This window comes from Vidua chalybeata, chromosome 8 (assembly GCF_026979565.1).
Source record: "Vidua chalybeata isolate OUT-0048 chromosome 8, bVidCha1 merged haplotype, whole genome shotgun sequence".
Lineage (NCBI taxonomy): Eukaryota > Metazoa > Chordata > Aves > Passeriformes > Viduidae > Vidua > Vidua chalybeata.
Window position 1 is genome coordinate 34,184,645 of NC_071537.1, and position 568,904 is coordinate 34,753,548.

The following is a 568,904-nucleotide window of genomic DNA, read 5'->3' on the forward strand; positions in this document are numbered from 1 at the left end:
AACTGCCCTTACTACACAGGAAGCTTTGGTTTCTGCAGCTCTGTGGATTCTGAAGTAGAAAGAAAAAGCAAAATACTAAGTTTCTTGACAAAAGGAGGAAAACATTAAATCTAATATGATTTCACAACTTGTCTCTTCCCAACTGCTTGGTATAGCAAGATCAGCACCATGAGGAATTCCTTCAAAAGTGGAAATTATTTGCAAGTATCTTCTACCCATCCAGTAACTCCAACACAGACACAGAGCTGTTGACACATTTTGTTTTTTTTTTAAAAACCACAAAACAGCAAAAGTCTGTAGCTTCCAATTTTGAATTTGAGATTGCTAAATTTAAACCCAGCAGCAGCCTTGTTACAGATTATTACATAAACCCAACTGCTTATCCCCCTGCACCACAGTTGCTTTTGACCTAACTAGGTTTAAAGCACATTTCTTGGCCCCACTTTCTGCTGTCAGCCCACAAGGAAGCAAATACCCACAAAGAGAGGTTAAAAGGGATACAGGAATGCTTGAGAAGAGAGAACTGGCAGGACACAGATTTGCAGCTTCTCTGTACCATATTATTGTTTTGGTTTGCCCTGGGTAAATCAGGTCAGGGACATTTGGTCACACAAAGCCATGAGCTCTATTCACAAACCCCCTTCACAATCACTGAAGTGCTGCTGGGCACCACTTACAGATTTATATTTAAATAAAGGTTTAGGTTTAAAAATTTACGTTTTAAGAAAGCTCCCACTTGCCTGCATGTTCTTCCCATAACTCAGATGATGCACTGGACAGGGAAGCAAAGGCTCAAAACAACACAGATTTATTTACAAACACACTACAAACAGACATAGCAGCAGGCAACAGAAAATGAAAACCAAGGATAAACTCCTTTGCACAAAATGGAAACAATTCTCTCAGGAACATGCAAGAAGATAACAGAGGGAAAACAAAGAGGAGACTTTCAGAAATTTAGGTGATTTTTTTTCCCCCTCTACACACTATTTTGGTGGCCTGTTTGATACCTTTGATACCCTCTATGCAGCCCTGACACAAGACATTGCAGACTCTGTAGCTCCTTCTACATTCTCTGTTTCCTCCAGTATCAAAAGAATCAGTCACAGTCAGACTCCATGCAGCATTGGTTTAGCTTTATGTGACTCAGATTCATGGACATATTTTGACACAAACTGATATTCTGTGGAATCCCATTTTTTTCCTTTACATTCCTCTATTAAACATGCCTCCTGTCCTCAGGGAAGTATTGCATTACACTTGCAACCGGTGCAGCAGCGGGGGAGCATCACTGACCAAAGTTCCATTCATTTATTTCACCTGCAAATTTATTGTAAAACCTGTGAAGCATTGAACGAATATATCCACTAGATAAGATGCAACATCAGAATCTCAATATTCTTTGAGCCAGGGCAAGACAAAACAAAGCACACGAATCCTAAGAGACTGGTGATAAACTCAGTTGTGGTGCAGTAGCTTAATTAAGATCTTGTAAAAAGACACATTTGGGTTGATTTCATTTGTTTTGTTTTCACTCTCCCACATGCATTGGAGATGCATTGCAGGAAGTACAGAACTGAGTAGACTGTGGTATGCCAAGACATAATGCCAGTGGGGAGCAGAAACACTTAATCCAAGTTACCAAAAGTCCACAATCCTGCTTGGTCAAAACCAGCTGCTCCTCAAAAGAAGGTACCTGTGTGCTGGTGTCTGGCAGAGCTATCTGGAATCACCACTCAGCAAACCCCTGCTGCACACGCCTGGCAGGGCTGAAATTACTTGACCACTCATTTCTACTTCTGTCCAACATTATGCAATCTTTTTGCAACTGCAGTAATGAGGGCAGCTCCCTTCCCGCTTCCATCTTCAGAAAGCATGAAAGTCACATCACACTGAGGGGCCAGCTCCTTCACTGTTTCCCGCAGGATCCTAGAAAAACTGAAAGGGAAGGGAGAGAAGAATATTTCAGAATGTTTTGGAATATTTCAGCAGCTGCTTTCTGATCTGAGATCTTTGGATTCACCTATAAGCAAGGAACCTCAGCCATTGCTTTCTTTTGCTTTTTCTCCTATTTGTGAAAGATACAAATTTCTGTACACAATCACATTCTAATTTGTATTTCTCCACTCGTATTTTGTTCAGCATGATGCCACACACTGTCCACATCTTCAGAGATCATGAAGGAGGTTCTCTTCTCCCAACTCAAAAGCTAATGCATCTATTTCTAGGCCTTGCTCACAGAATACTGACCCACCTCCAAAAACTCAAGACAGCTTTCCATCTAGGAGACTCAGATATTGTAGAAATCTACCAAAACACTGGAAAATAAGTATTAGATTCACTCAACATCCCAGAGAAAAGAGCCTCCCAGTGGTAACTGGAGTTGACTTTACAATTTTTGCTCCTATGGCTAGGAAAGGGAAATGACAAAATGCAGTGAAATGTGTTAGATCCTTACCCCCTCTCAGGTTCCTAATGATCTCAGCAGAAAGCTGGTACAGGTGTGTTTTCACAGTGAAAACAAGCAAACAGCAAAGGGAAGTGGTACCGAGGTACTCACTGCGGATGGAGCTTGTACAGAGTCCCATCCACTCCAACAGTGATTTGCAAGCGCTCCACACCTCGGTTCTCCCTCTTCTTCTCCACAACAGCAGCCAGCCCTGCCCCACAGAGCCGGGCAGCTCTTGTTGAAACAGCTCCACACACCTCCTTGACAATGATGCTGTCCTCACAGGTGCTGTCCAGGCCCAGCTGCTGCAGGATGCGCCGCACCTGCAGGAGGGCGAGCCGGTCACTGCGCAGGGAACACACGGAGCAGTTAGGGAACGCTCCAGAGCTGACACAGCTGTGGTCCAAAGGAAATGGGACCACTTCAGCTCTAACACTCTCCAGTTCTTTCAAGGCTGGTTTCTGTCTCAATTGAGATGGAAAAGCTGCTCCTGCCATGCCCTTTGCCATGTTAGGCTGCATCTCCAGAAGGCACAAGCAGTAATCATCCACCTAACTCCCAGAGCCATGAGGGAGCAGAGCCACAGCACTGCTACTTTAGATCTCAAAGCTGAGACACTCCTTTAGAGGCTTTCCACAGCAGAAAGTTTCAAATAGCCTAGAGACCATTGTAATCATGCACAGATATATAGGTATGCACATATTTGCGTACCACTGACTTCTTGCTTTCTTAAGTAAGTGCTATTTTAAGTCCCACAAGAAACACTTAGCTTGATGGCTAAGGCATCCAAGCTAACCCAGGACATGGACAGGAAATGATAATTCATATGGTTATGAAAATAATGCTGTAACTTCCCCAGTTTCTTATTTTTAACTTTTATTCTGGAGGTGGGGGATGCCCAAAGAAGAAAACTCTAACTGACTTAATTGACTTCTTGAAGGAAAGGGCTCCACACACTTGCAAAAGACTGTTTTCTGGGTGTCCCAGAAGACTTTAAGGATTTAAACCACGTAAATCTAACAACTTTACCTCTCAATCTGAGACAGGAATTTTGTTTCAAATATGCCTTTTTTCCTGAGTGATTCCGAAATGTGACCTCTGAATAGCAGCCCTTGTTTGGTTAAGTCAATCAAAATTTGCCTTACTATTTCACCTAGGTACATTCCACTGGTCATTTTTTCATACCTGTTGGGTCAAAAGAGGAATAAAAACGTTCATTTAAAGAGATGGCTTTGTTTAGCATGAGGAGTATGTACACGCCCCATGAACTCAAAAAAAAGCAGTCCAAACTTCAGAGCAATAGCCATTAAACTCCATTTCTCAATCAGCAAAATCTGTTGCAGTGACTTCAAGTGCAAACATTAATTACAATATATTTACCTATGCCGAATGGTAACAGAAGTAGAAACAAACCCTTGCAATATTAAACAGAATATAGTGTTAAAGTCAGAGTCCACACTGAAGTGAAACTCCTCCCTGTCCCCGAATGCATTCACCAGTGAGTCACATCTAATCAATACTGTCTTTACCCAACAAGCCTGAGTTGTATTTTGGCTTTGAAAAATCACCCTAAGAGGAGGAACAAAACATGACCTAGACTTTGCAGGGAAATGTTAAAAGCTGCACTGTTTGGTAATGCTTTAAGATGAAAACAGTGCTGTGGTAACAACGTACATCTTTGTTTTTTACTTTTTTTTTTTTTTTTTTGATATCTAGGTTACTTACCAAGCAACAAAAGAAATGCAATATTAAAATTTCCTTTTTGATTATTCATTCATTAAGCACATTTTAAAAAGCAGCCAGTGTCTCTCAAAGACTGACTTCGTCAGGCTCTTGGCATCAGGACCATCACGTTTACCTCTGTTTCCCTGGGTTTAGTGAGCCTTCATCTACTTCTCTATCATATTTTGTCCTGATGTAGTCAATGCAGCCATTGTCACCAAATGCTCCCCATTCTGTATTAATGCACATTTTTCCTTCATTCCCTTCCACTATTTCTATGTTTTTCATGTCCTCCATGTAGCAAACATTGGTGCCTGTTCCTAGAAGGAAAGAAATTACAAGACTTCAGCTGGAAAAGTGAAACAGCACCAGAAACTTACAGAAGACAATTGCAGTGCTCATCTTAAAGTTCTCTTTGCCACATGTCAAATTTCAAGGTCCCCTCCAACACAGGCCATTCTGTGATTCTATGCTTAGATATATCTCTAGATCAAAACCTGGAGGAACCTACTGGGGGAATAATCTGAAAAACCCAACAAGAATTCATTCAGATTTTTAAAAATATTTTCTTGTTCCATGGTCTATGACCTGGCTACACCGTAACTATGAATGTACTTGTCAAAACAAGAATTCATGCTCTATCTGCTTGTATTCTTGTACCCTGCATACACTTGTTAGGCACCAGAGAGATGATCAGAAGTCCACCACGTTGAGGAACTTATCTGCTACAGATGTTGATAAGTTTCCTGCTGAACACCACACAAACCTGCCAAGAACCCCAAGCAACTAATAATACTGTATATCAAACTCAAAAGGTGCTGCTTCGCAGATCCCAAAGCCCAGCTCTACATAGGTGCTTCCTTCTCACAGTGGCCACTTGTGTGCGTCGCTGTACCTGCAATAAGGCCAATCTCACAGTTTGGATCCTCATAGCCACAAGTCATCATGGTCCCAACAGTGTCATTCACCACTGCTACAATGTCCAAGTCAAACTCCTAAAACACAAGTCACGATCAGCAGTGGAATGCCAGAGTGAGGGTGCATTAAATACACCAAAATGAGCAGAAAAAAATAGCTCACATTTCTTCTCCTGATAGCCTCTCTTAGCATATCAACAACATCTTCCCCCTCACAGTCTGTTGCCTTGAATCCTTTTGTCCAGCCCACAAGTGTTCCCTGAAGCAGAAGAGAAAGAAAGTCATGAGTGAAGACAAAGAGCAGATTGTACATTGCAAGCATCAGCTTTTTCTTGCCTCCCACCCCAATGTTTTTTTTTTTCCAAATAACATATTTTCCTGGACAGGTTACTGTGGGTGTCTAGTGCAGGCTGTGCTCGTGTATCTTTGTTACTCAGCTGCTGATGGTTGTGGCTCCAAGTTTTCTCAGCTTTTTGTCAAGGCACTGCACTCAGTACCTTCTCAATCTCATTTGGAAAATGCTTTTGTTGTAAATCATCAAGCACCCATCAAACATTAATGAACATCTACTGTTAATTGTTGGGTTATTTCCTGAAGAACATTTGGTATGATCCCACAACTCCAGGCAACACTAATTTGCTTCTTTTCAGACAACAACCTGGCCTGACAGAAGTTGATTTCCAGGTTATATGAAGTAATTAGCTTTACACTTCCTAAGTGGCTCTGGACTGTCTGTCCAAAAGAAAAAAAAAAAAAAAAATAGAAGACAACTGGGAGAAAAAGCTGATATTAAGAAACACCCTCAAGTTCTAGCAACAGTAGAAGACCAAACACACAGAGCAACATATGATGGGAAACAGATGTGTCTTACTCAGTTTGCCATCAATACTGTAGAATTTGCTTCCTAATCATTTCTCAAGACCTAAATGCTAAGCTGTGGGTTTAGAAGGCATATGAATTCATGTTTCCACAAAAGGCCAAGTCCTATTTCTATACTCTCAACAGTGAGCTGAAAATTGAGACAGAGCAGACTAACTTCCAGGTTTAGAAGCTATTGTGAACCCCACCAGGACATAAAAACACTCAATAAAACAGCAGTCTCTCATTTCCCCAATATCCTATATATTTGACTAGAACTAAGCAGCACAACATCCCCTGCCCCTCTCGGAAATTCATAAAAATAATATTTTCTTACATAGGATCTGAAAAGATAAAAGATCTTATATCTGTCAAAAAGCCAACTCTTCCAAGCTGAACAAGTAAGTTCAGGCCTGTCCGCTGACACTCAACAAAAAGAAGCTAATGTGGTGCAGAAGTTACACAGACAGAGCTGTGCAGCACAGCTTGGAAAACAACCTGGGATTGCAGCTGAGCAAGCAGAAGGAGGCACTTGTTATCTGTTGCCATTGAAGAGTTAAGGCAGCATAAGGAGGTTCCTGGGTTAATAAAAATATGCACTTCATGTTGCTGTCATGAGGGCTTAATCTTTATAGAACAAAAACAAGTTCACATCCACCACTTACCAGAGACAAGAAGTGAAAGTTTGGCCCCCATAGGCAGGTGGGTGACACGGGATGGTAACTTTCTCATGAAACACAACTGATTTGCAAAGTAAAGTAATAAATTCTCCAAACCAACAAGTCAGCCTTGCCCAAAATGATGACATTTACCAAGCAGATGCAGAGCTGCCATCTGACCATTCTGTGCTGCGGCTCGTACCTTGTCAATGCTGGCTTGCCTGCAGGGGAAGGAGAAGGTGAAGCCCAGAGGAAGACGAGCACCTCTAATCCCCATATACTCCAGAAAGTCTGCTATGCACTGGACAATATGGTCAAAGAGCTGGAAGGAAAGAAGCAGCATATAAACCTCACAAGTAATCCCATATAATGGGCCTTGGCTGGATCAGTTAAACATTCATTTAACATTACCTCTTCTCCTGTCCCTTGCATGATCTCCAAAGGAATGGCAAAGATTTTGTTATACATTTGCACTGATCTTCTTCTCCCGCTTTTGATTTTGACCAGCAGAACCCTGAAATTTGTGCCACCGAGGTCAAGGGCAAGGAACTTCCCTTTCTCTGAAGGAGAAGAAAGGTATTTCATTTTGGTACTTCTCCTAGCACGTTTGCCAGTCAGAACAACACACTGATGACAGCACTGTTCCCTATGGCATTTATCCCATCAAGTCTACTAGCATGGGGCTGAAGATAACAGATGACACAGCAGGAAGCACCGGTTTGACAACATAAATCCCCCCTGGCATGTGCCAGGTTAATCAGCATACTCCCTCCCCACAAAAACAGACAAGCAACTTTCCTGAACCGCCCCCAGGTGCTCAAGAGCTGACCTCACCTGTTCCATCTGGTGTCCCACAGACGTACGTGGGCAGCATCTTCACCGTGGCCTGGGCCTGCATCTCTCTCTTCAGCCCGAGCTCCAGCTCAGCCCTCATCTTGTCCCTCACCTCGCGGAGGGTGCCGGGGGGCAGCAGGAAGGGCGCGAGCGCGGCGTCGAGGCGCCGGCGCTGGGCCGCCAGCCTGCGTGCCACCGCCGTGACCACAGCGGCCCCCCGGCCGCTGCCGCTCTCCGACAGCAGGAACCGCACGTCGCACGTGGGCACCAGCCTCCTCACCACCTTGTGCAGGCGTTTGGCGTACCTAGCAGGGACAGAGAGTTCCTGTTTTAGGCTCTCACGGGCCTTTGGGGCGTGGTTTACTTCATCTCCATCTGCAACCAGGCCTCCAACCAGTTTGGGAGAATAGTTGGAGAAGGTTTCTGGTTTGGGAAAGCACAGGTTCAAAAATGGGGAAGTAGTGGAGGGAGAGAGAAAGAAATGAAAAAAACCACAGTGAGCTGCAAGTGTCCTAGAGGCCCAGGAGTCACTTGAGAAATCAACTGCATTTCCTCTGACACCATTATTCCAGGTGTCATGTCTTTCACAGAATTATGAGATTGGAAGAGATTTCAAAGATCATCGAGACCAACCCAGCCCCAGCACCTCAACTAAACCATGGTACCCAGTGCCACATCCAGTCTGTTTTTAAACACATCCAGGGGTGGTGACTCCACCACCTCCCTGGGCAGACCATTCCAGAAATTTATCACCCTTTCTGTAAAAAACTTTTTCCTAAGATCCAACCTGTATTTCCCTTGATGCTGCTCGAGACTGTGTCCTCTGGTTCTGTCAGTGCTGCCTGGAGAAAGAGACCAACCCCACCTGAGCACAGCCACCTTTCAGGGAGTTGTAGAGAGTGACAAAATCACCTTTGAGTCTCCTTTTCTCCAAGCTGAACACCTCCAGCTCCAACCCCGCTCCAAATTCTAAAGCTCCTGGGACAGCTCTGCAACACCTAAGCCAGTTAGACCTCACCCCAAAGCTGAAGCAAAGCCTGCAGCTCTCTGAAAAGCCACACACATGTGCAGATGGAGGCTCTTAGCAATTATCAAATCTCTTTAGTTACTCACTTGGGGTGGGTTTTGTAGAGCCCCCCATCAATCCCAACAGTGGTTCGCATCCTCAGCAGCTTCTTGTTCTCCCTGAGCCGGGTCAGGATGGCTGCCAAGGCGGCGGCGCAGAGGTTGGCCGAGCGGAAGGAAACGATGGTGCACACGTGCTGAACAGCCACACAGTCCTCCTCAGAGGGAAACAGGTTCAGCTCTGTAAGGATCTCTTTTGTGTTGCTCAGGCCTTCCTTGTACCTAACCCCAAAACAAAAGAATACATCACCAAATACAATAACGTATAAATCAATACCTTGGCTCAAAAAGAAATGAGACCACGACACAACCTATCAGACAGCATCATAATTGGTTCCCATAAACCAGTAATGCGTTTCCCACAGCATTCCCAAAAGTACCCAGGGGAGAGAGGCTGCTTCCTGGGGCTCAGCACTTGCTGAGATCAATCAGCTAGTCAAGAAGAGAACGGGATAAACAATCCAAAGAAGGAGGGCACAAAAACGGATACGCAGCTTCACTAAGTACAACAAAGAAAATAATTCCTGGAGTGACAGTGAGGACCGGGGTCCCTCTTCAAAACATCGGAATCCCAGTTTTCCATTAGCTGATCTCTTATCTGTACTACATCTCCACAGCCCCAGTATTCCCACATCAGAGAGGCTGAAAACTGCAGCAGTCATCCCACACACTCAGGTCTCTAGAGAGGTTATTTAAACACCCTGCATCTGGGCTGTTTACCAGTACACTTGCTACTGTGGTAAAACTTTGCTAAAAGTATCTTACACCAATTCCTACTTACAGAAAGGTCAGCTTTTCTCCTAGGCAAAAGCAAGATCAAGCTGAACAGCTCAGGATTGTTCCCAGCACTCACAGATTTTAACTACACTTTCAGTATCACTGCTGTGCTGGTGACAGACTAACTTTGAGAGTGGCTACTCTCAAGGAACATATTACCAGTTCTTACTTTTCCATTGCAGACACGTGTTTCATTTCAATCTTGCCCTTAGTAAGCAGAGCCGCTGACACTTTCCCATTGAAGAGCAGACCTTCCTTTGTCATTTTTAGGAGAATGAGTCTCACAAGTTCCCCCAAATACAGGCTGCTAATCATCTTCTCAAACCTGGAATGGAGCACAGGAAGGAGTCCAGGTGTTCACCAGCTCCCCTCTTTAGCCCTCCACAGCATCATACCGGAGCAACCACCTGGTTTTAACAACACATGAGCAACTGTAGCAGCAATTCCTTGGCCTGAAGCAGGGAGCTGGGAAAGGTACTCACCCTCTCCAGAGGGGAAAGATCTGGATTAGACAGAACCAGCATCAAGACATCTCAGGTTCACTTCAGACAATTTCTGTTCCAATGGGGCTCTTGGCAAACACTGGAAAAGCACTCTGAGAACTCAGACTGCAAGTCAGCCAGGGCATCACTTACAATTGTTTTCCAGGGTTGAGAGATCCCAGATCCAGCTCCCGATCAAACTCTGTGCGGAGGTCATCCAAAGCACCGTCGTCTCCGAAGGCCCCCCACTCCGTGTTAATGCACATCCTCCCTTCATCCCCCTCCACCAGGCTGATGTGCCTCATCTCCTCCATGTAGCAGGCGTTGGTGCCAGTCCCTGTGGGTATTGGATAAACCACTGTTTGTTCCATGTGTGCTTTTTGTTTAAGGCCACATGTTTGGGAAAAAGTCAACACATTGCCTTTGGAAGAAAACACAAACACATAACCCCGTGGCACAGGATGCTAATACAGGCCACCTGCACCCGTGAAATCATCATTTCACAGTGAATGAAAATAACCTGAAATTATTCTAAGGTTTGACTTGTTTAAAAACATTTTTTTCTCTTTCAAATATATTCCTGTGTGCCTAATCAAAGGCATCATAGTGCATAAAATGGAGAAACTGTGGAAAGCATAGCTGGTACTAACAACCAGACGTGAGGGGAATTCAGCTTTCTCTGGACAGAGACAGTAATTTTCTATACAGTCAGCAGAAAAGTTTAGTATGCTGGTCACAACTGAGTCCAGACAAAATGGGGACTGTAGCATTTGATGGCAATGTGATCAGCATAAAAACAGCTGCTTTACAGAAGGCAGCCAGGCTTGAAAACCCATTGTTTTTTCCATTTTCTTTCTGCTCTTTCCTGTATTGTGAAACTCCCTCCTACTTCAGACTTGTAGCAATTCAACAAATGAGAGGGAAAAAACCCTTCATGGTGAGCAGAAAAAATTACCAATTATGAGTCCAACTTCACAGCGCTGGTCATCATATCCACAAGTCATCATGGTTCCCACCGTGTCATTGACCAGTGCCAGAACATCAACATCTATGTCCTAATAGCATAAAGATGAGTGATTAACAGGGAAAAAAAGCTCAGAAAGCCTCCTCTGAGACAAAGCATCAGCATGCAGACATACTCCCTGGGTTGCACTTTGAAAGCCTCAGTCAGTAAAACTCCCTGGTTGAAAGACACTATTTCCTTTTACAACACTCTTCCCATAGCTCTGTAAGGTTACAAATATCTCTGAATTCTCAAGTGTTTCACCAGCCTCTTTGCTTGAAGGATTTGTTTTTCCCCAGTCCCACCTCCTTTGCCAGAAAAGTGACACGTTTTTGGTGTGAATGTTGTGATACTGTGCTTACAGGCTGTGTGAAAGTGCCTGTAACATCCTACCACCTGAGCAGAGCCCATCAAATGGGACAGAAAACACACACAAATGCAGCTACAGCAATACCATACTCAAGTAGAAAGTCCTTCCACTGAGGCTGTGCCATTTCCTCTTTACTATGAAGTCATCAAGATATGGGAAGATGCTTTGTATTTCTTATCTGGCGGTATCAATAGCACCAAACATGAAAAGCAAGACTTTCCAAAATAGTAAAACGCAGTGTTATTCAAAGGCTGTATGCTAGCTCAAGGGCAGATTTAATCATGTCTTACTGCTGACCTTAAAAATTGCCATCAATGGCTCCATCCTACAGACTGAAGGGGACAGGCAAGCCCTGGTGGTTAGGTGTGCCAATTTGAGGTGATAGCTTCCCCCTACCAACCTTCATCCCACAAGCCAGGCTGTGAAACACAATGTGTGAAATTACGGAGTGTTTTGTATCTCACCCAGTAGTTTCACAAGAGGTTCCCTTGGGCTGAGACAGTGGGGCTGTACTTGTGAGCTGTCACAGCCAACCTGGGCTATCAGCAGGCAGCTGCCCTCGTGTTACCAGAGCAGTCTGAATTACAGCTGTGAGAGAGATTCAGATCCACCAGATCCACCAGGCAGGCTGGGCACTTGCTACTGAGCATCCCTGAAGGATGTCTGACAGCTCTCAAAAGAACCCACACACCAAGAGATGATTTCCCCAGGAGGACGTTCTGTGGCTCAGCTCCTGCAGGTACAAAACTTGCCTGATGCTTCTGGAGGGCCCTGCGCAGAGAGCTGACCACGTCTGTGTCCTGAACTCCTCGGACCCTGAAGTGTTTTGTCCACGCAAGAAGAACCCCCTGAAAAGTAACAGTGCAGTGACCCAAAAGCACACCAAGTTTAGCACACAAACCACAAAGCCAGTCAAGACTGAAGTGTGGGGAGAAGTCCATTATTAAAACTGAGCCAAAATAAGTCAGAGTAGAACATCTTACCTTGGGGTACCTGTCAGTACCAACACAAGCAAAAAGGTACAGTCATAAAGTCCCAATTCTGTGAATGTTTCTCCCTGTGCTTCATTTTAAAGCACATGTGGCTTTCCTATGCTGATCACAGTCTAATAGCATTAAGCAAAAGGCATTTGCAGGACTGGAGCCCAAAGCACAGATCACTAGAAATAAGAGAGGCTGGAATGAGAGAACACAAAATAATTGCAACCAGCCCTTCGTTTCCCCAAGAGGTGTCTCAAGCAGCTCAGCTACAGATATTTCCCATTCAGAATCAACTGTAAATACAAAAAACCCAGAGTGATTAAAGAAATAAAGATGCCTCAAGACACAAAAGTGCACATCTATTTCTAACAGTGTTAATACAGGGGCACATGGTTCCTGTGGAATTGGGTACTGACTGAGAGCAATAGAGTAGCTTTAGCTTAAAGATGATGCTGCCTTGAGAGGAGAAATGAATCACTGAAGGATAGTCAAGTCTAGTTAAATACTAAAAGTCATCCATGCCTTCTTCAGAGAGCTATGTAAACATGACCCCACATAAAAGCCACAGGGTAGCACCCACATTCAACAGCTTCTCCAGGTTCTGCAAGGAGCTCAGCTTGACAAGAGCGTTTCTTTATGCATCTTACCTCCTCCAGCTTGGTCTGTTTGCATGGAAAAGAAAACGTAAAGCCGAGAGGTAACTTCTTATGCTTCAGGTTTTTGGCCTCCATGAAGTCTGACAGACAGTCAGCAACGTAATCAAAGAGCTGCACAAGAAGAGAGGAGAGCTGGGCTGTGTCCCGCAGGCGGGCGCCGCGGCAGCAGCGCAGCAGCAGCAGCGCAGCAGCAGCAGCGCAGCGGTGCAGCGGTGCCCTACCTCGGCTCCGCTCCCCTGCGTGACCTCCTGGGGCGTGGGGTAGAACTTGCTCTCCAGCTGGCTGCTCTGCTTCCCGTCATCAAACACCTTCACCTGGTGGGCACGAAACTGGGAACCGCCCAGGTCCACAGCAAGGAATTCACCCTTCTCTGCAACAGACGGGGGCAGCCGTCACTGGGGATGGAGCCCTGGTTACTGAGAATCTTAAACTTTTTGTGCTGACAAGCACCGACCCCCCAGAGAGCACTACATTTAACCTATGGCCATAGAGAAGACTTCCAAAATTAAATAATAGAACTGAAATTATAGGTGTGTAGTTTGAATAGAAGTGTGTAATATCACATAGTAGAAAACGTAGAGTTTAAAGTTTTAGGATATAGTAATATATATAAACCAAGACAGAAGTTTTAAAGTGGAAGCTAGTCCTTCTTCTTTACAAGTTTAAATTGTATTATGTAATTAGATAAAAAAGTCCACATTGCGGGCCACGGATAGTTATTAAGTTAAAAGTAAAAATAATTTAAGTGTCATTTCTTAACTAGACAGTTTATCCTTAAAAAGCCTTGTAAAGAGAGAGATAGGTCTCCATTTTTTAGCTTATTAGAGTGAAGTGCTGTAGAACTCACAGTTTATAAAACTGTAATATAAGTAAGAACTCATAACCGTCTGAATCCAAACAAGAAATACCATCTCACACATTTAATCCCAACCCTCACAAAAAAAAAAAAAAGCAAAGGCTCAACAAGGTGCCATGCTGATGGCCACAGCCCAGGGCTCTCCCTCACCACAGCCACAGCCTCTCCTGCCCCAGCATGACAGATCCTTATCCTGTGGGCCTGGGAGCATCAGAAAGATTGAGAGCTGGAAACCCTCAGCAAGGCTGTCAGGTCTCTCCTTTCAGCCTGCTGTGTAATAGCCAATTCAATTTTTATTTGGCAGTTTGGGTTTGTTCACCCTGCTCCTTCCACAGCAGCACACTTTCAAGCTGCAGAAGGATGAGCTTTTCAGCAAGGAAGGCCCAAAGCAACTGCAAACCAACCAGAGCACACAGGGGCTGCAAAGCTGCCACCTGAAATGTGGGACAATCAGAATGTGAGATCATTACCCGTATCCAGTAGAGGATGCTGGATTTGCAGACATATGTTAAGACTGAGCTCTAGTGCAGAAGTCAGATCCCAAGTGGAGCAAAGCTAATTTGCCACCCAAAGTCAACCAACACAATCCTTTTCAAATGCCTTTTGGTGTTTCTGTGAAAGCACCATTTTGTTTTGCAGGCTTGCTCAGACACAAACATCTCCAGCAGCAAACCTCAGATGGAAGGACAGTTTGGCCTCACTGCTACAATAAAATGTGTTTATCCCTCACACAGAAAAATGCCCTTCCCAAAAGGAAAACACAGTGGTATGTGCCTAGCCTTGCATGATCTTTGTTCCACAGTCCAAACATGATTAAATCTGGTCCTGAAAGGGAAAGAAGCAGGAAATTCTACCTGTAATACCATGGTCAGCTATCAAAGGTGAGGAGGCAGACTGGGTTACTGAGTAAACTGTGACATTAGTCATACTATTAATCCCTAAACAATGAAAAACTGAAGATGTTCTATATGAGTCATTTCAGTCAGCAACACTGAGGGCACAAAAAACCCTCAAAGTTAATAATAATAAATAAGTTAATAATAATAATAATAAATAATGGGGGAATAACTACCCAAGTTTGAGCTGTTTAAACCTGCTGGAAGTTTTAACCAGTCTGGAAGCAAAATAACCAACAAGGAGTTTTCTAGAGGGCAAAAACAGAAAAATCAATGTGATACTTCGAGTAGGCACTGTGTCAATAAGATATAGCCCAGCTTGATGCTGCAGCATGCCCTTGGCACATAGGAATGGCCACACAGGCCAGGAGAGCACCGCCTTGGGGGACATCAACTCTTGAACACTGATGACACTACATGCAATTTTCCAAGTCCTCTGGCCTCAGGGGGCTCCCTGCTGTTCCAGAACAGCATCAGAGGCCCATGAGACCTCAGGACCAGTGACTGCCACTGAGATTGCAAGGGTTTAAGAAAGTACTTCTTTCTCTCTGAGCTAGCCAAAAAGGAAGAGTGCTCCCTTCCATCCAGTCAGCTTGTGTATAATTTCTCTCAGACATGCCTCATTTCAAGGAACTTGCCTTCAGATACCTTCTTTATGCCATTAAAGCTGTTATTCCTCATTTAACTGCAGGGAAATTACCATCAGAGGGAATAAAGTCATGTGGAAAGGTACAAAGCTAACGTTTCAGTTTTCTGCACAGCTAGTTTACACTGAGTCCTGATCTAGGTGAGACACAGAATCCTGCACAAGTTAACTTGGTTAAACCTGAGAAAAATATCATTTTCTGTCAGGCTGCACTGCCAGGAGCCAGCTGAGGACTTATTTTGGATGTGCATACTTCTCCAAACAAGATGAGCTTTTAGTTCCTATCTCATGTCACATCCTCCCAGAGGACACTACTGCACTTTCTCCCTCTCCATTCAAGTCTCAGCTGAAAAAGCAGAGCAGTTTCCTGGTAGACCCCAGGAGCAGATCTTCCCAATGGAGAAGGCAAGGAAGGGCAGAAGGGATCACTTTTTTGGGAATTAGCAAAAGCAGTACAGAATTTGGGGATCACAGCTCTGAGGATGCCATGCTGCTGTCACCTGGCAGTTTGAGGGGTTTCAGTGCAGCATCCTGCCCTCCCTGCAGCTCCAAGGAGGCCAGGCCACACATGCCACAGCCACGGTAGACTGCACTACAGGCTCTGAGCTGTAGAGGCTGCCCTTGCCATGTCCAGCCACAGCTCCTACAGCAAGGCCCGGGCTAGGAACAGATGGGAGAAGCTGCTCCTGAGCACTTACTAGGTCCTTTCCTCAAACAAGCAGCTCTAGGTGAAAATCCACCTGGTTCAAGGAGAAAACCGCTCTGCCAGTGCTCCGCCAGGCTCGGTGTACACGTGTGCTTTCTCCATGAGACAGGCAGCGGCGCAGAGCCCCTGGCTGCTCGTGTCTCTGCTGTGCTAACCGCAGTGCTGGCAGCAGCTGGCCCTGCAGAACAGCAGTGCTGAGCAGGGACTCACCTGAGCCATCGGGCAGCGAGCGCACGAACGAGGGCAGCATCTTCACCGCTGCCGTGGGGTTTGTGTCTCTGCCCAGCCCCTTCACCATCTCGGCCTGGAAGCGAGCTGTCACATCCAGCAGGACATCATCAGAGAGGCGCAGCTGGTACAGGTACCTGTCCACCTGCAAAGAGGGAAGGTGGCACTCACAGGAGGCACGCAGGCTCCTTGGGCGCTTCATTTTTGACCTCAGCACCCAAGTTCTCGTGACTGTCAGTGCAAGCAAGCTCCAGGTCATCATCAGGACATTCACTCTTCTATAAAACCTTTGTTTTGGAAATGTTTAATGCAGCCCTGGTGAATTACTGCCCACAAGTTGGCCATCTTTTCTGATGGCTCAGTAGCTTGGCAATCTATGTAAGCCCATGAGATTTGCTCGAGACCCTGACAAGCTGTTTTTGCACCATCCTCTCCTGCTAGAGATGCAATGAACTAGAACTGCAAAGTATGTCAATCTGGTGAGAATTTGACCTCTCTGAGGCAGGTCCAGAAAATGCCATCAGTACCCAAGCGTGTCAGCCACAACCCAAAAACATCTATTCAGCTACTGCTTCACTCCACAGACAATTAACTTTGTTGGCATGCCAGGCTGGAACTCCAAGCCTTTTTCTCACTCCAGCTCTGCTCTCCATTCTCTCGTGATTCTAGGATTACATCTAAAACACATTTTTGTGTGCAATCAATACCCTTTGTTAAAGGTCTGTAACTCACAGAATACATCAAAATAGAAGCCAGTTGAATATAAAAGAATTCAACAGTATCTATGAAGCAGCTCATTCAGACAAACTGGCAGAGAAGCTAATGAGTGTTTATGAACAGTTTCATCAGGGCAAAGTGAAAGGTTTTTTCCTTAAGGACCACATGCTGCTGGGACTGACACATACCTGCAGGAATATAAGTAGTGTGGCCTAGAAACCACACAGCTGGGTACAACAAAGGATTAACACAGGGAAAAAAAAGAATTTGTCTACATCCAGAAGCTTTTCCACTGGGGAGCCAGACTTTGGTGCTGTATGAACATGATGCAGGCATAATAAATGTGTGCTCCAAATAGCTAGGTGTCCACTAGGTCATTGGTGTTTGCATCCCACTCCCCACCACATGAGACCCAGGGCCAGAGGAGGTGGGCAGGGGAGAGAGGTGGGACAGCTGCCAGTGCTCTGCTACTACAGACACTCAGCTCCTGCACTGTGTGCTATGTTGTTATGGTGCTTTATCTGTTCAGAGCATTTCATCAGTCCCATTTACATAGGGAGGTCTGGAGGGTTGGAAGGACACAAACCAAGTCCCACCAGCAATATGGCAGGATTTTAAAGGCTGCATTGTTTAAGCAGGGGGCAATGCAGGTTGTAGATAAGTTGGTCTCTGCTGCAATTTGGACTGGCCACCTATTTTAATGAGTTACCTATTCACAGTCGCATTTTAAACTGATGGTCAGCAATGACCCACCTGAAAGAGCCAGAATCCTGAAAGTCACTCCAGCACTTACTTAACACACACACAGAGGAGAAAGTGTTAAACTACAACATACAATTTTCCTAGAGCAGCAGCTGCCTTTGGATACAGCTGTGCCTTGAAAAGGCTGTTATTCAGATTTGTCTTTGTAGCCCTTGTTTGTGCAAGATTTCCTCCAATGGTGTTTTGAAGCCCCACCACTGTGTAGGATCCATCACCTTAGCCTATGCAACTGTACTGATTTTTTGGAGAAAATACAGTGACTGGAGACATACAGCACTCATGCACTCTGACACAGACCCAAATAGCCTTGTGACAGAAACCCTTGTGAGGAAAAAAAAACTCTCAAGAGCAATAAAAATTACCATGTCTGTCTGCAGAGAACATGCAGTAGCTCCCTGCTGCCCACAGACATTGCGTTCCCCGCCCTGTTTACCTACAACCACAGGAGCAGACAGTCCTCTCCAAGGAACTAGATAAGGCAGAGCCCAGGAGAGCCTGCTGGCTCTCCAGCCTGATTTACAACCTGAGCAAGGCTCCGCTCTCATAACCATTTACTGGTAAACACAGGAATGACCAAGCTGTGCTAAACCAAACTGGTTGCCCTCCTCCCGTGGCACAGGAACAGTGCCTTGCCTCATTTATGGAAAGAGCACTGTTTTGATGGCAGGCAGGCTCTTGGTTTTGCTACCACAGAGTAAATAAGCCTGGGGAGGGAGAGGTGGGAAGACATTCCTTCTTTCTAATAAGGGAGGAATCAGCCCTATTGTGTAAAGCCTACCCTAGGCTACTTAAAAGAGAAGTCTGAGGAACATGTGGTTTCTTGCCTTCAGGAAGGGCTAGCTTGCACCTTGCAGAAAGACTTGGATTTTTTTAATGGGTTTGCCAGAATTTCTCTGCTCCCTCATCTCCACTGTCCTCACTCAACTACAAGCTGGATGTTTCTCTGCAAAGCCCACTACACCCAAGCACTGCTCCACAAGGTCTTTCTCTTTCTCAGTAAAAGGAATGAAGAAATAGTACTGTCTAGATAAGAGATCAGCTCCTCACAGAGGGAGGGGCAGCGAGGCCTTTTTGGATTATATTAAATCCTAGGGATAAAAGGGCTATGACTGAGTCAGGGACATCTGATTGTTGAGATACCAGTACCTCTCTCGGAATGCCTCTCTCCAAAACAGAATTAATGGAAGTAGTCCTCCTTGGAACAAGCCACTCCATGTTTTGGGCACAGACAGGAGAACCTGGAGAGGCTCACGTTGCTGATGAGCTCAGTGATGGAAGCAGATCCATGCACCAGAACCTTGGATCTCCCACCATGCATCCACAGACAGCCCCACCTCCCACCTTTCCAGCCCCTGGCTGGAAAACCAGAGGATGGAGCCTGGCAGCAATGGCCACCTGCCAGCACTCAATGAAGACACCAGGAATACAGAGGACCTGCAGGGGACATGTCCACAAACCAGAGGACCTCTGACTCATGAAGCATACAGGTCTCACATGGTCTTATGATGGACATAAGCCCACAGACCCATTTCAGCATGGCCATGAAAGTAGATTAGGGAAGAGCAACCATTAGGCAGCTGACTCCCAGTACTGACAGCTCCAGATCTGAGCCATCTCGAGCTTTTCCAACTGTAACTAAAGGTCACACCTATAAACATCAGAGTGATTAGCCAGTTTTGGACAACCAGAGAGGAGGCACAGGAACCTCAACACCAGTTGGAAATCTGTCCTGAATCTCAGCAGACCCAGACCAAAGACCACAGGGGTTTTCCCTATCCCTGCTACGTGACCAATTCCTGATTCCTGCTCAGATTGAGAAATCCCATCATTCACAATACACTTGCAAGGTGATTCAGCAAGAGTCATCCTTTCTGTCCTCTGGGCTCTTCCACACCATGCCAGATAAAGCCTAAGCACTTTCCCTTACTGAAGGGAATTTGCTCCATTACTAGGAGAGCACTTGTAACTGTGCAGGGAAAACCACTAACCAGACCTATTTTCACACTCATCAGGTAGTTTAAAGTCTAAATACCTCCCACCCCGTTTGGCTGAATGGTTTTAGTGGATAATGCCATTATATGGTCTGCATTACGCACTGCAGACCCCTCCGTATCTGGGCAACACAGTTCTTAAAATAGCAATCAGCTAACGCTGCAACTTACCTTTTTTATTTGATCCTCTTTTAGCTTTGTGAAATGGAAAGCTAGCAAGTGGACAGCAAACATTTTCTTGAAGCAGATGGATGAGTCAGTTAGTAGTGACAGAGCTGCTGTGAATAACTCCAAGGTGACAGATCTTTATTCACGAAACTGGAGCTACAGAAACTTCAGCAGAGGCATTTCCCCCCTTGTGGAATAGCAGAGTTCCTGGGAAATTGAGTCCAGAAATAAATCCATCCAGTGCAATCAGGTCAGTGATTAAACTTCTGCCTCTTTGTATCACACCCCCCATCAACCCCAAGTCCCTCCCTCCCCAGCTACACTCTTCATTGTGCCAGAGCAGGCACCTGGAGAGCTGCCAAGCTGAAGGGGAGAAAAATCGATTTTGTTACTGCCCCACTTGGGAATTGTTACCACTTCTCAATGCAGTTGCTACGCAGCCTGCCCTGCTTCATTCCAGGGGCTGACAGGCTCCCACCACTGCCGCCCGCTGCCGGGAATCTGGAAAGTTGAACGGTTTTAGGAGACTTCTTCCCTCTGCTCAGCACTCCCACTCGTGAGACAAGCTCTTCTGCATGAATTAACTTCACTCTAGCTCTGCACAGTGCACCCTTATCTGCAGCTTTGTACCAATTAAGCTTCGGCTGTGTAAAGAGCAGACACACAGACCCCTGCCCCCAGCTGGAATGCCTCTTGTGCAATTCCCAGCAGAGAGGTTTTGGACTGATTCTTCTCCCTTCTCCCATAGCTCCAGACCAGTGAAGATCCTCAGTACTGCAAAACCTGGGGAGAGGACAGATTTACCTGGCAGGCAGCAGTGTAGGTATCAAGACTGTCCCACTGGAAGAATGCCTTTAACTGGCAGCACAGAGCACCTACAGCAAGAGCAGCTTCCTTACACCATCAGATTCTGACACAGCCTTTAACCAGCACTCTCAAATTCATTCTGAATACACCAGTGTTTCCAGGATTTTGTCACTGTATCAAGTGATATGGACTACGAAAACATCACCCCAAGAAAACTCGGTGAAATGCTGACACAAAGGAGAGGAAGAAAAAAAAAAAAGGCATTTTCATGGCGTAATTAGAGGCTCACTCTCAAACTACACCTACACACAATGTGTTTCCCCCCAGTTACTGTTCAGCTGAACTGAGCACAGTTACTGCAGACAATTGTCACCCTAAATTCTGCAGAAGAAGGTAACAATTAAAAATTATTTTGATAGATTAGAAAAACAGCAGGGGGAGAAGAGGAAAGGGGGAGGGGAGTATCAAGTAATGTGAAGAAACACAAAGAAGTACTGAGCAGTAGGAATTGTCTAGAGATCCAGGGAAGGGCAGAGGCAGCCAGTCAGTAGAAAGGATGTCTGGCTACATCAGTTCATAGCCTAGAGTGGACCCAACCATCTCATGCTATTGTAAAAAGAAAAAAAGTAGAACTGATCATGGTGGGCTGTATCCTCCTCTATAGGAGGATAATCCAGAGGCACACAAACCAGCACTCAGCTCCATACTCAGCACCAGTCTTGCAAAGAGGACTCTGCCCAGTCCTGTCAGCTATGGCACGTCAAGAAAGCAGGGATCAGGAGGAGTTAGCTCTGCTGAACATCAGGAGCAGTCACAGGTCACATATTTTCAGCTTCTGATCATGAGGAAAGACTGAAAGAGCTGAGGGAGGGGAACTCCCTCTGCAGAGACAAATCATACAGAACCTCTGCTAGGAAAGGTATTTTTCTTTTTTTCTCCTCCTGCCTTGCATCAGGGATGAGCTCTGGACACTGGGAGATCCTGCCAGCTCTATTTATTTTCCATTATTCTAGAACAAGAGTGAAGCAGACAGAGTGGCTGAGCAGTCCATAAATAGGGCTTGTTCTAAAATTAGGCCTTTGATCTTTGAGAGAAAGAGAGAAAAGAAAGAAGAAAATAAGCCACACTACCAGCCAGAAAGCACGGTTCACTTCTCCTCTATTCATCTTTTAATAACTGCTGGCTCGTTAAGTCAGACACTGACTCCCAAAGGGACTGTCTCTCTCCTCATTGTTTACCCATGCCATCCGAGTCACAACCCCTCTGGCCAGCAAAATTGAAAACATCACCTTTCAAGCTCCATCCCACTTTGATCCAGAGCTCATTGTGTCTGTAACACAGTAGATTTATTTTTCGTTCTCTCTTTTCTTTCTTTCTCTGATGGACACCACTGGAAAATGGTCTCAAAGATCTAAATGTTCCTAAACTGGCAGCAGGCTCTGTGAAATACCTGACATGTAAGAATCACTGTGTAACCTGTTCACTCACCCCTGGTGCATCCCAGCTTCCGGCAGGCTGCTGTGCAAGAGAAGACAAGACATGATCTCATTTCCACACAGACAGAAGTTCAATGTACCAAGGGCCCAACACCCAAAAGTGTCACAGCCATTTTGTACATATCCTGGCCAGGACAGGGGAACTAGTCCAGGCCCCAGTGAACAGATCAGCTCCAACTGCACGCAGCCTAGAAGGTTGAGGAGATGTTGTTTTTCCCTTTTGTTAGACCTGCACCAATAAAAGTTATTCACAAACCTTCCCCCTCCCTGCATTGCAAGGGCCAACAAGACTTTAAAATTGTAATGCCTCCCTCTGTACTTTCTTCTCCTGCAGTTCTGCCTCCAAACCCCATCTCATGGCACAATGGAGAATCCTGAAGAGTCTGGTGCTCATCTGCCTCCCACAGCCTTGCAATCAAAGGCCTGCAGAGAAAAGGAGCTCATAGCTAGAATGGGGAAACTCACAAAAAAGTCTTAAGTACATCAGCAAAACATGCCCTTGTTACCTCCAGAAAGAGGTACTGTATCAATAAGCATTTTACTGCAACATAAACTCATCTATCTTTGGTGAGGTATCAAAGGCAGTAGCAATGCTGGCTGCTAAATTTGATATCCAGGTTAACAAGGAGACAGTGGACAAGGCTACTAGCACATCATCAGGGGAAATCCTTCTTTGTTATAGTTTATGATTCCAAAACCAACCCCTAGAACACACTCCCCCTGCCCTGCAGTAGCAGCAGGCTCATCCCCCATTATACTCCCAAAGGTTCATCAAAGCTCAGGAGAGAAAGGGGTCTCCATATTCATTCTTCCTGCATGCACCACCCCTAGTGCAACATCAGGACATAAAGTAAGGCAGAACACCCGAGGGGACTGACAGGAAAAATCGGAATAGAGATGGAAACAGCACTGACAGAACAGAGCATACTGGGCTTAAAAGACAAAAGGATTTTACCAAGCAGTGCTGTTACAATCAGCATTTGAAGGACAGCAAATAAACAATTAATGAATAAAGTTCCAAACATCTCTAATTTTGATGTCTGAAATTAATCTGGAAATCTGAACACCTGAAATAGTTTTGCAAATGGGATTCCCAGATCAAGAGAACAGTGCTGTTGCTTAAAAATAAAGCTTCAGCAGAGCCCCACGAGGCAGGTTAAAAATGGGTAGTTGCAGTAAGTGCACCACAGCAGTCCAGATTGTACCAATTTGGCAGCCATTCTAATGGGAGTCAATGACAGCCACACCATTAGCTCAGAAGAAAAGAAAACTTCCATAAAGTCAGCCTGGAAACGCCTGAATAAACTTCAGAGCTTCTGAAACAGTTACTATGGAGTCACTATGGAAACAAGCAGTGAGTTAAACAAAGTGCTAATCTCAGCAAAACTCAAAAAAGAATGCCTATAGTCGTTTAGCTTCTTTATTGCAAGGCTTGGTGCTGAAACACAAGGCTGGCTTACACCCTGAAGTCCCAGACACTCTTTCCTTGCTCAAAATATACACTAGCACTCAGCTTACTGTATGATTGAAGGACAAATTCAGCCTAACAGAAGCAAAGCACAATACCAGTGTGGGTCTCTCACAAGCCAACCTCACACATTGGGCAGAGAAAACGACAGCCAAGGTGGTTTCAAACAGTGGTTTGCACATCCACCCTGGATCTGGGGGAAGTGCAGTCCCAGGGGTAAGTGGGACAACGCATGTAGTCAAAACGTGCCTCAGGCTTCCCTTCCAGTGAGTGCCAAGCAACGAGGAGGCAACTGATACCACTCCATCACACAATGCACATCACACAAGCTGTGTGAGAGTAGCAAATACAACACATTTGTAAGGGTTAATGCAAGCTTGCGTTCTGTGCAAGTGGTGCTGCTGTTCAGCAGGACTCTGGGAAAGCAAAGCTGAACTACTCATCTATAGAGCAGAAAATCCACAACTCTCACATGGCCACTGCCACACACATAGAACTGCTTGGTTTTTCTTGAGGGAGGAAAAAAAGATGTAGCAGGGGAAGGACCTAAAACTTTCTCTTCCCACCAGTACTCTACTGAAAGCAGCAGGAGATCATGTGGGCTAGAAACATTTACGCACTGCTTGCTTTTTAGTAAACGACGAGGAAAGAGCACATGGACTACACTGAAAACAGCTGAAAAAACATTTTCCAAACTGCTGCAGATTTCTTTCTGAACAGCAGCATAAAAGACTGTTACCAGGAGAAAGAAAAGGGGATTCAGAGCAAACTTTCAGCCTGCAGAGAAACACATTTGATCACTTCAGAAAGTCAGGTATTTGACAATGAAACTCAGCCTGGATCTTAAAGGCTTCCCAACACTGACACAAGCAGGACCTGTGCACTTGTACACAGCTAACCCCAGATACGTGGCCAGTGTAGCATTATTCTCCTCGGGCAGCCCAGCAACATGTGCAAGTGCTGAAACCCATTTCTGTAAATACAAAGCAGTTTCAGCATCTGATTCTTTCCACTCTCCAGTATCCATACTGGGAGCTCAAGAGCACACCTTAAAGCTGCTCGCACGAAAACCAAATCACACAGCATCATAATTACTCCTCAGATTACAGAACTGAAATTCACTCCAAAATTCTTGTGGCCAGAATCCCATCACTCCTGACATATTACCACAAATGCTTTTAACCTCTTTACACGTTTTCACAGGACATAATGGTTAGAGGCACATGAATCCTATCGCCATTCTGAGCCAATTTTGTTCCAGGCTGTTCATCACTTGTTTGTGGTCTGTTAAACTCTGCCCTTTGGGAAGGGGTGGAATGAGTAGCTAATTCATTACTAGTGAAATTTCTGACATTTATTGATGATGAGAGGATATCTTGCAAGAAGACACCAAGTTCAAATTTTCACATAGCAGCAGATCATACACTGATGCTGAACACCATGATTAAAAGAGTGTACAGCTGAGTGGTTAAAACAAACTTATGGCCTCTGAGCTTTTAAGAGTCCAGTTCTCTGAGTGCTTCACATTACTGGTCACAGGAGAAGGAAAAGCATCAAGGAGCTCCAGCAGTGTAAACATGAAATGCCAAAGAAGTTATTAAAATAGTATTTTATTTTATGAATAAAAACTAAACAGAATTAGGGCATGGTTCTATTTTCTCTTTTTTCCCGATGCCTTTGAACTATGCTGATCATCTCTTTTTGAACCAAAGCCATATCTACCATTCCTGTGCTGATCCTGCCACTCACTCTCCAGCTGTCTCAGCATTTCCTGTGTCAGAAGTCCCTCCCGCAGCAATCTGTTGGCAAGAGATCCACGTCCATAGCTTTTCAGATCCTCCTGCCTGCCACCAAGCCGAGAGGGTCTCAAGTTCTTCGTTCTTCTCAGCCCTGCAGCCTCCACTGCAATGGACAGCGCCTCTGTGGAGGCTGCACCGTGACGGTCTGACACCACCCTGGCGTCCCTCTGAGTCCTTGAGAGAGGGAAGTCTTCTGACACGGCTTCAGCTGTGCCAGGAGCAGCTGCAGACTGGGAAGCTCGGATCAGCTTTGTGATGTTGCAGACACCGATTTGTATAATGTCATCTAGTTTTTTCTGGATATCCCTTACAAGGACAGCGTCAGGGAACATATCCATGAAGCGGTAACTGAAGAGAGGCAAAAGAACACACATTTAAACCTTCTCACTGGGACAAAAATGGGATAGGTACTAAGTAAAAAGAATATTCATTACATGTTGCATGGGAATACATATTTTAATTTGCATTTCAGCTGCTCCAGTCCTTGTTTCTACCTTTCTCCTCCTGTCAGTCACAAACTGCTGTCTGCAGAACTCACTCCCTCAACATTGTATTTGTCAAGATCCTCTAAAAGGCCAAAGGAGCCCATCCTGCACCACATACACATGGGCCTGAAGACACTGCACTTCTAGGACTGTAAGTCATAAATAATAGGAAAAAATAAACAGTCTTCAAGCACAAAGACAGTACCTTAACCACAGATAGAGGTCAAAAACATCATGCACAGCTTCAAGGTGTACAAGTTCCTTGATGTTTTTTGGAGCAGCTAAGGGCCACTTGGTGTGCCGGCAGAGCCAGTCGAACGTCAGAGGTTCATTTCTACTGAACTGTCGTGCAAACTGAAAAACAAGCAGATTCAGTCAAGTCCTCAGTCAGGAAAGAAGAAATCCCCAAAAGAGTTAAATTCCCCAGAGTCTGTATACACAGAATACTCCATAAAACTCCTGCTTTGTTTTACACAACCCAAATGCCACACATTCTTTTACTTCATTACTCAACACAAGAGTCACCTCTCCTTTCCAGGGCCTCATTAACACAATTTGTCCATGGGCCATGCACACAGTTAAGCAACAAAAGCACAGAGCTATCCAGAAAAGCGTAACACTGAAGGCATTTGATTGCATCTAGCAAAGCAGATGGACTTTGTGTCTTTTTTAATCCTCCTCCTATTTGGTTAATTATCTTGTTTCAGGGTTGCCAGAGTTTAGAATATTAAATGTATTCCCTGGTTTAGGAAACACGCTACCCACAAACCAAACAGATTAATCTGCACTAGAAACCCACTCTTCTGAAACCCAGCTACCTCAGCGCTTCAACTAACTGAAAAACAAGTCAAGTAAGATTTAAATCTAAAATTTTCAAGAGTATTGATGACTTGGAATAAGTGCTTCCTATCTGGCTAATACTAAAGTGGATTTTTTTCACCAAGGAATGGGGCTTAAATGCACACAAGCATTCACAAAAGCCTACCTCCTTCTAACATTACATTATGCCCCTCTGCACCTTCACTACTTGGAATCCAAAAGCTCAGCATTTTCCTAATGAAGCACTTTTTTCAACTCTTTAATCACTCACTCATTTTTTTAAGATTATTAGCAGGGTTCTAATATTTGTGACATGAGGGCACCACATCAGTTTCGTTTTTATACTATTTCATTTTTAAAGTTTAATGAAGTCTTTAAAAAGGGAACAATGGCAATACTGTCTAAAAAAGCAACAGTCCCAAGTGACATTATTATTAAATCTGCAAAACCAAAAAATCAGCTGACTACAAATTCCTCAAAATAATGACTCCTGGGGCACAGCAAAAAACAATTCATCCAGGCCTGAAAAGTAAAGCGACATAATTCTGAGAGCAACTTACAGCTCTGCGTTTTCTGAGGTTTAAATTCTGTGTTACTGTAATATAGTATCAGCAATCACCCTTAATCCTACATTCTCTTCTTCTCTTGGCAAGCTAACAGCTCGAAGGAGCAGTCACTTGGTTTTTAATGACTGCTTTTAGGAACATGGTAGTGCAAAGCTTAACAGTGCACAAGTGACTAGGGAACACAAACTCATCCCTCCCAGTTCAGAGCTGACAGACAAGGACGAGCAGTAGGATTTTCAGAGGCAAACAGCAGAGAAGCTATTCAAACTTTAACTTCCATCATGAGAACCAGTTCTCAGAAGTTAAAAGCCTTGGCCAATAAAAACAGTGAAGAATTCAATACACGTCCAGCTATTTTATATCTCTTATACTACCTGTAAGCACTCTCAAATTATCTGACAGCAAAGCCCACAACAAATACAGCAGCTAGATACAGTCCCAGTGCACCAAAACCCTCTTGGTCCAACATAAACACATTTCTTGAGGGAAAAAATAGCTGACCTTCAACAAAGTGGTACACACAAAAGGCTCTTTTCTGTTCAAGGGTGCAGTGCAAAAGACGTATCGTGATCGCAGATTGAGTGGAATGTGCTGAATCATATCTGCTAGAAATTTAAAGTCATCAATGTTGCAGACAAAGTACATCCCATCGACTTGTGAGAGGCTCACAAAAATATCCTGTGAAAACAAAACCAAATGTAACAATGTTATTACAGGAGAGGGTTGTTAAACTTTGTCTTATCAGACCAAAAAATTATTTAGAGTTTGAAAGACTAGTTATACTGAAAGAATGATTAAAAATCATCAAATTTGATGACAGTAATAATAAAGTGGGCAAGGGAGTTCCCCATGCTCTTTTAGCAGAATTTGCATTAAATTCTCCAACGCAGGATCAAAGACATAACACACTACACTTGATTTAGTCAGTCTCCTAAATAAAAAAGTTCTGGAAGGGTATGTTTTAGTTACAAAGAACACCATCACAGGAACCAGTTGCCACTATGTTTAGAAATTTCTCCAGGTTTGTCACTTAGCATGACCCAAAAAGCTAACTTTACAGCATACAACTCAATAATTGAGGTATTTTTAGCTCAATGTCAGGATCAGATATATTTTAGGAAGAAAGAAAACACAAGCTAAATACAGTATTCCAACAGAGGAGTTCAAAGAAAACATGAGACATACAAGGTCTGGAGAAATGGAAGATGCAGTGCACCCTGCAGGGGGAATTTTATGGACCCCCCAAAATTATTTCTCTAATGCAAATCTTTGAAAGATTTTTAAAAAACATCTTTAAAGAAACTATGAGCTTTTAAATTAAATATGTGACTGAATATTTAAGAGATCAAAAACAACACAAGGTTTTTATCTTAACACTACTATGCTAGCCCAGAAAATGTTAATTTAAAAATTTTAAAGATGTGTTGTTACCCTACCAGACTAACTCTTCCAGGAGGTTTCCAGGTATGATCGTTTTTTTCAAGGTTAGAAATATACATTTTGCTACATAACAGCAGATCAGCAGGAACAATAATGCACATTTAAAACAATGAAAGCTGCCAAGGATTTCTCAGATTTACTAAAAGTTGTGATCATGTTTTTTCAATACAGTATTGGAATCTTAATTTCTATTTTTTAAATGTTTTTGTACATCCAAACGAACTAGTATCTATCTAAAAAGGAGATCAAGTCAATCCCACAAAATCAGTTTTCTAAAAGTTCCACACTGTTTTACCACAAAATCCACAGAAACAGGAAAAAACCAATCAGGTAGCTTTCAGCTATGTGGAAATCTGACATGAACAGTTTTCTAGGAATTTTCAAATAATTTAGATAAATTTAGATCTCTAGTATCTTCAGCCTCAGAACTAGATGTCTACATTTAAAATGCAGAAAAGCTGGAATGAAAAAGCCGCTGCACACTTTTAAACCCATGTAAAAATGACTGACACATTTCAAAGCTTCCAAGTTTAGCATGGAGAAGTTAAACATCCTAAACCTATCTGCAGTCACTTGTGTGGTAGAGAGAAGAATCCAATAGATAAAAAAATACACACAAGGCTGTCAGGTCTCCCAAGGGCAGGTTTGTACAAAGCAATGACTATTAGTGATACTTCATTTTTAAAGCAAAAGCTAATATTTTGATCATTCTTACAATTAAGTTGGATAGAGTGGCATCAGGAAGATGATAAGCGAACATTTCTATCTGCTCAGGAGTAGGATGTAGGCCAGCTGCCTAAATGGAAAATAAAGAAAAAATCTACCATTAATTTTCAATATTGTTTTAAAATTTAATGTACCAGAAACAACATATTGAAAGGCAAAATGCAAGAAACCAAAGCACCCTGCAGGCTCCAGTTTATTTAGCACACTTAGCTGAAAGTTAAGAACTTTTGTGTTTGAGCTTTTAATTCTTAAAAGAACAGACTGAATATAAAAGCAACACAGCAAGTCTCCAAACAGGATATATATCCAAAGTCACTCTGGCACAACACACCTCATTTTATTACTAAATTGCAAACAGACAGAAGGCAAAATAACATGGGATCAGAGTATCATACGCCAGCCCCAGAGCACAGCTGTATAAACTGGGTACGGAGGTTCTCACCTGGACAGGGGGCACAGCCTCGCTCAGAATCTCCTTCAGCTGCGCGAGGTCATCGCGGTGCATGGTGGTGACCTCTCCCTGTTTGAAGGAGGAGCCGAAACGCCCAGCCCTGCCTGCGATCTGCAGAGCCTGCGAGGTGGTAATGGAGTCTATTTCCTTCTCTCCCTTCTCATTGACAGTCGGCTTTACTATGGAGTTAAAAATTATTCTTCTTATACACCTGAAATATTTCAACAAAAACAAAGAGGAATCCTTTTTTGCTAATTACTTCCAATATGAAGAATTAAAGCTTTTACTTTTTTACATGCTTTTTTCCTCCTCTATAAATTAGGGTATCACATATACTACTTACAGACACAGCATATTCTAAAGGGCAGGAGAAGGCTACTGGCTAGTTGCAGGAGGACCATCATCCCTGCACACATCAATCATGTCCTAACCGCCTCCCAATCCATTCACCACCACCTGCCTCAGCAGTTTGTAGTGACGTGATTGCATGTCCTTCACCAATTAAATACATCTGACACTGGCCTGAACTTGCTCTGTATTTCAGAAATGCAAGAGAACAGTAACTCTGACAACCCAGCCCTTATGACAGTTGATCCAGCAGGCCCTGTCATCCACAGCCAAATATCACACTGAATTAGGGCCAGGGAGCCATTTAGTTCTTGGAACCAGTTTTAAAAATAAAGCTTAGTTCTGCTTAACCAAATTGATCGCTACTTCAAAATTGAAATGTATGTACTGTGTACATACAGGATACAGCAGTACTGTATATCTGCTGTGTAGACACAGCAGATATTTAGATGAGTTAATCAGACTGGGAAGATAAAAAGCAAGGAAATTAATGTGGGTATCATATCCAAAGGAAAATAAAAGTACTGCAACCTGCTGCAAGTACTTACAAATTGAGTCCCATTCCAATTGCATCTGTAGCAACTAAAATTTTGCATGGATCATCAGGATCATTGAATTTCTTTGCCTGTTCAAGCTTTGTTCCTAAAACAAAATGACAGAACACTTCACATAGCAAACTTCATACAAAATAAAGACAATGCATCACTAAGTCCGATGCCATTATAATAGACTGAAGAAAAAGATAAATAAATTGGTATTTGATTGGTACTTGGCTGCAGATGAGGGAAGAGGGCAGGAGAGATTTAAATCATTCCCAGAGCTGTGGATAGACTTCCTTTAATTATATCTATCTGAAGATCAAATTTAAGTACATAATAAAGGTCTAATCCCAAGATTAAAACACCAGTCAATGAAAGCTGATTACTTTCTCTAGCTATATAGAGAAGCAAAACTAGGAAACTTGCACTGCTTTATTTTAAAATAAAGAAAGCAGAAAAATAAATAAAGGACAAGGGGGTTTTCTCCTAAGAAGAACAGCAAGAAACAGAACAGCCCTTAACAAGAAAAGCAAGAGTGCTTTACCTGGTGGCAGACTGCCATATATGACAGCACATTCTAATCCTCTGGCTTCAATCTGCCGGCTGACAGAGTAAATGTCATTTTTACTGAAACAGACAATGCAGTCCCCAGGACGGAGGTTATCCAAGGACTCCAAGGCATAATCCAGCACAGTCAGAGGAGTCAGTCTCTCGTAGTTTCGGACCTACAATTAAAGTTGTCAAAAAGGGTATCTTTTTTAAAACACTCAAATTATGTCATATCAAGACTAACCAGCAACGCATCCTGTCAAGTCAGCAAACTTGAGAGCACTGTGCCTTCCTGGAAGATCAGAGCTGTAAAAGTCCATAAGCAGCTGTACCAGCTGCAGCATCCCCTAAAGGGAACTCATCAAACCACTTATGTTCTTTCAGAAAAACAGTACCACTATTTAAAAAGGAAAGGAAAGAACTTTGCAACATCTTTGCTCTACAGAAATTGAGAAACATTTTAACAAGACTTCCTGCAGGACAACTTTGAGCAGTGATACCCCCAAACAGACCCTACATTTTTTTCCTGTTTTACAGCAAAGAGAACTTGACATTCTGTTCATAGCGTCTCAGAATTACTTACTTCAACTTCCTCCCCTGTAGTGTACATGAGCTCTGTCACCAAGTCAATAGCAGCAGGTTCTCCACAAACATGGATTTCTTCTGCACAGAGGCCTGAACAAAGTCCAGTGAAATAAAAAGCAAAATGTTACTTGTTTATATACAACAGTAGCTTTAGCTGGCTCCTAAGGTATCAAAAAATCATATTTTGGTTGCTAAACACAATGAAGACTTTATTTCACCTCCTTCAAGGACCCAAACCTGCACGTAAAGCCTCTCCCACAATACACTGTTTCCCTAGAGCTAGTCTTGATCTCTTACCAGCAGGTGATATTGACAATTCATTAGTGTGATAATCAGAGCAGCCAATACCTCACTGCACCCTCTCGACCAAAACAAGAGGTACCCTCAGCCACTGAACAAATGGAGCAAAGCTTTGAGGATGTTTTACTTACTACTCATGTTTTACTAACTCCCAAACCACAGCAGAACTGAGGAGTTTTGTTTTCTGCATGAATTCACCTCTAATTCAGTCACAACAGGAAAGGGAAAAACAGGAAGTAAAGGAAGTGTGACAAATCTGCTTAACTTAGAATCAAAAGCAACGAAAGGAAGGGTCAAGAGGGAATCAGATTCCAAACTTCTGCTCCGAATACGAGGAAAAACATTTCAAAAATTCCTATTATCAAATAAGCATTCTTGTAAGAACATAACAGATTGATGCAGCTCTATAAATGAGCCATTTGAAATTAACACTATAAAATATTTAAAGTTACCATTATTTAACACAATCTCTACAAAGGTAGTCTCTTGAAAACTGGTGTTGTTTTAATTGAACAGAAAAGCATACTTGGAAATAGTCAATGTAAAAGGACACACAATGTAGTAAAAGGACAGCACAATGTAGTAAAGACTCCCTATTATCCAAGGAAGGAAAAATAAAAGAGGCGTTTGAATTTTAATTTTAAATTTTTAAAAATTTAATTTTAAATTTTTAAAGAAATGTAAAAACCCATTTGTTAAGCAAAACACGACAGGTAGCTTCCTGTCATGCAGAAAAATCCTTTGAGGCAGAGTATCTCTCTAACTTGCTGTGAGAAGACATGAAAAACAAATACTTTTATTTTGTATCACATAACCACTAAATGGCTACACCAACTGCTAATCTTGAATTTCATGTGCCATTAAGCTAATTCATTGCCAACACAACCAAGCTTACCTAGAAGAGCTCTTGTCCAAGCCCAGCCTCTGGCAGGATCTCTGATCATCTGAATTTCATCAATCACAGCAACTTCATCTTAAAACAAAAAAAGAAAATATGATGCACCAAGGAAGAGCATCTAGAACAGTAGTACAAGACATGAAGGAACTGAAGGAACTCACAGGTTTCCTAAAGAAGGTTGCTCAAACAAAGCTAATTCTCTATCACCAAAAAGCTGTTCTGAGATGATCCAGGTTTCTTGAACTGCTCTATCATAGTTCAGGAATTGTTCAAATAAGAGTGAAAAAGAAGAGCTCAGCTACGAGTCCAAGGAATAACACCCACACGCAAGGATACCACAGATAGGACAAAAACAATTCTGTGTACTTACAAGGTGTATTAGTGCTGCACATTTCAATGGTACAAGCAACATGAGGAGCATGTCTGGAGTCTTCATTGGCAAACACACGTTCTTCTCCTGTCACCAGGTCACAGGGCACATTCTAAAGGCATCCAGAAATCTCAGGGTAAGTTTCTTGAACATGAAAGAATCCCCTTTCCAAAGAGGACAAAAACAGTTTCTTAACAGTAGTTTCTAGGACAGTGTAAAAGAAGCAATCCAGGAAACAACTACTCAACCTTGAGAGACTTGTGCCTTTTATTTAAGTCCTATCAGAGTGGAGGTTTAATGAAGAGGTGGTATCTGTAATTAGATGCCTTCCCCTACTCCTGCAGGAGGTTACATCTTCCCCCGAGCATTTCAAAGATGTCACATCTACCACAAAAGAACTGTTAGAAGAGTACAAGGGGCTCATAAAGCAAGGCCCAGCAGTGAAGGGGCCTTGCAAGCTCCAGACAGCTCCAGCTCTTTTGGCAATTGTCCTGCTGCCAGCCTCACCTGCTGCTTTATATTCACACAGCAAGAGCTCATGAGGATCAGCTGTGAGAGACAGCTCTGGCCTCAGGATCAGCTGAGGCCACCACCCTGCCAGCCCTACCCTCCTTGGTGTTCATGGCTGCTCCATCCATACCTACTGCCACCTGCAGAGCCCAGCTGGAAGCCCTGTTCAAGCCCCAAGGGCCTAAACATGATCCAGGAGCCAACCACTGAAAAGCTGTCACACACACTAACTAAACACATGGGAAAAAAAGATTAGCAATTCCTAGCAAGGAACATCACTGCATGGTACCCACTGTCACTCTGTGAATACACGTGGTCCATTACAGCTATCTCCTAGGATAAAACAATCTTTCTGATGTGTTGCTTGGACAGATACCAGGAGTTACAAATTCTACATTAAAAAAGAGAAATCACATCATCACTACTGTACACACACACTGTGCTGTGTTAACATGTGATATGTGGCTGTAGTGCTTCAGAGCTAGTCTGGTTCTCTGCAGCTGGAAACACACTGGTGAGGAGCCTTCAAAAATATGCCAGAAGCAATACACAGCACTAATGAGAATTTCTTCTAGGGATCTGATATACAGCACTGAATACACATCTGAATCTGCAGAATTTTTCAAGGACAGTGAGGGGAAATATATTTATACATTTGCAGAAGGTTGAGGGGAGTTAAGCAAGGGTAACTTTTTGTGTACAAGCTGTAATAAAGGTCATGGGCAAAAGAAGGCATGGTCCCTATGCTTAAAAAGGTAATAGTAGAACCTGGCTAAGCCAGGGAGCAACAAGTTCCAGAAGAACAGAGGCAGGTTACAGGGATGACTGCACAGGACGTGCTCTGGGGACAGCACTGTTCCACTTGGGGAAATGATGTTCCATTCTGCTCCTAAAGCAGAAATGCACAACTGATTTCACATGAGCTGACTCCACTGCAAAGCAAAGGCACAGGGCTCCAGGGACCACCTGGGGCCACTACAGAACTTTACAGACATGCACTCATGAGACTGTTCCAGTTCTAAGGATGTTGGTAAGTAATATGACATACTGACAGCATCATTACTCTTTTGGAAGATCTCATGAGCCAGAAGTTTTAGTGGACCACAGTATATTCCAGATTTGGCTGACAAAAATCTCTGGATAGCATGGTAAGTTTTTCCACTGTTTGTAGGACCAGCATGGAATATTATCTTTCTCTGAATAGCCCTGGCATCTGGATACCTAAAGCAAAGACAGAAAAAAGCAGATCTGTTGAACATTTCTCTGGATACTGATTCAGGAAAAACTGGAAATTAGCTTAAGCATTTATTTATTAATAACTTTAATAAATGTGTGTTGAAAGCAGAAATATCAAGTACTTAGAGACAGTACAAAGAAGTTACTGTGTCTTACACACTGATGTTCTGAGTCACATAATGCTTTCAAAGATTCAGAGTGAAATACACACATTGTGTTCAAAAATATTTCTTATTATTTCTGCAATTCTTTCTCCTTGAGCTTATCAATATTTTAATATTTGATGTGCTACCTCCCAAACACATTGTCAGAAAACATTTTCCTGGAAAAACCACACCAACTCAGTGACTTTCATAGCTGATATAATCTTATTTTCTTTTTAATTCATTGTGATGTATCTTGTAAAAAATACAAGAGTTCCTGACACAAATTACTGCAAAAAGCAGAGAAAAGCACAGAAAACGTAGCATAATTACACTGAAGTCCACAGCCTATGGAAGTCTATGAGACTAAGAAAGCAGTGCAGCCACTGCAGCACTGACCAGTTGGGCGGCAGCCTCAGGTCGCTGATCTTGCGCAGATCATCCATGCAGTCCAGCATTGGGAAGATCTGCTTGGCGTGCCTCAGGAAAAATGGAAACAGATCATCCACGTGACCTAAAAGAACAAATCCTTTTCAGAAAGTTTCTGTGCTTGTCTGAGTGCCTACATTATTCATTATAAACTTTGAAAAAGTCTTTTCTGTTACTTCCACCCCACACTTATGTAATGCTTTCAACTCCTGGCTCTCTACAAAGTTCAGTAATTACCTCAGTGGCAGAAAGGGAAACTAACACAAGTACATGGACTCATTTAGCAACAGAATACAAACACAATAATATGAAAAAGTGCATGTCATTTCAGTATATTCCCTCTGCTCAGCCTACTCGCCTACAGAACTTCTAAGTAAAAAATGAGAAACTGTGGAAAAGCTGGATGAGAAATAGCTTTTCTGTCCTAAGAAGATTTTAGCCCCTTCCTCCTAAATTCAGAGGGGAGGGGAGGGGGGGAGGGGTCTTTTAAAGCGCTTTTATGAATTAACAGAGAAAAACAAATTTGCAGCTTCTCCAAGCTACTGAGACTCAGAATGCTGGCTCCAGATTCTAAAATCAACTCAGAAGAGAAATCCAGGTTCATTCTTCTGAATGTTTGCAGAGTAGACATGTGGGCCTTAAAGGTCTCATTTCAGGTCACACTCCTACTGGGCAGCTCTCTTAGAATTTCAAAGAACTGTCTTGATCTAAAGAACTGTTATTATCAAACACACAAATACAAAAAGAAAAAGGAGTGGTTTGGGGTTTGTTGGAGTGTTTTTGTTTTGTTGGGGGGGATGTTAGATTTTGGGGGAGGTTAAATTGAGAATTATTATTCAATTAATAAAAATTATTGTGGAATTTTTTTTAAACTGTAGTATATGTAATTATCATCTTTGGACATGCAAAACTCAAATTTAAAAATCTCAATACTTCTGTATATGAGTTATAAGGCATAATGCTCATCTATAATCAAATAAGATGTGGAAATGAGAAAACCCTGTGAAATATTTTATGGACAAGTAATATAATGAGAGAATTTCCTAAGATGGCCAATATTTAAAATCTACACATTTGCATTTTAAGACAAAACTAACAGCCACTGCAACCTTTAAAATCCCATCATTAAAACACACACTGTGCAGCTCAAACCTTGGAGAAAGCCGATTCTGCTGCTCTCAGTTAAGTGCTGTTAATCACAACACAGGATGCACTAAGCAGGCAAAGACACCTCTGTGAGTGCCACAGGGAAACTCAGCACTGTCACAAAGCTGCCCCTAGAGCCACCAGCTGGGAGAGAGCTCTCCAAGTGCCCCCTAGTGACTACTGGATTCTAAAGAGAGGAATAAACAACAGCACCATTTTCATTTCAGCCCTGAACAGATGCTGTAAAACCACAGGCTGCTTCTTGCTAACACTTTCACATCTTTCATTTCCACTTCAGAAGATTTAAGAACAGAACATTCCCTAGTTTGGGCACAAGTGTTTCCGATAGGGAAGTAGGGATTTTTAATCTCTCTGACAGTAGTGAATTAATTCTCAATCATATTGAACAATAATTCTCAGTAGGGGGTCCACATGTACCTACGTAAGTAAACAGGACAAAAACAAGTAAAAATGCACATTTTTTTTACAAGCATTCCAGATACTTGCCTGCACCACAGCATATATCATTGAGAATAATATGCAAGTCAGCACTCACAGAACTGGATTCCATGATATACTTCCTAAAGCTTATAAATGCCTGGTGAAAGAGGCGAGCTGCCAAAAATAATAAAAAAAAGGGAACAAAATTAACATGGCCAGGATCAGAAAACTCTACCTGTAAACACCAAAGCAGTTCATTAAAAACCTGTACCTTATTATAAGCTATTAAAAGTAAATAAAAAGGTTATTTGAACTAAGTGGCAGAGACAATGTAAAGAAGCAGTGTTGTGATAAAAAGATCACATTTAATACCATATTGGAATTAAAACAGATTTCACATTAAAGTAATATAAACTTAAAACATTTTCTTACCATCTAGTCCATTTTCAGCTCCTAGTCTTTGAATTTCTTTTCTTTTGTAGAACTTGTTTAAGTTTTTTAGGACTTCACCTGTAGAAAAAGATAACTTTTTTTTTTAGCTTCCTCAAAATTTAATCACGTTCTCCTGGCCCAAAGATCCTGGGTTATAGTCTCCTTACTCTGAAGATAGGGAATCTTTCTGTGCTGAACAGACACAAATGAACACCCCCTAAATCAAATAAAACCAATGAGTGAGACTGGGGCTGTTGTGGAGGACAACCTTCATCTGCAGCAGAGTAAGAACTGCCAAGAAGATGGTGCCAGCCATCTCCCCTGCTACTTGATAGGAAACCATGAAGGTGGGAACATGCAGCTAACAAGTCATGGAACAAACTAATTAATGCTTTGGGGTGGGGTTTGTTTGCTTTTTATCAGCGCCTATCAGGAGGTTTTAATATGAAAAGCAAATGTGCTTGAGCTACTTGGTGACAGCTTTTAATCAACACCCTGAGGTACGTTCTTCCCTCCACCCTGCTTCCAAGACAGACTCTTCAGGAAGATCAGGTAATCCAGACACAGTATTTTCTCTTTTCTCAGGTTAAATAAAAGGAAGGAAGAAAAAAACCAGAGTTTGTTCATATACATCACAAATTACTCAGCTTTCTTTGAATAAAATCTCATGAACTTATCAACAAACTCTTTCCCTCCCCTAAAAGGCAAGTTCAGTGTTGCAACATAATTCTATTTACACAAGTACATGCTGATTTTAGTTCATTAAATGTTAGTTAAATGACAGTGCAAAAAGATGTATCTCCTTTCCATCTACAGCTGATCAGAAATTCACAAAAAATCAAGTAAATTTCATGAACATATATTCATGAGCTTACATTATTCTTAAAACTCAAGTCTGTGAAGCCTGCATTATAAAATGTTAGGAGTGACACATGTAGCACACCCCGGTGCCAGTCACTGGACACAACACTGTCAAGCTGTGCTCTGCAACTCACTCTGTAACTGACATGACATGGAAAGCTTCCCATGAAATCAACCTGAAATTACTGAAAGCTTGCCTCCCTAAAACGCTGTAACAGAGACAGTCCACTTGGCACAATGAAAATCACCAGCTGACAAGAATATGGCAAATTTAAATGCACATCCCATACCACTACAGGAGTTTTTTAATGGATTAACTCATGTTCTGAAATGTTCCCAAAGGTAACAAAGAAGCAAGGGCACCAGCAGGATTACATTTCCTAGGAAGGCATCCACTCTCATGTTTAAGGGCCCTGAAATCAAAGACAGACTGGAAAACAGTGCAGTATAAGCAAGCACAAGGCTCAATGCTCTTCAGAGCTTCCCTAAGAAGCTCTAGCAACTGACACATCATCAGCCACACAGCTAAATTCACAGCCCACTGGCCTTACTACAAGAGTAAAAGGTCAATGCCAAAACATGTTTCTATCCAAGGCAACATGACATTGGGACCAGGCCGCCCAAGGTCACGATCCTTCCCAAGCACAAACACTTGTCTTAATAATTAGCTAAATAAAAACAAAACAAAGCTGGCCTTGCACCCCATGTGAGCTTATCCAAGTTCACATACACACTCAGAACATCTGGGTCCTGTCTCAATCACCACCCTTTTTACCCTTCACTCCTGCTTTGAGATTTCCCTTTGCTTACCATTCTCTCATTCTAGAACTGTGTTTTAGCTGTTACTCCTCAATTACTTTGACTTCTCAGCAGCATTTCTAAGGTTCTCTGTAAAAAGACAGCCCAACTGCAGTAAAGTTGAGAAATCATTCCATTAGTCTCCAATGTATCAGATTCATTTAGCTGCCTCAACCGTGTTTGCAGGAAGACTTTGAGTCAGATGCCAACAATCCACTGCAGTCAGGCTGTATGTTACCACTGGGGCAGCTGAAGTGCTTTATTTACAATTCCTCCCCAACTATTAGCCTCCCATTGCCCAGTCCAAGCAACCTGTGCATCTACCAAGCCCCCTGTTCAGGCAGGCATCTCCTGCTCCTGCCATGCGAATTGCTGCCAACACTTGGTCTTTCCTGACCTGCACCTCCCACAGGTAAAGCACAGCCCCGTGGTCAGACAAGTGAAGCCACAGAACTGACAATCAATGACAACTGAATCAGAAGATACACACACCACAATTGAAAGCAACCATCAGCACTCACAGGGCTACTCTTCCTATGAAGTTGTGGAAAACAGAAGCAGTGAGTTAATTCCAGGTATGTTACGAAGTTTTTACAAAACTGGCTTTACAAAAGTAAGCTTCTAAAAAAGACCTTTAGTCTTCCTAACAGTGTTTGACTAATGTGAAAACTATAATCACTCACTTGAGCAAGCTAACAAGATGATTCACACTGCTAGTACGCTCACTAACGAAGTTCCTTCACAAGCTGTAATCAGAAAGCTCATAAATACACATATTCCTTTAATGAATCTAATTCAGTACTTGGCAGCAGAATCTGACAGAGTATCTTCATTTAAAACATAAAAAAAAACCCAGATGCATAATACTGTGTGTGGTCAGAACCTGGAGGGGGAAGCAGAGAAGACTAATTATTTCATTTTTTAAAAATGGCTACATGTAAAGAAGGTCTTGTGCAGTCTTTTCTAACATTACTGGGTTTCAAAATACCAATACTTTTAAAATATGTCATTGTTTTTCAAAATAATTTTCAATATTATTGAGAGACCACCAGAGGCCAAATAAGTCAGATGAGCACCCCACTGTGGCATTCACATTCTCTGGACAGGGACAGAATTCTGTCTCTCAAGAGAAGCACAGAGATGTGAATGCCACACCCCACAGGTCACCTGGCTGCTATTCCCTGCCAGTCTCACAGAGAGGAACGTCAGGCTGTCTGAAGTGGTTAATTTTCACCTGTGTGAGCACACATAATTTTAGCCAATCTGTTCTCTCTCAACAACTTAGCAAAGACCAAACAGAATCTGTACTTATTTTCCCAGAGCATTTTAGTTGTAGTTTTGAAGAAATCCAACATAACTGCTCCTCTAATAAATGACACAACAGGCTATGTACAAGTAAGAAGCCATCATTCATCTTTATTGGCACCTGAGGAATGCACTATTCACATAAAAGACAAGTTTGACAATGCAGGTTTTTGCATTACAGCTGTTCAGGATTCTTCATCCTGACTAGGTTTTTTTTTTAGCTTTCAAAGACAGATATTCTTCTCTCCACAGTTCTGAACTATCAAGATAATTTGCCCATGCTCCTATACTCTGGAGTTAAGATAAATAATATGTCATCACAATACTTAATTATGAGAAGATATGAAAGATTTCCCTTTGCATCCTTAATGCTTTCAGATCAGCAAATATCAAGAGAATCAAGACCTTGTCTGTTATTTACCAAATCTTTTGAGATCATGGAGTCATAAGATCACAGAACTGTCTGGGTTGTAAGGGACGTTAAAGACCATCTCACTCCAGTCCCCTGCCATGGGCAGGGACACTTCCACTGTCTCAGGCTGCTCCAAACCCCATCCAATCCGGCCTGGGACACTTCCAGGGATGGTGCAGCCACAGCTTCTCTGGACACCCTGTGCCAGGGCCTCACCTCCCTCCCAGGGAAGAACTTTTTCCTAAAACCCAATCTAAACCTACCCTCTGTCCATGTGAAGCCATTCCCCCTTGTCCTCTCACTTCACCCACTTTTGATCTAGGCACGTTCACACACAGACAATCTCTTCGGTCTGTAACATCAATATTTGAGGAAACTATGTCTTTTAAGTTCAGACACAGTTGTGGTTCTGGAATGCACATGGCTGCAGTTTTGCTGCAGGACTCGCCCCAAGCCAAGCTCCTTTACCCCGGCCAGCAGAGCGTTTCCTCACACAGGGCAGCCTACGGGCCCTAGGCAATCGCAGAATACCCCGAGCTGGAAGCACCCACGCGGATCATGCCCTGCACAGCACAGCCCCACGAATCCCACCACATGCAGGTGTCATCTCACCCGAGAGCCTTTATCCCACTTCACCTTCACGGGCACAGTTAGCTACAGTCACACAAGCTGCACGGAAGGGGGAGGGTCTTTCTGAGCCCGGGAAAGGACCCGAGAGCAGCAGGGGCCAGTTCCCTCAGCCCCCAGGAGGGTCACAGAATCAATGAAGCCGGAAAAGACCTCTCCGATCATCGAGTCCAACCTATGACCGAACACCACCTTGTGTGCCACATGCAGCCTGTCCTTAAACACCTCCAGGGACGGGGACTCCGCCACCTCGCCGGGCCGCCCCTTCCAATGTTCAATCACTTTTCCTGTGAAGAAATTCCTCCCAATGTCCAACCTAAACCTCCCCTGGCACAGCTTGAGGCCGTTTCCTCTTGTCGCGCTGCTGTTCCCTAGGAGCAGAGCCCGACTGGCTCTGGCTGCAGCCTCCTGGCAGGGAGCGAGGTGTTCCTTGAGCCTCCTCTCCTCCTGGCCGAGCCCCATCAGCTCCCCCAGCCGCTCCCCAGCGGATTCGTGCTCCAGCCCCGCTGCCGTTCTCTGGACTAGCTCGAGCTGCCCAACGTCCTTCCCGAGCTGAGCGGCCCAGAGCGGGACACAGCGCTCGACGCGCGGCCTCGCCAGCACGCCTCCAGCGCTGGCGGGCGGACGGCGGGCGAGGCCTCGCGGTCGGTGCCCGCGGACCCCCGCCCCGTCCCCTCACGGTCCCGCCCGCACTCACCCTTGTCGAGGGGCCGCGTGAGCTCGGCGCCCACGTCTTCTTCGGCCGCGCCGCCGAGGCCGGGCTTCAGCGGCACGGGCACGAAGAGCGAGGTGTCGGGGGCGCGGGAGGCGCCGCCGTCCCCGGCGGAGGCCGACGATGAGGACGATGAGGACGACGCCGAGGACGCGGCGGGGCGCGCGCGGGCAGCGGCGCCGCCGCCATGCCGGAGCGCGAGCCCCGCGCGCGCCGGGAGCCGCCGCAGCAGCGGCCACGCGCAGCGACTCATCCGCGGACAAGGGCGGCGGCGCGCGGCCCGCGCGTCATCGGCCCGCGCCCCCGCGCGTGCGCGGTACCGCCCCCCCGCCGCCGCCCGCCCCCGCCGCCGCCCGCCTCCCCCGCCGGCGCCCTGAGGGAGCGCAGCGCCCCTCACACACAGACGAGGCGGGTTTAGTGAGAATACAGCTGGTTTAATAATTCAAATAGCAGCTTAGGATGTTTTCCCCCCGCTCGTTATACATGGTTGCACAATCTGAGGCTGGTTAAGTACAATCAAGTTTTTCAAAATCATCGTTCCCAGGTTTACAACATGCAAGTGACCATGAAAATATTTGGTTGGGTTTTTTTTTTTTTTTTTTTATTCTTCTAAGTTTCTGAACAGGCACTTACATGAGGGAGTTGGATTTGCTCTCAGCCGAAGATATCCGCATTAGGAGTATCCTAGCATAAAGTACACAGAGTCTTTGCTTTATCAAAGTGCCGCAGTAATAAAACAGTTCTTACAGAAATGTAATTTGATTATTTACTTACTCATAAAGTAAGGTTACCAATGACACTTGCACCGGAGCTGAGAAGCCTTGGTTTAAAGGCCAAGTGAACTACAAGTGCAAGTTGCCTTCCTCACAGCAGGCTTCCATTTGTGCCCAAGCCACAGGTCTGACAACAGACCCCACGCTCTGTGGTGAACAGATGAACACTTAACTCCTTTAAGCTACTTCTTCAAACACTAAATGCCTATGAGATGATGATAAAGACAAACAATCTGCTGAGCCAGACAAGGTTCTAAGTTTCAAGGCTTGCCTGGCTTTGAATACCTTTGCAGAAGACCACAAGAAGCTTGTTTGCTCTAAGAGGTCCTTTGGGGACATCTTGCCTCTCCTGTCAGGACAGTTAGACACTGACTGTGAAGACAGCGGAATCATGAAGCCAGGAGGAAACACAGTTTCACATATTTGCAAAATAATCAATGTTACCAGCATTTACTTCATCAATAAGATAACTATGTTCAAATACTTTACCCGCTCACCACCTGAGGGTGAACTCAACCCTACAGTCACTAATTACTGGGTAACGAGCCCCCAGAAGTTAGGAGCAACTCGTGTGAAAGACTTAGAGAAGTCTGACAGAGAGCTGGGGGAGAGAGGGCAAAGATGCTTCCCAATATTCTCTGTTACTGACAGATGCAAAGCCTCTTAGAACCGCTGGTCTGAAGGCTCCGGTCACAGTGCACGTACATGCAGCTTCAGTTAAACCCTGTCTAACGTAGTAATTGGGAGATTTTAGGACAAATGCACCATAAACCTTGATTTTTAGTGTGATTTAGTCAATTGTGTCTTAATGCAGTTTCAAGACAAAACAAAGCAAATAAGCAACATTGGAAACAAACATGCAATAAACAACATGAGAGACGGGAAATGCTTTTAGTCTACATCGTAGAGGTGAGCAGCAAAAATCAAATACACCAGCCTACCATGCATGGAAATAACTAGATTTAAGCTTTTGCATACCCAAGTGCATACAACATTATCAAATAAAAGGAAATGTGCAGTATAAAATAGTAGCTTAAGAAAGTTCCAGTGTTTGAGAAAGCACTTTATTTTAAATGTATATACATACTTGACTGTTTAACTGAAGAACGCTTTAGTAGCATGGTAAACGCAGCACTGCAAGATGAAGGAAGACAGTTGTAATGGGAATTCTGGCCTTCTTTTCCCACAGGCTGCTGCCATCTTTAACCTGCTGAAGCACTGCAAAGTTTTTCACCTCAGACCAGTTCACATTTCGGGCTGCTCAGCAGATGCTTGTGACTCTGGAGATTCAAATCGCTGGTGGAAGTTTGTCCGTTGTTTCCTCAGCTTCTCAGGAGCTTTTCTCCATAGAATTATTTCCTATTTGAGGAAGAAAACACTCTTGAAACCAATAGTTGCCAATAAGGAAACAGCATCAAGTATCTTAAGTTCCTGATAAACTGAAACTTTCGGGAAGATAAAAAAAGATAACCAAACACGAGAGTCCACAAAAAAATGCATCCCCACTACTTATCAGTGCAGTTCATATAAAAGCAACAGAAAGACACCACCATTAAGTTCACATATTTAGTTGCTGCTTGAGCAATCTTGAGCAGTCACCCCTTCCTTAACTATGCCTCCCTCAATTTTAATACTATTAAGGAGTTCAAGAAATTTTTCTTCCTCCTTTTCTCAAAACCCAAAGCCTACCATAGCCACCATATGCTCCAGCTCCCTCTTGTTTTCCATGTTTAATTATACTGTTTTGTCTGCTTTGTAGTAAGAGGATTTTGATCTAATCCACACAGCTTCTTCCAGTGACCCTTTTGGCTACACCTTCCCTCAGCATCACCTCATCCTGCCTAACACTTTTAGTGAAAAGTGAAATGCCTTGGTCCTTATTAAGACTTTGCAGTTTTGAACCCAGGCTAGTGCAGGAGGGGAGATTTCTCTGCAGAAGTTTAAGGAATGCAACAAATGCAAAGTAGCTCATTTTACCCACCCAGTGGTTTTTTTCTGGGTATTCCCAAAGCAAGTTCTATGGTACTGAGCACCCTTATCCTTGCCTCCAGTCCTCCTTGGCTCCTTTTCTGCAAGGTGACATCATCTACAGAGCTGTCAGCACACTTGCCAGCAGAAATGATTGTGCCACACATGAAGCACAGGTGGCTTCTAACCTGCCATGGTTCAAAGCAGCATGTAAAACAGCCCAGATAATTCTGCAACAGGACTGCTACAGACCATACCTGCTGTTTGAAGTATCGTCTGTCTTCTTCATCCACAAGCACCAGATTTAAGAAGTACCTCACTGAAAATTTTTTGTTCACATCCCTCATTGTTGGAGTTGGGTCATAGCCTGCTAAGAACAATCTTATAGGAATCGATTCACCTGCAAAAACCAGAAAACTTAAATGAGTTCCTTACAACTGGAATAATTAATACAGTTTCAGAAAACATGCAAAATAAAAGCAGTTTCCCAAGCACTGTCTGTGCTGTTCCGTGGTTAAAAAAAAAAAAGAAACACCTAAACCAGACTGCACAAGACATAAAAATACCCACCAAAAATCAGAAACATAACACTGAGCACAAAAGCAAGTATGAAATGAAAAGTGAGAACTCTTTCTCAGTGCAAGCATGGTAGCCAGGAAAGCCAGAAGGATCAGTATTTTTAACTCTCTAGAGCTGCTCTACATCATGGAGTCAGGTTTGATGAAAGAATCAGTCATACAATTTCCAGTGGTAAATAAAAGTAAAAGTTACTGGGATCCCAAGGAAATGCCCTAAGTTCATGAAAATGTCTCCTCCAAATAGAAAATGCATCATCATTTCAGCAACCTAAGGAGAAGTGTGGTTTCTCCAGTTAAAAAGAATTGTGTAAGTCCTCTCTTCTGCCCCAGATTTTAAAATAGGATTTTAACACTAAATGCTCCCCCTGTAAAACAATCACAGTTATTTACCTTTAACTGGTGCACCATCCATTATTTCGTACTTTGCAATGGTTTCAGTCTCTGTCGTAGTACTGGGTCCTGGTGAAACAAGTTTTTAGTGTGAACACACACTTCAGTTTTAAACATTCACAAAGTTTTATCACAACAACTTCCATTCTGCATCTTTTAAATTAACACAGCCCTGCACTTTTGCCCTTGTCTTGCACATAAGTCAGACATGGCTAAAGCAAGCAAAACCCTCTCCCAGGCAGGGCATCTTTGTTACTCTCCCCCCACCATGCTAACACAGATGAGGCAGGCACCAGAGCTTCAAAGGAGCCCCGGATATGCAAGCTTTAAATAAGGAACAAGCAAGAGGGTCTGGAATCCTGGAACTGCTCTGCTTGGTGAGCAGTGCTAGCAACTGATGCTGCTAGGCCATGCTCAAACAAGGAACTGAAGGGTTATCAGCCAGCTCAACAGCCAGAAATAAAGTAGAGCTTTCTGCCCTTCCTCTACTGGAAACTCTCTCATTCTCCATACAAGAAGCTCCCAAGAACCCCAGCTGCTGGGGAATGAAGTGTCACGAGCCACAGCCTCTTCCAGCCTTGTTCCAGCGAGTACAAGCCTGATCTGCAATAATCAAGCTGTTTCTGCTTCAAAGCCGCTTGGTATTTCCATCATATCCATTTTTTGGATGACAAGCCCCCTTAACCAGTCAATCCCTGTAGAGGCAAGGGGGTCTTCAGGATGCACTTTACACCTCCTCCCTTGTTCTTCATCAATTAAGGCAGATTAAGCTACTTTGTATTTATGCCCAAGTGCCATTTACAAGGGTTCACATTTGTGAGGAGTCACAAGAGTCACAACCCCAGAACAATTAAACAACTGGCAGTGTTGACTACGAAGTGTTATTGCCAAAGCACAAAATGCAAATGGTAGTCAAACACCAGTGAGAAAAAAGCTGGTGGAGCACTGGTTCAGCCAGCACTGCAACTACTGACTTCACTCTCCAGGTCTGCACAAGGCTCAACTGGCACACAAGCTGCCATTTCAACTGGACTTTGTTTCTCTTACCAATTCCAGTAATCTCCTTTTTGATCAGCTGCAGCTCCATGTGCTGAATTTTTATTCTTACTAAGAGGAAATAAATTTTTCCAACAATCACATCCTTTAAGTGATACCTTTAAGAAAACAAAACGGGGGGTTTTGTTAAAGAATAAACACAAGTTTTGCACCTTCTTGAACACAAGTCACACAGGCAGTTATCTGCCTGGAAACTACTTGGAGCTTACTTCCCCAGTGAACTAAGCACTTCAGCCAGACCAAAGCAACTGCAATATTTCCAACATTCCATCATTATCAGTAAAGGGAAGTGCTATCAGTCATACTGAAAAGGTGTAAGTGCAAAAAGTAAGTCTTAAGTATTTGCTAGTGACCTTCCTGTTAGTACTGAAGACAGAACAGCCCATTGTAACTCAAAAAGGCCTTTGTGTAATTAGTACTTTACATTTTAAGTCTCCAGAAGGTGAAGTTGGTCACCATATATTACATACTGTACCCTTTTATACCAAGTTATTTACTTAATAGCATTTTGCTGTGACACTTACTTTGATTTATTGTATTCAAACTCTATGTGGAGACAGTCTTCAATGCCTACTTCCATTTTGATGGAGTTGTTTACATCTGGGTACGTAGCGAGCTGGTGAACAATCAGATCATATTCTTTCACCAAGTCTGACAGCCGTCTCACTATTGTCACTTTTAGAAAATACCTAGGAAAAAAGCCACTGGATTAGCGAGAATTATTCAGAACTAAGAGCCCTCGTGTTCTGAAGTACAGCTATTCTTTGAAAGACCAATGTACAATCTCATGAGACTATGTAGAATAGAGTAAGACACCAAAATACAAGACAAAACACTCACGTGTGGGAGTGTTTTCTTCAGTTGTGGGTATGGGTTTTTCTTTTAAAGGAAAACTGGACTGTCTTCACTTGATTGAACAGGAGGAATTTTATTTATAAAAACAGCATTGAGCGATTCCAAATTAAGTAGAAAAGACCACATTGTGTTAAAATCTCCACAACTCCAATCAAGGCACAAGAGGGGGCAGTATAATTGCTAAATTATGAATTTTCTGCAGGGGAGGAGAGGAAAAAAAAGGTTTATAAGTTACAAACCTCAGTCTGACATTGGCACCAATGTAGGATTCATATGGCTTTTCAACCTGCATGAATTCAAAGTCATAGTTTCTGCTTTGTGTCAGTTCTCCGGGTAAGGCCAGTTCTTTCACTAAGTTTACAAATTCATGGGTATTGCTTTTGTCATTGAAGAGTTCTAAAGTTAGAAAGTTAAAGAAAAATATGTTTCAGTGTTTATTTTTAGCCAACACAATTGTCTCTAATTTGGGAAAGTATAACAGAAGCAATTAACTTAGAACACACATATTTGACCAAATGTTTTATTCAGGTTTTCGAATTACCTCCAGTTCTAGCAACCTACAGTTAGCAAGCCTAAAGAACTAATTGGAATGAAGAGAACACTTTGAGAGCTTCACTAGCATGGCATTGTTTGTTAATGACAGTTTAGCTAGCTTTAATAAGTACTTCTTGCTTCGCATGCTCTGTAATTAAGCATTGCCTGGTTTTGGCTTCCAGCATTTATTGCTGCAGGGACAAAATCTAAGCAATGTCAGGACTGCCTTATTTAGGACAGGCCAGTGATCCTAATCTGGTCTGCAGATTAACATCTAGCAAATAATTTATTATTACTACTAGACTACAGTCAAATGGCTTATTATGACCCCTGGTCTAAGTCAGTCATTTGGAAACAAAGGCAGTTTCACAGCAACAGCATCTCCTGTCCCCACAGCAGTGTCGGTGATTAATTCCTAGATGTGTGTTGTGCAATTCTCACCAAGAATTACCCTAAAATCAGAACCCAAACACTTCAGTATCTAAAAATAAGCTTCTCTACCATTCAAAACTGAACATCAGCATTGGTAGTTGGTGTTACACAGACTGAAGTTTTTCAGAAAAGAATAAATGAATTAAATAGACCAACTCCACAATTTATCACTGCCAATGTGGTAGAAACTGACACTAACTAGTAACTCCTATTTTCTAATATGACCACAAATTGTCTAAAAATGTACTTAGTTTGCTGGGACAAGCATTTATCTAATGCTGGATATCAAATACTTTTTGTGCCAGTCAGTCAGAAAAGCTGTACTCTGAAGAGCTGGTTTAAAAAACAGGTTTGATATGGAGTTAGTCTGCAGATAGTGCAGAGATCACTCTACTGGAACGCTTTCTGCATTTCTATACTGACACTTGGAAGGATGCAAGAAAACATGGACTAGTACAAAGAGCAGTAGTTTAAACCACATCTGCATAACTCTGTGGACTTCCAAATGCAGCTCAACAGAAAGGCCCAGAAATGCATGAATTTCAAGAAATTTCATCAAATGAAATTCACCTAGGGAATTATATGTGTAAGTCAAGAGCAGATGAAAAGCAATCTGTACAGCTGTTAGAAGACAACAGACTAAATGAAGGTGACATACCTGAGCTCTTTTTTCCTCTGTCTATATGCCTCACTCCCATCACAGTGCTGATTTATTCTCAAAGTTTAATTTTACAACCTCACTGATCAAAACCTCCAAGTATAAAGCAGCAGGTGCCAGGTCTCAGTCATATGTGCTATACAAAACTTCAGACACAGACTACTGGAGCCTACTGACTGATGAGAAATAGAAAATTTGTGAAATTCCGTTTAAAGTATGAGGCTGAAACTTGAGTAATTACTTCCAAGGGGGACAACAATGCAAAGAGCTCTCTGAGAGGGAAGGAATTTTATCATCACACCAAGAGTGCAGAGAGATTACCTGGACTGGTAAGAAGTTAGATAAAATAAAGATTCCTCATAGTTCAACTCTAAGCAGACTTCAGTAGTTGTAAGAAATTTACATTTCTAATAGGTTTTAAAAAACCAGCTACCATAGAATTTTTAAAAGTATTTTGCTATAAGTTGCCTCTTCATTTCTTTTCTATGCCTCTTCTCTTTCAGAAAAGCCCACTAGTTTCATTTTCCTAAATCTCTAGTGGTTACTAATCCAACTTTTAGCTAGTCTGAGACTCACCAACCCAGTTCTCCCTCCCACGTACGTATCTTTCTCCCAATGACTTTCTGAGTAGCACAAATTAGTACATCACTTGCTTTAAAGTAAGGAAAACAACTTTCCTCTGGCCCTTATCACCCACTGATCAGAACAGGTTGCATTGTCTGAGCCTAACTGCTGATAGTCACAAGTGCCAAGTTCCATGAAACACAAGCACCTAAAAGTGCCTTTATAGCCTAAACTCACCAATTTGTCCTACAAATTCAATTCTGATTCCTTGGTGCTCTAGCCTCTTCCCATGTTTAAGGGAGACGTTCACCTGTCAAGGTAAAACAAAACAAAAGAACAAACACAAGTTACATTTTTTCAACATTTTCACCCTAACGCAATCGCAGTAAAAAGGAAAACATATTAGTACAAGCCTATGGAAAGCAAGATCTCTTCTCAAAAGCCCCATCTGAAGGCAGCCAATTCAAACAGCTGATGATGAAATTAAGCATTTCCAAGGCAGCACTAAAACATTCAAGAAAAATCTAATCATCCACGAGACTGAATTTTATAACTAAAATTGGAACTTTCAAGTCCCAAAATTAAGTATCCAAGCCAGAGCTCAAGCAGAGCCAGTCGTCAAAGTTCAAAGCGTCTTCTGACAGTCACATCTGGAAGTTCAAAAATTAAATGCCATGAGATTGATTCCTTTCAAGTCATGTGAGCTTCAGTCCCTTCTCTGGCAGACAGATAAATACTGGTGTTGGCTAAGTCAATGAAAAATAACAGATAATGAAACCTACTATGAAAACTTTCTCTTGTGACTCTGATTCTCAAAAACAGACAAGGATTCCACAAGGTTATGTTGTATTGAAATATGAAAATATTAAGCATATAGTATGTTTTCTTATAAGGCAGAGTTGACCAGAGAAATTCCTCTACAAAATCCAGCACACTGTCACTATCTGAGTAGGAAGTAAACCACTGGAGCAATCCATATTTGTGGTGAAAAAAAGGATGGGGTAGAGAGAAGCTGTCCAAAAAATTTCTGTTCTCCCAGACCTCCTCATGCCACTGTGCCTGTGTTAGCCAAAACTCATCAGGCACTTCTCAGCATCCCCCATACAAGCAAGCAGTGCTCCAGCAGGTCATCATAAGCTTCTCCCTCAGTTTCCTGGGTTTGAAGCTCATCTTGTGGCCCTTCACATCCCTGGAAGGATCCTTCTAGAGAAGCAGGATCTTTTTACAGAAAGGTAAGGCCAGATCAGGAAGATGCCCAGTGATATAGGTCAGTCAAGATCAAAATCAAAGCAGGCATTCAGAAGTCAATCTCAGAACCCAACAACACCCAACTCAAGTCTTTTGAAGGAAAAATGAATTATAACAGAAATGCTCAGAGTGAGAATAGCTCCAGTAAAACAGAGTGAGGGCACGGAGTGCCTAGGTGCAATACTGAATGTAGGGAAATCCCTCTGGCAATCTCAACTTCATTGTCTTTTTTCCCAGTAAGAAAAACTCTTGTTAACTCAGCAGTCAGCTGAGCTTCATATGTTACTCCTCTGTTGCTCCTCTGATGCAATCCAGAAATCACTTCAGGGCATGGAAGCCAAGGCTTATCTTCAGGGTATGCAAACTTCTGACTGCCCAGCCAAAAATTACTGTTACCTGTATTGGATTGTGGATTTTGGAGTTGAATGGGAAGGGGAAGCAGGGGATCCAGTTTGGAACAGTTTTTTCATCAGAAGCAATGGCAGGATTGCACACCATTGCAAAAAAAGCTCATTCATAATATGACTGGAAATAAATAAACAGTTACCATTCAAAAATGTTGACTTCTATCAGCTGCCTGAATGACTGTGGGTAAAAAAAACATACATAGCAAAACAGTTTCCTCTTTGAATAACAACACAAGTTGAAAATGCAGCTCCTACAGCAGTTTTTAATTTACCTTCCAACATGCATGTGCATGCCAGAATCAGAACAGTAATTAATAGTCACTTTTAAATAACAATTTACCTTTCCTGAAACAGATTCTCCATCGTAGAAGAGAAAATGCTTTTCTACTTTACCATCTTCTGTTTTGATTTCTGCAGGTTTTCGTGTTTCAGCATCATTAAGTACAACATCGATCTCACAAACAGGAACGAAAAGGTTTCCAAGAAAACTCTGGAATAACAAGAACTGGATAAATTACTACACAGTGGACACTCCATTTTCAATGTGGTGTTTATGGTGTTACTTGCAGCTGTACACTATATGCTGGGGAAAAACCATTTGTGCTTCCACGAAGTTACAAAGCCATTATGTATCAGAGACCCAAGAAATAGTGGTGACAAAGGACAGCTGTTCATCTAGCAAATAACTGAAATCAGGTCAGTAACAAGCAGTGACAGCTCTTACAAAATATCACGTTTTATAAGAAGCACACAGCATAATTGCCATTACTACCACTAAAAAAATCCAAACACTAGAGGAAAGTAGAATGGAAAGAAACAATAACAGGGGATACAATGCAAAGCCCAAAGCATCCCCGTGGCTGGGGAAGCGGACTAGGGATTTTACTTGCTGCCTCTGCCTACACATCACAGCTGTCTTAGCAGCTTTGAGAGGCAGCAGCTCTTCACACAGCCCACCTCAGCTGCACAAGGCTGCCATCAGAGAGTGCCTGTCACAGGGGTACCTGTAACACTGCTCCAGGCACAGGGCTTGTCCTCGCCTTCCCCCGGCATTCTCCGCGCTCAAACTTTTGACCGGCACCGAACGCAAGAACGCGAGAGATCATCCTTTGATCTTACACAAACACTTCTTACAAGAAGCTGCAAAACATGTTAGTACTCTATGGGAAACTCAACAAGATTAGTACAAAAGCCAACATTTTCCTCCAAAGATTTGGGCACTAATCTGCTTTGATGTACTAAAGCAGATGACACTTCACTAATTCAGTGTGATTTTTGTGGGTTTTTGAGAAATTACACTATGTTCTCCATGAGAACATCTGCTTCAACCGGATGAATTTGGTATACGTGAAACAGTCCGTCCTGGTTTTGGCTGGAGATAACTTCTTCTAGATGTAAGTTCCTCTAGAGTTAATTTCTTCTCAGTACCTGATACAGCACTGCTTTTTGGATTCAGTCTGAGAATAACATTGATAACACACTGAGGTTTTAGTTGTTGCTAAGTCAGGTTCATTCTAAGTCAAGGACGTTTTTGTGCTTCATGCTGCCATTGGGGAGGTACACCAAAGAGCTGGGAGGGAGCATGGCCAGGACAGGTGACCCAAACCAGGCAAAGGCATATTCCACACCTCAGAATGTCCTGCCCAGTGTATAAACTGGGGGTGTTACCCAGAAGGGGCTGACAGGGGTCTGACATCAGTCAGCAGGCGGTGAGCAACTATATCGTGCATCACTCGTTCACGTTTCCTTTTTTTTATTATTATTGATTTTTTTTACCATTATTATATTTTGCTTTGATTCAATTATTAAAATGTTATTTCAACCTGCAAGTTTTACTTTTGCTTCTCCTCCCCATCCCACCAAGGTGGGGAGATGAGCGAGCGGCTGTGGTGGTGTTTTCTTGCCAGCTGGGGTTAAACAACACAGTCACTGCCACTTCATCAATTTAACAGTGAAAAAAAGGAGTGAGAACTCTTTCCAAGACATTCTGGGGACCTGAAGTTTGAAATGCAGCATAAAAAACAAAGAGCCTAGGAGAAGATTTGATCTGAATGCTAGTGCTTAGCAGTAGGAACACTGGGTGACTTCATGCTCACCCCTCCTGGAGAAGAGAGGACACAGAGCAAGCTGGAGCTACAGAACAGCGATTCACACAAGACTAAACTGACTTTGTATGTGCTCAGCAATCGCCCCCCCTTCAACCCACAAAGATGTGTTTGACTCCAACTGAAACCCTGTTACATCTACTACACATTCTGAGGTGAAAGCAGCAGCAGATGACCAACAATGCCAGCAGACAGAAGACCAAAATGTCCTCCAAGGCTCTGCCAAGCACAGATTTGTACAGACTGCTGAGAAATTCTTTTTGTTTTTTAAACAGTGCATACTAGAATCATTACTGATTCTTGGGTTCTGGGGAAGGGCAAGAGAAAAAGCAGAAAGTTTCAACAGGAATTCCAAATTGTAAGACCGTTTAAACACAAGATACTTTTGAGCATGGCCACCTTTTCTCCTTCAAACTGTACTTGTTTTCCAGATTAGTCTTATACTCCCCTCCAACTAAACAAGGAAACACATTGCCTTTAAGCAAACTATACAGGATGCTCTCACAGTACCTTCTGAATTACAGGCTAACCATTTAAATGGTCAACCAGACCAAATATTGATAACACTTCACTTCTCAGGAGACTGCATGTAAATATTTCAACTGCACTCCTTTGAGATTAGCTATAATCTCCTTCAGAGAGAACAAGAACATATGAAATAAAGAAGTCAGCAGCAGGCATCTGCTCCAGCGGCTACCGAAGATACTGCTGCGGGGAAACTATGCAAAACAAGAAGTATTTTAGATAGCTATCATAGGGCTTACTGTGTTACAGTTTAAGAGAATGCAGGCGGAGAACTGGGGTTTCCAGAAACTGGCCAAATGCCAGGCTAAGCTCTTGGTTTCGTGCAAAAGACAGACGCTGGAGATTCTGCTACATCAGGACCAAACCCAAGCTGCGTCCAGCCCCGGAGTGTAATAGCTGCACGGAAGGACTTGCAGGAATGCCAGCGGCTGACAGAGGGTACAGAAACGCCAGCGACACACGGAGCGCTGAGCAGCCTCCGCACGCTCACGAGACATGTGTGAAGGAACCCCAACACGCCAGGGCCACAAAGCCACCGGTCCAGACGACTCCTTACAGCACGGTTTGTTTTTTTTTTTTTTTTAACCTCTTCATGGGAGCACACCGAGCACTTCGCCCAGCCTGCCAGGCGCAAGGCGGCCGCCGTTTCCCGGCGGGTGTGCTCCGCAAGGATCGGAGCCCACGGCCGCCAGCGCTGCCTCACGGCACTGCCGGAAGATCCCCATAAGCCCAGGTCCGCCCGGGCGCTCTCCCCGCCGGCAGCTGTGCGGGGCACACGGAACCCCAGTCTCACCGCCAAACCCCGCCCTACCGAGCTCATGCGGGCACTCTTTATCCGCAAATAAAATTAATAACCCCCTAAATCCTTGGTTTTGGAAGGAAGGAGCGGGAGAGGAGGCACCGCCCTGCCCAGGCCGCCGCCGCCGCCTCAGGCGATGGCGGATCGGCGCTGCCCCCCCCCGCCCCGCACTCGCCATGGTACGCGCCCCCTGCACACCCCTCACAACCGCCACCAGCCCGCCCCCCCCGCACTCACCATGGTACGCGCCCCCTCCGCGGCCCGACCCCGGCCCCGCGCGCACCAGCACCAGCCGCCCCCGGCCGCGCGCCCCTGGTCATGTGACCTTACGGGTCTCCCCCCCCCCCAGGCCACGCCCATCCCCGCGCCGGGACCACGCCCCGCCGCACGTGACCGCCCCCTCCAGCTCCGTGCCCGCCGCGGGAGGGCGCCGCCTGGCGGCCGGGAGGCGGCAGCGCTGTGGGGGTCCCCTCAGGAAATACCCGCGGTAGTAAATCTCTCCTTTCGGCAGGAATTCGCGCTCCTTTTCGGGATACCCCATTGGCTGACTGCTGGAAAAGCGCAGGCGTCTCCCAGCGCACAAAGGGTTGGAATTTATCCCCTCAGAGCACGGTGACTTTCCCACAGAGCTGGCTGCGCACCCATCACTGTTGCTCCCCCCCCCCACCATTGGGATGGCTGCTGCACGCGCACACATAAAAAGGCAGTTCAGACTGAACAACAATGCTTTTAGTAAGTATTGAAAGCAGTAAAGATCTTAAGGCAGAGTTTTTATTGGTGCTGGTTTAAAACCGCTTCGTGGCTGTCGGGTGAGGCTCTGGGGAAGAGGCGAGGGAGCGGCACGTGAGGCGGACGTCTCCAGCCCTACAGGAGCAAATCCTCCTCCGACAGCTTTTCCTTCAGCTCGCTGCCTCGCAGGCTCTCCAGGAAGACAGGCAGCTTCGCCTCAGAGAAGCTGTCATTGTCACCAAGCCCCGACCCAGAGGCTGGCTCTTCTTCCACCATGGTGTTGGACCCGGAGCCAGAATCCTCATCTGACAGAGGGAATATATCCCCCAGCTCCTGGTATCTCTTCATCCTGAAACACAGAGTGGCAATTTTCTCTCTTAGATGAACACATCAAAGCCTCACGTTACCGTGGGCGAGCCATGCTGCGACAGGACTGTCAAGGCAGGAATAATACATTTTGGGGTGCTAGCATTAATGACAATCACGTGGCAAATGAACTTACAAGGACGGGTCTGCCTTGGGAGGAAGGATCCTGTTGGCCCCACCAGAGGGCATGTAAAACCAGGGCCCCTTCTCTTCGATGCAGTTAGCAGACCAGGCGTCAGGCCGGCACCTCACCCTCTTGTACCTCGCCCTCTGCATCGGAGCACCTGATGGAATCAGCCACACATTGTCCACGAGGACCAGGACATTATTCACCGTTCCTACAAACTTTATGAGCACCTAATAAGGCTAAAAGGAGTGGATGAAAGTAATCTGCGTGGCCCTGATTGCTCAACCTCTGGAAAAGTAAAGTAACCATAAAGACTCTTTTCTTTTTTAATGGCTACTGACATCCTAAGTGACATTTTTATCATCAGAGACATCAGGCACGTCTCGAACATGGCACCAGGAAGTCCGTGAAAAATCCCAGGGAATCCCCTCACACACAGCAGCAGAAGTCCATGGGAAAGCACTGCTGTCACAGCAAGGCTCATGCCCAGCTCACAGTATGGCACAGCCACGGGGGACCTGGGGGCTCAGCCTCCTGCAGCTCTCCTTGAAGGTGGAGGTATGTGAAAATAATGTGCAAACCTCTGGGGACAAGGCGCCCAGCAGAGAGCTGGCTCCTGTGCTCTCCTTCCTCTGATGGCTCCAGCTCTGCCCCTTCAAGTTCAACAGGTGGAATTTTGGTGGGGACGTGAGGAACTCAAGGTGTGCCACGGGAGCAGGTTTGGGGTTTATGGAGGTTCTGGGAGCACTTGCCAGAGGAGAGACAGTTCAGGTGTCTCCTAGACACCATAAGGTTTTGTAAACCCAGGTTCTCAGTTCTGGTGCTCCCCAGGTGCCTGACTGGGGCTGTCACTGAAAATGTGGGTCTTCAAAAAACACCAAAATGACAAAATAAGGATCACAAAATAAAGATAGGAGCAGTGACATTTCATCCTTCCTCTTGGTCTCATGTAATTAATTTGTTCAGAAACCTCCTGGTGCATTCTCAACCTGTTGGCATTTTATCTATTTTTTTCTCAGTTTCCTGGGAATATCTTTCTGTAATTACACTTCTCTATTGCCCTATATATTTCCATAATGTACTGGATGACTTTCAGCTACCTCCTACACTCTTCTGTAAAAGAAAAAAGATCTCACAGGTGTAATTTCCTGCTGCCTCTACAGTATATTCCTTTTTCATACTTATTTTCTTCTCCTCACCTATTATTAAGAAGGTTTTTGATAATATCAGTGGCAACAAAACAAACAGCTGCAGCTGAAAAATTTGCAAATAAGCAACATAGAACAAGCAGACCATAATCCCTCAAAGACCAGCCTCCGAGTGGTAATGCATGTTGAGAGCCTATAGCTATCACAGCTTTGGTTTGTGGACAAATTATACTCTACGTGCTTGAAGAGCAGTTTTTCTCTCATGAGAAAAAAAATCCATGGGGCACGGCATCACGAATCAATATTTCCCTTTTGTCATTGTAGTGGTGTATGTTGCAATGTTTTACGGAATAAACCGTTTAGTTTCCTCATACTTACAACTAGTTTCCTTTCCTGCTCCCCCCAGAAAGCAGACCGTAGGAGTTATGACATATTACACACTGTGTCTGTAACTCATAACTGAGTAACAGCAGTAACCAGACCACTATGGAAGGGACATTTAGAAAAATATATATTGAGATATGTAGGCTGAAAACATACACACATGCAACAACATATTTTATGAAGTCTTTTCTCAAAAACTGAAATGCTCCAATTGCAAAAAGCACATTTTCTTGCCATTCCCCCCCCTCCCCCAGAAAAGGAAACATTAGCAAAACAGACTTTCTGAGCAGATTTCATTACACCCAAAAGAAGGCCAGTTTGTAAAATTCTGAGGTTGCTTACTTGGCCTCCGCTGCATGGCCCAGAAAGAGGATTACTGAGAACAACCGCCCCGTTTTACCTTGTGCTGTGTATCCCACAAAGAGGATTAGACAAATAGCCAGGAAAATCCTCCCGTTACATCTGATAAGGAGCTGCATCTTGGCTGGCATCCCTCTGCTCGCAACCAGCCTTCACCACAGCCTCACACTTCAGAAATAAGACGGAGCGAGGAGATCGACTTTTAGAAAAAGTTTCCAAAACCTCAAACCCAACCCATAACCTGCGTCACCACTTCCTGATTGACAGGAGTGAGACATGAACAGAAAAGCCCAGCACCGTGGCCTTCCTGCCTTCATCAGTCCAAAGTAAAAGTTCCTCTGCCTTCATCTCCTGTTTTGCCCAAGCAGGACAGCAAACCCAGGACCCATGATGGACTGAAGGTGGTGCTGCCAGCAGCCCGTGGTCAAGGCACACATCCCACCCAGTCCCTGCCCAATGCTGAGAGGGCTCCAGAGTGAAAAAGCAGTGCTTAATGTTCCCTGATTTTAGGTCAAAAAACTGCATTTTTGCATCAGCACTGGCACTGCTTTTCCCTGCCTCAAGCCCTCACCAGTCCACCAGACTGGTTAGAAGCCAGCTACTCAGAGTCAGTACATGTTTCACCAACTGGGGAATCATCTTTTTCCACAGAAGTAAATTATCTCTGGAATCTTATGCCAGGCTTTTTTTTTTTTTTTTTCGGTTTCTGGTGGTGTTTTTTTTTTGTTGTTTTTTTTTTTTTAAGCAGAATCATAGATATTCACAGTAGAAGTGAAAAAAAAATGTATTAAGTTAGATAATATATCCTGGTAGAAATATATCAACTCCTTCTGGAAGAGCATAGGCAATTTGCTTGGCCAGATTATCATTGTGTGGTGCAAATGCCCCAGGGAATGTGGCAAAGGGTTTAGATCACATGTGGCTCCACAAGGTACACATCTGAAAAGCCATGAAAGCTCTTATATAGACAGAAAAATAGAAGCTCCCTTTCAGCTGGCTCATACCTTTTGCTTGCCTTTTGGCTGTGGTTAAACCAGGCTTGAGTTCACTTCAGAAGAAATGACAAACAGTGAGGTTATCAAAGCAGTGGAGGTTTTTCTGTCGTACAGAGTGCTGCTGGATTAACTGGGGCACTGACGTGTGGGCCCGAAGGTGCTACAGAACCTCGTCACTGCTGGGGCTGATAGTGCAAGTTGTCTGTGGTAAATCTATTTTTATGTGGTGGAAAGTCCACAGAGGCCCCCAGTGGGGATCTGGGCTGAGCAGTGACTTTCCCCAGGGTTTGGTGTTCCACCAAAACCCCATGAAGCAGCAGAAGAGACTCCAGCAGCTCCCTCCCCTCTCCAGGCTGGGATTTACCATCAGACTGAGGAACTGAGTTGTGCGTTCAGCTTTCTGACCCTCTGCACATGGGGCTTTTTCTCTGGCATGGGAAAAATAGAAGACTCAAACCAAGCAGGTGCAGAAGGACTCGTGTGCAGTGGGTTTTATTACCACCCTCACTTCTACTTTGTCTTTTTAGCATCAGCTCTTTTTTCTTTTCTTTTTGTTTAAGGCAGTGCTCAGCATCAATAGGAAGCTGGGCAACCACGGGAGGGAGATAATCAGCCTCCCCTTGCTGGAGGCTGCGGAAACCATCCCTGCAATAGCACCTCTCACTTTCTGCAGATCACGGGTACACGCTGACCTGTTCCACACCCCTCCTCCGTGCACAAACAACCCCCGTGTGACAAAGAAAAACTCCACTGGCTATTTTTGCCCTTCCCAGCAGCCCAGGGCATTTTCCACCGTGGCACTGGATGCCCATGGGGTGAAGCCAGAGCGATGCCCACCAGTGGGCACAGTAACGGGCAACTGAGGGAGCTGCTGTGGGTAGGGGAGCTGCGCATTCCCTGTATCTGGAGGGAGATCTCGAGTTATCTGTCTTGTGCCATCGGCTGATGGGGGAACTTGTAGCACTGGCAGTTTTGCCACACAGTTTTGTTATATTTTTCTGTGTCTGCAGCACGCCTCAGGAAATGAGATCGCTTTACAATTGGTAGCTGTGGGAAGTCCAAAGCAAATGTTTCACTCCTGTCTCACGTACATCTGTGTAACAGGGCCCTGAAGCCTGCGGGGGGGGCACTGTGCCCATCTCCTGCCCTGCTGCGCTCTGCCGGTGCCCACATCCCGCTGCGCTTGGCAAGTGAAGAGTTTTCCACCTTCCTAAATACGTGGAAGTGATTGGAGACCTGGATCTGAAACAGTCTGGGATGTGCAGGAGTTAAAAGTAAAGCACGCCCTTTGTGGAATGCTGTGGGATGCCCAAGGAACACCATCTGTAAACCACTCAAGACATACAATGAAAATAATCAGCTCTAATTTAAAAAAAATCTTGTCTTAGGCTAGAGGCCACAAACTGCTGAAAGTTAACGAACTTTCTTTTTTTAAACAGAGAACAACACGTGAGCTAAACTATATTGGAACTCTAACCTTGAAACGTGCCATGGCATGACTATCAGAGTTCAAGAGAAACAGGATTTTAAGTTAAATATTTTAAATCCGAAGAGGAGAGCACAGTCACCATACCAAGGTCAGCTACCTCAAATTTGCCTTCTATAAACTGTGAGAAAGATTCGTAGGATAATGTTCTTCCTGCATAGATCCTGTGTATGCAAACTGAAAGATTAAATATCCCAACAGAACAGGCCTACAAAAAGAAGCAAATAAATGAGGAGCAGGTATCTGAGAGCACAGTTTGCTCCTGGAGCCTTGCTTACAGCTCCTGCACTGAAGTGCTGCCATTATTTTCAAATCACATGCAAAGCAGATTTCTTAACCTGCAAAGCTCTTGCTTTTGCATTTTTGTAAGGCATTAATTTGGGGATCGGGGAGCAGGTGGAGGGAGAAGGCTGCCTTGACACTGTGCACCCTGACCCCTGAGCAGACACCCAGGGCTTCCCATTATGTGCCTGAAAAATCTGGGAGTAGTCTTACAATAAACACTTCAAAATCTAAAGTGAGAAACTGCTCCTTAGTAGTAACTTACAGGGCTGTTGTATCTCCCAGCTGGCTCAGGAGTAATCACTCATTTAGTAACATCACCAAATGTGGACCACACTGCAGGAGTGCCTGGCACAGGGACATCTACTCTGCTGAGGAAGGCAGAATATGGGGCAAAAGGAAACCCCAGCAGGAAGCCAGAGGGGCATCACAGGGGTGTTTCAGCCAAATCATTGGACATCAACCCCTTCTCTGCTCGAGCCCAGGTAAATGCTGAGGGAGCAGATTGGTCCAGAGGAGTAGTCTGGCATAGCAGTGTCAGGCCACTCCCTCTGCTGCTTTTCCTCAGCAGGCAGCACAGGTTTACTTTGCTGCCTGTATTCCTGACAGGCAGCCAGATGGACAGATGGACTCCCATGGGTGCAGGGGCACCCCCAGATGCTTATCAGGGAGGCTCAAAGGCAAGGCACTATCTGTCCAGGCAGGGTCCTGATAAAGAAGTTTCTCATTGACAACTGCTCAGAAATCAGATAAACCCTAAGTGCTGTGGGGTCGCTCTGCTCTCAGTTCAGGTTTTCCCTTGCCTTAGCTGATAGGAGCTCGGCCCTGGCTTCCATGGGAATCCAAGCTGACCCCTGCACCCCTCAAACACTCATCCCCATGGAGCAGCAAAGCCATGGGTGGAACAACTGGGGGGGTCCTGAAGTGCTGGGCCCTGCCTGTGATGCTCAGCTCTTATTTGCTCTGCTGAGAAAGTAGAAATACATATATTTTACAGGTCGCTGCTCTGGGGAGCAGCCAGTACAGAAAAGGCTACATCTGTTAGAAGCAGAGCTGGAAACAAGAGAGAATGATGGCAACAGAAAAAGAATAGGGGATAGAGCACAGGGGAGAGTGTCTGAATGGCAGCGGGGTTCAACACAAGAATTTCTTTTGCCCATCTTGCCTTTTAGGAAGGCAGAACAGTTTTCTTCCCTGACACTCACTGCTGAAGTGGGATGAGATTCATGAGACCTGGATATCCAACAGGTCCTGAGCACATTGGTCTATCTCAGGGATACCCATGAGCTGTGCTGTTAAATGCCCAAAATCACCCTTGATGCCCTTCAGAAGTGAGCTGCTCTCCAGGCAAGAAGTCCTTTTGCCACCAGCTCATGTTCAACCAACCAACCAAAAATCTCTCCTCTTCAAAATAGCAAAGAGCTGGCAACCCAGAGAGAGGGGTTTGGGTCCAGCTGGGGGGATTTCTAAATTCAGCCCTGAGTAAAAATTAATTCTTAACCTGGATGACATCTGAGCTCAACACCTGACCCGTGTTCACCCCTGCTCCCAGAGCATCATGGCCCAGGCAGCCCAAGGCATCCCTCGGCCTCTCGTGATACCGCCTCTCTCCTCTGAGGGCAGCATCAAGGCCTGGTCCTTGCAGATAAGATTTGGATCTTGTAAGGAAGCACTGAAGAAATTTATCACGTAGAAAGCAGGCACTCACTGCCATCTAGATCTCACAGAAGAGCAACTCCTTTTGTCTTCCCATGGTGAAGGGGGAGATCTTTGCTGGAAAGCCACAGCTGCATCAAAATTGAGCACAGCTGCTGAGAGACAGGAAGCTGCCCACAACCTTTCCCCATTAGCAATCTCCCCTCTCTTCCAGAAACTTAACCAAGCAACAGGCCTGTCCTTCAGGTGGAAAAAGCAGCTTTCCTTGCTGCTGGGACTGCTGATGCTTTCTCCTTCCATCTGCTGAAGCACAGAGCAGCAGAAGGTTTTGGCTGGCAATTTCAGGACTAAAAGTTTAAAAGCAACAGCTTGTTAAGACATGACACAGCAGCCAAGCTCTGGTTACTGATTAGGGAGGCAATTTCAGCAGCTGACTGTCCTTTCAAACTCCATCCAGAGCAGCACCAGCCCTGCAGTGCAAGCAGGACCTGCACAGCAGAGCAAGGGGTCACAGAGGATTTGTTGGGAAACTGCCCCTAAACCCAGAAGGAATTAACAAGGGAGAGAAGGATGGTGGTACAAAGGCTCTTGCCCATAGATCCACCCCAAGCAGCTCACCTTGCCTCCACTGCCTGCACAACTGCAAACTTATTTCTATGTACAAGCACCATTGGTGACACAGACAAACTTCACACCTTGTGTGGGGAGAGAGGACATCAGTACATTTGGGAAGATGAAGAGGAACTGGAAGCAGTGATTCTCCTGTGGAGGTCTCCCCATGAACCAGACCTGCTGCTCCCATCCTGTGTGTAGAGTGGAGCACAGCTGGTGTTTGGGCTCCAGTTAACCAGCCTGGAGTCGTAGCTTTGCGATCTTCACTGAATTGTTGGGGAAAGAGGTGAATTTATGTTTACATTAAAAGAGAGCAGTATTTTTTTTCCCTATCAACCAAAGCAGCTAGGCATTTCTTAGCCTGCTTTAAGCACATTTGATTTAGTAGAAGCATCCTTTTGTTTCGAAATGTGACAGAAGAGAAAAATGAGGAAAAGCAGGAAAATCAGCTCTGCCACAGGAGCCTCTCCCCAGTAGGACTGGCACTCCCCAGGCCTCCAAGATCTTTTTAAAGGATCTGCTGGGTGCTCTCTGGGTGGATGCTGCTGCAGTATGAAGCAACAGGTTCCAAACTGCTGCTCCTCAGGTTCAGAAACTGCAGTGCCAACAAAGCTGCTCTCCCCCTTTCAAGATGAGCACATCCCTTTTGAAAACATAATTTGCATTAACTAGGAAAAAAGATTTTTTTGTCTTTTCTTTCTTCAAGGACTCAGGGGTCAGTCATCAGGGAAAGCTGAAGCCTGGGACAAGATTCACCTCATGCAATATTTCCAGCAAAGGGTGCAGCAGGGAGGTCAGGACAGGCTGGCCAGGGAGGTGAGAGTCTCAAGACCCTTGCACTTGTAATACCTTGTGCCTTTGCAGAGAGAAGCAAAATGTCTTTCCATGAGCCCTAGGTAACTTGGCAGCTTAGTAACATAAGAAAACATTAAGGCAAAGCACATGGAGACATTAAAAAGTGTTTGACACCTATTTGCCAAAAGTTCCAGATTTGGACAGGCAAGATGGATAGCAGTGTCTGATACTTATCAGGTGTCATGCACAAGCTATTGGCAAATATTTGATTTAAAAATAAACTTTGCTACCCAGGGATTATGTTGGGTTTTTTTGTCCCCTCCTTGTCTGCAGACCATGTGCTGGCACAATGCAGTATCTCAATTTCTGTCTCCTTGTCTACACTAGAAATCACTTCTAGTGATTCATCTATTTTAAAAGTCCTGGAATTCAGGTGGAAGGAGGCTCTGGGCCCACCTGACTGCATTCTCTCATGGGCTGCTGTGAAAATCCTCTGGTGTTAGCTGAACCCACTGGCAATCCGAGATGGCCTCAGAGTGGTTTGAGACCCTGCCTGGGAACTTTTTGCTCTTGCTCCATTCCAAGACACTTAAGTCTGCAGAAAAATCATCTTGTTCATTCCTTTTTTTGTTTGCCCCATGCATTTCACCCAGAGATCTCAGAATAATTCTGACACAAGCACTTTGTATTCCTCTTACAGTATTCAGGGACTAACACCAGCTCACTCATCACATGCCTATCCTATCCTAGTCTTTCACTGATCACTCATCCAATTCCTCTTTGTTTCTGCAGAAAATTGCATTAAAAACCTCAGATAGCGAAATCCTCGTATCCTGGTCCAATGCCAACTAGTAAATCTCTTTCACAGCAACAATAAGCATGTAAAAAGACTTTGCTGTATTTTTTGCACACCAGATGCCAAAAACTCAAGCACTAGATATTTAAAACAGTGCTATAAACACCCAAATTATTAAAACCTTTGTTGTTAAGGGACTGCTTTATCAGTTACTTCTTCCCAAACAATCAGTATCACAGACATTTTCTCTTCTGAATGGCAGCAACATGTTTTCCAAAGGTGCTGTGTTTCATATCCCAACAGTCTGCCTGGCTCTTCAGCTGCAAAGGCACAGCCAAACAATGGTTTTGGGGAAAAGGCAGCCAGGCAAATAGTTCTCTTCAGGAAACCACTGTTTTTGCACCTACCCGTGACAAGGAGGAGTTAGAAACCACCAAAGTGCAAAATGAAACAGCACTAGGAGGCACTTTGGACAGAGTTCCTGGGAAGTACGTAAAAGCACTTTTCAAACCAAAAATTAATCATTCATAGCAAGCTCTAAAATAGCCATGGATGTTGCAATAGAAGAGGAAAAAGTTGACAAATGCTTCTCACCACAACTTTATGCACTTGGCTTTACCGTAACAGTCTTTAGTTCTGTAATTTCAAGTCTGCAGAAGGGTTTGCCTCATCTTAAAATGAACTGTTCCACACAAAACATCCAGCAAACACCATCTCAGTCTTTTTATAGAAACACACAAGTAAAGGTCATCTTTGCTCCCTCAGGGCTGACCGAAAAGGAAACCCCACACAAAAGTGAGATGGGTAAAGCCACGTATTTACAAGATCACTGGTGTTTGTCATTGTCTGGTGTCAAGGCTAACCAGGCTCCCACAGTATTTCTGGAGGTGGAAGCACCATCACACTGACACATCTCTATGTGCTGACAGAGCAGGAAACCATCCACACCGAGCCTGTGCTGGGCCAGGACCAAACCTCCCCACCCGGGAGCTTTCAGGAGCACAAATGAAGCCCGGGGAGCTTTGGCCACACGGAGGCAGTGAGCAGCACCAGCAGCTGCCCTTGCAACACAGGGGACCTGCTTTCCTGCCGCTAAGGGGAAGTGAGGGCTGGCAGAATTCTGCCCACTGCCCCGCTGCTTCAGATGTCTTAGGAGCAACAGAGGTCACAGCAGTCACCTCCTGCTGCTCTCCTCCAGTCCAGGTTCCTTGAGAAAAAAACAAAAAAAACACAAAGAGCCTGCTCTGACAGCCTTGCAGGGAGATAGAACAAGGCACTGGTTTCTTTCTCTCGCAAAACACTGAAGCACAGCACAACCGTGCCCATCACTCCATTTTATAACACCTACCATATCTCAAGCCAGCTTAAGAATTAAGCACTTAAATTAAAATAAAACTGGTTTTAATCAAACCAAATCACTTCTCATGAGTGTTGCATGTCATTTGAAGAAGTACACTGAGGTTATAGCTCTGATCTCACACTTGACAGGAATTCTGCAGAAACTTGGACTTCTTGTAAATCTCGCTGCTTTATGCTAGCTAAGGAGAAAAAACTAGAACAACAAAAAGGAGGTTTCAGTTGTAAGACTTTTTTGCTGTACAGAAAGGAATAGAAATGCAGGTTAAACAGAGTTCACAGGAACCTAATCTTCAATTAATCTTTGAAATAAATGCCTGACCTCACACATACTTTACAGTTAAAACTCAACATTCCTGAAGGGAGCTTTGCTGCCTAATCCAACAAGCTCCTTGCCTCCTTTTTTTTTAACTAAATACAGAATCTTACATAAGTTCATTCTCTCAAATCATTGAACAAACAGGAATTATTCAAAGGGTCTGCTTAAAAAGATATGCCTAAAAAGAAACACAGCATAGTACTTTGTGAGCATCTGGCACAATGCAGACTCCAGTAATAAAATATAATTAGCTGGCAGAAGCCTTGAACATTTAGTCTAGGAAATGAACTGGCCTAATTGCTTTTTGTAACTCCGTATGCATTTATATTAAATATATATTTTTTTAAAAGCTGGAAAGCCAAAGTGTTCTGGGTATCTTCAGAGGAGAGAGCTCTCCAAGCCACAGTGCCAATCACACTGTGCTGAAAAAGCTCTGATCCTGCTTATATCAGGCTTTCTTAACTTTGGACCTACTCCTACCTGTCTGCTGAGCTCTCACTGTGGTTTCTGTGGATTCGGGGTGTTTCTCTGCACACTTGATGATGGTTAAAATGGATACACCAAATGATCAAAAGGGATACATCTGATGGTTAAAAAGGATACATCACCCTGCACTTCATTCAGCTTTGCAGTTACCTGCAGGTAATTTTTCACACTTACTTCAGACCTGTATTTGAAGGAGAAAAAAAAGAAAAAATTTCATGCTGGGATAGCCCACAAACTATCCTCCTCCAAATGACAAGAAAACTAATGATGATGCTCTACAAAATTTGCTCAAAGGCAAAAGTAAAGAAAGAAAAAAACCCAAACAACTACTCCAAACATATATTGCTGCCTTCTACTTGAATATGAAACTAAAAGTTAGCAGAAAAAAATGTCATCTTTTCGTTTGTGGTAAAAGTGCACACTAGCTTTAACTGAAATCAGACAACAACGTGCAATACAGCCTGCTGAGAAATGTTTCACTGAGAAACTAGGGCTGTCTTACTTTCAGGCCAGAGGGAAATCTGAATTAAAGATCTGACTGCAGAAATGAAACTCCTAGAGGCTGACTAGACAATTATTGAGTAAAACAAAAAACGCACACAGGCACGTGCACTCACTCTCTCCCTGATTCTACAGGCACACAAGTAGCTGGTCTAGTTTTGAGTTTTGCTGCTGTTCATTTCCAGCACCCATTTGTTGGCCTATTTGTGGTTAGTAGTCTGGCCTTCTTTGCAGAAGAGATTTTTACCACACATTTCAGATGTACATACTTTCCCCTCACACCCTTTAAGCAAATGTGACGTTTCCTGCCCTTCAATCTCCAGAAGAATCCAGCTATTTTGACTATTCTCCTTCAATGCCCTGTAGTGCTGTGAAGATCTTCCCACCCTGCCACCACATCAGTGACAGGACTGTTGGTGCACTACTGCACAAAGCCACATTGTCCCTTCTCCTGCACCATGTCCCCTGGAGGCTCTGGCCATCATCTCTTGCTGTGCAGCTGGACTGTGTGCTCTGCCTGTATTTCATCTCCAACAACTTCAGAGAGGTCCCAGGAGCAGCTCCTGCTAAAACAGCACCTGGGCTCCCTGAGCAGCACAAAGTAAGAAGCCATCCATGGCATCGAGCTGTATTAGGCAAATGTCTGGAGCACTAGAAAATGGGAACCTGTGAATACTCTACCGTGTGTTAAGAGCAGAGCACCTCCTCCCACCACAAAGAAAGTTGGCTGCTTTCTTGCTCTGGCTTCTGGCACTAAATTGCTCATGTGTTTTTACTGAAGACACTCATATGGAAACACGTTCACAACTACTTATTTTGGCCAAAGTTTAAAAGTATTGTATCTTAGTAAGACACAGGATACAGAATTCCAAGGACTCTGAAGAAACATTTAGCCACATTTAGTCCATTTATTGAGCCTCTATCAAGTAGGTTTTGATTAACATGGGAAAAGAACAACAAGCAACATACAAAATAAATACTGAAAACAAGTTCCCTTCACAATGATTAAGTTTTCTGGGGACAAATATTAGAAGAGATAAAATGCATTCTAGTTGGAAGAAAGTGCCTCAGGCTTATTAGAAAAAAAATTCCCAGAGAAGAATATTCTCTTAGAAGAAACTATTTTCATACAGCACTACACTTAAAAACTGAATCATACACCAAAGAAAAAGCTGTGAGGGAGAAAAGGTTTATATTTAAATATAGGACACACAGTACAAAGCATTAGCTGGACTTATACTTTACATTTAGAGTTTACACCATTAGTGTGGGTGAGCTACGGACCAGGAGAGCTCTGAGTTTTTCACAAGGTTACACTAGTGCAGGCTCTAGGTGGATGCCCCTGCAGACACCTGACTTCTATCAATCAGTAGGGAAGCTGTGCCACAGCACTGGCTTGGACAGGTAACTGTTCTGATAGTGCCCACTGCCTCCAAGGCAAGCATTTATACAAATGAAGACACCTTTGCTCTTAGCCTCTCCATGCTTGCTGGAAGAAGATTCACCATCTCCCTACTGAGTTCTAGTTCAGTTTCAATGGCAGGGACAGCATCTGGATACTTCTCACAATAGTCTACCAGAAATGTGTAATATTCCAATGATGTCTGCATATTTTCCAGTTGCTTTTTGCTATCTGAAGTAATAAGCTTACCATATAGTCGTGCAATATGAAATTTAGCCACCATTGCAGGGCGAAGAACATCTTCCTCGAGTTTTTCAGGAAACACCTTATCAGGGTTCCTCAAAGAATCCAAGAAGAGTTCATAATATTTGATTGCAAACTGAGCCAGAGAATTAATTTTTTTAACTGTGTGCGAGTCTAGTTTCTCTAACCTGTTACCAATAGCTACCTTTAAATCCATCATCTCATAATAGGTGTCAGCTAGCTCATACTGAAGCTGCCTATGGATCAGCAGGTAGTACTGGGGGTTCAGGTCTGCATAGATTGGCTCCAGCATGTCTATTCTACGCTTGTGCATTTTGCAGCGCCTCTCATAGTCTTCTTCAAAGAAAGCAAGTACCTTAAACAAAGCACTGTGATCCTGAACGATTTCAATATGGTCAGTAACATAACCATCGACCTGAAAGAACTCTTTTGCCTCCTGAACATAGTTCTGACCAACCAGGAAGACTTCTCTGGCTTCTTGAAAATCTAAAGGATATACACTGCTCACTTTCTCCTCCATGGCTAAGACAGAGTCACATATATCACTTGTCCCAAAAAGGACAGCTTTTTTCCTGCCCTTCTCTTTTTCATCCTCTTCTTTTTTCCTTTGGGCTTTAAGTTCCAATTGCCTGTCTGGATCCAGCTCTCCTATGTTATCCTGAAATGAGAAAGCATGCTAATTAAAAACGAATCTGGCTTATAAAGAGTGACTGAGTCATTTTGAGTCACCTTTGAAATACAAACTAGTGAGGAACACGACAAAAGAGAAATCGTTGCTATATGAGGCCTTACATTAACAAAAGAATCATGTAAATTACATTATCAATTCTGTAAAGACATAAAATTAAGGTGGTTCAGTCTCCCTACCCTGTGTGACAAAACAGACAAAGGAATAAATGTTAAGCCCAAAGGCTCTGCTTCACAAAGCGTTTCAGCAAATGCTGGTTTAAACAAATTAAGTGAACTGAATCAAATCTGAATTAATCGAATGCTTCCATGAATGAGAACACCAGCACAGAAAACTGTTGCATATTAAGACAATGTTCTTACTAGCAGTTAAATAAGAAGGAATCTGTCAAATCAAGCTGCAAGAAAATGCAGTAGAGAGGAGGAAAATTTGTGAAGTTGCTGTAAAAGCAATGCACTGATCACTCTACAGAGTTGATCCCCTATCTGTGTGCTCTTAAGTGCTGCGTTTAAGTCAAAGCATACCATGTTCACTGGGCAATTGCTTATTCCTTGTTACCAACTGCAAATTGACTCCTCCTGCAAACATCAAAGCAGACCTAGTTTGCTGTTAGACAATGACAGCTACAGAACAGATTTTCTGTTACCTCAAGCAATTTTTGAGCGCTTTGCAGAAGATTCAGGCAATACTTAATCCAACACCGTGCAATTTCAGCTTTCCTCTCTGGAAGGTCCTGTTGGTCTGGCTCTGTTTCATCTGCTGAACAGACATAAACACAAAAACTTTAAGAGAAGTCCAGAACTCCAGCAAGACCCTCAAATGTTCCATGTAAAGTATATACTTGTATTTAATTTTCCTCATGGTTAGACAGAAACATATTGTCCATGTTAGTTTATGTAATAGTTCTGTAAACTGTCATTTCTGGTAGAAACCCGTATAGATTAACAAGGATTTGTCATGTATGAGTTCTGAAAATAAATAGATCATAATGTATCTTTAAAAAGACCTTTCATCTTCAAGGTGTTTTACTGGAAAAGGTTTCCAGGTCTCTTTGTATTACGAGAAAGAAATCAGAATAATTCATTTTCTGAGCTTCAGCTGTCTGCCCAGTAATTGTTTCTGAGGATAGTAAGGGCATTTGCATTGCAATGGGCCCCAGACTTGCTACCAAAAAAGGGAACAAAATAGGGGAAACTGCCTTTGGTTAAGCTACCTGGTACAAACATAACATTTATTAGCTCTACAACTTCTGTATTTTTCTCTCCAAAGTCTCCCCACTATCATAAACAGCAGCACTGTTGATATCTCAAGATAACATTTTCATAAACCAAAGAGATTTCAACAAAAACTTATTTCCCAGTCTTTATGCAGAAGGCAGTGAGTTAGCTGAACAGAGAGAGGACATTCCTACAGGACAGCAGGACTTCTGTTCACCAACTTCAGACTCAGACCCACTCCACTCATTATCTTTTATTAGGGAAATCAATTTCTTATTAAGGAATTAAGAATTGCTGCTAATTTAAGAAAAGGCACATTTATTACTTATGTCTGTGTTAGTTTGTATTCCAGTTAACAAGATAAAATGAAAGTGCTTGAGAATGGCCAATGCTGACTGTGTACTGGTCTTTCTGTAAGTTAGAACCTTCTGCAAGTGCACAGCCCAGCTCTCTGTGCCATGAAAGGGAAGGGAAGGTAGGATAAGCAATTATTCACCAAACAAACGGGATTATCACTACTTCTATGTGATGCAGGAAGAAATCAAGATAGAACCTAGCTGACTCATACTTGCTCCCTCTCCATGAATTAAAGCTCTACCAACTGGAAGCTTCCACTTTCCCAGGACAGGCACAGAAGGGTGTGCTGTAGATAAGCAAAGACTAGGCCTAAAACTGACACCATCATGGAACCACAGGTCCTTAAAACTAAAGTCAGTTCTCTAAAAATTTCTTCTACTGCTATTCACACTAGACTGCCAAGTTGTTCCTTTGCATCAAGGCCCAAACAACAAGGAGGGCAGCTACAACTCCAAAAACAGCCACTGATGAGGCTGCAGCATCCAGCAACAAAAGACAACACAAGTACCTTCTGGATTTGGGGTTTTAAAAGCTGCAAGTTTGCTCCCTCTTTTAAAGCTATTCCCAGGAAGCATCTGGTTTGGTTCACTGAATGACTGCCCTCTGATCACTGAGGCAAACTGCATTTTTAGCACATGTACAAAGCCAAATGGATGAACAGACACTGCCACTGTTGAAGTGGATATTGTTTTAAATTTCACTTTTACGACATTATTGCTTTCTGAAACATCAGAAACAAGCACTTTTCTTCAGAGGGTCTACACATAGCCGATCTTGAGCTGTAGTAGAAGTCACTTTTCAGAAACAATCAACTCTATTGAAAAATATTTTAGAAAATTTAACACTGGGATAAGTTTTGTACATGCTGTTAAACTTCAGTTTTAAACATTAATACATAGTGATGCTTAATTCACAATAATTTTATTCAGAACTTTTTTATAAACTTACCATCTTCAGCAGATGGCACCTGTCCAGCTTGGCTAAAGATGACACTGGCTGCTGCTAGACAATGTCGAGCCTCCATAAAGCATTCCTGAGAGAAACAGAGCAGCATTTAGCACGGGTGTGAGCAGCTCAAGCACTGCTGTCACTTGGCCAAACCCCTCACCTCAGAGAGTGAGCATACATGACCACAAGGGAAATGACGGAACTGAGAGGCTCTGGGGCATATTCCCCAGGCACTGGAAGAAAACACAATTTTTCCACACTGATTACTGAATACAGTATTTTCTGATTGTTTTTTCTGTACCACAGCCTTTCCTTTAATACTGCAATGCACACTGAACGTTCCGACTGTTCTGGCTGCCCTGATGTGAAGGAAGTGATGCCTTGTGGCAAACTACCACAGGCTGTTGGTGGGAACAGCTGGACATACAAGTCAACACTGAGTCAGAACCAGATTCCTTTACCCGTATTTGGCAGTGCACTGTTAAATAACTACTGCTATCAATGCATCAAAAAGATAGGGAAATTAGGAGTTACTACTGAAATTAGCATTAACTGCCTTAGGTAGGGCAGGAATCTTTTTAAGCATCAGAAAAGAGCATCTAAATAGTCTGGAATATAGAAATTCCTAAATAAAGCTTCCTAAAGTGTGTTAGCACTTCCTAACAGTAGATTGTTTAGAGTCAACATGTGGCAAACAGCTACCAACTGACACATTCACTTTAATGTTCACATAGGTTCAAACAACTCTTCAGCACATGCTAAGGCACAAAAGACAATAATTTATAGTAAACAATAAGCCATACCTTGGCCCTCAGATGCTTTTTGTTTTCAAACATTATAATAAACTTCTTATAATAAAAAATTTTAAATTGAATTATTAGAACCCCAAAGTTTACTTCTGAACATGACATCACATCACTGCTAATATTTCATTAACTATAGAGCTTTTCTCATGTTTACACCCCTGTTCATCTTCCCCACTGCCATCACAACACCACAGGAAAGCCACCATGTCCTCTTCAGAAAAAAACTGACAGATGCTTCATGTCAGAAGACAACTTGTGGTTTTATAGGTGCACGCTTTCAATTCATCTTGGAGCGCTGTCTCAAAGAGCTGTTTGAACAGCTGTTTCAGTTGGCAGCTACATTAATGGCACAATTACAGCAGAAAAGCCCTGGATATGCTACCTTGGAGAGATAGTACTGTGACAGAGTGGCAGCATTGCGTGCCCATTCCACTGGGTAGTAGCCACAGTACTCGAACTGTCGTTTCAGAGTAGTGTGGCAATACTGAGCAGCCTTCTCAATCATGCCCAGGTGCTGGTAGACTTGTGCCAGGTAATACAGAGTATGTGTGTAGGCTTTTTCAAATCTGGAAAAAAAAAAACAACAGTCTCTTTAGATTTCTTTTTTTTTCATCCCTAAATAAAACCTCATAATTTAAAAAAATGTAATAATAATGGAAGTATGCTGCTTAATACCCACCTTTTCAATCTTTCTTGGTCTGTGAGTTTTTCTTCTTCTGCCATGAAATGTTCACTGGGATCCAGGGGAGGATTTCCATCCTGCAAGGGTACACGACACATTTAGCAAACTACATTTCTTACTCTGTGGCACAGTGCTCCCTCTCCTGGCTGCACATCATTTATCATTTGCCAATCCCAAATTCAACAAAGTTTCACATAACCTATCTCAGTGCAACTTCTCTGGAGCAATTCCACAACGCTCAGGAGATTTAGAGGATGAAAGTCACAATTCCACAGGGAATAACAAGGCTCACAGCTTGTAGGAGACTTCTGCTTATGTACTTTAAAGCAATGCATGCTGCCTGCACCAGAGATACTCAGCCTGGATTCTACAGGACTCTACTGGGCATCTTTATTTTGTACAATAACAAACAGGGTTTTGAGGCATCAATTTAATACCAAGCACGCCTTCAAGTGTGAAATATTTGTTTGCCCAGCTGCACTGATCAGTAGCAAGAAAACATCCTGCAGGAAGTACTGCAGAGAACACGAAGTGCTGAGTGCTCAGCAGAGCTGCTGTGAAGACTAACTGCTCTGAAGGGACTCCCAGAATCCACAAGCTGGCAAGATCACTTAGACAAACAAATGAGACAACACGCAATGTCTTTGGAGGATGAAGCTGCTAAGTCTTCGTATCAGGCATAACCTACATGCAAGTTATTAAACGTGGTAGCTCCCATCATTAGAAGCACTTCTTTGCTCTTTAAACCACGAGCTCTGTCAGAACCCTTACCCTATACACCTTTTGGCATTGCTGTATCCAAATCCGCCTTAAAACAATTGTCAATAATGTTACCAGACAGCTCACAGGCAGTCCCAACAGATTAACATTGCTTATGGCAGAGCTTTATTAGCCTGGGCTTATCCCATTTCCTTTGCAATTGTGAATAACTTCAGCTGCCAATTCAAATGAAAGCATCTTTTAAAGAGAGCTTTTCTCCCATTACACAGTGCATCCTGAAGGGTGTCCAATGTTATCTGCCAGCAACAAAGCCCAGGTCAGTATGCAGCTTGTCTAACCCTTTCCTAACCCTATTTCTTTCTTAGCCCAAGAGAAAGTAAGGCAACAAATGAAAATCAGTTTCAATAAATACTTTTCATGAGTTAATACAGACTTAGGCAGGAACAGGAACAAGGGCAGAGAATACACTCACTTTACAGGGAAGAACACATACTATGGTTGTGCTGCTTCTCATTAAAAATCCCTGAACAGACTAATTTACTTGCTTTTAACAGAAGTGTTTTACTCATCTTAAAAATTGAGCAAATGTACCTGAAACTCATAGTGACAAGTAAACTAAAGCCTGTTTAACCTACCAGAGGCATGTAGATTTTTGTATATGATCTTTTAATCTGTAGGTTTTTGTTTACACCTCGTTAGTTTTTTAATTAATTTATTAGTGAATTTAATTGAATTTTTTAGTGAATTTATAACTCTTCCTCTTGTTTTCTTTAGATACAAATGTTCTAACAAGATTTGGAGTACATTCTGGCAAGACTAGAGCTATTCCTGCAAAGAACTGAAATGACACAGTAAGCAAAACTCTTGCCTCCTTCCTGTATCTACAGATCTATCTCTGATATCAAGCCTTTTGCCTTTACTTATCCTTAGAAGGAGCTCTCCAACTCTCCTTTCTAAGTGGATTTCATTAGCCCAAGCTCTTTGCCTTGGTTTTGTTTTAGGGGGAGAAATCACCTACCCAATTTGTAAGTTAATTAGACCCAGTCAGTAAACAACTAAATCCACCAGCTCAGGAAAATGTCTCCATCATGAGGAGTTTATCAAAGACTCCCTGACAGGAAGGCTTCCTGATAGCCTAGAAATGGGGAATGTTACAAAAAGTATATTCACATATTTATAATTTGTGAAAGACAAATGTTCACATCATTGTATAAATCTGTGGTTTCTTCTAAAAGGAAGACTTAAGGCATAGTTATGTTTGGCTACAAAATGCCTTGAACTCTAAGTGGTAAATAATGTTGGGGGGGAAAAGCGTGGCAAGTGATCATCACATATGATATGAATAACACTAGTGCTCTGGTTTTGTATAGGAAGCATTTACAAAAGTGATGCAAGGTTTTTAGTTGTTAGAAAGTTGTATATGTTTTTGTGAAAAATATATGCTAAAAACAAAATAAATTTGGGATATTTTTAGTTTGTAGCAAACTAACTAAAATGTTACATTTTGTTTCTTTACATTGTCAGTAAGAAAAAACTTATAAAGAGAAGTATTCTAAAAGTTTTACTCTAATTCTTATTGCTCTTTCTTTTAATTACTGTTAATAAATTTTTCTTTATACCCTTTCAAACTTTTAAACCTACTCTTCCTTTCTCCTAATCCTACCTCACAACAAGAAAAAAATACTCTAATAATTAACCAACAATAAAACGCACCACATTCATTATTACATTAACCAAAAAAACTCAAATTAACAAACCAAAACCACTACAGCTAGTCAGGCAGCAAAGTCCCAGAAGAAATATTCAGTAACCACTACTAACAAAAATTTCGTTTCAGAAAAGTCTACAGTGCAAATGTGAAGTGTCGCCCTGGTTATCAAGAGTTTTCTAAAGCCTTCTGAGTTTACATTCTTGTAGAGAACTTTCTCACACAACTTTCTGTAAACAACCTATTGTTTTGCATTCTTTCATAGAGGCGGAGAAATTTGATGTACAGGTAGTTTGTCCAGTGTCGTTGGAGAGGTGGCACGTTCACCCTCCAATCCACTGGCATCTTTTGAGAACTATAAAAGATTGGAGTCAGAAAAAATAAATGAGTCTCTTCATCGTGACCAAGGCTGTGGTGCGTCGTTTTTGCTTGTGTCATTTGGTGACATCGAAGTACCTGGCAGCACTTTAATCCACTATACCATAGCACCAGTTTAATTTCATAATAACTGGAGCAAGTGCCTGATGCTTTTGGAAGTCATGTGATAGCTGGGGCTGGGTATAAATATCAAAGTTGAACATCAGGAATTAATTAGAGGGATGCAGTATCTCTGGTTAGCCCAACTGATCCAGAGGGCAGGAATTAAGCTGACAAGCTTTTCAGCACAAGTGGGGCTTTCTTCTAGATCCATTTCCTCTCCTATCACTGTAGGCCAGCATGGCTGCAAAGGCGGAAAGAGGCCAGTGACCAACCAATAAAAAAAAAAAATTAAATCTCCACAAGTATCATCACTACTCTAAACCAACTTCATGGTAAAACCTGAACTGAACCTGTAATTTCACGAAACTAAAGTCTGCCCAACCTATTCAGCAGTCCTGAGACACAGCTACTGCTTCTTGAAGGCCACAAATGTTTTTAGTTCACTCCAGAACTGCCCCTGAGGCAAGTCAGTGTAGGAACAGCTTTGCAAAGAGCTTAAAAATAGCACAAGGGAGTCTTTGTAGGATACACAGCAGAATCCACAGCTCAAAAGGTTGTTTAATATGCAGGAGAGGGTTAGCTGTCTGTGAGATTGTCCTCTTGGATATGGAACTAAACTACTTGCCCCTGCAAAACACTGCACAGTCAGAGCAAACCATGCAAATATTAGTTTTATTTCCTTTTCCCACTGAAAGCAATGGACATTTTTATTGCATTTCCAAGATAAAATTTAATAATAGTCCTCATTAAAATCCAAACTCTACCAGGCGTCAACTTTGGATTATTAAAGGGCTTCCAAACTGGACCATTATTTTTGAGCAAAAATTTTTCTGTTTTGAAATGAGCAAGTAATGCTCTAAAATTGCCTTGTCCTATACTGCAGTACAACTTGCATCACTTAGCATAAGTATCACAGCAGCCAGTATAAAGCACAGAAACTCAACATTCCATTGCATGTTTATTTCATAGATTACTTAACCTGCAAGTGGCACGTGGAAGTAAGATCTGCCATGACATTAACACAGTACCTCTTTCATGTATTGATTATACAAGGCTTCTGCAGATTCCAAGTAAGTTTGTGCAGTTTCAATTTCATCCCTTTGAGACCACAGGATCCCCAGATTGTTCTAAAGGTAAAAGAAAAAAAAAAAAGTCACATTCCATTTTAATCACACTTTTTTTTTTTATTTTTACAAATAATTGATCAATCTTTATCCTTATATGTGTGTGTGTTCTAATACAATGGATTTCAAAAGGCAGAAATTGTGCCCACACATTTCACTGTGAGTTGCTCAAAAGGGAGGAGGTTTTCACACAGCAAGTTTCACATTAAAAATGCACTTCAGTCCTTCTCTGTTTACTCTGCTAGATAAGGACTAGTGTGTTCAAATAATGAGCTTTTTCCACAGAGTATGTTCTGCATCCAATTCATGCAGCTTTTACATCACAGAGAAATATCATACAAAGAGACCAGAAATCAGAAATTTGTTAACATGACTCCATAGAAAAAATTAACAAGAAAAAAATATGCTAGGAATGAATGCTTGTATGTTTTCAACCACGGAAAGGATGAAAAGCACCTCTGAGGTCTAAAAGTTATAGACTAATGCCTTCAAATTTAAATTAAAGGAACTGCATCTGTGAACCCAACTTGGACAAAAAGTACCTCTAATTTTATTAATAAGATGGTGTTAATAATAATCCTAATGATGTGATAATTTAAATCCTAGCCAGTGCTGTTACAAAACTCAAGAGTGCTAAAAAAAAACCCCAAAAACCTTCAAAATAATTAGAATGTGTGGCTGTATGGCAGCCCTCTGCCCCCTTCAATTCCATTCTACTATTTTTATAAGAAAGCATGTTCATAAACAACATCACATGTTGTTTATGAACTGAAACACTTTGCCGAAGGCCAGGCAGTGGAACAGACCAGATTCCATTAAGCAGAGACTGGGAAACACAGTCTTATGCAAAAGCTCAGAAATCAGAAGTGGGGCTAAAGAAAGCGGCCCAAGCAGGAAAAAGGAATGCTTCTTCCTACAAAATACCAGTCAGTGCCGTGGCAACACACTGCAGACATCCCACAAGGTGGAGAAGTACAGCCACTGATGGCAATCGCTGCTTTTCAATCAGAAATGGTTTAAATCAAGTACTCAAGCCTGTTACAGCCCTTGGGACCGAGGGCTGAGGGTTCATTTCCCAGCGCTGTGCTCAGCTCCACCCCTCAGGACAGTGCCAGGTAACAGCAGAGCCAGCGCTGCTGGACCCCAGGACTCCACACACATTACAAACTTCATCCTGCTGCTTCCTGAAGGCCCCGAAACAGTGAAGTCCATGCAGACTATGGGCTAGCACAGAGAAGAGCTGCTTTCCAGTCAGAAGCACAGTGGAATCTCTGGTCCTGAGCCACATCTCCCCAGGAAGGTGTGGGAAGATGCTATCTTTGCTCCAGCTGGAGCAGTCTCCTTACCTTCCCAAGGGTAACAGATTTGTAGCAGTGCATCCAAACCCTCACGCTGAAGGACAAGGAGCAGACGTAACCTCACTGTCCCAGACAACTCAGCTAATTTAACCAGTGTAAGACAAGCCATCGTTTCACTTCCACCTTCCCACGTACAATCCCTTGACAGTTTGATGAGGAAGCACTACGGAGCCGTCGCTAATTAGGGCAACCATTTTTGACATAGATATCTAAATAACTGCTCTATTTCATGTACTAGAAAACTATTTCATGGTCTAGAGTCAGATACCTAACCACCAGCTACCATGACAGAGTGATCAAGTAAAGGCCCTTCAGTGAATCCTCATGAAGCAAGAACTAATTTTCCCTTCTTCAGAATAAAGAGAAAATATTATTACTTCAAGCACCAACAAAACTGTATTTAGCCATCTGGGACAAAATGTAATAGCTTAGAATATAACAGGCAATGCTGAAAAACAAACAATTTATCGTTTCAGGATAATGCATCAATAAAGCATCTCCCAACATCACTCTACCAACCAATGAGTTAAGGAATCACAAATTCTGGACGTAGTGAGGTCTTTTTCTAATTTATTCTTGCACAGTTCTTACAAGTTTTGTCTCTGTTCAGAAGAGCACACTGATCAACATCCAGTTTCAATGAGAACATATTTCAGATGCTCTGCAGGCCCAGAGGCATCAGCAGGAGGCTCAAAACAGAAAAGCACCCCTCCAACAGCCACCACCTGCGAATGATTCCTTCCAGCAGGAACTGAACGCCAGGGCTGCTGTGCTTATTATGGTTAAACGAGCAGCACCTGTCAGACGCGGGAGCGCCCCGGGTCTCCTCGCAGTCCCTTGCAGAGAGCACCCGGCCCAGCCCACGGACGCAAGGCCCCGCTCCGCCGGAGCCCCTCGCCTCATGGCCAGCCCCTGCGGCCTCCCCAGCCCACCTGTGCCTGTATGTAGAGCGACACGCAGTCCGGGGACAGGCGGTGCGGCTCCAGGAGCTGCGTGCAGCGCTGCAGGTGCTCCTCGCCGGCCGACAGCTCCTCAGTGTCCATGTGGTTGACGCCCAGCTCGTACTCCAGCACGGCCCGCCGCACGGCCAGCACCTCCTCGGCGGCGCTCAGCAGCTGCTTCACCTCCTGCAGCAGCGCCCGGGCGCTGTACTTGGAGCGGTACGGCTCCGTCTCGGGGTCCTTGAGGGACTCCACGGCCGAGAGCGTGCGGGCGGCGCGGAACTTCTCGCACACCGCGGGCCACCCTCCGCCCGCCGCCGCCGCCGCCATCTTCCCGCCTGCCCGCCCCGCCCCGCCCCGCCCCGCGCCGCACCGCCGCGCGCGCGCCCGGCCCCGCCCCCCGTGGCCATGGCCCCCTCAGGCGGCGCCGTGAGGGAGCGCCCCGAAGCACAGCGAGCCCCGGCAGCCGGGAGAAGCGCTCGAGGAACGGCGCTCAGCGGTTCATCTCCAGCTTTTCTGAAAAAGATTTATTTCAGAACCCGATTTTTTTTAGCGCTGCTGAGGAGGCAAGGAGTGGTCACTGTCCGTGCTTGGATGAATTCTGTTCCCTCGCAGGGTTGAGTTTTAGGCACACCCACTGGGTCACAGATGCAGCTACTTTGCTGGGCAGAAAAAAAAAAATCTCCCAAAACACCCAGTCATTTCAGCAAACGTGATTTTTCGCCATCCTCAAAGACAGGCTGCTTTATCAAAGAATAAGACAAAGAGGAGGCTAACAGGCTTTTACTGCCTCATAAAATTCAGCTCAGTCCCATTATCTGTAGGGGAGGTCAATCGAGTGCTCCGTTAAAGTCCCCGATTTCCACTCTTGAACCAGCTGTTTCTCTTGAAGTCTCCTTGCTTGCTGTTCCTGAACCTGGAGAACCCTCGTCCCCCCTCCTGGGGATGCTCCTCCAGCTCAGGCAACTCACTGGCCACCGAGAGCTGCCAGCGCCGCGTGTCCCTCCACTGCTCCTGAAACAAGACCCATGGAACCAGACGTCATGCAAAGGCATCTCCAGACAAATCCCACCCCTGCCAAAACAGGCCATTAGATCCCCCCTGGGAGACACTCACAGTCGTATGACAAAGATAAACAATCACAAGGGACAAGAGGGAACGAAGTCGACAGAAAACTGGTGAACTCTCAAATACGCTGGAGAGGCCAGAACACAGAAAAGCAAAAGACCATAGAATTTTGTTTAATGAAATCAAGTAATATCATGGGAATGGAAATGAGAAGAGGCTTGGCAGGGTATTTTCTAATGATTATGCTGTGCTCCTTCCTAATCACTCCATTACCTATGCAAAATCCTTATTAAACCACAAACCTCCCTAACCACCCCATACGCAATCTTATATGGCAGTTGCCAATTTTCAAATCACCAGGTTTTAAAGCCAGCTCTGGCTACACAAACATACCTGTATATTACTCAGTTCATCAACAGGGATATCAAAGCACACGCCCTAAAAAAACAAACAAAAAGAGGCACAGATTTACAATGAAAGAATAAAGGCCTCAGTAACCGATCCCACTATGTATTATTTCTGATGCTTTTTTTTTTTTAGGAGGCAATTCCTGCATTATCATATAGGAGTAATGTCTAGCAAGTCTTTTAAAGCCCTCAACTAATATCAAAGCCTTTTCTTTTCCCAATAGCATATGTATAACAGCATTCTCATGATAGGTTACTATTTCCTGAGAAATGAGATTGAGTAGGGATAGTGCAGTACCAGCATTCTGTACCAGTACTTCAGAACTCCAGCCTCAACCCCTGCACAAACTGGCGACATGGGAACACACACAAAGCCCCACATCCCTTCATTGCCAAGGCTGGGCCACCTTACCATCTTCCCCTTGAGGAAACACATTGCAGACACTTTGTTATCGACCTCCTCCCCAAGCTGCTCCTTCAGCCCCCGCCAGGCATAGCGCATGGTATGCATCGCTATTGAACACTTCAACACCATGGTCACAAAGCCCTGCAGGAAACAGAGAAAAAGGTTTATCAAGGCTAAACTTGGTCAAACCTGCTGCTAAAAAACAGATTAAAAAAACCCTCAAACTGATGTAAGAACTACAAGTCAATCACACGGTATGTGCAAAATTGGGTTAGCACACAATGGCCTGGGCCACATTCTCCCTAAATGCATTAGAAAAGGAAGTGCTGTACTTTCCTTCAGTCAAGATCTCTTTGAGATCAGGCAATCACACACTATACTTGCATTCTGACAAATGTAGAAGATTCTTGACAAGGGGGGACCACAATAGCACGAACTAATCTATTTGCTTGTCAATTGTCATTAATTGTAAAATGTCATTAGTTAAACTCTCTTGGAGCATCAAAATCTTCTGTCACTTCAGTCTCTGGAGAAATCCTTTCCATTTTCATCACAAGAAAATTTACCGATTTTAAGATTCTCCAGGGAAGAGCTGATTTCAGCTAAGGAACATGCAACACAGCAGGAGCCTGGGGGTAACACCTATTCAGAAACCCAGCTGAAAGAGCCTGGGAAAGAGATGCCAGACATGGCCTAGACGCAAGCAATTCACGCATCCATCCTTGCTACCAGGGATCATTACTTACATTACTTCATTACACCATTACTTACAGCTGTTGAGTTGAGCAGGGAGCGCTGCTGGATGTGAGCTGCCCCAGAAATGTGCGCCAGGGCTGCAGCCAGGGCAGCCACTGCCCCCTTCTCATCTATCAGTTCCTCAGCTGATTTTCTGAAGTAGTCCACTGCAGAGGGAGGAACGGCCTCCAGCAATCTACACAGTTACAAGATAGGTTTAGACGGATAAGAAAAGGCCATTGTGAAGGGCAGTCATGTTTAAGATATACCCTAAATCGGTTATTTCTGAAAAAGGCAGGGAGGGAAAAAAGATAGGAACCTAAGAAGAGATACTTCTGTAATGCTATTTCTGGTACAACTGCTTCCCCCATCATTTTTCAGTACACTCTGAACCCAAACACCATGCCCATCATCTACTTTATACTGGTCAAAGCCTCGCTAATTATAATAACCTGCTTCAAGGCAATTTCCACCACAGGGGCAGCAAATGTAAACAGAGCTGCACGGAATAAAAGCCACAACCCTCAGAAATAATATAAGGAAACAAAAGCCAGGGCTAAAACACCTTCACTACTGCAGAGTAACTCCTCATTAAACCAAGGATTGCTTTTTGCACACTGCTTCCACCACGTCATCTGAGCAGACAAAATCAGTTTCCCTTCATGACAGCAATTCCCTCTTTTGTCACTGATTTCTGATTTTATAAACAAAGGTTTATTTTCTGCAAAAACTTAAAGAACATTATGTTCTATGAAAATGTCTGTGTTCAGCACACAGAGATTTTACTGATACCATCTTATGTTGGCTATACACAAAGGAGCTGACTTCTACAACACAGGCAAAGCCATGCTCACATATAGGCCTGATCCCTTAAAATTGTGCATTAAGCTCTAAGCATCTAGAGCAACATCATCTCTAAACCTTTCTTCAGAACAGGCAAATAAACTTACTTTTTGGCATCACTACTTGAAGCTTTAATGACATCTGTTGCAGAGGGAACGCCTACACGCTTAAAGGTAATACCCTGAAATCAAGAAAAGAAATTAAAGGTATTTTCAGCAGTCTACAATTCAATTCTGTCTAAAGCACATGACTGAGATCTCAACTGTTTGCAAGATCAACATACTCTTTACTAAGTCATTTCTAAAGCTAAAATAAAGCTTTTAAGTTCCCAGCTTTGTTAATCTGGAGCTACTTTACTCCAATGTGCATGCAGACTGTGATGCAAGGCACAGTCTGCCTTAGGCATTCCTGTCCCAGCCTGCCTGCTGACATCCAGAGAGGACTGCCAGCACGGAAAAACTCAGGCAATGCAAGAAAGAGGCCGATACAGAAACATTTACAAACACCAAATATCAGCACTTTAGGCCTACTTGTTTATAGTGCCGGAGACTCCCATTCTGGACTCGGCAACCCATGATTACCAAGTCTAAGAGTGGCAGGGTCCTTTTAGGAGCTGATTCATTTCCTTAAGCAGAGCTCTGAGGTACAACTCACCGCTTTGTGCTCGACTTGTTTCAGAAGATCTTCTTCTCTTCTCTGAAACAAACAAATGCAGATGCCAGTCCGGCCCGCTCGGCCCGTGCGTCCAGAACGGTGGATGTAGGAATCCACATCCTTCACAAATTCAGATCAACACGAGAAAACCTTATGTTATTTAAACTGCTGACATTTCAGATTAAACACAAGCTAAATTCAAATTCAGAAGCCTAAGGAGTGACACATTATGTGTTTATACCCAAACTTAAAACTACACATAAACCACTCAGGATTGCATGTGCTCCCCCACCCAAAGTATGCTGCTCAGCTTTAACAAACATTACTGACAGACATTTTAAGTTTTCTAAATAAAAAAGCTCCACTGGAGTTGCAAAAGATGAAAAAGCAGCAAAAATATTTTAGAATTTTTATGAAACTCAGCAACATTCAGAAAGAATTCAGGGAAGTTTCACAATGTCAAAACCTGAGTTTCCAGAGTAAACAAAACCCAAGACTTTAATCAAAGTTCAAACTGCAAAACTATAACTATGAAATTTTCGGCCTGGCATTTATAAAAAAATAATTAATTGAAAAATTAATTGCAACAGAACATACTTCTGATGAAACAAAGGAATAACCCACCATTCTGGCACCAAAAAAAGTTAATCCAATTTTAGTTTCCTCTAATGACTTACTTTTGGTGGTGAGCACTGTATAACAAGGTCAACCTCAGGAATATCCAAACCACGGGCAGCTACATTTGTCGCAATCAGCACTTCAAACACACCGTTTCTGAAGCCTTTTAATGTGATTTCTCTCTGTTTCTGTGGAATGTCACCATGCAAGGACTGGGCATCCTGTCAGTAAAACAAGCCATTAACATGACATTTAATGGGAGTCTAGGCTGCAGCATCTAAAGATTAACTGCAAACCCCAAAACACTGTGCAGAGCAACAGAAAATAATTACATAGCTGATACCAAAGGAGTATACAGCACCCTACTTTGTTTGATCCTTCTCTGGGATTTACTGTGAAAGCAGCATGGCCAAGAGGCAGAAATTATTGCTGCAAGTTTTTAGTGTGGATGGTACATAGGCAAACCATGTATTCCCACCACTGGTCGCTCTCCATAAATCAGCATTTACTATCAAACAGGATTTTCTCTGAATAATATGCAGCACTTTTCCTCACATTCAGAAAAAGGGCAGTAATTCAAGCAAGCACAAAAGACTTGCTCAACAGATCACCTTGGCAAGCCTTCCAAGGGCAACAAGACATTTCATTCTACCATGTTAGTTGGATTTTCCTGAATGACTGTTCAAAGACCAAATGCCATTAAGAGATGGGAATCCAAAAAGCACACTAAGATGGGACATGGCCACTACACTAGCTCCTATTTCTTGCAATTATTACTATCTCCTGGTTATTTAGCATAGGCTGTGTATTTCCTATTGATCTGTGTCCTGCACTATTTTAAAGCCAAAGGAATAAATTCATCATCTCTGTCAAGAGGATATTTTAACTTCAAAGCTGAATTTTTAGAAACAAGTCTTAAAACCATGCACAGAAATAATTTCCTCCACACAGTTGCAATCTCCTATTTATTTCAGGGCATTCAACCCCTGGCTATCCCAACCACTGCTCTCCACTCAGCCCTGGTACCTGTTTGAGAGAAGCATTCATAGCCAACTCATTTGCTTCCTTTTTGGTCTCACAAAAGACAATGGTCCGCCCACGGCTGCCACTGTAGACCTGGATGATGTCCCCAAGAACTCCTGCCCTCTGAGATGAGCGACACTGTATGGCCAAGTGCTGTTTGGGAAAGAAACAAGAAACCTATGTTAATCTAAGGCACACACAGGACAGACAACACGAACAAAAAAAGCCATTTTAATTTTTTTTAAGCTTGCAAATGACACGTCCCACATGAAAGCTTTGCTTACAAAATCTGTGTGTCAACGATGTGCAAAGTCATTCCACACGCCCATTTATAAAGTCAATGCATAACCCATGTTATCAAGGCCACTTGCTCTCAGGATCTGCACTGCTCTGCGGCAGAACTCACTTCCACAGTTGTGGCTGTCCTTTGAGTCTTCTTTCCAATCAGGTCAATCTGTTCATACTCATCTCTCATGTATTTTTTTGCTACGTCATAAACCCATCGTGGACAAGTTGCAGAAAACAGCAGCGTCTGCGGGTTGTTCTCGGAGCCTGCAAGGAAAGGCCATCGACTTCAGATATCTCAACAGACCCCAACACTTGAAAACTGATAAAAAAGCAAGACCTACTCTCACACTGACAGGTTTCTATGTGCACTAAGTCTGTACAAGATGTGAAGAAACATTGCCAGCTATCAGCTTTTCATGGCTTTCAAAGCCATACTGATAAGTCTTGCTCTTAGTAATCGCTGAGAATTCTATTTCCAGTAATTCAAGCCTTTTCAAAAATTCTGGCAGACTAGTGAAATGTGGCAAGGAGCTTCACACATTAAATAACCTCCTTCTGCACCATACCTGGTACCTCACAGCTTTGCTGAACACCCCACTACATCAGAAAAGAGCAAATATTCCCTCATTGTCAGCTCTATGTGGTGACAAGTGTACAGACAGACCATAACCCTAACTCTCTGCTCAAGTCACCTCACTCAGGATGAGGAACACTGGGGATTAGGGAGTTGGGTTTGCTGTTTTTCTCACTCTACTCCTTCCAGAGATGCCACTCCAGCCCTTCAGCCTTCTGTCACCTCTCTTTGAACCTTTTCCACCTCTACCTTCCCCTTTTCTAGCATCACACTGAGAATTTAAGTTAGAGATGCACCAGAAGTTTCTAAAGCAGCATAACTGTGTTTTCTGCATTGTCCCCCATTCCTCTCCTGATGTCTCAGTTCACCTTTCTTATAGGACGATCCCAAGATTTCTTCCACTTGTTCAGCAAAGCCCATGTCCAACATATGATCCACTTCATCCAAAACAACATGCTTCACATTGGAAAGTTCCAGCTTGCTGTTCTGAATGTGGTCTTGGATCCGGCCAGGAGTTCCCACCAGAATATCGATGCCACTTTTAAGGAGATCAACTGGAAGACAAAGAAACAAGGACAGTGTCAGACTGCTAAGAGACAGCATGATAAAAAGTTAGCAACAGCAACACTCCTCATTTCAGAAGCAAAAAGCTGCTGCCCTTTAACCTCAGAATAAAGCACAACATCCAAAGTAACAGACACTGAAGTTAACTGCAGTCCTAGCTGCTCTGTCAGGAGTATCAGCCAAACCTCACTGAAGTTACACAGAAATACAGCAATTTCCAAGCAACAATCAGCTGACATTAGAACCTTCAGAGCTGTACTACATGGAAACACTTCTGTTTTCCAGCTAAACTTGGTCAAAGCTACATCTGGAGACACACAGAGCCACAGGCACATACACAGATCTCCCCTTTCCGTGGACTCTCATCTAGTCCTGGTCTATGTCCACACAAAAACACAATAAAAAAGAAATTAAGAGGACTAGACATTTCACAGAACTTCAACCATTCTTTTCCCTAAAGGTTTATTGGAACTAAAATAATTCAACACAGGCTGTGTGCTTCCTTCAAAAGCCACACCAATTGAGTTCCTGACCTAACCCAAAGTCTGAGGTGGCAAAAAGCCCATTTTTACTTATGGAGTGCCTTTGGAGAAAGTCAGCTCCAATCCATTAGTAATTCCTTGGCAGTTACTTACGCTGTTCTTTGTATGGAGTTCCTCCATAAAAACAAGCAATTGACAGTTTCTTTGTGATATTCTTGAAGTCTTTGGCTACCTGAATGGCCAGTTCCCTGGTTGGAACAAGAACCAGCACCTGAAGTGAGAGAAAAACAGACAAAAATGCAGCTGTGCTTGGGAGAAGGTGTAGGAGAAGAGTTTACTTCATGTCAAACAGCCTTCCCATCTTCATTCTACACTTGTTGCAGAGGTGCCCACAGCTTCCCACCATCCCATTAATATTCCCTGCCACCTGAAGCCTGCACAAGGAGCCTCAGAGCCAGCAAGAGGGAACAAGGGAAAGTGCTACAAGATAACCAAGACCGGTAATTTTCTTTCTTATGTTAAAGCCAGATAAAAGACACTTCAGCAACATTATTAAGGGCAACAAAGGTACAGCTCAGCGCTAAAGGGTAGGAACAGTCATTAAATCTGGTGTAGTAAGATTTTTAAAGATACAAAGTGTGATGCACTCCAGTCATACATCCTTCCTTTTCTCCACCAACCTGCCTTCCTCCAGTATCTACCCCTCTCCCCAACACTTAAGAATGAACCAATAGAACAAAGAGCTGAATTAATCTCTTAAAATTTTTCAGGCAGTAAGATTTTAAAATTTACATTGCCTTTATAGTTAATAAACCAAACGGATAAAGCAGGCCACAGTTCTGCAGACTGTATACAGTTCTACAGCCTAATGATAAGTATATGCTCTGCAATGCATGGGAACAGGTATCTGATCACTGGCACCAGGTTACCAATTCCATCCCTTGTAAGCTCCACTTGCATCTCTTGAGTATCCAGACAATGGCGGGGGAAGGAAAAAACCCAAAAGCCTTCAGTTATCACCATGGAATTTACAGTGAGAAACAACCTCAGCAAACGGAGATGAGTCCAGGTGACTCAAACACCTCCTCAGAAGAGGCAGGGGACTGAACCCCAAAGCTGCATGCCACATGCCCAAGGACAGCAGTCTGGGAGCTGCCTAGACACTGCTGCAGTGCCTGTTTGCCCAAACACAGTCACAGGGGACCCCAAACACAGAACGTGTCATTACTGTGATGCTGCAAAACTGTCACACTCTATCTCCTGATCTGAGCAAAGTAATTCACTATTACAAAAAACAGTAAAGGACAAAGAAGTCCCCACCAGAAAACCCCAATGCAACAGTAAAATCACTTTCAAAACCTGCCACGCTCTAAGGTTTTGGTGTAAACCCTAAAGTGTAAGTTACTTTTGGTGCACGGCCTCTTCTCCCATCCTGTGAGACACTCTGAAGTTTTTCAATCAGTGGAAGAGCAAAGGAAAGGGTTTTCCCAGTTCCTGTTCGAGCTTGAGCAATTACATCTTTGCCATCATAGATGGGCTGGAAAGTCTTCACTTGCACAGGGAACAGGTATTTTATACCTCGAGCTGTAAGATAATTGAAAGAGGTTTCATTAAAAGGTGAACTAACAGTTAGAAGTCCTCATGTATAAATTGCCCAAATATGAAGGGCACGCCACCTCAAACCCTGCACACAACAGAAATTGCAACTTAGAAGAAAACCATGTATCTTTGTGTTTTATTCCTACTCTTGATCAAAAGAAGCTCCACCCACACAGTGAGTGTTGAATATCCACGATGAAATAAGTCTTTGTGATGTACAGTTTAAGACAATAGGAGAAAACCTGTTTTTTCTGATACAGCTCAAGATTTTGTGGTAGCTGGGTTTTGAAGGCAAGGAGGTGACATAGTTTGTTTCAAAACATTCTAAAACTTCAAAGAGACTTTGCACAGTGGGAGTAAAACAACTCATCTAAAAGAAACTTCAGAGCAAGGAGAACTAAGCAACAAGGAGAATTTTTTCTGACGAACAAGAATTGCACATCTACCCAACACAGGGGACAAGAACCCTACAGCAATTACCTGCTCAACAAAACTAACCACAAAGAGAGATGAAAATGCCCCAAACTCTGAGAATAAACAATCTGTTTAAAGAATTGAAAATCTGTTCACACAAGGCAAATAGTCTTCATATACAAAACTGCATTAGGCTTGCCTAAGAAGCAATATTGTACACAGCAGACAGAAGATACACAGAATGATGCTGATGAGAAATGTGTCTCTAGAATGTCTGTCTAGGAATCACCACTCCATGTAGAATAATCTCATATTAAGGCATCTGAAATTGAACAAACCAGAAAACTTTTTTCCTACTAACAACAGCAGATTCTCTGAGTCTACAGTGACTGCTCATGCCATCCTTACCATACAAATGTAACACAATTTAGAAATATTTACTCTTGGCTTATGCAAGTAACAGAGCAGTTCTGACCAAACATTTACAGAAATGTCTTTTACCACATGAACTAACCTGTGAGAAGGTTGATAGTGCTTTGTGAGAGAGGAAAATTAGAGAAGGCGCCTTCTTTTGCTTCTTCTGTCAGCTCCTAATACGATTAAAAAAAAAAAAAAAAAACATAAAAAAGACTTAGTATCCCTTCAAGATGAGCATAGAACATACACTACACAGCCACTCGATAGAAGCTGTGCATTTGCTTTACAAGCACAATTTAACCAGATCCCTCCTTTCTGGTCAATGAAAAAGAAAACCTTTTTGATGTAGGCACTTGCACATATATGCTTGGTAAGTCAAAAAATGGAAACTATTTGTTAAGAATCTTAATTAAAGTCCACTGAAACCATGAGAAAACTGTTTTCCACAAAAAAACATATCTGGTGTCACAATTCACTGTGCAAAGCAGGATTCTCCCCTCTAGAAGACATCCATGTGGTACACCATGCAAAGAGCTTCCAACTTTACACAAGAGTGTACTCAAAACACAAAATTCAGCTTTTACTTCAGAGATCCAATAGGTCACATCGTTACACCTGAGGTACAGAAAGCACTCTTTTGACTCACGTTCCCACCTTAGACACAAAAAACTACCCACAGAAAAGCCCTTGCACGTTTGTGTGAGAAGTGTGAATTAATGAGCATAACTGTGGCTTTCCATTACAGAACACCTGGCCAATACTTCTCCAAAGGTGCTGCCAGAGAGAAAACGCCATCACAGCACAAAGCACAGCACGCTTCTGGACCCCAGCTGCCTGTGCAGCGGGGATGTGAAAAACGCCAATCACTTGGTTTTTAAAATTTTTAAAGTTTAATAATAATAAAATGGTTCTAAAAATAGTAATACAATTAGACTAATAAAAATTTAGAGTTAGGACAATTACAAGACAATAAAAAGCAAAGAATTACGGACGTCCGGATGCTCTCGGGCACTTAAGCCATGACAAGCATGCCTTGTGAACAAAGGAATAACCTTAAAAGCAATAGCCTGTTGCATATACAAAACACTTCATGATTATGCATGTATTTTATTTAAAACAATAACTTTATCTGGTACTTGTCAAAAAGTTTCTGTTAATTCCCAGGTGCCTTTTAGTCTAAGTCAGGCTTGAAGAAGTTCGTTTCTGTTGATAAGGAAAGCCATAAATTCCTCTCCTCTGGAAAATTTAGGGGTTTCTGTAATTGTTATCCTTGTGCGAAAATTTCCTTGATTATCTCATCTCTTTCTTGAGATAGTTAAAAAGTATTTTACATAGTATAGTTTCTATTTTAACATTGTGTTATACCCCAAAAATACATTCAACACACTACTTGAGAGAATCAACACAGCACAACTTTCCAACATCACACATATAACACTCATTGTAACTACTGCGTAAAGCCAATCATAAAATATGCATTTTTCACAGGGGAGAAACCTTTGAGCTGTGGGACACCAACAAGCTGTGACACCAAGAGCAGCACCCATGGGAAGTGCTCCCCTAGCCAGCCGCCTTCCCTGCGGGACACGCTGCACCAAACGCTCCGAACTCCCCGGCTGGCGGAAAGCACGTGGAGAGCAGCTCCCACGTGTCGGTGCACGCACTACCGAGCCTCACTCACCGCCCCGGACCGAGCGGGATGCCGGGCAGGGTGAGAGGCGGGATGCCCGGCACTGCCCATGCCCAGGACCAAGGCGGACAGCAGCAAAATGCCGACAGATGCCTCGTGCTTCCACACTGTCCCACAGCTCAAGTCGCCACAGAGCGCACAGTACGTGTTTATTAAGCCCACTAATTACTAGCAGCTCGTTAATTAACCGAGACAAAGGGTTTGCTGGCAAAGCATCCCTACCTCGGCGTCGCTGTCCTGCTCTCGGGCAGCCGGGGATGTCACGCCGCCGCTCACAGCGGGGGCAGATTTCACCGCCTGCTGGGACGCGTCGCTCTCTCCTACCAAACCGTTGCTTTTCTCCTTGACTTTTTTCGTCTTCTTGGGCACGGGGGGCTCGAAGTCGCCGTCCCCCAGCCCGTTCTCCTCGGGCTGCGCCTGCTCGGCCTCGGCCTTACCGCGCCGCTTCGCCTTCACCTGCTGCTTGACCTTCTTCCCTGGGGTCTCCTCCTGCTGCGGGAAAGCCGCGGTCACACGGAGGGAACCCCTTCCTCCCCGCTGCCCGCCCCGTGCCCACTTTAAGCCCCCCAAGCCCCTACAAAATGGCCGCACCCGCGGCCGCACGTGGCGCTCCCACCTTGACCTTCCTCCGGCGGCCGCGGCGCAGCGACTCCGCGGCGGCCGGCGCCTGGGGCTCGGCGGGGCTGCGCTCGGGCTCGGCGGCGGGCATGGCTGCCGGCTGCTCCCCGGGCAGGTGCGCGGCGGCAGCGCTGTTGGCGCTGCCAGTGCCGGGGCCGGTCTCGGCGCGGCGGCCCCAGGACGCGCGCCCCGCCCCGGCGCGCAGGAAGTGAGGCGGGCGGGCCGGCCCGCGGGGCAGCGCCGCCGCCAGCGGCAGCAGCGGGCCCGCCCCGGCGCCGCACAGCCAGCCCAGCCGCCGCCCGCCGCCGCTCGCCGGGACCGCCGCCGCCCGCGCCGCGGGGAGCCCGAGCCGCGCCGCCCGACCCCACACGGCCCCCATGCGGCCGCCGCGCCCCGGACCGCCCCTTCCGCCGCGCCGGCCCGGCTCTTCCGTCGCCTCCTCCGCCGCCTTGGGCTCCCGCACCGGGCGCTCCTCGCTGTCCGCTCCGCAGAGCTCCTTTCACGGACCTCCCCTCACGGGGCTCCCCTCGTTGCCCACCAAAGCGGGCTCGTTCCCCGGTGTGCAACAAGCCGATAATGGCACGCTCCGAGAGGCCTTAATGCTTTCGGAGCTGCGCAAGCCCGGGTGCTCGGTGGCGTTGCACAAGTGCAGCACCACCATCGTTCAATAGACAGAAATTCAGAGTTAGGAACGTGCCCAGCAGAGCCCCTCCATAGGGATTGGTTAGTGCTTTCCCTACAAGTTAAGTTATCCCAGATAACATCTCCACATGCTCGGGAAAAGGGACTTGACCCCCTAGGTAGGCGCCTTTCTGACCCATAGCCCTGAGTTTTAGTTGCAGTACTAAAACGTAGTTCACCCATAGGATACGTGGACCTTGAGTATTTTGCCAACCCAACAACGTTCACATAGATATACATCAACATACTGATTCACTTTAGCCTTAAAGCTTGTTAGCTCCAGGATGTCCTTGAGTAAGGGCTGCTGCTGCTGTTCCACTAATTAGGCTTGAAAACAAAGATCTTAAATTGCAGAATATTCTTACCTATGATATCTTGACATATTCCCCATTTTGCAACTCCCTCACGGGGTTATGGGTCTCCTCACAGTTCTTGCTCCTCAGGGGGCTTCCCCCCATGCTTTGGAAAACGCCTTTCCTACCCCCATTTTATAAGGAGTGACAATCTGGGACAGAAACTAAAAACTACGTTTTAGGGAAAGAAGATCTTCATTACATATCCACAAAATAAAAACCAAATGGATTTATTTTTCTTTCAAGGGCTCCTGCTGCCACACTCCCCAATCTGGCACCTTCCCACATCTCCACCTGCAAAATACTGCTTCAAATACATGACAACAAAATATGAAGTTGTAAAATAATATTTAATTTTATCAGAAAATGTACAGGTTTGAGCAGCAATTCGGATCTATGTATTATACAGTGAACCAGGCTACAGTTTTGAACGCAACAGACGTATTATGGAAAGATTAAAAGAGCAATATGAGAAACAAAAGAAACAATTATTTTTTTTTCTTGCAGGTTTTTTGGGTTTTTTCTTTGCATTTTTTTTAAATGAACAGAACCTTGTTTATGAGCAAAGTAGTACTGACAAAAAAAAAAAAAATCTTAATGAAGTATTTTCCCCAATAGTACAAACACACAGAAACAGCCTAGGTGTAATGTAATATAAAATACTTCAGTCCCATTATATTCTCACTTCTGGATTGTTGAAGTTAATGTTCAAACGCTCTGCTGAAACTTCGTTTCTGGCCTCTGCTCCTGAATCTGTTTCTACCAGAGCCACCACGCCGACCGTTCCTGGAGCTTGAGAAGCTCCGGCCATTTCCTCCACCACTCCCTCCTCCTCCTCCTCCTCCTCGCACAGATTCTACCAACTCTGGTAATTCGGTCGCCACGCACAAGCGCCAGTGTTTTGAATCTTCCCACTTTGCCTACCGGAGTGAAGTCAGACACAGCAAGTTAAATTCTAGCAATACAAATACAGGGTATGCAATAATTATTAAATTTGCTCAACTGAAAAGGTAAAATCATGAGCTGATAAATGGGATTCAAACTTCTAACTGAAAGGATCAATCATTTTGGCATGGTAATACTAATGGCTACCAAGCAAAAATCTGAATTCATTTTACTGTGGAGAGAATTCTGGGTGAAAACAGGAGGCAGGGAATACAGAAAATGAGATTAAAACTTGCTGCCTAGAGAGATAAATCCAGCACCAGTTTTATCAGTGCAAAAGTTTCAAGTTACAGACTTTTGGTCACAGGGGAATGCCTTAGAAAAGAAACACTGTGAGCTTGTTCTGTTCTTCAATTCCTTCCAAGCCATCCCTTTTGCCACCAGGAAAGGCAGGATAAAGGCTACCTAATGTTTTCAGTCTAACCCAGTCCAGCCAGTTTCATCTTCAGCCTGCTGCACCCAGAATTTGCAATGAACGTACCTCTATTTCTTTTTGTTCTGCCACAGGAACGTCAAAGCACACTCCCTAAAAAGAAAGAATAATTTTAATGCATACAAGGTAAGCATTTTAAATGACTGCAACTAAAACAACATAGCCCACAAATCTACACCTGACAGGCAGGCACTATCAGAACTGACTGTCCTAAGAAACGCTTTTCTGTTTTGTCATTAAGGCAGAGTTAACACGCTTCGTACCTTTTACCTGTTCTGCTATCCCCATAGCCATGCATTATCCTACCTCTTAAGCATGTCAGCAGAGCCCTAAGCACTAAAAAAACAGATTGAGGCCCATCATCAACAGTGCCTGGAATAGATACAAAGACCAAACAGCTCCCTGACAATTGCTAAGAAAAGGCTGCAATCAGAAGAGCCCAGTATCAAAGAAACAAAACAGAAACTTACCATTTTTCCCTTGAGGAAACACATTCTGTTCACCTTCCGATCAACATCATCACCCAACACTTCTCGCAGTCTTCGCCAGGCATAGCTCATGTTGTTTATTTCTTCAGAGCAGCGTAGTATCATTGTAACAAATCCCTGAAAAGATATGGGGCATGTTCCACTCAGGCAGAGGAATAAGCTTCAGCACATGTATCAGACAGGAGAAAGCTACCAATTTACAGTTCATTAATTAAATCTTCCAGCAGGTAGTATTACAGGGCATCAAGTATCTTTACAGCCACTGTATTGTTGCTTTTAACAAAATCAGTAGTTCCTAGTGGCTTAAGTATAGTTCTTGAACAAAATGGTCAGGAGACAAATAATTCTCTGTCCAGACAACACAGGGGTATGTTGTTTCTTTCCAGTTTCGAGACAAGCATTAAACCATAATCCTTTCCTTACCACATCCGAGTTCAGCAGTGAGCGCTGTTCAATGGAAGTAGCACCCGAAATATGGGCCAGAGCTGCAGCCAGAGCATTAACTGGTCCCTTTTCTTTTATTAGCAACTGAGCAGATTCTCTGAAATACTCAATAGCAGTCTGAGGAACAGAATCCAGGCACCTAAGTAGTAAAGCAAAAAAAAAAAAAAAAAAAAAAAAAAAAACAAAAACCAACCAATTTATACACCAGTAGGCTCTGGAATAGAAAAAAAAAAACCACAGTAGTCCAAGATTTCAACAGTGCTCAGGAAGTTCAAAGAAACAGTAAAGAATAATTCAAATATCCTTTCTGAACTAGGAAGGCAGGAAGATACAACGGGGCTTGAGTCCCCAAACACACCTCATGGCATCTTTGCTGGAAGCCTTTATTATGTCTGTTGCAGTAGGAACACCAACGCGCTTGAATGTAATGCCCTGAAATTTAAAAGGCAAAAGACTCATAAAAATTGCAGACCATAAATAATTCAGCTCATAATTCATAAATAAAGAAGCAGTACTGAACTCCAACACAACACGTATTTAAGTCTGTAATTTTTCTTCTTATTTTCACCTTTTAATTTCCAATTTTTCCTAGAGAAAATTGTACGGTTAAGCTTACAGGAAAATGGGTAACACTTAGAAGGCTTTTATGTACCAGATCAGTTTAAATGATTCAGTGAGCTTAGACTGAAAAGAGAAACCATTTTGGTACATTTCTGGGGAAAACAGAGTCCTACAAATTCTAAATTACTACTTTTAGTCTGATAGATTTGAATTGAAGTACAAATTATAGAGCCTTAGTCTAAATGTAACACTGCTTTATGTGCCAGGAATAAACCCTCTCATCACAACTACATACTTAATTGTTGAGGAAACCAGCATATGGAACACTGCACAAAGTGCAAAAATCCAAGTAACAGTTCTCAGGAAAGCTGCACATATGCACATCACTGATCAGATGATAACCAGGGTGAACACCACACAGAAATACTGCGAGTTTTTTCTCATTTCCACAGGACAACCTCACTGGCATTTGCTGAAAAGGTGTGTGTGTTAGAATCTGCAGTGCTCTCCCTGCTCCACAGGGACTGACACTGCAGCCACCCTCCTCAGGGTGCCTGAACCTCCTCTGTGTGCTTTATAAACTGCATTCTGCAACTGAACAAATTAGCCTGGCAATTAGAAGAAAACTGTACTTTACCGCTTTTTGTTCTACGTGTCTCAACTGGTATTCTTCCTTTCGCTGATAGAAACAGATACAGATCCCAGTCCGCCCAGCTCGGCCTGTGCGCCCGGAGCGATGGATATAGGACTCCACATCCTTCAGAAACAGAGGGGCCTATGAGTTACCTAATTCATTGTCATTTCATCAGTTCATTGCATCCACCTCACTTGTAGGAGCCATTACAGATAAGCCTGAACAATGCACAGTAACTGCATCATAGAATTAAATTAGAAGACATTATTTCGCTAATATTGACCAAATATGCTTTTCCGTAATCATCTAAAAGTCATGGCTTGAAAACCAAAGCTGTGAACGTGAATCAACTTTTCTTTATGCATCACCACAACATTTGGAGTGTGTGTACCTCTACAACAACCCCATTCCCCTCCTCCTGCACATCCCCTTGAGCGTGGTTACTGCAGTATTAAATAGCTATTCACTGCAACATTACATTGTTTCTTTTAAACTTTTTTAATTTCAGCCAATGTTCTCACGGTTGTGGTCCACACCTCACATTCACCCCCATTCCAGAGAATCATTCCTCCCACTGCTCCCAGCCTTGCAATCACCATACCCAGCTTCCAGGAAGGCTTTGAACAGCCTCGTAAGAAGACATCTTAAAGGAAATAATCTTTAAGCATACTAGGGACTAACACACTCCCAAAAAATCCTCTAAGAAACTACTTCTACATATCTGGACGTTTCTCTTCCTTAGGCACAATGCTGATGAACTCTGTGTGGTCAATACCATCAGCTGATAGCATTACACCACTTGAAAACAAGACTACGGATTATTACAAGACATGCAACATAACAGTCTCCTACCTTCGGTGGTGAGCTTTGTACAACCAGGTCAACTTCTGGGATATCTAAACCACGGGCAGCTACATTGGTTGCAACCAGAACTTTAAATGAACCATTTCTAAAACCCTTCAGCGTGATCTCTCTCTGCTTCTGAGGAATGTCACCATGCAATGACTGGCAATCCTGAAAAACAGTATTATTTTAGAACCATACCAAAATCCAAGACAGCACTCCATTCTATGGTCAGTTTTGGGTACAAAATCTTGGTATTTGATAGGTACTGAGTGGCAAGTTAAAGAAGAATAACTGAATTACCTGAGTTTATATTTTAGGTGTCTCACAATATGTACTCAGTAATTCTTATTCAAAGGCCTTTAACAATGGCAGGAAAACAGAACTGAGACAATGTGTGTCTCAACTCACCTCTAATTACTGTGACATATGAAAACTCTGCCCTAACTTGCCATCCACACCATCTATGCAATGCTTGCCTGTTTCAAAATAGTGATCTACAATTTTTGTTCCATGTCCATGAGAAAGAGTGAAATCCTATCTGACCACACACAACTTTGAAATTCTCTCTTTAAAACGTACTCAGCATAGGTCTGGTATCAACATAGGGTTGATACATCTCTGAAAGGTTTTGTTACTTAATACACACAATAAAATACCTGTTTGATTGAAGCATTCAGAGCCAGTTCATTTGCCTCCTTTTTGGTCTCACAGAAGACAATGGTCCTCCCATGGCTGCCACTGTAGACCTGAATGACATCTCCAATAACCGCAGCTCTCTGAGACCAGTGACACTCTATTGCCAAATGCTGCAGGAAGAAATTCCAGTGATAACCTTATGTAAAGTTAAGATTATTTTAAAATACATTTGGAACTGTTAAACACAGAAATAGTAAAGAGTTATACAGTTCCCTGATGGGAAAAATGTGCTAACTCACAATCCTGGAACATCCAAAATCCATAAGGCTCTTATTTATGCCCATCACAATTAGTCTAATGTTCAGCAAAATAATTACAGTAAGAGAAAATCAGGCCTCTAGCATATTGGTATTCTATTCCTTGCTGTGGTATTTACTGCACAGCAAGCAAAGGGCTACTGAGGTGAGATACTACGGGAAGGCTGAAAAAAAGTATCTTGTATACCAAATACCAGAAGCCAACTGGGATGTCCATGGAGAATTAAAAGCAGCAGGCTGATGTTAATGTGTGCCTTTTGCTTACAACTTTGATAAATTCAGGTATGCTTTTCTCTGAAAACCCACAAAACTGACAAGAAAATCTACTCTCTACCTGTGATGTGAGAAGACAGATCCAAAACCAACTTGACCAGCTGTAACATGCCTTATGCTTGGAAAAATTTCTCTAAACAACTTCCAACATCACTGTGATAATGCCCCTTAAGAAGAGGTGACTTTTGTAGCATAAAAGGAAAGGGGAAAAGCCTGAAAACGTTTCACATGAGGTTACTCACTTCTACTGTTGTAGCAGCCTTCTGAGTTCTTTTCCCAATAAGGTCAATCTGTTCATATCTAGACTTCATGTATTTCTTAGCCACATCATACACCCAGTGTGGGCAAGTCGCAGAAAACAGCAGTGTCTGGGGATTGTCTTCAGAATCTTAACAAAAAAACAGAACAATGCTTCACAAACTTCATACGTTTCACCTAACAGATGTACACAAGCTGATTATGTGGGTAATTAAAAATGAGGATAAATATCAGTACCTAATGTAAAGTAACCTAATGTAAATTTATGCATTACCAACACCTGGAGTAAAAAATATTCTACAAAGTCTAAATAATTTCAATATTATGAAAATATTACTATGGCCAAAAAACAGTCAGTTTTCAAGCAGTGAAAAAGGTAAAAAGCTAATTCCCTTTAATTTGAAGAAGTCCAAGCACACTTAAAGATAGGTGCCAAAGGCACTTATTTACAGACCCCTAGGTACTGGACTTCAAGCTTTGCACAGATTCTGTGAATGATTCACACATATTCACAATACATAATATTCAGTCATTGCTAAACAAAATCACCTTATACCTGAATTTTCACCAACTAAATTATTACTAATATTTCTTACTATTTGTTTAAATATTGAGATTACCTTTCTTGTATGCAACTCGTAAAATGTCTTCCACTTGCTCAGCAAATCCCATGTCCAGCATCTGGTCAACTTCATCGAGTACAACGTGTTTGACCTTGGTAAGGTCCAGCTTGCCATTCTGCAGGTGGTCTTTGATTCGACCAGGTGTCCCGACCAAGATGTCAATGCCACTTCTCATGAGGTCAACTGGTAAACAGGGAAGCCAAGAGTTAGCAGTGAACCAGGGAACACTCTCTGCAGCAGTAACACGTGGCAATCACAAAACAGCTTCTTAAACTACTCCTAAGTGCTCTCCTTACAAAAGTGAGAACAAATGGTGAACCAAAAGAGAAAATCTGGAAAAAAAATGTAAGGCAGAAAATCTGCTCTTCCTGAAGGGAAAAAAAGAAGAACTTAGCACCCTTCCCTCCCCCTGTGCTAAAGCAGCAAGGGTGAACTTCTTTTAATATTCTTTAGAAATAATCAGCTCTTCCCAAATTATCTACTTTAACTGGAAACGTTAAAAAAAAATATTTATTTAGCTATCCAAATTACTGAAATCAACTCCTTCCTGAGGTTCTGAGAAAAAAAACATCCCTAATGTCTCAAGATGTATCACCATGAAAGAGCTCACTCTCATTCCTTGTTTACAATCACCAAGGCAGTAAATTATGCTGTCACAACAATTTCTTCTCCACTTTACAAATCCTCTACATATCCCTTATCACATGAAAAAACACATACCCAGTCACAGCTGTAAGACTAAACTTTTGTAATGAAAATGGGTTTACAAGAACCTAAACCCAAATACGGGTTATACACACAGCATACTCTGTTTCACTCTAATTTAAGGTACGTGAGTAAATAAGGAACACCAAGAATGTAACTGAGAACTACAGCTATTTCCCTCCATAAGAAGATGCATTTTGAACTGCTGAATTTCCCATGAACAGTCTCCAGCACTTGAGCTGTTAAGTGTGTGTCTGGAAAGACCCATCTACACTTCTTAAATATGGCAGCCAATCAATATTTAAATTATTAGTCCTAAGAGTCACTCACTTTGTCCATTATAGGGAGTTCCTCCATAAAAACAACCTACTGTCAGCTTCCTTGTGATATCCTTGAAATCTTTGGCAACCTGATTTGCCAGCTCTCTTGTTGGACAAAGAACTAGAACCTGCACAGAAAAAAGACAAAACAGATGTTTTCTCAGCATGGCTTCTGCCAAGAAACCACTAGACTTCTGATCATTAATTTGGATCTAACCCTTTGTAAAATTAAATAAAAAAAAAAGTTTTAAATTATTATCTAAGGAAAGGCTGAAGAAACACACTGCTCAAGTATCTTATAACATCATTAAACTCTTCAACATATACACATTTAGGACAGGCTAACTTCTTTTTAAACAGGATAGGAGGGACTTAAATCTTATTTAGCTCTAGCTCCTGAACAGACCAGCTACAAGTTTTCTTCTGCATGTGCATGCACTGATTGAAATAAAGACTGAAGGACGTGGGTAACAAAGGTTTTTGCTTCACAGTGCTGTGAGAAGGTGCAAGGAAGAGCTGTCAGCTGTCTCTCAGCTTCCCTGTGGCTCAGGGAAACAAACATCTGTTAATCTGTCGAGATGCTGTGCTAATCCATACCCCTGCAGAGGCAGCCAGGCAACCATCCTCTCTTCCAGCATGCAGCCCTCCCTGCAGGCAGGTTAACAGATTGTGTTTAAAACGTGACTGAAGCACTGCTCTCCAGCCTGGGATCAGCCACTTCACAGAAGGAACCTTAATCCTTATCCCAATACCTCCTTCACCATCAAAACCCATTACCAAAAAGCAGGCAGTGGTGTATTATGGCAGAGTGAGTTCTGGAATCTTTTGTAAAGCCCTTCCTTCTCCAAAAGACTGTGCCAAATCTAGAGACAGAGTTCTCAGTCAGCCGAGCAATGTGATGGGCAGATGCATGTAAAACTGCTAGTACTGCTTTTGGAAGGCACTTCAGGTAATCTGTGAGATGACTGACAAGATGAAAAAACTGACAAAAATTATTAATGAGGATGTGCTCAGCTTTGGCCTCTCTAGATTTTTTTGGAGGCATCATAAGAATTCAGTGAAAAACCACACGTGGGTTTTCATTCCTTAGCAGAATGAACACAGCTCTTAACAAATTTGCGTTCTCTGGAGCAGAAGCTTCAACATTTGGTGGTGTTCCTAGAGAAAATTAAGCCTATTTTTAAAACCTCCCACTGTTTACATGTTTTAGAATGAAACATGTTGGAGTAGACAGTTTTTATCAAGCTGTCAAGTTACAATTAGTAACAAATCTGTTAGCAATTTCAGAGAAAAACAAGCATCCAGCAGCCACTAGCCCTGAACTGGTAACATGACAGAGCAGAATTCTATAGGAACACGTTGACCACCTGTAGTTTTGGTCTCCCTGTGGCAGAAAAAGGAACTGACAAGTGGAGAGAGCTGTTGTGCTCTGGCTCTTCATCAGAGGCTGGAAGGCAGCACAGGATGCAGGCAAAGCCCAGTGGACACAGCTTTCAAATCACCTTTAATGTGGTGACCTGCAGACCTGCACCCTGCACAGACCTGAAGAGCTGCCCCAGCAGCTGAAAAACCTGAATCAGATGTAAGACAAAGCAAAATCACCATTCTAGCCAGGCACAGTTACCTTTGGTGGACGGCCTCTTCTTCTTTCCTGTGACTCTCCCTGAAGCTTTTCAATTAAGGGAATAGCAAAAGAGAATGTTTTCCCTGTTCCAGTTCGTGCTTGAGCAATGACATCCTTGCCAGTATACACTGGATTGAAGGTCTTCACTTGCACAGGGAACAGGTACGTCACTCCTCGAGCTGTGACAATTTCAAGAAATTTTCTTAATATGGTTGTTTTACAAATGTTCTTTCATACTCTTCAGTGGAAATTATTGCAAGAAGAACTTCCATCAACTCTAAAGTAAGTCAGGACCTCCACTGATTTATTTGATCAGATGAGTCATCTGCAAAGAGTGCCCTGGGACTGTTCATTTTATTCTCCCACTTCACACCACCAGACACAGTGCTAGCTAGGACAGAGGAAGTTATTAGCCTTTATGAAAGACTGTCAGTACTGTGCCTTTATTTATGCAATACTCCTTACCTATCTGTGAAAATCTCTTCCTTTTAAATAATTCACATCTCAAAACCCCTTCTGTTCTTAGTTCGTACTAATTCATGTATAAACAAACATCAAAGATACTAAATATAATTGGTTTTTCTTTATTCACACCAAAATAACCTTTATATGAAAAATTCTCACACGTCATTTTTTTTTCCTTGGTTCATGTCATTTAGAATTTTATTGCAAAGGCTGAACTGGACAACACTGCAAAGTGTGTGTTCAAAGGTGTATTTGGAGCAGGCAGTCTATGTCTTCTGCACAGCATCCGTGCTTGTACAGGCATGAGCAGAGCACATCTCAAAGTTTACTGATCCAGGGTGTAGAGCATAAAAACACAACAGGGATCTCTTGACATTCTATGGTCACACCTTGCCAAGAAACTTACCTTGAAGAAGCTGGACAGTTTCTTTGGAAATAGAAAAATTGGAGAAAGCACCCTCCTTCTGTTCTCCAGTCAACTCCTGTTAGGTAAACAATAATTCAGGTAAGATTCCATGTGAGTATTACATGACTGTCAGTAAATTCAAGGTAATTCAAGTAAATTCAGTATAGACACTGGTGTCAATACTCTTCAGTGACAGTGTCACAGCTGCAGCTAAAGAGCCTTCTTTGTTTTACCATCCTATTTCAAACTTGGACAAAGTTGGCAGAAGTGATCTGGAGGTTAAGGCTGTTTCATACCTAACAGCACAGTAAATGCAAAACACTCAAACCAAAACTGAAAACTCTTAATTAGAATCGTACAGTATCACGAGTTGGAAGGGACCCACAGGGACCACCAAGTCCAACTCCTGGCTCTGTACAGGACAACTCCAAAAGCCACATACACCTCATGATGCTGAATCATATTACAGCTCCATCTCAGGAGCAACCTGTCTGTCCAGCAACAGCAATCACAGCACCAGACTGCTGAAGTGAGGAAACCATGATGCACTTGTCCAGCATTTCAGGACTTGCAAAATTCTTGCAAATTCTTGGCAGACTGAACAATTCGAGAACTTTAAATCTTGACATTTTACAGCACTTTCGATTGATTAGGAAAGGGAGGAAAATGGGATACAACCCCTTCTAAATTTGGCCGTGTTACAATGCAGGAGTTAAAAGCCATACCGCATCACTACAACCAAAAGCAGTCATTAGCTTTACCTGATCCTGCTCGCTCTCACTTTCGCTCTCACTGGACGTTTCACTAGAACTACTCTGTCGGCTTCTGCGGGAGGATTTGCTGCTAAAGGAGGACAATCTCGGTTTCTCCAGGCTTTCCTCTTTCGTGTGACCGTTCTGTTTACTGACACTCTTTGACTTCTTGGGTTTCGGGGCATAACGCTCCTCATCCGATTCCTCGCTGTCATCTGTCTGAGTCTTTCCCCTCTGAAACTTGTCCCGGCGTTTAGATTTCTTCTCCTTTTTCTCCTTCTGACAAGGCACAGAGTAAATGAAAACACACGCTCGTGGATCCAAGCGACACGGAACAGAGAAGAGGGCGCAGAACAGCTAAAGCTTGAAGCGCACGTTCTAGTTACTGACGGGGGCGGTGGCTGACACGAGGCAACAGATCCCTGCCGGCCGCCGCCGCTCAGGAGACACGTTACCGACCACGAGACAACCGGGCCTTCGCTTTCGGGGCTCTGCCCCGCTCCGGGTGCCGGGGAAAGCGCTTCCCGGGCTCCCGGCCGGCTCCGGCAGGCCCAGCACGTCCGGCGGAGCCGCCCCGACACGCGGCGAGGCCGCGGCCCGGCCCGCCCGCGCACGTGGCCGCCCGGCCCGGGCCGCCCCGCGGCCGCGCCGCGCACGCCTCGCCCGGCCCGCGCCACCGGCGGTGCGGGCGGCCGCGATCCGAGGCCGCGCTCGCCTGGCGCCAGCCCCAGCGCGCGGGCGCGGCCGGGCCGTGCCCGGAGCCCTTCCCTGGTACCTTGTGCCGCCGGCGGCCGCTCTCCGGGACCCCCTCGGCGTCCATGGAGCAGTCGGAGCCCGACTCGGCCCCGCTGCTGCTGCCGCTGCACCGGGTGGCCTCGGGCATCTCCGCTCGCCGCCGCCGCTCCGCCACGCCGCGCTCCGCACCAGCCGCGCGCCCGCCGCGCGTCACGCTCTGAGCGGCCGAGGCCCCCGGCGGCCAATGGACGGCGGATCCGGCAGCGCGGGGGCGGGGCCACGCCGTCCAACAGCCAATCGCCTGCGGCCGTCGGCGTGGGACCACAACTCCCGGCGTGCCCCGGGGGACAACGTGAGGACTGCAAGTCCCGGCGCGCCGCACGCTGAGGCGGGGGGCGGCCGCCATGACGGGTCTGCCATGAGGGCCCGGCTCGTCCCGCCGCCCCTGCCAGGGCTCTGCCCTCCCCAGAACAAATCTCCAGCAGCTTTACGAGCTGACGACTTTAGCCTCTATAACTACCGCAGAAAAGGGTTCAGTAGTAGTGAAAAGTCTGAAGTAGGAAAGGGCAGTGTGACCAAATTACTAAGATTTAAAATCCACAGGCCTGTGGTGATACGCAGCATGAGCCCAGCACAATCTGCTTGTAGCTACAGGGATAAATCAAGAGGAAGAAATCAAAATAAGCCTTAGGAAGTAAAATGTGTGAAGCAATCCTGACAGCGGCCAGGATGTGGATTCCTTACAGGCTGGGAAGGTCGGGACCAGAGCAGGGCCTGCCCCACCGCAGTGGCACTGGCCTGAGCTGCTGCCTCCTGCCACCAGCACCTTTTCATTTGCAAAGACTAAACCCTGCTTGACAGGTACAAACACACCGAGTAGACTGAGGATAGCTGGGAGTGCTGTGGGACACGGTCAGAGAACCTTGGCATTGAAGGAATTTTTGTAGTAACCAGGTGCACGTCTAGTTCATTTGTTTTGTTTTCTAGCTGGGAAAGTGAAGCTTGTGCTGATTCCTGTGGCACAAGTAGGAAACGCTTTCCAGAGTGTGGAACAGCCCTGTCCAGCTGCAGTTGCTATTGGAGAAACACAAACCCCCTCCAGGTCAGTGGTGTGGTCTGAATGAAGAATGCCAGTTCTCACTTTTATTATCACAGGGACACACAAAAAATAATTAAAGATGAGAGCAAACAAAATACACGTGCCCTCTCCAAACACTACCGTCAAAAGTTTTAACTAACTGCTTTGATTTAGAGACTGCCTCACTGATGTGACCGGCTGCATTTACAGTATGGTTACAAGGGGAAAGTTTACCAATCTCATTAAAATATAATCAAATATTCACAACCAGAGTTAGATGAAGGAATTTTGTTGCAATTGTTCTTTCACTTATCCTCCTTTTTGCATTGTTATTTATACTTTTAGAATTTGGCAGGAAGCTTCATCTTCTTTTCAGTCCACCTAAAATAATATAATTATTAAAAGTCAGACTTCACATTCCAAAAATGAACTGAGTTGGCTTAGCTTTTAGTGCCTCAGATGGGCATATGTACAAACAGTCAAAATGACCCTCTGAAATACACTTTGCTAAAGATTTTAAGTCTTCACATCCAAGTAATACACAGGAAGTGTGCTTGGAAGGGTGCACAGCCAAGAGCTGCTTAAGGGAAAGATTGATAATTAGCAGGATTCCCTTAGGAGCAGTAGTTTGTGGTTTGTTCCTTCCTATGCTGGCTTCTCAAGGTGACAGTACAAATCTAATGAAGACTCCAATGGTTTAATTACAGTTAAATACCACTCATTTAAGATATTAAGAATACGTGCTGCTGTAAAAAAAAAAATATTTGATTTTTACCATAGATTCTTGCCAATTTAGTTAAGTTTGGAGGTCTCAATGTACAACTGTGTAAAAATTTGTTTCAGGCCAATTTATTTTCCATTAAGGGATTTTCAGGTGTAATTACAAGCAAAATGCACACTGTGAAAGCTCGGGTGATGTACGCATTCTGTCTGTAGTGAGCAAGTCAAATGCTATTTTCTACTTTCAGTTTCTGCTGGATCTCTATTCTTTATGTACAACTGGAGAGTCTACGACAATATCCAACGTCATGTGTGAGCTGAACCTGCCTGCCAACAGGAGCTTATCAAACACAGTGTTTAACACTGAATTTATCAAACACCGTGTTTCTTAACATTTCTGTCCTTGATCACCTCAACCTGCAGGACAGAACTTCTGCTGTTTTCTTACCTCATGAAAACAAATGCAAAATACAAACAGCAGCAATTCAGGGAGAATGTTCATGTTACAAGACTTGGCAGAACTATAGAGTTTGGGTGTTTCTGGATCAGAACACTGAAGTCTAAATAAAAATAGAATGTTGTTGGGGAAGGGGTTTTTGATTTAGGCAACATTTCTGCCTAAATCTGATGGTCAACTTGGAGATAAAGCATCTAACTTAGTGCCACGTGTTTTCTTACCTTGGGGAATCAATTCCACTGTCTCCTGTAATGCTGTGGTTTTCTGTCCCTTCTGAGTGTTGCTGTTGTGGGATCACAGGACATGTATTCTTTACAAACTGCTCTTTTTTTCCTGGAGGGTTTCTCACTTCTTTGATCTGTGAGCCCAAAGCACGGCATGTTGCTCCTTCGCCCACCTCATGGGTGAGGTTCTGCAAAGTGCCAGCATCGGAGTCAGCGTGGCAGAAATCCATCACAGCTGAGCCCTTCCCGCATTCAGTGGGGCCAGTTCCTTCATCCTTTCTGTGGCCTTTCAGAAGAACCTGACTGCACAGCCAACTTTCCTCTGTGCTGTGTGGTTTTGGATGCTCCTTTGAGCCATCTGTTGGTTCTGCAAGGCTGGCACTTCCCTTACATCTTAGATCGCATTTATTTACGGTTGTGTCGTGCTGGGCAGGGCAGGTACTAACCTTAGAGGCTTTTAGGGACACAGCTGTACTCCAGTCTCGTGTGTCTGAAAAGGCATGGCCAGGGGGCAGGAAAATCTCAGAAATCTCATCCAGATGTGACGAGTTACAGGTGTCACCGTCACGTCCCTTTCGGTGCAGAAGATGGGAGTTACCAGTAAACCCTTCCCTTTGCAGCTCTATTGATCCAGGATGGCTGGCACAGCCATAGTTAAGTATAAGTTCACTCTTTTTATCAGTCTTTGGTCTGTATTGCACACCATTTTTTGGGGCCAGATTAACACTGGCCGTGTAATTTGAAAGATGGACATTTTGAAATTCACTGCCTGTTCGATCTAACAGCTCGCATACAGAGTCTGCTTTGCATCTGCAATGCTCATCTTTCTGGTAGAATGGAAATTTTGCATCTTCTTCACACACACCATTATCTTTAATGTAGGAGCAAGGGGATGTTTCTTTTACTGTTCTTTTATAGACATTTTCTTCAGAAATATTACTCTCCAGGAAGTTTCTGCTTCTGTTATCTATTTGCAGATTACTGCCTTGTGGATAACTACCATTTTCACTGAAACTGTCTTTCTTTAACTGAAGGTCAGACCTGTTAGCATGGAGTAGGTTCTTTTGCTTCGCTTTGTCAGCCTCTCTTTCTGCATCCAGCCTTTCAGTTTCACAGCCAAAGGGTCCTGAGGAGCCTGAGGACTGTGGCCTTTGGAAAGCCCTTCCTCCCTTTTGAGTCTGGCACTTCAGCTGACTGTTAACACCACCTTGGTGTCCTCTTGCATGAAAGCTGCGAGGTCTCCATGGCAGACCCTGAAAAGGATTCTTAATCTGCTTCTTGTATATCATGTGGGATTCCACGGCTACATCAGGTGGCTCTTGGTTTTTGATGGGCAGTGAAAAGCTTTCTTCCAGTTTCATATTTTGGGATGTTAGTTTCTGTATGTGAGATTTCCTGCTGCTCCTGCTAATCTGCTTTTCCTTCTTTGATTTGGTTTTCCTGGTGTGTTTTGCTGTTTTACTTGGTGCCTTTTGAATACAATCCTTTGAAAGACGGTTTTGGCTGACTGTTGGCACTTCAGCCGAGGTACCAGTACTGATGTATTTTTTCTCTTTACTGATACATTTTTTCTGCTCCTCAAACTTCTGCATTAATATTGTGTGTTTAATCAAATTATCAACTGTAAGAGTAGGGTTAATACGCTTGATGATTTCATGTTCAATATCACGTGGAATATTGTCTAAGTCATCTTCATCCCTGACTGGCCACTCCTGAGGAGGAAACTGGCCTGAAAAAGTGGAGTACTCCTTCTTGTGTTTTTCTTTTTTAGAACCACTTCTCCAGAAAAGGCCAAGGCCAAGCATTTTGCTTTTCAGTTTTGCTTTCACAGATGTCAGGGATTTGATGGTGTCCCAAGAATGGTTCTCAGCAGATGCAGAGATGCCCTGAGTTCGAATTGAAGGCTTCAACTCACTGCAGCCTCTCTTTCCCTCTCCATTAGATTCACGGCTCATCACCTGCCAATGCCTGTGTTCACAGAGCCTGTTTTGGTCAGGGAAGCAATGGCAGGATCTGTAACGGGGTACTGTAGGAATGTTTTCTTTCACTTGGTCTGCACAAGGCTTAATGTTTATCAGGTAAGTGATGGAAGGTGATGAACAGCAACAACTGTCCTCCAACAGGATCCTCCTGTTGTCTTCTGTGGCATCATTTGTGATAAAGTAAGTGTTGGGAGTCACAATGAAATATCCTTCTCCTGTATGATAGATTTTTCTTTCCTTAATTAGAGTGCCAAGGATATTATGTAATATGTTGTGGGAGGGCACTGCAATGCCTAGAACAAAGAGACGGATACTTCAAATCAGAAATAAGTTTTCAAATAAAATGGGTTCTGGCCAAAAGATTTCTCTCATACAACAGCCCTGAAATCAACTGAAAATTAAATACCCAGAGCATTTAGGTAAAGGCCAGTTGTGTTGCCACTGCAGCACCACTGTGAGGGAGCAAGGATGTTGTCTTTATGTCTGTCAGGATATGATATTAACGAGAGAGACTTTCTGCCAGGTACAAACCAGACAACATCTTGTTCTAAGCATTTCTCTCCTGGCATGTTACTTAAGAGGGATTTTCATCACTTTCTGAAGTTTCTGGTGTAGTTTGGTCAGATGTCAATTTATTACCTCACTGAGACTGGTCTCAGCTACAGTTTTCCATCAGGTGTCACAGTCTCAGAATCCTTAGTCTAGTCACAGCTGACCTCCTGCCCACAAAATTAAGACCTTCCAGCAAGGTGAAAACACAGCAAGAAATACCTTCAAGACCCTACAAAGTTCGAGAATGCTACTTATGGCTGACCTACAAATTCTGCCTTGTGGTTATCTCAGTGCACTTATTGACCACAGCACATTCCTGGCATGGTTCTGTGCCAGTTTGTGGGGTTGCATGAATATTTTTCCCACTGGTTAAAATGCCTACCAGATCAGCCTTGGCAGAGCATTGGCAGAGCTGTAAGATTAAGAGGACTCAAAAGAAGCAGCTCAGTATCAAACAAAGCAGCTTTCTGAGAAGGCCAGAAGGAATTTGTTCAAAGTCTCAAACACAATAACACTTTGATATTGCAGATCTAAGGGAAATGGGATATTTTTCAGACTTCTAGAAAACATTTAAGGGAAGTGGCTGCCACCCCATTAGAATCACAGAATATTCTGAGTTGGAAGGGACCACAAGGATCATCAAGTCCAACTCTTAAGTGAGTGGTCCATATGGGAATCAAATGCACAACCTTGGCATTATTTGTACCATGCTCCAACCAATTGGGCTAGAAGTGAAGAACTAAAGATCACTTAGTAAAAGTAATTTCCTTTCAGGAGGGAAAGGGCTAGAATATGACCAACAAACCTGAATTTGAGGCTGGTTATAGTTTTTGATAGCAAACACCAGATGTAGACTCCTACCCAGTCCCTCTGCAGTCAAAGTCAGCTGTGTTCCTGTCTCTTAAAGCAGGACTTAACAAGTCCCTGTGATCTAACAGTCTATTTTATGCTATTCCATATCTAGCACCTAAATACCACTTTGGTGCTTTCCCGCCCTCTAGAAAGGGCATGCTCTCAACTACAATCAGTTCCCTCTTACTCTCAAAGATTTATTAAAATCTGTGGAAAGGATTGCATTCAAGTCAATGTAGCGACACTTACAGATGGATGAGAAGTATGCACATTCATGGATTCTACCAGTTGCCTGTTAACTGTACTCCTTCACCTTGCCAGCTTTGCCTGCAAACATTCCCTGATCCCTTGTCCAATATCAGAAACTCAGGCTTGATGAGACAGCCACTTTTTAAAGGAGAGAGAAATGAACAAGTTACCTGGATAATTTTTCACTAACCGCTCCAATAAATTTTCCTGAGTGACCATCATATGATCTGCATTCATGTCTGATATGGTCCAGTATATTCCTTCTGCCAAAGGAACAGAGCGTGGCTGCGAGAGAGGATTCATGAGAGCAGGGATCACATCACCTAAAAGAAAAGAAAATTATTTGAATGGAATAGTGTTTCATTTTTACTATTAGCTGTGAAAGATTTCCACTGAAAATTTCCAGCTAATTTTCTTTGGCAAATTACTCAGAAATATTTCTGAGAGGAGGGAGGTGGTGCTAGCACTTGTCAAGAGCCTTGGTAATGAAGGAAACAGAAGGTTGCCTTAAGCACGTTTGTTTGTTTGGTATAAAATTACAGCCAAAGCCATAATTTAGATTAATAAACAGGGAGCTGAGAGAGGGAATTATTTCTGATGACTGCTGATTTTTTAGAAGACTGCTTACACGTTAAACCATGCAGAACCTGTATTTCTCCAAGTAGCTAATGGGGTCAACATCCAACAATCTAAGTACAGAATGTCTTCACCAGGTCAGAACACAAGGGAGTAAAATACAAGCAATAGGCTTTGTCCCTTCTCAAGCACATAAAATTGAGTAGAAATGGTAAAATGCCACTTTTAGTCTGGGTTCTAGAACTAGAGATTATTTAGTATACTGGGTAGAGAGCAAAAACTCTTATTACAACTGCATGCATTTTTTAGGCTACCTCACTATCTGTCCTGGTAAGAGACAAAAACATTGGTTTTATTCTGCATGACAAAAGCAGAAGTTTGGAGGGGCCAAGAATGTGGCCCATCTTCCCCTGTAACTCTGTGACCTTAGCCCCGAGGGCTGAAAAGGGTCATAGTCCTTCACCTCAACTCCCCCAACCTTACAACACAGATAAACTCTGACCGCTCCCTTTCCCAAGGTGGCAAAGCCAGTAAGGACAAGCCCAGCAAGTACTTCTGACACGGAACCTGTGAGTGCTGTAGCTGAAATAAGTATTTTCCCTGAAGCTGTTGATGACAAGGCACAAAGCAGGGACTCACCTGAGGTCCGTGCACACAGTGAGACAGTGACTGCATACACCTTCTCAGACAAAACAAAAAGCCAAAAACCCCCTTTTCTTCTTTTCTTTCAGTCAGACCAACGGTCTGTTCCCACAACCAGGTGATGTTCTGTGCTCCCCTGTTCTGTGCTGCTCAGAAAGCCCCTGGCTGTGCCCAGCTGCCAGGCAGGCAGAAAGCAGCAGGGACTCCTGGTTCCTTCACAAGGATAACCCACTGTTAAACACTAACAGGAATTTTCCTGCAAGTAAAAAGTGACATTTTAGATTAAGCTACGTTCACGTTTAACTAAACTACTGTTGTCTATTGGATGACACTGTAACCCAATATTTATCCTCTAGGCAAAGAACTACAACACAAACACTTCTCTGAGTAAATGTAATACACAACATTGCTTTGAAGAGCTTAAGTTGCTCTTGACCTTTGTTTTACAACTGCTGCCATATTCAACAAAAAGAACTCTGAAAAGAAAATCCTGGCATACAGTTTCCTCAGTGGTGTTGCTAGGAAACTCCTTGCAGGTGCAGAAACCATTGCAAGCTTTCTTTTTCTATGGGAAAGGCCATCAAGCATTCAGTAATGACTCTTGTGAATAGTTTGCTGTCTGAAGTCTGCTGTGGGCCCACCGTGCTGCTGCCAATTTGACTATTTGTTCCTGCAGAGCACCAGACTGCTAAGGAGTAAAATACCAAGTGTAATTAAAATTTGTTCATTATCTTTATAGTTATTATCTTGCTGTTGTTGTCTCTATCTGTTCTGCAGCATCAAATCCAGTGCCTCCATTCAGGGAAGGCTGCTTCAGAATAATATTTAAAGCATTAAGCAAAAGCTAGCTTGATACTGAGGGAATTTTAAAAAATCTAAAATCATGTTTGAACACAAGTCTAAAATGTTGCAGAGTCAATAGTGCACACATGCTAACAACATACATATTAGATATAATTCTCTCCTGACTTTGAAATAAAATCTGAAATTGTGAAAGCAAGAATTAGATCGTTGGTAACATTGATAAGGCCCAGGCAGCACCCTACAAGTGTCTATCAAGTTCTTATGAAAAACTTTTAGATTTACTTTGCATAGCTAAATAACTGTTGCACTTCAATTAGTCTCCCAAGTTCACTGGAAATACTTAAAAGCTGCATGCCTTAGATTTGCACATGGAGAAGATTTATCAGTTTGTGCAAGCTGTGATGCAAAATCACCAGAACACCATTCTCATTAAAACTCCTTAGTATCTGTCCTTTTACAGCTCAAACTCCCCTGCAGAATGCCCTGCCCACTTCCCTACTCAACAGAAATCTGATGACAATCACCTTCCTGCTGTCTTCATAGTCTTAGGAGGGCCTTGCTTACACCTTTGTGCAGGGAACTGCCAGCAGTCAAGGAACCCAGCTTCTCCCTTGCCGGTCTAAAGACAGCCTCCTTCCTTCCGCCCTCTGCAGGTTCTGAGAACCACATTAACTAAAGCCAATCTCGGCAGCTGGCCAGGGTTCAGGTATTCTTATCCTTCAGTTTGCTTTGCAAGTCTGCTCAAACTCTGCTCATTACCTACACATAAAACCCGAGAATACCCTTTTTGGAGCATTTATTGATCGCAGTGTGGGAAGTCATCTGTAATATGAGCATTGGGTAACAGAACTCAGCACACAGAAAAGCCTCTGGGTATTCTTGACTAGCACAAAGTGATTTTTGTTCCATCTCTGTAATGTGAGCATTATCATTTTTCACCGAGTTGTTTAACAGTTGCAGAGTTTTTGCATCTTTGCGCTCTTCAGAAAAATTACACACAAGACATGTTTATCTGGGTGAAACCCAGGCTAATTCTGGGGAAGTGAACAGAGAGGCATTTGTTACAACAGCACTCAATTTACTTCTTAAAAGTTCAGGTAAACTGTTTACAGAACAATAAAGGACTAGGAATAAATCCATTCCAGAAAAAAAACCCCAAAACATCTGTTGGGCAGAGAAGACACAGCATGTGGAAATAGAAGATTGATGTTTCTGTTTTGTAGTTGGGAGAATCTATCGTGGAATGGATTATACAAAAGATGCCACAGATCCTGTGCCTCTCTGCATGAGAGCCTTGGCTTGTTTGATGTAATTCACTTTTTGCAGAATTGTACCAGGATGATCATAAGCAAGAGCAGTACTGCTACCAACTGCGAGGCTTCTGCTTTTCTATAGACTAGAGTGCATCATGATCACATTTTATAGCAAAAATCACACGTTATAGTTAAAGAATTTTAAGGAAAAAAATGTTAATAAGAACATCATAGAAAGCTGGGAGCTCTAGCAAAACTTTTTGAACATTAATGATTTTACAAGATGTGATCTTATTAAAGAATAAAAATTCTATGTAAATTATAAAGGCAGTTAAGAATAACATTTTCAATTTTAAGTATATAACATAGAAACTCTATTTTGGCACAAGTACTCTGTACTAATGCTGTACTAAGTCCTGTTTTCAGAAACATCCTTTTACTGAAGCAAAGAGTAAATAGTTCAATTAAATGAAACTGTCAAATCTTGTAATGTGTCTAATCTATTACTGAAACAAACAAAAGCTCTCAGGAACAGCAAACAATATCTGTTCTTTGATTATTTTTTACAACCCTCAGAGAAACAATTCAGTGTCACTTTAAGGCCACCAACACTTGTTCAGTTGACATCAAAGAAGCTACAAACACATGAAAATGTGAGATTTCTGTACCTACTGATTTTTGCCAGGACGGACACTCCCAAATCAGGACATTTAGGCAAAGAGTGCCCTCCATTTCATCACAATTTCTGGTTTTTACAGTCCCAAACTTTCTATGATTAACTTATCCTTACTAAGTTCTTATTAACTTTTTATTCCTTAAAACTTTCAAAGGGTGATGCCATGCAACTTAATAAGAAGTAAACAAAACCAACAAAAGCCAAGCACATTTTCTGCCTTCCCAACAGCACATGAAAGTTTATTTCCAAATGCAAGTGTTACGAATTTTTGGAAATACGACTTCTAAGTGCTTTCTGAGGTTCCTACCCAAGAGCCATCCTGAAATCCTTACTCTAATCTTAGTGCTAATGGCAACCCACAGCCATAATTTCTTTCTCCAGCTATTAAAAAACCCCACAGGCAGATATGGTGAGAACAAAGCAAGATTCAGGAAGAATAGGAAGAGCTCTCTCCTGCAACCTCTGCCCAAGTGCCTGGACAGGAACAAGTCACACGGCAGACACCAACACATTCAGTGTGGTACAGTTGTCCTTAAACTGAGCACAGTGGGTGAGCTTTTGCCATTGAAATGTGTATCTCTGACCTTCAAAGAGATGAACTCCTTCAGCTCTTAGCAAGGCCACTGACACGTCCAGTTGGATGCTCCAGGAGCATCTTGGGAGCAGATTTCAAGCTCCAGAGGTACTGCCTGAACACACTGTCAAGAATGCAGCTCCGAATGCACTGTTCAGGAGAACACAGCCCAAGGTGTCCAGAGATCTGCATTTCACCCACAGCTGGCACAAAAGCCAACAAGCAGAACTGCATAAGCACATCCACCTTTGGGGCATTCACTGAAATACTGGCAGAAAAATTCAACTATGAGCAACAGCACTGCAGATAATTATTTTTCATATCATGTAGCATGCTGATGGCTTTTAAGCCAATTCACGTATGCACTGAACACACAGAGCACAGCTGATAGCAAGGAAGGTCATCTTTAACCATTTCAGCATTTAGTGTCAGGCTTGGTGGTAAAAGACAGATTGATTCAAAACGTTCATTGCAAGGAGATAAAAAAATAACACAAAACTAAACAGGCCAAAGCAAGTTGGAAAACAACCACCACGGAGTCAAACAACAGAACAGGAATAAACAAGCCACTGGCAGTGTCTCTAACTCCTTTAACTGTCCTGAGGTGCTGCCATCCACTGCTATAGTAATTTGACACAAGCACAGCTTTTCTCCTTGGCCTCATCAAAAAAATCCCCTTCACAACCCTGGCATTTTCCCACTAAAACTGTTCTTTTTCTTACTTCCAGCTGTGCCCTCTCTTCTGCAATAAATCTCAGAAATTCAAATAGCTCTTTAACGTCCAAAGCTTTGTTCTAAGCAGCAAGCAGTAATGGGGGTTGGCTACGTACTTACCTCTAGAGTGAAAGACTGACTATAAAAGCATTGGGATGAAGTTGTGCATTCCTGTGCCTGTACAGCTAAAGGTCAGCTCCAACTGCTGCAATATTCCTGCTGCCTCCTTTGCCTGGAAGTGTGCTGTCACATAAAAGGCGGACATGAAAATATGCAATGTAATGCTTGGCAGTAAGATACACCTATGGTCGTGTTTCCCCTCCCCAGAATGAGCCAAAATTCACTTTGCGCATTCCCCGACTTCAGCTCACACATACCCAGCCCAGAGAAGTCACATTCTAGACTTTCAGAGAAGCAGCACACACAGAGCTGTTCGAAGGAGAGCACAGCTCCCTGGAGGGGTTTTCCAGCAAATCCCAGATCAGGGGGACAGAGCTGAGGACAGCTCACTCCCAGCCAACACCTGTCCCCATCTCACCCCATGCAGCAGCAGCTGAGAGCAAAACAGTGGTAGCTTTCCTTGGACCCAGGCCCCTTGCTTGGATGAGGACAGGAGCCACCACCATCACACAACGCAGTGGAACCAAGCAGGCCTCAGATCTTGTTTTAGGACAAATCCCACAGCAGGGAGGTTTTTCATTCAGCTGAGAACAAGACTTTAATGGTATGGTGCCACTACACACCTGACTGGGAACCTGATGGATGTGCACAGTCACTTTTCCTTCCACTCTCCCTAAATGGATATCCAACTTTAGGGATGCCCCCTTTGCTAGAAAATAACTTTCTGCACCCTTTCATTAGGCTGGAATCTATGGTCCACAGGGAAAAACAAAACAAACCAGTTTAGAAATTAAAAGCAGCATCTTTACCACCACAAGAGGTCTCAGAGGAATTGTTTGGACACTGCAGACTAAATAGTACTAGTCTGAACTCGAGGACTTTAGTCTGCAGTTCCCAAAATTGTCTCCATGACTTTAGTGCTATGAAAACACCCTTTCCATGTTTCAGTTTGTCCAAATTTCAGCCAAAATGATGTCACAGGAGACCAACAGTGCAACGAAGCAACTCCTCTGTATTACAGAAGACTCAGTAAATAGTGAGTGTTTTTTCAAAATCCAGTTTAGCAGAACACTTATGGTGAAGATACTGGGTTGTTGAATCCCACAGACCAAGGTGAAGCCTCCAAAGGAAATTATAGAGATGTGCATGTGTCTGTGGGATGTTGAAAATGTAGAACAATTTCAGAGGGAAAGATAAATTATACAGTCTATGAAGCAGCTAAGGAATGGGGGCAAATTCAGCAGAGGGACACCAAGATGGGCAGGCCTGGAACACCTGCCCTGGGAGGCACAGCCGAGGGAATGGCTCTTATGGAACCTGGAGAAGAAACAGCTTTGGAGGGACCTGGCAGCAGCCCCCTGAGAAGATGGAGCCAGGCTCTGCACAGCAGAGCGTGGGACAATGAAACACAACAGGCATCTGCCGCAACAGCAGAGGTTCAGATTTGCTCTCCTGAAAACCTTTTTGCCTTCGAGGACAGCACAGCTGTGGAGCAGTGTGCCCAGGGAGCTTGTGCAGTCTCCAGCCCCAGCAGCTCCCAGGCTGTGACTGAGTAAAGCCCAGAGCAGCCCGGTCTGAGCCCAGAGCTGACCCCCTTTGAGCAGGAGGTAGGACAGGAATGACAAAGTGCAGCAATCCGTGGTCCAGCTGGGGTACCTGTACCTCCCAGAGCCACCCTCGCCCCCACCCTGCTTTCTGTAACCCAGTGCAGGGGCACTTCTGACCTCCAGGGGCTGGGAGGTTTTCTGGGGTAACACCACCTTAGAGAAACAAGGTTACACTGTCCTCACACTGGTAACGAGACCATGGCAAGCAGCGTCCTGTGAGAAAGCAATTGGTTTTCTCTTCACCTGTCAAATAAATAGCTCTGTATTCATAACTTTATTTGCATGGCTGAACTGCAGATGTACAGGCTGGTGCTCTGCACAGCAATGGAGTGGGCCTGTGCTAAAGCAAGAAGGCAGTATAGAAAAAGCTAAAAGTAGCCTTGAAATGAAGTCTCTACTTCTGAAACCATATCAAAGACTACAGCAGAAGCACTACAAACTAATGCAATTTATTTCATTAACTTCATGATATGAACACAAACTGTTGTCTTTTCTGACTGAGACAGAAAAATTTAGGCCTGTTCAAATGACCCTCGTTCTAAAAGAGCATTAAGGCAGTTAAGACCTGCCTTTCATGATTCAAGGTGCAAGATTTCAAAAGACTGAGGATATAGCGCAGCTCAGCCTATTTTCTTAATTTTTTTTTCTCACCCAAAAGACAGAAGCAATAGCTTTTGCTGCTGAAAGTCTTTATCACAGAGAAATACACAATACACACCAAGTTCTTTCCAACTAATCTGCTTAGAGATTATTTTTAAAAAATCAGAGTAAATTAAGTTGAATGGAGCTTATTATAAAAAAAATATATATATACTTCTATTTAGTGGCACTTGCTAAACAGTATGATTAGAGACTACTGCTGGGGTAGTGTGAAAAAATTGCATGCACAAGTGCTTTTACAGATTACACCTTTCAAGTAATTCAATCTGAGCAGATCTGGTAAACTCATCGGGATTCTGAAGAACATCACAGGCCCTGCTACCTTGCTGCTGTGAGTTCAATCAGTAGTTTGAGTATAGCATTTAGGGTTAGTGCAATACACGTTCTACTGAGAAAGGGCTTTTGTAACACAGAATTAACACCTTAGCAAGAATTTTATATGGAAATGCATTAAACGTGTAGGGGTATTATCTGAAGTCAGTGGTAAGGGCTAAATGCCAGCTAAAATTAGGTACTGAACATTATGAGATAACATCAGTTTTACACAATTGTTACACAGAGAGAATTAGATCAAAAGCAAATAATAGCAAGTTAGATAAAAAGCTCCTTCAAAGAGCACAAATGTTTTCCTCCCTTTTTCCTCCTTAAAATATATCAGCAGGATCACCACTGGAACAACTGTGATAATAGGTAAAACCCAATTACAACAGAATATGCAAGTAAGTAAGTTCTGAATCACATACCTTACTGAAAATAACTTTTAAAGTAGTGTTTGACAACAAAACTGTTAGAAACTCAAACTGTTCTTCATGTTTGGCAGCCTATCCACAGCAGTGCAAAATAAAGCACCATTTTAGGTCATCCACTCTTTTCAGGCCTGATAAAAATAAAAAGAGACAGAATTCTAAATAATCCTAACCAGTTCAATGCAAAGCACGACCACATGCTGTGAGTTACATTTCACAGAAGCCAGCACCATTGAAATACAAAATTATTCTCCTTTGACTTGCAAACCTGCATCCCTGTTTGCAAAGCAGGATGAAAGACACGGGAAGAAAGGAACTCCAAAAGAAAGGAATCCCATGAGGCACATCCCCAGCCTCTTGCTGAGCTGCCATCCTCATTAAGGTTGTGTGTTCCTGTGTGTAACTGCAGTGCCTGACAAACAATATCCACTGCAGAGTGGTGACCTTTTGTAGGCCAAACAGAAATCAGCTACTCACAAGGCCTTAGTTTCATCTGTGGCTTCAATAAACGTGCGGCAGAACCGTGCTGATACTGACATTCATTGCTGTGAACAAATTTAAATTACTCAAATGAAAACAAATCTGTCCTAAAAGCTTGCCAGGTAGCTTGGGGACAAGAATTTGTGTCTCATTTTAAGCAACGCTGAGAATTGTTAATAAGCGGGAAATGCTCAAATACCCAGCTATAGATGGACCCCAGGTGTACCAGTGCCAGTGTGGCACTTCAAAACTGTTCCCAAAAACTGGTACAAGCACACAGAGAGGCTGAGCATGAGGACCTCCACAGCCAGGCAGCCAGTGCCTGCTGAGCTCACTAAATAAGTTACACCTGGGAGTCATCACCCGGGAACTAATACAGTTCCCCAAAGCTGTGCCAGCTCTTTGAAAGGTTATTGCAGGCCACAAGTACTGGAGAAGTTTTGCTCCTTACTCCTTAAGCTGTTGCTGAACATTTTCAGGAGATTCAATTCCATCCCTCTCCCATCATGGGGATTCTGTTTGAGTATCAAAGCAGCTTCAGGGACTATCTGCCTATTTTTCAGCTGCTTCTCTTCTCCTTATGTTCTGTGGGAGAGTCACACAAGGAAAAGTGAGGAGTTAGATCTATCAGATTACTCTACAAATGCACAAACAAGAGCACAAAACAATTCCTTGTCTGATCTCATTCCAGTTCATTCAATACCCCCATCAAAAACGTTGACACTTCGCAGAAAAGTGTACTGTCCTTTCAATGTCACTCTTCAACAGGATATTTCCCAGGAGACATACATTTCCAGCCTGCAGCAGAGCCCTCACTGGAAAAAGTGCCCAGCACATTCCCTGTCCACAGTCACAGTCTGCATCCCCATCCCAGCTTCAGCCTAACTGGAAAGGACAGGGCTTTCTTAGCCTTCCTGGTGAATAATTTGCAACTCTGCGACAGAGATGCTGAACCGACAGCAAATTCAGCCTCTAAAGGCTAAGCAAAATTGTTTCTTTCACTTTGGTATTTTCTCTTCTACTCGACAGGAATCACAAAGAAGGAGTCGGGCCGTTCGGGCACATGAAAATGCTGCTGTCACGAGAGAAGGCAGGCTGCAATGGCAGAAACGAGCTGGTGACGACCAAGGACACCAAGCAAGCAGCTACTGGGATGCATTCTCCTGGACTGTCACCCCAGTTTCTCTCTTCAAAGGCTCGGGAGGTCAGTGCGCTCAAATGGAGTATTTGTAATTGTAACTAATCTGAGCTGAGAGCCCCCGCTCCTCTCCCAGCAGCGGCCCTGCGTGCATCCCCCCAGGCTGTACAGGAAAGGTGGGACGGCAGCAGTTTGCCCCTCGTTTGTGAACAATTAACTGAATACCTCAGCTAAGCACGGGAGATGGTCCACAGAGAGATGTCGGCACTCCCACAGAGTTTGCTCAGTTATCAGATCAAGAGTTTTTAAAATTAGCCCCTGCTTCACCCTGTGATGAAAATTTTAATTGCCGTGATTTTCCCCTTTTCATCCCCTCCATCTCCCAAGGAAAATATAAAAGCTCTTACCCGGTGCTGAGTGTACCATTCACCCCATGAGATCCCCATCAGAAGGGACGAGAGAGACATTTTTGGATTTTATCTGGGAATAAACACAGCAGGGCAGTTTGTGTTAGTTACAAGATTTTGGGACTGAATTTTCCCTTTATTTGACTAAACTTCCGCTGACCAGTATGAGTCAAGGTGTAGCCTCTTGTGTAAAGTCAGGCTGTCCAGCGCCCCAGTGTTTCTCTAGAACAAACCTCATTTGAGCTGCTGGGATAAAGAGCAACAAGGATTTGTGGGACCACAGTGTCTTCTGATTACAAACAATAGCCAGGAAGACTCCTTGAGATAAGCAGTGAGGAGGAGTTCTGAGTGCCCAGGGCTTTAAACCCTGCACGCAACAGGGTCTGGGTAATTCTTGACAGAAATGGGACTTGGCAAAATCAACGCTGCGGTGCTGAATGCCCCTTGCTTCTCATCTACTGTCCAGCAAACAAGTGGTTGTGGATTTAAAAGGAAAAACCTCAAATGAGTTGGCTTATTATTCTCATGAGTCTGAAAACTCGTTCCCAACACTTTTTGTGTACCACAACCAAGGATAAAGATACTGCAGGATAAGTGACTCCCATCTCTGACACCCGGTACACCCAGGTATTTGTGAAATTTCACCAGATGCTGCTATTGCTACATATGCAGGAAATGTTTCCTAAGAACCACATTGCTTGGTTCCCAACATCCCAGCCTTTAGTCAGGAAACATTAAAAACCCAAGTGGCTTGAATTTCTCATGATTGCAAACAGTTACATGAGAGCAGGTAGATGAAAAATGCAGTCAAATCTCTCTATGTAAAATACAGACACCAGATCTGATACCAATAGCTTCATTTTTTAAATATGGTAATTTCTTTTAAAAACCCAAACCCCAAGAAAACATTGTCCTTTGCACTGTAGTTGTTAACTTGCTACTTGCTTTTCTAGAACAAAATATATATTAGAAATGGGAGAAAAGTAATCCAGAGTAGAAAACGGCCATAATGATGGCTTTTGAAAGAGAGGACATAGAATATATAATTTAAAATCAGAAAATTACCTAAATAAAGACACTCAAATAGAATTTTTTTTTCAGTTAAGCTTCCAGAAATTCAAGTAAAATAATGAAAACGTCACTTCAACATAATTGTCTGAAAAAGTGAAATTCACAAAGACAAATGAGAGAATTCTAACTTGTAAGAAACCCCTTTGGCTGTTACTGCAGCAAGAGGCAGGATAATAGGGGAAATAATCTAATTAATTTACCGAAGTAACTTACATTTATATTCAACTAGCCATCTTGTGCATCAGAAAAGAGGTTACTGGGAACAAGGAGGTAAAAAAACAATGGAGTCAAGTTCTCTAAATCATCCTCAGGAGACCAGCAATAACATATATTTTTTCACCAGTGATATAAAACTCAACTATAGTAAGAGGCAACCATTCCAAACATAGCTATAGATGTTACTGCTTTTTAGGTAGAGACCAACAAACCACTCTTGTTCCTTGTTACACCTCTCCTGGATTGAGTTAAGAGGTCAGCAGGTTAATTTGTGATTAGGGAAGATGAACTCCAGCTGACATTACCAGATGTTACCAGTTCGGTGAAGTTATCAGAGTGCCCAAGAAATGACTGATGAAGAGAGAAATTTTATAGCCAGAAAATGGGGCTGCAACAGGGAGTGGCTATTCTACACAATTATTGGGAAAGAAGGGTAAATACCAGAAACAGGCAAAAAAAAATTATGTTATTTAAGTTAAGATAGTGTTAAGAAATAATAAAGAGGTTGAGCTGGCTAAAGATAACACAGGGTAGATATCAGATATTTTCCTGTTAAATGTTTTGAAACGTAGCATTAAGAATTCCTCAGTCTTCCAAAAGTTGGCAATTTCTTTTGCTTCAAGAAAAAGTGCAGCTTTGAATTCTTTCTTGAAGAATTGCTAGTTAGCTTCAACAAAAACTTTTGTGACCTAATATCCAGTTCTGCTTGAAATGAAGTAAAATGCACTTCTAGATATAATTGAATTAAGATATATGAATGAATATGAATTAAGAATATGAATTAAGATATGATTCATCCCTAGGCAGAGAAAATTGCAGAGCTACAGTCAGGGAAAAGTAAAAATAAACATCTCCAATTGACAGCTATGAAAATCCCTCCGAAGCTTTGGAAATCCAACTGAGAAGAGATTTGCTTGCTCCTCACCCAGTACCTAGCAGTTACTACTGAGCTGAACAGCTGAACCAGCATCTTTGGTAGCAGCATTCCTGGTTGGATTGTTAATGCTTCCTGTCCTTTAGTCTTGGGCAAGTTAAAGCACAAAGCGCTTCACATCAAGACGTTAAAGCTGATATCTGAGCGGCCAGGAAGCAAGGACTGCACTGCTCAGGTACCACTTACCTGCCTTAGGCTCGACAATTACAACTTGGTGCTCCTATAGTAGCTTCCACAGAGAGTAGTCCTCATTAACTGTAATATATGATTTAGAATAAATTCATGCTCAGGACTAAAAGACACAGTATCGTTTTGAATGCAATCAAGTGATGGGAAAGAGCAATATACACAGGATGAATTCCTGTCTTGAAAGATGGTTATTCTGAAGGATTATTCAGTCTAGAAGATATGCCTTGAACAATAAGATGAATATTCGTCGCCAGAACAAGATATTCGAGGGGATTACTGTATAACAGGATTTCAGTAGAAGCACCACAAGAAAAGAACATGCATGAATATGTGAAAAAGGATAAAAGGAAACAGGAGGACCCCCCCCAGAATCCCGCTAAGTCTGGAAACAGTATAAAAAAGACTCCGTGAAACCAGTACCTTGTGAACTGCTAGGGTACGGTGCTGCATTAGTCCGGCCCGGTTCACCCAGCACCAATCGCCTGGCTCGGTGCTGATTTGCTTGTGGCTTTTCCAAGTTTACTTTGACTACACAGAAAATTGCAAGAACTACAGAGGTCCTGTGGTATTGTCTCCCTCTGCTAAAGGTCAGTCAGACAAGAGCAGCCTTCCGGGATGCTCTGCAGGACACACGGACACAAGCCCCACGGGACCAAAAGAGACTCCAGGATTAATGACCCCTGCGGGCCGAAGTCAGCCCTCCTACAGCAGCTGCGAACAGCAAAGGGATTTACTGACCAAAACCAATGCCTGAGTGAAAACTGAAGGGCTGCGAGGCAGCAGTCAGTACCAGGAGCAGAAATTTAATCTGACCCACCATTGTGATGCTGGTGGGTGTATTCTGCAATCACATTTCAGAGGACTTTTCATGGCAAACTTGCATTAAGAACACTCGATAACCCCCAGCTCTACCTTCTGTGTAGACAAAGCCCTTCCTTGCAGCCTGGTCTCTTTAGACTGCAGAGGTCACTAGAACAGTCAATTGCAGGTAGCAAATGAAAATGATGGATAAACATTCACCAGTATGATGTAGTTAAGATTAATGTGAATTAGATATTTAGGGTAGCAACTTGAATGCATCTGAGTCTGATTTCTCTTTAGATATTTCATCGTGTCCACTTTTATAAATTTTTAGAAAATGTTTAAAGGATCATTTCGTAGGGCTGCCTTTTTTTTATGTGTGTGAACATTTCCAGAGGATGTAGGAGTAAAAGCAGCTGCTGATTTCAGGCAATCATATCGGCACTGGGTCGCAGCGCCTTCCCCGGGGGCAGCCGTCACCCCACCCTCGGTGCCCTCCACCTTTACCTTCTCCAGCAGCAGCACGGTCTGGATCTCTGCCTCAGAGCAATCTGTGCTGACTCAATCCATCCCATCCAGCACAGCTTTTTTTCCAGTGCATGCTGCTTTGCTTAAAACGTCCATGAAGAATGAACCTAATTCAGTCTTCCACTGGTTATGAATGCACCTCACAATTCATTTCACTCTCGGGCTCCAGATAATTGTATGCAGCCACTTCTTCCAGGAAACAAAACACTGGAACGCTGGCACACCTGCTTCCTACCACATTTTTCCTAAATACCGAGGGTCCAGTCTACCTTGCAGTGGACTCAGCAGGTCACCACTGACTGGGCTGCAAACCAGGCTATCAGCAAATCCAGCTTGCCCCAGTGTCCGACTGATGGGGAGGCTGTGCCTTTGGAGAAAGCTGGCCTGGCGATGCTCTGCTTGCTCGCCACTTTTCCACCAGGGATTTCTGCCTGCCAAGATTTACAAGGCCAGTCCACAAGATGCCAGAGGAGGAGTTAACCTGCCCTGACAGTGGTTTGGTGCTTCAGCTGATGAGGCCTCTGATGGCAGCTCAGGCTCCTCTGCTTGACTCAGCCGGCAGCTCCACAAGAGAGGGTGTCACCATCGGGATCACACACGCAGGCAGAAGGCAGATAGGAATAGTCAACATAAAAGCCAATAAATTCGGTGGCACTGGAGGGCTCCAGCACTGGCTCTGTGCCTCTGCCACTGTGGTCAAGCCTTGACCCAGCTCTCCCACCCGTAGCTCCAGGGCAGGGCTCTCTTCCTCCAGAAAATCCCACTCTGGGCTTGAGGAACTCGCCTCTATTTTGCACTAAGATTTCATAGAGACAAAAGACTCCCTCCCCCTTCTCCCCCAGGATCAGGGCTCCTGGCCTGTCTCAGATTACACTTCCACTGGGGAAGGGCTGGCAGAGCAGGCAAAGGAGGCACCAGTGCCGACCACAGGCCAAGCTCTAGCCCAGCCCTGCGCACTGGTTAGTCACTTGCACAGGTTGTTCCTGTTCTGCAGAGCTCTGCATCCTCTCATTCACCCTGCAAAATCCTCACCAGACAAGGTAAGGGCACAGCTTGCTTTAAAACTCAGTGCTCACAGAGGGATCTGGTGTCCAACTCAATGTGCTATTTTCTTGGTTCTTAAATTCCAAGTTGCCTTAGAATAAACTTTTTTTCCAACTGTCTTCATTGAAAATAAGACTTCAAGTGGATTAATCTTCCTTTTCTTTAAAGGGTGAAGTAGGTAACAAAATTAATTAACTGCTCAGAACATCATCTGCACAGCCACCTCTTATCAATCCTACATATTGAGCCATTGCTACCCAAAAGTCACACTGTACAAATTCTGCTTTTGTCAATGGATCACCAGTATTGTACACTGCATGGTCCCCACAAGTCCCCTTTTGTCCTGTCCATCACTACATGCTCAAATCACAAGACTGAAAACGCTGACTGCACATTCTTTACAAACATATTACTGGATCCCATGGATGGTCTGAGAATTTATAGATATGCTGCCATCCATATGTGTCCCAGTACTAAGAGACACTTATTTTTCCTCTCCTTATTATAATGAAAACATCACCCCTCCCCTCAAAGAAAAAAAAAGTTAAAAAAAAAGAGTAGTTCTTAGCTTGATTTCAGGAAGAACAACTAAGACAGAAAAATCAGGTTCAATACTGGTAAGCAGCTGATCTGTATTTTCATGTTTAGTCACATTATATATGGCTTTCTTATACCAGAGGGGATACTTGACAAAGGCAACATTTTCTCTATTTACCCCGAAGTTGCTTCTGCAAACTCTTTCTCAAGACCTCACAACTTGTAACATGAATGTTCTAATAGTTACATTTAATGTTAATGAAGTGTTTAACTCACCTGAATAGTACTTCAACAATACAAGGCATGAGAAGCTGAAAAGGAAAGTTTTTTTATGGGAGCTGTAGACTACCTCTCCTGAAACAGTCAGGAGTCCTTCCAGCTGCTTAAGAGAACTTCCACACCTCTGTTGTCATTGGAGCGTCCAAGCTGAAGTGGAACAAGGCATCTACCCAGCGTGCAGCTGATACCTGGAGGGAAAATTGCCTTCTCTCCTTCAGCCTGTGCTCTGCACACATGCACTGGGCTGTTTTACACCAAAACAGCTTGGTCTGTGAGAAAACTGTGTTCTTGAGATCAGCACTGCAAGGTACTTCTGTCTCCAGCTGCTCATTTCTACAACACATGTGGCAGCAATTTCTGCTTTTTTAGATCTGATCTGCTGGCTACCATCCAGCCTTGCTAAAAAGGGACCAAAAATGAAGGCTGCAATTCTCCAGCTGTCTCTGCCCCTTGCATGATAAAACAGGAATGTAACTGGATGACTCTGTGTCAGGAAAACTAAACAGATTTAAGCAATACAGGGGAAAAAAACCCACTGAAACTCAAACAAATCCTGTATATCATCAAAAAAAGTTGCAATAAAATAATAATGCAAATTAGTACTTGAAAAGTATCTGCTGTAAAGCAGAGTGGGGAGATTTCAGACTGGGATTCCTAGAGGTTTTTCCTCCTCCCCACTCTTCCCCTCTACCCAGCTGCTTGTGATGAAATGTGAACAGTCAACAGCATCCTTGCACCTGTGTCCCTCAGCAGGCTGAGGGGAGAATAGCCTGGGAATCAATTTCCTATCAGAACACCTGGCACTGGGAATCTGTCACCTTGGCTGGAATCCAGCTCAGGAAATTTCTACCAATAAATATCAAACTGCAGCATGCAACAAACAAACCTACCCAGCAGCATTATTCTGCTGTCTTTTTAAAGAATAAAGAGAGCTGAACTAATATTTGACTATATACAACAACTTGCAACATTTTTGGTACTGATTCTTACACCTACTGTGGAGCACCTGATCCAAATCCTCAAACCAGTTAGACTTCACTCCTTAGAGACAAATCTAGCAGGATACAAGAAATCATCAAAAGCAGCATCACATTTTCAAGACAAGTTCAGGTATCAGATAGAAATTCAAAAGCAACATTCCAAAACACAATTACCACCAGACACACAATGCCAGGTGAGATTTGGTGTGTTCCAAAGCTCTGGTTTATACTCTGTGTGGTGATGCTGTGGATTACACAGAGGATGAATAAATAAGGGAAATTGGTTTTACTTGAAAGCAATGCATTTTGTAATTAGAGCTTTTTACTATAACCACTTTTGTGCAATACATCAATGAAACTCAGTATGCAGAAACATAAAAGCTTGTTGGGAAAACGCTGGCAGTTTCAGCTGAGTGAAAGTATCCAGTATTTATGGCATCTTTATTGTCACACTGCATGGCAATATTCAAGTCCCAGCTGAACTTCTGCTTGACCCAATTCTGCTTTCTGAAGATAGCAGAAAGTGTTAAGTGTAGTGACTGTGCCACCTACACATTTAGCTATCTGCTGCTGGCTGTAAGACTCAGTCACTCAAAATGAGTTATTTTATCTTTTATATTTTAAAATATAAACTGCACTGAACAAACGCATTCAAGGTAAGAACCTGACCTGGGTACACAAACAATACAGAAAAGCCAGAGAAAAAACACATTTTGTGCACATTCCGGACAAAATTATCAGTGAAAGTTAACTGTCACGTAAGTCCAAACATATTCACACAGCATATTACTCAGCAGAAAGATGGACTGGAAGCCATTCCTCTCTCTCAAAGCACTTAAACACTGAAAAAGAAGCTCTGTTAAAGGACTAGGCTTTATAATGTTAGATACTGAAAGAACTCAACTGTAAAAGCTGGATCTGTGGAAACCCCCAGACACCAGAGAGAGAATTCCAATCTCTCCTTTGTACACTCAGGGCATTCCAGACTGAGGCAGAGGACACTGGACAAACCAAGAACTGGGAAGTCATTCTGCAATCCAGGAGTCCTCCTGCAGCAGTGCCCGGGCACTGGGTGAGTCAAGAAAACCCTGGGTGTCTTCATCATGGCACAACATGCAGCAGGGCTGGCAGCAGCCCCATTTCCTGCATGCCACCCTCAACACTACAGAAAGCTGGCAAAACTTCACCATGGCCAATTTCTGTGTAGCAATGGAACTACACACTTGTGTCTTCTCACTGTCCTAGCAAAAGCAAAAGGGCCTCAGGAGAGCCTCTGTTAGCCTAGGTCAGTCTGCATGCATGTAGCACTTGGATCTTTCTTCCCAGCCTCATCCACAGACATCCACGGGGCTGAATGTAACTTTGGAAGGGTTAAACTCATTAATTTGCCCTCATTAGACTAAATAGCAAAGGGGAGGGAAATAAGTCTATAAGCAGAGATCATATTCCATTTATGGGCCTGCTGTAGCAGGGCTCTCTCTACAGAACAAAGCAGTCCAAGATTTACTACTTCCTATAGAGCATCTGTGATGATTTAAGGAGTCCAAACAAGTGGGATGCCAAGGCTCACTTTCAGCAGCCTTCTGCCAGTAACTGGGACATAACAAACAACTCAGAAGTGCAAAGACCATAAGGTGGGAAATGTGGACATGAAATACAAAAACTTTGTTCATAAATCAAAAGACAAAAGATTGATTCTGCAAAACTCCCTTACAAAACTCCATACTCCACTCAATTTTCCTTAGAATTAGTTATATTTCTGGGAATAATCCTAAGAAGCTTTAGCTAATAATACACAGCATCAATGTGGGTCATATACAGAACTTTGTGCTGTTTGGCCCAGCAAGTCACAAAGTCTGTAAGAGGTGCCTGTTCTCCCTCAGATTATTTGTGCTTCAGGAGACTGGTCAAGCTCTGTGTAGGCTGTAAAACCTTGGTTTTTTTCCCGTTTTTCTTTGCCCCATTTAATTTCCTTTCCAACATAAATGCAGACTGTACATAATATCTGAAGCACTGTTGCATCAAACCAATATGGAGAAAGATTACAGTCATTCTAACAAATACTCTTTTTCTTAAATATTGTAAAAATCTGTATCACTCTAGCAACTGTCTCACAGGGCCCCTCACTGAAGAACGAGATGAGGAGGCCTGCTTGTTTTAACAACTGCTTTCAGCTAATCAATTTAAGGTAAAAATACCCAAGCAAAATATTTCAGACGTTCCAGTGTGACTAAAATGTTGTTATCTTAAATTCTAGACTTATTTTCTTGTATGTCCACACGTACTGCAGAAATTCAGGGACAAAGTATTTCAGATGCAATTCTTTCAAGTCCATTTACATAAATGGTGCTTAACATTAAACATGCTGTCAACAATCTGTACAAAGGCAAAGGTGAAAAATATAATTTGATTACAAAAGAATTTAACACCATCTGTACACCACAGATAATGCTTTTCATAAGATAAATTTATCACCATCCTCATTCAAGCATTCTGAGAGGTTATCTCCCAATTTCTAAAACATGTATTTTCTGTGTACTTATATACAATTAGTGTTTTTATACTTACTACTCGACTGTGAAGAGTTCAGGTATTATACAATGACTCAAATGAGATGAATGAGGGGGAAGCTTATGCATGTTACTTGAATGAGAGATATTTCACTTGTCTAGCTCCAAAAGAGCCAAGAAAGGTAAGTGATAAAAGCACCAGCTTAGACTCTTTTGAACATAAATTCAGGCATTTTAATGTGTATCTTATTAAAGCTACATGAGTTTCCATGTAGGTTATTCATACATATTATGGCACTTAAGACTTTCCTAACAGGTATTTAGTTACCTAGGACATCTAGGCTAAAAAAGGAAACATCTGCTAAAAGTAACCATTTCTGTAAGAAAACACTTCTGTCCCAACTTTCAAACCCCTTAATTTTCCTGAAAGTTGCACCAAAATACAACTGTTGATATTTCACATTCTTTGAGTAAGTTGCCTTTGACAAGGAAGTCACATGAACTTGTGAGTTTCCATCTCCAGGGATTTGTGGCACAAAGAAAGGCCACCTTACCCATTCTCAACAAACCAAGTTGTGTCCCACTCCTTTGTAATTACAATGTGCAGTACAGTTACTTGTGGATCCATTTTCTTGTTGGACTGAAGTTTTAGCAGTAATTACCCACTTTGGCAGTCCAAATTTAACCCAAGGCAGCTTTTTCTCCATGTAAGGCATTATTTTGACATCTGCTGGCCCAGTATCCATCTTAATATACTGCATTTGTTATTAAAAAGGAGTATATATATTAATCCAAAGATAAGAACAATTTAGTGAAACAAATGACACACATTTAAAACAGGCCCATGTATTTTCATATAAATCTCAGAACTCTACCAGCATTTTGGCAGGTTTCTATTGCTTTCTTAACTCATCCGAACTGCTGTATATTACAAGGCTTTAATACAAGCAGCTTTGGGAGCAAAAGTTGTATTTGGAAGGGAAAAAAAGTTGTGACAAGTGAAAACAAAACAAAAAAAAAAAATCCAAGAAGCTGTTTTTTAAAAAAAACTTTACTTGTAAAATTAAGCAGCATGCTACTTTGTGATTTATATTTGAATTTAAAAAGACTAATTAGACCGAAATAAAGACAAAAACCGAAAAATGTCAAGTCTATAAATAATGAAAATTTTGATTCCACTAGACTTCAATGAAAAACATTTGGTAATTAAATACTTGCTACTGTTTGTTATGTTGATGAACTTTATTAGGGTTAAAACTATAACAAAGTTCATCCTAAACTTTTCGCAATGCAAAATTATTTTCACTCGAGGAGTGTCTCAACTTGAATGCTAAGAATTACAAGCAATCTTCTGGAGCAGACACATTCATAAAACTTTATACATCTTTTGGAACTAAGATATTTATACTACTAAAATCAAACATGCATCACTTCCCATACATTCTGGTATCATGATTTATATTACATTATGTAACACCATTCTTCTAAACAGCAGCAGTTTATCATACGTTTGCTCCATTTTCTTTGGATTTCTGGTCTTTATCTTCGTTCTTCACAATGTCCTTCAAAAGGAAAAAGGGAGAGGATGAGAGGAACTGTAGAAGCTGTATTTCTCCTGCAAACTGTAAAGCAGCATGAGACATAGGCACTGTTTGTATCTTTAAAGTACTATGTGAACTGGTATCCTACTCAGTTTAGTTATCATCAGTTCCAGTATCTTCCTGAAAAACTGGGGGGTAGAAATGCTCTGGAGCTTCTGGGTTTTGCTTAAAACTCATTTTACTGAGATATTCCCACATACTGAAATAGTTGAATTCTGCCTTGAAAAAGTACTCTTGACCAGTCAAACAGAGGAGCAGATTTGGACTGCTGGGGATGGATAAGATCAGGACAGGAAAACATTCAGAAGTTTGAGATCTACATGAATATTTATACCTTTTTAAAAACACCAAAGTTAGGAATATATATTGCAGGTTAAGAAAAAAATGCATTTAATTTGCTACCTTTCAATAATCAAACATTAAGCTTCTTCTCTATATATGTTAAGATGCTCCTGCCCTGAACTCATGTCAAAATTGTTTTCATATTCAAGGGTTTGTTTCAATAAATAGTCTACAGAAGTTTGCGAAAAAAAAATAAAAAAATGGAATTAAACAATTCTAACCTGTTTGAGAACACTCTGTATTTCATCCATAACAGTAGCTAAATTTTTGATTGTCTTATTCAGCTGACCCTCAAATTGCAATTTTTTATCATCTGACGTCTTCAATTTTTCTTGTAGTTGGCCAAGGTCGTTTTTTACTTCTTTTAGCTCCGCAGATAGACTTTTGTTAGAATTCTCCAGTTGTAGTATAGTTTTTTCATCCTCATCTTAGGAAGGGAAGAAATGAAAATGTCAAGTCACTTCCAGTGCTGTGTACTTTGCATTTTAATATTCTTACATTCTTCTTTGCATCTTAATATTCATACAAATATTAATATTTGTATGCAACACTATAACAGTAATTTTTAAAGAACATTAAAAACTGAACTGAATTACCATTTGATAATCTTTAATTCTGACTACATTTGAAGTCTTGCATTCCACTTGAATAAAATTTAGACCACAAATATTACCCAAATTGATTTTTCTACTTAAGAAGTCTCAGTGCCTTGCACCCCTATAAGCTGCCTTCAAAGTAACATCCTACCTGTTTTTTCTTCTAGTAGCTGCAGCTTTTGCTCTATCTCTGCCCGCACCCTTTCACTCTTCTCCAGCTTCTGTAGGAGGCTGCCCACATCCACCATGGCTCCGTTGTACACGATGAGCCCCACGTTCTCCTCCACGGCCTTGCACTCCTGCTTCACCGCGGGCGACGGCAGCAGCAGCCGGTTCCCTGCAGCGGGTCAGCAGTACAACGTCACCCTGGGCACCAGCCTCAGACACTCCTCAGGAGAGCAGAGACCCACATGTGCTGGGCTGTCCTCAGTAACCACAATGTCACCCTGGGCACCAGCCTCAGACACTCCTCAGGAGAGCAGAGACCCACACGTGCTGGTCTGTCCTCAGTAACCACAATGTCACCCTGGGCACCAGCCTCAGACACTCCTCAGGAGAGCAGAGACCCACATGTGCTGGGCTGTCCTCAGTAACCACAATGTCACCCTGGGCACCAGCCTCAGACACTCCTCAGGAGAACAGAGACCCACATGTGCTGGGCTGTCCTCAGTAACCACAATGTCACCCTGGGCACCAGCCTCACACACTCCTCCGGAGAAGAAATACAGACTCAAGGTTGCTGGTCTATCCCTCACACCTCTCTCCTTCCCCTGACCCAAGTTCTCCCTCCTGCCAAAGAGCAGCATTCTCTTTCAAGACATCATTCTATGCCTCTTTCCTGCAGGAATTTGTCTTCAAAACTCAGGCTCCATTCTACTACCTGCAGTTCTGAGGCTTCTGACTTCAAAACTAATAACGTGGGAATGATGTTCATCAATACTGAACATTAACCTCTGTCCTCTTTCCTGTTCCAAGATATTAAGATTTATGCTAGAGTTGCAATATTATGTGTTGGAAGCACAAAAACCCCTGTTACTTTTGAACTGCCAAAGATTTACTTTTCCTAACTGGCTCAATTAGTTTCTGCAAGCAATCAAGTACTTCAGAACTCTCATTATCACACAGAAATAACTCTTTGGAAGTTTATGGGGGAAAAAAAAATACCACCTAACATATCTTCCTGTAGCTCTTCAGACTCCTCTTGGTTTTCTTCATCTTTAGAAGTATCTGTTAGTCTTCTGTAAAAGCAAGATTCTCGAAGCACTACTTTATTAAGCAGCTTCTTGACCTACAACACATGGAAAGAAATAATGGTGTTATTTAATACCCAGACATCCTGTTACCTAAACAAGAACGGTTTAGCTTGGAATACTTAAAAGAAATTGCATAGCTTTTTGAACTTTAAAATACTGGGGCTTAAAATGCAAATGAACTAGGAAAAGAACAAATACAATTTAGAGACAAAAGATACATATACAGTATGGGCATATTGTAAGCTGCAAACTTCACCTTTTCACTCCCAGTCAATTTACAAAACATTAAACTCTTATTTCGTTGTAAATATGAAGTGGCTGTATAAAAATAAGAGATCAGGTATGTAAGTAAAGCCTTTAGAAGCTAAATTACATTTCTCCCACTTAAAGCAGTCCTGTAACATTTGGAAAGTTTTTTAGTAGTATACAAAACCTGAGCACGTGACAGGTGAAGTCCAAGAGTGTACAGGATCTCCTCCATGTCCTTCTCCAGAAGGTATCCACAATGACTTTGATCAAAATAAACAAAAGCCATCAGGAGATCCCTGTTAACAGTTACCATCTGGGTCTTGTCTTTCTCCTACAGAAAATTGATGATGGGCTCATTAGAGAGTTAAAATACCATTCCAAAAATATACCAACTTCTGACTTAACAAAGGTTTTTTCTCTGTTCATTTTATTGTTACTTTAAGTCAAGTAATTAATATTACTAACAACTACCTGCTTAGATCATGTTATTTAAGACTAATTTAACCTATATATGAAAAGTAATCTTTCAGTATTTAGAAGAAATACATCACAATGGATAGAAATAGCTGGTAGACACAATTTCCTTTTGTTTATGCTAGTATGTAAAAAATGGTCATAGAATTAATCTAATTATAAAATAGGAAACATCCCTTCTGCCCTCAATCATTTACTTAACGGCTGTTTTCACAGGGAAAACAGGTCTTATAATAAAAATAAAGCTAAGCTGTAATTAGGACACCTCTAACAAGGTCTATGCAGTCATTAAGGAAGGTGTTAATTACTTTATCTTTAGATGCCCTCTCTTTGCAATGTTTATTTCCCTCTCTTCTGTCCTCCCGTTTGTTCATTTCCTCTTCGTCCCGGTCTGCAAAACAGAAAGAAAATTAAATATACCCACAGCAAACAATTATATAACCATGAACAGAATACACGTTGCCACTATAAAAGTCCACATAAACCCCCAAACATCTGCAATATACCTCCCTGAAAAATAATAAAAAATGCATTTAAGTGAGCCCTGTTAAATTCTGATTTTTCTCTAGTCTTATTTTAACATAAGCCATTTATAATTTTTTCCCTGTGTTTGTTTCACACAAGCTGAAATAAATGCTAACTAGGCCAAAATGAGCGCTGCCAACATCTCCATTTATTTAAGTGGTGTGCAGGAAATTATCACAATTCTCCCTAATGAGGCTTGGCAGAGTCTGCATTCAGCTATGGTTATTCCTATTCAAATTCAGTATTATTTACTCTCAAATATTTCAAATAGTAAAACCCATATACACTATGTAATTAAAACCATGGGTTTATACTCATGTTGAGTGAGAGTTTACTCTTCCTATGACTTAGATTCTCCAAGAAGTTACAGATCACATCACTTACTAGATGTGAATTACAAATGGCAGGTTTTTTGTCTAAAGGTAGGCAGTACAGTAAAACTAGACTGAAAGAGAGAAAGGGATGAGACAACTGCTGCAATGGATTTTGGCTTGCAGCTCTGTACTTTATGTGCAAGCCTTGGGTCAGAGAATCACGTGCCAAGTTCATCTTTAAGCTCACCCTCCTTGTGAGGAAAACTTGGGAAAAACTATGTATTACAACACTTGGCTAATTTTACCAACCGTTTCCTGAGAACCAATCGCTTTCTCCTGCACCTCCATGGCCTGCTGGGTTTTCTCAGCACCTCTTGACTGGGAATGGCACAAGGACAGATTCTGGGAAGCAGCAGCACTTGTACAAAACAGACAAGCCCAGGCCACTCTTACAGACAAATTATAAGCAAATAGGAGTTATTCTGGAAACCACAGTTTTTTAAGGCTGGTGCAGTACTCTGCCAAAAACACAACTGAAAATGCTGGGAGTGCAGTATCTACACAGTTCAAACCCACATGTCTAGCAAATCCTCGCCACAAAAAGGCAACTACCCAAAGTACGAACCAAAAAGCACACACAATATTTTACACCTTTCTGAATCCCTGAGCAGGGGAAGAGCTGCTGCCGTTGCCTGCAGAGTCCTCCAGACACTTTCCCTATTTCTTCAGGCTAACACAACTCCACCCCAACAAAAAACAACTTGTAGCATGTGCTGAAGAGCACCCACATTCTGTCCTAGCTAAAACCAAGGTGGCATTCCAGGACTGAGGAGTAGGAAGTTAGGCATGTAAAAGTGGCTTGGTTTTTCAGAGGTGCTGAATACTCACATCTCCTACTGACTTCAATGGGAGTTGCGAGTGGTCTGCATTCTGAAAAAAATAAAACCACTTCTATATGCATGCCTTACTTAGAGCACCACAGCTAGCTCATATTCACTATGTTCACACAATGCCTGGCGTAAAGGTACTTACACTTTACGTAGAACTGGTCAAATTTACTAAAATAAAATTAGTTTAATAATGCAATTTTAAATTGTTTAGTTCCAGTGCGTTCTCCAGCTTGAAAGAACATAACCAGTGATGATAAAAATTTGTTAAAGGTCACAAAATTTATAGTTCAAGATACCTTCATCTTCATCTTCAGCCTCTTCTGCCTCCATTGGATCGTATTCTTCTTGATTATTGTCATCTTCCGTTTCTTCTTCATCTTTAGAATCATCTTTCCTTTTATCTTCCCTCTGTAACAAAAGTTCCTAAATATTTATCTAGTCAGAATGAAAACCCAGCGAAATAAAAACCTTATTAGCATTCAGTTAAAATTTGCCTACATTTATGTTTAGTCACCTAAGAACATAGATAGAAATTTAAGTGATACAGCTGAATGTTAAAATACTCCCAATACATCTGTAAAAGTTTTAAATTACTAAATATAATTGAAACATATTTAAATAGATCAAAATGTCAAATCAATTGATATTAATAATTGATATTGAAAATTAATATCGATTGTAGAGCTGAGTTTTTGAAAGCAATAATGTAAAATTTAAACAGAAACATTTTACTATTTATCCAGACAGGCTAGGACTGCATATGAACTAAATGCAGACCTTCTTTTCATCTCTCTCTTCTTTTTTATCTTTATCGTCTCCAGATTTCCTTCTTTTAGGTTTTGGATCATCCGTTTCATCATCTTTTTCTTCTTTTTTTTCTTTTCTCTCATCTTTTTTGCTTTTTTTGTCTTTTTTGTCCTCTCTCTCTGGGAGAGAAATCAGTGCTTTGTAAATTCTGACACCAAAATCTCTCTGAAGCATTTCATTGAAGAGTTCTGCAAACAATGATACCTGCACATAAAGAAGAAAGAAAAGAGAAGTGACAAAAAGTTTTAAAATATGTATTAAAAACTTATATAATCATGGTAAAATAGCTATGAGGTGCAATTTTCGCAACTTACACCATATCAGAACTTTATGGAGTGTCAGATTTCTTACTATCTGGTTTGAACATGGAATCCTTAAACAACTTGACAAATTCCACTCAATACCTGAAAACCTGTGGATTCCTCTGGATACCACGCAGTGAGGACACTGCTGTCGTACCACCTACCAAAGACCCGGCAATGTAGAAATTTTCACACGAAACTCCAAAGAAACTACAAAGAAGAGCTAACTGCAGCACTGCTGTGGTACCTCAAAGGAATGCTCTTTATTATCCTCCAGTCTGTAGTCCAGAAGAACACTCAGAGACATGATGCTGCAGTCAAACTTGCCGCTCTTGGCTGCCCAGTTGGGGTGCACGATGATGGCCGGCTCATCCGGCAGGATGTAGCGCCGCTCCCGCCGCTGACGTTCCAGCTCCTCCTGGCGTTTTCTTTCCTCTTCCTAAAAAGGGACCGAAAACCAACATGGAGCATGTTCCAAAGCTGAAGTTTCAGCCTCTACATTAGTTTTTGGGACTCACTGCTTTCCTGAGCAAAGGAAAGCCTAAGCTGCTGAAAGCAACGCACAGCTGTACAGCACAGCGTGCTGTTTACTCCTTACAAAGGAAGAGAAAGGCTTCATACCTCATCTCTCCAAAGACACCCAACACAGCTCTAACAGGTACCAGATGACAATTTATCTAACTCCTGATTATGGAAAATGCTATCTCTATAGATATACCTGATGCAAATGAAATGAAGGGTTACAAAACATAAAATGTCACCATCTTACTGATTGCCCAAAGACAAATACTGAAGTTTCCTGACTACAAAAAAAAGTCATGGCAGAGCTTGTGCTTTATAAAAAGCCAGCACAATCACAGCTCCCCTTCAATCCTAAAGAAAGCTGTGACAAGAAACCCAAGCTAGTTGAACCCCATCCAAGCTGTGGGAGAAGGCAGCAGCAGCTGACAGAATTAGCAAGCACGTGGCCTTTCCTCCCTCAACAAGGTTTACAGAGGTATATAAAAATATAAAACTTCCTATCATCCCATACAGGTTAGCAGGTAACATACAAAAAGGCAGGTTTAAAAGCAACTAAAGCAAAAGCCATTCTCCAAACATTTCTGCCCCCTTTCTGTGGTTGAGCTTTGGCCTTGCAGCACAGATTCTGTTTATCTTTGTGAAATAGCAAACCAGACTAAGCACTGCAACTACAGACCAAAAAACTGAGAAATTCCAGTACACAGCAAGTATCCAAAAGCAAAAATTAAAGCTTCATAATAAGGGAAAACAAACCCAAGCAAACCACCTGCCACATGAAGAAGCTGGACTGAGAGACACAGAGGCTAACAGAACTAAGCAACTGTTTTTCATGTAGGTTTAAGGAGTTAAGGAATTGTTAAGTGTTCACTCGTCTTGAGCATGGCTTTTTTCAGGAGGCTTGGATTTATTTTTCCTTAGATTTAAGGTCAAACATTAATTCAGACACCCTTAGTGCAGTGGTATATTTAAGCTGATTTGGCTATAGAAAGTAATTCAAACTGGCCAAGATTTCTTCCCAATTCAGCAGCTCAAGGCACAGCAAGAGTTCCCAGTTCAGTCACCTGAGAACAACAAAATCCCAGCAGAAGTAGGCACATGCCTCTACTTTTTACGCTTATACATATTTACACGAATGTTTAATATATTTAATGCATACTTAGGACTTAAAGCAAGTAAGTCCAAATCCTAACCTCTTTATCATCTTCAGATTTCCTATCCTCCTCCTCTTCCTCTTCTTTCTCAGACTTCTCTAGCTCCTTTTGCTCTTCTTTTTGTTCCTCTACTTTCAGCTGCTTTGTCAGTCGAGCTATCAGCTGAGATTTCAGTCCCTTAGAGCTAAGGGTTCGACTTTCTAATTCTTTGCGAAGGTCATTTACCTGGTAAATAAAAGCTTTGTGAGTGGTATCAAGCAGTGACATCACAAAACATTTGATTAAGTAGAGAAAATGGGGAAAAAATCAACAACACCGAAAAGTCAACTGTATTTTTTAAACATGTGCTGAAAAACACTAATAGTTACTGATAAAACAAACATATTACATTTAAATTGATGTTTTCCACAAAAAAACTTCTTTCTGAGGAACTTTTCACAGAGGTAGGGAAAGATTTTGTTTAAGTAAAACAGTTTATTATTACTATTGCTTTTGAGGAAACTTTTTATTATGTCTCCTGACATAGTTTAAAAAGGCAGTAATTGTACAAAAATGTATCACTCAAGTATTTTAGACCCCACATTTTTTTAATGTGAGTAGTAACCTGGCAGATTACAGCAGAACTCTCGTTTTCCAGTTAATGTACCATACGTGATAACCTTTAATTGTACAAAGTACAGAATAGATTCAATTAGCTGTATTCTACTTTCTACAACCAGGAGTCATCCCTGCATACTGTGATACCACACCTAGTACCTATAAATTAAGCAAAACACTACTGAAGTTTTCTTTCTCAGTTAAGGGAACATACAGCTGCATTTCAGATCATGTCTTAAAAGTGAAAAAGTACAACGGAATCAAATTTTCAGAAGCGTTTGTTACCTTCATTGTTTTTGGATCCAGTTTAGACCAGTGCGTAGGCGTAGAGATCTCTTTAGCTTCCCCATCATCCTTTTCCTCTTCATCCTGACAAACAAAATTTCAAAATTATCATTCAGAAAGCTTGAAAGCATTTCAGTTATTTTTTAAATTCTGATGCTGATCTGTGCAAGGTCACAACTGTTTCAGATAGTCTTCTCCTAAAGTTATTATTTAGACAAGTTCACACACACATTCTACCACTTTATAAATGATCACAGTGCCACTCAGCCAATACAAGCCAGATCTGTGGAACACAAAAGGGTGATAAGCAACACCACAAAGGATATTGGGGTTACACAGACACTGCTGGTCTCCAGTAACCACACAGTGGGTGATCTTCCCCCACATTTTAAATCCCCCAAATTACTCTTTGTTCAGTCAGACCTTCCCTTATTCCAAGATGCTGATCAGCCACGTGGCCTGAAATTCAGATGTTTCAGACTAGTGTTTGTTCAATTTCAAATATCACAATTAGAACTGGCCACAAGAGAGAATTTAGAAATTTCAGAAAATGGCAAAATGTTTGAAGACAGCTATTCATAAACTGAATCTCACTCAACAACTGGTCCCAGATTCCAGCAACTATGTCTACGATAAAAAATTTTCTGCGCATCATAAGCACAATTTAATTCCGTTTGTGATATCAGCATACACATTTAAAGTTAGTGAACTAGCTGAAATAAAAATAAAAAGCAACATCCACTACACTGCTGAAAGCTGGTTTACCAGTCATTGTTACCAGTTATGTTCCTCCTATGTATGTATGTAGTGTAGTATGTGGTGTGCATTTTGTGCCTGTGTTCCTGTGCCTGTGAGAAGCAGAAATAGAAAAAGGGATTAGCGTTCAGTGCCTGTTCTCCATCAGCCTCCTTGCGTTCACCCTGAAGCTTCTCGACCAGCTGCTGCTTGTATCCTCGGGAGAGGGTTTCCCACTCTGAGCGGGTGGGAAGGCAATGCCAAACATCCGGGAAAAATAAAACCACTGTCTCCACATGAGCTGGAACTGTACGCCCCTTGTGGGTCTCCTCAGGGCGATGGTAGCGAATCTCTGCAAAACGGTACCTGTTGCAAGGGAAGAAGCATGTTGGAAAAAAAATTCTACAATACATTTTAAAGAGCCTAGATCACTTGTAGCACATCAAGTAAAGAAATTTTGCTGCAAGACCTTGAGGTTTATCTAAAGAAAAAAATTATGGAAGCCATATTTTCTCTTTTGGCACACTTGTAAAAAGGTATCGCAACTGAAAAGGAGGAAAACCAACAAAATGCTTTTCATACAACTTGTTGTTTAGCCCAAGTAGGTTTTATGTGCAAATAGAAGTTGTTGAAGAACTTCAAATTTAGCATACAATAGGCTTTCCTGGTATTGGTACAACTACAGTGAGTGTTAACACAGGACAGAAACTCATCAAGAGAAAATATGGCTGTATAACAAACGGCTATTTATTTGTAACAAAAGAATAATGAAATGAAGTTCTCTTGACGATCCTCTCCAGCTATGCACAAAATGAAAAATATTTTCAACGCACATTCATTAAAAAAATTACAGTATAACATGTCAAAATAAACCCAGAATTTTTAATTAGTTCTTAATGCAGTATTCAGCACAGTTGGCACCAATCAAACTGATTACCAAACAGAACATCCTTTGAGTAGTTCACCTGAACTACCAAGAGCAGTTGACAAAGAAAAAAGGGTTTCTCCAGCTTTTTTTTTTTTTTTTTTTTTTTTTTTTTTTTTTTTTTAAGTCCTGGTAACAGACAAGTATTTATTTCTACAGTGTACTTGGCTTTGCAGTACAGTACTTACCATTGCGTGCACACACTTAAGTCAATCCCTGTAAGAGCCTTGCAACAACGAATTGCCGTCTTTATCAGCACCGAAGGGTCCTTTTCTGGATCAGGTCCATCCAGTGAGGGGGACCAGTGTCCTCCAATAGCCATAGCTTCATCTTTGCCTTTCATACCCACTAAAAACTAGACAAAAAGAGTCTTCTGAATGTTCCCCTGCTAGGGATAAAAAGTCATTTTCCCGAAGTGCAAAGAATATTTCATAGCACACACACTGAAATCCGTGAGTAAACCGTGAAATTATTTTGAAATCTGAAAATGAAAATCAGTCAAGAAAGAGTTCAGTTATTTTTTTCCACAGATTATTTCAGCAATGGAATAGGTTTAAAACATCATCACTCATTCTTGCTTTCAAGATTTTCCATCAAATTTGTTTATTGATGTAGGCTTGTCCCTTTGCAATTAAAAGCTTTCTAACCCATAAGACAGACAGTAATTTAAATGGTGTCTTAACATTTAGAGATGCGCCTGCTTAAAAGTGATGAAGAAAAGCCACAGAAGGTGAGACCACAAGAGCATCATACCTATAAATGAAAGTATTCCCGCGTGCTGTAAGTTAGAATTCAACTGGAAAACAAGTCTGCTGTCCTGAAACACCACAGCACTTACAGCTTGTTCAGTTTAATGGTTAAATTTCACTTAACACACCAGCTGCTTAACTGTTGCTTCACTTATATTGTCTTCACAACTGAGCCCTTACAAAATCAATAAGTGCTTGTAAAAAGCAGCTAACAAAGTTAATTATTTTAATTTACCTAAGTGGAACAAAGCAGTAAATATGAAGCTCCTATAAAGTGGAAAAGGAATTGACATATAAACTAGGTCTATCCAGAGGAAAAATGAAGTCATCATTCAGCTGTCTACAAACTCCTCTCTTATTGTCAAAAACAGCAAAGCTCTATAACCAACCTTTATTGCCAAAAGTGTCTGGCATTGAAGCATATTTACCTTTACAAGTCTAGCAGGATGCTGAAATCCATCACGAAGTTCTTGGGGATCCTCAGCCAGAGCACATGACTTGTGGTAGAGATCTTCCATGCTAGGACTAGCCATCAACATCACCTGTGGTGAGAGTCAGAGCAGTCTGGTGAAGGTCTCACTACAACTGATAAACAATGACCACAACTTGCAAAAACACACACCAAAACTTAACAAGGTTGCTCTATCACCTAAACAGGTGTATGATAAAACAGGATGATCCTTCTCAGTTACTGACTATGTTTTGAAGCTCAACCTTCTGAAAGGCAGCTCTTGCTCTGCCCAAACAGACTGAAAAACCAGCATGTCTGATACTTGAGCTTTACAGTTTTTGTACACAGAAGGCGAGTAAGTTGAGTCTATCTCTATCTGAATATCAAAATATGCTGCATCAGGGGTTGTAATCATGTATAAAAGACCCCTTTATCAAAACATTTTCCTAGAACCTCTTCCATTTGAAGTATGTCATTAAAATAGGTCTGAGATTTTGCCAATCTGTGTTAGAAGTATTACATGTTAAAGATAGCTCTCAATCTACTTCAAACAAAACAATAAATAGTATAATTGAGATGAATAGGAAAGAATAACTAAACAGAATAATACAAACTGCACAGAAAGTATCCTTGAAGAAATAAAAAGGACTCCATTAACTACTCAAAATTAATTGCCTAAGAAATCATTCAGAGACCTTGCAGGAGTTGGCTTTCTTTCCTATAATCATATCACTGCAACTGCGTGCAGACAATGGAAGATGCCTCTGTAAATGCAAGATTTAGCACAGCTCTAGTAACAGAAAAACAAACTGAATTTCAGCCGTGATTCTTTAAGCTCTACATACTACCTTTTTACTGAAAAGTTTAAAATACTGTATTTTGCTCAAGTGGCTGCAGAATATTTTCAGTTCAGTTATACCCACTTTTGCATCCTATTGATAAAAGAAATTTCTAATGAATAGTGGTATCGGTGGAAAAGCATACAAACCTTAGCACTGTAGAGATGATCAGCATCAGGTGGATCAAGGACAGCAGCGTTCTTATCTATAGGATCTACTTCTCTATGCATTACATAGAAATTACAGTAGTTTCCCAGCTGAAATGGTCTAGACATAGGGAAAGCATCCACCCACGTAAACTGAGCATCAAAGAAATCGCTCGGGATATACAAGTTCTGGTAACGCCTCCTCAGCTCCATCATATCACAGCTACGGCTGAAAGACACAGCAGAATTTGAAAGATACAACAATTAAGAACTATTAACAAAGTACATCATTAAGAGGTATATTAATTGGCAATACAACCAGTGTATATTTGATGCTGTATATATAAAATCTCAAGAACGTAGGTTTGAATGTCACAGATGAAGTTTTAAAAAAAGTAACTATTAAACACTCTTCCAATTCAGGTGTCTGCATGTTAGGGCATATTCATTAAACACAACGCTATAAAGCGATTTTGCAATAGCATTCTAAAGTAACACAGAACCTCCAGCAAGTTTATCATACAAGGTTCTTAGCCATTACGTACTTGACCCTTCTCTGAAGTCAAGATCACCATTCAACACCCACTTACACACACGTGGGCTGACACAGCTCACAGTAAGCTGTGCCACGATTACGTGAACTGTAGGCAAACACCTGGCACTATAAACGTACCAGTCCAATGAAAACTTGGAAAACTGCACGGTGTAACGAGGAACGACGCGCCGGGGCCTCCGCGGGGACCTCTCCCGCTCCCGTCGGGGCGATCTCTCTCGGGAGCGTTTCCTCTGGGGAGATCTCTCCCGGGACCTGCGTCGCTCTCGCTCCCTTTCACGACTTAAAGGACACACACAAAATACAAATATTTTTGCAGGCTGGTAACACAAAGTGATTTCTAGCACAACAGAAGCCAGAGCTGTCAGAGACAACTCAAAAAAGGGAAGTTTCAGTAGAGTCTCTTTACAAGAAAAACTGATTCCACAACTCCCTACTTTCAGGCAGATAAGAACTCTTCCCTAATTCCTAAGGGTAACAACTTGTGGGTCTTGCTGACCCACTCTGGAGCAAGCAGCTCAGCTCTGGGTGAGGAAAGGTCTTCATGGAATGCTCAGATCACAGTCTGGTCTACACACCTCCTGTCATCTTTTCGGTTTGGCATAGGGTCTCCACCTCGGTCATTCCTCCCAGAAAATCTGGATGGTGGGTCCAGTCTTCGAGCTGGTTGTGGCTGTGAAACCAGACGGACTGGGGGCTGCAACAAACCACCTGAAACAGAATGTTCAGCATCAATACAGAATATCTGCACTTGGCAAACATTGCTGCTTACAGCTGTTTCACTTGTGTACATTTCCTAACCTAACTCTACAGTCAAATTTATCCATTATTAACACCCACCCAAAGAAACTCAGGAGACCTAAGCTAGTCTTCACTGAGGCAAACTGACGCTCTATTTAAGTGAAATTGGTTTAAAAGCATCTTCTTGAGATGAAAGCCAATATAACCTAAGCACATAGAATTTATCTTAATAAACAGCTAAGCCTTTTCAAAAACTTAAATTACAAATAGAGTACCTACTCACTGAACTGAAGGAAAACTGAAATCCTCTTTTTAAGGCTATACATACATAAAAATAACTGGCATCCTGAAAAATTTTCCTAAATCAATGTATCATACCGCTACATCAATCCCTCAGCACATAATTTCTTTGCCTCAAGACATTTAACCAACTGATTTAAGTGGAGCAAATGTTACTAAACACCAACGAACAACGATGACTACTTAGATTATAGTAAGCATTTATGCAAAACAATTCTGCTTCGGTTCTTCTACCCTTGCTTTTACTGTGTTAAGACCACTCCTAATATTATCACTTCTACCACGGATTCCTCAGCCACCTGAAGTTCAAGAGACTTCACCACCTTTGTTTTAGATTTGCCATGTTTGGCAGTGTTTCTTCTTTCAGATGCACACATGGCTAACTGAAATTAATAAGCAAAAAAAATGACAGCTTTAACAACACAACTGCAAAACCTGATTTTGTGGAAAACTGCAGAGGATGCTGAAGGACTGCACTGCTATCAATACTTTCAACTCCCTACATGTCTGTGAAAGAACAAAAATTACATTGAATTTGCTTTCGGATTACAAAATCTTAACGTGAACAGGAGCCCACGGGGATTTCACAGTGGGGATTTCACTAACCAGGTGATTTCTGAGCTACTGCAGGCAATGCGCCTTGCACAAAGCTGCAGGAAGACATATTCAACCTGAAAACTCAATACATCCCCTCCATGTTATTTCAGCTATTACTTCAGCCTTCCGATTAGCAAGAAAATAACCATTGCCCACCGAGCACCAGTGACCCCCCAACAAGGCGAGCACTGAAGGAGCACCTTTCTGCTGCGGCTGCTGCAGCAGCGGCTGCGGCTGCGTCTGGAGCAGAGGTGTGATGGACGCTGCTGAGATCTGCGCCTGCAGCAGGGACTGCGGCTGCGGCTGCGCCTGGACGCCGAAGGTCTGCTGCGCGATGGGCTGCAGGACGGCCGGCGGCGTCTTCAGCAGCGGCTGCGCCTGGCTCTGGTTCTGACAGAGACACAGCGAGTCGGCAGTGAGCTCCAGCCGAGCCGGCCTCTGCCCGGCACACCGCGCAACCCCTCCTACCTGGTTGGGCAGCGTCTGGATCCTTTGGGCGTTCCATTTGAACGGCATGTTGGGATTGTAAGTAGCTTCTACCAGAACTCTGTCACCCACCTGAGGTGTCTTGCCTTTAACAGCACTGCAAATGTTACAGAAAATGCACGTGAGAGGCTTTTTTAGCTAGGTTCTTTGCATGTTACATTTCAACATGGGAGAAAGTAGGCAAAATTAATTTTAAAAAGCTTACAGGAACAGCATCTATTCCCAAATTCAGCATTAGTGCTACCTGCTTCACTTCAGGAACGCACAGGAACTTAGTAAATCCATGTCTTTGGCCCTAAGGGAAAAGTTCCCCACACAGTCCCAAGTTAGGACATGCAGACAGCAGGTTTTATGCTTTTAATCACCCACAAATTCTGCAATTTTCTATTACACAAAGCTAGTAACCTCTGGGTCTCCCAGCTTTGGGCTTCGTATTAAAAAAATTCAAAAATTCACATGAAGTACCTCAGACTTAGCATCTATTAACCTCTCTGACTTTCACTGTTGAATGAAAACAACACACTGTTGCACAGAGAATTACCGTGCAAGCATCTAAACCTTTGATTACTGAGAGCATCACAGAGTACATCTGCAGGCGAGCGTTCACAGCTTACCTAAGCTGAAAAAAGACATCTTCATCCACAAAGCCAAACGTATCATGTAGCTTAGTGACCATGCCAGTGAAGACACGCTGCTTCTGAGGCTGGGTTTGCTGCTGGCTGGAGCGGGGGGCCGGGTAGGAGACAGTGATCTGTGCTGCCGGCTGGGGCGTGGACAGGCTGAGGCTGGTCGGGAGCGCCACTGCTGGCTGCAAGCAAAACAAAGCCAACTCTCAGTCCTGTAACAGCTGGCACACTGACAGGGAACAGGTCCTTGAGCCACAGAGACAGCGGTTTAAAATGACTACAGCACCTAGAACAGGCATTTCAGACGGTGGAAGTTTCTTGTGGTTTTTGTTGGGTTTTTTTGAAGATCACATGTATCTTACTTTGAATGAAGACTGGCTTTGTTTATCCTTCTCTTTTACAAGAGTCAGCTTCCCCCAAAAATGCACTTTGTCCAGACAAAAAATATGAAGACTGCATTATTGTCTACAGGTAACTCATACAGTGGCCCTGAAGTGGAGATAAATTCCCAACTTTGCTAGGAATAAACGCTTAAGAGGTCATTCTGCATTTATATGCCACCTGTAATAGTAGAAGTCAGTAAAGGCTGAGACCAACACAAACCCTTCCCTAACAGTTCATGTACTTCCCTTACAAAAGCAGAACACAGTAAGATAATGAAATCAAGTCAAACATTTTTACCTTTTCAAAGCCTGCTTAAAAGTTCAAGTGAAAATGGAACTAGAGCATTTTGCAGTGTGTTAAATGGCTGCATGTTTTAAACCAGTTAAGCTCAGCAAGGCTCTTTTTAAACCTCTTTATACACATACTGTTAATACAGGAAATTAAATTCCTTCACAAAGAAGAGAAAGATCTTCCCCGTTTTGTTATTTACTGCAAAACAACTGGACACTTGAAGTTCAAACAAAAAAAAAAATTAAGATATAATCAACACACATGTTCCCTTCAAGATTAAGGAAAAGTGGTTGCTATTAATTTTTGAAACCAAGGCTATGCATATTTTAACATCTGGATAAATAAACCTGTACCAATAAAATGTCCATTCATATTAGTTCATTTTACAGATTAAAATACCAAGATGTGACAAATTTGCACTCTTGCATTATCTGTTTGGGGATGAAGACCAAACAATAAAACCAAACTAACCTGAGTTAAAAGGGTCTGCTGAGGTTGCTGCAACTTAAAATAAATAAAGTTATAAATTAATTTTATATGCTTAAGGAAATTGTACAATTCTACCTCCTCTTTACAAGTAAGAGTTTTTGCTTAATCTGAATCAGTTACTAGTTTTCTAGGGCTTGGTCATTTCAGTAGTTTGCACATCTGTAAAACTGTGCTTATGGGGTTAATTTTGAGATTGTATAACCCGGCTTTACACAGAAAGGAGAAATGTTAAATTTTTTTGAACTGAAAGTTAATAGCAATACCAAAAAAAAATTTGGCAGCTGGAACAGCTTAGGCATGTAATTCCCTTGTACTTTCATTCTTTTTAAAAAATCCTGTTAAGTTTGAAGATCATAACAAAAATCCAAAAGGGAACGTTTTTGGACAGCGTCTTTCCAGCAGTTAAAATACACGGCCCTGTTTGGAGCAAAGTTTAGCAGAGAATCATTTACACATGGAACAGTACGTATTTTTTAAATTTGTTTTTGCATGAAGGTAGGCAGCTTTCCATTCTGCATACGTCTTTCCAAGTTTATGAACTTCAAGCTCTCTTTTGCCACACAAAGTATTACTTAAGTTTCTTTAACAACTTCCCATATGAGGATGATTTCGGAGACAAATCCTACAAGACACACAATCGACATTATTTTTTAAGTTATTTGTGATGTACACAGTAAGAATCAGACAAACCTGTTGTTGTACACTATAGAGAGTCTGCTGAGGTTGTGAATATTGCTGAAACAGATAAAAGCAAAATATCTCATAAACAGGAGAATTATTACCACAATAATATAAAGTATAATTTACCTGCTTAGCAAGTTCTAGATAAAAACAATTAACATTAAACAATTTTAATTAAAAATAACTAAAAATATCAATGTATATAATTTTCATAACAAATTTTCTGAGCCTTTAGAGTCGGCGCTGATGTTCTCTTTCTAGCTAAAGTCAGCAGCTTTTGTTAAGTCTGACACTTAAGACAGTATTTAGGGCACATTATGAAATCATGCAAAATCCCATAAAGGATATATATAATGACGTGAGATACTTGAAATTCTCAGTTTAGGTGCAGCCAAACCCAAAGGGCTTTCCACAGCCAAAAATCAGCTCCTCCACAGCCCAAATCCCCACCTTCACAGATTAACTCCACCACTGCTAGCTATAAACCCAGCCCCCCGCCATCGATAAGACAGGTTCACACTGCAATGTTCACCATTTTCCATTCTCCTTTCCTCCTGGATCCTTTAGCTTTACGGAGTTCGGGGAGCGCCGGCCGCTGTGTGTGCTTTACCTGCTGCAGGGCCGCGGCCGCGGCTGCCGCCTGCTGCTGGAGCGCGGCGCTCTGCGTCAGCTGGTAGTTGGTGGGGGTCTGGGTGGTCAGGCCCGCGGCTGCCAGCGCCGTCTGCTGCGTGTAGATGGTCGGGGAGGCTCCCAGCAGCGAGGGCTGCTGCACGCCCAGGGCAGCTGCAGAGAGAATGGGGCCGGTGAGCGCCCACGGCACCGCGGACAGCCCGGCTCACGACGCTCTGCGCCACAGCCGGGCTCACCGAGGAGAAGAATCACGTTCCAAAATTCAAGACAAAGGATCACATCCCACTAGCTTATCTTCTAAATTCATCTACCAACAGTAAACCACAGCAAAGGAGCAGAGACCATTACTTTTCCTTCTCTAGAGCTGCTCATGATTTTACAGTTCTGTAGTTGTCATCTCTACCTGCACCTACACCCCCCCCCACCCCGTGTACTTTTTTGAAGGTATTCCAGGTTCTGGGTGAGCCAAATGAAGACTGCTGCTCTGCTCTGTAAATTAATACATTGCATTCTATCTGAGGGCAAGAGAAAGCTTTACTGTAACAGCATCTCTGAAACAGAGGCTTATGGAACGTGTCCTCTGAAATCACCAAGTTTTTGCTTCACTCAGTACTGTCTTTGTGCCCTGTGAAGTGGGGGCTGGTGGAGAAGGAACAGCCTTGTAACAACAGAGGGTTTAATCAGTCTGCATGTAAAAGGGGACTCAAGCTCTCTCCAGCTCTTAATAGAAAGGGTTTGGGCTGCCCAGACTCAAACAGCCTAGAAGGAAAGATTAGTTTATTTTATTGTCATGCCAGCTTTTAATTCACCACAGAACATAAGCAAATCATGAGGAGCAAAAATGCACAGGCTATGCTTCTGAACAAGGTATGCTCAAGATTTACATACAGATGGATCTTTTGGGTGACGAAGAACCCTGCAAAATGCAAATCTCAGCAAAAAAACTGCAAATGTATCTGGAAACCTGCTCCCTCTTTGGCAGGACTTTTTCAAAAAGTTATCAGCAGCTGCATGATCATATATCACATCATTAAACTATCAGTCTAGTCCACATGTCTAAATAAAACTAGAGAGAAACTCTGCAGGGAAACATACTGCCAGCAAAACCAGCTCAGCCAGCCATCTTCAGAACTGAGCAACATTCAAGATTAACATGGTTCTTCTCTCTTCCAAAGCCATCGAAGACATAGAATGGAATGAGGAACAGATTTACAGTATTCCTGCAGAGTTTGTGCTCCACACTGCTCTTACTGATGCAAAATGAACCTTTCATTCCTGTTCCAGGCATGCAGTAAAACACTGCTTGTAGTTGGTGATTGTTACCATAATGCTGTACCCCACTCAACAGGTCCTGAATAACATCACCCTTCCTACCACACTGCCCTTTCCAGTAGAGCAGTCTTTGCTGATGGCACTGATCATCTTATAATTTTGCAATGAAACAGGAAAGAAATACATAAACAGCACTGAAAATAATTGCTATCACTATGATCTGTATCAAATATTGCCACATAAGCATTCCAGGAAGTAACAGTATTTTAAAAGTGAAATCAAGCATTCTGCAGCATAAAGCATTTAATTAACTTTTCCCCCTGGAAAATTCCAAAATTTGCATTTCTTTAGAAGCCAGCAAACAAAATTTGAGGCTTCTCTCCTGACAAACCCTCCACTGTCTTGATCCTCTTGCTTCATCACCAGCTCCAATTTGAATGTGCAGTTTGGACCATCCAGAAGGACACCCTCAACTGGATCCTCACCACTGTCTCACATAACACACCTTAAACAGACCTTTAAGTATAATTCAAAAGCTTTGCTGCTGTATCCTGGGACAACTTTCACTTTTCTTGGCTGTAATACTTTGCTGGCTCAGTCAAGGCAAATAACCAATGCATTCATCTATCTCCTCTTACTTCCACATGCCGAGCAGAAATTCCCATTAGTGCAGAAATTTGCTCCATGCTGTTACCTTTGAACATGTGTGACTATGCCAGCTATTGTCATTCAGTCCAAAGTTCTATCCTAATGTTGTTCCAGCACAGGGGGATGGAGTTGGGAAGCATTACCAAAAGCAAATTTCACAAGTTTCCTCCTACTCTGTGCACCAACGGTACCCACAAAAATGCTTACTCCCAAAACCAGATCTTGGGACTGTTCAGCTCTTCCGTTTCACTATGGCAATTTCCATTTCAGCATAACCCAGAATTATCTCAAGCAATTCCCAGCCCATCCTAAGACCCTTATCCCATTTTGTCAGCTAAGGAAAAACAAGACATTTTGCCATCTCTACTGTCACTTTTGGAGCATTTAATATTAACTGGGTGTCTATAGTCTCCGACAGTGCAGAGCAACTTACTAAGAAAGGGCAAAGACAAAAGACAGCCAAGATCCTCTCAAAGGGTAACACCTGTAGTAACAAGTTTTTCAAAGCTGTATCTTGTTCCCACTGATTTGCCCCGAAGTATTCCAGGACTTTCATCTGACTACCTTTCATCTGTGTACTCATCTTGGTCGAACAGGCTCCAATTAATTAGGCAACTGAGTTTGCATTACTAGTTAAAAAAAAATAGAGAACAAAAAGGAAAAATCACACAGAAAAACAAGAGACAGAGAATGAATCAGACTGAGTCTGGAATTGACATCTGACTGCCACATTATTATTACTGGCAACAAGCATCTGCAGTGGCAAACAATAGCTTCTCAGGATTTGTAATCATCTCAGTAAGTACAGCAATGGAGATGCCTTCTTTCAAATGCAGTGCAAACAACTCCCACTGGCACCAAATACTGTGTGGCACCTCCAGCTGGAAGGTGGCTCAGACAAACTGGGGTCCCAGGCTGCAGCTCTGGGTTAGGTTACAGACATTTCTGTTGCAACCAACACAAAGACGGTATTTAGTAGACCCTCTTCCTACCCTAAAACCCTAAAGATCCCTAGAAGCTGGGGAAACATCTTCAAAACACATAGCTACATATGTCTCCTTGGTAAGTGGCATAGGTTTATTAGAATTACAGTAAAGGAGTACCCCACGCAGGGCTTGGGACACTTCTCACAGTTGTCAGAAATTGTGAGATTGGGTCCCTGGGCTTCCAAGTTTCTTTAAGTTTCACACACTTGCAATACAAACATCACACAACCTACTCCAAAACCTCTCCTTTTAACAGGCAGGCACTAGAAACCAGGCTCAGCCTATTTGTCATGGGACATCTGTTTACAGCAAGCCAGCACACTGTGCACCAGCTCCTATTCCTTAGTGGGCTGAGATTCACCACATGCTCACCCTGTTCTCACACACTGCTTCAGTCACCTCACAGGGCCACCAGCAGTAACAAGACACTAAGCTGCAGGCATTTCAGCTCTCATCAGCTGCACCATTCCTCACTCCAACGCAATTAAGTCTTGATACAGCAAAGACAACACCACCAATCAGGCAGAACACAGCAGAGCCAGGACTTCCCCAGCACTACAGTTCTATAGAGCCAGGCTTTCCCTTACAGCCCATAAACAGCACGGGGCAAGCACTGTGACACAAACCAGAGAGGTGCCAAAAATGAAGAGCTACAGAGGAGGAGGGAATTCTCCTTTGCAGGCGTTTCAGGAGTTTGCACATCATTATGCAAGTTAGAAGTCATTTTCTGTAGTAGGCATGATTTAATTTATGCTTTAACAATGCTTAACCACCATGGCGGGGGCTTTATTCTGGTTTTAGCCTTGTGATGCAGAAAAGCATGAGATGAGGAGCAGACAAAAATTCACTGTGATCACATGTAGGAGTTTCTCTTCACACATTGATCTCTGCTGGCACCTGGAATTGCCCATCCCTCTTCTAATTTCACAGGCACAGAGAGTAATTAATAAGCCCTCCCAAAGTGATCACAGACCCTTCATTACATAGCACATCAGTCTACAACTAGTGTGCCACACCTTAATAATTAAGAGTTTTAACTCATTGTAACTTCTTCAGCAGGGATGGCCAAGGCAGCATCCACATCAGCAATTAAAAAAAAAAAAAATCCACCAAAAAATTGCCTAAACCAAAACAATGAAAAACACAACCCCCCCAACACTGATATTATCTTTTCTGCAATTATCAAATTGGGTTTCTAACACCATTACTCACTGCTTCTGATAGCTTGAAAAAAACTATTTATCATGTTGTTTGTGTCACAAAAATGAAGATCTCCTTCCCTCATACCCAAGCACCTCAAAGCTTTTGAGAAGGAACCTGACACTTGGATGAGAACAGCTGGCATGCATAAATACATGAAACAGCTTAGGCCAACCCTCTGAAATGACATTTTTAAAATGAGTTTACTGAGATTCACAAGGATAAGCCAATATGCACCATTTCTTGGGTGCAACACGGGTGAGCAGCAGTTGAGGCTGGTCAGCACCTCTTCCTTAGGAATACAGCCTCTCTGGAAGGTCACAGCTTCACACTGAAAGGGGCAAGTTCAAGTGGAAACACTTCTTCAGCTCCCAGCAGTGTCAAAGAGCACTGCTTACCTTCCAAAAGATGCTTCCTGTGCTCTTTGTATTAAAAAAGCAGGGGAACAAGCTGCTGTTTTAGTTGGGATTCTTCAGCTGGGCAGAAGAATCCCAGGGACTGCATTCAGCAGAGCACATGGGGAAGAAAGAGGATGCAGACACGGTGACTGTGTACTGCAGCAGGAACAGGAAAGGACACCACAACGTGAAGAGGACACCAGGAACACGAAGGAACGTGGGGCTAGCACAGGAAGAAGGTAGAAGTGCAACCAAATGTTACATCTTCAGTGGCTCTCATGTCTGAGTCAGGTGCTGCTGGGTGAGATGAACAGCTATAAATCCCTGCAGATGCTGGCCTCGTTGAACAGGTGAAAAATCTCTCACAGCAACTGATGTTGACCAGTCCTATCCCAGTTACATCTGCACTTCATTTAATTTAAGGAGGCTCAGAAGTAGGCTGGCCCAGGCAGAGTCACAAGCATAAGAAAAGGGGTAGGAGGCTGATGTGTGCTCCATCCAGCCCTCCTCCAGGGCCCCCTCCTGCTCCCACCTCAGCAAGCTCTAAGATGACTGCCAGCTCCTCCCCTTGGCAGGTTTTGTGCAGCTTTCCCTCTGGAACAGGACATGGAGCTGGGCCTCCACCTTCCCCCACTATTTTTGATGCATCAGCTGTCACATCAGCCAACACACCAAGAACAGTCCAGCCCAGGAGCTCCCACTCCTTGTCTGCTCCAACGTCTCCCCCAGTCTGACATGAGAACCAAAAGCAAAGTTTGTCTCTCCCACATTCCCAACCCTTTCCAGCTGTTAGGGATTTTCTTACAGAAGGAGATGGTGCCATTTGGATAAGGGAAGTGTGAGCTATTCAGAGAAACAGAGAAAAACTGCCTGTGGGCAGCTGCTTAGGGACAGCAACAGTTTAGGTGGGGAATGGAGCAGAGTGGGCACGGAGGAAAAGGAAAAGGCACACTGGGACAAAGTGCTGTGAGGCACAGGGTGGGTGGTCACTCCCTGGGGATACAGTGTGACTGGACCAAAGCCCATGGGAACCACTGCAGAGAGAGGATTCACCTCGGGGAAAAAAACTGAGTCAGGAGAGGAGAAAGATTCCCACCCCAGAGAACTCACACATTGCCAGCCTTTGCCAGGCTGCCACTGACAAAGGAGCTGTGACACTGAACTTCACATCAAACCAGAGCAACTACAGAACCCACACATCTGAACCCTCTGAGTGCCACAGCTTTGCTGAGCTCTCTTCACACTGCACAGCATAGCTCCAACATTTAAGTAACAAACAAAACCTTCTTTGTACTCGAGGAAAGCACAAGGCACCCCAGAACTGGAAATGGAAGCACCAAAATTCATCATGCATCAAGCTTCACATTCTTGCTTCAAACCTTCTTTGCTGTAAGCCAACGTGCAAATTGAGCCAGCCAGGTTTTTTAAACAGTGGCTTGCAATTAATAACATTTCCTAGCTAAATCAAAGGAAACTCTCTACCATTACTAGGGCAATACCTCTGGTTATTACAGGGACCTTTAAATTCTAATTTAACACTAAAAAATAAATACCCCCCTTCTCACCCAAGTAACAAATTTCAGAGAACTTTCTACTATGTGGATTACATCTAATCCATTAATAAAACAAATAAATAAAATAATTTGTAAACATTGATTCAGGCTGCCCAGGAAATTAAACTCAGGCAGCACTTAAGAAATCTTCAATGCCTTACTAGAGCTGATATTATTTAGTCCAGAACCATGTAATTTAACAGGAGGTAATTTGATTTACACATCTTGGGACATGACTAACTCGATACGTTGTTTATTGACTGAAACAATCAATACAAATTGACCTGGGATTTTACTCACACCCCTTAAGAAAACCAAATAACAAACAAAACCAACAGACAGTAGTAGGCAACAACTTTTGAGGTCTCCAATGTAGGGAAAAAACTCCCGATTTAAACCACCTAAATAGACTTCGATAAATTAGCTAGCATCGTGCCACTCTGAAGTGCATACCCATGTATGGAATCTCCAAATCTACTAGATGTCAGGGTTCAAACATCGAGTGTAAACTGACCTGGCTGAGACACCGCAGTGGCTGTAAACTGAGTAGCCCAAGGGGGATTTTTCTGTCCTCCAAACTGAGCCATGGCAGAAGGTAGAATCTCCTGGGTGTCTATCTTCCGTAACTGCAATCTAGTAAAATAAAGCGCAGCTGCAATCTTTGATACAAATACCGTCAGGCTATTTTAATTCTGGGCCAAAAAAAAAAAAAAAAAAAAAAAAAAAAAGAACCCAACCAAACAACAACAAAACCCCTCGAAACCAGAAAAGAAAGAAAGAAAAAAAAACTCTCGAAACATTAGTTTTACATCCCTAAAGCCTGGTGGGCAACATGCGTCACGTATGGGAAACACAGGAAGTTGTAAGACGAGTTATTTTATTTCCCCAAAGCACAATCTCCATCTCCCACTTCTTAAAAATGGGACTAACGCGACTCAAAAGGCCAAAACGCATTGCCATTTCCAGGAAGAGGGAGGCAAAGGTGACTCTGCGGAACCAAGAACTCGTATTTGCTATTTGTCACGCACGGCTGCGCTCGGCCGGCGCGGGGAAGCGCCGCTCGCGTTCCCGCACGGCCGCGGCCGGCGCGGCGCACAAGGGCCCGGCGGCCGCGGGGCCCGGCAACCACGCGGGCCGGGCCGCGCTCCGGCCCCGCCGCCTCCCGCCCGCCCCCGGGGCCCGCCAGCGGCTCCTTTACCCCTCGGCGGTCTCCGTTCCCGGCCGCGTGCCCGGGCCCCGCCGCCGGGCGGAAAGCGCCGCGCGGCAGAAAGGCGAAGCGAGGCGGCGGCGGCGCCGTGCCGGGCGGGAAGCGGCGCCTTCGCGCCCCTTCCCGCTCCTGCTCGCTTCTCCTTCCCGCTCGTCCTCCTCCCGCCGCCCCGGCCCGGCCCGGCCCCGCTCCGCTCCGCTCCGGGGCGGCCGCCGGAGCCCGTGCGCCCCCGGCCCCTCGCGCCGCGCCCGCGGTACCTGCGCGAGACCGCGCCGCCGCCATCGCCGCCCGCCCCGCGCGTGCGCCGATGCCCCGCGCGACGTCACGGCTGCGACCGCGCGGGGCGGCGCGCGCGCCCGGCCCTGCCGCGTGCGGGGCCCGCGCGCTCGGGGGAGGGGCCGCGCCGCCATCTTGGGCGAGGCGGGCGCGGGCGGGGCCGCGGCGCCGCCATCTTGCGGCGGGAGCGCCCTGAGGGCGCCGCGCGGGCCGCGCCCGCCCGGGGGTCCCCTCAGCCCCGCCGAGGGCCCGGCCGTGCTCGCACACAGCCCCCCGTGCCTCTCCGCTGTCGGAAACAGACGGCCCTCAGCCCCCTCCCGGCCCTCTGACAGCCGGCACAAACGTTCGGGCGGTTCTCTGGGGGGACAGGGGTCATCTGAGGTGAAGGCAGAGCAGACCCACCACAGACGCACCAAAGCTCGTAAGATGCTTTGGGACGGAGGCTGCAGGCAGGATCAGTGCAGTAAGCAGTTCAGGAGTTCTGGGCAACAGTCGTTTCTCTTCTTTCTTAGTCTGAGTTGGAAAGGACTTAAAAGGATCGTCGAGTCCAGCTCTTCAAGTGAGCGGCCGACTCATGTAGGCGTCGATTGAACCCGTGACCTTGGCGTTCTTACAAAAAGCTTTCCATCCCATCAATAGTTTTTCGCACGAGTTTGTTTTGAAGTGAAATAGACACATGAATTCCTACCTACATTTGAGAGTAAGTCAGCACTTCGTAAATGAAAATTGGACTTTGAAGTGGTACGTTGTCATTAAAAACAGAAGTTGATGATGGAATAAAATCCTAAGGAGCATCAAACTCACTTGCAGTGAGGTGGATTATCTTGTAGGAGGGCATCTAGATAAAGAAGCAGAAGATCATCAGGCGCAAGTAAATTTCTGCCAGCGTTTGGTAGTTAATAATATATAAAGGCAGATCTACCTTTGCTTTTAAAGTTATATTTCAAATTAGATGAGGGTTTAGATGTTTTATACTCAGAAGCATAATTCTTACTTTTAAAGTCTACACATTTTATGCCTTAACTCCCCCCAGCTCAGTCACTTGACTGAAGCAGAATCCGTACCCTTTAACCTGGAGACAAGATTAAATGTTGAAAAGCTTGCAGGACTCTCCCCCACATTGTATGTGAAAAGGATAATGAGAAAATTGTATTAAAGTAGAAAGCAACTGTAAGTGAATGTCAGAGTGTTGTGAGGTATTCTGCACTCCTCTGGCCCAGGGTCTTTATCAGACAATAAAGGCTCTCAAAGAAAGCCTCGGGAGCTCAGAGGAACCACAGCCCTGATTTCCTGTACCTCAAGCAGAACATTTCTTGTACTTTTCCTTTCCAGATACACACTGCTACCATTACCTGGCAGATTTTGCCCCTGCCACTTTTAGCACACTGATGATTCCTTTTGAATGGCTGAGGTCTCTGTAGCCCCTCTACTCAAGACAAACAAGCTGCTTTGATGAAAAACAGCTGTAATGGAAGCGGCAGTGAAAAAATATGTGCACTTCTAGTCTTGTTTCTTAAAATAATTCTAGCCCCCAGACTATCTCTTAAGTGCACTGGACAATTTAATCCAAAATTGATGAGAGCACAGAAGTCTGAAATACATGAGATTTCTACAAATCACCTTAAAGTAATGAGGCAGGTTGAGAAAAAGATACAAATGAGAAGGCAAAACCCATAAAGTGAATTGTTGCTTCCAGCTTTCTGGTCTTAGATGTCTGCTATGAAAGAAAAATGGAGAAGGAAACGTGGTTAAGGCTTATTTTTGGCTGGAAAAAAAAAAAAAACCCAACACCCCAAGCATTTAATTGTATTTGTGTTACGCATTTTGGGGACAGAATTGGAAGAGAAATTTAGATCTTCTAATGAACACACTTTTGATAATCTGTACCATTGATAAGACCCAGAAATCAGTGTTTCCTGAAGCTGCTTGACAAAATTGAATAAACATGCTGTCTGTGTCTGTCCAGCTCAATGGCACTTACAGGGAGATGGTTATTTCACTCAATTTGGACGATGAAAACTCATTTTATTATTTCTTCCATATTCTTGTTGGAAATACATTTCCACGCATCCTGTTCAATTTCTGAATTAATTTGTAGATCTAAACCTGTCACTATTGGAACCTGCTTTTTGCAGCTCTTGATGGGGCTGTTTCTTCATTCTCTTCAGAAGGCCAGAAGAGATCCTTCAGAGAGGATCAAACACATTTTTACCTTTCTACATATCCAGGAATAGTAGCAACAGTCCAGTTAATGGCTTTTTGGTGCTTAAGTTGTAATAAACTGCAGCATGTAAGCATCTAAGCAAGTTATCATGGATTTTTTGGTGCACAAAAATTTCTCTGGTAGTCTTTTTGACTATGGCCGTATGTACTTCACACTTTGCCAAGCGTGTGACGCAGTCAGTACTGAAATTTAACAATAAACACAATAAACTGGACTTTATTCCATACTGCTGTACAAAGTACTTGACAACAGTGATTCTCAACTGGCCAGACCCCTCAAGAATACAGGAAGGACATAACAGAATTAAACCAACCTGCTCAGGTTTAGCTGATTGCAAGTAACAATTGTTTAATTTTTTTTGTTTGTTTGTTTATTTGTTTTTAAGAGTTCCAGGGTAAGGACAGAAAAACTTTTGTGGTCTGCTATATTGCAATAAAATGAAATGCATTGAGAACAAACTTCTGACAAAGTTTTAAATAAGTAAAAATGTCATGGCATAAGTAAAGTAATTCTTAATTATTTTGTAGGTAATAGACACCAGAAGCACAGGGAAAGTTTTTCATCTTGATAAAAGACATAGATTTTTTTTAGTTAGAGCAATTGAGAGAGTCCCCATCCCTGGAAGTTCTCCAGACACAGCTGGGCAGGGTGCTGGAAAATCCCACCTAGGCTTTGTTTTCCACACAAGGTGGCACCGGGTGATGGTTTGAGGTCCCCGCCAGCCTGGGGTGCTCTGTGATCATCCCATAAAAAAAAGAGATGTAATTCACCTTGCCCAGGAAGCACAAGAACAGCCTGCTTTCATTTTAAGGGTTCCTCTTTTCTTACCCGGTCTGACTTGGATTCAAGCCCTCGGCACCTTCAGGAAGGCCCTGGCTTTGTTTTTCAGGTGTATTGGGTTTGACTGCACACACAGAAAAGGTTTCTCAGCTCGCTCCTTACAATCTTGGGGTAACCCAGCCACATGGAAGCCAAGTAAAAGTACAACTGCAGACAGGCAATAAAGAAGAGCAAAATCCTGACCACCTTTAAAACCTCAGTTCCGTTGCTTGAGAAGCAGGAGATGGAGAGCTGAGAACCCGCAGTGCTCAGCCCCTGCCCAGAGCAGAGCCCAGGCCTCTGCCATCTGCAGTACAGACAGACAGACAGACAGACAGACAGAGTTCCTGGTGCAGGACAGCTAAGTGCACAGACCGACAGCTTTAACTCCCAGGCTGCCACGTACAGGAGGAGCAGGGAGAGTCCTGAGAGCTTCTGCGTGCAGCAAGAGCCCAGGTAAGGCCTCTGCAGTGGGACACAGCAAAGGACAGCGCTAAGCTCTGGTTTCTACTCGGTTTGCTCAGGTGCAGCAGCAGTTGCATATTAAGGGAACACTTGCCTGTGTTCTTTGGGAGTTCCAGAGCCTCTGGCACCTGACACGCTTGCTGTGAGCCCTCTACACACAACACCCTTGGGGTTTCTGCCTTTTAAAAATTTTTGTGAGTACCTACCCTAGGCAGAGCTGGGGCCCAAGGAGTATTGTTTTGCGGGGACACACCTGAACCACTTACAGCCTCTTACCCTCAAGAACAAGATAATTTGCAACAGCACAAAAAATCAACAAATCCCGCCCTTAAAAGCTGTAGGAGCCATAATCCAGGTGAGTCCTTACAAGGCTTTCTGCTGTTGTGGAAGTCAGCACTGGCTCAGTGCTTCATTTCCTGAAGGAATTCCTCAAGTGAAGGGGGGCAGTCATCCTCATGCAAAAACAAAGTCTATGTGTAAAACAAAGTGGTCACAAGAAACTCAGCTGCTGACTTCTTACACCACAGGAAACAAAGGTTTTGCTGTTGTGAGCTGAAAAAAAGGCTGTCATGCCTCTAGAAGCAATTTAGGACTCCTTCAGGATCAGACAGCATGAAAGGATTACCCAGTTATGTTACAAATGGAGATGTACACGCGGTACAGCAGTATTGTAACTAATATTTGGCCTAGTGTAAAAAGACATGGACATTTTCAAGAATTCAAGCTATAAGAATGTAAGGATTTTGTATTAGTGGTATGTATCACAATAGAGTATCCAGAAGTAAACAGACTGGACATGGAATTGGAGGCCCATCTTGGGAATTGTGCTCCAGCCAATGGTTATTGAAATAGCTGGGTTTAAATTTCCACATTTTAAATACTTTTTCAGTTTGTCTAAGATTAAAAACACAGATGGAGATTGCTGGTATTTTATTTTAGACTATCTAGGCCACATCCTGAACCAAAACACTAATTGAAGCATTGCCTTGCTTGTGTGTAAACAACATTTGAATATGTTGCTTGTTCTGATATACAGAGTGCACAGAAACCCCAGTATTTTGATGAATATCCTTCTGAATGTAAACTAATACTCCGTGTTCACTATCAACAGCAGTAACCAACATTAGCATTGTTGAACAGCAAATCCTGGCCTTCTGTGATATGTAGCAGTGCAGGAGTACTGCAGAAAACTTCTAACTGCAGCACCAGCCAAAAAGGTTATTTTGCAGCTCAATTAATTGTTAACAATTAACACTATTTTAGTAGGCATTGCAATCTAAAGCTTAAGAATTTAGAAGCAACCAAGTGTACTACATGAACATTCTATTACCTTGTATAATGTACATCCGAAATCCAGGATATTAAAAAAGCACTAAAGCCAGCTCCAGGTGTGAGCTCACTTTTGGCAGCAGGGATGCCAGGGCAGGTAAATCTGGTTTAGCTCTGTTCCCATAAGTAGAGGTGAAGCCATGCTTTAATACCTCTCCGTGTACCACGCTCCAGCCCTGACTGGGATCACCCTGCCCAGCGGGAATGCCGGGGGAGGCCATGGGCTGGGGCTGGCAGTACCCCAGAAGGACCTGGGAAACGTTCCTCATGGGGAGCTCTTCCTCAGGAACCAGCTCTTGGTCTGGCCAAAGGCTTGAAGTGCCTTTCAAAATCCTAGTGCTTTCTCAGGACACCTGTGCTGGGGGTTCCTGACTCTGCTCTCGAACCCTGGAGCGTGAGGCTCTGTTAACTAAGATTGAACAGAGCAGTTCAGGGAGGGCTGGGGAGACGCTGCTGTCAAACCCCAGTAGTGATTATCCTCCCAAAGAGCAGCTTACGTAGGAGGGTCAAGGCCTCCCTGCTGGATGATCACATCCATCCCCCAGGAATCAGATGTACCACATCACACAATGTAGTTTCTTTCCAGGGCATTAGTGAGCCAGAGGATACCAGCATTTTTCTACTCTCTAGGAGATTCCAGTTACCTGGAAGATGACTTTTTCTTATTATTTTTGCTGCTGCACGTACTGGAGAAGGAAAAGAAGCAAGTATGAGCAGAGTTGTACTCCTCCTTTTCTTCAGAGCTGAACAACGGGGATTCTGTTTAGTATTGTTGTGCACTACAATGTCAGTAAAGCAGGCTACTGCTGAGGTCTGTTTTGAGAAAAAACCCCAACCGTACCCTCTGATTTGCAGCAACTAAAACCTGATTAAAATATTTCCAGTGGCTGGTAGTTAAATGCCACAGTAAATGATTCCCAGAAGCTTGCTCTGCCAGACAGGTACCAAAAAGAGGCCCTGTACAGATGTGTTCACAAACTGCTTTTGTCCTTTTTAGTCAGAAAATTAAGTTCAGATTTTCTGGCTGCTTCTCTTGACCTGGGCACAGGTCAGTCCAGCCTGAAGCAGAGGCAGACTGAGAACAGGGACTGGTTTTGTGCCTGTCCCTTTCCAGTGCAGAACCTGCTGACCCTTTGGGTGAAACCCCTCTAGGTCCTATTGATAATTAACAAATACACTTCTACACGTGATAGTGGTTATTATTGCTAAGAGCAGGAAAGAAAAATTAGACTAATAAGTGCAAAATAGAAGTATAAAATTTATTTAAAACCACCCACAAAGTTCTGTGTAATCAGGAATGATACAATTTGTAATAGTCTTTTTAAAAACTCATGACAAGATTTAAAATATATTTTCAATTACAGTATTCATTTAGCCTTATTCAGTTAGGACAATAAAAAAAAAAAAAGAAAGTTTACGTTCTAAACAGATGAGACACACAAGAAAAATAGAACAGAACAGACAATTTCCACAACGACAATTTTTACATGTATGTTTCAATACTAGTATCAACATTTCAATGCATCTTGCTACATAAACATGAAATCATGTACAACAACTGCTTGCACCAAAAAACATAGCTTAATTAGATCTTTCAAGTAACATGCAGTCACAACTCACAAGTCTTCAAGTACTGCTGGTAAGGGTTCCCTTGTCTGCAAAGAAGATTTTAAGGTTCAGTTTCTCAGCTAGCATAACTCTGCCCAGCTCCACCAGCCTCAGGGAGCTATGCTCAGTTACACTAGGAAAGAATCAGGCCCCAAATGTTTTTTCTTTTTTTTTTTTTTTTTTTGAGAAAAGAAGTAATTTTTACACTTTCTCCTGTAAATACTGTGACATAATGAAGTGCTTTTTCTTTCTGATTTTTTTTTCTCCCTGTACGTCATCTTTTGCTTAAAAATGTTAGTTTTATGTTCCAGGTTTCAATACAGTATGTTGGTAACTGGGAATAAAACCTCAAATTCAAAGTTGAAAAATAAATATCAAATGCATCCCAAGGAAAGAAAGATTGAAAAGAAGAAAGAGAGAAGGGAAAAAAAAAAAAAACCAAACCATGACCTTTTTTTTCTTTTGCTTTGGTATATTGTTAATCTTTTATCTTCCTGAAGCAGGGAGGAATTCATTAGCCACTGCATTTCAGTACAGTATGTCCTTACATATTTACGTTCTTTCTTAATGACAGCAAATTCTGATCAGTACTTGTGACCTGGCATGATATTGTCACATTATGAAGAGCTGTCTCTTCCAAATGGAACAAATAATTGTAGAATAATTCACTGGTAAAGACTGACATGTATGAATGTTTGCATTGGTTAGAACTGGCTTTCTTTTAGCAGTACTGGGATATCCCATTTGTTCTTCTTGACTACAATTATTTTTTCATTTAGAGGACAAGAACTTCATGAAGTTCAGCTGCTGCCTTTTGAGTTGCATGATTAGAGAGGCATTCACAAAGTTGGTACAAAATCTGTTCTCATTATGCTCTGCAGTATGACTGCAGTGTAAAAATTTAAGAAGGAAAGAATATTTCCTTCTCCTCAAACTTTTTTTGAACGAGAAGTTTGCATTGCATAACTGCAATGAAGTGGGGCTGTTGTTTACATAAAACTTCCATGGGCAGCAAGGGGAGCTCTGCAGGACTCAGGCATGCAGAGCAACGCCAGGGTTTTCCCTGGCAAGTAGCACCACAGTCAGGGAAGGCAGAAGGTGTTGGCTTTAACTTTGTGTCCCCAAACTCACCAGTGTGACAACAGCACACAACACTGCACACTCTGCTGGGTGTGAAGTCAGGACAGAAGGGAGCTCAGTAGATTGTCACAACCCCAGTTTATATCATCAAGTAAAAGGGATCCACGTTATGATAAAGGGTAGCAAGTATTTTAAGAAGAGCTACCATAAAAATAGCATTTTTGTTAATTTTGAGATTTCTGGGCTGGCCATTACCTAGAGGTACAAATCTTTTACCACATTGTCTTTGTAGACGGTGTTGGGCAAAGGACAGCCAATATAAGCAAATAATTAAAACCTGGTAAAACCGAAGCAGGTCTCTTTTCAACCTGTATTTCTAAACTAAGAGCAGTCTGCATGTTACTGGCCAGTATGTGCACAGCAAGGATACCATGAAATTGATTTCAGAGGATTGTACAAATCAGTCATTTGATAACTGTTTTTATTTATACTACTGACCTTTTATACTCCGATCAGGGTGATGGGATACTCCAAAGGATGTAAGCTAAAGTGACATCCATTTAAGGCTCCTTTATCCTTCCAATGCAATGGACAGTAGTAGAAATGAGAATCAGGGCCTCCATTCCTACTTTAAGACAACTCCCAAACCCTAGACCCTTTTTCCATTACAATATAATAAAAATACAGATATACATGTAAAATATTGATCAGGTCACAAAACTTTCCACGACAGCATTAAAATGTTCTGTGACAACAACTGCACTACTGAACATCAAAATTAGCAGTTCCCTGGCTCCAGTGCAACAGCACTTCTTTGGAACACAGTTCATCTGCTCTAACTGGTAACTCTGTAGTTTAAGTGCCAAACCTGTCCTCCTTACATATGCAGTGTTTGAGGTGTACACCTGCGCTCTGTGACTTTGTGAGAAACGTCTGTAAGGTGTGCAAAGTGTTGGAAAAAGCACCGTTGGTCAGTCACACCAAAGCAAGTCACCTTCAGTTATTTAGCACCCCAGTCCTGCATTCACTGCAAGTATGCTGTTGGAAGATACTGGCATTTGAATAGAAGTGTGTGTGGAAAAATGCCACATATAATGGCCCAGCAGAAGAAAGGAAAATACACTGTCTGGAGGAATTAAGGACACAGCACCAAGAAGCATCTTGTATCTTTTAAAACTGAAGCTTAGCAGTACATGGCTAAGCACCATGAGCAATTGTTGGGATGGTGAACTGGGGAACTGGATTGGAAAAAATCCTAAAATCTTGATTCTCAGAAAGACAAAGAAACAGCAATGCTGACACCTGAATACCCTTTAATAAAAGGCAGTAACCACCTTAATTATTTTCCTCTCAAGCACCTTCAAATTCTATTTTTTGCCACAGAGGAAGATCATCTTTTTTCCAAGCAGTCCTATGTTAGTTCAGGCATTTAACATACATAATACTTGGATATCTCACAAAGACTGATCTAAGATGTAAAGAAGATGTAAAGAAACACTCCTGCTCTTGCAATCATACAGGGGCTGCAGCAGCTGTCTGATGTCAGGAATGGAGCAGAGCTGTTAAAAGTGACTCAAAAGACAACAGGACACAGAGATGCAACCAACATGAAAAAATCCTGTACTCTGAGAAGGAATGACTTCTTCTCAGGGGATGATGGTTTTCTAGTCTTGCAAAGTCTCTTTTGTTTGGCTACTTGCAGATACAAGAACAGATTGTAACAACTACATCAAAAAATCTGAAAATTAACTGGAAAACTGATTATTTGATTAAAAAAAAGTAAGGAAACAGTGATTGTGAAAGATTATAAATTGTTCCTCTCTACTGGACTTTTAAAAAATCCCACCTGTAATATTCTAGGCTCTGTATGAGAAAAACAGAAGTAAAAGCCCTAGAACTGTCACACATAGAATATAAAATCAAGGAATCAGACTGGTTTGGGTCGGAAGGGACCTTAAAGCTCACCTCTTTCCATTGCCCTTCCACTGCACCAGATTACTTCAAGCCCTGTCCAACCTGGCCTGGGACACTTCCAGGGATGGGGCACATCCACAAGCTCTCTGGGCAGCCTGTTCCAGGTGACTGGAATAACTGGATTTTAGGGGGAGCATCCCAAAGAGAACAGCCTCATATGACATTGCTGAGATGGAGCTGGCCGATTTCCACAACAAGCAGGACAGAGTGCAGGGGGCTCACGGGCAGGCTGACAGCATCAGTGCTGCTCATGCCCAGTGCTGAAGCAGATCTGCGAAGGGAAAAACTTCTGGGGTAGTTACAAGCATTGAAAGCATCCAGCAGCAGGTGACAAAGTGAGCCAGCACTAACTGACCACATCTGATGGTCCAGAAAGACCACAGAGAAAGGTGGCCAGAGTATCCAGTGTCACCTGTACAGAGCAGAAAGTGATACCTACTAATCAACACTATTGATACCGACTCAACACTATTAAGTGTTTTTCAGGGAGACAACACAACATCACGTAGAACTAAGTCTTCATAATTTAGTCAAGTATGTGACAGTATTAAAAAGTTTTGCCTGTTCTCTAAAAGAACCAAAAAGGTTTTAACAGGGAAGTAATAAACACAGCATATATTCAACCACTCCTCAGAGGAAGTGATCCGTATGTATCCAGAGCCTGATCAGGTTCTACTATTAGAAATCCTTGGTCTTTCAGGAAACCCTGAATGTAAAACTCCTTCCTTAATGTAATTTTGTAGCAACATCCTAAAGCAGAATATAGACAACTTGTGAAGACTGACTAAACATCAGCTAATCCCAGAAGAGACTGAAACCACTTCCTGAATTGTTAAGAGTAAGTAGCCATATCCTCTAGACTTTTGACACTGGTCACTCTGTTTTAGATTCAAGAAGAATGTAAGTGTGTCACAGACTAAATAAAATAAGCTACTGAATTTAAAGTCAGATGGCCCAAAAGAAGTGTTAGTATAAAGAAGTACCATGGCAACTACACGTACATAGAAAGTTGACTCAAAAACCAATTGTACCTTCACAACTCTGCCCGTGATTTACTTATGCTGTGCAGAGAATCACTAAGGCTGGAAAAGACCTTAAAGACCATCGAGTCCAACCAGCATCCCATCAGCTTTCTGTACTCTCTGTCTGGATGGTGGCAAAGGGCAGCAGGCTGGCCATGACAGCAGCACTTGCTGCTTTGTCTGTGTCTGTCGACAATGGGGGCCAACTCTCTCCCTCCTTTGGTATTTTTTTAAACCCGATGATGCAGGCAGAGACCAAAGGAGAGATTTCTGCCTGTGGAGGAACTGTGGAAAGAGCTGAATTTGTACATAATACCCACAATGAAACATCTCACTGGTTAGAGCAGTGCTGTGACACAGATGTTGCAGTGCAGTACCGTGGTGTCACAATAATCAGTTGAAAGACATTCCCTCCACACTTCCTCCTCCTGCAAGTTGGATCAAGATCTGATAAAGCAGGAATTCCCAAAAGTGATTGGACTGCTCCTCATCTCTAATTGCTATTGAAGAGCAGAGCATCACAGCTCACAGCTTGGCAGACAGCTTCCACACAAGAAATAAACCTCAATTTTAAGGAGCAGACATCACAAAGACCCTAATCTGAATTTCTGTGACCACAATAAGCCAGAAAGAGTTTGTCCCACACTGCCTGAATGTGACTGGTGTTGACATTCACAAAGCATGGAAGTGGCCATGCAATTGAGTTGTCATGTATCAGAGACCACAGCAGTTTCAGCAGTTTCCTTCTGATAGCCTAGAAATGACAGGATTTCTATGGAAAAGAAACAACCAGATATAGAAATGGATTACAAAGCTGATGACCGCTTGATAAATGGAGTTAATTTCAACATTAGAGAACTGCATGGGAAGTGAAAGAGCAAGATTGACCTCTGAGTTGGCACAAATTTTGGTCAACTGTTGTCCATATCCATCCAACTAAATACGGAAATTGCAGGAAAACTTGATGAATGAGCCCTTTGGAGTCAGCAGGGCTGCAGCAGCGTGAACCCAAATTTAATCCACCATATTCAGTTAATGCTGCAATGAAATTAAAAAGGTCTTTAAAAAGCCCCACACAGTTGTATGCTAGAAAGAATCTTAAGTACTAGACAAGTTGTCATTTACCCATGCTTAACATAAAAGGTTGATCAAGATACTACAGTTATTTCCTGTTCTACATCTAGAGGAACACTGTCATAGGTAACACAAGGACTTTCACCAGCAGTTAAAATTCTTAGAAAGTCCTTAAACAAATCTGAATACAACTGTTACAGGTTGGAAGCTGAAAGTATTTTTAAGTACTTAAAAAGCTTCTTGGATCTTGTGACTAAAGTATTTATAGAAATATTTCTTTCTATTTCCTGCAATACACTAGCATGTGAAAAATCAGTAAATTCACTGTTTAATTGGACACAACTGCAGTGACTCCCCAGGGAGTCACACAGACCTGGTCCTGCGACAAGCCCTGCTCCTCCCCTCCCAGAGGAGGTGGAGTCGTGGTACTGGACCCAGTGGACAAAGGGATGAGACACAATTCTCCTGGGAAGTCAGAGGTGTCCTATGTTGGATCATGACAGTCTTTCCTGGCATACTGTAAAAACTGACCCAAAGACAAGCACACCCCACTGCCAGCCCACACCTCAATGTGCTGTTTTTTTACCCAGAACATTGTGCCAGCTGATGGAAACCAAATAAAACATGCAGGTCTGACCCAGCCAGCTACCTTAATTTTTGATCCAGCTCCTAGTCTGGCTATCCAAGAAGGACTTGGTTTAAAACCTAAGAGCAAATTACAAGTGGTTGTGTGGGCTGCAAAGGAAAGAACAGACCCACAGAGTTGAAGTTTTTAAGAGACAAACACTGTTATAAAATGATAACCTTACTGAAAACAATGCAATTTGTGTACAAGACTGATAAATATCCTGAAGTGTTACAAGAAATAGCACAGAGTTGTAAAAGCAGTACATATTTGCATTTTCTATACTGCAGCACAGGCAACAGAAAGGATCAGCTTCTCAAATCACAACCCACTGCATGTCCAGCAGGAAGTGGAAGTGGCCAACCTGCCTGGTAGGACATGTTGAAAAAGCAGTTTAGGTGAAAGACAGCCAAGGAAGGAGCACCGTGGGTGATATGTTATTGTAGAGATGACATATTTCTCTCATGTAAGTAATATTAATGAAGTAGTGACTGTGAGTTTAGCACCTATCAGTTAATAGTATTAATTATGTTAAGATACATATTTCTTTGTTAGAATTGCCATTTCAAAAAAAGGTAGACCTGGGCTACCTGTTTGAAGGGATCATTTTAGCTCCACCTTTCAGTGCCTCACTTCTTAGAGGGAAGCTGCTGGTTTTTCAATGCAACATTTTTATCTGAAGTTTCCAGTAAGTTAAATGTGGGCATTTGTACGAGAAGATTCAAGTAAAAATTATCCACTTTAATGGTATGAACATTTTAAAAGGTAGAGATGGCTCTGTAGCTTACCAATTTTGTGTAGAAAATTTGTCACGTGAGAGTGCCGAATTACAGCATTACAGAAACTGAAGCTGTCAGGGCTATCAGTGAAACCAGTAAATGAATCTCTATATGGTGGGACAAGTACGTGACTGGAACAGCTATGGAATGTACAGTACTACTGACTGTATGGACAGCTGCAATTCCAACTAATCTTCGGCTCACCAAAAATATACAAGTTTTAAAATGGAAATCTAAGGCACACAAAATACCATAATGATTTGATGTATACTGTATATTACATAGTCAATAAGCATAAAACTGCTGGTACAAAACAATGGCATAATATTGGTTCTGTTTCATCATTATTTACAATCCCTTCATATCCTCTATTTGAACTAATATTAAGCTTTGAACTAAAACTTGCAGCATACCCGGTTTTTACAGGTTTTACTTAAAATAGGTAAGATACAAAGAACTGGTTCAATTCCTCCATCCTCTGCCATGAATAGCTTTGTCAATTTGAACAGGAATCTGCAGAACTGAACCCAGGATCATTACATAGCGATTGCTACTTCAGACCTGGCTCCAGAAGAGTCTCCTGGATCTACAGCCGCACCAAAGGATTTGTAGCACCAAGGTCCTGACTGGCTCTGTGTGTTCCAAACACCACTGATGTATTTTTCGTACCAAACTGGAAATGGAGTTCTTGCACTTCAGCTCCTCAAGGAAAAAGCACCTTGTCTTTAAATAAAGCAGATCCAGATAGTTCATATTCCTCTATACAGCACCACTACAGTATAATATTATCAAGTATATTATTAGTATGTTTTCACACTGAAAAAGTGACTTCGTTCTGCCTACAGGTTCAGGCAGAGGAGGGGACAGCTTTGTCTGTGGGCCTGATCCAGCACCAGGGAGTCCTGGGGTCACTCCTCCTGCCTCCAGCCGGCTCACATGGAAGAAGTTGCAGGATGAGGTCAGTCCTTAGCTAATGTCATTTGGTAATTTGTTTAAATAAATAAGTTTAAACAAGAGATACATAGGAGAGGAGAATCAGAAAGAAGAGTGGGATGCTACAGTATTTAAAAGCAATGGAGTGTCTGTTTTTCCTCTGGTTTAGTAAATTTCATTTCATTATATGTCACTTTCTCAACAGAAATGAAGAACATAAATTTCAAGGAAGGATACAACCTTTTCCATGTAAAATGTATAAATTGCTTCCAACATTTACAAAACATTTTTGTAAAAATACTGAACTCAAAGTTGGTGAATATTACAGATAGGTTATTCTTAACAAAAACTTTGCTGCTAAATATTAGAAATTTGATATTGATTGTTTTCCAACACTTCCTTTGTATTTTTCTCAAATTGTTTTTTTCTGTCAGAATAGAATAAGGCAACTCTAGGGGGTAACTTTTTATCCCAAAACAATCCTACCCCTGAGGCATTAGGAACATTTGGTTGCCATGTTAACTTAGAATGCTGAAAACAAACGAGACTGATGCACTTATTGCTCAAAGAAACCATAACAAATGCTGCCTTAAAAAAAAACAGATAGTATTCATAACTCCCAATAGCAACACATGCATTGACCAGACATCTCCTCTTTCATGATTGTACACTCTCTTGAAAAAGAATAAAAAGGTTCTATAATTCATAACTGTTTGTTTATATGCAACATAAAATCTTCAGTGAAAAAGGGCAAATTAAAAACAACCACATATGCTATCAGCATACATCCTGCAGCTGTAACACCATGGAACTCTGCACAGCAAGAACAAAATCATTTCTTCTGTAGAGTATGCACAAACCTTAGACAATATGATCCTTATACTATACTATTTCAAGTTAATTTTAAAAATAGAAAGTGCTTTTAAAATATATATTTACAGCTTAGAAACAACTTCCAGCCATCATTACCAATAACCTCATTCTACTGACGAATCTAAAGAACAAAATTAATTGGTTTTCTGAAAGATTTGTCTGTGATTTGGACTATATAGCAATGGTTGGAAGTTGTCAAAGCAATGGCACCATGAAGTAATAATTCAGCTTATTTATTTTTAACTGTTTGATGTGGTTAAGCACCAAGAGCTGTGTAGAGCTGTAACTGTATAACTTGATTTAACACCATAAAATGTGAACCTGTTAAAATAGCTATAAATGATTTTTGTAGTAAACAGACGATTTAAAGCACCAAAATATAAATTCCTAAAGGTAATAAACTGAATGATTCAATCAAGGTTAATAACCTAAACAAAATCTTTCTTTAGAATGTATTAAAACTATACACTTTTTTTTTTTGCTTAAAATGTGCTTGAGCACCACCAAATGTTAAAGTCACAGTTTAAGAAGAAATCCCCCCCCTTTTGTTTTTACCTCAGCCTTAAAATGGTTGAGATGAGCAAATAGTAAACGACAGGAGACTTGTTCTTTAACAGCACCTTAAGGAAACACCATGTGACTGCAGTGGGAGGGGCCCTGCACAGGACACCTACGCCCAGTGGTTGTAGGGCCCTGCCACTCGTGTCAGGGCGTACGAAGATACTGTGATCACGTTATCCTTGGTTACTGTTAACGCTCTGCGGGATGGAATTTGGTTGAACTCGTTGTCTTCATAAAAAATATCTCTGTTTTCACTTGGTTGCTTTGCTTTTCTGTTGCTAGAGTTCAGTTCAGGATTCTCTGTTCCTAATCGTTCCGCTTCTTTTTCTTTTTCTCTCGCCCTCTCAGCCATCTTTGCTTCCCACATGGCTAAGCCATGTTTTGGCTCATTTAAATTTTTGTGTTGGTAAAAAACTAAAGAAATTCTTGTGGGATGATTACGGTTGGGTTTTTTAATTGGTGTGGTAGCGTGGAGCTCGCGTCTTGCACATTCAATTAAGATAGAACCATGAGAAGGTGCCACAGCAACCCCACCAATGTCATCATCCAAAAAATTGTGCTCGCTGTCTGACCACAATTCCTCAGCCTTTTCTTCAGAATCAGCCGGCTGTCCCAGTGCACTGTTCTGCTTTTCATCAGCACAGTCAAAGTCACAGATCTGTCCTGGATGGGAGCTGCCCTTTTCCACCGGGCATCCACGGGAACAGTCGGCTGCGGTTCCGACGGCATCCTTCGCCAAAGAGCTTAGCGGGACTGACGAGTCACAAGAGCTGATCATCTCTGAGGAGGGAGAACTGTCCAACTGAAGTTGACAGTTCTGTTTGTCTGGCTGCTGTTCAAGTACAGTGGGCAGGGGCTCTTTGTGGGCTGGGGGGCCTGGAGCAGTGACCTCAGGAAGAATGGGTGGCACGCCGTTCACCTTATCGTTCAGCAGAATTCCAGTATAATCTTTGACTGACACATCAAAGCTCTTGCAATTAACATAAGGTGTCACGTGAGGTTGCTTGGTACTGCATTCAAAATACCCGTAGGGAACTGAAAAATCTTGCTGAATATTAGTCACCGCAGTTAGGCCAGACTTATGTGCGAGAGATGGATAAGGATGTAAACTATCCACCTTAAAGGGGGAGGAAGGCGTGTACTGCTTTAATAAAGAGCAATTTTTAGTAGTGTTTGAAGTATGTTTCATGGCATAAAGGTGGCTGGAAGTCTCCATTTTTATTCCAGGTTTTAAAGCATCTGTTTTGTTCCCTAGAAGAAATGCACACCAAAGTATAAGTACTACTCAATCAATAAAATACCTCTCTTATATTTTTATACTTGCTTTCTAACATGAAAAATGCACACTGACTACAGATTTTTCAAAATTATTATTTTTAGCTTTCTAGGAGTATCTCTATGATTGTATACATCTCCATATATCACATATATACACATATATTTATTATATATATATATATACATATATATGTATATACACACAGATACATACATATATATATATAAAAATATAAATAAAAAATAACCTTGCCCAATTAATGCCTTAACCTTTTCCAGTCAGGCTGCTGGTATATAAAATAGAAAGGTATTTCACTGAGGGATGAAGAAAATAAACAGATAAAATTAAATAACCACTAATTCCCAATTCACACAGCTCAGTCCAACAGAAATGCTTCCCAGCTGCTGACTGCTGGCCTTCAGTTTTTACATAATTGATGAAATTCAGGCTGTGAATCAGTCGAAATTCTGACCTGCCTTAACCCCATATTATGATCAAAGGAAAAAGCATGTTTATGGATCTTGTCCATCACAGCAAAAACAGTTACTGAATTGCAATGATTCATGCATTCCAATAGCTACTCAGAAATTGCCTTTAAAAAAAAAAGTATCTGGCAACATGCTCCAGGTAAATCCATCCTTATAAAATGAATTCTGAGTCATGTGATTTGGCTGTCTTGCATCTTTCCATCTGATTGCCTCATAACAGCAGATCTCTGTGCAGGCATCCTTGTTCAGTTTCTGTCAGCTCCTTAACCAACTTGTAGCCATGGCTGCCTGCTGCTGGCTTTGACTGGGACCAGCCTCCTCACATGAGGGACTCCCATCATGGCTGGTTCAGCCCAGAGCCCATGGGAGCCACGGGGAAGAATCCCATCGACTCTGAAGGGCTTTGCACCATGCCCTGCCATGGCTTTACATGTGTTTTGCTGGCAGACTGGTAGCCCACAGAGAGCTCTTGCTTACTCTCATAGAAGAAGACTGACTGTTTCGTCTTTATTCCCTAAATACACAGAATGGTTAATTGTTTTACACACTGCAGGAGTATTATTCTTTCTTCTACTCTGTCTCCTAGTAATTTATAAATCAGTGATGAATTAAAAACATTCTTCCCACAGGAATGCAGAAAAATCAAAGTGAGATAATGACAGGCATAATAGTTAGTATGCAGAAACCAAAAGCTGTATGGGGACATGAGGAGGCCACATCTTTAAAAACCTTTCTATGAAGTAAAACACAAAGTGTTTAATGACTTTAACAGCCCCCACCCCAGAGCAAGGCCTTTGCACTAAAGATTTCAAACACAGTGTTTGAGAATTGCACTCTCCATCACCTCAGGAGATCTCCATCACCTTATTTTCTGTGAAAATAAGTTTTAACAACCCTCAGCATTCAATTATGGAAGTGTAGCAAATGGATTTTATTTGTTTTTAAATGTTATCCCCCCAAAATGCAGATATTCTTTGAAACACATTTACCTGTGTTATTCCTCCCCATAAAAATGCTACATAGGTCTGGATGTCTCTCATGAAATAAAATTCAAAATTACAGGAGATGCGCTACTTCTCCTCTCTTGTTCCTAACAGGCTGTGCTTTGATTTTATTTATTTTTCACCTGCTAATCAGAGAATTTAAGTCCATGGCTTCTTCCACCTCTTTCTTCTTTTCTGCTTCTCGTGACTGGCCAGTCCCATGCAACAGCCCTGGAGGGCTGACCCAAGATGTGTCCCCAGGTGTGGCAGCCCTGCAGCCCCGGCACGGCCCTGCGCTGCCCACGGGCCTTGTGGCACAGGAAGCAGCACGGCAGCCCTGGCACCTGCTGCTGACAGCCTGCACTGCCCTGCAAGGGACAATCTGCACTGCCATTTGGTAAAGCCTGGGGCACTTTACACATCTCTTGCTGGGCAGCAGTGTTCATGCCATTGATAGGGAAGTATCACAGCTCGGATTCTGAGAAAGCCATTGTCTGCCACAGCAAGCGGAGAACACAGTTCTTGTACTTTAAAGTGACACAAATTCAATTTGCTTATTTAGGTAAATATTCCAACAGCATTTTTTCAAGATGGTCAAACTGCCATTATTTGTTAGAATAAGGGAACTTGGAAATACTTCACAGATGTTCACAGACTACCAACAAACTATTTTTGGATGGTCACCTGGGGTTTTTTCTACCCCATGAGACAGCACTGGCTACAGTGACTTGCTCATTAACCCCTGAAATGGAGAATATACAAGTGGTTTACTTTAAAGGGGCTTTTCCCTCCCATCAGATGTGTAAGAGAACACGGAATCAGAACAGACCGGTAGAATTTCCTAAGTATCACTCACCTAAACAATGCAAAGTGTTGCCAAGATTTTCTGGGGCTTCAGTTTTCAGTTTTACTGGTGTTGAATATTTTTTATCTATTAATGGCTGCTTTTCAGTCGGGGTCCTCCTTGTGTCTGGTTTCTTTTTCTTGGTAGCTCTGAGAGGCTCTGCCAACATCCGCACTTCTCTGGGGAACGCTGTGAGCACCTGTATGGCGCCGGCTTTGATCTTGGCTTCCAGGCCCTCTTCAGTGCCAAACTCATCTGTTTGGGAGATTTTGTAGAGAGGCAGCACATGCAGCTGCTCGTCGCTCGGAATCACCCCCACTCTCCGGTTGTCCTCCTTGGTTAAGGTACAGACCTGGCAGGAGCAGAACGGGTTACAAATAAACCACACACACAAAACACGAGTTGCATAAAGGCTCGGGCACTCATCCTAGGCTTCACTGCTGACTCGTGTTCTATGGCCTCAGCACTGTGGGGCTTTCTAAGGAGCTTTCAAATGCAAACATCTGACAAATAATTGTTTGATCTATGCTGACACAGAAAAACTACTGCTACTTTAAGTACTAAGTACTTAAACTACTACATCAAGGCACATGTCTTGGACAAGAAAGTGAAATTTTGTCTCCCAAAATTTCACTCTATCCACAAATATATGCCAACCTTGGTAAATTATCTCAGCTGTAAATATACTGTAAAGTTCCTAAGCATTCTGATTATTTTTTTAATACATACATACATCATTGATGCTCAGATTAATTTTTAAGGAGTAAAAAATATGAAAAATTATTATTGCATTAAACAAAGTGTCTATGATCTGGAATTTATTCCATGATTTTGAATTGGTTTTGGTTTTTTGTTTTGGCTGGCAAATGAAAAGAACCCCGGACCAGCACAGTCACTCATACTGTTCTATATGTTTTGCAAATCACACCTCTAACTCCCTCCCTCTCTCAACACTTTAAATTAACACCCAGCTGGAATTAACTCACTGGACCTAGGAAATATTCTCTTAGACCACTGCCCTACTTCCTATTATTCTGAGTGGTGAGATCCTGGAGCCCAAGCAGAGTGCTGATTATATCCAGTTTGATGAGCGCACATCAGAAATGTGAATAAATATTCCAACTTACTGCAATCGTTTTCTTGCTGTCATTATAAATGCTGAACATTTCCAGCACTCTCTCAGTTCCAGCTGTTACCAGCACTAACCCATCCCCTGAAAGCAGCACTGACAGTGGCACTACGATCCCTGGTGTCATTCCCAAGGGATGGCACCAGCTCCGTGTGCCTAAGCACTTGTACAAACCTTCACCTTCTGCAGCTTTGGCACTTCCATTCCCAAGGGACTGCTACATGGCGAGAAAGCCACACATGGGTATGGCTTAGGGAAGCTGCTGTTCCACAGGAGTTACTAACGACACACATAAAGGAACAGGAGCACCAGCCAAGGATGAGATGATACTCCCTAAATGGAAGCTTATCATTCCACCATTCTGTAGGCTGAATCTGATGCCTATCATAAACAGTCAATCCAATTTCCCAGAATTCTGTCACCATGCCAAACATTCCAGGGGAGGAGAATGTTATTTATTTAGGGGGTGAAAAACAAACATTTTTTTTTATTTTATAGCACAGCTTTTGCATAAAGGCATCACACAATTTTTAGAAAAATAAAATTACAATACCACAAACTAAAAAAAAAATCCTGAACCAAAAAAGTGGTGGTTTGGGCTTTATCAATAGCTCTATGCAAAGCTTGGCAGTTGCAGAGCAGCGAAAGGAGGAAATGTGAGGGGCAGAGAGAAGGAAGAGCTTTTCAGGAGGCAGCTGGAGGGGATGGAGAGGGGGCTCCAAGGCAGTTAGCAGCTGCTTTGTAGTGCTCACTGAGGTACTCACCTCCTCTGGGCAGCCTCTGCACAGGAGGAAGACTTAGAAAAAACAACAAATTGTTCTGTGAGCAGCAATTGGCACCTCGCTTCCTGTGGGCTTCTGCATCCCTGGCTCCCACCTCCCACACCCCCAGGCCCAGCAGTGCTCCCTGCTCCCGCCCCGGCTGGGCACCAGCCAGGCCTGCCCCAGGCTTGGGGCCGAGCTCTGCTCACTCAACAGTGACATTGCACAGCTCACAGCAAGAGGGTCAAACCTCCAAAGACAATTCTGTTTCTGCCAAGCCAGTGACATCTGGCTGAAAGTGGCCAGCAGATGCCACGTTATTCAGGAAGGGTGAGAGAGCATTACTATGTATGAGTGATGTTTTTCGAAAGCCCAGTGCACGCTCCCCTTCTAAGTTATAAACAAAAGCAGTACTAAAAGTCAGCATGGAGGGGCCCAGCTCCCACTTGTTTTCATCAAAAAATGGGCAGCGGTCTTTTAGAATACCATGTCCAGCTTGTGTCTGGCCCATGCACTAGTCTGAAAGGAGTCTTGAGGATTCAATCCACAATATTTATTATTTTGAAAATTGAGGCCCTCATCCAATTTACAATTATAAATTTCCATGCAGAAGCCAACACCCTATGGGACAAGAAAGATGAAGAACTGTTTTGAGGAACTGAACAAGATGAGGGCTGTACTATATTGACAAAACCATGGTGAAAGTACTGCCAACTCCAGCACACCCTGCATATTAAATACTGATTTCAAATACATATTAGGAAATTAATGTATAACCAAAATTGTATCCAGATCTGAAGACCAGTACATCTACAGCCTAAATACCATAACACCAATTTTAATACATATATACTTTCACAGTTAGTGCCCCCTTAATATATTTTAACATATAAGTGAGGGTGCTAGGGCAAACAGATAACTGAAAATAATGATATGAGAAAACCAGCCATAAATTAAGGTAGCACAGATTAGCTGAAAACTTACAGCTAAAGGTGGTAATTCACCAAATGAGAAATATCTGCTTAAAAAAATACTCCAATATTCAAATTTGTGCAAAATATTCCATTAAGGAACTTAGGAGCCATGGCTGAGAGGTGAAAAGCAGTATTTTCCATTGGTACTGACACGGCTGCAAACTGACCAAAATGAAACACAAACATGAGAAAGCCATCAAGTCCGTTAAAGGCCATTTACAGCATGAAGCTGCATATCCTGCTACTCTGATTTTTCCAGAACAGGCAGCTAAATCATCCAGGATGCTCAAAGGCCAAAGAAATGTTGGCCAAATGGTTTGTTTAGGTTTCCAATGTGCTTGGTGATCAAACTCATTACCTGTTCTGGGTTTAGTGATGTCATGGTAAAAGTTGCATGTTTATGAAACTTGATTATTATTCCCTTCATTTAAATTTAAAATGCACCAGGAACTCAATGCAATCCCCTCCAGACATCCATCTGTAGCCACACAGCTTCCAATGTGTTATTCTGGGTCTCTTTGATCTGCCTGTGTCCTCTTGAACCTCACATGTAGAAACGATGGAGCCTTTTCCACTGTGTTGTAATAACAGATGTTTTACATTCAAGTTTCAGCAGAGCAGTCAAACAGCCTTTCCAAACCTGGGAGATGGAATCAGGTTTCCTACACACCCCTCCCTGTGCAGCTGGAGACACAGTGGGTGCCCCTGGGGACTCAGGGACTGCTGCAGCCCCGCCCAGCATTATGCATGAAACAGCTTTGCTTTTCCTTTGCAGCCAAGACAAATCACATTGTTCTGTTGGCCTGGCCTACCCTGAACAAGTGTATCTTGGTCAGAACCAGAGAAGGGAACCCCAAACATATTTTCCTCTTGCCCTCTTCATGCCCCCAGGCTGTGCCATCAGACAGGTGACACAGGCACAGCACAGGAACCGCTCTCTGGGAGCTCACAGGTTAGCAGAGTGAACCTCTCATGTTTTGCCATTTGCACAACATAAAAACCAAACAAATTCTTCCTTTATAGGCCCAGCGGTTCATCTTTCCTCCTATCTGTGATAAGCTGAAGCACCCATTGAAGCACTTGGTACTGCTGCAGCTCCCAGTGAGCAGGGAGTGCAGAATGTGGTGCAACCATGCACAGACATCCTGCCAGCCACTGCAAAGGCCTGGAGCCCTGTGCCAGTGGTGTGATGGGCTGTGCCTGCCAAAATACTGCAAGGTATGGCAAAAGCACAGGGTTTGGGGGTTTTATCCGAACCCCAAAGAGTTTGTTGACAGACTGGTGATTGTCAGTACTTAGCTCTACTGCCAGTAATAAATTTCATAAGGTGGGTGCCCTCAAAGCATAGGTTTATCTTCCTCCCCCTCTTCCCAATGTCTGCTGCAGACCGTGTGGCACCAGGGATCAGACAGAACTGCAGCTGGTCTCTCTCCTTCCTCACCCCCAACAAGGGGCCCCTGCCCCCTTGGATGAGCAACACCCACATACAAGCTGCAGAACCAGCATTTTTGTCCCAGTCACTTTTAAACCCCAAAAAGAACACTGCCTGTGCCTTAAATGGATTCCCACAGGTATGAAGAACATGACCCTTCACAGCTAATCTGATAAAGAAATAAAAGTACTTACATTTCACAGGCTCCATCAATAACTATAAAGCTTTTATTTATGTTGCTCATTTAGCTTCACATCCATAAGGAACATGCACCCTAACACTGCAGCTGTGACATACATCAGTGGCCCTTTAGGAGAACGTTAAGAGATGACAAGAGTCTAAGTAAAAATGAATGGTATATTTATTGCCTTAAAGGTTCTTTAAAAACTCAATCTGTAGGCAGAAATTTTTGCTTCTTTCACACAAACACATTAGTTTACATCTCTGTAGAATTGTCATTGTCCTACAGAGCAAGCAGGGAGTGTTTGTTTTTAGCTTTCTACCAGAAGCAGTGTAAATTCAGAGCTTGACTCTGCTAGCCAGGAACGATGTTTAGCAACTCAAATCTTCAGTGGTAATTACCACATAATGATAATTCCCAGTTTGTGTAAGTTAAGGTGTACTATTCTCTCATGTATCTCCAGAGGGCATTTCCAAGACACTCCCACTGCTAACACAAACTTTACAGGATGATTAATTTTCAGAGTCGCATACAAATAGTGCAGCTGATCAAATACACATACTGAGAAAAATGCAAGAATGTTCTAAAATATATTCTTTTAAGTGTACAGTAAACTTATTCCTTATTATTAACCTCATTTAAGTCCTTTGCTGAACTTATGTCTGTGCCTGGTTTAAACAATTTGAATAGACTCTGATTTTCTTTTCTTTGGGTGCCCCATGCAGAATTCCTGTTCTACTTGCAGTAAAGGTGATTTACCAATGATGAAGGGAGAAAACGAAAAGGTGTCACAATAACAGAGCCAGCATCATTTGCAATTATCAACTTACAAGGCATTTACTTGAACCTTTTTAGCCTAGAAGAAATTTTGGTTTTATAAAGATTTTGTGTTCCTGTAAGGAGAAAGGGAACAAATCTTAACACCACTAACGAGGGCCAAGATGACAAGTACACTGTGTGGACTTTAAAATGTAAGGCATGACAAGCAGTTAAAAAAAAACAAGTGAAAAATAGTAAAGTCATGGATGCTGAAGGTTTTCAGTGCAGTGCAAACTGTTCTCATTCTGTTCCTTACCACATTATGAGAAAGCAATCTCTGTGAGAACTGTCACCTCAGAAATGTACTTGCACTCAGTACATTTTACAGACAAAATACAGCAACAGTTATGTAAATATCCCCTCCATCATTATGATCAGTGATTTATAAGAAATCATCTTGTATTTTAAGCTAAGTAGGCGGTCACACAGCACCTTCTGGAACGAGACAGGAATGCAAGAGGTGCTGGTATCACATGTACTAATTTCTTTTTGTGTCCTTACCACTAGATTTCCTATGGTATTACCAGACTTGGTTATAAGCCAAAACTAACAACCCTAATTTTGATTGTAATGAAAATCTGGACTGAAGCAAGCCCAGAATGTCCTGCAAACCTGTTTGCAAAACCCAACATTTTTAGCTTGAGGCTTCCAATTCATGTGACTGTAACTGTGCACAGACAGGGAACAGCAAACACTGTGTCCTGTGACCACAGCCACAGCTCCTCACTGGGGAGGCTGCCCAGATGCTACAAGATAACTCCCAACTCCAATTCACCTTCATAATGTTCCAATTCAAGTAGGTAAACTCAAGTGTTGATACTTACAGCTGTTTTCTATTTACAAACAGCCCCTTGCTGCAAGTATACTAAAAGAAAGAGAAATCCTGTCTAAATAAAGAGAACACAGGTATGCAGTATTTATTTGTGAGCGAGCTACCCATGCAAACCGGATTGCAAGGCAGAGTTTTCAGCAGTTAGAATCAGTTGGTCATGTTCTGCAAAACTGACAAAATTTGGCAGAACTTGGTAGAAAGTGACAGTGATAAGCATACAATGACTTTCCACAAGCTGTAATGTTCCATGCTTCTGAGACTTGGAACTACTTGCAAACACACCACATAGAACCCATGAAGTATCAACACCAGCAAGGATCATGTGAAGCTGAAATTACATCAGGTGCTTACAGATAAATCCAGTTGTAGAACTATTCCCCAGTACATTCCTCAAAAAAGGTTTAATTATACCTCCAGGTGCTTCTGGCCATAACTTACGGCTTTTTTTAGGATCCATTATGGCAAAATGAGTAGCAGACTCAGTTGACATTTTGTCTCTAACTTAAGAGGTAATAGAGCACTTAAACTATTCTTTTCAGAACATCTAAACTGAATTTCATCAAAAAGCATAAAATGTAGTTTGTCTGACAAGGAGGTCTCATTTTCAAGTTTAGAATCTTTAAGGGCATCAAATTCCTGTGCTTCAGAAGCAATTTTGCAATGTATACTTCCAACACTAAGCAAAAAAAATAGTCTATTGAGGACTGGCATTCGTGGTGGATTCCCAGAGTTGCTTCCATACTTCAAAGGAATGGACATTTGCTCCCCTTACAAGCACAAAATGAACATTAAACAACTGTACCAGTCCTTTCATTGCTGTCACATACAAATGCTCAGTGTTAACTACAGTTGTAAATGCAACACTTAATTGAATTACAACAACACAATAATTCAGTCTGCATTTCAAAAAAAAAAATAGATATATTCTAGAGTAAGCAGAGATTTTAGGTAGATTTTTTCAATATATACATCCTTTGATAGAAAAGTTACTTTTGTTACCTGCACTGCTGTGCAAGAAGTCACCCTCAATATTCAGAGCACCGTGATGCTTCAACTACTCAAAGAATATTGCCAATTTTATCTTTTCTGCTTTGAGCTTGTCTTTCTTCAACACTATGGTCTTAATTTCTAGAAGATCACTTAATTGAGTAATTTCCGATCAATTTTCTCACTGGCAATCCATCTAGGTATTTCATACAACAGCCACACCAATCACTGGGTTCTCCTTTCATACTGAGATTTAAAGACTGTAATGGTTACCTGGCTCCACCACAGTCCATACTGTCTACTTCCTGACCTGTAACTACATTAACATGAAACCTGGTAAGTGCCTAGTGTAAGAAAGTGAATTTGATGAGCCTGGGGGGAGTAAGTTACTAATCAATTCGTTTGCTTTAGCTCTTCCTCTGCAGAGGTCTGTACAGCTCCTTGGTTAGACAATTATTTGCCTTTAACACCAGCCTTTTCTCAGGAATAACTTATCTGCCCTCTGCCCAGGCCTCTCCAAAGGACCAGGAATCTTTACAGAATGAAGGCATTTTGTAGGAAGGATCAGTCCCATCCCCTTTTTGATCTGTTATGCACTAAAATGAACTCATGTCCTCTGTAGACAGTAACAGATATATGCAAATGAAATGGGCATCGATGAATGGCAACAAGCAGTTAATTTTGAAGCAATTTCAAAACCTTGATGGACACGAACCCAGGAGCAGCTCTCTGGAGCTCGCATCAGGCAGTGCAGAGCACGAGTGAAGCGCTGTGTACGTACCACAGTGCTGCCGTTGTGCATGTTGTGGGTGTCCTTGTGGGCGTGGGCACAGAAATCGATGCACGCCGTGACCCCGGAGAAGGGCCGGCCGTCCTTGCAGCCCAGCCGGCAGTCGGGGCCCATGTGCTCGTTCTCCACCTGAAAGGAGAACAAACTACAGCCACTCGGCACTGGAAGCGTGCCTCTGCGACCCCCACAGCCACCACCAGCTTTGTGACAGAATCAAGGCAGCCAGGCAGACTCAGGGACTCCTGTTTTCTTATGAAACATCTGTGGCTGCATGCCAACAAGATAATCGGGTCAGCCACAGTCAAAATGTCTTGGATAGTAAAAACATTTTATTTACAGTATTATCTCTAAGCATTTTTCACATATAAAAATATGGTGCCACTTAAGCACCATAAGTGGCTTAAGTACCTCAAGTAAAGAGGGGCTGTGTATGGGAACCTGCCAAATGCACCGGGATTCACTGCTGCCAGGAGGTCTGCAGCTCCAGTCACAACACGCTCTGGGGCTGCTCCTTGGATTGAAACTGTTTATCAGAGCTGGATCTCACACACCCACCTGGTTCTGGAAAGCTTCTGGAGCAAGCTTCTTATAAACCGGAGCCACATCAGTAGCTAACGTTTGCAAATTATTTTCAAGAAGTTCCTCCTGCAGGGAAAGGCAACATTTGGTGCTGTAGTTAGCTTGAAAGAATCTCAGCCAGTTTAGAGATGCCCAAGAGGTCAGCTTCTACCTCATATTTTATTAAACTGACTTCTGTTCTGCTGCCCTTTGTCACTAACCATAAATGTCTGCTTTTGCATGACTAAACCACCAAAGCTGTTAAACGGAAATCAGCTAAATAACAATAGAGGATAGCTGCTAGGTCAAAGCAACCCAGCACACAGGAACTAATTTCTGCACCATTTTCCATATGCAGTCAAGGAGTGAGGTATGTTGCACACAAAAACAGAAGTAACATCCAGAGGAGAAAAATCATACCCCAAGCTGAGTGGGGATGGAAGCACTGTTAGTGCTTGGCTTATGGGGCCTTAGCCTATGCTGACACACCATGTGAGACACTCCTAATAGCATTATCTTCAGATCTCAGGTCTTCTCTCATATTGCAGCAGAACTTTTAGCAGGAACATTTGTTAACTATTTTGTTCTTTGGAGGGGCAAAAATTAGGACTTAATGGAAATAACTACTAGATTCAGAAATAATATTCCCTTCTTTAGGCTCTTATTTGTAGAAACAATCCCTAAATTCTTACTCTAAGTTTTTGCTTTTCCAGGAAAATTACCAACCAACTGGGAAAGCAGAGGGCAGTGACAGACTCCCTAATTTCTTTTCTTCCAAGGACCAAGCTTTGAGAGACAACTGCAGCTTCAGTTTCTCACAGTGCATGGTGGCAAAATGAAGCAAGCTGTAATTCTTTGTTTAAAAACCCCACTTATCACCACACACTGTAAACACCAACATACATAAACACCAGGACACTTCACTTTTTTCAATGGGATATTACATTACAAGATGATACTGTATTTTTAACTTGTAATAAACCCAGTTTTATCAGCTGTAAATGGCTACCACAATGTTTTCTGAACCATATTAGCTAATGTATCCTTAACTATCCATCCTACCAGGAGGATATCTACCCTAGGAACCATTCTTTCCTCAGTATATTACACCCTTAACCTCATCTCATTCAGCATCAGAAACCTACAGAGAAAATACATGCACAGAATGCTCCATGCATAGCATTATAGAGGGGGAGAACCTAAACACACAGGCAGTGACAAAGGACAGAGAAGGAATGGGATCCCTAAAATGAAAGGATGCCCAATAAATACATTTTCCTATAAACTAGAAGGTTGTAAAACAAATTCCCTCCTGAGCGTTTGTCTGTAGAGCCTCAGGAAGGTGCTCAGTGAGGAGGGCAGGAGGGCAGTGTGCTGTGCTGAGGCAGAAGCCCCAGCTGGGGCCCTCACGAGGTTTGTGAGAACCCACAGGGCCGTGGACTCCACACGGCTCAGGGGACACTGGGGGCTTGCACTCATGTGCATGAGAAATACTTCATAAACTCTTTCAGGACAACAAGTCAGGAGCTGGGAGCAATATTTACCTGCAGTGAATCAAGTGACATCTATGAAGAAAGAAGGGATGTTTCACACTGTGTGCACACAGAAAGATTACTGCAGTGTAACCCCAACAGAGAAACTGGTACTGCATGCCCAACAGTGCCCAAAACATGTCAGCCATGCTAGGAAAAATGTGCTACTTTTACCTAGGAGATCCGCAGGGAAGTGGGGTTACACACACCTACAGTCACAACAAAAGGCACTTTGGAGTCACCCTGAGAAGTCTCTGTTCACCAGGCAGTGGTTACCAACGTACAACACTTCTATTCCTACTTCAGGGAAATATTTTCTATGTCAAGTAACTAATATGGTTGGAATTTTTTTTAGAGGTTTGAGTGTATTCATTCCTTTAAAACTATTTTAAGAAACATGCTGTCCACAGGAAAAAACAGTTTATTCTTGGTGACAGAGGGAGCCCAGGCTGTCAGCTGGTCCTACAACAGTTGGAAAGCAGTGCAACCCCAAAGTACAACATTTTCTGTGCCAAGGCAAAAGGCCTGAAACCCTGAGCTGCAAGCTTGGCCCTTAGAAAAAGGCCTTTACTTCCAAAGAATAAAACTTTCACACAGAGTTACATACTGAGCTAAACTGCATGCAGAAAAGCATTAAGAATAATTTTATGGTACATATATATAGAGTAATTATTCCACTGAATGAAATCTCAGTGTCATTTATTCTAAATACTACAGTTACAAAAACGTTGTTGGGTGTGAGTCTGTCGTAAGTTACACACACATGTGGGAGAGAGAAAGGGTGGAGAACATCTAGTTCTGAAAATCATCAGAAAAGGCATTTTGATTAAAAAAAACATAAATAAATCTTACTTGTTTAGGGTCATCAGTGAGAAGCCTAAATTTCCTGGGGTTTTTGCTCCTGGCAAACTTACAGCCATTGAAATACATACTCCATGAACAGCCAAATGAGAATGATGCTCCACAAGTTTCTGGGTCAAGTCCTTGACATGCACAAGTACGACTACAAAAGGAAATAAAGACATATCAGGTCAGCTGGCAACACAGCTCTTGGGTCTGGGTTTTTTTTAGGTCAGTGCTATTTCACTATTTCTTTTATAATACAGAGCATAACAAAGGAATTTGTGAAATTCACGGCTTAACCAGGTATTTTCTATTAAGAAAATACTCCTGTGTAGAGGACTGACTTTTCTCCCTGAAGATAGTCTCAACTTCCCCAACATCCAATTTTGGGACAGAAATATAAACAGTTACAGCTGTATAAATACACCCACGCATTCATTTTGACTTCTCCAGTTGGATAACATCTTCAACCAAGAAAATAGTCCTGCTGCTTAAAGTTACCCCAAATGCAATAGTTCTTGTGTTATGTGCAGCAAAACCATTAACTCCAAATTGATTTGACTTTCTGAGTAGACCCTTTAAGAACACAAGCATTAGATTCAGGGCCCCATACAGCTCTCAGAGTCTGTTAAATGTGGACTACACAAGAATCAGCACACAGGCAGCACGGTAAGTGCAACCTATTCTCTAATCAATTAAACTAAATTTATCTCAGAGGCACAGAGAGGAAGATCCTAGTTTTGAGTGTTCAACCTCACATCTACTTTAGAGTCACAGCCCCCCTTCTCGGGAGATCTGTCAGCAGTGCCACGTGCGCACAGGGCACGCTGGTGGCGTTTGGGCAGCGTGCACAGAGCCAGGAGCAGCTCATGGCCATGGCACACCCAACTCCCACTGAGAGCCTTTTGTCTAGGACAGGCCAGGAGCGAGGCGTGATCCTGAAGTGGCAGCCGCTGGCGTGGGGTTTTAGATGTACGAGGTGAGCTCCTGATCTCAGGAACACCGCAGGGCCCCGGCGCAGGGACTCACTCTTCGTTGAGGGCGCAGCGGCGGCTCGTGGGACAGCCGTACTTGCGCAGGCTCTGGGTCAGCTCCTTGTACAGCGTGTCGGCCAGGAGGTGCGGGATGCCCTCCCAGGCCAGGATCAGGATCACGATCACGGCCGTCTGGCAGTGGTGCCCCGCGCGCTGACGGACCAAGCACAGCAACTTCTCCTCATCGCTGCTTCTCCGGATCACCTGGAAGAATCGTTTGGATTATTCTTTGCTAAGCACGGGCATCACCTCATGAGCTGCTCTTCTTTGGGACAAGTAAGGCCTGGAAAAGCAAGAAATGCTGCCCAGAGAGTATCCATTGCAAGCAGGACTGGGACAGCATCGCACACTCATCTCTGGTGTAGAACATGATTTTGTGTTGCTTTTTTCCCTGCAGTAGAAATAGCAGTACATTTTACAGGAGGAGTATTATTTTAGGTGTTGTACACAAACAATAAAGATGCATTACAAGGAAAATAACCCCTAGAAGGACAACAGATCCCCTGAGAAACTAACATTACCTTGAAAACACAACAGAAAACATAGTGCCAAATGCTCCCGAAGGCAGGTACGTGAAAACACGCTCCCAAAGCACACACGGGCATGTGCTAGGGCACCTACCAGTGTTACAGAGCATATCTAAGATGGTTCCCACCTTGCAAAGAAAAGTTAGAAAAAAACAATGAAACAGACTGTGGTCTCAGTGAGGGAAGAAATGTGATTTTTTAGAAAATATCCCTAGATCACTTATATTAAGTTCTTAGAGCGATGAAGCTTTTACTAACCTGTGTGATACACAGAGCAACCTTATTCCTCATACACGGATGAACCAGTATGGAAAAGTAAAGTCCACCACTGAATAAAAATGGGAAAAATTATCATCCTACTCCCACATGTTTAGGTTTTTGCCATAATTTGAAACAGAGCTGCATTTAAGGCCACCAAAAATGCATTAAAGCTAGGTAATACTAGAATATAGTCTATTTGGACTCATTAAAAGCAGGGACTAAAGCACACTTGCAATTCATCTGCAAGTGAAAAGGTTTGCAACAGATGAACAGTAGGAGAGAGCATCTGTGCATCTGAGCAGGAAGAAGCAAGCTTAAAGTTTGTGTCAAGAGATAAAGTATCCTTCTAAAATTAATCATATACTCTTACAATCAGTCTTAAGCTTAATGAGAATATGAGTAAATGCCTCTGATAGACCATTCCTCAAAAGAAGTCTTGGTTGTGACTCCCCAGCAGTTCAGTATGTTTTATAAAGAAAAATAATCCAACTCATTCACATTTCGGCAAGGCTTACAGAAATCTGTTATGGCTGATACACAATACAGGTTACTCATGTCGATGTGAGTTTTACATTCCTTAGGCAGCACAGTTCCTTCAAGCCAGAACAACTTAATTTTGTTACTCAGTATGAAATTATGCTTTTACTTTTCTTTTCAAATTTTTTTTTTTTTTTTTATTTCTAGGCTATAACTTCAATAGCACAATGTGGTACTGTACAACATCAGGTTGCCTTTTTAAGTTCTCTTATACCTTTAAACTACAAAGAGTGTCCAGGAAAAATAACAAATGAACACAAAGAAAATTTATAGTTGCCTTTAAACCAAGACCACATTTTCCTGGAGTTCAATGTAGCTGGAAGTTGCTTCATTATGTATATAGCAGAGAATCCAATACTCTTATTGGACATCAAAACATTTTAGAGGCATTTCCCTCACCTTTGAGGCCACAAAAGCAGCAAAGGGATTTATGTGTTGTGTGAATTTCACTTCTGCAGGTCAGGTTACACCATGTAAGCTGTGGAGCTCAGCCAGCTCCTGACCCTGGAGATCAGGCACTTCTCCCACCTGGTAGAGGCTCAGAGGAGCCCACTCTGCACCAGAGCAGCCCCACGGCCAGGGACAGTGCAGCCAGAGCTGGAGCCAAGCTGCTTTCCCACGGGAACTCAGGGTTCCCTTCACATGCTACCCCTGACATTCTCACAGAAGTACTAAACTGAGTCTCTCTTGTGTAATAATAATAAATCTGCAGCAATGCCACACTCAATGTACAGAAAAGCAGTTTTGAGCAGGACAACCAAACCCTGGAGTGTTTCCTCAGACTGGGAACAATGCAGAAATCAGCTGGCAAACCTTATGTCCAAAGGTTTTTGGTATTACTCATGATTTCTGTGATGTAATTAGCAACAGTGATAAAGTAAATAAGTTAATACTGCAGTTTGTTTCATTTTGGTCCCTAAAGATTTTAAAATGCATGAGAAAGTAAACATCTGTTAAGTGGGGGAACTTAAAATCTAAGGTTTTTATTTTCCCATTCTAAAAACCTTCTCCTGCAATTGCTTTTCCACACAAGCTAACCATGACTGACTGTCTGACTCACACTGAAAAAATAGCATAACCAACAAAACAGACTTGTAACAAGTTTGTGAAGCATTATGTTACACTTAAATGCAACAAGCAATAGCACGAGCCTCAAGTTTAGATTGGATATTAGGAACAATTTCTTCATAGAAGGGACTGTCAAGCCTTGGCACAGGCTGCCCAGGGCACTGGGGGAGTCCCCATCCCCGGAGGAATTTTAAAGACATGCAGATGTGGTGTTTAGGGATGTGGTTTAGTGGTGGACTTGACAGTGCTGAGTTAATGATGGGACTCAGTGATCCTAGAGGGCTTTTCTAGCCTTAATGATTCTGTGATGCCATGGTCAGCTTCTTGGAAGTATGCAGGGCCAGATCACCCCTGAGCTCATTTCAGCAAGCACTCAATGTCATCAGTGCTAAGTATCCATCAAGACTCCCACATTAACAATTAATAATCTGTTCCAGCTGCAACACAGAACTTCAGGAAAGAACAAAACCTAACAAAATTCTCCACAAAGCTCAACTGATCCCCATTGGTCCTGTTCTGCACTCAGTAAAGGGGCATGAAGTGACAAGACTACCACTCCCTCACCTGTGTGGGAACATAACCATGGCTGGGACAAAAGGAAACATTGACATGGGACACAGCCCCTTCCACAGAGCTTCCTTGGAGCACACAGCACCATCCTTTATCATCCTTGTAGGTTGCTAATCTGGGCAGGATGCTCAGTTATTCTGACCATTTTTAAACCCAGTTTTGTCCATCCCTCTGGTGCTGTAGTTGTGCACCCACCACTACCATGTTCTGCATTCCTACAGCTATCGAGGTGTCCTTGTGGATGTGTACATCCAAAGGAAGGCAGCAACTAAAGTAATTAATTTTATCAGCTAGCCCCGAGAGTCTCAAACAGCAGAACATGAGGATATGAGCAAGCTTTCAAGGTGAGCCACAGCTAACTCAGACACAAACACAATCAACAGCTCTTAGGGCAACCACAGCTACATTGTTTTCTACAGCCACAAAGGTCTAGGCTTACCCAATTTTCTTACCAGAAACCACGAGCCAAAATCTACAGCATATTTATTGAAAATGTGCTTTATCCAGCAAAATTTGCTCCAGCAATTCAGCAACAAGTTATGGGATAAACAAGAGAAGTTAAGATTTTCACACCTTTGCATGAAAGGATAATCAGTAGACAGAAAGGGATTCTAAAAATTGCAGAGTACAAGAACAAGGTCAGAGCAGCAGACTGTCCAGCCTTGTCCTGACCCTGACTAACAGCAGATGCCTATGGATGAGCAAAAAAACACTGGGATGTGGAGATGGTTCTCAGAGAGGGCAGGCACCTTCCAGCCACCCACCCAGCAGCTCAGGGAATGTGCTCTCTCCCAGCTTTTTAAGGATTTGCATTTTCTGCATTTCTCCACTAATTTTTAAATCTGTGCAGCAATTTACCACCCACTAAATTACCAGGAAAGTTTAACTACAGATTATGTGCAAGAAAAAAACATTGTCTTTTCCTCCTGTATAGCTCACTCCCTGCCAGTGCCCTCTAGTTTTGATCCAGGATGAGACTGGGTAAGACACTGCTCTTCAGCTCTCTGTGCCACTGGAAACTTTAGAGAGCCCTGCTTTCTCCTCCCCTTCCCACCCTGCCAAGCTGCCCAGCCTGCACCTGCCTTTCCCAGTTCTGTGCTTTCTGCAGATGGGAGGCCAGACCCAGCCAGCCTGAGGGGCAACACGCTTTCTCACAGAGGCAGAACTATGTTCCATGACTGCTTTGTTCCTCCCCAGTAATTCTCACCCATTTGTTTTGCTGTTTCCATCACAGATGAACAAGCTGATGTCTAATGAACCATTATCTTGAGCACTAACAGCGCTCCATCTCTGTGTATATGAAACCACAACACTGTTTTTTTTGGTGGGACTTTATCGAGTGAGTTTCAGCTATTATTTTAATGGCCATTTGTTCTGATTGCAAGTGCTTCCTGCTCTTCATGATGCCTGTCCCTCCTCTTCATTACCCTAAACAACTTTTTATCATCAGCAGTTTGGCTCCTGTCTCCAACTTTTTTCAAACAATTTCTAAATGGTTTGCAATGAACAGCATCAGTAAAGTTACACTATCAATAAAACCTGCTTCAGCTCTCCAAATGCTCGAGGTCTACTTCCTTGGCAGGAGCTCTAGAACAGGGAGTAAGTACACTGTGAATAAAAATGTCCCGAGACATAAGCCAGTCTATCTAAATTAGCACGTACACGACTTATGAAAGTAGCTAAGAGTCAGCCTGCAGAAGCTCAGTGCACCAGATGCTGAATTACCACATGGATGTGAAATTACTTTCCAATTACCATCACCAGAAGAGCTGTGTTAACTTTAACATGATAGAAACCAGACACTGCTAGCAAAGAGCACAAAATTTTAACTGGGTTAAATACACTCCTGTAAATTACTGGATAAACCTCCCCCAAAACAACAGAACCAACAAAAAGGTCCTTTTTAGGTATTTTTCATCTCCATGTGGTTCCACTGCAGTATTCCCTCCAACCCATTCTGAATTTCTTCAGTAAAATAAACTATGTCTGCTTTGCAGAGTATAAGCAATTGATTTGAAAGTGAGAACATACTTAACTGTTCCCCGTAATTTCCTGAAATAGGAAACTCATTTACAACACTGTGGCTTCAAGTTTTCTAACCTGCAGATTTTGCCTCCATACAGAGTCTATGTATGGAGGTCCCTCAACACAGGACAAGCCCCTACTAAGTTACAATTCCTTAATAATTAATAATACAATTCCTTCCACCAGTGCAAGGTGCTGTACAAACCTGCTGCTGCTCTGTCAGGTGGTGCTGTGACAAACAGCAGGACAAATGGCCCAGCTTGTCACAGAAGTGAGTCTGCCCTCCTTTTTCCTAACTGCCCCTTAAACACACACTGAATCACACTAAAACTCTTTTCTTACTGGAAAATGTTACAGCCTTTTATTCTCAGCATGTCTAAGAGATATTAAAATGGAAATAAGTTCCACTTTGCTGAATTCTCTCTTCTCGTTGCTAGCAGACTACATCAAAGGAGTTGGCTCTGAACAGCTGCTGTCAATCCAATCCTGTAAAGTTCCTTCGTCATTTCTGCAGGAGTATCACTGATGTGCAATATCTGCAATTATCTGCAACACTTTTGCAGTTGCTCCTGGCACAGGTGCTGTGGTGGTTGCAGATGAGCAGATTGCAGCACATCCAGGGTAAATGATTCTCCTGCAAGCATGCCACCAGCACTGCAGAAGTGAGGACAAAACCCACATCTTAGCTCCCAGTGCCCTTCCCCTCCTCATTCCCTCAAGCCTCCCCTTCTGCCAGACTGCAGCCATGAAAAGCCGCACTTGGCTTGCTAGGGATGTTTGTTCAGAGGTCACATTGCTTTAAATAAAGTAGAGATAATATCAAAATTCTTGCTCATTAATAATACTTAACCTTGTTTACCTTAACACAGCTTTTCTCCTTCATTTTTATTTTATTACTTTTACTTAAAGAACAGCTTTACTTCAGATTTTTTTTATTTCGAACTTTTCTGTCCAAAATAAACTCCTCTAATTCTGTATTTAGTCAACAGTGAAAATAATGCCTGCACAGCTACATATACTATCATAATGTGGTACAACACTATGCCAAGAAAGTGATGCTCTAATAAAACACCATCGAAAAAAGTGAAAAAAATCCCCACCGACCATCCTCTCTATCAGCTAAAAATAATTTCGTTTAAGACTTCTCCTATGGAATACATCATTTAATCATAAAGACAGTTCAATAAATGATTGAAAAGCACAAAGTACAGTAGGCTGTTTAAGGCAGAATGGAACTGCACATCCTACTTACACCTGTGTCTAGGAGACAGTCAGTGCAGCGGAATTTAAAGTCTTTTTCAAATCTATTTTAAAAATTCCCCAATTATGTTCCAAATTACATGATAGCTTCACCATCCCCCACCAAGCAGGGCTGCACCAGAACTCCTGACCTGCCAAGCAGGAACAGAAATTTTCCTTCAATGGATCACTAACACTAATTAAGAGTAACAATAATAACAGTATTATTAATACTAACAGTAACAGAGAGAAAGAGCCAAAGCATGAGTAACTTCTCCATTTCCTCACTTTCTCAATTCCCACTTTCAATGACTTTCTCAACACAAACCAAATTAGCCAAGTGAAAAAAAAAACCAAATCTTCTCTGCATCTATAGTTTATTGCTATTAAGGCTCACTAAGCACTTCACAAATTGTAGTTTCTGGCATTTAGTTACAAATTCCTACCAGTTCAGTGATCTAGAAAATCTTGATTATAACAGTGGGCTATCTAAGCATTACTTTAAAAACATTAGTTTTAGTGGCTAATAACAGGTTTGCATTTGTACAGGACTGCAATGAGGATTTTTATCTGTTTTTATTCTACTCCTGTTTTTTTATAGTGCCTACTAATAAACAGCCAACGTAAAGAAAATAAAGATTCAAGCTGTCAAGCCATAAATAAAAAACTCAAAAAAGGCAAACAGTCCACAAGTAAAAGACTCTTAAGAAACAACTCCCAAAAGGCATAAAAGCACCATAAACACTGTATTTTCAAAGAAATTAGGGCTACCACCAGGATAATAGAATCTAAAAGGTCAACAGATCATCCAACTGTTAATAAAAACCCAAAAACCAAAACCAACCAAACAAAAAACCAGGAGAAAAAGCATTCAGAGACGATAAGGCTCAAATGTTCACAAACAAGAAGTTTGGAAAGATTCCTATGTCAAAAAAGCTTCACAGAGGACACCCAAGAATTTTTTTCTGACATTAAAGCCCTGACAGAAGTGGTTAGAGGACAATCGTAAAAAACAAACACACAAAACCCAAACCCCCATTTCCTGCCCCCAAAAAGAACAACTGCAATATTAAATGTGATGTGCATTGAATTGATTTTTAATACCTAATTACCAGAGGGCCTGAAGATTTCCAAGAGGAGCCAGCCCTGTAAAAAGCCCCTGGAAGAAATCCCTTGATGCCATGATCACATCAGCCTGGTGTGTCTGTGCAGGCAAGGCAGGGGTCATTCAGGAACACTGATGCACAGGGACAGCTCAGACTTCCCAAATCACACCTCAGCATTTCTGTGGGTCTGGTTTTGGATGGAGATGGGCTCTGAGTTGGGCATTACCATGCAGGAATGACAATCTGGCAAGATGATGGAAAGCGCTATGGAAATGCCAAATCACTGCTCTGCAACAGTGAAAAAGCTAAAACAACTGCAAGGAATTACTGGGAGTGGAGCACTGGCTGAAATCATTATTGCCAGCATTTTAACTTCCAGCATTAGGGAACAGGAAGGAAAGGGAGAAGATGACATTTATGAAAGGCAACTGAACACAAAAACACTGCCTCCAGCTCAGGGAAGAACAAAGCTGTGAATTACTGCAAACCAAGCGAGTCTTCCAGGAGGCAACTGCCCTGCTCTTCCACCTTTGTGCTATTGATCAGCCACAGAGACACAATATTGGCAAAAAGAACCTCGCCCTGGCCCGGAGGGTTTTTGTCATTTCTTCTCTCTCATTTTTTCTTCCAGAGCTGGAGACTTAAAAAATGCATTGCAACTCCAAATGAAGGCAAAAGATAGCAATGGTACCTTAGGTGATCCAAGTCAACATCCCCTGAAACCAGGAGAAGGAGTCCATAGGAAATGGATTTGATCCAAAACCAACAAGACCCAAATCTCAACTCCCTCTGAGGTCACCACTGCTGTGCCTTTGGCTTCAGTGCTGCAGGATGATGCCTACAGTGAGCTACTCATGAACCACTCACAAATTCATCAACGCTTTCACATAAATTGAGGTAATTGTAATTTACCATTACCCAGCACAGGAGAAAACCAAACCACAACACATCTGCTACCAGCTGAAGCTCTTGATCAAACAGTGGGACCAGCGAGTCCCGTCACCACTGGCTGGTTCTAGGGATGCACAGGAACGTGAAACCTTTCAGTACACAAAGAGGCTGCTGAGAGTGACAGGCAGTCATTTCAGGACTTCAAAGCTTTCTTTTCTTTAACATGCTACACCAACAGTATGATGAGTTGGACAAAGCAAAAGAAATCCAGACGGAAAAGAAGGAAGCACCCATTTAGCCCAGCAAGGATGTCTCAGGATGGTAAGTTATTTTCTGACCACACACCTGTCACCACACATTAGGAATCTGTGGCAAAACCTTATTAATTCTGTTTTGACAAACGAATGAGGCAACATAATTTGATGGGGAGAAGAAAAAATCCCACAGGTCAAGCAATGTTGTTGCTGCCTCATGCAGTGAAAACAATCACAAGCTCATCTCCCTAGTTCACGTGGGTGTCTGATACCCACGTATTCCTACCCTTGTTCATCTCTGCTAGCTCTGTTAAGCCTCTCCCTTCCACACTCATTCAAACATACACATAGAACAGCCACAAGGTTTCCAACCCTGGGCAGTATTTACTGAAAATGTTTAACTAATAGGAGCATTCTTGTTCATATCCAGAAAGACAAAGTATCACCCTAAAATACAATACCTTAAAAAAAAAATACAGAAGAGATGCTTAGTATTAAAAGAGTGAAATAAGTAATTCTGCAAATTTATGGCAACTTGATATCTAAGAAAGGAGTCTGTCCAGAAGATGTTTAACCCACCAGGTGCATCTTGGGAGTCACTTAAGAGAAAATAACTTAGGAGAAAAACCAGTATTATGGAATGCAGTCATTAACAGAAGAATGTATGGACAATGGTATTTCGGAAAGCCTCCTTTAATTTTAAAGTGTTCCTAATAAACAAAAAAGATAAAATAACCTAGTGGAAACAGGGAAAATTAATCAGGAAAAAATAGCTGAATGTGATCAAGAGGTAAGTTCCATTCTTCTACCCTGTTTGCTTCAGCAGAGCTCCATCCAAGCGCTCTCAGCAGCGAATCCCTGGGGAGCCCTAAGGGCAAGAGCATGTCCATCTGCAAAGCAGAAATGAGCCTGTTCCAAAGGACACTGGAAATGAGTACAGGAGAGTCTCTGTGCAGCTACAGAGCTCATGGCTGCAAGTATCAAAGGGCACAGCAAACCTTTTCCAGACACACTGAAACAAATCTCACCATCCAGTTTCTTTGGTTATAGCCAAAACCCAAATATGCTCCATAAAAGGATTAAAAGTAGCACTGCCCATGAAAAATTAATGCAACACATTAAGAACATCAACCCAAAATACACATCTTATACAGGATGAAGCAGTTCTACAGATGTCAGGGATGCCCTTCCCTGTCTCGTACTGAACAGTCACACAGCAACAGCAGATTTGGAAAAACATTCTTCCTCTGTAGGTGTGAACCCACACAAACGAAAGTCACTGCTCCCTACAACTTCAGTTAAATGAACATTAAAGCTGCGTCTCACTAACATTTTACATGCAAAAAGGTGAAAATCTAACTGGAGAGCAGGTCCCCATAGCTTAAACCAGCCCTCTTCATGGGCACCCAGGGCTTTCTGACTGTCACACTGCACACTCCTGTGGGACACCTCCAGCCATGCTCAGAGACCATAAATGCTGCCATTTCTGCCTTACACAAAACACAGTATGCTGACACTGGCAACAGAAAAATCAAGGTTAACAGCTTTAAATTCCTTCTTCCTTTTAGCTGCTTGCAACTGTTTCTATGGTACAATTTTTAGCTCCTGTCCTCTGTTAAAACTAAGTGTTTTACTTAGCTGAAACACTGAGAAAAAACTTTCCATTCTTTTTGGGTCAGTTGCTTATGAAATTAGGTTTGGGTTTTTTTTTTTTTCTCTTGGATACTGGATTTGGTACTAAATATTATCTGAAGCACAAGCACATATGTGATTCCCTTCTGAAAAACAGTTTATGTACTGAGTATAAAAAACACATTTTGACTGTTCCAAGCACAAGCAGTAAATGTTTAACATGCAAATTCACTCACATACAATATGCAATAACCTTATTTTGGCACGTAGTTACAAACACTACCCGACCAACTGTACAGTTACCTTCACAGTTTTTTCAATCAAGTCTGAAATTCCTAAATACAGCAATACATTTTTTTTTTCTTTTAGCAACCAAGTTCTTTCACTATTTTCCAAAACTCAGTTTGCAAGATTTCCAGTTGACTTTTTACCTCCCTCAGTGGTTTCAGCAAAGATTAAGGACAATCAATTCTTTCCAAGCTCTCTCCTGGAGCTTGTATCTGTTACCTCATTTCCTGGCTCCTATGAAACAATGTGAGACAAGACTTTGGTGAAAACTATCATCATAACATTTCCATTTTCAAATACTGAGTTCAGTTCCTCAAAAATAGTAATGAACCCCTTGGCATATAAGACTGAAATTCTTCCATCACTCTCTTTTCTTCAAGTTGTCATGCAACTGAGAAGGGTTTTTAAAAATGTCCCTGGATAGTTTTCCAACTCCCCCAAGCAACCATCTCTTCTTCTCTCTTTCACAATTCCCAGTGACATATTTCACAAAACACTCCAACTTTCAGACAATGTCAGGGTATTCCTACCCTTGTTCATCTCAGCTAGCTCTGTTAAGCCTCTCCCTTCCACACTCATTCAAACATACAGCACCATACCTTAAATTTAAACAAAAAAGATAAAACTGTTTTCCTTCATCATTCAGGCAGACTTTTCAATCAATTAGAAATCAGATCTTCATTAAAGATCAGATTAGATTTGAGGTCAAGGACTACACATCATTTGAAGCCACACAAAACAACTTTACTGATTTAATATAAAAACTTACCCACTTGGCAATTGGACACCCCTGAGAGCTTTTTCCTTCCTTTCCTGTATAAACCACCACCTCAATTCTTACAGCACTTCCTTTTGCTCCATACCTGCATTAAAAAAAAGTTCATGAGTAAAACCAAATACTGTAGTCCATTTTAAAAGATGAAACATTTTCAATAAAATATTAATGAATTTATTTTTACTGAGAATAGAAGAAAAACAAAGTATTTATAATACCAAAAAAAAAATTCTTCTAATTTAAAACCCTACTTGCAAGAGTAGTTTTTGACATCTCTCTTCTGATAAACTTCTGCCACTAAGGAAATGTTATTTGCATATAAATCCTAGTGCAAACAGTCACTATTATGACCTTTTTCTTTCCAGTTTGCCACAGCTTCTTCACAGGCAGGACACCACAAAACCTTATTCTGCCAGCTGCTGATCTCTGTCCTTCCTACTGACTTCAAGGGCACCTCAGAACACAGTGCACTTGAACTCCAGCCCTGGGCTCAGAAAAGACACACAAGTTTGGACCTGCAGTGCTCATGCTCACCTCATGCACATCTGAACAAGAAAACACTTTACAAACGAGTACTGACAAAAGTTCAAGAAAACAAAGCTAAACACAGCACTTCCTTTCTCAGAGCTCTACTTCTTCCCTGTTTAGAAAGTCAAAAATACAATGACATTAAAAACTGAATTTTCCTCACCTGTTCTCCATAATTTCTCTCACAGCAGCAACACTTGGTCCTGTCCCGAGGTGTGTGTAATAGGGCCCTTCATCTTTTTCTATAATTTGCTCTGTAAACAGGTAAAGAAAACTGTGTTGGCACACCCAAAATTTTATTTACCCCACTAAAAGTAAACTTAGAAACAGTTTATGGAAGTGCCTTCCAAATTAAATTAGAACATGAAATTTGAGCCTGAATAAAGAGTATGACAGGCTTTACTCTTCAGACACTTTGAAATTATTTTATGCTTGTTTCCTCCGATGATTCTGCTAGCATTTTTTTAAGTTATAAAGTAAAACCCCAATTACAGCAATAGTTTGCATTCTTTAAAACTTTCATTAGAGGAGCTGGCATGTAGCGACTAAGTAGAATTCCCAATATCCTTGTTGGTAGGAACATTACAAATTCATTTTAGACAAAGAGGAATTGAGGGCAGTAAAACAAATTAACTGATAGTCATATCCTACAGAACAGAAAACATAACCCAGGCCTATAAACAAGCTCTCTGTTGATTCAGAACGCAGAAGCCAAGGTGAAACAATCTGCCTGCAGATGATTTGCTGTGAGGCTCTGACCTATCTTTCCACCTGGGTGCCTTCATAGTGACCACACAGCGTGTCTTGACACCCTCAGGCAAGCTGTGTCTGCACAGCCCTCCATGCAGAGCTTGCTCTGACATCTCCGCCTGCAACAGAGTCACTCTGCAAGTGGCCCCACCTCAACTCCCCCTGAGCTCTCCCCACGTGGCCAGGGCATCAGGAGCCTTGGGCCTTGGACTCATCCAGGCCATCCCACAGTGGCCATCAGGACTAACAATGACAGGAGCGAGGCCACCCCCAGCTACGCTCTCCTGCTTGTCTAAGAGATTTAAGCAACAAGAACAATACACTGGGACACTGCTGCCCAGCCCACTCAGGCACAAACCAATTCCAGACCATTAAAACCATGACCTGAAACAATGCAGGTAAGTGCACATAAAGCACAAGTCAGCAATGGCAGAGCAACGAACAGAAAAACTCCCCTTCCTCCAGGTTTAAATTTAAGTGAAGAATTTAAACCTGCCAGCTGCAGTACAAAAATACTAAATTCTGCTATGCTCTGCAGGCCCAAAGAACACCAAGCAAAAGTTGAAAAGAGGGGAAAGATCATTTCCTCCTGCCTTCTAATGGTGAAACACCAATTCTTGAGCAACAGCAGTCACATACACTTCCTCACATTAGAGGAAGCAACGTGAGCACACCTCCATTTGAAACATACAGGCAAAAGTTAGCAAAACCACTTACCAACACAGTCACAAGTTGGCAACTCAGATTGTCCTTTTTTGGTAGGTGTGTCTATTAAATTTTTTGTAGGGGTATCAAGAAACTTCATAGGTGATTCAAGGAAACTGCTGAGCGTGTTTTTTGCTGGGGAACACCCTGAGTCGCCTGTGCTCTGGGCGTGGTCAGTACCCAATCTGGTTGATGTCAGAACAGTCACCTCACCCACACACTCCATATTCCTGAGAGCTTCTGCAGAACCTGGTACCTGGGCCCCACCACAGGGAACAGGCAGCACCTGGGACTTCGGATCTACCTGTTGTTTGACCTGCTGAACATAGGCTTTGTTTTCACTACACATTTCATTAGCTCTCAGGTTAGACCGGTTAAAAGTTGGTGGCAAAGGATGTGCCTGACTGACATTTGCTGTTTGCTGTACCTGAGAATTACATTTTTCTGTAAACATCTGTAGGTTTTCAGTTGGTCTTTTCAACAAGGATGCTGCTTTCAGCTGAGAACCAGCCAGAGGATTACGGGAGGACAGGTCGCTGTGTTGGCTACGTGCAACAACTTCATTTTTCAGTGGATCAGCGCCTAGTGGGTCGCTGGAGCCCACAGTTTTCATTTGCTCATTCACCACTTCACAGCCAAACAACCTGTCTTTTTTTTTCTCCTGCGGTGCCTCAGGTAAACACCTGTGGAATTTTATCTGTGCTTGTGGAAGAAATAATCTAGTTTTTTCTTGCGATGCTGAAGTATTTTGACTGAGCGCTCTCTGTACTTTGGTTCTCAGAGATTTTTTTTCAGACGGAGCTACCCTGGAGTCTTGTGGCATGGTTTGACCAAGCTTATGCAGTTTTGATGATATCCAAATGTCCTGCAATTCACTATGCTGGCATGACAACAGTTCTAGCTGGTTTTGATTATTTTGTTGATAGCGTGCTTCTTGAGGCTTCTTTTTGTGTCTCGGTTTCCATGGCACAGCATTTCCTTTCTTATTTGTTGCTTGCTTTTGCTTTAACAGTAAGGAACTATAATTTTGCCTAAAAAACACTGATTCTTTTTTCTGCAACACATCTTGGTTATGTTTTGGCTGCCTCTCATGTGATATTAGATTAAGCAGTGATGCTTTTATGTTGTTCTTCTGCTCTGGATTCGTCTGGTTTGATTCAATCAGAGCTGCCAGTTGAGTTAGCTGTGCAGCTACATCCTCTTCATCCTGGCTGTGAATTCCTCCTTCTTTAATCAAAGAACCACCTTCCAATTTCAAATCATTACACGTTGGCTTTTGCTCTAACTGACCAGGAGCTTCCAAGTTATTCCTTATATGCTGGACATCACATGAAGCATTGCAATATCCTGCGAGGGTGACTGGCTCGTGAGCGCAACTTTTGTTGGAATCATATCCTGAAAATGATGCTGCATTAGATGTGAAGTCAGATGAAGTTTTGGTATCTCTTGAGGGTAACTGTAATTTATACATCTCCCCATCCAGATTGGCAGGTTTATCACATAGTTCAGACACTGAACTTTGGCCATTGTATAACACTGCCTTATTAGGGAGCTGCTTCTGTGAGTGAGCACAGTGAGCCAAGAGCTGTTGCTCATTCTGTAAGTAAGTGTCTTTGATTTCTTGTAATGCAGAGGGTGTAAAGGAGGATGAGATATCCCTTTTAAAACTGTGGAGCAAGTTGGAAGTTGTTTCTCCTGTACATTCAGTACTTTCACTTTTAGCTGGTGAACTTGTTTCTAAAGGAGCTTCAGACAACTGTGTTAAAGCTTCAATGGCTACAACCTGTTCCAGAGTTAAATTTCTGGTTTTAATCAGGGACAGAAAAGTGGGCTGGAGTGCAGAATTCGCAGGCTGTGTCTCCACATTCGGTACTTTAAAGCCATCCTTCCCTGCCTGCAGCTCCCCTTCAGGCAGCGGAGGACAACACAAGCTTTCTTGCACATCCAAGCTGGAACCTGTCTGCAAAACTGACTTATCGGAATACTCAGAGATGCTGCAGGTGCAGTTTTCCTCTTTCATGAAAACATTCCCTTGGTTTTCTGGGTGAACACAGCCAGTGCCACTTGTCAGAGTGCTTACTATGTCATTCAGATTGCTACCCTTCGGCCATTGCATGTGGGAGTTGCTTGTCAAATCTGTCCCTTCCTCTGCAGATACATTTTCCAGTGAAGCAGCTGGTTCTGGTGGTGAATAATGCAGGGTGTTTATGCCATTTTTGATGGGGTGCACCAAGGATTTTTTTGGCTCAGCGAACTGACTGGGAGAGGCTCTGTCACTGTGGTCAGCGTGTTTCAAGTGTTCGGTGCCCGTCACAGCTCCGCGGATGTCGCCGTTGACGTGGACACCAAAGGATGGCTTCTCGTTATGTGCCCACTTCTCTGCTTCCAAGCCAGTCATTCTGTCTTTGTCCTTAGACTGCACATTTTCAATGGGTACTGCTTGGTTTGTCTTCACCCTGTATTTTTCACCATGACCACATATACTGCATTCCATGAGTTCTGGTCTGCAGCCATTTACTGCTTTGTTTTCTAAATTTGCCTATAAAACAATAATAAAAAACCCTTGTTGTAACAGCTGTTCAAAGCACATTAAAAATAAGAAGCTTCATGTTTACAACAATTAAACCCTACTTTGACAGATACAAGGAATATCCTAATTAGGCACAAACATCAGAAAATAAACAAAACAGGAAGTTATAAAATAACCTGAAGGCTAAAGACCCTATCCATATTTATAGCTATTTTTCCCCACTGTTGAGGGGCAGAGGAGGAAACTGGGTAAGTGTTGTGGTGGGAGACTAATGAAATGAATAGTCAGATAAAGGATGTTAGCATTTAGAATGAGATGTAAGGATTCAATTTTGAATTAATTTGCATGAGCAGATAAAAAAAGGGTTAAAAACTAATGTTAAAAGCAAGACTGAAATCCAAAGGATTATATCACAAAGTTCAGCAGTAATTTGGCACAATTACATTCATTTGGCTTGACCAATAAACTGGCTTAACCAATACACCACTTGGTTGGACACTTTAGCTAATCCTGAAAACCAACCAGTCTTGCTTCAAGTCCTTAAATAATTACAAACCCTCAGCAGAAATGAATAGAAAGCCAATTTACATCAGCTCACTTGAAGTTACTCTTTAAACAGTTGTTTAGCTTCTGTGCTTAGATGGAAATTCCCAAGTTTCTCAACAGTCTCTCATGTAAGCCATTCAAAACTGTATTTTAGTAAATGCTACATTTCAGTGTTTTGTTAAATATGTTCTTCATCTTCACTGATATTATACAGCTCATGTGGTTGAAGCAATGTCAAAATCTAGACAGAGTCAGAATATTGTGTCCTGGAAAGAATATATATATAGGCCTTCTATATTATGGATATTATGGATTATGGATATGAAGCAAGGAGTTATACAAAGAAAAATAAAACTAATTAAGGCAGAAACTTATGCAGAAGAGTAATTAAGGCAGGAATCCAATTTTTCTTATGCTATTCAGATTTTATTTATATTAAATTGCCTTTTAAAAATAACTCAAAATCACAGTAGATAGTGCTGTTCCCTTATCTGATTGCACCATTTAAGAGCTCTTCAATCCCCTGTAACCTTAAGCTGTACTTAAAAGAAAACCAGGACTGCTTTTCAAATCGACTGCTTAGCAACATGAGGGGCTAATTAATCCTATGTAGGCACAGTACCCCACAGCAGTGCCCGGAAAAATCCCACCAGTATGAACCATTCTGTTAACTCAGAGATGGATCTGTGCTCATACCAACAAAGGGCATGGACTTCTGACAAAACTCAGGAAAATGAATGCAAAACAAATTTATGATTAATTATAACCATCAAGATGGAATTGCCACAAACCCCCAGACAAAACAAGGCAGCTCCATCTGGAGCTCAGTGGCCACCTTGCAACTGATAAAGCACAACCCCAGGAATCCACAGCACATCCTAAATGTTCTGAGAGGCATCAAAACTTCTCACAGAAATGTTGTGTAAAAACATGTCCAGCACCTGTGCAACTAAGTCAAGCCTAAAGATATTAAATACAAAAAGATTCCTTATTTAATGTCTTTTCACTACCCACAGATCCTGATTAATGGTCAGTGAGCTGGAGCTCCTCTGGATCCTGGGGATTTTCAGTGAATGATTCCCAAACCCAGGGATTCACTGAGCCCTTTCTAAGGGAGCCACAAAAGCTGAACAGGTTCCACAATTCCTTAACTTCAGAAAGAAGTAGAATTGTTGTTCTTTCTTAAGCAAAAGTACATCTAATATCTTTACCAATCCAAAATATCCCCAACCATGTAAAATTTTTATTAAAAATTATTTTATCAGACAACAAGGAGGCTGAGGACATAAACAAATAGATGAAAACTAATTCCCCATCAATTGCACATTTTCAACACAACACCACATTTTGGATTCCATTCATTGTTATAGGGATTGTTCACTACTTTAAAGAAACTAATAACTTAAGTCTGGTGATTTGGGAGTAGTAACAGGCATAGGGAAGGAAGAGGCTTCATCCACAATTAGCAGAGATGAGAAGATCTGACACAGAATCCACTGACAGCACTGAGTACAGAAGTGTCATCACAGTCCTCCCAACTACCCTGTTCCTCAACAAAATACTTTATCTGATCAAAAAGCACTGCTATGCTCAAAAATACTCAGGATATTCCATTATCTGCTAGTATTGCACAGGTACAGTGCTATGTCCCTACAGAACTCCAGTGATCCCAGCAGCAAAGGTGGAATTGCTTAAAAAAAATACATATTCCTCATATTTTCCACTAACATTACTAGAAGCTGCCCACATGCAATGAGGAAGAAAAAAAAAAACCCAGATGAATCATATCGCTGGCATGAGTTAGTTCATATTCTATTTTTCCACGTGAAGACAAAATATTGTCATTGAATCAGATGTTATTGTTTTAATCAAACTCTGCCTTTCGAGCACTGTGTTGCTTTATCTCCTATTACAGAACTGCAGTGGATACTAGAAGATACCTTTTCTTTTTCCTCACAAACAGAAAAGGCCACTGGATAGTCTGTTAGCATGTGAAGTTAATATTTCCCACCGCAAAGAGAAATGCAGACACACTACCAGGGACAGAGCTCATTTGATCCTTCCCCTCAACCTAGGAACAATCAATCTTCAAGTCTTGAACCTGCATGCAAAAAGCCCAGTGAAAAGGACAGACAAAGATATGACAACCCCAAGCAACAGTGATAACATTTACAGGAGGTAAGCACAGAAGTCTGATCTGATCTGTTTCTGGGGCTTTTACACAAATGCAATGAAAAGCTGAAGAATAAAGCAGATCAATACCGGTCATTTCCTCTCTCTCATTAAGGAGAGCTCTACTCTGCCAGGAGACAGGAGCCACTAACAAATCATGCTCAAGCTTAGGCTCTGTGCTAGTTTGTGCTACCAGGACAGGAACCACAGAGCCTGCTGTGGCCACGGCTGTATTAAACCAAATACTCTCTCACATATATACATAGACTAGAATTCCTCTGTGAGCTAATGCTTCCAGCACACACAAACAGCCAGTTACAGAAAGTCGTTTTCTCAAGTCAGACCTACTATTAACTTCTCCTTTAACACATGGTGCCCCTGAGGTAATGCAGAATTCACCAACTCCCAATCAAAATGTAAAGCTTAAGCTACCCCAAAGATATTTCCACATCTGAGCAGCGAGTAGGCCATTGATTTGTGTGTCTCATTTCAAACCTCTACAGGTGGTAACGACACACACTGTACTAAAGGACACCACCGGGATCAATTACTCTCATAAACAAGAAATAACAGATGATGCCCTGTCCAACTACTGATAAAATGCTTCTACAAGCAAGTCTTGATGAGTAACACAAGAACTAATGCCAAATCCCCATACCAGCCCTCCCTGTAAGATTCTGCTCAGGTCCCATGCAAACCCAGTGCCCAAAAGACCAAACAATACTTGCACCCCCTGCTTGTGCCAAAACTGGGATGACCCAAAAGACAGCTCTTCCAGGACCACAACATTCATCAGCACAAAAGGATGAGTGGGTGAGAAGTGCCTGCAAGCTACAGTGTCATGGGTAAGTCTGGATCCTGCTGCAGTGTCTGCAGCCACACAGCCAGCCAAGCTGGGACAGAGCTGGCAGCTCCTCAGCGATCCAAAACCACAATGTAAGTGCTGCTTCAGAAAAACTGTTAGGAAAAGACACCAAATGTACTTAATCTAACATTCAAACAAGGTGTTTGGTTCATGGTCCTACAGTCAGGTATCATTGCCTCACCAAGAGGCAAGAAAGCACCAACCAACTGACCAGTAGCAATTTACTCTTCTGCCATTTATTCCTGCTGTCTACTGTCTGCTCCCCAGTACATGCAGAAATTCATGTAGAAATTCAGTAGAATCGAGGACTTGCACTGGACAGGACCAACATACAGGGATAAGGAGATAAGACATGGATAGGAGAGGCAACAGGGAGACAGAGCACAGGTGTGGAGCAGCAGTTGATGCCAAGTGCTATGTAGGAAACCATGCACTGGTTAGAACAGAGACAGATAGAAGGTGGGATGCTGTGGAAGTTACAGGTCACCTCCTGAATACAGCTATGTTTTCTTCTTGGATTTTTTTTTTCATTAAAGGCAGATACAGTAATACAACTAAGAATAAACTTCTATTTCAGACCACATGACATGTCTGGCTACTGCAATAACGCAGACAGCAGCAACACACCATAGGTTGCTGCCCAAGGCTGCAGTCTGAGCAGGGTGTCCAAGCAGGCTCCCAAAACAGAGAACAGCAGAGTAGGGGCCAAGCTGCAAGCTGGGGAATATTCCCCATCAATCTCACCACAGACATAAAGCAGATACCAGCACACTGCATAACTGTGGACATGAAGGAGACTCTCAGGGTACCACATTCCTATAGTGGCTCAGCTAAGGCACATCTTCTGTAAATCTTAATGCACAGAAACAGACTGGGGACCTTTGTTGACGGAACACAGCCTGAATGTACAAGATGTTTTGTTCCTCAAGAGAGCAGCGTTCACAGATGGCATTGAGGGACAGGACAGGACTTGGCCAAATTATGTAGACAAGTTTTACCATAGAAGCTGGTTTATACAGAAACTGAGGAACAAGAGGTTCTGCAAATCTGGAGAAAGGAACCTGACCTGAGGTATGACATTGAGGCTTTCCTGGAGGTATCCCACTCACTTCCAACTTCCCTGAGTATCAAACCACCCACTCACCAACTTGAGCATCACAGCAGGTAGCATCTCACACTGGATCTTACTACAGCTGAAAAGTCTGCTCTAGTTGCTGGTTGCTTTTTTGTCCATATTTGTAGCCACAACAGCAAAGAACATTCTCCAAGCTACAGCTCAACTCTCAGTTCCATCTCCATTTAATCTACACTTATGTCCTCCTTGCCATGTTCTTCAAATACCAGCCAACCTCCCCACCAGAAAAACTCGTTGTTGTCTCATTCCAGGAGGAATTATTACATTATGACCTCAAAGTCTTTATATCTTTGTTCTCTTCCTTTTCTCTCCTACACCACTCCCAGAGCAGAGCCCTCCCACCCACCTTGTGCAACAGCTTCAGTGAGACTGCTTAGATCTACAATATCAGACCCCAAAGGATACACTTAGTACAAAATTAAAAACTACAGGATACTAATTCTGACTGTAAAGGCTTCAAATGGTGGCTCCCATGGAAATGTATTTATTGGATGACTACTTGGAAATGGGCTCTCTCAGACACAAACTCAAATTATTGTTTCCATCAACTCCTATATCTATCTTGTAAAAGCTGCAAACAGGAGCAAGAAAAAACAGGGCGAAGGACACCCCATTCTCCTACACAGGCATCCAAGAAGTTGATTTGTTAAGAAAGAAAAAACCCCAAACATTACAGCACTTTTTCTGCCACAGAAGCAAATATAAACAAGCATCTTGCCTGGTCATTTTTGTTTTCCTTGGGTTTGGGGTTGGTTTGTTTTTTACTGGTGTTTTGAATTACTCAATCATTTGTCATCAACATTGAAACCAAGCACTCAAAGAGACCCTGGCAGCTCTGGAAAATATAGCAGTCAATTAAGCCAGAAAAGAAAATGATACAATCTGCAACAATATGTATTCCCTAATAGAACTTTCCCCTAATGTGCTTTAGCTCAAAAGCAGAGATGAAAGAAATTGAGTCTGCGAGTTTACCCACCCTAGCTAATGTCTCTTGTGGTCTCCTAATTTATGAAAGCATCAGCACAGTGCTAAGAAGTGCTGCCTGGCCCTTCCCTGCCAATGGAGAATCATCACAGTGCTCATAAGAGGGGCTTCAGGGAGCAAATCACAGCCATGTGTAACCTCCTTAGCAACAATCTGAAAGAGCAGTAAAGTAATACTTTAAAAATCAGCAAATAACTCAAAGACCAGACATGAAGCTTCGTAAATTAAGCTGGCAAGCCAGCCATTTCATTACACTAAAGAGAGATTCTGTGTTCAGCCAGAGGCATGGGACTGTAGTTACAAAAGGCAGGTTTCTACCTTGGAAAGCAGTGCCTTCCAGGAGGACATTAACACGGTCAATCATCAAACTGCACAGTAACTATAGAAACTCCTGGTACAACTTTATGGCTGAAAGGGTTAGTTAGATTCTTGGATGCATAAATAACAATATAATTAGGAAAAGAGTGGTTACTTTCAATCCTGCACTTGGCACTTTTGCACCTGCTGGCAGAATAAAGCATCCTGTTCTGGCATCCCCAATTCAAGCAAGACATTGATATGCTGGAGAGGGCTCCGAGGACCACAGGAATGACAAAGGATTGAAACATCTTGAAGTGAAAGCCTCAAGTTCACTCTCTACTCGCTCTCTCCAATTTACCAAAGAGAAAGAAAATTGAAAAGCCACAAACTCCTGCTCAGTCTATGTGGAAAAGAATGCTGATAACAGAGGGCTCCTTGTTCTCGTAGACAAAAGTATAACAAGACTCAATGACTTTAAGTTAAGGCTGGAGAAGTCTGGCCTTGAACTATGGTGCACATTTTTGCAACAAGTCAGAGCGAGAGTAAAGAATTTTTTTAAACACCTTGTTAGGTGTTTGGATGCACTTTTCATCCATGAGAATTTTCAAATTCAAGTTCTTTCAGCTATTAAAAAAAAAAAAAACAACATGTTTAAGCTGAATAAAAGGATACAGTCTTATAACTTCCCAGCGCAAGTGTTCATAAAGATCTTTCCTGGGTTTACCATATGTGACTCAAACAGAGACAATTTCTCTTCAGGTTCAGTGCAGTAAAGATCCAAACTGTTAAGCTAATAACATTACTTTCCACAGTTCCTGTAATCTAACCAGGAAGATATTCAGCTCCTTAATTTAGGATCAAGGTCTGTGCCCCACCACCTGTTGTACAAGCAATTATATTATTTACAAGTTACTACATGCTGGTAGCAGCTCTCAGACCAGAACTGCTAAGGACACACAACACCGCTCTAGCCTGGTTTTAAAGCTGATGAGGGGCCACAGGATAAAAAGGAGTAACTAATACTCTTTAGAAATAGAAAACTCAGTGACAGGAGCAGCTTAACTCAGATTAAAAAAAAAAAAAAAAAAAGAAATAGTCATGCTGATCTCTTAAGGCACAAGGCTACGAGGCAGCACTATTCAGGATTTTTCATCTATGTTTTGCTTACTCTCATGAGGAAAAAAAGCCTAAAAATGGCAAATTGTGTTTCCTTTTCTGCCTGAGAGCTTGCACACCTATGGTTTAAGTAAAGCTCAAGGCAGAATTTGCACTGTAACTTCCACTTGCTCTTCACAGGAATAGCAGCTTTCACTCCCATGCTGGAATAACAGCAATGCTGTAATTCCACTGCTGCAGCACTGCAACAGTGGTGTTTGCACTGCAGAACTCAGACAGTGATCACATCTGTCACAAAAGTGAATGCTTTGCATTTACAAACACACAGTAGTTTTTCCTCTTATTCACAAGTCCAGCAAACCCCTTATTTTAGGAAAATTAAATGTAGAGCCCCATTGTACTATAGGGCAATGATTAAACTATAATGCAATACAGACAGCACCAACAAAACACTGAGAAAGGAATTCAGTCAAGACACAAACCACTCAATTGTAAATCAGCTTCGAAAAATCTTAATATTCTAAAAGGCTTAATATTAAAGTTGTTAGGACAACAAGGACAGCCTTGTTTTCTATAGTCTGTATACTAATTTTAGATAAATGAATAAAAAGGGATTATTGTTAGTTGCTTAAATGCTGTCTTCCTTTTTCTTTATATCATTTAAGTTTCATACATTTAACATTTTAAAAAGAAAGCATGAATTCTTCTTACCTCCCCAATGAAATCGTATAGTTAAGAATTTATTTTTGTACAAATCAGATCTCTTGGTCTCTACAAAACTAAGGTTCCTACTAATGCCAGTGGGAAAGTTTGCTGTCACAGTATCAGTTAAATTAACTTTCCCATAATCAGTAACACTAAACAAAATTCTTGGTATAACATGGCAGAAAGAAAAAAAAAACCCAAATGTGAAGAATCTGCTGCCACTCAGATAATTTTAGGGCTTCTCAATGGTTTTCTCCCACATCAGTTGCTAAAAGCAATATACAAACTTGCTTAGTAATATGGTATCAGATCCTAAACAGGGAGCACCCATTTTCAAAGGATTTTTTAGGTATTTTTTTGCTGTCAATAAATGAATGGCCAGCAGCACACTGAGAACAGAGTACTGGAATTGGCAGAGCCATCTCAGTTATTTCAATGCCTGCATTACATACAGCGAGTACAAGTATAGAATAAAGCTCATAATGCGGTAGTGAATGTAAACAATATCAACAAAGCAACACACCTGGAAGAGAAACCCTATGTTTATTTTGCAACACTTCATTAAGAACATCTAAACAATGTATCAATCAATCTACCTACACAACTGACCTTCATCTCCACATACACATTTTCCTCCCTCTCCAAAAGCTATACTACTTTTACTAGAAATTTTATGACATTTTTGACCACAAACACATTTTCTAGTTTTTCGAAGCTCCACTTCTAAATACAATGAAATGGAAGGCCCTACACTAAAACAGACCCTGAGAGTCAAGATCTACAAATAAATTGTGATTCAAAACATGCAAACTCCTTCAAAACCACTGTGATCATGAGGTTCAGCCTGGCCTTACTCAACACTTCCCAGTCCCCACCAATCCCTGAGGAGGGGCACTATCCTCACAACTGCTCTGCTACAGCAAGGAAGGAGTTAAAAGAGAAAACCCTGCTCCTCCCTGTCTCCTCCCCAGGGGCAGTGTGCCTTTCTCCCCTCGACATTTTGGGAAGTTGTGGGGCAAAGAGCAGCACAGGGACACCAGAGGAGGGATGGGAGAGGGAGCAGCACAGAATAAGGGAGCCCCCCAGGATCAGGGGACAAGGGCAGCACAGCATCTCTGCACACCCCAGCAAAGAATTCACAAGGGACAGGCTTCAACTCCACCAGAAAAATTGAGGATAAGAAAATAGAGTAAGATTAATAATTTACAGATCACTTACAAAGGCTTTCTTTGTTAGAGCTCTATTCAAAAACATCTACATACATGAGTAGTCCTGGCTGAACTGTACAAACAACATGCAAGTGCTTCGTATGTTCACGAGTGCATTCATGTGGAAGTGCTGGGAAAGCTGCACAGGCACATGCCATGTGCTAAATCACAACCATAACCATGCCTGCTCACATCAAGTGGTTGCATGAGTCTACCAAAAGCAAAAAAAAAAAAAAAAAATTTGATTCCCATTTAGACAGATGCACAATCAGCTTGAAAAAGGTGAAAATGAGAACATTTCTTTCAAAAAATGTTGAAAAAAATCCAGGTAACAGCTAAGTTAATCATCTTACTTTTTAAAATACAAGTTAACTGGTTTGTGTAGGATGCTCTGATATCAAAAGTAAGGTCTACCTATCAAAAAAAGGGACCAAAAAGACTGTGAGTAAAAAACAGGCAGAAACTTTCAACCAGTACTCAAAGCAATTTTAATTGGTATTTACCAAAGGAATATGCTCCAAGGTGATAATGCTTATTAAAAAAAAAAAACCACAACAAATATGATAAGTCCTTTCTGGACAACATCCTTTGTACAGTACCATTCTTCCTTCTTTCCCTGTAAAATTCCACAGCAGTGCAATTCCATTGACTTGCTCATATCTCAGTTTAAAGGGGAAAAAAGTAATAAAATTTAATTTCATCCAACTAAATACTTTGGCAGATATTCTGCACTAAAAATATGCATTGTAATTTAGACTGAATGTTCCAAATCAGTTCAATTCTTGCTCACTCCAAGCATTATCATGAAATTTAGCACTTGCTTTCCTAAACTTTGTTAACACATGTATGACCTTGATCAAAAAAGTGTATTTTTAATTTCTTTAAGCTGCAAAACTAAATCTGCATCATAAAAAAAGGGCAACAGCAGGCCAACTTTATGTTTTAAAGTTGTTTTTTTTACAAGACTATGATTTGTATATCTGGAAAAGAAAAATTAAGAGGGTGCTCAATCAGTTATTTGCAGCCTTGATGGAAATAAAACTTTCATGTTCCTGGTATGATGTTTATAAACACCCCCAAAGTTCTAGATACTGAGTCATCTCTGGCTTTTGGCTTGCCTTCAGCTGAGGGGATGTTACAGAGTGTGAGCAGGCACTTTGCTGGCGCCCCCGATCACCGCAGCAGCATTTATGCAGAAACACAACAAACACAAACTGTGCAGGCAGCCACAAAACTCACTCAGCACTGCGTATGTCACTCGGGATTTCTCCCGGGCTCTTCCCTATTTTTCCCCTCCCTTTCTTTCTTCTCCCTTTTGTTTTGTTGTTGTTTCGGATTTCTTTAATCTTCACCAGGGAAGACCATGGATTGTGTTTCACCAGCTGCCTCCTGATCCGTGGGGAGGTTTCCTCGCTGCTGCCTGCACGTGCTCAGTGTAGATTTCCCTGACAACACGAGGCCATGTGTAACTGCCCCACTCTTCTAAGCTCTGTGGTAAGGACCTTGGAAGTGACTGCAAGCATTTCCCATCCTTAGGAAGAGGTGCACTGCACTACCCAAATTCAGCCAGAACACCAGTAAGTGCCTAAAAAGGATGATGTTAAGTGAAGCAGGGTGTACAATGTGACTTTAGAAATGCAGGCAAATTAATTTTTAAGTATGAATCCCTTCTATATAGATTTTCCATTACCAGGAATAAAATTAAAGAAGTGTCTGCTTAACTGGGAAAAGAACACAATATAAACCCTAAGGAAAACTAAGTATATTCCTTTCCTTGTATCCATTACTGTGAGCTTACAAAGACTCTTTATTTAATGAGCGCTTGCCTGCTAGAAGTGATGAATTTTTCAGATGTTCTTTCAAAATAAACATGGAGAACCTAATACAGTATTTATGGCACAGATGAATTTCCCAAATGAGTCGCCCAATAACCAGAAAGGAGCACTAAGACATGAGTACAGAAAACTATAAATACTACACAAAAGGTACAGTATAATAGTGTGAATCACTTTTAGTCTTGTTTATATCTGTCCAGCCCATTTGCAACTGGAAAGCACTGCTTATCTTCCCCTGTACAGAATTTGTGAATGGCTTAGTCCTCAGCAGCACAGTTAGAACACGAGCCCTCTAAGTAAATAAATGTGCATTTGACAAAATTTAGGAGAGTTAAGAAAAAAATCAAAACTCCATGTATTACTGGAAGAAAATATTACAAACCCTCCTTTAAGAAACCTAGGAGTACTACTTGAAGAAAATAAAAATTAAAAGTACATATCCTGTTGAATTTTTTTAAATGTCACTGGTCAGATGCCCTCAGCCACTACCAATCATAAAACCAAACACTGAAGTCATAATTCGACAGAAAGGACAACACCACTTTACATGGTGTCCCACCAACAGCAGAAGCCAGGTTAGAGCCACATAACATAATGCCACATTTCTAAAATGCAGCTTTTTTAAAGTTTACTGCAGCTGACAGAGCTGCAGTATAACTTATATGCCCAGCCTCCCTTCCCCCTCCCAAAACCAAAGGCCAACCCCACCAAGCCCAATCCAGCACTCCACGAGATGCCTTCAGAGGTACTGTGCCTTCTTTGGTGGATGCAATGAGACAAACTCTTAGGAAATACACTGCAGCACCACAAAACAAATACAAATACTAGAAAACACAAAAACAGTACCTAAAACCAAAGAGGAAATACCACAGAATCAGTTCAGCAAAGGAAAAGTCAAACCAGAAATCAACCCAGGTCCAACAACTGAGAAGGATACTATGCACACACACAGAACCAGACAAGCCTTCCCATTCAAGAGTCAAGGGTGGAAAAAACCTCTTCAGAAGGCTTTTTGGAAAGGAGAGGAATGACAGACTCCTATTACATAGCAACCTGCTGGGCCATCAAATCACAAACAGTGGCAAAATGAACTCAAGAGGAAAATCTCAAGGCGAACCAGGAGCCATGACTGCAGACAGACACCCAGCACAAGGTATCTGTCTGTGACCAAAAAAACACATTTTCCACTCTTTGCCAGAACAGGCATCACACCAGTTAGACATTATAAACTGACTCCTTTACAAACACTCCTTATTTTGCATGCACAAAAGACAGAATGAGCAAATACTTCAAGCTTCAGCTACATCCATGTGGTATATTACAAAGAGCAGCAGTATTAAAACAAATAATTAAAATCATACTCAGAACAAAAAAATACTGATATTTTAATGGCTCATTTTAATGCAGAAAAAGCCCACTAGCATTTGCCAGTGTTGTAAAACCACAATTAGTGTTAGCACACAGGTAGGTGGTTTGCACAACTACTCCACATGAAAAGACAGATACCCTTGAGGTTGGACAGGTCATCTGCTCCTTACTTAATCTTAACTTTGGCTTGTCTTACCAAAGTTTCTGTAGTGTGTAACAATGACAACACAACTGTTAAGAAATCAGGATGTTTTCAAGTAAAATGACATGAGAGACCAGTCAGCATTTATAAAATCCACTGTGTCAAATAACTTCTGGCATTTTAGTGTACTGAAACAATACTAAACTATCTTATTACATTCAGCTGGAATAGTTCAAGAAAGTAAGTTTAACAACATACTTTTTGTTTGCATTTTCACTAGCTTCATCTTACCCATACCATCCATCTTACTTGGCCCATTCATCCTCCAACATGTTAGTTTGCAACAACAGAATTAATCACTTACTTCTATTCAAAACATTCTAAAGATTAACTGAGAGAAGCAGTATCAATATACTACCTGTTACTTAAAAAAAACCCCAAACAACCCAAAACATTAGCCATGAGTCTAGCAAGTCTGTATTTTGATATAAAAACTAAGATATTTGTATCTGAAAGACCAGTCTTTTGTTATCATGAAGGATAGCCATCTTAAAAGTGTGGAAGGAACATGTTACCACTGAAACTGAAGGTTGTTGTAAATTTACAGGATTTTCAGTTTCAGTTGAGGTATTCTAAAGTTTAAAGAAAGAGAGGAAATCAAAACTTCAGTAAAGTATGTATAAAAATTCCACTTTTGTTAACTTGGCTTGCAGTTTAACGTTGGCTTCTCCCATGAAATTTCAGATGCCATAAAACCTGTATGCTAAAAGCATTAACTGTTACGTTTGAAAGCCTGAAACTAGGAACAGAAGAAATTAAAGGGAACGTTCAATGCAAGGGAAAGCAAACTTTTGGTCTGCAGACTTGTGCAGGGAGGTTCAAATAGGTCTACAACATGCTGGAGAGAAAGAGGAAAGAAAGGACGTGTTCTGTGCTTTTAAAATTAGCTAATCTGCTTAATAGCTGGAAAGCGGCGCTACCCAGCGTTTAACCCCTTGCCTTCCTGGACTGTATGACAAGAAAATGCTGCTCAAAACGGGAGGGGATAAATATCAAAGCGATCATCGGTTACCTTTAAAACTCTTTGCTTCCTCCTCTGAGGCCTTTTGTTTTCTGTTAGGACCTAAAAAAACATCAAATTGCAGAATATAAGTTGTGGTCACAAAGGCAGGCGGACACCTCCGATTTTTATTATGGAACAGCGATATTTCTGCAATACCCCGAGTGCTTTACACGCGGCCCTTCCACGGGCCGGCGGCGGCTCCCGGCGGCCCGTCCGCCGCCCCCGCGGCGCCCCTCACATCGCGGGAGCCCCGCGTTCCCCCTCACGGCGGCGGCGCCCCTGCCCCGCCATCTTTGCTTCCTGCCGCAGCGGCGGCCGCGCGGGCGCGCGCCGCGTGCGGCCCCGCGGGAGCGCGCAGCGCCGCGCAGCGCCCCCCCGCGGCCTCCCGCCCGAACAAAGGGGCTCCGCGCGGCCGCCCGCAAGAGCCGGCACGGAGCCGCCGCGCCCGCGGAGCCGGCGCCGCCCCGCGCCCCGGGCACGGCCCGGGCGTTGCGGGCCGCCCGCCCCGGGCACCGGGGCCGCTCGGCTCGGGCCGCGATGAGAACGGGGTCAGGCGAGGACACGGCCCCCGTGCACCCGCACGCGTGCGCACACCGCCGCGCACCGGGCGGCACTGCCCTGACCCTCTCCGCGAGCGGCGCTGGGGATGCACCGCCGGGCGCCGGCGGCCCCGCGGCCGGATCGCCCTGGGAAGAGTGGAAATCGCCGCTCCCCGGCGGCGGCCGCAGCCACAGGGCCTGCCTTCGCCTGCCCTCCCAAGCCGAGGGGACGCGGCTGCGGCAGCCCCCTCCGAAACCTCCGCCTGGGGCCGGGACTCGGCCGGCGGCCCTGCCCTCCCGCCGCGGGCCCGCTGAGAGACACTCCTCTGTCTTCATCTGCCCCCGCAGCACCCAACAGAACAAATCCACTGCCAACGGACTGCCGTGAAACCGGCCGCCATAGGAACATCAAGTGCAATTGTTGTCCCACAACTCCACCTGCTCAAAGCGGCCATCCGGAGGAAAGGAGGACGGAGGGGTCACAGCGAGCCCTCACGGGTCACACAGGCATTCGCTAACATGGGACAACAAACGAACAACAGCGTATCTAACACTGCGGTCACCGAGCATTCCCTGAAACAATTCGCAGGTGACGTCTAAACCAGAACGCTGGCCATGGATTTATGCACTAAAGATAAAAACCAGTGAGAAAATATTTTCATCAGCTACAAACGGCAATCTGTTTTCTTATCTAATGCTACACGGTAATGTAATTACTGTCCACTCATTGGTGCAAATCAGTTAAATAGAAATGCTCAGACGTGGACACACAACTCATTCCCCAGTGGAACAATTAAATCAGAGAAAGCTGTTGCCCATTTTTTGTTGCCCGATGCTACCTTGTATCTTAGCTCCTTTGTTGCATCAGAATGATGTATTAAATAGGATTTAGAATAAGGTAAAATTTAAATACTCATTTGTATTTTTCCCCAAATACCCCAAGTCTGCCAAGGGTCTTTTTTGCACATTAAAAATGAGAGAGTGGAAGTCACACATACTTAAGTGATCTACAATCTTCTTCATAGTTTTGGCTACTTAAGATGCTTTACAATACAGGGGGGGAAAAAAAGGAACAGTATTTTGTTTGCTTAGAAACCTAAGACCCCATATTCTGATTTAGCCCCCAGACTGGTGCATGCACTGGACAGCGTTTCAGGTTTCCTTGTAACCTCATGTTAGAGGTCCTCAGACACAAGGAAGGAAAGAAACCTCTTCAAATAATTTCCCCATAAAAGCTTTAAGAACCAACATGGAAAATAAGGAGCAGTGAAGAGGCAACTTGTTAAATACAGCCTCTGAAAATAACTAGAGCACAAACTAATCCATCTCACTGTAATTTAGGCTGCATTATAGTCCACACCCAGGAACACAGAAATGGCAAAGTACTGTGAGCTGTAATTATTTTACACTCGCACAGAGTACGAGTGTCAGTGTAAAATAGGAGTAAACTGCACAACCCCAACTCCCTGCCCTGCATCCGTGGGGTAGGGAAGGCTGAATGCAGCTTTGCTCATCACACACGTTACCAGACTCCTCTAGCTGTCTGCTACTCCCTTACAAAACTCTCAAGTATCCTACTCAGGAGTGTTTTTAGGTGCACTCATTTTAAAATTCAACTGGCTTAAATATTTCTGGAGTCTATTTTAAAATAAATACCACAAAGTCTAAATTTTTTTATTATAGCGGGGCCTGGCTGGAACACAAGAATTCCATTTTGCTTTTTTAATTTTTTTTTTTCAGATTTCAGCACTTGGTTTTGTTCCAAAGCAGAGCAAAACTTTCAAAAATTCAAGAGGAGACAGATGGGATGTGGGAGACCAAAGTTCAAGCCCCTGGTCTGCATCAGGCAAAAAGCCCTTACCACCAACATGCTCTAATAATTCTCATCCCCTTTTTTAAGTTCTAAACAGAAATTTCATTTCTCAAGCCTTGAGAAACTTCCCCCAAAACAATTGCATTAAGACAGATAGTAGCTGTGAAAAGCTCCTGTTCATTCAGTGTTTTCCATTCAAGGAATGGCTTACTGGAAAGTTCCCAACCAACTTGAATTGCAGCATCCTTTTTCAATATGTCTGGGTTTTTCAGCAGTGTGTTAAAAACCCACAGACAAGCAGGCCCTTATTGTTATTTAATATCTCACATTACCCAGATTACAGCAATTAAATAAGATGTCTCAAAACACCTTGGGCAACCCAAGTGAATTAACACTCAGTGACCTCATTTTTTTGGTCAGTTTGTTGACTATGGGTCCCCCTAAATCTAGCTATTTAGTTCTAATAGGAATTAAAGCTGTCCCCAGCAGATGGTTTCAACCCAAGTGGGCTCCCTGCCTAGGTAGGACCATAAAATGTGGGCACCTTGCCTTGACAAGCCCTGCAGAAAGCAGCCGTGGAGATGAGGGCTCCCCATGCTGCCAGTTCAGCAGCAGCCCTGTGAGTTCCTGGCCCTTTGGGAGCTGTGGGGTCACGAACCCCTACAAGTTCAGCCCAGAACTGGAGCTGCTCAGCCTGACACCGCCGTGGGCCAGGGCAGCAGCTCCCCCGGGAGAGCACGGGCGAGCTGGAGCCGATCCGGCCCGGCAGAGCCCGGCACAAAACAGCAGCACTGGGCTCCATCTGCAGCACCTGCCTGGCCAAAACCGGAATCCTTTGGCCATGGAGAAAAAAAAATAAACCATGAGCCACCTTTCCTGTTCACGTGCTGCTTTTGAAGCCTACAAAATCCTCGCGGCCACACTGCAACTCATGAAGACAGCCCTGACAGCGTGCAATGCAATGGCAGCAAAGCAGACCACTTCTTGGAATTAAAGCTGCTTTTTGGAACAAAATAGCTACAAAATAGCCCTCAGAAACTGCAATACTGTTTCAGAAAACAGCAGCCTTTAAAGACGAGACAAAAATGAGGCAGCGTCATAATCCTGTGTGGGTAAGCTTCTCAAACTCTTCACTGTGAAATATTCCTGCATTATTCATTCTGAGAGGGACAGTAACCCAAGATAAAGCCTTTTTCCTCTTCTTATGAAAGCTTCCTTACATTTTATTTACTGGGCTGTCCTTTCAAAAAATTCAATAAGCAAGAAAATGTTTTCCCTCATATATTTTAGGATTCTTCTTTACCAGCTCCAAACCAAACAGGCACAGTGTGAATTCCTGAGGAAGAGGGGCATTATATGCAACAATATTGCTACACACAGGGGCTAGGAACTAGAGCCCACAATGCCTTATATCCAGACTTTCATGATGTCACATCCCTGCAAAACCCATTACATTCAGGAAGGTACAATATCACTTAATGTTTATGTGGCTGTTATTTTTAAATGGTATTTTTCAAGTCCAATATAGTTTTCAAATCTTTATCTGGATTATGTGTGTATTAATGGAAATAACAGTAACCTAACTACTGCCAGCTCCAAACATGCAACTGATATTCTCCAAGGGCTGAGTGCTTGTGCACACATGGGCATGGGTGTTGGAATATGCACTTCAGTTTACCTTCATGCCTTCTACCAGCCAGGCCCTACTCCCTGTAACTGTAAAGCCACCTAAGTTCTTAAAGAAAACCAACACTTTTTCTTTCCTAAGCAGCAGGTACCCTGCCAACCCCCACAGTGGTTATACAGCCATTTGATGCACACAGCTCTCACTGACTTCACTGGGACTTTTGCGTTTTTTAGTTAGAATGGGGGAGATAATTCCTTTAAGGCAAAACACCAACATTTAAACTACGCTCCTGCTCTATCCCCCTGCACCCTCCTCCCAGTGAATCACTTCCAAAAAATGCTTACATTCCACCAACATGAGAGAAAGAAGCATGACTCTTCTGAATGAAGAACACACTGAAGCCAATCTAATTTCTTTTAATTATTTATGTTCACTTTCCAAACCATGGACAGAGACCTACAGTATTGGGTTTTCCTCAGCTGCTTTCTGTTTGAAACACATTACTGCCACAGAAGTTCCAGTACTACCAGTCTGGGAAAACAATGGAATTCCCTGCAATCTTATCTAAAGGATTGCTGCTAAACTGAGTGATAGCATTCCCCATCCCCCAACACCTTCCCCATCTCAACACCTTGAAAGAGCAGATATAACATTGTAGAAGTACATTCTCATTTCCTCAGAGCACAGTTTCTAGAGATTGAAAATGAAGCAAGGCCTCTTTCTAGGAATATCTGAAAAGGCACCAGGTTTCATTCAAATACAATTTTATAAGAAAATACCTGACATGTTCTTAAATGTCAGGAATACTTCATTTCCTCCATGCACCACCCTAAAATTTCACACAAAATTTAACAAGAAATGAAGAAAGCTTCTGGTGCAGCTCTGAATGTATCATACAGAATGTGGCCACTTTAGTGAAATAAAAGCACACCAAAGTAAAAGCTGCCAAAGAAAAGAATAAAAACAAGGAATCTCTCATAAAGAAAGTAAAAGGAGTGCCCAGAGAGGACAAAGGTGAAGAGGCAAAGCTAATCTGCAAGGAGTAGGTCAGGCTGAGCAACAAGAAAAGTAGTATGTTTAGCCTGGAAAACAAAGGTTGACAGAAAAGCTGGAGTGCTTCCTTTTACTGACCCTGCCAAAACCCTTTTTAAAACACGGCTTTTAGATCACTTCCCACCTCAACTCCACAAATCCTCTCCCATGAACTTCTCTTCAATCCTGCTGACTAAATATACAAAAGGACAATGTCACTACGTTTTTGCTGTAAAAGGTCGGGATAAGTCTCTACCACCTTTGTTTTAATATCTATCTTAAGTCACATTACAGCTGTCCCTCTCCTCACTTATTTTTTAAGAGCATTAAGAGCTGAAACAGAAAGAGGTTTTTGAATTAATTCTGAGCCAAACTGTTTAAGCCTACTTCCCCTAAACATCAGATCTTAAAGTATACTTCCCCCACAAAGGAGAATACATCATATTCTCCTCGCTGCTACAGGACTCTTCTTTCTGCTTGCCTACCTTAAAACCAGAAAGGAGTTCTCTGCCAACCCTGGTAAGCACAGGACAGAGCAGTGCAAACAGGAGCTCTCCTGAGACCTCTGCAGCTGACAGGAATTCCTACCTGCTGTGAGACCACACCATTTTAATGAAATTGCTCTTGAGAAAGGTTTTGCAGGTGCATTCTCCCCAGTGTGAACTGCTCCTCTCAGAGTACACACTGGTGTGCAGAGACTTGAACCTCAGTTTCCCACATCCCAAGGCAAATGTCCCAGTGATTTAACTACCAAGACAGCTTCTCCCCTTTGTGGTTCAGGTACTACTGGATCCTATGAAGAGAACACTCCCAGCAGGACCTAGCACTGCAGAGTCTCAGTGCAGCTCAGAGGTCAGGGAATTCAGCTGGGATGTGGGAAATCTATGTTCAACTCCCTACTTACCTGATTTAAAGCCTGATCTTGAAACTGAAATCTCTCAGAAGGTCAGTGCTGTTATCACATGGGCATACACACTGTCTTTTCCCCTCCTCTTTGTTCCAAAAGTTATGACCTGGGTTATAAAAGGCTGATAGATCAGAAAAATGAGTAAGAAACACAGAAAAAAGAAAGTATGTATGGGAATGTGGTAAAAGACAAAGAGAGAGAGGAAAGAGAAGTGAGATGAGAGAAACAGAAGAATAGACAATTAGAAAGGCAGAGAGATGCAAAAGGGGAAAATGCAGCTACAACTTGGTCCTGAAGTTTATAAATTGATTTCCACCAAATCTGTCAGCACAAGCAAATTACTTTAATTGAACCAAAGAGCAGACAGCATGCCTTCCTTTGCCTTTAGCTTTCAGTATTTTAAAATAAAAACACTCTCCCTTGTAATTCACAGTCTCCTAAGACTACCCTCAATCTCCCTCCTCCCCGCATTCTGTGCCTAAATCTTCCTCATTTCTTTATGCACTCCAATGAATCCATTCCTTTGGACAATCCATTCCAATGGACATCCATTCCGTTGGACATACAACATACCAATATCTGGGACACAGAGTTAAAGCCATATTTACCTTTGATTTTACAGATTTATACAACAGGGACAAGACTAACTCCAGCTCACTCTAACCTACAGTTCTGTAGATGACAAGAGGAAGTTACTGTACAACCTGTTAGCACCAACAGTAACCCTGAACTCTCTGAAGCTGTCATGTGGCCAGCATATCCCTTTGCAGAATTTTAAGGTGCACCTCAAGCCTCAATAGAGTGACTTAATTTGCAACTTCTTTGTCTTACCTCAAAAGGTAGCGTGATTGGTGGTGGTGGCTTTTTCAGTTCTTCACATTTTCTCTTTTTACATATCCGGTGACTAGTTTTGCGCTTCCTGCAGCAGCTGCATTCCTCACAGTTTGTTTTCCGCAGACAGGGCTCACACACTCCACAACGCCTTCGTTTCTTTTTCTCCAGCATAGGGAGCAGAGATGAATATGGAAGAGGGTAATCACCAGCTGGATTTTTAAGAGAGTATGGCCCTGAGGCCTCAACTGCTTCAGTGCTGTTGTTCACGTTGTCCTGAACCAAATTCAAGCTTACTCCAACACTTCCCAGCTGTGATGAATAATCATTATGCTGCAGTCTTGAGTCAGCTGGCAAATCTGCATTTATGGCTTTTTCTGAGGCAAGAGCAGAGATTTCCATGCTTGAAGGCAACTCTGAAACAAAACCTGCAGAGAATTGTCCAGAGCTTTCAGCAGAGATTTTATCAACTGTGCTTTGTTCTAAATCTGAAGATAAAGTGGGGACATACCCTGAATTCAAAATTAATGTCTCTGCATCAATACATTTAACAAGCTGTTCAATGTCCTCTACTTCAATATTGTTTAAAGAGGTACTGGAGACTGGTTCACATACTCTAAATATGTTCTTTGTGTCAAATTCTGAATTCTCTTTTGTAAAGCTCAAATCTGAATTTGAATCAAGTTCTCTGTGAATGGGTACAAAATCCACAACCAGTTTCATGGGGTATTGTGCAAGTGAGCTTGCACCTTCAAAACGGAAAAGCAAATTTGATTCAGAGGCAGCTACAGAACTGGAATTTGAACCAATGTCTTTATTCTCAGATTCCAAATCCCAGCCTGCCTTCAAACAGGAATCTGCCAGTGACCTTGCGTCTCCTAGTAAATGTTCTTGTGAGTTAAACTCAGAGGTAACTAGAGATGCAGAATCCAAGTCTTGTTCTTCCCTAGGTAGCACCATGTCCAACCCTGCTCCAATGTGGAATTTGGCAAGCGTGACCGACTCTATCAGTACTGCTGAGCTGAGGCCTGAGGTATCAGCAGAGCTGGAGTCAGGTTCTGTACTGTTAGGCACCACATTGAAGGGAGCCTCTGCGTGCACCTTCAAGTTTGATTCAGAGGCAATTCCAGAGTCAGAAGGAGAAGATGGAAGCACCAGCGCAGCATCTTCAACAAATGCTTCAGCCAAACTACCTGTATCAAGATCACTGAGTATCTGCTCACAGGGCAGGTCTCCATGCTTAGATTTCACCTCTGAAGCTTCTGTACCATCATCAGTTACCTGACTGTTTGGAAGGGAATCATCCGTTTCAGATATTTCTGCCTCCTCGTCCTGACCGGCACACGGGATAACAGGCTCTTCACCTGCACTACACAGACAGCCTTCTACAGGCAGAGCAGCGAACTCATTTTGAGCTAAATCTCCTTCCAAAGCTATTTCACCCGTTTCATCATTTTTCTCTTCTACTACTGCCAGGGCTTCTTGTTCATGTTTTTCCTTTGTTTCTAGCTTTTTTTGTGCTGCAGCTTTCCTGGGCTTTGCAATTACTGGAGTTTGGGACAATCTTCTGGAGAAGGAGCGGTTACGGAGAGCCATTGTAAAGCCATTGATGCTGAAAGAATCCTGGTTGTGAAAAAGGATATTGTCAGCTTTCTCCAAACTCACCCAGGATGCTCCAGACAAGGTTCTGGTTACACTGCTCCTGAGAAGCCTGCCTGAAGAGCTCATGATTGGTTTCTTTTCTTGCTGTTTTTTCTTAACATCTTTTTCTTGCACTGGCTTTTTACCTTTTCCAGAACTAACAGCTTTTGTGGAAGCCTTTGTGGTTTTCTTTCTCACTTGGCTAGATTTCTTTTTGCTCTGGTTAGTTTTCCTTTTGCCCAACTCTTCTTTTTTGGCTGATCTGGAAGGCCTCGCATGGTGAGCCATGTTTGCGGAGCAGGAGGAATGTTAAGAGGAGAGATGGAAAAAAATCATGAGCTCTTGAGAGACCTCTTCGGTAGAAAACTGCATACTCCCATTGCTGCCTTCTGTGCTCATACAATGTCAACTCTGAAATAGAAAAAGATACAAAACAGCATTAATATACTTCTAATTAAAAAAGGTGCACATCTATTCAGCTGACCATTTTTAGTATCAAAAAATACAGAGGTAGAATCAGAAATAGCAGTATTAGGTGTTATGTTCAACTAGCACAAAAGCTTGCACGATATTAGTATGCTACAATATAAAAAACTTGCCTAAAGGCCTGTAACACAAAGCAGCAAACTGAACTCAAATGACCAAGCAACATCACATACTTACTATTTCATGTCAGTACTAAAAGGTTTGAGTTTACTCAACTTTATTAACAGTTCGTTAGCCAATAAACTTCCCTTGAGTAAGGAGAAGTTCATATTTATCAGTGCAAGGACATTCAGGAACAAAAGAACAAAGCTGAGTTTATTTTTTGTGCATACTCAGTATATCATCACCAGAGCATCTACTATTCTTTCACCACCCACTGGTAGCCCAGCATGGTAAAATTCCAGATAAAATGGGATAAGTAACTAGCTCCCCAAAGAGATCAATCTGTGATTTTACAGGGGAACTGGACCAGGGAAGAATGGTCATTCCCAGTGTCATCTTCCAGAATGCCTTCACAGCACACTGTATTACATTCCAACCTTGATTCCATACTGTCTGCCTATATCATATGTTTTATGCAAGGCAAATGTCTCTGCTTCTTCACTAAGACTTAATTCACCTTCAAAACACCACCATATCTCTGTCCCAAGCTTTTGTCCCCAGTCACAACTGCAACGCACAAGTCCCCCAACTCCCCAAACACAACTGAATCATCTCAAAAAACACAACAAATTTCTCATGCTCCAAACCCATTTCCTTCAAGGTGGGATTTTTTTAAAAGTAAAGCAATTCTCACAAGTACATATTTTAAAGTATCTATAGAAGGCTTTTAAAGCTTTATTTAGCCTTTTGAATAGATCTCATGGGTAGACAAGGGCCCTTAAAATGGGAACAGGCAGAGCTAGAGCCTCTATAATAGTCTCCAGCAGGAAGGTACCTTCCCTTCACCATCATTATTCCTTAAGCCTCCTCCAGGCTTTCTGCACCTCTCGTTGATGGGAAGAGGCCAAGAAAAGGAAGAACAAGTATGGGGATGATGTCTAAAATCCTGACCTCAAATGGAAGTAAAAGAAAGGGCATTTGGCTTCTAAAGGAAATAGAAAAGGAAAGAAGAGAGCAACCAGGTTCCAGACATCACCACTCCCTCCTGACACCTCAATCCCCAACTTGAAGCCAACAGGGTGATCTCACAGAGGCTGCACTTCCCCACAGCCTGGTCTGAGCTCTGCTGAAGCTGGGGAGAGTTTTGCTAATGCAGCCCAAAGAGCTCTGCCCCAAGCACAGCCAGCTCACACGGCCTCTGTGTGGGGCCACCAGCTTGCTGCCCCCCAAAGCAGCCAGCCTGTTTCTGGCCAGCTGTTTGTCACAGCCCTCGGCAGGCTGCCCCGTGGCCACAGCGCCCACCAAGGCTAACAGTAATTCCCCAGCCTCTTTCTGAGTAGTTTATTTAAAGCATTTTGAAGCCTGGCTCTTGTTTATTCAGCTGTAGCAAGCCAACTGACCCTCTGTTCCACAACACACAAACCAAGTATCTTATCTAAACATGATGCAATTATCTTATATCACATCTTCATACTGCATATCAGATGAACATGATTACTGAGACAGCAGGTTTTTTCACACACACAAATACCATTTAGAGCCAGCAGTGCTGCACAAGACAAGGCTAAACACTTCTCAGGTCAGCACAGACAACAGTGCCCACCAAACACACAATAAACAAGCTGAATAAATAGCAACCCCCTCCACAGCAACACATCCAACCTGGAGGGACTAAGCAGACACGTGCAGTTGTTTATAGTCATGGGTGAAGCTTCAAAGGTCACAGAAGAGACCTGAACAGCTCCCACAGAAGCTCTCCATAAAAGCTGGGTCAGACAGTGAAATAGTGAAACAAATACAACACTGAAAGGAAGGTAACCCGAGTACCCCCCTCCCCCTACCCTTCTCTGGAGGCACATGGGGGAAGGGGGACATGGCCATCAGGAGTCACTCCATGAATCAAAGAGGGCATCACATCAGCAGGTTCATGAAATAGTTGTTGGCAGCCTGCAAAAAGCCTCTCCAGTTTCTTAGGGTTGTGACAGAGACTGGGATCCTCACTCCAAAGGATGGCCTGGAGGACTGCAAAACCAGCTGGAAGCAAGCAGCAGGCACATCTGCAGCCATCAGCAGAGGAGCTACATAACAGCGGCAGGAGAAGAAATGTGAGCTACTTTCAGAGCCTATAGCCAGGAGACCAAGGAAGAAAGCAAGCCATCAACAAAGGCCAGGCAACATGGCAATGTGTGAATCAGGAGAGGGACTGAAGTGATAAAGTCTTTTCTCTATCAGCCCTAAAACAGAAGCAGAATGACCAGAGGATACAGGAGGTCTGCAGTGGAAACAGGGACTGGATTTTTGAGAATTCTGAATGTGAATGATGCTTTGCTCATATTGTTTGCTTACACAAGTAGTAGGTGTTACTGTGGAAGTTCAGAAAGCATGACCAACAAAATTATCCATCAGAAGCTTAATTTCTAACAATTTGGTAACTTTTTAAAACCATTACTACAATTACATGATAATATGTCTTTACGTGCATTTGGACAGGGATAGGACATGGGGGGATAGCTTCAAGGTGAAGGAGGGCAAGCTCACATCAGATACTAGAAAGAAGTATCATGTGAGGGAGGTGAGGCCCTGGCACAGGGTGCCCAGAGGAACTGTGGCTGCCCCATCCCTGGAAGTTTCCAAGCCCAGGTTGGATGGGACTTGCAGCAACCTGGGCTAGTGGAAGGTGTCCTTCCCTGTGGCAGGGGGTTGGAATGAGTCAATCTTTAAGGTCCCTTCCCACTCCAACCATTTTGTGGCTGCACAATTTGAAAATTGCAAAATAGTTGCTTCAGGACTGAAAAGGCAAGATCATCCTTGAGTTCTTTGGTTGGTCTGGTCCTTTTTTAATTTTTTTTTTTTAATACAGAGAAACACACCTGTCTGGCAAGAATGTAGAAAACTACCAATGCCAAAGCATTGCTTCTCTTCAGGGCCAAAATTATAGAGACTATGAACAGAGTGGTTCAAGATTTCCTTTTTTTGCTAAAAAAAGAATGCTGATATTTGTAGGAAATTGCCTGGCTTTAAATGCTGCATTATAAAAGATGGCAAAAGCTTTGTTTGACTCAGAGATGACAATACAGGGCCACAAAACCAGCAACACTTTAATCCATTTTGTTTCAGTTTTGTGACTGGAGTGACTTCAGGTTTTTCAGAAGATATCTGAATAGACGCCCAAAGGAATTTTTTTGGCGAGCAGGGGTTGATGCTTCACTTCAGTTATATTTGTCTGGGACTCTAAGTACCCAACTTGCAAGGTGATCTTACACTCTCAGGCAAAATGGTTGTCAGCAAGAGATCGCTGCTTCCCTTAAAAAACTCTAGTCTTGAATACCAGTCTGCCAAAACCACCTTAACTGCTAGCTAAAAACTGTCTTGACATTTTAAATAACCTGTCCTCTAAGTTACATTGCTATTTCTTTGTTTCCTCTTGCACAGCTAGGACCAGAGTGTTAGGGAGCTGCCAGGTTGGTTTTCAAGTTTTGTTTCCTGTAACACTAGGAAATATTTTACCTTCCCTTTTCCATTTAAAGCACTGGCAAGGACTGTTGATATCTGCAGCAGTTGCAAATCATCTCATGCTGCTTCTTAAGGACAACAAATGGATTTACCACATTGGTCATATTTCACAACAAGCAATTAATTGTATTTCCAAAATATCTATGTGGACTCAACAGGATTATAAAACACAAATCTCATGGGGCAATATAATAACTTGTCAGTCTTCTATCATCCTGGAGAGAAACAAACTTCAATGCTTTCTTCTGAAAGCCAAAGCAGGTGAGACCTGCCTTGCCTTCCCTGGCAGGGGAGCACAGGCGTCTCTAGGATGTCAAAGGGGCAATAGGTGACAGGAGGTTTTGCAGGGAATTGCCCTAGATAATATCAGTGCATCCTGAAGCTGTCTGTTACTGGAGGCAACTTATCTCTCCTAATCCACGTGCAAAGCTGAAAGCTGGTTTTAAAGCCAGTTGCTTAAGTTTTGTTCATTCATGGTAATAAATCTGGAACAATTCCACTGACTGCTATAATCCTCAACAAATACTCTAAAAATCTAATCAAAGGCTAAATCTTTTAGTCCTGTCTCCTCTCAAAATTCCAAACAATTATAATGAGAATTCTACCTACAAAGTAATTAAGGAATTTAACCCCATACTGTCAGAAAAAAAAAACAAAACCAACAACCCCCCCCAAACAAACAAACAACAAAAAAAAAACCAAACCCACCCACAATGCTTCACTTTACACAAATGGGTAAAAAAAGATATAGCAAATTTTCAGTCTAGAGACGGTGTCAATCAAGATTCTGTTACATAACTTGATTCTTGTTGGAAGATGGCAGGGGAAAAAGAAAGATACTAGAAGATGTGTCCTCATAAAAAGCAAAGGCAGTTTTTTTATGGTGTTGTGAAAAATGGCAAGTGACCCATGAACAAACAGAGCAGTATAAGGAAAAAAATGACACAGCTAGCAGTCACTAGTTTCCCTAGTCACCTGGTTTCACTACAGTCAGACGTACTTAAGTACATTTTGTTTCAGTGTTTAGGTATCTTTAAAAAGTCCCTTGAGATTCGCCCTAAGGAGAAACAGATCTGGAAGCTTTCACAGGAGCCGCTCAATAATATGCAGGTCCCAAGCAATAAGGGCCACAACGTGACTAAGCTGTCACACAAGCTCAGATGCACAATTCAGAATTCAAAAACACCTCATCTTCTGGCAGCAAATGCTCTAGAGAAAGATGCAAGAGACATCAGAGAAGACAGACGTTAAAAAAATCTGACCCTCAGGTGCAAAAGCATGTCCTAGCATCTGCATTCTCTTCCCAGCTGCCCCAAAGCCAACCTGCTTTCCAATTCGGCCTAGTTCCCTGCATCTACTCATTGCTCTGTAGAACACTTTGTATATGAAAAGAAGGGAAATGGGTTAGGAGGGAAGAATCAGCTTTAATTTTCCCTTTCCACCTCCTTTAATCCTTGAATACACATTTGGCTTTGGGTAAGAAATAAAACCGAAACTTCTCATCTGCCATCTTGGTACCATGAGTTACTTCATACACAGAGGCCTCCCCACTCCATTTTCCTCCATAGAGGTTTTCTGCTTTATGTTACAGGACTATGCCACTCTTAATTAACCAGACATATTTCATTCACACATATTAAACTCTGGCTTAAGGTAACACTTTCCAGTAATGCACGAATGTGGGACAGGCGCTGCAGGATGCCACCTCAGTTTCTCACAGACAAAGGCACGTAAAGCACAGTCCTTTACTCACTCATCAGCAACACAGGATGATGCTGAGCAGACCAAGCACCAAGGCCTACACCCTACATTTTTGTCCTTGCTGGCCCCAGAAGGCCACCTCTGTTTGGAGGATGAGGCAGAGCTGCCACCCCACTGTGTAAGGAGCTGCAGGCTGCTGTGAAATAGGTATGCTCCATGAATCCAGCAGGAGATGTCCATGGTTAGCATTGTGCAATGACTTCATGCACCTTGGAGCCTCCACAGTGAGTCACACAGATAAAAAGATACCACAAAAAAACTCCTCCCAGTTTAGAGAAAGCTCTATTAGAACGATTAGAGAAAAAGACAAAAAAAAAAAAAAATAGAACTGTGGCAAGGAACTGCACATGCCTAAACCACAAACCAGATTAAGCCTCAGACAACTTGAGCCAAAAATCAATTGTGAGGACTCACACCACATGTGCAAGTATCCTCCCTTCAGCCAGGCAGGAGCACCGGCTTCCTTTAACCTATGGGCAGTGCAGCCAAGCACTGACCTTCACAGGGGAATGATAAAAAGTAAAAATATATCAAGTAATTTCTAAAGGCTCATCAAAGAAAAACGCCATCCACCAGAACAGTCCACATACATTTGAATACAAAAAAAGCAAGCAAACCAAACCAAACACGCTAGCCCATCATATGCCCCTCCGATTCTGCATTTATGCTGTTTAAAGCACTGCATTTCTTTTTGATAATATGACTCCATTCTTTCAGGGGGTTTGCCTTTTCTTAAAAACAAGGACAAAAAAAAAAAAAAAAAAACAACACAAAAAACCTCCACCACCATTAACTGAATCGCCTTATCTCAAACTCAGCTAAAAGAAGGGGGAGGTGGAGGGAAGAACCTTCAGGCAAAGATTAAGCCTGGAAAATTTCAGCCTGAAAGGTGTTTTGAAATTTTAAGTATCTGAAAACAGAAAGCAGGATGGAAGGGCTTAGGCCAGCTTCAAAAATCACAGGTAAAACACTATTAGTGACAATTTTCAATTACTACACAGTGAAGAATTCAGTCTTACAGAAACTGTGAACATCAGAGTTCCTTTGTACATCTCACCTTGAGTTCTTCCCAGTTACCTGCTTTGCACAACCCAGTCTGCCCTCATCTCCTCCAAGCACAACAAACTCCATAATCTTGTGGGACTTACCCTTATCCCAAGAGCAACCACCACAACCCCTTGTGCTGGCCGAGCAACTGCCTCAGAAAAGCATAAACCAGCTTTCTCCTCCTCTGCAGTTAGGGTCGACCAGGCTACCTGCCCAGACCAAGACTAAATGTTAAATTTTCCCAATTCAGTCTGTTTTCCTAATTCGTGTTGACTGACATAAAGAAAACAGGGTAATTACACCACAGAATAGCTTTCTGCATTTCCACAAGAGTACCTCAAAAATCACTGAGCACAGCTGAGAAAAACTATTATTATTTGGAATATTACTATTATTATTATTTTCACAGGTTTTTCCATTGTCTTGAAAATTTAGAAAGACACCTCTGCCTTAAACTCAGTCATGTTTAAATACCTAATGCTGCGATCTTTGCCCATTTTGCCATTATTGCACTATGATTGCTAGAATAGGAGCTCTTTAGGCAGATGCACGCTGGTACAGCCACCCTGGCCAGCTTGTTTACAGGAGTCGAGTCCCACCGCCTCACTCCAGTGACATTGGTGCGCTCACGCCCTGCTCCACATTCCCCTCTCCTCCTTAAAGGAGTAGCAATCTCACCACGCTGGCTAGCTGCTACACAGGCCGAGATACAAGTGATGCGGACTACGTTGCCCTTTAAATATCTTTGGGGTGCAGCAGGATAGGCTGGCAGAGTGTAGGACAGGCTGGGCGCACGACTGGCGCGTCCCCTTTGACTGCTGCTGCGCCTGGTCCCGGCACAAGCCCAGCCGGTTGCCCTGCTCGCTCCTCGGGCCCAGCAGCCGTACCTTGGTAAGGTTAGCTGCTCCTGCCTCCCAGCAGGCCGCCTCGTCCTTTCTCCTCACCCATTCGGCGAAACACATCCTTCTCCCCTGGTTCTTTCACGGGCACGGCGGGGAGCATTGCCGCCAGCACCAAGCCTCCAGTTGCCATAAGAGCAGCACCTCTTCTCCCGCAGCTCCGAGAGCAGCTGGACAAGCACTCAGCGCCCAGGAGCGCTCCGGTGCCTCTAGCGCAGGCAGGCGGACCCCAAGGGAGGAAGGGGCAGGCAGGGCCCTCCGGGGGGGGAGGCAGCGGCTCCTCGTGGCCCGGCCCCGCCGCTGGCCGTGCCTCCCCGACCCCGGGAGCCCTCCCCGGGGCTGCAGACAATGGGGCCGACCCCAGCGGCGGCGCTGGGGACCCGCAGCGCCCATCCGGACGCGCCCGGCTTCTCCCGCGGCAAAGACGGGGAGCCACCCGCGGGGACGCTCCCCCAGCCCCACACACCAGCGGCACCTCCACAGGGTGATGCTGCACAGCCCTCGCTCGCCGGTTTTAGGGGGCGGCGGGAGTGGGCTGCGGGGTTTTTCCGGCTGGCCGAGGGCCCCTACAGCCAGGCAGGGTCCCTTTTAATTGTTCCCTGTCCTCCACGCAGGCTGCAGGCAGTTTCTCTTGCCTGGCGGGTTTTTCCAGGCAGGCTCTGGCTGCTGCAGCTCCAACACACTCCAGCACAGCCAGGGAGATCGGACTCCTTCGCTTTTTCGGCCAATAAACTCCGTTTTGCATTTGAATAACCCCCAGCCTGCCTTCCTCCTCGGCAGGAACGGTCCGAGCCGCGGGGCTCCGAGCCTGGCCGCGGCGGTGCCTCTACCTCCCCCCTCCCCACTCTACCAAAGCTCAACTTTGCAACTAGCCAAGGGGATAAGACAGGGGAAGGAAGGGAAAAACAGAGGGATTAAAAAAAAAAAAAAAAAAAGTTAAGAAAAAAGGTGGGGTTCCGAGAGCAGAGGTCCCCGTCGTTCCCCTCCTCCCGCCCGCAGCAGCCCCGGGACCCGTCCCGCACACGTACCAGGGCTGCGGCGCGGCCAGCCCGCAGCTCTCAGGAAGGGGCGATGCTGGCATGGCCCGGAGCGGGGCGAGGCGCGGGTCACGGCCCGGGCCCCCGCGGGCGGGCGGCTCCCATGGCGCGACGAGCCCAGGCGCGGAGAGGAGCCCCGGGCCGCGAAACGTGCTCCGTGCTCCGGCGGCGTCGCCCCTGGCCGGACCCTCCGGGAGGGAGCGGGGAGGGGGCGGCTCGGCGGGGCGCTCGCCGCACCGAGCCCTCCCGGCAGGCGGCAAAACGCGCCCTGGATCCCCGCGGCCGGAGCGGGATTCGCCGCCCCCCGCGCCCCCGCGCTCCGGGGTGACCCGGCACGGCCCCGGGGACAGGGAGAGCGGCGGCGGTGCCCCCACGGCTGCCCACGGGAGCCGCCGTCGGCGTGCTAGGCTGGTAACGCCGGGGGTTATTTAACAACAACAACAAAATTAAATGACGGCAATAAGAGAAAAAAAGCAAATTATCCGGTTACTTTGCGGAGGCTGTGGTTTGACGCCGCATACCCCCCGGTCAGCCACGGTAGTGGCACTCTATAAAATCATCCCTTTTCTTTTTAGCCTGGGAGAGGGAAACCTTGGTCAGCCGTGACAGGCGAGGGGCTCACGGGTGGACAACCCCCTTCCCTTTACATGTGCCATCCAGGAGGACCCTTGAACACCAGTGTCCAGCAGGGCCTAGCCATCCCACGTATGGAACAAACACTCCCAGAAGCATGGGGAAGGTGCTGGCTGAGAAGGAAGATCTGCTGAGCCGCCCTCTCCCTCCTGCAAGGAGGTAAAACATAATGAGCCTTGCTCTTTCCCCATCCCCCACCTCATTCATTAAGAGCCACTGACGATATTTGCTGCTCCTTCCCAGAGGGAAACGGGTGAGTAAAATGTTACGGTAAGAGGAAGAGTCAGTCCACTGACTGCTTCCACCCTTCATTATCACACCACAGCCTTTTGTGAAAAGCAGGCCACCAAATCTAACATCTCTTCCGACTGAAAAACAGATGTTGGAAATGGGATCTGTGAAACAATATACCCAAGCAGTACTTTTTCAGAAAGGCTTCGTTATTATTAAGTCTGTAGCTGTTGCATTATAAAGCACTTCAAGTGTGAGCCAGCCCAGTCAAATGTGAGCCTGCAGAGAGGCTTTTCTGCTGCACACAAGTGAGCAGTACTGTCCAAATTCATCCATTCCTAGAGATGCTTTAAATGCCAACCTTTTGCTGGTTTAAGTGATATGATAAAGGAGAAGCAGAGGTACAGATCTGCACAACTCCTTGTCACTGCTGCTCTTCAGTAATAGTGGGTAGGTAGCCTATCACCAATTTGCACTTCCATCATTTTCCCACCTGCCCTACATATCCTTGCATCAAGAGAGAAATACAGTCTGGGAATCTTAGCCAAGCTCACAGACACTTCAGTTGAAACAAGGTGAAACCTAGACCATGGACACCTGAATTTTGAACAGTTGCCCTCAGTGGCAGGGAATTTTAGCAATGCACAAGTTCTCTTTGCTGGGTATAACCATCCCATCTCCTCCTCAGGGTTTGATATCAAGACTTATTCCAAAGACTTGTCCTGCTAAAACATAAGGTAGCACAAGCTATTTTTATATGATAAAATAACAGGTGATTAGAGAGGTAAACAAACTATTGCACTTAAACTGCTGCACACAGCAGAAGTTGAAGGAACTGGAACTCGATAATAAAACCCCACATAATCAGAATATGTTGCTTGGGGAAATAGCAATAAGTTAGAGGTTATGGGCTTGAATAAAATGCAGAGCAAGAAATTAGTAACTTGAGGGAAAGCAACAAACAATGAGGGCTAAGGTTTATTTAGAATAAACAGGTTAACAGGAGCACCCAAGCATCAACATGCATGATCACAGCTCCATTAAAAACATGCTAAAGGCAAGGAAACAAACAGGAACTAACAATTGTTCATTTTCACTCCTACAGACCTATATGCTCATGGTCTGAGGTCTTCCATCCTGGGAAACAAGTAGCACCAGATCACAATCTTTTCTGGCAACAGTAAGATTCTCAGCCTACCAAGACAAGCTGAGTATAAATGTTTAGAAAAAGATCCCACAGTAATGACTATTTGGTCAAAAAAACAGCAGATGAAATCCTTTCACTAAAAATCAAACTGAGGCACATGGAGGGAAACGTGGAAACCACAGCTTATGACTTAGCTCCTACCATTTAAAATAGAGATCCTGGTACTGTGACAGGTGCTGCAGTGAAGCTGTTCTCTGTGCTCAACTGGAGTGTCAGGGATCATTACAAAATAAGGGGAGAAGTGAACAGGAAACACCCCTACACCATCATTATTTAGCCCAGATCTTTTGTGCACTTATATCTCAAATATGATGTGCAGTTCTGGTTTACTTAAAAAGTGCAAAGAGAATCTTGGAAGACACATAAAAACATATCAGTTGTGCCTAAAAGCACATGGAGCAACTAAATACACCAGTATTTCCACCCTAGAAAGGCAGTAATCCAGATGATATGCCAACCAATATACTAAAAAAAAAAAAAAAAAAAAAAAAAACACAACATGGAAAGCAATGTCAGAGAGAGATACTCATCCATTTAATTTGTGTTTAGAGAAACAATGACTCTTTCTGTAAAGCAAAGGACTAAAGCAATAGATCAAACATGTAATCAGAACATAGACAGCAACTTCATACAACATGGTTTCAAACCACAGAACTCCTTACTGCAGCACACTGAAGAGGCAAAAAACTTTAGGAAGCTTCTTTCCTTAAAACAAAAATAATAGAAGAAAGTTTAACCAAAACCACACAACACAGAAGTACTATTTTAACTATATGGTACTTGAAGCTGAAAGAGTGCACAGAGGTCCCTGTATGCTACCCTTGCCTCCTCCCCTGTGTATATGCTACTGGCTGTTTTTCTGGGTAAGGTTTTAGGCTGGTGGACTTTTGGTCTGACCCAGTGCTCCTATCCCTATGCTATTCTCCGGAATGAAATACAAGTTAACACCCACCTACAGAATGAATAAAACTGAACAGCGTGGCATGAAGCAATAAAGTGCACAAACCTGTATGTAGCTCCGCATTGCAGGCAGCTCCGGCAAAATTCAAATCTGTGGTAAAAATGAGGGAGCTATGAGGGACAGCTGCTCATTGAGTGACAGGGAGCCCTACACAACAGCCAGCAGGACAAGGACCTCACTAGCCAGCCTCACTGTACACATACAGGGTAAACAGAACAGGCCCAGGGGCACCATCTGCATTCAGGCACAAGGGCAGATAATAAAACAGCTTCCAGAAGATGAGGTAGGTCTGAAGTTTGTCTAAGAACCCAAGCTATAGGTCATAAGCAGATCCAGAGACACACAGAGTAAGGAAAAAGACACACAACCCAAGTGAATACTGAACAGAGTCTATACAGGCTAAAAGGGACCAAGGCTCTAAAAGATTCTTTAGCCAGGGTAGAGCTTAAATAAAGCTCCTGGGCCCATGGGCAAAGGATGTGGGTGGAGACTCCAGATGCAGCTGGTCAGGTCCATTAAGACCTATTAGTGCCCTCAGAGCCTTGACCCTGGAAACAGAACTATTTAGGTATGCCGTCCCTAAACTTATCCTGCAGTTACCTGGATCAGATCTCTGCAACAGGCACAGCATCAGTCCAAGCTAAGAAAGGTTGGATTGATGCTGAACTTTAGCCCTTCACAAACCAAAAACTCTGAGAATTACACTGCAAAGACAGCTGAGCTACTTTTTAAGTAAGACAAATTTGATCTAACCAGGCTTATCTTAGCTAGCCCTGCTTCCCTTGTAGTGGAAAGATGATACTGAAACATTAGGGCTGTTTGCTTGTGTGATTACAAAACATGGATTACAGCTTCCACTTTTTATCAAAGCCTGCCTCACATTTATTAGCTCAGACTCCACCACAACAAAGTGACCAGCCTGCTCACAGCCTAGATGTGACTACCTGTGTGCCACACTGGTGTGGGGTGCTGTGCCTGTGAATCCAGGTGAACACAGGCCAAACACTGTTAATGCCTTTGAATTTGTAATACAAATAATCAGATAAAGCACCCACAGCATTGTTAGTTGGCACTGTCTGAAAGAGTAAAAAGTCTTGAACAACATGAGTTTAATGCAGAAATTCTTGAATTCTAATTGTGGTTTTGACAATCACTTCCTCATTTAGTCTTTCTTGGCCCTGGTTCTGTAGATAGTATCTACCTGCCTGATTGGCACTCAAAACAGGTTAACATTTGTAGGCACACTGAACACAGATTCTTTAAGTGTTAACACCATTTTATGTGAAATAAGGCCAGAAGGGACTATGATTTCATCTTCTGATACCCATTGTACAGGCCCTCTGCATTTATTCTAAATAGTTCCTGACAGATGTTCCTGACCTGCAGTGGACAGCAGTTTGCTGCCAGTTTCTATTTGCATTGGAAATCTTGGCCCTTACTTCACTGCATGATTGTGCATGAGTAATAAAAAGCATGACAGCAGAATGATTGTGCAGTATCTTGCTGGTAAACACTACATCTGGCCAGACATGGTTAACTGTGCATGTACAGACCCAAGAGTTTTGGATGCTTCAAGTGTGCTGCACTTTGGCACTAAACCATGTGATAAGGGGTCACATAGGGCACACCTCTTCCTTGCTCCTGAAAGAAAGGAAGGGACATGCTTAGCCAGAGAAATTTGGCACCCACTGTATTTGCAGACTCAGTAACTGATCAGGCAAATATTTCTGTTCATTAAAGACCTCCCTGACAGGGCCCGTCAGGGTCCTGAGGATGTTAACAAGACTTAATGGCCCCGACCAGCCTCACCTGAGGCCTCCACCCACACACCTGATAGGTGGGCCCTGAACTTCAGTAAACTCAGGCCTGGCCAGGTAATTACTTCCTGTCTAAGCGCTGGTGTAGGTGTGTTTGTTTTGGTAGTTGGTTCTGGTCTTGTTTGCTGTCTGGATTTGGTTTCTAGGTGACCCTCAGGCTTGCCTCTAGCTCTGTTTCGGGCCTCATCTTCTGTTCCTCTCTTGCCTCTGTGGCTGTGCCACAGAGCTGCTTTGTGCTGTCTCTGTGGCTGAGGCTGGAGCCTGTTCCCAGCCCCCAGCTCTGCCTGTCCTGCTGCAGCACTGTGCCCTGTCAGTGGAGGGACCTCCTGTGCTGAGCTCGTGTTTGGCTGCTTGCTCACCTCACCTCAGAAGAAGCATTTCTGGCTACTTGCTGACAGAGGTAAAGAGAGTTCAGGACAGTACAGTGCTGAGGAACTGAGGTTTGCTAAAGTTGTAATCTGCAAGCTGTGATTTTTGTGGCAGAAGAAGAAGAATTATCATGTGGGGAAAGTTCTGTACTCCTGATATCTGTAGATATGGTTTGGGGCAAGTGAACAGGCAACTAGACAGCTGTTATGTCAGATCACTAATTAGTAAAGACCAGAAGCAAGCCTAAAGACTTAAAAAGCTTACAGAGGTATGACACCTGATGGTAATTTGTACAGCTATCCCAAAATAGGGCTTTAGTGTACACCAGCATTTTAAGAGCACTGAAAATAATATTTTCAGCAACCACTACTACGAGGAGAGCTTACCTAATTAGAACTTTGACAGTGTCTTTTAATTGATATATATTTAGAATGTGTTTGGAAAACCAAGCATCTTTGGCAACAGAAAAATTTGGAACAAACTACAATTGTTAAAACAACCTACCTGCTTGATTTTTTTTTTCTTCAAATTTGTAGTTCTGGTCCTGGGTGTTTTAATTTTAATGTCTTCCCCTGCTGATTGTTGATTTCCTGGGGGATGATGCCATATAAGTGTAAGCCAAATGACATTAACATTTCTGATGACTTTTAAGAATGCAGCATAAAAGACATGCTACTAGAGAAATTCTGTAAAAGGTGTAAACATTTTGAGGTAAAATGATGAAGAGATAACTGGGAGAATGTTAAGATTTAAAGGTGCAAATGAACTACTATAGGCTCTAATAAAGAAAACAGACCTTGAAAGCACTTTATACCAGTAAGTATTTTTAAAAAAACCAACAAAGCTAGGTACATAAAGCTAATTGCTGAATTCCTTTCTGTGTTAATATATCTATGTAAGATGTTCTTTTTAGTTTTGCAATGCAAATTTTTACTGCTTCCCTAAACAGCATGCACACATGGGGCACCCTTCCCTAAATTATGAGGGTTACCAAAGTATCTTCTTGAAATATCCTGCCTGTAGCTAAGAGAAGTGACAGCCCAGCTATGTGATTATTGATTTTTCTAGTCTCTGGTGAAACTCTAGAAACTTGATGACTTTCAGCTGTTAGTGCAGTTGCAAGGCTTTTCTGTGTGAAATCAGTAAATTAGGCTCCTACAGCTGGAGCTGTTAACACAGCATGGCTGCTGTGGTGGGAGGAGGCTTTTCCTGAGCAGAAACCCAAAAGAATACAAACTGGGTAGAGAAAATGGCATAAAGAGTGACTAAAAAAACCTGTTTCAGTAACTCACAGAACAGTTGCCTTTCTATTAGTGACTTACAAAGGGTGACTTCAACAACAACAACAACAAAAATTTTGCAGGTATATTACAAAAGATAAAAAGGCTTGGGGGTTTTCTGCTGTAAAGGACTTATTTAATGTTTTGTAGAAGAAATCTATTCTTTTTTTAGTTGTGGGAAAGAATGAATATTATAACAGCCATTTCTCACATATATAAATGATACAATAATCAAACAAAGCAAAATGAAGTTGTTTCTGATTCTGACACATGCTTAATTTTAAAGAATATAATCTATTAAAGAAAAAATTAGTAATTTTTCTTGAAGGCAATCTTACACAAGCAGGAAGCAAAAATATTCTGGCAATTTTTTTTGGAAAGTGATGCCTTTTACTCGTGCAAGCATACAGATCTGTTTGACTGGTTTCTTTGTGTTAGAAGACTAACTTTTTAAGAAGGTATATTGGTATGTGAAATACTTGAAATCTAGGTCAAGACATATGGGGCAAAAAGTATATAAGGAATAGGTGAGTAACTGCAGAAAAATAATAGAAAAGCTTGACAGCATGAGCTTTCTCACTAGCTGTCACCAGGCATCAGGTGTACTTTCTCTCCTTGCTCCGTGCACCAGCATCCAGAGGGTACACTTGTGAGTTTTTTCTTCAGGAGCTGAAGACAAAAGATCAAATACCTCTTGGTATTTATTATTATAAAGGAACGCCTTAGACACTGTAATCAACAGAGACATTGCAGAAAATCTAAAAAACTGTCCAAAATGTTGACAACTGTGAAATCATAATGTTTGACCTGATTCTAAAACCGATAATTTTTCTTTCTTTCAATGTTTCCCCTTCTGATGCACTTTGAAACTTGCATATAAATAACCATACTGATTTTTTTTTTCTGGGTATGAAACCATAATTGTAGACAAAAGAAATATTCATGTTCTAGCCCGAAGTTTAAGTAGCTATTTAAATGGCTAAAAAGAAATCGATGCATTTTACAGTCTAATTAGAGCTCGTTAGGTTTTGGTTATGTGCACCCGTAGGTCTAAAGATACGTCTTTGTTGGCGAAATGCGCGGATGACTGTTCTTAAGGAGCAGCGAGCGATCCCCGGGGGCACTAACAAACGGGCTCTGCACCGTGCCCGCAGCAGGCAAAGGTGCGAAGCGGCCCCCGCAGCGGCTCGGCGGGGCTGAGCCCGCCTTTCCCGCGGCTCAGCTGCGGAGGGGCGGCCCGGCTGACGCGATCCGCAGGCGCCGCGGCGTGGCCCGGCCGCGGCTCGGCGGGGCCGCCCCGAGCTCCGCCCCTGCGGCGCGGCGGGGCCCCGGCGCTGCCCCGAGCGCCGCCGCTCGCCGCCTGAGGGAGCCGCCGCCGGGCCTGCCCGGCCCTGCCCTGCCGTGCCCCATGGCTTCCCCGGCGGCGGCGGGGCCCGGCGCCGCGCTGCCCCCGGCCGCGGCGCGCCGAGACTTCTACTGGCTGCGCTCCTTCATCGCCGGAGGTGGGTGCCCCGGGCGGGGCGGGCGGCGCAGGCGGACCTCGGTGTCGCTGTCCCCGGTGAAACTGCCGCCGGGTCTCGTCGCCTGGGGAAGCAGGGAGCTGGCTTTTCCTTTTTCCCCTCGTGGACTGACGCGGGTGGCGCGGTGCACGCCAGTGACTCGCACGTGTGTCAGAACCAGCGAGGAGCCCTGGTCAGCCGCCACTTAAATGATCCCGGAGCCCAAACCCTCGTTAGGGTACTCGGGGAGGGTGGATTATCCCTATCCTCAGACTGTTGAGAAGTTGAAGATGGTGTGAAGGGGCGAGACAGCATGGCAAACACAACATTAGTCACCTTTTATAGAAAAAGCCTATTCTTTCTCTAAGGTGGTGTTTCAGGTGACTGATTTGCTGGGGGTAGGAGAAGGTTGTGTTTATTTACAGTTTTTACATCATGCCACACTCTCTGTTGGATCTCACTCTCTGAAGTGGCACGGGGTAACACGGCAGACATGTAGCACACCTCCTTGGGAAGATCAGCAAGGGCCGTTTCCCAGTAAAGGGAAGGAGGAGAAAGGATGGAAAACTCTTGAGTAACTTTCAGGAAAGTTCCTTCTGCAATGACCTTAGCAGCTGAGACTGACAGTGGCCAGGAAAAGTAGATTAAACGTTTCGCTAAGTCTTCAAGGGCTTTGTAGCATCTGATAGAAGCTGTTTACTTGTCATTGGGGCTTTTTCCAGTTCCTGTTCCTGACTGAGTTAGCTACTTATTTAACTGCTGATCTAAAGAACTTTTTTCATCCAGTCACTTTTCTGTTTCTCTCTTGGAAAGGTGTTGCAGGATGTTGTGCCAAAACAACTACTGCACCACTGGATCGAGTAAAGATTTTGCTGCAAGCTCATAACCACCATTACAAACATCTAGGTAAGATGGTGTCTAATTTTTGGTTTTAAATGCAGTGTGTGTGGTTTGGGTATATTAATTTACTCAGCGATGAAGCTGATAAAAAAGGTGCTCATCAGACAGAAGGTTGTATCTGTCTGGTCAGGCTGTGTGCCATGTTTTGTTACTGTTTGAGAAGAAGAACAAAGCCCTGTGTAAGTTGTGGTATCAATCGACTGAGATGTCAGAATAATCCCCAATAAGGCATGTAAGAGCTAGGCTTGATCTTCTGCTTACAGAAGCCAGCAGGAGATTGGTAATCATAGCTTCAAAACTTGGATGATTTCAGTGACAACTGTGCTGCAGTGGTTCCCAGGGGCCGTGGGGATCCCTGCAGTTCAGACAGAGGCATGGCTGGTGAGAATTGGAGAGAGCAGAGGATTTGTGCCTGCTGTAAGGTGCAGGTAATCTGTATTCAGCATCTGTGTTGCATCATGGTGAAAGCAAATTCACGTGTCCAGGACTGTTCTCTGCGGGCTGTAACAGTGCCCTCTTGTGCAGAGCATTTGAGCCATTTATGTCAGATGTTACTGAAATATGTCATAACTTTTGCTCCAAAATTTAAGTGTTGCAATTGTCAGGGAAAAAAAAATATTTTGGATTGGCTAATTTTGCATGTAACTGAACTTGTTTTTGACTTAGACACTAAAGATAATGTTTTTTAAAAGTTGGAAAAATCAATCATTGCTAAATCATAAAATTCAGTGGATATATATATTCACAGTGGCAAAAAGGGAAACACAAGCAATGTGTTTTAGTAACACAGACACAAGTATAGAGTCAAGTCTAAGAATTGAAGGGTGAAATAATTGGTTTGACTGGGATTTTAAATCTTCAATTTGCTTTGTACTGTGCCATAGTTGGCAAGTAAAATCTTATGTTATTCCCTATTTTGGAAGTCAGATATGATGCTGATTATTTGAACTGTGTCTGACTTGAATGCATGTCCATGTTACATGTAGGCAAAAAAGGATGAGGTACCTGTAAGTGCAGAGACACGATGGTTCAGTTCATCAGAGTCCTCCCTGTGTGTTTTTCTACCTTTGCACTGTGGAGCTTGTGGATCTCGCTGTGTTCTAGGAAATAGAAACAGTAACTCATCATTGCAGCATAGAGAGAAATTCTGGTCTTGGCATAAGTAAGTTCAGAGGCATGTAATAAGCATGACATCTTAAAAGTAAATTTGCTACTAAATATGTAATAATATCTTAATATACAATGATATAGTAACAAAGTGCACTAATCTATTCATATTCTTAGAATCTCAGAAACTAATAGATACTTTTGTTAAAACTTCAAATGAAAGTTTGTCAGCCACTCTTTTCTTCCTGCCTGAAAGCAAGATATCTTTTTCATTTTCCATTCTTATTTAGTAGTTGCATATGAATTAAAACTGTTTGACTATCACAGTTAATTATTTTATAGAATCAAACTAAAAAGTGAATTTGATAGCAACTGTGCATAGCTAACGCTTATAGTAAAACTATGGGTTGTGCCAAAACTTTGTGTGATCTTGCATTATTTGCCGCTGATTAAAAGGAAGTAGGATTGCTTCGTGTTGCAACAACTCTGAGACAAAGAGTGTGAGATGTTAAGTTGTAAGTAATGAGAGTCTTCAACAAGTCTGATTTCCTCAGTGATGGCATTTAATCTGTAATTTAGCACGTAGCAATATAATTTTGCCATGGTTTTAGAATTTAAAGCATTATTTATTTATTTGTTTAGAATTGACTGAATTGTAAGTCAGCCAGTTCCCTCCCCTGTGTTGCTGGCCTTAGGCTGCTGTGGATGGGTAGTGGCATCTGCAGGAGCATTGCTCACAGTCCAGGCAAGTACTGGGGCCTGAGTGCAGAGGTTCACTGAGTCTGGGAGATAGCAAACTGATAAGTAACCTTAAGGCTCTCCCCTCCAGCAATATTTGGGCAGTGAAAGTGGATTTTCCACACTTATATGAGCAACATGATGCAGCCTTAGCTTTATATGCTTACTTTCTTTACAGTAGCATTTCCTTGATTTTTTTTTTTCCTTCCCCAGTGTTAAATACCCTTTTTTGTATTGCTGCAGGAGTATTTTCTACGTTGTGTGCTGTCCCCAAAAAGGAAGGTTACCTTGGGCTGTATAAAGGAAATGGGGCGATGATGATTAGAATCTTTCCGTACGGCGCTATTCAGTTTATGGCATTTGACCAATATAAAAAGGTAGCTGAATTTATTGTTTTCCTTTTCCTTTTGTTTTTTTTCCTGCCTGCAATGAACACAGACTGGTTGAGTGAGTGAAACTAACACTGAAACTTCTGTGTCTTATTAACTAGCTGCATATCTTTTCTAAGGTGGCTTAATTTTATCAGAATTTACTCATTAAAAAATACCAGGGCAACAGGGAAGCTTTTGCAATATTGCTTAAGGAAAAAGAAAATCACACTGATTTCTAAATGCTTGTATTGTTGAGAATAATACCCTTTCTTTTAATGAAAACACAAAGTAATTTTAAGTCTACTGCTATTTCTATTGCTATGAGGTAGCCCTTTGTGAATAATATAGGAAAAAAATGTAGAATGAAACAAGTTTATTGTATTTATGTTGGGATTCCTAGTACTTCATGGATAAAACGACTTAAACTTGAAAATTTGTCTGCATATGACTGTTACATTTGACCTGACAAATTATCATATCAAGCTGTAGATAAAAATAACCTTGAAGATAAAAATGCTCATTTCAGGGTTCTACAGCATTTGTCGATTCTTTTCTGTTTTCCTGCATTTGCCCTTTCATAATAAATCTTTGCAACAGCTCATGAAGGTCAGTTATTAGCATGAAGGTATTTTTAAACATTGCTGTTTGTGGCAAAAAATACCATTTGGCTATTAGTGAGGAGAAATTTCATGTTTGAAAGATCAGATTTAGTACCCAGCCAAGTAAATGGTATAATATTTACTGAGGACAATGGGATTGAAATTGTGATTCCCTTCCCTAAGAGTAAATTTCAGAAGACTGATACAAAGAAGTTACTGTAATGGGTTTTGTAGGTTCTTTTCTTTGTGCTGCAATCATGAATGCTGTTGATCTGTGTGTGTTTTATGTCGTGTGGAATAAAAGACAGCATGCCCTCATGCTGTCTTTTGAATTATAATTCATTATAATTCATTATAATTGAAATGATTTATGACTCTGCAATTTCAAGAACCCAGTTAGCATCATAGCGCTTTCTTTACCTATTAATTGACCAGAAACCTTCACAGTATTTTGCATAGATATGTAAAAGAAAAAGAAAATCTTAAAGGAGGAAGATACTAAATGATCTTTATAGCACAAAGTGCAAGTCTCAGTTATTTGATAAAAAGCCTGGAAAGTAATTTCTAACTTCCTTCCAGGTCGTAATTAACTTTATCTGAAATGTTGTCCTTTTTCTCTTCCTTTTTATTTCTCCTTTTTTTTTTTCTTTTCTTTTTTTCTTTTAATCCAGTAAAAATCTTTATGGGAGTATTTCACATGATGTGCATGTAAGAAAAATTGACTTTTCTTACTTTTCAACTTTGTTCAGTGTCTTTTGCTCTCTATATACTCAGTTTGCCTTGTTTAACTCACATTAACGATAACTAAATTAACAATTAATCTAGTTTCTGAAGTGCACAGTACAAATACTTTCAAATTATTGTTTTGCTTTGTTAGTAGAATTTTAGTACTTTCATGTTTTTAATAAGAAACTGGAAACAGCAGCAGTGGAAACAGTGTTTAACATTGGAAACAGTGTTTAAAAAATCTAACAGTAATTAAATGTTCTGGCTTGAATTTGTAGCATTGTAAACTTGGTGGAAACTGCTGCAGAGTTTGCACTAATGTGCTAGTAAACTTTGTGCTGTGTTTCCCTGTCTTTTCTAATATCTGACTACTATAAATGTTCCATATTATATAGGTGATAAAGAAGCAGCTTGGGATTTCTGGGCATGTGCATCGATTAATGGCTGGATCCATGGCAGGTATAGTTTTGTACTTGGATTTCAGACATGCCTTTTGCTGAGAAGTTAATATTCCTTCAGAGGATGAGTTGATGACGTGGTGTTGGGTCAAACTCCTGCAAATTTGTTTTAAGCAAATATGCTAGTAAGTGGTTAATTTAATGTGGTTGCTTAATTGAAATCTGTCTAAGAGGATTCTTTTAAAAATATTCATGCAAGTGGTGAATTCTGTGCTATGTTGTGAAGCACAGTTTTTTAATAGTCTTTTATTATGGCATTTTAAAAGTGTAAAAACCAGTGTGATCAATATGAAATATAAAGTTGCAGGTTCTGGTAGAATTAGCTCATCAGCCCCTCTGCCACTGCTGCTAGGTTGAATATAAGTCTGCAGAAATAGAGAGAACTGTGGCTTCTTAAATGAGTCGTTTCTTTGGATTTGTCAGAAATGTCTACTTTTCTATGTCCAGTGCAGGTTTGTCATAAATGCTCTTTAGATCATATTTGTGAATGTTAAAATCTCTCATTTGTTAATTAGTGCAATAGCAGCAGAAAATCCTATCAGTCAAGCGCCAGTGTATAGTATGATAATATATTTGTTTTCCTCTTACTAGTCATTGAGTCAAAAGTAGCTAAGAAAAAAACAGGGGGAAGGTAAGTAATAGTGGTGTCAGTTTTAATTGAAGTGATTCTTCATGTGCTTTTCCTTGGTAAAAATAGGCTTAGTACTGTCTAGTGACAGTCCTTAAATAGTTACAGGTATTCATATTTAGCTTCTTTTGGAAAAAAAAATACTGTGATTTTTTTTTTTTTAATGCTACCTTCAGTTAAACTAGGAAGATCTCATTAAATCATCCAGGCTTTGTGTGGTGTCAGAGGAAAGAAAATGAAATTAAACAATGAGAATAGTCCTAAAAACTAACAAAGCCTGTTTGCTAAGATATGTTTCAGAACTTGGCTGGCTTTCTATCTGAAAAATAATAATAAAAAAAACCCCAGATCTATAGATGTTATTTCTTTTCTTCCTATTTTTTCCTTTCCCCTGGCTTTAACTGTTCTAAGGACCATTTTGCAATTCACTTCCCCCCCCCCCAAAAAAAAAAATTATTATTGTTATTAGCTTTTCCAGGACCTTTGTCAGAGACTGGGAACCTGACTGGGAGGCACTGTGAAAACACTGTGTAATCAGCTTAGTCTGTCAGTGTTGGATGGGGTGGAATTCTTCCCATAAATAAATTAATAGCATCTGGCATTGTTGTAAGCACCTTACTGGTTAAATCTGGTTTGTGTGGTTAGAATAACAGAAATAATATACAGAACTATCTGGCAAGCACAATCTGCTTTGTGTGGTGTGTTTAAGTATAATATACTCAATAGTTTCATTTTTAGAACCCCAAAAGTGAGGAACTGAGCTTGACTTAGGGGTCAGATGAACACAGCAGTCAAATATTATTAGTGTCTCACTATTTGTTTACTAGGTGGCATTAACTGCTTCTTGGGATATTCTTTAGATAATAAGAGGCAGAGGGTTTATCTTAAGTATATCAAGGAGATAGAGGGGAGGAAGGAGGCACTAAGAAGAGCAAACTAAGAGTTTGAAATCTGGTACAGAAGTTTTCTAGGTTTGCAAATAAAAAAGACAAGACTTGAAAGCAGTTGGTAATATTTCTTGCTTTCCCTCCTGTGCTGTTTCTTCCATGCTTTAACACTAAAGGAGGTGATGTGCTGCACAAACCCCAGTGTTGGTGCAGAGGGGCCTTCACAGTTTCATGAGATGCAGTATTAAATTGAGACTAGATAACCTGTATTTCTTTGAACTTTTTGTCCCTTCTGCACCATCTAGCCAGGCAGCTGTCTGCTTTCAGTCCTCTGTACCAACTGTACTTAAACCTTGTTTATGTCAGTGTTTCCAACATGACTAGTGGTCAACACACCTGAATCAGCTCAAAGTGGTGGGAAACATTTATGTGTCTTCTGTAAGTGATAAACAGGATCAAAAGCATATCCACAGGGGAAAACAAGGCAGTGAGGATGGGGGTAGTGGAGGGGGAGAAAAGAAAAGCCTATTGTAATGCATATATTTAAGGAGACCCAGTTAAAGTTACTGTGGAAACTCTAACTCTGAATTTCCTGAGTCTTGTGTGATTCAAATTTCAGCTGTAACACTTCATTAACAGATAAGTAGTGTATAGCTTCTTTTAAGGAAAGACAGAGCTGGGCAGAAGAGAAATCATAGAGGTTGGTGTGGTTTAGGAAAGAAATTTATCAAATGACAACAAAAATGAACAAGTAACATTCAATAAAACATCACAGGATGATTTTACATTTTTTTAAGTTTTCTAATAGAAAAATCCAAATCAAAACACAGAAATGTGTATTTTCTCTTCTGCACTTGATTAACTTCAAAATGACAAAGCCAAAAAAGACTAGATGTTATCTAGAATAAACTCAAGTCCCATTAAACTAATACAGAAAGTATGCTTTTGTTTTTAGCTTTTTACTTTTACTAAAAGTGATTGAAAATAGTACTGACCTAGCACTATCTAGGAGGATATGACTGTCTCCATTTTAAATAGTTTGTAATTAACAGTTACCTACTTCAGTCAGCATTTAAAAAAAAATCTGGTCTGCTTCTTCAGATGTGCTATAGAGGGAAACAGAATCACATATTGGACATAAAAAATAATTAGGACTAATAAATTAGGCATTCTTTAACCTGACAAATATTTTTGGTCATCAGCAATTGCTCTGTTTGTAGTTTTTGAAGCTTTAATTTGTTCAGAAGCTGCTACTTGGATAATTTAATCTTTATATTAGCTAAGGAGAAAATCTGCAGTTCAAGGCTATGTCTTGTGCTTATCAGTTTTTGAGCTTTATTCCTCTGAATCTCCTGGCAGTGCTTAATTTGATCTCTGGAGCTACTGATACAGTACAAAGAGCATGATAGAGAGATCATAAAACTTGCATACCAGCTGTGTTTGCAATGTAAATGTATTTCACTTGTTTTTTCTTGTTCCACATAGTTTTTTATTTCCAAAGAAAGAAAATTACTAAGAACAGAGGGATAGTAGGGAAACTGGGAGACAGATGAATCCCTGTGGAGCTAATCTCATTGTTAACTCCCAAAGCCTGGGAAGAAAATCAAGGACAGTCTAATGTGCTTCAGTGTCTTTAGTCTGTGTAATCCAGTATCTTGTCCCCAAGAGTGGTCAAAGGTGCTGAGGACAATATGGGAAGTGAAGTCTTTCCCTGACTTCTGAGTCAGCATTGGCAGTGAAAAAGTCTGCTGGATTTGAGGAAGTGGCTCTTTGAAGGGTGTAGCTACATTCCCCTATTATGATTATTTCAGATCAGACAGTGGCAAGTGCTGTATGTATCTCTGAACTGTTGATACACTTTTGAATCTGTCCTATTTAACCTACCCCTGCAGAGATTTTTGGCTTAGCTGTCATTTATGGGGATATACTTTGCTTTTTCGAGCCTGGGACTGAGCCTTAAGATGCTGTGGTCTGACTTCTCATAATGACTTCTCTCAGAGGTGAGATGAGTAATCTTTTAGACTTCATCACAATGATTTTGTGTCCCACAGCTGGCTGCCATTCCTCTTGGATAGTGTCTCTCTTGAGCCTCAAGAGAAATCTTGGTCCCTTGTGTGTACATTTTCCTTAGATGAACAGTAAAGCAGTAACATGCCTCTCCTAGTTGCTACAAGACAGCATATATTGTGGCTGATGTCCCAAATCCCCTTTTTACTTCTTTCATTTTTTTTCAAAAATTCATGGCTAGAAGATTTTAAGAAAAAAATACTACAAGTTTCTATTTAAATCCTTACTACATACCATTTCTTTCAGTTTCATCTGTAGCTTTTTTTTTTTTTTTGACTGTACTACTTTCAGAGTGTGCTCAGTAGATAGTGCATTCACCAAGCTCTTGGTTGGTCGGTTGCTAGCCTTTGTTCAGAGGAAGTGCCTGGGTAGATATTAGTGCATGATTGGAAAGAGAAGAGGGCATAAAGTCTGCTTTCTGAAGAGGGATGGCACTCTTAAGCTCTGTAAAGGTGCTTCCACCCCCCTCCCCTCAATTTTTTTTAAACTGCTTTAATTGGTCTATTTGATGATATTTCTGGACATCTCAGGAAATCTATTAGGGAAAGGCTCTAGACTGAGGGATTGCATTTTATGTAAGACAGTGGAAACAGTCTTGAAGTTGCTTTAGTGTTTTGCAGCTTCCAACTGTTGAATCCTGTGGGTGAGACAACTTCAGAGATAAACTGCAGATGTCTCCCTTTTGTTCAGAGGACTTTTCCAAAATCTCCAAAAGAGGTGTTTTTGTCTTTGAAAATTAATTACTGGTGGGATAATCCAGAATCCCACAAACTTGGTTCCCAACTGAGAGTTTTGTGTCAGTGTCAGATTTTTGGATAGCTCACTTGCAATGTTTTTTTATCTCACTATCTAATCCTGGTACATATTTAGATCAGGTACATCCTGGTATATTTAGATCATTCAGCTTATCAGAGCAGTGGTTTTTTTGGGTTTTTCTTAAATCCAGGCATAAAAGTTACAAAGAGCTTGTCTGCAGGAGTTGTGTTGCTTTTGGATTTTGTTGTTGGTTTGTTTGCTTTTTTAATTCCCCCTGTTATGGATTTGTCTTGGCCTTGTGGAAAGGAGGGGAGATGATACCTATAAAAAGTTCATTAAGAAACTATTAAAACTTAAAAGGAAGTGACAATTTCCTGACAAAAACAAATGACAATTTTCTTTCCACAAAAAGCGTACTTATCTTCTGTAGGACCAACTTTAAAAAGCTACATTTCCCTAAATCAAAGCAGTTTCTAGAAAACAGTGCCAATTACAAAGATTTTTACTGTCTTCTTTGCCTTTCCCCAGATTTTTTTTTTTTTTTTTTTTTTTTTTTTTGAGTTTTGGTTTTTTGGTCGGTTTTTTTTGGTGACTGTGGTATACCATCAGAAAATGACCACTGTTGTTAGTCAACAGTTTTAACTATTCCTTCCAAAGAATCTGTCAGCCATTGACTGGTTTACCTCAATACCTAGCAGCTGGAAAGAATTTGTTACTCAGGCAAGTGTTAGAATTGTTGTTTTCTGTACTGGAGTTGTACTCCCAAAATTGCAAGTTGGTCAGCATTTAAGGTGTTTTGAAGCAGCTGCTAACAAGATGAGTTCTAAGATTTGATTTCTTTCCCTTTTATTTTGCCTCTTAAGTCCAGAAAGCTTTTCTGCTCAGTTTTAAAATAGAAGTGCTGATGTAACATGAACTATTAAAATGCAGTAATGCAACACAGTTAAGTACTTCTTATCAGTATGAGCCTGGCTCTGTTTTAGATGTAATCGGAATATATTTAGTGTGTTGTTAGAATATGTTTAATATTTTCAGATACAGTAGATAGATTCATGTATCTATACCCAGCAATGACAGCAAATTCTGACAGAACCTTTTTGGAATAAAACATGTAAATTCGGTGGTTTGAATTTTTTTTAATATGGTAGGTTTAGGTTTAATGGTTGCAATCCAGTAAAGCTGATGTACTTGACTAGCCTGATTCTTAGGAGCTATGAATTTCAATAAGATTGCTCAGGTGAATATAGCCAGGCCTATAAATCTTGGAAAATCTGGGCCTAGGTGTGCTGCTTCAGTGAACATCAAGTACAAACATAAATCCTTTGTGTGTTGCTGGAGTTAGTGTTCCTCTTTACTGATTATAAGTGACTTTAAGTGTTTCTTTAACAAAATAGTTTGTATATGCTATTGTATTCACTGCCAGGAAAGGAAATTCTACTTTTCAAAATAATCCTAGAATCAGATAAGGTGTAGGTGAGTTTTGTTTGCTTGTTTTGTTTTTGTTTTTAATAAAGGTATTACAGCAGTGATTTGTACTTACCCTCTTGATATGGTTAGAGTTCGCCTGGCGTTCCAAGTAAAAGGGGAACACAAGTACATGGGAATTATCCATGCATTCAAGATGATTTACACAAAGGTATTTTTTCTTTTAATCTTCAGTTCTGTCAAAGCAAAGCATGCTCTTACATAATGTTGCACTGCGTTGAACATAATGGCTTAGTGCAAAGTAACATGACTTCATTGCGTGCACTTTGAATTTTTTAATGTAAAAAGTTATTTGGATGCTGCTGAGCTGTAGCTAAGGCTCGTGTACGTGGGAGGTCAGAAACAGCAGAGAAGCTGCTTTTCAAGAAAAGTAGTGATGTTACCAAAAAGATTTGGGGAGGAGGGCTATGTATAGATGTTTTCAGTTATAATGGGTGTAGATTTTTCTCTTTTGTTTTCACTTCCTTATTTCCTTTGGAGCCAGGCAGTTGTCCCTTCAATTCTTCAGGCAGAGGAAGCAGAGCATGACATGAGCTCCTTGGTGGTAGATGGTGCTAGTCAGATGGCTGCCATGGGAGTCCGTATGAACAGTGGGTAACTCAAGACTTGTATTTCTTGCTACAAACGCTGCTGTGTTTTTCTTTCAAAGGAAGGTGGTTTTAGTGGATTCTACAGAGGGCTGATGCCAACTGTGGTGGGAATGGCACCATATGCAGGTAAGTTAAAACCAGAACGTGCCAGTCCTTCAGCAGTTCTGTGCACTACTAAATTGGTTTAATATATTTGCACACCTAGTTAATTAGCTTCTGTCCAAATTACTTTCAATGATGCTCCTTTAAAAGTGTCTTCAATAGTCAAAGCCTAGCATTTCTGCATTTTGGAGCTGAGAGTGAGAAAGGTAAACTAGTGGTTGTCTTGGGCTTCCCAGTTTCCCCCCAAGAAAACAAGGAGGCTGTTTCTCTCCAGCAGGCAGATCCTTGGGAGCGGGCGCTCTGTAAATGCGGCCTCAGAGCCTCCGTTGGCTCCATCTCCTGGTGGTGTTCCATAAACGCTCCCGCACGTAGAGCAGCGGCGATGTGGAACAGGGGAGCAGAACAACCCGGCTCAATCAACTGCCCTCGTTTTTAAAAGCTGAGACACGTCCCTCACTTAGAAAGATCTCAGGAGCAATTCTTAGCGGCAAGGAAAGATTCTTGACAGCAATCCAGTAACTTAAAACTCACAGTCGAGCTTATTTAAAGTATTCTTGTAGCGTTATGTATAAACACAAATCCATTTGGACAGAAGTTTCTGTAGAAGTTCAAATTACTGTTTATCTGTTTTTCTGCTTAAGAAAAAGCCTCTGAAAGAACCGGAAAATAGTTTCATTTTGTAGATGTAGCTTTCTGTTTATGATGATACATCAAGAAATAGATTTTTTATGAAAGTACATAAAATTAAATTTCCTTTTAGGTTTTTCATTTTTTACCTTTGGTACCTTAAAGAGCATTGGACTTGCTCAAGCACCTAACTTGCTTGGACGGCCTTCATTAGATAACCCCGATGTCTTAGTTTTGAAAACACACGTAAACCTGCTGTGTGGTGGCATAGCTGGAGCAATAGCTCAGACGATATCGTAAGTTTGGGTATGGGGTTGGTTTCATCTCTGTAGCTGTTCATTCTAAAGAAACTTTTATCTAACACAATTTTATCTAAGTCTAATTATTAGTAAGGTTTTTAAATTAATCAAATACTGAAATGCAGGTATTTCCTATTGTTTCACTTACTTACTAAATATCTATTTAATCTTCAGGGTCTTTTAAGAGTTATGCAATGAGTCAATTAAACAAATTCAGGCAAATCTCCTAAAACCCACTGGAGTCTTTTTTAGTAACAATGTTGTTTCTTAGCTTGTTTGGAAAACTAAAAAATTTTGACCCTGAACATAATTTGCAAAATTTCACTATTACAATTTACTTTCAAATCTATATAACCTGTGAAGCCATAGGAATAAAAAAAAAAATTAAAGCCAAACAAGTCTTAGATATTGTATTTGGCATTTTTATTACTTTACTTGCTTTTTCCTTTCTCACTCTGTCCTTGTTCTATTTTATTTTGTCCATAAAATAAGTTAATTCAATGGCCTTACACAGCATGGATTTTTCACTAAATCCCTGCATTGCAAATATCACTGCCTATTAATCTTCAAACTGTTAATTTTATTTTCAATGCAGGTGTCTTCTCCCTTCAGCATTTTACAGACTGTTTTATACGCTCATCTGATCTTCATGTGTCTTCTTTACTAGTGCCAAATAGAATATATTAAGAGCTCTGGTTTGCTGGTTTTTGGTTGTATAAGGGGAGTCTCCCATTTTGGTGAGGTTTCCACTGCATTGAGAATCTAAGCTGGATTCCTGACTCAGTGAAAAGAGAGCTGGGAGGTTGCACGGACTTCTTTGTGTTCTTGTTTAAACAACATTCCAACAGCTGTCACACACCTGCCTGACCTGCTGTTTCCATGTCTTCCCTGTAGATATCCCCTGGATGTAACTCGGAGGCGAATGCAGTTAGGAGCGGTTCTCCCAGACTCTGAAAAGTGCCTGTAAGTATTTCCTTTTCATCTGTACTGAATGAGTTCTTGGATGTCTGAGCTAAGTTCAGCTCCTGATTTTAAATTTTAAAAGAAAGCAACTACCATAAGAAAACAACCACCCCCACCCCCTGAACTACTGTGCTGTTGATTTCTTCATTCTTTCAATAAAGATGTTTCCCTGCAGACAAACGCTAATATTTTCAACCTGGGATTAAAAATATACCTGAAATAATATGGCACCCTTATTAGTAATCCTGTATCTCTACTAGTAAAATAATTTTTTTGTATTTTAATGCAACTTTAATATTAGTGCTACCTTTAATATCAGCAAGATCTCTAAAAAAGAGACTGAATGTTTCTACTGAAATGTACTAGTTTTAGAGTGTATTTTAAGGGTGCAGAATCTGTTCCATAAGATGATTTTCCATAATATAATTTTATTTGAGCTTTTTTTCAGTTACAGTAATCTCTTATACCCTACACATTGTTGAGGTTCCTCCAGTAGAAGTGGAAGCACCATAATAACTTAAAAATCATAATAGTATTAACTCAGCTCTCATCTTGAGAAACTTTCTGAATTTCAAATTGTCTCAATCAATTTCAATTCTGGGACAGTTTTCTCTTGGTTAGTTTCAATCCTGTGTAATTGTGTATGCCTGAATCCAGTGCAGTTCACTGTGAACCTCCTGTGTGGAAGGTTGGATCCTACCAAGAGCAGCCTGAGTGACCTTTCACAAACAACCTCGATATTGCTTAACTTTGAAGGTTCTGTTCTGTTTTCTTTACTAGCCTTTTTTTTTTTTTCTTGGTTATTTTCCACTCTTGATGATTTTAAAATAAAAATGTGTTCATTGTTCTCAGGGTTTTACTTTTTGCATTTGTGAGGACTGCTTTTACAGACCCAAGGCTTCCCCACTTAACAATTTTGTTGTGACCATATAGAGGGCTGTGCTTTGAAGGAGAGACACAGGTCTGTCTTTAGAGGATGAGAGGATAAAGCAAGCAGGAAGTCTCGAAGCTTTGGAACATATGGAAGATGCTCTTCAAGAGCACTGTCTTCAATAGCATGGAAATACCAAGCACTTCAAGTGCTTTCTATTTCGTGTCTGCTTAGTTTCATACAAGTAGGTGAAGAAAGTTCTCTTTGCACATACAGTGCAATTTCTGCTTTTAATAAGGTAAAATATTATATACTCAGGCTGTTATTTGTAAATGGAATTTATGCTTCTCTGCTCTTTCCTGCCAGTTAGTCAAGAGAATGCGTGGAGCTGTTCTGGTGTAAAATACTGTAATATGTCTTGCAGGGCAGGTGTTTTCAGGCCGACACTAGTTTAGATGGGACTGCACCATCCTCTTTCCAATTCCCAGACCTTGGGCCCAAATTTATTGCGGAAGCCCAGGTTGTCTTTTTAGTCATATGTGGCTTTTTAGTCATATGTGGCTTTGCTGTGTGGAATGCCATGGGTTTTTCTGCATGGTTCTCTTAAAACCCAAGTAAAAAGTATCTTGTATTTAAAGAACATGATTTTGGTACTGAATGTGTGTATCCACGAATGATTTATTTTTCCAGTACCATGGTGCAGACACTGAAATACGTGTATCAACAACACGGAGTACGAAGAGGACTGTACCGTGGTCTATCCTTGAATTACATTCGCTGTGTTCCTTCCCAGGCCGTGGCTTTCACCACTTATGAACTTATGAAACAATTCTTGCACCTCAACTGATTCTTTCTTTTTGAAGACTTTTCTTAAAACTACACTATCAATCCTCAAATGATATTGATGAATAAATGACTTGAAGTTTAACAAAAAAAGCATTCTGTTACTGTGGACCTGCTGTTGTCTGACATCTTTATTTGCCAAAATGTGCTTAATTTCCTGGACTCAAAACCAGGTGACACATTAAAATAAACATTAGCTAGATCTAAACACTTTTTTTGCACTTGATCTTTTAGGCTTCATTAGATGAATTTTAGGAATGATACAGTTTTGGAGATGACACCCACATTTTATACGGGCTCCAAGCTGTTAGTTATTCAGCTTTATCACTATTCCAGGAGTTAGATGCTGCTGATTATGCTGTTTTTGAAGCTAGTATTTAGGCATCTGTTCTTCTTTAAAAATTAAATGTAATAAACGGATTTGAACATAATGCAATTATTTTAGCATTCAGATCCTTGCCAGGTCTGTAGGAGCTGAGCTTGGCAGAGCACACTTCAGCAGCCTTTTATTCTTGTTCTGTACAAGTTTTCTGTATGCAAGAACAATGCATATGTGTTCAGATAGCTGCCCAGGAAGGTATCTTCAGCCATTTCAGCTAGAACCAGCAAGATCTATTTAGCAGTATTAGGTATCTTGCAATTTGGAAACCAGTTCCTTGGTGTACATTCTATTTAAGAAATGCTGTACTACACAAATAAAAGCAGGGGGAATTTTACAAGGATGAGTGCTAGAAAAGATGTCCTTGTGGCAGGTAGGGCCTAATCTTAGAAAGCTTTTCTGTGGAGCTGCATGTTCTTGGTTTGGTTTGTTCAAGGCTGAGCATGTTATGTACTTCCCAGTACTAGCTGGTGTAAACAGGTTTTTCCCTACCTTAAACCATGGTGCCAAAGAAGACTGCATGCTGCTGCAGTGACTTGTTTAGGCATATGGACCACATGCAACCTCACGCAGAAAAGAAAATTAAGATTATTGGCCTCTGTGGGTGTGTGTATGTACTGTTCCTGAAGTCATGGTTTGCAATAGACCATTGCATGTTTGCCTCCTCCTGTAATTCCTTTTCTGGAAGGAATTATTTTATACATGATTTGCATTGGTACTCTTGATTTTACTCACTTGATTCAGGAAACTGTAAAGCATTTACTTCATGTAAGTTATTTATTTATTGTAAATATTTTAGTGTCTTCTAAGAATTGGCAATGGTTATGTTAAGTGGTGGATGGTAAGACTGATTTTCTTAATTTTGACAAATTTAACAAACTGGATTTTCAGTTATATATTCAATACCAAGTTATGTGGCTCAATTTTCCCCCCAGTTTCTTAAAAATATGTATTTCTTTGAAATTTACAGTGTAGCAATGGACAGAGAATGAAATGTATCTGGATATATTTTATTAAAATTTTTGAACTAGTATCTTTGTGTGATTTGTGTGTGTTGCAACCAGGACGAATACATGTTTCTGGAATGATCTGTTTGCCATAATAGGTAAATATGCACAACATTGTAATTCTTAATTAAGTGACAATAAATATGCTTTTTCATCTGATCTTTAGTTTCACATAAAGGAAAGCTAGCCAATATTACAGTGAACTTTTACATTTTAAGTTCTTGCAGTAGAGATAAGTCCACTCTGTTAGGAAAACTAAAGTGCCTTTCTTTTCTCTGCATTGTTTTGCTGTGTGAGCAAATAAACCAGTTCTTTTTCACGTGAATCCTGTTACGGATTATTAAGAGTTTTACGTCTTAATTCTACTACCAGGGATATATTTGAGGCGTGTCATGATAAGTTAAGCAGTTGTAGGGCAGAATAAAGCAGAACCCAGCATGGTTATGCCTGAGAGGAAGAGAACATAAAAAGTATCTCCTAAATTCTTGTGTCTGGTATTGGATGTGAAAAACATCTACTTGATGGAACTGTGCTGTATTTTCAGAATTAGTTTTTTCAAAATAAAATTTAACAGTGTATGAAAGTATTTTAATATCGATTCCTGAAATTACAGTCATACGTGGAGAATGCTGATGGATCTTAAAATTGCAAACATTTTTCACAATCCCCGATTTCAGAACGCTTGTGTCCAGCTTTCTCCCTAGAGATTCACCAGACTGATTGCATGTTAGATAACTTCAAAAAGATATTTCAAGCATATTTTGTACTTCATATACCTATTCTGTTGAAATATTTACTTTCTGGTGTATGGGAGATGTATAGGCAGCACAAAGGCTTAGCAAGTGTTCAAACATTTATGTAATCTCAGTATCACACCACATTGTGACTGTATTTAATAGTACCAACAGAGAACTATTAAATGGTAATTAAGCTTCTCTTAGAGAATAATGTTGCAGTGGGAAGCAGCATTAATGCAGTTTACTGCATATATTTCAGGACTATCCCAAATAAAACCGAAAGGGCTAACCTAAGAATGTTCTCACCTTTTAAAATTTGTCAATTTGAACTTGATCCTTCTGTTGGGACGTCTAACCATGGGCTAAAAACGTCCTTTCTGCAGCAGAGTGAAACCTGCGTATCTGAAACTTCAGTACCATCTCAGAAAGCCAGCGACCACACATCTTTCTGAGGGGAAAGGCTGGACTCTCAGGCTCAGATTGGCCCGTAAGTGAATGGGGAGCGGAAGGCACGTCTAACATTACCCTGTACCACGGCCCTAATAACGGAAGTGGGGCCGGGGCGGGGAGCAGCACTTGACGAAGTGGAAATTAAGAGCGGGCACGGCTGAGAGCGACGCGGTTGCGCCTCGCGGCCCTCAGCGCCCCTCACGGCGCGGGCCCCGCCCCTCCGCGAGCCTGCGGCGCGAGAAGCCGCGCGCCGCTTCGCGCCTTCAGCTCGCGCGCGCGGGAACCGCCCCCTCCGCCGCCTCCCATTGGCCGCGCGGGGCGCGCTGGGCGGGGCTGGCGGAGCGCGCGGCAGCGCTGCGGGAGCGCCTGGGGCGCGGGGCTCAGGGAGCCGCGCTGGGTGCGCTGCGCGCGGGCCGAGCCGAACCCAGCCGAGCCGAGCCGAGCCGAACCCAGCCGAGCCGAGCCGAGCCGAGCCGAACCGAACCCAGCCGAGCGCCGCACGGGACCTGCCCATGGCCGAGAGGTAGCGGCCGAGTGCGGGGAGCCACAGCTGGGCGGAGAGCGCGGGAGGTTTGAACTTCCAAACCTCTCCCGGCTCCGGCTGCGGGAAGGCGGGATGGAGTTCTGAGGGCTGACGGGCGGCACCGGCGTTCCTCGGAGTGGGAAGCGCTCGGGGCTGCCGGGATAACCGGTGAGGGGAGCCCGCCGCTGCCGAGGGTGTTGGCGCTGGGCACGGCGGCCTGCGGGGCCCCGGCGTGGGCTCTGCCCCGCCCGCCCCGCAGCTCCCCCAGGCACTGCTCGGTGACGGGAGAGCGGCGGGTTTGGCCGCTCTGTCTCACGGTTTGGCCATTGGAAACCGAACCTTTAATGTCAGTTTTCTAAACAGGTCATGGGTAAAAGCTTGTTGCTCTGTGTTCGAGGTGTTCGTGTGGCTGTGGGAGTTCATGCGTGCGGGGAGATACAAGCTTTCTCGCAAGCACAGGGTTTGCAGTACAGCTGTAATTAGTTTACTAGTGCTTATGGATATGTGGGCACAAAAATGAAGCACTAACTGTAATAAATAGCAAGTTGCTTAATATTTATAGAGATTTCCTACACTCTACCTTTACAGAACTAAAAAAAAAAAAAAAGAAACCACAAACCAACACAAATTGAAGGGGAGTAAAATTTGGTTTATGGTTGAAGCTTTCCGTCTTTTTGTATGTAGGTCGGCTGTTTCCAAACAGTACAGTACAGTATTCTTTGTAATTAGCTGTCCTTCAGTTTTCAGAAGAAAGTGTCTGACTCACCTGATAAGATCCTGAAGAATGGGCTGAACAACAGATACCGTGTGCTGGAGGTCAGCGTAATACAGAGAAATGGAAGTGACCCTGAGAAACACTTGACAATTACAGCCTCCCCCTCACTGGAAGATACAGAACTGTGCATCCTTAGGAGTGGCTGGTAATCCACACTGATACGTAGATGTTTGAAAAGAGAATGAAATATTGGATTATTAACTCAGTTTTGTTTGTGTTGTCTGTGAGTTGAGTTTTACGGCCTTAAAAGTGATATGGGATCCTGAAAGAACCTTTGTTTAATGTGATGTTATCAGTATGCTGGCACAACGGATATCATCTTGAGAGACCTGATGTCAGGTAGTGTGTGTTGAGTGGGCATTGCTACCTTGCAGTTTTGGCATTGTAAAAATGCCTTTATTCACTTTCAGGACTTTTTAGGTCAACTTCTTAGAAGAACCCAACCCAGCAATTCAAAGAATGTTGAATCTGCTCTGTTAATGTGTTATTTCTTATACACTGTGTCTGTCCTTTGCAAACGCTGGTTGTGTGGGTGTATTCCCTTGCAGGGAGTCTGTCCCGGTAGTTCCAGGGGACATTGTTCATTTGGAAGGGGAGTGCAGCTCTGGCACCTGGGTCATCGATGCCCAGAGTGGATTCCTGGTCCTGTACCCAGACCTGCTGCTCTCGGGCACCACCATCTCCAGCAGTATCCGCTGCATGAGGAGGGCAGTGCTGAGTGAACGCTTCAGGGTGAGTGTTAATCCCACACTGTCAGTGAGTTACTGTTCCACTGGCACTGGTGGCCTAGCTCAGCGTTAAATCTGGCTGATAGAAATGTCACTATTAGCAATTCACAGTGTTTACGACACAGAATAATTCGGGGTGGGAACTGTCTCTGGTTGAACTTCTCTTGTTTTCTTGAGACTTGCGCCTGAAATAATGCAGTACTCTTAAAACAGCTACTGGGCTAAAGAACTGGGCTTTCCGCTTACAATTCTGATAATTTTTTTGATAATCTCTTGCCACATTTTTTGTGGATATGAATCCTTTGTGAGGGATATGCCTCTTGCCATCCATATGAAAATATAACCACACTTGGCCAAGTTAACAGCTTCTGAAAAATTTAGCTAATTCAGTTAATAATTGGTGTGGGCTAACTCTGGAGTCTGAATCCAGCTGCTCAGCCTTGGAAAGAGGAGAAGTGTCTCGTGGTAGTGTCCTTGCTGATACATGAGAAATATGATGATAAACAGAGAAGCAACAGCTGCCAGTTTCAGCTGATGAAAACTTCCAGACATGATAGGAATATAAATCCTATCATAAGGAAAAACATAAGGAAATGTTAATGGAGTGGTAAACAGCCTGGCTGGGAACCTGTGACTGGAACAAGAAAATTAAGTACAGGAGATTAAGACTGTAAAATGGTCTTCAACCTTTTATTAGAGGAGTAAGGGGGATAAAATAATTGTTGAGACAATGCGCAGGGTCCTGACTGGGATAACACCATCCACCTGTTGCGAGTGCAATCCACTGGTCTGTAAGAGATCCATAAAACCACAGTGTTTAGGTTTCCAGCTGTTTGGTGGTGACTCGTGTAAAGGTCATTTACTACCACTTTCAGTTCTTGTGAGTCTCCAGAGCCCAGCCCTGCTGATGGGTTACTGAGCCATGTTGGTGATACATGGAATGATTTTGCTGTGAGCTGTTATCGGACAGGAAACTGCTTCATGCAAGAAGTCTGTGTAAGATTGTAAAGGTACGTGTTTGCATTAGGAAATGCCCGCAGGCAAAACTTTCTCAGAGGTTTATTTTATTCTGTGCCTTTGTTTCTCACCTGCCAATCACACAGAGATTGTGTCCTGACGTTGTCAGGGTTGGGATAAAGCAAGAGGTGAGACCCACTTCAGTTCAGCTGCTCTCACAGGCAGGTTTGACTAGATAACCATTAGTGAGGTGAAAGCTGTCACGATCTTGTAGTTAAACAGGGCCTTGATGTGCAGCAAATAAAACCCAGAAATTTTGCAGAGAGGTTGGTATGAAATGGGCATAAATCTTCAAGTATGATGACATCTGTTGCAGGGCTCCGAGTCGGGTTCACACCAAATGCTCGTTGGGACAATTCTTCATGACATCTTCCAGCAATCAGTAACCAATAACTTGACACAAGAAAAGGTGCGAGAACTAGCAAATAAAATTGTGTATGGACAAAAGTACCTCAAAGAAATGTAAGTAGCATTACAGCTGCCTTCTATGTTTGGAAGACAGGGCAGGAACACTTAGAACTAGCAGATTAAGCTGTACCTTAAAAAATGTAGCACTGGTATCGAGAGAGTATTCTGCCACATTGCTTTGCTTAATGGAAATTGGGGGTCTTTTAGTAAGATAATTCCCCTTTTGATAGTTTAATTTTATTTGCCTTCCCCGCTGAGCTACTTCTATATATCTGAGCTAGTCTTTTGGAGTAACTGTATGTGGCAGGGTTTTTTTTTTACTTTTAGGCCAAGCAGGTTGCAGCGTTTGTGTCTGTAACATTAGATTTCCAGGCATCTCCCAAAGCTGATTTTAATGGGACAAATAGTTAATTATGATCCTCAGCAATGAGCCTAGGACCTTGTGACTGATGAAGAACTGAATGTCTGTTAATTTCCTATCTTTATCAGGTTACTTATAGTCTCAGCTGTTAGAAGACCTTTAACTTATTTTCTCAGCAAAGCTGATAGAAATGCTAGGCAATGCTTAGTATTTCCCTCAGAAAGTGGGAAGATGAATGGCTGTCAGTTTTAACATGTTACTGCAGGCTTTATTAAAATACAATTCTACTCATGTATATTAAAAATCATTATACATAGACTGTTTTAAATTGTATGTTGGGCAACATCAGTATCTGTTGGCCCCAGATGAGTCAGAAGTTAAAGTTGTAGTGGCAAGACTTATTACTTTTAGTTCTGTTATGAAGATAATATTTTGAATTGTGGCTGCTAAGATTACTTAAAGGCCTTTATGTCCCTCTGGGCCTCCATGAAACTGTTAATATGCAATTCCTTTTTGCATATGTAGGCTACTGTTTATTGGTGTGGAAAAATAAGTTGCATAAGTCTGCTGCCTGTGGTCATTTGCCCTCCTGTGAACCTTTTTGTGCAAAATCCATTTGTATTTCTCTGTTGCTGTAGAATAATGACATTGTTTCCAGTGTTTACCAGCACTGAATTATCTAATGTCACACAATTAGATTCTTTGTCATGGTCTGTCAAAATGCGTGTAAGGAGCAGATGAGGATATCCAGACTAAAAGCAAATGGTCTTCTAATTTTTTTTTTCAATGTTGCATGAATTGTAGGAATAGCCATTTTAGCTATTATATTTAGCTAATAGCATGAGTCTGGTACTCCTTTCCTGCACTCAAACTGTTCGTTTTGTTTCATCACATCTGCCATGCTGATGCTCTCAGTGTGCTGTACCTGTTGTTTCAAAGGTTACATCAGAAGTGGATATTCTGGTGTAGTATATCTCTTGTAACAGATGTTCAGCTAATAGTTTTAGGAATTGAGTTGAACCTCTATGCACCTGTTGTTATCTACAGTTTATAGATATTTATAAAAACTTGACAGTTACTTCCAATGATCTTGTTGCTACTCGAGGCAAATCTCTTTAGTACCAGCAGCAGATTTAATACTTTGTTTCCTTAATGTGCATGTTTTGGGGTTTTTTTTAGGTATCTCTTAAATCTGAAACAAGCACAAATAATGCAAGAAGTAGAAGAATATTTGCCATCATTTTTTAAGTGGGCGGAAGACTTCATGCACAATCCAGCAAACCAAAACAAAATGCAACTAAAACTGTAAGAAGGCAGAATTAAATTTTGAAGCATTCTATGTTGTATATCTTGTTTAGTTCACTTGAAATTTTTAGAACTTCTTATGCACATTTGTTGGGTGATGTGGAGCTAGTTCATGGCCTCACTGACCGTAGAGCTGACCTTGTGCTGCATGTTTAGCTGCCATTGTGACTACTGGGCAAGACATGAAGCCTGAGGGTGAACTGACTTCAAAATCTTAAAATCCTTGTGAGCAGGTACAAACCAGAGCTTTTAGTGAGCAGAAGAGCAAGGCTATTTGAGCTGCTGACTAAACTAGGAGTTACTGTAGGTATGAGCAAGACTACAAATCAGAACGTGAAACTATTAATCAAATGGAGTTCTTGACTTATAAATGATTTCTTTGGTGAAATGGTGATTTTATTCAACTGCTGCGGAGCTCTTCTTGTCTGTAGCTTCTTGCTATTGATTCTAATAACCACAGGGTGTTAAAGGTTCAGTGAAATGGCAGATCTGAGTAAAACCTGTATGCTACTGTCAAGTGTATGATAGAGTGTGGTTATTGAGAAAAGACCAAAAACTATTAAAAACAGTTTAAAGTCTCATTTTAAACTTTGAAATTTAGGTGAATAGCAAAACTGACTGAAGTTAGTTTCTGATATGTTGCTTCCTCTGTTAATGGGAAGATTAGTTTGAGTGACACTCAATGCATTTTATTTCTAAAGTTAGTGTCTAAAGGCCACTTGTAATGCAGAAATTTAGTTCCACACATTTTAATGTTTAATTATTAATAATTAATATTGTTAACTTCTGGCTTAATTCTCTTCCTAGGTCAAATGGTGGAAAAACAGATGATGTGTCTTCTAAGATAGAAGTTGTAGATATCTTGGACATTGAAGAGACTATTTGGTCTCCCAGGTTTGGGTTGAAAGGAAAGATTGATGTTACAGCCAGGGTGAAAATCCATTGCCAGTCTGGAGTACAGTCTCGGATAATGCCTTTAGAGCTCAAGTCTGGCAAGGAATCAAACTCCATAGAGCACAGAAGTCAGGTACAAGCACCAAATGTCTAATTTCACTGTCACTGTTCACTGGCTGTGTGTACTTTTTTTGTTAGGTGATCTATTTTCTCTTATGAGTATGAAACTCTTTGTACATGGTATAATCTAAATTCATGGATGGCTCATCCTGGCATGCCCAAAGCTGCTGGTATAAAATTAAAGTGAACTTTGTAGTAAGAAGTATATACATTTACCACCTTCAAGCACACCTATGGGTTTTATCCTGAAATACCTGTTCTTTAGTCTCTTCTTACTCCATTCAAATATGAGGTTGAAGCAAACTGTTTCAGGAACTAGGGTTATACATATTTCCATATAGCTGGCCTGATTTAGAGAGATAGCAGCCTTGATATAAGGTTTTAAAGATGCCTTTTAATATAAATCTTTGGTGAAGTTCTTACTACTTAGAGCTTCTAGAAGACTTGTGATAGTAATGGCTGTTTAGCCATATAAATTGTGGAAGAACTAAATACAGTTTAGAATGTGTTGTGGTTTTAATGCTGTGCTGGTTTTGACTGGGGTTAGCAATACTCTTCTTCACAGTAAGTAAATGTGGGCCTTGTTTTGGGTTTGTGCTGAGCACAGGTTGATAACACAGAGATGTTGCTGTTGTTGCTGAGCACAGGTTGATAACACAGAGATGTTGCTGTTGTTGCTGAGCACAGGTTGATAACACAGAGATGTTGGTGTTGTTGCTGAGCACAGGTTGATAACACAAAGATGTTGGTGTTGTTGCTGAGCACAGGTTGATAACACAGAGATGTTGGTGTTGTTGCTGAGCACAGGTTGATAACACAAAGATGTTGGTGTTGTTGCTGAGCACAGGTTGATAACACAGATGTTGGTGTTGTTGCTGAGCACAGGTTGATAACACAGAGATGTTGGTGTTGTTGCTGAGCACAGGTTGATAACACAGAGATGTTGGTGTTGTTGCTGAGCACAGGTTGATAACACAGAGATGTTGCTGTTGTTGCTGAGCACAGGTTGATAACACAGAGATGCTGCTGTTGTTGCTGAGCACAGGTTGATAACACAGAGATGCTGCTGTTGTTGCTGAGCAGGGCTCACACAGAGCCAAGGCCTTTGCTGCTCCCCCCAGGGCCAGGTTGGGGGCGAGGGGACACAGCCAGGACAGAGAATAAAAGGAATATCCAAAGGATGTTCCAGACCAATGGCATCATGCTCAGTATATAAAGTGGGGGAAAGGAGGACATTTGGAGTGATGGAGTTTTGCCTTCCCAGGGCACCATTCCACGTGGTGGGGCCCTGCTCTCCTGGGGGTGGTTGAACACCTGCCCAACCACGGGAAGCCATGAATTAATTCCTTATTTTGCTTTGCTTGCATGTGTGGCTTTTCTTTTCTCTAGAAAACTGCCTTTATCTCAACCCTCAGCAAGGATGGGGAAGTGAGTGAGCAGCTGTGTGGTACTTGGTTGCTGCTTGGGTTTAAACCACAACAACTAAACTGGAATAATATGTATTCCAGTATGTATATATGTATTTATGTGTGTTTGCAGGTTATTCTGTACACGTTGTTGAATTTAGAGCGGAGAGTAGATCCTGAAGCTGGATTTCTTCTTTACCTGAAAACTGGTACAATGTATCCCGTTTCTGCAGCTCGCATGGACCGAAGAGGTAAAGTTGTTCCCCTTCTCTGGAAACCATAATTCTCTTAAACATGACTGAAATCTTTCTTTATAACTGTAAAGTTTACTCTTATGGAAATAGCTGTATTTATGTATATATGCTTCACTTGTTATAATGTTACTAAGCTTATGTTAAAAATTCAGTTGTTTTATTAATACGGCACGAGGACTTTGCTCTTTGTGAAGAATTGGTTCTTAGTTGACTAAAAAGTTGATAGCTAATTACTTTTGAGGTAAAATTGTTCCAAGCAAAAACATCTGCTTAGTTTATCCTTTTCTTGACAGAATTAATGAAGTTAAGAAATCATGTGGCCTTCTACTTAACACACAGTACCTATAAACCTGATGTGGGAAGGCAGAATTCACAGCTTGCTGCTTTGCCTCCTGTGATTGATGACAGTCAAACATGTAAATATTGCTCCCAAATGCACAACTGCTTTCTATACAGCAGGTAAAAAAAAAAAAAGTCTGACTAATGTTTTTAAATGAGATTGAATAATTGTATCTTCTGATATAATAATTTCATTTTTGTGGTTGACAGTTTTGTATATATTGAAGACTTTTCCACCCCAAAAGAATCTTCCACAGATTTCTCTATAACTTTTATAATTCAGCTCCTGATTTCACAAAGATTTAATATGTTTACTCAGGTACACTTTCTGCAAGACAAAATCTGAGATAAGTCTCAACAAAATACTTGATGACAGTAACAGATCTGTTTAAAAAGCTATATTCTTGCAGCTCTCTGAAAAAGGCAGTCTTTGGGCCTGAGTTCTGGCTGGAGAACCACTTTTTCAGGTTCATTCTGTAGAAGATTGTTCCCCTGTAAGGTATGACACAAGTACTACATTGATACTTCTCTGCTGAAGTGTTATTGCATCTCCTGGTCAACAGAAGTAGTGAGCAAATACTCGATAAAAATTCACACAAAGTTATTGGATTGTTTTAACAGCTGTTAAAAGTTTTAGTCTCTATGCTGCACAAAAACCAGCCAAAATTGTATGTGGAAGAGATTAAATGAGGTTTGTTAGAAAAGGAGAGCCTTTGGGGTAGTCTTGTGGAAGTAGAATGCCTGATTGTTTTTAAAATTGTAGGGGTAAAAGTGTATGTTGAGGGAGCTTTGTGGGGATACATGATATGTTTCTGTGAAGTCCTGCTGCTAATATTCAATTGTTGCAGCAGCAGGATTATAGCTGGATAGCTATTTACTTCTGAATAAGTATTTCTCTCTGTGGCTGTATACATGATTTGGTATAATATCTATTGATACTTAGTTTTGGAATAAGTTGACTTGAAGTTTGCTTGTGTATTAACTATTAAATCCCCATTGCTTAGCTAGATATCAAAATAGTATTTGTATGTTACAATAAAAGGAGTAAAAGGTAGACTCCATAAAGGTACATGTTACTGTCTTTGAAATGCCTTTATTTGGTCTTTGATTAATTTCCTGCTCTTCAAAATCTTAGAGATGATGTGAAGTTACTCCTACAAGGTTATGCATCTGAACAAAGGGTACAGATTCTACTTAATTCAAGTAATAATAAATTAATCTGTCTGGTATGTTACAGTAGATATTTGGATTGTTGTTATGTACATAGGGACTTGCAGGTGAAAAAGGATGCAGGCTGAGCCTTTCCTGTGGCTGGTTCTATCCCTAGAGCTGTGGAGCAGAAGATGGAAAGTGTGGCCTTTCCTCCTGCTTTGGTGCCTGTCATTGACAGAGAGACCCAGCACCTGAAACCCTCCCACTTGGAGTATTTCAGCCTCTGGTATCTGATGTTAACCTTGGAGCTGCAAAGTGGAGAGCATAAAAAGGGATATAAAAATATATGGATGGCACCTTCTTTGGAAAGGTAAGGTTTAATTTCTAAACTCATGCCAATGATGCTTCCTTCCTTCCTTTTGTTTGTTTTGTATTTTGGTTTTGATGGTTGGTTGTGGATGGTATGTTTTTTTTAACTTGTGGGGTTTTTTTCTTAATAGTTCTCTTACAGAGAGGATCTTAATATTAAAATATATCTTTTTTTAATACCTTCAGAGAGAAGGCTGGAGATTGTGTTGGAAACATGATCAGAGTTGATGAAGTCCATGAAGTTTCTGAGGGACAGTATCTACATTTTTTCCAGCGTAGAAATGGTGCCATACCTGGGACAAACCTGTTGGTTGGTGATCGAGTGGTTGTGAGTGGAGAGGAAAAGGGTTTACTTGGTTTGGCTACTGGCTATGTTAGAGAAATCAGTGGAACAAAAGTCTCCTGTTTGTTGGGCAGGTAATAGGATAACAGGAAACATATCTGTTTGCAAACACTTTGGCACTGCCTTGAGGAAGGGTGCTGCTAGGTGTCCAGAAAGCTGTGACATGTCCTGACTCTTCCTACTGGTGATGCCTCAGGTTTAGCTTTTATGTTTTTCAGATTCTGTGCTGCTTTAGTGTGTGGGCATGGGCTTCATATGAGGGGATGGTGAGCTCTCTTCACAGAGTAGGGAGACAAAACAATTCCTTCTCCAGCTGGGGACCAAGGACAAATGATCCAAATCTCAGGCCCAAGAGCATAAATAACGTGGACTGAAGAGAGAACAACAAGCAGGATGGGATTTCATAACCTGAAACTGTAATTGGACAATTAACTCCAATATGCAAATGGAGCAGAACTGATCCAAGTGAGAGACCCCATGACTGGGTGTGCATTTTGTGACCATTTTGGTTCCTCTTGGGTGCAGCCCTGGCTGGGCTCTTGTGCTGCCCAAGGTGGATCCATTGAGGCCTTTAAATAAAGCCCTACTTTATTCTTTAGCTCCATCTAGTCTCTGTTCTAGGCCAGCCTTCACAAGGCATCACTGGCTTTGGAGTAGTACCCTTCAGAAATTCTCTTGCCTTGATTGAAACTGCCAGTACTTGGCCAGTATATATGCCTGTCTATTTAACCAGGTTGTTTGAATAAAAGCACATTTTAACTCTTATTTACCTCCATCTCTAGCATGAATCTATATGGATACAGTGATTACTGTGTTAATAGTGACTTGCATTGTTCAGTCTTTATTGTCTTTAAATTTGGCTTATGTTTTATTATCCCTCATTGGGATCATGCTTTCTTTAGATCAGTTAATACTGAATTTCAATTAGCTGTTGATTCACTCTGGGATCTTTGGAAGATACCATTTAATATGTAGTAATAAATCTTTAATCAACAAAATTATTTTATCCATGTTCTTGTCATCCTTCAGGAATTTGTCAAACCTCTCCAAGAACACTGTATTTAGGTTGGATCATGATGAAGGAGATGTTGGTACAGGAGTCCCTTTTAAAAATCTTTCTAAATTGATGAAAGATTGCCCAGTCAGGTATGAAAAATCAAATTAATTTCACACTTTCAATATTTTCAGATGAAGTTTCTCAAATGGTAACTCTTATTTGAACTCAGTTTTGTCTTATTTTCATCCGCAGTGAAAGGCTCCGCAACTTGATAATTGACTTCCAGAAACCATGTTTTATTCAGCACCTGAGTTCTGTCCTTCCTCCTGAAGCAAAGGAAACTGTTGCAAATATTTTAAAGGGTACAAAGTGACTTTCCCCAAAATACTCTGCGTAGTAGTATGTCTCTACAGCCAAAGTATTTATCATGCTATAAATATAAGGAGTTTTTCCTACTTTGGGGTCCTGTGATAGTTCTCAGCTTAAAAATTAAAACCAAGTTCTTGCCTCACATGTCTTCTGAGTAGCTGAAGACTCGTTTAATCACAGGAAGACCTGATCAGATCCTTGTTCACAGCCTTATTTTACTTTTGCTAGAGGCTGCAGCGTGCAGTTGCAGACAGAGGCTCATGTCATTGCCTCTGTAACCTTTACAGAAGGAATGGACAGAGACAGCTCTTGGGATGGAGGAAGCTGACCTTGAGGGAGAGGAGGGAGATGGGCTTTGGTGGAAACATTCACTTGTGTAATCAATCACTCTTTCTTACTTGTTGACAGCTCTATGGTATCATGCTTTGTGGCACTTACTTAAAAACAAAACTTGTTTAGGTATGAGGCAGTATCTTGTATTTGGTGGAAATATTTCCTTGTTCTCTGGCAGGGTTGTCTGCGAAAACATAGATTTAACTGAGTTGTCTTAGAGCTAATTGAATTTTTTATCAAAACTCAGTTTGAAGTCTTATTTTGCTTGAACTTTGCTTAGTCCAAATAGCTGAAGCATGCTGCCTGTTTGCATCAGACTGCTGTAATGTTTGTTCTCAACAACATGCTGCTGTATGTGCAGCTCATCAGCCCTTGCTGTGAGCTGTGTGTTTGGATGTGAACGTGGTATGATCAAACACAAATGCCCAGACACAATATATGGAGGTGGCCAATTAAAATATTAGAAAAAAGAAGTCACAAAAGGTCTAAAAATAAAAATGTCTTCAGTGACTTATTTCTAGGACCATAGTGCAGAACTTCTACTACTTATGTATTATGTTTAATGTCATATCTTCATTAGAACCTACAGACTTTGCTCAGTTCTTATCTCTATTAAGGGCTTTAGTGAAGGAGGAAACTACAGTTTTGCTGTGACTTTAGTAATTATTACAATTGTGATGAAGTGTAGTAATTTAATTTTGCTTTTTCTTCTGAAAGGTCTAAATAAGCCTCAGAAACAGGCAATGAAACAAGTGCTACTTTCAAAAGACTACACACTTATTGTGGGTATGCCTGGAACAGGAAAAACGACCACGATATGTGCTCTAGTAAGATCATGTACCTTGCTGTTTAATTTTTTTGGTGAGATTTAGAGGATAAAATTAAACCAACTGTGTAGTGTCATTACTTAATCTAACAGTATCTGTATAATTTCAAGGATGAAAACACACTTCTTTTTGCTTAACCTATATTTGGTAGAACTAAAATTGGATTTTGTGGATGGTCTATTGCTTCTGTAGGAATGTATGTGGGAGGGAGGAGATTGAAGTGTGATATTTAATCATTTCTGTGATGCTATAGTGTTAAAATTCTCTGGCTCCAAATATCAGCAAGTCTTCAAATCCTGAGTTATAGCTCAAAAGAGGGACTCCTTTGAGCAGCCAGTAACTTGTCCACTGTAAATTGTATGAACCTGTGGGGCTGAATCCTTGTGCAGTCTGCTACCATCTCCAGTTGGTGGTTCTCTTTTCCCCAGGAAAGGACTGTAGGAGCATACTGGATTCAGGCTGTGGGCTGAGTGAGGTTTTCATGAAAGAGCAGTATTATCCTGCTTCCAGTTGCCATCAGCTTGTGAGGAAAGAGGAGGCTGGAGAGCAGACAGCTGCTGCTATCTTCAGATCAGCCCATTTCCCTGAATCTCCAGGGACTGAATTGCCATGGAGAGCAGTGCTGTGGGAATGGCTTCTTCTTACAGTGGGGATCTTAGGAGTGCAGTTCCTTGGGAGTGCACATCCAGGTTCTTGGCTCTCACTGTTTGAGCAGTGTTGTGAGCCTGCTGGCCATGGGAACCCTTGGGGCTGTTGCCCACATTGTCAGTGGCCAACTGACACATCTGGCCTGGGAGAGTGATGCCAGTCATGCTTATTATTGGCTCCCTCCAAAACCCCTTGAGTTTTTCACCTTAGCAAACCTGGGATTGTTGATTCTTGCAGATGAATCCTTTTCTGCTTCTCCTTAACAGCTTGTCCTTTTCTTTCCCTTTGCCACTCATTAGGTGAGAATTCTTTCTGCTTGTGGCTTTAGTGTCCTTCTGACCAGTTTTACACACACGGCTGTGGACAATGTCCTGCTGAAGCTGGCCAAATTCAAAGTTGGTTTCTTGCGCTTGGGGCAAGCTCAGAAGGTTCATCCAGATATTCGGAAATATACAGAAGAAGAAATCTGCAGGTCCAGATCCATTAAGTCTGTAGCAGATTTGGAAGAGCTCTATAATAGTCAGGTGAGAAAAATGTTTTTTGCTAGGCCTTCAAATGATTAAAGGTAATGACATTAGAATTTTGTTCGGATGCTGCAGAGAAGGATCCCATCCCAAGGGTGTGTACTGCTGCAAGAAATCTGAGCTGAAAGAGATACTCAGCCTCTGCATTGTTTCAATTTCTTTATAGCCACTAATGACCTACATTAAGTCTGCAAGTTGAGAAGCTTGTTTATGTCCACACAAAGTAACTCATCATTGTAAGTAATAAGCCCCAAAGACTCCAGTGCTTTTATCTGAGGTCTTGGGAATGGGCTATTGCAGCCTCCTTTAGCATTATTTACATTCTGCTGCTGTTTGTCCCTTCTCCCTCCCACTGGTGCTCCTTGTGCCATTAGTACAATCAGCAGATGGGGAAGAGGAAGTGGAATGCTGTGGAGCTGACCTGGCCAAGTCCTTATTTTTGATTGAAAGATTAGTGCTGTCTGTATGAATGTTAATACAAACCATAATGGGAGCTGGGTCATATGAGTCAGTGGCAGCTTTAAATTAAATTCACTGAAAGAATAAAGTTTGATGGTAGTTGGAGTAAATGCCAACTTCACAAAAGCTGCCATTTTCTTTTTATTGATAAGTATTGCAGGGGAATGACTGAAGTCATAAGGGGAATGACTTAGCATTTCTTATTTTGGTCATTTTGGATTGCAGTGGAAGCACAGGGAAGAACTGTGCTTCTGTTGTTGTTCTTTCTTCTCTTCAGTATTGAAAAAAAAAAAAACAAACCCAAACCACCTGATTTTTCACAGTAGTCATTTCAGCACCCTCCATTAATAGAACCTGGCATCACTCTGAACACATGACAGGAGCAAGTTTGCTACAGTCTGCTCCAAAGCTGGTTTTGTTTGTCTCTTGTCACTTGCAATTGATATAAGACTATGTCAGGCCAATATATGTCTAAGTGATGCTGGTCTGATTTCAAGGATTAATAATTTGATTTATGTGAATTTACAGTTTAGTTCAGTTTAATGGGCAATATTTTTTCTTTTAATATGGAGAATATAGTGCTAAAGGATATAAAATGTACCTTGTCCTTGAAGTGTGTCTCAATTTTCAGCCAGTGGTAGCAACGTCTTGCATGGGAGTAAATCACCCCATCTTTGTTCAGAAGCAATTTGACTTCTGTATTGTGGATGAAGCTTCCCAAATCAGCCAGCTCGTCTGCCTGGGCCCCCTGTTCTGCTCCAAAAGGTTTGTGCTGGTGGGGGATCACCAGCAGCTGCCTCCACTTGTGCTGAATGCTGAAGCAAGGTAAGATAAAATGCTGCTGGACAATTGCTAGTCACAGATTATGGGAAGGCTCTTGCAGTGTTCCGATTGACGCATTTTGATTTTTGTTTTTGTGTTGTAACAGAGATCTTGGCATGAGTGAAAGCTTATTTAAAAGGCTGGAACAAAACCAGAATGCTGTTGTCCAATTAACTGTGCAATACAGAATGAATAGGTACTTTCAACGTTTGTTTATTAAAATGTGTTCTTGATGTGGGATTGAAATGGTGAGATTTTTATGCCTTTTCTTGTTTTTTAAATCTTTAGTAAGATTATGTCATTGAGTAATATGCTGGTATATGAAGGCAAATTGGAATGTGGCTCGGAGAAGGTGTCAAATGCCACTGTTAACTTGCCCAACCTAAGGAAACTGAAACTGGACTTTGGGGATGCTTCAAAGACATGGCTGAAAGAAGTCCTTGATCCAGACACACCTGTGTGTTTTCTGAACACAGAGAAGGTAAAGTTCATTATGCTCTTTGAACATGTCAAACTTCCTTCAGCTTAGGTCGGGTAAAGCAGGGAACTCCAGGAACTTTTTCCAGGATCATATGAAATGTGCAGCGCACAGAAACGTCGTTGGCATTGTTGGCAGAGCTGAGCAGGGGTGATACAGCTTCTGCTGGAAACATGGCATCTGAGAACAGCTGAAAACTTGAATTTAGATACTATTTCAGAAAATATTGAATGGACTTTAACCTTTGTTCTTCCTATTCAAAGTGTGTAGCTGTACTGGATGTCCTTGCAACCAGGGAATGGCCTTGTTTCCATGGGCTGAGGGTCAGTGGTGGCAAAGCTGTGTGCCAGCGGCAGCAATAACTGCAATTCTCTATGGCATTTTGCAGACATTCTATACATTGAAGTGTAAGGGATGAATAAATTGGTTTAGGTGTGCCCTTTCATGGAGACCCAAAATTTTGCTGGGAAAGTAAAATTCTAGTGTGGATAAAAATTCTGCAAAGAAACTGACTTGGGGGAAAAATGAGGAAGAGTTTAAATGCATGGGGGAAAAGATTAATAAATTAGTAACTGTTTGTGGTCTCTAATAACTGTCACTGTAATTGGTGATTGGATTATGATTTGAGTCTTTCTTTCTCCTTACAAGGTTTTGTGTTGATTCCTATTAATACTGTGTTTTGCCAATAATTATATCAACTGATGATCTTTTATGCTAACCCTGGTGAGAACTCACCAGTGTTCCTATGCTCTCTTTGACATTGTACAGGATTTGTGTTTTTTTCCAACGGTTCTGATAGAATCTCTTCAATGACCTAAAAACAAGCAGTGTGTACTTTTGATGACTTAGAGAAATTTCTAAAAATGTCTAAACTAAACAGAGACATTTTCCAGGAATGCCTTGACAGCTGCAGTTCCTTTCCCAGGAAAGCAGACAGTTGGTCCCAGGGAAGAGGCCTATTAATAAGAATCTGGCTGAAATACTGTTTATCTAGTAATCATAGCAAAATTGCTAATGAAAAAAGTAGAGTTTCTGTTCCATTTTTTTTCCCTACAAAGCCCATCTCAAGTGTAAGACAGCTGTCCTCTTCATGGAGCCAGGAGGAAAGTTTTTATTTCCAAAATATTGTAGATTTGTTGAGACATGAGGCTATAATGTCATTTTTCCTTTGGACTTCTTGTCAGAACTCCATGTATTGTGGCAGTCATGAAGGGAGAAATGCAGAAAACCCCACTGAACATGACAACAAACAAAACCAGCTTTTATTTCCTTTGAGTTCTTAGTAGGTTTTTCCCCCCTGCATTGTTTATAGTGTAACCATGAAATGCTTATGAAGAGGTAGACTTGGCAGGGAGGGATACAAACAGAGAGAGAAGGAAGAGGAAAAAACACCATGACACCACCAGGAAGCTTACATTTATTTTGCTGGCTTTTAAAAAGATGAAGAAAAAGCCTCTATTGTTTTCTGCTTAACAATGCAACAAGTTTGTGACAGCAGTGGGAAATCTGTTTGTTTCTTTGCTGCCAACCCCTGTGTCAGTCTGCACTTCTCTGACAGCTTGGGGCTGGCAGTTTGAAAAATGACATCCTTGATTTAGGGCAAGTCTCTTGAGAGTTTCTTGGCCCAAGTTGTTTTTGTTGGTGGTTCTGCTGGTGTCCTATGGGAAGAGGAGAAATACAAATGTAAGCATGTGTTCCCATAAGCATGACACAGCTTTCAGAACTTCTTTCCTGAAATTATTTTTGTGTAGTTTTTAGCTACAGTAATGCCAGTGTGGTCAGAAATTAACTGTGCAGTAAAACAGTGCTCTTCTGCTTTAAGAGAACTTGAGCACATGGGGTTTGGAGGCTTCCAAACACACTTTAATTGCTATTGGTGCTACTTCAGCTTTAGAGAAGGCAGGAGTCAAGCAAAGAGAAAAAATGACAAAACTGCGACACTACAACGACAAGATGTTACATCCTGAGGTTCCTGAGAATGGGAGGTAATAGTTAAGAAATGGTCAAGTCAGTGAATCCTTTATTTAAAGGTTGGGAGTTTATGTACAATTTAATACTACCATTTTGGATAGTTCTTGCTGTAGCTGTAAACGTAGGCTTTCAAACATTCAAAAAAAATTATCATTTATGCCATGGAATGAAGAAAATTCACTGTAAATAATGCTGTATGGAGAGTGTTAAAGCAAAAGTCCCATGTAAAATATAATTTGCTATCTTACCTTATCAGCAGGAAAATGTCCATTTTTGGGTTTTTTGATTTATGATGTATAATGCTGAACTGTAAAGGATTAAGCTTTGGCAGTTTCTTAAGGTGACAAGCTAGTGCTAGAAACTAATTTTGGGGATTGTTCCAATTTGTTTTGCAAATGCAGTATTCTGAAGTTAGTTTACAGTATAGGCTCTTCTGTTTAGTAAAATTTAGCATTTAACTTTATTTCTTCAATTAATACCGTTAGTATAAATCTACATATGACTCAGTGATTTAGGGACAGGACACAGTACCCCTTTACAGACAGCACAAGTCATTATTTTGTGTTTGTATTTTTAAAGGTCCCAGCACCAGAACATGCAGAAAAAGGTGGCATAAGCAATGTGACAGAAGCTAAAATAGTGCTTTTCCTCACATCCTTATTTATTAAGGTATCTTTTACTTTATTACATGGGTTGGAGGGAGACCTTTAATATTTTTACATTGCTTTAGTAGTGATGAGTGTATGTATTGGGTAGCTCTCTTGGGGATAATCTTAAGGATAAATTGAAGATTGCCTTCATGTCTGTGTAGTGGGGAGCCTGAGGTCTGCATTCCCTTCCCTGTCCTTTGCCTGCTTGCATCTGAGATGCAAAAAACAAAAGCTGGATGCCAAATTCTTTTAAGACATGAGGGCTTTCTTTGGAGGGAGGGGAGAGGATTTGCCTTTGTTCCTTATTTCATCCAGAAATGCAGACCAGGAGCTCTTGAGTGTTCACCTTGCAGTTTAAAGAAGAAAGAAAAATGAGGATTTCAAGGATATCTGTCTTTGTGCCAAGTTAAGACAAAGCTTGGGAGCTTGCAGTAACTGATGTTTTCTATCTCCTTTAGTTAATACTAGTTACACCTACAGTTCCATTAGTTTAGATACAATATCTTGCAGCACTGTTTATAAAAAAAATTAATTAGAAGAATCTTTCTGACTGTACCGAGTTTCCCAAGCCCACTGCAGTGACAGACTTTTTATCCATTTTCTTCTTCACTCAGGCTGGCTGTAAGCCCTCAGACATTGGCATTATATCACCCTACAGACATCAGTTAAAAACAATCACTGATTTGATGGCAAAATGGAAGGAGAACAGAGTGGAAGTTAACACGGTTGACAAATACCAAGGAAGAGACAAAAGTATCATAATTGTGTCTTTTGTTAGGAACAGTATCGATGAAAATGTAAGTGGGTCATTTTAACTTTGTTCCAGTCAATTTTAGTAGTTTAGATGCATTTTGAAGATGAGTGGTTTGTGTCCATTAAGTAGGAAAAATAAAAGCGAGTGCCATTTCTTTTCCAGCTTGGCACCCTGCTGAAGGACTGGCGCCGCCTGAACGTTGCTATCACCAGAGCCAAGCACAAGCTGGTCATGGTGGGCTGTGTTCCATCCCTGTGCTGCTATCCTCCCCTGGAGAAGCTCCTCTGCCATTTGCAGTCCCAAGCAATGATATCCTTTTTCTCCACACTAGTTTGGGAAAGGGGAGAGGTAGGATTGGCTTACTGAGATTTGAGGTAAGAATGGGAAGATCTTTGATTATTTAGGTTATACTTTTAACAGTGATTGGCAACACAGCACAAAATGTGCTGATTAGATTTGCCAGAAGTGTACTTGAGATACAGCTAGTGGATGGGTTTAGAAACTTCTCTGTCTTCGACAGCAGAAAAAGTCAATGCTGACTTGCAAGACAACTTGGACATAATTTTTTGATTTTGAGGCCTGAATTTTTAATTTTTAATGCTTTTGCATTTTTTCCTGTGATCATTTTGAGTTTCTTGGCATCTTAACATCAGTGTGATTGCTTTCTTCCACTCAACACATCTGCTTCATGAATAATCTTGGTGGAAAGGAAAATAGTGTCACTTTCAGATGATTTGGTAATTTTTTTTTCTCTCTGGCATTGTACTGAATAAGCTTTAGCTATTGCTGTTTCCATCTCCTATTTAAACAGAAAAGAACCATGTTAGCTGCTTTCTTTGCAAACACCAATGCATATTCAAACAGGTTTTGTGAAAGCAAAATGTTGTTAAAATGCTTCCTTAACTTGCTACATCTTGAATCTTCCAGCTGGGGCTCATGAAAGTATCCACAAGTGTAACATCTTATGAGTGTGAAGATGAAAAGTTTTGCAGGCCTTTGTATCTCCTCTTCTGCTGTTGTTTAATGTAAATAACTGGTAATTGGGCTATCAGTCCTGATGTGCACTGTTGGGTCTGTAGGCAGTCAAAATAGAAAGCATTCAATTATTTGGAAGTTTCCTTTCAGTAGAATAACAGGCATTTCTTGAAAAAGCTGATGGCTACAGAACTAAAGCACTCAGCTTACTTGTGACAAACCAGAAATATGAAGCACTCTGATCCTTCCACTACTGCATATTGCTGTATTCTCTGTTACCTTGATGAACAGTCACCTGCAGAAGTGAGTGGGGAAGCACTTGAAGAGGAAGGGAGTGTAAACCAGTGTTGTACTGAGTCACAGTTTTCTGGACTCAATTTGGTTTTAAAAACTTGAAAACATAGTTTACATACAATAATTCCATTTGTTAGAATTCCTAATTAAGGTGCTGTGTTGTGCTGTTTGGAAAAAAAAAATAGAAAAAACTTCTTCCTCTTCTTCAAAACCTCACATTGTCCTTTGAAGTCTACTCCTGCTTTTAAAAATGCTGAAGTCTTTTATATTTATATACATAATGTAATTAATCTCTCATGTAAAGATCCCTTGATGACATTTCTAATCTCTTGATTTTGCATACCTCAGGGAGAAATGTGATGCTGATTCACTTAATCCCCTGCTACTAATTTATGTGTTCAGCAGATCAATCTGAAGTGAAATGCTTCACAGTAGAACTCTTGTTTTCAGTTTATCTGATCTGTAGTCTTCAAAACAAAAATTTCCCAGGAAACAAAACTAGACATGCAGCTTGCTGACTAAGAAGCTTACATGCTCAGGTTCTATTTTTTTAAAGATGATGGCATATAAACAACAGAAAACACCTTTTACTTGAGATATCTCTGCTAGTTTCTTTGTGCTACCTCATATTCTAGTCCAAAGAGACTGAGAAGTTTCTTTCCAAGGCTGCTGGTGGAAACATTTTTTTTTTTTATTTTTCAGAATCATTAGCATTTGTTTTCTCTTGGATCAATGTCAAGTAGCTGTGTGCATACAGTTGCAGACAAACTTGTTAAATGTGAGCATTTTCACTCTTTTAAACTGCTCCCTAACTTTTTGTAATGTTTGAAGTAATAAAAGTTTGCTGTTGGTTTCGTTAAAGTTGTTTATCCTTTGTTAATACTTTGCTTTATACAAAGAAAATATTTAGAACAGTACAACAATAATTGAAAAGTTGACAGGATATCCTCCTTTTTCAGGTGAAAATACATGCTTCATCAACTGTGCCTGAGCTCTGGGTCTTTCATAAGATGAAAAAATAGGGTAAAATATACTCTTTATTATAGCAGTGACATCAGAATACTTTTTTAGAAGATATTTTCTTTCTGTGTTTAGGATCTGTGCGTAGAAAGCTCTTAAGATTTTGCTAATCTGTTTTCTCAGACAAAGCAATGCTTATCCAGGAAATGGTTTGCATGCTATTAAAAACTTAATAAATAAATTAAGGGTATTGCCATCCCATCATGAAGTTGCATGAGAAACAAACACAAGAACATTTCCTTATCCACTTAAAAAATGCATCTTTCCTTGTGGTAAAAATTACACTGAGCAGCAGGTCCGGAGTCTACAGATGAAACCACGTTTTGCTCTTGTAGTCTCAAACTGAGATGTGATTCTCTAAAACACTCTGTGTTTCATTGAATATACAGAGCAAGTGACTAGCAGTAAAGGATCACTTTTTTAATGTGCTGCCTTTAAAACAGCTTCCTCATGCAGAAGCAGCTGTTGGTGCTGCTGGAAAACATGCAGATGCATGCCTGCTGTGTTCTGTGTTGCTGGGATTCCCAAAAATGGGGAAAAAAAAAAAAAAAAAAAAGGAAGTTGTTTTATGCCAGACTAGCAGGATCAGAGTGTGAGTATTTTAGAATTGTTTAATGTTTAAACATACAGGTTCCTTTTTCCTTGTAAGAGGTGGGAATGGAGGCTCCAAGAAGTGTCCCTGTCACCATGGGCTGTGTTCTGTCTCTGTGTTGCCCTTGTGGTTTGGTCCTTCCTTGCAGTGACACCCTTTGTGCTGTTTTGTGCAGTCACTGAAGCTGGGCAAGGTAAAGAACACCTTTTTATTTGACAGGTTGCTGGTTAGCCTTGCCCAAAAAGGTGTGAGGAAAGAATAATTATTAAGCAAAGCATATTGTAGCGCTTGGGGTGCAGTAAGCATCAGCTGAGATCCCATCTGGATGTGACAAACGTGCTTGTGATAAACAGCTCCGTGAGTTTTGGTTCTTTTCTAGCCAGATTCACAGTCTAGGGTTTTTAAAATTAAACCCCCAAAACTTACATGTGTTTTTTTAAATACTGGTTTTGGTTCCCCAGCACGTTACCTTTGAAGGCACTAAACTCACAGATCTTTCTAGAATAATATTATTTATTCTGATCCATGTTATCCAATGCTACAGAACTATTATTTGGAATAAATGCTAGGGATTGAAGCTTTATGTCACAAGCGAAGCGTAGAGCAGCCTCGAGTTTCTGCCGCCGGATTGTGCTTAGCTCCTGTCCGAGGCTTCTGTGCCCAAGGCTGCCCTGGCGTTCTTGCCCATCCCTGTGGCCGATGCAGCTCTCCGGGCGGGCAGCTGGGGCCAGGGCTGGAGGGGCTGTCGCGACAGGGCCGGGGGCGGTGCCCGGGGCGGAGGGGCTGTCGCGACAGGGGCGGGTCCTCCCGCCGCCGGGGGCGCCGCGCGGCGCGCGCTGAGGGCGGGAGGAGCCGCGGGCCCTCAGGGAGCGGCCGCGGCGGCGGCTCCTCCTCTCCAGCCATGGGTGAGCGGGGCTGCGGGGCCGGGAGCGGGGCCGAGGCTCGGGCCGAGGGCTGCGGGCGGGGGCGGCGTGGGGCCCGCAGTGCGGGCGGCGCCCCGGGTGCGGGAGGGCCGCGGCCGGGCGAGGCCGGCGCTGCCGCAGGGACGGCGCCCGCAGCCCCCGGCCCGAGGGCTGCGCTCGGCTGCTCGTCCGGCCGCGGAGCGGTGTCGCCTCACGGGCCGAGGCTCGGAGCCGGTGATGCTGGCGATGCTGGTCGCTGGTGTTACCTGCGAACAGCCCTGTCGGGGGCTGCTGCTGCTGCTTCGGGGAGGAGAGCCCTGCAGAGCTTGTTCTGCTGTCTGTGGTACCCCTTGTTCTGCTCTCTGTAATGCCCCATACGGTACCCGAGCGGCAGCTGGGATTTAGGAATTCACACGCGATGTTAAATTCTAAATCTTGATTTTAAATTAAAAAAAAAAAAAAATGGTTCGCCATTTATTTTTTTAAGGAGCAGGTGAAGAAAAACGTGCAGGTAGATCACAATTTAAAACAGCACCGAAATGCGTTTGGCCTCAGAAAGAACAAGCGAGGGCTGATAATTAAACGGACAGCAGACACAGGAGTCTGTCTTGGGGAGGATCAGCTCCAGAAGTCAGAATGAGGTCACCTGAGAAAGGAATTTTCATGATGCCTTTGGGGAAATAGACAGGCTATGTAGCAAGGAAGAGCTACCCACCTGAAGCCTGCATTGAGCAAGGCGTTTCCTCCACTAACACTTGTATTTGATACCGTCAGTAGCGCAGCTAATAAAAAAAGCAGGATGCGTGCAGAAAGGCTGCTGTTGCTGCCAGCCTCCACCTGTCCCGGGGATGCTGTGCTGCTGCTGCCCTGGCAGAGCTGGTCAGTCCCCAGCAGCTGAGCAGGAAGGAAGGAAGAGACAAAGCACTGAGCTGTGGCTGCTAACTGGGTACAGTTCTGCCGGAGCCCTGTCTCTCATTATCTTATTGTTTCTAATGTCTCCTGGGGTTTTCTGTTGAAGTTCTGGGGAACTATAAAAGCAGTTTTTAAGGATGCTGCAGGTATGTAATCTCAGTCATTATTTTTCCTAGACAGCAGAGATAGGTTATGTTTCGTGGTAGTTGGGTATTTAGCAGGCAACTAGGGAAACAGAATATTAGAAAGTAGTTTTCAGGGGTTCTAATATCCAATCCCTAAATACCTGAAGTCTCCAGGAAATGAGATAAGTCATTTCCCTGCTGTTGAGGAACTGAGAAAATGCCCATCTGTTATGATGATTTGGGTCCTTTGTGCTTTCTGATGTGCAGACAGATACAGTCTGTATCAGATACCAATACTCAGATTTGCAAAGGAACAGGCTCACGTTTTTTTTCCTCAGACACGGGTCTTTCTAGATATTTTGACATCTGTGTCTCAATGTCTTAAAAAAAAGGTTTTTTTTTCACTTCACTTGTTGGATTTAATTAAGCAGTAAATCATCAACTCTTTTGTTTCTTTCCAGGTTACTTTGATGATAGTGAATAAACAGGGGCTTGTTTTGTCTCTTAGAAAATAGGGTCTGAATGTTTGAATTGCTTCATTATAAATGAAAACAAGCGTAAGAATTTCCTGAGCACTCTGTTCTCAGTAGCAGGATTTCTAAGAAGAGGAACTTTGTCAGACTAAGATGATTGTAAAAAGCTATGGATTTTTTACTGGCGAGATTTAATCCTCAAATGTATTTTTGCAGTATACACTTTGTAATGTTTACCAAAAACTTCAAGTTAAAGCAAAGCCTTTACTTCTTAAGATTTTCTGTGTAGAAAATACTTTGTGGCTAGGTGAGAAACTGAATCTTCAATGTGTAGTATTTTCCAGAAAACGCTCCTGGTTTAGTGGCAGTGACTCTGAACAGCCTGAGAAGGAAGGCATGTGTTTGTGTCACTGTGCAATTAAAGCTACAGTGGAAAGTGATTATATATAAAAAATGTCATGTCTGCTTCTGTAGGCAGGCTGTAATACACCAAATAAATCCATAAATTAGCAGGAAGGCTGCTTTGATGCCGTGGGAGGGGCAGTGGTTGCAGCCATGCAGCAGAGGTGCTGTGTTAATTGCAGTGACGTGGCTGCTTCTGAGACCTGCTGGGACAACACGGTGCCTAAGAACTGACATTCCCAGCCTGGGGTTTTCATTCACCCGTTGAAACACTACGAATGTGTTTTGGATTGGATGCTTTTTTTTCTGTGGCACGGTGGTTTATAGCACCTACTGAATTTGTTCTGTTGCGTTTATTAGGTTAAGGTAAGTTTTTCTTCTAACAAGGTGGATGTGAAGCACTTTATTTCCTTGTGTCGCTCCTAAATCTTTAACCATAACATTTTTTTTTCTCTGTTGTCTTAGCTGTAAAGGACCCTACAGCTGTAGAAAGAGCAAATTTATTAAACATGGCCAAACTGAGTATCAAAGGACTCATTGAATCAGCCTTGAGCTTTGGGCGCACTCTGGATTCTGACTACCCACCTTTGCAGCAGTTCTTTGTTGTCATGGAGCACTGCCTGAAGCATGGCCTGAAAGGTGTGGAAATTGGTCTAGCTGCATATTTCTCATCCCAAACATGCCATTTTTCTTCCTTTCTTTCTGGAAGTAGATAAGAAAGGTGTAATGTTGCATAAAGAATTGAAAAAAAAAAGTAAATGGTCACTTTTTATAATGAGTAATTTAATTACTAATTCTTCAATACATATATTTCCATATTTCCTAACTTGTCCTTTTGTACAGCATTTGTTGTAAGTGATCCAGGGTTTACCAACTGCATGTATGTATGTAGTGTATATTTTTAGCTAGATATCCTTTTTATATTTTTTTTCTAGCATATCAATTTTAAATTCACAGCAAAGTAATTTGGAAGTTGGCTTTGGATACTGGTGAGCTGACCAGTGTCTCAGTTAAGAGTTATCTGGAACTCTGGACTCAGCAGTTAACCCTTTCACACACCAGATAGCTACTGCTGTGATTTAAATTAATTCAGTTACTTGATTTTTCTTTTCATAGTAAGAAAATCCTTTCTAAGTTACAATAAAACCATCTGGGGTCCTCTGGAACTTGTGGAGAAATTGTATCCAGAAGCTGAGGAAATAGCAGCAAGTGTCAGAGATTTGCCTGGCCTTAAGTAAGTAGTTTTGTTAAAATGCAGCAGGAAAATAACCTGATTGAGACTCTGCAGGTGTCTCATGATTCCTTTTGGCATTTATCAAGCCTTTAACAGCTAGCACCTGATGTTGGGGAGAGCACAGGTGAATGGGAGGTGGATAACAGTGCAGAAGGGAGCAGGTTGTGTACCAGTCACTCTGCAGTCCAGAGCTTCAGCAGACACTGGTGAGTGCAGTCAGCAAAGGCTGTATCAAACCACCAGGTGGCATACCAAAGAGGAAAGAGTTAGGCAGCTTTTGAGATTCTTGCCTGCACAGTCCTTCTCCGTTGTAAATTTATTCTCTTCCCATTCCAGTGCACTCTGCTTTTGTATTTAGCTTTGTAATTGGCCATCCATGAAATTCCAAAAGGGCTTGGTTGCACTGACTGGTGTAGTGCAGCACAAGGGTTCTAATTTATAGCTTTAGACCTTATCTAGAGCACACAGGCATGTAAATTATTATTTACTTTTGTGGCAGGCCAGAGGAAGTAATAACCTTTGCCAGGTGTGTTAGTCTCAATATCCTAACACAGCTTGTGAGGGGTTTTTCTTTTTCATTGATGTGCTTACCACTTGTAAGTATGCAAACATTAGAAGAGGAAGGTCTAAAGGTCCAGTTGTAATTTGCTGGATATTAGTGTTTGCCAGTTACACAGGTCTTCATCTTTTTTGGCATTGTCTTCCTAATATAGTACTGAATTTGTACACAATTAAAGGTGGGATTGAGTAAGGGTTGGGCAGAGCCAGAGAGTAGGACTGGGAAAGGAAGCTGCCGTGGCGGCTTGTGATGGCCATTTTCTTGCAATTCCCCTCAACTCTTAACAAACAAATTGCAGAAAGGAGTCTCAACTGTTGCAAGCATTTTACTGCATCAGAAAACAGGACTTTCAAGATTATCAGGCTCTTGTGCAGTCTATACTCCTGTTTTTCCAGGGTCTGCTCCCAAGCTCAGCTGAGTAGTTGAAAATCTTTGTTATCCCAAAGCTTGGAGTCAAAGCCTAAACATTATGGCTTTCCACATGGTGATGCTCAACTAATAGTTTAAGAAACACCCTTCAGAAACACCAACTGCTCCACCAGTAGACTGATAAAGTGTTAAAGAGCATGATTTAATCAATATGTTTTTAATTTGGGGCTGTTTGTCCTTATGGCCTTTGTTTCAGGACCCCGCTGGGCCGTGCCCGGGCCTGGCTGCGGTTGGCGCTGATGCAGAAGAAAATGGCTGATTATCTTCGCTGTTTAATCATTCAGAGAGACCTCCTCAGGTGAACAACTCATTGGGTTTTGTTTGCAATTTATTTTTAGAGGTTTAGTCTCCTAAAAAATGATCTTGCATTCCCCTGCTGTGCAGTATAAGCACTGGGTGACTTCACCCCTACCATGTGTGTGGTTTCCACTGAGCTGCCATTGGAAGGAGGACTCTTGCTTTGAACTTTGCTTTCACAGTTCTAACACTAGCATTGCTCTCTTCTGGTGTAACTTCTCCTGTCCAATGGAGTCATTGAAGCACAAATGGAGAAGGATGCTTCTTCATTTCAGTTTTGGAAGCTATGCTTATTTTTAAGGCTGACTTTGTGCCTAGATAGCACTGGTATGTCAGGATGTTGTTGGTGTTCAGCAGCTAAGGACTTTTCCAGTGAAAAGACAGTTTGTTACATAGATTCTAAAGAAGAAAGTGCTGATATTTTCTTCTTCAGTGAAGTATTTATATTCGTAGTGGTTTTGGTGCAAAACTATGACAATATTTTAAAAACCTTTTTAGCATTTCAGCCCTTTATGTTTCTCTTTTATCCATTTGATCTCTTCTTTGGATCCTTGAATGTCAAGCATATATTCACTAAATTCCATGCATTTTTTTTCACAAAAGGTAATCATTTTGCCATTCTTCCTTTGCATTGCTTGCAGTGTTTCTTAACAAGTTAAGAGTTGTCTGAATCAGTGTGGCCAGGTGTCCATTTGTTGTAGTATCCTCTTCAAGACTGGATAATAGCAGGTGTAGGGAAGAGCCTTTTCTGTTGTTTTTTGGTTTTGGTTTGGGTTTTTTTTTGTTTGTTTGTTTTTGTTTGTTTTGTTTTGTTTTAAAGTCAAAGTAAATCTTGTCATCCTCCCCACAGTGTACCAGCCATCTGGAGCCTAAGGCAGTATCCTTGTTTTTAATAGCCTCTGAGACAAACCATGCACTTTGAATTTTTAAATATTTATAAGTTGAAAGTATGGGCAGGGCCAGTTCATCTTTACAGATGCTGTAGTAAGGCTACAATAAGAGAAAATTTAGATGTGTATGTCACTTATGATTAATTTATTGGATGCATATAGAATGAATGTACCAGTAAGATGCAATTTTCTCCTTCACCCAGTGAGTTTTATGAGTATCACGCACTCATGATGGAGGAGGAAGGAGCAGTGATTGTTGGGCTGTTAGTTGGGCTGAACGTGATCGATGCCAACCTGTGTGTGAAGGGAGAAGACCTGGATTCACAAGTAAGTCCATCCAGGTAAAGGAATGTACATGCAATCCATGAGAGTTTTCTGTACTTTTGTTTGTGGATTTTGTTACTTTGGAGTGGTGACTTGTTAGAAATCCTACCTGAGACTGTTCAGGCTGTGATGATCCAGCTCCTGGGTCTGTGGGGCTGTTGCCTTAACCTCACTGTCAGCGGGGTGACCTTTGAATGGAGATAATGGTCAGAGTTCAAGGGTCAAGTTTTGTGCTCCCTCTCAAATGGGAGCAGCTGTAGCAAGGCAGAGTTCTTTCCATCTGACTTGTGTGACCCATCCTTTTCTTCTGTGGGACAAATATAGTTCCATGATCAGTTTATCCTGCTTGGTTTATTTATTGCTGTTCTGGAACATCATAGGAGTGATACAGGGACCTGAAACAAACACTCTCTTATGACCTCATAAGAAGGTGACCACTTTGATTCTGCAAAGCAAGACTTGGAATTCTTCCTGCTTTGAATGGGCTTTGACTTTTAACCCTGATCTCTTCCAAGAAAATATTAACAGATTCTGTTTAAAGGCAGGTGCAAAGGTATTTGTAAATAAATGTAGACTGTGTTCAGCCCTGATTGGTTTTTTCCAGCTTCTTTGTGGAAAAAAAAAATCATAGTAGCTTAAGTGGTTATTACTATATTCATATATTTGATGAAGAAGCAGCTCCTCTGGGAAAGAGAAGTTACAGCTAATTGTGTGTGTGCGCTTTTGAATTCCATGGTTAACTTGTCCTCAGTTATTTGTTCTAGTTACTGTGTAGTGCTAGTTTCAGGCACTGATCTTGTGTAAAAGAAGATACAACATTGACAGGCCTGTAATTACAGAAAGCTTATCAACTTGCTCTTAGTATTGAGAATTAAATATGTGTATTGTAGACCACACAATCTAGCTACACCTCTGTTATCACTGGGTTGCCTTGCTGCATGAGAGAGAAAATTCAATTTGAGGAGGTAATAGTGGCAGATGAGATTCTGATTGCAGTGTGTGTCCCAATTTGATGTCTGTAAAATGTCCAGAATAATTCTGTTTGTGAAGAGTAGTATAAAGAAGGCACCTTCTCAGAGAAGCCAGAAGCAGCAGGTTTTATTGAGCAGAAAGGCAAACTTCTGAACCTTGATGGAAGTCACAGCCAGGAGCATAGTTTTGGTACATTGAAAAAATGCTACTCAGTGGTGAAATGTGTTTATGCAGCAGTAGTGAATTGAAATAAAGTAACTTTTATAGATAGAACATTTTACCTTATTTATTAGAGACGGTATTTAGCTTTAATCAGAAAAACATGTTTTTGAAAAGTTTTTTTGTGAAGAGACTTTTTAGAAAAGACATGGAAAGAACAAACAGGGTCCTGACAGGAGAGTACTGTATAATCCAAGTAAATATTAAACTTAGTAAAATCTTGTTTAAAGTGTTATAGTTCAGGTTTTTCAGCTTCTGGCTGAAACTGGATGAACCTTAAAAATGCTGTAACTGAGGTTTTATCGATTGCATAAATTACAAGGCTGTAAATAGCAGCAGCACTTATTGGTAGGATATGAAACTGTACCTTTGCTTTCCCCTAGGTTGGGGTGATCGATTTCTCTGTGTATTTGAAGAGTGATGATGACATTGGGGGTAAAGAAAGGTATGTCCTCACAAAATACCTCCTCTTTTCTATGTTAACAAATGATTTCTTGGCTGGGACCTGTTCTTTTAGAAATAAGTCAGGTTCCCTAAAAATGAAATGTTCTGATCCTGTGTTATTAGTTAGCTGGAGGAACATTTGCAGGCTGAAGCAAACCTCAGCAGCATCACCTCCTGCCTCCAAGCAGGGGAGGCTTGCCAGGTGGCATTGAAAAGGAACCTGCTCACCTTTAAGCCATCAGCTTGGGATTTAGTCAGAGTTTCAATGAACCAGAGTTATGGCAGAGTAAATAACATACTTATCCTTCTCAGACTGTTATGTTTCACATAGAGAAATTGTTAGCAGTTAAAGCATTGGATTTTTTTGTGTCTCACTGATGTAACATGTGTTGTTACCTTCATGAGTATGAGATGAAGTTGCTTCCTTTCTTTTTGAAAACACAGTTGAGATGGACATTTGCATATGGTAAACATGTATATTTTCAGTCCATAGTTTAGTGCATAATTTTGTTAATTTTATTTTGTGCTTGCTTTAGAAATGTACAGATTGCTGCAATATTGGACCAAAAGAATTATGTTGAGGAACTAAACAGGCAACTGAAGTAAGTATTACTTTGAAGTATGGGTGTCAGGCCAGGCTTACAGGTAAATGTCTTTTGTACCACAGCTTTGTGAGAGAACTTCAGAGAAAGAGCTGCCAATTCTCCATGTTTAGACTGAAGATTTAGTGCAGTAGGAAAAGACACTCTCCTGGAGAGCTCAGTGTCAGTTTTCATGCTTTTGGACAGTCAAAACCTTTATTCTTCAAAGAAACACAAAACCAACAGGCCGGAGTTGTGAAAGTCCTTGTGATTCATAACATCACAGGAATCAAAAGCTTGGTCTGGGTTCTATCTATGTTCCTTTTAATAGTTTGCCAAAAGTGGTTTTGAGTGTTCTGGTGAATCCATATGTTTTTATTTCTTTGCCTTGCAGAATATTTTAGTTTGTGGCTTTAATGGCTAGGACTGGAACTGAATAAGTTCACTGCTTGCTAGAAGCTACTTATATGTGGTAGGCTGAGGTTCCTGTTGAAACAATTTTCAGGAAAGCAGCATTTTCCTCCTGCTTTGCTGGATGGAACAAACCTAGTCCACCCCACTGTGTTTGTTACTGTGCAAATAGAAGAACAGCGATTTAAATTCCCTGAAGAGTATTGTGCAAAAGTAAATAGTCTGAAGGGCTAAAAAAACCCAACAAACCAAACAACAAAGCCAGAAAGAACTTCTGTAGAATCTGTAGCACAGCTGATCTAGATCCTTTTTGGAATGTAATAATCTTTTTAAATTTTTAAGGCTGATAATCTGGATCATTGGTTACTCTAAGGCTCCTGTTGGAGTAAAGATATTCCACTTTGAAATGGTGTCACTGAGCAGAAACCTTCAACAGCACAGAAAAGCTGAGCACATCAAATATGAGCAAAATGAAAGTCAGGGAGGAGAAAGGAGCTATCACAATTAAGAGCAGTGGTGTGTTCTTGTGCTCTGGTTTATGCCATAGAATTTCCTGTCAGATCAGTGATTCAGCAACTCTCCTATTTTATTTCAGTTCAGGTGTTTGTGTTTAGACTTCCTAAAATGCATTAATCTCTCTGCCCTGCTGTTACTGATGAACTGGCAACTTCTGAGGACACCACAGAGAAATATGTGAAAAATTAAATGGTGTTACAGAATAGGTTCTCTGTTTCCCTGTGTGTGAAGTGCAGCCTGAAAAAAGGTGCTTCCTGCAGAAATAGGCAATCAGGTTATGGAAAAGGCCTGGATGTAATTTGATACTATAAAAAGCAACAGAGTAATAAAAGGCAATAAAACTCTGGTGAGATTCCTAAATGAAGTCAAGAAGCATCAAGAAAGAGATAGCCTGAGGATAGATCTCAAAAAATGCAGAGAAACCAATGACTTTATAAAAGAAATGTGTTTTGGAGGAAGAGAATCTGGAGAATGGTTTTGTTCTATAGGGGGAACTCATTTATCTTTTGGATGCAATATGGTTATGAGGATAAAGGAAGGGGAGAGTGCATGAGAAATTCTAGCCAAGCAGGAATTTAAATGACAGGGGTGACATTGGGAATTGGAAAGAAGCATATAAATGTTCAACAAAGGAGAGTGATTTTCTTATGTTTAGGAAAACTTCCAATAATGGGAACAGACCTCACAGCTCTTAACCATTAATCACTGTACCTTGCATTAAAGCTTTTGAGCTTGGTTGAATGAGTTTTGATGTAATCTTGAATACTATTGTTTCTTTTTCCCTTTCAGTAGCACAGTTAGCAGTCTACATGCAAGAGTTGACTCACTGGAGAAATCAAACACTAAATTGATTGAAGAGGTACTTTTTTATTTTAGTAATGTGTAGCATATTGCTTTCTCTGAAAGACTGTTTTTCTAAATATACTTACATTATTTTAAGCTATGGAAGCTCTGAATAATATATTCAGATACCTTTATTTTGGCTTAAAGAGGGGCAGCAGCTGCAGGGATTTGAAGTCAGCTTGCCAGGTAGCCTCTAGCATCAGTACATCAATTCTGTAGAACATTGCAATTTCCAACTTTGGACAAAATGAGGAGAGAATCCTTTCTCAATGCCAGCTGTCAGTCTGATTTGTGCAGATGACTGGTCTAGAATTGATGACACCAGTTGCTACAAAGAGACAGAAAGTAGTTCATCAAGCAATTTCTGTTCCAGTTCTCAGCTTTAGCCAAAGGATTGTTTCTTGCTTGTTTACTGGATACTTATACACAGCTTTCAGACTTGTCTGGTTCTGGGCTTGTGTTTATAGCCTATATTTCTGGTTATCTTTGATGCTTGACTAGTTTCCAATATTTTTAGCTTTATAAGAGAGAGCGCACCTTTTTTACTTAATGAAGGGGAAAATTGAAAACTCTGAATTCAGCTGCTGAAGGAACAGCTAGCTCACTCTTGGAGTAATGTATCCAGACAGAGTGAGAACATCTTTTCTGAGTGTTAATTCTCAGAGTATTCTGGTTCCTTTTTAAGCCTGCAGCCCAACTGTCCACCTATTTTGATCCTTTGGTTTGTAATTCTGACATTAAGCTGTATACTGTAGGGCCCAGTTATGATATGTCATCTTTTGTAAATATGTTGTTCATATGGGGGAAGCTTTCTTATGTAAGCTGCTCCAGATGATATATTAAGATGCCCCCCCCCCAAAAAAAAAAAAACAAAAAACAACTGGATGAACTTGAAGCCAAGTGGAAAGAAAAAGCTGAGGACAAGGAAAGAGAATTGAGGGTCTTTAAGTCATAATGTATCTTTAAGTCATAATGGGGCAATGAAAAGAAAGCATGCTCTTCACCAGACATGAAACAGTGAAGTATCCTGAACATGCTGCTGCTGTGTAATGAAAGTGACTCATTAAAACCAGGAGCTTCATGCTTTCTTTAAAAACAGCTAATCCTCTGTTCAGCAGGCAGGGAGAATAGAGCAGAGAATGTCTTGGTCTTGCATTAATCAGAACATTTTTTCCTTTATTTCTGCTCTCAAAAGTGGTCACAGTGCTTTTCTTCTTTTTTATTTGTTCCTTTTCAGTTAGCAATAGCAAAAAACAATATAATTAAACTTCAGGAAGAAAACCATCAATTAAGGAGTGAAAATACTCTGATTTTAATGAAAACACAGCATCATCTAGAGGTATGTTAGTTTTACCACTTTTAATATTGTAACAGGACACGGTTATTTTTTGTTCAAAAGTTTGTACGTCTCAACTTCAAGTAAGCTTAACTTGTCCAAATCTGAAACAACTTTTATGAGGGAAAGGGCTTACTAAATCTGCAGAGCTTTCTAAATGGCGTAAGTAAATTAACATTCTAGGACCATAGATTGTTTTACAACCATATGCATGGGTAGTGTATTCAATGATTCCAAAGGAGGACAGTACTGCAGTATAGATGTTTTGCTGGTTTTACTCAGTTGTCATTATCAAGCCAATGGCCACAGAGCAGAAGCAGCTCTTTCCATGTTTTTCCTGTGCTCAGAGGATGTGTTTGTAAGGCTTTCTTCTTATTCCCCACATGTGTTAAATTGCCACAGCACACCTTGCATTTGAGATGGCCACGATACACAGAGTATCACCATACAATTTCAGAAGGCTGCAAGCATCTGCCCTTGTTGTTCTTTAGCCCACCCTTTTATACCCTCATGCATTGCACTTGTGTGTCCTCTGTTCCCTGTGTGGTTGCTCAGCACACCTGGGCACTCCAGGGCTCATTGCTGTCAGTGCTGCTCACCTGCTTTTCACAGCTGGACCCATTGGGGATGAGGCTGGGCCGCAGCCCCACTCCCAGTTACCACCAGCTGTGTGCCTACATTAAATTTATTGCATTAAGCTGCAGAACTTCTGAAGAAGAAAGGCAGAACCTCTGTATCTTTGCAGGCAGCCAAGGTGGATGTGGAGGCAGAGCTGCAGACGTACAAGCACTCGAGGCAGGGCTTGGATGAGATGTACACCGAGGCGCGCAGGCAGCTCCGGGAGGAGGCACAGCTGCGGCAGGTGAGTGCTCCTGGCACTGCCCCTCTGCACAGCACTCACTGTGTGAGCACTTCTTCTCTTGGCTTTAGCTGCTGCCTGTCATACACTTCTGTGGCCTTTTCTCTAACTGCCTATAATAAAAAGGGAGTTTTTACAGAACGTCAATATTTCTGTAATAATGTTGCTGAAGAACAGTAAAAAAACAAGCACATTTTTCTTGGATAAATTTTTAGGTAAGCTTTTAGCAATACTGTATGCTCTCTATCTATGCTAATTCTTTCCTGTGAAAATACTAATACTCTGTTCTATTTTTGTAATTAATACTTAGGCAACTCTGTACAACATTGGCAGGGTAATTTCTTATCATATGAGTTGTCATCTCCCAAAGTTAAAAAACCCCATTGGCCAGTTAGTATATGTGTGTCACATTTATGGATAATTTGCAAAGGTAAAGAGGGGCAGAATTTCTGAAGTGGTAAAATAGGTTGTGCTGCAGCTCTGTTAGAGTTTCAAACCAAAAATGAATAATCCCATAATTATTTAAATCCTTTGTGTTGCACTGTGTTGTGTTTTATAGGATATGGAGAATGAGCTAGTGGTTCAAGTTAGCATGAAACATGAGATAGAGCTTGCCATGAAGCTGCTGGAGAAGGATATCCATGAGAAGCAGGACACCCTCATCGGCCTGCGGCAGCAGCTTGATGAAGTTAAAGCAATTAACGTGGAAATGTACCAAAAGCTGCAGGTAAAGGGACAATCTGCTGTTCAACTGCTGAAATGATCACAGAGAGAGAAGTGCATTATTACCGTTCTGGTCAGTTGCATGCTGCTGTTCCCTGGAGTTTCGGTTTCCTTGTTCTTCTTAGGTCAGCTTGGCATTTTGGAACATTTCCTATGTAAACGTGGTTTCATACAAAGGAGTTTTTAAGGCAGTCACTAGTTTTGGGGAAGAAAAGAGCATGAGGATAAGATCATGGCCTAATAATATCCTGTGTGAAATAGAGAGAGTAACAGCGTACTGTAACAAGGACATTTTTTGGCCTGTGTTGTATTAAAAAAACAGAAGAATGTAGGCACATAATGAGGAGTTGGAGAGAAGCCCTGACCTTCCAAAGTAGAGAAAGGAAGACAAGAATATGTTAAATGGAAAAAGCTAATTACAATTTCAGGTTTATTTTTAAATCTGTTAACAAATTAAGAAAATATCTTAACAATGAAATGCCTTTTTTTTTTTGGAGAATATGGATCTCAGGGACCCCAAATGCAGTTAACAAATTAATAAACACCAGCAAATTATTTATGTAAAATGTGAATTTGATTTAGGGAATAAATATTGAAAACTAGCACAAGAACCCAGTCAAATCTGTGGCAGAATGAGAGGAAAAAAATTCAGATACTGCAGAGAGATAATGAAAGCGATGGACAAGGGATTCTACTTTTCCCATTTGCAAATGTGAAGAAACTGGACCAGAGGATGAGAAATATAAATAGAGCTGGAGAGAAAAATAAGAGAATGTTCTCCAGTGTTAGGATCTGGAGGAGGTTGATTTGTAGGAGAACCTTGGTGATTTTCTGGACTAAGCTCTTTGCTCTTCACTGGTAAGGTTCTAATGGGCTACTTGGTCAGTGAATTTAAGTTGGCTTCTAAAGTGATTAACTAAGGAAGGAAATCACGGGGGAAAGTTTATACTTACTAAATATTAAATAACCTCTACACTTGCAAAGTATAAAATTACAAATTTTCTAGGCATCAGGTTTTACATACTGTCCTCAAGGGTTTTTAGAAGGCAATCCTTAAAGAGAACCAAAACTTGAAGCCATTTTTACCATTTGCCCCTTTAGATACTTAAGAAAAAACCCCCACAAGGTAATGGTGCAATTATACCAATTTCAGTTTTAACCTCTTTTGTAACACAGGTTTCTGAAGATGCTATGAAAGAAAAGAATGAAATAATTAGTCGATTAGAGGATAAGACCAATCAAATTAATGCAACTATGAAACAACTAGAACAAAGGTACAGCCCCATCTTTGTTTCTCTTTATTCACAACTCCACTCCCTTACATCTTACTGCATTCCTACAGTTGTCATTGATTTAATTTTCAACTAGAACATTTAAACCAAGCCTTCCTGAAACTTCTAATTAGTGCTTTGCTGTTGGACTGTTTTTTTCTGTTTGACAAACACATTCACTTTAAGTACAAACTTAACCTTTCAGTTTCCTTCCTCTACCATCCTTCTTCTGGTCCTAGGTTTTTATGCTGATATCAAAAGTCATTCTTTCAGTTGTTTCAAAATTCTGATTCCTTATTGCCTACTTTTTTTTTCCCCACTTGAATGAAATGCAATAGAAACTGAAGCATTAATCTTGCTTATACTTAAGCATATGCTTAATATAAACATTAATGCCTTCAAAGATCACAGGTTGTTTGCTGAAGCTGTTATAATTGTTGTCCATTGCTTTGCAAGTGCCATTATTTTCAATGACTTAATGAGTTTTCACACTGAAAGGTTGAAAAGTGAAAGACTAAAATTCCAGAATATAAATTTACATTATGGTTAGACTGCATGTATTACATAATACGAAGATGTGATTCACATGTTTTAATATAGTGGCCTTATATGCAACATTGATCTTTCTAATTGTAAAATATAACATATCCATAAGCCCTGTCATGTTGGTGTTTGACATGTCTTTTTTTTCATTTAAATCTGATTATGAAAACATGCTTATGTATTAAAAAAAAATTAGTGACATGAATATTCTTTTATTGACATCCTTTTTTCCTCTTTTTTCTTTTTCTTTTTATCCTTTTATCCCAATTTTTGTTTTTACTGTTTTGCTACCTTCATCTGTCTTTGATTTTTGTCCACTGCATTCATGAAGTGACAAAGATCTGTTAACTCAAACTAGGACTATTGCAATGTCATTCGTCAAATGTGCCAGCAATGAGGCTCAGCACCAGTATAAACTTGTCAAGGATATATCATTCTGAGGGCTCCTCCAGATCTCTTGTGTTGAAATAATTGCTGATAAAATAGGACTTCAGAATTATCCAATTCAAACTTGAAGGTGTTATTAGAAATCATGCACTGTCACTGATCGTAGCTGGGTTCTGTTTTGTTTTCTGAAAGAACATCACCTCCGATCTCACTTTACCCCTCCTAAAAAAAAAAAAAAAAGTAAATTACTGCACTATTATTAAGCAAATGTAAGCTAGTTTTCTAATGCTATTGAATCACTTCTTTGTCAAATTTTATTTTAAGAGGTTAGATATCTTTACTTTGACTGTACATTTTTATGACACTTGTTTCTAATTAGTGATTTTTCCGGTTCTTTGGTACTAAGAGATTTTAAAAGTAGCCCTTCTGGCTAAAACTTCCCTTCTCCCCTGCTTATTCCTTTCCCTTTTAGGCTGTATTTATCCCAAAAGCACGCTCTCTGTTGGGTTCTGTGGTAGCAGTGTTTTCTTGAACAGAGTGGCAGGAGTTGGAGGGAGGGAGCTGAGCTCCCTTGGAGGATGGGTGTAAGAAAAGAGGGTGGTGCCAGCCTCTGCTTTGTGTGTGTGCAGTGGAGGGATGGCAGCCTCTGGGCAGCCAACAGCTAAAGTTCCACCTCCCTGATGTCCTGGGGTAACATCCTCGTGGAGTGAAAATGTGTTTGGAGCCTGATTCCTGAGGGTCTCCAGGCAGAGACAGAGTGCTCCAGCAAATTCTCTAGCTGGGACTCCTGCCTAGCACAGCTGCCCTGGGAGGTGGAGCAGTGAGTAAGATTAACAGTTAGGACCCAGATCCTGAACCTGCCTAGCCTGTTTGTCAGCTGAGGATCTCACCTGGCTGTGTCTGCACTGAGATCAACACCTGTGGTTCTGCCCAAACCCTTTTCCCTCCCTCCACCCATCATTAGGCAGCCTTTACAGTTCCTGTTCCTGCGTTGAGCTGCTGCTTGCTTGCGCTGCAGGAAGAAGAGTTCAGATGCTGACTGCCCTTAATTACACTCCCTGATGTTTGCTCTGAAGCCTGTAGTGGATGATGGCTGGGAAAATGATCTTAGAGTTTTGCAGCAGAAGGGGATTTGTTTGAAAAAGTGGGGACAGGATGCAGTAATACAGAAAGGGTTTCTACTGCATGGTTATGTACTAGCTTATTCCTTGGTTTGGAGGCAGAAAGAGCCTTTAACATGAGCTGGCTACTAAAAAATAACTATCTTCCATCTTCAAAGAAAACCCAAACCAGAAATACTGAACAGAACAACAGGAAGACCATGGCAGAAATGGGAGCCTTCTCCACCCGACTGTCAGCTATGTGAACAAGTGTCTGCCACAGAATCATCTGAATGCCAAATCCAGCTGCAAACTGCAGCCAGCTCAGCATCTGCCTGAACCTCAGCAGTGCAGCCAGCCCTGGTGCTGGGCTGGGGATGATGCTGCAGCTTTTGGGTAGCCAGCCAGCTCCCTTTCTGCCTTGCTTGTGGAAACACCACTGCAGTTGATTTTGTGATTTAGGGAAGGGTTTAACGTGCTTTTGGTGTTGGTGTCTTGTGTAGCTTCAGTCAGCTTCTGCACTGGGGAGGACCTGTTCCCAATATTGTCCTTCCCATGGCTTGGCCTCTGTGCACTGCCATTGCAGGTGTGTCTGGGAGCATTCTTCAGGCCCCTAGGGCAGTTGAGTGAGATGGTGCACTCTTGATAAGGTGTTTTAATTCCAGCCTTGTTGACTTGTTTACCAGCAGCTTTTGGAAACTCCCTCTAGTGCAACTTCATCAGCAGAAGCACAAATGCAGACATGTTGCTGACACATCTTCTTTTTAGCTGACACTGGGAGCTGGGAGTTACTCTGTGCTCAGGGAGCTGCTGGGAGGTGAGAAGTCAACCATCTCACTGATTTCTCCCACCACTTACCTGAGAGGCCCTTGAGACAGTTTTACAGAACACAGAGCAGCAGGTGGGGACATTCCCTGTGATTTTGCAGGCTCCTGTATTCTCCAGACTATTCTCAGTGTAACCATGATATAGCACAAGTCCCCTTTTAGTACATTTACTTTTGTTACAGTACACCCACCGCAGAGGTACCACAGTGAGCTAATGCATTCTAAAGGGAGTGTCAGCTGAACAAACCTGGAGCTCAGAAAGAAAAGATTAAATTAAATAACAATCCCTCATTTCTTGATTAATCATTTTGATTTGTCTATAGTATGGAGCTATTTTCACCAGTGTAAGAATGCATTATTTTTAATACAGACTATTTAAATTAATGTTGATGTAGTTGAGGTAGTTCTATAAATGTAGTGGGACCTGTCAGGGTGTATTTTATTGTATTAGGCTAGTCAAGTATTTTGCTGTCTGATTGCAGTGCTCTGTATACAACCTTATGCCTCAGTTGTTTCGAGCTACTTTTGCACAGCACGTGCTCTGCCCTGTCTTAATGGGTGATTAGTGCAAGCCAAGTACTTTTACAGAATTTACTTGGGGGGAAAAAAGCTTCAGAAATAACACATGAACGTATGCTAAAGGAAAAAAGAAAAGCTTCCATTCTAAAACATGTATCATGCTTTGGCACCTGTTATGAGCATAAAATAAAACTCTTACTTACAGTGATTACTCTCTTACTGTATGCAAACCCAGGAGCTAAGTTCTCTAGGCATTGTATGGATTTCTCGTTTGAGTTTGTGAGTTTCCCCCAAACTTTGTTTTTATTTAGAAATGTTTCTATTTCCCCATTTTTCTTTTATTTGTCTTCTTCACCCTCTACACCCTAGTTCTAGCTTCAGTTTTACCCAAAGTTGATTTGAATTACACCAGATTGCAGCAAGCAGAGAAGGCTCAAATGGAGGCTGAGGCTGAGGATGAGAAACTTAAACAGGAATATGTGAATAAATCTGAAAGCCTGCAGAACGAATTCTCCCAGAAGGAGAAACAGCTGTGAGTATTTCTTTCCTGTTGGGAAAAATGCATGGCAGTAAACAGTCTACATTGCAATATGTCCTCTGTCCTAGAACAGGCTGCTTGTTGTTAAATGGTTTTGAACAGAATGTAAATACTGAAGATCTTTTGTGTCAGGTACTGGCAAGGCAGAAGAAAATATGTCATTCCAAGGAAGCCAAGCTGGCTTTGGGTGCCTCTAAAATGACATACAGCTTGAAAGGAAGGGGAAGAACTGACATTGTTTCTTGGCTAAAAATGCCAACTTAATTCAGGAGGAAATTATCCTAAGTGGGGGAAAATACATCGTGGAGTAGTGGTAAAACACACTTTGAACAAAGCCCACAAGTATGGAGTAGTATAAACTTAACCAGAAATGGCACAACAATAGTTTGATTGATCCAGCTTAAGCATGAGGTAGAAGTGGCTTAACTACCACTGCACAGGAAATAAAAAGTGAAAATCCAGTGGAGTCAGAAAAGTTAAAAGCTGATTTAAAAGGCAACCCTCTGTCTTTCTCCTGTTACATCCTTCAATACTGATTTAAATCAGTACATAATGTTAGAAGCTCCCTGTAAGGAGAGGTACTTTCTCTCTTTGGGAAGATAAAACATCAGTTATTTAAGTAAATCTTTGGCACAAAGACTGGGGCTTAAAAATTAGTGATTTCCAATCCAGTTATTAGCCCTCCTTTGCCTCTCTCAGAACTCTGAATTTCAATCCACTTGTTCAACTGTCATGACAAATGTTCACTTTACTACCACAGTCACCTCTGCAGATTTGGGCAAAAGAACAGTTCAGACCCCAGCCTTAGAATTCTGCAATTCTGAAACCTCCAGGTCATGTTCACTTCTTTTCCAGCCAGATGCTGAGGTAGTGTCCCAAAATGTAAGTCTTTCCTTTAAAAGTGGGTTTGGTTTTAAAACAGGAAAATTAATGTGGATGTAGGTTTCCCATCAAAAGACCTTGCATGAATACTCTCAGATTTTTTTCCCCTCTTTTCCTGTGTTGACACAGTTTAAATCTAGAAGACAGGGCAGTGTGCTTCCGCCCCCATAAGATTTTAAACACCAAGTCTTCAATGAAACCAATAGTAAAACTCTAGCTAGAATGGGTCTTCTATCAGAGTAGTCCTAATTCCTTTAGCTGAAGTTCAGTTAAGCCAATAGAACCTATATCCCTGTTAATGCTGAACCTCACCTGTGTAGAAAGCTCAATAAAAATAGTAATTTAAAGTCCTTCCTCCTTTATTTTCAGTTCTGTTCAAAATGCCATAAACCTTAGTCTAAAATAGAAGATTCACATTGAAGAGTGTAAAATTAAATAACTTTTATGGTACCAGAGATACCTGCAATGATTGTCTGCATCACCAATGACACCGTGGCTGGTTGGTTTGGTTTATTTTAGAAAGAAGCTGTATAAAGTTAAGGGGCTTTGCCTTATGCATGTTTTAAAAATACTTCAGAATTTTATGGTTAGTCTTCTCTTACTCATTTATTTCAAAGGTCAGCTCTTCAAAATTATGCCATATTCCTGGTCCTTTAAATAAACTTACTTTGAAAAGCATTTCTGAAGTGACAGTGCTGTGTTTATTACACTGATACCTAAAATATTATTATATTGACACATTATTTCTGTTTTAGAAAACATGTAAGTTAATTGTTTGCTATGGTAGTAGTCTATTGCACCCAGAAATAAACTCGGTTTTGTTTTCATAAGTGATAACTGTTGTGCAGGGTGATTTTTGTTTTGTTTTTCCTGTTCTAGGCTTCAGCTGGAAACAGATTTGAAGATAGAAAAGGAGTGGCGGCAAACCCTGGAGGATGATCTTCAGAAGGAAAAGGAAACTGTATCTCATCTGAGAACAGAGACCCAAGAAATAGTTACCCTTAAGAAAGTAAATTCTGCAGCAAATTTTGACTAGTAATTTAGAAATTGACTGCAATGTTGTTTATGGACTTAGACGTGGTATTTTAGAGAATTTTTGCAAATATATGAGAAAGATTATGTTAATGTGTTCTCACAAATAGAATGAGGGAAAAAATGGGCTTTTTACTCCCCATTTAGTCCATAGATCAGAGTTCAGTACTTTGGATAAGGAGAAATGAAATCCTTGCTTTCCCTTCTCAGTTGTGTTGGGGGCTCTGTCCTCACTGTAGGCTGGACCTGTGGCTCTCTGTGCTCCTGGGCTCTCCAGTCAGTCAGGTTTGTTTTCCAGGTTTTATCTCCAGTCAGTCAGGTTAATTTTCTCCCTGGAGTGGACTACAGAAGTAGAAATGTTTCTTTATCTCTTGGGGTCTAAGAGAGTTTAATCCTGAGCAGTTGCTGTTCAGGCTGGATTTGGAGGGAGTGTGAGGGATCACTCATGCACTTGGCTTTCTCAGCAAGATCAGCTTCAGTAGGAGCAGCTTTCTAGGCAATAGGGCATGCACAATTTGAGAATAATTTGGTTTCATTTTACTTTGTTTGTCTTGTTTTAAGGAGTTTCTTAAACTTCAGGACAAGAACAAGCAACTGAAAAGCATATGTGAGGACCAAGAAGCTGCTCTCCAAGAACTGGCATCCAAGCTGAGCGAGTAATTTTATTATTTATGATGACTTATACATTTTATTTTTGTCATATACACTTGAATGGAGGAAAATAGTGGGACAGTGGTAATGAATATTAGACAGTATATGACAATATTACTATTATTTTGATAACTAACCAGTTATGAGAAGTCAATGTATCTAGTTAGGTCGGGCCTGTTAACTTTTATTTATGGCTGGTGGGGTGGCTGTGAGGTCCTGGGTGATGACAGTGCTGTGAACAGAAAATCCTAGTTTGAAGGGCATTAGGCTTTGTTCTGCAGGAGAACAGTTGCCTGGTTTGCCAGTTGTGACATTCCCAGAGGAGCCCCAAGGAGAAGGTAACAGCTCTGGCTGCAGCAGGGCAGTGCTGCTCTTTGTGAGCCCCAGCCACACACCAAGCCCCACACAGCTGCTCACTCACTTTCCCACCACTGGGGTCAGGGAGAGAACTGGAAAAGCAGAAGCTGGAAAACTCATTAAGGGTTGAGATAAAGGCAGTTTTCTAGAGAAAAGAAAAGCCACACATGCATGCAAAGCAAAACAAGGAATTCATTCACGGCTTCCCGTGGTTGGGCAGGTGTTCAACCACCCCCAGGAGAGCAGGGTCCCACCACGTGGAATGGTGCCTTGGGAAGGCAAAACTCCATCACTCCAAATGTCCTCCTTTCCCCCACTTTATATACTGAGCATGATGCCATTGGTCTGGAACATCCTTTGGATATTCCTTTTATTCTCTGTCCTGGCTGTGTCCCCTCGCCCCCAAGCTGGCCCTGGGGGGAGCAGCAAAGGCCTTGGCTCTGTGTGAGCCCTGCTCAGCAACAACAGCAGCATCTCTGTGTTATCAACCTGTGCTCAGCAACAACAGCAACATCTCTGTGTTATCAACCTGTGCTCAGCAACAACACCAACATCTCTGTGTTATCAACCTGTGCTCAGCAACAACAGCAACATCTCTGTGTTATCAACCTGTGCTCAGCAACAACAGCAGCATCTCTGTGTTATCAACCTGTGCTCAGCAACAACAGCAGCATCTCTGTGTTATCAACCTGTGCTCAGCAGCAACACCAACATCTCTGTGTTATCAACCTGTGCTCAGCAGCAACACCAACATCTCTGTGTTATCAACCTGTGCTCAGCAGCAACACCAACATCTCTGTGTTATCAACCTGTGCTCAGCAACAACAGCAACATCTCTGTGTTATCAACCTGTGCTCAGCAACAACAGCAGCATCTCTGTGTTATCAACCTGTGCTCAGCAACAACAGCAACATCTCTGTGTTATCAAGCTGTGCTCAGCACAAAGCCAGAGCATGGCCCCTGCAGCCCCTGGGAGGGAGGTGAACCCCACCCCAGGCAGAAGCAGCACAGCTGCCCAGTCTCAGAGGATGGAAGGGGACACCTGGCAGGCAGCACCCTCCTTACTGTTATGTGGTGTTGAAGTTTCATTTGATGATCTCTGTCTTCTCAGTAGTTTGCTGTGATTTATGTGGCCTTTGATGCCCTGTAGAATAACTTTGTGTGTGTCTCCTGTGACCCAGTTCTCAGTGGGTTGGCACTGGATGACTGTGGGTGGGCTGATTGTTCCAAAATGACAATGTGGTCTTGTACTCTTGTTCAGAGGACTTGGCTTAAAATTTAAGTACCTAAACCAGCTTTTTAAGTTGTTAGAGCATAACTGACCATGTAGAAGTTTGAAGTAGCATTATCTTCTTCTTTAGGTCAAAGCTGAAAATAGAAGATATAAAAGAAGCGAACAAGGCATTGCAGGTCAGTAGTATTTTGAGAAAATAAACTTTTTTTTTTAAACTGTTACCTTTGAAATCTTTTGTAAGCATGAGAAGACTTCTCTCCAAAAGCAGCTACTCCAGAGAGACTGTATGATTTCCTCCAGTGGGAGAGAACCACAGACTCCCTGTTACCTCCTGGAAAAAATCCATTTGCTTTTGATTTTCCTTGTTTGATGCACAGCTGTTGGCCCTTTTCTTGCAGTGGTACACTTCTATCATATACAAGAGTGTATCTGGGACAGAATGTGAAGCCAGCTGAGCTTAAACTGCATAGTACTTCTCAGAGATCAAGAAATATCTGATCATCCTAGGAAATAAGTGAACTTGTAGCACCAAAGCTGATAAAATATGATGTGTAATGTCAGCAGGTTTGGGACTTTCTTAAAAACAGCAGGGAGCAGAGACTTTGTCTGCACATGTTTGATCATCTGCTGTGTCCCCTGGCATATTACTGCAGTCCAGGTAAAAGTGACTGGAATGGTTGAGCAGACTTCTGGGTTTATTAAGTGGTTTAAACAGAAGGAAATTGACAATTTTTGACACTGTCCTGTTTTTTTCTTTTTTTTTTGCTTCCCTGCATCTTGAGGACTGTTCCCATGTGCTGAGCAGGGACATTGGCTTCATTTGGAGGCTTGCATGCCTTCCTGCTCTCCCAGCTGAGCCACTGCCCAGCTTTAGCCCCTCAGGCATGTTCTCTCTTCACCTCTGCTCTGTCTTGTCCCCTGAGGTTTTGCAGTGTTTTGGAGCAGTCCTGTGCTGCTCTAGAGTGTCTTTGTGACATTACACTGGTCCCAGGGCACTGAGCATTCGGGCAGTGAATGTTCTGCTCTTGATTTGTCTTGTCCCCTGGAGCCCAAAGTTTAACTTCATCAGATACCTATAATTATGATAATTTTTCCTCCAGGGCCAGGTTTGGTTGAAGGACAAAGAAGCCACTCATTGCAAACTGTGTGAAAAGGAATTTTCGCTTTCAAAAAGGAAGGTAAAACCTTAACAAGATTTCTCCCAAGTATTATGTAATTATTATTACAAGTATGATGTAAATAATAATTATCTTTGAGGTGTGGCATGAAATGTCAGTGATCAGGTAAATGCAGAATTATTTTTGAGATATTTTTCTAGTTCTTTGGTATACGCAATGCAGCTGGGTCCTAATTTCAAAAGAAACAGTGTCATGGTGAAGTTCCACAAAGCAACTTAGTTAAAAATTATGTAACTACTTTGTGGAATTGTTATCTCAAACTCTTATCAGCTGTTAGAATTTGACATGTGTAGAAATTTTTATGGCAGTTTTTATATACTAGAGTAAGAAAATACGAGTTTATTGTAATTTTAAAGTAAAATGTGACATTAATTTCCATGCTTTATTAATGTGTGCAGGAAGTTTCCTTTACCTTTTTATGTTAAATCTCAATTAGCTACCTGACAGAGGCATCCACTGTTTCAGATATCATTGCTCATGCTGTGTTTTTCTATGGCAGAATACATTCCTAATCCAGTGTTTGAATGAAACCTTGAGTGCATATATATATATATGTGTGTGTGTGTGTGTGTATAAAAGTCTAGAAAGACCATGTGTCTGTCTGTGGTGTAATCCTAGACAAACATCATTTGTGTAGGATTGCATCATAGTTTGGGATGTAGATCAATTTTGCAGACTGACTCCAAGAAGGAGTCAGGAATTATGTTTTGGATTGCTGTGTGTGTATTGTTTGTTGGTATCGAATTACCAAGTACATTTCCATTGTAAATTTAAATTTTTAATCTTCTGCCCATGATTTAGCATCACTGTAGGAACTGTGGGGAGATCTTCTGCAATGCCTGTTCTGACAATGAGCTGCCTCTGCCCTCTTCACCAAAGCCTGTCCGGGTCTGTGATTCCTGCCATGCAATACTTATACAGAGGTGCTCTTCTAATGTGCCATAAGATATTTATTAATTCTGCTGTTTAGCTCATCCTGTAAAAACCACCACAACCAACTAAAGAATGTGCAACAGTGTTTCCAGACTTCCAGGTAAGCAGTGTAGAGTTGCAGTTTCAAGATACTATGGATGAGTTACTTCTCTGCTTCCTCTTGAAACAAATGAAGACAATGGGACCCAAATGTAGAAAATGAACATCTAAAGAGAGAAAAACTCCAGATGGGTATGTTGGTCTACCAAGTGGCTCAGCAGCTTTTTTGGGAGGAAGCAGGGCAGTTTATACAGGAGACTCAGTGTAAATGTGTATTGGATGAATATTTTAGTTGTTAAGATGATCTGGAGAAAGGTGATAGTCTTACAGGCTGATGTGCCACAAGTCCAACCTCATTCTGTGCCTGTGATAGGCTGTTGTGAAGCAAAACCATGCAGTAGCTGGTTTTAAATTGTACTGGAAAAAAATATGGCAATTAATGCAGTAGTGTAAGAAGTTGTTGCCAAATACCGTGTGTTGGTTCACTTCTCTTCATTAGCAGGATTTGGTCCATCCCAGGACGTTGCCCTGGCAGCTGTTCTGTGCAGTCCCAGGTGTAAGGGAGCTGTGCTCAGCCAGGGAACAGTGCCTCAGGGTGCTTGCTGAAGGAAGGTGTGCTTTGCTGAACGATTTTTTCACATGAGCTATTAATTTGATATATCCGTGTTTCCACTGAAAGAGAGCTGTTTGGCACAGACCTCTTCTCTGACATTGTCTGTAACCTTGAACAAGTCTCTGCATCGTTTTCATGCAAGTCATGCTCTCAAGCTTGTTCGTGTAGTCACTGCATAGCTCTAGAAACCACCTAGGGAGACTGGGGATCACAACCTTTCTGTGCTGGCCAGGGAGGTTCTCCCTTATTTTGTCACCATCTTTCTCAAACCTTCAGAGCTGGTTCCTAAACTTTATTTTTTTGCAGAGCACTTTTGAGCCTTTCTGAGTCTACCCACTCTTGTCACTGGTGGTAACATTTTGCTGGAACTTAAGATCCTTGTTCTTTCCATAGGCAAATAGAAATAACATCCTTTGATGAATTGCCCTCACTTCCAGCTCACTGCACTGCACCCTCTTCCCTTTAGCCACTCCTGGCCTGGGCTCCAGGATTAGCAGCCCTGTAGTTCCTTCAGCCGTGGGCTTGGAGTAGCACTGCTGGCAGCAACAAGGGAGGCTGCAAACAGGGCTTTTAGCTGTCCTTGCACTTTGTTTAGCTTGGCTTTGTCTCTGAGGATAGGGATTTAGTGAATATCCTAAAAGCTAACATAGCTATTCTTTTTAACACCTCAATGTAGTTGCTTATGTAGCTTTTGTAAAGAAAAATGTTTTTAAAATGACCTGATGTAACTTTTTGTAAAATACCACACAAATACTTGTAAATCTGTAAATAACTTTTGGAAAAAAATAAATTTAAGTTATCTGAGAATAATGGCACTTAAATTTGTAATTCAGGGTATTTTACTTTATTATGTTCAAGTTAAAGTTGCTTAGAAAGCCTTTGCCTGTGCTGGGGAGTGGGGTACCCTGCCAGACATGATCAGGTGCTGCTCATGTGCTTCCTGAGAGTGTTTCCAGGTGGGCATGGAGGCAGCAGGGTTTGATGCAGGACAGAGATGGTAGGATAAAGCTAATCTGTATTGCTTTAATTAATAACTTGTCAAAAGGATGCAACTAAACAGAAATAATTTAAAATAGGCAATCTTTTAAAACAAGAATATAATGCATTTCCATAACGTGCAACAAATTAATTTGTTACTTAACTGGCATCTTTCCCTCCCCTCTGTGCTGTCCTGTTTGCATAGGAAAAGTGTGTACTATTCAGATTGCTGTACTGACTGCAGTTAAGACTTCTGCCCTGAACAAAATCAGTGTTGGATGTTCCATATGGTTTCATTTCCCTTGGCATCAAACTGCATACCTGGCCTGCTTTTAAGGTTTTTGGACACCACTGTGACTAATGGTGTATTTCTGTCTTTCTGTAAAACCCTGCTCTTGATTCTAAATCCTTCTCACACAGAGAAGAGCACAGGAAGAGCTGTGGGGTACCCACAAGAACCTGGAACGGTCAGACAGGATCAGAGCAGCATTTTATTCCTCCTGGGAAATGAAGCCAGTTCTGCCTGGCTGCTCTGGGGTCGTTACCAGCCCCCAGAGTCAGCCCCTTGTTCCTCGTGCTCCTCCCCGCGCAGGGCCCGGGGGGCCGAGCCCCGGCCCGGCAGGGTCAGTGCCCGCCTTTGCTCCGGGAGCCAAGGGAGCCCCGGCCCCTCCCGGCAGCCCCGAGTGGCCGCTGCCCGGCAGGAGCCTGCAATACACGGCCACGAAAGCGGCCCGGCCCCTCGGAGCGGGCACGGCTCTGCTCACGGCTCTCAGGAACGGTTCCTCTGCCGTTCCACGGCTGCTGCGGGGAGCTGAGGGCGCGGGGCTGGAGGGACAGGACAGGGACTCCTGTCCTGCACAGTGCAGCTGCGCTGGCTGGGGCTGAAGTGCAGCGGACTCTGCAGCTCGCCCGGCTGCGCTGAAGAGCTCAAGCACAGCCCCGGCCCGCTCTCCAAAGGTAAGTCCCGGGCAGGTGTCAGCTCCTTCTCCCAAGATGGAGCCCCGGGTGTTCCCTCCCGTGAGGAGGCGCTGCAGGACTTTGCTCTCTGCTGTGCCCACGCTAACAGGCTTCCTGCAAGAGCACCTTTCCTCCACCTCACTCTAAAGTACTTCTCCTGCAATTGAATTGACTCTGGTGCTACCACTGCCACTCGGAAAACACCTCAGCTTTGCTGGCAACAGACCAAGAACCCCCTGATTCTGCAGAGCAACAATGGTTCAAATGGTTCAGAACTCATTTTCCCTCCCCTTCCTATCCAACACTGCTCCAGTGTCTGGAAAGCTCCCTGTGCCAGTTTCCCTTTTCAGCTCTTCCAGTCCCTTTGACACCCAGACACATTATCTGGTGAAATAAACTCCATTCTCCTCTCTCCCACAAGAAGACATTTATTACAGATATAACACAGTACTAGCAAAACAGGTGACAGACTTGCAATACCCAAGATCACATTTGACATTTTAAGGGAGGCATTGAGGACAAAGCAGTTAATTTGGGAGATCACACTGGCTCAGAAGAATAAATACCTTTTTCCATTACACATCAGGTATGTTAAGTGTCTTCAAACAATAAGTTTCTTACATATCTTACATGTCACAAACGCACAAAAAGTTTTATCAACGTGTTTGGGTTGTGTGTTACTGAAAAATTATTGGGCCTATAGATATTTTAGAGATCTTGGCTTCTAATGAGCTCCTATGCAGAATGGCTTGGCAAACTCTGAACAAATACAGACAAATCAGCTCTGCGCAGTGAAAAAAAATGCTGAACCATGTTTAAATACAATAAATTCAAGAAAGAAAAGAAGTAACTTGCTTCCAGATCCCCCACTCTTCCTAAAAGCATGTTTGTGAAAAAAAAAAAAAAAAAAAAACCACCTAAGTAAAAAGCATCAAATGAACTAGTATCTGACCTGTGTTGTGTTAGCTACAAGCTGTGCTAGTGTTTCAGTTAGACTTGCAGGTTACACGTGTGAAATGCAGGCTCTAGAGCACTACAGCACGGTGGAAATAAACGTGGCTGCTGGGTGTTGTGGAGGCAGAAAGGAGGGGCTGCTCCTTTACAGGTGTGCATTTGCTGGGGGGTGCTGGCAGCAGGAGGAAGAAGGCAGAACAATGACTGAGCCTCCACAGCTTTCTGCTGTGGTACAGTTATTACATACAATTCATCAAAAGGGTTTAGGAAAGTAATTACCAAATAAACTAACCTACTCATCTACCCTTCTCCCCTTCAACAAGTGAATGTTTAAATTTGTTCACTAGACCAAGATTACACAGAACTGAATCAGTGTTCATAGGAGTTACAGTACAACCACCTTTATGGAACCATAGTACAACATTTTAAACCGACTCTAGTCTTGAATATGTAATACATCCTTAGGAGTAACTAGTATAAAAAGTATCAACATCAGTGGTTTGAATATAAAAATTTATTTAAAGTCAGAGTATGCAACAAATAAAACCTACAGAAAACAGATTTTCCCATCACAATCTGTTGCTTACCAAATAATATTGTGAAAACACATTCCTTCAGTCATTATAAAGTTCTTAAAATACAAAAGAAATTAATTTTTTTAAGAAAGTCTAGTAGACCAGAGACTGTTTCTTCCAAGGTGTTTTGCAGAAGCAAGGCTATCCTTCAATACATCCCACGCCATCCTCCTCCACCCATGCTGCCTTGCCCATAGTATCCTCCACTATTTCCACTGCCACGACCTGCAAACAATTGACACAAGGTCACGTATACATACCTTAAAGAAAGAAAAAATGGGATGGGTAATGCAGAACAATGGGATGAAGGTGACAACTTGCAATACTCCAGCACTACTGCTCTTAACCAGCGTTTGCTGCAGTAGCACAATGCGTAAAGCCCCCAGAGACAGAGTTTCAAAAAACCACTGCCCCTCTTTCCCTTCTCCCAGCCCAAAGCCCACCACCCTTGCCCCCTCTCTGTCAGAAGACAGCCATTCACACTTTCCCCAGGACACTTAAAAGAGAACTTGTACTTACTATATCCACCCAAGCCATCAGGAGTTCCATATCCACCGCTGTAATTGCTACCCATTCCCATTCTACCAACAGAGCCGTAACCTTGATCTGCAAAGCCAAAATGCAACATTACAAGCTCAGAACTCATTGGACTTGGCAAAGCATCAGCTGAATGTGCAATTGATGCATACCCATTCCATCTCTGCCATAGCCTCCCATTCCAGAGCCACCTCCAGCAGTGGAATTCAGGAATAGTTCAATGTATCGATGCTCTGTAAGAAGCAAAAAAGCCTCAGTTTGCGTTTTGTTTCCCAGACCAGAAGCAGAGATACAAAGCAACACCCCCCTGCCTTACAGGCAGCAGACAGAAGGGCACAAACAAGCGAGTTTGCAATGTGGAAAACTGGGAAAACCTTAAGATGGAGCTGCTGCTCCCAGCCCTGCTAGAGCCCGGCCAAGCAGCAGTCAGGGAACAGGACACTCACGCATGTGATTCTTATCCTTGGACATGGCAGCTACGGCATCCTCATGTGTTACAAACTCCACATCTGCCTCTCCTGTAGCTCTTCCATCTGCTCCAATATCAATGTGAACTCTTATAGGGTTTAATGGTGAGAAAAACTAGGGAAAGAACAAATTAAAAACCAAATCACATTAATGCAGAACTCAAGCCAGGTACTTTTTTTCCATTTCCATGGTTAGTGGTGCACTGCTTTAATTCAGTGTCATCCTACCACCACACAGATTCAACTACTCATTTCTCAGGTAGTACTTAGTGGTTGTGGGACATTCAACATCAGGTCAACCTATGTTTGCAACCCATTGTTACTACGCAGCCCGGAGAGCTGCAGCTACAGAGCCTGAGCTTTCTCTGAATGCAAAGATACAAACAAGTCCTGCCCACACACACTGCCCTGAGCAACACAGTCAAATGCGATGGCACCCTGGACAAGAAAATCATCATTAGTTTTCATTTGGCTCTGCTTTTCCAGAAAAAAGCAGGGACGCATTCATGGAATTCAAGAGAAGCTGCCTGTCAGTCGCACTGCTCTTCCTCACTGCTCCAGATCTAAGCCTGACTTTTGGCCCTTGCTGCCACAGAGTCTTTATCCCAAATGGAACAATCAAACTGGCACAAGAAAATACACCTCCATTTAAGTAAACTAACCCACCCACAAAAGCAAACAAGCACGAGCTTAAGAATGGAGCTCTGCATATATAATACACAGGTGCCACTGGCAAGACAGCCTCTCTCCAAGGATGTGCTATGTTTAAACCAGGCCTTGTATCCCAAGAAAACATTTTCCCTGACAACAACACATCTGCACTGACACAAGAATGCATTCTCAAGATCCTGCAGATGCACCTCTACCTGCCATCCTGATCTCTTATGAGAGGGATACAGTCCTCTCCAAGCCAACACAGCCTGCCCACCCTGCCCCTCCTGAAAAACTCTCAGGACGACAAACAAATATGCAAACTAAGCAATTTAAGTTCCACACCTTCTGTCATTTTCGCAAAACCAGGTAAGCTTAAAAAAATCCTAAAGGCCTTAAAATGAGGATACTGATTATTACAGCAACTGTTGTCTCTGCAATACACCTTTTATGGAAACGAAAGAGCAGAGAGTGCAGGGATTAATGTTAAATATAGCTTTGCTGACTTCCCTGGTAATCCCACCTCAGACAGTAGCTTTACAAAAGCTCGTTAACTTCGTGCAGATGTAGCAGTGACTTGTTTTGAGAAGGCTCCCCGAGTTTGGACTGGGACAGATGGGGACATGCACACTGCTGGCATGAGGAAGCCCTTTCCCCCGTGGTACTTACGTTAGCAATATCGTTTTCCGTGGCTCGGAAAGGCAGCCCTCTCATGTGAACAAAATGACCGCCACCATGGAACCCCGACCCTGCATCTCCAGCTCCATAGCCATGTCCTCCCATGCCTATTGGAAAACCCAAACCAAAAAAACCCACACACCTCTAAGATCATGAAAAGCCAAAAGTCATCACTACTCTTTTTGTGAAAGCACTAAATTATACCAGTGAATGCATGGTGTTTACACTTCCCGTGTATCAACCCAAACCTTAACCAGAAGCCATGCTAAGCAATCTATTTACCTTTTCTTATGATTCCCCAATCCCCTCCCCTTTTTTAAACAGCCTTCTTTACCACACAGCAGAATGAAGCTATTATCTCTGCCTTGGAAATACTGTGTCTTGCAACTCAAGTTTAACAGGAAAACCTTTTTAGACAAACTATTAATTTCTTTTACCTCTCCCATCCCTCATTCTGTCGTCATAGCCGTCGTTTCCGTAGCCATAGTTATTATAGCCACCATAATCATCAAAGCCACCATATCCTGTGCAGTGGAGAGAAGGAAAGGAGTGATTACGTTACCGCTCAGAATGCACAGAGCAATGCACACACAACACTCAATTCTGCAGTCTTTGGGCAACCAGCCTCTGCCGACTGTCAAACCTGGATTTCTGAACATGGTGCAAAAGTACATTTCTTTTCATGTAACACAGACTGAAACATGCAAATGGAAAGAGTTGATTCTAATGAAAATAGCTCCCTTATTACTAATGTTCATCTTAAATACTCAGCCACACATTTCGATATTTTACAAGTTTTTTTTCAGATAAATACATCCAGCCTAATGGCATTACAGCTACTGCCATTTCTTATTTCTTGACAAGTATGTCAGAAACATGAAACTGCCAAGAGAACCTGTGTTCATTAGATGAACATACCACCGTCATATCCACCACCTCCTCGACGCATTCTGTCATACATACTTCCACGCCCAGCTCCATAATAACCCCCTCTTCCTCCTAATGGTCTATCATATGGTCCAGGTCGCTGTTGTCCCATCATTCTTCTTGGCATGTCAGAGAATCCTCTGATTTCGCTCTTACTACTTTTGAAGATTTCAATGTATCTAATAAAAGAGGATTTTCAAGGTACTAGTAAGAACACAGGCAGAAGCAGTTTGAATTTTACAAAAGGCCATACTACATTTTCTAGAGCTAAATGTACAAGCCAATAGCAGTGACTAGAAATACCATACAACTTAAGTTTCTCCTCAAAACTGTAAGAATCTTAAGTGTATTTAAAAAAACACCCCACTTTAGAGTGGCAAAAATTATTATGTGAAAATTCTAGCTGTACAAATTAAGCTTAAAACATGTCTTTCCAGTATGAGAAACATACTGTTGAAAAACAATGTCTGGCTATAGCAGCATTTATCACAAATTACCCTGCACAAGCATGATTGAAACAATTTTCTGAGTTTAGCAAACTACCCAGTGCAATACTGTCTCCCCCACCCCCCAAATCTACTGTATTTCCCAAGTTAACTTAGGATCAGTTATAAAAATTCTTAAAAACAGCCAATTCCCCAATGGTCCCCAACCCCCCAAAAGCATTACTGACCCACAACCCCCAAAAAATAAAGATTTAACACCATCCCAAACTCTCCATCCCCACCTGTGCCCTATTCTTTCCTTGTGTTTCCCCAGAGCATTTTCTGCTATCTCCTTTGAAGCAAACTGCACGAAGGCCTCCCCTGTGCTTCTCCCCTGGTAGTCCAGCGTCAATGTTATCCCATTTGGCACGATTTCCAACCCTTTAACCCAAGGACAAATAACCCCGTCAAGGGGAACAGTGTTAAAGGCTGAAACATTCCCATCTGTAGCAAATACTTAAAGCATATCTAAACAACAACAACGAAAAATAAAACCACCTTGTTTCCCCCATCACCCAACAATACAAGCCCATGATCTTTCATTAAACATTTATGGATTTAGCCGTTACTTCTTTTCTGTTTAGACTATACAAAAATGCAACCACCTCAGTTACACAAAGGAAATATAGCTACCAATCAAGCAATTTAACTGATCCAAATGCTAACATTCAGGTTACCCCAATATACAAGGTATGTTTCCCACCTCGACAAAATCAGGTACATTTTGCGTTCTACTATAGCTACGGTTATCTGTGCTTCATTTACAGGGCATAAATCTTCATTAAGATAAACTAATTTTACACAATCCCTCCCCATCCACCCCATTAACAGCTATTAAACATGTACAGAACATTGTGTAAAAGATACAAAAAAATCTCTAAAGAAACCCACTACACTTCGACTGTACTGGAGGTACCTTGGAAAAACTGAACAATCTCTTCTTTACTGCAACCAAATGGCAGGCCTCGGAGTCGTACCACTGTTCCGTCATTGGTTGTATCATTGGGCCCATTGTGTTTTCCGCTCCAGTCCATCTTTTATTTAACTTAAATCCTAAAAAAACCCCCAACAAAACACAAATAAAAACCCCCCCTGAGCTTCCGTCCATGCCCAAGTCCCGCCCTCAAAAAGAAACCTGTTAAGATTTTGTTTATTTAGATAACACGGTGGATCATGAGCTTTATTTCTGTTCCGGATTTGAAACTGGGCAGCTCAATACATGGCAGCGGGATTTAACCCCCGCCACTGGGGTGCTGCTGGAGCACCGCGTGGACGGCGGGCAGCACGTGGGCAGGCACGGCACATAAAGCCAGGCATTTACTCGGAGTACACTTCACATCCGCTCCGTAAAGCTTTGTGGCTTTTGTTTTCTTCGGTCGTTTTTTTTTTTTTTTCCCTCGAAGCGTAACAGTTGAGGAAGGGGCTGGAGCCACAAGGCCTTCCTTTGTCTGCCCTCAGCCGGGGGCGGCGGGGCCGTGCGCGTGTGGCTGGGGCGTGTGCAGGGGGGCACCACCACCGTCCCACAAAGGGAGCCGCCATCGCCGCCTCCTCAGGCGCGGAGCCACCGCGATCCCGCCTCCCGCCGTCCTCCCGAGACCGCGGCCCTGACCCCCCGCCTGCTCCCCGCCGCCATTTACCGCGCCTCCCCGAAGCGTCCGCCACTCGCCTGCCCCGCTCCCCCCGCACCCCTCGCCGCGTCCCGCTGCCCACCTCTAGCCTCGGAGGTGCTGTGCCGCGCCGCCCGGCCCGTGCCCCCTCACCGCCCCAGGATCGCCCGCCCGCCGCTCTCCCGGGGCCGCCGCCGCCGCCCTCGGCTCCACCGCTCAAAATGGCGGCCGCGATCGGGAACGAGGCTCCGCACCGCCTCCCCCTCCCCCGCCCACGGGCGCGCGCCGGGCCCGACCCGGCGCCGGCCGGGCCCCGAGCCCGCGCGCCGTCGGCACCCTCCGCCCGCCGGACCCCCCCCCGGGCGGGCCCCGCCGCCGCCGCCGCTCGCCCGGCCCGCCCGCCCTCTCCTCCGCTCACCGCGAGCCTCTCGCGCACCCCTGGCCGTGCCCCGGCAGCCGCTCGCACCGGGCAGGACGCGCCTCCTCGCTCGCTGCCGAGCCGTCCGGCGGGCTCACACCTGCGCAGCGCCCACGGGCAGCGGAGCGTCCGGGCCGCGCGACTATCGCGATACCCGCGCCGCGCGCCGCCTCACACCCGCCTGGGCGGCTCCCGCGCACGCGCGACTCGGGGAGGGGAGGGGGGGGGTGGCGGGAGGGAGCGACGGCGCATGCGGGGTAGGGGAGGGGGCGTCCCGCCTGTGCCTGCCGCCGCCTCCTCTGCTGAGGGGCCGCGCGCGCCTTCCTGGCCTCGGGCACGCGGCCGCCGCCGCTCGTTTTGGCGCCAAGCGGGAGCGAGCGTGGCCCGCGGCGCGCGCGTGCCCGGCCATCGCCTCACGGCGCCGTCGCCTCGCGCCCGCGCTGATGCCGGTGCCGGTGCCGGTGTGGCTGTGCGGTCGTGCTCGGGAGCGCGTGTCTCGCTCGGCGTGTCCCTCTGCCTCGGCGCCGCTGTGGCACGGAGCGAGGAGGAGGAAGGTTGCCCGGTGCGGGCGCATGTGATGGCTGCTGCCCACGTCTTCTCAGCAAACCTGCCGAGGCGGGCAGGATCCCGCCTCCCGCAGTGCGGGGCACACCGGGCCGGGCGCTGTGGTGGAGGGGCGCGCTGAGGCGTTCAGGTAGCGAGGGAGGTTGAAATGTGTGTTTTAATTAAAAACATTAAAAAAAGGGAAAAAAAAAAATCAGCGCAGAGCGCCAGGGATGTTAGGAAGGAGCCTCAGTCGTGTCGGCGCTGGGAAGTGACGGGATGGGGCCGCTGGCTCCGCCTGCCGTCAGGAAAGCGTTAACTTGGAGCTGTGCTGCCGGCTGGGGTAACACAGGTCAGAGCGAACCTGGCACAGCACAGCCCGCAGCTAAACAGGTGCACGCGACAATGCAGATTCCAGTTTTTACAGTTGATGCATTTACAAACCGAGCATTTTCTGGAAATCCTGCGGCAGTTTGTCTACTTGAAAATGTAAGTTAAAGAAAAAAAACCCATCTGTGTTTTGAGGTACTGCAATGGCATTTGCCATTCTGTACTTGGCCTGAGCACTCAGCACTGCATTAGACTTTGCTTTCTTTACTCGAGACTTCTGTTTTCCAGACTTGTTTGCTGTGGCACAAGAATACAGAGAAATTAGCACAGGGGTGCTCTTTTTTCCCCATCAAAACGATGCCATACAAGACAACGTCTGAATTTTCTGTGGGCTGCTAAAAATATTTTGTTAAGGAATAGATTGGATTTATATTGAGTTAAGAGAGATGGCTTCATTTCTTCAAGAATAATTCAGCATAAAAATTCTGAAGAATTAAGAAGGATTCAGAGTGAAATCTGAAAAGTAATGCTGTAAAACAGAATCAGTACTCGGTAGAAAGGGGTTTGGTTTTGGCGTGGGTTTTCTCCCTTTTTTCCTTGAATTTTTCCTCTTTCCCTGGAAAGAAAAAGAGCGGGTATAGACCTGGATGTGAGTCTTTCACCATTAGGGTGTTGGGTTCAGCTTTAGCCAAGTTTAAACAACCAGTTTTCATTGCTTCAATGTTGCATGGTAGTTTTGGTGCAGTTGACACTAGTTATCCTCCTCATCAGGGCGTTGTGAACGGCTGGTGCTAATTGGTACCGATTTATAACAAAAAAGAATTATTAAGATGGATTGAAAACTTACAGGCTTTATATTGTGTGTGTAGTAACTCCTGATAAAAATTGTAAATATGAAAATTTATGTAGAGTAGCCAATGGCAACAGCTTGTAATGCCAATATGAATCCTTTCTAGGGGTTCCTAAGTCTGTCCAAATCTCATATAACATTGCCTACTTACCAGGTCAGCCAAAGATATGATTGGGAGCATCTCTCTTCAGACATATTTTTGGCCCCATAAAATCTAAATACTCTCAAAAAAATCTCTGCATTAAAATTTTGAGCTTCTAATTGCATTTTTTATATTAGTTTTACTTTATTATATCAAGATATTGTGAAGCCACCTTACTTGTGTGGTGATTTTGGGATGCAGATGTTTAAATTTTTCTACAGTTCCTGGAAGTAAAGGCTTTAGTGTGACAGCTAAAGCCGAGATCCTAATTCAGCATTTTACTCTAAGATTGAAGAAAGTGTGATGCAGCCATGCAAAACAACTATTCTCTGCTCCCTCCAGAGTCTCAGCAGATGCTTTACAGAAAAAATCAGGAGAAATCCAAGAATGGCAAAACCAGTCCTTTCTGTGTTTCAGAGGTGCCACAGGATGGCAGTATTTCAATAAAGTTCCACGTTATTAAAAAAAAAAAAGGTTGTTTTAATAACATTTTTACTGGTCTTTGTTCTGGTCTAGGATCTTTACAGAACTCTTCCTGGGATAAAGGGAATGTAGCTGTCCTGTAAAATGTTAGAATGTTGTTTAACTGTACAGAATTCAGTCTGCAAGAACAGCTCTAGTGTACTAATCAGATATTGGTTTGTAGCTGTAGTATGGGGTTATTGGCTGAAAAGGGTTGGTTATTGAAGGAAGTCATTCAAGTTAAAAGGACACATTTTTATCTCTCAGAGGCTGGACCTGACCAGGTCCCTTTAGTACTTTGTTTCACTTGAGTTTTAGTATTTGAAAAATTAGATTCTCAAACCTGGCCAGTCAGCATAACCGTGGGGAAAGAGCAGTGGAACATGGGCCAAGGAGAATGTTACACAATCCCTGGGGCTTGGGTATCTTGGGATCAATGTCCCCGGGCTTAAATCAGGTGCTTAGTGAGTTCCAGCAGTTTCTTTTATTTTTTTTTTCCAGTTTGTCTCTTCTCAGTTCCTACCGAGGGAGCGTATTGTCTCACTTAAAGTTTTTTTTACTCTCAGAGATTATTTTGAATTAAAACTGAATCTGTGTTTTATTGTAATAGAAAATTAAACGACTGTATTTGACAGAAAGTTTGATTCTGCATTTTTTCCTGCTCTTGACTGGATTTGTTATGTCATCCCTAGGACCTGGATGAAGATTTGCACCAAAAAATTGCAACAGAAATGAACCTTTCAGAAACAGCTTTCATCAGAAAACTGAAACCTGGAGATGACTTTACCAAAAGTTAGTGATTCTGCTTACAGAAAACATCAGACAAATGCAGAATTCATTCAGAGTCATTCTGTTGATTAATTTTCAGCTGAATCAGTTTGCTGAATCTGCTCACTTGGCAGTTGTGTGGTGGTGTGAGCCAAGGGGCTCATCCACTAGTCTGGACTTAGATTCTGGGTTAAGGAGTCATGTTTATCATCTTTGTTGTTTGATGGCTTGTTCAGGGAGTAGGATTTTGTACAGTCTCTGTAATTAAAAATATTAAGGATAATAGTAGCTATAATTACTTGCTCCTGTTAATAAATTGGAATTTGTTTTAGGGTTAAACTAATTGCTTGGAGCAAGAAGTTACAGTACTTTTCATTTTTCATGTTAGCACTTTGCCAATATGTTTAACAGACTTATTTTCAAGTCATCCATATCTAGCAGCATACAAAATGCCAGCTTATTTATCATTATAGTGCTTTTGGTACTAATGGGCTACTTTGTGGCCTCAGACCCACACAGCTGCCCAGGGGGTGCACAGTTCTTTCAAAGGAATTTGGTCACTCAGCTGCACCTGAGACTCTGTGTGCTGAGGGGCAGTGGGAGTGAACCAGGAACATCAGAATGTCATTTATCATCTGCTTCTGGAACATGCATTGGTCTAGTGAGGGCTCCTGGACACAGCCTATGTTTCTGCAGGCCTGCACGATCAGTATGTTTAATTTAATGTTAATCAAATAAAAAAACCAAGCCAATCAACTCTGTTATTTTAGGGCATGTGAATTGACGGGAGTACTTAGTGTCCTCTCAGTCCAAGTCCAGCTGTATGTCTGGAGTGTCCAGGCAGCTGTTCTGGTCACGTTTGTCTCCACAAAGGCTTGTGCATGACTCCTTGGTTCCTGCTCCCAGGTGCAGTTTCCGCTTGGAGCGGTGCATGGACAGCACGGAGCAGGCTCACGGCTGGGGCTGGGCCAGCCCTCACAGCACTTCACTGCTGGGGCCATTAGGTTCCACCACAGCGTTTTATTTGGGTTCTGTTTGTTTTTATTAGAGGGGACTGACTTTAATGCATGAATTTTCCATAGTAGCAGTGACAAGTCTGGTTTGGATTAAAAAAAATTATTTTTCACTTCTTGTTGTGTTTGGTAATTATTCACACGAAATGCATGTGCAAAAGTTACAGGAAGCCAAGTATCGTACATGTGTATTCCAAATTTTTAAAATACCAAATAGAAATATGATTTCTAGTGAAATGAAAAGTTAGTAGACATTAGAGGCTCTTACCAGACTTAACTGGTGGTTTAAGCAAAATAATTCATAACTGAGCTAACTTCAGTACAGGTTCTGTTATACCAACAAAGCCATCTATGGCTTCTAAATGGTAACCTGGCCTGCAGGTCATGACTATGCCTCTGTAGGATTTCATAATGCACATGGACATGGAGGCTTTAAATTCTAAGTAAGACCTGTTAAGGATGAAGGAAAATCTGTGCAGCATGCAAAGGTTGTTGACTTAATTCAAAAGGGATAGCTATTCTGAAAAAGAAGTGTGTTTAGGACCAAAACGGATTGCAACATGCATTTTGATTAACTGAAATATCATCACTCTCTATATATTGAGATCAAATGAAGATATAGACTTCTTCCACTTAATAGCACTAAATAAACTTTATTTTTTCAAGGTTCCTGCTTTGGGCTCAGATGGTTCACCCCAGCCAATGAAGTTCCTCTCTGTGGTCATGCTACTCTTGCATCAGCTGCTGTGTTATTTCACGTACAAAGTAGGTTTACAGCGTATGTATTACTATAGTTATTTAGAGCATTTACCTCTAATTAACATCTCTATTTTTTTTAAGACAAAGGTTTTAAAACATTCAGAACATCTATAGAACCAGAACCCAAATGGAGATACCCTGGGTATTGCCTTTAACTACTGCTCTGTAGTTACAAGGCTGTAGTCTGGTGCCTACCCTCTGATTCCAATGCCCTGCTATTACTCTTGTGTAAGGAAAGTGCTAAATATGCAAATGTCATCTGGGAGAGGTACAGTAGGATTTGATGAATAGGGAATATTGCTCTTTCTGTTAAAAGGACATTCCCATTCATTCTAGGCAAATGCAGGAATGATTCCCTGACAATTGCTGTGTTTATTAGCCTCAGCAGATTTATTGAGTTAGTTGGGCATTTTGCCCAGAATACAGTGTTGCTCTAGATATATTTGGGCTGCATAACTAACTTTTTCTGAATCTACTGAGCTACTCCCAGGCCTATGATAACTTAGGTTAAAATTCTAGTGTTTGATAACGTTGCAACGTTCTCTCCCTAGAAAATACAAATTCAGTTCTCACGTTTGTGACACTGAGTGGGGAATTAAAGGCCAGACAAGTGAAAGATCATATTGTCCTGGACTTGCCACTTTACACAGCCTACCCCCAGGTTAGTCCAAATTGTATTCATGACAGGCTTTCAAGGAAAGTATGTGTTTATATGTGTATGTCAGTGTATGTGTCTGTAGTTGCATAGATGCATACATATATATTACAGTTTTTACAGTGCATGTATTTTTTTTTCCTTCAGGAACTTAAGGAAGTAGAAGAATTAATAAAGGTAAAAGAAGAATCCATCAGTTGTCTTAGAAAAACATTTTTAATAGCTTTGCTTATTTTTATGTATTAAAACGGCTAAAAAATGGTGACAGGGCACTGCTCGATGTACTCCTGAATTTGAAACACCAAACTTCAAAGCTCTCAGTAATGACTCAGTAGGTCAGGGAGTGGAATTCTCCAGAGTACTGCAGCTGAACCTGTGTCTCCCATTTCCATTGACCAAAGAGTCAATATTTATTTCAATGGCATTTTCAGCCTTTTGTGTGCATAAGAGGGCAGTCTGTGTCCTTGCCCTCCTCTAGGTCCTGGATTTCTTCCCAAATTGACATATATGGGGCTTGTAACTCACCCATATCCATTCATGCACTTGGTGCGTTTGCTTGTCTTGCATTTACTTGAGGGTTGCATGGAACACCTTGCATAAGCCCTCTTCTAGCAGGGAATGTGCACTACAGAAATTCTAAGGAAATCATATTTTATATTCAAATGATGATAGTTTTTTTTTCTGTCGCTACATTTCCCCCCAGGCAGCTGTTGGTGACATGATTGTTCAAGATGTCCGTTACTCTCCTGACACAAAGAAACTCTTAGTCCGCCTCAGTGATACTTATGAGAGGTATATTACTCTTTTAATTGTTTTAATTAAGAATGCAGACATTGAGTTGGCCTGTTTATTCCTTACATATTGGGCTCTTTTATCTAGTTTTAAATCAGGTGGAGATTAAAAACCTCTGATTTAAATTTCTGTGTAAAGTGGTTATTTTATCTTTTAATATGAGCTTATTGAAGCTGCAAAGATGAGAAGATCATTCTGAAACCTGTCTTCAAGAGAAGGAGGTGTAGGAAACAGTTTTAATGATGGTGTGTTTTTCCCATCCATCTGAGTCTAAAGATGATCCAGTAACGTGTCAGAAAGTTGGGAGTCCTGCTTCAGTTCAGGGCACACTGACAGTATGCCAGGGATTCTTACTTCTATTGGACTGTAATCTGCTTACACATGCTTAACAGCACCATAAGTAGCTTTAGAGAGGAAATTCCAATTCAAATTGTTCCAAAGCATTTGTTAATCTCATCTGAATTTCATTGTTAATTCAAGTATGATTTAGGTATATCCTGCTGAAACATGACTTCTTTAATCAGGCCAAATTGCTATTATTACAAACTTGAAGTTTGGCCTAACTAATGGTTAAATCTGGGGTAATGGGGAAAAAGAAATATTCTCAATTGAGTTCTTATTATTTCACTCTTTCAGACTGTTTTGTAGGGAGGTATCAGCCAGCTGTAGACTGCTGTAGGATGCCATGAAGACCCAAATGGCATTGGTTATTTGCCTGCTCTGAAAGGAAGTGGAGCACTTGGTGCATTCTGTAGTGAGGCAATAATTCTTTCAGTGATGAAAATGTTGAGACAAGGTGTGATTACTTTTTTTTTTTTGTGGCTAATATTTCAGGATGATCTGTTTTCAGAGAGATAAATAGGAAATGCATGGCTTGATGTTTTTTCTCTGCTCATTCAGAGTGCTTGAGATTCAAGGTGATTTTTCTGTCAAATACCATTGTGAGGACAATGTTAGGGATCTTGTCTCTAATATTTTAGGGCTGGTTTTGAATTGTAGATTAGATGATTCTATAGCTTTATTTTTTTCTTTTCAGTACTTACATTCATGTAAAATGAAGAATATGGTCTATTAAAATGTCATAATTGTATTCAAGGTCTGTGTTGGAAAACTTGAAAGTGAGTGCACAACGCTTTTTGTCAGTTGAAAAGACAGGAAAAGTGAAAGGACTCATACTCACTGTTAAGGGAAATTCCAGTGGAAAAGGCCACGATTTTTACTCCAGATATTTTGCACCTTGGTATGGAATTCTGGAAGACCCTGTTACAGGTATGTGTTTATATGATAAGCACCTCATACTTTTGTTTCAGTTCAGTTAAAAGGTTCTTATTAAAATTGTACTTTGGAGTCTCTTATAAATTACTGGTTTATATGGATAGCAGGAGTGCTCATTAAACGAAAAACTTTTATGATTGAGGCCAACTCATTCAGAAAAAATCAAATCAGCTTCTTACTGTCATTAGGCCAGATATTCTTGTGTCTTTTTCAGATCTTTTCCCTCAAGTATTACAATTAGATAAAAGTGAGAGACTAGTGGATGAGTATTGCAGTGGAAATTTGTATCCTCTTTTGTTGGTGTTCTTTTTTTTTTTTGTGGTGCTTTGGATTTTTGTTTGGGTTCTTTTCTGTGCATTTCAGCTGAGATCTTCCCTAGTTTCATGACACTGCTGCTGTTCTCAGGCCTGTGAGAGCTCAGCTAGCTGCATGCTTAGGGCAGCAAGGCGTGTTCCTGCCTGTTCTTCTGATGTTGCACTCAGTGTGTTGATGATTGCTGCAGGATGGTGTTCTTTGCTTAGGTACAATTTAATTATTAGTCAGCTGAGTATTGTAGCTAGTGATGATTGAAGCTAGAGGATGTGGAAGTAATACTGCTTTGCCGTAAATTGAAATTATAAAGCCTTAAGTTCTGTCTGCTGTGCAAACTCTTAGAGTTTTTTACCCTAAAGACACATGGCACTTGATTTATTATATTTACATTTTGACTATGCTTATTTTGTAAAGTAGTGATTATAATTTAATTCTGTACTTTGTTTTCCAATTTCTTTTAAGGATCTGCTCATGCTGTTTTAAGCAGCTACTGGTCAGAGCAGCTGGGGAAGAAAGAAATGCTTGGTAAGAGAAACTGTTTTATTGCAAAGCTGTCCATTTATGTAAATCTACTCACTAGAAAATAGAAAGTTGTATTACTACTGCAATCCAAACTATAGCAATAACTCCTTATCCATTTCCTCAAGATGAATAGAATATTATGTCATATTTTGTGTGTGAGGTAATCTTTGAGAAATTGCCTTCTTTCCTATCCACCACTATGACACGTCATGCCCCAGGGTGTTTGAAGTGTTCATTTCTGGATCACAGCTCTCTGCTGTCAGTTTTTGATCTTGGCTTTTGGATTGTAGTTCTCGTGACCTTTCATCATAACTGAAGCTTGGGGTACCTCGGGTCATGTTTATGTGTTTTGATTCGATCAATGAGATCTGCTTATTAGACCACATCTTTGTTATTAAGCAAGAAACTTAAGAACATGGTGGAAAAAGCCAAGAGAAACTGTTAACATATGACAATGCTATACGAGGATGTGTTGGGTGACTCCTTGACTCCTGTTTCTAGTGCTTTGCCAGAGAACAGAAAACAAGAGAAGCAATGCAAAATACCCTCATCCCCTACCTGGCTCCCCAAGAGGGGACAGGGGGCAATTCTGCATACAAGCCTTTGGTCACATTTAGTTTAGAACAGAGGTTGGGTACTTGATCTAATAAGGTTCTTTGTCTATAAAAGTAAACACTTTTCCAAACAAACAGCTAGCCTGAATATAAGCCTTTCTGTATTGTGTCAAATGAATCTCAGAATGGATTTTCTTCAGGATGGTAAGTCTTTAAAGGATCCACCATGAACAGGCCCTTCTCCATCATGGACCAAAGGAAAGATTTAACATTCTGTCCTGAAGATCTTGTATTTGCACTTACACCACACCATATCTTTGATAGCTTAAATAATGCTGGGGTCTTTGGTAATGTGTCGTTACGGACTGGCTGTTTCTCAAAAGATTTTGACATTTTTAGATGTTAATGGTTAAATACCATCTATAGACACTGCTTCTTTAAGTACTCAAATAGACTGGAATTCTGTCTGTACTTACAGTTGACACTTTCTACCCGTTTTGCATTTTCATGTATTTTGTATGTACTGTCCCTATTCTGCTTTTAGAAAAACTAGCCCAAGCAGCCAGGGCAGTTGATACTGTAATCAGCTTCTCTAAATGTGTTTACCACAAAAAAAAATCCTATCTGTCCACAAGATAGGTTTGTGGGTTTTTTTTTCCTTTTTTTAAAATTCATATTCCATGCCATATATGTCCTCAAACTTCTTCTGTGGTAGAAGTCATACAAAACTGTTTTAAATAGGACAAGTTAATTTGATGTATGTATATGAGAAAATAACTTTTCTTTACATGTGTCTGTTTGAGAGGTATCAGGTAGTACTGGGCAAATTCTACTACTAATGAGATTATTTGGAAAAGATAGCTGGCATTCAAGGACATTACATATCAGCAAGTATTAATAAATAAGAGCATCTTTGGACTTTTTAGAAATCTCTGTGGTGTCTTCTGTAATATCCCATACTTTTTATTACAAGAATAAAGGAATAATTTCTTCCACAGAATGAAGGATCTGTTAGTTCCCAAACAGATTACATACAAAATAATACAAAAATGTGGAACATGAAATCTATTGTCAGATCTCTCTGGCTATTGAGGCCTTTAGGAGGAGGTCAGCTGCAGCTCTGCTGAAGCATCAGACTTAATTTCCGGTGTTTGGGTTCTCTTCCTACTTTTTTTAGACTAAATTCTCAAACAACAGCCACTCCCACCAACTACAAAGACAATTTTCCAATTTTCCAGGAGTCCTTTCACAAGGTGAAATACTTCATGATCTTTTCTTGAAGCTGGGTCCATGTCCTTGAATTTAAGCTGCTTGTTCAAATCAGGGGTTTGTATCAGTCCTTGCCTTTCTTTCATTTGAGGAGTCTCTGCAATGTGTACAAATTATAATCTCTCAGATGTGTAGACTTTCACAGTTGCTAGTGAATGCAGTGTCTAACAGCTGTCTGTGTATCCAGCCCTTCACACTGTTGTCATATTTCTAAGGTAACATTTATAAACATGCATAACTATATACAACCAAACAAATTAGAGAGGACTTCCCAAATAATTGTGATGAGAAAGAGCTTAACCAGGACAGTTTTTATCTCAGTTTAAGCTAGGGGAGTCTTGCTATACCAGTTTACTTGCTATACCAGTTTACTGTATTTATATTTATTTGGGGGAAGATTTATTTCTTGTTACTGCCTTTAACTTCTCTGATCCCTTCCAGTACAGAACAGGTTTATAGCATTTAAGGCTTATTTTTCGAGGGGCAGAAACTAAACAAAAATTATCACCAATGTTACCAACAACAACAAAACACATAAAAAGACAGAAGAAACTTTGTTAAGGTACAATGAATCTACCTGTATTTAAGATTTTGCTAATTTGAATTCTCATGAAGTCAAGAGTTTTCATTGCATTTTTCATCTTTTCCAAGTAATCTCAACTTACAGATTGACAACATCAGATTTGTGCACACGTGTAACATTTCTTCAAAGGAGAGGTGTTTCCCTCCATCAGTCACCAGATTTGTCCACCTTTTTACTTAGGATAAAAAAAAGTCTTAGAGAACTTCACTTGGGTTAAGGAACAAATGCATTCCTCTATAGGATTTGGAAATCCAAACAAAATACTAGTGATTCCTTAAAATAGGTATTATTACAAGAGTGTCACTTGTTCCTGAGTTGATGTCATTCTGATGACATTATGAAGAAAAACCATTAGTCCTTAAATTCGTTAAGCAGGGGGCACTGAGCTCCATCTAGGCTGGTGAGAAGGTCCAGAACAACAGGATAATGTTTGTACAAGGCCACCAGCTGATGTGTGGATACAGGGCTGTGCTACTGTGATAGCAGCTTATTCAACCTCCCGGCCTTGTGGCTGCTCCAAACCTTCCTGTGTGTCAGGCTAACCACAGAGGAGCCCAGGGCACTGTGAGGTCAGCTGTTAGATGTTGTTTGTCCAGCTGTACATGTTTTCATAGAAAATACGTATAAAATCCATGTATAGTAGGAGGTATTCCTGGTGAATACAGGCATGGAATAGGCGTGCAACAACTTTATGATCTAAAAGGTGAGTGTACTTCAGAGATGTCTGAATGCCTCCAGAGGCTGTTAAATGAAATCCTCTAGGTATTGAAATGTTCCATGCAGGCCTGTTTACTCTTGGACATAGCATATCAGTGCTTTTGTGTAAGAGAAGGAATAGATCAAGTATTATTTTCATATAAGCTTGTCTAAAAATTTCTTTTGTGATTTTTTTTTTTTAATTATTTTCTTCTACTTTGGAAGTTCCTTTAAAATAAAATGAAATGGACCAATATCAAAACAATCTTAGTAATCCTGACATGAAGGAGCTATAGTTTGGACATTTAAAGAAGGAAAAAACCAAACCCAACCAACCTTTGAAGAGTTGGAATAATTAATCTCTTTTATTTCAATCTGCTATCATGTGGGAGTGGAAGAGCTTAGGTGTGTCTCCACATCTGGCAATAATAATTAATCAATTTTAGCTGGCCTGAGTCTTTTAAGAGTCTAAAATATTCAGTTGAAGCATTACTCCATTCACAGGTGGTGTTCTGACAAGTTAAAAACAACCCATGGTTCTATAAATGGAAAAGAACAGAAAGTATCAATCTCAATCTCTAAATAGCTCCTGTTTCTACTCTTTCGGAGTGCTTGCTTTGTCTGAGAATCTAATCTGATCAAAGAAAAGCTTTCTTAGCAGCAGTGCCTGAGAAATAGTTTTAAAGCATACAGCATATATGCCATCAGAGAGCCTGTGCTCTGCTGGGATCTGAATACAACTCTACCCAGTTTATAAATTGTGGGTTTGAGAGGAAAAATGTGCCCTTTAGCTTTGGACAACTTCTGGAGCAGTTGGAAGTTCATTGAATAAGGAGACTGAACATTATTGCCTCTTCATCCATTTAGAGCCTTTCACAACAGCAACACTGCTTGAAACTCAAACCTTTTCTAAATGCCATCTGAACCAGACCATTTTCTGGTCAAGTCATGCAACTAAAATGAGACTGCTCAAATGAGTTAGAGACTCCACATGCTGGGTGAACATCATCCCACCTGTGTACAGCTCAACAGTTCAGGCACAAGCTTGGTTCTCTAAAGAATTACAAGCAGAAGGCTGTTTATACTTCAGCTTTATCCAGTTGTATTAAATTATATCTTCAAGATTCTATAAATCAGTATCTGTTGCATCCTGTGTAAGAATTTGGTGTCAGTTTCTAACAGCTGAAGCAGCATCTATGGTTCTTTGTAGACTTTTCCCACTGCCTTTGTGAGTTTATTACCATTTAGCCAGGCACAATCTTTGAATGTAGTATCAACTTTTGGTGTTCAGTGCCAGTAAAATGGTTATTCATTCTCATGCAGATAACACTTGGTGTTCTTCCTTATTGCCTCCAAAAACTGTGTCCCATGAAGGGAGAATTCAAGACTTCTTAGAAACATGGAAGAAACTTTATTTGCTAAAACAAAGCAATCTACCCGTCACTTGTATTAAGTAGCAGTTTTGTCAGACTCAATAGGCAAGGTCTAGTTGGAAATACACCCTCAGCTGACCTTCATCTCTAAAGACAATTCATCCAGAGTGTCCCTAGTGCTGCTTGCTTTATGGAGCCAGAAGCCTCCTTTCCCTGAGTTTTTATGGATTTGTGATACACACTAGTTTTTTAACTCTGGGTTCTTGTTTCTGTTTAGCTTTTCAATGTTCCCGCCGTGGAGGAGAGTTGAAGATTTCTGTGCGCAGTGACAGAAGAGTTGACATTGCGGGGCAAACTGCTGTTGTATTAAAAGGAAACCTGACTTTCTGAAAGAACTGGCACTAATCTCCCTCTCCCCTCACTAATCACTAATTTTTATGCCACTCTGATTATGTTCATTTTATCTCAGCTCTAGGCAGTGAATTACTACTGTTCTCAAAAGTCTTTGATTACTCACTGGCCATTTTTAAAAATTGCTTGAAAGTACTCACTTCTGTTCTTCAAGATCCTTGGTATTCTTCACTTCCATCTTGCCATTTCCTATGTACTGACTCTAATGAAAATGTTAGAGTACATCTGTCTTGTTTTTCTGCTTTTAAATGATTCTTCTTTTTATTTATAAACTCCATGTTAAAATCCCTCACTGCTTCCTGGATTAAACTGTAAGCATCGGTGTGATAATCAAGCTTTTCCCATATAGATAATTTTTCATGAAATCTGAACTAATTTTTTAAAAAAATTATATTTTTTCAGCTATATATGGAAATGGTGGCCATGTTCATTAACTTACTTGAATTAAAATATGAAAAAATATAAATGGTTTAGGAATGTGCCTTGTGGTTCTCTTTTATGAACAGTATTTTTCAAAGTCGAATGGTATTGCCTTTGATCATAGCACTGCTGCTTAGTCAATACTTTTAATTAAAGCTTTAGAAGAAAGATTTAACAGATTGACCTTGTGGTGCACATAAAGCTGCTAAGATCTGAAAGAAAACTTTATTGGTTACAGCAATGTCAATTATTTTTCAAAACCTGAAAATTTTCTCCTAAACTGAAAGTTTCTTCTATAATCTTCATGAAGTGTAGTGCTTCAGATTTTGTCACCATGATGTGGTCTTTCACTGGATTTGTTAGAAATATGGACCTTTAAGTTACTGTAGCTAAAACTGTTTTCCCTTTCAAGTCACCTCTGTCTTAAGCTTTGCTTTAGCTCTTTGCGACATTTTAGGGTGATGTGTTGTGAATTCAGAAGACACTCTAATACTATGGGAACAATTGGGAACATGGCGTTATAAATCATTAGGAGCTTAGTTGTGCCAAGTTCCCTTTTTTCCATTTATTTTGAATTTTATCAGACCTTGTTAGTTACATCTTACTTAAGTCCAAGTAGCTGGACAAGTGAGAGACAGTGTGAGAATCTTAATTTAAATAGAAAGTTCTCTCTCCTGCAGCTACAAAGAACATACAAAAAATGTGATTTAAGTGCACTACTCAGCTCAGGGGCTAGGTGGCAAGCAAAAGGAGTCTCCAAATGAAATGCACGTTCTTCTCCTGTATTCAGTCTTGCTGAAGTTGGTGGAGCTGCAGTATGGTTCATAAACGTGGACTCGTGATCAGGTGCAGATCGCAGCTGTGGCGGCAGCACGGCTGCTATGCAGCTTTGGCCCTGGACTCCTCTCCCCACAGCTCCGATTGTTCCCTGGCTGCAGGGGACGTGCACCTTCTGGAGCAGCAGTGCTGCTGCATTTCATTCTTCCTGCTAGCTTAGGCAAAGACTGAATCTGGCCCATAATCAGAGAGGCTTGTGGAAAAAAAAACCTTCTTTAGGAGTATAAGTGAACTAAAGAACCAGTTATTGTTCACCCATCCACATTTAACAAATGGGCAGTACAATAATTTCTTTTACTCAAGAGGACTAATAATGAACAAGGCCCATACATTTCAAAGAGACTTGTTAGCTAAATTTCCTGACCAAACTAATATCTTTGCTGCTTAAAGCATTTTTTTTTAATTGTTTACCACTACTTTGTCTCTATTTCTTTTCAGGATAGAAAAATCACCAGAGCTCAGGTGGGAGGCTATGCAGTAATGTGTTTTTAATCAACATATTAGTTAATCAGCCATGATTTATTAATGATGAATTAATTATACCTGATTGTGCAGTTCTGCTGCCTAAATGGAGCTTTAAAGGAGTTATTTTATTAATCATCATTGTCTAATTGCAGACATTTACAGAAAGATTGCTAATTAAACATGCAACCATATGCAAAACAAGTAAGGCTGCTGAGAATGGCAAGAAAAAGAGCACTTATTTTCTGAGGAGCAACTTTATTCTCATGAAGTATTGTGTAGCTGACCTGGTGATCCTGATTTTTCACTAAGACTTATTTTAATGTATTGCACATTTTCAGTTAACAGTAAATGAAGTCAGTTGTGACAAATTCTGTCTTCCAATATAAAAAAAAAGGTGGTGAACTTAAAGAAATATTATTTAGAACTTGTTTCACATATTTTTGCAAAGGATTTGTTTAGTGTTTATGGTGGAGATGATTTGGAGAACTGTTTTGTGCTGCTCTCTTAATTAAGACTGGTGCCATAGAGATGTGTTGAACCAAGAGCAAATTACGTGAAGGGAAACACAATTCCAAAAATTCCTGTGCACTTGAGTGTTATTTATTGTGAGAGTGTCCAACAGAAGCTTCAGGCCACTGTAAGGCTGGAGTAAATTTGTGGCTAGATCCAGCAGCCCAGACATGAACATTTAAATGCCCTTTTGCTTATTTTGCTTCTTTGGCATGTTCCTCTGCAGAGGCACAGCTCATGTAGGGGTCAGGAGGAATGCACATAGCCTTGAGAAAGGAGGAAAAACAGGAAACTGTAGTGAGCAACAGAAACCATACAAATTTATTGCTATGGAAATGAATGTAGAGCTAAAAGGGATGTAAAGAAAATGGGAATAATTCTGTAAGCCATTTAACAGGTTTGCTTAAAGGAGTCATAAAAATATTTTGTATTTCTTTTGCATTATTTAGATGAGAATAGACAGAAAACATACATTAAAAATTGTTATTAAATTTGGAAAGTTCTGCAAGAAGAGGAGATAAAAGACTTCATGAATGTGCACACAGCAAGAGGTCATAGAAAGGAGCCATGTGTTCCATAAGGGATGGGAAAGGAAATCAGCAACAGATGAGGCAGTTATTTCTGGGAAAGGAAAGATTTCTTTGTCTCAGTATTCATCAGAGTGACAGGGAAACATGCAGGGAACAGAGGGAACCTTCCCAGAAGTAAAAAAAAAAAAAAAAAAAAAAAAAACAAACAAACAAAAAAAAAAAACCACAAAAAAAACCCAAAACCTAAATTAAAATAAAGGGTGATGCTTGGTCAGGTAAAAATTAAATTAGTTCAATTAAAAACTGCAAAATCTGCCAATTAAGCACATTTTATTCTCACATCTATTTTTTCCCCCCAAGGAGTAAATCTGTCTTGAAATTAATTAAGAGACTTGAACAAAAACAGAACAAGGGATTTTTCTCAATTGCTGAGTCACTGTCCTTTTATTTCCTGATGTTTACTGCAAACCATAAATAAGAATTTCCAAAGAATAGGAAAGTGGAAGAACAAGATCCAGGATATGACCAGATAGTCAACAGTGTGTATGGGTTTTTTTTCCTAGGAAGTTGGTTTTAGACTTAAGACATTTAGATTTAATGTCTGAAGCAGAATACGAAAAAATAAACATTTCTAACTCTATTGGTTTCTTCAGTGAGAGGTGTACTTTGACTTGGGTTTTGCTTCACTGATTGGGAAAGAAGGAAATTCCTTGGGTTTTAATGCTGTGATTCATGTAAACCCAAGGTTTATTCACATTGCAGTGTTCTGTGACTTCTTTGGTGATACACCCAAACCAGGAAACTGCTTTCCCATATGTCAGTTTTGTCCTGGTAAGAGTTACAGGTAGGTAAAATACATCGGGCAAACTCAAGGAAAATTCTCCAGAACATTTGTAGGATTGTGAAGAGGCAGAGGTTTTAAGGAGCTGGAGGAGGTGTGTGAGGAGCAGGAGGTGTAATGCCTGTGTGGAGACTGTGGAATGCGAGCACCTTGCAAAGACAGTTTGGATGATGTGGGAGTCAGGCTGGGAGATGCTACCTGAGAAGAGGGAATGTGGATTGTAGTAGAGCTGGAGCAGGGTGTGAGGTGCAGCAAAGCCGAGAGCCTGAGTTTGAATTCAAATATATTCTTTACTGACCTTTGCTGTGCTTTGGAGCCAAACCAAAGGGGACTGACCAGAGTGCCCATCCTACCAATTCAGCTGGAATTCTTGAATTTTTTCCTGTTTCAGAAAGCTTCCTTTCTCCATAATTAGTTCTGGCTGTAAACAAAAATAAATTAGAATCTTCACGACTGGAATAATTTCAGTCACCCTTATTCGGGAAGAAATGGCTCATTCCTGAACAGTTTAATTCAGTTTTAAGAACAGACTTTTGGGCTTTTTTTCTGTTTACATGTAGCAGCTTTTTAAAGATGTGTCTGGTTGACTTCCATATTTAACATCACAGCCTCTTTTCTTAACTGTATTTTTAAGGATTATGGGCATTAAAACTTTCAGAAACCTTTCAGCAGTCAGTTAATAGCAAAAATGAACAAAGTACCCTCTTAATAACAAACTGCAGGCACTTTTTAATAAAGTTACAATTTCAGCAGAAAAAAAATGTAGATTAAAAGGAAACACCTGCTCCTGTAAATTACTATGCTGCAGGTATCAACCCAGGAGACTCTGCAGATGGTTCTGTATTTGCAAACCTGACCTCACCACCCCTTCATCAATCTCTCACCGATTGATTCTCTCCAGAGCAGAACACACCATATCCCATGGTACTAGAAGACACCTTTGAATTAAATTAGTTCCAGACAGAATACCAGTTAATTGGTATTTCTGTTTCATTTTGGAACTTCTTAACAAAGGATTTGATTGTCTTATCAAGCACTAGCACTGACTGAAGAACAGTACAGCCAGTTCCAGGAAGAGCTCCAAAGAGAACTGTACTTTAGAAGGTACATTCCTGGCTGATTGGGAGTGTGGATTAAGTTGTGCTATGCCCTAGGATTTTGAGATGGGCAAAACCAAAGTGGGATCTTGATCCTTAGAACAGTACAGTATGAATTCATTGCTTCTCTTAGGCTTTACTGCCAGCCAAGGAAAAGTAGGAGATACCTTAAGTTCTGTGTGTTTGTTTCCTCTCCTCAATTGTTTTCAGGCATGTTGTTCTTTTAGTGAGACCTGGCACTGATTATGCCAGTCTTTTCTTAACTAGGAGAAATTTCCTTACGTGGTTCTTCCAACTGGGCCTTTGCAAAGGCCTTGTACAATTTATTGAAACTCTTTTGCTTTGGGGGAGGAAACATCACCCTGTCTGGAAAACAGCCTTTCTTGAAAAATGTAGAGACAAGCTCGTGTCCCCTGTCCAGTCATACATACATGTTCCTGTTTTTCACCCATATTTCTCAGAAGTTTTCCTAGTGTTTGACTTTAAAAGCATCCCTAATTCTTTAAACTGATAGCACATTTTTCAGTGAGTCTGAATTACACAAGTATATTACTGTGCTCAAACTTTTTTTTCTAAATTGTAAGGAAAAAAAAAGTAATACATATCTTTTTGCTTCTCAATTATATGTGAATAAGGTCAGCTGCAACAGAAATAGAGCTACCTTCCTGCATTTTTTGCAGGAATTAAAGTCCATGAGTAGTTGACGTAAACCATGATGTATGCAATTAAATGATTGTGTAATTTATTTTGTATGGAGTGAAGGAAACTTGTATAACTGCAGTGGCAGAAAATATTTCTGTAAAAAAATATTAGAACTCTTAATTTGAAATTTACACTGTGATAAGAATTAAGTTCCACTAAGATAATAATTGACTTTCCCATCCTCAAGTTTGTAGAATTCAGAAGAAAACTCCACTGAAATCTGATAGAATGCTGACTTTCAAGACTCTTGAAATCCTGAAATAATAAGGAATGAAGAGGAACAATCACTTCATGGGAGAAAAAAAGCAAATACCTAGCTTTCAGATATCAAACGTTCAGTCCTTTTGCTGTGTACATGGAGTGCAGTGAGATTTTTGCTCTCCTAGCCATGGCTTATCGCTGTATGCTGTTGTACCTGATGGGAAACATTGTCCTTTGTGCGTTCTGAGCCAGCATTAACTATTAGCAGGCACGACATTAAGTGTTTCTTTATTCACAACTGCCTTTCCTGGTAGCTTTTAGAATACACCCGTCACATCCAATTCGTTAGAGCTCACAAATGTGATACTTGGGAGAGCTGAAAATCCGAAACATCAAATGTTACCATGCGCCTAACTAGAACATCTTAATCTTTTAAAATTGCCTTTCTTTTGATGGGGAAACCTCTGTGGCGTCCTGCTGTCCATCCAGACAAAAGAGCAGATGTGGAATATGAGCGTGTGCGTGGGCGCTCAGCTGTCTGGGCAGGGTGCAGACCAAGAGAGCTCCAAGAGTTCCTCCTTAATTTGGAAAGCAGTAATTGCAACATCAGCCCTTAGCATAAACATTTACTTAAAGTGACTGAGGATTATTTAATTTGCATAACAGTTAAATTATAAAGTAAAAATCGAATGGTAAAGAACAATAAAATTGAAGTGAGATCTATATATATATATAGATTGTATATTTTAAATGTGCATATTATATATATATATATATATATATAAATTTGTTTTAAGGTTTCCTTTTCTTTTACTCATATACCTGATCCTTGCCGTTTTTGAGTAAGTTTCAAATTTCAGCAGATAAAGATAACCTTACTGTAAAGTTTTTTTTTTTTAAAAGCAAGTAGAACTGGGCTTACGGAAAATGTAAAGATTGAACACATGTCCTCCCCGCTGAGGTGAAGGCTCTGCTTTCATGAACAAGTCACTTTGTAGTTCACAGCATTATGCACTGCAGTCATGGACAACCAAACCTTATGGCTGTTTTTGCCTTTGGATACTGGATTAGTCCCATTAGCTGTAGTGGGATTACAGAAACACGTGAAATTAAGCATAAATGGGAAATTAGTATACAGAACATCAAATTAGAATTCTCATTTTCTTTCATAATGGGATTTTTGTGAGACTTTTCATCATCTAACCTTATAAAACATTGTCATGGAATATTTATGTGACAATTCTTATATATTTCTAAAAGAAAAGAAACTGAATCTGCAGCAGTGTATTTTAAAATACAGTATACCCTTAAGGACTTACAATATTTGAAATGCCATGAGAGTGGATTTTTGATTTACATAACTGAATACATGAAATCTGAATTCTATATATCAAAAGCATTTGATCCATTATTTAAATAATTTAACTGATTAGATATATAATATTCTGCATTTAAATAATTTAACTGATTATATATATTCTATATGTATTTTATAGATACATATTTAAATAGAAGTGCTTAGAAGAAGGCACTTAGCTGAGAAAATGGAATTGAAAACATTTTACTAGATCTGTTATTAATTGTGAGAATTCTTTCTCATTTTTATGAAGCAACACTTGACAGTTCAGATCCTTGAAAATGTTACTGAAAATGCTTTCACTTCTTATTTGTACCTATTTCCTTGGTGGTTATATTTACTTTCTGTATTTCTTGAGTGCAAAAGTGAAAGTTAAGAAAGCTTTCAAATAAATATGTGGGCTGCATGGCTCTTACCCCAGAAATGCTCATGTGAAGTGCTCTGGAAACTGATAGGAAGTACATTTATGTAACAGTTTTGCAAATATATAAAGTGAAGGATAATCGACAAAAGTCTCATTTGTGTAACAGCTTTGACCCATTAGGGGCTTTTAAATCATGCATCACTGACTTCAGGGTTGCTGTTGTCAAGCTACTTACAGATCCTAGTTAAATCAGGCATTTCGTATTTTTGCCCTCATTCACTTTTGTTTACCAGCAGGAGACAAAATATTTAATTAGTTTTGGGGCATTTATAATCTCCTCTGGGCCAGCTCCAGCCACAAAGCTGGACGCCACTCCTGAGTTAATTCCAGCCAGGCTGGCCCCTCCACTACAACATATGGGTAACCTCTGAGCCTTTAGCAAAAGTTGCAACTGAACTATGAGAGGGGTGGGACCTCCCCGCTGGGAAAATACTGCCACAAAGCAGAAAGGGGCCAGTGTCACCAGTGCAGGTCAAGGCAACACTTAGACCAAACAGCATCTGGCAAACTGTGCCAAGTAGAAATCGATGAGAAGCAGGGCACTGGGTAGTAATTTTATGCCTGTTTACACAAGAAAATAACTCCTTCTGAAGTGAAAAATGATTTTATAAAAAGCTTACAGCATCCTTTGGCATCACTTTCTCCATTTTTCCTTCTTGTATTTTTATTACTCAGTAAACTATAGCACGGTCTATACACAATTTTGTTTTGAGCAAGCAACATTAATTATGTTTTTGGGAGATGAGGAGCTTTGAGAGTCTTCTTCCTAATTGGCTAGGAGCCAGCTGTATAACTGTAATTCATTTCCGAGGTGCATTACATTCTCTTCTCCTTGGTACAACAATCAGTCAGAGGGCTTGAGAAGAAATAAAACAAAGACAGTTCCCAATCTTAGGGACTGTGTGTTCTTGCCAAACTGTTGCAGCTCATTCCACTCGAAACCTTCCCATGTTTTATTATTGTCACTTGCCTGTATCTCTGCTTATGCCTCATCTTGTGGTCCTTGTTTTTCCCCATTCTCTTTTATCACTTTTCTCTTTTCCCTGAAATTCTAGGTGCTGCTGGCTAATATTGTAAGCAGACTGCCATTCCATTCAGTGAGATTACTTAGGGCTGAATGTTAAATATACTCAGGTCTTTAGAGGTTCATGGCATTAGAGACTGACTATATTTTATCCCACACAGAGCTTCTTCCTTGTGTACTTTTCTGCTTCTCAAAAAGGAGACCATTCTCTACTGGCTTTTGTTTTTTGTCTACTTGTCAAGAAGTATTTCCGTTTTCAACAATTTCAACACTCATTTTCATCCTTAAACTACCTTGTATTGTTCTGCACGTTCATTATTTCTGTACTTGGATTGAAGCAGGTTGCAAAGTCTCTACAGTACAGAAACTACACACGTCATAGTGTCCCATGAGTGGATTGCAGCACTCATTTCCACGTCTCCTTGGGTTTCGTGGCAACAGGTGCAGGGAAGATGTCAGTTTCAGTCTGAGGTCTTTATGCCTCATGATAGAGGATAGACAATAGAGAGTGACTTTTCACTGTAGGAAAGAATTGAGAAAATCAACGTTTCTGGTGGCAGGAATAAAAAGCTGAATGTTCAGAGTGGCTGTCATTGGTGCTGTCCCCTGGACAGTTGGCATGTGAGGGAAAAAAACCTCACTGGAAGTGAGATGGACTAGCTGTTCATTTCTGGGGAGAGAAATGGTACTTTTACTCAGGGAGCGCATTTGTTTTCACAGTTACAAATTATGTAGAAAAGTTTTAATAAAATAGGATGGAATTCAGTAATAAAATGCTGCAATTTTTTCCCTACTTTTGAAGTACACCCAACTCTTTGTTTGACCAAAATCTGCATGTGCAAGCAGTTTTTTTGTTTGCTTGATTATTAAGTAAGATTTTTTCTGATTAGATATTTGGGAAACTCAGTGGGAGCACATTCTTACACTCCTCTCCTTTGATACCATGACACACCTTTTATATCTCCCTTTCTCTGCTCCTCTTTTTCCCCTCAAGAGTAAACAGAGAGCTCCACTCCTGTAACAGCTCTCTCTTCCATAGGCTGTGGTTAAGTGGGTTCATTGCAATACTAAAGTCTGTAGATACTGTATGAACAGGTTTGGTTCTCCTGTGTATCAGGAATACAGTCCCCAGCGATTAAAAGGGTTATAAGAAAATAAAAAGTTGTGTTTTCACACCTTGATACTTGATGATCTTCAACAGCTGGGGAGAGTCTTCTAGGAAACCAGTTTTGTTCCATGATGAATTTCCATAGTGTCTCTGAGCATAGTTACCCATTCAGATTCTAGTTTTAGGACTTTTTGTAGGTTTTCTACTCAATTCCAAAGGAAAAAAAAATAAAGGCTAACTTGTGAATGGTCTTGGTATCTTTTTTTAATGTAGAGCAAATAAAAGGGAGGGGTTTTTAGCAGTGACTGCAATAGTGTTGATGTATTTCTTGTGCTTCTGATGTCATAGCAAATAGGTAATTTAAGAGTAACTTACTACAGTGTAAGAAAGATTGTTTTCTCACAAGGTTGGTGTGGGGAACTGACTCAGTCTATGACCTCCCATGCTGGTGTTTGGGTGGAAGCAGCTCCTAGAGAGAGAAAAGCCATAACACCACCTAACCCAGCAAAAGGCTGACCTGTCAGCAGGTAAAATGTAATAACAAATCATACTTTCTGCTTGAGGCTGTCTCACCATGTCTGTTGAATAAAGAAGAACACAGCTGATTTCCTATTAAAAGATTTTGGTTCACCCATTCTTTGCAGCAAGCTTGAGATTTTTGGTTTTGTTTCGTTTGTAGCAGTGGTGTTGCTTCAGTGTCAAGCATCCCATTAAATTTAGCTACTTTTATGAAGTTCTAAACACAAGTGCACACATTCTCGTACACAGGCAGATTCATAAACAGTTGGGCTTTGGCTGTTGCCATCTCTGCAGAGCAGTTTGGAACAGACATCTCTGGTCTGAGACTAAAAGGACCAACTGGAGATTCTCCTATTTGGAGGGCAGTGGGCACAGGGGGTAAACATGAGAACTCCCATTCTGTAACCTCAAAGATCCCCTGGTATTTTACAGAGGTGACTGTGATACACAGGTGTGGGGAGTGGGCAGGGTGATCACTGGATGAGAGACACCTGAAAAAGTTAGAAAAAGGGGAGGGGCCAGAAGAGAGAAAAGGACTAAGGTAAGATCCTCAGAACTAAGAGGTAAGTGACCTCTGGAGAATCGCTCTCTCCAGAATCTGGTGCTGAACCAAAGAGTCCTGAGTTTATAATTCCTTCTGCTGTGAGGAAATGAGGTTAAGTCAGCTGGTGAATTATGTCCTGACCATCTACTTCATCTTTTCAATCCTGAGGTATCTGATCTATGAAAAGATAATAATTTATCACTTGTGCTGCTAATTACCCTGTTAGATGTTTTATAGAACAGGTTAGGAAAACATCTGTCAGAGATTATAAAAACAGTAATTCCTGTCTGGAATCAGGAGGATAAAGCAGATTCCTTCCCTCATCTGGTTCATGGTGCAGAGCATGCATAGTGCTTTTAATAATTCTCAAGCTATATAGTAATGGAAGGTCTTCTTTTGAGGACTCTTGTCCCATTGAAACTGGGTACATAGGAAAATAAAAAGTGCTTAAAGAAACTGAATTACATCTTAAATAAATGGGTTCTGCTCTTGCCTGTGTCAGAATGCCTATGTCATGCTTAACAGTATATGTATATATAACTTTTTAAAATTTGTATTGCCTGGAAATAGTGCTGATCAAGTTAATTCACAGCTGAAAGATGAACAGAGAGTCAGTATTTCACCCAGACTAGTGGGCTCACCTGTGGAACAAAGCTCCCACAGCTGTGGTACTGCAGCAGCCAAGCTTCCTTGCATGGTTCTGCCAGAGCAGTGAACATTGTGCCAGGTTGCCACGTGTGCCCTGGTCTGTTGTTTCTGTAGGTTCCCCTGTGAAAAACATCACGACAGCTTTTTGCAAATAGCTGAGCATGTGCAGATACAGTTGACCTTGACAGAGAACTGTATTTTTAAGCACATGACATGTATATAATACTTGGGAAATCCACTAGCTTTGTAATACGTTAGAACTCTTTTGCTGCTTTAGTGGTGCAGTGGGTTGCAGTATTATTCTAGGTGGAAGCTACTTTCATGATCTAGTGTGTGTGTGTACAAAGGTACATAATGTAACCAAAGTCAGTATGTAATGTAGGTCAGAAACGGTTACGTGTTCAAGACATGTTCCTCTAGTTACGTGGTAAAAGGACTCCTTTCTCCTTTTTGGTTTTTTAAGAGGTTTCTGACCTCCTGTTGTAAAAGCATGCTTTCAAACAAAGTTAGGCTTGAAAGGGTGTTCTGTGCAGGATCACTGGGGAATGCTCTGCTTTTTGAGCCTCACCTTAGGGAGGTGAGAAGGATAATGTGGAACAGAAGAGAAATGGGTGAATTGAGGGTAAGAACTGCAGGGTAGTATGTCAGGTAGATCCTGAAGTGTAGTTGGGACAGTTTCTTGAGCTGCTAGAAAGAAGAGCTCAGCCCAGAGAGACTGAGGAGGAAAGTGAACTGTTCTGAGCACTTTATAGGAAAAGGTGTTCAGTACCAGGCTGGGAAGCCCCAGGTGAAATGACTGCAAACTCCTCCTGCAGCTGTAGATTGCTATTCCATTTCCAGTGTTAGTTACTAAGTGCCCCTCCAGGATACAACGTTCTCTAGTGAATTGTTGGTTTTGGATAGTTCTGTAGCTGTGACAGGGAAAACAATGCAAATAACCAAGGCAGGAAAAGAAGTGATTCTGCACACCATGGATTTCTAGTCTGTCTTGTGAGCTGAGTCAAATGTTACAAGAAATTGGGCCCTTAAGGATGGCCATATTTTGGTAGTTACCCACCTGCTCTTAATTAGGCAGCGTACAGCATGCCACTCTTTCTGCTTTGCTCAGGGTAAACGACAGTGGTGAGGAGGCTTGAGGCTTTTAGAAAGGATCTACCTGAGAGGAAATAGTTCTGGCTAGAAGGGAGAGGTAAGATTCTTGTTTTGATACGTTGCTTGTATATGTTTTTATAAATGCAGGTAGAGAAAGTAGGGAGGAATTAGACTGTAACCAGACATATTGCTTTCATTTAATTTTAAATTTAGTATCTGGTCTCAGTCAATCCCCAATAAAAGTAATTAGATTGTGTTTTCCATAGTAGTACAGGTGAAAGACATTCATCTCTTAGTGGGTGCTGCACTAATTGCATCTGAGTTTTTAACGTGGATACCTAGCAGAAAATTTTGAATGAGTATGTAGTCATAAATCCAGAAACTAGCTGATTTCTTTAATGGATTGAAACTCTCCTTTATTTTCCTAAAATTAGTGGTGACTTCAAGTTGCTAAAGTAATCTGGTTTATGATGAAATAGCATTCTTATCTGTCTCTTGTTTTTCTCTGAGGGAAGCATAATATTTTGGTTAATGATAGTGGTTTAGAATTAAAATATGACTCAGGAATAATGCTGTGAGGATCATGGAGTAGCAATAAATTGGTACCTGCATAGTTAGAGAATAAAAGATTGAAATCTGAGCAACTGGGTAGACACAGAACTTCTTTCTGGTGGTTTTGGTGTTTTTGTGCATTGAGATTATGAGGAAAAAAAAAAAGAGTAAAAGGGATTTTTTTTGGAGAAATGGTTGATGTACAAAACCCATGAAACTAATATTAGTATTTAAGAACAGGTTTTAGCACCACAGCAATTTATCACATCAGGATATAGTAATATCTTTTGAAATGTTGATAATAATTTAAAAAAAATATTTCAAACAGTAATATATGAGGAATTATTAAAAGTAAAGAGAGGAGGGAATAAGATTATGTAAGGACTAACTAAGACAAGCTGAAATATAGCAGAAATCAAACTGAGTGAAGGAAACCTGTGAAAATTCCAACTGATACCCTTTCTCTCATTCACTGAGCAATAAAGCAGGTTATTTTTTAGTTTGAGGTAACATCCTCATAAGGCAATGCAATGGGGCTGAGCAAATGAACTCGATTGTGTGAATAAGACCTTGATAAGTTTTGTATTTTGCTTTCATAAAGCAGGAACTTTCCAAATTTTTAAGTGATGAAAAACAGATATTTTGATCAGCCAGCATTTTTTAGCTTTGCCTATGAGCTATAAAATCCTGTTATTAGTTCGTTATTAGTCTAAATGGATCTGGGCTCCTGTCCTGTGATTTGATAGTAAATCATTTAAGCTGAAGTTACAGTGTGTTCAGTAGGAGAGATAAATCACAGCTTCTCTCCTGAGATTACAGCAGTATGTTAGTCAAAGTATGATAATGATGGTGAATCAATTAGGAAGGGAAAATTAACAGCACTGCTGTGTACTGGGTTACTGTGCATTACTGAAGCAAAATACAAAGTTTCTGAAGTACTGTGATTTTCAATATATTTGAAGTCTTCATTGTAATTTATACTGGCAGGACATATTAAGTTAAAAAAAGAAAACTGCTGCCAAGTGAAAAAAATACAGTACTCTATTTTAAAGGGGAGCTTTTAGTATTTATGGCATGATGTTAGCAGCACTGTTAAGATGAAAAGTGATTAATTACCTGAATTGAGTAACAGCTATTTCAGGAGAACACACAGTATTTATTAACTTACAGAACACCTTAATTCTCTGATGTTCTTTCACATGAAAAATCATTTGACATTCATTGTAAGAGACAAAGGGTTTAACTAACAAACGTATTTGGGGTAGAAGGCTGCAGGAGCACTAAAATATGTTTTAGCAATAGCATGAAGATCAGATGTGCATTTTCTTTACTGCACATGCGGTACTTCCCATGGAGCATCTTCAGAAACAGAAATCTCACAAGTTCTAATTGCTGATCCTTTAGGGAAAGACATACGTGTCTGTGCTTTTTGAAGGGAGCTGTTCTCACACAGATAATCAGAAAGTGGCGTTTTAGCGTGTGGTAGTAGCTCTTTATGTTTGGACAATAGGTCAGCGCACACAGATAGCCAAGTTGAACATTTCTAATGAAACACGATGAAGTTGCACTTCTTTAAAAATTGAAGAAGTGGCATACATTTTGATAATGGAATAATGGAGACTCCCTACCCCAACTATCATCTCTGTTCATGATCATTAGGATGCGGAATATTAAGAGCAGAGCAACTGGGCGTAACAGGCGACGTCCAACATCTGTCATGCTGGAGTCCATTAGTGTTCAATTGCATCCTATTGTCTTTGGATTATTCAACCTCATTTCATTGTCATTGCTTTTGCTAGGGATTAATCAGCTGTTTACAACTACACCAAGTTTTGGAGTCATAATGAAAACAATTGAGCTATAGTTCTAAATAAATATACAGTATTCAGTCTCTAATGAAAAAAGTTACTAATTTATGAATGCTGGTAACTATTTAATTAAGTTTGAAATCAATACAGATAATAAATCATTGCGTGGCAGGATTTTTTCTCCCCCCCCGTTTTTGTACATCATAAAAAGATCACGTGATATTTCCTTGTAAGTTTATGTAGTTATGATTTCAGTACAAGTACAGTAAAAGAAAGATGTTTTAATTATGGGGCATGGGTGTGTGTATATTGTGGCTCCTCTGGCATTACAGTTGGTAGCAGAATTGATCCCTTACTGCCAGCAAGCAGATTTGTTTTTCACATCCTCTTTTATTCTTGTCATTTATTTAGAGATATTACTAAAAAGACACCTTTAATTCACGTCAAATGCACATATATACTTTAATAGGATGTATTAAAAAGGGCAGTTTTCAGGTGATTAATATACTTACATGTTTTTAACTATCATAACCCATCTAAATATTTTTGCAATTATTAGATAAATCCATAGCTACATTTTAACTGTTTAAATACATTTAAATAATTGTATGACTTTGAGTTTGCTGGCAGGCAAATATATAATCCCCTTTTTTCTTAAGATACTACTCTGGTTGCAATGTTGTGTACTTTATACAATATTAAAATTGTGAATGCTGGAGGGTTTCTAATAATTTGATTTTACTTATTTTGGTACCATATGTGCAAAACAGCGGTATTCTCAGTATCTTTTAGCTCTTTAGGCCATGTATCTTTTAGCTCTTTCTCTTGTTTCATTAATGCAGTTATTCTTCTATCCTCAATACTTAGCCAGAATTTTCACGTGTTTTAATGTACAAATACTACAATGCACAGAGATTTTTTTTTTTTTTTTCCCCTGAGTTGCAACAGATTATCCATTGAAAGGGTCTTTTGCTTAACTGCCCAGAGTCTTGTGGGGCCAGCCAGACACTACTCCAGATGGCAAGTTGTTAGGGCTGGACAGAATGGCTTTGGAAGACTTCTCACCAGATGAAGGCTGCAATGTTGGGATTTTACTGTTTGGCTTTTTTTCCCCCTGTAGTTCCCAGGGTGGGAAGGTGCTGGGATGGCAGCAGCGTGCCGCCCGCCCACCTGCTGCCACCTGTTCAGCTCTTGCAGTTCCTATAAAGCCTCGTCTTGTCCGCTCGACACAATCGTTGCTGGCCGGCAGAGCCAAGCAAAGAGACATCTCTCTTAGGAAGTCACGGCTTCGGAGCGCAGCCCTTCCCCATCGCAAAATCCTCTCCTCAGCTGAATCAGGACTTCCCTCATTTGAAACAGCCATTTGGAGTCGTTGTGCCTTTAATCCAGTAAGATCCTTCTTGGATTCAACAGACCGTTTTCTTCAGTAACATACATTTTGAGAATGGAGATCTCATTGTTTTCTCTCTCTCTTTGCGATTAAAGAAATTAAAAGAATGAAAGCGTAAGACATAAAAATGCTTCATTCTTTCTTTCAGCGATAAGAAACAATTTTCAGACATTTCCAGAAGAACTTTTATTTTATTATATTTATTTTTTTAGAAGCCAAGAAAAATACTCCATAATTTATAGGGGAAACAAATTCAAGTGGTGCGGAGGTGAGCACTCCATGAGTGCTTTCCTTGCCACATTTTAGAAAGCGAATTTTTGCTAGGTGATCTTTGTGTGTGTGAAAGTGAAGCTGCATCGAATATGAAAACCTGTAAATCCAGTCACCTGGACTCAGTTGTGGAGGCAGACTCGCAGTGCAGAAGCGGAGCAGGCTGCGTTGTGAAGTGCAGTTCAGAAAGGATGGAGAACGCTGCCAAGAGGAGGCTGGCTGCCAATGCCCGCGAGAGGAGGCGCATGCAGGGACTGAACACGGCCTTCGATCGCTTGAGAAAGGTGGTTCCGCAGTGGGGGCAGGATAAGAAACTGTCCAAGTATGAGACCCTGCAGATGGCTCTGAGCTACATCATGGCTCTGACCAGGATCCTTGCCGAGGCTGAGAGGTTCAGTACTGAGCGAGAGTGGCTTAGCCTGCACTGTGAGCACTTTCATGGCGACAGCTACCACCACTACCCGGCACAGAAACCCGCGGCGGACGGCGATCCTTACGCACAGAGGGTGTTCAGCTACCACCCCGAGCACTTCCAGATAGCTAATTAGAACTTGTTGCCAGCTAAGAGTATGCAGCAGGCCAGATGTGTAATTTAATAATTAGCAAGAGTTAATCTGCTTGACTAAGGTAATATTGGCATTATAATAGCTCATTCTTGTTTGCATCTTATAGTCATTTGACAAAATAAATTTGCTCTGAGGACATAAAGTCAAAAGGCATTTAAAATGAATGAATTTATTTAATGCTGGTGGAAATGATACTTTTAATTTGAAATATTTCTGACAATTGTTTCCTAGTTTATCTAGTGTATTTAATGCTTTAATTAAAGAAGTTTTTGGGGTTTTTTTACTGTGATGAATCATGACAGTATTTCTACAGATCATGGGACAAGTTGACCCATGGTGTAACTGAATGGAATAGCACCAGAAATGAACCTCATTCCATGTTTTTCTTTTTATGTCAGCTTTAAAAGTTGTTCTTTAGTGTCTTTTCGCATAAATGGTTCACATGGAAAAAGTTTTATAATGTACTGGAGTTCTAGTCCTCAGAGAACTAACTTTCTTAAACTTTGTAAGTTTGACATATGGGTTCCAAAGTTGTGTAGGTTTGCTTTAATCCAATATATGGTGTCTCTTGTATGCTCGAAAAAGAGCTGTTTTCAAGTCATGGAAGGAATGTTTTATTTTCAATGATTGTAAAAACACGTGTGATTGTATACCATAAATGAGAATGCTTGTGTGAAAATAATCTAAGCTTCTAGATTTTTGTAGGCTTTAAATGATGGGATTTTATTTTTTAATCTTATGTTGTCTGGAAACAATAACAGATTTTGTAAATCTTAAATAAAGTGTTTTATAAGCTATGTCCTCACCAAATGTCTGAAATTCCTACTCTAGGAATTACTTACTGGTGGATTTTCTACCCCAATTGTTACACTACTTCTATCACAATCCTGGCAGTTTAATGTGCTGAAGAAACCAGCAAATGATATTTTCTTCCCAGTTACAATGAGGAGTGTATTTTATGTACGAATCTGGGGAAGAAATTATGGAGCATTTTTGCAGAGCGGTTGAGTTAGTTTCAGCCCTAGTGATGTGCTGAATGGCTTTTGTTTACTTGCACTTTCACTTGTAGGGGATAGAGGGGTCCGGGGAGAAAAAGCAGAAGGGGAAAGGAGGTTGGGAAGATGAAAAGGCGAGGGGAGGGTGGCTGGGGAAGCAGACGTGTTTGTAGCAGGGTGCAGAGTCTGCAGCAGCAGCTCAGCTGTCCGCGCCTGCTGTGGAGGCAGCAGACTGTGGAGCTGAAGGGTGCTGCTGCTGAGGGGAGATCCCAGAGAAAAGCCCTCCCTGGTGTTAGCCCAGAGAGAGAAGGAGGAAACGAGCTGCTGTCCCACAACAGCTGGTGGTGGATTTCCAGCAGGGAAGGCTTGCGGGTTCCCTGCTGGCTGCTGCCATGTCTCATATTTTAGGATTCTTTCAAATGACAAATGAATAGCTTTGATAGGAGTTATTTTCGACAATTAAGCAGCTTTCAGAGGAGAACAAAGGCATGAATAGGAACTAAGCCGTGTCTGGGGGGAGAGGGACTGTGCTTTAGGAGCCGTTCAGGGCAGAGTCCTGCCTCCCTGCGCGTCTGTCCCTCGCTGCTGTTCCGGCCCCGGCCGCTGTTCCAGGCTCCTGCGGTTCCTGCCCTGCGAACTGCATGGCTCCTGCCACGGAGGCTGGGCTCCAGGCTGGCTTAAGCACGCTGTGTCCTCCGAGCAAGTCTCTCCTTTAAACACTAGCATTCAGGAATGGGTTTTCTAATGTGTATTTAGCCTCTTTAAAGGTAACGAATAGTGTTAATTATTAAAATGTGGGCCTTCGCTTCGTGTGAATTACGTTAGATCTTTATCGGCAAGCAGAAAGTGCATTCAGCCTCAGCGATATGAAATTCAGACAGTAGAATTAATTGTTGTCCATCATGTAGTTAAGTTAATACTATGTGGATATTACTTACCATTAAGTGGCAGGTTTATGTATGTAATAACAATGAATGCAATTCTTAATTAACTGGTGTGCTCTCCAACCCTACTGTGTTAGCTGTAAACTTCAGGTAGACACTGTCTCACCTGCACTGCTAACAGCAGTGGGTTTTCCCTACTGAAACAGGAATTGGATGCAAATAAGTGATGTGATTATATGACACAGAAAGCTTGCCTAAAGCTGAGGTGCAAAGGGGAATACAGTAGAACAGGATAAATGCCAGAGTAGGGTGCAAGAACATGATTGATGCTTCTGCACTACTGGCATATGTTTGTTTTTGTTTTTTATTTTTTGTGGGACATGACATTGCAATAATTCAGGTGAAAGTACTTAACAGCCATTTCTCTTCCAATTTCGTTTCTTCTATGCAGCATTGTACTTTATTTTCTACTGCATATGATGATATAGTTAAAAAAATAATGGACTCATGTGCAGGGAATGATTAAATGGTAATAAACTCTCATAAAGAGGAACAAAGAAACACAAACCGTAAAATATCTGTGCTCATGTTACCAAAAGTTCTTAAGAATTGAAACTGAAGTCCTGCAAAGCACTTCAGTGCGGTATGTAGGTAGTGAGCACTTATAAATCAGGTCATGGTATCAATCTCTGCTTCTGATCAATATGGTTAAGGTTATAATGCCCTGTAATCCCTATTCTCTTAGATTTTGTTGTGCTAATGGGACATGGATATTTATTGATACCTTTATTTATAATTAGTAATATTGCTGCTGGGAAAATTGTGATTTTTATCTAATGCTGTACCGGTTTTGTTTCTTGGGAGAGTGCAGTGCTGAAGCTGGGATTTTCAGTTTACTGTAGTAGTGAAGGGAGCAGAGTAAATTCTGTGTAGTGCACAGACAGCTGTCTCTCTATTGATTATCTGTCAAAGCCTTTTGGGGAGTGAGTTGAGGTGATGGGAAAGTTTGATCATTAAAAATTCTGAATGCAGTTTGAAAAGCAGATAATGTCCAGGCTGGTTGGGACTTCTCAAACAAAACAACTATTCAGTAAATGATTGATTTCTTTTAATAGCTTTCCTTTCCAAATACTTCAGTGATATTTGTGAAACGTAAACGTGACAGTTTGACCTGGGTTTGATTATTGCTCCCAAGTATTTGTTCCCCACTGACTTTTTGGTGCTCGTCAGGTAATGGCTGTGAGCCACCTTCTGTACTGGACTTCGTTGGCGTGGGCAGTTCATGCCCCCTCCCCTTATATAATTATGGCTTCTATTAGGCCTCCAAATAAGCCAAAGCTTAGATGCTCAGAGCTTGGTGTGTTCTTAGAGGCTGAGTTTTGTCTGCCCGTAGATCTTTGTCCCACTGAACAGTGCAGTGCAAACCTGAAATACTTTTGTTTGTAGTATCAGTACTATATCTGGTCCATCTCTCCAGTTATCACTGTAATTGTAGAACCACGTTATTGTGGGAGCTTTGGGGATGACAAATGCTTGCTTCATTCAATATGTCTTGCATACTCTACAGATATGTGTTTCACTATTGCAACTCCGTGTGAAATTCTATGAACTGTTTGTGGGAAATTAACCTCCATTTTTCTGAAAGGACTTTCTGCAGGGTTTTCTATTTGAAGCTACGGGTACTGTGCTTTTATGATTCTTCTAATCATATCACCCTGTTTTGACATGCCTGGAGTTATTTTTGAGCTTGGAACTAGACTCGCATTTTTAACTGCAGTGACTTTGCAGTGGCTGAAAGCAGAATGAGGGTAGCACATTCCCAAAATGTATGTTAGTAATAAAAACTCAGTGCTTTCTTCCTCATCATCAGCATGTCTTTCAACTTCCATTCATTCCAAATTTTTAGGGATTTTGTATTCCATCTCACCGTTTATGAGGTATTGAGTGCACAGTCCATCTTATACTATACGTACACACAGGGCAAGTCTCAGTTCTTGACTGGAATTCTGAAATGGTGCTACAGTACCCATTCTTCAAAGTAAAAATGTCCCTGACATCAGCTGTACATTTGTAAAGTCAATGGCAGTGCAGCTTCCTCCTGTGGGGCAGCATGAGTATCAGTAGGTATTTCAATATTTAACTCACTCCTTCTGTATTGTTAAGTAAAATTTTCTGTGTAAAATCTTTGTGGAAGTCCCTCCTGTGATGGGATTCACTAGGAACAAATTTTAAAAAGTACTATTTCCAGGCCAAAGGAATTGATTTGCCAAAGGAAGCTTTTGCCTTAACACAGGTGCCTTTACTCTTGGGATTCCAGCTATTTGAGCTAAGCAATATGGATACGGTTCTTTGTAGTTAAGGAGTGAAATTGAACCAGATTTTAAAAATAATTCACAGAAGAGCTGCTTTTTCTCTAAATATGTTCAGCTCTTCTATTTCTATGAAATATCCAGGGGAAAAAACCAAGTGCACTGAGGATGAAGACATGTTTATTCGTGGAGAAGCAGTACAGTGTTTCCTCTACACAGATATCTTTAAAAAAAACATTCACCTGGTACTTGTGCTACTTCTTAAAAATTCTCTATATTTTAAACTTTAATTACATGTCAAGCAAACCTGGCTTCAAAACACCTAACCAACCCCATGTATAATATTTAAATGTCTCTTCTACTAAAGAGTACATTTTCATATTGTCTACTAATTTGTGGTTCAGTTTTCATTTGTACGGAAATTAGCATGCAAAAGATACCTTACAAAATTTGCTTGAAGTGTCTGCATATGTAACTCCAAGGAATAAGAAGTTCATTTATGACCGGCTTCCTGCAGCCTGGGGTGCATAGTAATATTTTTTTCTAACATCTCAGATTGTCTTCCATGTTTTTCCATTTCTTTTCAAAACTGTGTTTCCTGTCGCTAACAGACTGTGTGATCACAAAGGATGGTCAGTTTCTGAACAGAATTCCCACTGGCATAAATGGAGAACTCCAGTTAAATTCACACACATATGGCCCAAGATTCCTTTTGATTATGCAATAAATGGTTCCTTATAGTGGATTTGATGTGTAAAGGCATTAATAGAAGCAACTTTTGCTGCTCAGAGGAAATGAGATGTGAAGGAACCACTTCAGTTCATGGAGCTGTAGCGGAGATAAAATGGTTTTAAGAACATTTCCTTTGACCTGGCAGGCACAGAAGTACATGGAAATCAGGTGGGAATGGAGAAACATGGTTACATGAGAGTGCAAAAGTGGCAGGACTCATCCTTTTTTTCATCCTGTTCTCTTCTGTACCTGAGCTATGAGATCCAGCTTCCTTCAAGTGTTTGGTTTGCTTCTGCAGCTTATTTAAAACCCATTCCCTAATGTACTAATGGGCCCTTACACAAAAAAAGATGCTCAACTATTCATGTTGAAGGCGTGCATAGGGAAGGGGGAACTTCAGCGTGGTTTGTGTGTTTGAGTTGCCCTCATTCAGATTTTTCCTGTTCAAGTGCTGGATGCACAGCCAGGGGTTGCAGAGATCGGTGCCCTGTGGCTGAGTGCACCGAGAGCTGCAGCGGTGCTGCTCTGGAGCAAACAGCTATTCCAGGGCAGAGGGGGCAGGTGAGCCACGGACAGGCAGGCTCTGAATGCATTTTTGACACACGATGGAGTTCAGCTATGGCAGACTGTAGGTAGGAGTATATTTTAAAAGTGATGGGAACTGATACCAGGAATTGTTTAAAAAAGCAACAACTTTATTTCACAGCTACCTGCTAGAAGAATTGCTAGTATGTAACTTGACAATATTTATTATTTTCTTCTAAATAATGTAGTCTGATTTCATGAATCAGCTGTCACAGCAAAGTTCTGAGAAAACTTCTGGCATTGTTGCACATTTTCACAATTATTTGAACATGTGAAGGACACAGTCTTGTATGCAACTCTGAAGCATTTATTTAAGTTCAGGTGAGATGAAGGGAAATACATTACTGAACAGGCAGGTGGTGTTTTTTTTTTTTTTTCCTTTCATGTGCAGTTAAAATATACTATAAAGCTGATGTGAGCATTTTTCTTCCCAGTGAGAATGACTTTGGAACAAAAATTAAAAATATCAACTTTAATCAAGAAGAAATATTAACTAGGATGTTAAGGCTCAAAGTGAACATTTTTGTATTGGAAATAATAAGGCAATTTTCAATGAATCACTTCTCCAGTCGTAACAATATAAATATTTCATTAGGTTTTGTAAAGATGTTTTTCAGAAACGAGTGCTTTTAGACCTGGTAGCATTAAGAATACAGTTCTTAAATGAATCTGTATTCCAGATTTATTGGTTGAAGTACCTACAATTGCTGTAAACAATTGGGACTGGCAGTTGTTTACATATTGAGATGAAAACTGCAGACTTGGGTTTTCCTTTTTGCAGTGTGTGCTCTCATCTCCTCATGTTAGCAGATGTGAGGCATTCAGAGGGGTTGCTCCACCTTCCATGTGGAAGCAAGGAACCCAATCCAGTGGTTTTAAGGCAGGAGGTCCAATGATATCAATGCAGCCCCATATGCAATGCTGCTGTAGGCTGGGTTTGCATCAAACTGGACCAAACGTTTAAAGCAGAAAGTATACTTTTTGAAATAGAGAACTGCAACACAAAAGATGTCATTTCTGCTCTAGTGTGCAATATACCCTGCCTCTGACTGGTTGTATACAAAAGCAGGACTAGGAGGAAATGGGAAACTAAATAAACCTACAAGATTGTGAATCTGTGAACACTTGAGAGGTTACGAACATGGGTGTTTCTGTATCATACAGAATTATGCTCCACATGGTGGTGATTTCATGGATTTTGGAAGTTAATAACTAACAGTGACTTCAGTGGGAAGTCTAACATGAAGTTTTGTTGCTGCAGTAGCCTGCCCTGAAGAAGAGAATGAAAAGCTGTGTTAGTGTGAAGTAAAACTGGTTATGCAGTGAAGAGAGCAGTGAGCAGCCAGCTTGTTCAGGAGGGAGCAGAGTGGCTCTAGCACATCCTGACATGGTGTGGCAACACAGGACTGCCCTGCTCTCCTTCCCTTCCACAGGCTTTTTTCCCTTGTCTTTTCCACCACTAAACAACACAAACGTAATTTTGGTGTCGTTTTCTTGCAAGTTCTTCCTTGTGATGAGCACATCAATAGCACCTGTTAAACAGCATTGGCATCCATTCCCACAGGCTGTCTTTGCAGGCTCTCTGCGTGGGCTCAGCACACGCAGAGGAGAGATGTCCTCCAGCAGTTGAGGAACAAATTGTAACAACTACAGGCCATGTGGGATCAGAGTGTTTGTGTTTATCTGAGCTACTGAAAGGAATTGAAATTGCTGACGTCTGCATTTTTTAGGGAAATGTGAAGGGTTTTGATCTTTTTGCTAGGAAATACTGTTCAGGAGAGACTATTACAGTTCAGCTAACACATTTTTGGTGGTCTACCTTCTGTAGCCTGACTCTCACTGACATTTCTGGGGCCCCTTCTTGAATGACTAAGAATTAATCCTTCTTACACAGATCTTTGGGAAAAGTCTTTCAGCTTCTTGTCCTCCCACTTCCAAAAAACGGAATGGACGTTTTAAGAAACATTGTACCACCTAATGGTCAGCATGTCAGCTCAGGTTATAATGATGTGAGTTTGGGGACACTCCAGCTCTGGTATTGCAGAGAAAAGGTGAAGAGAGGTGGTTTGCATGTTTGCACTGTGCACTTTGTCTCTTTAATTTGCATCGAGTTTTTGGGTGTCATGTCTGATGCTGTAAAATGTGAAAACCACTGCTGCTGTCAGTAATACTGGTCAGTATGATTCCAGTACTGGAAAGCAGGTACTTGCCAGTGGGGAGTACTTGCATTCCTTTCTTCTACACTCTCTGAAGAGCTCTTGTAGCTGGGCTTGCCTAATGGGTTAGATTCCAGCAGAAAGGAAAAGTTTGTGCTTGCTTGAATTCTTAGTTTCTACTCAGCTGACAGGTAACTTAATCCAGGTAGGATATCTAGACAGGCAGTTTAAAATAAAATAATTTAGGAAGCAAAGAGTGTTTTAGGTCTGAAAAAAGCTCATGGTCATCTGGTCCAACCCCTCACTCCCAGCCAGGAAAAGGGGCCATGGGGGACTTCCAAGCAGGCAATCTCTTGACTAAGCTTGTGCTTAGGGATAAAGCCTGATGGCCAGTATACAACCTGGAATACTTGAGTTCAAAACCTACTCTCTTTGTGAAATGATGGGAAGACCAGGGCTGTAGATGTGAGTTTGATCTTTTGTGTCTTCATTTCCTACCTTTCCATTTAAGCAAGCAAAATCCAATAACTTTTCTTGGATTATTTTTCCAAGAGTAATAACTAATATGGGAAACTTGAAATTTTGGGTGTAATTTTGGAATCCCTAAGTCATGCTAAAAACCAAGTGAAGGTAATAGGAGCAGTAGATTCTCTATCCTGGAAGATCAGACCCACATTATGTCTTAAGTTCTGCCTCTCATTATGGAAATTACTTAACTCAATGCATGACTTTCAATAGCCATGCGTTTTATTTTGTTTGCCAGGGAAGAGGTACAATGTGGACAACATCTGCTTTCCCTTGGAAACACCTGTACCTTGTTTTAACTCTTAGGATAAGACTGTTTTAGCTTTCTGGTCTGTCTGGTCTGGGTTGAATTGCCTGAGATTCCTAACAAAAGTATGAGAGTTATAATGATGGTTTTGTTTTATGGTGTTCACTCAGGTGGGAAGCAAAACAAGACAAGAAATTCACTTCCTCTAAATCCTGAGGGAATCAACAGTTAGGAACAACAGAAGCTCTATTTGTGGGAAGCTCAGTGAAAGACATTATCTTTCTCAGTCTCTGGCTAAATCCAATATTCTTTTGCTCTTAACATAACTCTTCATTGTTTTCTTTGCATATGGAGTTTTTTGAAGCTGAAATTTGAAATTTGAAGAATCCCCAAACATAGTCTAAAATGACTCTCTGTGACTTTGATCATGACTTTGTTGCATTCTGCAGCCATGTTGAAAGCAGTAAGTGCTTGAAACCAATGTCTAGAGAGAGGGTTAGCAGTAATTTAAAGATGCAGGAAAACATATTAAACATTCACAGATTCTAACAGCTGGGGGTATTAATATAATTGTATAGATGCCAAATATATTTAAGTCAATCATTAAGTGTTGTCACTTAACACCTTCCATTGAGCTTTCAATAATTTGCCTTATTTATTACTACTGTTGGGTTTTTTTAGCTTTTTTTGCATATAACTATTGCTTAACTTCTTAACTTTTGTATATTAACAGAATTTTCTGTCTTCCTATTAGCCGCCACCCTTGTGATCGTTTCCTAAATGATGGCGAAAATATACCAGGTCATAATTCCTTTCCATTTGGCTATAAAATGAGCTATTGAAAACTAGGAAAATGAGTCTGATATTTAAAAGCCATGAAGTGACAAGTTTGGTATCATCCATGTTAAAGTCAGAGGATCACTAACATGGGAAAGAAAAAGTATGAAGCACATCTGGTAAATAGTTTCAGTTATGGGCTCAAGAGAACATGCTTCAGACAAGAGGAATTTCCATTTCCTATGCACCTTATGCACATGCCCTGTACCTTATTTTATGAACCCTTACACCAAGAATACACAGTTCATAGAGTACACACACACACACAGATATAAATATTTAGGGTATACAGCTGTACCTACATGAAATGCTATATTTACCTAGTCTGGAGTTCAAAAATTCTAGAATAGGCTGGCATAATAATCATATATATAAAAATGAGTTACATCTTTTTGATTTAACTTGTGCTTTTTGGTTATTTGGCATGTTTTTTAAAATTACATTCAAAGTCTTGTTGTTTACCCTCATTCAGGATTGGTGTTACTGTAATGTCAGTGTTTTCACTGGCAGTATTCCAGCTAATCATCATCAATCCTTACCATGGCAGCTACAGTGCAGTAGCTCTAATTCAAGAAGTAAAAGTGGTATTGGCTTTCAGGTGCTGAAAACTATGTTTACTATGTAATTCTTAGCAAACTACACAGTACTGAATTTATTGCACAACACTCCATACCACAATTATCCTGCATTAAAATCATATGCAAAAGTCTTGTACGATATATTACTTGCAGCATTTGCAGCAGCAGAACACTTAATTACAAACAAGTTGCTTGTAAACCTTGAGCCTTGTGAGTTGTACCTCTTTTGTTTTTATTATTTAGTTTTTCACAGTTCTAAGTATCTCCGCAGGTGCAACTGGAGCAAGTGTTTGTTTTTCAAAGTTCTTCACTCTCCACCAACTTTTGGGTTGGGGATGAAAACAGCACAGGGCTCTCAGGAGCTGGAAAGGCAGAGAAGATGTCGAGTCCTTGGCTGCTGAGGTTCGTGTAGCGGCTGCCCCCGGGGCGGAGCTTCAGTGCTTGTGGAATTTGACGGTGCCACTGAGCTGCAGCAACAGAAACACAATGGGCTCTATAAACCTCTCGTTTGGGTCACAGACAAACGGTGGAAATCAATTCACACACCCGGAAAGTTGCTTTCAATATCCTTGAAGAGAGCACAGCATTGGTCTTTCTGGGTTAGGGTCTGTTCTTTCAAATATTATCATTGGCAATGTTTGTATGTTCAGCAATTCTGTGGAAGTCTACAGGTAAGATTTCATCCCTGTTCAATTCAATGACAGTGTTTGCATGGATTTCACAAAGTCCCAAATGTAATGATTGAATCTTTGGAGCCTTCTCCAAAGCTCTTGCAATCAAAACTAAAAACATACATAGCATGAACAGAGATGAACATAGTGGCCAGGGCTCTGATTTTGTACTGTTTCAGCCTCTGGATGGCTTCTCTTCAAATAAGTGATTACAATCTTTATAGCCACAGTAGTTAAAACTACTAACGTGTTTTCTAGATATTTTTCTTTTAAATACTGAAAGGAATGTAATCCAAAGACACATATTCAGTAATTTAAAAGTACCATTCCGTATGTTGCCATATGAACAAATACTGCTCAAATTTTGTAAAAATATTGTATTGCATAATATCTAGTAGTTGTTATCCCTAAGACACTTCAGACAAGGGAAAATTGTACTATCTTTGCCAATGTTTATCCATATGGCTCTGCACCCAAATTAGAGAGACATATCTGTCAGCAGTTAAAATGAAAGGGTATGAAAATGGAAGTCAAGCTCAGGCTCCAATGCTCTGAGGGAACTTAGTGTGGGAGACAACAATCTACATGTTAAGCATTGATAGGAAATGTCTTTCTGTGCTGAATTTTGACCCTATCTGGAAGTATTTAAAAAAGAGCTTCCTTTTTTCTTGCAGTGCCCAATTTGTTTCTACTTGAATTCATTATTTGCTCATTATTATTTTTCTTTGCATGCAGAATTGCAAATATCAGACCACACCTTCAGTCCCTCGATTCCACCCATTCAAAATAGCATAAAGAAAAATTACTTCTGTCACTCACTTTGGGGTGTGAGTTGCATATCTTAGAAAATGTGGTTGGAATTGGGAAACATTTCTTGATTTCTGTATTTTTCCTGTTTGTGTCTTGAATCCTTCATTTGAAAATGTATGTCTTTCAACATTTAGATACCTCAGGAATTTAAAAATTTTGTTTCACCTTTCTTAAATCAGCCTCCCCCTAGTCCTCTCTTGAGCCTTCCATTACTCTTGCCCATATCACCACAAGGTGGCAGGAGGCTGACAGAGATGCACTGGTGACTTACTTCTGATAATTAGGCAGGGTTTAAAAACCAAAATGGAAATATGAATTTGGAAACAAGGGCTCTTTGTTTTTTTTCTTTTAAGGGTCTGGTTCTAATCCAACCAGTTTGTGGAATGTATACATATAGATATAATCCAGCTTGTGGAACGTGCTTTCTGTTTTAATATGCTGCTTAAGTGATCAAAATACTCTGCTTTTTCTATTCCATCTTGCAGAGATAACAGTTAAATGGTGTGCTGTAGTTCTTGAGGTGGGCTGGGGCCTTCTGAGTCCTAGGCAAATGTACTGGATGTCAAGTAGCCCCTATCAGTTAGGCTTGGTTTGCACCCCTATGCTCTGTGGAAAGGGCTCCACGTTCTTGTGTGCAGTTCACTGCTCTGTCAGGTCAGGGCTGTAGCACAGACTTGTTAGGGGCAGCAGAGTTAAGGTTCAACGTGAAAATGTATGCTTATGTGTCTAGGGATTCTGGGAGGTGGAAAATGGGTGTAGGGAATATTGTGCAGAACTTTGGCGTTTTGTCCTTACTCTCCCTCCTGCCGGTGCAGCAGGGCTGGTTTGGCCATTTAGCTGTATCATTTTATCTCTTCTGGGGCCTTATGAAGCTGTGGCCGTGCTGTGACACTGATTTCTAACCCGTGTGAAACCCAGACTAAGAACCAGTGGGGCCCTCTTTTCTTTCCCAGCCAATACCTACCATATATGTCAAGTCGAGCAGTGCAGGAGACAATGCCAGCTTCGTTCTTTGCAGACAAGGTGTACCAGCCAGCATCTGCTTTCTTGGCAGGCTGGATCAGGAGGCAGACATATCCTGTTGTATCTTGATGCATGCTGGAAAACAAGTGTTTGGGAATTACTATTTCTCAAGAGCACATCAGCTTTCAGATTTTAAAATATGTATGTTAAATATGAAACAGATGCGATGTCATCTTTACTCACAAAGAGGGAGCAGTCTATAGTCAATAGATTTGCTTTCAGTATGGCCTCAAACCATGATCAGGAAATCTCAGATCTGTTCTGGCTCCTCTCAGTTGTGCACAGACTGTGGGAGCTGAGTTGTTACTCTGTATTTGTTAATATTAGCATTATTTATTGAATACTAATGAGCTAAACCTGTGCAGCAAAGCTGCTGCACAATCATACTGTATTTTTCCCAGTTCAGAAGCTGGAACAAGAACATAAAATACCAAGAGCACTTGTACAAAGTTGTGATATTTTTACAACAGCAACCAGAGCCAGTCAGAAATTTTCTTGGGGCACCCTTTTCCATGAGAAAATGACCAAGTGGGAAAATCAGAAAGATTTGTTTAGCCAACACTCTGAAAGAAACCTGCTTCGTTGTTCCCTCCACTTCCTTTGCTCTCTAGTGATCTAAGCCTTTGTGGCTGCAATTTCCAGGAAAAGCTTTTCAGCAAGATATAACAGAACTGAGACTCCTCTGCTCTCTGGGCTGAGCCTGGTCCTTTCTATCAACCCAAGTGTTTCTCTCATTATAAAGGAAGAGGTGTGAGATGAGCACTTCAGAACACTTGAAGTTCCAGGATGTTGTGAAATTTGAGATTTTGTTTCCCTATGAACTGGAATGAAACCATGGGCTTGCAGGACAAGAGGACATTTTGTGCTTTCACCCTTTGTTCCCTGCATTACACAATTTGCCTTATGCTGGGGGTGCAGTAGTATAGGAGCTGGTGTGTGTCCTTGTTGTGGTACAAAAACCTCTCTTGGCTTCAGGCAGGAAGGCAGCAGTGAGGCAAGATAGGGACAGGCAGGGACGATGCTGCCCGTGGGTCTGTGCAGAGCCACTGGGAGCCTTTGGGGTTTCTGGTCTCAGCTGGCTGAAATAGCAGAGCTGTCACAACCCTCATGCTTGCTCCTGGCACTGTGGGGTGTGGGAGGTTTCCATTCCTCTGCTGAGCTGAAGCAAAAATTTGTTTTCCAACCTTTTGTGAAACAATTGGAAATGTGGCATTTTAGGAGAGTTGTTAATTTTCCAGTAACTACAATGTGTATATGTGTATAACCACAATCCCTATGGAATGGGAACATCTATATGGTGTAATCCATGAATTTGCTAATGGCAGACTCAATTCCCTCCTCCAGATTATTATTATCTATAGAAATATTAGATAATAATGGGTCCAAACCATATAGACTGGGTCCAGACCATATAGACTATAGGCTGTTGAAGGTCAGGGTTAGGTGGGGTTTTTGGAGAGGGGCAGCAGTCTCCGGGTGGGGACAGGGTGACCACTAAAAGAGTTTTCTAAGAATGCTTTTCCTTGTGCTTGGTGTCCATCCCTAACAGTGCTGCTGCAGAGCCAGCTTTCTGTACTGATGGCCTGCAGCTGTGTGTGTGTGTGTGTGTGTGAAGGGTGGTACTTCTTGAAGCTCATCTCAAAGATCCAGTGACTGCATCAAGTTGTTACTTGGAACCAAGTGAAATAAAATACTAAAAATCACATATGTGCTGAAGTAGAAATCTTAAAAAAAAAAAAAGAAAGCACTTCATTTATCATTAATTACAGCCAGGCACATTATTTAATCAGATTTTCTTTTGCAAAAATTAAAAAATAGTGATGCATTACTGCAAGAGCTGAACCTGAACTTTGTTGTATTTTGTAAGCATGGATCAAAGTCTTTACCTTTGTTTGTGACCAACACTGCTAAGTTTCTCTATCCGACATGATAAATTCTCTATTATCCTATGCTCTGGGGCACTGAAACCGTTCTGAGTTTGAATTCATACCTAGTTGGAACTAAACTGGGAAAAATAGCTTAGAATAAGGTGCTGAAATGCACTAAAATGCCATATCAGGGTATGTTTGATAAGGAGATCCATGCACTCTGTCAGGCCTGTGGCCCACAGGCCCTGTCCCCACTCTCTGAGGCAGGGGTGCATCGTGCCTTTGTTCTGAGCCAAGGAAACTGCCATTGAGCACCCCACAGGGAAGCAAGATCTCTACAGCTTTCTGTGGGTGAAAGAAACCTCATCACAGAGGTTTTCGTGGAAGCAGTCAGTCCAGCCACAAGAGACTTGAGGCACGGGTGTCACGGTGCAGTACCTCATCCTCTCTCTGTTTGATGGGATGGTCTCATTGTCCTTCTTCCAGTAAAATACGGGGGGTGGCATTCCCACAACTCTGCACTCCAATCTGACGGGGTAGCCTTCTGGAACACCACAGTTCTGAAGCTTCTCCAGAAACATGGGGGCTCTTTTGACTTCCTTTGCTGGAAAAAGAATTATTCAACAACAGATATTTTATTCTTTGTTTCTCATTGGATAGTATGGGAGAACACGATAAAAATTATTCTTGTGATACCAAAATAGGTTGTGAATTTTTAGTGGGATGTTGGAAGGGAAGTGAAATGCCATGACATAGCCTCTGTAAGGGAACATAAAGTAAATAATAGGCAGAACTGAAGTTCATAAAAGAATATATGTATGTTTAATGGGTCTAAACATACTACCATTGCAGAAAATTAATGCCAGATCTATAAATTTCCATGTCTCACATACTTTAGGGCTTTATTAAAGAGCAGTATTCAGATTTAATTTTTATATTTAAAACCATTTTTAAACCAATAAAATCTGGGCTGAAATTTGGGATACCTCAAGATATGTATTATGAATTCAAACCCTAAGGATTTGCTGGGGAGAAAGTTAAGAATGTCATTTTGCCCAGACAAGAGAGGATGGGTGATAATGAGGCAGAATTCTTATGGCACTCTCTTAGTAAGGAGAGCACTCATCTGAGAACCAGGTACATTTCCCTCTATCAGCTGAGGAGGGAATTATATATATAAAAATTACATATCTGTATCTGTAGCTGTTGGATTTTTCTGCTCTCAGGACATTATTTATCTATAATTGTCTGTAGGGAAACAAAGTAAAGTAAGTTTGAAGAAATGCATACAGATAACTTAATCACTGAGATTAGTTTTTCAGTGCTTCTTACCTACAACAGTGAGCTCCAGACTAAATGAATTTTGTCCTGTTTTGTTAGTGGCAAGGCAAGTGTAAGTTCCAGCATCGCTTTGGGAGAGAGGATCGATGAGCAGAGAGTGCACTCCAGTCTCTCTGACCAGCATCTTGTGTCTGCCATCCGGGAGCACAGGTTTGCCGTTCAGGAGCCACGTCAGCTCTGGAGTTGGTAACCCGCTCACCTAAGAGACAGGGAAACAGCTCCAGACAAGTGTCCAACTGCCAGGGAGAGGTTAGGAGATTCAGAGCTAGGCCTTTTTATGAATGCCAGCTGAATCATGTCAAAATCCAGCCCAGAAAGATTAAAAAAAAATAAAAAATTCTCAGTTTTTGTTTCTCTGCTGACTTGCTTCCAAAAGCGAGAAACCCAGAAAACAAACAAGTAAAAAAGATTTAAACATACATGAACTATCCACATTTTTCTTAGTCAGAAAGGAAGAAACTTAGTTTGAAATATGAAATTAAAATATGAGATTCACAAAAGACTCTTAATAATCTGCTAGTTTTCCTTTTTTTGGTGCTGAATAGAAATCAAATTCCTTGATGTAAAATACTACAGAGTTTAACAGAGATGAAGAAAGCTCCATACAAATTACTTTGTATTTAGTAAAATGTGATAAATGATGATGTAACACTTCATAGCTGTTAAATTTGCATGCTTTAGAACACTACAAATTAAGTATTTTTTGAAAGATTAGGCTGTTTTGTAGTATTAAAAACCTTTTCAATAGGGAGCACTATTTACTCATCTCTAAAATACTGCTTTCCAAACAACATTTTACAAAGCAGAGAAAGAGGGAAGTGGAACTTGTCTGAGTGAGGACTGCTGTCTCCCAGGTCTGTGCAATGCCAGACATGCTTTAAGGCTTCACAAGCTCTGCCAGGATAGCAGAGCTAGGAAAAACCAAATTCTTTGGCATGCTCCTTGTAAACTTTACATCATAAATTAAGTAGTAATGAGTCTTGCTCATCTTCAGGACATTAACTTGTGCCTCAGAGCTTCTACCTTCTTCAGGGTAGAGGTCAGTGTCAGCACTGCCACCTTTGCTGCACTGCAGGGACTTAGAGGGGTTCCAGAAGAGGTTGGAGCAGAGGATGCTCCCAAAGGTGTTCAGTAACAGGATGTTCACTCCCTGTCCTCTGACAACTCTTTCATGCCAGGATTTCAATCAGTAAATGGGGATGTTTCTACCTCTATGCATGCTGGGGAAACATGAAATGAACTGGGCTCAGTTCCCTCTTTTCAGGGAGTATTAATCTTCAGTAATTCAGTCCAATACAATGGGAGCATTTGTTTGAACACAAAGCAACGTGCTGCATCCTCTCTTTCTCACGGTTTTGTGCTATTCTGGATTATGTTCAAGAATCTGGTAATGGCAGAAGAGCTTCTGGAGTTCATACTGGTAAAGGACACAGTGAACATATCTAATAATTTGAACAACCTTGAAAGTGAGCCTTCTGTTTCTGGGTTGTGTTTTCTGTGTTCTTCATCCCATAGAATATTTGTTCAAAAGAAATCCCTGGAATCAGCTCAGAGACAATGACATTAAGAAATAGCTTTTAAAACGAAATATTGAAACTTGAATGGAAAATGTTCATGCATGCAGTAAGGAACATGAAAACACATAGCACTACATGTACAGGGGTAGGGAAAGTGAGAGTGAACAGAGGAAGCAGTTCATACCTTACAATCCAACCTACAGAGTCGCCCTTCATGTGCCACCATGTCACCTGGAGCCTGTAGGAAGTATGGCCTGAAAAAGCGTTCTTGAACTGCCTCTTTGTCTCCTTCGGGCACCCGGGGGCGTGTTCTGCAACACAAAAATCACACGTGTGTGTTTGGAAGTCATTTGTTTTTTACTAATGCTTAAAAAAAAAAAAAGGAAGAAATTGAGGAAAAGGATGAAGAGATAGCTTAGTTGCATAAAAGGGCAGAAAGAAATGGACTGATTGTAATTTAATTCTTGCATATTTTCCCTTTAGAAAGATTATCAAGTTAACTATGTCATGTAGTATCCTTAGATTCCCAAGCCAGCCTTTGCTTCTTTTTGCTTTTTTTGGCTGAATTCCATTTTCCTAATGCATCCCTTGCCTTTAGCTCCACTACAACAAGTAAATGAAATTGTACTTAAACTTCCCTGTATTTGAGGATGACCTTCAAAAACATAGAAGTGACCTGTTGGGATGGAACTGCTGCTGTTATTTCCATTTTATGACTGAGAACTGAAGTTCAATGAATGCAGTGGTTATTTTGGATGCCTTCAGTAAAAAGCATAAAGAAGGTCTGCAGGACTTTTTTCTTTCACCTGTGAGGCTGAGTTGTGGATATTCGTCCCCGAAAAGGGACACTCTGAACCATCAGGTGTCCTGAACAACTGATCCTCCCCTGCAATTCACAATGGAAACAGAATTAATAGTTGGTTAATGCCTTATTTCATTTTAAAGTATAAATATTGAACCCTTACAGTGCATTAGGATTTATTTTCATAAAGTAGCTGAACTGTAGTGAGAATACCACTTCCCCAAAGCAAATGCTTTTAGCTTGCAGTTGAGGCAGGGGTTTCTCAAACTCTTCCAGGCTGTGGCAATGCATTTAGCAGTGGTGCCTGTCCCTGCTTATTTATTCATGCCACAGGTACTGTCTGCTACTACCTTTGTACTGGCCTGCTTTAAAATGCAGACATACAGAACCTAAAAATAAAAATATTTTTTAAAAAGAGAAACATTAAAACTGGAAAAAGTTGCCTGATGAATATACTTCTAAATAAACAGCTAAGCTAGAACATGGGGTCAAGGAGAGTGGTGTAAGGGAGTGAGCCTATTTGGAGATCCACATCTTTGCATCCTGGATAAAGAATATAATTGTGTTTGGTAACAGTTCCAAATTTAATGTAACTATTTGTTTGTTCCTGCTCTCTTCTTTCTGCCTGAAACATCATGTCTGTCTTGTCAGCACATCTCAAAAGGCACCTATCAGCAACGGAGAGTGGAAAGGAGTTAGGGCAGGAACTACTAATATGAAAAATTGTCCTTAGTGCTTTTGACTGTCTGTGTAACAGGGGAGTACTTTCATCAGTCATCTTTACATGGTTTCCTCTCCTATGCTCTAAAGCACCTGACTTGTGATATAGTCACCACTTGATGTCAAAGCATGTGGCCTAACTTGTGTTCCTATTAACGTATATTAGAAAAAGATGAAACAAGCATTTTTGTAAAAGAAAACAAAACACCTTACTTGTGGGTTTGCAGCCATAATCGTATAGTTGCCATCATCATCATTAGTAGCAGCTTCAATATGTAAAGAACATGTTCCATCTTCTTCTCTGTTCATTTTGAAATGTGTGTTTTTCTTTGAAATCTGCTTGCCATCCTTGAACCAGTAGACCTGTAGGGATCAGACACGCCCCCATGACTTAACAGTAACTAGAAAAATAACCTAAGTTGAGCGATAGCTAATTAAATTTTAGAATATAAAAAACTTTGCAGATCAGTTATAATGTGAAGCAGCATGATTCCAGGTTGAGTTCAGGAAGCTGCATGTCATAGCTGGGCCTGTCAGGTTCTCTTTCCTCGGCTCTAGGCACGTTGCTGGTTAGATCAGTTCTCATCTTTCTGGGAAGTTCTGGGGTTTGTGCTGTTCTGTGTCTCCTCGAGTCAGGTGGTTGGACCTCAAGGCCTGATGCATGCTCAGGAGCAGATACTGTTATTTTAGAAAGGTGGGGGAAATGATTCATTTGGGAGCTCTCTCCACAGAGCCATGTGCCTAGGAGGGATGAACAGAAACTAGTGGGGAGTTGGGTTCTGTTCCTTCAGCAGTTACAGTGAGAATGACGTACCTTGGGAACGGGTATTCCGACTATTTTGCAGGTGAATGTAATAGGGAATCCTTCCATTACCCGAAAATGCTTGAGTCTCTTATCAAAGATGGGAGCTATGTATTTGCCTGTGGGGATTTCCTCGTGTTGGACTTCGTCGTCTGATTCATCCACCGGCGTCCGCTCCAGGCGGAATTCGATTTCGTTCATCAGCCTCTGCTCAAAGCTGGAGATGCGGTATTCCTGCGGGGCAGAGAGGCTCAGCTCGGAGCAAAACAGCAAAACAGTGGCCTGGGCTGTTTGCAGCCATTGGCACTTTCAGACTAATTCTACAAGTGTCAAGAAAAAGGCCTAAGTAAACCTAGGACATCCTGAAACTGTCTGAATTTGGTTTGCGGGCATAGATACTGCATCGTGAGTCTGCACAGTGTAATGACACTGAGTTTTTACACAGGCAGCAAAAGAAATCAAACAAATCAACAAATCAAACAAATCAAATCCCCTAAGTCCCTGTCAAAAAAAATTATACTCTTGCACGCTGCTGATTAAAAGAAATCATTTAAATATACCGAATTTTTGAGGATTTTGTGTTCAAATATTTGTCACCTGCTAATTATAGAAATGAATGCTGTATATTTTAGTTCATAATTAAATAAGGAAAACTGTACCAACTAAAAGAGAAAATTAGAAGAAAAGGAAATATTTTCAGAGTAATTAACATCAGATTAAACTTGGACATATTTCTAGCTGGTGTAACTGAGAATGCAAAATATATTACTTTAAAATTCTTACAAGATTAAACAGATTAGGCAATAAACCCAGCATATTCCTACATAAATGAACATTTCCAGATAGTTTGATGTGATTATGAACTTTCTCCTGATCCCCTGAATTCAATTAGAAATGTCTCATCACTTAGCTGCTTTGCATGAGGAAATCTCCTGTCTAGACCAGGAGGCATTTGACCAAATTTCTCTTGCTGTGACTTGTGAAGCCTCAGAGCAAGAGCCAGCTTCAGTTTGTGCCTCCAAACCAATGTTTGTCCTGGGCATGGTGGAGCACTGCAGCTGCACCTGGATGGACTTCTCAGGTAGCACACACACACACCTGCAAGAGCTCCTTGCTCAAGTCATTACAAACTGTCTTTTTGGGGGAGGTCTTGTATTACCTGTAGAAGACAAATCAGTTTGCTCAGACCTGGATTTGTGCAGGTTTTAAGCCCAGAGTTTTCCTGCTTCTATTGAAAATGGAATTTTAGAAAACAACAAGTAGTAAATAAAGGTGTAGCCAATCCTTAGCTATATTCAATTTGCTGAATAAACAAGCCTCAGAAAATGCATCTTGTCTGAAATCTTATAGGAAGTTAATTAAAGAACCAGTAGTTATCCCAAAACACTGGCAATTACATCCCTGATCATTTAGCCATTCCATCTTACTGCTGATTATGCTCTTGACCAACAGTTTCCACATAGCAGGGAGAAAAGATGGAGGCAGCAAAAAATTTTAGCTGACAAACTCTTCTGCTTTCTTCAGGAGATCAAGGAGACAGAAGTGGTCAAAAGTTTACATTGCAGCAGATTTTTGAGGAGACAGGAGTTTGTAAGACTTGGGGATGAAAATGTGGCAGCCACAAAGTAGAAAAAGCTGGAAATTGCTATGGTTGAATAAACACCCTGGTAATACCTGATTTTGGAACCGTAGTGGTAGATGTTGTGTGCTTTCATCTAAAATGTCTGTGTTGGGGAGGTTGCTTGAAGATTAGCTACGGTAGGAAAAGGCAGCCAGTTTGGAGTAGGTAAGAAAGGAATTTGGTGAATGCAGCTGCTCCTCCTTGCACTGGTCCCTTGTTCTCTGATGCTGCAGGGCTGCTCATTCCATGCAGCTTCAGAGCAGTGCAGAGAGCTGCAGGGTTCAGGGAGCGTTGGCAGGGAGCTGAGGATGCTGAGTCCCCCCTCCAGGATCCCTTCCTGGTGGCATTGGAGTCCCTGGGTGAGCAAGGATAGGTTGGATTCAATCTGCACAGGGACTCTCAGCCAGTGTCATTCAGTTCTAAATGCAGATGTATCCTTGGCCAGGGAGCTGGATGGGGCTAAGAGCTCAAGCAACCACATGTGTAATTGGAGCTCCTATAAAAGGAGCTGGAGGATTAAACTCGAGGCTGTTTTGTCACATGGAGCTGTGATGTGTGTGTGGGGGACAACCACTGACCCCACGGAACACGTAAATGTTGAACACAGTGCTTCCTTACCTGTAACACCTTGCCCCACTCTGACAGGGCCTCTCTGCTCTCTGACTCTGTCCTGCACGCCCAGCTGTGCCCAGCAGAGCTCTGAGCTGGCCCTGTGTGAGCCATGCCAGGGGCTGGGAGCCAGGCACAGCCTGGTACCAGCACCTCCTCAGGGGGCTGCCCGGCGGCTGGGGAGCACCAAGCAGCCTGATGGAGTTTCATCTCCTCAGCTTTTCTGCTCTCATGCAACAGGTCTCAGCAAATTGCTTTCTAGATCAAATTCTCATCTCATTAAAGCCAGTGTAAAACTGGAGTTTCTCTGATTTCTCACCAACCAAACAGGTCATTTCCCCATGTAGGTGGCAAGAACTGATCCTAGTGTTCCAAGGGAAAGTTTAGCAATCAGTGTTTTACCCTTGATACTGAGAACAGGCCTGTGTCTTTTTAGGAAGGCAGAATCATGTAAGAATCAGGGAGTAGCTGCTGCAGCAGAGGGAAGTAAAGGGGCTGAAGGTCATTGGCATTGCACTTTCAAGGCACCACATTAATGTGGAAGGTGTTGGCTGCAGAACAAAATGGTGCGAAAAGAGTTAAATTTTGAAATATGGCAAGCTGATGGCACAGTCTGGTATTGTTTATAGATAGCTGAGTTTAGTCATCAGTTTTTCATATGGATTTTTTTTTTCTAAAATCATTGTTGTCCAAAAGAAGTCATGGTATGTTATAAGAAATTAATAGTGTAGGGTTGCCATAGCTATGATGGCCTACAGATGAAATCAAATAATGCTGATAGAGACAATTACATCTTTTTTTCCCTCTACTCAAAAAAGTGTAGATCTGTCTTAAGTGATCTAACCAGCTAACATAAATAAAACTTAGAGCAATCATTTTCAAGTTGTACCTAACCAAATTAACCTTGCATCTACTTTAAATCCTAAAAGGTTTTCTGTGAATGCAGTGTATCATTTCTTTCCTGGCTGATGTGCTGAGGATATTAACTTCTTACAGACTACTTCATTAAGAAATATGGGCACACCCTCCTTTTCAAATGCCTGCTTGTAGAAGAAAATACCATACAGGAAGGAATGCATTTCGTGGGACCCTTTGAAGTTAATAATGGTCAGCTTTTCTCCCACGTTTCTTTGCATTGGACCCTGGATATATAAAAAGAGGTATAAAAGTAGCACTTTGTGAAAACAAAAGCATTTTGCTGCACCATCAGCTCTGGGTTGTCATTGCTGGCAGCTGCTTCCCTGCCCATGGAAGCCCTGAGTGTCCTTGTACAAATGCAAGTCTCTGGCAGGGAACTGTGCAGGCTGACTGCAGGAGTTTGACTGCTCATTTCAAGGAGTTCTATTCAAAAATACATTTTAAATTAGAAAACATGGAAGTCCAGGTTCCCACAGCCCCTGTTTCCTGCCCTCATACTTCAGTCTTTGATTTTCTAAACCTGTTCTGTATGCATACATATGCTTGTATAAATTTACAGCCAAACCAACAAGATCAAGTTAACTTTGCTGTGAAAATTTGAACACCAACATTCAGAGGCTGAAGGTGTTACACCAAACTTCTCATAAAGAATGGAAATCTCTGAAATAAGTGAGAATACACCTCTGTATGCAGAGGATAATCTTGGAGGGTTTTGCTTTTTTGGTAGGTTTTCTTTAAGGATTAGCAAGAACAGAAAGGAGTTGTTAATATGGCTCTATAAAGAACTGTTTTTATCACAGAAGCCATAATTCTATTTCTGAATGTGATTACAAAAGTGGTGTAGGGCAAAGTGTTGTTGTGGTTCAGACAAGTATTTCATAAAGTGTCACACAAAGAACGAGCCCATGTAGGCATGGGGTACAATGTAAAAACTAGGCTGCAGTTCAGCATACTGAGGAGACTGAGGGAAAGAGTACAAAGGTTCAGGCCCTGGTTTGGAGTCAGAAGTGTAGCATTGCAGCTCCTCTTTTGGCAGCCTTCCTAGAACATGAAACTTTTACAGGCAGTAATTCACACACTTGTTCAATACAGTAGCCAGATATTTAAAATTATTGTATCCACCAGCTAAAAATTCAAGCTCCTCTTCAGTGGTGTAATGCTCTGTACAAAGTAAAATGTATATAATGCATCTATAATTGTATATATTTATATAGGCTGAGTAGATTGCAGCTTGGGAAACTTGGCTATTTCTCCTGCATCTAATGCACATTGTTTAGTGTGCATGGTGTGCAAAAGGGGAGTAGGCAGTGGTGCTTGTATTAATATAGTCACAGTATAGTTTGAAGGGTAAAAGACTTAAAACTGGTGAAAGCAAAGCCAGGAAGTGTGCTGAATACATGTCTGAAGGGGTTTTGTACTGTTCTGGTGGAACTCTGTGGCAGATAGAGAAGTAAAATGCAGCTTTCCTTCTGCTTGCCTTTGCTCTGCCTTGGCAATATTGTTGTAGGCTGCTGGTGGGTGGCTGTACTTTGTCCTGCACGACAAACAGAATCTTCTCTCCATGCCAGTCTCATTGAAGGTACAGGTTCACACCATTTTGTCTCTGTGATGGATCTGTTTGGGCCCATAACCATCATTTTTGACAATCTGAGAGCACAGCACCCTTCAGGGCAGGGCTGTTACCTGCATTTTACCTGCAGGAAATTAAGACCTAAAGAAGCTGAGGGACCTGTTAAGGTAACACAAAAATCTGTGACAGAGCAGAGCTGGATCATGGTCTCCTAGATCTTGTCAAGTAATTTCACTCCAGGGCCTTTCTGCTACCTTTGAACATTTTTGGCAAAAAAGAGGAATTGCATAGAGTGTAGTAATTCCCATTAGATTCTAAGCACCTTTGTATATGAATATGAGTTCTAAAATCCTGCATCTGTTGTTGTTCAAATTCGTCTTTGGCAGGATTCAGATCTTAGTGAATATACATACTAACAGTTAGTAGACGTTTTTAGAGTCAAAATAATCTGATGTTAGGATAGTAACTCATGGAAATTACCACAAACAGAAAGGCTAGGGGAGCTCTACTCAAATGTTGATTATCATATACTGTGTAAAAACAATTCTGTTGCCAACTTAATGCCAACGCTAGACAAATTTCCCAATTTAATCCCAGTTTTCTAACTTCTACTAGATTGCCTTTTTAGCAGAATTATTCTAAATCCATGTAACAGTTTATCTAAGAAAGTGGCATATATTGCATCTCAGCATCTGTTTCCAAGCAGTCTAATCTAGGCTACTCTGACTGAAATCTCCTGATTAGTTTGGGTTCTCTCTCCTCTCCCTGTTCCCCTCTCAGCAGTGGGAATCAAAAGCAGCAGATGCAATGCACAGCCTTTACTCCACTTGGCATGTCCTATGAAGAGGTACCAGTACCACTGGGGTGATATGTTTCCTGCAGATGAATTATATGGGGCATGAATCTCATGCTTACCCAGACACAAACTCGTGAAGAGCCTAACAAGTCATTGTCTAGCTGGACAATATTCAATATACAGTTCAGAGTGATTAAGCAAGAAGGAAACAGAGGAGAAAGCACATGGAGCTGCCACCTCCAGTTCCCACAGAACTGCAGCTGGAGTGGGTGTGTGCAAGCATGAGGAGCTCAGCTTCCCTCCCTGACATGGGGGTCTCTGCAAGCCAGGATCCCTGCCATGAAAACCTGTCTGTGCTTTGCTATTGATTAGATCTAGGTCTTGAGAAGACAGCCACAAGTGGTTGTTCCATGTTCATTGCCACAATTACAGGGAGTTTATATATATTAATATAAATTTGTCTTGGTCAGATTGTCAAATCTCTTTTCATTTCCAGTACATGGAGACAAGCTTCCATGGGGAGTCTTTGTGGTCAAATTCCCATCCTTAGTCTAAAATTGCCTACATTTGCTGACCTGTGAGAGGTTATGTGAAGCTTGATTTTGAGGCAGATTTTTGGAGCGACTGAATGAAGTGTAATTTTTGTGCCCTGGGAACAGAGTTCTGGGTGATTTGTGGGCCTTTCTGAGACTGAGGGAATGGGAACTGCAAGGAGCTGGTTCTGTGTGATCAGTGTTGAGGTGTTACTGGTGTCAGGGCCTGTGTGATCAGTTGGGATCTGCATATGGCTTTGGCTTTTAGTGATCAAAAAGCTTTGGGACAAACCCTGCATCTCTTCTGCTCTGAAATTTCTTATCAAGTATTCTCTAGCACAGGTGAAGAATATTCATGTGAGGTCTGTGCATAATTTTGTAAACAGCTGTAGGTTTTTTCTTTGTCCTAAAAATAAGGCTGCTATCTGAGTCTTACGTAAGACACAACCAAACAGCATTGCCACATGATATTCTTCATAGTAAATGACACAGATATGTGAGCACAGTTTGTGGTTCTTATAACCAAAATGTATAAACCAGGCCCTGGTATTTAACTCTGCTTTTCTTTATTATTTCATGAGTAATTAATTTAGTTTTATTACTGTACAGGATTTTGAGGTTTAATTACATCATTTTTCTATTTTATATTATTTGTATAACAAAATGTTGAGGAGATAATATCATTAATTTCTAAGTTCTGCCTGTAAAGCTGAATTTCCTCTATTAACAGAGGAAATATTTATAGATTTATTTAGATTGGTGAAGCCTGTGAATGCTTTCAAATACCAGGGGAAAAGAATTAGTTTCCATTACACATTTATATTTTTCCATTTGCCAAAATCTCCCCAAAGTCTCCTTCTTTCCTTTTCTCCCCACACATCTTTTTGTTTCTACATGACCCATTCTAACTGAAGATTACTGAGATATTTCACTTGTAGGGCAGATGAAAGGCCCAATGGACTGGAGTGGCAGATTTTGGGAAGTGGAGATAATGCTGACTGTGCTCTCCTTTCATCAAGTGCTGCAGTTACCTGACACTCACTGAGGTTATGGGACTTGGATGCTTGGTCTCACAGCATTTCAATCTCAGTCTCCAAGAGAAAACTCCCAGCTTTGTCCCAATAAAACGTTCTGGGGGTGGAGAGGAGTGGATGGGGATCTTCTTTGTCCTTCTTGTCCTCTTTCACTTTGCAGAAATGCTGAAACATCCACTACAGCAAGGACAAGAATGCAGGAGATTTTTGTCCTCGTTTCTGGGCAATAGAGTGATTATCTTTTTATTTCTCTGTCTCAGTCTGTCTCTGTTCCTTTTTTCCATCACAATCTGGAAGAAAAAATTCTAACAGCTTCCTCAGAGGACCCTAATCGTGGAGCTGAAATGCTCTTTGAAATGTCCTGCTAATTGAGAACCTGTTCTTGGTGCCTGAAGTCTTAAGTTTTATTCTTGGAGCTGGAGGAGGTGGTTTTCTACCACCTAGCTAACTTTCTAGCTTTTCTAGCTCAGGTCCCCTGTTACAGAAGCTGTTCTGAAAGGTGGAATTTCCAGATTTTTCTCCGGATGTTAAAGAATATTGAATTATTTGAGCAACCTGGGAAACACCAACATGACACGTACCCCTCGGCAAGGAGTGAAGCCTGTCCTTATGGGAGTTCAGAGTTAGGAATTCAGTTGTCTTCGAGCCAAGGAAGACACTGAGTCAGATCTCCTCTATCCTGGGATTTGTCCTAACGTCTTCCTGTGATTGCATGAAGCCATTAGTGCCCCTTTTGTTTAAAAGAACTGAGCAAATCTGACTGAAGATGTTTGGGTGTGACTGAATCACATTTTTTTCATTACTCCTAGTTGTGACAAAATTTCACCTGGCACTAGAGCTTGGCCACCATCTGCAGAAATGAGGGACATGACCGTTTTTTTCTGGTAAAAATAACAGCTTGTTATTGCATGTACTTGATCAAAGTTGCAGTTAGAATCTTGGCAAAGTCATATTTGTATTTCTGTCAGCACCTCCTGGTCATCATGGCTGTAGAAGCCCAGAGACTAATCTCTTCTGTCTCATGCAGCATCAGCAAAATTCCCAGCTCTGTTCTGATCCTGGATTTCTGTATTGTTGGTGATGAATGATGTACTGGATGAAACAGAAGGAGTACATCTGGATTTTCAGATAGCATGCTGAGTGCATAATGCTGACACTTAGGAAAATCTCATCTTGTGAGCTAAACATTTTTCATAAGGAAGTCAATTTTAGATAATAAATAGAGCACCAGAATGCAAATCCCTCCTGTTCATTACTGCCCTTTATGTAGCAATACAAGACAATACCAGGACTTTAAGGCACAGGCTTGTCATCTGCAGCATTTGTTCTGGATGATCCCTGCATGCTCTGCAGGTATTGTAAATGAGAATGAGCTCTGCTATTGAAATGCGGGGTCCCAGTACAATGCTCTCAATAAAAATACACCAGAGGACACATTTTCTGAGAAGGAATTTTTAAAATAGTATGTAGACCATACCAGGAAACCAGCATTTGAGATTCTTACTGGATGCTATACTCCATTATGCAGTGATCTCTCACACAGAGGAGACTTGCATTTGTATTTATGACAGTGTAAGCCCTGCCCTACCGTTACAATAATTGATTTAATACAGATATTCTATGTGTGGAATGAAAATGTCTCCTTTTTTAAGTCTGCATTAATTGTGAGAGGAAAAAACAGGACAAAATATATGGGTGTGAATCGGCACTCCAGCATATTATTCTCGTGATGTTGATTGTTCTGTATAGTGTAAAGCAATAGGAATTTTGGAAAATACTCTTCGTCCTGGCATCTGTTGAAATAATCACTGCCTTCATTGAGGAGAAGACTCGGGCTTGAATTTGCCAGAGTAGGCTTTTCTCAGATGAGAAGAGTAAGATCAGAAGGGATTAAAGTTGGGAATCGAGAGGAAAATGAGGAAACCTTTATTGATTTTAGTTCATTGCCATTGGCATTCTAATTACTGTAACAATTAGAGAAGTGCCACCTTTGAACTTTTCCTGTATTTGAGGGATTTGAGAATCAAGATTTAGGTTTGGTCTCATACAGAATAGCAAATAAGTGTATAAATATCTTTTGCTGTCAGCAGATAACTTTGACACTAGTAGTGATCATTGTTTCTAAAGAGATCATCCTGCAGTTAACTCCAAAGACTGACTGGTATTTCACAGTAGCTCTCTAAATAATTTGTCTTACTAGCATAGCGAGTACAAATTGTAACACTTGTGGTTCATCTGCAAAACCTCCTGCTTGCCAATTGTTTTACTCAAAGTGCTTTGACAGTGTGGTCTGCCAGAAAGAAAGGTCAGCAGCAAAATTAAAAACCCCCAGGGATTACACTGCAGTTGTCCACAGAGGCCTCCAGAGCCTGGGTGGAGTTTTGCTTCTCTCTGCACGTTCTCTGTCAGAAGGGCTGATGGGTGTTGGGAGAAGTTCTTTGGCTGACAGCAGATGGGGACAGACCCTGATTTGCTGTGTTAGGCCTGAGCTGGTGGGGCAGCTATGGAGGGCTCCATGGCCAAGGTGAGAGAACAATAATCACCTGCAGGCAGAGCAGCTAACAGTCCTTAGCATGTCCTACTGTTTGCTCAGGGTGCCTGAACCTGATTTAGTCATTTCAACCCCTAAATACTGTTTCATTTTTTATTTCTTCTTTAGTTTCAGAGACAGTGTGCAGATCCAGTGCATTTATTGATTCCAGTTAAGAGTGAACTGATGTTTTGTTCCTTGTACCTTTTTAACAAGGTTTTGTTAAAAAACCTTGTAAGAGGTTTTTTATTTTGCTAAATCCTTATAATAAAATTCTCAAAGAAGTCCCTGTGAATTCATATGAGTTTGGAAATTTGGAAATACAGGTTTAATGCTAAAAAATTGAAAGCCCATTTTAGTTCAACTGAAAGAAAAATAAAAACCTTATCCTAAACTGTTTGTTTTAATTACTCTTTGTTTTAAAACAGAGTGTATGAATGCATGTGTGCAATGAATTGAGCAACTTGCAAAGCAAAAAAGTAAAAGCCAATGTCCAGAAGCTTCCATGAAAATAAAGAAGTTTTACATTCATACCAGCCTTTGAGATGATCAGAAACGAAAAATGCTGCTCAGTCACAAAGTGAATTTTCTACAGCTGCATCCCTCATACCTTCTGTTTAAAGTTCCCGTTTGCTATTCCAAAGCAGTACTCACACGAAAGCTCCCCCTGCAAAGGAGTGTAGCAGCTCACCCACACAAACACCTTTTTTCCCACATCACCATATATGTCTTGTTCATGTTGTTCAAATTTACTTTACTAACACTTGATTTTCTTACCTGCTGACCACTTGGTTGATTAGCATCCTCTCTAAAATGCAGTTTTCTTTCCAGGTCCTTTACAAGTGCGACTTTGTTTTCCCGAATGGAATCTTCTGTTGCTAATGGCAGAGGCTTCAAGTTTTTCTTTAATCCCTGGGTTGGGCTATTAAAAGAAAATTCTGATACTAACATGCAGCAACCAGTATGTATATATATATATATATATATATATATATATGTATATATTTTGTCACCTGTATGCTATGATACATTATGGTGGAACCTATTATTTATTTACATAGGAGCCAAAGCACAATACAGGATATGATTTTTTTTTTTGGTACTATCTTGATGGGGCATCCCATTCTCATGCAGCAGAAGTTAAAAACACACATCTTAAACAAAGTAAGGGTTGTAATGCTACAATAAACATTTAAGTTCTGTTTATATTTATCCTGCAATAATGATGTCACAGTAAATGCTAAAGAAATGAGTGTAGGTGTTACCTTAGGTGTACAATGTGTACATTTGACTGCTATCAGGCAATATTTTAAAAGTTAATATAATTTCTCATTGATCTTTATCTCTCATCTTCATTGATCATTTCCAGGAACTTTTACTTCTTTAATTTCTCTCACCCTTTTATGAGACCAAATATCAACAGTTTGTTTTTATTTTTTAGATGTGGTGTGTTTAATTTTAGTAAGGTTTGAGAATAGTTAAATTCTGAAATAACAGTTTCAGGAGACAGTGAGAGTGTAGTGCTGGAGCACAGTAGCAGGACACTACTAGGAAGAGTGCAATATTCTGGTAGTTTACCAGAACAGGTGTTGGGATCTTGATAACAGGCTCTAGGTAAAGGCAGAACTGGTGATTGCTTTGCAAGGTGTCATCCCTGTGTTGTTGTGCAGACACCGAGCTCTCACTCCTTTTGTAGCCAGAATCACTGCTGTTGATAATGCCAAAGAGGGAAGCTGAAGCTTCAATAGGTATTTACAGATTATCACAGATACTGTTCAGGTTCCTTCCTGACCTTTTGTGCCCTGCTAAGACTCTCCATGCAGAGGTCAAGATCTGAATCTCAGCAAAAGGAGCACTCGCTGTGTGGGAATTCAGCTCTGGGCTGGGACCCAGGAAAGCTGAAATGAAGAAAACATATTTAACTAGTCATCTGCCTGGCAGGCATATTGTGCTGACTTGTGTGGCCATGCCTGTGCAGCAATGAAGAAAAGGAAAGCACATGGCAGAGGTTAAGTGTCATTAATGCAAAGAGAACTTGTGCCCCAGCTCTGAAGGGGTGGAAGGGCACTGCTGACAGCTGCAACTGATTTTTGCTTGCTCTTGCAGCATTGTGGAAGCAGACCAAAGGCTTGAGCTGGCCCAAGTGAAAACCTTCACTGTGACCTTACAGCTTTATGCTGTGTGCCTGATCAGGATGCCAGGGCTGGGAAGAGCTCCAGGCACATGCCATGGGGTGATGGCAATTATGTGGCTGTGCTGGGCTGCTGGGAGGTCTGTGAGTTGCAGTGCAGTACAGGTTTGAAGGCAGGATTCTTGGCACACAGAGTGGTGAATGCTATAGACACAGGGACACATTTTTCTCTTGTAATAACAGATTGGTTGACCTAGTATCAGCAGGATAGGCAGGAGATTATGACTTGCTGACAGCTCCCACTACCTTGAACTGTACCATTGATAAAAAGGGAAAATATTTCTTACTTTGTGCAGGATTTGGAGTTGTATGGGTAACTAGTTGTACCAATGTACAGGTGCTAGCCATGCTAACACAGAGTTCACATAGTCCACAAAAGGGAAATTCGCTTCAACTCCACCAGTAAAGAAGGGACTCTTAGAGCCACCACCTTGCCAGTACATCATCATCCTTATTTGCTTGTATCATGGTAGCTGTTTTGTCATAGCAATCATGCTGGCTGTTAATTAAAGTATTTATGTGCAAACCATTAACTCTCCTGAGATTTTCTGGGGGGACCTCAAATGTTGAAAGTACTGCACCCAGAAAAATACCTTTACAGAAGTTATTTCTTAGATTTCACCTGGACTAGAAAAGCCCTTGCAGTATAAGGTACCTTTAAAACTTTATTTGTTGCTTACAATAGGGATGAATGTTTTTATACCTGCTGTAAGCCAAGAGTCTTGGAGTGACTTATCGTGCAAGCTCATGAAAACTCTTTTCTCATGCTAGTACAGTCTTATGAATCTCTGAGCCCCACATTCTTGTACATCTGTTTGTAAGCTCACATTTCTCTATCTTCAGTTGTGTCTTTTTTTATCCCTTCTTTTCTTTCCTGGATGTTAAGGTTAGATTAAATGCCCAGAATATATGAATAACTCACTTTTCTATTTTACAGAAGACCTGCATTTCAGTGACTCCCCCACTGAACAGAAATACATCCTAGTTTCCTTTGAGTGTTTGTCCCTGCTTCTGTGCATGTGGTTTCTGCTACTTACGTGGCCGGTGTACTTCTGGGCAGTCCCATGGCATTGGTGGATGGTGCAGTAGGGAGTGAAGGAAGAACAGCACTAAGGAAAGCCACTGGGTTCTGGATCCGTGCGGTTGGGGAGAGGGGAGCGGGAGTCACAGTCTGGGGCTGAAACTGTTTCACACTGCATGCAGGAAGCGTTAGTGGAGGCACCACGGGTTCTTTAGGGCTTGGGAGAGACTGTTCACTTTTGCTGGCAAACCCTCCGGAGGACCTTGGTGGATTTGCTATGAAATTCTCCATGTTGTTTGTTCTCTGCGTTGCCTGGGGGATGCTGCTGAAGGTGGCTGAGGAGCTGGCAGAGGGGCTGGCTGCCGGGGGCGTTTGTGGTGCCAGGAACTGCTTGGGGCGGCTGTAGCCGAAGGCTTGCGGAGCACAGGCTGAGCTTTGCTTGTACAGGCTTGAGGTGGACTGTTGGTAGAAGGAAGTAGCAGAATTCACCAAAGTGCTGTTGAATGACAGCTCTCTCAGGGATGCCTGGTGCACCTGCTGTTGCTCCAGCAAGACCTGGTTGTGGAGCTGTTTTAACTGGCTCTGATCACTGCACAGAAAAGAAAGATGAACAGAATTGGTTTTGAGCCCTGAATGAGCCAGTTGGCTGCATTTCCATATATGAATTCAGAGAGAAAAATTAAATGTCCTGTGATACAGTAGGAGAGAGGAAACTGCTACATGGCATATTCTCTAACATTATGAGAGGAGCGTAATACTAGTTTTCTACTAAAATAAACTTTTCCTTCATGTCTCCTTCTTTGCCACAGGTATCAAAGCTTTTTGTCCGCACATTATTTGACTGAAGATAATTCTTACATTTTAGTATGTGAAATATAAATAATAAATCTTACTCAAAGATATTGAAGGGATATCATTGTCAAAGTCACCTTAGTACCTCTTTGCTTGTGTAACTAAGAGTGAGGTTTGGTGTATCATAATTTCAATGAGTGTTTTTAAGCCAGGTTGCATTATTTACCTCCTGCTGAAGTGGTTTCTGAAACCAGCACTTTGACTGATAAAGCTTTGTAATAATCCACCACAGGATATACTACCATGTAGTTTAGGTGGTGTTGACATTCAGTGACAGGCAGGAGAGGGTAATTCAGAGAGGACTTGCATTCCATGCAGTTGTTATTTCTCTAGCTGCCATCTACTAGATAGTTGTTCACAGCTTTTTTACTTTGCAATTAAGGAAAATCATTTTGCCTTTTCAAGTGGTTTATTTAGTTATTATGTATATGGAAATACAGCACATGAAAAACAGGAGAGCTTTTTCCCTTCCAAAACCAGAAAAGACATAGAAGATATGGAAAATGATTGTGTAATAAACTATGGAGAATTAAGTAACTACCGATAAAAAGTGGAAAATGTAGATGTTGAGACCAAGCACAACTGCTCCTGACAAAGCAAATACATACTCAACCTAGTTTGGTTTTAGTTAAAAGACTTAGTTTATACAATGTACTTAACAAAAATCACATTAAAGGCAAGTAAAGATGGCAATTTCAAGCTAAAGTAGAATGTTAGAGTTTGTAGCTGTGTGGGCCTGATTTTGTGCCCTTCATATATACATCTGCATAATAAAGCAATCCTTTGTAACTCAGCTTTTTTTGGGAGGGGGAGCTGAGAGAAATTCTGCTTTATGCAAGTATTGGGTACTTAAATACTGCCTTTACTCCCCCCTTAAACTTGCTATATCTCAGAAAGTATGTAGGGCTGTGAATATGGGCTTCACAAATTCAAACCCTGTGCTCCAAGTTCTTCCTCTGCGACAAGGAAAATAAGTTCTGTCTTCTCCTTGTAATGTTTGTGCTATGAAATTACATCCTGGCTTAAGAGTACCAGTGAATTACTTTATAGAGTCCTTCCTGAGCCCTTAGGTAAAGCTTCTGCCCATTTAAGAAATTAAATGAAGACGTTTGTGTGCTTGTTGTTAAACTATGTGTGGGAGGTTGAAAAAATGCTGAAAATACTTTTCTTAATAAACTGCAGTGTGAATTCCATAAATTGTCCTCTAAGACAACTACATTACTTCTTCAAATTTCCCCTTGAGCTCCCAGTGCACCAGGCATGCAGGTGCTTTTTAGTACAAGTGGTTTCACATTATCAAGCATTTCCAAGTATTTTATCTGTTTTAGGGGGAGATGACGTTTGTGGGACACACAAGTCATGAGGCATGGCCTTTGGGATGACAGTTGCTTGCTGGTTGCCAGTCTCTACTACGTGTAAGCCTGAATATGTCTGCTTTGGGCAATATTTCATACCTAGAATTGAGCAAGATATGTTTGAAGAACCTGCTTTTATTTTGCCTGCATAAGATCAGTATTCTTCACCTTTTGACTGCAGCAGAAAACATTGCGGAATTAATAACATTTCAAAGGGAAAACATTTTCCTTTTTAAATTGGAGATCACTTTTCCTGAGAGGGATATACAGAAAAAATAATCCAGCGCTGGAGAATTTATTTTCTAAGGTTATGGTTAGTTAGGCCAATGCCATGTAATCTTTTTATTCTGCATTTCAGTTTTTGCTATAGCGCAGTGGTGTTGTGGTCAATAAATACTAAATAATATCAGTAATGCTCCTGAAAATTAGACTTCTGTTTACTTACAGCTTTGGTTTAGCCAATACTGGGGGAGGTTCCTTGGATGGTGATGTTGGCTCTGGTATTTTCATTGGCTGTCCATTTATCTTCTCTGGGAAATGGTTGGGTCTGGTATGGTTTGTGGTGCCAGGCCCATCCTCCGAGGATGATTCACTTCCTTTTTCATCTTCAGGCAGCTTGAAGTGGACACGGAGCCCTGCCTTGGAACTGGACCTGGGTTCGTTGTGGTTCACAAGAACACCTTCGAGTTTGGGTTTGGGTGTTTGGTTTGCTCCCTGGCTGGAAGGAGTTTGTGGGGGAGGTTGGTGCTCAGTAGCCACAAAGTCGATGGAGCTCGTCGTGTGAAGGGCAGCAGCATTACTGCTGTCTTCAGGTGCTGGAAGAGGAAAGGTCAAACCTTTGGGATATGTAAATGCCAGAAATCATAGTGAAATGAAATCACAAAAGTTACGGTTCAAAAAGCTCACTCTGATGTCCTTCCAGCTGTTGCACTGACTTGTTTGACCTTGTTTGTTTAAGAACAAATTCCCTTGAAAAAGGAATATTGTAAGGGTAGAGGGAAAAGGGACACTGCTCCAGTTTGGAAAATCAATCAGTGGTCTTCAGCCATGTCCCCAGTGAATTATTCCACTACATCTTTGAAATACAGATGTTGGTTTTGTTCCAGAGAATTCTCACACTTTTTTGTTATGAAGAACATTTCTAGAACTTGAGCTGCATTGGAGTCAACAGTACACAGCATAAATCACAGCCTGCTCTGCTGTATTTACCAGGAGCAAAGGACTCAAACTAACTCTTACCTTTGACAGTCAGACGAGCTGTACTGGACACTGTGCCATATTTATTGCTTGCAGTACAGGTGAAACTGCCGGAATCTTCTGAAAATACTTCAGCAATAACGAGAGTACAAATCTCCTCTGCAAAGCATCAGAGCAGGGTTAGTACTTGAAGTGAACATGCAGTGAACAAACACACAGAACCCTGACAACCTTTGGGGAGATTTCCTTAAGGACTTCCACCTTGCTCAGTTTGTTTCTCGTTCCATCAGTATTATCAGTTTTGGCAGCCTTTGTGTGCAGCAGCTGTTATCAGCATTGTCTGCAGCAACTGGTACCCTCTGTGCTCCAGCATGCCCAATGAAAGCAAAGAACAGGTGTCAGCAGTGTGTGGAAAACATTAGAAAATGTTTTCCTAACACATCAAGTACAGACTTAAAAGGACTTAAAATTTAATTTGGAAAAATATATAGTGTACTCCACACTCGCAGCTCACCAAAAAAATAATAGGTATTTTTTATCTCGGAAGATTGAAAGATTAATTATAATTGACTAGGAACAATTCAAGTGGAGTCACTCTGTAATGGGGATAAATATAAACCACATACATATGGACTGTTGTTTTCAAAAATACCAGTGCAGATTTGCAGATAGAGGGGATTGTGCTAACTGTGCTTACAGAAAGTTGTCTTTTGACTTCTTTGTGAAGATGACTAATGGGCACCAAAAATATGCTAGCAGAATTGTTCTAGGAAAAATTATATTCCATCTAGAAAAGTCAGTCTGGGTTGATGACATTTCTGCCTGACCAGTATCTGACACGTCTGTGCAGTGCCAGCTAATAAATACCTACCATGATGGGATTTGAAGTCTTTTGGTTTGGCTGAGTAGCTGGGAGGAGGAGGGACAGTAACATCTAAAGTGAATTTAAATGTGGGCTGATAACATTTATTCACCTACTCAGTGACTATTTTTCTACAACTTTGCAACAGACTTTCCTAAAACCCTACAGGATAAATATCCTATGAGTACTTTTGCACACTTAAACTTGATTGTTACCACCAAGGAAAACCCAATAGCAACAAAGAGATTGTTTCCTATCAACTATAGAAGAATAAAGTTTATTATAGTAGTATGATAACAGAACTAGTTTAAGGCATTATAGTATCTAGTTTATTGTGCTGGGATCTGCCAACCACTGCATGCATGGAAATCCAGATTCCTTCTGAATGAGCAGCAGGTGATGAGGCTGTGACAACTGCACCCAACTGATTATCCCCTAAAAACTGCTTCACATTACTCAGCAGTGATGCCACTGGACAGTAACAGAACAGAGTCCTGGCTTCTGGTAGAAGCTCCACTTTTATGTTCCTAAATCTCAGACAGAGGCAGTTTCTTTCAAGACTCTTTTTGGAGTAAAAAAGTTTCACATAGGGCAAGGAGAATACAGAAGTTTATATTCCACAAGAATTGTTACTCGTTTGATAATTTTCCATCTTGAGAGAAGTGGCTTCATATTTTTAATGGCAAAAAGCATAATGAGGAGAGTGAATCTCTCATGGAGAAATAACCAAAGCTATAGGGCTCCTCTGCTCCAACCATGTGAAGTAGTCCACATTCTGCCCCGATCCTTGGCATCAGCAGATCCAGCCACATTTATAGGATTTGCTGATATCAGGGGTGGAACACCTGATGTGGTACTCTCACATTACGCTGGTCGGGAGCACAGGGAATGGCTGACATGGCTGAACATCTGATGCAATGTTCCCTAATGGTAAACTAGACAAAAATAGCTCAGGTCTACCTCATCTCATATACTTCAGGACCTCAGAGGTACAGGGGACCCTCATACATTCATTGTATTAATCTTTAGCTCGTTTAAATCCTGAGTAAAAACTGGGTCTAAGCAAAGTGGAAACATTTTCTGGAAAAGAGACTGAATTAATTCAAGTTCCATGTTTGTGGAACAGTCTACGGTGAAACGTGTGCCACTAGTAGCTTTAGAACATGAGGAAAAGAAGAAATTATGTTAATTAAATAATGAAGTTTGAATATTTAATATTTTGTGAGGTTAAACCACCACATCTATGTAATGAAAAATTATGAACCTTTGATGATGCTCACCTGGTTCAGCCATAGATCGTGGTTCTAAAGGGAAGAAGAGCAGAATTATTAGATTTAATATAATTATTTTTGCCAATATTTATTTTTCCTTAAGCACTAAATATAAAGTTTGACCTTCTAAGTATGATGGAATACTCTTTTTGATCCAATTTTCTGTTTAAGGGGAGGTGAAGACAGCCAGGCCTTTTACTCAATGGTATGTCAAGGCCACTGAACAATGTGAACACTTATGAACACTGTTGGGAACTTGGGAATAGGAAATAAATTCTCCAAGTAGCTGGGTGGGTTTTTTTCAGTATTGGCACAATTTTATTTTGTCTTGAAGACAATTTCTGAAACTCTGACCCACGTGAAATCAAGATATGATGAAACATTGTTTCACTTAGGTTTCGTTTAGTGTGGTATTTAAGGGATTTCTGTTGAATTTTCACAATTTCAGCATTTCAGTGACTTGGAGAAAATTGCAGATGTTCTGACTGCATTTGAAAATTAAAATTACAGTTGTAATAAGAAATTCACAGTGTTGCTATGTTAGCAATTTTGTTGCTTGCCTGTATTTTATTAGACACAATATTTTCACACAAGAAACATACTTTTCTGTAATATCCTAAAATCTGGAGAGTCTTCTATCAGTGTTCCTTCTCTATACCATTCAACCTTTGGGGAAGGAGCTCCTTTCACCCGACATTCAAAAACAACAAGCTGCCCCTCAGAAGCTGAAATATCCTGTAACATCTATTAGAGAAAATGAATAGACAGTCAGTAAATGTCTTAATGGTCTGGATGTAATACTGAGTTCAGTAAGATTTAATAAAGCCACTTAAACCCTTGAATGGCTTAGGAAAAACTTTTTTTTTCTTTTTTTTTTTTTTTTTTTTTTTTTAAGCTCATTTTTAGTTATCTCTCTTTACAGTTATCTGACCTCTACTTTTCAAATATGTCATAGAAGAAATTACCTTTGTAAATACAGGAGCAGCAATTATAGGTCTTCCATCCAGTCCTTGCAAATAGTTAGTGGGGCTTTGAGCCTGTAGATTGCAAAACATCACAAGATGATATTTAGGTGTGCAGATATTACTTTTTCATATACAAGAGAAATGTGCTTTTGGAATGACATAAGAAAGATGTTGGCAAAATACCTAATGCAATGAACAGAAGTTCTATTGTGGACAACTGCTGGTGATCTTCCTGGATGGAATAACAGCAAAAATGCTGTTAATTCTTTATTGCCTTACTCAGTTAATCATGGCAAGAAAAGCTTTAGCACAGTGTATTGTAACATCTTTTCTTCATACTTCAATAAGACAAATACAGGTTGCCTGCTTGGTCATAGTCTTCTTTTAGAAATCCTTGACTTACAAAATAGTTCTTGATGTTAATAAGGAAATGTTAAGTCATGTGTGCCTGCTGCTATAATTTTTCTCTTTTGCCAAAACCAAGCCTTTATCCCACAGTGGTGGGATATCAACCTGTTGGTCCTACTCAGTGAAAACAGAATGGAATTGTTTTTGTCCTGGGAAACTTTATTATATAGGTTGAGTATTTAATATAGCTTTTATTTTAGTGCAGTGGGAGTTGCCTCAGAACAGCAGAATTAATGATTCAGTATCAAAGGAAATAGCCCATTTTACACATAGATGGTGCCTTATAAGCCAACAAAATTTTAAAGTAGTGATTTTTGAAATAACTATTACCCTTAAGCATCCTCTCTCAAAATGGCAAAGTGTTGCAGAGGCTTAATTATATTCATATTGTAATCAAAAGTAAACGTGCATTAGTTCACCTGTTTATTGGTTACCACCTAATTCGGGGCTGTAAACTTTGAAAATGCACTGTGAAGTGAGAAACTTGTGAACTTTTCAGTTTTAAGTAAGTAAAAGCTCCTCTTTCCTATCAGGAAACAATTCACAGCTGTGAATATGCTGGCAGTTTGCAACAAAAACAAAACAACAGATGCACGGTAATGTTAATTAGAACATGGTACTGTTAATTTCCTTTGATGTGGAAAGTAAAATGTTATGTGGCAAACAAGCTTACCTACATATAAAATAAACATAGCAGTGAAACGATTCAGCTTAGAATAAGTTTCATTGAAAGGAAAAGATTTCAAGTGAGCTCTGTAGCAAGGGAGAGGAAAACATGCTGGGCTGTAAAGCGGATGAGCCAGTCTGTGATGGGGAGAAGGTGATTCGCATATCCAGGTGCCCTTCCAGCCTCTGAGCTGCGGGAATGCTCCCGGATCCCGTGCGGGATAAGGAATGCACCCGGATCCCGTGCGGGGTAAGGGAATGCACCCGGATCCCGTGCGGGGTAAGGGAATGCTCCCGGATCCCGTGCGGGATAAGGAATGCACCCGGATCCCGTGCGGGGTAAGGGAATGCACCCGGATCCCGTGCGGGATAAGGAATGCACCCGGATCCCGTGCGGGATAAGGGAATGCACCCGGATCCCGTGCGGGATAAGGGAATGCACCCGGATCCCGTGCGGGATAAGGGAATGCTCCCAGATCCCGTGCGGGATAAGGGAATGCTCCCGGATCCCGTGCGGGATAAGGAATGCACCCGGATCCCGTGCGGGATAGGGAATGCACCCGGATCCCGTGCGGGGTAAGGGAATGCACCCGGATCCCGTGCGGGATAAGGAATGCACCCGGATCCCGTGAGGGTTAAGGGAACGCACCCGGATCCCGTGCAGGATAAGGGAATGCTCCCGGATCCCGTGCGGGATAAGGAATGCACCCGGATCCCGTGCGGGGTAAGGGAATGCACCCGGATCCCGTGCGGGATAAGGAATGCACCCGGATCCCGTGCGGGATAAGGGAATGCACCCGGATCCCGTGCGGGATAAGGAATGCACCCGGATCCCGTGCGGGGTAAGGGAACGCACCCGGATCCCGTGAGGGATAAGGAATACACCCGGATCCCGTGCGGGATAAGGGAATGCTCCCAGATCCCGTGCGGGATAAGGGAATGCACCCGGATCCCGTGCGGGGTAAGGGAATGCACCCGGATCCCGTGCGGGATAAGGAATGCACCCGGATCCCGTGCGGGGTAAGGGAATGCACCCGGATCCCGTGCGGCCCCGGAGCTGCCGGACCACCCACGGATTCCCAGGGCTGGCAGAGCCTCCTGCTCCTCCTGCAGCCGCGGGAGGAAGGTGCCCTGCCCTTGGCCGGGTTCCTGGGAGGCAGGGCCTCTCCTCTGTGGGCTGGATGGCCGCCAGGCTCAGAGCTGCAGTTCAACAGCAAAGCAAATGCTAGAAAATTTGGGGTTTCAGTCACAAACTGTAGAAGAAAGACTTTATTAAGAGCTTGTTTTTAGTCCTTGAAATTCACCATGGTGTCCCCCCTACCTGGTTAACTGGTGTTGACACAGTCTGGACAAGTACAGACACGGGCTGAAGCTCAGCTGATGGTGCCTTGGAGGTTTCTTGATGCTTGGGTGCAGTTCTGACAGCAGGAGATGCTGCATTCACAGAGCTGTTGGCTGGCTTTGGTTTGCTGTGAAATATTAACCAAGAACAAGTTCTCTAACTCGAAGCTAGAGCTGTGTGTGTGTCCCTAAGTCACATCTGTCTCAGTTACATGTCAACCCCAGCCTCACTGCTGGGACTGAATTCCTCTTGTACTCCCAGGTAAAGCTGCATTTGGTACGTCAGCCTGCATTCCTGGCCACTCTTAAGATCTCACACTTGGTTCAGCCACACCAAGAAATGGCCTGGAGTAACCCAACTGTGGCTGTTACCAGCTCAGAGCAGCACGAGAAAGCAAAGCTGCTTTCACAGAGGACACTGCTAGTTTCTATTTTCTCAAGAGTTGGGCCTCTAAGGTAATGCAAACACCATGGTTTGCTTGGATACAGATTCAATAATTAATTGCTGAAAAATAAAAAAGAGACATGCTTTCTGACCAACATATCATCAATTTTGCTAGTGTACATATTGACACCTGTTCACTTTGTGGTTGTTTATATATGGAAATACAAGAGTTGACCCTTTTTAATTTTATTGCTAAGTGAAATAATGCAGACAGTGAACAGTTTGAGGTCTCTCCAGGAAAACTAGCCTTCAAAATAGAGGATGCTTTACTCAGAATGAAGGTACAACTGTTGTGATCACTGATTTCTCTTTTGAACTTTTTTTAGCACCTGTTCTCATATTAACTTCCTTTAGTTACAGGTGTTCAGATTGGTGTGAAGGCAGCTGGAAGCTAAGCAGAAATGAAGACATTCTTATTGCATTCAAACCTGGTCTTTCATTATGTGATCATTTGAGGACATCCTCCTATGATGTTAGAGCAGCATTTTGAGAATAAAATCACCTCACAATTTGATGAGGTAAGTGATTTAGAGATACCATCAAGTGACCAGAATCATGGTCAACCCTACATTGACACCTAATGAGATGAATGTGAAAAAAAAAATGCCTGTGACATTTGGACAAGCGTGAGCTAGAATGGAAAACTTCACAATTCATCCCAAACTGATTAGCAGTATATCCCAAGTCTGAGACTTTCTTAACCTTAAGTTTTATAAAACCCCTAACATTTATTAAAGTCCATAAACCAATCCCATCTGGAGTACTTTATGACCTTGAAGTTTAAATTGCATACAACAGGATTTGCTGTCAGCCTGAGGTCTTCAGTCAAATACACTGCAAATGTCTTGTCTTTGCATTTTAAAAACTGGCATTTGTAATGATTGTAATTCCCCTTAGTGGTGGAAAAACCAACAGGGTGCATAAATCTATCTGATTAGGGCCTCTTTTATCAAGTGTTGCTTGCTTTTGATGTTGAATCTGTGCATACAAAGGAGTTCAAAATAAAAGACTGATTATTTCTGTTTTCAACTAGTCTGACTCCCTTTCTAGTTAATAGAAGGACTTTGATTCTGAAAGATTTTTAACAGCATTGGATCAGGTTCTAAATCATCAGGGGATGGATTTCATTTAGGAAAAATAAATAAATGAATAAATAAATATTTCCCAGATTTTAGATTACATCTGACATATTTTCTCTTTAAGTAGTATTTTATACCATCACTTTACTTCACTCTAGTGCACATCTATTAATTTCTTTACCTTAAATCTGAATAATCAATCTCTACCTATATTCTGCCAAAAACCTTGTGTATTTTCATGTGAGAAACTGTACTGCATTCTTTGTCCACGTCAGACACTTAAATCAGCATTTAAGCTTGATCTAGTCAAATGGCTTTTGTTTTAGTAAATTAATTTTAGAATTTTAATCTTTATGGTAACATATTTCCTTTTATATTAATATTTAATATTAAAATTTCAATTCTTAATCCAAAGTTGAGGACACAAAAGCAAACAAATGTTTGTTCCATACTGTTTATAAAGCAAACAAGTGCACAAACAAAACCCAACCCATCAATCCAAACTAATCCTAAACAGAATGATAATGTCTTGGAAGCTGCAAACTGAAATGTCTGCACTTGTGGGTTTTTTAACGATAAGAAATATGGAAGGTGTAATTGATTTTAAACTTACTGATCCATTTCGTCTTTGATGATTTCACCTTCAGAGTCAGAAGAAGAGATGCCTGTGGAAAAAAAAAATCATTTAGCAGAGGGCTTTTGAGTTTCTCTCTGAATGATACAAACCTTTATTCAGATTTCCTGTAGAGCACTCTATGGGTATGTATTATAAAGCTGTGCCCAGAGCAAAGATCCCATGGCAGGAGAAGTGAACCACGTTCCACACTGTGCAAGATGCAGAGCTGCTGTTGGGATGAGGCAGATTTGGGAGGAGGTGCAGCTGAAGTAAGGAGAACAACATCCAAGAGTGAATGAGTACCTGGGTGTTCCTTGGGTTCTTTTTCAAATGCCACTATGATTTAGTCCGTATTTGTTGTGAATCAAGTAGGAGCTTTCTTCTCTCAGACACCTGATACTATCAGATTTAAAGGAAAAAGAGAGACCTGGAATTGTAGCTGTGATTCTCCAGCTAGTGCCTTGTACCACGATGTGAAGAAGATACTCGCTCTTTACTAACTGCTGTCAGTTACTGAGACATTTTACACTCTGATTCTGCCTTCACTGTGTTGGAATTTGCATTTTCTCTGCAGTTCCTGCCAGTGAGCATCTCCATCAGCCATGGCTCCCATCCAACACCCACTCAGCTGGGTAAAAGCAGACCTTGGCCCCTGCCTCGAGAGCTTGTAAATGCCTGCCAAGCACAGACATCTCCCACTGATGTCAGGGGCAGTGCAGATATTGAAAAAGGATTTGTCCTTTCACTGTCAAATTAGAGTTGTGGAAGAAGAATAACAGCAGAATGAAATTCATCTTTTGGGCAGTGCTTTAATTTATGAATGGCCCCACTATGCTCAGTGATGGTGCTCACAGTATGCTTCTCTGAGAGAAAAACAAAAAAAAATCCTATGTGTTTATTTTAACTTTATAGTCATGCTAGCACAATAATGGATTCAATCTCAAATCTCACCCAAGAAAGTCTAAAAAAGAAATATAATAAATAGACCACTCTTAGGCCTACTTGGTACAGTAAAAAGCATAAGGAGAAAGAAAAGACACCTAAATCTGCAAATATATATTCTGTTTGATTTACAGCATCTACTGGGCATGTAGAATATAAAATTGATGGCATATTTATTTTGATTACAAGGTCCCAAGAAAGAGTTAAGAGGAAGCTGTCCTACATTCAATTCGTAGTAATGATGTAGGGAAATTTCTTACACTTCTGTAGAGTTCCACAGACAAAAAAATACAAGGTAGTTTCAGAATCTGAATATTTTTAGACTTTGATCTTGCAGTGAGATATAAAATCTCTGGGAAGTAACACAAAATGTAAGGGCTGGTCCCTTGTCTGAAGAGTGTTTTACAGGAAAATAATAATGATATTAGTAATGATGGAAAGTGTTGACTCCTGCTATGTTTTTTTTTTTTTTAATGACAAAACTATCACAGTTAGCAAAGAAGATACATAATTATATCTTAATCCTATGTCCAGTTTCAACCATCAGTTTCTGCAACACTTGTAACATTACCTTCTATGTAAATCTCTGCAGAAGTGGAGTCTGTCCCATAGATGTTGGAAGCAAAGCACGAGTAACGCCCTGTGTCCTCCTCAAAAGCTTCCACAATGATCAGAGAGTGTCGGTCACCTGTCTGGATAATTTGAATGTCGGGTGAGTTTTCAAGCTCCTTCCCCTCACAGTACCACCTGCAGGGCAAAAAGAAATTGTTTTTCAATGTAAACAAGTTGATGACTAGGATGATAATGTTTGAAGTCTTTCTGGTGATAAAATTGGTAGGTTTAGCCTGAAGATTCTGACAAAGTACTGCAGGTGAGTGTTGAATCAACAGTCATAGGAATAAAATATGGGTGATTTTCATAATAGTCAATAAAGAGTAAAAGAGCTCTGAATTTGGAACACTGTCAATCCAGCTCTGAATTTCTCTTGAGGTTCAGTCAGGTCTGTGTAGTGGCTTAATGTGCAGCAAAAACCACCCAACTCTAAGTTAACAAATATCCCTCAAACTTGTGTTTCTTAAGTACATGATAATTCAGAATGTGACTGAAATTTGTCTTTGTTTTGTCATATATTTAACACAATCTGCTTTTCAGAAAAGTTGGCAGAAGTGTATCACAAGGTTGGAGAGTTGATCTATTACAATAGGTACTTCCACACAGAAACAGCTGCACCTGGAATGCTGTTCTGCACGATATTGCTGTGTTCCTCTTTAGACACTGCTACATATCCAAGAATCTGTTAGGCCCTCTAGAGCTTTCACACTCTCATCTCTGGCATTCCTAAGTCCCTCAGTGTTCAGAAGGGTCGTTTCAGTGGAAAATGCAGGAATCTGCATAAAAGGAAAGCAGCACCTTCACAGAGAGCTCTACAGGACGTGCCACTGGCAGTAACCACCAGCTCACTCTGAGCTGGCAGAGGGGAGAGCAGGACTGATGGATGCTGGCCACAAGGCAGAACAGAAGCACACAAAGCAGGTGGGTCTGCAGAAACAGATTCCAATTAAATCTAGGCTTTATAAAGAAAATGTAGTGTTGTGTATCAAGATCCAGAGTTAAATGTTTGAGATAATATTCAGAAGTACCTGTAATTATAGATAACTAGCTAAATTTGAAAAGCCAAACTTAACTGCATTCATCTTCACTGTAACTTTTCTTATGAAGATTGATAGATGGATAGATAGACATAAAATGCCACTAAAGCATTTGTATTTTCTTACTGTGACTTTCTTAATTACATGTGATTAGCTACTGCATCTTCTGCATGTGAGGGTGAGAGCTGTCATACTGGCAATAATTTTTATTCAATTGACTTTTAAAAAATTAGTAATCATTTAATCTGTCTTTTATGGTAACTTGGTGAAAGAACCTGTCAACATTTGACTGGTACTACAGAAAATAAGATTGTTGTGGAAAGGATAAGGATAGGTTTTGAAGTAAGAAGTTGTAATAATTAATATCTTCTGTCTTACACTATAAGGTACTTCAATACATTTCTATCTCAGATATTTTAGAAAAACATGAATAAATAATTTTTTTTTGATCACGCATTTTGTGCTACAAATTAAGCATGAAGAAAGCCCCAGATTAATATATTAAAAAGAAAAAAAAAATCTCTAAGCAGTCCATATGAGCAGAAACCCAGACTAGAACAGAAGAACACAAGTATAATACAGAATTGAGGAAGGAGCCTCAAGGGGTCTCTGAGGTATGGAGGAATACAGATCTAGCATTTAACTGCTGATTCTGTAGCTGAGCAGAAGAGAAGTTGGAGAGCCAGCTGTGCTCTCACAAAAGGGAGCAGTAACAGCAGCACAAATCCAAGGATGCCAGGTGAGCTGGCACATGTGGAAGGATGAGGAAGGAGCCGCTGGGTGTTGTGGCTCAGGTCACAGATCCACCTAACCCAGCACACTCTCCTGACAGTGGCCCAAAGCACACACTGAGGGGAGGGTGTAAGAACAGAGTGAACATATACATGTGTGTATATTCACTTATTGCTCTGGAGTGTCTAACCAGAAGTTAAAGAAACTCCTTTCCCAAGGTGTGAAGCAGCACTTAAAAATAATTCTAAAAATGTGAAATCACTGGTCTTAAAATCGTAATTTATAACGTACCTCACCCTTTAAGGATTTCATGATCACAGTACCACTATCATTATTTTCCAATAGATTAGACTGTATGGTTCCTTGCTAGCATTTATTTTGAAAATGCTAATCTTTATGTTATCTTTATTTTGAAACTATTGGCTTGTGTTTCCATTTAAAATATATTTCCTTTAAAAATAATTATCTGTCTACCATCTTCAGTTTGACTTTTAGTGGTCATATTCTGTCATAGATCTGTCAGATCCTCTAAAACAAAACTCTTCAAACGGTAGAAACAGCTACATCTATTTTAAACTATGCCTATAATGGAATTGCCCAAATCTGGAATTTTTACTACTAATACTTGGATACAAAGGAGTTTTTTTGGTCTGGCTCCCCAGAAGTGAATATCACATTTTCTTTTCTGTTCAGTGCTGTCCTCACACATATGTAGATACAGACACCATAGCTCGTAGCTGGCATCCAGAACACAAACCTCCAGTGCCTGGGATAGATAGACAAGGAGCAAATAGAGGAAATGTTTAGCATTTAGGGAGAAGTATGGTAATGTACATTACAGGGTTGATTGAAAATATCCTTTGACAATTATTAGTGCCTTTTCAAGGTCCAGACTTGGGAATTATAGAGGATTCCTGTGATAATGAAGGGAGAATTTTTAAAAATTCTATTTACATTATGGTTTATTCTACTGCTGTTCTCAAGAACTGCAGTTAGTGATCACTGAAAATGGTCACATTATCAGGAGAGAAGGTTCATGCAGTTGTATGACTACAGGCACAAATTTGGTATATGAATGTACAAGTTGCCTTTTAGGTGTGTAATTCATGTAGGCAACTGTGTACTTTGGGACATGAGTCATGGCACTTACTCATGTCTTTTTATATACCTACCCCATGCCTCTTCCTTATATTGTAGCCTTGTTTGAGCATGTGAGCCTTAGCAGATATGAAGAAGCATTCAAGAGAATAGCCATGCTCTAGAATTTGATTTCATTTCCAGCAGCATCTTTTCAGAGCATTAAAATACCTTGCATAGTACAGTGTTATTATATTTTTGTGTCCATTTAAATGTGCTTCCTTACTGGAGTGGCACATCAGGCAAAGCACGTTACGCAAAATGCTGTGATATAATTGCCATTAAGGTAGAACTCACTGTGTTACTGATCAGCTTTTCCAATTAATCTGTTGTGTTTGTGCAGAGTTAAGTCTGTATCATACTTTTGTGAGGCACAATTTAGTTTTCCTATAAACAACTTTTAAAACACCATGTAATCTTTACATTTCTCTTATTAGTATAGAAGTATTGTATTCCTTAAGTAGACTCAAACTGTGAAGCAGGATTGAGTTAATTGGGTTTTTTTGCATTTATTTTTTCCTTTGGTTAGTCCCAAATTTGCAGCATCAGTAATTTAAAACTTCAGGAATAAACTCCTGTTTCAAACCTGTGTTTAGTTCTCTATGCATTTTGTTCTGTAGTCACTCTTTTCAGCAGAATGTTCAAGTATTTTAAGATTAAGTTGGAAAAAGGAGCATGTTGTGTGAATGTTGTTGTAATGCTTATAAATCAAAACCAATGGTCTCCTGTGAAGTTAATCTTCATGGAAAACGTTGGTATGGTGTATCTACTCCTTCTTTGTTCAGATTTGATTTTATACTTACCATGAAAACATTGTACGTGGTAGCAATGAAATGTCAGCTCCAGGGGAGTTCTGACATTGAGATACGTGGCATGGCTGAAGTAGCAATACTCTGCCACTGACATTTCATTCCTGCCATGGATTGCAGTGAGAGCTTCCTCATGCAAGGGAGATTCACATTTAGCACAGGCAATGTCATCCCCTGTGCCAAATTCATCCTAGATCTTAATCCATTGACTTGACTGGAGTTGAATGTAAGAGAAGTTTGGCTGTAGACTGAGCACTGAAACAGAGAAATGCTTTCATTTGGCAGCCGGGAAGAAAAATCTTAATCTTGCGGAGTTTGAGTTTCTAAAAATCTGTGATTAGTTGGAGGTCTGGTCTGCTCAAACAAAGCAGCATAAAATGCAGCTTTTAGGCTTTGTATGCCTATGTTAAAGAATGTTTTCATGGAAACCTTATGACATACAGCCTGTTTTTAGAACATTAAATCCTCATGACACTTCCAGCATAGCTGTGTATGCCAAACCATGCAATGTGATTCATCAGTAAAATTAACCTAAGAGTGATGTGCCAAACAGTTTGGAAAAATGTAGACACCTCTGAACTTGAGGGAAAAAGGAGTGCTCTCCTCACAGAGGGGAGTAAATGTCACACCTACCATTACTCATAGAGAAGCAGAGCTCTAGAAGGAAGCATGAGAAGGAGGTCATCAAACACTTTGGAAATACACCACACATTTCTCTCAAAGGTTTGTTTCTAACCCACAGTGCAGTCAGAGCAAAGCAATCAGCAGGAATTGTAGTAGTGCTCTTTAATTGTCAGCTAAGGTGTGAGCCAGTGGAGGCACACATCCTGTGGTATCAGTCTTCAGCTGCTGACACTGAAAAATGAGTCACTTCTCACACAAATTTCTAGATAGGCTGGCCAAACGAGCTTCCTCTGAATTGTGGGCTTGTTACATTAAGGCTGAGTTACCTTTAAAAACAATTGGGCAGGTCTTTCTCAGTTTTAGCTTTCCATGTCCAGGTGTTTCAGATCAGTTCCCCATTTCTTCTCTTGCTCCACCATCCAGTTTTCTTTCCCTCAGTGAGCCCTGGTGCTGGATGGTTACGTACCACTCCTGTAATGCTTTATCGTTGCCATGGTTTGGTAATTTGATAAATAATCAAAATGGTATTTTGGCCCTGATCCATCACGAACGTCATTTACACCATCTTTTACATTAATTTGGTTTGGTACTGTCTTGCTTTCAAACATGGTATCTGCCCTTCATATTTTCCAGTCCTTTCTGTCCCTGTGATCGGCTCCTTTCTAAATCTCCTGTCTCTAATTTCTCTCTTGTAATCCCCATTACATCAATTTAACCATCAGACTGCTCCTAGTGTTGACTGATTAACTGCATTACAGAGCTTGCTGAATCCTGTTCTTGTTTCACAATGCTCTGGGTTCCCACAGTATGACTTCCACTTTGTAATTGTATCTAATATATGCATTGTAAGTCACTTGGGATCCCTTTCTGTGGTTAAGAAGTCCATTTCAAGTCAAAGGTCATTAAATTTTCTTTCATCAGTTGATACCTTGGCAGTTGGTCCTTTCCTGGGATTGCTGATTTTTTAATTCCTTTTACCTATCTATTACAATCCTTCTGTCCTTGCCCAGCTCCACAGACACTGAACTAACTCACCATAAACCTTGGAAAACTCTTACCCTCCAAGCAAGACATTTGGCAATTCCGAGCACAGTTTCACAGTCCCACAGCTATGGCCAACAAGATGCCTCCTTCACTCTTTTGGAAGCTCTGCACAGCAGATCAAAGATAAGCACTATTTTTAGGGAGAAAATGCTGCATCCTTCTGGTCCCCATGATTAATGGTACACAAACCCCAAAGTACATTCTGCTTTCTGTTTTCCTTGTGCTGCAGCAGTGACTAATAAGGCCACGATACATGGAAGCATGTGAATATTTATCACTCAGTCAAGTGACAATTTTTGCACCTCTCTTAGTGTTACTTCTGCACAGTTGTGGAGTTGAAAGAATCTTGGATGAACATGACAAAGTTTTGTTAATAAATAATTATGATCAGGAAACTCTTCAAGGAGCTAACATTCCCAGCTTTCTCCTTAATATAGCATGTACATACACACACAAACACAAGGGACAGAGAGTTCAGAGTTCTCCCCCTTGTGACTTCGCTTTTATTTTTTTAGTTAAAATTGTAAAAATGAAAGCTGAGCCTCATCTTTTTCTTGAGCTGTAACTGCTTGGGACTAACTTTCCCTAGGGAGTCTTCTTTCTCCCTGTCCCTCATTTCCTATATCTGGTGGATGTTTATTCTACAGAAGTGTAGTAGCTCTTGTATTGAATGGCATTCACATAAGTAGCTTATTTAATTAATCAAAATTACCAAAATCAAATGTTGAAATAGAAATTTCAACTAAAAAGCTTCAGTTTTGTTGGGGCACAAATGGACCCAAGTTACAAAGCTATCCATCATCCATTTCCGTGGAATCAAGTGGTTCCTGAATTGGGTGTACAGGCATTCTGGTCATCCCTGGATATCTGTAGGATGAGCCATCATTCCTGGGTTCTCCAATCTGCCCTTGCAAGCCTTCAGTGACTTTAGAGTGTCAGCTTCTAATTCTGGTGGTTGTTAAACACCTAAACTTGGATGACATGAGCACCTTGTCACTTTTATGTATGTCAACAGCACAAACATGACTGCTGCTATAAGGACAGTGTTGTGGCCTTCTGGAAAAACACCTGAATTGAACCTTGTGTGTTGGAGTACAGTCTGAGAACAAGCAATTCTGTTCTGAATATGAAGAAAGCCAGATTGAGTTTGTGTACATGTTCAGATACATAAGAGAAGATGATTTCACTTCTTGTCTTTGCGTTATAAGCTATGACTAATAAAAGGGGGAAAAATAATTTCTCACTTCTACTAACATTTTTATTATCCAAAGGATTTATCAAGGCAAGTGCCTGGAGAAATAAGCAAAAGAAGCATTCAGAGTCTTGCTTTATAAGCAAGAGAAGTGTTCAGAGAGTGTTGCTAGTATCTAGGGGATGATATTTCCCGTTTGTTTTCTGTTTAAAAAAAACCCCTGAATTTCTGGCACTGTTTTTTCTTTTAGTCAGACTCCTATATGAGTTTATGGGCTGAACACACTCCAACATTTGTAATGGCATAAGCTCCACCAAAGGAATGCCTGAAAACTGTTAATTAGAGCAGTGAGTTTAGGCTGAAGCATAGTAGAAATAATATTCTTCCCAAACAAGGTATTTCCCACCTGCACACGCCTACCATTACAGAAATACAAAATGACAAGTGCAGAATATGTTTACCTGACTTCAGGTGCTGGGATTCCTACCACAATGCAGTCCAATTGCACTTTGGATCCTTCAGGAACTTCCCTGCTCTTCAGTTTTTGTGTAAAGCGTGGTGGCTGTCCAATGGGCTCATCAGAATATACAGATGCAGATTCTGACTCTGTTTTCAGCTCTGCACTTGTTAATTGACTGAGAGATTCCAGGTTTGCTGCCTGTTGATCGTCTGTTTGTTCAAAAGTTTTCTCTGCTTTGTTTTCCAAGTCTTGAGGTGTTGGAATGGAAAGCCTTTCTCTGTTTTCTGACGTGAGAGACAGGCTAGAGCTACCTTTTTGAGCAGACTTGTTCTTAGAATCAATTTTGCTCTTGTAGTTTTTGCACGTTCGGGGTCGTATTCTTTCAGAATTGTGAGCTTTGAAAAGTGAGGAGAGCTCCTCAATGAAATCTGCTGCCTTGTTTAGGAATTCCTTTTTGGATTCTGATTCAGAAGGCAGGTGGTGTTTCTTTAGATCTTGAGAGCTCCCTTTGGACCCCTTTGTATTTCTGACATGTTCCTGACAAAAGCTGGAGTGCAGGCCATTGTCTGACGTTTTCAGAGCTGTAGACTGGGCCATTTGTTTGTGTTTTCCCGTGTTGTTCAGCTGATCTGGGGGGCACTGTGAATGTGCCTGAAGCTCATCCTGTTTAGTTTCCAGTGGATTCTGATCAATAGCTTGTCTTGCCAGGTTTACACTTTCATCAAGCTCTTCTTGGCTCAAAAAGGCAGACAGATCTGGGAGGTCATCCTGGGCAGCTACCTCATCTGAATCACCAGAAGCATTGCCATAGTGGAAATTATGAGAAACTGGCTCTGATCTGCTTCTTTCACTCTTCCCTTGGCGCTTAGTTTCTGCTAAATAACTCTCTCTCAGAAGCTGAGATATTGAAGTTGAGGTTTCTAAACTGTCGTCTTGCATGCTGCCAACAGAAAGGACAAACAGGACCACGCCTTATCAATAGCAATTTTTTGATTGAACACAACGACAGGCTTCTGAAAAGCAGAACACAACATTTTCAAACTGTATCTGTGTACTTGCAATACTTGCAGCATAAGGATGGCCTTGTGTTAAATGCCTGCTTCTGCACATCCTGCCAGACACTGCTGCCTTTACCCAGTAAAGTTCATCTTTCATCACTTTCTACTGTCAGTAGCCTCACAAAAAGTAACTGAGAGTGTGGTATTTCCTACTCTGTTCAAGGCAAAACTTCAACTACAGAGCTACTGAGCTTCAATGTCAAATCATCATTGCTGACGTGTGTTTCTTAGCTAAGAAACAATCTCATCAGATTAGATTAAGTGATGGATATTTCAGGGACTGAAAGTTGTTGAGAGTAACAGTACTTTAAAGTGAAGTAAATTTAGCTTGAAAAGCACTGAAGTAGTAAGTAAATGAACCCTCAAAATCATAAGAAGGATGTGAGGAGGAAGGAAAAAGAACTAAAATATTCTATAATGACAATTTTTCATGCATTGTAAGAAGCTATAATGGGGCTAAATGTTCCACAGCTTCTTAAATCCAGCATTAATTCTAATAAGCTACTTAAAGTAAGTAGAGAACTATGCCATTATTTATTGAAAGTAAGTAGAGAACCATGTCATTGTTTAATGCAAACGTAATTTGTACTACAGGGCTTTCAGAATCATGTTCTTAGGTCATCCTGATTCTGAAAAAATGTACCACATGAGATGAGAGCATCAGGAAGCCCATACTTCACCTGCATGCCTGATAAGCAAAGCTAAAGCATCCCTTTTGATACTTAAGCAAGTGTACCTGTGTGGTTCTCCCTTTTATTTACATGGGGGCCATGATGAGTGCAGAGGAATTCAGACACCCTGATAATACCCTCATCTCCTGGTGCCCTAAATATGAAGACAAATGACTGCTCTTTACCCCATTCAGAGAGCTGATTCCTCACAAATACTGAAACAAGTGCATGCCTGTTCACTGGATCTGTCTCTCAGACTATGCAGTGTTCATTTATGGTGTGGCAAATCTTGCTGCAGTGGTTTCAGGTATTCCTACCCCAAGCTGTCTGGTTTGTCACCCTGCAGAAGGTTCTGTTCCTGTCGTGACATCAAGAGAACATCCATTCCCCAGCACTGGCCATCTCCATTCACAGCCTTGTGTAACAGCTGAAGTTATCAGGGAAGGAAAAGTTAAAAAAGTATTTCTGCTGTGAAAGGCTTTGGGCTTTTCTAGTGGGACAGCTGTCCCTGGAAAAGGGATGCTTAAGAACAAATGAAGTGGTAATGTCTCACACTGCTGCAGTATTTCTTCCTGGAATATGAGTGCCAGCCCTTATTCTTTATTTACAAAAAGGAAGGTTTCAATTTAAACTGTTTATATTCTTCTTCAATGAATGAACATGCAGCCATCATAATCTGATGTACATTTGAGACCTTAATCCCTCTGCTCGAGGTAGGTTTCTTTATACTGAAATCCTCTTCCTTACGTAAATATTGGGCATTTTGTATTTATTGATTTTGCTTTATTTTCATAATATTAAACAAGGAAAATCCCTAAGACTACAGAGGCACCCAATCAAAATATTGCTAAGTTTGTACCTGTACAATGAACGAGAAATAAAATACCATATAAATTGTAGGCTTTTAAGCACTCTGTGGAGTCCCTGCAGCTGAGCCAGGGTCTGTGATACCAATTCACCACTTGGCATTAAATTATCTGGTGCAGTGTTTCAGTGAAGCTGTTGCACATAGAGAACATTGATTTGGGAAGCCCACGTGAGATAACATCGTGCGCTGTTTCATGACTGGACAGAGTTTATAATTTAACCTCTTAAGAGTACAAAGAGTTCTCCATGAGGCTTAAAGTTCCTGCTCACTGGAAACTGCTTTTGCTTGCTCAGCTTTAACTTCTTGGGCAGCTGTGCCCCCTTAGTGCAGCCGAACGTGTTTCAGGGGCTCTCTTAGCTTGTTTGTGTGCTGATCGCAGACTATGTGCTGTAAAGGTCACAGCTAAAGCTACAGTTTCAGCTCTCAAGAGTTTAAATACATTCTAACAGAGGGAGTTCACAGCCTGGAGGACAGACCTGTCCCATGAATGAACTGCAGCCTAGAGCCTCGAACCTCGCCACGTGTGGCTATGGCTGAGTTAGAACTTCCAGTTCTTTGTGTTTACAGGACACAGTGGAAGGCTGTGTTTTACCTGGCTGGAGAAGTGTGTATTTTACAAGGTGGCAAAATGTAGCTTGCTGCATTTCTTGGCCACTCTTTCTGCAGCATTTCAGAATGGCATATCTTATCTCAGTGTCTCAGTGTCTGACACTGAGCTGAAAAAAGGTGATGCAGATCTTTAGAGGACACTGGATGCTCTAAGTAGGGAAGGAATGCTGTGTGATCAAATCCTGAAGTCAAATGAACTCGAAGAACTCCTATAATGGTTTTGTCTGAAGTGTATATGAAAATTATCTGACTGAGAGTATTCAGGGTTTCATTTGCCCGTGTTGCACAGACATAAGTGCTATTTCATAGTGCTATTATCTGTTTCAACAGAGCTTGTTAATCACAGTGCAGCTTTTCTGCAGGAAACCATAGTAAAGCAACTGTGTGTTCAGTATGGTTATTTGAGACTTCATTCTGGGTATATTTGACACTTTGTTCTTGCATGTCTTCAATTCATCTTTTGATGAATTGAAAGCATTGAAACGTGAAAGAAATAATTTCTGCTAATTTGCTTAAGGAGTATTATTGCAACATGAGGAGCTACTCTCAAAGATGTGTTTAGATGTGTTTAGGCAAAATAACTTCATACTTCTAGCTTGAAAACCCCTAGGGAGGAAGCCACTGTCTGATAGCAAAGCGAGGTAAACAAACAGTTCCCCAGCAAAGGAGCTGGAACAACTTCCTTCCTTCTGCCATTGGTGCAGGAGAGGTAGAAGGGAGCAGAGTTCTCCTTCTAGAGCTGGAAAGCAAGATATTAATGAGAACGAATCTGACGCCAAATTCTTAATACTTAGAGGGCCATCACTTTTCTTTAGAGCTCACTCAGGGGTCAGAATTTTATATCTAACTCTTCTCTATTTTCAGCTTGTGTAGAAGATGACTTTTTATTCTATTTTTAGTAATGAAGTAGTTGGGTTATAGTCAAATGTAGCATTTTGAGGCAGTGCTTGTCTACTGAAGTTTTAAAATATTTGGAATTATTTGATATTTTTACTTTAATGGATAATGTTACGTTTCAGCGAGTGTTGCTGTGAGGCTACCAGGCAATCCCATTACAGTTATTCATTCTGCCTTGCTTATGCCTTGAGAGATGTCCAGTTTGTTGTGTTTTTTGTTTTTTGTTTTTTTTTTTTTTTCCCAAAGAACTGTGCTAATTGTAATGTAATTGCAGATGTCTCTGCTGAGCAGATAAGTGCAGATAACTGTGTTGAGCAGGCAGGAAGAAGGACAAACTAGCAAAAACACAGTAGGTAGCAATCTGTGGTGACAGTGAAAGCACCAATGATTTTGCTGACTGGAAAAGTGTCGTAATGAGCCTGTATCAAGGGCAGGAATTGCATTGCTGGTTACAAGTAATGTCTCTAAACTGGTGTTATTTAGGGGGAAATGGGGTGACTGCCACCAGCAGGCTGCAGTTCTCTGCTCCTGACTGGCTCATTAGCTCCAGCACCAAACCACAGTGCTTGGGCATCTTTGGCTTTCCTGGGACACCAACTGCAGTGACCTTGGGCTCCTGCTATCTTGAAAGGCACCAGAGGATGCCATGAACAAAACTGACTCCATGAATTTCTTCGCTCTGCTAATTCAATTTCCATTAGGCAAGTAATTGAAGCAGCTTTGAGTTTCCAGGAGCCTATGGTTATGGCAATGTTCTCTTACTAGCCAAGTGATCTTTAGGATTTAAGTATTCACAAAGGTAGAATAAGTGTCCACAGTTTGTTTTAGCAGTGGCTTGATCTGAAAATTGTTACATGGAAGGGAGGAAATGTGTACCGCGGGGGTCTTGCATAATGTGACATCAAACACTTTCATTGCTTCTTGTTTGAGTTTTCTTAGACTCATTCCTGAGTCACCACTGAAAGAATCTGAGCTTTTTCTACAGAAATAGCACTAGTGACATCTCAGCAAGCTTAAGGGAATCCCAGATAAATCTGATATATCTCCATTTTAGTTGGTGAGAACAGCTTCTAATGCTTGGTGCCCTAAAGATAATTTTTCAAACTCTCCTTCACTGTGTCAGAATAAACAGATTATATGCAATTAGCAGATTTAATGCAAAAAGAATTGGAACATCTTTGGCTTTCAAAGGTTAAAAGGCACATGTTGTTCCTGTCTTAGCTTTTCATCCTCCCATTGCTTCTGTTGGGAGTGCTTTTGTGTGAAACCCCAGCATCAGAGCAGCAAACAAACTGCTGCTTCTGCTCTGCAGAGAGGCACCTTTGTGGCCTTTGCACAGCAGCACTTCTGCATGCCCAGCACCTCAGTGTGGAGACGGGAAAATTTAGCAAATATTAGAGGCCATATCCACTTCATGATTAATTTAATTGCACATAAATTGCATTTACCCGTAGAAAGCTTAACATTTATGGGGGTGTTCCAACTGTATGATTGCAGCTGTGGAAAACAAGGTAAGAGCTGACACAAGCCTCTGCCTTGCAGACATTGGAGGATCACAGTCACATTCTCCAGTGCTTGCAGGAATTCTCACTTAGCAGTTGCCATTGTCACCGTTTCTGGTCCTGACTGTTGACAAGCTGTGGCTGCTGCAAGACAGGCTGGGACTCCAGGCACAGGAAAGGTTAGGCTGGAGTAGAGGACTAAGGTTGTGTGTTTGGGGACATGCATGTGAGGTATTTTTAAAACAGTGTTTAGAAAACCGTGTGCAAGAGGGTGGTTTGCTTTTCTGTTTTAGCCACTTTGATGGCTGTGATTTCCATTCCCTGTAGTGAGCCAGATAACTAAATTCCCAGTTCCAAGTAATGCAATTAAATATGGAAAATGGGGACTCTCCAGGCTCATGAGTGTAAGAACTTCTCATGGAAACAAAATCCCTCAGAAATGGGATGGGATAAATCCTCTCTCCAAGCTATTCTGCAGCAGACACTGCAGGAGCCCTGTGTGCACTTGGAGTCATGCCCTGGCCCATGACCTCACTGTTACAGTATTAGACATCCTAAGAAGGAGGAAATACTCAACTCTGCTTCAAGGGAAAAGCACATTAAGAGCTCTCTAACTTTTCCAACATTTCCTTTGTACTCTCATATAATGAAAAGACCTTTGATTTTTCACTCTGATCACAAAAAATATTAATTATTTCATAATTAATATTGTCCTTTAGTAGTTCTCAAAATGAGAACTGAGACCCTTTATCCCATGTCTCAAGTTCCTTTTTCCCCCTCAGTGAATCTCCTTGAACTGCAAGGCAAACAATATCTTGAAGAAACAACATCTCATTGAAACAAATACATTTTCAGCTGATTTTTAAATTAAAAGTTCAGAAAGGAAGACAGGTGATGGCTGTCTTTGAGGCCTGCCTGGGATGGTTCTCCATCCTCCTCTCCCAAAGACCTGTGCAGCCAGGCCTCAGATATCGGGACAAGTTCTGAGGGAACTTCAAGTGCTCACAATGTAGGACAGGTTTTTATTGATTCAAGTAATGTATATAGTCCTCTTTCCTTCAAGGATTGCCCATATGAGAAAAAGTTTATATGAAAGGCCAAAACAGTTGCAGCAGAGATCCAACAATTGGATGCTGAATGTACATATGGAAATCCTCAATGAAAATACACCTAACAGGCGAGAATATGGATTTATCCTGGTTCAAACACACACACACACACACACACACACACACCACTCTGCTAGACTGCAAATCCATTTTCATGGATTGTGAGCCAGATGATCTAAACTCAGCCATTTCTGTGAGTGCTGCTGGCAGTGTGTGGGAGCAGTGCAGAAATCCACACATGCACGTGGCTGAGGATTTCAGCTTGGGCCTGAAACTACAGCTTAGCTCTCAGTGTTCAAAGGTGCTGCACAGGCTCAGCCTAGGCTGACAAATTACAGCACTGCACTGGCACTCTAATGAGAATTTGCACAACTCAAAGTGCTGAGCAGAAGTCTCTGTTCTCCCCCTGTGTGTGAGTGGCAGCAGTGTCAGGGACTCACACACGAGTGTTGGTGACTGCAGCACTGCCAGCTTGTGCAGCCAGACCCAGCAAGTGCAAACTGAAAAAGCAGGGCTGTGCAAACCACGTGGCATTTGCACATCTCTTTGTCTGGAAATTTCAAATCCGTGGGCTGGTTGGTTTTAAAATGAGATTCAGTTTTCCTACAAATACAGGTTCCCGGTGGAAAAGGGAACTTAAGTGTTAAATTAGACACAAAAGAAGTCTGGATTGCGTTTTTCTCCTCAGATTTTTCAGTTGTGCCTTTCTTTTTTCATGGTCTCACTGTATTTCTTTTTGTCCACTGCTCTGTCTTTTTTATGTTTTTTCAACAGTCTTCCCTAAGAACATTGTAACATAAAAGCCCTCATATTTTAATCATATTTCAGACTGCAGTGTTTAAATGAGATTTATATTCTACAGAAATAATTTGCCCATTCCTGTACAATATTCCTGTTTACGAAAAGAAGCATTAATCCACTTAAGTTTTAAACAGAAAAGTAAACTGATTTTTTTTTTCTTTCCCCCCTCACCCTGTGGTTTAGATTACAATTGAGGTTGCATTGCCCAATTACCTTTATGGTATTGTGTACATTTTTGACAAATTATCTTAATGTTGTGTTTATGTGTAAATATGCCTAGACTACTAATTGTTATCAGCTGTGGATAAAAAAGATTCCTTCAGAACCACAGCAAGACCTGCTGTAAAATCTCTAAAGAATGCACAGAAATAAAAATCAGCACAGATCACACAGTTCCCCTTTGTGCTTGTTACTCTGCCATGTACAAGACCTATCTCCTGAATTGACTATAAATATTTTTTGATATGTAAATATTATTCTGCTCAGCTACAGGAACTACCACTCTATTGCTGTTAAATTTTGTTAGCTATTTCTGAAAGTAAAAGAAAAAAAAATTAAAGACAGACAAAAACAAAGAAATATCCTGACCTTAGGAACCTTCAGGAGGTGTAGGAGAGGGAGAAGAACAGAGTTGAAGTTTATGAAATTGTTCCATTAACGCTTGCTCATTTTGTTTTCACTCTTAAACTCTAGAGCATCTTCACAAATGGAAACCTCATGAGCGAAACCGAACTGCTGATAAAGTAATCAGTGTCTTTAGCATGATTTGTATAATGTTCTATTAACGTATGCTCAGGAGCTACTCTGTTCTCTTGTCAATTGTTGATGTATTATTTGGTAACTTAACATGGGCTTCTGATTACTGCTTAATGTTGCAATATATTGGGCCAAACATTTGCTACTGACAGTCAAATACTTTTCTGAGAGAGAGAAAGAGAGCAAAGGAGATAGTGAGCTCAAGGGTGAGAGCTATGCCCTTCCAGCAGGACTGTTTCTGCAGCTGTTGTGTACATTAATCCAGAGAGCAGATCTCCCTGCACTAAATATAGCCACGGGGGTCATTTTACATGACAGAATAAATAATTAAATAAATAGAAAGCATTTAACTATGGGGGGTTCACATTAAATTAGGTTTGATTTTGCTTAAGAAGGATTTCCAAATGATAGCATCTTGGTTTAAGGCTGAATACAAGAATGTATATATTTCACTCCTCCATTATGTCATGAAGGGAAGATGAGCAGGAAGAGGAAAGAGTCCCAGCAAGGAACTTTTCAGGTCATTAGAATCTTGTTGACTCTTTAGAGGAGTCAGACTGGCTCCGAGGGATTTTGAGAACCCCACCAATGCTATTCAGGTCCTTTATAATGCCGCAGAACACTGTTTCTCTTTCACTGCAATGCACATACCTCAGCATAATCTAAGTCGGTTTAAAAACGTATTTGTTCCCTGTCTATGCCTTACCAGCTATAATTAGCATTCAAATATACACGCTTATCAAACCCTTCTGCTACACTCTGCAAAATCAAAATGTAGACCAATCTGAAATTGAGGGATTACCTTTTTTAATTCCTCCAGATGTTGCTGCCCAACCTGGCAGTGAGTAGCGCTGAGAGTTATCCAGAAGCGTGAGGTTAAAGTTAAGGAAGCGAGGGGATTCTTCGAGTCCTCAGGAACAGAAACAGCTAGGAGTCCATAGAGTGAGGGAAGTTAACCTTCGTTATTGTGAGGATGGCTGTAAGGAGCTGGACAACCTGTCACCACCGGAGCAATAGCATTTGTCAGTTTGCAGGTCCCAAGTTATTTTGAGCAGCGTAAACCATGTGCCCGCGGAGCATTCCACCTCATTGGACAGGGAATCCGCTGCTCCCACAGCACCTATGGGCACCGAATGCCTTCTCCTCGCTCATGCAACGGCCCCTATAGATGCATATGTGGCTTTTGCTGATTCATCCAAGAGCCTCTGGAGTGGCATTGTATCACTCTTGGCAGCTGCTTTACATTTCAGCCTTTTCAAATTACTATTTATCACTCTTTCGTTAAGTTTCCGTCAGAACCCGAAGGTTTCAGTCACAGGGAAACCCATCAGCTGGTAACAACATAAAAGTTTTGCAACTCCAAAGGCAAACTTAGAAAATGTATTATTTAAGTAGTAAAATATTCCTGACTTCTATGGAGTGTTCAGTTTAATAAGCACAGTGAAACAGTGCAGAAATCCTTCAGGATGACCTGTAACTACAGATCCTCAAAAACATAGAACTTCTACATTTGTTATTGAATGCACAGGAATGAACTGTTGGAGGAAAAGCAATTAAAAGAGGCGCTTGAAATTAAGCTGTAAATAAAACTGAGAAAGAAACATAGGTGGAACAACTCCAATGCACTTGAACCACTACACAGAGAAACCCTGTTACTATATAGAATTTATTGCTTAAAACTTGACTAAAACCTTGACTTGGCCAAAACCTACCACGTCTGTGTAACACAGAGATGAGATTTTCATTTCTACTCTTCCTACACACCAGCAACAAAAATTGGTCTGTAATTTTAAACAGTTCATCATGCTGCTTGATTGTTGATATTTTATTTAAAAAAATGCTTGTCACAATTCTGATTTTAAAAGATTACTAAAATATTATGCATTTATGATGGGGAATTGATATATAAGCCTTTTTATAGCTAATGATGTAAAAGCTGGCTTCTTAACCTTCTCCCAGGTCTCTCAAAACATTATCAAGTGAGCACCTGTGCTAGAAAAGGAGTTCATCTGTGGATTGTAGTTCTTCAGAAAGTTATTTTATGAGTCGTTACAGTATGAAAAGTCAGAGGGAAAGGCAATTCTTTCACGTAAAATTTCCTGATGCACTGCAGATACTTTTCTGTTATTTCCCTCTCTTTGTAAAATATTGCCATGGTTTAACCCCAGCTGGTAACAAAGCCCCACACAGCTGCTCACTCCCAACCCCTGGCAGGATAGTGGAGAGAATTGGAAGAGTTAAAGTGAGGGAACTTTTGGACTCAGATAAAGGCAGTTCAATAAATGTAACAAAAGTTGTGTACACAAGCAAATAAAAGCAAGGATTTCACATAGAATCACAGAGTAAGCTGAGTTGGAAGGGACCCAAGATCATCACGTCCAGCTCCTGATCCTGCTCAGGACCATCCCCAAGAGTCATGTGCCTCAGAGCCTTGTCCAAACACTTATTGAGGTCTGTCAGGCTTGGGGCTCTGACCACTTCCCTGGGGATCCTGTTCCAGTGCCCAGCCGCCCTCTGAGTCAAGAACCTTCTCCTAAAATCCAGCCTAAACCTCCCCTGGCACAGCTTCAGGCCTTTTGCCCAGGTCCTGTCACTGGTCACCACGGAGGAAAGGTGCTTGCCCTGTCCCAGGTGCAGAATCCAGCACTTCCCCCTGTTGAACTTCATACGGTTGATGATTGCCCAGTCCTCTGATCTGCTGAGGTCTCTCTGCAAGGTCTCCCTGCCTTCAACAGGGTCAGCAGCCCCTCCCAGTTCTGTATCACCTGTAAACTTCCTCAGTGTCCCTTCCAGTCCTGTGTCCAAGTCATTTATGAAGATGTTGAAGAACACAGGGCTTACGTGGAGCCCTGTGGAACCCTGCTAGTGACAGTCACCAGTCTGATGTTTACCCCATTCACTGTCACCCTTTGCACCAGACCCGTGAGCCAGTTGTTCACTCATCCCATAATGTGTCTGTGGGATGTACCTTTTGTCCAGAAGGATCCTGGGAGAGACAGTATCAAAATTTCAGATTCAGATTTACTGAAATCCAGAAAGATTACATCAACAGGCTTCCCTTGATCGACTTGGTGGGCTACTTTGTCCTACAAGGAAGTCAGATTTGATAATCAGGACTTCTCTCTCATGTAGCTGTGCTGGCTGTGACCAATGATCGCATTCTTTCAGGTGTTTTTCAATGCCTCCCAGAATAATCTTCTCCATAACACTGCCAGGCACTTGTGTGACACTGAGAGGTTTCATTTCCAGGGTCCTCTTTCTTGCCCTTCTTGAAAACTGGGACGTTTGCCAGCTTCCAGTTACCTGGGATTCCCAACACAGCTCATAAATCATAGAGAGAGGCTTTGTGATGACATCATCAGTTCTTTGTGGATTCTTGGATGGGGCCCATCAGGCCCCATGGATTCGTAGGGATCCAACTGGAGCAGCAGATCCTGCACAGTTTCAGGGTCAGCTGAGAATTGATCATTCTCTCAGTCATGGTCCTCTAGCTCAAGGCACCGAGACCCCCTTGGTCTGTCATCCATGTTGAAGACAGAGGCAACGAATGAGTGAAACAGCTCTGCCTTGTCCATGTCCCTGTTCGTGGGGTGACCATCTTCATCCTGGAACAGGCTGGTGTTATTTTTACACTGCCTCCTGCCATTATTATATTTGAAAAAACTCCTTTTTATTGTCCTCTACAGTTCTGTCAGCTTCAGCTCTAGTTTGGCCTCACAAATTCTGGCCTCACAAATTTTAACCCTACAGTGGCAAGCAACATATCTGTATTCTTCCCATGTCTCCTGGCCTGGCTTCCACTGGGCATACACTTTCCTTTCTTGCCTTATTTCCAAGAGATGATTCCTGTTCAGCTAAGCTGGCCTTCTTCCTCACCAGCCTAGCTTCCAACATTTGGGAGTTGCTGCTCCTGTGCACTTAGGAGGTGTTGTTTAAAAAGCGACCAGCACTGGTCGACCCCAGCATCTGCAAAAATATATTCCCAGGGGACCTTGCTTGCTAACTCCCTGAGCAGCCTGAAGTCTGCTCTCCTCATGCCTAAGGTGGAAGTTCTGCTGGCACTTTTCCTCCTGTCAACAGAGATCTTAAAGTCAATCACTTCATGGTCACTGTGGCCAAGACAGCCCCAATCCCCACTTTGCTCACAAGATCCTCTCTGTTGACAAGCAGCAGATCAATGAGGGCATCTTTCCGAGTCGGCTCCCTTAGGACCTGTTGCATGAAGTTGTCATCTGGAATTTTTAGGAATTCTCTGGCCCAGGTTGTACCAGTTAATTTCTGGCAAGTAGAAGTCCCCCATAAGGACGCAGGCAGTTGATTTGGAATCATCAAAGATGCTCAAAGAAAAGTTTGTCAGTGTCATTGTCCTGCATAGGAGGTCTGTGGCAGACTCCCACAATGATATCTGTTACTTATTTGCCTCTCGATTTTATCCAGAGGCTCTCAACTGTGCCCTTGCCAGCTGTGAGCTCCATGCATTCTAACCCTTCTGTTCCATACAGTGCCATCCCTCTGCCTCTTCTGCCCTACCTCTCCCAGCTGAAGAGCATGTAACCATCCAACAGGGAATTCCAAGCACAAGACTCATCACACCAGGTTTCACTCATACAATTATGTCAAGCTCTGGGACTGGGCCAAAGCCTGGAGCTGCTCTTGTTTGTTCCTGGTGCAGTGTGCATTAGTGTAGAAACATTTTAGGTGTGGTGCTTTGTACCCAACACCTTGTGAAGCAGATTGAGGGATCTGTAAGTGCTTGTTTCCTCCTTGTGGCACAGCATCCCATCCCTCGGCACTGGTGAGCCTGGTTATGTCCCTTTCCCTCTTCCAAGCTGGTTTAAAGCTCTGTCAATGAGCCTGCTAGCTCCTGTGCTAGAGCACCTTTTCCACTCCGATTGGTGTACCCAGTCAGGTGTCAGAGTAGATCTTCCCATGGTCAAAAACCCCCAAATTTTTCCACTGAGACCAACCTTGGAGCCGTGTATTGGCCTGATGGATCAGCCTATTCCTGTTTCATTCCCCACTTCCCGTGGCTGGGTGGGTGTTCATCAGGAGAGCAGGGGCCCATCCCATGTAAAGGTGACATGGGAAGACAAAACTCCATGACTCTGAATGTCCCCAGAATTTTCTTCTCCTCCCCCAGCTCTGTGTGCTGAGCATGGCCCCACACGGGCTGGGATATCCCTTGGGATGTCACTTGGGGTCAGCTGGCCTGGCTGTGTCCCCTCCCAGCCCCTCACTGGTGGGGTTGGGTGAGGCCAGAGGAGGCCTTGGCTCTGTGTGAGCTCTGCCCAAAACATCCCAGTGCTACCAGCACTGCTTCCAGCACAGATCCCAAGCACAGCTACTGTGGGAGAAACCTTAACTCTACCCCAGCAAAAACCAGCACAAATACCATTGTCAGAATACCTTATGAGCATGAGGTTGTGCTGAAGATATGGGAAGATTGTGTAGTGAAGTCAGCCCTTCTTTTGGGCACAGGTGAGGCATTTGATGGGTTGGGTGGTGTATGATGTAACATTACATCTGAAATAGAGATCTAAGATATTCTTTATAGTGTCTGTAACAGTAGATGTGAGCCATACAGTGCTGGCAGGAACTGCCTGTTGATACTGTACCCCATGCTGCTGTGCTTTGGACAGTGTCTGTGGATGTTTAGGCTACAAAGTCTGCAGCCTGAAAATGAAGTCTGATGTGTCTGGTAATAATTGTAAATGTGTGGGGAGTTCTTCTGAGATGCAATTATTTACCATGGAGTATTGCTGTTGGTGTGCTATTTGTGAACTGCTGTTTCTGCATGATAAGCAAAATTATTTAAACCAATCAAAAAATGCAAAAAAAATTTCCACTTTCAGACAGAGTTTAAGATGCTAGAATTGCAAAATCACTGAATAATCAGAGGGACAAATAAGCTCAGGGTTATGTAGAAAGTACAGCATTGAGAAACCACAAAAAGTTATGAGCCTTTACTGTGCCAGACAGACCATTGTAATAGCAGATGGTACAAGGCCAAAAATTCCAGGAACCACAAAAAGCTGGAGCCTACACAGTGAATATGCCAGAGCTGGCATTTTGATAGAGCAACACCAGAGAATTTCAGATTCACTAGTTTGTAAGTAACAGTCTAAAGCCCATGAAAAATACTGTGGCTCCTCTGTCTGCATTTATAGGAAAAAAAAAAATGAAATCAGGCATTTGCCTACTGAGCGCTAAAAAAGGCACTTCAAAGTATGATGACCTCCAGCTTTATGTCCTTTTGTCTTTACTAGCTGGCAGAAGAATGAGGCATAGTGTCCTAGAATAAATTGCATGAGCACTATTTCTCTCCAGATCTTGGCTGTCAAAGCCCAAACTACCTTCATAAGCTCAAACAAGACTCACAAGAGGCGAGTTTAAAATGGAACTTTGTACATGGCTGGTTGGATTATCCGATTTTATTTATCATACAAATGACACCTACGGATTTATCATAAATGGAAAATTCTTGGTTTTCTAGATATTAGGATGAAATTAATACTATCCTATTAATGGCATGTGCTAAACCATTAATTGAGAAATGAGACATGCCATTTCTTTGGAAGCTTCCTTAAGGCCCTTTGCAGTCAAGTTCCAGAGATTTTGCAGATCTCTCCAGAGCCCTGTGGAGCCAATGTTTACTGCCCACTCCTGCCCACCAAGCACTGATCCTGCTCTTCCCAAGGCTGATGGGATTTCTTTCTAATGGGTAGCATGTAATAGTGCATTAGCCAAGTTTGTTCTAGTGGGCTGAAGAGAGGCTTAGGCTGTGAGCATTCTGCTGGTCAAGTATGAATGTTCACCTATGAAGTACCCACTTTGCCTCTTGCTAGGCTGGGTTGTTCCAGAGGCAGAGAATTGCTCCCTACCTGTGCAGCTTTGGGCAGGAGCAGCGATGTCTTTTCTTGAGGCATCAGTGACTGTTGCTGCTTTAATAACTACAATTAGAGGCTGGGTAATTTGAACAGCAGTGGCCAGCCCTATTTCTCTTTTATAGACTTTAATGAATTATCGTGAGGCCATTGTTCCTTTGGTAAGAAAAGTGTTAATGGCAAATTTCTGGATGCTCCTGGAAAAGCTATTTCAAGTGATTTACAAACCTTGTGTAAGATGACTTGGGTATTTTCTATTCATATCACTATGCAGCACATCTCTTACCATGAGTCTGGCAGGTATTGTGTAATCCTAATTTGGATTCTAATTTTAGAAGTGGAGAAATATTAGAAGGATGATAGAAATGGTACCTCTTTTCTATAGAAAAGTACAAATAATAATGTTAAAACATTCCTTGAGTGCCTGTTTCTTTTGCACCCAGCCCAAACCAGACTTTATCATTGCACAGGGCAGCTTCAATCCTCACCTCATCTGAGGATTGCCCAAGTGTTACCAGAGAATTTTCAGTCTCATTCATTATTTAGATGAAATGTACTTGTGATTTATGGGGCCTGATGCTGTTTCCAATGAAATCAGAGTTTGTTCTTTCACTATTTTCAATAGAAGAGGAGTCAGACTTTTCCAGAAAGTTGTAACTACAGAAATGAAAGCAATCTTCCAGTCATCCACACAGAACCACAACCTCTTGTACCCCAGTGTTCCATCTATGTGCTTTTCAAAATTATTCAATAGGTTAAAATGTACCTGTAGTTTGCTTTGTTGCCGTAGACAGGTACAGCTGAAAAATGTTATAAAGATAGATAATCCCCAGAACATGAAATAATTGATGTTATGGGTGGCAATTGTAAAAGCTGATTTGTAAAATTCCTTTTCTTGTAAAAAGCTTCTACTCAATTGTAAGAGTGTCAAGTTCTTTAAGGCAGATTCCCTGTCTAAAAAACACGGAGGACACCATGTTCTTATTTTAAATGATGATATTTTTTTCTTGACTGTTATTAGCCATTGTACAATATTATCTTATAAATATCAGCCTTTCAAAAATGCCTGTGATACTAAAGAGTTAGCAAAAAGTGTTCACAGGCATTTTGCTATTCCTGTACAGTTAATATTTTTTTAGCTTCTCCTACATTCTTCCTTTTCTAAGGGAAGTTACTTTTGTTTTAATGTTGGGATATCTAACCAACATTTTACAAGCTGCTAGCATTCATACTTTAAAGTGGATGGTTTCCCCTTATGGTTCAAATAGAAGATGCATCAGCTCTCCCTGGAAAGGCTCATGTAGGATCTCCTGGCTGTGCCACCATGTCTGGGTGCAGAGTTTGGCTCACGCCAGCCTTCCTCCTGTGGTCAGCACTCTCCAACCTCAATGATTCATAGAGCACACAGCAAATACCAACACACAGAGACTGGCAGTTGTCCAAAAAGCAAAAGTTGTATGCAACCTCTTAGATTGGTTTTAAAAATCATTTAGAAATTGAGATAAAACTAGTGAGGACTCCTATTTATATGATTCAATGTCTTGGAGACTGTGTCTGGTAATTGACAGAAACACAAGATCATAAAACAGTGATTAATAACCCAGAAACTGGGTTTGATTACTGGGTATGTGCTCTTCCACTCATGACTTTCTTTGGGCCAGTGAAGCAGGCGGAAGCTTGATTTGACACTGATGCCAAACAACCAACTTGATTGAAAAGTGTGAGATTTACAGTCAGGGCTACTGCTCCCAGCATCACCAGAGACTATGGGATCCATTTTGACGCTCTAGGATTTCACTGTCCCTATTACAAGGCATGATTAGAGACCAGAGAAGGGATTGATAATACCACTTCTAGTGTCTTCATCTAATTTGGGGCACTTTGTGATAGCTGAGATTTGCCTTCCTACTGTGACCCCTCTCCTTCCCTATCTTCTTTTCCTTCATCACTTTATTTCTTGTCTTTCATGTCTTCCTTCTCTTGTTTTTGATGGCACCCTGGTGTAGCAGACAAGGCTAATTTTGCTCTGTTGTTTCAGGTCTCCAACTGAGCCAGTCCCAGCTGGCCCTCCCTCAGCCCAATGCTGGTAGAGGTGTGAACTTCTCCCTGGAGCTGACACACCCAGGGACTTGTTTTCCTGGGATTCAGTTTCCCCCTTCTTTAGAACATACATCTCCAAAACATATAATAAGGATATTCATAGCCATAATTAATACCAACTGAACACATTGTCAGAGTGGCTGGTACAAAGAGTGGCAGTATCTGCTTAACTAAATCTTAAGGAAAAGGAAATACAGTAATATTGATACAGTGAAAGCCATATTATATACTCTGTATTTTGATTATTTGGACTTCTTCTTGTGTTACTTGTAGAAAAGTTTAATTTTTTTTCTCCTGGTAGCTATTTCTGTGGTTGATATTAAGTAGATACGACATCTGCAGTGTCTGCCTTTGTTAACCATTTACTGTTGTCCAGAGACAGGAGCATGAATGCTTTTGACTTGGGGTTGAGATTAACACAAAAACATGTTGTGAATTGTATTTTAAAAAGTGGATTAAGAGTCAGTGCAGGGAGGCATATTTTGTAACCACAGTATCTATTTCCAATTACACATTTGTCAAACAGAGATTTACAGTTCACTCCTTATTCTTATCACTTAAATGGCTTCATACATCTAGAAAAGAGAGCAGAATTTAACCCAGGCTCCTTGCAAAGAAATTCCCAAACCCTGAAAGAACAGGGGGCATTTACTGAAAGCCTATTTGCAAGTGGTTTTAACATAAAAGAACAAAACAAAGTATGGCTATTATTTGTGGAAACCTGATTAACGTGAGTTGCATGGTAGTGAGGAAAATAAGTTCAAAGAATCTTGACTTCTGTCTGAACGAAGAACCCTATATATAAAATACAGGTATCTTCAGTAAATTTTTCTGCCTAGGGGTAGTGTCTTTCCAGTGTTGTTTGGGCTGTGCTGTAGATGCCCTGAGGCCCACAGCAAATTAACCCCAGAGGGCCGGGCAGGTGGCAGGAGGCTGAGGCTGCTCATCATGTGGCAGTAGATCATGTAGATCAGGACCCTTAGGATTTTAGAGAACCCAAACCCAGAATGAATGGCTGGTGTTTTGAGCACCAGAGGATTTTGAACTTGTTCTAGACAAGCAAAACTGTATAAAATACCAGCTCTATCAGATGTTTAATAGGACAAAACCTTCAATAACTCAGTTGTCAAAATTATACTTTACAAGATACACCCCTAATTAGAATGTCTTAAATTGTTGGTAGATGAAAATAAGGAGAGAGCATTCATGGATAGTCTACATTTTAAAAATAATTTCTTGAGAGCTTTTGCTTTCCAGGCACATTCAGATGAGAGTTTCAGTGTTTATCAGTAGTGGCATGGCTCGTCTCTGAACCTGCAGTTACGGGATCACTTCAGCTAGGTAGACCTCAGATAAACAATCTGGAGAGCAGCAACATGATTGTTCAGTGAGGTGGCTAGAAGAGCCGGCTGGAGATAAGAGCTTGGTTAGGTAGAGTGCACAGAAATGCATGGCTTAGGTAGCAGGAGGGCATGGTGTGATACCAGTTTGCTAAAATGTGACAGAAGCAAACTCCATGGAAAGGAGAGCCTGTCCATAATTGTATCGCAGTGGTGCAACAGGGTGAGCTGAGGGAAGGGGACAGAGCTGGGCAAGCCAGCTTATACCCACACCTCCAGGGAACCTCTCATTTCGACACGTGGGGGCAGCAGAAAAGCGTGGCAGTCTTGGTGCCAGCAAATGGAAGTCAGGAATGGCCCGTGGTGCTGGGGAATCCGGGCTGTACCCAGAGTGTCGCTGGGTGCTCTGTGCACAGCGACCTGCCGGCTCTGACTGCACCGACAAGGGGAACAGCCCTTGGCACGACTCCTAGGCCTCTGAAAATTTTCCTCCTTCGAATTAGAACAGGGTGGTTGTGATGTGAAAACGTAGCTAGGGTGTCATCCGCACACCCGGACTCCCATGAGATGGCTGGCGTTCCCGTTTCCCCAGCACTTCAGTGTGTCACCTTTGTGTGCACACTTGAGATCAGTTTACCGCCCCTCCCGGGGGTTCTGGCACTCGGTCCCTTGCGCTGCCTCATCTGTCTGGAACGCCTTCCCTCGGGCCACTGAGTCACCTCCCCGCTTTAAATGTCGCATTGTAACACTAAACTGACTTGCATTATAACGTAAACTGTAAAAATGCATATGACAATGCACTGCAAAATTTTATCTATAGATACTGATGAAGCTTCAGAACACCAGGGCGTTTTAGGGATACAACTCTACTGACAGATTTAAAAAAAAAAAAAAGGCCTTTCATGTCAAAACACAAGCGAAGTAAAGGCAATTGCTAATACAGGCTTATGAAACACCGTCAGTATCAGAATCATTCTGTTTAGCTGAAGAAGAAATGGTATTCAGGTAATGTAAGCTCTCTTACGTGATCATGACTCAGAAAATCCCCTCAGGGCAACAACAGTGTGAGGTGCTGGCCATTCTGACTAGCCAGGCAGATGGTCAGCTGTGCCAGAGGTGACCAAATATTAGAAGGATGATAGAAATGGTACCTCTTTTCTATAGAAAAGTACAAATAATAATGTTAAAACATTCCTTGAGTGCCTGTTTCTTTTGCACAAGTATATAAGAGAGAGAAAGAATGAGGATAAGAAAAAGAAAGGAGGCTATGCCTTTTCTTTTAGGACCTTAAATAAGACCTCTAATTTATTTCAAATAAGCCACCTTGCAATCAGAAATATCAATGAATACTTTCCCAGGCCAGTGGTTCTGCTTATTCAGTTGACAGTCTCCAGAACCATCTAATTTCATACCAGTCAAAACATTATTTACTCAACAGAAGGAGTCAAAAGATCTATCACAAGATTTAAAATACATTGTGATCTGATAAACCATGCATATTACAAGCCAAGTTTAGATCAACTGGGACATCAGTGATATATATTAATGCCACCAGTTATAGAAAGGAATTCTCTTTCTGGCCAAGGTGCCTTTGGAAATCCTTTTTTAAATGTCTCACTTTTTTCTTTTGATTTAGAAAAGGAAGAATATTGGAAAACTTCAAACTGTGATACTTAGAAAATGCAAGTATGGTAAGTGTTTTTCATTTAATCTGATTAGCAAATGCCTTTTAAAGCACAACGAAACCTTTCTGCCATGCTTAATTGGTGATGTGGGGCTGTGGAAATTCAACATTTGAACTAAATTTTAGATGTAATGCTCTTAATGTTAAATCAGGACAACATGGTAAATCAAGAAAACATCTATTTTATGAAGATATATTTACTAATTTGGAAAGCCAAAGGATATGAAGACCAAGACTATATATTCATTAAATAGTTAAAAGGATAAGCTTTAAATTTTATTACATTTTTGTTGAAAATCTAAGGACTTGCCTGTGTAGATCCACTTGTGTATTCACATTTGAGGTGTTTACCTTCATATTGGCCAAGAGTTTGATGTTAAAATGACTAGAGGCGGTCACCTAAATCTTTACTCACCATTTTTTGAAAACGACAATACACATTTTGAAGGCACACAGTTCAGAAAGCATCAATCACAATGTTTATAACCTGTGAGTATGGGAACTATTTCTCCTGTGTGGAGTGGATTTGTTGTGCATTTTGCTGCTGAGAAGGATTTAAGGTGTTGGAGGGAATAGGGAAGTGTAAGTGGGGGCTGGAGTGGAAGGGGAGCAGAACTGCTGCTCTCATGCAGAGCTGGATATAGTTCACATGAAATGCAAGGAGTATAAACGTGGGGTTTCATACTGATAGAGTCAGCTCTGGGGTTCTGAGCTGTGATACCAAACCATCCAGACTCAGCTAATTGAAACTGGCCATTGACTTCCACAGAGAAATAATTGACCTGTCTCAGGGTTTGACTTAGAGGAAAGGGAAGCAGGGAAAATGATGGCTTTGAGTGGCTGGAGAAGGTGAAGAGAAAGGACTCAGCAGGAAGAACTTCCAAAGTTTTCCCAGCTGTAATCAAGATGATGAAGTTGAAAACCCAAGAGCCAATGGGCAATCTGACTCCCAAGACTGAGCACTCTGAGAACACTCTCTTGCAGGTGTAGTGACTTTCTGTGTGCTCCCACAGGCTCCTTTCAGCTGTGTCATTGGAAGTACTAAGGAGGGATAACAGGGCTCCAAACAGGATTGTTTCCTGGGCTTGGAAAACTCAGGAAAGAAGCTCTTTACATACTGAATGCTTTCTAATCCTGGAATACTTGGTGTCTATTTCTGAGGCACAAGAGAAAACCTTTGGATTTTTGCAGAGATGTGAAGATCTCTCTGGTCTAGATCCTAAGATGCAGGATTTGAGGAAGCCAAAGGTTTACATCAGAAAATATTTGATGAGGAATATATTACTAGTTTCTGTTTATGTTGATCAATATATGTCCAAAGGAGTTATAGCACAGTCAAGCACACTATTTGAATCTTCAATTTCTCAATTTTTAAAAATTTTAACTTTCTTGAAATATAGCTGTAAATATAAATTTTTTTGATAATCCTTGAGCTTTTACATTTCGCTTCAAAATATGTATACTTAAATTATGTTTCAAAATCCATTTTATTCCACTTGTCAAATGGTATTTCTTCTAACTTGCTGTGGGTTTTCTAAAAAAATCAGAAATCATTATAATAACAGTATGTGTTTTGTTGTTAATTGGGCAAATAGTTCTGTGTCCAGTCAAAATTAGCTGTAAAACTACTGGTGTGGGAAGTTTCAAAAATGAAGATTTTAAAACTGTACGTGTTGTTATTAACGATCCTAAACTAAAACTTTGCCAAAAGATAACAGTGTTCATAAATTTGACTTGAAAATGTCCAGACACTTTAATCCCAAATACTAGATTCTTGAGGGGATTCATTGCTGATACAACACACTGGAAATCACAACTGTTTGTAATGGCTGTAAATGGAACATTTATAGGTTCTTGCCTATTATAATTCTGCAGGACTATTATAGTTATGAACAGACTATTTTAATGCTCATGGTTATTATAAACACAGAAGACAACACAGACAGGTTTATAATGGTGACGAACTATTTAGAAACTCAAACTTGAACAAGAGGTCAGGGAAAATGATAAAGACCACATCATTTGCCTCTCAGAGTAGGGATTTTTAATCCTAATGCTGCTTGCTACAAAGAAACCACTTGTTCATCAGACAAATAAGCATTCCTTTCCTTCCTTTTATTAAAAAAAAAAAGAAGTTATAAGCAAAGGAATTTAATTTGTAATATTGATACTATCTGTTAAAAAGACAGTTTGCCTGGCTGAGTTTGCTACAAGTTAGAAGCACCTAATAGTATTTGTATTGAATTGTTTGTATTTGCAGAAGTTATATCACATTTGGACACAATATTTTTTGACAAGTCTACTGGCTAAAATATGATGTGTAACTGTTTTCTGAGGAGATTGGTGTTTCAAGCTGGCTCTCCTGTAATCTGCCTGGTTTTGGATGTCTCCACGGGGCCATGGGGTGAACAGAAGCTGCTGTGTCAGTTGAATACTCTTGAAATGCTCTGTCTTTTCTTGAGACAGTCTCAGGAACAATCTCACTTAAATCTCCAAGCCCTAGGGCTCCTCTCAAATTCATTCTGTGTGTTCTAGGAGTAATTTTGCTGCTCTAGAACCTTGACCAGGAGCTGAAAATATCTTTGTATTATTTTCTATGAAAGTAAGTATGTATGTGTAAAGTGGGGAGTATCCAGTGGCCCTGAAATGATAATTTCTGACTGGGACCAGTGATCATATTTAGTGGTGTCCTGGTGACTTGCTGACATTACTGACAAGAAAGCCTTCATCAGGCAGACACAGGTGATGAATCACTGCTGCCTCCTTCCCTATCCAGGAAAAAGGCACAGCTAAATGCAATGGAGGCTTGGCACAAGTGGCTGCTCTACTGTTTCTGCTTCCAAAAGATCTACAGTTGCTCTGGCTTCCCCTTTCAAGCTTGACGTTCTAAATGGAAGCAGTTTGTTCTATGCTGGTAGACCAAATAAACAAAAAAACATTATCCCAAAAACATTGACCCAAAGTCTTCTGCAGTGAAATAGGAGCATCCAAATCACTCATACTAAAAAATCAACAACAAAATTGGCAGCACTTTGCACCACTCCAGTGTCAGTAAGCAGAAACAAAAGATTACTAATTTGTGGTAATTTTTCTTTCCTAAATAAAGTAAATATTGACTTAGGAGACCTCTGGGAACATGAGGAGTCGCTGGGTTTCTCTACATAGGAATTGTGTGTAGGGAGCAGCAGTGATTCCATTTTTCACACAGTTATGAGGATTTGATTGCTCAGCTCATACAGCTCATCTTCTATCTCCAAATATTTTTTTTTTATTCTAATGCCAAGGTTGAGACTTACATGATAGGAAATTAAGAGTTACAGTCCTTCAAGGACTCCAAGCTCTGAATGCTCACATACTACTTAATAACATCTGCAAGAGAAATTTAGTTTTCCATCTGTCTAAGACTCTTTGACCACTGTGAATATTTAATCCCCTTTATGAACAGAGAGGTCCTGTACTGTAGTTGATACAAATGTCATCGATTCACTCCCACTTTGACACATTTCAGTCCATGCTTCACCAAATATCTGCTGGTTGCTAACAGCACAGAAGAGATCTTAAGGAATCATGCCTCTCTGGGTTTCAGTAATACATGTGAAATCATAAATATTGTCCCGAATTAAATTACAAAAGCTACAGAGTATTGTCCAATCATCTTTCCTGAACAAAAATACCTGTGTTGCAAAATAGTCCCATATTTCTGAGTGATAACTAATAGCAGAAACAGCTGTATGTAATTTGAATGTACCGGGCACAGTTTATGCCCCAGTGTTATTTTCTTCCCAGCTATTCTTCCCAGAGTGTTACCACAGGAATAGAGAAAACAGCATGTACTGACAATTGTTTAGGCACGGGGCCACAGGCTGTCCCACCCAGCTGCTGGGGGGCTCCTCTGCTTCCTGGAGACATGTGCTGTGCCTCCTTCCCTCCTAGCAGCCAGTGCTCACATCCCTTTCATGGCGTGCCTCTTGTGCCCTCTGATACTCAAATGTTTCCTTGCTGTTTCTTTTCTCTCCCCATCTGCAAGCGTTACTCTGGTCTGGGATCTTTTCTTCCACTGTTTCTGTTCCCAAACACAAACACATCCACACCCCTATCTTCCTACTGCCTGGAAGGTGGATTCTTTTTTTTTTTTTTTCTCTCAAATCTTACTCCTTGTAAAGTGAAGGACTTTAACATGAAGTAAGTGGGGCAGGGATAGAACAGAGTATCAGGACAAAACCAGTCTGGCTCAATAGAAAGGGATTTTTTCATGTTGTTTCTGATTTTCACATCAGCCTATTTTTTTCTTCCACTCCCAATTATATTCCAGTAACAACAAACTTAGTTTAGTTAATTTAATGCCAGCTCCCACCACACCCCTAAACAAGACCATCCATGTAATTTTCCCTTCTGCTGAATCCCAGTCCCCCTCAGAGAACAGGTCCCTCCTCCCCACCGCTATTTACACGAGCACCTTTCTTTCTTCATGATCAGGTCAGCCTGTGCTTGGGATAAGAAATTACCCTAAACAGTCCCACATGGAAATTTGCAAAGAAGCCAAGAGTGCTCACCACGAAGTGTTGCGACCAGGCTGTGTGTGAGCCTCAGTTCTGGTCCTCTCCTGTGCCTCTTTGTTCTCCTCAGTGCAGGCTGCTACCTTTCTGCCTGCTCTTTACGAAATAGTAAGAAGGCTAATTTTAGGGTGCTTCATCATGCTGCCGTGCAAAGACACAGTGTCATGTCAGAACCAGCAGCATGTGGCACCACTTGCAGCTATTTTATAAGCTGAGGTTCAGCGTGTTACCAAATCGGTCTGTGCAGGGCACAACCTGCTCAATTATTGATATTGTATTCCCAAAGGATTGCATCTTGAAAACCAAAGGTCCATTTTGGCCTGACCAAAAGCCCAGTTTAATGACATGGGAACTGGTGTCTCAGCATCCATCTCTTAAACCAAAAAACCCAAAAGATCGCATGGGAATTTTCGTGCTCACTTAGCACCTGGCCTGCTGATCTATTTATAACAGAAAAATACATGTAATCGTGTGAAACATCACTTCAATTGGAAGAAAATATGCCACATGTGGGAAGGGGCTGCACTCCCAACCCTCTGTGTAGGATGCTCAAAAATGTTCAGCATCTTCAACCCCAACCTGCAGGTGCCTCAGTACTTGTGTGGCTTCTGGCATCCTGCTAGGGCACAGGGGAGTCACTCAGTGCCAGCTGGTGTGGGCTTGGGGACACTGGATCCACACAAGGGTTTGTGAATGCAAGAGCTTCAGCCCTTGCACAAAGGTCAGCTCCTTTCCTTCATTATAGACTTCATGTCCAGGGTTCATCCTCACCCTTCACTGCTCTTTAATTTTCTTTGTATGTGTCACCCTGTGAATAGCTTTCCTTTGGCTACTTCAGCTATAGTTTGTGGCCTGAGAGGATGAGGGGAATGGGGGGTTGCAGGTTTTTTGTTTTGCTTATCTTAATTTGAAGGTGTCTCCTCAGTTTTCCCTTAATCAGCTCCCAAAAGTTGTCTGTTGCAAAGTTGTCAGTTTAGTATTTTTATAGTGATTAATGTTCACAAAGAGGTAAAAAACTGTTCAGTGTGTTTCAGCACGTTGCCATCAATTGATAAATGATTGGTCTTACTGGTAAGCACATTTGCATTTGAGCTAACCAGAACTGTTTGTTAGCAGGGTGGGCAGACAGAGAACTACAACACGCTGAGCTATAAAGTGGCAGAGCATATAAAACACATACTCTTGTGTATGTGAGTTCTCTACATGGATACTGTGAAGAATCTAAGGATGAAATGTAAAACTGACATGGCACAAAAGGGTCTGACCATCCCTTGTTTGTAAGCCTATTTGCATTCTAAAGCCTTTTCTTTGTCTTAATCAAGAATATTCTACGCACAGGCTTCACACAAAGGTGGGTAATTTCTCACAGCAAAATGCTGACATCTCAAATTTCATGTTATCAGCTGTTCTGGACACCCATTTCTATTTTCTCTACTCTGTGACACATCAAAGTATAAAGCAAAGGGATTTGAAATGCGGAATTGAAGTTTATAAAGTATGTCCTGGCTGTTGCCAGGAGAAAATGGAGACAGAGAGCAGAATGCATCTCTGTTATTCACAATACAGAAAGTTTTATGCCGTAACACTGTAGCCAAAACATGAATATTATGTTTTATGCCAAAAACATGTATATTAACTGAAAGATGTTTTCTAGTAATTAAGCATAAAGGACATATTAGTTAACCCTAGATATGATTCTTTTCCCATTTTTGTATTATCTCAGTGGGGGATTAACTGGGGTACAATTTAAAGACCACAATTGTGCTGACAGCTATCACCAGGCAGTAGCCAAGCATTGCTATTTTAATAATGGCAGGGGAACTGAAAATAGTTTCCTGCTTGTTGTGACCATCAATAAGAAGACTGTGCAATGGTAATAGGAAACCCTCAGGGCCAAGGCACTTACAAGGAAATAAATTCCTTCCCTGAAGTTAAGCAGATTTACACTTCTTGTTTTCACTGGACTTTGCATCTCTGGGGTTTTTTTTTGCAGGTCCTAGAACGGACAATGGGAATTTTGAGGTGCAAGCACCCCACAGCTCCCCTGAGCAGTGCAAGTGCAGAACCCCATTGTGGCAGGTTTAGTGCTGGTGGGTGCAGGATGGGTTGTACTCAGTGGCAGGGAGCCCAGGCAGTGCTGTGGCACCACAGCACACATCCTCTTCTCCCCACTGCCTGTGTGCCTTCAGCCCCAAGAAGGGGATCCCATAAGGTACTAAGTCATGGTAGGTAGGATATGGCTTCTCTGGCACAAAAAAATAGCAAATTTGCTAAGATAAATGATAAGTGGAATAAAAATATGGCTTTATTTTAAGACATACTTGAATTATTCAGTTTACAGTAATCTAATGTTAGGATTAATATAATTCTTTAAAATAAAATAGCTATGTCTATTGCAGAAGGAAGTTGAGATTTGTGCAACACTGTATGTGGTTTCATGCTTTATGTATATTTTTTATGTAATGTGTTAAGGCAGTTATACCAAGTGACTTTTCCCTGTATAAAATTGTAGCGGGCATATAATGTTCTCTTCAAGTACATGGGCATATCCCCACATGCTGGTCAGAGGACACATTGCACAATGAATGCCAATATTTAAAATCCATTTCACAGCGTAGTTATTCACAGTTTCTGCTCTGTTGGGCTCACAAATAAAGGAAAAAGAAAGTTTAGAAGATAACAAATGAAATGTTTTCCTCCATTTGCTAACCTTTCAGTCTTAGATGGAGAATGGCAAAAGGCAAATCACTCACATTTCTCCTTTAAATAGCAAAATCGGGCATTTGTTGCCCTGAAAAGTGCTGCATCATTTAACTTGTGTCAGCCATGCAGCAATCTCATTTTCTCTAGGTATGAATTTCATATTTCTGGTTTGGATCTTTACTGATAAATCTACAAGCACAAATCCTGAGAAATCCTGTAGAATCTTACCTATTTACATATACAAAAGAGCGTTTCATGGCTGGACCAAGACATCCCATTTATTGGGATTTTGTTAAACAAAAGGGCAAAAGGACACCCAACACAGAACTTTCCTCACACACAGTTTGCAAAATCACTTGCTGTGACGTATGCCTCGTCCTGGCCTTTTTTCACTTCCCGACCTACATAAAGGTGGATCCTTCTGTAAAGAGGCTGCTAAATAAGGAAATCTCATTTGGATTATTAATTACATAAATTGTAATGAATTTTCCTCCCAGTACCGTGCATAATACCAGGGGAAAAAAAAAAAAAAGTTAAGAAATGTGTCTGGCATGTAAACTTCTCCTTTAGTAGCTCCACTAGAGATATGTGTTCAGTGAAAAACACCGTATTACTATGCCCGTCTTGGGTATGGCCACTGAGAGAAGCTCGTAACCAGACTGGGAAATTGCAAAAGCTGCATTTCTTTCTGCGGGAGGGGCAGAGCAGGGCCCCAAAGCCACGGCGTTCCGTGGAGCAGGAAGGCCGTGGAGGGCCGGTGCTCACAGCGCTGCAGCGGCGGCACCGCTCACCCGCGGGGAACCACTACGTGCTCGCACAAGGTAATGACGCGTCATTGGAGTGTGAAGAACAGTCTGTTCCTGCATCCCCCAGGCGGATCCAGTTCCTTCCCACTCATTGATCTCATTCTTTCCGTGCCCTCAGAGATCAAGCAGAGGCTTCCGCAGATCTCTGCAGACCACGGATAAAGAACAGCAACACGCGCCCAGGTGTCTGAAGAACTCTGCAAGGCAGACGGAACACGCCATACGAAGACCTCAGGGAGCTATGTGCCTCAGAACCCACCCAAGTTTTTTAATTCTCAGTTTAAAACCTGTGATGTAACACAACGACGGCTCTGTATTTTCGCGCTCACGTGTGTTCCCATGCCAAGAACGCGGACAGCTTCAGTCACCACGGGAGGGAACAGCCGTGCGCCGCGCCCAGCCCCGCGCTCCCCGAGCACACCAGCAGAACCGCAGCGTCGCTCCGCGCTTCTCGCGCCGCTCCCAAGCCTCATTTCTGCTGTCAGCTCCTCGCTCCGCCTCCTCCAACGGTGGGAACCGAGCCACGCGGTGGCTCGGAGCGCAACGTCCCTCTCGGGGCTCCGCCGAGCCCCGGCCGGCGGCTCCGCGCCGCGTCCCCGCCCCGGACCACGAGGCCGGGCGGGCGGGAGGCGGGCGGTGGAGCGGGCGCTGCGGTCCCGCCCGCCGAGCCGGCGCCTGCGCGGCAGCGGCGGCCGGGCCCTGTCACCGCGCCCGGGGCTGCTCACGCTGCTCACGCCCCGGCCGTGGCCGGCGAGCGCCTGCGGTGGGCGGGCTGCGCAGCGGAGCGGAGCGCTTCGCTACCACCGGTGAGTCCCGCCGGGCCTTAGCGGAGCTGGGCGCTGCCGCCCTCGGGCCCCGCGGGGCGGACGGGAAAGTGGCCGGGGCCGCGCGCGGGCCGCGGGGCCCCACAGCAGGACGCGGCCGCGAGAGCGCGGCGGGCCGGGGCCGGGCGGCGGTGCCGCGGGGCAGGTGCGGCCCGGGGCGGTTGGGACCAGGCCGGGCGGCGCCGCTGAGCAGCCGCGGGGCACGGAGGGGTCCGGCCGCCGCCCCTCTCCGCCGCCGGGCTGCGCCCGCCGCTCCCTCCGCACCTCAGCGCGGCGGGCCCGGGGCGCCGAGCCCCGCCGAGGGAACGCGGGGCCGCGCCGAGCGCCGGGGCGGGCGGGGTCCCCTCACGGGGCACGGCCCCCTCACGGGGCACGGCCTGAGCGCGCGGCAGCGCTCCCGGAGCGGCCGCAGCCTGCGAGAGGCGTCCGGGCGCTTCCCTGCACCCGGCAGTGCCGGGCTTCCCCCGGGCCCTGCTGCGGTCGGCAGCGGGCAGCCCCGGCAGGCGCGGAAATGCCCCGCAGCTGACGGCGCGAGTTGGCTCTCACGACCACGCACAGGAGTGAAAGAGTGCCGTGATTGGAGATCAAAGTACAGAACTTTGGCTACTGACTCTTAAATGATACAAAACAAAACAACCCCGCCTTCCGTGGAAATACATATATAGTTCAACAGAAAAGACAACTTTTCTTTTTTTTTTTTTTCCCTGCTGGAGATGGAGATAAGTCTTGACTATAGAAATCTCAGAGAGCTATAATCGTACGTCTTTTCTGATTCCTTGTGTTGCAGGTTGATGCAAGTCACTGCTACAGATGTGTGACGTGTGCTGTTGCGTGGCTATGTCTTAACTGAAGACGTCTTCGTTTCGATGTCCCCTTCTGAATGTGGTAGGATATAGCTAGGGAAATATTAGATCATGCCTCACCTCGTGAGATAGGTAAACAGAATGCAGTATATTTCAAGCTGTTTGACTGTTTTGGTTCGGCGTTGCTTTTGGGGTTTTTTATGCGATCACAAAAATAAGTGTCTTGTTTATTGCATTTTGTCTTTTGCAGAGAAAAATAGTTTACCCTGTTGTGCTGGCAAGAATTCTGCTCTTTGGTGTACGTAACGCTTAGATGTTAAGTGTTGGCTTCTTCTTTGAGCAGTTTGGGATTTAGGTAGTTTATACATGTTATGACCCTGCAGAAATAATGGTCCCTTCTAAATAATGGTCACAGATGAAAATTTATAACAATTTCACATTAGATTATACTGACTTTTAAATTGCTCTGAAAATACCAGAGACGCTTTCTATCATGGAAATGTGGTATAAGTAGTACTGAAAACATTGTCACTGATTTTTTGTCGTATGCACTGCTGCAAATGAAAGAGAAGGGCAGCTTTGAATCCTTTCCAAAAAGGTACAGAATCAGTCAGCACAAATACTGATAATTGTAATTTAGGGATTAGGGGTGTGGGCTTGCTTGGGGGAGTTGACGTATGGGGCCTCCTGCTACTGCTGAGTAACTGAAGCTGTAGCTGGTGTTGATTGCAGTGCAAGACTAGGGACTTGAGTTTCAGCTATTTATTTTTTTTTTAATTGTGAGTTCAGTTGATTCCTAGTTGTTTAAATGTAATGACTGACACAGCATATTGTACTTTATATTGCATAACTGGATTGATCAGAGCTGACCACTTTTTTCCAAGCTATGAGTCAAGTGTTGTTTTTGGTGATGCTCTTGAGGCCATACACAGTGCTTTGCTGGAGTCATGCAACTGCTCAAGTAAAGAAAGCAGCCTGTACTGTCCCCTTGGAAGACATTTGAAGTGGTTTCCACTGGCTGGAATTGGCTGCAACTGCAAGTTTGTTTAAATTTGGATTAGGGATTAAAGAAGTTTTACGAAGAATGATATTTTAAGTTTTTGAAACAAAGTTATCCAAAATCAGTGACCTGCACATCTTAAAAGTTGTATCTGAAATGGGAAAGAAAGCATTTTACTGCAGAGTTAATGCAAATCTTGTCCAAGAAAGCAAATCACACTCTTAAAAATTGTTCAGGGTTTTACTGCATAGAGAAAAGTGAGCTTGTGGATTACATGCTGTATTAGAAAGTAATGTAAATGTTGGGGACAGTACTGAAAAAACGTACATTTTCCTTTTTTTCTTAACAGCTACGCAGAAGGAATATTCTAGAAAAGTGAAGTTGGAAGATCTCTGATAAAAAGAAGTTGTAAACATGTTGTGCTGGGGCAATGCATCTTTTGGACAGCTTGGATTGGGTGGAATTGATGAAGAAATTGTTTTAGAGCCCAGAAAAAGTGACTTTTTCCTAAATAAAAGGGTCAGAGATGTAGGATGTGGACTGAGACATACTGTTTTTGTCCTGGATGATGGGACAGTTTATACATGTGGATGCAATGATCTGGGACAACTAGGGCATGAAAAAGCCAGGAAAAGACCCGGTAAGTTTAAAAGTGATGAGTGGTGGGGATTCTGTGTGGTGGTGGGTGTGGCTTTCACTTTATTGTGCTTCATCCAAGCCAAGATTGCCAGTGTCTGTGCACGGGCAAATCCACGTACAGCACTTCTTCCAAGAATGGACGTCTTTTTAACTGGAAAATCATTGCTTTGCTGGGATGGGTTCTTGTGACAGTTGGAAACAAACAGCTATGAAACAATGGCAGTCCCCCCATATTTTTGCATGCTGTGCAGCTGGACACTGCCACTAGTTTTTGTTTCAAGCATGGCTGTGGGAGACTCAGTGACTGTTTTTACTCTCAAGGGGAGCTGACCTGCTGCAATACATGGGTTGGTATTGTGCTTCATTGGCTGCTGGAATATGGTGGAAATGAGTGTTTGGCATATCACAGCAGAGAAATAGGCAGTTTGTAGTTGTCTAATACGTGATGTACAGCAGGTCTGATTAAAGCAATGTTCTCCTTTTTAAGAACTAAAAATAAAACTTTTGATAAAAGACTTATCTGCATATGCAGGGCTACATGGAGAGGACTTCGAAAAGCCTAAAGGATGCTGTGTAACACTTCTTTGGGCTTTTTTTCTTCCCACCTATGTTCTGTGCATGTTTCTGCTCCCCTAGTGCAGTTCTGGAGCAGAACTGGGTAAACATCTTGCAGGGACTGCAGAGGAGTGTGCACATGGGCTCCCTTCAGAGCTTGCATGTGAGTCATAGCTGGTGCTGAGAGCCAGGGAACAGTGCTGCTCACTCTGCTTACAGCACAGCCTAGCAAACTGGAAAGGCTTACTGAGACTTGGTTCTAATCACTCCTAGAGCACTTTCACAGCTTGCTTGGCTCGATATTTGCCACAAATTTTTCAAATGGAAATGAGGTGTCATGGGGTATTTTAGTAGTTCTCTTTTACACACAGAGTTTCAGTTTTGGTGCCAATTAAATTCTTGATATTTTTTTTTAACTAATGAAGAATTCTATTGGGAAACAGTATGTGGATAATAAAACTGATAAACTTTAATCATGTGCAAACATCTGCTTCACGAACATGAAGAGGAACTCAGCATGTCAAACTTACTCTGACTACTTGTTGCCCACTTTGAAAATTTTGCTGAATTGTCTTTTAGTCTAAAGGTGACAATGAAAATACCTCAGTTTTAATTTGCTTGACCTTTCATATGTAAAGGACCTGCTCTAATTTTTTTTTTAATATGCTCAGACACATGAGGATTGTAATGTCCTCCCTAATCTTCCTTTCACCCAGAGGTTACTGATAATTCTGCTGAGTGTTGTATGAAGTCAGAGCATTGGGATAACTTCAGTTGCACAGCCCAAAGAGGCTTGGTATCTTTATAGATGGGTGGATGCTCTTTTTAAATGTGTTTCTGCTAACTGAAGATAATTTTGTTGCTGACTGTGCCTTTGCTACCTCCTTGTCTCCACTGCCTTTCTTCTTTCCTCCTTCTAGAGCTCTGCTTGCCATAGGGACTGCATGGCTGTTCCTTAATCCATTTTAGGCAGTCAGGCTGGCTGGTTCAGCAGCTGGGGGAGATTGCCTGAGCTAATCTGTGTGCTGGTGTCCGAGCTGGAGAGTGCTTCCGTGACCTCTCCCACTGGCAGAGCTGTGGGAGGCTCTGATGGGTGAATTGGGGTGGTAACCTCTTTAGTCAGACCAGCTGGATGTCATAAAAAGAACTTATATCTGCTGCCTGTGTTAGTTTATTTTGGAAGCTGAGTGCCTGTCATGCTGCAGATAATGTGAGCTACTGTTGTGAAGCTGACTGGGGCTGGGCTGGGTTTAGAGTGCCCCTAACGTTGACAATACACAGGCTTTTTCAGTGGTGAGCCATTCTTAGGCTGGGATAGAATTCGTGTTTGAAAACTGGGGGTAAAGTGTCCAAGCAGTCCCTTATTTAAGGGAATTATTAAAAATTCCAGCCTTAATGACAGGCCCTGATGATATTTCTCTGCTTTACTTATTGCTGAAATTGGTATGTTATTCTTATCGCAAATCATAAGCCCAAAACCAAGCTTTGAGTGTTTCCAAATGCATTGGTGCAGGCTGCTGGAAAAAAAAAAATCAGAGATATTTTAGTGTGTGCTTTTCAGAGGCATGCACTGTATGTCTAGAAAAATGACACTTTAGGATCTGTTTCTACAGTATTTTGCATTATAAAGAAGACATTGTGTAGCTCATTGCAAAATCAGTAGCTTTAGTCTGTAATTTGCCCTGCCTTGTTTTGCGGGCTCTTTCTTAATAATGAATAGGTGAATTTAATTTGCTGTGGTAGAATGTTTTCCTCTTACATAATGTCTACACGTGTAGTCATTTGACAATAATCTGTTTGACCTTACTGTTAATTGAGTTTCTGCACTCATTTTCAGATGGCAAGTTTAGAAGGAGCTGTTAGGATCAAGCTGCAGGTTTCCTGCATTTCTGTGTATTGCTCCAGAAACAGTCATTATTTGGGGTGCCAAATTTAACTCATTTCTTCTAGAATTGCATGTTTATAATTTTAAATAAAGGGTTTTTCAGCAGAACTTATGGGCTTAGTTGATGTCTTAGTACTGTGTAAACTGTTTGGAACAAGCCTAGCTTGTTAGTAGCTTTTTTTATTTTAACCAACTAATTTTATTATTCCTTTTTTTAGAGCATGTTGGTGCACTGGATGCCCAAAATATTGTAGCCGTGTCATGTGGAGAAGCCCACACTCTTGCATTAAATGACAAAGGTCAGGTATATGCTTGGGGTCTGGCTACTGATGGACAGCTTGGCTTGCCAGGAACAGAGGAATGCGTCAGAGTGCCCAGGTTAAAAATAGTGCATAATAAGTTGCCTTTTTTAAAAAAAATTAATGTATTTAAATCACATTGATTAAGCTATTCTGTTGTTACAAGTAAAGCCATATAAATATGGAAGATGTATATTAGCTATGATACTTGAATGCTGTGTGTAGACAGTTTCCTTTCTCAGAGAGTCTTGTGAGAAATGTGTTACAGGTGTGCTTGGTTTGGTTTGTTGCTTTTTGGGGTGGTTTTGTTTGTTGGTTGTTTTAATAGTCCTCCACTAACAATGAGACTTACATTGGAAAAGTAGGATGGGTATTTTAAGAGTATGAATGCCATTTAAGAGAAGTTAAAGAGAAGTAGAATGTTAAACTTTCATTTTGAAGAAGGTACATTTGCTGTCCTAACTTTGTAGTTCAGTTTTCACCCCAAAGCTTTTCAGCTGTGATTGAATAATACACCTTCTAATTAAAAAAAATTCATGTTGGCCAGGGTCACTGGCTTGTTTTCAGAATGCCATAAGCATTCCAGCTACCTGAAGTCCACACACAAAAGTAACAATTCCTTGGAACCTTAGTAATTCATGACTATAACATTAAAAATGTTCTATCTGCACCAAATCTTAAAAGCCCACAGGCTTTTTTTCTTTCTTTCTCATCCCAAGTTGAAAGCATTATTCGTTTTAGTGCACATGTGCTTTTATTTGCAGCTTCTTTATAATACTGTGCAATATGTATTAGGTCTGTAAACAGAAGTTTTAGAAACTAGAAAGTAAGAATGAATTTCTTCTTGTATTCTGTATTCATTCCTCCATTCACCTGTGTGAGATTGCCTTCCCAGCTCATGAACTTCCCTAATCCTTCATTATGGACTTTCACAAACTTTATTTATTTGAAAATAAGACAGAACCTGACCTTAAAAGGTTTAGAAATGAAGCAGTTTTGACTTCAGATTTTACTAGATAGCGTCTAATTGAAGTTGAGATGTTTAATATACTTCAGTAGAAAGGATTCACATTTTGTGTATTACCCTTTATTTCATGCATGATCTGGTAGCTTAATTCTTTCTCTTGTTTTCTTACTCCAACAGAAATATTAAAAGTTTATCAGAGATCCAGATTGTTCAAGTTGCTTGTGGTTATTATCACTCACTAGCACTCTCAAAAGGTAAGCCAAATTCTCCTGAAGTTTTGTGTAATTTCTTACCAGGGAGTTTGGAATTCTTCAAGTTTTTTTTTTTATTTTTTAAAGAAAATGTGTTTATTAAACATGCTACCACTTAGCACAGATGGTTGGGGCTGTGTAATTTCATGATGGAAGCTTGAAATCCAAAAACAAACGTACAAATGGATGTTGAGTTGTGCTTTTATTTCTTCAGGGGGTGTATGTGCGTGTTGGTTTTTTTTTTGATTTCATCATCTGGCTTTCATGTAACTTCCTTTGTCTTTTGTTTCTTTTTCTTGGTCCCCAAACTTTCTCATCCTGCTGGCACGCTGCTCTGTCCCTGGTCTGTTTTAACCTGTAACCTCAAGTTACTGAGGCTGGCAGGAGTGGCTTTCTTGTGTGCTTTATTATGGTAAACTGGTTTTTGGTGCTTCCATAGTTAAAATGCCATGTCACATATAAGCCACCTTTTGAAAGTTTAAATACCTGTCTTCAAATTTCTGCTGGGGCTGTGAGCACATACTTAAGTTAGCTTCACCTGTACTGCATGTCTGGTTAGTGCAGCTCTCCAGAAACAAAAATGAATTTCAATTGGCTTGTCGCTTTTCTCATCACGAAATAGGAGAGGTGCGGCCAAAGCTTCCACTTGGAAAAAGTGGATGCTAAAAAGGGTTAATAGGAACTTCCCAACTCAAAAGAAAATTCCAGAAAGTTTGTAGTTTGTCAGTGTTTCTTAACAATGTGTGTTTAAAATATGAACCGAATAACTTTGGGGAGGCAGGTGTTCATTATATGCTGAATGACTTTTTTTGTCCTTTGAGTACACTAGTGTGTACTGACCACGTGTGCCTGGATTCAGTATGTGACTCTTCATTGGCTGATATTGAGCATTTCCTGTGCCATTATGTATTCTCAGGTGTAATTATCATTATAACCCAAGGAAATGCCTTCGTTTCAGGGCAGGCAGAGCTTTAGGAGTAACCCTTTGCTGAGTTAAGATCTGCAGCAGAAAGCAGCAAGTAGCAGAGCTGTGTTGTCAAATGTTGGTCAGAGGTGCAAGAATGTCACAGGAATTTGTGATTTAAAATTCACTCCGTGTTTTAAATAGTTACAGGCTTCAAGTACAGCATCACTATTTTATTGCCAGGTCATGGATTTGCAGCTCTGTTTCTGTTCTTGACGTGCGCTGTAGGGTTTTCTGAGTTTAGTTGTTAATATAAATAAATAAAATCTGAGAGACCTGTACTCCAGGGGATGGGTTTCATTGTTTCTCCATCTTGATAAAACTGTTATTGGAAAGGTGGAGATGGGAGAGAGATGGGAAGCATTTTGAAGGTAACGTTGCTGTTGAAAACATACCCCGTCAGCAAAAGTAAATTATTTTGTGTTTAGATGTTAATCTTTAGGATAGTAAATACCTTGGCAAAACATTGGTTGTTCAAGAGACTGTTTTATTTTAGAAACAGTCTTAACATCAATAGGTCTTTGTCATTCTTTAAAATGTTTTTTTTCTTAGAAAATTATCAAATGACATTATAAATGTTGTGCTTCGGTGATCATGTAATGAAGACAGTATTTAAAAAATATGTCTCCTAAATTGTCTGTCAAAATTTAAGTATCTTACCTAAGAAAACCTTAAATGAAGCTTTTGATTGGAAGTAGGAAAATTTTCCATGTCCAGCGTGCAACTTTAGCAGACATCTGTGCAGTAGTGGAACTTCCCATGGAGCAGTGTCTTGTTTTGTAATAACCAAACTCAGTTGATCTAGCACTGTTGAAATAGGAATGTTAAGAGCAGCTTGGAGGGGTTTGAATGCGATTTAAATACTTCCAGTCTGATTAAATGCTTGAATTGAATGCCTGCAAATTACACAAGAATGCTTGGCTTCAGAAGTCAATAATTTGTATGCGTTTTCAAACTCATTTGAAGAGTGACAGTTGAACTGGATAAACATGGTATTATTAAACTATATTAATTGTATTTCTTGGTTGCTTATTTTTTCCTTCAAACAGGAAGTGAAGTGTTTTCCTGGGGACAAAACAAATACGGCCAGCTGGGCTTAGGTTATGAGTATAAAAAACAAACCTCACCACAAATGATTAAATCTCTGCTGGGAATCCCTTTTGCACAGATTGCAGCAGGAGGAGCTCATAGTTTTGTACTCACTCTTTCTGGAGCCATCTTCGGATGGGGACGCAACAAATTTGGGCAGCTGGGTCTTAATGATGATAATGGTAAGTAAGCATTGCTTCAGGAGAGTTTGATGCTGAAGGGTTTGGGTTTGAATCTGAAGAGAGCAGTGTTCCTAGGAAAGGAGCAGACACAACAAACTCTGTTCAGTGCTGTCAGAGTGTGCCAGTGCCACGTGAGATTGCATCAAGAAGGCACAGAGGTGTTTTCCTCAGCTGTTTTGTAAAGAGAATGCTGGCAGTGTTATGTTGAAGTTCTTGCCTGCTTCACTTGTATTCTTTCCCTGTTCAACATCTTCCTGTGACTTAATGGGATTGAATTAGCATACTGTGCAGTAGTTACAGTTTGAACTGAATTTTATGGGATTAAATTGCTTGGCAAAAGCTGTAATCTGTCAAAACTAATTGGTTGTCCTTAGTAGTCACATTTAAACCATCTTCATTTTTTACTGCCATTTACTTTTACATTCCTCCTCACACCACTTTTGATAATCATTCACAATTTTTGGCTAACCGTTTCCAAAATTTCCTCTGCTAGATAGATGACACTCTAAATGATTTTTAAATTATTTTAAAATTATTTTTAAATTATTTTTAGTAATTGGTTAGATTAGACAAAAATTGTTTCTTTGTTGGTTGTATTCTGTTGTATGCACAATGTTTGCTCACAGTGCTCCAGGGTAGCAGTGTTTGCTGTCAGGTTCCTGTAATACACAGTTTGGTAGTGGATAATCTATAGATGGTTTCATGAGTTCAGATTTTCTTACTGGTTCATTGATGTCAGCACCATTTAAAATAGGGAAAATGGGTTGTAAATAAAATACTCAGCTGAATATGTTAAAAATTGTCATGTAATTCAGGTAATAAGAAAGTTACAATTATTTTTCAGAAATCATGGGAGACTTCAGTTGCTTCTACATATTCTTTGGAATGTGTGTAATCCCAGGTTTTCATGTAGCATCACCTCTCAATAAAATTCCTTTTAAATATCTTCACAGGGTTTCTTGCAGACATGTTGCTAGGCCTGACAGGTTTTAAGACGTTAGCACTAACATTTTTAAAAATTGCCTTTGTGCAAAGTTGACAAGGTTGACTTGTCCTAGTGATGGAGGGAAGTTATGTTTGCTTCCTGTTTGTTCAGTGCTCCATTCTGTTATGCGATTAGTGACATTAAACTGTGTGTAGAAATATACTTTGCAAAGAAGCCAAACTGATACTGATGCCAAGATGATTTTTTGCCTTTTCTTTTATACACCTTTTATGTATCCTCAGTATTTTTAGGATGCATCCTTGTAATTCCTTAAGTCTGGTACCTTAGTCCTGGTATTCTGTTAGGCCAGGAGAGCAAACATCCTAAAGGCCTCGTAGTAGGAGGCTGGAAAGCCCTACTGTATCTTGGAAAACCAAGGTCCCCTCTGGAACATGTGCTGTAAAGCAGAGATCTGGCTCATCCAGGGGGGAATTCCACAGAGGGGGAATATCAGGCCATTCATCCAGGCCTCCCACTGGGGCATCCCTGTTAGATATGCTAATTTGTAAGGTCTGTAAAGGGCATACGTGATCTGCCGTGTGTGTGCGGATCTGCCGTGTGTGTGCAGCGCGTTCCACCTTGGCAGAGTGGTGCACCAAGAAGGATCCTTCCTAAAACACCGAGGTAGAAACCCTTATCCCTGAGCTGTATCTGGCCCTCAATTTTTAGGACCAAGGAAAAGGCATCAATACCAACTCACAGGAACATTTTAAAAACATGAAACACATAAACAATTAAAAACAATGGTCATTTCTTTTCTTATGGCCAGTGCCACATGTTCTGTAATGTCACATTCCATATTTAGTGGTCTGTGTGCTAACACATGATCCTGTGCTAGTGAAAATGAGAGCATGGGCTACAAACTTTTTCAGTGTAGTAGTCCTTTTTCTTTTTTTTCAGTAGTAACACTTCCATCTCCAAGATCCATAAACTGAAGTCATGGTGATTGTGTTATGCTAAAAAATTTAAACTGCTTGCTTGACTAGAGCCAAATTAGAATAAATGAGCAAAACTATTTGGGTTTTGATTTTTATTGTCAAAATAAGCGACCTTTCTCGATTAAACCTTTCAGACAGGTATGTTCCTACACTGCTGAAGTCCCTGAGAAGTCAAAAGGTTGTTCATATATGTTGTGGAGAAGATCATACTGCTGCCCTTACGAAGGTACTTAAACTTAAAGATACGTTTATGCTCCAATTTTTTTATGTTTCCAGGAGAAGGTGCTACCTGAACAGGAAATAATAAACTAAATTCTGAATAAAATTTCTTCTAAATTTATGGGATTAAGTTGAGAAAAGATTGGAAGAATGGTTAAATATTTGAAAAAAAAATTACCAAATACAAGAAATCTCGCATTCTAAATCGTTATTTTCCTTTTTCATGCATAGATGTTAACTTCAAACTTACTTTAAAGCTGATGGGCTCGGCTGAGATACTGAATGTACTGGGAATGTTTGTAGAGATTGCCACCCATGTGCATGGCTCCACTGTCCCCTGCAGAGCCAGGGGCTGATACACCTCTTGTAGGCAGTACTGTGTATATGTGTGTGAGCATTCTCCAAGTCCTTCTGAAGTTCAGAAGAACCTGGCACTGTTTGCTATCCTGACTCAGTGACTGAGGCTGTTGGGTTTTCTCAGTGGATGCTGCAGTTTTGGTGATGTTTTCCAGCTGAGGGCCTGGCTGATGCAGAGTAGATCTGAATGAAACAGATTCACAATTTTAAAGCATCTGAAAATGGCAAGTTTCAAAGTTGTTGTGAGGTAAGATGTATAACTTCTGAAGATATTTCTGGTTTAAACATCAAAGGTGTTGGTTAATTTCTTGATTAATCAAAAACTCTTAAATTACTTGCCTTACAACAGTGTTGAAATTTCTGGTTTCTTATGCTTTCAAATAATGAGGCTATTTCAGTCATACTGTGCATCATCTGCTGAACAGGGCAGCTTTCTGTTTGCTAATCACTTCAAAATTTCTATTTAGAGTTTCAAGGTTAAAGTATACTTTTTAATAGTGTGAGTTTGTGTATGGGTGAAGTTCATTAAGAAAACTGGAAAAAGGGAAAAATGAGGATTAGGCTCTATAAATGACACACGTTAATGGCAGGACTGTTGTATGATAATAAGGAAATTAGATGAGTGTCCTTTAACACAAGGTAATATTTCATAGCTGTGCCACATTTTCATAACTCCAATTAACTTGTGACTCCTCTGTGTCTCAGGACCCTGTTGTGCCCTGTATATTTTCTGTCCTTTCCCTGCAATGCCAATGTCGTCAGAAAAGATTTATTAAACCCCTATTTCTGTGAAGTTTCTTGTTCTGAGCTATAAGATCATCTTAATGTAAAAAATTTATTTGTTTAGGAAGGTGGGGTTTTTACCTTTGGAGCTGGAGGCTATGGTCAGCTGGGTCATAACTCTACCAGCCATGAGATAAATCCAAGGAAAGTTTTTGAGCTTATGGGAAGCGTTGTCACGCAAATCACCTGTGGCAGGTAAGGTCTACTCTGAGCTAACCCTGTGCATCTTACACATAACTTGTTCTGTATAAAACTTTACATCTATTTGCAATATGAAGTGGGGGGGTTTGTACCCTTCGTGGTCAGGGAAGACAAAATTACCCCTAATAAAAGATATTCAGTGATGGTTTGGCGATTCTAAAAGCATTCACAAGAAGAGCTAAAGGAAGTTGTGTATTTGAGAGGCTGTGATTTTCTAAACTGGCAGTGTGAACAATAGTGTGAGGTGGGAAAGAATTTGTTGCTGTCACTTCATTTCCTGTTGAAAAACAAGTGTGTTTGGGAAAGTACAAAATAGTTTACACAAATTCCCAGCTGGTTCTTCACAGGCCTGTGGTAGGAGAGGGGGCATCTAGAGTTGAGCAGGATGGGAAGGGAGAGGAGGTGCAGGCAGTCTTTAGACATTCACTTCTGATATGCTCTAAAGGTCACACAGGGGCTGAGCACTGGCAGCTCCATTCTGGGAACCTTTCCATAAAAAAAGGAGGATTGCCTATTGGAGTGTAAATGGAATATTGCCAGTGGCAGGGCGTTGCAGGAGGGCAGTGGAGTGTTGGGTATGACAGGACCTTTCACACAATGCTTAGCACAAGTCCTGGCCAGGCCTGCACAAAGCTGGCTCCAGTGCTTAGGTTTGTGTTACTGAATTCTCTTTGCCCTAGGCAGCACACCACTGCATTCGTCCCTTCTTCTGGAAGAATTTACTCTTTTGGACTGGGAGGCAATGGGCAGCTGGGTACAGGGACCACCAGCAACAGGAAAAGTCCCTTCACAGTGAAAGGAAGCTGGATTCCCTTTAGTACTCAGTGCCCAATGAGCACAGGTAAGCACCAGCTGATCTGTTTACTGCTTGGTTGCCTGTTCCTTTATAGTGGCTTAAAATTCTAGAGATTTAAACTGATTATGTGCTGTAATCATTTTTTCCAAACAGTTTGATTCCACTGTGCTCTGTGTTCCTGCTGTAGGAATTCCATGCCTGTGGCTGGTGGGTGAGGGCCTCTGGTCGCGCTAGACCTAGAACTTGCCTCAGGGAAAGCTCTTTACCATTGTATCACTTAACTAGTGTGTCAGGGTATTGTATCAAGGTCCTGCCACAAGGGAGCCTTTTTGTAACTGAGTGTTGATTGCAGTGTCTTAATCATTTTCAATTTCACGTTTTCACGGTGGCCTGTTTTTTATTCCTATTACAGACAGTGAGGAGTGCTACTGTGTAAAGCGAATTTTCTCTGGTGGGGACCAAAGTTTTGCACACTACTTCTATCCGCAGGTAACAAATTAAGTGTGATTTTGTTCCAAAGCTTGTGAAAATTGCATTTTAGTTTTTTGGATGTATTTTAAATGATTTTGATGTTGAAGGTGCATGTGGCTATATTGTAAAGTTTGTTGGAGCAGTGTGGAAGCAAAAGGCAGGGCTTGGATCCAGTTAGTGTGTGTTAGCTGTTAGGAAACTCTTGAGACTTTTTTGGCATAAGCTTTTTTCTTGATGGATGAATGCACTTCTTTTCATGTCATAAGGGAAGAATTGATTGAATATTTGAGCTCTTTGCTCCTTGCCCAGTCCTCCTCATAGCTCCTGACAGCAGCAGCTTTGGTGTCTTCTGCTCTGTAGCCATTTTGAAGTTACTACAGTGGTAGGGAAACAAATTGAGCTTTTTGCTAAAAATTACTGGTGGTGACATAGTTTAAATCAGTTTTATCATAGTCTTAAAGCTTACATTTTAAAGTAACAAGAATTGATCTGTTTAAATTCTAGTACATAAAAGAGTCTAGAAGGACTTTACAGTAAAAATGGCAATGTGGAAGTGTGATGGAAAGAAAATGCTATTGGAGGGTGAGTTGGGAGATAAAATAAAAACAAATGAAGATTCATGGGACTGTTTCCAGTACAGCTCAGCAGATATTAGACCATGGGGATTAATGAAGCATCAAGAGCTGAATATGTAGGGTGAAAGCTAACTTGGACACAAGGGAAAATGGATTTTAGTGGGGAAGCATGTTTATGAAGAAAAGCTGAGTACAAGTCAGACTTGCAGCAGTGCTTTGTGCTCACAGCCTGTTCTGCTTGCTCAGAATCAGCAGTTTTTTCTAGGATTGACTTGTTGGGTTCTTTTTCTAAATTCTGATAGAGTTTTAACCATTGCTGTATTTGAGAGAAACTTGCTTAGCAGGTGTAAACTGGAAAATTGCTTATAACGGAGGCTCAAAACTTGTCTATTAAAGCTTCCTTAATAACTTTATGTGCAATTTTCATAATTACTGGAGTAGTTTCTGACTGACTAATTGAGGTGAACTGGAGACTATGAATGCAGTTATTGTGGCTTGTTCTGTAAAAAAGGTATTAGCAATAGATGAACTTTGATGCTGCAGGAGTATTCCTTTTAGTACTCTTTGGTTTGGTGATTTGTGTGGAATTCTTCCGAAGTTCTGTGCATACTGTACCCCTGGGGGTTGTGTGTCCCTGCCAGTTAAGGTGGCCCAGCCAAAATGAGTTTTCTCAAGTCAGTTTTTGGGCTGCTCAGTTCCCTGAGTTGTTTTCTTGGGCTGGACAGAAGGGAAATGGTGGAAGTGTTCCTCAACCTGATGCTGTGGGATGGGATCAAAAGTGCTCATTTTTGGCAGCAGATGGTCATTGTCACACTGAGTCTGCTCAGTGTTGTCAGATGGCACCCTCAGGAGGAATGTTTTCTCTTGATAGTTTTATCTTGTTTTTGGTGCTATTTGCCATCTCCTTTTGAACCAATGATCCTACTGAAAACAATGATCTTGCTTCTCCTCCTCTTTACTATTGCAGCTCTTAGTGGAATTCATTTTGTATGAGCAGCACTTCCAAATGCAGCTCCTCTGGTGATGCAGGGCGTGTTCACAGAAGCATGATTCTTGCTCAGAGGAGCCTGATGGAAGTGGGGTGGAAGAACATCTGTCTGAAAAATGGAATGGCTCGTTTCCTGTGTGCTCACAGCTTGGCAGGGAGCTAAGTGGCTCCTGGTGGCTGGAGGGGAGATGCTTGCTGCTCACATCTAAAGCTCAGTTAGTGTTCATCACGGAGACAAGTAATGTGTAAGGAGTTGCCATTAAGCATGATGTGTGAATTAACACCTAATCGAGATGGTTTCAGTGTATGCTCTGCTTTCCCAGGGAATGCAGAACTGTTAAACAGAGCATTTCACTGCAAGAGTCTGGGTAGGCAAATTGTCAGCTAAGACAGCTCAACCTTAAGGTGATTTTTCTGAAAATCAATTTTGTGTGCCTGATTCTTTATGCTTTCTTTAAAATTTATTTAGAACATGGTGCCACCAGATGATTTTAGATATCCTGACCTTTTGAAGCAGATCTGGACTGTGAATGAAACGTTTATTCAAAGATTGCTGAGTTTCCCATCTGGAAGACTTCCTGTAGAGATAGCTAAGTAAGTGATGTAAGGGAAAGCAGTAGTCTTTGGTGATTCTGCTTCTGAATTGAGCATTAATGGGGCTTTGGGCATACATAGCAGAGCTATTTGTAATTACTGATTTTATGACGTGCAGAGCTCTTGCTGTGCATTGTCGTGCTTGCTGAGATCCTTCAGACTGTGTCATCTCTGCTCCAGTTTAGATGACTACACAAGATGAAATTAACTATCTAATTGCACATTGAAAAATAGCAATACATGTAAAGAAATATGAGAACAACTCAAAGATTATTGCTTCTATTTTAATAAAAGAGTATGCAAAGCAATTGAATTGCAAGACTGGCTGTGATTTGAGCTGTCTTAAGTGTTGAGTCTTGAATGGAGGTTTAATCTAGTATTGTTTAGTCACATTTGAGTCAGAGTCCCATCCTTTGCACAATATAATTAATTAGGGATTAAATACATGCTTTTTTATTGCAAATGCTAATTTTTAAAAGGAAAACCAAATGTAACTTTTCATGTGACCAATTTCAGTGAAATTGATGGAACGTTCTCCTCTGCTGGGTGCCTGAATGGGAGCTTTTTGGCATTGAGGTAAGTGGATGGGTTTTTAACAAGTGTTCCTGTGGACAGCATTAGTGGTGGCTGCCTGCCTTCCTAGTGTCCCTTGTGTCAGCTGGGACACCTTCCCAGGGTTTCCTGTCTCATTGGTGCTCTGATACCCTCCGTTGAAACTCCTGCTTCTTTTGTGCCCTGTGTTTTGTCAGCTGCCCCAGTGAGAATGGCTCCAGCCTGTCTTGGCTGCTGCCATGTAAGCCAGCAGAACTCATCACATTTGTCAGCCACTGGTTGTTGGTAATTCCTTGTTGTTGGCAGTTCCTTGCATGGGCTGGTTTACATCCAAGTCTTTTTGTGTGATTTTCTTGCGGTCAGAGGAGATTTTTTTCCAGTTGTTTCTAAGGTCATATAAACCATGGAAGTCTGATATATTTTAAATCCTTATTCAGTAGGTCTAAAATTCAAGGGGTAAAAGTCTTGAGTTGCTGAGAACACAGAATTCAGTCTTTCTGTTTTTTTTTTTTTTTTTCTTCCTGCAGCAATGATGATCATTACAAAACCAGCACTAGATTCTCAGGGGTTGACATGAATGCTGCTAGACTACTCTTTCACAAACTCATACAGCCTGAGCATACTCACATATCACAACAGGTTTGTGCTGCATGTTTTCTCTACATTTTTCAACCCTGTAAAGAGATTTATTTACTCAATAATGTATTGACTGCAAATGTGTGAAACCGTGTTTTGTTGTGACAATTAGGTGACACATCAGCATATTCTATTTTAATATTTACTGACGTTTTCTAAATGTGTAATACTTTCCACTGAAGCTCTTAATTATTGTTTTCTAGATTAGTTTTCATTTGCATGGGCATTTGTATAAAATCTCAATTGTGTTAAAATAAACAGAATTTTCTAATGTGCTGTAGGTGGCAGCTAGTTTGGAAAAGAACCTTATTCCCAAATTGACCAGCTCCTTACCAGATGTTGAAGCTTTGAGGCTGTATCTCACTCTACCAGAATGCCCACTGATGAGTGATGAAAACAATTTCACAACGTTAGCTATTCCTTTTGGAGCAGCTATTCTGAACCTAGAAAAAGCTCCTCTGAAAGTTCTTGGTAAGAAACTGAATTTTTACTGTTAAAACTAAGGATCTGCAGATGAAAATGTACAGAAATTCCATCAGTGAAGACCTGGCCCTGGCAGCCCCTGCTGTGTATTTACAGCCATACAATTCTCCAGTGAGAAAGTTAAAACTTAACATTGCTTGGTGTAAGAAAACTCTTATTCTGTTGCTTCAGGGTGAGTTAACAGGCCATCCCTGTGACTTCATCTGGTATTGTAGGTTTTGGACTGATGCCATTTGGGAGGAATTAAACCGTGTAGTTCAGTGTAATTGATATGTGTCTTTGCTCTTTAAAGTGAAAATTATGTGGTCAGACAGCTAACAGGCTCTAAGCAATTTACAGCAGTGTTGCAGAGCAGATGTTAAATTGTCTTGCTTGTGAGTACAGCACCTGTTCTGAGCTTCTGAGGCAGTTGATCTTTTCTTGCTGGTGCCAAGATGTGGTCTTCAAATATGCAGCTGAGGATAGCTCTGGTTTTTTAACTCTGCTTCTTTACACTTTCTTGTTGTGACTCGCCTTAAAGAAATTCAGCTAAAAGAATTCTTTTTGGAACATTTTGCTTTTAATTGGTTTCTTTTTGAGAGGGTACTTTCATTTTGCTCAGTTATGCTTTGCCTTGTAATCTCGCTTTGGTTTTTTCAGTAGTTTTTGGTGAGAGTAAAGCAAAGCAAACTGATAGTTTTTAGAGCTCTAGTCCTTTTCCATCATTTTCTATTGCTCTCACTACTGTTTGCTTAAGATTTCAGGTTTTGAGCCATCTTTTTTTTCTCAAACATTACATTATTTAACATTTTTTATCAAATGTCACTGTCTGGATGAACAGACTTCAGGGGACTTAAATTTGATGTGTAACAGTAGCGCGTTTGTTGTGCTGCAACTTTTTTTTTTGGAGTCTGTAGTAACTGATGGTTATGCTTTCTAGCCAAACATGTTTCTTAGTTAAGAGGATAACATAACATAGTGTGGCAGTGACAAGTACTAAATTTACGTGTTCACCATGTGTTGACAGAAAATTGGTGGTCTGTACTTGAACCTCCCTTGTTCCTCAAGATAGTGGAACTCTACAAGGATGTCGTAGTGCACCTTCTGAAGCTGTGCAAGATGGGCCTTCCGCCTTCTGACAGAAGAATACTCACCAATTTCCTACACACAGCCTTCAGAGTTCTGGAAATACTGCACAGAGTACGTTTGTGGCATTTCTGAACAGTTCCTTGGCTGCTTGGCTTTGTCAGCATCTCTGTGCTGGGTAGTTGGTAGAAGCTAAGTTACTGATGAGTTTGAGAGATCAGAATTGCATCTACAGAAATATCTGTAGTTGTTCCATCTGGACCTATGAATCATTGGGATTCTGGATTCCAGTCTGACATGATGATGGAATTATTTTTTGGGAGCACAGCGTTACCCAGTCATTTGCTTCTGTGAGGGTATGGATTAAAGTGAGTGGGGGGAAAAGGGGTGACAGCTCTGGGATATTTTGCAGATTGAATATCTGGTGGTTTGGAGGGGGATGTGGGAGGTATTTGGGAAAAGTAGACTTAGATTATCTGGTTATAAAGGCAGGATCTTTATAACTATCTTGCTGCTTTGCCAGTTAGCAGTGCTTGGCTGTCCTTGGGAAAAGAAGTGTATTAGTATTAGGAAAATGTGGATGCTTCTGGATTAAAATGGTACTGTAGAGACAAGCCTCTGTATAAAGTTACTTTCCCCACATCTCTTTTTTTTAAAGCTTATTGTTTTTAAATGGAAACTGTTCCTCTGCTCACAGGTAATAGTGTTCATACTATAACTAAGACTAGCGTTATTGAATCATAGCTCTTAAACCTGTGCAAATACAGGAACAAGCATTTATTCCCTTGTGTACATGAACATGTGTATTATCACTGTTCCTGTGAGGTCATCTCATGTTTCAAAGTGGCAGCCTTGTTATGCAATACTGTAGTGCAGTTAATTGTATTTTCCTTCACTCTTTTATGGGTTTTTGAATAGTCCATATATCTGTGTCTTTAACATTATTTTTTGCTTTCTTGTAGGCACTGTTGTTTTTCTAGAATTTTTTTGGTAGCTGGGTATCTGTGGCTGACATATGAAATGCTTGAAAAACATGGAAAAATATCCCTTTGAAAGCTAATAAAAAAATAAATTGCACTTCCTTAGGTAAATGAAAGAGGACAAGTTATACAGTATGACAGATTTTACATTCATGAGATACAAGATTTGATAGATATCAGAAATGACTATGCCAACTGGTTCCAGCAGCAGGTATTGGGAATGGTAAGTTGTGTTGATTTTTATTTGGGTTTTTGTGGGTGTTTTCCTCCCATGTTTTGTGTTTGTTTTATCCCTTTAAAGAAATCCATAGATTCTCTAAATCTGGGAACTTTTTTTCATAAAAATACCTTCACAGACGAGCAGAGCTGAACAGACTCGTGTCAGGTACTGGCTAAGGAGGAATTGCTGAGGTGGTATTTTTCTTCCAGGGTGTCATTCTTAGGACTGACACTGCTCAATATTTGGATCTGTCAGTTCAAAAGTGATTCAGAATGCTGTCACTGGAGACTTGCTGTGTCTAAAAAGTTAGGAATGTAATAATCCATGGTAGGAGAACATCCAGAATAATCTGAATTGCCATATTAGACAGGTCCAGTCAATGAGAAAGCTGCAGCTCTCTTGGGTAATGAGTGCAGCAGGGAGCTACAGGGGCAGATAACTGATGGAATTTTCTACTTTGAGTTTAGCAGCCACAACTGAGATAATTAATTCCTGCATCTGTAAACAGAAGAGTGATAAGTGGGAGTAAATTAATGACTGTGCAGAGAATTAGTGAGTTGGATAAATTTTTGCCACAGTTCCTTGACTTTAGCTTTGAAAGAATATTGTAAGTAATTTAATAAGTTTTATCTAGCCACCCATATTTTATTATTTTGCAACAGTACCAGCAGATGTCATCAATTAACGTGTGGAAGTAAACATTTTAAGTGTGTAATTTTGTGCTTCCAAGCAAACATGATACTTTAACAGCTCTGTTTTTAAAGACTGATAAACAGGGTGTTGAAAGACAAGCTTGTGTTTAATAAATGAATTAGAATGTTTATGGTTAATGTTTATTTCTCAGTAAACCTTCTCTTGGGGGGAAGCAGTAAATAAATATTTTTTAAATTCTACATCAGAGATGAGTAATTAATGCAGACACTAATGCTGCTTTTTCATCTTAATTGTTGCTACCTTTGTGCAAATGCTGTCATAGGATGTCAACCATGGATTAACTGAGGTAAGATTGGTTGCAATCTGATTTCTTTTGAAGAATGTAAGGAAATCAGAAACGTGAATGTTAAGGATTGTCTGCCGTGTTCTGTTGGGAGTAAAGCTTCAAATTAGCCATAGCTGTAATCTGAAAAAAATCTTTGTGGTGCAAAACTATGTCATTGTCTGTATTGCAAATTTGTAACAGCAGTTGGAGAAAAGGGCTACTTCTGTACCGACTAGCTGCAATAACAGTTCTGAAATTAAAATGTGCTACGTGAGAGTGTCGTTTGTGCCTGGCTTGATTTGGTTTGGCTTGATTGAGTTTTGCTGGGGTTTTTTTGTTTGTTTTTGGCTGAAGTACTAAATCTACTTAATGTTCCTAAGATGCTTTGGTTCTGCATTGATAAGTCAAGGTTGAGTTCTCTTTCCAGTAAAAATGGTGTATTGAATGAGTGCTACTGTAAAGTTTTTTTTTAACCACGACTGTGGCTTTTGAATAAGCTGAGCTATGACATGGTTCTTTTCATTGCAGTTAACAGATATTCCTGTTATAATTTGCACATACCCATTTGTATTTGATGCCCAGGCAAAGACAACTCTCTTGCAAACAGATGCAATCATACAGATGCAGGTAGGAGGCTCTGTTTTTAATGGTATGTATTCATTATTTTTTCCCTGAGTTGTGGACCTTGGGGGTTCCTGTTCTTTTTTTGGTTTGGCTGGTTGGTGTTGTTCTGGGTGATTTTTTTTTGTTGTTGTTGGTTGTTTGTTTGTGGGTTTTTGTTGGTTTTTGTTGTTGTTTTTTTGTTCTTTTTTTAACTCTGTGTAATGTCTCCCCCATAAAAATCAAGGGTCTAGTTTTAATCTCAGGGTATGTACATGATAGAGGGTAGTGGGTTTGGGATCACATAGAAATTAAGACTGTTTTGTAGTTGCCATACATTTCCAAGGAACTTCGTTTCCTTTCAGTAGTGAGCTGGCTTTTTTATGTGTTATCAACGCATAGTGTAGGTACAAACCCCCCCAAACAGCAATAAAAAACCCAAACCCACAGCCATAACAAACATAAAACCCCAAGCACACGCAACCAAAAAACAACCCCACCTCCTGCATGAGCAGACTTGGAATATTACCTGGGTCATTGATGTAAGTCATGCTCAAGTAATGGGCTCGTGCAGGAAAATACTACCTTGCTCTTAATTAATAATAACTGTTGTTTCATGTACCTTTAAAAATGTACATGTACAGTACCGACATTTGATGGATTCAGGGAAATGTTGGCATTAAATGTTTCTATTAACAATATTAAATAGTATTAAAACACACAAACTCTCAAGAGGTCTCTGTCATATTCAGAACATTTGCAACAGCATTTTCTTTTTCACAGTTTTAATACAGAATTTATCATGCAAGTTAAATTGCTTTTCATGCTGTGAATTAGTTTTTAATGTATGTTTGGTTTCATGCCAGATTTATATTAAACAGCTTGCTCTTCATTAGATGAAATACGGGATCTTTTTGCTTCCTTTGTTATCCAAGGTATTTTGACTGGAATGTCAAAATCTGGGCTCTTGTACTTCCCTGAGAGCAATGGGTAAAGGAAAAATATTTCCTGAAACCAAATACTTCATAAGATAAGAGGAATACAAAGAAAACTTGGGCAAATTCAGTAGCTCTTGTACTAGTTATCCCCATCTGCACTTCTGCAGACAAGACTGCTGGACAGTTAATACTGACAGGAGTTTTTCTCTTTGTTTTTCTGCAGATGGCTGTCGATCAGGCCCACAGGCAGAATTTGTCTTCTCTCTTCATGCCAGTGTTTGAATCTGTCAATCCCTGCCTGATCCTGATGGTCCGGAGGGACAACATTGTGGGGGATGCTGTGGAGGTCCTCAGGAAAACAAAGAATGTGGACTACAAGAAGCCGCTCAAGGTATCGCAGGACACGCTGCTCACAGTGGGGGAGGATGTTTTTGGACAAACCTTGCTTTACAATCTCTTTGCAGCTCAGTGCTCACTGACTTGTGTGTTTCAGGTTATTTTTGTAGGGGAGGAAGCTGTCGATGCTGGAGGCGTTCGCAAAGAATTTTTTTTGCTCATCATGAGGGAGTTGCTAGATCCCAAATATGGAATGTTCAGGTATTACGAGGAGTCCAGGCTGATCTGGTTCTCTGATAAGGTAGGCTGTGGTCTGTATTCAGTCATTTTAACTTACAGCATTTATATTAATAATATATTAACATTGTAGTTTGTGGTTGTTTTATTGCAAGAGTAGGAACTAAGCAAGTATTCTCAAAAAAAGTTTATTTTTGTCATGGTTAGATCAAAACTTCCCCCATTCCTTGTTTACTCCTTACTGATTGTCCCCAAGCATGCCAGGTTTTTTAGGAAGAAGTAGCCAGAACAAACTGATTCCAAGGGCAGAATCAGGAAATCGAGGTGGCACAGACAAATTCTTGAGGTGGCCTGTTGAACAGGTTTTCCTGTGTGCAGTTGCATTTATGGGTGATAGGTGCTCCTGGAGTTGTACTTTGTTGGAAGGTTTGATCCCTGCCTTTTCAGTCCTCTTCCAGAGAGCACTGACTGGGGTGGCTGGATCCCAAATACCTGAATATTTACATTTCCACAGGTGTGTTTAAAGTCTTGGTAATTAATTCGGAATAGTGAACTCTTCCCTCTTCCTCCCCAGAATATTTTTTTAAAAAATTGACATCTTAAATCACTGAGTAGTGCAATAGGAAGTCACTGACAAAACCAGAATCTTAGTGCAGTATGGGTCCCCTGTAACCCAGAATATGTTGCATCTCAGCCTTTTAAATTTTAAGTAGAAAGGATTCTGTTCCCTTGGGTTTTGGTCTCAGCTGGTTAAACTTCATCCTGTGTTTCCTTGGTACTTACAGATACATACATATTTAAAGAAAATATGAATTAAATTCACTCAGATTATACTGTACTGTACACTTCTTCCTGGACTCTGCAAGGTTAAAATAACTGCTTTATTTTAAACCATCTTGTCTGTTTTCTGTTCTTAGACCTTTGAAGACAGTGACTTGTTTCATTTGATTGGTGTTGTCTGTGGGCTAGCAATATATAATTTTACTATTGTAGACCTTCACTTTCCTCTGGCTTTGTACAAAAAGCTATTGAATAAGAAACCATCCCTGGATGATTTAAAAGAATTGATGCCAGATGTTGGCAGGTAAGCAAGAAAGAAAAACAGGTGTTGGTAGAAATTAATTCTGAAATCAACATTTTCCTCTAAGAACATAACATTTCTTTTCCACAGTAACTGGGTAAACAGCTCAGAGTAAATTGCAGCCATGGTGTCATTTGATACATTTGACACTCACTGTTAAACACCTGTGTCTGGGTGCTTGGTGTTACTGATTGTCTCTTCTGTTTTATGATCCTGCAAGAATTTTAGGGGGAAAAACCTTGAAATTCAAGCCCCTTGAGTTTTAGCCACTAATTTTATAAGCCCAAGTGTGAACATAGTTTCTGTTCTAAATTGAATCTGTCAAGAAAATAGTTTTGCTTATTTCAGGAACAAAGACATGCTAAATATTTCCTTTTGACTAGGGATTTCAATAGACTGACTAGCAGGTAGGAAGCTTAAATGAACAGAAGAGGATGCTTGATTGCCTCAGTGTTGTGCATGCCACAGTGTTCAGAGATTCAAGGAGAAATCAAAGATGTTAATGGAAGAGCTACTCAGTGGGTTTTAAGTACCAACTGCCTCTGCTTTGGGAACCCCTTAGCTGAAGTCTTAAGATAGGAACGTTCTCTCTCTTCACCCTGTGGTATAACCAAAAGGAAATGATTGCTTGGAATTTCCCAGCACTACACAAGGTGCAAGTCAATAAAATAATAAATGAAATAACAGTAGAAAGGTACTTCTAAAATTTGAATTATCAAAGCATAAAGAACACTTCAGGAAAATAAATTTATTTTTCTTTCCCCTGATGCGAGTATTTTGTAACTTATTTTGCAGGGGAATGCAACAACTACTGGACTATCCAGAGGATGACATAGAAGAAGCATTTTGTCTTAATTTTACTGTAAGTTTTATATAGTGTTTGAATATGTCTTGCCAAGCTCATGCCATCTATTTTAATTGCCTCTGATGGAGTGTTTGAACAAAAGCATCAGCAGCTGCTGATCAGCATTGCCATGAGTTTTAGCTCCTGTGTCTGCCATTCATGTTGCTGTTAACTAAGTGGTGGGAAGAAGTATTTATGCAGCAAATAAGATTTGCACTATTTTTGTTTGTTTCTGATAGATCACTGTGGAAAATTTTGGTACAACAGAAATTAAGGAGCTTGTTCCTAAAGGTGCTGACATTCCTGTAGTCAAACAAAATAGGTGAGTTCTGTGGGTTACAGTGTTGCTGGCTGCCCTGGGAGTGTTACTGGGCTGCTGTAAATACCCTTTGCTGAGCTCTGACACTGCTGTTGGAGGCAAAACTGCTTTGGCTGTTCTCACGTGTGTTGTTGAAGCAGCTGTTGTCCTGTATTGACACAGACAAGCTGTGGCTGCCCCATCCCTGGGAGTGCTCAAGGCTGGGCTGGACATGGCTTGGACCAACCTGGTCTGGTTGAAAATGTCCCTGCCCATGGCAGGAGGTTGGACTAGATCTCCAGAGGTCCCCTTCAACCCCAGTCATAAGCATTTTATAAGATTAAAAATGTTTGAGGTTCTGCTGATGCCTTGGAGTGCCTGCCTAGGACAGAGGCTAGACAAAGTTCAGAGAATAAAATGGGTGTTTATTAAAGGCCTTCAGTGGATACCCCCTGGGCAGCCAAAAGCCTTCCAGAGGCTACACCCAAGATGCACAATGGTCACCAGTTTTTCAGACAATTATAAGTTTGGTCTGTTTTGCATATCAGGGGTTAATCCTTCAATTGCAGCTTCAGCTAATGAACTCATTTAGCCCCAGTTTGCTCACCCCCTAATCCACTGTTGTTTATACTTTTTGGGGCCTGAGGCTGTAGGGTGTCTTTGAGTCACAGGCTCAGAGGGATTGTTTTGTCTAAATAAATGTGAAGAGAGTTCACTAACACTTTGTATGGAATTTAGAGTTATGCACTAATGCAGTGTAGGATTTGAAAAAATAACAGCTAAAGTCTTCAGGCATCACTGCAGGAAGCTACATATCATTGAAATTCAGTGAGTAATGATGAGAATTTCCAACAACTCAAGGGCCATTATTACAACTGCTCATTCATACATGAGTATGATTTCAGTGAAGTTTTCCCTTTGTAGAGCAGATAACATTAAGTAAGTTAATCCAGTGTTGTTGTCAGAAGAGTGTGTGACAGGAGGGGTTTTATCCTCCGTCAAGGATTCTGTAACTTTTATTTATAAAAGCAGCCTTTCCTGCCCTTTGATGCCTTTCTGCTCCTGGAGGATAGGCAGAATATACCTGGTGGTGCTCTTGTCCCCTTTTTGCAGAATGTTCCAGTCTGTTCCTTAATCTTTATGAATTCTCTGTGCTTGTACTTCTCCCAGGGTAAAGGGAGAATTGAATGCAAAGAGCACACTCCATGAGAACTGCATGCACATGGAAAACACTGTCGCTTTGCAGTTCTCTGGTGTAGGTTTGATGTTCTGCCACTAAGTGACTGTAAAATTGGAGTTGAATTATGGGGAAAGTTTCAGGGTGCCTATGGAATGCCTGCTGCATTGTTAGCACACATTGTCTTGCAGTAATGAAGAATTCCTCTTTCTCAAGCTCCAAATATTCCATGATGCTTCAATTGATTTTATAATATAAATTAATTTATCAGCAACTTTTCCCTGGAGCAGCCTTGCACTGTTAGTGTTACACAAGTTACCTGCCCTTCTGTAATTGCACAGCATGGATAAGAGGGAGATCTCATGGAGTGCTGAAGGGGAGGAGTGTGGATCACCAGTTTGGTCATCTCCAGCATTTTCAGTGCAGCAGCTTCAATAAACATATCATCTAAATGTGTTCATATGATTCTGTAAACTACTGGTGCTATTACTCAAAGACTGGGGGTGGTGTTGAAATGCAGTCTCTCTTTCCACAGTGAACATGTGTTGGTGGGATAGCTGTAATGTACAACTGTGGTCACTGCCAGTGCAGAAACTAAACAGTGTTCACTGGCACTGATTTCAAAAATTATCATAAATGCTGTATCACATCAAGAAGTTTTAGATCTCCCTTAAGTGCTGCTGGAGATGTTTCCAGCAGGATCTGAGAACTCCTTGTACCAAGCACAGATAACTGGCCATCTGTTCCTCAGTATCCCAGCTCCTTGGCACTGGTCTATTTCCTTTTGAAGTTGATTTGCATTCTTAGTGCAAATATGGTAATCTTTTTAATTTTAAAAAATAGAACAGTGGGTTTGATTAGTGGCTTTCAGGACGCTCCTGCAATTCAGGCCTTTCAGCTTGTTGCCAATGAGTCCAGTTCACTGCAATGCACACAAATAAGGGAGATGTTTGTAGTGCCTGAAGTATATAACATTAAATGTTCCTGCTTTTCTGTTGCAGACTGCCCTCGGGGGTGTGGTGGGGAAATACATTCATGTGTAACATAAAGCAGACAATGCAATACATTAGGCTCCTTGTAGATTCATTTTCTATGCTCTGTTCTGTACAGAAATGCCCACTGGTTTATTGGTAGAAGAATGACATGTACTACTTCCTTGTTGTTTCCTTAACATAATTCTTTCTTTCTCTTTGTACAGGCAAGATTTTGTAGATGCATATGTGGATTACATCTTCAATAGATCTGTGGCTTCCTTATACAGTGCATTCCATGAAGGCTTCCACAAAGTATGTGGAGGTAAAGTTCTTCAGCTCTTCCAGCCCAGCGAGTTGCAGGCAATGGTGATTGGGAACACAAATTATGACTGGAAAGAGCTGGAGAAGGTAAGAACCACAGTTAGCTATTGTTTTTGTGTACTTCTAATTTCAGGGTGCAAAAACAACCAGGTGTCCTCTTGAACTCAGTTTTAATTAACATGATTCCTGTCATTTATTGACATCTTAAAACATCAGTGAATGAAGATCCTAAAATTTTATTTACCTTCCTGCTTTAGCTTTTTCCATCTAATTTCTGAAGGAAATCAGACTTAGAAGAGAGGCAGAAAAATCCACGGAACCCTGAATCTTTCATATTAGACATGAGAGAGTGAAGTGATTGCACACAGTTACTAAAAGTAAATATTCTTGATTGTCAGAGCTCAGTGAGCCTTGGTCTCTGTTGGGATTGAAAATGCTTTGCAGTGCAGGCATCTGTCCCTATATTGAATTCAGACCGAACAGCTGAAGAAAATGGAGTGAGGAAAGTGGTAGTAGGGTCTCTTGCTGTGTCCCTGTACACAAACTGCATTCATTCTGCTGCAGTGTCAGCTTATCCAACTGTTCTGTGAGCAAGCAATAACCCCATTTCCTGCTCATTTTAGAATACAGAATACAAAGGAGAATACTGGGCAGACCATCCTACAATTAAAATATTCTGGGAGGTTTTTCACGAGTTGTCTTTGGAGAAGAAAAAACAGTTTTTGTGTAAGTATTTGAAATTACTTCACAGAAGTTTCAAACTGAATAGGATCACTGGGATTTCAGGCTCCTGCTATAAGAGGGCAAGGTGTAATGATGTGATTAACTGTTTGGGAGAAAAATAATCATAGTAGAAAAAATTGATTGTGAGCTTGTCTTTGATTTTCTTGGGGGTGTCCTGAGTCATTCTGGGTGATGGGTAGTTACACATCACAGTAGCTCAGAGCAACATTTAAAAAAAAGAAAAGCCAGCCCCCCAAAACACCAACAGCCTAGTCTGCTGGTGACATTTATTTGGTAACTAGGATATCTTTCCCTGTGCTTTGACATACAGTTGACATCCTCCATGTTTTTCACTGCACAGAGATGGAAATTTGGAGTAGTAATTGATGGTAAATCTGTCAAGGTAATGATATAAGTGGTAATGTATAGATGATAAAGTAATCAAAGCTTGCTGTGAGTGAGGATTTGCTTAGAATAGATCACAGATTAGTTTCCAGTTCAAATAAATTACTTACTGAATAAACTAATTCTGTGTTTACAAGATTCTTGGAAATGCTCAGTAAAGATACGGCCAATGGATTTTAAGTTAGGGGGTTCTGTTGCATGAAAAACTTCATAGTATTTTTTTAAGCACTGTTTGGTTTCGTATGCTAAAATGAAATACTTTCCTTTGTGGATCATTTGTATTAGAGTTATGAGCTCAGATGTAGAAGGTGGAGACAGGGTTAAGTCATTATTCCCTGTTTTCCAGACTTCCAGACAGAACTGTGGTGTGAAAAGCTGGCCATTGCTGGAATGATTACAAAAGGCCAGCAGTGATTAGAACAGCATATGTGACACAGACAATGTTAGTCTTCAGCTAGGTACAATTACAAGCCTTTGTTTTTCCTTGACAGTGTTTCTGACAGGCAGTGATCGGATTCCAATTCTTGGAATGAAGTGTCTGAAACTGGTCATCCAGCCAACAGGAGGGGGAGAAGATTACCTGCCAGTAGCTCACACTTGCTTTAATCTTCTTGATCTTCCAAAATACACAGATAAAGAAACCCTGAAATCTAAGTTGATCCAGGCTATAGACCACTATGAAGGTTTCAGTTTAGTATAACTTGAGAAATGAAAGTTCCGTGTAACGTGGGATCATTGAGTTTTCGTGTCTTTCTTGTGGTGGTAAATTCAGTGGATTTAAGTGATGCAGTTGATAATATAACTGATTATTTGCAAAAAATGTTCAGTGGTATGGATATTCATGGGAGCCAAAAAAAAAATCATTTCCAAAACTGAGGAGCGGTCTTAATACATACCTTCCTGTACAGAGCCATATGGATTTTGCCATCTTACAATAAAAATGAGAGTCTTGTGAATGGGAGTCAAGTTTCACTAACAAGAATTAACATTTCACCTTATGCAAACAATTTGGCGTGTGAGTGCATGAGAGACTTGCTTCAGTTTTTCAAATCACTTAGTAAGAACATTTAACTTCTTCCCTGATAAATTCACTTGGTAACTTTTCATTTTGTAAATAATAAATTTTTGTGATAAAATAGTTCTGTTCCAATACCAGTATGGTTTCTATTGCTTGTAATTGAATATGAGCTTATTTTATGGCTTTTAACAAAAAAGTGATTACTCTGATTTCTGAAGATATCTATTTTTCTGGTTTGTTTTAAGAACCTTAATAATGAAAGTGATTGTTCAAGAGACATTCATCTTCACAGTGTACAATCCATGAAGCAGTCACTTAGTGCCGATACAAAACCGCATCCAATGGCATTTTTAACATGTGGATGGACAAGCTGACTTAAGACACTGTTTTATTTTTAAGGACTGATTCTGTAATTAAGTGGACACAATTATAAAAGAGGTTAATTTATGTTTTGAAACCTCTGCAGTCATGTGTCGAGAATACAGCTTAAAAGAAAAAGATGCACCAGCCAGTTGTTGCTGTCAAGAGGTTAAACGTTTATTTTTAAATGCTGAAAGCGTAGTTTATGGTTTCTAATAGAATTTTCACTTTTTTCCAGATAAATGCATTTGAAATAACCTTTAACACCCCTCTCCCTTTTTCTTAAGATTTTATTTTTAGTATAATTGCCCTGAGACGATTGTGCTTAGCTGGACACTTTCGGATTTGACTTTTCATTCTCTGGTTAAATTCCAGATTTTGTGGTGTTAATGCATATGTGACTTGCAGCTGTGAAACAAATATTTATTTTTTTTAGATTTTTAAATGCAGTGAAAAAAAATTCAAGCTATAATAAAAGACTTGAATGAAAACCTTTGTTGGTTGATGTGTACGGATGCTTGCAGCAAGCAGAGTTCTTCAAGTGGAGAGCAACTTCCAGTGCATTAAATTGGAGAGTACGACTAGGAAAAGCAGGGAAATGCAGTCATTGCAATGAACTACATAACACCAAGTTTCTGTGCTGGCAGGACATATTGCTATAATACAAAAGAAAGGTCAGTACAGTTAAAATCAGTCTTTTTCTTTAACACTGTTTTTACAGCTTTCTCACACAGTGTAATCTCTTAGTAATTTCTTCGTGTGCAGCCCATATTCCATCTTTTCCAACATTTGTTACCTGCCTTGGAAATCCTCCCTCTTGTGGAAAACAAGAAACCAACAAATACTAAAGCAACTTAATCTTATTGTACATGGAAGAAAGAAAAGGAGAAAAGAAAAAGGGGGGGGGGGAAAGGTATTATGCAGTCATTTTACCAGGTGATACTAAAACACCATTTTTAATTATGAAACACCAAGATTGCAAAGGTAGATATTCAAAAATTAGGAAGCGGCTAATGTAAAATTATCTTCTTCCATTCTCCCTTGTGTATTATTCCATGTCCGAGTGCTGTTTTTTTCCCACGGGAGTCTTGTTTCATTTGATGCACACAGTTGGTGTTTACTGTACAAGAGGGGCTTTATGAGCAGTTGTGCACATGAAGTGTGATTTAGTGCATATCATGCAAATCCAGTGGTACATAGATGTGTTTCATTTCCCTGTGAGATATTCTCTGGTTTTTGCTGTATTGGATTTTTAGTCAATGTCACTATTAACCTGAAGGATGACTAAAGAATCTCAATCTGTAGATGAGGGCTCAGCACTTGCCCATTTTTGGTGCCCAGTTTAGGATGCACTAAACATCATAGAGGTCCTTCATGTTTGATGTGCAGTTCTTGCTGTGGCAGGTGCTTCATGTTGCTGCAGAAGTTTCTCCAGCATGAGGCAGACACATTTCTTACTCTCTTGGAACACGAGTGGACATGACTTTGGGAGGAGGGTGGTGGTGCTGGAATGGTTGGCTTAAGATCACCTTAAGAGCCCACTGGCAGAGCAGGGCTAGAGCCACTTTCCTCAGGGCAGCGTTCAGCTAGGAATTCCCTGCAGCTCTGGCCTTGGTTTTACTCACTTCTGCAGGAAATGGAGTTGGGTTCTACAGTGCTAAATGCTCCTGATTATCTTACAGCTATTAGTTCACTCTTTGCAGGGAGGCAGTGTCCAGTTGAAACAGTTGTCTGGAACAAGGTAAAGGACTTCTGTGTGATACCAGAGCAATTAATAGTCGTGGCATCGCTTGTGTCAGGCAGTTCAAGGTTTTCTGCAGTGCTTGTGTTGCCCTTAGTTCACTTGACAGTCACAGCAGCCCTGGGAAGCAGCTCTGCTGAAGCTGTGCCCAGAGGAGCTGGGCAGCAGGAAGTGCTGCTTGCATCAAGGATCATTTTGCATACAATATTTGATGCTGTGCAGCATGTAAGAAAGGGAGGAAAAAGCCCATTTTATGTGTAGCTGAAATAGCCATGATGTTAGTGAAGAAAGCCTAGAGCTTTCCTTTGCCTCAAACCTTCAGTTACTCTGGAAACCTTGGGTACCACTGTTTAAAAGGGTAATGCAAACCGGGGAACGATAGTAGTTTGGGCTTCAGTGTGAGCTTTAGCAGTAATTAATTTTTAAAGTATTTTATTTGATAATTAAATTAGCATTTAATAAAGATTAAGAATTCTCACTGGAGGAGATCAGTTGCATGTCAGACTTGTCATCATGAGTACTGAAGGAGACTTGCTATTGCCAGAGCAGTGCAGTCATGGACTGGATTTATTGTGCCTGTCACGTTAGTATAGGGATGAAGACTGAATTGGCATGGCAAAGCTACCCAGACCTTTTGAACTACAGCTACAGCAGATGTTTGTCCCTCATTTTCCAGGGCAAAGGTAAGAACACATTGTAGAACTGTTAAAGCAGTGAGCCCTGCTTAAGCATAATGATTTGTCTTTGGCACTTTGTGGGAGTTGCTGTTGATGAGTTTGCTACTGATCATAGAGCTTCAAGCTATGGTATTCCCTTTAAGAATGCTTATAAACTACTCTGAAAAGGGTTTTAATTCATTGCACTGCTCTCTGCTGCAATAACCTTGATAATGAAGCTTAATGTAATCAAATGTAAATCGCTCTTAAAGAGAGCTCCTTAAAGGCACACGAGGTTCTGCAGTTAAGATAAATGTAGATAAAAGCTTTCATTTAATAGTACAGTTTTCAGCACTGGTAGAGAGTTGAACCCCTCAAGAATGGCTGTGTTGATTTTCTGTGTGCAACCAGATCTGTGTATGTGTATATAGTGTGAGGAATTGCCTTACTCATCTTTTGAAGGGGAGAAGATAGAAGAGGAAAACCAAAAGATTTGTTTCTCCTGACTAGTGCTAGGGTCCCATTGCTGACCAAGTGAATATTTTTAACTTGCTGGGTCTGAGTGGGCTTTGGGTGCACTAATTGTCAGCCTGCTATTCTGGTCCTTCAGTCTACTGTTGTGTTTGTGTTGGTCAAGTCTGGAGCAATGACTTCAAAAACCTTAGCTAGACCTTGAAAGGTGTAGAGCATCTTCTGTCACCTGCTATCACCAGATTGATACAGCACCTTAGAGACCCAGGAAATGCCCTTGGCTGTTTGCCTGCTCTGTGTGCACAATTCATCAATGAAGGAACTCCACCAGCCATCATTTCTGTACACTTGAGTTCCCTGACTGTGTGACTGAGCCCTCAGCTTTTTTTATTTTCCTGGGGAAGGGAGCCAGTTTGTGCCTATACACGTAATTTTTCTCTGTGCTACTACCTCTTACGCTGACTTCCTTTCTGTGAGAATGCTAAAACTCTGTAACTGCAAACCTTTGCCTGCCCATTCTGCAAGAAGTGTTGAATGAGAAAGATGTGTTGATGTGTTATCTTCTAACCACAAGGCAGCTGCGGGGGGAGGGAACACTGGCAATATCAGGCACACTGTGCTGAAATACCTTATCTACAGCCCTGCTTGTTTGAGCAGTCTGAGTTCCTGCATGTCCCCTGGGTTTGAACAGAACTATTGACTTGACAAAATAAGATGTGGCAGGTGCCATGAGTGTCATCAGAGCCCCCTTACATTTAGCTAGGACAGCACTTGGCATTATTTTTCCCCAGCCAAAGGCCCATCAGTTTCAGATTAGGAGAATGAGGTTTGGGAATCTCTTTCCACATAGGAAGTACCAAGTTAGTAACTTCAGTGTAGTTGGTGTGTACAGTGCTGGTGGGGACCTTTATCTCACCAATGCTCCAGGCTGGTCTTACCAGCAGGTCATGAATCCTCACCTGTGCAGTGAATGTCTGCAGGTGCTCACTGCTTCCCTCCACGTGCCTCATTCCATGAGGAAACAAAAGATGAATGTTACACAAAGACCTCAGTTTGAGTAGAGTGCAAAAGTCAAGGTTCCTTCCCCTTTTTGAGCAAATACAGCAGCGTGTCTGGGAGAAGGAACAGAGCTGGCAGACTGTAGCTGAACACCAGCTTCCAGTGGGAGTTGTATCTGCCATGTCTTTGAAGAATTTCAAAGGTAAGACCAAGGTAATTTTTTGTGGCCTAATCCTGCACAGAGGCTCTGTGGGTGCTCCTGCTAGCAGCAGTGTTTGAGGGCTCTGGGGTGCAGCATCTTAAGGAGTCTGAGGCAGGGTGTCCTAACGAGGTGCCAGTATGACATTAGGAGTAAGCAAAGGGGGAGGGTAATTGAGATAAGGAAGACCAGCAGTATCTTTAGATGAGGAAGTAGCTGGAATAGCCCTGCAGGCTGAGGTGTTACTGCAGAGGTCTGGCCCTGCGCTGATTTCTGTCAGTGCCCAGAAGGGAATGCTCACAGTTTTAAAGTCTGGAGCAGGAGGGCAGTGATGCTCCACGGAGCCCAAGGCCAATTCTCTCTAGCATTCAGCATTACTGGGGTGGTCTCTGTGGGGCCCAGTGTTAGGAGCTTCTCTAGGATCCAGGGCTCCCTGTAGGCTCCCTCCTGCTGGGGGAAGGGAGGGTCCCCCTCAGCCAAGGCTTGGACTTGGGAGCAGGGCTCTGCCATTGGAAAGGGTGGTGAATAATAATTGTACAGAGTTAAAAAACCCATGGCCAAGCAACTAAATCCCTCCAAAAGGTGTTTGAGGTTGTTTCTAAGGACTTTCAGTTTGTGTTTCTTTGTGGCTTTCAAAATAACTTAAATTTGCAGTTGGTGCATGTTTGCTTTGTCCTGGGCTCTGTCCTGGGTGATCCTGGTGCAGGAGCTGCTGGCAGGGAGCCTGGGCTGTCACTCCAGGGCACATGGGAGTGGGGTTTGCAGGGAAACGGAGTTTCTCTTGCTCTGTGAGAGCAAAAATAACAGTGCCATGGTCAGAGAGCACTTGGGGTTGTGTCCCGTAAGGAACAGTCCTTTAAAGACCTGTGGTGGTGTACCTGCTTCCACCATCCCCCAGGCAGGGCAGGTGGAGGCTCTGGTGTGCCTGGCTGGGGTTTCTTGGGCTCTTGTTTTCCCTTGGTGCACCATTATTAGGATCATTAATACTATTATTTTCCTACTGAGTCCCAAGTCTGTGTCTTCTTGAAACTGCCTAGCAAAGAGTAACTCCGGGTACAGCTCCATGACTTCTCAAGGATTTACAGCTAGCTTAGAACCCATTGTTACCTAGACATGGCCAGTTGTTTTTGCCTGAAACTCGGCATTTTGCACTGGGTTTTATTCTCCAGTCACTTTATAAATAAGTCTATCATGCAAATAAATGCAACTGCTTTTCAATTTGACTGTTCTGGTTCAGTATTTAAGCATTAAGATTACTAAGCTTGAGGTACTCCCCTGGGTCTTTCTTTTCTCACTTTTTTCATTTTGATTCTGGATGCTGGTTTCATGAGAATTTTGTGCTCCTGTAGCCCCTCCTAACTGGATGTTGTCTGTCCCTTTGTTGTTATGCATTTAAAAATATATTTTCTGTAATCAGAAACACTAATTAAAAATGTACTGAATTCAAGCCAGATCCATAGAAAATACTTGGCCGTTAAGAAGAAATTATGAGAAGATGTTTAAATATGTGCTTCTTTAAATACTTTTGCAAGATCATTATTGTGTCTAATGTACCAGAATAGGCTGGAAGGTGGCTGGGGAATGGCAAACAAATGCTTGTACTTTGCTTTTTTTTCAGGGCATCTATTCAATATAAATACTAAGTGCTAAGATGCTTTCATAGGGTAGTTTTGTAAATTATCAGTAAAATAAGTTGTCACCGAAGGGGTGTCGGGGACAAAGGTCATACAGAGACTCCATCATCAGAAGGCATGAAAAAACACTTTATTATTAGAAATCCACAGTTCTTATAGAAACAATGGTGGACCTAAGACCTGATTGGCCTTTAGGAATCTTCTCTTATCTATCGGTCAAGAAGGGACAACTCCTTCTTGTAAACATGTTTGACAGAGATTGCCTGCCAGGTGCAGAGATTGAGATAATAATTGTTTTCATTCTTTCTCTGAGCTTCCTCACAGCTTCTCACAGCTTGCCAGGAAAATCCTGGGAGAGCTGTCTCTCTCTGTTCACAGGATATGTGATTGCCACAATAAGTGATCTCTTTTGGGATTGTACAGGTTACAGCTGGACCTGGACATGCTCTGCCATGCTTCCAGACAGATTTCATGCAAGGTGCTGAGTACTTTGGAATAACAAAAAGCTGTGATAGCAAATGTTTCCTCCTGCCCACCATGTGCCTCTTCACTGTGTTAAATACTCTTGGAAGACAACATCCTTGCTCTGGGGAAAGGGCAGTGTGTGAAATGGAGGAGTAAGACAAGGTTTGGGGTTTCTCTTCTGTTCAAATAATATTGTCAAAGACACAAGAAAGAACAAAATGCAGAACTTCTTCATCTAAGTATAGAAGAAGGTGCAGCTGTTCTGTTCAAGAGGAAAAATGTTCTCAAGTCGTTCAGAGCAGTAAGTAATTGACAGGAAGACATCTCTGTGCGTTGAGACTGTTTTTAATACTTTGTGCCTCAAGCGTGTGAGTTTTATCATCTCTTTTTTTTTTCTTCCAATACAAACCAATTTCTATTTGAGAGGTGGTGGTTCAGAAGTACAGTGGAATCATCCACACAGTAAGGTGCTACACAGTGGGAAGCTACTTAAACTGGGCCCTGGCCCTTGAGGGCCACTGGAAGCTGTCTGGGGTGTGCTCAGCACTGCTGCAGCCCCCAGGGAGCCACAGGATAAACCCAAAACAGTTCAAGGCAGCTTCATTCAGGCTTTGCCAGGGGAAGGTGGAAAAAAGCCATTTCATATGTAATGCCTTCCATTAGCCAGGGTATACCTTCACTTTATAGGGCATCTTTGGTAAGTTGGTAAGGTATAGCTAGAAATTAATGGAAACCAGGAATCAAATGACAATTTTAATAGACTTTAGAACAGAGTGTACGAGTATAAAACACTGGTTTTGTATTTCAAAAGTTGCAGGAAGATAGCCAGTCATTTTAAACAGTCTTCTACAAAACATATGCCAGTAGATTACATAAAAGACACTATATACAATATAAAAGAGCAGAAACCAATCCTCACTGTAAAAATAATTTAAAACAAAGTATTTCAATTTAAAATATCTCCTATAGCACAAACTAATACATTGTGACATGCAAGTGAAAACTAAACATATTGCATTCTTTAATGTAGCCAAATAAGAGCTGTGTTAAATTTGGACAATGAGACAACATGCCAACATTTCCCGATGAATACAGGAGGCTGTTCTTAAATATTTATTAACTGCTGTATTATGTTCAAAGAACAGCTACTATACATCTTCCAAAATGTAATAAATATTAAAGCAAAGTATATGAATAATCTACATCGTTGAGTTCATTTGGGCCAATGTTGAAAAAGTGGTTTATAGAAAAATGCTGTTTCACTGACTACTGCACTGTGCAATTGTACAAAATAGTTCTAAAGGCTTGGAAACAATCTGCACTTGAACATTTGCAACATCCAGTTTTAAGGCAGCCTAGCACTTGAGACGGCAGAGTGGGAGAAGCTGCTTTGCTTTTGTGTCCAGGGTGGAGCTGGCAGCTGGGAGGAGGTTTCCCAGCTCGGTGAGGACCTCAGGCCAGCAGGTCCTTAATCCACGTGGAGCTCCTTGGCAGCGTAAACGGAGGCTCCCACCACTGGAGTCAGTCTCTCCCGGGCTTGGGGCATCAGTGAGCACAAAGGAGGAGCTTCATTTCTGCGCCTTCTCACACGCTGGGAGGAACACGCTTCTCAACTCTGCTTCCACACTGGAGCCTTGGCAATTCCTCAAATGCTGTTTATAAAGCAAGTTGCTCTAGATGTGACCGCTGGATACAGCGTGACAAACTCTGGCTGGGGGGATCCTTTCTGTTTAAAATGCTGGATTCTAACTGCTAAGGAGCCAACGTCAACAGCGCTTCATGTCCACAGGAAGTCATACACTCAGCAACCTAAGCATTTTCACAGCACTTCTTGATCCATCTAAAAACCATTGGGTTCCTCAAGTGCTGCTGTCTTGTTTCCATCTCGCTATCTGCTTGCAATTAAGTATGTCTCAAACATACAAAGGAACTGTTAAAGCAAAAAAAATTAGCTGCCACAGTAGGTCTTAGAAAATGCCAGTGTTTAATGACAGACTAGGCGTGAATGAAAGGTTTAGCAGAAGCGTAAGAAGATTTTAAATAAACCAAAGTGTTACAAAGCAAGAGGTGTGAAAATACCATTCTTTGGTCTAAATTAGCTGTTCCCTTTATATTAGTTTAACATTCCAATGGCTTTTTCAAAACTGTTTAAAAATAATATAAGCTGAAATTTATTAAGCAAAAATATGCGTTATATACATGGATGCCTGATCAGACAAATGAACTTAAAAGTGAACATAGTGACAGTTGCTTAGATAATCCTAGTACCTTAAAAAAAAGATGAGTTAGTGTTGAGTGCGCAGTAATAGATTTTTATTGAAAAAGGTAAAAAACTAAGCATGAAAATCTGTTTTAGGTATTTATAAACACTACATCCGTATGGTTTTGTTGCTCTAAATTCAGACGTAAACATTCATTCTGACATGCCAAAGCTCCTAATGCTGGTGGGAAGTTCCTGTAACCAGTCAGTGATCACTTTACAGCGCGTTGCTCGGATGTTCCGTCCCTGCAGCTTCATTTGTCTCAGCTGATTCCTCAGCTGCCAATTCCTCCTGTTCGGCTCCATCCTCCCCGAATCCAGGCTCCTCTTCCCGCTCGGGAGCATCCTCATCCTCCATGCCATTGTAAAACTCCTCCATCTCACTCTCATCCTCCACATCTAAGCTCTGACTGCGGCACGAGCCGCTCTCACTGCTGCTGCCACAAGAGCTGGAAGATATGATATCGTCTTCAGAATCCGAGTAAACCTCAGCACCGTGGAAGATATAGCGATTGGGTGGCAAAAACAGATACTGAGTACCTGGAACAGAATTTTAACAGTCAGTGACGTGCTGAAGTAAATGACTAATGCAAGATCTTGTGGTTAGAAGGTACTTGCATAGATCTGTTTTCAACAGTGACTCTTAACGGACAAATCAGATGTCATGAAAATGCATTTTTGCCCATGCGTGTGTATTTATTACAAAGGACAGAAGAAATGCTTCACCGGAAAGCTCAGTGTTCCTCCTCCCCCTCCCTATGATACCAAAGATAATTTATGCTGGTTGTTCAGCAGCTGTTTTATGGGAACACATTCCAAACTAGACTTCCTCTACCTGTGACAGAACGGGAGCCCCTGCATGCAGTATCAGACAAAAGTCTAAACCCAGCCTTTCCTTTGGAAAATTGCACTTTAATTCCTGACTCCTTACATCAGTTATAGGACTACACACAGGCTTCCTTGGAAAGTCTAAACTCTCCTTAAAAATGTGCCTCACTCCAGCTGTGAGATTTTTAAGTCCTGTCATTACTTTGTCTTCCAGCTCTACTGCAATACCAAATCATGCTCTACTGTGACCAGCTCCTGAACACCTCAGGATCAAACTAACTTTTCTGAAAATGCACTCGAAAATGTTACAAAGGGATTTATTTTTTGATACCTACCTTCAGCCTCCTAAATTTTGATCTTTTAGGTGAGGATGTAATCACTGATTTTAAAACCTATTATGAAATACAAAAAATACTTCCTCCTAGCTTCTCCAAAATAAATAAATGGTTCAATGAGAGATATGTAGACACTTGTCTGAACAAAAATAGCCACCAAAACCCACTGATTGCCTCAAGAGTAACTTATTTATTACTTTAAAGTAAGTCTAGCATAAACGTATCAGCCAAAAGGAAGCAAAATACTGAAAAGCATTAACACTTACCATCCAGCCTTTTGCTTATCTGTTCTTTTGCAGATCTGTTTACCCAACACTTCTTCAATATTTCACTCTTTTCTTTATTTTCTCCATCGTTAGATCCATTTTCCTTCATTGTTTCAGAGTTCATTAGCTCACTAGCAGGATTTTCAGGGTTTTCTGACGACACCTGTGTGTCCTGAAGTGTCTCCTCTGAGCAGGTCCCTTTAGTTTCTGAGGCAGGCTCACAGTTTTCTACCTTACATTCAGGTGGGTGTTCTGATGCCACCGCAGTATTGGGTGGGGTCATCCTTTCTGGTGAACTGGAGCCTTCTGAAATGTTCAGAGGGGTTGGCGGGAGCTCAGCCGAGAGCGCTTCGAGCTCCTTGTGCGGCCGTGGAGGCTTTTCTGTGATTTCCGAAAGTTTTACCGAGTTGTAGCAAAGTTTTGTGTATTCACTACCCAACCTCTGACACAATTCATTAATAATAACATCACAGTCTCCGAGAAGCTCCACGTCAAAGTGTAGATGAGGCAAAGGTTCCCTATTAATTAAGATCTGAGGCACTTCATGGGGGATGGAACCTATAGATAGAAAAGAGAATTCAAACGTAGTCACTTGGGTTTTACTTCCAGCAGGGACCTACTGAGAAAGCTCAGGCTTCTCTTCATGCCTTCACTTGCAACAAGACAAAAGCAGCCAGGTCAGGAGAAGGCAAGCCAGTCCCAAATTTAACAACGGCAGTTGGAGTTGCTATGCCTACTGTAGCCTGGTTAGATGGGTTTTTTCCCCCCATTTTTTACAGTTAAAAGCATTCCTCAATCACCGAGAAAATATGCACAGAAATACTGGCTACAGTAATATTAAAAATACAGTAGTATTAAAAAGATTAAAATTAGTACTATAATCTCTTCAAATTATGTTGATTTTGTACATTTGTTTTAGGTACTTAAGTGCACATGAGGAATATACTGCTGTTGAGATGCTTCCTTCCTAAAGCCTTCAAGCCTTTCTAAAGCATATCTCAAGCACGGAGAGAAATGAATCTTAGAACGAAGGCATTCAGGTTTAAGAGAGTAGTTTTTCAGATAATCATTTAATTATCTTGAGATTTACCTGGAGCCTAGAAAAAGCACTTTGTTACTTTCTCAATTTTGCATTTCAACTTTACATAGGCAAGCAGCTTTCATCTTACAAAACGTGGTGCTCCCTGAACTGAGCCAAAGGTGTTTCTAAGAGCCTGGAGTTTCTTAACCGAGAATTCCACTTCTGATGCAAATTTTTAAAAGAAAGTATTACCAGAGACAGTCACTTACTTGGGATCAATGCTACTGGTCTTACTTTGAGTGAAGACCCAATGACAATGAGGAGATCCACTTCATTTTTGTCGTACTTCATGGCACGGTGGAACTGCTCAGGCAGGTTCTCCCCAAAGAACACAATGTCCGGCTTCATGATGGCCAGCGGCTCCTCGGGGGGACAGCGGGGACAGCGGGGCACCACCTGCACACAACAGCCCTGTTACTGTCCTGCAGGGCTGGCCTCTGAAAAACTCACACTTCCATGTCTCACAGGCACTTATTTTGACACAGACAGGGAAGTTTCAGTAATATTTCCTCATTTCATTGTTCTATGGATGTACAGGCAACTACACTTCTTACTGCTGCCTGCAGCAACTGCTCAGGGAAATAAAGCTACAGCAGGAATAAAGAGGGAGAAACCAGGCAGGTCTATACCACAAGCCAAAGTCCGTCCAGCAGTCGTGCTCAACACCAACTGAGCACACCTCCCACTGACAGGAACAGATTTTTCATAGTTTAATCAGAACAAAAACTGAGATTTCACTATCCGGTTCCAGTTGAGGGTCTGATACAAACCCCATCCTAATCCAAGAGTCTTTTGTAGAGCTTGACCTGCAGTTTCTCCTCTCCTCCAAAACGTTACATGTGTTACGCTCACAAAGCTACAGGGCAGGCAGCTGGCTAAGAGCATACAGGACAAGAACAGAGGCCAGAACTTGCTTGGTCTCCATTTTAAACTCTTGTAATTCCTCCAGAAATAGAGGAGAATCCTGCTTCACTAACCAAAGTGGTCACTAGTTAGGTTTGTGGAGAAGTAGATTCCCTTTTCTCCTGAGCCAGGGGGTTTTCTGATCTTTGGGACCTCTTTCAACTCTTTCCTATTCAAAGACTTTTTAAGAGAGAATAAAAGCAAGAAGGTGAGTGATAGATCTACAGACAATACTGAGCAAATTCCTTCTAACAGTTCAAGTCTTTTCAGCTGTAGTGTTAAAATATAAAACTTGACAATAAATCTAAGGAGCTGCAATCATATAGAAACCATCACAAGCGACAAATTAGAGCTGTAAAAATATGTGTATTACCTATTGGAATAGAAAAATACCTGAAAAATGACATTTAAATGCATAACAAGTCCCTACTATACAGAGAACAGCTGCAGAAAAAATAATATAGCATGTCGAAAGTTTAAATGAAAGAATTAATTTTATGGATGCCTGCAGTGGGACAGGAAACAATACTCTCCAAATTAGAAAATATCACAAGCAGGCGGCCTTCTTCTAGTGTCAAATGATGTTTCCCAAAAATTAAAGTGTTTGAACAAAGAAAAACCTTATGGGATAGGTGCCTTGTGGGATAAGAAGCAATTTGGCACAAGAGCTATTAACTGGTGTGGTGGAAACCTTCACCCTGCACCCAAGCAAGAAAGCACCCAATAATCCCACAGTCAAGGGAAACCAACTAAAGGATTCCCCAAAAAGGAGCAGATGGCTAGAATGAGTCTTGAACTTTTCCTTCAAATCTTTATATATTAGAAGGAGAAAATATAACTCCAGCCAGCTGGCTCTGGAGGTAAAGGAGCAAAAAATATCTTTAGGATGTTCTTAAAAATAATATTCTTAATAGCAGAGTAAACCAAATTTCACATTCAGTAATTCAGTGTTACAAGGCTTCAGGCTTATGAGATTCACATTTCTTAAAGCTTTAACTCAAACATCTCTTCTGAAAGGCTTTCACTGAATTCCATTTCAAATGTAACGCCTAAAGGATTTACATCCCTTCCATGATTCTCATCTGTGGACTCTCTCGCACTGTGGACTCTGAGGCATTTATCAAAACAACCAATAAGCCTGCAGAAGGAGTCCCCTTTCATTTGCATAAACAAGACCTTTTTGATCACAGAATCATCACTTCTGTTCCTTCAAAAGAAGGGGAAGAGGAGCAAAGGCAGAGAGGGTCTCCAAGTCAAAGGTTCATCTGCTCTGACAGAGCAGAACCAACTCCTGCCTTGGTCCTGGGTCACTTTTCAGCCAGACATGGGGAGTTTGGAACATGGAATAGTTCAGCAGTCCTAGGAACACCAACATCCCATTTGATCCTTGCCCTAGCCTGCACTGTGGTTAGCAATTTCTCCATGGATCAGCTGCATTTGAAACACATTTTTAATACAGGCAAATGCTCAAAGAGCAGCCAATGTTATAAAAGGCTAAGAATGATTTCTCAGTGTGACTCTAAATTCAGATCAACACAAACCAGGTATAAATCTAACCTTCTGCTTACCATTTAACCTCTATTTTTTATCAGGGGAGCCATTAAAAATGGACTCTTAAGGTTTTGTTCGGATTTTTGCCATTACCTAATTTTTGAGTATGGTATTTGAGTATACTTTAAATACCAGAGGAAATACTAAAATACAGAGGGGCACTTTTATGAAACACATGCAAAGATATAGAGGCTTTTAAAAGCAGATCTTGTAAGCAATCCTAATGTGGGGGTTCAGGGTTTGGTTTGGGGTGTTTTTGAGAGAATTACTTATTAGAAAGCTGCAGTGAGTTAAAGTATATTTTTTACCTGATTGAAAATATCTTCTCGAACAACTTCACAATCAACTTTGTATTTACAGATCAGGCAGGAAGCTGTTGCAAAGGAACCTGAGGGAAAAACCCGTATGGTAGCATCAGGATTTGAAGTCATTCAGATTTGGTCTTATGCCCAAGCTGTTTTGACAAAAAGGCTGTTATGTTGCAGTGCTACAGAAATCAAGCATTAAAAAAGGTAATGTAAAATTAAGAGGAGATCCTTGTAATAGTAGAAGTTATTGTTCTTCTAGGTGTTAGTGAGCAGAAATCTTGTTGTAGGAGTAGCCATGTACCACGTGCATGTCAACACAAACAATCCTGTGTCCTCTCATTCCCCTGACCTGTGCAAGCACAGACAAGGAGCAGAGAACAGAAACTGCCCTTCTCACTACACAGCAGTGGTGCTGCAAACAGCATCAGCAGCACAGGAACCCACAGCAACTCCACACACTGTAGCACAGAATAACTAAGAAAATGCATTATAAAGACAATATGCTTTCAGGGTATTGTATCTGGGTAAGACAAAGAGTGAAAGCACAGAAAAACCTGGAGCAGGTCATTTATGAGCAACTGGCAGCTCAGCTCTGCTGATCACTGCAGGCCTGCAAACTGCACAGCTTCTGAAAGCTTGCTCAGCACTGCAGCTCCCCCGGTATGAGGGATTCCAAGGACTATGGGAGGTATGACAGTTCTTTGCTCACTTTAATTAGCTGATAATAATAATTCAGAGCTTCATACAGGGTCACGTCTGTCAGGCTTGCAGACCCAACTCAGAGGCATCTGCTGCTACTTCTCTGCAACTCTGTTCTGTGAATTATTTTTCACCAGCAGAAGTTTGGTGCCCATGCACGAGCCATTCCCAGCCAGCAGGCTATGGCCTCTGCTCACTCAGCTCCAGCAAGGAATACAATCTAATTCCAGATGCACTGGCTGAATGGAAGAGCCATTTTAAATACAGCAGAAGGCATCTCAGACACCACAGTTTTCATAGGAGGAACTGCACTGGAGGTCTGCAGTGACAGATGGATCTGAAGGTTCACATAAGAACTCCCCAAATCACTGCAAGGTTCTTTGTTAACTGCTCATTATTAACTTGCCATTGTCCCAGCCACAGGAAAATGTAGAATAAATACAGCAGTGTATTTATTCTGTGCCCCACAGAAGAGTTTTGGTTTCTCTTCAGACATCATCTTTAGGAAACAACCATTTGTTAAAGAGCAGCAGCTGTAGGTCAGATAAAGCTTGATGGGCTCTAAACAACCTTTGCTAATTTCCAAAGGCCTCAAAATCTCCAAGTGCACATGCTTTTAAAGAATCTGTTTCGTTCAGAATCACCTTATACAGGACATACACTAAAGATTGCCTATGATCTCATCCCTGCAGTGTGCAACTGGAAAAATGGGGAGCTTGAGCACAGCAGTGATGTGCAAAAACCCAGCCACGTATGAGGTTTGTGACAAATGCCTCAGGTGAAACGCCAACCAAAAGAAAACATGTGGCACACTAAGCACAGAGAGAAACCAGCACTGGGTTTCTCTGGGGCTGGGGAGCTGACTGGCAGATGCTGCTGTGTGCTGCTTGGGCCCCACTCAGAGCACTATGCTTGCTCTGCCTGGAGAATCAAAGTTGGAAACGGATCTGGCACTGAGCTAAGCTTTGTAGGTATGGAAACCATGTGAGTTTGGCCCCTGGCAAAGGTGCAATTAGTTGGATGGGCCTTACAAACATGCCAGCGCTGCTTTTAGACGATTTATGTGTCTGAAGTTTACTAAATGATCCAAACATGCATTTAAGAACTATTTTTCTGAATTCTTTTCTTGAAAATTAATCTTTGGACTTTCAGCTTGACATATGCAAGTCCTTGGAAATGGAAAGTGTATCAAGCAATTAAAGCAATTCCACTTAATTAGGCCTCATAATTACAGAATCTGTATGACACTGAAGGTGCAACAAGATGTTCTTCAGTTCAACTGAACTGGTGATTAATCCTCCATGTTTTATACCTGAGGTGGAGTCACTGAGGTGTCAGGATATTTTAAGATTCCAGTGTAATATAAAATAAAGAGTCGGATAACACCGAGACTCCCATTCCATTGATGGGCAGTGAGAGGGACCTATGGCAAGACTGGTTTCCATGTTGTCACACAGATTAAGAAGCACCAAATGCATTTTAGAAGTTACAGTCTAAGCTCGTGCCAACAGGGTGTGGATCTTCACTGATACACAGACCCTTCACCAAGCTCAATTCCTGAAAGGAGTTATTTCTACTTGAAACACTTCTCATTTAAATGTAAGCTGTCTAAAACAAAATTTCAACATTTAATAATCAGAATATTCGTTGGCAAGAGACAAGAATTCAAGGAAAGAAAGTTTAATTCCAACAGCTATTACCTTGTCACATGCATCAGTAAGAACTCCCACAGGGAAAATAAGTGAAACTAAACCCACTAACCATGACACTGTATTATCCTTTGGATTCCTGCAACCTGTTCCAGTGTGTCTATGTTCTGAGTATAGTTGCGAAGGAGTTTTCCTTCTTTATCCATCGAAGCGATGAACCTGTGACAGAGAGATGGCTGGAACTGTCCCGGGTAGATTTCCTAGGGAATTCAGAAGCACATTAGACAGTGGAAGTGGATACAGAGCCTTCCCCTGAGCTGGGCACTGTCCCCAGCCATCCCAGAGCCCCTTACCCTGGTCCCTCCCTGTGCCCTTTGCCACTGCCCCGGCATTCAACTCCTTTTCCCATTGCTCAGCTCCTCAGCATGGCAGGAGGAGCTGCTCCGTGCAAGCTGGGATTTTGGTTCTACACAGCAAAAAAGCAATGTTTAGATCTTCTTCTGGTTTTGAGAATGATGAAATAGGAAAGCTTTCTCTCCTTTGTTAAGTGTCAAGTGACCTCAATATTTGTTACTAGAAACATGTATTCTGATGGACAGAAAAGGAGGAGGAGGAGGAGTGAAAAAGTAGAAAAGTAAAAAGTATCAGCTAAATTTGATTTGGACTTTTCTGGTAAAACCTGTGTGTAGACAGGTTTCAAGTAAGTTGATTTTTTTGCTTGCCGTGGTGTTTTTTGGTTCGGGGTGGGTTTTTGTTTGGGGGGGGGTATTTTTTTAATATTAAAACCCAAAGGAACCGAGTATACAAATAAGTATCAAAATTTGTTAGTATCTGGATAGGAGGCTTTCAGAGAAAGCCAAGCAGAAAAAGAATGCATTGGGTTTTCTTTTCCAGTCTTTGTAATAGGGCAGACCAGTAGTATGAATTGTGAGCAGCAAATGGAAGACAGAATGAGCACAACCAGTGGTGACTGATTTTCACAAGTCCTTACTGGTCCTGAAGAAATTCTTGTATCTTGGGTTTCTTTTTTTTTTTTTTTTTTTTTTTCCCTGGTCCCAAGGAAATTGAAGACTAAATGCAATTGGGGTTTGGTTGTTTTTTTATTTTTTTTGTTTTTCCATATGTCTAGTTTCTACAATTCCTTCTTTGTCTAAGAGACATAATCGCTGCTTTTGATACTGTTTAGTATCACTGAGATTTTTTTTCAACCATCTGAAATTGTTGTTTATATCATGAACTTACAAAAGGAACAGTAAAATAACCTTTAAAAAGAAAGGGAATGTTGCTGAACAGTTTCTAGTTTTTAACTGAGTTATGCATTTTAATATTGTCATCTGTTTTTACTGACCAAGACAAGAACTGTTGGAAAACCATACCTTTGCAAACTTAAAAAACGGCCTGGGATCCTTTCTGAAATATTCTATATCAAACATTGCTTGAGGATCTGGAAGGTCCGGGAAGTCTACAGCAAGGCGTGCATAGATGCCATCTCTGGATCTAAAGTCAGGTATTCCACAAGACACTGACACCTGAAATATATTTTTGCAATCTGAAGTAAGTGAAACTACATATTGGACTATAAAGTCTTGTTCTGGGAAACCACATTTCTGTATGCCCAGTGCTCAGAAACATTAAGAACAAAACCAAACCAGTCTGGGTTCTCTGTATTTCTTTTTCTTTTCCTTTTTTTTTTTTTTTTTTTTGGTCCAATATAACAATTCCCAAATCAGAACCAGGAGAAACAGCACAGAAACAAAATTTGACAAGTGGATAAAAAACCCTTTAGTACAGTCTGCACAGGTAGTAACAGGAAAATTTAGAGCATTATTGCATTAAATTTAATTATTAATTGTTCACTGATCTGCCAACTCAGGCTTAGATATGCTGGTTGATAGTTTTTTTTTTACATGCTAACAGACTAACAGAATAGTCTTTCTTTAAAAAAATATATTCTTACTTCTGAAGAATAAACCCCTTTTGATAAAAGTTGTTTATTGATAAACATTGCTTATCAAAGCATTGTAGTAGTCAATAAGGACTGAAATCATTGTCTCAGACTACCCCAAAATAGCATGGGAGGAGAAACAGGTGTATGCAAGTATGGAAAAAGCAAGATAGGGAGTAGCAGTGCTCTTCTGAAAACTGATTTGAATTACTCATCTGCTCTGAATTGTATCACACCATCTGTGTGTGAACAACAGAAGCAAGAAATGATCTGGTGCACAGGTACAGAGCTGCAAATGTGCAGCACTTCAGAAATGTTCTTTAGTCAAACAGTGAGTAGCTTTATCACCACCACAGAGCACCACGTGCTGAAAGTAACATTCAGTCTGCTGAAATCTGATCAAACTGTCCTTATGATCATCCTCCTCATCTCCCCCCCAACTCCTTTCAAATCCTATTCTTCTAGTCCCTCAAACTCCATCTGGGATTTTAAGAGATCCACTGCAATTTTGTTTTAAAACAAAAGAGTAGGACAGAAAAAGTTCTGGACAGGTAATGTGTTCTTATTCCAAAACTGTTTTTCATGGGAGCAGCTGTTTACAAGTTTCTATGTCTAAGAATATTTTGTTCTGAGAAGAGAGATGGTGTCATTTCCAATGGAAGCTGCAGTCCTTGCAGTGGACTGGACTCTTCCCCCCACAGCTGTTGGTAGATTTACTGCAGGGTTTGCTACCTCTTGCTCCCATCCCTGCAAGCTGTACTGAAGTACTGAACCAACCTGGCTCCACGTTTTCACACCGTCGTTGCAGCAATACCTACCCCAGCTCCAGTCAAGACCATGATCTTCTTGCACTCCTGCAAAAGCTTCACAGCATCATCAATGGTGTTGATATCTTTCCTCTTCTTCCTTTTTGGTGGCTCCGAAAGGATGTTTATCACGATTTGCCACAGAGTCATGTCATCCAGTTCAGGTGGGGGGATCGTTTCTGGTAGCAGGTCCTTCAGAATCGTCCGTGGGTCTGTGCCTAACATGAGATGCTGCTGGACAAAAGTGTAGGGACCTAAGAAAATTTAAAAATACAGATATTTAAAACAGAGTCAGGTACTGCAAATGATCATGGTTACTGTTCCATTTATTCATGCTTACTAGTACAGTTTCATGAATCCAATTTAATGCTCCATTCATCAAACCCCCTATATTTTGGTCTAAATTCTGAAGTGAGAGCTGGGCATTTTATTTACTTATCATTATTTTATGTTAACCCATGAAGGATTTCATAGAAAGTCAGTCAAGTAAAAATCCCAGTTCACAGCAAACTTAACCTCTTTTAGAGGTGCAACAGGATTTTCACAATGTGTCTCCATCTGTACTTTCCCAACATTTAGTATTTACAGGAATAAGCTGAAAACAAACAAACAACAAATATACATATACCTTCCAGTGGTATTATAAACCATCACTCTAAAGAGACACATAGAGACCAGAAATCCATGGATTTTTGTTGGTTTTTTGGTCATCTAACACGAATTATTTCAGACATTACCTCCTCAAGCCATTAAATCAATCTTTCCAGAAACACTCGAGATGAGGGCTCACTGTCCTAAAAACATACAGGGATCATCTTCTTGTCCCTTAAAGAATTAATACTAAGTAGGCAAGCTACAGAAATATGCCATAAATTAGTTTAATTTAGTGAACCTGTGTGTATGCTTTTATTAGGGATTGTGGCAGGATTTCTGTTCAAGAAAAAAATAAGACATTGACAATTTTAATCAAAATACACCAAGTTTCAAGGGGTTCATTTTTAAATTCCTTAAATAACATACAGAATACAGTCAACACCTCTAAGCTGTTCAGAAGCACTAATTGCCAATACTTTTGCAACAGGAAAAATAATTTGAATACTGAGGAGGATTAAGTGACTGTTCAAAGGCAAAGAGCATCCGAGAACACGCTCCAGGCTTCTACCTATACGTGGTCTTGGGGTCCAGTCACTGGAACTTGCATGTGAGGCTCTGTCTTCTTCATCACTGTCACAGGAGTGAAAGCCATTGGCTATGATTTCATCACTGAGGAGGAAGTTATCTGCAAGACAGCATGACCAAGGGGTTACACTCCAGCCCAAGGGCACAGTGTATCTTCAAACAGATCACAAAAACAAAAATCACATGCTCAATTGGAAGTTTTGTCACTTGGGCACAGAAAATGTCTATTTTTCTTCACATTTAGAGATATACTTCCGAGATGTTGGTAGATTTACTGCAGGGTTTGCCACCTCAGTGCTGGGCTTCAGGGGACTGGATGCTGACGTTGAAATGAAATCTCATTCTCTGAAGTGTTGGGCATTATGGATATTTCACCATAGAAAATATCCATATGTTTTAAAAGTATAATTGAAAATGTCTTTCCCTTACAATTCCCACTGCATTCAGCTCATTAAAAAACTGGGTAAAATGAAAACATGTCACCATTGCAGACAGATCTTTGACTAGGTTTTAAGAGCATTTCAACAGCATTTTGAAAGAAACCCACAAATGCACATTTGCTACAAGAAATTCACTGGATCTGGTGAGGGTGTTACCCTGCAGCTCAGCTGTATTGCTGACCACATGCACAATTTATGGTATTTCAGTTGTGATGCAGAACATACTCCCCTGTAGCACCTTCACTGAGTTTCTCTCATCCATTTGGCCCTGCTCAGAGTGCCAGAGTCAGCTCAGCTCAGCCCGTGGCCTTAAGCCAGAGTAACTCAATCTAACTCCATCTCAGGCCTTGATGAGTGAGCCCAGGGCAGGACAAGGCACTTGTGTTACTGAGCTCACCCTGAAGGGGAAATCTAAATTCCAACCTGAGCAGCTCATTAGAACTTAAGTCTACTCAACCTTTTTTACTGGCTTTATTAGAAATAGCCTCAGCACCTGTAGCTTCATTTGTTGAAAATCTAAGATATGAACAAAGAACAAATTTCAGTCGTGCTCTGTAAAGCAAAGAATCACTGACATAGTTCTCAGTCTCTTGTCCGAAGAACTGAAGAACCCCCTGCACTGTTTTAGCTGCTATTCCACTTGATTCTCAAATAAAGAACACCACAAAACACCATCACTTTTTATTCAGAGGTTGTGTTGTCCTTCTCCTTGTTGGCATAAATTTATTTTTGATTAGAAAAGAAAGAGATCAGTGGCAGAAATTTGTTGTTGGTTCTTGCTGTCTTGTTCTTCTGAGGCCACGGGTGCTCATGGACATTACTATTTCCTATTAATCTATTTATTTACAGCATTTCAGTTCCATCTCATTATGCATGAAGTCAGTGAACATCTTGAGAATTTTGGAGAAGGAAAAAGTGCATTAGTACACGTCAGTAACTGCGAGGTGCAAGTTGAACTTGAGCGACCTTTATGGCTTCTGTATCAAGAAGCAAAGATTACATTGTGAAAGGCTCCTCACGCACAGGCTACCGTGCCTGGGGTTTAGGAAACAGTGACAGATACAGGAAGGATAAAGTAACAGTTTGAACTGTAACACTCCCCGAGTATTCCTCAAAGGACCAGAGGGGGTAAAGCCGGCCAGAACAAAGCAAAACACGCCTGAGGCTCGGAGGGACCTGAGCAAAAGGCTTCGTGTAAGGCACTGGTAAGAGATTACTGGCTTTGCTCTGAGCTGTTCCAACGCAGTTTTTAAATACTGAGGCTTTTCCAGGTTTATTCTATACCTGTTCCTTTTGGACTGCTTTTGCACAGACAGAAAGTTTCTGTAGAACTTTACTACACAGTTAAAGTATCTTTAACGGCATTCCAGGATAAAATGTAAAGACTGTACTGGCAGAGTGCAGTGTCTGATACATTTTAATAAATCTTTCCAAAACACTGCTTTAAAAAAAAAAAAAAAAAAAAAAAAAAAAGCCAAAATTAACAACTCAAACAAAATACAACCCAAACCGGATCAGTTTGTACTGTGAGGTACTATCACAGTGGTGCTGCCCACCAGTACACTTCAAATATGATCTGAAAGAACTTTATAGAAAAAAAAGAGGATACTGTGCCCCGTATCCTCTGAGATCTAGCTTAGTTTTGTGCTGCAGTCACTGAAACCTTAGCCAAGACTGTCACTAACAGTTCTTTAAAGAACTAGTCAAGGCTGCTGCTCCTGAGCCTAAGTGCAACTTTCTAAGGATCAGAAATAATTAACGCGGCAGAGATCGTGAAAAGGAAACCGGGCTTGTAATTTTTCATTTTTAATAACTTGTTGCCAGCAACACAGCAGAGTCAATGTTTTCAGGGCCGAGAGCCGAGCCGCTGTCCCCGTGCGGCGCAAGGCGCGGGAGGCCCCGCCGGGGCCGGCCCGGAGCTGCCCCGGCGGGTGGAGCCGCGGCCGCCGCGCACCGCCGTTCGCTCCGCCTGCGGGGCCGGGGCCGCGGCGCCCCGGGCGACACCCGGGGCCGGCGCTGTGCGGGGAGGAGGGAGCCGCGGAGGAGGGGAGGGAGGGGAGAAGGGAGGGGTCGGTCCTCACCGGGATGCGGGGCCGGCACCGCGGCCGCCCCGTTCGAACACTGCGCCCGCCCGCAGCCCGGGGCCGCCTCCGCCGCGTCTTCGCCGGGCGCCGCCTCCGCGCCCTCCCCCTGGTGCCGCCGCGGAGGCGGCTCCGCCCGGGGCAGGCCCCGCAGCCCGGCCCCGCCGTCCGCGCCGCTCCGCGCCGCCGCCGCTTCGCCGCCGTCCTCCCGCTCCGCCCGGCCGCCATGGGCCGCCGCGGCCGCGGCCGCCGCCTCCCCCGGCGGCTCCGCGGGCACGGCGGCGGGCGCGGGCGGCGGCCCCGCGGCGCGGTCGGGGCGCGGCGCGGGCGCGGCGCTCCCCGATCCGCGGCGGTGCCGCTTGGCCGCGGGCTCGGCGCCGTCGCTGCCGGGGCCGGCGGGGCCGCGCGGGCGGAGCGGCGCAGCGTCCCCGTCCGCCATCTTGGCGCCGCCGCAGCCGCCGCCCCCCTCGCGCCCGGCCCCCCCCCCCCCCCCCCCCACCCCACCCCACCCCCCCGCCCGCCGCGGGCAGCGCCGCCGCACGTGACCGCGGCACGTGACCGGGCAACAACAAACCGCGGCACGTGACCGGGGCGCGCTGCCGCCGTCACGCGGCGCTCGTGCCGCCTCACGGCCCCGCCCTCCGCCGGCCCCGCCGCGGCGGCGCGGAGAGCCCGAGGGAGCGCTGCGGCCGCCACCGGCCCGGCCCGGCCCGGCCGTCCCCACCGCCCCCGTGCCCTCCGTGCCCTCCTTTCCCGTCCCGTCCCTGCCGTGTGCCGCTCACAGCCCGCCCCTGCCGAGCAATGACCGCGCGCGGTTCCTCCGCACCCCCCGGTCGGCGGCTCCCGGCAAATGGCGGCGCCGCTGTTTCGCTCCTCGCCAGCCACGTGAGGCGGCCTCAGGGCTCGCTCTCCCTCCGGGTATCGGACGGACGGTGCCCCCTTCCCGGGAGCGAGCTCCCCGCTGCAGAGCCCTTTGCTGGGCTGTGCGGCACCTGGCCAGGGGGAACCCGCCCGCCAGGGCTGCCCCCGAGCGCGGTGCCGGCCGCAGAGCGGGGCCGGGGGGCTCGGAGCGGCCTCTCCGAGCGCACGGAGCTGAGGGTGAGGGCGCACACAGGGCACGGCCGCTGCCTGCCCGCCAAGGGAGCGCAGCGGCACCGCGGGCTCTTGGCAGGGATGCTGTAAGGTGTCGCCCCGTGTCCTCCGGGATAACACAATAGCCCCACCTGAGACTCCTCATCGCGGCACTTGAGCTCCCGGGATGCAGGAGCTTTTTTTGGGGGGGGGGCGGCGGGCGTCAGCGCCTGTCTAAAGCACTGGTGCTTTAGGAATGGAGCCTGCGTGGTGTAGGAGAGACCTGATGGTAAGCGGCGAGAGTTGGGATTTGTTCGAACAACGGCCCCAAATCCGTCGTGTTTCCGTGCTGTGCAGGGCTGTGCGCGGCTGGTCTCCCTGGTTCCCCAGGGATCTCTTGTCCTCTGGAGCGTAGGAGCAGTCCTTGCAGTCCTTAGCGCCCCACCTGGGCGCTGCAGCGGGGCCATCATCGCCGCACAGCGAACAGCAGGTGCCACGCGTGGGCTCTCCATGGCGTAGTTTCTTTCCGCCTGGGAGTTTGGACTGGATAGAACTCGGCCTTCTTCCCAGGACTGCCACCAACATAGAATTTTGGTCTAAACTTCGTGGACAGAAATTTAAATGCTGGTTTGTTGTTACTGTTCAACATCACGAGCTATTTGCAGTATAGTATTAGTGGATTTAATACAGTGGAGTTCCTAAATTTAGTGGCAAGACCCAGGTTAGACAGAATTTCCCCCTTGCAGGCCCTGATAACCAACAGCTTTTAAAAAAAACTTGGGATTAAAAATATTGATACATATGGCTTGAAAGGGATTACATTATGGGTAATTAACTTCATAGGTGGTCTTTGTAGGGGGAAAGAGGTTTGGGGATCTTTTCTGGTTCTTTAAGGTGTTAACGACTCTGAAAAATATGTACATACTGTTTTTTCACACTACCTGCTTCTCAAAACAAGCTGCAGAGTAACCAGATCAGAAAGTTTTTATTATTCTATGCAACTTCGTATGCAAGCCTTCTTTTTCCTTCTTGCCTCTGGGAGCTGAGGCAAGATCTGTATTTCTTAAAAACAAACACGTGCAAGGTGCTTTTGTCAGCATACAAAGGGGAGGTGGGGCTTTAAGATTGGTTTGGTGGTTATTTTTGTGAAGACAGTTCTAAGGAAGAACTAATCCAAGTGATGCAGATGTAGGCTCTGAGGCTTCCGTGGGGGTATCGGTGAGGGAGTGACTCGGGGATGCTAAAGCCGCCTCTGATCCTGCAGACATTTCTCCACGTTAGCGGTGGCGTTGCAGGAGTGGGAGGTCAGTTTGGCACTGCTTGGGTCCTCTCCTGTTTCTGCAGCTCTGAGCTCGTGTGAGGACAAGGATGGGGCACACCATGCAAAAACTCAAATGAGTTATATTGTGCCTTGGACTTGTCATAAATGTGTTCTCTGCCCTCAGGAAGCAAAACCCCTGTAGTCAGTGGAGAAGAACTGGTCCTGGAGGATTTTATGTATTTTACAGGAATAAATTCAAACAGAGATTTCCAGACCTTACTGTTTTATTTAAATGGCTATTTATGACTTTTACAAGTTGTTGGTAAATGTCCTGTTACATTGGAACAGGATTTAGATTCGCTCTGGGCTCTAAACAAACAGAATTGTCAATATGTGTTAGGACCGAGAGACGTCTTTTGTTGGTGGCTGGGTACAGAGAACAAATACGAGATTTCCTCACCTCCAGAACAGTTTGTCCATCCTGAGCAACACTAACCACGGCGTGTGTAGGCAACAGTCTGTGCCATCTCCTGCACTGCAATTCCCTTTTAAGTGAACTTTGTGTCCTGGGGCTAATCTTTGTTATTTTTTTGTGTAATACACGTGGCTGCTCTTGCACTCCTTTTTGATGATGCTTTGGGAGTTGCCCCTCAGAGGTCAATAGGAGCAGTGAAAGGCTGAGTTCCGGTTCAGTGTATTTTGCGTTCTCCAGACCCAAACCTGCAGCTGTGCTGCGGGAGCCTTTGTGCCTCGAGCACCGCGGATCTCGAGGGGCAGGGGCAGGAGCGCGGGCGCTGCTGCAGTGTGGCTCGGAGCCCTGCCGTGCGTGGCCTGCCCACGGGAGTACAGGCGGGGCTGAGGCTCCGGGGAGCACATTCCCTGGGAGCACGCGGCTGCCAGGTCCCAGGTTTGGCACTGCGGTGCAGCCCTTGGACCTGCGGCTGCCCGGCAGCACAGAAATAGCCGCTGAAAGCTGGAGGGGAAAAGAGTTAAAGAGCTTCCCTTTCACCTTATGCAAATACACAAGGGATACTTGGAAAAGAAAGGGATGTCAGGAATGCTGTTGGGAGGAGGGACAGCTGTTTGCTTTTTGTCCTCCCACAGAGTACAACCTATTTAAATATTGACACGTTCTGTTATTAAAAGACTTTCTTTCCTGTATTTTATGGTTATTAAGTTATGAATGGTGGAAATGGAGAGATTTGTAATTGCTAATTCTTCCACTTGTAGTGACGTTGAAAAAATTTTCTATTGTTTTATTTACTCGGAGAAATATGTTGGTAGAGTTTTCTATCAGATTTAAATGGTTTCACCAAGGATTGTGCTTTTTCTTTTAATATCATTGCTTTTAGTTACTTTGTATATTTTATAATCTTAGTAGGCTATCTGAACATGCAGTAAAAGAAGAAAATTTCAGACGATGCAATCTTGAAGAGAAAATGGTGTAAGATTAATATTAAATGTCATTGCTGAACATTATTAATGCAGATATTAAAGCACTTGTGGGTGCAAAAGTTATATATATTTGTTATTCATAAATAGCTCTGAGTGGTCACTGGGTCCTTCATTGGTTCACACATGGCCTGTTCCAGCCTTGGTCACGTCCTGGGGATCTGTTCTCCTACGAGGTCACTGCATCTAGAACTGCATAACCACTCACAGCATCCATTTGCAACTGCTAAGGAAACATGTTAATGACATGAAACATCTTGGGTTGCGGAGCTCTTGCAGGGGTGGGAAATGTAAAACCAGAACTCCTAGCGCTCCAGGGCAAAGAATTCAGCATGTGGTTAGGTTAGGAAGTAATCTTTTGAAATCAACAGATCATGGGTGACACCGAAGGTGTCCAGAGTCGCTGTTGGGCTGAGGCCTTGGTCATTAATCATAGTTTAAAATTAAGGTATTTCACCTCAATGTAAAATTAGTTTCACAAAGAACGTGTTTTGCACACAGTACAGATCACAGTCTGAAAGTAATTTGGCATGAGAAAGGGTGTTTAATTTGATAGTAGACAGTGAGGGTTTCATGTCCTCAGGTAGTTTTAGCTGGTCAGACGTGAGTGATTTACAGTCGCTGTTTGGTTTTGAGGAGTAGTGTCTGTGTACCCAAGGGAGCCTTCAGAGAGTGAAGGTTGCTCCCCTTGTGTTGAGCTGACTGGCAGACCTCTGACAGACTTTGGCAAGGTCAGTACTTTGTTCTCCAAATTTTGCACCCTGTCATTGTTATTTTGGAAGTAATCCTTACTCTCTTCTGTAATTACCCATCTAATCATCTGGTCGAAGATGGTGGCAAAAGTTGTAAATAAAAATGGAACAGAAGATGGCCCAGGTGCAGGGCAGCCTCTCGGTGTGTGCCTGGTTTGCAGTGGCTGCACAGGGGATGGCGAGAGAGGAATCTCTGCCACGTTTCAGCGTCCAGAGCTCTGCGGTCTGGACGGGAGCCACGGTTTAACGCTGGAGTGACTCTGGCAACTACAAATCCCAGGGAGCCGTGCCCAGAGCAGCTCTGTGCGGGCGGGCTGGCACCGTGCGGGGCCAATGGCAGCGGGGAACTCCCCGGCTCCTTGCGTGTCAGCTGCCAGCGCTCAAAAGCGCCGCACGGAGCTCGCTCCGGACTGCGAGCTGCCTGTTCCCTAAGCTACTCCAGATTCCTGCGTGAGCTCTGACGTGACGCTGTGTTCCGCAGCCTCCCTGCCGGCTGGAAGAAGCCCGCTGCACCGGTGCCGATGGATGCGATCCTGAACTGCAAGCCGGAGGACCTGGAGGATTACTACAACTTGCTGGGATGCGATGAGCTATCGACGGTAAGAGCCTCTCCCTCCCCGCCAGCTTATTCACAGTTTGAACGTGCTCGTGTGTCTGCAGGGAATTTGCATCTGTGTCTCTGCGGGCAGGAATATTTGAAATGCCTTGTGCACCTTCTTTCTTGCCACTTGCAGGATCTCCCTTGGAAAGCTCAGTTTTCCCTCCTGTGTTTTCTCTGACATTAAGAGCCTGGAGTAAGGCTTAGGTTGAAAATGCCATGAAGAACAGGACTGGATTGTGGAGAGAGCCAACTGCATGTGTTTGACAGCATCCAAATAATAGTTTGGAATAGATATTATTGGTTTTGAAAACTGAAAAGGAGCTATTTATGTACAAGCAATACAATGAAAGTTCATAGCTTTAGGGCACTGATAACACTGCTGAGTTCCTTGGGCTTTATACATAGTGTAATATTTTTTAAATGTATTCACTTGTTCAGATGAAAACAAAACCAATATCTCTTTATAATTTATCATATCAATATTTTAAAATGCTGTTTTTAATTAAGCTCAAATACTAGTTTTACTAATTTGTTTTGATAGCAGATACATGCTTTATAATGAGATTTAACTAAGCTATTTTTGAGTGCTTTGCAGCTAAAACAAGTGTGCATCATGTTAAAGGTGTCCATACAACTTTTTGTTGGCTGCTGTAGTATACTGATTTTCTCTCTCTCTTTTTTTTTTTTTTTTTTTTTTTTTTTTTTTTTTTAGTTTAGCTGTTATATTAACTGGAATTGTGTTTCTGATTTGGAAAACGAGTTTTGATTACTCTGCTGTAATGAGGAATGTATTAAGTGGAGATAAAAGCTGTCTTTTGCTCAGTAAATTTAGCCAGATGCTCTCACCTGTCCTTAGTGGTGAAGTATAAAGATTGGGAGTAAACATCTTCAGTGTGTCCCAGAGGGAAATGTCAAGCTTCTCCTGAGGACGCTCCCAGAAGTGATCCCAGCAGAGGGCAGTGCTCAAAGCTCCACGCAGCCTTGTTTCCCAGATGCTGTTTCTCACTTTCTGCCTCACACTAATTCCTTAAGGGCTTAGCAATTGATGAACAGTTCAAGTACACGTGATAATGATTTTTCAAATTGCTTGAAAATGAAATTAAAAAGCTGGAATAAATGCTAGTGGGTCCTGAAAAACAGGCTGCCAAGTACTATTTGTTGGAGAAGCAGCAGATGTTGCTGCACTCTTTTTGATATGGGAGAAAGAACTTGGAGATCCCAGGCTGTCTGAGCCCCAGGATTTCCTCCCCTCAGGACACTGCACAGCTCTTCTGGGCTCTCACAGGAATCTGGAGCATTACAGGGATTTTGCAGTCTCACTACTTTGTACAGGAGTCAAGCATTTGGCACAGGCTGCTTTGGGCATGCACAGCACACTCCCAGCTGCAGCACTTTCATCTGAGCTGCTCAGTATCCTGCTCTTGGCTGGACCTGGTTAAATTTAAGCAGAAATACTCTCAGTTTCTACAGATTTTTTGCTGTATTCAAGTAAACACAAACCAAGTTCATTCTTGGCTTCTGGTAGAATTGAGCTCCCAGACACCTACTCCATCTTCAGATGTGACAGGAAGAGGGGAGATTTAATCTCCATCCTACTTCAAGAACAATACTGTTTGTGTATAGTGGGTATTGGATATCTTTCTTTGTAAAACACTTCACTATATATTTCATATTAATTTCATGTATGTTGTATAAACTTCTTAAAAAGTTTTATTTCTACTGGGTTTTTTTTAGCTGAAAACTTCCATCCTACACTTCTGCTACATTTTAACCCTCTGTACAAGTTTTAACTTTAAAGTTCCCCTTTAAGTAACTAAGTTTTTGAGATGGTAGCTGGCTATACAGTAACCAGTCTCACCAAGTTCTCTTTACACTCTGTGTGTTTTAAAGTGTCTTACGGACTGCAGATACACCGCATCACATCTGTCCCTCTGGAAGGAACTACTGAGCAGAGTGAAAAGTGTAGAATTCTTAAGCTACTAACATAAACTGCATTTTTTCCCCAGAATATGCCAACAAGATTTGTCCAGCTAGTTGAGTGTAATTTTATTCTAAATAAAAAATGTTATGTGACCTTATTTTGAAGTAAATAATTTAAATTGTATGTGGCTCTTATGGTTTGACAAATGATGAATTTGTGTAAACAGCCTTTGTAGTATGGGAAAGAATGGTAATTTTTGATACCTTAGGGCAAATTGTGAAAGCTTAAGTTGGACTGGAATAATATAAAGAGGTTTTGGCTTCTGAGTTATAAGAACTGGCAAGATACTTGGAAAAACACTAAAGATTTGAAAATCTAAGCTGATGCCCACTCCAGTGGCTTCATGGCTCCACATGTTTTAGTTTTTCCAGTGGTTGTAATACTTTATGGTATAACAAACTGTGTGAGAAATTGCAATTAACTGATAAACTAATACATGCCAGTATTCTAATGTTGATTATAAATCTATTCTACTCCAAGCCAACCTTTTTGCATGAAAAATTAACTTGAAGAAAGAACTTGCTCCAAAACCAGTAGTTCACATTCTCTTGTGGTATCCAAGATGGAAACCTCATGGGGTACTGGCTGAATTTCCTATGAAGAGGATGTGGAGGAAGCCATCTAAACACAGAAACTGATCTTCAGCAATACAGAGAGCCTTTGCTTCTTGCTATGAGACTCTGTTGAAAGTTGGAGTTGATTAAACAAAGGAAATAGCAAGTGAAGTGATGCATTTTGCCTCTGTGGTCAAATGTCTTTGAACATTTTTCTAGAGCCATACTGGATGACTGAGCCTCACAAAAACAAGACTGAGTGCATGGAAATGAGATTAAATGAGCAGTGTCACTGGCAGATGGTTGTTGTTACCTACTTTGCTTGTACTCAAGCTTGTAAAATTGAATGGGACAAAATCTTTCAGCATTCTTTGTTGTTCCTCCCAGCCTCTTTCAAAAAGAAAATTTGCAAATATTTTCTGTGTTTACTCACTTTGTCTCAATATTTTGTTTAGGTCGAACAGATTCTTGCCGAATATAAGATTAAAGCCCTTGAATGTCATCCTGACAAGCACCCTGGAAACCCCAAAGCAGGTATCCTGTGTAAAAACAATCTATTTTTTTTTTTCTATTAACATATCCAAGATACTAAATTCAGCCTTAAAACTTTATTTCCCCTCAATATATTTCAATCATCGTGTGCATTGAGCACATTCTATTTAAATAGCAAGCTTGTGATATTCTTTCTAAGACTTGCACACTCCTCTGTGATAGAGCAGGAAGACACTTGTTCAATTTTTTTTTTTTTTAAATTTTTAAATTTTATTTCTAGGACCTTAAATCTTTTTTCTTTCTGCAGTAGATCATCTTTTAATACATAATTTATTTCTGGAGAGTGTCCCTTCCTAGACCTATGGAGTTGGTGCACTTCCACGCTCTCAAGTGCCCCACTTAGATCAATCAGTTAATTTACTGCCAGGAACAAGCCCGTGAGGAACACATAAATGTGCTTTAGTTCCTTTTAATGTAATTTAATGACTGGAAGTGAAGAGAAGACAGCCTCACGAGGAGCCTCTGTTTGCAGAACAGCAGCTGACGTTTGTGTTGATGAGAGGGGGCAGCTCCTCAGAGCTGGGAGGGCTGAGCAGCACCTGAGTTATTTGGAACCAGTCTTTACCCATTCATAACCACAGAGAGCCCTGGGCAGAGCTCACCAAGGCTGAGCTACAAAAAGAGCAGCCAAGTGCCAAATATCAGAGCAGCTTTGCTTGTCACAAAGAAATGTTATACTCTCTCTTTACCTGAACATGCCTTATTTACTTTAAATACCTTTTTACAGTACTAGTGAGAGTTTACTTCATGTGTTTTATTTCATCAGCTTAAAGCTTAATAAAGAGTAATTAGACTTTTTATTTGTTGAAAACTAGTAACTTTAGAATAAGAAAACCTAGTAACATTAGAATAAGAAAACCTAGTACAATTGTTCCCTCAGCCTGTTGTCTCTTATTTGATGTATTGTTATCAACTTTGATTAGTGTTTGTGTGTAGTGTATTTCAAAAGAACTCTCTCTAATTTGTAAACTGGAATAAATGAATAATAGTAATTATAATAGATCACTGTTACATAGGTGAGTCATAGATGAAGTCTAAATCTTTATAACCCTTCCACAAATAGTAACATGCAGCTGCATCCTTAGTAACCATTCCTTGAAAAATAACCCTGTAGGGAAAAATGAGAGCTCTTACTCATGCAGTCTGGATAACATTTTAGCATACGTAGAACATACACCTAATAAAATGCACAAGTTAATCAATCTGAACTATATTTAGATGTTTATTCTTGTTTGTCAGTTCCTGCTCATCTTTTTTTATTCTCTGCTTATGGTTCTTGTTGCTGTTCTCTGCTCTGACTCCTGTGCTGCTGTAGATCTCAGTGTGTCCCTTCTAAGCATTGTTGCTCTAATTTCCCTTTTTGATGTGGTCTGCAGGGGCTGACCTGTGCCTTTTACCTGTGTACTCTGTAAGTTTCTCTTAAACTTAAGTTTAGGAGCTTAATTTTAGGAGCTTTTGAAGCTAGTAGACAAAGGAACATTTCAGTCCTGATTTGCAGGGGCATCAGTCCACCAAAGGTGCTATGATCCTGAAGCCAGCCAGAACTGCAAGCTGGAACCAGAACCACATCCCTTGGCCACTTGCTTCTCCTTCTGCCTTCTCCTCTGCTTTGCTCTGAGCCATTGCTTGCAGGTCCCCTTTTGCATCTGAATTCATTTCTTTGCCAGACAAACCTTGTCCTTCGTGTCCTTTTTGTCTGTGTCCCAGTGGAGGATTTCCAGAGGCTGCAGCAGGCCAAGGAGACTCTGACCAACGAGCAGAGCCGGGCGCGCTACGATCACTGGCGCCGGAGCAAAGTCGCCGTCCCGTTCCAGCAGTGGGAGGCCCTGAGCAGCTCCGTCAGAACGGTCAGAACTGAGTTTGGGCCCTCAGCAGAGCGGGGAGGTAGGGCTGGCCCAGACAGAAAACTGCAGAGAGTGAGGGGATGAGTTATGGGTATGGGTGCTGCTGCAGTGACAGGGTCTGGGGATGGGAATGGTGCAGAGAGATTCCTGCACTGTGGGTGTTAAGGAAATTCAGGAAAAATTGGAGGACTTGAGGAGCCCATTCACAGAAGGGCGTTAGGCCAGTAGTTTTAGAGTGAATTTATCAAGTTACTGCTTTTATAGGAAGTTTAAGTACTTCAGGGCTGTTTTCAAATGCCTCAGCTCACTTTGCTTTTGTAGGAAACTTTCATTTCTTTTCAAAGTTAAGTTAAAGCTGGGATCTTTTTATAATATATTCTCCTCTTGGTATATTGCTTATCAGATAGGTTTTCATGCTGTCTGATTAAATAAAGATGTCATTGAAAAAATCCAGAAGGTAGTTCCTTGGAACCTTGGGCTTCCCATAGAGCTTTGGAGGGGCCCTGCCAGGCTGGTGGGGTCATCTGGGGCAGAGGCAGGAGTTTTTTTGGGTGATTTCCCTCCTGATTTTGCTATTGAGAAGATTTGGTGGCATGCCCCTAGTAGAGCTCAATTCCATAATGTTGGATTGGGCTACATGGTCATATTTTAAGGCAGGTGAATAAAAGTTTCCTGTATCAATTCTGCCCATCTCAGTTCTGCTTAGGAGAGAAGTTTGAGAGACTTCAACTACAGCATTATGCCTGAGCTTAAATGTTTGATGGAAATATCCAATTAAGCTTAGTTCAGTTCCAAACGGATGTTAATCCACAGACTTTAATTTTAAATATTTTCAAATTGCCTTGCCTTCAAAGGGTTCTCTGAAGTCAAAGACAGCTTTGAAAATGAACATTTCTGAAGTCACTCAAGCCCTCTTTAAAAAAGTCTGAATTCATGACAGAAGAAACTGGACAAAAGGCCCTTAAAATGCTGATGTACATTTTGTTCTTCACCCCCACCTGACATAAAGTATCCTCTCCAGTGCTGTTTGGGACATGTAACCATACTTTCCCCTATCCTACTGACATGCAGGCTTCTCAATGTGCTTCGTTTGACCATTTATTGCAGCAATATAAAAAAGAAAAAGTCATGAAAATCCCTTAAAGCATAGGGCTTAGTTCTTTGCTCTGTTTGCATTCCTGTAGTCAATGCACTGGGCTGTCCAAAGTAAGAAGGACCAAATGCTGGAAGCTCCTGACTTTGGTAATAGCAACAACATAACTAACGAGATGTGGAGCCAAGAGACGGCAAACAGTGGAGATGGATTGCTGGAAGGGAGCAGGGAACAAGATGATGTTGCAATCCCTGATGTGAAACCACAGTCTTCAAAGAATCCAGACTCCCCAAGTAAGTGAAAACAGCAGTTGCAGAAAATTGCAGTATCCAGGGATTGGCCTGAAATGAGGGCTTTCAGTCATGAGGAAGTCTTCTCCAGAACAGTGTGTTGAACTTCTAGCTTTTTAAATGTGGGTTTGGGTTGGGATTTTGATTTGGGTTTTATGCTTTTGATTACTTATTTAATTTTGAAGTTTTCAGACGCTCCTTCCTCCCTATCCCATGTTTCCTTGTTTGTTTGCTAGTAAAAGCTGCAACTGGAGAAGGAGAAAAAAAAAAGCTTCAACCAAAATGAAAAGTTTAATTTTTCTGATATATATAAAAATGCAAAGTAAAAAGAGAAGGCAGTTATTTTCAGTGACTTTTTAAAATAAATTTTAGAACTGTTAAGTAAAATATTTAGGTTTGGGGGTTTTTTATCCATTGTTCAGTAGTTTTGCACAGTTTGCATCTGATGAGTTAGTGAGGTCTAAAATTTGAGACTTGAAGGCTTCTTTCTTCAAACAGTTTTGTTTTTTCTAAGTAGTGTATGCACCAGAATAAATGTGTGTTTCAAAAGTGTCACCTACCAGTCAGCACTTCCTGGCTGTGGTTTAGGTCATTGTACCTGATCAAAGCTTCCTTAGCACCACAGGCACCCTCTGTGCTGCCTTGTCCTTCAGGAGTTTCACATCCTAGGCCTATGGTAGCACAGAACTATTGTTAAACAAAATCCTGTCATTTCTCCCCAGTTTGATCAAACAGGAAATTAGGGTGTACTGTGCGGGTAGCAAAACCTAATGTAATCCCAAATATTTGTGGAATGCACAAAATTGATAAGAAAATTCTACAAGGAAGTGTATGCCAGGCCTAAGTGAAAACTTGATTTTGAAAAATTATGCTCTATAACTTTATACTATCTACTCTTTTTTTTTTTTTTGGTAATTAAATCATCACTGTATCCTTTGCAGAACAGTAAAATCTTGAAGTAAAGAAAACATCATCTTGTTCCTTGTAATGCTGAATTTTCTTTTCAGGCATCTTCTTTCTCTTTTTTTTTTTTTTTTTAAGTTTTAATTTAATTTCCAGATATTTGAATGGAAAAAATATCAAACTCATCAAGTGCCTACTTCATTTGTCCAGTGGCATATATTCACATTAATAAATGTTAATGTTATAATATTTGACAGAGTGTGTATGCACTTCAGTGTTTATTCCCCATGTTAGGATGTTGATAATGGTTTTGTTTTGATCCAGCAAAAATTTTTGTATTGGGTTCCACTTTGAAACTGTGGCCACTTTGAAACTGTTCCTGTATGCTGGCCTGGATGAATTCTGGACTGCCACCTACATGGCTATTTCAGCTCAAACAACACATTTGAACACTAATTCTGCTCATAGGGTTCACTTTGCTGTAAAAGGAAGGTCACACTTTAGTATTAAAAGGCCCCAGATGGAGTACTTGCAGATTTATCACAGCACCATCTCCATCCTCTTCCTTAGATGAGGCCAATGCAATTTGTCAGTGTCCCTTGTGAGTTCCCTTTAGGGACTGCCAGGGTCCTTGCTGTTCTCCTCTGGGACCCTTCCCAGCTGATCTCTGTGCCGAAGGTTGGTGTTTGAGCTCTTGTTGCAACCTGCCAAGAACTCAGTGCTCCTATTTGTCCGTGCTAGTCAAGAGCATTGGAAGTGACCACTTTTCTGCTCACTTCTTTTTGGGAAGACCATCAAGTGTTATTTCAGAAAAATTTAATTTTGTGCATGTTTATAATAATTTAGTTGTCTTTCTCTTTTTCTTTTCCTTCAGGATTTTCAGAGGGGAATTACTGGCACTTGCGTTTCCGCTGGTCAGGCGATGCTCCATCAGACCTTCTGAGGAAATTCAGAAACTATGAGATCTAAAATGAGAAACACAAAGAAGCATGAGATCATCTGTTCAGCATTCAGTTTGGTTTTTTTAGCAGCAGTTATAAATGATTTGCATTTTGTATTCTTTGATTGTAATGTGTTGTTCCAGTCTATGTCTAGATACTGATTTATCACTCATGCTGTGAGCGTTACAGACAGAGATTTTTCTGTTCAATAAGCAAAGCCCTTTTCAATATTAATATGAAGTGATGTTGTGAAGTTATCTAACATCTTGTATTCTCATATATTGTGTAGTGATTAATATTCTTTCAATGGTGTGATGTTACAAAAAACATACTCGCAGTAGAGTATGTTCCAGGGTACCCTACTCAGTGAGGATCTTCCAAAAGCTTTATGACAATGAACTGTAAACAGAGCTGTGCTTATCTCTTAACTCTGTGCTCTGCTTCACTTCTCCATGGCATTGTACTCACTGCAGTGATTTATAATGTACTCATTACAAACTTAACTTGTAGGAGAGTTGTGATCTCATGTTATAGATGAAATGAGAAGGTTCTTGTTATCCAAGGTCTCTGTGACAGATCAAGCACTCCTAAAAATCACTTGTCTTCTACCTTAACAGAAACACTTTTTGCACCAGCTATTTGTTTCGGAAGGCAGTTTCAGAACTTTACTTCTCCAGATAGCAATTTTTGCCTTAAGATGTATTGGTGGAAAACTGATCCCCTGTGTATGTGTGCCAGCATTGTCCTGTGCTTCATAGCAATTCCCCTCCCTGCTCAGGTGTGCTAGACATGGTTTTACCAGGGTTTTGTATGGTGAGGAATGAAAAATCAGACTAGTCAGCACTAATGTGTACAAAATCTCACATGAAAAGTTTTTGATACTTCAGGCAACTTTTCAAATTCTACATTGTTGTTTATTTATTTTGTGTTTGTTTTCTTCTTTGCGAACTTGGCTAATATGTCAGGTGTTGACATCGTGGTTTTGTGCAGGCAGATAATTCCATCAGCAGCAAATAAAACTTCATGCATACAGAAAAGGGGTTTCTTTCATCTTTTTTAATTAAACCCTCCACCCACCACAGAGATTCCTTTGGAATTTCTTTTTATTTGTCATCTTAGTGGGTAAAAGCTTAAGGAGTCCAGTTCTGAATCCTAGGCAGTGCAATGGAAATCGTACCCTGGCAAGTGCAGTGTTGTTCCCACATGGAAACAATCTGATGCCTGTCTCTCCCTGGAGGGATGTGTGTGGCTGGGCTGGGCTCTGCTGCCTGAGTTACTGTGCCCTCCTGGCTGGGGCCTGTTTGCCACCTCCTGTGCCCCGAGTGCTGTTCCTGAACCCAGAAACGGGTGGGTGTCACTGACCTCGGCACCTGCACCCTGGAGCCAGCCCGCTCCCCTGGGCTGCCGCCGCTGTCAGCGCTGCTGCTGTTGGTCCCAGCTTGTAGAAGCTGAGTGCTGGAGCTGTGCTGATGCAGCCATGCTGGCCCTAGAGTGGATGGCATTGGTACCAAGAGCCAGTTCTATAGCACATCCTCTTTAATTTTTCATGCTTTTCCCTTGCATATTTTGCAGCTGAAAACATTATAAGATGAGATTAATAATTCTCTGTAACTGTTGTTAAATGTAACTGGTTTGTTTTTTTCTGGTGCATTTGCTACTTTACTTCATAGAAAGGTATTTTCTCAAGAAAGACTTTGGTCCATTTTATATAGAGGGACTGTAAACAATGTTAAACGGTAGTAGCAGAAGAAACTCTTACTGTATGTGAAGGATACTAAGTAATAGGGAACAATTTCTCCCCTAACAGAAAGATGGGAATGCAGACAGCTGGAGCACTTTGAATCAGATGGCAACCCAGATTCTCCCCTGCCCATTTCACTTGTAAAGTGAAAAAGGTAAAAGGGGGTAGTTGGATGGATGATTTAGCACCTAATGAGCTGGTTTCCTTTGAGAAGTGAACATACAATAGACCTTTGAACAGCAAACTAATAGTTTGTGTCATTAAAACTGATGTCATTATTAGCCAATTATTGCGTGGTTGGTTTTGGCAAAGAACGTTTGGATCTTTGTTCTGGATGAATAACCGCAGATATTTGGAAGGCTCTTAGCCAGTAAAAGCTCGTGGCAGAAGTTGTGTTTTGCAACAACCTGCTCAAGATCAGCCCTGTAATTTGTATTTGTCCTCATGAGGAGGGCAAGTTCTAACTGGTGCTCCAGTACACCAATGCCACCAATATGAACTTTTTTTTCCTATCTCTTTACATGTTGAACTTGAAATGGTCTGTTTCTCTGTATTTCTTGAGCTGAATGAATCTATTCCTAGCAGAGCAGACTCAGATGGATTGGAAAACAAGAGGAACCTGTGCACCCTGTTCTGCTTTTCATTCCCCAGAACCAGGTGGGACCTGACCTGTCAGCCAGTAACAACAGTTCACTGGAATGAGCGGGCAACCCAGTTCTCCCTCATGTTAGAAAGTAAAGAAAGCACCTGACAGCTTAGTCACTGTTAGATCATTCAGCATCCACAGCCGAAGCATAAACTGCTTATCTGCTTCTTTAAATATACAGTACTTTTAGAAGATTTTTGCTAGTAGTGTGAAAAGATCCAGTGAATGTCCCACCTGATATTTCAGCAGCAATTATGGGGTGCTTTGGCCCCTGCACTGGTGAGCACCAAACATAATTCACATGTTGGAACTTTAACTGGGGCAGGGGTTGTGCAGTGGATCTCAGGCTCTCTGAAGGTGTGATTAAGGCAACAGGGTCAGATGTTCGAGGTTTTCAGGGGCCCACTGAGATCTTTAACTCTCTTTGCAAAATGGAAACAGCAGCAAGGGGTTGTCTGTGGGGGTGGGGAACAACAGCAACAAGCCCAGACACTATTTATTAGATTAGGGCCTAGGAGTTTCAAGTTGGAGGAGGGCAGCCCTCTGAAGACATGGTAAGCTCCTATTTTCTTCTTTAGCTCCCCTTGGGAGCTGCTTAGGTGGGCAGTAAAGGGTCCTGAATGTTTTGGGTACGTGAGGGCTCTGATTTACTGTGCTGTGTTACAGCTCTGAATGATTTGGTATGAAAATAAACAGAGTTGTGAGGTGAGCCCAGATCCTCTGGAGTCCAGACAAAAGTGTTGATAAAGCCCAGCCATTACCAGACTTGTGAAGGCTGAGGAGTTTTCATCTGGAAGTTATGAGACAGCAGATGGGGTGCAGGTGTATGATGATAAAATACAGAGTATAGGGAACGTTGTTCAATGCTGTGTTCCTAGGCCTTTGAACTATTTTTAAACAGAAATTAAGCAACTACTTAGCCGGTTATTTACAGTGAAACTGAACAGCATGGAGGGACTCTGTAATTACAGAAAATTATTCTTTCTTTATTTGCTGCTGTCATACTTGTGCAAGTGCAGAATATATAAGATTATCAAGAACTAAAGCATTCTCAACCTTTTTGTTTTGCCACTATTTGGGAAGTTGCTTTGCCAACATTTGCCAAGCGACAGTGTAAGAGTTAGTTTGGATGATAAACACAGACAGTATATGACTTCAAATCTCGGGCTGAGTAATGCTGAATGATAGGTAAGGTCGTTTCTTGATTGTTTGTTTTCTCTTTAAATGAGATTTTTAACAAAGGCAGTTTATATATTCTATAATAGCAGCAAGTATCCTGATTATTAAAAGAGATACTGTGTATCTTTAATTTCCTGAGCATGAACATTGCTATCTTACCTTCCCAGCAGGCTCATCCCTCATTTCAGGATATGAAAGTGTAAGCAGTGAGGCTGTTGTAAAGCTGATGAAATCACACAGCAGAAGATAAAGCCGCTCCGTAGGCTTTTGGGCTGTGTCGCTGTCAGATGGGCAGATGATTGTCAGCTGGTTTATGCTGGGTATTTTATTGCAGCCCGGTGCACACACTCCCCCTGCCGTTGGCAGAGTTGCCGGTTTTTCAGCCCTTCATCGGTGCTGGGGCCACGCACAGGAGGAGACTGACACATGTGGGTGGTGAGACTCAGTTTAAGCCAGTCACAGACGGTTGGGGAACGCTGCCTTGTTTTGTTTTTCCTGGTTATTAATGGCATAATAACTTCTGTGTTTTTTTCACCGTCAACACCATATTGTGTGTGTATGTGCATCATGCACGTGCAGAAGGTCATAAAAGGCAGGAAAAGAGGATTGAGGGCCCCCCTCACTGGAGGTCCAGGAGGAATCAGACCAGCTTCCTTCAGGAAAAGCAAGGTTTGATGGAGCAAGCCCATTCCTTATAGAGAAGCCTTCTGCTGACAAGATTTAATTTATTTTCTATCAGCTGTAGGACGTGGGGGCGGAACAACAGACGTTTGGGTGAATCAGGACATTGTTTGTGCGTAAGGCACTGGATGAAGCCTGAGCTTTGCCGCTGACACTGTCTGTCCTGTCTGCAGGGCCTGGAAGCTGAGCTGTTGAAAGAGCACTGAACCCCAGGTGCTCTTCTCTCACCTCCATCGAGGGCTCTTGGAGGTGCAATGCTCTTGGAGGTCACTGCTTGGAGGTGCAGTGCCAGAACCTTGCCCTGCTGCAGCTTCAGCACCACATTCCTTCTGGCAGGGCCAGGGGAGGAGCAGGTGGGCACGGCCTGATGAGCTGCAGTAGGATAAATGTCATAGGGCAACAAAGATGATGGGGAGGCTGGAGCATCTCTCATGAGGAAAGGCTGAGGGAGCTGGGCCTGTTCAGTGTCACAAAGAGATGACTGAGAGGGGACCTCTTTAACGTGTACAAACATCCAAAGGGGGTGTTAGGAAGGTGGAGCCAGGCTCTGCTCGGTGGTGCCCAGCAATGACAAGAGGCAATGAGCAGGAGCTGCTGCACAGGAGCTGCTGCACAGGAGCTGCCACCTGAACGTGCTTCTTTCCTGTGCAGTGACCGAGCACCGGAACAGCGTGCCCGGAGAGGCAGGGGAGTCTCCCTCACGGGCGAGATTCCTGAGCCGTCTGGCTGCGACCCTACCCCGCACGAGCAGATGATCCTGCCCCACTCTGTGCCATCATCCCAGACGCTCGCTGTGGGTGCTGCGGGGGCCGCCAGCGAGAGGAGCCGTGAGGAGCAAAACTTACACACGACAAGGAACGGGAGGGGGCCACGAAAGAACAAAAAAAAACCGAAGCCCCTCCGGGCCGCAGCGAGCAGGGTTCGAACCTGCGCGGGGAGACCCCATTGGATTTCAAGTCCAACGCCTTAACCACTCGGCCATCGCTGCTGGTGCTGAGTCTCTCTCCGGGCTGCACCCTTATAGGGCGTTCCGCCCGCCTCAGGCCCCGCCCCCAACCCGCGCAGCCAATGGGCGCCGCGGGCCCCGGCCCCGCCCCCGCAGCAATGGCGGCCGCGGCTCCGCAGGAGCAGCGAGGGAAATAAATCCCAGTTCAGAGCGGAGAGATTTCCAGCCTGAAACACAGAGGCTGCGAGTTACACCTGCGCACCCGAGTCTGACAGCGAGCAGGCAGCCAGGAACTCCTGCAGGAGACAGCAGCCATTAGGTGTTGCATCAGCTTTCAGTGGCGTTAATATTTTTCCTGCTTCTTTCAATTATTACGAAATCTCGAAAGGTCTCTATCATATGACCTTATATGCAATTTAATTCGCTGTAGATAATTTTTTTTTACCCTAGCAAGAGTTAATTGTGCCAGCAGTAGTACAATAGAAATTAAATTTCATTTGACTTTCTACCTCTGTTGCAATGGGTAAAAACAATAATTTTTCCTGACTTTTAATTTGTATACTCAGAGCTTTTGTTTTATTATTATAAGTAGCTGATATTGGCGACTTCCCATCCTCTTTTTTTTTTTTTTTTTTTTTTTTTTTTGGTGTGAGTTATTTGGTGAGCTCGAGAAGCGTTCTTAATAATTGTTTTAACTTGCCTCACCACCGAAAATATTGCTGAGTTAGTAATGGTCTTAGGCTAATGAGAATCGCCTGTGAGGCCTTTCCTCTGTAACCTGCCCGGGGAATGTAGAGGACACACGGATGTTAGAAAGCACCAGGTGTTTCTGTGCTTGTCGGAGCGAGGAGAAGCGGCGCTGCAGCCGCTGGAAGGTGTGAAAGCAAGGCAGGCAAAAAGGCTGGCTGTCCGTCCGTCCGTCCGTCCGATGGGCTTTGCCGCTGGAAGGTGTGAAAGCAAGCAAGGAAGGAAGGAAGGCAGAAAGGCTGTCCGTCTGTCCGTCCGTCTGTCCGATGGGCTTTGCCGCTGGAAGGTGTGAAAGCAAGCAAGGAAGGAAGGCAGAAAGGCTGTCCGTCTGTCCGATGGGCTTTGCCGCTGGAAGGTGTGAAAGCAAGGAAGGAAGGAAGGCAGAAAGGCTGGCTGTCCGTCCGTCCGTCCGTCCGTCCGTCCGATGGGCTTTGCCGCTGCGCAAACGCGGCTCCGGCCCGGGCTCTGCGCACAGAGCTCCGTGTGGTGCCGCAGAGCGAGGGGCCGGGAATTCCCGCCTGGAAACCCCTGGAAGGCCGACACGGGAATCGCCCATCCGCTGTGAGGCCGCCGAGGGAACGCTCCAGGCCGCTGCTCTCCATCGGACCTTGCTGGAAGGTGGAAGCCGAGAGCCCCAGCGCTCCAGGCCCGCAGGCTTCTGCCAGGCTGCAGTGAACGCCCTGAAACCCCACGCGATGTCCTGGGCCACTGCAGCCTGGACACGGGCTCAGTGCTGCTGCTGGCCCACAACTTGCAGTGTCTGACTTCAGTGCTCTGAATCTAGGAGCCTTTCTTTCCTAGCAGAACTAAGAAAAGCTTTTTTTTTTTCAACTGCTTCGTGTTCACGTATAGGACTCGATATCAAATGTGCAATTTCAGGAAAACAGAATAAATCCGAGGCGGCTGAGAGCTGCTGAGGCACACAGGGAGCTGTATTTAACCAGCTCCACTCGATGTCCGTCTCCGGAGGAATCTCTGGTTCCTTGAGCAGTGCTGGAGTGACCTCCAGTGCTCTCAGCGCAAGCTGCAAGCGCGGAGCAGGGAGTGCGCACAAAGCAGCTTCCAGCTCCTTGCGGTGGCAATCCCTGCCCGGGAGCAGTGACAGAAGGGCTTAGGGACACATGCAGAGTGCCACTGGAGTACGTGTATTTTGAACATGAATTTATCTCCCCAGGGACTCTCAGAAGTTTCATTTCTTAATCGCTTAAAGGTAGTAAGATATTGACATGAGAATAGGTGATGGATAAAAGTCTGGTTTAGGTCTGTTATATAAAATAATGGTGCTAGGATAGAATTGCCTGTATTTTCTCATGTTTTTAATTTCTCCAAGTAACGAGGACAGATACTGAGAAATCTTCAATAGCACATGGACAGATTAACCAACCAGTGTCAAAAATGTACAAGTGATTTCTTAAGAAATACAGGGACTGAGCCCCAAGCACTGCAATCCTTCAGGTTTCTTGTCTTAGTTGACCTTAAGTGCAATGTCAGTTTTGGAATGCTTGTTCCATCCCTTCTCCACCACTTGCTCTGTGGCCTTTTATTTGATCAATCTCTATCAGCTTTACAAATTCAACAGTTTGAACATTTCTTCCTGTTACAAATCTATGATGCTTGCAACAGAAAAACAGAAAAAATAGGTTAGATTCTGCCTAAGTTAACAAGTATGTACAGCAATGTCGGCAGAACAGCAACTTTGTGCTTTGTGTAACTTCGAATATTCAAGAGTAAATTTTACATCTCCCTTGAAGAATGAAATAATGACTCCAGCATAAGTTGTGTTTTACAACAGATCATGCTGTCACCACAAGACTACAGAATTTCATGCTTTTTCCCTGAGGAAACGCATAACAGGAGGAAAACTAATGCTGCATACTGAAGAGTATTTCTTTTTTATTTCTCCTGTTCTGTCTGTTAGCTCTGTAGGTCATTTAACAAAGCTGAAACCATACAGACAATGAAAATAAGAATTTACTATGGAAAATTCTGTATGGCTAAAATTTCACATTCTGTGAATGCCTAAGAATGGATCTGGGGAGAAGTTTCAGGTAGGGAATCAAAAGTGGCTTTGTTCCTTCAGTTAGGAGGTGTCAAACTTTTCCTTGTTTGTTTGTCAACGATGACAAAATTTGTTGAGATAGAATGGCTGCTGGGCAGCTTCCATGGAATTAATTGGTATCCCATGGTATTTGTTATAAACATTATCAAGAAGAAATTTCTGTTGGTTAGGTAAACCGAAGTGTTCTAGTGCTTGTCCTTTCTGCTCCAGGATTTGAGGCTGCTGGCAAGGGGGTGCTGAGAAAGTGCTGATGCTTCTGACTGATGTGCTCAGTGGAGGCAAACTGAGCTGCAGCTCCCCGTGCCTGCCTGGCTCCGCTTACAGATGCTCAATCACCTCACTTACAGCAACATTTGAAATGGAGGCAGCAGGACATCTGCCACCACAAGCGTGTGAATATACACAGACAGTTTGCTAATCCCGCTCATGCAGCTAAATATTAATTAAGGTGTCTAAACATCCATGCATATGCAAAAACAAGCATACAATTTTATCCTAAAGCTTTCATTTTACTATTGAAAATGGCTCTTAACATTGACAGACTGTAGAATCTGCTTTTGCCTCTAATCCTCTCAAATGTTCAGTAATAGATAATTTTTGGGAAAATGCTATTAGTTCTACTTAAATTTTAATGAAATTACAGACTCAGTGTCACAAGATTATCAAATTATATCACTGAATGTTGTTGTAGGTATCAATGCAGCCAAATGTTTTGTTGCACTCTTATTTTTAATAAATAACCTTAGCAAATTTGGGCATACGTGTGCTACTGGATTGGAACCTTTTTCTTTAATACATCTTTACCAGATTTACTGGGTTTTAAACAAAAAGAATGTTCCTGTTTGCAACTGGAAACTGCAACATCTCCTACATTTTTATGAAAACAGAAGGTAAATGGATATGCTTTCAAAATCCAACTATGCTGAATATCATAGGAAAATGCTACTCTGGGCCAAAACCACCCTCATGGTAGGTTTATTAATGAGACTTGGCTTTCATAATGCATCTGCAACACTATAAAGAGTAATGTTCTTTCCACCTGCATGAAAATAAAATAGGCTTGTGGCTCCCATTCTGTATTGCTTGATTTTTGTCTCCATTCTGAGCACAGGTGTTGGTATGGAGACCCTGATTTACTCACCTTTTGTATGCTTCAAATCTTAAATTACATGACTTTTTATTTGATTTGTTTTTCATTTAATCATTATTTTCCAGTTTGTTGGAGTTTTTTTTCCCCATAAAAACAGTATCTACAGTCTGTTTTAAATAGTTGTGATTAAAACCTGTTGTTCTGCTGAGTTTTACAGGCTGTTTTTCACATTGTCACTAGAGAGAGGAATTACGACATTGGGTAGTATCAGCAGGTGTACCTTATGTTAGTACCTCCAGATTAGCAGAAGCTTTAGAAATGAAATTAGATAGAGGTCAGTTATGAAAACTATCCTTCATCAAAAAAATCTCCCTCTTGGCTACTCACATTTGTGCCTAAACTTTAAATCTGCTTGTAATATTGCCTGGTTGCAACTGTCCTGGGTAAATGACCACTTTAATTCCTATTATGCCTCAGAGACAGATCACAGCAATAAACCTTCCCAATCCTTCAAAATCAAATACTTTGTACATTTTGAATTGCAATACCTTGAATGAAGGAAAGCTAAAATTCAGTAACAAATAGAATAAAAACAACTTTAATTATGCTTTAGAGGCAATTTACCATGGGTCTTTCAGCTCAATGTCCCATTTTTCCAAATCAAGCTACTACAGATAGGTTATTTTGCTCTTTTAAAGATGCACTAATTACACCCCTCCTGTTAGCATTGTACTTGTGCAGAAATCTGTGGTGTACAGTAACAGCAGTCATGGTTGAAAGTTTGATTTTTGTAGGTCTGTATTGCTGCTGGTCTGTGTCACTGATGGGCTGCATGTGGAGAAACAAAGTGATCATGTGCTTTTGCTGAATTGTCTGAGAACCGTGGGATCTTCAGGAATAATCCCTTTTTAGTCTTTGGTTATTCTCACCTGAACAGCCCACATTTCCTACGCAAGAGAAATCTTCCTGGTGAAAATTCCAAAATACAGTCTGAGGAAACAAAACTTCAGCAATGGAGATCTGGAGATTTGTGCAAATCTCAAGAACTAAGTTTAGGAATTTCCGTCATTGGTATTTCATTTCTGACACTTATGGTGGTATGATTAATTTTGCAATTTAAACTCCCAAAGTACTGATTTCATACTGCATGGTTTCTCAGTGGGAATGAGAATTAGTGCCTTATAAGCAGGCTGTTTTTCAAGAGTCATCTCTTTAGATAAAATTATTTATTGTTTGTATAAAATTATGTCTTAGGGATTCACTATAATTCTGACAAGATCAATTAAATAATAATGTACAAATGTGAAATATATTAACTCAATGCTTCCATTAGAAGTAAATAGATGTGTAAACAGCTGAAAATAGAATGAAATTACCAGTTACTGGGCTTACTTACAGAAAGTAAACGGAAAGTCAGAATATTGGGATGTGCCCTCTTAAAAAACAGATTTATTTCTGAACTGTTTCAAGTGAGAGCTAACATCAAAAGTTATTGCAGGACCGTGAAATTTTGTGGAAGAATCTGATTATAAAATTTTCTTTTGCCTATCTGAATTGAAATAATTTTAGAAAATATGACGACATCTATACTGGTGGGCACCAGGGTTGTGTCTGAGGTCCTGTGTCTGGTCAGACAGTCTATCCATGCCTTGCTGCCAGTCTGGGGGTACATTTAGCCACTCACCAGTTAGGAATTTTTCATTTGCCTTCTGTGGGAATGAAATCCAGGTACCTGAGATGCAGAAAGGTGAATCGGCCAAGTTCCTTACCTGGATGATCACTGGCCAAGACTGGGATTGTCCTCACCCGACGCAGATATGAATATATTTGATTTAAAATTTGCTTTGTTTTCATGGGTACCTTATTTGATTAAGTTTTAAATGTGTTTGCCAGAAGTGCAGTGTTCTCAATTGGTCTAGCTCTCATTCACAGCTGCGAAATCTTACCCAAAGTCTTATAGCAAGAAGATAAAAAAGCAGAACCTCGTCTGGCGAATCAAACTTGAGGGGGAATCATGGGAGACTGGAACAACGCAGTACCTGAAAAAACAGCGTATGTCAGATACGTGAACACTGGCATAAAATGATTTTAAATCAACCCCAACGAACAGGCTTAGTGCACAGGCTCCCTCCGTGAGCTAACGACCTGTCAGGGCCGAGGGAAGAGCGGCGGGACCGGCCCCGCGGGGCAGGGGCCGGATCAGGGGGTGGCCCCTCCTCAGATCCGGGCTGTCCCATCGAGTCGGGTCCCCGCGGCTCCCCTCAGGCCAGACCCCCCTCAGGCCAAACCTCCCTCAGGCCAAACCTCCCTCAGGCCAGACCCCCCTCAGGCCAGACCCACCTCAGGCCAGACCCCACCTCAGGCCAAACCTCCCTCAGGCTAAACCTCCCTCAGGCCAAACCTCCCTCAGGCCAGACCCACCTCAGGCCAGACCCACCTCAGGCCAGACCCCCCTCAGGCCAAACCTCCCTCAGGCCAGACCCACCTCGGGCCAAACCTCCCTCAGGCCAGACCCCCCTCAGGCCAAACCTCCCTCAGGCCAGACCCACCTCAGGCCAGACCCACCTCAGGCCAGACCCCCCTCAGGCCAAACCTCCCTCAGGCCAGACCCACCTCGGGCCAAACCTCCCTCAGGCCAGACCCCCCTCAGGCCAAACCTCCCTCAGGCCAAACCTCCCTCAGGCCAGACCCCCCTCAGGCCAAACCTCCCTCAGGCCAAACCTCCCTCAGGCCAAACCTCCCTCAGGCCAGACCCACCTCAGGCCAGACCCACCTCGGGCCAAACCTCCCTCAGGCCAAACCTCCCTCAGGCTAAACCTCCCTCAGGCCAAACCTCCCTCAGGCCAGACCCACCTCGGGCCAAACCTCCCTCAGGCCAAACCTCCCTCAGGCCAGACCCACCTCGGGCCAGACCCCTCAGGCCAGACCCCGCCTCAGGCCAGACTCCACCTCAGACCAGACCCCACCTCAGGCCAAACCTCCCTCAGGCCAGACCGCCCCTCAGGCCAGACTTAAATGTGATTAATTTTTTTCTTGTTCCTTGTAACTGTTTCAGTACTGTCTCTTATGTATGTCCAAGTATTTTTTTTCCCCTCCTCTTTACTGTGTAGTCACAATATGTGCTCCTTCCTTAGGTTTGGGTGTTTTCCCTCATTCCTTGTTGAGTCTCCCCAGTGCTGTTAGGTAGTGTCAGGTTACTCTACCTTGAGGCCGTCTGTGCCTTCTTTACCTCTAAACCCACTACAAATAGCCAAACTGCTTTGGTTGAAATTTTCCAAAACAAAAATTCAGCCCAACCTTGTACAGATGTTCAGACTGAGTGATTTAAGACCTCCGGTCTCTAGCAGAATAGATGCAAATATTGAGGAGCCTCTGCCTTTCAGGAGTTGTAGGAGGGTTTTCTTGTTCTAGGTGTATTGTAAACTGCACTTCAGGGTACTTTAATTTGCTGTGTTAAACAGATTGGCAAAATTTAACTCCTATCCATTTTTTAAATGGCCGCCTTGGTGGAAAACCTTACAAATGGGGGATAACCAATCTGGCAGTGTGTTGAGTGCTTTGTGAAGGTGACTGAAGGAGATGTACACTGCATCCACATTTGAGTGTAGATTTACAGCAGTGGCCTTTGCTTTCCTTCTTCCCCTTTCCCTTCTCATGTTCAGCCTAAACCTCATGGATTTTTGAGGCGGCTTTGCCATTGCCTTCCCTGGTGTCCGCTTTAAAAGCCCTGTGTCGGACCTGGCTTGCAAGGCTAAGAATGAGTCTGGGTGTGTCTAAGGGGTCTTTCAGTAGCAAGTGCTGGTGGACTCAGGCGCGGCCGCTTTGGGAGGAGTTCCAGTGGAGTGCTGCCCTCCCGTTTTGTTCCTTACAACCGAGCTTTTTGCAGCCTCGCTGGGGGTGCCCCGGGAGTCCGGCTGCCGCAGGTGGAGTTCTTCACAGAGCTGTCCCTAGGAGCTCCCTTCCTCGGAGTCTTGATTCAAAAGGTAAGACTGAAGAAGAATGTAGGCAATTTTCCTCTCGGTGGTTGGAAGTGCATGAAGCTATAAATGGAACTGTAGCTGCTTGACAAAACAATCACTCCAAAAGTTTAAAAAAGTTCAAAGGCTGGTTTTTTTAGCCAGCTTTCAAAAAAAAAAAAAAAAAAAGAACTTTTAAACATGATTTTTTTTTTTTTTAAATCTGACTATTACAAAAAAAAAACCCTGAATATTCTAAATATTTTAACTGTCATGGTGTTATCACTTCAAGTCAGTAGCTGAAGTTGTGCAGTGTGTTTGCATATTTTCCAAATATGAGAAGCCATTTTGGAATATTGGAAAAGGAAGAATAAAGTGTTGTATGGATGCTATTATTTGAAAAAGTTTAGCTTACCTCCTGGTACTTCGCTGGATGTTGCACTTAATTGAAGGAGGGTTTGTGTAAATGTATGTTTATCACACCTCAGTGTGAAAATAATGAGTTACTGCACAATTTTATATAATTTTTAAAAATTTCAAAATAGAAAAAAAAGTTATTATAAGAGAGGGCTAAAGGAGGGCTGTTAAATTCAGTATAACATTGTGCATATTTCAAGACCCTCATGTGCACACCTTTCTGTTAGGTTCAGTCGTAGTGAAGCCCCAGATTTATCCAACAGCAAAGAACTGAGCCCCGTGACAGGCATTTAGGGAGAAACCATAATGAATTCTTACTGTTTTCTCCTAGTTCAAATCCAACATTGATCAATGTTGGGAAATTAATTCAGCTTGGAACAAAGTTTGGTTTTTTTTTTTCCTTTATGGCTGCCCTTCATGCAGATGGTTTTGAGTTGAGCTGTAGGCAGAGGTCAGAATGGGCTGGAGTGTCCTTGGGCTTTATTTCTGAAGCTGTTTCACCAGAAGTGCCTTAACAGCTTTGTAGGGGTTTTCTGCTGAGCCGTGGTGTGATTTGAAACCCGTTGAAAGAGTTGATAAAGGAAATAGGGTGCTGTGCAGCAATGGGAACCCCACTGGAGGAGTAAATCTGCATCTTGAGATCTGTCCATGTTTGCAGGCATGGCGTGGAGGGACTGTGGCTTTGCTTCAATGCTGTTCTCTGTCCCTTTTCATTAGATTGTGCTTTTGTATGTGCTAAGGGAGCTGCTTGCCAGCATCCAAAGTGAGGCACTTTCTAAGAGTCATTTCTCTCTTATTTTCATGCATATCTCTGAGTCAATATGTTATTTATATATATATATATATATATATATATATACATATATAGTATCAGTATATATATAGTATCAGTATATATATATTTATATAGTATCAGTATATATATATAGTATCTATCTATCTATCTATCTATCTATAGTATCAGTATATATATATAAAGTATCAGTCATCATTGCTACCCTTAATTTTGGGGTTGTTTTGGGCATGTCTGTAAGCAGTGGTGAAGAAGAAAACTATCCTAGAATGCTAAAACACTATTTAGGTCACTGGACAAAACAAATAATGCAACCCCTTATATCAGTTAGAAGACAGTTACATGAAATGGTACATGATGGTGAAGCATCCTGGGGTTGGCCATGAGTAGGAAACAACCAGATCTGTTGGCAAAATCAGTAGCAGCTCTACAAAGAGAAGAAACCCTGATTTTTTACCCCTTGGCAGTTGAGACACATCTTTGAAACAAAACAGCAGAGTGTAATGTTTAATAGGTAACTGTCAGCAAATAGCAATAAGGGGAAATGGGGAACTGTATTTAAAATAAATACAATTTGAAACCTTTTAGTAGCACCTCACGGAATTTCTATTATTGTCTATTATTTTAATGAGTTGAACAATGTCCTATTTTTAGTGGAAGGTCAACTTGAACTTTATTAGAACAGGGTCTCTGGTTCTGAACACAGATAGGAACACTTTAAATGTGATAACAAAAAGGAGGGCTTGGAGCCAGACCTCCTTAACCTATCGTTAGGGGCTCAGATAGCCATCCATGTAAGAACTGTGTGCCACTTAAATAGAGAGGAGTCCTTGTTCTGGGCTCAAACTGCATGCAGTGAAAATAGCACTGAGACTCATGTGGAAGGATTTTGGGGTTTTATTTAAGAATTTAAAATAGATCCAAAAAATAGTAATGATTTGTTCAGAAAATGAAATGCTGCCATCTGATGTCACACCACTTTCTTGTGTGTTTTTTTTTTTTTTAAAGTAAATGCTTTTTCAGTTTCTTAAATATTAGAACTCTAGTTCTCAGATCAAAAACTGCAGTACCTGCAAAAATGTACACGGAAGAAATGTTACAAACATTAGATTTGTAACTAGATTAAAGTATATCTAGCCTAAGCAGTATTATTTTAATTCTGCTGTCACCCACAATGGTGCATATCCAGTGGAACTCCACTGTTGAGGGAAATGATTTTGTTTTTCTGGTAGTGAGAGACTATCAGGTTCCCAAGTTTCCATGTTATACTTCACTGGGAAGATGTTTCTTGCAGTGGCTGTAGGTTTAGGGCAGTAACACATTTTTTGGATGGCTGTTGGTTGAGAAACAGTCCCGAGTGCCAGAACAAAGCCAAAGGCTGTGGAGCTGCTTAGGCTGTAGGATTCACACTTCGGCTGGAGCATCTCCTGGAATTTACTGGTGTTGCAGTTGGCTGAAGTGTGTGCATTCACCAGTGGAGGGGCTCTGATGGGATGTTTAAGGCAGATGATTTCTGGCCTTCCTAGGAATAAGCAATATAGTATCAGGGTAACCTTAACATAGGAGTAAGGAATAGAGGTGATGTTCTAAAGATTTATAGTGTAAATTGTTTCTGAAAATGTTTTACTCTCCTCAGTCTGCTTTTTGGCCTCGATTAAGGAAAGTGTGGGTAAGGTGCTTCAGTGTTGTTATGGTTTTATTCCAGTACTCTGCCACTGGCATTCTCTCTGTTCTTGAGTAAATAATTTTTCATCTGTGATTCTGTTTCCTTCTGTGATACCGGAACACAACCTCTGCTTGAAACAGTGCTTGAAATGGAAAGCACTGTAGGAAAAGTAAACATGATTACTAAACAAGGAAAAGAGAGCTTGTTCTGAATGCTATAAACCTGGGAAAAATCTGAAACTTTTATCTCACTAGATATAAGAAAGTTTTAATGAGACAAGTTCATTGAGGTGCGATACTTTATCCCACCTCAAAAAAAAAAATTTTTTTTTCTAATAAAGCTTAATTAAACCTTTTAATGCCACCACTAGGTCAGTCATGAACCACTTCTTGCCATGGGGATTCTCCAATACCCATAAAGAACTAGGCTTACACTGTTTTCTTGGTAGATGGATTGTAAGGTATGATATATCACATTATTTATGCTGAGAACTGTGTTGAAGAACTTGATGGAAATCTTATGTTCTTGTGAATTTTAACTGTTCTTCAGATGTGGGTTGAAAAAGTGCTCCAGGGAGATGGTAAACACAGACAGAATTGAAAGGAAATACAAAAAGAAGTGCTATGTTTTTTTGGTTTTAATTTTTGGGGCTAAGATTAAAAAAATCTTCCAGTTACTTCATTGCTAGCCTACACCTAAATGCAAAGCCTGTTTAAATAAAGTAGCTTTCAGTGAATAAATGTTATTAATGGGTCTGAATCTTGCCACCTTCTCCAGCTCTACTTTTGGTGTCTGTGCATTAATAGACATGTTTCTTGTTGCTAGTGGTGAGAAACGATGAAATCTGAGATGGTTATAGAGTAGCCTGACAGCTTTGTCTGGAAATTTAAATAATTTAGCAGGTGCTTTATAGACTTTCCCTGGTGTTAAATGGGCCAGGTCCTTTGGAGATACTGCTCCATTCCAGAGCATGGTCTGGCCTACAGAGTACAAGAGGTCTCTCTGCAGTGCAGCCGCATGGACTTTTCTTTGCCTGAACTAGAAGATTTTAGCATCCTGAATGTCTTATTTCATGTGTCAGCCAGAGGATTAAAGGAAAATGCAGTAATTGTTTTTTGTGGCTTCTGTGAAGTCTGTTTTGCACTCGCTGTACCGACTGTAGGAAAAAGGCTAACAAGTTTTATTCCCAGAGTGCTATTGGTAACAATTAATGAAGCTGTATGGGAAATACTGAAATTAAGAACAAATAGTAAAAAAATTCTGTTATGAATTCTCAGCAGTGTATCATATCTTGGAAATCCTCAGGTGCCCTGTCCATATGTATCTTGGTAAAAAATACAAATCCTGACTACTTTGTTTAAACTTCTCTTCATTTTTTAGAAGGCAATAGGCCTTTGCATTTTCTGAAACTGCTAGGATAATATATTGTGTGCCATTGTAGGGTACCATACAATAGTAAAAAAACAACAGAGAAAACCAATTTGGTGCCAGGTTCCTTTGCGAGAGCTTTATGAATCCCTTTGCTGTCCAGTTCAGGAGTCTGAGCGTGAGTCACTGCCTCCAGACTGAAGCTGGCATACAGTCAGAATGTATGGCAGAACAGTTGCTGTGCTGGAAATTGCAAGAACAATCACTGAAAGTATAAATAATTTCATGCTTCGTGTCATCTAATTGTTCAAAACCTTTTGAACTCTAAACTTCTTTGCCGTGCTTATGCTCCACGATACAGCTTTAAGGATGCCCATCCCCCTGCCACCCCTCCAGCAGCCGCTGTGTCCTGTCAGTCATCCCGAAATACACTGGGAGCTTGTCAGGCAGTCCCTTGCAGATGCCTCAGGAGCCCCATAGTGAGCCAAGGCAGTTGCACTGAAGTTCCTAACCCAAGAAAATCACATAGGCAGCTGCTTTAGTGCTGCATATGGACCATATGTTTTCTAGCATAGGTGAGTGACACTGTTGGCTTTTTAACAATCTAGCAGGAAATGGATTCTAAAGTAAAGGCTTTCTAATTTATGCAGAATGTCTTTGGCTCTGCTTTCTGACACTTATTAGTTTATGTCTGTATACAGTGTACTTACAGATTCTAAAGAAAAGCTGCAGGTGCTATGTTCACGTTGCATTGCAGATGGATATAGACTTCGGCTGGTTTTCCAGTGGCTTTTTCTTATTACACCAAAAGACTCAATAGTTTTGACATCTGATGAAAAGACAGAATTTTATTATCTTGAGGCTGGTAGCATTTGGTAGGAGCATGCAGATGGTTTTTCTGGCTGTTCTGGGACACAGCTGTATCGTGTAACACATGCTTAACATCCTAAGTGTTGTAAGAGCTGCTGGTGTACAGGGCTGAGATTGCCTCCTGCAAAGGTTAATCTAACTGAGTGTGAGGTTATACAGCCTTTTACCAAAACATCTCGTAGTTAGGGCCCCTGCTGTAGTTAGGGGGATGTTATACTGGAGTAGACAAATGCATTAAAACAAAAAAAAAAAAAACAAACAAAAAAAAACCAAACAAAAAAAAAGGAAGGTGGAGTGTGATTTTCATTTTTTTCCTGAGGCAAACATCGGATTTTGTCATCTTAATGAATATGTTGTGGAAGGACAGAGGTTCACTTAGTAAGTGGAAATAACAGTGAAGATCCCAGGATGATCTTTACTGGCTGTGTATTTTTCTTTCTATCACCTCTTATCCTTGCCTTAATTAAAAAGAAATAATTAAAGAATTCAACTTAAATATTGATTTAGCCAGTATGGTATATAACAGTAAGGAGAGCCTGGTAAGCTAAAAATATGTAGTCATATTATCAAAATGATTTAAGATCTTGTGGTTTTCGCTGCATTGGCTTGCAGAACTGTTTCTGTCTTTTTAGAAACAAAAGGAGGTTTCAGGAAGCATTAGAATTTTACTTAAAAAATATTGCTGGAATCAGCAAGTGAACCCTTAAGTGAGTTATTTATATCTTAGAATGCAATTGAAATTTTCAGAGACAATAGTTTTTGCAATTGACTTTCAGTTGATGACTCGTTATGGGCCCGACTCAAGGCTAAAAGCTATTACTGCCTTAACTGGCTTTTGAACTCGGGGCTCAAGCAAAGAATAAAAATGCTGATGTTAGACAGAATGCTCAGGGTAAGAAACAAACAAACAAGCAAAAGCCACAGAACAACCCAGAATAGGGAAAGTCATGACACGTGGATTCACATTTTTTCTGACCTGCAAAAATGGGGTTGGGTTTGTAATACTTTCCAAGTTTGAGAGTGCTCTGTGGTGGGATTGTGGAGCAGAGTGGTCCTATAGTAACAGGAATTGATTACATTTAATTTAATTGCAACTACATATTTATCTGGTAACATTTCGAAAAAGACCTGATGATTACAGATAGCATGTAGCAGAGGAGATTGTGCTGTGAGAATGGAGAGCAAGCAGCAAAAAGGTTTAATTCCTCCATTTTCAGTAAAGCAGGTGCTGACACCCTTCTATCAAGGAATTGTGGGGAAGCCACTGCAAGGTTTGGAGCATGAGTGTATCTGCAGAAAAATAACCCGAGTCAGCTCGAGGTTTCTTTAGGGCTCAGTAGGAGCACCAAGTGCTGTCCCCATCTGGTTCACCTGTCCCCTTGTAACTGATGTTTGTCTGACCAGAAAAAAAATGCACAGCACAGTCGATACCATCTGTTTGCAACTGTTGTGATGGATTTCAAGAGGTGCCCATATTTTGGGAGACTTGTGAAAATATCGAAAATAAGGGTTGGTAACCAGCACCATCATAAAGATTTATTATTTTTCCTAATGTGAATAAAAAGCAGATTCATTGAAATATTGGCCAGAGATTTAGAAAACCAGTGAATTACAGGTGGCAGAAAAGGATCTGTCTTTTCCAGAGCGTGTAATGACGTGGTTTGATGCAATCCCAGTGAAGCTGGAGGACAGTATCTTGTTCAATTTAAAAGGCCTTCTGAATAAGGGGTGAGCACAAGAAAAGCAGCTCAGGGGCTTCTCTGCCGTGTGTTCAGAGCTGCAGCAGCGGGCACAGGCAGCGCTGCAGGGCAGCCAGAGGCGCTGCGCTGTGGGGAGGGGCAGGCGGCCTGGAGCTCGCTGCCAGTGTGGGAATGACAGACATTAGTGGCGTTCAAAGCAAATCATTAGTACTGGACAGAAAGAGATTTTGGGAGTCTCAAAGTTTGTTTCCTTGGTGTTTGCTGAAAGTATCTAAATGTTAAATGTGTGAAATATGGGCAGATAATTTGCTTTGACATTTCTAGAGTTCTCTTTCCATTCATATCTGTGGAAGGAAAAGTGATTTTTTTTCTCTTCAGTCTGATCCCAGGTTTCTTTTTTCTTTGTCTTTTGGCTCAGAATTAAAAGTGAAAAATCGGTTAATTCCATATGCTATTGCCTGTCTGGGTGCAGCTGAATTTGTGGGAACTCAGCTCTGCCATTAGTATAGTTTGTAATTAAAGATAAACTTGGCACTTGTGTAACCTTTAATTAAAAATGGCAAAACCTTAAATTGCTTTATACTTTAATTATTGCTCATAGTATCTTTGCTTGTCAATGAAACGTGGATAACTCTCCAGATCTATTTCTACACCACTTGCTATAGGAACCCTAAACCTACTGTGTTTTATTAAATCAATGCTAGGTTCACTGGAAGGTGACAATATATCTCTTCAGCCTGCACAGCTACAGTACCTAATTACAACATTATACAGCAGCAGTGGTTGGAATAAGTCTTGCTTAAAAAGGACAGATATCCATTATTTGTGTGTTTGAAGTCTTTTTTGGCTAAAAAGGCTTTGCCAAGCTGTGTTTCATAAGAAGTTACTGCAAAATTTAAAGTGTCTTTTATTTTGGGACAATAATCGGTTGCAATCCAGCTAAAGGAGTTATAATTCTTTGTTGACACACACACATTTCAGGCTAATGGCCTGAGCCATGGCCCAGTGAACTTGGTGAAAACTATTAATTCACATCAGTAGATTCTGCATCAAGTTCCTAATGAATGATTTATTCACTTTGAAGACCTTACTTAGCTTTACTTCCATCTTATTGACTTCAGTAATAGGCTTTCTCAACTTAATCTGTCTTGACACTTAAAAAATATTTGTTATTGCAGGGTATAAAATGTTTCCCTTTTTCTGCTGTTAATTTCCAGAAAATTTAAGGGCTGCTGTATATGCTTTTTGTTCTTAAGGTGCTTATTATATAACCCCTGTAATTTGGTACATGGAATAAGATACAGATATTGTGCACATAGCATTAATGTTTTTGTTTTGTGATATATTCAGTAATGGAATTTAAAATTTTTCCTTTAAAGATCCTTTCTAGACTAGTAGAGGACTTTTATTTAATGGTAATCTAATTCAATTATCCTTGTATTTTTTAACATGTCGTCAGTGTAGAAATCCGTGAGTGAACATAAGGAGATATATGTACTTTAAGCCTGTGATTTTACAATTTATGAAAGTATCAGCGTATTTTTTTCCCTAAATTTTAAAATTTAGAAATAGGGAATTGGAAAAGTTAATTGTATTTCTTGAAATTAGACTCTGTTATGAAACAGGTTTATACTCACATAGGCAGTCTCTGGGCTCTGACAGAAGGCAGTGGGGCTTGTACTCATGGTTAATATTGGCTTATTGCACTTCTCTTGTTTTGTACCCAGGTGAAATGTCAACAAAAGTGCCAAACGTTAAACTGAAAATTGATCCTCGGAATCTGCAGATCCAGACATTTACAGTGGAGAAATTACTGGAACCACTGATAATTCAGGTATTTTGGAGTTGAAGAATGTAAGCTGGATAACCACAGAGGGAAGGGAATAAGGCTGAAGAACTTTTGATTGAAGAGATTATTCTGAAAGTCACACCCACAGCTCTTCTGCACTTGCACTTTTCTCTGGCTCAGGAGCTTTCCAGGGGTCTGCCTTCCAGATTTGGTCATTCATTTGGTCACTTCCATCTTTGCCACCCAGTCTCTCATAGTAAATGCTGCATATTCTAGCTGCTCTTTTGCACAGTGTTTTCTAGCTACTATTAACTGAGCTGCCTCTCTCTCATTTTGTCTGCCTTACTTTATTTACTTTTACCAGGATGTGATTGATGGTGTAAAAACCCTCAGTTAACAGGTCAGTGGTTTGTGGAAGTTGTCAAGGATATGTGGATGGGTTATAAAATCAGTTTCAAAGCAGTGAAAATATATGTCTTGATAGACTGGATTTAAAAACATCTTATAGACCCCTAGGTGAGACTGTGCTCAGGCAGCTGCAACGCTGTGAGTGTTTTTAGAGGAGGTAAAGAAAAGTAAATTTTGGGTTGAATTTTGCAGGATCAAAGCAACCTGAGAAAACAAAGAAAGTGCAATTCCAGGATAAAGCAAAGAAACCATCTAAGTTTTGTGGTTTTTTCCCTCCCAGCTCTTCTCAACCATTGAAAAGCTTGAGGCTGTTCAAATTGGAAATGCTTTGGTTCTAAGAGAATATTTTGACTGTCTTTTCCCTCTCTTAAGCTTAATGTTTTGCTTGTTTCATACTTGTGGAAGGAAAACTTATGTTTTGAGTGGATCCTTCAAAAGAAAATGTTAAAAGGATAAAAATAGGGATTAAAGCTCATACTCAATGAAGGGTGATTGAAAGGCTGGAAAGATAACAAATGAAAATTAGTCTGTGATTAGAAAGAGAATCAGACCAGTCACAGATAAAAATGATGTTCTTGCCAGATTCACTTTAGCAACTGCTGCTTGGAACACAGTTTAACTTTTAAGATTTCTGTTGTAATTTATTTATTTAATAGTCTTGTAATGCTGTGGCAGGAAAGAAACAATGGAAGTGCTTGAGGTTCTCTGAAGTCTGTCCTAGCCAGTTATGCTAAGTGTTAGGGCAGTCATTAGATTAACAGCATCAATATAAGAAAAAGTCCAGGCAGAACCAGCCTGGGAAGTAACTAGGAAGTAGTTGTGGAAGTAGCTGCAAACCCCTTGCTGAATTGACTCTCTTCCATCCAGTGTGCAATTGGCAGTGGTGATTACCTTGAAACTCTGAAAATAGTATAGCAGCTGTTTTGTGTAAAACCCTCTCCGAGTTGGCAGCTTCTCTCTCCTTGGAGTAAAACACTATCCCTAAATTGCCCTGGGTGTTTCCCTCTGTCTGTAGCCTTTATTTTATCCCAGGTATAACTTTTGTTAGTTGTGAAAGGAAGACTTCTCAGTCTAGTTCTCAATCAGTGCATCTGGCGCATCAAAAAAGGTAGTTGTCAAAGTTAGCATGGTTCAGGTGACACAATGTGTAGAAAAATCCCTGCATTTTCGAGTCCCTTGGATCATTGATGAAAAACAGGCAAGTTGAAAGGCTTTTATTGCCACATATCATCCACACCACAGACATTTGCTCACAGGGAAAGCGCACGCTGTTTGTTTTAGTTCTACATATGGTGAGTTTACCTTCTGTTCACTGGCTGGGATTAGCTGGTGTTTATTTGTTTATTTGGATTTGAAACAGTGGACAGGGGTTCTGCTGTTGTCACTAGATCAGAGTTCATGTCTTGGTTTTCCTAAATGTCTAGGGATTGACATCGAGTTAGACTGAACTACACTGTAAACAAAAAAGAAAGTTTTATGATTGATGCTTAAAACTACTTTTAATATTAAAATAAAGATGAACCAGATATTATGATACTCAAGGTGTCAAGACATTGCTTCCTGAGCTACTGTAGTATTAAGAAGTGGTCTCAAAGTGCTGCTAGTAACTGAATATAGAATTGGAAGAACTGCTTCAGAGTTTTGTAGAAACTTTGTATTTGGCATAACCATGACCCCACAAGAAACCCCACCCCTTCAGCCTAATAAGCAATGGCAATAACAGGCAACAGCATTACGATTCAGCTTTGTAAATGTGGTGGCACGTGGCCTGGAAGATGGCTTAGAAACTCCTTGTGCCTTTAGCACAACTGTGTTGCTCCTACCAGAGCTAGGCTGGGGGAACTGCTGTGCAGGGTAACAATGGCACACTGTATTAGTCTGTGGTTCATTTCTTTCTGGGTAGGATTGTATAAAGTTTTTACATTCCTCATTGGGCTTCTGTGTTAGAGAATTCAGAGCAGTTTTCCTGTTTTCCATAATCTCCATGAGCAAAGAGCTATCTAACAAATTTTGACTTGTATTTGAGATCAGCTGCTGACTCCCAATATTTCCTGACAGTGATGCTGAATATGCAGGGTCTTACAGTCAAGAGTTTTCACCTGCAGGAATGATTATTTTTTTAATACTTTTTCATTTGTTTTATTTCCTTTCCTCCTCAACATATCAATGAACAGTGTATAGAAGGATATTTTACATTAAAAAAAACCAGCAACAAAAATCTGCAAAGTAGAGTACGTTATTTTCTAGTGAAATAGTAATTAAATACTTAAAAATTTAAAATACCGTTCTATTTGATAGATTTCTTTGGGCCACTTCTAGTTTTTGATGGTGTTTTATGCCTTTCTTACTGGAAGTATTAGCCTGTAATCTGTAACTCATTCTTAAAAATATGGTCATTGAAACTGTCTTAAATGTTCTAAAACTGACATTGGAAGGTTTGTAAAAATAAAAAAGAAAGACTTTTATTCCCAGTTCATTCTCTACCAGCTGACTGATTTATGTGCAATAAATAATTTCATTTTCTTCCTTTGAGCCACAGTCAGAAAAATACCCAAGCCTTCTTTAACAGTCTGAGCCAGAGTTATTCACGTTGCTCTCTCCCTTGTGATGTGCCAAAGCAGTTGATGTCAAGTGGATGGTCCTTTCCCCCCCCTAAATTGCATGAATGGTACAGGGGTCAGGGCTTTTATGTCTGTAGATGTGTTTATGGAAATGTTACCTGGAGGATGTTCATCAGGTAAGTTTAGAAGTGATGATTCATGAAGAGCACTCAAGTGCATGAATTCATGGAGGAGATCTGAAGGTGAGCTAAGGCACATGTAGCACTGTGCTACCCGTGTTCTGGCAGAGGGAACAGGAGGATTAAAGAGCATCAGTGAACTTAATGAAAATAAGGTGTGCTTTAAAATACCTGTACAACACTTAAGAAAAATGTTTTTGGAGTCTTTCCTTAGTGTTGCAGCTCAAGCAATGCCTTAGAGAATAGTCTTCCAGAAACATTCTGTTGGAGTATGGAGGCTGTATTCAGATGATGAGGAATGTGGAGTGGGATGGTCTATAAAAACAAGTTCTTTATGGATGTTGAAGTGCATTGGTAAAAGTAAAATTTGGTCTAAACTGCAGTAAATCTAAATTCTGGGCAAATTGATGTGCAATTTTAATGTTGAGAGCACCCTGAAGAATTTGGAGGTGTTGAGCTCTGGCCACTGACATACCCCTTTGGTAAGAAGAGAAAGCACTGTGAAAGGAGTTTGTACTCATTTTGGGTATTTGTTCTGGGATACCTTGCAAATCTTACACTGGAAGTATGGGAAGACCCAGCACTTCTGGGGAGAAAGAGCCTGATAGCAGCTGAACACGAGCCAGCCTGTGCCCAGGTGGCCAAGAAGGCCAGTGGGAGCCTGGGTTGTATCAGAAATGGTGTGGGCAGCAGGACCAGGGCAGTGATTGTGCAATGGTGAGGCCACACTTCGAGTCCTGTGTTCAGTCTTGGGCCCCTCATGACAAGAAGGACATCGAGGTGTGCTGGAGCCTGTCCAGGGAAGGGCCAAGGAGCTGGGGAAAGGGCTGGAGCACAGGTCTTATGAGGAGCAGCTGAGGGGACTCAGCCTGGAGAAGAGGAGGCTCAGGGGTCCCTTCTCGCTCTCCACAGCTCCCTGACAGGAGGCTATGGCTGAGTGGGCTTGGTCTCTTCTCCCAGGTAACGAGTGCTAGGAGAAGAGGAAATGGCCGCAAGTTGCCCCAAGGAAAGTTTAGATTGGATGTTAAGAAACATTCTTTCCCTGGAAGGAGTGTCCAGCATTGGAACAGGCTGCCAAGGGGACATGGTGGAGTCGCCCTCCCTGGAAGTATTCAAAAAGCTCGTGGATGTGGTGTTTTTTTGGGACATGGTTTAGTGGTGCACTTGGCAATGTTAGCTTGACAGCTGGACTTGATGCGTTTGGAGGTCTTTTCCTACCTTAATGGTTCCATGATTCCTGCCTTGCTGAATCCTCCTCAGATAGCACTGGTATTTTTTCATTTTATTATGAGCAGGTTTTAAAACAAGCAGTGGCAGGAGCTGGCATCAGGGTTAATAGAACAGTGACGTTTCTGTTAACTTTGCTTTGATCCTGCAGAAGGAGGAACACAAATATGATGCATATTTAGTAAGATTGCATCAGATTGGATTCGGTACTTCTGCCCATTCTTGGTATTTATGCTGAGCTTGCCTGTCTGTCTCTAAAGCAGAGGGAATCTCTTTGCTTATTCTTAGTTACATTTTAAAACTTTTAATAAGAATATAATTTCACCTGTAGAACTTAAACCATTATTGTCTCTTTTGTTTCTTTTAAATGTAGGTTACAACATTAGTGAACTGTCCACAGAATCCTTCCAGTAAGAAAAAGGGCCGTTCCAAAAGAGCTCGTGTCTTGCTTGCTTCTGTGGAAGAAGCCACTCGGAATCTGTTGGACAAGGGAGAAAAAATTGCCAAGGAAGCAGTTGTGTTTAAAGAGGAGCTGCACGCAGCTCTCGCTGATGTGCGGAAAGAGAGTAAGTACATGGCAAACAATTCAGGCACCACGAGGAATTGGTTTAACCATGCCTGGTGTCAAAATGAAGCTAGGATATCTGTGGGAAATGTGGTGTGATATGCAAATGTCTGAACTTGCAGTTGTCTAATTGTATATTCTGGGATACCACCTATAAGGAGGTAAAGTGTGCAAGCTGGGCCCCCTTGGGAAAAAACACGTGTGTCAATGGAAGTTTTGTTGTTTGGAATGTGGTTTTCTTTTGTTTTCATGAGGACAGGATGCCTCTTGATCGTTTTAGTGGCTGTTAAGCATGACTAAAAGTTAACGTAGCTTTCAACTTCTTGAAAAGAGCGGTGTACCTGAATCTTGGATTAAAGCCTTTTAAATCTTCCCTCTCTTGTGCATTAATAAGGATTTCATTTGGGAAAGTATAATAGTCCAGTGTGGAGGTATGTTTTGAGAGTAGGAGGAAGATGGATCCTTTAACCTACCCTAAGAGTCATCCCCTGCTGATAAAGCAGCTCCTCTCAGGTGAGTTGTGTCATATTCTTTGTCCTCCTCACTTAATCTCTCAATTTTGACCCTGATTCCCAGAACTAGCCTAGTTTTTGTGATCTGCAGAGAATGTTGTAGCCATTTTCTTGCAGGCTCTTTGTTGTTTCCTTGAGTTTTACTTTTCCCCATGGAAACTGGGAATATTTGAGTGAGCATGAAGGATGAGTCACATGACCAACATCCTAAATGTGTTCCTGCAGAAATCACAAGCTGAAGTTCACGGATGTTTTAATTATATCATCCTGCCCTTACTAAAGATGGAACTTAATCAGGTTTTTCTTTAATTTTATTTGTTCATCTTGCACATGCAGCTGGGGTGGTTTCTGAGTCTCTGCTGCTGTTTAGGGCAGTGATTACTTGCTTTTGGCTTCCTCTGAATCTAGAGGTGGCTGTGGTTTAGAGTTTGATCTATGCATGTGGTGTCTGAGATACCTTGAGGTCCTTTGTGATTAAAAGCATTACGACCAGCAAGTATCACTGTTATCTGTCACACTGAGCACCTGAGGCTCTTGCAAAATCATTCATTTTGGAGTACTCTTAAAATGTTAGCCCATCCATTACAGGCTGATAACACAAGATAAGAATAAAATATATAGTTTTATATTGATTTTTATACATAGAGAAATTGAAAATATGAATTTTTTTTATTACTTATTGATTCTCATCCAAGACCAGAGGTAACTACAAAAATAAATAATACATAAAATAGATTATATATACCTCATACATTTTAAAACAAAGTTAAGTCCATGTTATCACCTGTCATTATGCAATGATGAAGTGAGTGCTTGCAGCTGATCTCCAAGGATTTGCCAAACTGCACAGGTATTAAGAAATTGTTGAAACAATTGTAAAAAAGGTAGAAGTTTCTTAATTTTGCAGATATTTTTAACCATTGAAGCTGTGTGCTATTTTAAATTTGTGGTATGCCACATCACATGTAACTTAACTGCCTGTTATTCAGGCCACATTCTGCTGCTGTTAAATGTCTCCTGTTGTTTACTCCAAGCTCTTTGAAGGGATGTGGGTCATCAGCCACGGTTGCATGCAGTCACCTGCCATGCATGTCATAGCATAAGTGTTTAATTTTCTGTGGTGACTGGCAGGGACTTTTATTAATGCAGTCGTTAATTAATTAGGAAGTTTTGCACATGGCTACAGCTTGTATTTCCTGGATTATGGAATTTTGAAGAGATGCTTTAGATAAGTTCACTCACATCAGCCAAACTCAGATTTGCACATTGAGATCTGGAAAGAATAAATTCTGTCTCACCTCCTCTTGTGTTTTACTTTGTGTTATGTGCTGAACTTGTTCAGTTGGGGATGCATCATGAGCATTAAGCACTTATTCCTTCTGAATGTCAATTGCCAGTGTGAAAACTCCTTTGTTACTTCTGGAGCTCATTAATTTGGGGCTCCTTTTAAAGGAGTGGTAGACTTTTTTCAGTCTGCTTCTGATAATCTGCTTTGGAGAATAAAGGAGTAAATGAATGGGATAAAAATGAAGAGTGGGGGTAATGTTTGGTGTATTTAATTCATCTCTGTGTGTGATTCATGGCCTTCAGAAACCACAACATGGATATGGCTTCACTGACTACAGCTTGCTCTTGGCACTGGTAGATGAGATTTTGGAGTCTCAAATTCAGTTGAATTCTGTTAGTGACCTCAGAAAGAAGGTGTTACTATAATGGATGACAGATGTGTTACCTGGATAAATAATGTCTGCTTCCTTCGACACCTGCAAAGTTTTAGCAACGATTTATAGGCTTGGAGCCAATAATTTAAATACAGGTTCTCTGTATTTTTCTTTGTTTCCTCTCAAGAAAGTACTTTTTGAGGCCTGCCCACATCTTGATAACATCTTCTTCTGGAACTCTGCTAAATGGGTAAGCAGGAAGGTTTGTGGGTGGTGGACTGTATGCATCATCCAGAAATCCACTGGCCTAGTAACCAAAGAACTGCCGTGATTTCCTGTTGATCTGATTTGGTGATGCTTTGTTAGAGGCTACTTATGTCCACAGTTTTATTCTAAAATAGTGTAATAAACCCCAAAGTAAGTGTATTGGAAAACTCTCACTGAGAGATTTCATGTGTGTGCAGCATTTCAAAAGATTGTCTTCTAATTCAATGTTCTGTGGAATATCTGAATGCTTCTGACACTAAATATCAGTCTCGAATTCATGTGTTGATTCTGAGATTTAATCAATTTTAAGGCAAAACAGTGATGCTGTTCCTGTGGTGAAATATTGCTGTAGAAATCTGAATTGAAGTCTGGTGTTATCCTTAGGATGATGAGCTTTTGCATTTATGTGAAGGTGTGATGGCTTACAGTTCTCAAACAGTTGCATGGGCATAACTGAAATGTTTGGTATTTACTGCCATTACTGACTGACTATATATAGTCAGAAACACAACAGTTGTTGTCTGCCTTGTTTCTATCTATTGCACTGTCAGTGTTTCTTGTGTTTAGCTGTTATCATGTTCAAGTGCGTTCCCAGATAAACGTGTCATCACACAGAGCAGTGAATCGAAAGCAAGTCATTGCTGGAGTTACATTTTGAGCCTTAAGTTACTCTTTAAAAGGAAATTCTAACAAATACTTTGATGTTTTGAATGGCCATATTTAATGTCTTTTGATATTAAACAGGGCAGGCAAGAGTTTGATGGCATGGGAAGCATTCCCATTCACTGACAAGAAATGGGAGCTTACTTAAAAGGGCATTTACTAAAGGAAGGGTATAGGGATCTTTTGTATTATACTATGTTCTTGTTTGTCCCACCTCTCATCTTAGAAGTAAACTTAACTTTATCATCCTACATGAAGAGGTATGTGTGTGTATTCTAAGGGACTTCTGTTCTGGGAGGCAGAACCCAAATGGCTTAAAATAATCTGTGCTGTACACTCCTTTCATCAAACCAAGAACAGATCCCCTGCAGAATAGCTTTTGACATCAGCATCACTGGATCAGGTGCCCCTGAGTGGGAAAGGGAGAATGAAGAGGTGGGTGTAAGGCATGATGGGGATGTGTGGTGGCTCTGATTACATGTTAGGAAGAACATCACATGTTAGGATGAAATGTGGAAGTGGAACTTCCTGATACGCAGTGGTGAAATAGTTGCTATGCAACAGAATCCAGTGGTATCTGAGTGGGATAAGAGACTGTGTGGCGGGAGAAAAATGTCCTGTAACAGCTCCAGAAAGCTATTGTGAGAACCTCATTTATCACAGTGTTGAATATTAGGAGCATGCAGGAGGCATCGATGTGCTGTGCCCTGACACTGATAGCGTCGCTTCAGCTGGCTGAAGCAGAATCGTCTGTTTGCTGTAGCAGATGGAGGTGGTATTTGGAGGAACAGAACAGGTGATTGTACTGGTGACTTGTATTGTTTAATCTTGTGGTTTTAGAAAGGGTAAGTTGTTCTCTGCTGTGATGTGACCTTGATTCCCAACCTTCTCTGGTACTTATTCTGCTTAATATGTTAATACCTGCAGAATTGGAGGCTGCACATACTAGTGTCAATATGAGCCAATAAATGTTCTGTTCCATGTGAGATCCCATGTGGAATGCTGTATTCAGCTGTGAGGCCCTCAATGTAAGAAGGACGTTGGAGCCAGTCCAGAGGAGGCCACAGTGATGCTCAGTGGAATTGAGCACTCTCTCCAAGTTGAGAGAGTTGGGCTTGTTCAGCCTGCAGAGAAGGCTCCGGGGAAACATTACTGGAGCCTCTCAGAACCCAAGGGGGACCTACGAGAGATCTGGAGGGGGACTTCCTACAAGTGGGAAAGGATTTAAACTAACAAAGGGTGTTTCAGATTGGATACTAGGAAGAAGTTCTTCACCATGAAAATGCTGAGGCACTGGCACAGGGTGCCCAGAGGAGCTGTGGCTGCCCCATCCCTGGAAGTGTCAAAGCCAGGTTGGATGGGGCTTGCAGCAACCTGGGCTAGTGGAAAGTGTCCCTGCCCATGTCAGGGGGATTTGAACTAAATGATGTTTGAGGTCCCTTCCAAACCAAAGCATTCTAGGATTCTGTATTATAAACCATTGTGAGTTTTTTTCTTGTTTGTTTGTATTTCTGCTCTCTCAAGTTTGAGACTGAAATGTTGGAAATTCTTTTTACTAACTTTGGTACGTCTGTTCCCCCCTTAGTAAATGAGCTCCTATTGTCAACTGTGTTTCTCTGAAACTGTAAAGCCATCAGTGTCTAACAGTGCAGTTCAAGAGCGGGTGACGGGACTTGGCAACAGAACCTCCTTGTGGGAGGACGCAAGAACGGCATAAAATTCACTGCATTCCATGTGCATTTCACACTGCTGAAGTTAAAAAATGAGATGAGAAAGCCAGTTGTAAATACAAATGGAAGAGAGGAAAATGTGATACTTGGATGGGATTTCAAAAGGAGAAAGAAAATCTATTCAAATAAATAAAAGAGGAAAGCATAATTTTGTTGATCTTTCCTAACCAGTGAAGAGCACTTGGCTGTTGTCGGTGTGATGCTGAGCACTGTCTCTGAGGGGTGCTCACTGCCTGCAGTTGGTGGCGTTGTTGCAGTCTCTGTACAGACACAGCCTGGCACGAGCTGTCAGCTGATTGCCAGCAGGCTCACAATTCACTTGTTTTTAAAGGCATTTTCATGTAACTTTTGGATATTTTTTGTGCTGGATAAAGGGTGTGAATCCTTTAACTTTTTAAAAAATTACCTGTGGCCGGAGAGTGTTTTTTACATTTCCCTGTGCATGAGCAGATTTTTGTAGGCACATGTAAATAACAGTCATTTGACACAGCAGTAACTGTCAGTAGCTGATCAGCTGATGGTAGAGCAACATTTACTTTGGGAGTCATCTTATCTGGGTGTGTTGAACAGAGTCTTGGAAATATCTGCCTGACAGTAATTGTGCAGTTATGATAGATCCTGGCTTTGGTTCTTTGAATAGCTTTTTTGTTTGGTTGTCTAAAAGAATTGAAATACTTTGAATGCTGCTATCTGTCTGAATTCCTATTTGTGCCACTAAAAGGACATTTTTTGCGTTTCGTTGTTTGTGACAGATGTAATTATGGAATAATATCCAGTTGATGGGAATTAAAATAAAAATAGATTAAATTGCATCAGATTGTCATGCTGTCTACTGCAATTTAAGAAAGTTTCAACATCGTGTTGTTGGAGCTGTCATTTTCTGCTGTTTGTACTTGTAGCTCCTGTCTGTCTAGCCTGCATCTCATGGCTCTGTTTTAGGATTATGATTTTATGTGTTCATCTGGCCATCCCAGCTTATGTCACACTCATTTCTAAGGGCTTGGTTGTATTCAGGCTCTCTGACTCATGTTTGCTCACAGAATTGCAGAATGTTGAGGGGTGGAAGGGACCTCTGAGGGTTGTCTGGTCCAATGCCCCACGTCAGGCAGGGCCAGCAGTCTGCCCAGGATCATATCCAGTCAGGATATCTCCCAGGATGGAGACTCCACAGCCTTCCTGGTTGGCCTGTGCCACTGCTGAGTCACTCTCACAGTGAAAAAACATTTTCTGATGCTTACATGGAATCTCCTGTGTGTCAGTTTGTGCCCATTGCTTCTCCTCCTGTTGCTGGGCACCACTGAGAGCAGTCTGGCTCCATCTGCTTTTCACCTCCCTTCAGGTATTTATGGTGTTTGCCACTATTGTCCATATTGTTGAATTTCATTTACCAAACTTCACATTGGAGAGCAGTATATTGTTGTCTACTGGCAGTTACTGGCTCCGTGGCACAGATTTCACTTTATGTCAGTCAGATGTTTGAGTGTATGTGGTTTTCATTCCATTAACTTACATTTGTAATGAGAGGAGCAATATTTGATTCCCTTCTATGACCAGCAATTATTTAATAGCAATGACACCAAAGTACACAGTGATATAACAAGTAGTGACTAGAAAAGTTTAACAAAGCTGCTGGCTTTGTTGTGTACAGTTAAGAGTAATAGTGTGAAGGCCAAGGGAATTATTTCAGAATTAAATGATGCTGTAGAAGAGGAAGGGAACATAATGGAAGATGTGGAACAGAACCTGCATTATCTGTAATAATTTACCTTCATTTCAAGGCATTAGGGCAAGAAAGAGATACCAGATTTATTGGCAGTACTTGTGACTCGCGAAATAACCGCGGGAACTTCGGTGACTTCCTTTCCTCTGGGTGTTATGATGCAGCCTAAGGAAATGTGTCTCCTTTTGCAGGTCAGGCCCTGCAGGTGTCAGCAGAGGCGTTCACCAGTGATCCCTGCTCCCTGCCCAGGAGGCAGGCTGTTGTCCCAGCCGCTCGCTCCCTGCTGGCCGCTGTCACCAGGCTCCTGGTTCTGGCCGACATGGTGGACGTGGCCTATCTGCTGCAGCACCTGACTGTGGTGAGTAATGCTCTGCTCACCCCAGGCTCCTGTTAGCCACAGCTGGGTCTGCTCAGGGCTCTGCAGGCACGGAAAACTCTGTCTGTACTTGTGCCGTGCAGGTCTCGTGCACGTAGCACCTGGGCAGCTGGGACAAGTGTAGATTCTAGATGAGATCTGTAAATGGACCAAAAAAACTCATCTACTTGCAGTTCAGCGTATTTGATCTTTTTTTGGTTCATTTTTTTCCCAGTAATATTTTCAGTAATTTATAAGAGAGTGATAAAACCACAAATTTCTGTTGACTTCCTAATGTTTCAGGGCAGAGGTGAATAATCAGTGCCATCTCTCATAATGCCTCATGCCACCAGAGAGCACAGTGACTTAGAAGACCATGTTGAAGCAAGTTCAGTTTGGTGAGGATGAGAGAATGAAAATTTGGCTCCAAATCAGAGTAGGAAAACTATTTCATAATAAAACAATGTTGTGTGGGTTTCAATACTGGGCTTGAAAAATCTGCCACTGACAACTGCTGGAGATGCACCACAGGCTAAATTAACACTGACTCACAGAAGCTTCTGTGTTGTTCTGTATGTTTAAATTTGTCTGCTGTAATAGGAATGGCTTGTGGCTTTTGTACTGTTAATGGAAAATGTTCTTAAATTATTATATTTTTCATGGTAATCTGCTACATTTTTAATATTTATTTTCATAATCCTAGATGCTCTCTTCTGAGATGTATAGAGTATGTTTTACATGAGAGAGCTAAAATAAGATGGTTTTCCTTACTAGAGTTTCAGTATTTCTAAACGGCTGTCTAATTCACTTCATGTTTTCCATCTGAAAATGAAAACAAAAAATAACTGAAAATGGTGAAAGAATGCAGAGTATCATTCAGGAACAACTCCAGCACTGCAGAGTGCCATTAAATTTTCATCTTCTTCCATATTTCCTCTTAATAGGAGGGGGAACTGAATTTGTAAATGAACCCTTAGAATAAATTAGTGTGGTAAATACTCTCAGTAGTGCCTGTGCAAAAAGACTCACCCTACTTGTTAGAGGAGAGTGTGTTACATTTTGCATATCTATTTAGTCTCTGCTCTGGCTGCTGAACTTGCCAACAGTGGTATTAGCTGTAATGGTGTCTTTTATGTTGACATCTAATTAGGAAATTGACTTAATGTAATTTCAATAGATGCTATTGAACATCCCTCAGGTTCTAACAACTTCTGGTCACAGCTAACTGAGCCAGATTTAAAGGCAATTAAATATTTTAATGAATTTCAACATGGCTCTATTCTAAATGTTTAACTGTAATCATTATACTTTAAAACTCCCTTAGGAATTCAGTTTTTCTTCAACATGGACTTGCTCCCACAGAAAGACGTTGTATTCACACAGTGTCAAAGTAGACCTTGTCTTTGCTGTAGCCACTCTAATATTCTTGCATTTTGCAAGTTCATATGCCTTGGAAATCAAGTCCTGTTTTTAGGAGTGTTTAGATGTTTTTCTTTGCACTTGTTCTAAAACCTTAATACTTCTACCATATTACCCTGTTCTTCAGACATGGGTGTTACAGCTATTATCATTTAAGAGATGGGAAATTTCATTGCTCTTTATTTCCATGTCTCTGAGCACTGTAATTTTTATGGGGTGGAATGAAGACATTAGAAAGGACTAAGACAAAATTGATTTGAAAAAAAAAAAAGTAATAGTAAGTAATAGTAGAATGAAAGACATAAAAATTCTAATCAAGGACCTTTTCTTTATTTGCATGTATAAAACTAAAGTTGGTTCAGCATCATCAAAGAACTCTGTACAGTATTAGTGAGATCTTGCTCAGTATGAAAGTATTTAATGGGGAATTACCTATTTAAGAATCTAATATTTTTCAAACCCATTTATCAAAGAGTGCTGAACGTTTTTAGCCTTGGTCACTCACTAAAATTAGTTAATTCCAACACTGATGTTTAAAATGATACCTTTTTCTACTGACAGAATACAGTCTGGATCATCAAACTTTAATTTTCTCAGTAACCTGGGAATAAAAATAGAAAGAAAACAAAGACAGTGTGACTGGCTGGCATAGAAATCCTCATCTACTGTTACCTGTCGCATCTTCCTGTTGATGTATATCTAGGAATAAAGGATAAACCTCAGCTGTCTCCTTCCAGTTTATGTAGTCTCTAACAATATTGTTTTCTGTGCATTTTGCTTAGTCTTAGGACTGTTTTTGAATTCTGTGTCATAAAGTCTTCATATTAAACAGTGTGTAATGCTGAAAATACTGAATATTTTTTGTCACAAAAATACTGAAATGTGACTTTTCAAAACTAGAAATAACAGGTGAATTTGAAAGGATTTGATAATCCTGGAAGGAATTTCAAACCAAATGTTCAAAAATCTAGCTTTGTCAAGAGGAAATTAGCTTTTTTAGAAGTTTTGCTAATAAAGTGGAGAGAATTTTGGCTGCTTAATGAATTTATCAGATTTTCACCAGGCAAAGGGTGAATAAACGTGTGTGTAAATAATGCTTACTAGATGACAGTACAAACTCTCAGTGACTGGTCACATTCTGGCACAGAACACTTCTGGCCACTTGTGGAACTCACAGTCCTAAAAGACTCTGAGGGTGCAGTGCAAACAGGAAGATCCTTCTAGAGTTCACTGGAAAAATCAAGTACATCACACCAAAAAGAAAGGTTTTCCTTCTTTAAACAACTTTTTTTTTTTTTTAAACAGAGAAGAGTTTAAATAAATATCTATTCGTGTCTGAGTTTCCATGCTTAACGAGTTTGAAGTCTCTAAAGAAACAACAGAGTTCTGAAAAATGTGGTCAGACAAAGGGCTGTCTTCTGTCTTGCACTCTGAATCAGAGCTGTGTTAGCAGCTCATCCATTATGGTTAGTAATGCTCGATATTATTTAATTAAGTGAATTAACAGACTAATGGTATTGCTTAAATTTATTGATCAGAAGAGAACAGCAGGAAAGTAACAAGTTTGGAGAATTTCATTCAAAGAGCATTGGCAGTCTGTCTTTTTCTAATCGGTTTCAGATCATGCTGAGCCAACATGTTTTATCTGCGTTTTTCCTCTTCATGTCATGCTTGTAGATTTACTGTGCAAGTCTTCATATTTTTCATGAATGCTTCAGCATGATCTTTACAAATGCTTGCTTACAGTTATTTGAAACTCCTACCAGGGAAAAAAAAAAGAGAATGACTAGAGATGAGAAGCAACTTGTGAAGTTGGGCCCTGTGAGCGTAGTGCTGTCTGTTCTTCCCTTTCCTGCAGAGTATTCATCAGCATTAAGAATGTTCTGAGCAAGAACTTGGTAGGGTTACATAGAACAAAAGAGGAAAGTCATCTTGGGCTGCCCTGTGCTTCAGGTTTAGGGGCTTGGTTCAGCTCCCAGAACTGTGCTTAATTGATCCAGATCCCTGTGGGGAGCCTTCCTACCCTCCAGTAGATCACTTCGGCACGTGGACTTGTGCGAGTCTTAGATGGTGTAGCCAGTCACTAAACATTTCATTTTGGACTGGGGGGGATTTGTTCTGCTCCCCATCCCCGTGCTCAGCTTCAGGGGATTGGGTACCTGGAAAACAACTGGTCCTGCTGCTAAAGGCTGAGACAGAGAAGTACCTCTTTGCCACTCTGCTTTCCCCTCCATCCAGTAAAGGATGGAGATTGTCCTTAGCCCTCCATTTATTCCTGATGTGTTTATAGAAACCTTGTTTTGTACAGCAGTAGCCAGATTAAATTCTAACTTCTTGCCACTTTCTTTTGTTGGGCATGGGTCACTGCCATGGCAGGGGAACTTCTGGGGCACAGGGAGTATTAAGAAGGTGACAGGAGTCTTTGAGAGAAGATCTGGTTTCTCCTTTGGTTCACACTCCTATTTATTTTCTCATCAAACAGATATTCCTGCTACCAGTCAGAGGTTTGTCTGTGGTACGTGGGAAGCAGTTCTTTGGAATCAGGCCTGCAGTATTTATCATCATACTCTGCAAGTTCTGTGGCACTCTGTGATGTGCAGTAAATAACAGAGGAAAAGCAGCTTCCAAAGAATTGCTTTTAGGAGCTGGCTTTTTCAAACTGAGCATCCTTTTGAGTGCAACAGGAATCTGGATCTGCTTCTGTGCTTGGTATAGGAGCTTCTTAACTGCTCCTTTGTATCTTGTAAAAGTAAATAATTGTCAAGCTGTGGGATGATAAATTCTGACTGGAATGTTAAGTTGTAAACATAAAGCTTGGGGAGATCTGTAACATAAAGGTGGTTTGTAGCAGAGGATAATACAATGCTTGAAGTCATCAGAAGTACAGGTGAGTGTGAGAAGTCCACATTGTGTCTGGTGATGAAGTTGGAAGGTGGGATATTAGAAAAGCAGAGGCCTGTTTGAAGCAATTGTTTGGACTGTGCAGATGCCTGCATGCTGCAGTCAGTGACCAGTGCTCCATTGCAGTCAACTCTGTTTGAACCTGTCAGGGAAAGAACATGGCTGAAGGCTTCCCTGGGGAGTGTCTGTTCCTGTCTTTGGCCTCTGCAGCAGCCTGCATTCACCACTGAAGTGCTGTGCTTATAAGAGAATAACATGGAAGTGATGTTCTGAAATTTCCTTCTCTAGAGTGCTGATACGAGAAGGCACATTCTGGGCCAGGAAAATAATCTTGGGAAATGATCTTCTCCTGAGACGTTATTTATTGGCAGTGTAGTAACAAAGTTGGTGTAATGTAGAATGGCTTGTCTGATCAACAGTTCTGCATGAACAATGATGCAGAGATCATTCTGATCTAGAGAAATGTATTTTATAACTCATTTGTGCTTTGAGAGGCAGAAATGAGGAAATGCATGCAAAACAAACAATATCTGCTTTATCATCAGAGTGTATGTTGAAAGACCTTCTTAAAATGACAGCAAAATCATCTGATATTTTCTGAGTGGAAAAAGCTGTGAACTGCTTTCCGTAAACATCTCCAAAGGAGGCACATTGCCCATTCCATTACAGCAAAATAGGAGAAGAGCAGCTTTTTTCTCATAAGTATGTGTGTTCAGTAATTGGAATTTAAGAGAGGTTGTGAATGGCTTTTTTCCAACCATATCTCTGGGTAATTTAAATAATACATTTAGTTACAATTTAGTCTTGTAAAGAACCAGTACCTTATCGAAACAGGAAGGTATATTTTTTCAATGGACAGCTTTCTTATGTCAAAATAGGAGTAAAATTTGCTTCTTGTCCTTAATTCAGTTCATATTAATCCATATGAAAATAAAGAGAAATATTTTACCAATGGAGAAAATAGTTCAGTGTTACTGTGCTGCCCTGTGCAGTGGAAGATGATAATACTGATACTCTGAAATACAAATACTCTGACTTGTGCAGCTCAGGACAAACAAAAAAGAGCCATTTCTCCTAATTTGTGAATAACAGAGCTGCTTTTTGCAGCCCTGGCCCTAAATCTCAACCAGCTGTGTCGAAGGAAACTACGTAAAGGAAGCGCAGCAGGCCCTTTGATTACATCCTCTTTATAAAGCTAGACTCCTGGGCAAGTGACATGAAAGGAGTGTGCAGAGCGTCATGCACAGACTGGAGAAGCTGGATCGGCTGCCCCCATCCCTCTTCCTCTCTGTATGGAGATTGGAACATGGTTACCAGGAATATGGCTTTGCACTCTGTATTCAGTGATACTGCTTCCCACATTTCTGAATTATGAGCAGTGAAGCACTTTGCACTGCATGTTTATAATCTCATAATTCTGTGTCCTAGCCTCCTGCTTAGCTGGTAAGCCATTAATTTTCATGGCTCATATTGAAGATGAAATGTAGTAAATGTTGGCTTAAGCAGTATCAAATTTTTTAGTATGATTAGTTAGTTTAATATGATTTCATTTTGAAATGTGCAGCCACTCTGTCTCAGCCTGTTTGATCTCATTGCCTCATTTTCGTTACATATGACAGCAGAGCAGAAGTTCCAAGGCTCCTGAATGTAGGTAGAAGGGTAGTGGAGAAAACCCTCAAAAATGCTATGTCAGGAGCTCATAAAGACAGCAGAGGATTCTCAGCTGTTAATCCGCTTTACTGCAGGAGAAACTTCAGTCAGAGCTCACCTCTCATCTTTGACATTGCAGTGTGTAAGATGTGAGAAGACCATAGGACTTTCAGTACTGATGCTTACAGTCACACTTACTAATCGGATGAACCATGGTCAGTATCTGAGAGGAGGCTGCAGGACTCCACCTTACCCTAATCAGGAACATTGTACTTCCAAGGAGGCTGTGTTGTAGCACTCTTCTGACCCGTCCACATTTGTCATCCTCATCACTTGCAGATCCTGATGGTATTTGTTGCTTTGTGGTACCTAAAATGGGACAGTGGGAGTTGCTTCACTTAGTTGAAGCATTCACTGTGTGTTGGTTTCCAGTCAAATGAGCACAGAGCCTTCATTCTGCCATGTACTGATGGTGCCTGCTCGGGACACTGGGGCTGCTGTGTTTTCCACCCTGCCTTATAGGACCAGGGTGCTGGGCTCTGGTTCTGCATTTGGTAGGTTTGGGGTTTCCTGTAATGGAATGCTGTGATATTAATGACTATAAAGTCATGCTCTTCTCTTTAAGGTATGAAGTTGTCTATGTGTGGTAACTTGACAAACAGAAGCAGCTCTGATAGAATCACAGAGGTATGATTTTACCGTGGAGGGAAGGTGAGTCCAGGTAGCTACCTAGTAGTGCCACCAAGTGCAAAAGTAGTAAAGGAATGCTACTTCTCAGCTTCCAGAAACTGTTCAAAGCACTTTGAAAACATAACTGGCAGAAAAGAGCTTCTGTGAATCTCTTATGATTATTTATATTTGGTTATTGGTAAGAGAAGAAAAAAAGTCAGGAATTCTGATATTTCTTTTCACCTCTAGACAGGAGAGATGAGAGAGGTTTTTTTACCACTCACTCCAAAATGCTGGCTCACACTGATAGAAATATGACGTGGAAAGATCCAGATGTAGTTTTAAGTTTAACATATGTGCTGATAAGCTTTGTTATGTCCAAGGCACAATTTTCTGATTTCCTGCTGATGACAGTGGAAAGAGCAGATCTATGTTTTCTTAAAATTGTTTGGTTGATTTTTTATTTACTTGTGAATTAAATTTTTAAAAAGTGTTTCTCCCTTACATCTAAAGACAGATGTGAATGTTCTGGCAGTTACTCATCAATTTTATTGAATCATGTTGTCCTTACAGTTATACATTTGATTTGTATTTGATCGTGCTCTCATGCTGCGTCTTATATCTCTTTCAAGAGAGCCAAATGTATTATTAATGTTTAGGTTGCTGCAGGACATAAGGAAGTGAGTGATCTTGCTAGCAGAGCTCCTGTTAATGAAGAATTGAAGCTGTGGGATTAAGTACATCCTTAAAAGGATGATGATGATTCTACAACTGCATTGTAGTCTAACATGTTGATGATTATCTGAAAAAAAAAAAAAAGACACCTCAAGAAAAGACTGTACCTTATGTTTATTCAGTGAGTTTGGAAATCATTGGAGACCTTTTCCCTGTATTATTCAATCCCACAACAGAATGCAACAGCTTTGGGCTAAGTTCTGGAGAAATATGTCATGGTTTGAAGCAGAAGGTGCATGATGAACTTGCCAGAGACATTATGAGCAGCTTCTTACAGACTTGAAAAAAAGCAAGGACTATGGAGTTCTTTTGGTCACCTTAAACTGAACTCGGGTCTTGTTTGCAAATGTTGCAATTAAGTTGCTTCCAGCTAAGGGGTTAGCCAGGAGTGGGAATTGATGAAAGCAAACATTCCAAATGCAAGGCTTTCACATCAGCTCTGGAGCAGAGGTAAAATCTGAAAACAACAAATCATACAAAAATTGGAAGATAATGAAGTCAAACAGAAAAGAATAGAGGGTATTGCAGTTTTGTGTTAGCACGTGTGTTCTGTCAGCCGTGTTGGTACAGAATTCAGGAACATATACTTTGGGTGAGAAAGTTTTGTTTTATTTTTTTGGTAGCAAACAATTTAAATGCAGCTAGAAAGTCTCCAGTTAACCTCTAGTAGTGCTGAATGAGGTAGAGTAAGATAAATTACAAAGAGATGAAAACACTGCCTTAACTTGCCTTTTGGTTATGAGAGCAGCGAGACTGAAATAAAGGCTGCAGAGTGGCAAACAGGATGTGCTGAAGGTTCCAGGCAAGTTGTTGTAAATTGTCAGTGGAAATCCACTGCAGCTTCTTATTATCCCCAGGGAGAAGTACCTGGGGGCTGTTCAGCATCAGGTGCAGCTTGGGCTTGAGCTGGGTCACCTGCTCAGGAGTGAGGGGCTCTGGAGCGCTCCACATCCATGAGCAGCATGGGCTGTCAGTTGTGTTGTCAGTTTCTTAAAGAGGGACAGAAGATGAGTGGAGGTTTGGCTTTGTTTTCTTTTGGTTTTTTTTTTTTTTCCTTCTGCTCCTGTGCTTCATTATTCCAATTCAGTGGCTGTAGTTTAAGCAAATGTATAGAGAAATGTGGGCTGTAGTTAGTACAGAAGTGCTTGGTTTTCCAGAACTGACTGCAAAGCAGTCCATTGCCTCATCCCCTGGGCACTGGTACCACGGGTGAGCTTCACCTGCAGGCCCTGGAACTGCAGTGGGCTCAGGCAATATTTTGGAAGGATTTACAAGTGTGTAGTTCTTCTTGATTATGTCAGTGTAAATGTATGTTTATAGACTTGCTTCCGATGGTAATCACAGTGATAACAAAATATTACTGAGCTACCTGCAGCTTTGCAGCTGTCACATGCTCATGAGGTGAAGAAGGGTATTTACAGCTGGGAAAACAGCAAGTCAGAGGAGAAGGCTCTTGATTTCCTGAAGGTAACAAGGGAGCTGGGCCTCCAGTTCTCCTCGGACACAAGTCTTAACCTTTCTGTTACAGTTCCTACAGCTGGGCTGGTGTTTTGCATCTCTGAAAAATACCAGTCCTATTTTTAATAACAGAGTATGCATGAAAGAAATTTTAAATTTAAAAGTAAGGTCCATAGTGAAGCGTAATAGGAGTTGTCACAGTTTTCATGCAGAATGTGGGCACATTGCCCAAGGTGATTATCCAGTCTTAAATTACTCTTAAGTAAATTAACTTGATAAGAAGCACCCTGTGATTTCTAAGTTCTGCTGTTGTGCTTGATAGAATGAGTTCGTGGCCTGTATAAAGTTGTGTACACTTTTCTTAGTTGAAAAGAAAGTATTTAAATCTGTGTGAATTTATTACTTCCTGGAATTTGGCATAGAAAAAGAACTCACCTTTAAAGATTGATTGCTTGTGTTTGGTCTGACCTATGAAGTTAGAGGACTTCATTTAACTGAGATGAGCATATGTACAGTGCTTTGAATTCTGTGATTGGTTTCAAAACAGAACTGTAGGAATATGTGGAAGGTTAGAGGTGACAAACCTCAATCACCTTAGTATTTAGTGGAAAATAATTGTAATACAGAATGAAACACAGCAATTCTATGAATGATAATTTTTTGTTGGCTTTGTTTTTTTATTTTTCCTCACAGTTTCAAAAAACATTTGAATCTTTAAGAAATGTATCCAGTAAATCTGATCTACAAAAAACCTACCAAAAGTTTCAAAAAGATCTGGAAAATCTTGATTACTTGGCATACAAACGTCAGCAGGTAAGACCATGGAAGCTTGTAAGAAGACAGAATGCTGGGCATAAACAGGGTGGGTGGTAAAACTGCTGTGTTTGATGGAGTTGCTGTTCTGTCAGTTGGCTTTTTGTGCTTTGTGCAGTGTCAGGTAAGGCAGTGAGGGCAGGGCAAGTCTACCTAATGCATATGATGCTGGACTGCTGGGTTTTGGTTTTCAGCAGAGAGAAGCACAGGCAAAACAAGTAAGTGAGACTTAGCAGACATTAAAAGTTGCATTAACATGTAATTTTCTAAATGGAAGTGTATAGAAGTACTATTTGCAGTCTTTTACTTGAAAAATTAACCAAATTCACCTAAGTTAGTGGAATCCAATACTTTGTATGCATGCAAACCACTAATTTTTTCACCTTTAGAAATGAATTTGTGAGGTTAGTATGCTTCCAACTTTGAAGTGCACATGGTCTTTGACTTGTGTTTGCAAGATTGAAGTTGAATTGTTAACACATGTTTAATGTTGGATATTCTGTCACTTATACATATCTTATGTGAAAATATCTCTTTATGGGTATTCACTAATTTTCTGCTCTTGATGATAAAATAAGACTTTACCTCTTCCACAGCATGAGAGTAAATAAAAGCTGTAACATTTCTATGTGGGGTTGTTGTGGTTTGTGTTTTCCTGAATGCTGTCACTTGGTGTCAGTGTTGCCAAACAGTTAATGGGCTTGGGGTGGATCACTCGCAGCTCTCTAGGTCAGGAAATTGATTAATTACCTGTGTCTCAGTTAATGTGCATTGTTTGTCTGAGCAGTAGTTACGTGGTTATGGTGAGGAGTGTTTTACCTGCTTGTTGATACCGAGATTTTAATTTCAGTAGAACTTGCTGGAGAACCTGCAGTGAGGGATTTGAGTAGTGCATGCATGTATGTATTTAGTGTAGAAGATGCTTTGAATTTTGTCCAGCTTTAAAAAGAAAGCAATCTTTTTGTGAAAAGATTGAGAATTGGTTGGATTACTGTGCAAAAATCACTGACCTGATTTGACACTGAAGCTGTTGAGAATTTGGGACATGTTTACGGAGTGTTTAATTGATACTACGTTTAATTGATAACACATTTAATTGATAATAATTTATATGCACTTGTATTAGGTTATGGGTATATTCATAGTCTCTCTGGCAAAATGCCGAGTAACTGCATCTGTTTGGAGACAAACATTTGTATATGGTCTGAGTGTGAATCTATTGGTGGTAAAATAAGTGGTTTATATGCTGAAAGCAGTGAATGTTGCTTTTGAAAGAAATACAGTTATCTGCTTCTGTACCTTTTTTTTCAGACATGAGCCATGAAGTGCAATATAGCAATGTACTTCTTACTAGGGGAAGTTTACAGGACAGATGGGAAATCAAAGCTGGGCTTTTTAAAGGGTGTTCAAAATGTCCCACATCGACTGTGATTAATAAATATAGACCAAACATCTATAAATGGCAAACTTATTTGGGGTGATGGTTGGGCATCACCCACTAGAGAAATTCCTTTGGGTTGAGAATATCTCTTTATAGCCAAGCTGCCATTTTGAAATGGCCCAGGAGTTGCCTTCATCTGAGAAATGTAGATTTTCTTTCTTGTCCAGGAGATAGTCTGGCAATTCCTTTGAATTAAAACAAGCTTTTAATTTCCTTGATACTTTCTCATCTCTGAAATTTGACAAAAAAGAATAGCTACATGCCAGTGTGAGTACTAAAATTTATTCTCTTGCTCTGTGATTTCGTGGAATGTTTCCAGTAAAAGCTAAGTAAAGTTTACATTGGTTTGTATCAACCTAAATATTACCACCTTTGCAATATGAATGTTTTCAGGGGAAGTGAGAGGACAAAATGTTAAAGCACTTGGGGCTAAGTTGGGACTTGGTGATAGGTCCCAGCTCTGCTCTTGGGATGCTGTGGTAGGTGCACACTTCCTTTCTCTTATGTGGGTCTTTGTTGCTGTTGAAGGAAGTTGTCCATACAGTGTTCAGCTGCAACGGCACTGTTTAAGGCTGTTTATTATAATTGATAAACTGTAAGGTCATTTAAGGAGAATTGGGCAGTAGCTGCAATAAAAATGGACTTACAGTAAAGTTCAGTGGTATTTAGCACCTGTCAAAGTGAAAAATTGCCACCGTTGCTGCTGTTCTTAGAGCTAACAGTGCCTTTGGGACGCCTGTAGCAGTGCTGGCTGTAATCCAAAGACATTCAGTTTTTGACTAGAAGCCTCCATCAACGTGTCATCTTATAGTTGACAACAGGACTTTAGTATGTGCACGCACACAAAAGCAGTATCCTGTTGTAAAGTATTCTGATTTAAGGTTTGTTTGTTTGATGTTGATTGTATGCCCTCAAGGAAAGTGTGTGTTAAAGGACACACAATTGGGAATGAATGAATCTATGGGAAGTAATTTTGGTTAATCCATTTAAAAAAACATTTTAGGAGTTCTTTCTGATGTTTGTTACATTTAGAACTGTTTTTAAAAGCTGTGTTGGAAACTGAAGGAGATAAGGGCTGTGTCAAAGATACTTACGGGGCACACAGTGATTTACTTCACTCATGGGAAATAGTGCTTCCAGAATGTGGAGCAGAGCCATTCCCCATTCTGTTCCACACAGTCCTTGTTTTCAGTACTGCAGCTGCCTTCATCATCGTACAAGGCAAATTTGCATTTTGAAAGTTTTAATTTTGAATGAAGACTTGCTTCTTCAGTCAGATGGTACTTCTTTTTGTTAAAGTGGATTAAATGCACTTTTATTCTTCACCTTTGATTGTTTGCTTTGGTGGGAGAGAATCAGAAGAGTGAAAGTGAGAACTTGTGGGTTGATAAAGTCATTTTAACAGATAAAACAAAAGCTGTGCACACAAGGAAAGCAGAACAAGGAACCGATTCCCCACTTCCCATGGCTGGGCAGGTGTTCATCCATCCCCAGGAGAGCAGGGCCCCATCACATGTGACAGTGGCTGGGGAAGACAAGCTCCATCATCCTGAATGTCCTCCTTCCTCCTTCTCCTCCCCCAGCTCTGTGTGCTGAGCATGGCCCCACACGGGCTGGGATATCCCTTGGGATGTCACTTGGGATCAGCTGGCCTGGCTGTGTCCCCTCCCAGCCCCTCACTGGTGGGGTTGGGTGAGGCCAGAGGAGGCCTTGGCTCTGTGTGAGCTCTGCCCAAAACATCCCAGTGCTACCAGCACTGCTTCCAGCACAGATCCCAAGCACAGCTACTGTGGGAGAAACCTTAACTCTACCCCAGCAAAAACCAGCACAGTGTGAGATTTGTTCACCAAAGTGCTCCACTCCAGCAGCTGGAGACAAGTTTTTGAAAGAGATTATCACTTATCAACTGGCAGGTTTATTTGTGGCAAACCCCTTAAAAGTATGCTGAAAATTGGAGGGAGTTCAGGGTGAATTATTTGTTGTCAAGAAAACAAGCATGATGATAGAAAGCTGCATAACTGAGCTCCTTAAGTTACCTGGAAAAGGTTATGGTTTAGAAGTGTCAGGAATAGAGGTACTTAACTAAACCTTTATTTTAGTGCACAGAAATATGAGAAGAGCCAATGGATGGAAGTCAGACACGTTCAAACCAGAAAGCAAATGGTTTGTTCAAAGTGCAGTTTTGTTTTTTCCCTTGAGACACTGCTGCCTAACAGAATACTGCAGTTGTCATAAAATCAGTTATCACTGCTTCATTAAGAACCATTCTCCTTAGACTTTGACCCCATTTACAACCCCCAAATTCTGGTTTTATCCCACATTAGCATAAACATATCACCTGTTTTTTTCAGAGTCAAACCAGAAAAAAATATTTTTGATCATTAACTACTGAGAGGACTTAGTTAAGAGGTGCAGTACATTAATCACTGCTTGTAGCCTTTCTGTCCATTATCCATGCCTTTTGAAAAGATGTGAAATAACTAGATGCAAATTAAAGGGCAGGAATTATGGATCTTTCTGTGGCTTGTGCTGTTGAACGAATTTGAATGAGAATTCGCTTTTTTTTCCTTCCAGACTTAAGAATAACAGTACATTTAGTTGTTTGTTGGAGGGTAAAGGCAGAATTATGTCTTCTGAATTGCCATCCTGGATTAACAAATGGGTGAATTTGTTCACTTTTGTATTTACCACTCTACCACTGTCTAATCTTTTAGATTTTAGGGTTGAATGTGTTGAGATTTTGTTTAGGAATTTTCAAAGAAGCCTTGTACTTTACTCCAGAGTAATTTAAGGACATATAGGCACTTGATTTCCATTAGATTCCTGAAAATGCCTTCTTTTATTTTCTACTTTAATATGTAGTCACACAGTATTGATTATAAAATGAGACTATAGGTTATATTTCCAGTATTGTAGCTGCTTATCTCCCCTTGACATAGGAACAACATCTGTCATGTTGTTGTGTAATTAAAATAGTTGATTTATGCATTCATTTTTTAAAAAAAGCAAACAACAAATTAGTCTCAGTAGCTAAGATAGTGAAAAATTGTGACAATTCTGTTCTCAGCCACCTAACTTGTTTTGGTAATTCCATGATTATAGCTCTGTCATTTGGTCCTTGCTTCTGTCTGTCCTGTGTATCTCTGTGGCTTGCTTAATGGGTGAAGAGGTTTTTGCTTTTCCCTGCTCACCTGAAAGTGCTCATATCCCCTGTGCTTATAATTTTTTATATGTATTCACATTTGTAGGGGGAAGAGTTTCATATCAACATTTCCCCAGCCTGTGCCATAGTCTTAGCAGCTCCCTTGTTCAGTTGGATTTGTGTCTGTCCGTTCCAGGCTTGAATGATTTGAATTTTTATCTCTCTGTGTGCAATTTTTCTGTCTTTGCATGGATGCTAAACCTCTGAGGAAAAAAGTCATGCCTCCCCTAACCTTTCAAAGCTCAGACTGTTGCTGTTTCTATGACACTGAATTAATTTTGGCTGTGCCCAAGATGTCATCAATTTGGATAAAAGATTCCAGTCTAGTCTTGTCTCTGATAAATGTAGCTGAAATGTCTTGGGAGCCAAGGATGGATGATGCTTTACATTCAACCAAGAAGTCACCAGGTAATTTAACAACAAACAAACAATGCAAAATTGAGTGTTACAGTGGGAAGGAAATGAGGTCTTCGGCTAGAAATTAAATTACAGAGACAACTAAGTAATATTAAAAGGGCATGACTTAAAAAGCTGGAGAGAATTTTGAGTGCATTCCATGGGGGACTAGGATACACCACTGATTTTGCACATGAACATTTGCTATGGTACCATGGGTGTCTCCTATATGAAATTTGATGTGTTGGGTGGTTTATCTCAGTGGGAGGCAGGGGTTAAGATTAGAACTCTATTCTTCCAGTAGACTGGAAACCAATTTATTTTTTCCTCCTAATGAAATAGAATGATACTTCTGGTGACGTGTTTATGCTAATGTGGGATAAAACCAGAATTTGGGGGTTGTAAATGGGTCAGAGTCTAAGGAGAATGGTTCTTAAAGAAGCAGTGATAACTGATTTTATGACAACTGCAGTATTCTGTTAGGCAGCAGTGTCTCAAGGGAGAAAACAAAACTGCACTTTTATACAGCAGGAGTGAGGTGAGCTTTTTGACTTTCCCCTGAAGTGTTGCCTCATTGGTTGTTTCAAATCATACATTGTGCAGCTGACTGTTCCTGCCTGCATGTGATTACTTGTGCTTATCCTTAATGTGTCCTGTCTGAGAGAAGCACACCTATTTTTGAACATTACTGTGAGTTCAAATCCTGCCCTACAGTGCCCTGATGGTTCCTTGTCCTCCCTACCTCTCAGGAAATCCTTTTTCCTTTTCCCTTTTTCCTTTTTCCTTTTCCTCTTTTTTTTCTTATCCAAGTTATGCTCCATAGTGAGGCAACCAGAACAGACCCCTGTAGAAAATGATTTAATGCATTTCTGTAGTTGCTGGGAATCGTTGGTAACTGTTCTGAAATCTCCATTGATTCCAGAGAAATTTAATCAATTTTTCCCATTTATTTATGTAAAAGTCCTGTGAAGGATGTCAGAATCTAGTCATATTATGAGATACTTGCTACTAATCCTGTGACTACCAACCCAGACTAATTTGGCAAGACTTTATCTGGACAAAACTGGTGTCTGTTACTCATTCCTGGATTTATTTCTAGATGAATAAAATAATGTCTTTCATTACTTGCTGTAATTGTTTTTCCTCAGGAATCTAAGTGTAGCTGACTGAACTAATTGCTTGGTTTCTGTTCTTGAGAAAGGACTGGTCAGATTTGTTTCCTTTCCGTGTCCTGTTGTGATGCAGATCTCCATTCTTCTCTCACAGTGGATGTTGGTAGCAAGGAGTGTTCAGCAGCGTTGTCATCAGCCCCTGAGCTCTCTCTCATCGCTGGATGGTCCATTCAGCCCACTCCATATGGAACACATTGCTGTTTATTTGGCAGATTTTTGTCATGCCTCTCCAAGAGAGACAGCATTAAACTGCAGTGGCTTTCAGAATTTCACATAGTTCCTCCTCCTTTGTTACAATCAAATCTTATAAATGTTATAAAACATAACACTTTGATAGTTGTGCATGAGAAGCAGTATTTCTGTTTGGACGAGGTCTAAGTGCTGCCAGGATTTTGAGGGGATGTGCTGCTTCAACCTTTCTTTGCACTCAAAATCCATCCACACAAACATCCAGAAACTGAAGGAACAAGTAAAGGACATAAAAGTGGAGAACAACCCTGAATGGGTCAATGAACTTTTTGGACAATGGGGATTAACTGGATGGGTTTTGTCTTTGGTTAAGGGGATTTTATGGATTTTTATTGTGATTCTTACTGTGTTACTTATGTTCTCATGCCTTTTACGTTGCTTTAAAAGAGCTGTTGGGGATGCCTTTTTATTAAATACAGAAGGGGGAGTTGTGGAGACAGATGGGTGTGCCAGCCCTCTCCCTTGGAGAAGTATCCCTTGAATGGGCTAGGGTAAGATCTTTTCAAACCCTCCTGGACTGAGAAATTCTCCTTGGTCATGGTGAGTTCCCAGCACGCTTTGGAACCCCACGTAGATTCGTTGGGACCAATTGTTTTTTCCCCTTTGTACCACCCCTGCTTTTCCCCATAAAACCCCCAGTTTTGCCCTGTTCAGCTGTTGTCACTGGCGTCCCTCGCAGGGCGCTGGAATAAACGTTACCTCTGCGGAACAGCTACACGGTGCTGCTGTCTCTTTGTGCCTGTGTTGGCCAGGGCACGCCTCGCCAGGCAGAGCTGCAGCCACTAGGAGCTGAAACCACTGCTGAGAGCTGGGCTCTCTACCCCTTGCTGAGGTTCCCTGTGGCTGAAGGACTGCCTGAGGCCCCCAGAAAGGTGTCTCCTGCGGGACCTCTCTCTGGGAAGGTTGCAGCGTCCAGGTCGAGCCATCAGAGCCTCGGCCGGCCGCCTCAACAGGCTTCCTGTCTCTGGAAATAGTTAAGGAACGTTACTTTCAAAGACTGTGCTGAGTTCTTTGTCCCTCTCCTAGATCTACAGCTTTGTATGTCTTTATGGGTTGAAATCATCACCTAGTAAAGTGATATACGATTCTTAGCCATAATTGAAGGAGAAAATACATTCCTTAATTTTCTGGGAAGTAACATATCTGCATATTCTACAGAAAAAGCAAGATTTAGAGAGGATGCTTCTTTTGTTGAACACTATAAAAATGATATATGTGCTATTTTAATTTCACATTCTTTTCTTTCCCTTTTTTAAAATTAAATGACCTGGAGCAGTAGGGAGTGGTGACTATAAAAAAAAATTCTTTACTGAATCGTAAAGGAAAAAAGAGAAGTGGGAGATACGTATATAAATGTCCTGTAAACATTTTTAGATTTGCTTTCTCACAGCTATCTTGTGTGACCTTCAGCAAGCCTCTTAGTACCAGATCTACTGGAGGACCTCACTAAATGCCTCCATCCAAGAGTTAAAGATTTATAGGTGTATAAGGACTTGCCAGTAAGGTTCTGTGGATATTTGAAGTTCCTTTTTTCAGGCTATAACAGATTTATGTCAGACTAGGTAAAAAGTTCAGTCTGAGGACAACTGACATTTTTACAGGCTCAGAGACAGTGTGTACCATATAGTCTGAGCTACTGTTTTTGTTTGTGGTGAGAGGGTTTTTTTTGGGGGGGGATTGGGTTATTTTTTTGTGCTTTTTTTTTTCTTAGTATGAGAAAAACTGCTATTTAGATGCTGAAAGGATGCAAGTTAGAAATGCAGTAGCAGTTTGGAATGCAGAGCTTTGATTACTAAGAGTGGCTAATGAATGATGTTATGTCCTGGTGAAAATGACAGTAATAGTAGTTTGTGAGAGAGTTATCTGAGGGGAATGTTATATTGTATTGATCCCAGCCTGACAGACATACACCCAGCTTCCCACAGAAAAATAAATTCTCCTATAAAATGATTCTCTGCTTTGGCATTTCGTAAAAATCAGATTAGATGAAATGCAAAGCCTTGCAAAATAACTGAGCTGGGAATGGAAAATGGTTGGGAATGATAATGCTTGGGAATGATGGACAAGTCCTGGAGGAGCACTGGTCCTGATGTGTTTGCTCCAGGAACTCGTAGCAGGCAGCAGCCAAAGCAGACTCTGCCAGGAGCAGTTGGGTCTTGCTGTCTTTATCCGAAGGCTGAGCTTGTGGTGCACTTACTGTGGCCACAGTACTTGGCTATTCTTCAGTGCTTTAGTAGATAGAACATCAACATAGGAAATAAAAAACTTGAATTTTGTGCAGGGTGTAGGGTTTTTTTTTCCCTCATGTGGTAGCAGGTTAGGAGGTAGAGGTGGAGATCTCTGTCTCCTGTGAAACCCAAGTTCTGTAACCAGTTAGGATTATGTACCAGGGAGCTTCTTAGCTTTTCCCTGGCTCACAACCTTGTTTTGAGGGAAGAACTTACTAGCTCTGTTCATGAGGGTTCTGACCCTTGGTAATCATTCAGCTTTTGGATTCCAGCTAAGCTGGAACAATGCTACACAGAGAGAAATCGCTGTTACATACTCTGACAAATTATTTATTAGTCCAGGACAATATTCCTACTTTTTAGTCTCTGAGACCTTGTCAAGTTGGCCACTTAGTCCTTCTTTTTATATTGTCTCTCCTGTACACATCCCTGCCCCTTGTCCTGCACATTCTGCATCAAGTTGCATTCTGTATTTTTCATTTGCATAATCCTGTGTGCAGTTTCCCTCTAAAACTCACTCTAGTCATTTAGCACTTAAATATCTTATCCAGTTGCTCTGCATTGCTTTTTGCTTACCTTGTCTCCTTCTTCCTCCAAGCCTTTGTCATCTGTATGTATTGACTCGTTCATTTTGCTCACAGAAAGGTGCTTATCATATTAGATTCAAACCAGCATAGCAGTCCCACCCTCACAGATGCTGCCTCCTGTTTTCCTGCTGTCCATGCACAAACAGCGCCGTGCTGTTTGCGCAGGCTCCGGAGGATCACCAGGAAGAGCTGGAGCGTGTGCATCTTTGGACAGACAGTCACAGGGATATTGTGCATGCAGGAAGGAGGGCAGAGGATGGGTCATGACAGAGGGCACTGCCCCAACCTAATTTTGGCCCTCCTGACCTTGACTTCCTTCTTTCCATTCCTCTGGAATTTCAGGTTGTTGTCACAACCCAGCCAAGATGCATCTGATTGTCTGTGATACATAGACCTGTCATCACTGGCTCTTTTTCTCATCAGGGTTTGGGAGAGCAGTCAGACCTTGGCCTTGCTTGATGGGGCTCATCAGGCTCTAATATTTTCCTTTATTTGCTGTCTAGCTTTTTTTAGAACACCAGTCTGTATTTTTATTTCTTCATGGTTTGAGAGTGCTGCAGCTGGTTACTTTTCAGCTGTCAGTGGCTATTACTCAGCTGATCTGTGTTGAAGTTTGCCTTCATGTGATTTAGTGAAGTTGGGCCTTTATAGATGGTCATTATGGAATAAAACTTTATTTGTAGGTAAGATTTTGACACTTGCAACACTGCTTTTATAGCTCATAACAATAAATTCTGCTGGTGGGACAGTGAAGGCTTTCCCACGTCCAGTTTAAATTTGTTTATTTCCTTGAGTAAGAACATTTGGGATTTTCTGCATTAATTTAACCATGGATCTAACTTTGTAAGAACAAGAGATAGGATGTAAAAAAAATCTTACTTCACTCAAGATTTATATATGAAACAACAACTATATTAATTTTTGCTGTAACTTGGTTAGCACTGGAGGAAGGCTGATCCTTTTTCATTTGTGGGAGAGAGAAGTACAAACTGTACCACAGTTTAGTTTATTTTAGCTAGATCACAAACGGTTGCAAAAAAAAAAAAAAGTGCATTTATCAGCTTATGTTATCTGCAGTTACGAAATTCAGCACTGGATTCACTAAGGTGGAAAAGGTTAAGAGACCACACAGTCAAAGAGTACAGTTATGTATCTTTTTGGGTAAAGAGAACTGGAGGCTATGATTGCCTAGTGATGATCTCTTCTTGTGTTTCTTGGAGCTGGGAAGGAGGTGTCTGAACAGTTCCTACAGAAGATGTGTCTGAAGTGCAGAGTATTTTTGATTATCTTAAAAAAATACTGCAGCATTTTGCCTCTTCTGCTGAGTTAGTAGAGGTCAATAAATTATTTCAGGATCTGAAAAGATTTTGCAGCCTTTCGTTGAAGTTTCTTACTGATTGTTAATTCATAGACAAATAACAGATGTACTGGTCTCTGGGTAAAATTCCTGGCAAAAGTGACATTTTCACTAAAAGCCAGCATTCTTAGAGCAGTACTTTGTATGTTGAGGATATGAACCTAAATGGAGAGCTAAATTCCCTGTAACTAAAATTTGATTGCAGACCAAAATCTTGGAGATGCTGATGATATTTAATCGGTAAATTAATAGGATTAGAGAGGGATAGGTACAGAGACAATATAAGGACTATTACTCCTTGACTTCCTCCTCCCCAATTTTACGGGTAGGTTATATTTTTTAAACACAAGTGAAATGATAGGCAAGTCCTTCTCCACTTGAGCCTTTCCCCATTGGAATCACTGGGTGTGTCTGTGGGAGAGGTGAACTGCTTTTCATCAGGAACAGTGGGTGTATTCCCTGCTGTGGTGTGAAGAGAGTTGAACCTGGGCAGTCAGGGAAAGGAGTTAGTGAGAACAATAATTGAAGGCATGCTAAAGAGCTCTTGATCCTGGCCTTGGCCACCTTCTTGACTTAGTGAAAATGAAATGGGAAGGTTTTTATTTGCTTTGGAAAATGGGTCATTAGAATTGCAAAGAGCTAGCTGAGAAGCTGTTAAGAATCTTGAAAAGGTTAGAACAAATGAAGATGAATTTAAAGAAGCGTGTGTACCTGTGCCTGCATACTACATGAATCTTACCTCAGTAGTAAGGATAGTCTAGAAAGGCAATGTATTCTTATCCTAAGTGCCTTTAATAGTTTAGGGGAGAAATGACAGATGCTTCTGACATAGTTACAAAATTAAAACAGTTATCAAGGGAGGGAGAAAAACCATTCTGAAAATAAAATATAGACAGTAATAATGTAAAAAAAGACGCGAACAATACTAGAGTCCTCCAAAGAAGAGAATTATTTTAAGAGGAGGATTTTAATTCAATGTAACTTGAAGAAATTCTCTCTATATCCTTCATTCACTGCCTTTAGTAGCTCATTTTGTCACTGCTTTTTGTAGTGTCAGTAAAACAGGTCTTAACGTCTTTGTAAGTAGAGATAAGCCTGAACCCTTGCAGGAGTCTTGCAAGAGGTGTTACTAGGAATGAGATTCTAGCAAATGTTAGGGATGGTGCCTCAAGTATTTCTGCAGGGAGCTGTCGCCTTTCCTCGGAGCGCTGGCAGCCCTCCCTCCCTGGGGAGCAGGGAGGGAGCAGAGCTGAGCCACCATCCCCCACGAGCTGTGCACTGTGTGGTCCTGGGCAGCCAGTGTGCCCTGGGTGCCCCTGTGGAGTGAGCTGCAGGGCTGCTGCTCACACACCTGCTCCTCCAGCCTGGATCACTGATGGCCCAAGTTCTACAGCAGCAAATCCTCTAAAACGCCAAGCAGAAAAGCCTGACCCAGTGCATTCATCGCTACTCTTGGAGGCAGCTGTGACTGGCCTGCTCCTGTTCACATGTGAAGGGCCATGGAATCACAGAAGGCTTTGGGTTGGAAGGGACCTGTAAAGGCCATCTAGTCCGACTCCCCTGCAGTGAGCAGGGACATCTTCAGCTACATGAGGTTGCTCAGAGCCCTGGCCAACCTTACCATGAATGTTTCCAGGGATTGCCATCTGCTGCCTCTCTAGGCAACCTGTGCTGGTGTTTCGCCCTCTTTGTACAAAAATCCATCCTTCTATCTACTCTTAAATTTACTCCCTTCTAGTTTAAAATCATTACCCATTGTCTTGCTGCAGCATGCCCTGCTAAAATGTTGGTCTTTCTTGTTGGGCCTTTAGGAGGTGTTCCATCCTTCAAGGATGCTTTACTAAATATCCATTTAGTCTGATGCATACAGGTTATTCTTTTTTTTCCCTTTACGGATATTGCGTTGTGCATGTGTCCTGTGAAACTGAAGTGCTCTGCCAAGATCTTGTTTTCAGTCTTTCCTTATACAGATTTGACAGCTGTGGGGAAATGTATGTGTGAACATGACTGCGTGCTCTCCAAAAGCTGCCTCGGGGATGGAACTGACCCGTGTTCTGTGTAGTCAGGTATGAAAACACTTAAGGCACATCTCACACCATTTAATAAAACAAAAACAGAATCAAACAAAAAAATCCAAACTACAAAAATCACACAACAAAATACCCCTCTTCTGGTGGATCTAGGTGAATTGAGGTTAGCTGCAAATCAATCAGGGTTTCAGCTTATTGCAGCACATTTGCTGTTCTGGTAGTTAAATTAGATTGATGGACATGGGGAGCAAAATGGAAAGTGCTCCTAGTCAAAGAATGTAGTTTGACATAGAGCTTCTTTGAGATTGATAATGTGAGTTCTGTAGAGGCAGTGCTAGCGCTAGCACTGGTGGGAATTGTTCTGTAAAATTCTCTGGCATATACAAAATTTATTTTGTTAGAAAATCAAAGTTAAAAGCTGAAGTATGTACATCACTTAAATAATAAAATGCATAGTTGCCTCTTAGCAAGATGTACTTAATTGTAATACTCAATCCTGTTTTTTGCAAAGAAGCAATGCTAATAAAATGTAACTACTTAAATCTTAAAAAGTTTCAAATTAGTCTTTTTACCATGCACATAAATTTTACTGTGTTTATGCATACTGTAGGAATGGTTTATGGACCTTCATATATAAAGACTTTATGCCCTTGCATAATAATTTTGCTGCAATATTATTTTATATGTCACAAAAATGTCACAATGATTTATTTATGGCTATCAGTTCCTCTGCTTTCTCCTTGTAATTAGAGAATTACAGAATAATTTCGTTTGGAAGAGACCTCATGAGGGTCCTGGTACAACCTCCTGCTCAGCTTGGATCAGCTCAGGGGTCAGATGAGGTTACTCAGAGCTTTATCCAGGCATGCCTTGAAATTTTCTGAGGATCAAACTGTTTAGCCCCACTGGCAACTCCCCTGTTGGGGTGTCCTTCCAGGGAAAAAGATTTTGCTTTTATCTAACCTGTAGCTTTCTTTATCAATTCATGCCTGTTGTGTATCATTCTGCTACCATGCAGTGCTGTGCAGGCCTTGACTCTGTCTTATAGAACATCTCTCCTGTACAAGATACTTTTAAATCAAGTACAGTGCATAGACTTTATAAATTCTGTTCTCTATATGTGTTTATGGTTCAGGGCTTGTTAAAGGCAATATCATAAAGCTGCTTTTTGTATTTTTTATACCTGAAGAAACTTTCTCCTGCAACCCTGTACACTGCTTTCTTTTTGTAATATGCAGCAGTGGCAGACCAAATGACTTAAAATTCAGTAGTTTGGTGGAATCAATTGTCAGTCCAGCATGTTTTGAGTGGAAAGGCTTTCATCCTTTTTCACAATTGTTTTGCAGTTGTCTTGGAAGATGAATTCTTTTCCAGTATGTCTAATCTATAGATTTTTTGAATATAGAATAGATTAGTATAGCTTGAAAGAACTGTAGAACTCACAGCTATGTAGTGGTAGATCTGTTACGCTGCACTAATAAATACCTTATGGAAGTAATGGAGTTGTCATAAGACAGAATTTCTGCCACCTCCACTACTAAATCTTTCTGTAGATGGTGGGTAGAGCCTTGGAGAAGTTTTTTAATTGACAGGGCTTTACCTGTATGCTGCAATTTATTTAGACATTGATTCTATGCACCACAGTGGAGAAGTTATTTTTGTAGTAGAAAATGTAAAATTGTATTTTCATATCATGTCCATTCGGTGCAGTGCTGTCATGACAGGAACAGAAAATGCAGCTGCTGCACTGTAATGGAAGAATGAATAGCAATAATTCCCTGCTACAGAGAATAATTCACTGTTCTTATTTTAGTACAGTTTCTAAGGAATAAACCAGAAGTTTTAGGTGTGGTTTATGAACAGGATTTTAAGACAGTTCTGGTAGTCATCACACCTGTTTTCCATAAACTTTGTACTCCATAAATTGGACAGTGGCTTAGTGAAATGACGTTGAGTGCATTTTTACAATTACTTCTTTTTTGTGAGAGCTGAATGCTTTATGGTACACACTTGCTCCTATTTCTGCATTTAAAGTCAGAGAGTGCAAAGAAATGTGTACATTTTCTGTTTTGTTTTACACTGCCTGTCATGTGCATTACCTATTGGGTTTGCTTTTGTGGTATTGATCCCATAGAAAGGTCTCTTCAAATGCAAACAATTAAAAAAATACGTAACTGGACCAAATTAAGACTTCTAATGTAAGGATTCCAGTGTAGCACTGTTTTGCTTCTATGAGCAGAATGCTTATATTTTGAATCAGGCTGCCTAGGGAAGTAATCCCCTGTCTTTGTCAATCTTCCTTATGGTGAAATTGTCACTCTTGTGTTTGCTTCTCACGTCTAATTCTGAATATTTGTGATGCTGAGGTGGAGCTGTGTGAGTGAGCACTGCTCTGCTGGTACTTGGTGTGTGTGAGCACCACTTGTTTCCAGAGGGCCTGAGGAGGCTGCCAGACCAAGCTGGGGCACTCCCCACTTCGCCATTGTGTGATTTAGCAAACTTTCCTGGCTGTTTCATTTTAGCAGCCTCCGTTTGCTGTTGTAATGGTGCTGAGGTGTAAGGGCTGGAAGTACAACAGAGAATAGTAAACCTGGTTAAATTTCCTGTAGAGCCTGGTCTCTGAAAGCTCGTTGGAGGATATATTGCATATCACTATTGAAAACCAGCACGCACATCCCCTCCCCAGCCCTACAAAAGCATTAGATTATGTTAACTTATTGTCAAATACTGTGCATAGTCATGACTAGATTTAATGATATTGCATAAATGCTAAGCATATACTGTTCCTTTAATTTTTCATCTGTTTGCCTTGTGGCACACGGTATTTTAACTGTTTGCCTGTAGGGCTTTTTCCTTAAGATTAGGGTCTTTCTTCCCTGTGAATGGTTAGAAAATACTTCATTTTCATAGCAAACCCCTAAGCCACATGTCAGCTTTACTGAAGATAGAGTACTGTTACAGATGCAATTCTATCTGGAAAAAACTAATTTTTTTGTCTGGAATAATTTGACTAGGATAAACTTGGTTCAAGTGACCTTTTTATACTAATCTTTTTTGCAATACTGGTAAAACTCAACAGAATTTACTGTAACTATTTAGCATGTTACAAATGCTTGTAATCATATTTTAATGGTTTATATGTTCTTGGGAATTTAATTATATGGACGGTGCTGTTGTAAGAAATTCAGACAGGAATTAGAAGATACAGGCAGAATAAATCTTAGATGGTAAGTGTTCCGTATTTTCAGAGTATGTCCTCTGCATCTGGGAAATAAGTTGTTTCAGTGGCCCCTAATTGCATTAAACAGTATTAATAAACAAAACCCCAGCGTTTCAAGAGGATGAAGTGGAGCAGTTTTTCAGGTACTACAAAATCTACCATTGAAAAAAAAGGCAGTTTGCTGGGCTTACAGTTTTTCATCATTTGACTCTACAAAGATTTTATTAAGGAGTTGTAGGAGAAATCAAAATGTGAAGAAGCAGTACATTTTGAAGGTAAAATATGAGCAGATGCTCTGGGCAATAGGGGAGCGGCATAAGGCAGGTGTAAAGAGCAGCAGGAGGTTTACACAAGTCAACATTCATCTTCATTCTAAGAAATTCAGTGATGAAAACTGGAAGAACTACACTGTTGTAGCAGGGCAGTCATACTAGCACTGAGTTACAGTGCACTGGGGAAGGCTGGTGTAATAGTGAATTGTGGGGCTTTTATAAAGTTGAATATTAGTGAGTATATAAATGATTTACACTTATTTATGAGACATGTAAGATCACCAGCTTAGAAATATAAACTCTTATTTCCATTCCTCTCTGTTTGTGAAGCCTATGGGCTGTTAATAGTTTGCTGATTTAAGCATTACTCACACAAGCAGTCTTACTGGGGTCCTGTGTTAATCCACCTTAGCATCATGGAACAGCTGACCTCCAAACTGGGTACTTGAAGCAAGAGGTCCTTTTCATGTCCCTGTCCAGATTTGTTGGTGTTGAGTTGGAGTTTGATGGTCCTTGTGTGTCCCTTCCAACGTGGGACATTCTGTGATCCTGTGATAATAAGCACAAACCGAGCTGGTATAAGTACATTATATATTGATACTGTAAATTATTTAACCACTCTTAACAGCTTTTACTATTGGACTGAAGTCCAGTGCTTTACTTCAGGAACGCTTATGAAAGAACAGACTTTGTGCTTTTAAGGAGTCGGCTCATGCTTTTTTTCCGTGGGGTCATATTCCATGACTGTGTTAATTCACCCTTAGGAGAGTAAAAAGACAATGTTCTTATGTTTCAGTAATCCAAGCCAATAGGCCATATGGGTTTGGTTCCGCAGTTTTTTAGTGGATAAATACCCTGTTGAGTCAAATGAGACTTCTGTGTACTTCTGAGACTTACAGCATCAGTCTTCATGGCCATAATCCAGTAAAGCTGTTTAAATATGTAAGTAGATTCACATGCATGGAGTGATGCAGGAGCTCTCTAGAAGTTTGTGAATGGTTTTTACCTTGACAAAATCTGGAAAATAATTTTGTTTTTAAAAGAGTGTTTCCATTGAAAGTAGCTTGCACAACATTATTTTAATTTTGTTAACAGTTTGTCTCTGAGAAACTTTTTAGAAAAGGGAAAAAAAAAGACAGGGTAGGAGAAGGGAAAAGTTTTGACCAGGTAGAATTGCTGCATTTTGGTGCTGGTTGTCAAGGTAATGTTAATCAACTGCAGCAAGCTTGAAAGTCCTGTTTGGCACAGCTCAGTCACTTACTGAACAAGACCACAGTCAGCTGTTCAAAACAAGATTCCTTCCTAAGTCCTTCCTGACATTCACAGGGGTGCTGTGATCTTAAAATGCTCTTGATTTTTTTAATTTTATGGACTGGAAGCAGATATGGACTTTTATGGACTTAAGGAGTCTCTGGGTCACTTCATGATCTGTCTTGATATATCTGCTTTGAAACAAAGGGGAACAGAAAGAATGGAGCTTGTGGTACTTAAATACATGATAAATAATTCACAGTAATAACAAGTAAATGCTAACAACCATGTTGACTGATCAAAAAGATAATTAGTCTGTAAGATGAAATCAAGTCTTAACTAACCCTTCCAGTCGTAGCAACAATTTGTGGAAGTCAGGTTCACAAAAGAGCTTGAGATTCTAGACCTATTTTGTTAGAACACAAAGCATTTTGGACCTTCATTTTCCACAGTGTTTTTGTTTAAAGCATCCTAATTCTTTATGTAAAGATTAAAAATAAAACAGTAAAATTTCAGATTTTTTTCTAGGGGGTAGGACAAGGAAGAGATTTTTGAAATGCATTGCATTATGCTATTTCTTCTTCCATGATACTTCTGGCAACAAGGAGTAGTGACACAGACGGTATTCTTGCATCTCCTGCCTTGTATGTGCTGTGCTCAAAGCATTTTCCTCCTCTGTTAATGCCCAGTAAGTGACAAATGAACAAAAGAATCTGCCTCTTATCCCCATGTACCTGTCACTTGACAGTTGAACTCTGCTGCGTAGTCCTTCCAGTGACCCTGCCTCAAAAGACCCATCAAAGTATCTCAGTTATATGGTTCTAAAGAACTGTAAGATTAGTAAGTTTAGTAGGAAATTACTACTGTCAGTACACATGCATGCACAGAGTGACAACTGAGAAAATTCTTTTTAACTATTATAATTTTCTGTTATAGGAAAGAAGGAATTACTGTGCACTTCTGTATTTAATCAGACAAAACCCTGGCTGGACACTTGGTTAGCTAGAGTAAAAGAGGTTACAACAGCTGTCAGATCTGCTAGACTTGTTCTAACAAATGAAAGGATGTAAGGTTGCAAGTGATAGAAATGCAGTGATATTGTTAGCATTTTTTATTGTTAAAGCAAATTATTGTAACACTAGTTCATAATGTGTAGTGCTTGTAGGTTTTGTGCTTGGTTTTTGTTTGGTGTTTTTTTCTTAAAGTTCATAAACTGTGACAAGTACCTGATGTTGTTCTTTAGCGCATTTGTGGGATTTTATCACATGATGCCACTTTGATCTGAGCTGTCAAGCTGCTCTGGAAAGAAGCTAAATCATAACTGAGGTTCTGTGAAAAATTATTTAATAACAGTGGAACAGTACAGGTGTACATTTGTTCTCTGGCTACTGCATTGAATATTTTTACTGCAGAAGTAGAAAATTCACCAAAATCATCTCCAGTCTTAAAACTGGCATGTGGTTGGAACTTGGTCCTTTGAATGTTCACATAGTAATAAATGGCACCACAGTGCAACCAACCAGTTTTATCTGTAGAAATCACATGTCATTGTAAAGCCAATGCATAATGAGTCAGTAAGCAGAAAAACCAAAACCCTCCAAACCTGTATCTCAAGAATCAGATTGGTTTTGTTTTGGTACCTGTAACTATACCATGAATACAGCAAGGAGAACAACTTGCACAGAGGTGTTGGCTCTTTGTCTTTTTCTTCCTCCTCTGCTGCAAAGGCTCTGAAAAGCCTTTGGGGGACACCGTTCATTGGGTTCAGAGGAATTCCAGAAGGTGCAATTCTGGTGATTGGCAATGAGTCCAGCTCTGAAATTGAAGACTGACAGCTCTTCTTGCAAGGAGAGTCTTCAGGGAAAGGAGTTTTTCAGAAATAGGGATGTTCCCTCCAGCCAGGGCATGGTGGCTGCAGCAGAGGCTGCACTCAGCACTGAAGTCTGGCTTGTGTCTGAAACTATTTTTGAAGATACAAGATGCAGTAAAGACCTGTGTTTGATAAAATCTATCCACATTTAATTACATAGGAATTTTTATAAGGACCAAGTGGGTTAGCACTTGACAGTACAAACAATGGAGCAGATGGTTTATTTAAAATGCACATTGAAATGAAACATATTTCAGCTTTTTTTTCAATCTTCTCTTCCTGCAGATTGTTCCTGAAAGGACCTGCGCAGAAAGAGTTTTTACCATGTCTTTGGTTTTGATGTATATATTGTGCTTATGTTTTATTCACCACCAGCAGTGACACTGAAAACAAGTATAAGAAAAATACAGGAAAATGCACTTAGGTTACTGTGTATACTGACTTTGTAGTTGAGAAACTACAGCTTTAATTAGTCTTGGTTGGAAGATTGTGGTTGATTTAATTGCAACATTGGAATGGGAGATGGTAATCCTGAAATAGTATTAAAAGGTTTTAACTAAATAGATAAATAAAATTATACACTAGTTTTTTCAGTCTATTTCCTCATACAGAGTGAAATTTCAGGCTATAATCCTTAGAAGGGAAAGTATGAGAGAAAGATTTCCTGGTCTTTGCTGGGGGTTGTTAAAAGAAAGTGCAAAACAGACAAGGATGTAACTCATTATAATTCTCTATGGGGGAAAAGCTACCTACAGGCTATTAATATTAGTTCTATAAATAAATTCAGTAATAACTGTACATGTTTTCCCCTTATTGCATATATTTTCTCTATAAGAGGGAATTAATACGTCCTTGATGCAATTATTTCAACAAAAACATTGTATTTTCTGAAATGAGTGGCTTTTCTAGATAATTTATTGTCAGTCACTATTTTTAGCAAGGAAAGAGAAAATTGCAGTAGCAGTAGAAGATATTTCTCCTTCAAAGCTTGCTGGTTCAAAACACCAGTCCGTGGTTTGAGTTGAAACACTATTTTTCTTTTGGCATTCTATTTTATATGCTCAGAGCTTTCAAAATATTCATCCTTAAGGCTGAAATTTTTCATGGATGACCTATTCTCAAAGGTGAACTTATTTTTGAATGCTGAAGAAAACCACTGTCTAGTCCCTTTATTCATAAAGTCATGGGGAACACAGAAATTTAATCTACTCTGTGAGATTGTTAAAAGTTAAGTTTTGAGTATGTCTGACACTCAGTATAGAGTCTTGATATGTTCTTTGGTGCTTTTAGGATTAAAGTATTTTTTAAAATGGCAGACAGTACATACCTTGCAAGTCTGTATTACTCCTGATACGATTTTGACCAATCCCTGAATTCTCAAGGAACTGTAACATCCACATTCAGGCATAATTTTAAGGTAAGGTTTTGAAAGAATTGCCTGCTCCAGTTTTCCCTCTTGACTGATTCATGTAATGCTGGTGTTTTTATCACAGCAGCTGCTGCAGACAGGCAGATACAGTTTCCCTTTTAAGTAAACTTCCCCAAAGCTAAATGAGGGCTCATTATTTGTCTTTACCACCCAGAATTGTGGAGACTCTTGATAATGTTTGTTTGTTTTTTGAAACTGCTGGAGTCCTGAATGAGCCTGTCATCTGGGTACCTTTTTAACTACAAACAGACAGGTATTCCAGCTGTGATTCCTGAATCATGTCCTTCACAGCTTCACTGTTGTAGACCATGTCTGTGCAAAGATCAGGAGCAGAGGGCAGGAGGTGCAGAAGGGACAAAAACCTCTTTTTTCCCCTCCTTTCCACAGAACTGAAACGGTGATGAAGTAATGAGGAAAAATTAGCGGTAAAAGAAGAGCATTTGGTAAAAACATACTTACAGAACGTAAAGCTGTGCTATGGAAGGTTGGATTTTTTTTTTTTTAGTGGTTTTTAAAAAGCAGTCCTGAGTGACATCTGCATGGAGATAGCTGTGTTATAAGGAGTTGCTGCACAGGTTTGCAATAAGATGATTTTTCATCCTTGGGAACCTGTTGTGCAGCCCTTTTTTGTGCAGAGCAGCAGTGCTGGATGCTGACATTGACATGTCGTGTAGCTGTTCCTCCTACTTTTGATGTGCTGGCCTACTTGCAGTTACTGAAAAATTACAGCAAGGAATCTGGATGTTTCAAATAGATGCAAATTTAAAACAGCCTGCGGGCTGTAAAAAGCTTTAATTTTACATGCTTCTTTAGTTTCTGGCTTGTTAGTGAAATCAGAAGAAACTTTATTAGCAATGTTAAAGCTGCAGCAAAATGTAGTAAGTTTTGACTGATGGTTAGACTTGTCAACTGAATTTATATTTTGCATATAAGGGTTGTTACCTTCTGTAGAATAAAATCCAAGCATTGACTAACCATTTCTGGTTTAGACAAAAGAGCACCGTTCAAGTTTCAGCTTTAGCACCATGTGGCACTGAAAAGATACTGTTCTGCAAGTCCATTGCCACGTAGCTCTGCCAGCTTGGGACTAGCAATGTGGAGAGGCAATCACTTGAGACAGAATTTTTTTCCCTTACATCCTACTTCTTCAGTACTTGAGTATTTCTGGTCATCCTACACTGCAGATATTGTAGCAGTTCTCTTTAGTACTGCATCACACACTTTACTCATCATTGCTGCCTGATCCTGAGCTGCTGCTCAGATGCCTGTTAATGCTTCTCACTCCAGAATCACTTGTCAGTGTGGTCAGGGAGGATGAGACAGCCCTGAGGAGTTGTGGCGTTGTCCATCTGCCACTCTCTTCCGGGAGTGGTGTGGAGACAAATGAGTGCTCACATACAAATGAGAGGGAATTACTGAATAATCTTCCTGCAGAGGATTGTGTGGTGCCTATCTCGAGTCACTTCATGTCTGAAAATGGCTAACAGCAGACATGGGAGAGCAAACCAACTGCTGCAGATTCTACTTCATCACTCCCAATTAAAGAATAAACAATCAGGTGAAAATAATGCAGCTCTACTCTGTCAGTACCTGCCTTTTGCATCAACAAATCAGATTGAAAGATTCCTTCAGGTGCTGTACCCCAAAGCTTTTGCAACAGCACATGAAATGAAAGTAATCCAGAGACTGTATCTACAGGTATGTTTGAAACATGTGAATAAATATTTCCTTTACTTGTTCAGTTTTACTTAGGTAAAACTGAATGTGTTTGGTAACTTCTCTAATTATAGTAATTTATGATTCCTAGTCTAAGTGGTCATTGTCTCTTACCACACACATTAAGCTGTTCTTGTTCTCCTCAATTTTTGTTTCCTAAAACAGTAGCCAGAAGAGAATATGTATGAAATTTCCCGTGATTTTGGTGAGTAGCCCTCCAGGGCCTTGAGAAATCAGTACAACTGGAACGAATTTTAGAGCCACTGCTTCTGTGTGATCTTGAGACATCCAGATCTTGTGCTTCCCTGCAGCAATTGAAGCTTTCTGGGTCTGTGCTTCAGGCAGAGATATTTGAGCCATCCCAGTAATTACAAGAGGTCTTTGTCTGATCTCTCAGTCTGGCAGGAATTGGACAGGGTTTTGCTGCAGCTCCACTGTGTTCTCTGTAGGGTGAATGTGCCTCACCTTGAAGCCTTTATTGTCTTCTTTTGTTGGTGATATCCATGGAAAACATGAGGGCAGAAAGCTTAGTTTTCTCTAGATAAAATAGAGGAGTTTAGATAATGATACCTCCACTTTACTTTTGTACTTGAAGTGCTCTATTTAGGAAAGTAGTTTAGATTGAGAATCGGAGCAGCATTCTTTTAGTCACATTTGATGTAAGTATATTTCTAAATCTCCATAAATTCTCTCCATTGTTTCTGCAGCATTTCTCCAGGGGTAGGTCCTCAGCTAATGATCACAGAATCTTTGAATCACAGAATGATTTGGGTTGGAAGGGATATTTTACATTTAAAATAGATGTGACAGCTGGGGTCAGACTGAAATAAGATTCTAGATCTAGGAGCACAAATTCTGTTCAGTGCTAGCACTAATTGTGTTAATGGTTTGAAAGATGTGCTGGCTTGTGGTAACAATTTTGAAGAAGAAATTGGAACTGTTCTTGCTTACGAAAGCATTTCAGAGCTTCATAGGAGTTTACTCAGGAATTGCAGTAGTGCCCAGAAACCATTAATAAAGCTAAACCTGTTTGGAATCGCAGAGTGTAGAAGAAGTACGGAAGAGGGCAGACATCTATGATGAAAAAGTTAAAACTACATTTAGTCTTTTTAAGAACTGAGTCTAATGCTTTTGGTGGTCATATGATGATGAAAAATGAAGGGAATGGCATAACCTGGCAAGAATTCAGTAATCAGTGAAGAGAGAGCTCAGTATGATGCTGTATTTGTTTTGGTTTAGGGCAAATTTTGGGAGTGTTTTTTTTTTTTTTTTTTTTTAAGAAAGCAAATTCAAGCAACCCCTCCCTCAAGTAGTTGTTTTAAGGAGGTAATTTTTTTTTTTGAGAAAAGTGGAAAGAAAGTGTTTATTTAACAAGCAAAGTATTCACAATAACATTAAACAATGGAACTTTTTGTTGTTCTGAAGAGATGGCAAATTCAGAGAGGGAGTCCTTTTTGTAGGGTGTAGCTTGGCTCACTCAGTGCGTCAGTCATGTCCTGGGCTCTGGTGCGTCACAGGCATGCACTCCTGATGTTTTTCTGGGTTTTTGGTCCAGAGCAGGCTGATCAGTTCCAAGAAGAAGAAGCGTCATAGTTCGGGGAACTTCTCTGCCTCAGCTAGCTAAAAAACTAACTAAAAGTAAAGGAGAGCTCTCTCCTGCTGTCTGTGCTGCAGACAGCACCATCCATGAGAGAGTGAGAGCTGAAGCTCTTTGTGTTTTTGAGCTGCTTCAGACATTCCATTGCTTCTCCTCCTCCCTCCCCTTTGCTCTCAGATCTAGTTTGAAAAGCACAGAACTCAATATCCAGCGTAAGCAGAGCAGATGACTGGGGATACAAGCATCATAAAGTCACCCTAGGACAGATACCAAATGATGTAGTTACATGATTGTCTTCTACAGAGGAGATTCAGGAGATTTATAAACATTAGGACCTTTGACCTTCCCTGAAAAACCTCTTCCCTGTTAAATGACTGCATGTTAAATCATGTGCTTGAAAAATGCAGAAATAAGGGCAGCTATGTAACCATGGGACTAATGCAGAATTTGGTGCTCTTAGAGAAGGCTCTGTCTGTTGGGGTGTGGATCGAACTGGGTTTAACAGGAAGTTTTCAGCATTGCTGTTAGTACTGGCCTAAATCCTCATGGACGGCATTTCAGCAGCTTCTGAAAAGAAGAGTTGGAACATAACCTGTTCTTTCCAAAGCCTTCTCAAAAAGTAAATGAGAGCCATTCAGTCAATACCTCATGTGCACTGGGTATAAATCCTCCAGGGCTTCAGGTGAAATCCAGGGTGAAAAATTTTGAGAGTTGAACCACACAGTATCTGGTTCTATGTGAATAGAGGTCTAACTGTTCCTGGCTGCCATGGGATGTGGCTGTCTTCCATTTTGTTAAGGAGAAATTATTTTGGATTTTGCAGTGTTTAATTTTTAAATGAATAAATTTTGTCAAAATGAAACTGCTTCAGTATTGTTGCAGTAATACAGAAGTCAGTAGATTTCTATTCATTCTAGGGTGTCAGAGAAAATGTAAGATTTTTAACATTACCCAGCTCCCTGGTGCATGAGAGGTGTTCATTTCCCTTCTAGCTCGTGACCTATTTAAAACTGAGCAGTGTGATGTGCTTTACATATCCCTTCTGGTACAACCACAATTAATCTTTTTTTTTTTTCCAATTTCAACATTTGCTGCAATAATTTTCACATGGTTGATCACAGCAGCCATTAGGGAGGTAAGGTTATAGGATCTGGGAACAAAAAGCTAGTGAGACAACATTATACCAGGTTGTTTTCAATGACAAACTGAAAATAAAAAGGATGATGAGCAGTGATGTTCTGAGTGTTAACATCTTTGACCTGCAGATTCAGCTGAAGTCTAAACACCGCAAGACTAGAGCATACTTAACATTTTTGTTCCAAATTTGTTATGTAGCTTAGTGTTTGTAGTGTTTAGGTGTATTTATAGATCTCTTTTGAGGTCCCATAGTTTTGCAGTTTCAGAAGCATTTCCAATATCATAGATGATTTTATGAATCAAATGGAAGCATGGATTTAAATTCTGGTGAATAACCTCTCAGGTTTTTCCTTGGCTTTGTGAAATAGCACAGTTCTTTTTAGTGTATTGTTACATACATTTCTATTTCTTTTGTTAAATTAGTATGACCATAAAAGATAATACACATTGATGAAATCTTTTTCTGTCCTTTTTGTATGCATAATTTATTCAGAAAAAGTGGTGCAACTGCGCCTTTCCTGGAGTTTCTTCTGCATAAATAAACTCGGAATTTTTAAATGTAAATAGATAAATATTTGAATCTTAAGTGCCTAATTATTTCTTCCACTCAGACAGGAGCACTGGGTGTTTATACAGGCATCCTCCCTGGGTGCTCTCTTCTTTGGGAGTGCAGAGTGTGCTGACCCCGCTGCCTCCCTTGGTGCTGGCTGCAGCCTGGGGAGCTGGACACAGGAGATGTGTAAACCTTCCCTTCTTCCTGCACAGCTCTCAGCAGGAGCAGAAATGAAAGCTGGTTTGTGTAGCCTGTAGCCCCCATGCCTTTTCTAATCCTGTGCAGCAGCTGGGAGATAGTGTAGGATACCCTTGGCGACTGTGGAGGGAAAGCTCAGTTAGCATTTGTGTGCTTGCTCAGGGACTCCTGATGGCTTCCCAGCTGGGACTGCCAGCATTGCTCTTTGGCCCTGCAAGTGAATCTCCCCATCTCATACTAAAAAAGACAGCTACTTCCTGTTTTTTCCCCCTCAGAGTTGCTGAATGGTCCATTGAGGGTAGAGGAGGAGAAAACAGGGCTCCAAGAGAAGATTGTGCTTACGTTGCACCATGAAGAAACTGCTTGGTGTGTAGGAATGGCTTTCAGGTCTGTGGGAGCATGGATCTCCTGGAGAATTCTGGCAAGTCTGATTCAGGGTGTTTGTCAATTCCAGAGCTGGAGTTTGCACTCCTTCTTAAACCTTCTAACTATTCCCTAAAGAATGGACATATTATATGCTGCCAAGGTGTGTTTCTGACATAACATTTCAGAAAGAATCCCTTGTACAATGGTTATCACTCACTGGATTTCATCAATACTTGCTTGTCTGGATATTCATTAGGACATATTTTAACCTTAATAGTTTTATAATGTTCAGAAATTGCTTAGCTTTGCAGCTTATCAAAGAATGTGTACTTACTAAATAGACCTTTCCGGTTACCTTACTGAACATTGTCAAAAAACTTCTATTTCTTTTCCTAATTCTTGATCTTAGCACTCTAGATGGAATGTGGCATTTATTCTGCTGCTGTAACATACTGATTTAAGCTTGGGGTGTGTTGTCAAAGTAAGGCTGTTTGAGGGATTTGAAATTGTGTTGTGTCATAATTGTAGGGGTTGGACTGAAACTGTGTGTGGGTTAACTGGAATCATTATTTTCTAGAGTCTTTTGATTTTATAATATTTGTTTAAATATTTGTAATATTTGTAGGAGTAATTTTTTAAGTGAAATGCCAGCTCAATAGTGCTGCAGATATTTCTGCTTTTTGCTTAACTGGGCAGGCTTCACAAATGCTGGGATTTCTTTCTTATGGTCAGACAAAAAAAAGCAGTCTTGGCTTTTTTATTTTATTTTGCAAAATGCCCTTGTGACCAACAAGTATTTTCCTTCATAAATTACATTTGAAGTGCATTTTTTATTTAAGTCAGTGCTGAAGCTGACCCCTGATTGGGCCAGAGTGTCAGCACAAGTATTTTAAATGTGTTCCTTTAAAGCTGTTCCTTGCCTCTGTAGGGAGGAGTTAAGGAAATTAAGGAAATAATTTTTTTAATAATTAAAAAAAAAAAGGAAGGAAGGCTGCAAGTGACAGACTGCTGAGCAGTGACTGTTTATGAAATGTGTAGAGATGTGTGAAAGCTTGGTCTTTCTCAGCTCAAAATTTGTATCAGAATTCTCACAATTGCAACAATAACTTATTTGAAGCTTTAATTTTAGGATTTTCTGCTCTCAATCTTGAGGTTACTAAGGATAGGGACTATGAAAACCAAATGTAGGTGAAAATGGTTTTGATATTGCAACCAGTCTTGCCTTTTCTGAAAAGTTCTTTCCTGCTTTCTGGTAGGCTGGGAGCTGTGTGCAAAAGGAGGGATAGCTTCAAGGGCTTTATAAGGCTGTGGTGTCTGTGTGGAAGGCAGGGCTGGGGTATTGAAGAGGTGGGTGCTCATCCAGGCTGGATTTGGTGTTTCTGTCTTCACAGACTGCCTCACCATATTTTGTAAGTGCTGCAGTGAAGCATGGCTGTGCCCCGTGCTCAGCCACTGAGCCCATTTCATGTAGGCACCTGCTGTGCTGCACTGCAGAGGGAAGCTGAGGAGACAGCATTCAAAGGGATAGAGAGGGGCTATGCCATGGAAATCTGAGTCTGGGGAGCTGACTCCCAAACTGGGAAAAGCTAGCTGAGAATCAGTTCAGTTCAGGAATCCGAGATGTTCAAATTAAGAACACAGGTTTTCACATTTGTTATAGGATTTACAAAATCAACTGCTATACAGCCAAATAAGGAGAGAAAGAGTGTAACAGCTATTCAGATCTTCGTGGAAACAGTATGTCAGTATTTATGTCAAGTTAGTAACCTACCCAGAGTTTCCAAAAAATGAAAATGGAAGGCAACTCATTCACTGTAGACATGAAATAGAAAACAAAATACATTAAATGCTCTGAGTCTCAGCCCTCTATCCTTTCACATGTAATTTTGAAAACGCAGTCATTTTTATATTCTCATGCTGATTTATTCAGACACATAGTGAAGAAATGCATGTTAAGTGATTTAACTGTCCTCCCCTTTGTCTTCTTTCAAGTTGCTGTGGTGGTGGAAAGTGGGAGACATATGGATTGATCTGGCTTTATGGATGGGTGTGAAAATGGGGAGCAGGAAGATGCTTGAAAAATGTTGTATTTGAGCATTAGGAGGTGTTGTGAATTATGACTAGGGGAATGCAAAAACGTCTTTTAAAATAGAGCCGGTGTAGACTAAGGCGAGTTGTTCTGTAAAACAAAGCATGCTTCTCTAGTTCCCTTGTGTGCTGGAGTGTGAATGGAAGGAGTTGATCAGGGCATTACTTTGTGGAGGGGCTCTTCCTCTTCTCAGCCATGAGCACGGACTGCTGGCCTTGTCTGGGGTGTGCTGTGCATGCCTCTGGGTGTCCTGGAAGCACACACCTGAGATCACTCACTCTTGCCAGGCAGGCCCTGCTCTTTGCTGCTGGGTGCCTACAAGCTGGGTTTTGGAGGCTCCTCAGTGTCAGTAAAGCAGCTCCTGAGCCTAAGCCCATGTTGAATGACTCTGTTTGCAGGAAAGTAATTGTGAGAGGTCTTGCAATCACTAAATGCAAAGCTGCCCTGGGTATGACCCAGGTATGCTGTCAGAGGAGATATTTCAGGCTGATTACTGGTTTGGTGTTGTTAAAAAGGACCCAGGGTGGTCTAAGCATAATAACAGATTATTGTAAACATTGTGTGTTAGAGGCTTGCAGGGAGAGGGTGGTGAGACCTGTGTTGCCCTTAGAACAGATTAATGCAGTGTCTGTAATTTGCCTGCTCACTCACAAGACCAATAAAGCAAGCAAAGAAAGGGCTCTTAGATGAGGAAATTGGAGAGGAGGGATGATGGCAGATGATGGCAGAGGCTCATCAGAGGCACATCGTTTTAATCAGTGAGGGAGAAAAGGCACCACTTGATGGGGATGGATGCCTGTTGAGTTCTATGCAACCTTTAACATTTAGCAAAATAATTTCCCTGCTGATGTTTAACCAGGTCTCTCTGCTGCTTTTCAGTTTGTATAGCACTAATTACAGCACTCTTGTGACGTGTAAAGATGCTGTGGATTAGTGGTGTGCAAAGCTGTGCCAGGATATGCACCTGATTCATGGAACTTGAAGCAGTGTTTTCCAAGAGATTTTTCAGTCATAAGTTTTGAGGTGTGTTCAGGAATGTTTGAGAAGCACTTAGGCCTGATAGAGTGTTTGAAGCTAAGCTTGAGAATTGTAATACTACAGATTCCAGAATATGAGTAATAGCTTTTGAACAGGTTATGTGAAAGTTTGGAAGATACATCACTAAATTATTACTATTAATAATAAAATGAATATGAGTAATTTTTCACAGGTTCTGTGAAAAAAAGAAATATACCTCTAAGCAAACACTGCTGCATATATTTTGGTAAAAATTCTGGAATTCATATTTCAGGGACACAAAGTGCATGGAATGGTTTTCACACGTAGGAGGAAATCAAGAGATTTAACCACAACTAAGCAAAGGAAAGTGGTTGGCCCACTCCCCAAGAGAGTGATGATTCATATGTGTGTACACTTGTACAGAGATGGTCAAGTATCCCAAAGCTGTCCAGCTGCATCAGCACAAGGCTGATACAATTGGATTTCCTGTCCCTGCCCTACTGATCTTGGTAAGACAGTGCAAAGTGCGAGTCCTGTGTCTGCAGGGGCTGTTCTGGGCCAGGCGTTGGCGTGGCACAGCGCTGTACCGAGTGTACTGTGGGGGTTCACTGTGCAGTGAGTGTTCATTCCCTCCTGTGTCTCTGTGCTGTGCAGCTGGATTCCCAGGGCTCAGTGCTAGTGCAGACATCTCTGCACTCTTGCCCTGCACTGGAGGAGTGTTTCAGTAACGCCTTCCCAGTGCAGGCAGAATCATTTCAGGTGCTCTGTGGAATAATTCCAGATTGACTTGGAAAACATATTTGAGATGTGAACACTGCTGAAATGAGGATGCCTAAAGCCTGGAACCAAAACACAGCTGTAGGAATTCCCTTTTTGTCCCCTCTGATCATGGGGTGGGAATCCTACATGGACACAAGTAAAAGAGGAAAGGCGCTCTTCTCCTCAGGACCTAATCCTGTTTATTGTCAGGAGCCAGCTCAGATCCGGGTGACACCTCAGGGGTAACAGAGGTCGAGGTGTTTGATAGCATCAGAGAGAGAGAGAAAGAGAGAGAGGGACACAGGTGAGGAGAAGGGGAGGGGGGAGCAGGTGAGGGAGAGCCCATCACACCTGAGGCTTGGGGAGGGGGAGGGGAAAGGTGTGTGGAATAGACCAATGTGACATAGTGCAATAGGAAAACTACTCAGTGCAAATTCCCAATCACCCAGTGCAAAACAACAACTAAATTACTATTTAGTGCATCACAACACACAGGCACTACAATCTGTGTTAGTTTGTACTGTAGTTTAGGGGCTTGCTCAGGCACAGTGAATGAAAAGAACATGTATGTTTAGTAAGAGATTATTTTTAATGTCTTCTGTGTAGATTTTTGTACTTTACCTGCAGTTTACTCATGAGATTAGTTATCATTGCTGTGTTTTGCAGCATTTAATTTACTACTGTGTAAGTTGCTGCATTGAGCAAAACTCATGTTCTGGGATCTGTTCAGTCCCAAAACTGTCTGTGTGTGTGAACAGCAGAAGCACAAAGCACAGACCCTGCGTGCTTCTGGCTTGTTCTGACAACGTGCCTGATATTTTCACATAAGTCTCTACAAGACTTGCATTGGTCACAACCAAAATAACTGAGATCAGTTTAGTGACCCAGAATGAAAACCTCTATGCCTTTGTAACTCTCTTCTGTTAGTCAGACACATTTCCTTCTGTGCTAGTTGTGAAATCTCTCTTTGCTTAGTCTGCTAGAGAGTTGTGGTATTTGTTATGTTTCAAAATGTGTGTTCGTAGAATCGGAAAAGTAGGTGTGAAAGGAGCACAGGAAGTCTTCCAGAATCCATGCATCCCAAACCACAACTATATATGAGAGACCAATTTCACCAGTTAGGTTTTTTTTTTTTTCTGTAGAATGTCTATCCCTATGTGTGCTGCAACTTCTCAGTGTAATCTGTACTGGTATTTCACTATCCTTCTTGTTAAAGTATTTCCCCTTTATTTGTTTTTCTTCCTTTCATTTAAATATTTGTGGTTTTTCTCCTGTCCACAGAGAACAGATGATTCAATTCCTTTTTATATACTTGAAAATGACCCACAATTGTAACTTTTTTCTTTGCAGCCTCCGTTTCTTAATTTCTCTAAATCCAAGTGCTTTCTTTTGAGGACTATTGTGTGTATCTAGTGCTCTCCTCTCCTCTTGTTTTGGAAAGAGTTTTTTTACAGCAGCAGAGAGCAGGGTTTGTAGTGCCCACAACTATTCCACATCACTTCA

General features: G+C 41.6%; 21 protein-coding genes, 3 long non-coding RNA genes and 2 other non-coding genes across 66 annotated transcripts in view; 10 read left to right on the plus strand and 16 right to left on the minus strand.

Annotated features, from left to right (window-relative positions):
* Positions 1-792: 792 nt before the first annotated feature.
* Positions 793-20,039, minus strand: LOC128791482 (hexokinase HKDC1-like). Of its 3 annotated transcripts, XM_053949193.1 has the most exons (18): positions 19,806-20,039; positions 16,147-16,309; positions 13,054-13,202; positions 12,824-12,943; positions 11,949-12,044; positions 10,779-10,878; positions 9,977-10,160; positions 9,511-9,666; positions 8,553-8,786; positions 7,440-7,744; positions 7,017-7,165; positions 6,808-6,927; positions 5,252-5,347; positions 5,067-5,166; positions 4,308-4,491; positions 3,479-3,634; positions 2,561-2,794; positions 793-1,938 (listed from the first exon to the last, which is right to left on the minus strand). In XM_053949193.1, the coding sequence occupies exons 1-18, from the start codon at positions 19,866-19,868 to the stop codon at positions 1,794-1,796; spliced, it is 2,754 nt and encodes a 917-aa protein (XP_053805168.1). In that variant the 5' UTR covers positions 19,869-20,039; the 3' UTR covers positions 793-1,793. The 3 variants fall into 3 exon arrangements, with proteins under 3 accessions (XP_053805168.1, XP_053805167.1, XP_053805166.1); XM_053949191.1 differs by lacking the exons at positions 11,949-12,044; positions 12,824-12,943; positions 13,054-13,202; positions 16,147-16,309; positions 19,806-20,039 and having other exon boundaries at positions 1,826-1,938; positions 2,561-2,772; positions 10,779-10,872; XM_053949192.1 differs by lacking the exons at positions 4,308-4,491; positions 5,067-5,166; positions 5,252-5,347; ... (10 more) ...; positions 16,147-16,309; positions 19,806-20,039 and adding an exon at positions 4,175-4,248.
* Positions 20,040-24,905: 4,866 nt separating this feature from the next.
* SUPV3L1 (Suv3 like RNA helicase) lies at positions 24,906-42,697 on the minus strand. Of its 2 annotated transcripts, XM_053949213.1 has the most exons (15): positions 42,486-42,697; positions 37,786-37,863; positions 37,420-37,527; positions 35,737-35,851; positions 35,011-35,179; positions 33,449-33,560; positions 33,076-33,153; positions 31,879-31,970; positions 31,291-31,471; positions 30,756-30,849; positions 29,851-30,070; positions 29,398-29,478; positions 27,744-27,920; positions 26,063-26,211; positions 24,906-25,720 (listed from the first exon to the last, which is right to left on the minus strand). In XM_053949213.1, exons 3-15 carry the CDS (start codon positions 37,481-37,483, stop codon positions 25,225-25,227), a joined length of 2,028 nt encoding a protein of 675 aa, XP_053805188.1. In that variant the 5' UTR covers positions 37,484-37,527; positions 37,786-37,863; positions 42,486-42,697; the 3' UTR covers positions 24,906-25,224. The 2 variants fall into 2 exon arrangements, with proteins under 2 accessions (XP_053805188.1, XP_053805189.1); XM_053949214.1 differs by lacking the exons at positions 35,737-35,851; positions 37,420-37,527; positions 37,786-37,863; positions 42,486-42,697 and having other exon boundaries at positions 35,022-35,135.
* Positions 42,698-42,913: 216 nt separating this feature from the next.
* VPS26A (VPS26 retromer complex component A) lies at positions 42,914-55,697 on the minus strand. 3 transcript variants are annotated; one of them, XM_053948842.1, is made up of 10 exons: positions 55,405-55,543; positions 52,968-53,103; positions 52,304-52,453; positions 50,546-50,618; positions 48,360-48,516; positions 47,790-47,954; positions 47,257-47,363; positions 46,210-46,278; positions 45,499-45,641; positions 42,914-44,632 (listed from the first exon to the last, which is right to left on the minus strand). In XM_053948842.1, exons 2-10 carry the CDS (start codon positions 53,067-53,069, stop codon positions 44,519-44,521), a joined length of 1,080 nt encoding a protein of 359 aa, XP_053804817.1. In that variant the 5' UTR covers positions 53,070-53,103; positions 55,405-55,543; the 3' UTR covers positions 42,914-44,518. The 3 variants fall into 3 exon arrangements, with proteins under 3 accessions (XP_053804817.1, XP_053804819.1, XP_053804818.1); XM_053948844.1 differs by lacking the exons at positions 52,968-53,103; positions 55,405-55,543 and adding an exon at positions 55,630-55,697; XM_053948843.1 differs by lacking the exon at positions 52,968-53,103.
* Positions 55,698-56,103: 406 nt separating this feature from the next.
* SRGN (serglycin) lies at positions 56,104-58,769 on the minus strand. The gene is made up of 3 exons (XM_053948845.1): positions 58,547-58,769; positions 56,624-56,771; positions 56,104-56,470 (listed from the first exon to the last, which is right to left on the minus strand). The coding sequence occupies exons 1-3, from the start codon at positions 58,635-58,637 to the stop codon at positions 56,257-56,259; spliced, it is 453 nt and encodes a 150-aa protein (XP_053804820.1). The 5' UTR covers positions 58,638-58,769; the 3' UTR covers positions 56,104-56,256.
* Positions 58,770-68,674: 9,905 nt separating this feature from the next.
* KIFBP (kinesin family binding protein) lies at positions 68,675-80,815 on the minus strand. Its single transcript, XM_053948501.1, has 7 exons — positions 80,477-80,815; positions 78,091-78,189; positions 74,152-74,231; positions 73,855-74,038; positions 72,667-72,751; positions 70,791-70,900; positions 68,675-70,114 (listed from the first exon to the last, which is right to left on the minus strand). Exons 1-7 carry the CDS (start codon positions 80,813-80,815, stop codon positions 69,236-69,238), a joined length of 1,776 nt encoding a protein of 591 aa, XP_053804476.1. The 3' UTR covers positions 68,675-69,235.
* A 176-nt stretch (positions 80,816-80,991) lies between these two features.
* On the minus strand, positions 80,992-93,546 carry LOC128791161 (nucleolar RNA helicase 2-like). The gene is given in 17 exon segments (XM_053948502.1): positions 80,992-81,499; positions 81,947-81,991; positions 82,373-82,507; positions 83,138-83,297; positions 84,052-84,125; positions 84,599-84,718; positions 85,276-85,437; positions 86,243-86,392; positions 86,646-86,791; positions 87,470-87,655; positions 88,301-88,418; positions 89,553-89,731; positions 90,675-90,750; positions 92,490-92,756; positions 92,884-93,276; positions 93,278-93,361; positions 93,403-93,546. Coding segments are annotated over 17 exon segments (2,607 nt in total). The 3' UTR covers positions 80,992-81,331.
* Positions 93,547-94,250: 704 nt separating this feature from the next.
* LOC128791314 (nucleolar RNA helicase 2-like) lies at positions 94,251-105,595 on the minus strand. The gene is made up of 15 exons (XM_053948865.1): positions 105,425-105,595; positions 104,659-104,928; positions 103,898-103,973; positions 103,027-103,205; positions 101,413-101,530; positions 100,375-100,560; positions 99,739-99,884; positions 98,927-99,076; positions 98,277-98,438; positions 97,428-97,547; positions 96,588-96,661; positions 96,209-96,368; positions 95,768-95,902; positions 95,346-95,390; positions 94,251-94,839 (listed from the first exon to the last, which is right to left on the minus strand). The coding sequence occupies exons 1-15, from the start codon at positions 105,530-105,532 to the stop codon at positions 94,621-94,623; spliced, it is 2,148 nt and encodes a 715-aa protein (XP_053804840.1). The 5' UTR covers positions 105,533-105,595; the 3' UTR covers positions 94,251-94,620.
* Positions 105,596-106,160: 565 nt separating this feature from the next.
* On the plus strand, positions 106,161-107,796 carry LOC128791316 (uncharacterized). The gene is made up of 3 exons (XR_008432024.1): positions 106,161-106,245; positions 106,372-106,486; positions 107,431-107,796. It is a non-coding gene; the product is annotated as an uncharacterized LOC128791316 (long non-coding RNA).
* On the minus strand, positions 106,480-111,867 carry STOX1 (storkhead box 1). The gene is made up of 3 exons (XM_053948866.1): positions 111,669-111,867; positions 107,861-110,138; positions 106,480-106,843 (listed from the first exon to the last, which is right to left on the minus strand). The coding sequence occupies exons 1-3, from the start codon at positions 111,799-111,801 to the stop codon at positions 106,804-106,806; spliced, it is 2,451 nt and encodes an 816-aa protein (XP_053804841.1). The 5' UTR covers positions 111,802-111,867; the 3' UTR covers positions 106,480-106,803.
* A 17,208-nt stretch (positions 111,868-129,075) lies between these two features.
* On the minus strand, positions 129,076-158,090 carry CCAR1 (cell division cycle and apoptosis regulator 1). 7 transcript variants are annotated; one of them, XM_053948625.1, is made up of 26 exons: positions 158,037-158,090; positions 157,087-157,205; positions 150,418-150,668; positions 149,895-149,939; positions 149,187-149,219; positions 148,029-148,222; positions 147,397-147,511; positions 147,129-147,318; positions 145,869-146,001; positions 145,411-145,572; positions 144,741-144,966; positions 143,730-143,843; positions 142,741-142,907; positions 141,783-141,993; positions 140,893-140,976; positions 140,050-140,235; positions 138,585-138,776; positions 138,006-138,239; positions 137,525-137,636; positions 137,227-137,268; positions 135,808-135,890; positions 135,210-135,356; positions 134,691-134,811; positions 133,675-133,860; positions 133,149-133,354; positions 129,076-132,546 (listed from the first exon to the last, which is right to left on the minus strand). In XM_053948625.1, the coding sequence occupies exons 2-26, from the start codon at positions 157,157-157,159 to the stop codon at positions 132,487-132,489; spliced, it is 3,567 nt and encodes a 1,188-aa protein (XP_053804600.1). In that variant the 5' UTR covers positions 157,160-157,205; positions 158,037-158,090; the 3' UTR covers positions 129,076-132,486. The 7 variants fall into 7 exon arrangements, with proteins under 7 accessions (XP_053804600.1, XP_053804603.1, XP_053804599.1 ...); XM_053948628.1 differs by lacking the exon at positions 158,037-158,090 and adding an exon at positions 157,771-157,902 and having other exon boundaries at positions 150,496-150,668; XM_053948624.1 differs by lacking the exon at positions 158,037-158,090 and adding an exon at positions 157,771-157,902.
* LOC128791901 (small nucleolar RNA SNORD98) lies at positions 143,059-143,122 on the minus strand. The gene has a single exon (XR_008432221.1). It is a non-coding gene; the product is annotated as a small nucleolar RNA SNORD98 (small nucleolar RNA).
* Positions 158,091-158,240: 150 nt separating the features above from the next.
* LOC128791576 (uncharacterized) lies at positions 158,241-174,087 on the plus strand. 2 transcript variants are annotated; one of them, XR_008432078.1, is made up of 3 exons: positions 158,241-161,554; positions 171,900-172,012; positions 174,007-174,087. It is a non-coding gene; the product is annotated as an uncharacterized LOC128791576 (long non-coding RNA). The 2 variants fall into 2 exon arrangements; XR_008432079.1 differs by lacking the exon at positions 174,007-174,087 and adding an exon at positions 172,193-172,261.
* Positions 164,131-261,012, minus strand: TET1 (tet methylcytosine dioxygenase 1). 4 transcript variants are annotated; one of them, XR_008432077.1, is made up of 15 exons: positions 260,691-261,012; positions 246,277-246,412; positions 245,150-245,244; positions 224,762-226,813; positions 218,022-218,072; positions 202,056-204,582; positions 200,752-200,842; positions 200,055-200,148; positions 188,883-189,091; positions 187,863-188,013; positions 185,476-185,565; positions 184,912-185,049; positions 177,028-177,367; positions 168,586-174,672; positions 164,131-166,156 (listed from the first exon to the last, which is right to left on the minus strand). XR_008432077.1 is itself a non-coding variant. In XM_053949324.1 (14 exons), exons 4-14 carry the CDS (start codon positions 226,688-226,690, stop codon positions 173,531-173,533), a joined length of 6,762 nt encoding a protein of 2,253 aa, XP_053805299.1. In that variant the 5' UTR covers positions 226,691-226,813; positions 245,150-245,244; positions 246,277-246,412; positions 260,691-261,012; the 3' UTR covers positions 164,131-173,530. The 4 variants fall into 4 exon arrangements, 3 of the variants coding, with proteins under 3 accessions (XP_053805299.1, XP_053805300.1, XP_053805301.1); XM_053949324.1 differs by having other exon boundaries at positions 164,131-174,672; XM_053949325.1 differs by lacking the exon at positions 246,277-246,412 and having other exon boundaries at positions 164,131-174,672.
* Positions 243,136-259,673, plus strand: SLC25A16 (solute carrier family 25 member 16). Of its 2 annotated transcripts, XM_053949329.1 has the most exons (9): positions 243,136-243,247; positions 244,058-244,150; positions 246,233-246,366; positions 248,081-248,144; positions 253,996-254,117; positions 254,616-254,682; positions 255,419-255,581; positions 256,479-256,547; positions 258,109-259,673. In XM_053949329.1, the coding sequence occupies exons 1-9, from the start codon at positions 243,154-243,156 to the stop codon at positions 258,263-258,265; spliced, it is 963 nt and encodes a 320-aa protein (XP_053805304.1). In that variant the 5' UTR covers positions 243,136-243,153; the 3' UTR covers positions 258,266-259,673. The 2 variants fall into 2 exon arrangements, with proteins under 2 accessions (XP_053805304.1, XP_053805305.1); XM_053949330.1 differs by lacking the exons at positions 243,136-243,247; positions 244,058-244,150; positions 246,233-246,366 and adding an exon at positions 247,635-247,667.
* Positions 261,013-261,277: 265 nt separating the features above from the next.
* On the plus strand, positions 261,278-281,790 carry DNA2 (DNA replication helicase/nuclease 2). Its single transcript, XM_053948921.1, has 21 exons — positions 261,278-261,357; positions 262,098-262,277; positions 262,681-262,864; positions 264,194-264,339; positions 265,826-265,951; positions 266,759-266,978; positions 268,505-268,622; positions 268,919-269,084; positions 270,292-270,486; positions 270,672-270,902; positions 271,858-271,974; positions 272,078-272,187; positions 273,245-273,354; positions 274,302-274,526; positions 275,617-275,810; positions 275,914-276,003; positions 276,096-276,288; positions 278,836-278,925; positions 279,521-279,703; positions 279,823-279,969; positions 280,572-281,790. Exons 1-21 carry the CDS (start codon positions 261,347-261,349, stop codon positions 280,626-280,628), a joined length of 3,093 nt encoding a protein of 1,030 aa, XP_053804896.1. The 5' UTR covers positions 261,278-261,346; the 3' UTR covers positions 280,629-281,790.
* Positions 281,791-283,088: 1,298 nt separating this feature from the next.
* Positions 283,089-308,917, plus strand: RUFY2 (RUN and FYVE domain containing 2). Of its 2 annotated transcripts, XM_053948922.1 has the most exons (18): positions 283,089-283,446; positions 285,821-285,994; positions 286,472-286,589; positions 287,774-287,875; positions 288,968-289,091; positions 290,663-290,724; positions 291,260-291,325; positions 293,021-293,090; positions 294,312-294,413; positions 295,156-295,272; positions 295,829-295,996; positions 297,169-297,266; positions 301,052-301,171; positions 302,939-303,068; positions 303,653-303,747; positions 305,461-305,509; positions 306,434-306,511; positions 307,313-308,917. In XM_053948922.1, the coding sequence occupies exons 1-18, from the start codon at positions 283,104-283,106 to the stop codon at positions 307,454-307,456; spliced, it is 2,160 nt and encodes a 719-aa protein (XP_053804897.1). In that variant the 5' UTR covers positions 283,089-283,103; the 3' UTR covers positions 307,457-308,917. The 2 variants fall into 2 exon arrangements, with proteins under 2 accessions (XP_053804897.1, XP_053804898.1); XM_053948923.1 differs by lacking the exons at positions 301,052-301,171; positions 302,939-303,068; positions 303,653-303,747; ... (1 more) ...; positions 306,434-306,511; positions 307,313-308,917 and adding an exon at positions 298,138-300,847.
* Positions 283,669-289,382, minus strand: LOC128791340 (uncharacterized). Of its 3 annotated transcripts, none has more exons than XR_008432031.1 (4): positions 289,198-289,382; positions 285,941-286,057; positions 284,159-284,337; positions 283,669-283,837 (listed from the first exon to the last, which is right to left on the minus strand). It is a non-coding gene; the product is annotated as an uncharacterized LOC128791340 (long non-coding RNA). The 3 variants fall into 3 exon arrangements; XR_008432030.1 differs by having other exon boundaries at positions 283,669-283,877; XR_008432032.1 differs by lacking the exons at positions 283,669-283,837; positions 284,159-284,337 and adding an exon at positions 285,754-285,838.
* Positions 308,918-310,441: 1,524 nt separating the features above from the next.
* Positions 310,442-317,472, minus strand: HNRNPH3 (heterogeneous nuclear ribonucleoprotein H3). Of its 5 annotated transcripts, none has more exons than XM_053948658.1 (10): positions 317,349-317,472; positions 316,222-316,358; positions 315,548-315,686; positions 314,812-314,999; positions 314,331-314,417; positions 313,885-314,000; positions 312,544-312,679; positions 312,250-312,330; positions 312,080-312,166; positions 310,442-311,785 (listed from the first exon to the last, which is right to left on the minus strand). In XM_053948658.1, exons 2-10 carry the CDS (start codon positions 316,337-316,339, stop codon positions 311,709-311,711), a joined length of 1,029 nt encoding a protein of 342 aa, XP_053804633.1. In that variant the 5' UTR covers positions 316,340-316,358; positions 317,349-317,472; the 3' UTR covers positions 310,442-311,708. The 5 variants fall into 5 exon arrangements, with proteins under 5 accessions (XP_053804633.1, XP_053804634.1, XP_053804631.1 ...); XM_053948659.1 differs by having other exon boundaries at positions 314,857-314,999; positions 317,331-317,435; XM_053948656.1 differs by having other exon boundaries at positions 317,331-317,435.
* A 311-nt stretch (positions 317,473-317,783) lies between these two features.
* PBLD (phenazine biosynthesis like protein domain containing) lies at positions 317,784-363,223 on the plus strand. Of its 5 annotated transcripts, none has more exons than XM_053948662.1 (9): positions 317,784-318,362; positions 320,350-320,449; positions 322,105-322,203; positions 322,749-322,858; positions 323,000-323,029; positions 323,556-323,644; positions 324,741-324,913; positions 325,694-325,756; positions 346,439-346,615. In XM_053948662.1, exons 1-9 carry the CDS (start codon positions 318,153-318,155, stop codon positions 346,522-346,524), a joined length of 960 nt encoding a protein of 319 aa, XP_053804637.1. In that variant the 5' UTR covers positions 317,784-318,152; the 3' UTR covers positions 346,525-346,615. The 5 variants fall into 5 exon arrangements, with proteins under 5 accessions (XP_053804637.1, XP_053804638.1, XP_053804640.1 ...); XM_053948663.1 differs by lacking the exon at positions 346,439-346,615 and adding an exon at positions 336,229-338,058 and having other exon boundaries at positions 317,785-318,362; XM_053948665.1 differs by lacking the exon at positions 346,439-346,615 and adding an exon at positions 327,546-327,632 and having other exon boundaries at positions 317,786-318,362.
* ATOH7 (atonal bHLH transcription factor 7) lies at positions 347,071-348,250 on the plus strand. Its single transcript, XM_053948667.1, has one exon. It carries the CDS (start codon positions 347,071-347,073, stop codon positions 347,524-347,526), a length of 456 nt encoding a protein of 151 aa, XP_053804642.1. The 3' UTR covers positions 347,527-348,250.
* Positions 357,494-400,354, minus strand: MYPN (myopalladin). Its single transcript, XM_053948655.1, has 19 exons — positions 399,417-400,354; positions 392,340-392,515; positions 390,824-390,875; positions 388,667-388,814; positions 386,272-386,343; positions 385,909-386,050; positions 385,316-385,339; positions 383,216-383,332; positions 382,422-382,791; positions 379,786-380,358; positions 377,335-377,479; positions 366,959-367,180; positions 366,358-366,507; positions 365,429-365,508; positions 364,807-364,933; positions 363,097-363,304; positions 362,203-362,368; positions 359,838-359,971; positions 357,494-357,859 (listed from the first exon to the last, which is right to left on the minus strand). Exons 1-19 carry the CDS (start codon positions 400,352-400,354, stop codon positions 357,690-357,692), a joined length of 4,014 nt encoding a protein of 1,337 aa, XP_053804630.1. The 3' UTR covers positions 357,494-357,689.
* Positions 400,355-428,452: 28,098 nt separating this feature from the next.
* Positions 428,453-457,929, plus strand: HERC4 (HECT and RLD domain containing E3 ubiquitin protein ligase 4). 5 transcript variants are annotated; one of them, XM_053948590.1, is made up of 27 exons: positions 428,453-428,565; positions 429,371-429,518; positions 429,637-429,684; positions 430,736-431,026; positions 433,684-433,843; positions 434,909-434,985; positions 436,996-437,217; positions 439,275-439,366; positions 440,564-440,694; positions 441,381-441,541; positions 441,909-441,985; positions 444,000-444,124; positions 444,641-444,700; positions 445,204-445,315; positions 445,594-445,783; positions 446,802-446,974; positions 447,947-448,063; positions 449,037-449,060; positions 449,568-449,666; positions 450,801-450,968; positions 451,071-451,214; positions 452,068-452,234; positions 453,027-453,093; positions 453,315-453,397; positions 455,749-455,932; positions 456,469-456,571; positions 457,465-457,929. In XM_053948590.1, the coding sequence occupies exons 4-27, from the start codon at positions 430,801-430,803 to the stop codon at positions 457,671-457,673; spliced, it is 3,171 nt and encodes a 1,056-aa protein (XP_053804565.1). In that variant the 5' UTR covers positions 428,453-428,565; positions 429,371-429,518; positions 429,637-429,684; positions 430,736-430,800; the 3' UTR covers positions 457,674-457,929. The 5 variants fall into 5 exon arrangements, with proteins under 5 accessions (XP_053804565.1, XP_053804564.1, XP_053804563.1 ...); XM_053948589.1 differs by having other exon boundaries at positions 429,371-429,468; XM_053948588.1 differs by lacking the exon at positions 429,637-429,684 and having other exon boundaries at positions 429,371-429,468.
* A 7,327-nt stretch (positions 457,930-465,256) lies between these two features.
* On the minus strand, positions 465,257-481,286 carry SIRT1 (sirtuin 1). Of its 2 annotated transcripts, XM_053948602.1 has the most exons (9): positions 480,848-481,286; positions 478,310-478,426; positions 477,160-477,401; positions 475,773-475,925; positions 474,509-474,656; positions 472,049-472,128; positions 469,496-469,682; positions 468,206-468,763; positions 465,257-467,316 (listed from the first exon to the last, which is right to left on the minus strand). In XM_053948602.1, the coding sequence occupies exons 1-9, from the start codon at positions 481,284-481,286 to the stop codon at positions 466,994-466,996; spliced, it is 2,247 nt and encodes a 748-aa protein (XP_053804577.1). In that variant the 3' UTR covers positions 465,257-466,993. The 2 variants fall into 2 exon arrangements, with proteins under 2 accessions (XP_053804577.1, XP_053804578.1); XM_053948603.1 differs by lacking the exons at positions 478,310-478,426; positions 480,848-481,286 and having other exon boundaries at positions 475,773-475,945; positions 477,160-477,184.
* A 342-nt stretch (positions 481,287-481,628) lies between these two features.
* Positions 481,629-495,179, plus strand: DNAJC12 (DnaJ heat shock protein family (Hsp40) member C12). 2 transcript variants are annotated; one of them, XM_053948607.1, is made up of 6 exons: positions 481,629-481,945; positions 485,865-485,982; positions 488,975-489,053; positions 490,779-490,918; positions 492,100-492,301; positions 494,076-495,179. In XM_053948607.1, exons 2-6 carry the CDS (start codon positions 485,905-485,907, stop codon positions 494,168-494,170), a joined length of 594 nt encoding a protein of 197 aa, XP_053804582.1. In that variant the 5' UTR covers positions 481,629-481,945; positions 485,865-485,904; the 3' UTR covers positions 494,171-495,179. The 2 variants fall into 2 exon arrangements, with proteins under 2 accessions (XP_053804582.1, XP_053804583.1); XM_053948608.1 differs by lacking the exons at positions 481,629-481,945; positions 494,076-495,179 and having other exon boundaries at positions 482,214-485,982; positions 490,779-490,955; positions 492,100-492,225.
* A 4,116-nt stretch (positions 495,180-499,295) lies between these two features.
* TRNAS-UGA (transfer RNA serine (anticodon UGA)) lies at positions 499,296-499,377 on the minus strand. The gene has a single exon. It is a non-coding gene; the product is annotated as a tRNA-Ser (tRNA).
* A 6,787-nt stretch (positions 499,378-506,164) lies between these two features.
* The window catches only part of CTNNA3 (catenin alpha 3), a 430,920-nt gene continuing 368,180 nt past the window's right edge, over positions 506,165-568,904 (plus strand). For 6 of the 8 annotated variants that reach the window (XM_053948596.1, XM_053948593.1, XM_053948594.1 and 3 more), the window contains exons 1-6: positions 506,165-506,248; positions 507,118-507,214; positions 515,729-515,835; positions 520,539-520,731; positions 527,475-527,641; positions 537,164-537,283. In XM_053948596.1, coding sequence (XP_053804571.1) covers positions 515,734-515,835; positions 520,539-520,731; positions 527,475-527,641; positions 537,164-537,283 — 582 coding nt within the window. In that variant the 5' untranslated portion in view covers positions 506,165-506,248; positions 507,118-507,214; positions 515,729-515,733. Of the gene's footprint in view, positions 507,215-515,728; positions 515,836-520,538; positions 520,732-521,124; positions 521,244-527,474; positions 527,642-537,163; positions 537,284-568,904 lie in introns of those variants that run through there. The other 2 variants (XM_053948595.1, XM_053948598.1) reach the window with 2 other exon arrangements.

What these genes read in the sequence shown, in the direction of transcription:
- LOC128791482 (XM_053949193.1), bottom strand. Translation starts at nt 19,868, where the DNA reads ATGTTTGCTGTCCACTTGCTAGCTTTCCATTTCACAAAGCTAAAAGAG. An exon ending in TGAAGTTGGACTCATAATTG is followed by an intron (nt 10,161 to 10,778) that starts GTAATTTTTTCT and finishes CAATACCCACAG; the next exon opens with GGACTGGCACCAACGCCTGC. An exon ending in CTAAACCCAGGGAAACAGAG is followed by an intron (nt 3,635 to 4,307) that starts GTAAACGTGATG and finishes TTGACCCAACAG; the next exon opens with GTATGAAAAAATGACCAGTG.
- SUPV3L1 (XM_053949213.1), bottom strand. Translation starts at nt 37,483, where the DNA reads ATGGAATCCAGTTCTGTGAGTGCTGACTTGCATATTATTCTCAATGAT. An exon ending in AGGCTGTGCCCCCTGTCCAG is followed by an intron (nt 29,479 to 29,850) that starts GTGAGAACCTCC and finishes TTTTCCATTTAG; the next exon opens with GCAGCTGGCCTACATCCTAC. An exon ending in GACCTCTATCTGTGGTTAAG is followed by an intron (nt 25,721 to 26,062) that starts GTACTGTCTTTG and finishes GCCTCTCTTCAG; the next exon opens with TTACCGCTTCATGGATATGT.
- VPS26A (XM_053948842.1), bottom strand. Translation starts at nt 53,069, where the DNA reads ATGATCTCTCGCGTTCTTGCGTTCGGTGCCGGTCAAAAGTTTGAGCGC. An exon ending in GAGAATCTGTTTCAGGAAAG is followed by an intron (nt 50,619 to 52,303) that starts GTAAATTGTTAT and finishes TTACCTTGACAG; the next exon opens with GTGAACGTCTCCCTTAAACA. An exon ending in GACGATACTTCAAACAGCAG is followed by an intron (nt 44,633 to 45,498) that starts GTATGGTCTGTA and finishes TTCCTCAAATAG; the next exon opens with GAAATAATTCTATGGAGAAA.
- SRGN (XM_053948845.1), bottom strand. Translation starts at nt 58,637, where the DNA reads ATGCCAGCCAAGATGCAGCTCCTTATCAGATGTAACGGGAGGATTTTC. An exon ending in TGTGGGATACACAGCACAAG is followed by an intron (nt 56,772 to 58,546) that starts GTAAAACGGGGC and finishes TGATTCCATCAG; the next exon opens with GTGCTCCGATGCAGAGGGCG. An exon ending in CCCAAGGCAGACCCGTCCTT is followed by an intron (nt 56,471 to 56,623) that starts GTAAGTTCATTT and finishes TCTGTGTTTCAG; the next exon opens with GATGAAGAGATACCAGGAGC.
- KIFBP (XM_053948501.1), bottom strand. Translation starts at nt 80,815, where the DNA reads ATGGCGGCGGCGGCGGCGGGCGGAGGGTGGCCCGCGGTGTGCGAGAAG. An exon ending in CACAGTACTATCTCTCCAAG is followed by an intron (nt 72,752 to 73,854) that starts GTAGCATATCCA and finishes TGTTTCTCTCAG; the next exon opens with GAATGCTTTATGGAGGCTCG. An exon ending in GGTGCCATCTGCTGAAGATG is followed by an intron (nt 70,901 to 72,666) that starts GTAAGTTTATAA and finishes TCTGTTCAGCAG; the next exon opens with ATGAAACAGAGCCAGACCAA.
- LOC128791314 (XM_053948865.1), bottom strand. Translation starts at nt 105,532, where the DNA reads ATGCCCGAGGCCACCCGGTGCAGCGGCAGCAGCAGCGGGGCCGAGTCG. An exon ending in TACAAAGCTCACCACCGAAG is followed by an intron (nt 97,548 to 98,276) that starts GTAGGAGACTGT and finishes CTGTTTCTGAAG; the next exon opens with GATGTGGAGTCCTATATCCA. An exon ending in TCCAGCAAAGATGCCATGAG is followed by an intron (nt 96,369 to 96,587) that starts GTGTGTTTGGGG and finishes TTTACTACTTAG; the next exon opens with GTGCCTGGATTCTGTTCCTC.
- STOX1 (XM_053948866.1), bottom strand. Translation starts at nt 111,801, where the DNA reads ATGAATCCTCTCTCGCAGCCACGCTCTGTTCCTTTGGCAGAAGGAATA. An exon ending in GTTAGTGAAAAATTATCCAG is followed by an intron (nt 110,139 to 111,668) that starts GTAACTTGTTCA and finishes TCTTTGTTCTAG; the next exon opens with GCATTGCAGTGCCCTCCCAC. An exon ending in AGTGGAATTGATTCCCCAAG is followed by an intron (nt 106,844 to 107,860) that starts GTAAGAAAACAC and finishes ATATTATTTTAG; the next exon opens with GTGGACTGAAAAGAAGATGA.
- CCAR1 (XM_053948625.1), bottom strand. Translation starts at nt 157,159, where the DNA reads ATGGCTCAGTTTGGAGGACAGAAAAATCCCCCTTGGGCTACTCAGTTT. An exon ending in GGAAAGGAGAATGGAAAATG is followed by an intron (nt 149,940 to 150,417) that starts GTGAACATTGCA and finishes TATCTGTTTCAG; the next exon opens with CAATATTCACAACCTCAGCA. An exon ending in AGAGGGCATCTAAAGATAAA is followed by an intron (nt 135,357 to 135,807) that starts GTAATTAACACC and finishes AATTTTCTGTAG; the next exon opens with GAGAAAGACAAGACCCAGAT.
- TET1 (XM_053949325.1), bottom strand. Translation starts at nt 226,690, where the DNA reads ATGGCTCACCATGCGAGGCCTTCCAGATCAGCCAAAAAAGAAGAGTTG. An exon ending in GGAAGCAAAGAGTTTTAAAG is followed by an intron (nt 204,583 to 218,021) that starts GTAACCGATGAT and finishes ATTGTTTTATAG; the next exon opens with GCAAATTTAGAAAACAAAGC. An exon ending in CAGAAGCTTTCCAGAACCAG is followed by an intron (nt 185,050 to 185,475) that starts GTGGGTGTGTGA and finishes TTCTCCTTTCAG; the next exon opens with GTGGAGAACGAGCACATGGG.
- SLC25A16 (XM_053949329.1), top strand. Translation starts at nt 243,154, where the DNA reads ATGGCTTCCCCGGCGGCGGCGGGGCCCGGCGCCGCGCTGCCCCCGGCC. An exon ending in GCGCTCCTTCATCGCCGGAG is followed by an intron (nt 243,248 to 244,057) that starts GTGGGTGCCCCG and finishes TCTCTTGGAAAG; the next exon opens with GTGTTGCAGGATGTTGTGCC. An exon ending in TCAAGATGATTTACACAAAG is followed by an intron (nt 254,118 to 254,615) that starts GTATTTTTTCTT and finishes TTTCTTTCAAAG; the next exon opens with GAAGGTGGTTTTAGTGGATT.
- DNA2 (XM_053948921.1), top strand. An exon ending in TGCATCCTTAGGAGTGGCTG is followed by an intron (nt 262,278 to 262,680) that starts GTAATCCACACT and finishes ATTCCCTTGCAG; the next exon opens with GGAGTCTGTCCCGGTAGTTC. An exon ending in TGCTGAGTGAACGCTTCAGG is followed by an intron (nt 262,865 to 264,193) that starts GTGAGTGTTAAT and finishes CATCTGTTGCAG; the next exon opens with GGCTCCGAGTCGGGTTCACA.
- RUFY2 (XM_053948922.1), top strand. Translation starts at nt 283,104, where the DNA reads ATGCTAGGGATTGAAGCTTTATGTCACAAGCGAAGCGTAGAGCAGCCT. An exon ending in AGAGATTTGCCTGGCCTTAA is followed by an intron (nt 286,590 to 287,773) that starts GTAAGTAGTTTT and finishes CCTTTGTTTCAG; the next exon opens with GACCCCGCTGGGCCGTGCCC. An exon ending in GAGAAGACCTGGATTCACAA is followed by an intron (nt 289,092 to 290,662) that starts GTAAGTCCATCC and finishes GCTTTCCCCTAG; the next exon opens with GTTGGGGTGATCGATTTCTC.
- HNRNPH3 (XM_053948658.1), bottom strand. Translation starts at nt 316,339, where the DNA reads ATGGACTGGAGCGGAAAACACAATGGGCCCAATGATACAACCAATGAC. An exon ending in GATTGTTCAGTTTTTCCAAG is followed by an intron (nt 315,687 to 316,221) that starts GTACCTCCAGTA and finishes CTTGGGTTAAAG; the next exon opens with GGTTGGAAATCGTGCCAAAT. An exon ending in CAAGGATAAGAATCACATGC is followed by an intron (nt 312,331 to 312,543) that starts GTGAGTGTCCTG and finishes TGCTTCTTACAG; the next exon opens with AGCATCGATACATTGAACTA.
- PBLD (XM_053948661.1), top strand. Translation starts at nt 318,153, where the DNA reads ATGGGGCCGCTGGCTCCGCCTGCCGTCAGGAAAGCGTTAACTTGGAGC. An exon ending in TGTGTTATTTCACGTACAAA is followed by an intron (nt 322,204 to 322,748) that starts GTAGGTTTACAG and finishes TTCTCTCCCTAG; the next exon opens with AAAATACAAATTCAGTTCTC. An exon ending in CTCAGTGATACTTATGAGAG is followed by an intron (nt 323,645 to 324,740) that starts GTATATTACTCT and finishes ATTGTATTCAAG; the next exon opens with GTCTGTGTTGGAAAACTTGA.
- ATOH7 (XM_053948667.1), top strand. Translation starts at nt 347,071, where the DNA reads ATGAAAACCTGTAAATCCAGTCACCTGGACTCAGTTGTGGAGGCAGAC.
- MYPN (XM_053948655.1), bottom strand. Translation starts at nt 400,354, where the DNA reads ATGCAAGACGACAGTTTAGAAACCTCAACTTCAATATCTCAGCTTCTG. An exon ending in ATCCCAGCACCTGAAGTCAG is followed by an intron (nt 392,516 to 399,416) that starts GTAAACATATTC and finishes TTTGCCCTGCAG; the next exon opens with GTGGTACTGTGAGGGGAAGG. An exon ending in AGCTCGTCTGACTGTCAAAG is followed by an intron (nt 382,792 to 383,215) that starts GTAAGAGTTAGT and finishes TTCCTCTTCCAG; the next exon opens with CACCTGAAGACAGCAGTAAT.
- HERC4 (XM_053948590.1), top strand. Translation starts at nt 430,801, where the DNA reads ATGTTGTGCTGGGGCAATGCATCTTTTGGACAGCTTGGATTGGGTGGA. An exon ending in AGCTCCTCTGAAAGTTCTTG is followed by an intron (nt 445,784 to 446,801) that starts GTAAGAAACTGA and finishes ATGTGTTGACAG; the next exon opens with AAAATTGGTGGTCTGTACTT. An exon ending in AGCAGCAGGTATTGGGAATG is followed by an intron (nt 448,064 to 449,036) that starts GTAAGTTGTGTT and finishes ATGCTGTCATAG; the next exon opens with GATGTCAACCATGGATTAAC.
- SIRT1 (XM_053948602.1), bottom strand. Translation starts at nt 481,286, where the DNA reads ATGGCGGACGGGGACGCTGCGCCGCTCCGCCCGCGCGGCCCCGCCGGC. An exon ending in TGGTCTTGACTGGAGCTGGG is followed by an intron (nt 475,926 to 477,159) that starts GTAGGTATTGCT and finishes AATATATTTCAG; the next exon opens with GTGTCAGTGTCTTGTGGAAT. An exon ending in CGTTTTTTAAGTTTGCAAAG is followed by an intron (nt 474,657 to 475,772) that starts GTATGGTTTTCC and finishes TGAATTCCCTAG; the next exon opens with GAAATCTACCCGGGACAGTT.
- DNAJC12 (XM_053948607.1), top strand. Translation starts at nt 485,905, where the DNA reads ATGGATGCGATCCTGAACTGCAAGCCGGAGGACCTGGAGGATTACTAC. An exon ending in GATGCGATGAGCTATCGACG is followed by an intron (nt 485,983 to 488,974) that starts GTAAGAGCCTCT and finishes TATTTTGTTTAG; the next exon opens with GTCGAACAGATTCTTGCCGA. An exon ending in CCCTGGAAACCCCAAAGCAG is followed by an intron (nt 489,054 to 490,778) that starts GTATCCTGTGTA and finishes TCTGTGTCCCAG; the next exon opens with TGGAGGATTTCCAGAGGCTG.